General features: G+C 36.4%; 1 protein-coding gene and 1 non-coding gene across 2 annotated transcripts; one reads left to right on the forward strand and one right to left on the reverse strand.

The window, feature by feature from the left end:
* Positions 1-111,081: 111,081 nt before the first annotated feature.
* Kcnh5 (potassium voltage-gated channel subfamily H member 5) lies at positions 111,082-448,571 on the forward strand. Its single transcript, XM_074067833.1, has 11 exons — positions 111,082-111,848; positions 136,955-137,078; positions 160,415-160,521; positions 165,734-165,862; positions 178,061-178,176; positions 187,971-188,363; positions 214,872-215,298; positions 325,091-325,290; positions 365,933-366,185; positions 379,355-379,551; positions 437,930-448,571. The coding sequence occupies exons 1-11, from the start codon at positions 111,776-111,778 to the stop codon at positions 438,875-438,877; spliced, it is 2,967 nt and encodes a 988-aa protein (XP_073923934.1). The 5' UTR covers positions 111,082-111,775; the 3' UTR covers positions 438,878-448,571.
* A 28,113-nt stretch (positions 448,572-476,684) lies between these two features.
* On the reverse strand, positions 476,685-476,848 carry LOC141421904 (U1 spliceosomal RNA). Its single transcript, XR_012446594.1, has one exon. It is a non-coding gene; the product is annotated as a U1 spliceosomal RNA (small nuclear RNA).
* Positions 476,849-576,716: the final 99,868 nt, after the last annotated feature.

The raw sequence follows: 576,716 nt of genomic DNA on the forward strand, positions 1-576,716 counted from the left end.
CTTTATAGAACATAACTACTGCAAAAAACAAAAACTGACTTTTGCGATGGTTTGGATGTAATTCATGTGTTGGAAGGTTGGTTCTTAGTGTGATAATGTTAGGAAGCAATGGGACCTTTAAGAGGAAGGACCTGGTGAGTAGTCATTACTGGCCACTCTCTGCTCTTCCTCTGTCTCATTATGTGATCTCTCTCTGGCACACACCCCTACCATATTATACTATACACTGTGGGGTCCTCACCAGCACTGAGCCAATGCCAGCACTATGCCTTTGAATCTCTAGAGCTGTGAGCTAAATAAACGTTTTTTTTCATGAAGTACCCAGCCTCAGGTATTTAATTATAGTAATAGAGAATGAACAAATACATTTGTAGTATTCTGTAGCCTTTAGACTTTACTAAGAGTTGAAGTGGATATAAAATTCTTGATTAATTCCCTCTTAACCATGAGTATCTTGTAGGTGCCACTCTCTTCCCTTCTGTAGCCATTACTGAATGTTGTCACTGATAAATCTGAACCAATCCAATTTCTCTCTCCTATAAATAACTTGTTCTTTGTACTTGATGGCCCAAAGAATTCTTTTTCCTTCTTTTACAGCTAAGACCATTTTACTAGATTATGTGTCTGCCCTTTCTGTCTGTACAGCCAATTTGATCTGCCTGCTTCTCTCTCCTTCCTTCTCTTTAACTCAGCAAAGGTTTTTTTTAAAAAATAAAATTGTTTAAGATAATTGTTATGTTCTATCTATACAGATCGAGCCATTTATCTACATATGGGTATACCCTTCTAATCCTGACATTTTTCTACGTATTTAAAAATTATACAGTACTTTTCCTCCCTATTTCTGTTGTATTTTGCATTTATTTGATTTTTTTATTTCTGACCTCTACGTCCATACTGTGCTTTTTTGTTGTGTCTATTCTTCCTTGTGTTCCCTATAATTTAGTTTTCATTTATGGAATACTTTTTGTACTTTTCTTTGATTTCCAACCTGTGGGCTCTGTTAGTTCCTGTTCCATATCCTCTTCTCTCAGTTCCTCTTGTCTGGCTGGCTGTTTTCTGAATTTTGGTGTTTTTCCTTTGTAGTTTCAACTGTTGCATAAATGTTTAAAATTCTCAGTTGCAATACTAGGTTGCGTTTTTTTTTTTTATCATGACTTGATGAGAAAGGATAAAATGGATGATGGTTTGGGAGACTGTAGTCTTATTCTGTATCTTTGAGAATGTTCTTTTTTTTTATTGTTTTATTATTCATATGTGCACACAAGGCTTGGGTCATTTCTCCCCCTGCCCCTACCCCCTACATTACCATCCACTCCACCCCCTCAATACCCAGCAGAAACTATTTTGCCCTTATTTCTAATTTTGTTGTAGACAGAGTATAAGCAATAATAGGAAGGAACAAGGGTTTTTGCTGGTTGAGATAAGGATAGCTATACAGGGAGTTGACTCACATTATTTTCCTGTGCGTGTGTGTTACCTTCTAGGTTAATTCTTTTTGATCTCACCTTTTCTCTAGTTCCTGGTCCCCTTCTCCTATTGGCCTCAGTTGCTTTTAAGGTATCTGCTTTAGTTTCTCTGTGTTAAGGGCAACAAATGCTACCTAATTTTTTAGGTGTCTTACCTATCCTCACCCCTGCCTTGTGTGCTCTCGCTTTTATCATGTGCTCAAAGTCCAATCCCATTGTTGTGTTTGCCCTTGATCTAATGTCCACATATGAGGGAGAACATACGATTTTTGGTCTTTTGGGCCAGGCTAACCTCACTCAGAATAATGTTCTCCAATTCCATCCATTTACCAGCGAATGATAACATTTCGTTCTTCTTCATGGCTGCATAAAATTCCATTGTGTATAGATACCACATTTTCTTAATCCATTCGTCAGTGCTGGGGCATCTTGGCTGTTTCCATAACTTGGCTATTGTGAATAGTGCTGCAATAAACATGGGTGTGCAGGTGCCTCTGGAGTAACCTGTGTCACAGTCTTTTGGGTATATCCCCAAGAGTGGTATTGCTGGATCAAATGGTAGATCGATGTCTAGCTTTTTAAGTAGCCTCCAAATTTTTTTCCAGAGTGGTTGTACTAGTTTACATTCCCACCAGCAGTGTAGGAGGGTTCCTTTTTCCCCGCATCCTCGCCAACACCTGTTGTTGGTGATGTTGCTAATGATGGCTATTCTAACAGGGGTGAGGTGGAATCTTAGTGTGGTTTTAATTTGCATTTCCTTTATTGCTAGAGATGGTGAGCATTTTTTCATGTGTTTTTTTGGTCATTTGAATTTCTTCTTTTGAGAAAGTTCTGTTTAGTTCACTTACCCATTTCTTTATTGGTTCATTAGTTTTGGGAGAATTTAGTTTTTTAAGTTCCCTATATATTCTGGTTATCAGTCCTTTGTCTGATGTATAGCTGGCAAATATTTTCTCCCACTCTGTGGGTGTTCTCTTCAGTTTAGAGACCATTTATTTTGTTGAGCAGAAGCTTTTTAGTTCTATGAAGTCCCATTTATCTATGCTATCTCTTAGTTGCTGTGTTGCTGATGTTCCATTGAGAAAGTTCTTACCTATACCTACTAACTCCAGAGTATTTCCTACTCTTTCCTGTATCAACTTTAGAGTTTGGGGTCTGATATTAAGATCCTTGATCCATTTTGAGTTAATACTGATATAGGGTGATATACATGGATCTAGTTTCAGTTTTTTGCAGACTGCTAACCAGTTTTCCCAGCAGTTTTTGTTGAAGAGGCTGCTATTTCTCCATCGTATATTTTTAGCTCCTTTGTCAAAGACAAGTTGGTTATAGTTGTGTGGCTTCATATCTGGGTCCTCTATTCTGTTCCACTGGTCTTCATGTCTGTTTTTGTGCCAGTACCATGCTGTTTTTATTGTTATTGCTTTGTAATATAGTTTGAAGTCAGGTATTGTGATACCTCCTGCATTGTTCTTTTGACTGAGTATTGCCTTGGCTATTTGTGGCCTCTTGTGTTTCCATAAACATAAATTTAGTGGTAGATTTTTCAATCTCTTTAATGAATGTCATTGGAATATTGATGGTAATTGCATTAAACATGTAGATTACTTTTGGGAGTATAGACATTTTTACTATGTTGATTCTACCAATCCATGTGAATGGGAGATCTCTCCACTTTCTATAGTCTTCCTCAATCTCTTTCTTCAGAAGTTTACAGTTTTCCTTGTAGAGGTCGTTCACATCCTTTGTTAGGTTTACACCTAGGTATTTGATTTTTTTTGAGGCTATTGTAAATGGAATTGTTTTCATACATTGTTTTTTAGTTTGCTCATTGTTAGTGTATAGAAATGCTAATGATTTTTCTATGTTGATTTTATATCCTGCTACCTTGCTATAGCTATTGATGATGTCTAGAAGCTTCTGAGTAGAGTTTTTTGGGTCTTTAAGGTATAGGATCATGTCATCTGCAAATAGGGATATTTTGACAGTTTCTTTACCTATTTGTATTCCTTTTATTCCTTCTTCTTGCCTAATTGCTCTGGCTAGGAATTCCAGTACTATGTTGAGTAGGAGTGGGGATAGCGGGCATCCTTGTCTGGTTCCTGATTTTAGAGGGAATGGTTTCAGTTTTTCTCTGTTAAGTATAATGCTGGCTGTAGGTTTGTCTTATATAGCTTTTATAATGTTGAGGTACTTTCCTTCTATTCCTAGTTTTCTTAGAGCTTTTATCATGAAATGATGTTGGATCTTATCAAAGGCTTTTTCTGCATCTATTGAGATGATCAAGTGGTTTTTGTCTTTGCTTCTGTTAATGTGGTTTATTACATTTATTGATTTTCGTATGTTGAACCACCCCCGCATCCCTGGGATGAAGCCTACTTGGTGGTGGTGAATAATCTTTTTGATGTGTTGCTGAATTCGGTTTGCCATTATTTTGTTGAGGATTTTTGCGTCAATGTTCATTAAGGAGATTGGCCTATAGTTCTCCTTTTTGGAGGTATCTTTGCCTGGTTTTGGGATATGTGTAATACTGGCTTCATAAAATGTATTAGGCAGTTTTCCTTCCCTTTCTATTTCATGGAACAGTTTAAGGAGGGTTGGTATCAGTTCTTCTTTAAAGGTCTGATAGAATTCAGCAGAGAATCCATCAGGTCCTGGACTTTTCTTTTTGGGGAGACTCTTGATTGCTGCTTCAATTTCATTTTGTGTTATAGATCTATTCAGGTGATTAATTTCCTCTTGGTTCAGTTTTGGATGATCATCTGTATGTAGAAATCTGTCCATTTCTTTAAGATTTTCAAATTTATTTGAATATAGGTTCAATTATTTTGAATATAGGTTCTCTGATGATTTCCTGGACCTCCATGGAGTTTGTTGTTATCTCCCCTTTTGCATTCCTGATTATACTAATTTGGGTTTTTTCTCTCCTCATTTTAGTCAGGTTTGCCAGAGGTCTATCGATCTTGTTTATTTTTTCAAAGAACCAACTTTTTGTTTCATTAATTCTTTGTATGGTTTTTTTGGTTTGTATTTTGTTGATTTCAGCTGTTATTTTTATTATTTCTCTCCTTCTATTTGTTTTGGGATTTGCTTGTTCTTGTTTTTCTAGGAGTTTGAGATGTATCATTAGGTCATTGATTTGGGATCTTTCAGTCTTTTTAATATATGCACTCATGGCTATAAACTTTCCTCTCAGGACTGCCTTAGCTGTGTCCCATAGGTTCTGGTAGGTTGTGTTTTCATTTTCATTGACTTCCAGGAACTTTTTAATTTCCTCTTTTATTTCATCGATGATCCATTCTTCATTAAGTAATGAGTTATTTAGATCTCACCCCATGCTCTTCTTGCTTTTAATGTTTCTGTTGAGAAGTCTGCTGTGATTTTGATGGGTGTACCTTTGTATATTACTTGTTTTTTTCTCTCTTACAGCCTTCAATATTCTTTCCTTAGTTTCTGAACTTGTTGTTTTAATGATGATATGTTGGGGGGTAGTTCTATTTTGATCTGGTCTGTTTGGTGTCCTGGAAGCCTCTTGCATCTGATTGGGAATATCTTTCTCTAGAATTGGGAAATTTTCCATTATTATTTTGTTGAATATATTATGCATTCCCTTCGCTTGCACATCTTGTCCTTCTTTGATGCCCATGATTCTCAAGTTTGGTCTTTTGATGGAGTCGGTGAGTTCTTGCATTTTCTTTTCATAGGTCTTGAGTTGTTTAATTAATAGTTCTTTGGTTTTTCCTTTAATTACCATTTCATCTTCAAGTTCTGAGATTCTGTCTTCTGTTTGTTCTATTCTGCTGGATTGGCCTTCCATTTTGTTTTGCAATTCTGTTTCGTTCTTTTTTCTGAGGTTTTCCATATCCTGGGTGGTTTCCTCTTTAATGTTGTCTATTTTTGTCCTGAGTTCATTTATCCATTTATTCATCATGTTCTCTATTTCACTTTGGTGTTTATACAGTGCTTCTATGGTTTCCTTTATTTCTTCTTTTGCTTTTTCAAATTCTCTATTTTTGTTGTTTTGGAATTTCTTGAGTGTCTTCTGTACATTTTGGTTGAACCTATCCAGTATCATCTCTATAAAATTCTCATTGAGTACCTGTAGTATATCTTCTTTTAAATTATTCTTGTGGTCTTCATTGGGTCCTTTGGCATAGTTTATCTTCATTTTGTTGGAGTCTGGATCTGAGTTTCTGTTTTCTTCATTCCCCTCTGGTTCCTGTACTAATTTTTTGCTGTGGGGAAACTGGTTTCCCTGTTTTTTCTGTCTTCCCATCATTGTCTTTGGTGTTGTTACTGTCCCTGTACTGTGTGCAATTAAGTATTTTCTAGCTTGTAATAATAACAATGGTGATATTTAGAATGGAAGGGTGAGCTGAGATGGAAAGCAAAGAAGTTAAAGAAAGGGGGAAAACATATACACAGACAAGAGGGAGAAAGCAGAACAAGGTATCAGATAAGAGATTTTCAAAGGTATAAACAGGGAGTGTTAGTGTACTAATCGACAGTAAGCTGAACAGACATTAGAGAGACAGAGAGAGGATTGAAAATCAAAAATAAAAAAAAATAAAGATAAGAATAAAAATAAAAAATAAGTAAATGGAAGAAATATCTATATATAAAAATGAATTAAAATAAATTGGAAAATAGAAAATTAAAAAAAAAAAAAGAAAAACCAAAAAACCAAAAAACCTCCAAGTTCAAATGCAATGAAGTTTCAGTCTTAATAATTTGGGTGTCCGTCTCAGTCTCCAATCCTGGAGATGGTGCCTCAGATGTTGTTCTGTAGTTGTCTCATCAAAGGGGATGCATAAAATAGAACAAAACTACACACACACACACACACACACACACACACACACACACTCACACAAAACCCCACCAAGTATCCCAAGTTCAAATGCAATGCAATTTCAGTAAGTTTTTCAGCATGCAGGTGTAATTTGGTTGTTCTCTCATCAAGCGTAGGGAGAAAAAGAAAAAAAAGAGTCTGGAGACAGTTCTGAGAATGGTATCTGCAGCTGTGGCTTGCCTGCCTGCTGCTGTCAACCTGCTGTTGCTGGCGGTGTTATTTATGCAGATCTCTGGGGTGAGCTTAGCACTCACCTGGCCCTGCAGGCTTTGTTTGTTCAGAGTTTTCCTGTGCAGGAGCCTCTGCTACAAGCTTTCCCCTTTCCAAGCACACTGGGAAAAGTGACACTGCCTCTGCGTTGTCAGGCCTGCATGTTTATTTACAGTTCATGTGGGAGGTGGGTCTTCCCCCCTCTCCTGTGGAGTTTTCCTCCCACCGCCACTTTCACAAGCTTTCCTGCTCCTGATTACTGGGCAGTGCTGCTGCTCCTGCCAGCCACCATGTTTGTTTACAGCTCACCTGGGAAGTGGGTCTTCCCTCCTCTCCTGTGGAGTTTTCCTCCCTCCGCCACTCTCACAAGCATCCCCGCTCCTGGTTGCTGGGCATGCACCCAGCTCCCACCAGAGCCTCTCCGGCCCACCCGGCTTGTTTATTTACAGACCGGGAAGGATTCCCTTCCCCCAATCTTCGGCGCTCAGTGCGCCCCACCCTCTTTCCCACGTGTCTTAATTGTTCTTATTGCTTATTAGTCAGTTTCTCTTTTTTCCCTGGGTGGAGGTCAGTCTGTCCAGGGGGCTATGCTGCTCTGGCCCAGGCTTGTCTGAGGGGGTACCGCAGTACTGCGAAGCTCACCTGGTCCGCGTCTTCACAAGCCGTCTGGGCGCGGGCAACTGGTGGCCTGGGGGCCCTCCTGGTTTCTCTGTTTAATGTGAAGTGGAGATTCTCTGCGCCGGCTGGAGGTGTGGAGGGGTCAAAGTTATGCCTCTTCTCAGTGATTATGCCTGCAAAGTGTGTCTCCAGCGTCTCTCCAAGATTTCACTATAGGAGGCTCGCTTTCTGCTTCCTCCCTCTAGCCGCCATCTTGGAATCCCCCAGCAGAAACTATTTTGCCCTTATCTCTAATTTTGTTGAAGAGAGAGTATAGGCAATAATAGGAAGGAACAAGTGTTCCTGGTTGAGATAAGGATAGCTATACAGGGAGTTGACTCACATTAATTTCCTGTGCGTGTGTGTTACCTTCTAGGTTAATTCTTTTTGATCTAACCTTTTCTCTAGTTCCTTTGAGAATGTTCTTATAGTTATTTTAAAACTTTTTAATAGCATATGATAGTTGTACAAGTTTTTTTTTGTGTGTGACATTTCCGTACATACACACATTGCACCTTGGTTTGGTTCATTGCTCCATAATTCTCCCTCTTCCTGCACATTTTATCTGCCTTTTTTTTTTTGTTTGTTTGGTGGGACTGGGGTTTGAACTCAGGATCTCCCACTTGCTAGGCAGGCACTCTACCACCTGAACCACATTACAAACCCTTTATCTGCTTTATGTCAGTATTTTTTCTGTCTTAAATTTTCTCTGGAGTGTCTTTGTGAGAATGTAGAGCATATTTCTTCTTTGTTACTTATATTTTAATGTAATAGATTTTTACAAGGATGAGGAATAGGAGTATAAAGTAGGAGGGTCCAGTGGAAGGATGAGGCCAGGGAAGATTTCTGGGCCTTATAACTCAAGGGCTCCCTCTTCTGCTGCTGTAGCAAATGACTTGATACATGGCCTTCCTGCCTTTTGTGTGGTCCCATCCCTACGCATTTTTTACCAGATGGTAATCAACACAAGACAGCCTTAGTCTTTCAAGACAACCACACCCTTTATCAGATCATTCCCTTCAGGCCTTTTTTTTTTTGGTGGTACTGGGGATTGAACTCAAGGGCTTGCACTTACTGCACAGGCACACTACCATTTGCACCAGGCCTCCGGCCCTCCCTTTTGGCCTTTTTACACTCATTCCTCATTCCTCTTCTGCTACATCTTTGGCAGCAATTGTTTGCAATTTGGAATTTTCTGATTTTTTTCTGTCTCATATTTTCCTGAGAAATAAAGTTTGAGAACTTAATTTTCATTTTCTTTCTTTTTTTTAGTTTTCATTTTCTTGCTACTATTTTTTTTTAAAGTAATACTGGTAGTGCTTCTCTATTTGAGCCATGCTCCCAGCCCTGGCAGGCCTCGAACTAATGGTCCTCATGACAATGCTTCCAGAGTAGCTGGGATTACAGGCAAGTGCTACTATGCCTGGCTCCTTGATGTTCTTTGTAATGTAAACACTCAGAATTAAATTGTTGCTGTGTTCCTACCAGAATCAGAATTCTTGTGGGCCACTTATTCCCAAAGATCAGAATCAGCAGAATGTAGTGCTTGTCAACCTTTAAACGTCATTTCTGTTTCCCAGACCTGCAAATGTATTCCCAAACCACAATTGAGATGATGAATAGCAATGATCATTTTTTAAAATGCAGAAGAAGGGTTGAGACTAAAATAGATTTCATCTTAGGATTTGGAATACAGTGAATATATATACATATATATATATATGTGTATATATATATGTGTATATATATATACGTGTATATATATATACACGTATATATATATACACGTATATATATATTTTAATTAAAAACTAAGGTATAATCTGGTAAGTATGGAATGGATTTTAAAATTGGGATATGATTTACATATAGTAAACTTTCCTTTTCCAGTGCATACATAGTTCACTGGTTTTTAGTATATTTATAAGGTTGGATGCCATCATCACTGAACATTTTCATCACTCCTGAGAGCAACCCATTAGCAGTCACTTTCCATTGTACCTCCTCTGAGTTCCTGCTATCCACAGATCTGCTCTTTATCACTGTGGATTTCCCTGTTCTGCATGGTTCATACATATGGAGTCACATAATATGTGCCCTTTTATATTTCGTTCCTTTCAGTTAGCATAAAGGTTTCAAGGTTTTTCCATGTTGTTGATGCTTATGGCTAAATAAATTCCATTGTGTAGAGATGCTACATTTTATTTATCCATTCATAGTTGAACATTTGAGTTTTTGTTTTTTAGCTATTACAAATAATGCTGCTATGAAAATTCATGGGCAAGTTTTGGTGTGAACATACGATTTCATTTCTCCTGGATTTATTACTAGGAGTGGAATTGCTGGGTCATAGGAGTAACTCTATGTTTAAGGGTTATTTTTGGCAGTACTGTGATTTGAACTCAGGACCTCACACTTGCTAGGCAAGTGCTCTACCACTTTGAGCCCTGCCCAGTCCTGTATGTTTAAATTTTTGAGTATCTACCAAACTGTCTTCCAAAGTGGCTGGGCTGTTTTGCATTCCCACAGAGTGCCAATTTTTCCACATCCTCAAGGCAGTTCATTGATCCCTTCCTCCCTCCCACCATCCTTGCTTCTCTCTTTCTATTGTGCTCATCCTAATGGGTATGCAGTCAGGGGTTGGATTTGCATTTCCTTAATAACTAAGAATGTTGAACATCTTTTGCATGTGTTTATGGGCCATCTGTGTATCTTCTTTGGGGAAATGCTTATTTAGACATGTGTCCATGGTTCACCTGGATTATATGTTTTGGATACGGGTCCCTTAGCACATATATGTTCTGAAAAGATTTTCTCCAATTCTAAACTGGCAAAAATTTTGCTTTCCTAATAATATCTTTTGACAACAAACATTTTTAATTTTGAAGAAGTCCAATCTATCTATTATTTCTTTTGTTTGTACCTTTGGTATCATATCTGAGATCACAAGGTTACAAAGATTTATGTTCTCTTTTAAGAATTTTACAGTTTTAGCTTTCACATTTAGGTCTTTGATCTGTTTGAGTTAGTTTTGGTCTATGATGTGAAGTAGGGGTCCTACTTCATTCTTTTGCATGTGGGAATGCATTTGTTCCAGTACTATTTGTATATTACAAACATTATTTTTCCCTCTGCTGAATTATCTTTGCACCCTTGTTGAAAATGAGTTGACCGTAGGCATATAATTTTCTTTCTGTTTTCTACTGATGTCTACTGATCTATTTGTCTATCCTTGTGCCAGTAGTACACTGTCTTGGTTATTATTGTGTGGCAGTAAGTACAGTCACGTGCAGATAATGTATCTGGTTTCTTTCAATTAGTTGGTGACAGACCACATTTACAATGGTAGTCCTATACAATTCTATCATCTAGTGATATCATAGCCACCTTAGCTTATATAAGTGCATTTTAGGATGCTTTGCATAAGGATGACATTGCCGGACAGCATGTTCCTCAGAATGTATCCCTGTTGTTAAGAAATACACAACTACATTGATAACTGGAAGTATGAATCTTCTGACTTTGTTTTGCTTTTTCAATTTTATTTTTGGCTTTTCTGAATCTCTTGGATTTTCATATGAATTTTAGGATCAATGTATCATTTTCTGCAAAAAGACACTTGGGAATTTGTAAGGTATTGCATGAATCTATAGATTGGGGGAATATTGCTATTTAATAGTATTTCATCTTCCTTTCCATGAACCTGTATTTTTTTTCCTTTACGTAGCTTTTCTGTAATTTATTTCAACACGTTTTGTAGTTTTCAGACTGTAAGTCTTGCACTTCTTTTGTTAAATGTAATCCTATTAAACTAGTAATCCTATTAAAATCCTATTATAAATCCTATTAAAGTCCTATTATAAATGGAATTATCTTTTTTTGTGGTACTGGGGTTTGAACTCAGGGTCTACTCCTTGAGCCACTCCACCAGCCCTTTTTTGTGATGGGATTTTTCGAGATAGGGTCTTGCAAGCTATTTGCTAGGTTGGCCTTGAACTGTGATCCTCCTGATCTCTGCCTCCTGAGTAGCTAGGATTACAGGCGTGAGCTACGGATGCCTGGCTTGGAATTGTTATCTTAATTTCATTTTGGGGTTGTTCATTTCAAATACACAGAAACCTATTGACTTTTGTGTATTGATCTTGTGTTCTGTAACCTTGCTGAACTTACTGGTTCTATTGTTTTTCTTTTCTCTATAGGTGATGTGACTGTAGATAGTTACACTGGTTTCATTCCAATTTGGGTGAATTATTCAATTTTCTTATCTATTGCCCTGGGTAGAACCTCCACTACCATGTTGAATAGAAGTGGTGAGGATGGACGTTCTTTTTTTCCTTCAGGATTGCAGTGGGAAAGAGCCCAGTTGTTTTCCATGAAGAATGAAGCACTGTATCAGGTTAAAGATGGAAGTGATTTTTAACACAGAGAAGCTATGATATATAGACTTCAAAGTTCTGTTTGTCTTTGTTAAAGAAATGTTCTACAAAACATGATGATTCTGATGGTTTGGTGTCTACTGTTAAACTCAATCAGTGGTGTTCTACTCAGAGAATCTGAAGTTCTTCTCCTTCCTTATTCTTTCCTGCCTCCCTTCCCCTTCTCCTTCCTTTTTATTCCCTCCCTAATGTATGATTCATTTTAGCATTTGTTTTGCCTTCTGGAAGATTAAAGATTTGCAGATTCTACAAACTTTCTTCTAAATTTCTTTTCTAACAACAAACTTAGGGTATTAGGCTAATACTTTAATTTTTGGCATATTGTGACTGGGACAGTGTTAACTTTTAAGTATTTTAATAAAATATAATAACAAATGCTATCACTATTAAAGGGAATTTGATATTAATAACAGCAAATTAAAATCTGACAATCTGGAACTACTTAACTAGAATTTATTATCTATTTTTCTTTATAGTTAAAGTATATTTATATTAAAAAAATTCAATATGAACATTTTCAAGTTCAGAAATGTGGAGAGTGTAAATAATAAAATCTTTCAATGTGGCAATTATTTTTAAAGTATGTTTCATTTATTTCTACACTTTTTGATGAAATATTTCAATGGTAATACAAAATATATGTTAACCTAAAATATGCAGTATATATTTAATTGGTAGGGATTAAAAATATAAACACAACCACAGTATCACTAATGGACTGAAATGGGTGTTTTCACTCTATGGTGTTTCCCATTGTGCTGTTATACCCAATTTGGCCACCAGGGTGCTCATAGCCACTTGGTTATTCTTACTTAAAGACCAGCACTGTCCACTAAGGTCCAATACAACAGCCTCTACCCACATGTGGTTTTTGATCACTTGAAGTGAAGTAATCTAAATTGTAAGTCTAACAATACACACTGAATTTTGAAAAGTTGGTATAGAAAAAGAATGTATGATCTTATTAGCATTTTTACATTGACTATATGTTTGAATGATAAGAATTTGGATATATTGGGTTAAGTAAAATACATTAGCAAAGGAAGTTCACCTGTTTCTTTTACCTTTTAAAACTGTGACTATTAGAAAATTTGTTTATATTTATTTTGGAGGCTGGTGTCCTAGACCTTTTTGGTGACTGAAGCTAAGTAATATCTATCATTTCAAAAGAGCAACACAAATAATGATTTTATGCTTATATCTCATTCACACTAAAGAAGACATGGTTTAAATATAAAAGGCAATTAATTTTGATTTTATATTTGTATTTCTTTTCTACACTGAACATGCTATTTCCTAGTAGCACTTCTTATTTGCTGTGTTTTCAAAGTAACAGTGGCAACATTTTTATTAAAAAATAGTATAGCTGAATGCCATCCATGATTTCTGTTTTTCTTTGTTAAGGTATAATTTAAATATAAAACTTGTATCTATTTGCAGTGTACAATATGTCTTCTATATGTGTACATTATGAAATGATTACACAGTCAAGCTAAATAATATACATCCATCAGCTCATGTAGTTATCTTTGTAGTGTGTATGTGGAGAGCACTGATGATCTACTGTTAGCCGTTTTCATGCACACAACACATTATAATTGATTACAGTCCCTGTGCTGTATAATAGACCTCTGGAATTTGTTCATTCTGTTTAACTGAAAGTTTGTACCCTTTAAGGGACATCTCCGCATTTCTCCCCCACTGTAACTCCTGGCAACTACCATTCACCCTACTGTCCCATATATAGGTGACATCATGCAGTGTTTTTCTTTATGCAAATGGCTTATTTCATTTAGTGTAATGTCTTCCTGATTCATCCATGTTGTCAAAAATGACAGGATTTTCTTCTTTTTAAAGGGTGTATTGTGTGTGTGTGTGTGTGTGTGTGTGTGTGTTTGTGTGTGTGAAATTTTTATCATCTGTTGATGGATACAGGTTGATTCCATGTCTTGGCTATGGTGAATAATGCTACAGTGAACATGGGAGTACAGATAACTCTTCAACATACTGATTTTATTTCCTTTGGCTATATATCTAAAAGTGGATTTGTAGGATCATATAGCAGTTCTATTTTTAGCTTTTTGAGGAGCTTCTATACTGTTTTCCATAATGACTGTACTAACTTACATCACCACCAACAGTGTTTCAAGGGATTCCTTTTCTTCACTTCCTTGCTAACATTGTTATCGTTCATCTTTTTTGATAATAGGCATTTTAATAGGTAATAGGTACTATCCCCTTGTGTTTTTAATTTGCATTTCCCTATGATTTGTGATGTTGAGCATTCACATATTTGCTGGCAATTTTTATGTTTTATTTTGAGAAATATCTGTCAGGTCCTTTGCCCATTTTAAAGCAAGGTTATTTGTTTTCTGGCTACTGAGTACCTTGTATAGTTTGTATATTAACTGCTTATCAGATTGTGACTTACAAATAGTTTGATCCATCTCCTAGGTTTTCTCTTTATTCTATCAATTATTTTCTTTGGTGAGCATATAATTTTTAGTTTGATGCTGTCCCATTTGTCTATTTTTACTTGTTGTCTATGTTTTGGGTCATACAAAAATAATTGACAGAACAATGACAAGAAGTTTTCTTCTGTGTTTTTTTTTTTATAGTAGTTTAAAGTTTCAGGGCTTACACATAAATCTTTAATCCATTTTGAGTTGATTTTTGGATATAGTGTGAGTTAAAGGTCCAATTTCATTTTTATGTGGATATAATTTATCCCAACACCATTTATTAAAGAGACTGTCCTTTCCCTATTGTGAATTCTTGGCACTGTTATTGAAGATTAATTAACTATAAATATGCGTATTTATTTCTGGACTCTCTATTCTGTACCAAGACCTAAGAGTCCCTTTTGATTACTACAGACTTGTAGCTTATTTTACCAGGTACGATGATACTTCCTGGTTTGTTGATTATTCAGAATATTTCAGATTTTAAAGTTGTTTCCTATTTCTCGAGAAATGACATTGGAATTTTGATAGTGATTGCTTTGAATCTGTAGACTGCTTTTTATAGCATTTTAACAATTATTCTAATTAATGAATATGGGTTACTTCTCATTTATCTGAGTCTACTTCAATTTCTTTTATCAGGATTTTACAGTTTTTAGTGTATGGATTTTTCACTCTGACTAGATTTTTTTCTAATTACTGTATTCTCTTTAATGCCACTGTAAATTAATTGCTTTGTTTTCTTAAGGCTTTTTTTTTAATAGAAATGCTACTGATTTTTTATGTTGATTTTGTATCCTGCGATTTCACGGAATTGATGTTTGAGTTCCAACAGTTTTTTGGTGGAGTTGTTAATATTTCTATATGCAAGATCAGACCATCTGCAAACAAAGGCAATTTTACTTCTTTCTTTCCAATTTGAATACATTTTATTCCTTTCTCTTGTCCAATTGTCTTACCTAGGACTTCAAGTACTATGTGAAATAAGAGGTGGTATGAGTGGATATCCTTATCTTGTTCCTGATTTTAAAGGAAAAGCTTTCATCTTTCTACTATTGAGTTTGACACTAACTGTGGGCTTTCTTTGTTTTGTGTTTATTGTATTGAGGTACAATACCTCAATTCCTAACTTGTTAAGAATTTTTATCATGAAAGTGTGCAGAATTTTGTCAAATGCCTTTTTTGCATGTCTTAAGGTGATTATATGGTTTTTGTTCTTCATCCTATTAATTTGGTATATCACATTTATTTATTTGCATGTGTTGAACTGTCTTTGCTTGAGGGGAATGATTATATTTGATCTGATGTATTTGGTTTTCAAGGAATTTTGCATCTACATTCACTGGGGATTTTGGCCTGTGATTTTCTTTTCTTGTGATATCCTTGGCTTGTTTTGATGTTAGGGTAATGCTGGTCTCATAGAATGAGTTTGGACATTTTCCTTCCTTCTTCTTCAATGTTTTGGATGAGTTTTAGTAGAAGTGGTGCTAATTCTTCTTTAAATTTTTGGTGGGAGTCACTAATGAAGCCATCAGATTTTTGACTTTTCTTTGTCAGGAAGTTATTAATTACTAATCCAATTTCCTTACTTGTTATTGATTTGTACAGGTTTTCATAATTCTGACTTGGTGGTTGGTGTGTTTATGAGAATTCACCTATTCTTCTTTCCTTCTTTTATATACTTAAGCCCCTGAAATCTTGCCTTCACCATTTCCCCTCCAGTGCTTACAACACTTATGCTTAAATATTGTGTCCATGGTTTATAATCTGACACCAGGCTCTCCATTATGGCTGCTATTGGATGCCTCTAAATGCATTTTAAGTGAAAAAAAATAGGAAAATAAAAGAAACTGAGATCAAGAATTTATTTGTACAAGTAACTTTCCTCCTTTTTCCTTCCTATATGAATCAAATTCAGGTGTAATGATACGAGAGTCTGGGAATACCAAGCAGGTTGAAGAGTGACTGCTCTGGAATTAATTACAGAAGATCTGTAGGATTGATATTATTAAATTTTTTTAAATGGTTAGGATTTCTGAAGTGGAATCAAAGCATAAGTATGTAGGTAAAATACCACAAGCACTCTAGGTTTTATAGGATATCCTGATAACACAAATGCTAAATGTCACGATCCATGTCTTTACTCTAAGCATCTGACCCAGGTACTTGGAGTATCACTGACAATTATTTTTCTTATCCATTACCCTAGGCAATGACTAAAGAAGAATTAGCAAGAAAGATTCCACCCAAAGCTGCTTGTTCTTATGCCCATCACACTCTTATTGTCATCTCTACTCTTGAGACCCTCATGTCATGTTTCCATTAGTCTCATCTTCCCCCTGAATATGTAGCAGACATGCTCAGCACTCTGGGGGTTGCTTAACACATTCCTTTGATGGAGTCTTAGCATTTACATTTTCCATTTGATGTCACAGTAGTTTATAACTTCTCTTTCTAAATTATAGTGTTATCTCCCATGCTCTGGGTAAATGGTAAGTTTCTTTAAGGAAAGAACTTTGCATCTACATGTTCTGTGCCTGCATCAGATGTTAACAGAGCCTGTTGGTCCACAGCTGTTCCATAAATGTGCTCACTGGTTAAATCTCAGCTCTAAATACTTTGATAATAGCTGTATGGATAGTTTTTCAAGGTTATTTTCCCCAAATGTTATTGGTACTTCACTTAAAATTCCTTCAGTAAACATTTTGAAGAACAAAAGCTTCAAGGACACTATAAATGTTATTGGTATAGTATCAGTTGCCTATATAGTGCTATAGAAAAGAATTTCTAACATTTTCCCATGGCCCTTATCTTCAGGGAATTGTAACTAAAACAGTATACACTTATATATATATGTATATATATATATATATATACACACACACACACACATACATCTATATATACACTAATGTTAAATATATATATATTCAATTTCAGATGCAAGAACTTATAATACTAATACTTTTTAAATATAGTTAGTGGTGCAGTATGGGTGTTACAGCTTTTTTATGGAATAACTGGTTATTTGGGCCATTTTGTGTCACATCTGGGGTGGCAGCAGTGGTCATTCTGCCATGAACAGCAGCCCTCATTTGTGAATCATTAATCTTTGCCTTTGGCTTTCTAGCAAGCAGATTAATTGCAATAGAAAAATATGGACATTTTATAATGAGAATCAATTTATTCTGGAAATTGAAGACTATACATGAGTGTTTTTTTCTTGTATTTCCTGACAGGATTTCAAATTGAGAGACAAAAATAAATGATAGGAATATCTAGAAGTTGGTCTTAGGAATTAAAAATGATCACCAGCTCTTTGAATTATATTTCTGTTAACAGTGAGACCTATTCCTTATTCTTCCCACACTGAAGATTCCTCTTTTGTCAGAGATTAATGTTTCCCATTTTTCATACAAAAGATTAAAGAGGACATACAAATATGAAACATTCTTTTCATTAATCAAAGTTTTAATTCATCTTCTTGATAGACCTCAAAAGACAAATTGTGGTGTCATAATTAGAATTATATAACTAAAACAAAGTGGACAGCTTCATTTTAAATATGTAAAAGTGTCTAACATATTTATTTTTATGCAAGATGAGTTGTATGATGGGCTATGATTCCCAACAGGAACCATTGCTTCTTGTGTAAACTCACCCTTTCCTTCTCTAAGAAAGACAAGCATACTTGGTTGAAAGTCATGCTATCTAGAAGAAAGAAGGTGTGTTTAGGTAAAGGAAAGTGGAGCTAACTTATGATAATCTGTTCAAATTGTAGTGCTGTAAAAGAAATCAGAGGTGATCTATTTGTGAGTCTTATGCTACTGGTAAGGAAAACAGATTTAAAGTATTGGACTTGCACAAGTTCACCTTGTGATCTTGTTCCCAGCAGATATTCTTTGTCACCTTTGAGTGCTCACAGCTCATCCTCATTTTCTAGGCTGCTCTTCCACAGTGGGCACACCCACATCCCTGATCCAGGATGTAGAGAAAGGGTTTGTGGGAAAAATTCTACTTAGTATATTTCAGGACCATGGGAAACTAGGGCATTTCTACTTAGTTTTTAAAGATTTTTATGACAAGTTAGCATAAGATCAAATGAGTACCTTTCAAGGAGCCTCATTCTCATGCAGGATGTCTGCCAGCTCCCCTCCAGTTACCTGTTCTAACACCTGGTGAGCCAGGTTCCATCTGCTAAACAGGGGCTCAGCTCAGATGGGATTTCTCCAGAGAGTGAGCTAGAGCTAAATGTAACACTAATTGTAACACTGCAAAATTTTGCTGACCAGTACCATGTGGTTTTGGCATTGTACATAAAGGCAAAGTGATTAAAAGTTGGAATTCTTAGTATTTTAAGATCTGTAAAAATCTAAAAAATGACGTTAGTTGAAAAATATTTGAATATAATTGAAGAAATGTCTTCTTATTCCATCCTTCCTCACTCTGTGGTATCTACTGGCATCAGATTGGTCAGATTCCAGGCTCTTTTTCTATGTATACACAAATGAAAGCATTAGGATTTTATTTTCTCTTTCTAACATGAACTTTATTCTGCACACTTGTCTTTGATCCCCAACAATCTTCTTGGACATCACTCCATATCTGTTCTCAGTTGCACAATGTTCCATAGCAAGGGTATTCGACTACGTTCTGTAGCCTTTCTGTGTTGAAGGACATATAAATTGCAAATGGCTTTTTTCTATCATGAGTAATATTGGAATGAACATCCTTCTCCACATGTCTGTGTAAACACTTGAGAGCTATACTTTTGCTAAATCTGTAGAGACTGAAGTTTTTGGTCAATGCATTTAAGCATTTAAAATTTGTTTAGATACAGTCTTTCTTATTTGTTTGAGGATTTGATGTAGAAGGGAAATCTAAGGCAGTGGGATAGCATATCTGAAAGTCCTGCGTATTCTCAGTGAAAAGAATAAACAGATATAAAGAAGCTAAAATAATTAGCTTCACTCATTCATTTTTTGTTTTCACTCAAAGTGGCTCTGAGCTGAAGGTCCCCAAGACCACACTCATACTGAAGGTTTGCTAAAAGAACTATCTGGATCAGTTAGCTAGAGAGCTAACTGATTCAGGTAGTCCAGGACCTCAGGCATCCAAAAACATGCATTCTCCACAAAGCTTATTGTTAGCCTAAGCCATTGGTGAAACTGAGGCAGCCTGTACCAAGGCCTCAGGAATATACAAACCTAGCAGATGGTATATTCCAGGGGTTTGGAGGCTGACCCCTAGGAGCTGGCCGAGAACCAGTCCTTCTGAGGACAGGCCTTTCTTTCGAATGTGAGGGGCTTGATCAACCAGGCCTGAGTTAATCCTTTAATCACGCACACCTGTGCTTAATGGGTGTGATTCTGTGAACATAGGTTTTGATCTGCTCAAAGAGAAGGAGATACTAAGGCAACATGGAGGATGTTTGACCATTTCTTCATTTTAGGACTGAACCATTTCTGTGACTTCATAAAATGGAACCATAATGAACATGGTAGGGCCAGGGTGTGACTAGGGCTGAGATGACTTGGTATGAATCCTAGTCTAAACAGCTTATGAATTTGAGTCTGGAGAGATTTGCCATTCCAATAAAGGTCTGAGATTTGTACATGGGAGTAAAGCAAGGCTTTCTAGGGATGGATAGGCAATGATGTGAATCTCAAGGAAGATGTATGTTACAGTATTGTTTTTTGGTCTGATGGGGAAGAAATCACATTAACAAATATTCAAGATCTAACACAAATTCACATCAATTCAACTAATATATATATTTTTTTGTGGTACTGGGGCTTGAAATCAGGGTCTACACATTGAGCCACTCCAGTAGCCCACTCCTTTTTTTGTGTTGGATATTTTTGAGAAAGGATCTCATGAACTGTTTGTTGGACTGGCTTTGAACTGTGATTGTCCTGATCTCTGTCTCCTGAGTAGGATTACAGGTGTGAGTCACCAGTTCCTGGCTATAATAATATATACCTTCTGCCGCAGGTGCCATGGTATCTGAGTGGAGACAGGACCAACAACTGGTAAGAATTTCAAGGGACAGGCATTTAACAGTATAAAGCTTTGGTAACTACATAAGTGACCCAGCTCTGAAGAGAATGAACTTCAAGAGCAAGAATATAATTTCATGGTTAGATTGAGATAGCAGATAGAGAATCAGAGTCTGAATTCTTTGTAACGGCTATCATTAAGGAAAAAATTAAGAACCTAGCTATCAGGTGCTGGACCACAAATTAGGAATTCAGTCATAGGAAAGCTGCATCTCAAGGAAATCAATTACCAACAAACAAAAGGTTTCCATGAGAGCAGAACCAGAAAGTAGAGCTTGAGGCTAGACTCTTACATCCCTGTGTAGGAACAAGAGTGATGAGTGTGGGAAGGACTAAGTAGCCCCATTTGTAAAGACTGAGGCTACTCAGGGTTTGAATGCAAAGTGCTTTATACCACTCTTATACCCTTGGATAGTGCTTTTGCTTTGTTAAAAAGAAGTGATTTTTTTTTTGTTCATTAAGTGACAAAAAAATTCAACAGAAGATAGGAAAATATAGATCTGGCTAAGATCTGGGAGAAGAGAGGTAGATGGTATGAACTGAAGGCTGACAACACAACAAACATGGAGGAGAGTGTTTCCTAAAGCATGGTGACTTTTTAAAGAGACAGACCTCACTCCAGTGGACATTAGACAACAACAATTCAATTCTTGTCTATTCTCAGACAGACCTGTCTTTTCTGTGATGGGTTGGATTGTATCCTTTCTATGAACACACAGGGAGAGACACACAGAGAAAGAAGACAATGTGAAATACACAGGGAAAAAGACAGCTCTACAAGCCAAGAAGAGAGGCTCGGAACAGATCATTCCCTCATATCTCTCAGAAAGAAACAACCCTGCCAACACTTAGAGTTTGGATTTCTGGCTTATAGAACTGTGGGGCAATTTATTTTTATTGTTTAAGCCAACTTGTGGTACTTTGTTAAAGCAATGATAGCAAATGGATATACCTTCTATAGCTGCCTCTTTGTCTCTCTCATACCTATCCTCTAATTCCAAGGACATGGGGCTTTCTATATTTTACAAAACTGTGTCTGATATTTTCTTATCCATCAATTTCCCTTTAAAATAAATGCTTTTGAGTAAAAACAAGAGGTTAATAAGATATCATATTTAGTAAATAATTGTATAGCCTAGGACCAGTAAAGAAAGAATACAGTAAGACAAAAACAAAGTATATAGTAAGACAAAGACAAAGTATACAGTAAGACAATGTATACAGTAAGATAAAAGGATAATAGGAAAGAGAGAGCACAGAGGAATGGAGAAGGGAGGAAGAGGGAGACAAACAGACAGGGGGTGGAGAGAGAGAGAGAGATATTAAAATCTGTCCTTCATGGAATAAATGGATAAAATAATCCTTTATCATATTAGCAGTATTTTACTAATAAGTTGATATGTTATGATTTTCTATTTGTTATTGTCAATCTGAAATAATCAGTTTGATCAATTTTCCTTCTTATTGAGAATAGTTTTGGTTTATATGGTTGGCTTATAAAAATGATGATGGTTTGGTCTATTTGTCTACATAAATTCCTCTCTGTGCTACTTTGGTCTTTTAGCTGTAATTTGTATGTGTCCCTGGCTTACTTTCTGTTTCTGTTTACCTGATAACTATGTCACCATCCTCTTGTTTTGACAGAAATTGCTCCTAATTTTATTCTAAGCATTCATGTAGTGTGGCACTGGTTGGTTGAGGTGGGATATTATTGTACTTCTACTGCCTCTGACTCTATGAATCACGGTGGCTCATGAAAAGAGATGACAATCCCTGGTATCTGCCTCATCCAGATTTCTTCCTTCCTTTTCTTCCTTTCAAGGCTTTACTTCTCAGGATGTAATACTGACTTATGCTCCTTTCCTCACCTTCCCATTTAGTTGTTTTTCCTTGAAGTTGTAGCCTTCTGATACATGCAGAAAGGAATATAGTACTGTTTGAGCAATCAAGGGAGTGGTGTCTCAAAATGAATTATGGGAGAGGGACCTGCTCAGTTTTCCACTAATGCAAACTCTGGATTTCTGATCGGAGGGTAGACAATAGGGATAATTAACATTATTTTTGCTATACCATAAGCATTCTGCCTTTTTCTGGTACCGGTTTAGATTTTTTCTTTGAGAGAACCATTCTTTCTCTATTCTCCATGGCTGATATGGAATGGGAATGGGGAAACAACACTTTCATTAGATCAGATTTTCCTGAAATGATGCTTTATTAGAAAATTAGATCCATTGAGAAGGTGGCCAGGCATAGCTTTGTACATTCTTACCGTCCCTACTGGTGGAAACTGACAGTGAGTACTGCTGTGCCACTCAGTCCCTGTGCTTTCAAAATGCTCTGCAGCTCCAGGGAGAAGGCAGGTGGCTCTGGGATGGCCAAAGTATTGCATGTTCCCTTTGTCATGATAATTCATTCAATGATGCAACGTGACCTATGCACAGCCAGTAAGACCTCAAAAGGCACCACAGGGAGCCTGAGATCCATTTAGTTCAGCCCATACAATAAAAGATCCGAAAGACAGAGAGGAAATGAATTTCACTAATATTGTCAGCCCAATAAGCACTGCCCAAACTATTGTGCTCATTTTACTTGGATTTCTATCATCCAAATAAGCATTTGCTTGGAAATAAATGAGCACTGCCTCCTTTATAAAGAGGCAGAGGGATGTATTATCTCTCTCCTCCCCTCTTTTAATTATTTTGTTACCTATGCTTCTGGCATCAAAGGACGCATGGACTACCAATTATTTCTCATTCTTACTTTAACTGCTTTTTGGTTAGTTGAAATTTCTTACTAATTTTTGTAATTCAACAACAGCCAGTCCCAGTTTTCTCTTTCCAGTTATAAATATTTGGTAGGGGTTGAGTCAGACTTAATGAAGGCTATTTAGCCAGATGCACTTTTAACTGAAATGGGTGCTGACAGTTGACTTTATCATGTTATTCTGACAGTCTTTGCCAGCCATCTTATGTTGATCCCTTACTAATTACGCTTTTTTAAAGTTCAGCTGCATGTAATAGAAAATCCAGGTTAGAATAGCATAAGCTAATTATGGTTTTTTTCCCCCTCTCATGTAATGAAGAATTAGAAGTGAGCACTGTAGGGATACCAGGATGGTTCTATGATGTCATGAGGGATCTGACTTCATCTATCTTTCTGCTCTCATTTCTCAACCATGAGTTATCAATCTTAAGATCTTAGGGCCAGACAGGGAAGAAAAACACCAAGGAACAAACATCACATGCCAGTTTAGTGAATCCTTTTAAAGAATTTTCTCAGAAGTCCTACCCAGTGACACTCACTTCCTGTCAGCTACAGTTGTCACATAGCCACCCCTAGTTGCAAAGGAGGCTGGAAAGTTTAGTTTATTAGTTGGGCACATGGATATTTCAAATAATAACATTGTTCTTTTAGTAAGAAGGAAAGAGAAAATGGGTATTGGCTGGGGAGTTGGCAGTCTCATGAAAATGGAGAATAACTATAAGGTAGGTAACTCAAAGTCTCATCTATGGAGTCCTTTTTAACATATTTAGTGCTTCACATCTATTCCTTTACTTTTTTTTTTGGTTATTAATATTCTCTATAATTTTTTTGGTGTTTTTCCTATAGTTCACTGTTTTCTGAAGTCTCTGATGCTCACTCATATTCATATTGAAAGATACAAGTAGAGTACATGTTTCTCTAGGTAAGGATAATATTTTATATATTTAAATCATGGCTGGACCAGTGGTGTACTAGAGGTGGCTGTACTGACCCTGAGTGCTGGTTATTAAATTGTCAGTAATTTTTTTTTTTATTTTTTTTTTTCATTTTTCTTTTATTATTTATATGTGCATACAAGGCTTGGTTTATTTCTCCCCCCTGCCCCCACCCCCTCCCTTACCACCCACTCCACCCCCTCCCGCTCCCCCCCTCAATACCCAGCAGAAACTATTTTGCCCTTATCTCTAATTTTGTTGTAGAGAGAGTATAAGCAATAACAGGAAGGAACAAGGGTTTTTGCTGGTTGAGATAAGGATAGCTATACAGGGCATTGACTCACATTGATTTCCTGTGCGTGGGTGTTACCTTCTAGGTTAATTCTTTTTAATCTAACCTTTTCTCTAGTTCCTGGTCCCCTTCTCCTATTGGCCTCAGTTGCTTTAAGGTATCTGCTTTAGTTTCTCTGCATTAAGGGCAACAAATGCCAGCTAGTTTTTTAGGTGTCTTACCTATCCTCACCCCTCCCTTGTGTGCTCTCACTTTTATCATGTGCTCATAGTCCAATCCCCTTGTTGTGTTTGCCCTTGATCTAATGTCCACATATGAGGGAGAACATACGATTTTTGGTCTTTTGAGCCAGGCTAACCTCACTCAGAATTATGTTCTCCAATTCCATCCATTTACCAGCGAATGATAACATTTCGTTCTTCTTCATGGCTGCATAAAATTCCATTGTGTATAGATACCACATTTTCTTAATCCATTCGTCAGTGCTGGGGCATCTTGGCTGTTTCCATAACTTGGCTATTGTGAATAGTGCCGCAATAAACATGGATGTGCAGGTGCCTCTGGAGTAACAGTCTTTTGGGTATATCCCCAAGAGTGGTATTGCTGGATCAAATGGTAGATCGATGTCCAGCTTTTTAAGTAGCCTCCAAATTTTTTTCCAGAGTGGTTGTACTAGTTTACATTCCCACCAACAGTGTAAGAGGGTTCCTTTTTCCCCGCATCCTCGCCAACACCTGTTGTTGGTGGTGTTGCTGATGATGGCTATTCTAACAGGGGTGAGGTGGAATCTTAGTGTGGTTTTAATTTGCATTTCCTTTATTGCTAGAGATGGTGAGCATTTTTTCATGTGTTTTCTGGCCATTTGAATTTCTTCTTTTGAGAAAGTTCTGTTTAGTTCACTTGCCCATTTCTTTATTGGTTCATTAGTTTTGGGAGAATTTAGTTTTTTAAGTTCCCTGTATATTCTGGTTATCAGTCCTTTGTCTGATGTATAATTGGCAAATATTTTCTCCCACTCTGTGGGTGTTCTCTTCAGTTTAGAGACCATTTATTTTGTTGAGCAGAAGCTTTTTAGTTCTATGAAGTCCCATTTATCTATGCTATCTCTTAGTTGCTGTGCTGCTGGGGTTTCATTGAGAAAGTTCTTACCTATACCTACTAACTCCAGAGTATTTCCTACTCTTTCTTGTATCAACTTAAGAGTTTGGGGTCTGATATTAAGATCCTTGATCCATTTTGAGTTAATCTTGGTATAGGGTGATATACATGGATCTAGTTTCAGTTTTTTGCAGACTGCTAACTAGTTTTCCCAGCAGTTTTTGTTGAAGAGGCTGCTATTTCTCCATCGTATATTTTTAGCTCCTTTGTCAAAGATAAGTTGCTTATAGTTGTGTGGCTTCATATCTGGATCCTCTATTCTGTTCCACTGGTCTTCATGTCTGTTTTTGTGCCAGTACCATGCTGTTTTTATTATTATTGCTTTGTAATATAGTTTGAAGTCAGGTATTGTGATACCTCCTGCATTGTTCTTTTGACTGAGTATTGCCTTGGCTATTCGTGGCCTCTTGTATTTCCATATAAATTTAATAGTAGATTTTTCAATCTCTTTGATGAATGTCATTGGAATTTTGATGGGAATTGCATTAAACATGTAGATTACTTTTGGGAGTATAGACATTTTTACTATGTTGATTCTACCAATCCATGAGCATGGGAGATCTCTCCACTTTCTATAGTCTTCCTCAATCTCTTTCTTCAGAAGTGTATAGTTTTCCTTGTAGAGGTCTTTCACATCTTTTGTTAGGTTTACACCTAGGTATTTGATTTTGTTTGAGGCTATTGTAAATGGAATTGTTTTCATACATTCTTTTTCCGTTTGCTCATTGTTAGTGTATAGAAATGCTAATGATTTTTCTATGTTGATTTTATATCCTGCTACCTTGCTATAGCTATTGATGATGTCTAGAAGCTTCTGAGTAGAGTTTTTTGGGTCTTTAAGGTATAGGATCATGTCGTCTGCAAATAGGGATATTTTGACAGTTTCTTTACCTATTTGTATTCCTTTTATTCCTTCTTCTTGCCTAATTGCTCTGGCTAGGAATTCCAGTACTATGTTGAATAGGAGTGGAGATAGTGGGCATCCTTGTCTGGTTCCTGATTTTAGAGGGAATGGTTTTAATTTTTCTCCGTTAAGTATAATGCTGGCTGTAGGTTTGTCATATATAGCTTTTATAATGTTGAGGAACTTTCCTTCTATTCCTAGTTTTCTTAGAGCTTTTATCATGAAATGATGTTGGATCTTATCAAAGGCTTTTTCTGCATCTATTGAGATGATCAAGTGGTTTTTGTCTTTGCTTCTGTTAATGTGGTTTATTACGTTTATTGATTTTCGTATGTTGAACCACCCCTGCATCCCTGGGATGAAGCCTACCTGGTCGTGGTGAATAATCTTTTTGATGTGTTGCTGAATTCGATTTGCCATTATTTTGTTGAGGATTTTTGCATCAATGTTCATTAAGGAGATTGGCCTATAGTTCTCCTTTTTGGAGGTGTCTTTGCCTGGTTTTGGGATAAGTGTAATAGTGGCTTCATAAAATGTGTTTGGCAGTTTTCCTTCCCTTTCTATTTCATGGAACAGTTTAAGGAGGGTTGGTATCAGTTCTTCTTTAAAGGTCTGATAGAATTCAGCAGAGAATCCATCAGGTCCTGGACTTTTCTTTTTAGGGAGACTCTTGATTGCTGCTTCAATTTCATTTTGTGTTATAGGTCTATTCAGGTCATTAATTTCCTCTTGGTTCAGTTTTGGATGATCATATGTATCTAGAAATCTGTCCATTTCTTTTAGATTTTCAAATTTATTTGAATATAGGTTCTCAAAGTAGTCTCTGATGATTTCCTGGACTTCCATGGTGTTTGTTGTTATCTCCCCTTTTGCATTCCTGATTCTACTAATTTGGGTTTTTTCTCTCCTCATTTTAGTCAGGTTTGCCAGGGGTCTATCGATCTTGTTTATTTTTTCAAAGAACCAACTTTTTGTTTCATTAATTCTTTGTATGGTTTTTTTGGTTTCTATTTCGTTGATTTCAGCTCTTATTTTTATTATTTCTCTCCTTCTATTTGTTTTGGGATTTGCTTGTTCTTGTTTTTCTAGGAGTTTGAGATGTATCATTAGGTCATTGATTTGGGATCTTTCAATCTTCTTAATATATGCACTCATGGCTATAAACTTTCCTCTCAAGACTGCCTTAGCTGTGTCCCATAGGTTCTGGTAGGTTGTGTTTTCATTTTCATTGACTTCTAGGAACTTTTTAATTTCCTCTTTTATTGCATCGATGATCCATTCTTCATTAAGTAATGAGTTATTTAGTTTCCAGCTGTTTGCATGTTTTTTGTCTTTACTTTTGTTGTTGAGTTCTACTTTTACCGCATTGTGGTCAGATAGTATGCATGGTATTATTTCTATTTTCTTATATTTGCTGAGGCTTGCTTTGTGCCCTAGGATATGATCTATTTTGGAGAAGGTTTCATGGGCTGCTGAGAAGAATGTATATTGTGTAGAGGTTGGATGAAATGTTCTGTAGACATCTACTAGGTCCACTTGATCTATTGCATATTTTAGATCTTGGATTTCTTTATTGAGTTTTTGTTTGGATGACCTATCTATTGATGATAATGGAGTGTTAAAGTCTCCCACAACCACTGTGTTGGCGTTTATATATGCTTTTAGGTCTTTCAGGGTATGTTTGATGAAATTGGGTGCGTTGACATTGGGTGCGTACAGATTGATGATTATTATTTCCTTTTGGTCTATTTCCCCTTTTATTAGTATGGAATGTCCTTCTTTATCTCATTTGATCAATGTAGGTTTGAAGTCTACTTTGTCAGAGATAAGTATTGCTACTCCTGCTTGTTTTCGGGGGCCATTGGCTTGGTAAATCTTCTTCCAGCCTTTCATCCTAAGCATATGCTTATTTCTGTCGGTGAGATGAGTCTCCTGTAAGCAACAAATTGTTGGATCTTCTTTTTTAATCCATTTTGTCAAATGGTGTCTTTTGATGGGTGAATTAAGTCCATTAACATTAAGTGTTAGTACTGATAGGTATGTGGTGATTCCTGCCATTTAGTTATCTTAGTTGTTTGAAGGTTTGATTGTGTGTACCTAACTTGATGTTACTCTCTACTGTCTTGCTTTTTCTTATCCTGTGGTTTGGTGCTGCCTGCCTTTTCATGGTTAAGTTGGGTGTCACTTTCTGTGTGCAGGATCCCTTGCAGAATCTTTTGTAATGGTGGCTTTGTGGTCACATATTGTTTTAGTTTCTGCTTATCATGGAAGACTTTTATTGCTCCGTCTATTTTGAATGATAGCTTTGCTGGGTAGAGTATCCTGGGGTTGAAGTTATTTTCATTCAGTGCCCGGAAGATCTCACCCCACGCTCTTCTTGCTTTTAATGTTTCTGTTGAGAAGTCTGCTGTGATTTTGATGGGTTTACCTTTGTATGTTACTTGTTTTTTCTCTCTTGCAGCCTTCAATATTCTTTCCTTAGTTTCTGAACTTGTTGTTTTAATGATGATATGTCGTGGAGTAGTTCTATTTTGATCTGGTCTGTTTGGTGTCCTGGAGGCCTCTTGCATTTGTATGGGAATATCTTTCTCTAGATTTGGGAAATTTTCCGTTATTATTTTGTTGAATATATTACGCATTCCCTTCGCTTGCACCTCTTCTCCTTCTTCGATGCCCATGATTCTCAAGTTTGGTCTTTTGATGGAGTCGGTGAGTTCTTGCATTTTCTTTTCACAGGTCTTGAGTTGTTTAATTAGTAGTTCTTCAGTTTTTCCTTTAATTACCATTTCATCTTCAAGTTCTGAGATTCTGTCTTCTGTTTGTTCTATTCTGCTGGATTGGCCTTCCGTTTTGTTTTGCAGTTCTGTTTCGTTCTTTTTTCTGAGGTTTTCCATATCCTGGCTGTTTTCTTCTTTATTGTTGTCTATTTTTGTCCTGAGTTCATTTATCCATTTATTCATTGTGTTCTCTCTTTCATTTTGGTGTTTATACAGTGCTTCTATGGTTTCCTTTATTTCTTCTTTTGCTTTTTCAAATTCTCTATTTTTATTGTCTTGGAATTTCTTGAGTGTCTCCTGTACATTTTGGTTGACCCTATCCAGTATCATCTCTATAAAATTCTCATTGAGTACTTGTAGTATGTCTTCTTTTAAATTATTCTTGTAGGCTTCATTGGGTCCTTTGGCATAGTTTATCTTCATTTTGTTGGAGTCTGGCTCTGAGTTTCTGTTCTCTTCATTCCCCTCTGGTTCCTGTACTAATTTTTTGCTGTGGGGAAACTGGTTTCCTTGTTTTTTCTGTCTTCCTGTCATTGTCCTTGGTGTTGTTACTGTCCCTGTACTGTGTGTAATTAAGTATTTTCTAGCTTGTAATAATAACAATGGTAATATTGAGAATGGAAGAGTGAGCTGAGATGGAAAGCAAGAAGTTAAAGAAAAGGGGAAAACAAATATACAGACAAGAGGGAGAAAGCAGAACAAGGTATCAGACAAGAGAGTTTCAAAGGTATAAACAGGGAGTGTTAGTGTACTAATCGACAGTAAACTGAACAGACAATAGAGAGACAGAGAGAGGATTGAAAATCAAAGATAAAAATATAAAAAATAAGTATATGAAAGTAATTTCTATATATAAAAATGAATTAAAATAAAATGGAAAATAGAAAATTAAAAAAAAAAACCAAAAAACTTTCAAGTTTATATGCAATGCAATTTCAGTCTTAATAATTTGGATGTCCGTCTCAATCTCCAGTCCTGGAGTTGGTGCCTCAGATGTTGTTCTGTAGTTGTCTCATCAAAGGGGATGCATAAAGTAGAACAAAACTACACTCACACACACACAGAAGAAAAAAAAAAGCCCCACCAAGTGTCCCCAGTTCAAATGCAATACAGTTTCAGTAAGTTTTTCGGCTTGCAGGTGTAATTCGGTTGTTCTCTCATCAAAGGTAGGGAGAAAAAGAAAAAAAAGCGTCTGGAGGCAGTTCTGAGAGTGGTATCTGCACCTGTGGCTTGCCTGCCTGCTGCTCTCAGCCTGTAGCTGGCGGCGTTATTTATGCAGATCTCTGGGGTGAGCTAGCACTCACCTGGTCCCACAGGCTTTGTTTGCTCAGAGTTCTCCTGTGCGGGGGAGGGGGGCCTCTGCTACAGGCTTTTCCCTTTCCAAGCACTGGGAAAGGCGACACTGCCCCGCGTTGTCAGGCCTGCGTGTTTATTTACAGTTCACGTGGGAAGTGGGTCTTCCCTCCTCTCACAAGCGTCCCCGCTCCTGGTTGCTGGCGCGCCCCGCTCCCGCCAGAGCCTCTCCGGCCCGCCCGGCTCGTTTATTTACAGTCCCGGGAAGGATTCCCTTCCCCCAATCTTCAGCGCTCAGGGCACCCCGCCCTCTTTCCAGCGTGTCTTAACTGTTCTTATTGCTTAGTACTCAGTTTCTCTTTTTTTCCCGGGTGGAGGTCAGTCTGTCCAGGGGGCTATGCTGCTCTGGCCCAGGCTTGTCTGTGGGGGAACCGCGGTACCGCGAAGCTCACCTGGTCCGCGCCTTCCCAAGCCGTATGGGCGCTGGCCACTGGCGGCCCGGGGGCCTCCTCGGTTCTCCGTTTAACGTGAAGTGGAGATTCTCTGCGCCGGCTGGAGATGTGGAGGAGTCAAAGTTATGCCTTTTCTCGGTGATTATGCCTGCAAAGTGTGTCTCCAGCCTCTCTCCAAGATTTCACTATAGGAGGGTCGCTTTCTGCTTCCTACCTCTAGCCGCCATCTTGGAATTCTCAAATTGTCAGTAATTTTTAAGCCTGCTATTAAATATAGCCATCATTAAAAACTAAATTATGAAAACATAATGAAATAAATTATAGTCATAAGCAGTATAATGACAGATTTGTCAATGAGAGGCAGCATATCTGTTTGTATATCACTTAGTGACATTGTACCCATCTTAGTTTGTGTAAGTACAGTCTATGTTCACACAATGATGAAGCTGGCAAACAATGCTGGGCTGCCTTAAAACTTCCTCTGTCAGATTAATTGGTTCATCACTTGTTAAAAAAAAAAAAGATCTCCCTCTTATAAAGTCTCAGGGCAATGACAAAATGTAGACAAGTTTTTTTTTTCCCCACAAAGTAATGTGAAGGGTCTTAGTTCAATCCCCAATAGAATCCTTGCTCACATCTGAAAACCCATGAACACAGTTCTTACTATCTGCAGTCATATTGTCATTCTGATCTTCTGAGCTCCCACCAGAATCACCTGCTAAACTATGCTTATAGAAGTCTAGACTTTCTCTAGCCTGTTTCTCCAAACTTTCCCAAATTCTTCCTGCAAAAATTGCAGACTTCTGAACCACATTGTAAGGTCACAGCAATATCCCCACTTCTTTGTACCAATTTTCTGTGTTAGATTTTTGTTGCTGCAAAAAATACCTGAGAAAAACACCTTAAAAGGAGGGAAGATTTATTTTGGCTCATGGTTTCAGAAGTGTTAGTCCAAGGTCAACTGGCTCCATTGCCCTGGGCTTGGGGTGAGGCAGAAGATCATGGCAGATAGGGCATGATGGATAGAGATGATTACCTTGTGGCAGCCAGGAAATAGAGAAACCAAGAGGGCCCAGGACAAGATATAGCTCCCAAGGACATTCCCCAGTGACCTACTTCCTCCAGCTAGGCTCCACTTCCAAAAGTTCCCATTACCTTTCCATAGTACCATCAAATGAAGAATTCATCAGTGGATGAATCCATTGATTAAATTAGAACCTTCATGATCCAATCTCCTCTCAAGATTGAATCCACCAGCTAAGGACCAAGCCTTCAACACCTGGGCCTTTTGGGGGCACACTTCATATCCAAACCATAGCACGGGGCACACTTCATATCCAAACCATAGCACGAGAGTGCAAGAATTCACAGGTCCTTTAGCAGAATGCTTGTAAATAAGTTTGTTGCCATTGCTGCTAACTAAGCTAGCCATTAATGCAGCTCTTGCAGTCTTCCACTTAGAGCTCTGTCAGTCACTAGGTATGTTCAGCCTACTAAAAGGCAATGCACCTATGCCTTTATATAAATCATCTATGGTTCAGATTTTTCACTAATTTAGGTTGGCATTTTTCTTCAAGTAGATTAAATTAGGTATGTGGATTTAGGCATTTAGTTTTCAAATATTACATAAATTGCATAGAAGCTCATTGGAAAGTATTTCTCATCATCATTAAAATACCATGGTATTAGCAGTTTTCTTCCCTTGAGGCTCACAATTCTTCAGTGCACTTACATAGTTGTAAGTGTGAATGTGTGTGTGTGCACGTGTGTGTTAAAGGAGAGAAGAATCTTGGATATTCTTCTCCTCCATCTACTTGATCACTGCTCTTCTGAGTCTTACCTTCTGTATTAGTTTATTTTCTGTTGCTATAAAAATACTCCAAGGCTGGGTGCTTTGTAAAGTACAGTGTTTTTTTCCACTCATGATTCTGGTGGCTGGAGGGTCCAAACAGCATAGTGCTGGCAAGGTGGTGAGGGCCTCCTGGCTGCATCATGTCGTGGTGGAGAAACAGAAAGAGAACTGCTGCATATAGAAGGGGACGTGTGTGTGTGTATGTGTGTGTGTGTGTGTGTGTGGTCTCATCATGTAACAATCCACTCACATAAGGATTAATTTACTCCATGAACCCAGCATTAATCCCTTTCAAGCATGTACTTCCTGACTTAGTTACTTTTCACTAGACCCCGCCTTTTATAGGGTCCATCATCTCAACATTACCACAATGGGTACATCCTTTTGGGGACAGACTCAAACATAGCATTCTGCCCCTGGCCATCAAGGTTCATGCCCTTCTCATAATGGAAAATGCAACCATTCCATCTCCAATAGTCTCAATGTTGTAACTTGTTTCAGCATTGCTCGAAAACCCAAATCCATCATCTGAGACTCGAGGAAAATTGTTTCTAGCTGTGAGCCAGTAAAATAAAAGAACGAGTTATTTACTTCTAAGATATAATGGTGGAACAAGGATAGGACAAATATTCCTATTCCAAAGGAGAGAAAGTAGCAATAAGCCCCAAGCAGGACTGAAAACTAGTAGGATATACATTAAATCTGAAAGTCCCATATCTGCCATCTTGTGTGGGTCACTGGGGCAGAAGGGTGGGTCCCTAAGGCCTCAAGCTTCCCAGCCCCCATAGCTTTGCAGGTTGCAGCCTTATAACTGCTTTTCTCAGGTGATAGGCTGATGTGGCTTTTCTGGTCTGGCAGTGTACTCTGCTGGAGGCTCTGCCTTTCTGGGGTCTCAGCAGTGGTGGTGCAGTATGGTCACTCCTGCAGCACCTCTGCTTGGCTTCCCTTAATCACTCAGGAAGCCACTATGATGACATAGCTCTTGTGTGCTTGCAGAATTGGCACCACATGGGTGTCATCAAGGTTAGCTGTTTGCTCCCTTTGGAACAGCTGTGCTTGGGCTTGCTTGATCCACATCTGGAGCAGCTGTGGAGTACTCTAGGGAAAACGGATCAGAATCCTGAGGCAGCCCTGGCCAGCCAGCTGAAAGTACCTTGGGCCATTCCTTGAAGCTATTTGGCCTTCAAGGCCTCTGGGGCTGTAATGGCAGGGACAGCCTCAGAAGATTTTCGGGATACCCTCAAAGCCCTTTCATCATTTTCTGGATGTCCAGCATCTGCCTCCCACCCCTCTCCTTTATCTGTGCTAATCTCATCAGCTAGCTGTACCTCCATTCCCATATAAGGCTGCTTTTTTTCACTCTTTACCTGGGCAGGATGTGACTTTTCCAAATCTTTCCACATGGCTTCCCTTTTACTATCCATGCTGCCTTTAGGTCAGTCCTTGCTTCTCAGTTCTACTGTACACAGTTAAAAGTACCAAAGCAGCAGTCTGAGTGTTTTGTTGTTTAGATATATGCATCACTAGGTATCTTAAATTTGGCTTTCCACAAAGTTTTAAGACATGTACACAGTTAAGTCCAGTTCTTTTCTACCTCTCAAATGACCTTTTCCCCCAGTTTCCAGTAAAATATGCCTCATTTCCATTCATATTCTGGTTATGATCACTTACCCAATCTTTGACCTTCTAGCTCCTTCTTAATCACCTTGTCTTATAGGGACTTACCAGAATCACCCATCATGCTCCATTTATATAGCATTTTAGCTTTTTTCTAGCCAGGCCCTCTAAACTCTTCCAACCTCTACCCATCACCTAATTCCAAAGCTTCTTCTGCATTTTCAGGTTTCATAGCAATAACCTCACTCATCCATACCAATTTTCTGTAGTAGTCCATTTTCTGTTGCTGTACCACAATAGCTGAGACTGGGTAATGTAGAAAATGAACAAGGCATTAGTTATCTCACAGTTTTGTAGCCTGAAAGTCCAAGATTAAGTGGCTCATTGGTTTGGCCTCTGGTGAGGGCCTTCTGGCTACATTACAATACGGTAGATAGCGTTATAGCAGGAGTGCAAATTAGAGGGAAAAAGAAGTCTCATGGTGATATAGGAAACAAGAGGGCCAGACTTGCTCTTTTTATAAAAATCAGCTTTGATGGGAACTTGCTAGGGGCCTGCAAGAACTATCATACTCCTGGGCTGGGCATAGTGGCTCATTCTTGCATCACAACTACTTGAGAGGTGAAGGTAGGAGAGTCATGGTTCAATGCCAGCCCAGGCAAAAATGTTAGCAAGACCTTATCTGAAAAGTAAGTAAAGCAAAAAGGTCTGGGGTGCAGCTCAAGTGGTAGAGCACCTGCCTAGCAAGTACAAGACCTTCAGTTCAAAACCCCAGTACTGCCCCCCCAACCCAAAAGAACTATATTAGTCCCTTTTGAGGGTGTAACCCCAGTGACTAACTACATTCCACTGTTTCTCACCTCTAAAAGGTTCTACCATCTCAATACTGGGGGCCTGCTTTGAGCATGTGAACCTTTGTGGGACACATTCAAACCACATCCCCAACACAGCCTCTCCTACCTACTGTACTACTATTCATTCTGCCACCAGAAGTGGATCTATTTTCTAAGAGTTAAATCCTGCAACAAATGATCCATAGCTCCTTTAAGATATTATCCCTGTCTCAAAGGCCACCATGGAGAAGCTTGGTGGAGGAAGTAGTAGAGGCAATAAACACACAACAGGGGTCACTTACCTTCACCATGCCCTTCCTCATTGCTTTTCAGAACTTCACTGTGCTAAATTGAACAACCAGTAAGAATTCTATTAGAGGAAGACATTTAAAACTTTCTTCAGAGTGGTATTTTACCTATGGCACAATAGAAATGCACCTGAGAGGTTAAAGCACATTGTGGATCATGATCGCTCCCCTGAAACTAAGGCAGAAAGGAGAAAAATAGAGGGTATGAACCAATTTGGGTTGTAATACATTTGTACATGGAAATGTCACAAGGACACTCCCTGTACAGCTATCTTAAACAAACAAAAATGCCTTTTTTCAAAAACAGAGAATAGGAAAGTAAAACAGATCCTGTCTGGAGCTTGATACCAATGGAAGGTGGGAAGATATAGTAAAGGGTGAAGGAGGTTGAGTGTAGTGGAAATACTATGTACTTATATATGAAAATGGAAAAAATGAGACATGTTGAAACTATTTCAGGAATGTGGAAGGGTGCTTAAAGGAGAATGATGGAGGGGGTAAATTCAACTATGATTCATTGTAAGAGCTTCTGTAAATGCCACAATGTACACCCAATAACACAGTAAAACAGTAACAACAATAACATAGTAAAAATATGTATTTATGGTTCTTTTACTATGTTTTTCTGTCCCTTGACTTTGAGTAGAATTAAAGATGCAACATGACTTGAAAAACTCCATTTTATATATATATATAATCCATTCATCAGTAGTGGGGCATCTTGTCTGTCTACAGCTTGGCTATTATGAACAGTGTTGCAAGTGTCTTTATTGTATCTTGATTTAGCATTCCTTTGGGTGTATCCCTAGGAATGATATTCTTGGATCATATGGCAGCTCTATTTTTAGTTTTTAAAGGAACCTCCATACTGTTTTCTGTAGTGGTGTACTAGTTCACATTCCCATCACCAGTGTATGAGGGCTCCTTTCCCCCACATCTTTGCCAACATTCATTGTTGTTTATGTACTTGGTGATAGCCATTCTAACAGGAATGAGGTAGAATCTTAACATGGTTTCAATTTGCATTTCCTTTATGGCCAGAGATGTTGAGTATTTCTTCATTTTTTTTTTGCCATTTAACTTCTTCCTTTGAAAAAGCTCTGTTCGAATCATTTGCCCATTTCTTCATTGGGTCATTGAGTTTTGGGGAGTTTAGTTGTTTAAGCTCCCTGTATATTCTGGTTATTAATCCCTTGTCAGATGTATAGCTGGCAAAGATTTTCTCCCATTCTAAGAGCTGCCTCTTTAATCTGGTGACCATTTCTTTTGTTGTGCAGAAGTTTTCCAGTTTCATGTAGTCCCCTTTGTAAATCCGTTCTCTTAATTGCTGAGCCATTTGTGTTCTACTGAGGAAGTCCTTGCCTATAAATTCCACTGTATTCCCTATTCTTTCCTGCACTAGTTTCACAGTTTCAGGTCTTATATTAAGGTCCTTGATCCACTTTGAGTGAAATTTGTACAGCATGAAAGACATGGACCTAGTTTTAGTTTTCTGCATGCAGATATATAATTTTCCCAGCAACATTTGTTGAAGAGGTTGTCTTTTTTCCATTGTATGTTTTGAGTGCCTTTGTCAAAGATCAGGTGGGAATAGCAGCATGGATTCATATCTGAGACTTCTGTTTGATTCCATTGGTTTCATATCTGTTTTCGTACCAGTACTATGCTGTTTTAATTGCTATGGCTCGGTAGTGTCATTTGAAGTGGGGTATTGTGATGCCTCCACATTGCTCTTTTTGCTCAGTATTGCCTTGGCTATTTATGGTCTTTTGTGCTTCCATATGAACTTTAGGGTTGATTTTTCTATCTTAGTTTTAAATGTCACTTGAATTTTGATGGAGATTGCATTGAACATATAGATTGCTTTTGGTAGTATAGCCATTTTCACAATATTGATTCTAACAATCCATGAGCATGGGAGATCTTTCCATTTTCTGTAGTCTTCTTTGATTTCTTTCTTCAATGATTTAGTTTTCATTATAGAGGTCTTTCGCTTCCTTTGTTAAGTTTATTCCTAGGTATTTTTTTGAGGCTATTGTAAGTAAATTAAATTGTTTTCCTATATTATTTTTCGGTCTGTTCATTGTTGGGATATAGAAAGTGTACTGATTTTTGTAAATTGATTTTGTGTCCTGTTAGTTTGCTAAAAAGGTGTTTATCAAAGGTTAGGAGATTTTCAGTGGATTTTTCCTGGTCTTTTAGGTATAAGATCATGTCATCTGCAAATAGGGATAGTTTGATACTTCCTTTCCTACTTGAAGTCCTTTCATTTCTTCTTTTTGTCTTATTGTTCCTTTGACTAGGAATTTCAGGACTATGTTGAATAAAAGTGGAGAGAGTGGACCCCTTGTCTCATTCTTAACTTAAGAGAAAATTGTTTCATTTTTTCCCCATTTAGTGTTATGTTGGGTACAGGCTGGTTATACATAGCATTTATTATGTTGACAAATGTGCCTTCTATTCTTAGTCCCCCAAAACATTTACTAACCTTATTCCTGTGCCCTCAGGTTTACCTTCTTCTCTAATTACCTCAGCATGAACCTCTTCATCTTTTGGAAATCTTCCTCACATGGTCACGTTTGGCCTCAGGGTAGATCTCTTTTATCCAATTGTACATTTCTCCAAATTTGAGTGATATAGTGCAGATATGGGCCTTAGGGGATCTGGAGGAACGGTCTAAGATGAACTTTGAAAAGACTCCAAGTTTAAGAGAAGTGCTGAGGGTGAACTTAAGCCCTCAGGGTTCTTTACCCTTCACTTCTCTCCACTAAGATGAGATGCAGGCATGCACTTCATGTTCTTGTGGCATGATTAACTGTTTTCTCTCTCTTCCTCCCTCCCCTCCTCTCCCTCGTTTCCTTCTTCTGCCTCCCCCTTTCTGTCTTGCTTTCACTGTCAAACTTTTCTCTTTTTCAAACATGTACACACTCTAAGAGAAAACATAAATTCTCAGAGATAACATAGTATAGTATAAATCTATAAAATGGAAGCATATTCACAACTTCATTATAATTTGTCAGGCTACTTCTCTTAAAATAAAATATTTCACATTATTACACAAAGCATACTGTGTACCCTTGCAAATTTTGTACCTTCATTGCCATTGAAGATTAGAAAAAAAAAAAAAAACCCAAATCACATGTTCTTAAAGAATGCATTCAGTGACACAAAGCATGGGTTACAGGCACTTCTTTGTATGCTATCTGGGCTGGTAGAAATTTAGTTTTTTCATTGTACCACTTTTTCCAATAAAAATTAACCTACTCATTCTTTGTGACTGGGTCTCACTATGTAGCTCAGGCTGACCTGGAACTCTCAATCCTTCTGCCTTAGCTTGCTAAGTGCTGGGATTATAGGTGTAGGATTACAGTTTGTGACTAGATTTTAAACTCATTTCAACTCCTAAAAACAATTGGTCACTTATTTCTGTGGGCTTTCCTGTTACTTTATATATACCTTCTCCATAGTCCTTGCCCTAGTAACTATCTTTATATATTGGTATAGACTCTTCTGTCCAATAAGGGAGCCATTAAATATTCATTTCATCATTGAGTCATATTTCAAATACTACATAGCCAGATTTTCCTAGTGGATACTATATTGGTCATAGAAGATACAAAGCATTTGTATAATTATAGAAAGTTCCATTGGACAGCTATGCTCTAGGGTTTAGACTGTGAACTCTTCTATTTATAATCTTTGTATTCACTGACCTTAGTGTGGTACCCTTAATAGGTGCTCAATAAGTGCTGTTGAATGAACAAATTAATAGAAGAATGACAAAGAATTCCTTTATGCTGATTCGGGAAGCTGTGGTCCATAACTGGGAGCCCCCATTGCTTTGAGCCTCTGTGAGGGTCACAGATGGCAATGGTGGAGAACATGTGGTAGGGCAGACTGTTCACACTATGAGTCAGGAAGCAGAGAGGGATTGACAGACTGGGGCTCATAGTCCCCTTAGAGAACTTGCCCCTGCTCCAGTAACCTAAGATCTCTCACAAGGCTCTGCCTCACAAAGATTCTACCACTTCCTAATAGCACTACTCTGGGGACCAAGACTTAAATGCAGTGTCCTTTGGGAGACACATCCTGTATTCAAACCATAGCTATGACAATGCCCATCTTTTGTGGCAAGCATTGTTGGTTGCCTATCTAATAGTCTCTTCCTTGTCAATCTCATTTTTCCTTTTTCCCGCCCATTAACTTTTTATTATCAATAGTGCTCTGATTTTTCTTTTTTGTTTTTCTTTGTCTGCTGAAGAAAAGTGAGCTTCTTTCCAGCTCCAGGGTGCAAATCTAAGCCAGTTATGGTATGCTGATCTCTTCCCTCTGGAAATGATTTGGTAGAATTGGGTGGAGTATGTAAGCTTGGCCTATGACATTTTGGGTAATTCTCCTGAGGAGATTCTGGAAGAGGTTTTTCTCATTAATAAAAACCTATATGGAGGCAATACAGCTGTTATTGACTGGCTGTTGTCATTTACTTGTGATGTCTGAAACTCTGTAGCCATCTTGTGGCTATGAGAGGAGATACCACATGCTAAGAATGGGTTGTTTGGCATAGTTTATCTTCATTTTGTTGGAGTCTGGATCTGAGTATCTGCTTTCTTCATTTCCCTCTGGTTCCTGTCCTAATTTTTTGCTGTGGGGAAACTGGTTTCCCTGTTTTTTCTGTCTTCCCATCATTGCCCTTGGTGTTGTTATTGTTCCTGTACTGTGTGCAATTAAGTATTTTCTGTCTTATAGTAATAGCACTCATGATATTTAGAATGGAAGGGTGAGAGGGGATGGAAAGCAAAGAAGTTAAAGGAAAAGGGAAAAACAAATAATCATGTAGAAAGAAAAAAAAAACAAAACAAAGAAACAAACAAAAAAAATTCAAACATATAAACAGGGAGAGACAGTGTACTAATCAACTGTAAGCTGAAAAGGCATTAGAGAGACAGAGAGAGGATTGAAAATAAAAAATAAAAAGAATAAAGATAAGAATAAAAATAAAAAATAAGTAAATGAAAGAAAAAATATATAAATAAAATAAAATAAAACAAAATGAAAATTAGAAAAAAAACCTCCAAGTTCAAATGCAATGAAGTTTCAGTCTTAATAATTTTGATGTCCATCTCAGCCTCCAGTCCTGGAGATGGTGCCTCAGATGTTGTTCTGTAGTTGTCTCATCAAAGGGGATGCATAAAGTAGAACAAAACTGCAAAAAACCCCCCAAAAAACCCACAAAGTGTCCCAAGTTCAAATGCAATACAGAGTCAGTAAGTTTTTTCAGCATGCAGGTGTAGTTCGGTTGTTTTCTCATCAAAGGGAGGGAGAGAGAAAAAAAAGAGTCTGGAGACAGGTCTCTGAATGGCTATCTGCAGCTGTGGCTTGCCTGCCCGCTGCTGTCAGCCTGCTGTTGCTGGAGGCTTTATTTATGCAGATCTCAGGGGTGAGCTTAACACTCACCTGGCCCCGCAGGCTTTGTTTACTCAGAGCTCTCCTGTGCATGAGCTGTTGTTACAAGCTTTCCCCTTTCCAAGCACACTGGGGGAGGTGACACTGCACCTGCTTTCTCAGGCCTGCATGTTTATTTACAGCTCACGTGGGAAGTGGGTCTTCCCCCCTCTCCTGTGGAGTTTTCCTCCCACCGCTGCTTTTACAAGCTTTCCCACTCCTGGTTGCTGGGCGTGTGCTGCTAGTCCTGCCAGTGGTGTGTTTGTTTACAGCTCACATGGGAAGTCGGTCTTCCCCCTTCTCCTGTGGAGTTTTCCTCCCTCCGTCACTCTCACAAGCTTTCCCGCTCCTGGTTGCTGGACACACGCCCCCGCTCCTGCTGGAGCCTCTCCCGCCAGGCCTGGCTTGTTTATTTACAGTTCTGGGAAGGATTCCCCTCCCTCCCTCTTTGGGGCTCAGGATGCCCCACCCTCTTTGCTACATGTCTTTATTGTTCTTATTGCTTATTACTCAGTTTCTCTTTTTTCCCCGGGTGGAGGTTGGTCTGTCCAGGGGGCTATGCTGTTCTGGCCCAGGGTTGTCTGTGGGAGTACTGCGCACCACTCAGCACACCTTGTCTGCATCTTCCCAAGCTGTCTGGGCACGGGCATCTGGCAGCCTGGGGGCCCTCCTGGTTTCTCTGTTTAATGTGAAGTGGAGATTCTCTGTGCCGGCTGGGGGTCTGGAGGGGTCAAAGTTTTGTCTCTTCTCAGTGGTTTTGCCTGCAAGGTGTGTCTCCAGCATCTTTCCAAGATTTCACTATAGGAGGCACACTTTCTACTTCTTCTCTCTAGCCACCATCTTGGAATCCCCCCACATGCTAAGAATGGAAGAACAGAGAGAAGGAAAGAGACTGGAGGCCTGAGGATGTTATTATGTAGCTGAAATAACTGACCCAAAGCTGCCCTATCATTAGATTTCTAGTTGTGTGATATAATAAAATTCTTTATTGTTTAGACCTCTATTTGTTGGATCCTCCATTACTTGCAGCTAAAAAGTTCATAACTTATTCAACTCTTCTTTTCTCATAAGGGACATGATTCTGAAAACCCATTCATCCTTCTATGCATTCAATAAATATTAATAGAACCTGCATATGCCAAGCACTGACCAGGTGCTGAGAATGCAGTAGAGAGGACCACAGACAATATAGAAGAGACAGAGAGAAATTCAGTGTAGCTGGAGCATAGTAAGGGGGAGAGTGTTGTCAGAGTCAGTTAAACAGATAGACAGGAGCCAAATTATGTCTGAAATTGTAGGTCAGGTTGAAGATTTTGAATATTATTCTATAAAGGGTAAGAATCATTGATGAATTTAAAATGAGAGATCATGATCAGATTTACATTTTAAAAAGACATTCTGACTTTTGGACAGAAAATTCATTGAAGAAAGTCTAGAGTAGAGGCAGAAAGGGAAGTTATTTATTCCATTGAGAGATGAAGTTGAACAAGAGTGACGGTCATAGAACTAGAGATAATTATGTAACTTCAAGAATTATTAGGCATGGCAATTAATTAGACCTGGGTAGTAAGGGAGGGAGAGCCCTGGACTTTCGTGGTGCAATTTTTGAGATAAGAAACAATAAAGGTGCAAATTAAAGAACCAAAAGTTCAGTTTTGGATGTGTTAAGTATGAGATAACTGTGAAATGTTCAAGTAGAGATATTAAGAAGGAAAGCGGAGATGCAAGCCTATATCTGTAAAAAAAAAAAAAAAGAAGTCTATCAGGAGATAAAGAACTTTAATTACCTGATATTCCATAGAAATAATAGATTTGTGATTTGTAGTCAACTCTTTGTACCTGACAACCAAAAAGCATACAATTGCAAGACATGTGTTTATGGGGTCTTTAAGCAGATCTTAAAATATAAAGAGGAACAAAATTAACAGGGAATTGAGTCTTATCCTCAGTCTCATGTAGGGCTTCTAATAACGTGGACTGATCTACGTCTGTACATCAGATTCTTCTGCTGGCAAAGTCCTCAAAACACACCCCCAATTCTATGTCTTTCATTGTTACTTCTATAATCCTAAATCATGACATTATGAAATTTCGTCCGGACCAATGGCATAGGCTTCTACTGTCTCCTGGCATATGGGTATATGGTTTGGAGTCAAGGGAGAATCTGAGATCAGAAATGTAACTTTAGAGTAATTAGGGCAAAATAGTTCCTAGACAAAGGAGTAAGGGCAGAGAGTGCTCTAAGAAAGGGAGAGCATGCAAAAGCACAGAGGCATGAAATAATATTGCTTAGTTGATATTGTTTAGTTTTAACTACAATTAAAAAAGGAAACTAACATTGAGTATAATAAGTTACTGAAATAAACACATATCTTAGATAAATAATCTGCCTAAGGTGACACAGTTAAGTCTTTAAAATAATATGATATGTTATTATATTATATAATCAATGTGACTTAAACATATATATAGGTTGCTCAGGTAGTTGGTGGTGGATGAGAGATGTTGATGCTTAAAACTAAGGCTGATGCAGCGGCAAGGGACAAGGTGTTTAGGTTTGTGCTGAAGCAATTTGCTTTAACTCATGTAAAGGAGTTGAGAGAAGTACACTAATTTGAGTTAAACAAATACTTACTTAGAAACTATTATGTGATTTGAAAAGGTGATATAAAAGTCTCTGGCCTTTGATATGATCACCTGGTAGGGAAAATGAGAACATGAGCTGATAACTACAGAGCAAGGTGGAATGTGAAGTCAGGAGATGTGGGAATGAAGATGTTCCAGGAAAGGGCAGAAGAGGAATGAAGGGCAGAGAGAAGACTTCTGTGAATTATGTGAGTGTGTTGTCTGTGCAAAAGAAGAGGAAAGGATTGGAATTGTTAGTAGAGATAGGGTGGTGGGATCAGTAAGGGGTGAAGACTGGATCTGTGAGATTTTAACAAAATCTACCACGTAAAGATCCAGACTTATAACAGATAAATTAGAGTAAGATTAACTCTATTCCCAAGCAATTTTTAGTTTCGTTAGAGAATTCATCATAGAATAAATAAGAATTTTACTCTCTGACAATTTTTCTTTATGTAACTCTTGGGCTCTCACAAGAAGCAAGGAGGTCCTTATTTCTCCTTCATTGTACATGGCTATGTGCTACAGCTCATTTCCTGCAACTCAAGGCAACTATGGGCATGCAGAAAGCAGATTAAGAATGTAGGTAGTGAAAAGAGATTAATAGCCAGAGCAGGTAGCTGGTGACTGCTTTGGGGAAGCTGATCGCTGCTTTATAGACTAAGGTCATTGTGATAACGCTGGTCAAAATCTGCCAGGGAGACAAATTGCTTTTATCTCTGCCACTGTCAGCAGGCAAACCATCAGACTGGTTTTGTGTTTGTTCATTAATTCTCCATTAAACCTGGATAATACTATAAGCATAAAACAGCAAGCTTAAAAATCAGAAAAATTTTGGAATTTACTTTGAAATCATGGCAATACATCTTCAAGAAGAAAAAGCAAAATGAGCTTTGTCAAAGCTAATCCTCTTTACTAAGAAAAACATTGAGAAATTTATAAGGTAAACAAAAATTTTATGCTTTGATAGTCTGATTAAAAACAAACCAAGGAAAAAGTCTAAAGATCTTACTACTCATTTAATAACTTGTTCAACAACTATTAAAATTTTGCCCAAGGAAGCGTGCATTCTGAAGAGGTATGGTTTTTGGGGAATGGATGTTTATGTCTCTCCCTGACCTCTGTCTACAATGAGCCTCATAGATTGGAAGTATATGGCTGTGTGTGTGTGTGTTTAAAGCATTTGCTAAATTGGATTTTTTTGTAGCAATCTTACAGGAGGATTTGTGGAATCCTTTCCAGATATGATATTACATTATTGTAAAAGCTTTACTCTTCTTATCTTTGCGGGCAGAAGGGTCACAATGGACTGCATATGGGATTAAAATCAGCCTGCCCTGGAGCAGAATAAACTGAATGGATTATACAAAACATTTGAGCAAATGCTAGAGGTCCTAGTTTGCCTTTATTTTTTCCCCCTGAGATTTCAGAAAAATGTTCTGAGAACATCATTTGGTGGAAAGCAGAAATCAAATATAAAAATTCCTTTAGCCATAAAGACTGAACTTATGTAAAATATTGATCTTAGTTTTAGGAACTACTGAAATCCTATTAAAAAAAAAACAGTAGAAATACTCCTCATTCTTCCCACATTGAGGAAATACAGGGCTCCCTGGGGTTCTGTCCTGTGGTGTTCTATTCCTCCTCCCTCCCACCCCACTCCCAACTCAATCTCTCAAAGGAGCTCATTTCCCTCCTGTGGTTTTCTTTGTAACTTGCAAGAGAGGGTCTTGACAATTTCCTGCCACACTTTGGAGTCTGCATCTGGGGCCACCCTACTGCCTGAGGTGCACTAATGGGAAGTTCTGGAACTGCCTCTCCTCTAGTATGGCTAAAACACAGACCAGCCCCTTTGCTGCTGAGCTGTTATCACTGAAGTTATTGTGGAAAAGTGTTAACTTGAATGTATGACAGGAGCGTGTCTGGGCTGAAAATGACACTTTTGCTCCAAGTATCAACCTTTATGTTACAACCTGGAATCGTACTGGCTTGCCAGTGCCCCTGGGGAGTTACTGAGGGCATCTCATGCTACATCCACTCAAAGCAATGGATGTTTTCTGTGCAATGAAGGTATTAGTAAGTTATTAATAATGAAGGTACAAATAATTACTTTAAAAGGTCCAAGTAATGAAGGTATTAGTAAGAGACAGTTTAAGAAACTCCAAGTTACAATGAGCAAAATAACTTATAGGGATGAGAGCAACAAATGTCTAATTGGGAACTGAAGAGGCAGAGGGAAAGAAGGGAAGCAAGTGAGTCCCGCCCTTCTGGGAACATACATCAGGGAACCTTGAGAAGCTGGTCCAGTGAGGAGTGAATCACAGTTAGAAAAGCAGTGATATGCCCAAGCAGAGACATGGGGGGAGCAGAGAGCTAATGCATTCTGCTAAAGAGGGGAGGATTCCTGAGGGCAGAGAGCCTGAGAACCAGAGGAGTATAGAGTAGGGAATGACTAATGTTCAAATTTGCTCATTGTGCAGTAGACAGCACTCAGCCTTTGTGTTAGTCAGCATCTGTTACCATAACAAATACCAGGGACAATCAATTTATTAAGAGAAAATGTTAATGACGCTGGTACAGTCTGTGGTCAGAAGATTTCCAAATTCTTTGTTTCCCACCAGGCAGAATCCACGGCAGACAGGTGGGTAAAAATGGAGTTTATTAAAAGTTAGGGAAGGGAAATACAAAGGGAAGCGGGGTGGGGATCAGGTGGAAGACAGAAGCTAAGAGAGCCTGTTTCTGCTCTTCAGGTGCTTTTAAAAACCTATGAGAACCTAAGGGAAGGGGAGAACAAGGAGATTCCCACCCAATAATTAATGATTAGGGAGAGCATGGGTGGTTCACAGCCACGTGAGGGCAGTTCCTGAGCCAAAGCATGGTTAATCTAAATTGTAATTTTTTTTTCTATGAGCCCCGAACTTTCCCTACTTTAGCTTGCCTCAAAACAATTTATTTTGGCTCACAGATTTAGAGGTTTCAGTCCATGGTTGGTCTCCTGTTGTTTTGCATCATGGTGGCAGTTGTATGTCGGAGCAGACCCATTCATTTCATAGTGGAGAAGTGAAATGAAGAGGAAGAGGAAGAGACTAGTGCTCCACAATCCCCTTTGAGGCTACATCCTAATAACCTCCCACTAGGCCTCATCTCTCAAGGTTCCATCGGCTCCTAGTGGTGCCAAGCTGAGTGCCTTTAACACATGGGCCTTTGGGAGATATTTAAAATTAAAACTATGGCAATCTGAATGTCTTATGTTTTGGGTAGAAATAAAAGAAAAAGGTGTAATGACTGTTTTCAGGCATAGAGCTAGGAGGACAAAGTGAGTGTGACTAGAAAAGACAAAGCAACTCTTCTATGATCTCTACTCCCTGGTCCCCCGAGGCAGGACAGATAGATGAAGAAACGGGGAAATTATATTTTAATTAGTATTTAAAAGGCTGACCTCTGACACTGGAACAAGGAGAGCCAGAGCAGCTGGCCCCTCCCATCTCCTTTTAGATGCTAAGTTATAAAAACTGGGAGACAAAGAGGAGCAACCTGCTTCTGCTTTCCTCTTTGAGATGTAACGAGCTGCCAGTATCCTTGGATGGGTGGAGAAATAATCAAGTCTAGGAAAGGGAAGGTCTTGTCTCTGATTTAGGGTATGATTTGGGAGGGTGACCCCTCCCTGTCAGTCATCTCAGTCACTCAGGCCCATCTTTGACCATGTATTCCCCCAGCTCTCCACTATAAAACTAAGAGTTGGGGACCACCATTTTGAGTCTTTGCATCCATTTCCTGCGTGGGGAACAGGAAGTATGTCTCTCTCTTCTCTGCACCCCCACCTTGTTTATGCTTTATCCTGTTATACTAAAATAAATCCTTGATAAAACTTTCACCTTGTGAGGCTTCTTGTTATGAGACACCTTGAAATGGATCTCAAGGACCTGTGATTTTGTGTGAAAACTAGGAATCTGTGGGAGTCCCCTCATCTGTCCTCCAGTGACACTACCTCAGGACTGAGAGTCCCTGGTGAGGATGGTGAGGTAGCCATTTCCTCATGACTTTAGAGTGCATCTTGGACTAGGTGCGTGGTTATTGGGAAGTGGTGATTGGGAGGGTCATTGTTTGAGGCCAGCCTGGGCAAAAAAGTTAGCAAGACACCCCCCGACCCCACCACCACGATCTCAACAAATTAGCTGGGCCTGGTGGTATGCATCTGTGCTGTAATCCCAGCTATGTGGGAAGTGTAAGTAGGAGGATTGTGGTCCTAGCATGCCTACACAAAAGATGTGAAACCCTACCTGAAAAAGGGCTAGGGGTGTGGCTCAAGTGGTAGAGTGCCTGCCTAGTACACATGGAGGTCCTGAGTTCAAGCCCAGGACTGCCAACAAGGAAAAAAAAAGTGCATACAAATTAACACTTAACTGTGGATATCTGCTTGATAGGTATTCTCTTGGCTTCCATGTTCAGGGATTGGAAGAATTAATATTGTTAAAATGGCCATATTACTGAAGTGATATATAGATTAAATGTAACCCAGATTGAAATACTAATGACATTCTTCAAAGAAGTAGGAAAAAAATCCTAAAGTTCATAAGACTCTTAATACGCAGAGTTACCTGGGGCAAAAAGGGCAATTCTGGTGCTGGGCATGGATGTACACAGCTGTAATCCCATCACTTGGAAAGTGGGGGCAGTAGGATCACAAGGCAATAGGATCACAAGTTCTAGGCCAGTATGGGCTACATAGCAGGATCTTGTCTTCAAACAACAATAAAAACAAACAAACAAATAAAAGCAATGCTGGGGGTGTCACAATACCCAATTTTAAATTATACTACAGAGCATATTAAAAAAACCCAAAAAAACAAATAGGCAATAACATGTTACTGTCACAAAAGCAGATACATAGACAAATGGAATAGAATAAAGGACCTGGAAATGAACCACAAAGCAACAGCCATCTGATTCTTCACAAAGGAGCCAAAATCATGCATTAAAGAAAAGACAGCCTCTTCAGTAAATGGTGTTGGGAAAACTGGATATCCACATGTAGAAGACTGAAACAAGACCCCTATCTCTCACTCTGCACAAAAATCAACTTAGTGTGGATCAAGACCTTAATATAAGACCAGAAACTGAAACTACTAGAGGAAAAACTTTGGGAAAACACTTCAAGATGTAGGCATATGGGTTGGTGGTATGGCTCAAGCTCTAGAGCACTTGCCTTGCAAGTATGAAGCCCTGAATTCAATCCCCAGTACCAGAAAAAAAAAATCTAGGTATAGTAATTGTTTTTTCTGACCAGGTCTCTAATGGCTCAGGAAACAAAAGTAAGAATTGACAAATGGGATTGTATCAAATGGGAAAGTTTCTGCACTACCAAGGAAACAATTACCTGTGTGAAGAGACAAATTATAGAATGAGAGAAGATCTTTGCTAGGTATTTGCTGGCAAGGGATTAATACCCAGAATACATAAAGAACTCAAAAAATTAAACACCAAAGAATATATCATTCAATCAATATGTGGTCAAGCGAGCTGAACAGACACTTTTCCAAAGAAGAAGTACAAATGGTCAATAATTGTATGAAAAATGTTCAATATCTTTAGCCAACAGGCTAAAAACTACATTGCGATTCCATCTCACGCCAGGCAGAAAACAAACAGCAACAAATGTTGGTAAGGATGCAGGGAAAAAGGAATCTTTATATACTTTTCATGGGACTATACATTAGTGTAGCCACTATGGAAATCAGTATGGAGTACCTCAAAATAGAACTTTTAGAACACATGTGCGCACATGTCGGTACCACTCTCAGGCATATAGCTGAAGGAATACTGCATACAATAGCAGTACTTGCACACCATGTTTACAACAGCACTACTCGCAATAGCCAAGTGATGGAATCAGCCTAGGTGCCCATTAGCCAATGAACGGATAAGAAAATGTGGCATATCTACCCGATGGAGTGTTCTTCAGCTGTAAAGAGTAATGGAGTTAGGTCATTTGCAGGAAATTGGATGGGACTGTAGATCATGTGTTAAATGAAATAAGCCAGATTCAGACATGTTTCACACGTTTTCTCTCATATGTGGAATCTAGAACAAAAGGAATAAAAGTAAAGTAGAAGGGGAAATTTTGGGGAAGAGGAAGGGGATCAGGTGGAGGGGAGCAGGGAGATAAGACAGGGTGATGGGAAGTTAATATGACCAAAGTACATTGTATGCATTTATGAAATTGTCACAATGAAATAAATGTATTATAAAATGTTTTGTATAATTAATATATGATAATAAAAATGGCATAAAAGTATTGCCACCATAGCCAAACAACAAAACCCCCAAACAAAAACAAAGGACAAGAAGAAAGCCTAACAAAACAAAACCCGAGGTTTATGAGAGCTATGGAAAACAATTTTTCCAAAAGTCTGCTTTTGATTTGCCAATCTGTTATCCAAATTTCTTTAATGTTTTGCTTCTTTAGCTCTCCTAGCCTTTATAAAGTGAAATATTTACCTTTGACCTTCCCTTAAAACAAAGAACATCAAGATAAGGCTTTGCAAATAGTGTGGTAGCCAAGAGAGGCTTTGTTTGTGTTCTCCAGCCATGGACTAAGGCAATCATGATGATTATGTTAGTATAACTATAAAAATTTCAACAGCAATAGTAGTTATTCAGTTTTTCTAATGTCTCAGACTCTGTGGTAACTTTTCGAAGTATGCCACTACATTTAATCATTACAGTCTTTTATTTTGGTGGAACTGGGGCTTGAACTCAGAGCCTTCACTTTGAGCCACTCCACCAGCCCTTTTTTGTGAAGGGTTTTTTTGAGATAGGGGCTCATGAACTATTTTGCCCAGGCTGGCTTCGAACCATGATCCTCCTGATCTCTGCCTCCTGAGTAGCTAGGATTACAGGTGTGACCCACCAGCGCCTGGCTAATTATTATAGTCTTGAGAGAAATACTTAAGATTCCTCACCTTACTGAAGAGAATTGGAAACAAAGTACACTGAATGTTTTGGCTAAGAGTACACAGCTAGGTGTTGAACTCTGTCCCTAGTATGATACCATTCCTGTAGAGTCCTTTGTTTAACAAATTCTTTGTTTTAATATATTTATATCTAACTTTTTGACTTTTGTTTGTGCTTTTCTGGGGGTGTCATTTTAGAAAGACTTCCATATGTCAATGTTGATAGATTATCTCTTGCAATCCTTTTATTACCTTATTTTCTCCTTCATATTTAGTTTTTTAATACAATTCTATCGAAGCATAATCAATGTCCAATAAATGGCATATATTTAAATTATACAATGTAATGAGTTTTAACCTAAGTATACACTTACGAGCTCATTACCACATGCAACATAATAAACATTTCATCACTTCCCAAAGTTTCCTCATGTCCTTTATAATCTATGACTACTTCTGTCCTAATCCCAGACAACCAGTGGTCTAGTTTGTCACTATAGAATAGTTTTAAATGTCTATGATTTTATATAAAAATCAGTGTATAATTGTCAAACTTATTACATTTATGGATATACCATAAATGTTTATCACCTGATCATGGATATTTGGATTGCTTCCATGTTTTGCTATAAGGCTCTCCTAAGCTGATTTCCCTCCATGGCACCAGGGAATAAGCTAGAAATTGCAGGGACACCATCACTGGCATCTGCTTATTATTGTATAAAATTTAAAATCAGGTTGCCAGTGTCTGTGTGAAAACCCTCTGGGCTTGGACTTGGAGTTCAAACCGCAGTGCCAAAGACCAAGCAAACAAACAAAAAAAGTGAAGTTATAAAACACTCTGAGCTCTTAGCTTGGCATTTTGCTGAATCTATAGATCAAATTGTTGAGAATTGGGATCTTACTAATACTTAGTCCTTTGATCCATAGAAGATTATCTATTCACATATTTAAGTTTCTATAGTTTCATTCAGCATTTTTTTTAGTTTTCATAGTAAAAACCTATGATTAAAAAGCAGGTTAATTATTCATTTCTAATCTGCATGTCTTTCTTATTTTTAAAAGTTATTTCAGTTCATAGGATGTCTGGTACAATGCTGAATAGAACTGGTGAGAGAAAATATATTTTCTTGTTTCAGATCTTAGACAAAAACATTCAAATATTTGATTTTTCCTAGTAATAGTTATTTTACCTGTATGCTTTATATACACGTTGTTTTTCAGGTTAAGTTGCTCTCTTATTAGCATGCTGAGAGCTTCTTTTTTTTTTTTTTTTAAATCATGAATTGATGTTGAATTTTGTAGACTTTTTTTAGTACCTACTGAGTTGTTCATATTGAGCAAGTAGGCTAGGCAGTTAGTTAAAATTATCTGTATAGCTAGGACAGAAGGGCTCCTGGAAAACTCCATTATGACCTCCCTATGACTTTATAGGGAGGAAAGATGGAAAAGCAGTACAGACCAGAATGAGGACACTACTAGGACTAGTAGGAATTTCAAACCCTAATGGTTTAAAGGGCACAACCAATTAGAATGTTTCAGGCACAACCAACCAGAATGCTGCTTTCTGCATACCTAAGCAGCATAGAGATTGCACAACACTGGGGTAAATGAATAAAATCCTTAGACCACTTCTCTGGTAACCCATTTGGGATCCTTCCCCGTCTCATGTGGGAGCTTTGGTCTTCCTCTTAATAAACTTCTTGCCTATATTCTCACCCGCTGTTGTCTGCATTCTTTGTGTTCATGAATCAGGAACCCTCTGCCACTAACCCTCTGTGATCTAGCCAGTACAGCACACCATGATTTCACAAGATAGTTCTGGTTTCAATGTGGTTTTTGTCTTTAGTCTGTTAATATAGTGAATTAAAGAAACTGATTTAAAAGGTTAAGCCATCTTTGCATTTTCCTACTTGTTATGATATAATTTTTCTTTTTAATGTATTATTGGATTCAAGTAGATAATATTTTATCATGAGGTTTTGCATCAGCGCTAAATGAGGGAGAAATGTCTCTAAATTCCTTTTATGCAATGTCTTTGGTTTGGTATAGGTGTAATGTTGGCCCCATGGAATGATTTGGGATGTATTTTGTTTTCTGGAAAAGTTTGTCATTATTTCTTCCAATATTTCTTCTAAATATTTAACAGAATTAATCAATAACGCCCTGGATTCCTGGAGTTTTCTTCATGGGAACCTTAAAGCAAGAAGGCTTGGCAAGCCAGGAAGAGGGTCCTTATCAGAACCTTGACCATATTGGTACAAATTCAGTAGATAATAGGTACTGGGATATTAAGATTATTGGAAGAATTTTGGAAATTTGATTTTCAAACAAGTCATTTAAATGAAGCTTTCAAATTTGTGGGTTTAAATTATTTATAATATTCCCATATTTTCTTTTGAATTTGGGTAGGAACTATAGTTATAATACCTTTTGCAGTCCTATTATTGGTGACTAGTTTTCTCTCTTATGGTTTTGATCAGTGTGGATTAGACATTTATTAATTTTATTGACTGAATTTTGATTTCATTATTTTCTGTATTTTTTACTTTGGTAATTTCTGTGCTTATTATTTCCTCTTTTCTGATTACATTGAGCTTTTATCAAAGTAGAGAAATTCTTGGTACACTCTGATATTAACAAGTCCTTGTTTGGGTTCCCTACCTGAACCCACTCCAATACTTCCTTTCCCTTTTGCATCTTGTGTCTTCCTTGTGTTCACTTAAGGTGCTGTGTGCTTTTCAAACAAATGTTTCCCACAATTGTTATTACCAGGTTCTAGGGCAGCTGAAGGCAGGAGGAGGGATGGGATCTTCCTGTAGTTGCTGGTTTCTGACTGCAGCTAGCTATTCCCTACTGAGCATTAGAGCGGCCAGAGGGAAAATAGCTTCTTCCAACCTATTCTGCATCCACATTGCCTGCCTCTCTTCTGCTCTTCCTGGCCACTCCTGGTTCCAAATTCTGACTTCACAGAGGATTCTCCTGGATTTTGCTCTTCTGAGTTGTGTTAAATTCTTCCTGGCATTTGGAACTCTCCAAGGCTCAGTTTAAGGATAAGAAAGGCAACACTTTGTTTGTTACCCTTTCCCCTGTCTCCCTTCGGAAATGTTCATTTTTACCTCTCTGATGCTGCTTAGGTGTTACTTGGAGTCTTAGAAAACTTAATTTTCTCATGGGTCTTTTGAATCTGAATGAGTCTGCTTAATATTAAGGACCCTTGGTTACACTGATTAGGCAAGAAGGAAGGGTGACTGCAGATAAGGAGAAACACCTGTAGCTGCTCATTCTATAACTAGAGGGAGATTTCATAAGTTAAATGAATAATTCTTAAAGTACTTGTAGGTTGTTTCACAGTGTAATTTGAGGAAATGACAAAATGTCAGGCTTATGCTGAAACTCTCCAGGCTGGGCATATCAAAACCCTAGAGCTAGAGGTATTATGTTTTTTTGTTTTAAGATCACAATGAAATATTCTAGATAGGGCTCAGGAGAAAAAGAGCTAATAAAAGCCTTAGTTGCAAAATGCAAATAAGCTGTCTGGATGGTGGCAGAGGTGAAGAATGTTGGCAATTTGGCTGATTTTGTTTCTTTTCTTGAGGGGAAGGCTTGATCATCTGAAAACACTGTGTGAAGGAAAACAGTGTAACCGCAAATCATGTCTTTAGGAGAAACAATGAAAAACCTATTCAGATCTGCTTAGTTGCAAAATCAGCTTCTCTGTGCTGTGGAACTTCAAAGTATAATTACTGGCTAAGCAAAGACAATGAATTTTAAAAAGAAATGACATACGACCAAGACAAGCTGCACTTCTCTGTGCTTCTTTGACTGTGTATAATCCACACTGCTTCTGCATAATAAGCAATCCTTTTGGTTTTCTAAAGCTTTAATAATATTACAGCAAATACCATGTGCCCAGAGAATAGTGATTTCCCCTTAACGAGTAATAATTGTTCTGTGCTGGCCTTACACAGCCACTTTTTTCCAAAGAACTGAGAGCCCTGTACTTTTGTTACACTTTTTTGTTTATATTTGTGATTTTACTTTTTATCCTATGGCATTTTTTTAAATGGTTGTGCTAGGGGTACATGGTGGCATTTATAAAAGTTCTTACAGTATATCAAATATATCATACTTGAATTTACCCCCTTTGTCATTCTCCTTTATCTTCCCTCTCCCCATTCCTGGAATAGTTTCAAGAAGTCTCATTTTTCCATTTACATACACAGTATTTGCACCATATTCACCCTCCGGCAACTTTTCTCCACATCCTCCTTCCAATGCCCCAAACAGGACCTATTCTGCCCTCCTGTTCTCCTATTTTGTTAAAGAAAAAAAAAAATTCACATTTTTATTTGTTTAAGATAACTACACAGGGAGTTTCCTCATGTATATATATTATAACCTAAATTGGTTCATCTCTATTTTTCTCATTCTTGTCTTAGTCCCCTTCTTACGGTGATTTCAACAGACTTAAAAATTCTATATTCATTCTTGTATAGGAAGTATGTCAACCATATTCACCTTCTTAACTTCCTTCTTTTGTATGTTTTGATTTGCATTTCCTTTATGCCAGCGATGTTGAGCATTTCTTGTGGTTTTTGGCCATTTGGACTTCTTTTGAAAAAGCTCTGTTTAGTTCATTTATTTTCTTCTTAATTGGGTCATTGTTTTTTGGGGAGTTTAATTTTTCAAGTTCCATGTATATTCTGGTTATTAATTCTTATGGCATTTTTAATGAAATTATTCTATGTCATATTCAAAGTGGAGTTTGGGACCCCAGGTGTAAACTCCTGGGCTTCCACATTGTCAGGTTTGTCACTTGCCCCTACACACCAAATGAAGAGGCATGGTGAAGGGCAGAGAAAGGAGATTTATTACATAGCCTAGGACATTCTGTGGGAAGAGGCAGAGTAAGCACTCAGCCCATCTTCAGCCATTTTTGGGCTGTAGACATGAGCTACAGATTTAAATAGACAAAGAACAGGGGGCGGGGGACAAAAGGTATGCATGAACAGTCCCAGTCCCAGTTGTGGTCTGTTTGGTCATTATCTCAGGACATTTTCTCAGTCCTTATTCTGGTGGGGTTTTGGTGGGTGTTGGTATCTGGAATCTCTGCTGTCAGTGGTAGTTTCTGTCCCTTGTCATAACGATGTCATCAGTTCTGCTTTCCTGGATCCAAGGTGGTTGCAAGTTTACTGGAGAGAATGGCTTAGAGCAAAGACTGATACAAAGTGAAGGAGGGATGCCAAACTTTTCTCCTGTTTTTAATTAATTTGTGGGCCCAAGGAAGAAGTCAGTGCTTCTCAGGAAAAGGAGTTTAAACATCACTTTCAGACTCAGTGTAACTGTCCTTCTCATCTCCCCCACCCTGCCCAGTGGTATTAGGGTTTGAACTCAGGGCCATGAGTTATTTTTCTGGATAAGCTCTCATGTTTTTCCTGGGGCTGGCCTCATACTGTGACCTTCCTACCTATACCTCTGGGAATAGAAGTGACTACCATATCCAGCTTGTTGGTTGAGATGGAATCTTTCTTACTTTTTGCCTGGGCTGGCATTGAACCACCATTCTCCTGATCTCTGCCTCCTGAGTTGCTGGGATTTCAGGTACAAGCCACCATGCCTGCCCATACTCAGTAGAATTTTTGTATCAAACTCTACTGTGGTAAGGGTTCCTATTTCTTTCTATATTCAACTGTCACACTTAGCTTCTCAGAATGTATTAGCCAAGAGTCTGAGGAAAAGAAGCTTTGTCACCTCACCACATTGTCACCTCACCACATTGTCCTCAGGGACAATGTCTGGTGTGTCTGTCCTTCACTATGGGCAGATATTTGAAAGTATTTTTCTTCAGAAGTGACTTTCATGCCAACAATGTATGTTTATGAAATTGTTCTATCATCAAGACTCCAATTTGAATGAAATTGAAGCAGCAATAAAGAGTCTCCTAAAACAGAAAAGTCTAGGACCTGATGGTTTCACTGCTGAATTCTACCAGACCTTTAAAGAAGAACTAATTCCAATATTCCTCAAAATTTTCCATGAAGTAGAAACAGAAGGGACCATGCCAAACTCATTCTATGAGGACAGTATTATACTTATCCCAAAACTGGACGAGGACACAACAACAATACCAAAAAGGAATTATAAGCCCATCTCTTTAATGAACTTAGATGCAAAAATCCTCAATAAAATATTGACAAACAGACTTCAACAACATTTCAAAAAGATCATACACCATGATCAATCTGGTTTCATCCCAGGGATACAGGGATGTTTCAACATATGCAAATCATTAAATATAACACAGCATATTAATAGAAGCAAAGACAAAAACCACATGATCATCTCAATAGATGCAAATAAAAAAAAGCCTTCAACAAAATTTAAAATCCTTTTATGATAAAAGCTCTGATAAAACTAGGAATGGAAGGAACGTATTTCAAGATAATAAAGACTATATATGACAAGCCTGTAGCCAATATCATACTAAATGGGGGAAAATCCAAAACCATTTCCCCTAAAGCCAGGAATATGACAAGGGTGTCTCCACCTGTATTCAACATAGTCTTGGAATTCTTAGCTAAAGCAATAAGGCAGGAAGAAGAAATACAAGAAATACAAATAGATAAGGAAGAAGTCAAATTATCCCTATTTGTAGATGAGATAATCTTTTACCTAAAAGATTTGGAAAACTCCACCAAAAACTCCCAGACATCATAAACAGCTTCAGCAAAGTAGCAGAATTCAAAATCAACTTACAATAATCAATGGCCTTTCTATACACCAACAATGAACAGACTGAGGAAGAATATAGGAAAATAATTCCATTTACAAGAGCCTCAAAAAAATCAAATACTTAGGAATAAACTTAACAAAGGAAGTGAAAGCCCTCTAAAATGAAAACTATAAAAGGAAGAAAGAAATTGTAGACTATAGAAATGGAAAGATCTCCCATGTTCATGGCTTGGTAGAATCAATATTGTGAAAATGGCTATACTCCCAAAAGAAATCTACATGTTCAATGCAATCCCCATCAAAATTCCAATGACATTCATCACAGAGATTAAAAAATCAACCCTAAAGTTCATAGGGAAGCACAAAAGACCATGAATAGCCAAGGCAATACTGAGAAAAAAGTGCAACGCTGGAGGTATCACAATACCAAGCTTCAAAGAATACTATAGAACCATAGCAATAAAAACAGCATGGTACTTATACAAAAAGACATGAAAACCAATGGAATTGAAGACCCAGATATGAATCCATGCTGCTATGCCTACCTGATTTTTGACAAAGGTGCTCAAAACATACAATGGAAAAAGGGCAACCTCTTCAACAAATGTTGCTGGGAAAATTATATGCCTGCATGCAGAAAACTGAAAAATCGGTCCATGTCATTCACCCTATACAAGTATCAGCTCAATATAAGAACTTAATACAAGACCTGAAACTTTGAAGCTAGTGTAGGAAAGAATAGAGAATACACTGGGACTTATAGGCATAGGCAAGGACTTCCTAAATAGAACACAAATGGCTCAGCAATTAAAAGAAAGAATATACAAAGGGGACTACATTAAACTGAAAAAGCTTCTTCACAACAAAAGAAATGGTCACCAGATTGAAGAGGCAGCCCATAGAATGGAAGAAAATCTTTGCAGCTATACGTCTGACATGGGATTAATAACCAGAATATATAGGGAGCTCAAAAAACTAAACTCCCCCAAAATTAATGACCCAATGAGGAAATGGACAAATGAACTGAACAGAGCTTTTTCAAAGGAGGAAGTCAAATGGCCAAAAAAATGCATGAAGAAATGCTCAACATCCCTGGCCATAAAGGAAATGCAAATCAAAACCACATTAAGATTCCATCTCACTCCTGTTAGAATGCCTACCATCAAGAACATGAAAACAACAAATGTTGGCAAGGATGCAGGGAAAAGGGAACTCTCACACACTGCTAGTGGGAATGTAAATTAGTACAACCACTATGGAAAACAGTTTGGAGATTCCTTAAAAAAATAAGAATAGAGCTGCCATATGATCCAAGAACATCACTCCTAGGGATACACCCAAAGGAATGTAAGTCAAGATATAATAAAGACACTTGCATACCAATGTTTATTGCAGCACTGTTCATAATAGCCAAGCTGTGGACAGTCAAGATGCCCCACTACTGATGAATGGATTATGAATATGTGCATATATGTGAGTGTATGCAGTTTTATTCAGCCATAAGGAAGAATGAAACCAAGTGGTTTGAAGGTAAATGGATGCAATTGGAGGGCATCATGTTAAGTGAAGTAAATCAGTAAGTCAGGTTCAGAATGACAAAGGCTGAATGTTTTCTCTCACATGTTGGAGATAGACACAATACAAATGCAAGCAGTATAATGAAAAACAAGTTATGCAAAAGGAGGTCACTAATGGGAAAGGGAGGTAAAAGAAGGAAGTTAAGAAGATGAATATGGGGTGGATCCAAGATGGTGACTAGGGTACAGAAGCAGAAAGCTTAAGCTCTGTGACTCCAAAACCAACCTGAGAAGTTGGAGCCACAACTGGGTAACTGACTGCTTCTAGCCAAAATCATAACTGCCGTCACACTAGGTGCAGGAAAAAATTCAAAGACTAACCCTCAAATCAGCCTTTAATTACACTTAACAGCTGCAACCCACTGCACAGCCAGCAAGGCATGTCCAGCCCTGGGGAAACCCTCCTTCCCCATGGCAATTGTTTTCTTCTTTTCTTTCCTTTCCTTCTCTTTTCATTCCTCTATCAAGCAGAGATAAAGCACCATCCAAAATCAAACCTTTGACACCCTGAACCCCTAGCCCAGGGAAATCTTCCCTATGCCATGTTACAGTGAGAAAATCTGGAGCCATTTCTCACTGCTGTTGCTGCTGCCACCACTGCCACCACTGGCTCCAAACCTGCCTGTGCATCATATGACAGAACAAACAGGTGAGCACCATGCACTACGTGGAACTTTCCCAACCATCCCTTGAAACATAAACCAGTACAGCCTCTGGCTGTCCTGTACAGACTGATTCCCCCCAACAAAACTGAATAAGAAACAGTGAACCATAATCTAGCACAACAGCAGAGGGGGTGGGAACATTGAAAGTGCACTGGAGAAAGGGGGAGGGACAGTGAGCTGGTCTCAGAGCCAAACTATCAGTACATGAACACAGAAAAGGCAGAAAGGCCAGAGAGTGGGTGGGCAATAAGTCACTCCCCGAAGTAGGGCAGGGAGTGGGTCACAGAGCTCATCTTCTGAGATAGTGAGCAGCACCCAAAATCGACTACCTCGCAAAACTGAAAATCCAACAGTGAACTGTCTTAACACATTGACAGCAGAGGGGGCTGATGGAACACTGAACATGCCCCAGATAAACCGGGCAAGGCAAAGAAATAACCCCCCAAGCACAGTGAAAAGTCAACTCCAAAGCCTGGCAAGTATTAGATTGCAGAGCTGATCTCCTGAATCAGAGGCCACATTAAAAACTGAACTGCCCCACCTTGCTGGGGGAGGAGCTGACCAAACAGCTGCAGCTGAAGGGTAACACAGCTATCAGCAAACCTACAGCAAATCTACCTCACCTCGCAATTTCAATTTAACTGGTACACAGAAGAACAAAACACTATTCACAAGCCAATCACCTGGTGAGATCACATCAGATCTTTTGCCTATATGCCAGTACTAAGACTGGATGCTGGAGGAGTAACTCTGGAACTTAAACTGAGACTGAAATTCTATTTTTCCTGACCCTGTGTGTGTGTGTTTTTTTGTTGTTGTTTGTTTGTTTCCTGTTTTTTTTTGTTATTGTGGGTTTTCTATGTTTTTATCTCTATTTCTATTCTTTTTTTTAATCTTTATTCCTATTATTGTTTTCTTTCAATACTATCAACTTTACCATCATCATCCCCACTCTCCTGTGCTAAAATCCATCCTCACTCTCCCTTCTTCTCCTGTGCTAAAATCCATTGCCCTCCTTCCCAATAACAGGTTCTGCTCCTTCTTACCCACTCTCTCTCCCCCTGCCCTCACCTTCCTCTCCCATTCTTCCCCAACCTGTCTCTAGACTACCCCTCCCTCCTGTATACTCATCACCCACTAACCAATCTACTGTACCAACTTTACACAACCCCAGCCCCCTGGAATCCCTGACACAAGCACCCTCCACTACAACAACAGAAATACACCAAAACAAGCACAAGGACCACAAAAACCAGCAGCCCCCACACTGCTTCCCCTACTCACTCACCCCACCTCCCACCTCCCCTTTTAGTGCCAACCTATCCAACTCCCCAAATTTCTATAGCTAGCCTAAGAAACATTAACCCCCCAACATCCACTGCTTATAGATATTACCACCAAGGGATATTCTATATAACATATAAACTACTGGTCAGGTATTGAACCTGTGAATTAGTTATTACTAAATTAGACCCAGACCAGGGATAGAAATAGCACATCAACCTAGCTAAGAACCAAGACAGACACAAAATAAAAATTAAATCAAGGGAAAAGAAACAGGTTACTAAAAATGCCAACTAGCCTATCAAGAACATAGTTGCACAGTACCAAGTGGAGTGATGGGAAGAAGAAAAAGAGATGGAAACCACTCTCCTCAGAAAAAAAAAATATATATGTATATAAAATGCAGGATTCAGAGGAAAATGAAGAAAACAGATACCCAGTTCCTGACCCTAACAAAATAAAGGTAAACAACACCAAGGAGCCCAGTGATGCCCAAAAAAAATCCTCAAAGAAGAAATCCTGCAAGTAATCACTGAGAATTTAATGGAGAAGATACTAGATGTAGTTAACCAAAATGTACAAGATGCATTCAAGAAATTTTGAGACACCAAAAATAAAGAATATGAGAAGACACAGAAACAAATAAATAAACTTATAGGAGACCTAAATAAAACCCAAAGTGAAACAGAGAACATTATGAATAGAGAAGTAAATGAATTAAAGATGAAAATAGAAAATATTAAAGAGGAAGTAACCCATTGTATGGAAGACCTCAGAAAAAAGAATCAAACAGAAACACAAAACACAGTGGAAGTCCACTTCAGCAGACTAGAACAAGTGGAAGGCAGAATCTCAGATCCTGAAGATAAAATAGAAATTAAAGAGAAAACTGAAGAACTATTAAACAACTCAAGACCTATGAAAGGAATATGCAAGAACTCACGACTTCATTAAAAGACCAAACCTGAGAATCAGGGGCATTGAAGAAAGAGAAGAGGTCTGAGCAAAAGGGATTCATAATGTATTCAATAAATAATAGCAGAAAATTTCCCAAATCTCAAGAAAGTTATGCCCATTCAGGTACAGGAAGCCTCTAGGACACCAAAGAGACTTGACCAAAATAGAACATCCACATGACATATTATCATTAAAACAACAAGCTCAGAGAATAGAAAAAGAATATTGAAGGCTGTAAGAGAGAAAAAAACAAATAACATATAAAAATAAACCCATCAAAATCATAGCATATTTCTCAACAGAAACCTTAAAAGCAAGAAGGGTAAGGAGAGAGGTATTCCAGGCACTGAACGAAAATAACTTCAACCCCAGGATACGCTACCTAGCAAAACTATCATTCAAAATAGATGGAGCAATAAAAATCTTCTGCGATAAGCAGAAACTGAAGCAACATATGACCATTAAGTCACCACTACAAAAGATTCTCCAAGGAATTCTGCACACAGAAGATGAGAGCAAACAAACCCACAAGAGGACAGGCACTATCAAACCACAGGAGAAGAAAAGACAAGGAATCAGAGAGTAACATTGATTCGGCTGCACATGTTCAAATGCTTAAACAGAAAAAACATTTAAATGGCAGAATCACCACATACATGTCGATATTAACACTGAATGTTAATGGACTCAACTCCCCCACCAAAAGACACTGTTTGGTAACCTGGATTAAAAGGAAGATCCAACAATCTGTTGTTAACAGGAGACCCATCTCATTGCCGGAAACAAGCACTGGCTGAGGGTGAAAGGCTACAAGAAGATTTAACAAGCCAATGGTCCCTGAAAACAGGCATGAGTATCAATACTTATATCAGACAAACTAGACTTCAAACTTACATTGATCAAATGAGATAAAGAAGGGCACTTCATACTAACAAAAGGGGAACTACACCAAAAGGAAATAACAATTATCAACCTATATGCACCCAACGCCAGTGGACCCAATTAAGTCAAACATACTTTAAAGGACTTAAGAGCACATATAGATTCCAACACAGTGGTAGTGGGAGACTCTAATACCCTCCTATTACCAATAGATAGGTCATCCAAACAAAAAAATCAATAAAGAAATTCTAGAACTAAATCACACCATAGATCAAATGGAACTAGCTGATGTCTATAGAAAATTTCATCCAACTTCTGCATATTATACATTCTTCTCAGCAGCCCATGGAACTTTCTCCAAAATTGATCATATCTTAGGGCACAAAGCAAGCCTCTGCAAATATAAGAAAATAGAAATAATCCTGTGCATTCTATCTGATCACAATGCATTAAAACTAGAACTCAACAACAAAAACAACAGTAAAAAACATGCAAACAATTGGAAACCAAACAATACATTGCTCAATTATCAGTGGGTCACTGATGAAATAAAAGAGGAAATTAAAAGGTTCCTGGAAGTTATGAAAATGAAAACATGACCTATCAGAACCTATGGGACACAGCAAAGGCAGTCCTAAGAGGAAAGTTTATAGCCATGAGTGCATATATTAAAAGGACAGAAAGACTTCAAATAAATGACCTAATGCTACATCTCGAACTCCTAGAAAAAGAAGACTAAGCAAAACCCAAAATAAGCAGAAGGAGAGAAATAATAAAAATGAGGCCAAAATTAATGACATAGAGACCCAAAACACCATACAATGAAATAAACGAAACAAAAATCTAGTTCTTTGAAAAAATAAACAAATTTGACAGAACCCTGGCAAATCTGACTAAGTGAGGAGGGAAAAAACCCAAATCAGTAAAATCAGAAACACAAAAAGGGAGATAACAACAAACACCACAGAAATCCAGGGAATCATCAGAGACTACTTTGAGAACCTTTATTCCAATAAATTTGAAAATCTTGAAGAAATGGACACATTTTTAGATGTTTGTAACTGTCCAAATATGAAGCAAGGGGATATTAACCACCTAAACAGATGTATAACATGAAATGAAATTGAAGCAGCAGTAGTCTCCCAAAAAAGAAAAGTCCAGGACCTGACAGGTTCTGTGCTGAATTTGATCAGACCTTTAAAGAAGAACTAATACCAACTCTCCTTAAACTTTTCCACAAAATAGAAAGGGAAGGAACACTGCCTAATTCATTGTATGAAACCAGTATTACACTCATCCCAAAACCAGACAAAGACACATTCAAAAAGGAGAACTATAGGCCAATCTCCTTAATGAACATTGATGCAAAAACTTCAATAAAATAATAACAAACTGAATCCAACAACATATCAGAAAGATCATTCACCACAACCAAGTTGGCTTCATCCCAGGGATGCAGGGGTGGTTCAACATATGCAAATCTATAAATGTAATACAGCACATTAATAGAAGCAAAGACAAAAACCACTTGGTTATCTCAATAGATGCAGAAAAAGCCTTTGATAAGATTCAACACCACTTCATGATAAAAGCTCAAAGAAAGTAGTAATAGAAGGACTGTACCTCAACATTATGAAGGCTATTTATGACAGACCTACAGCCAACATCATACTTAATGGAGAAAAACTGAAACCATTCCCCTAAATGAGACAATGGTGCCCACTCTCCCCACTCCTATTCAACATAGTACTGGAATTCCTAGTCAGAGCAGTAAGGCAAGAAGAAGAAATAATAGGAATGCAAACAGGTAAAGAAACTGTCAAAGTATTCCTATTTGCAGAAGACATGATCCTATACCTCATAAACCCAAAAAACTCTACCCAAAAACTCCTAGATACCATAAACAGATTCAGCAATTTGGAAGGTTACAAAATCAACTTATGAAAATCATTAGCTTTTCTATACACCAACAATGAACAAGTTGAGAAAGAATATATGAAAACAATTCCATTTATAATAGCCTCAAAAAAATCAAATACCTAGGAATAAATTAATGAAGGACACAAATGTAGTTCTATAAGGAGAACTACAAACCACTGATGAAAGAGATCAAGGAAGATCACAGAAGATAGAAACATCTCCCATGATCATGGATTGGTAGAAGCAACATAGTAAAAATGTCTATACTACCAAAAGCAATCTATGTGTTCAACACAATTCCCATCAAAATCTCAATGACATTCCTCACAGAGAATGAAAAAATCTTCCCTAAAGTTCATTTGGAAACACAAGAACTGTGAATAGCAAAAAGAGCAATGCTGGAGGAATCACAATACCTGATTTCAAACTATATTACAAAGCAATAGCAATAAAAACAGCATGGTACTGGCACAAAAACAGATATGAAGACCACTGGAACAGAATAGAGGACCTGGCACACAGCTATGTCCACCTTATTTTTGACAAAGGTGCTAAAAACATAAGATGGAGAATAGACAGCCTCTTCAACAAATGTTGCTGGGAAAAGTTGTTATCTGCCTGCAGAGGACTGAAACTAGATCCATGTCTATCACCCTGTAGTAGTATCAACTCAAAGTGGATCAAGGATCTTAATATCACACCTAAAACTCTGAAGTTATACAGAAAATAGCAGAGAATTCTCTGGAAGCAATAAGTATAGGCAAGACTTCCTCAGTAGAACTCCAGCAGCCTAGCAACTAAGAGAAAGGATGGACAAATGGGACTACATGAAATTAAAAAGCCTCTGTATAACAAAAAAAAAAATGGTCTCTAAACTGAAGAGACCACTCATAGAGTGGAAGAAAATATTTGCTAGCAATACTTAAAGGACTGATAACCAGAATATACAGGGAGTTCAAAAAACTAAACTCCTCCCAAATCAATGAACCAATAAAGAAGTGGGCAACTGAACTAAACAGAACTTTTTCAAAGGAAGAAATCCTTTGAAATGGCCAAAAACACATGAATTAATAAATAAACCAAAAAAAAAGAAAAAAAAAGAAGATGAATATAGGTGATGTACTTTTGATACAAGAATGAATATAACATTTTTAAGCCTATTGAAATCACCATAAGAAGATGATTAGGTAGAAAAGAGAAAAATAGAGGAGATGAACCAATTTGGTTTATAATACATATATATGCGGAAATGTCTCAAGGAAACTCCCTGTATAGTTAGCTACCTTAAGCCAACAAAAATACCTTTTTACAAAAATGGAGAACAGGGAGATAAAACAAATCTTGTCTGGGGCTTGGTACTAGTGGGAGGGGAAGAGGATATAAGGAAAGTGTGAAGGAGGCTGAATGTAGTGGAAATATTATGTACTTACACTTGAAAATGGAAAAATGAGACCTGTTGAAATGATTCGCAGGAATGAGGGGAGGGGGGCATAAAGAGAATGATGGAGGATGTGAATTCAACTATCATATATTTGTAAGAACTTTTGTAAATGTCACCATGTACCCTCAGTACAGCAATAATATAATTTTAAAAAAAGAAAAAAAAGAGAAAGCATTTAAAAAAAAAAAGACTCCAGATGGTTGCCAGTGGCTCACACCTGTAATCCTAGCTAATATAGGCAGCAATCAGGAGGTTTGCAGTTCGAAGCCATCCTGGGCAAATCACGAGCCCCTATCTTGAAAAAGCCTGTCACAAAAAAGGGCTGGTGGAGTGGCTCAAGGTGTAGGCCTTGAGTTCAAACCTCAATATTGAAAAAAAAAAGACACCAGCTTGGCCTTAAGGCTCCAGGTGAATTGATAGTTAGGAAAACTCATTTTTCACTCCGTGGGTTCCACATTTGTGGTTTGCATGGTTCAAGTAAGCCTCGATATAGTGTATCTTATTTTATCCACAACCACAGTATAAAGAAAGCACGTTGAAGACAAAATGACTCACCTGGCTCACTTCTTGAATTTGTTTGCAGGATGAATGGCCTTTCAAAGGTGTTTATCGTACTACCACTTGCTTAATTTTTTTCAGTTGACCTTACCCAGTTTCAGGGAACTGTTCTATGACTTTTGTTGCTATAATTTAAGTTTGTGAACCTCTAGAAGTTGAACGATGGTCTTTCAAAATGTTAGAGGTCCCATCTATCTGAGTTGGTTTAACTCAGTTCAAGCCTGAGTGCGACAAAATTCACAACTGCCTGGAGACACTGTCCAGCGTCATAATTGTGTGGTCCCCTGAAGACTATCATACTTAACTGGAAAATAAAACACTTCACAGCACCACCATACTCTTCCTTCATTTCCTTTTTTCTTCAATATTGTGGCTTTGCAGAACAGCCTCTGTTTTTGATCTATCTGTATGGAACGTTTATAGATAAATTCCTTGTTTTCCTGCTTGAATTTAAGAAGTGTGTATGCCACAAATTTCAAGTTGATGAAAAATAAACTCTTTAAATCCATGCCTTTAAGCAACATGTCTCACAGATAAATTCCCAAGAAAGATATATTTCAAATTGAAACTTATAATTCATTTTCATAGGAAGATTGCCAGGGGTTATTTCAACTTCAGATTATTTTATTCTAGTTTTCTAAATATTCTGTATGCTATTTCTGTATGTTTTTGCCTCCAAATAGTCTAGTGTTTTTCTCAAATATGAGTTGATGGTCACCTACCCTTATAAATTCCCACCTGTGTGAACTTAATAGTGCCTTGCATTCTTTTTAGATGAAGGGACCTAACACGTATTGGAGCACTTAACCTTGTGCCAGGTGCTGTGCTAGGTGCTTGCTTAATCCATATATTATGAGGCAATGCCATCATTGTCTTCATTATGCACATAAAACCAAACAAAAACAAACAAAAAACAAGGAGCAGTGGTTTAGCAGCTTGTTCCAGGTCAATAGAAAACATAGTAGTAGATGAAGGAACTTAGATTTAAAAATTTGAATTTAGATGTTGGGCCAAAGGAATAAATATGACCATTTTCACACACACACACACACACACACACACACACACACACACACACACACACGTTTTATGTGTGTGTGTGTGTGTGATAAACCAAACCAGAAGACACCAAGTTGAATGTCCTCTAACAATTAAACTCTGACACTGTCTATCTGGAGATCATGTCGGAGTCCCCAGGTTGAGGGTCCAGTCCCACACGGCTGCCCCTACCTCAGAAACCATTTGCAAGCATAGGCTGTGACCTGTGCTTCTGAACAGCTGGATATAAATCAGGATCCCCATGACTGGTTCCTTGGATTTGATTCATTTTCCAGAGTGGTTCACATAACTCAGGGAAATATTTGTTTGTATTTATCCACATATAATAAATGCTATTGCAAAGGATACAGAAGGGCATTCAGGTGAAAGAGTTGCATAAGGTGAGAGGTATGGGAAGGGGTATGAGGTTCCCCTGCCTTCCCCAGGCTTACCCTTTGGAAACCTCCATCTGTTGAGCTGTTTGGAAGCTCTCTTAACCCAGTCCTTTTGGGTTTTTGTGGAAGCTTCCTTATATAAGCATGATTGACAGGTTCACTGGCCACTGACCATCCTTAACTTCAGCACCACATCCTTCCCAGGGGATGTTGTTAAAGCATGTTCAAATGTACCAGGTATGGTAATCCTAGCTACTTGATGCAGAAGATCATGCTCCTCTGCTAGCCTGGGAAAAGTGCGAGACCTTATCTGAAGAATAAACTAAAACAAAAAGGGCTGGGGGTGTGGTTAAAGTGGTAGAGTGCTCACCTAGTAAGTGAAAGGCCCTAAGTTTAAACTCCAGTACCACCAAAAAATTAAAAATCATGCTAAAATGTTTCATTTATTTAACCTCCACAGCAGCACTAAGAACTATTCGAGACATACTTTACAGTGCTGCTGTGGAAGTTAAATAAATAAAACATTAGAAAGTGATTTATTGATTCTTCCACTAACCATGTACGTATTGAAAAGTATCCACATGCTGGCCGGGGCTGGTTATACACTCGTGTGCTGAACCATACGGAGGCTCCTGCTGCAGGAGGCCAAGTCGAGAGACCATGTAATCCACAGGAGCATACCGAAACTCTCGTTAGTGCCTTCTTTTGGGAGAGTCCATTCAAATTGATCTCTAAGAGATACCAAACGTGGCAGGCTTGTGGTTGCTGTGTCGTGAGCCAGGGGCAGTGCTTATGAGTGAAGTTCTTTTTTTGTATGAGAAACTGAATTTCACTTATGATTTTGTTTACCTTGGATTTACATTGAGGCTATCTGTGAGCTGATAAACGAAACCAGCCAAGAACTGAGATCACTTTAGAGACCTGAGGGAACTCTGTGTGTCTTCATGGCTGCCATGGTCTCTCAGCTCATGATACCTTGTTTCTTTCTATGGATTTATTTTTGTGTCATCACAGCCCACCATGACTGTGATAAGATTTCATGGCTTTGTCCCTGCTTCTACTCACACTAGCAGCCTTATCTTTTCTTTTCTTTCTTTTTTTTTTTTTTTTGACAAACTGGTATTTCATTTTTAAATGAAATTTTTAAAATTTTAATTAGGATATGTTTGTTCTACAGGGGGAATTTCTCGTGACAATTACAAATAAGCTCACATTGTACATTGGTTAGATTGCCCCTTCCATCTCCCTTCCTTCTCCAACCCTCTCTCCAACCTACTTAAAGCACTTGCAAGAGGTTTCATAGTTCTGTTTTGTATATATACAAAAGCTTATCAACCATATTCCCTCACCTTCACCTCCTCCACTCACCCCCCTCTTTCCATAGGTACCCTCCACTGAACCTATTTTACAGCCTTGGTTTTCATTATTAATTCTAAGGTCAATGTTCAAAGGGGTTTCTCAGTGTACCCCGTTGTGAGTATACTGTATTTTCATCAGTTCAACCCCGTCCATTACTCTCCCTTACTTTCCTCTAACCCCCCCATTACTCCCCAATACATATCATTATATCCTCAACCTGCATAGTTGTTATATATTTTGATATTGTAGACTCTATCCTTTTTTATCCTTTCCCTCCTCCCGAGTGCCACATAGTAGTTCTCCTATAAATTTGTATACGATCATGTTTGTTATTGTGTACATGTTTATCTATCTTCCACATATGAGAGAAAACATGTGGCCATTGTCTTTCTGAACCTGGATTACTTCATTTAACATGATGTCCTCCAATTGCATCCATTTACTTTCAGAGCACATGGCGTCAATCTTCCTTATGGCTGAATAAAACTCCATTTTATACTTATTATCTTAATAGTGTTTAATTTGAATTTCTGAGACAAGCAACTTGGATCAACTCAGCTTTTTAAAAAAACACTTTTATTACCATATGTTAATTGTACAGTGGAGTTTCATTGTGACATTTCCATATATGCTCACAATGTACCTTGGTCAGATTTTGCTTCAGGCTACATGGAAGCCCTTGACCAGTGTGTGGAATGCTGCTCCTGAGTTGGGTGTACATGTTTTATCCTATCAGTTTCAACTGATAAGGGGCCCTGACCATACAGAGGCCCTGGGGTGTCTACTGTGATAGCTGAGGCCTTAGCATGAAGCCTGTTGGAGTATTTCTCCTGACCATCTACTTTGTATTCTTACCAGACAACCATCTGTTCACTTGTATGGCTTCTCAAGTACCTGACAATGAATAAGTTATGAATGGAACAGTTGCTGAAATATGTGGTCACTACCCTGAAAATTGTACATGGATATTTTGGTTGATAGCTTCATGTCTTGTTGGTCAGTAACAGTAATCTTTTTTTTTCTTTTATTATTTATATGTGCGTACAAGGCTTGGGTCATTTCTCCCCCCTGCCCCCACCCCCTCCCTTACCACCCACTCCGCCCCCTCTCTCTCCTCCCCACCCCCTCAATACCCAGCAGAAACTATTTTGCCCTTATTTCTAATTTTGTTGTAGAGAGAGTATAAGCAATAATAGGAAGGAACAAGGGTTTTTGCTGGTTGAGATAAGGATTGCTATACAGGGAGTTGACTCACATTGATTTCCTGTGCGTGTGTGTTACCTTCTAGGTTAATTCTTTTTGATCTCACCTTTTCTCTAGTTCCTGGTCCCCTTCTCCTATTGGCCTCAGTTGCTTTTAAGATATCTGCTTTAGTTTCTCTGCGTTAAGGGCAACAAATGCTAGCTAGGTTTTTAGGTGTCTTACCTATCCTCACCCCTGCCTTGTGTGCTCTCGCTTTTATCATGTGCTCAAAGTCCAGTCCCATTGTTGTGTTTGCCCTTGATCTAATGTCTGCATATGAGGGAGAACATACGATTTTTGTTCTTTTGGGCCAGGCTAACCTCACTCAGAATGATGTTCTCCAATTCCATCCATTTACCAGTGAATGATAACATTTCATTCTTCTTCATGGCTGCATAAAATTCCATTGTGTATAGATACCACATTTTCTTAATCCATTCGTCAGTGGTGGGGCATCTTGGCTGTTTCCATAACTTGGCTATTGTGAATAGTGCTGCAATAAACATGGGTGTGCAGGTGCCTCTGGAGTAACCTGTGTCACAGTCTTTTGGGTATATCTCCAGGAGAGTAACCAGTAATCTGACCAATGCTTGGTCTAATGACAAAATTGAATGTGCCAAGTGGATTACCACACAAAGGAAGAGCCACATTGTCTCTTGGAGGCACCCTCTGTAATCTCACATGATTTGAATATGATTATGCTATTTCCATTCAAGTCTGTGAATTAACTTATTGATGCATTATACTGAAATTACTTTTTCTTTATTCAAAAGTAATACAGAGCAAACAGATAAGCAAAATATAGGAAATAAAATAATCCTACCATTTCTATTGAGAATTTATGCACATTCTTCTCCAAAGAGGGAACGTATGTATGTGTAAAACATACATACTGCTATCTTTATAAAAACAGAATTACACTGTTCATACTTTTAGAGTCTGTTCACCTCACAGTATCTCTGGAAATTATTTCTATTTTTCTAGGTGGTCTTCTAATATGTTTTTAGCAGTTACGAACATCCTGCTATAAGAGAAAACATATACTTTCCAAATTTGGGGGCAATTAAATGTTCTTGTTATTATAAACCACACTGTAATAAATTTTTTAAGCTAACTATTTGCCAACCTTCATAAGCAGTCCCTTGAGGTGCCTGGTAGGTTTGGTTGATGCCCTGCTCAGGCTCCCTTTGGTCGGCCAGTGCACTCATCCTCTAGCTCTTGTGTTTTGGCCACTGATGACTTACAATTGCCTGCTTTCACCAGCTGTATAATTGCTCTCAACTAATGGAAACATGCTGCCCAAAAGGTTCCAAGTCCAACTTCTGAGGATAACTGGAGTCAAACACTGACTAACACGAGGTGCCTAAGACCAGCCCTCTTGATTCAAGGAGGAGAAGATTCCACAGGGGCATTTTAGGCTCCAGGTTCCCCATGAATCAGGGCAAAGCTAGATTTCATTTTTGCTTGACTCTTCTGACTTTTCTAACAGTATCCTTCATCCCCTTAAAAGTTTTCCTGAGGAGTACTCCCTTAATATACTATAACCCATTTGAATCTGAGAGTTTATGTCGAGGCAACATGATCGGATAAAAATGAATACCTACAAGTTATATAAAAGAGAGAGGGTCTACATTAAGGGATGCTGATTTTTATTATGTTTACTAAGACAAAATTCACCACCATACAATTTATTTAAAGAATAAAAATCAGATACAGGTGACTCAATTTTAAAGCATTTCCATCATCTAAAAAAGGAAACTTTTGCACTTTAGCTCTCACCACCCCCTACCATCCTCCCAGCCCTACTTGTGAACTCTGTAGATTTGCCTAATTTGGGCATTCATTTGATGGAATAATATCATATGTGGTCTTCTGTGACTGGCTTTTTTCACTTACCAAGTTTGCACATTCAATCAATGTTATAGTAGATATCAGTATATTCATTTTCGTGGCCATATATTTCAAATGTGACATAAACATTTTTTTTATTCACTGTCAAAATAGCATAGGCTAAAATGGCTCCAATGCCCCAGGTTCTTGCATAAACAAAATGAAACTTATACTTGGCCAATTGTAAATGGCCAACTGAGCATTAGTTATGTGATGAGGGATTTTCACCGAGATAATTCAAACAAGGCAATGGCTTAAACTTTAGCCCATCAAATAATTTCTTTGTTCTGCTTTATATTTGCTTCACACTCTTCTGGTAGAGCTTCAAATCTTTTAGGCTGCTTCAGGATTGTTGTTTGTTTAAATACACTTTTTTTTGTTGGTGGGTAGTATTGGGTATTGAACTCAGGGCCTTATGCTTGCTAGGCAAATCAAATAAACTTTAAAATTTTAACATGTGTCAGTTTACCTTTTAACACCATTCACGAGTTGATGGACACTTGGTTTGTTTCTAGTTTTTATCTGTTAGAAGCAATGAAGCTATAAGCATCTGTGCACAGGTTTTTGTGTGGACTTGTTCTCATTTTTCCTGAGTACATACCAAGGAGTGGAATTGCTGGATCATAATAAATCTACTTAACTTTGTAAGGAACTGCCGAACTGCCAAACTGCGTTCCTCTTTTTAAGTGGTTTCCTCATTTTACATTGGAACCAATAGTGCGTGTGTTGGTTCTGATGTCTCCACATCCTCACCCACACTTGCTATTACCTGATGTTTGTTATAGTCACCCAGGTGGTTGTGAAGTGGTATCTTGTGGTTTTAATTTGCATTTCTCCAGTGACTAATAATTTTGAGTATCTTTTTATGTGTTCATCTTTGAATAAATGTCCATTAAAGCCTGTTATCCATTTAAAAATTATGTTTTCTCTTTTTACCATTGAGTTTTAAGAATTTTTATGTATTTTGGATACCAGTCCCTCAGCAGATACATGACTTGCAAACCTTTTCTCCAATTCTGTGGGATATGTTTTCATTTTCTTGATAGTGTCTTATAAAGCACAAAACATTTAAAATTTTGATGAAGTTATGTTTGGCTATTTGTTTCCTGTGTTGCTCATCAGCTGTTCGGATTTGTTGTGATCTTGGGATGACTGCTTCTGGCTCTCTTTTTTCTTATTTCTGTCTGGCAAAGTAGCAGCCTATAGGTAGCTTCTATTTCCAAAAAGTCTGTGGATTCCTCCCAAGTGCCTTTCATCTCAATCTCCACTGTTTAAGAGCTTGCCCTTAGTTTTGAACCATTTCACTTCTTGTTTCAAATGAAGTCAGTTCCTTTTGGGGAGAAATTTGGAGATTTCTAGCCTCAGGCCTGCTTTTTCCCTTGAGCAAAGTGTTGAGTTATGTCAGTGGAGTTGGGGGATGATGTGCTTCCTTCTGAATGACATTCTCACTTTAGGAGCCAAGTGTTTGGTGATGGGGAGTGCTGCTGCTTTGGGTCTCTTCAGCTTGCTTCTCCTGGGGTGTACCCCCACCCCATAATACATGGTATGAACGATCAGGCACTCACTATTCTCAGTAGTACCAAGCCTAGGAAGGAGCACTTGTCTTATGAGTGGGGACATGGTGGAAAAAAATGGAGAATCAACCCTTCAGCTATAGTTGGAGGTAGGATGAGAAATGCTGACTTGCTGCCTCTCCCAGGAAGACAGTCCCCTGACTGGGAGCTGGTGGGAGGCAGAACCTTTTGTTTTTGGCTGTACTGGTCTGAAATGGAGTTGGTGAAATGGGAGAGGGGTGAAGCAGAGGCTGGGTCTTGGTTCAAATGATGCAGACTTACTGTTCTTACCAAGTTTTAGTAGAGTTCCTTGAGTAAATTGTTTCTTCATTTGCTGTATGTTCTCAGGGTCATCTCCAGAGACTTCAAATTAAAAAAATATATTTTTCTTTGGTTTCACTAGAGAGCAGGCCAGCCGAGATTCTCAGGTTGTTATGTCAGAAGTACAACCTGAAGTATTTTTGTTTTTCCCCTCAATTTTTGTTACTGTGGAAATACACATAATATAATATTTACCATCTTAATCATGGTTAAGTGTATAGTTCTGAGGCATTAAGTAATGTGTGCAAACACCACCACCATCCATCTCTTTAATCCTTTTTATCTTGTAAGGCAGAAACCCTATTCTTCTATTCTTATTGCCAATAACTCCCCACCTCTCCCATCCCTCAAATCCCTGGTAACTACCATTCTACTTTCTTTCTGTCTCTATGAATTTGACTACTATAGGTACCTTAGATAAATGCAGTCATACTGTATTTGTCTTTCTGTGACTGATGTATTTCACTTAGCATAATATTCTCAAGGTTCATCCATGTGCTGGCATGTCCCAAATTTCATTCCTTTTTAAGTCTGATTAACATTCCATTTTATGTATATTATCATAATTTCCTTTATCCATCCATTTCTTGATGGGCATTTGGATTGCTTCAATTTTTTAGCTGCTATGAATAAAGTTGGTATGAACATGGGCATAAAAATATCTCTTTGATATCCTGCTTTTAATTCTTCTGAGTATATACCTAGCAGTGAAATTGCTGGATCACATGGTAATTCTATTTTTAATTTTTTGAGGAACCCCCATACTGCTTTCCATAGTGGCTATCGCATTTTACATCCTCACCAACAATGCAAGAGCTCAAACTTCTCCCCAACCACAGAAACATTTGTTATTTCTTCCCTCTCTCTCTCCTTCTCTGCCTCCCTCACTCTCTCCCTTCCTTCTTCCCTTTCTTTCTGATAGTAGTTACCCTAAAGGATGTGAAGTGATATCTCACTATGGTTTTGATATGCATTTCCTTAATGATTAGTGACATTAAGCATCATTTCATGTGCTTATAGGCCATTTATATATCTTGTTTGGAGATATGCCTGTCTGAATTGTTTGTCATTTTTGATGTGGTTTTGTTGTTTGAATTTTAGAAATTCTCTATGTTCTATATATTATCAAATATATGATTTGCAAATATTTTCTCACTATGTGGATTGCTCTTTTACCCTGTTAATAGTATATTTTGATGCTCAAATTTAAAAATTTTCATGAAGTTCAATTTATCTGTCTTGTTGTTGTCATCTATACCTTTGGATATTTCATATGCAAGAAATTACCAACTTCAGTGTCATCAAGATTTTGTCATATGTTTTCTTCTAAGAGTTTTATAGTTTTAGATCTTACATTTAGGTTTTTTATTTACTTTGAGTCAATTCTTATATATTTTCTTAGATAAGGGTCCAATTTGATTCATGTGCCCATGGATGTCCAGTTTTACCAGCATCGTTTGTTTAAAAGAGTACCCTTAGTACTGCATAATTTTGATTACTGTAGCTTTGCAAGTTAACTTGTAGATTTGTAAGTAGATCAGGAAGTATGAGTGCTCCAAATTTGTTCTTTTTCAAGACTGTTTTTGGCTATTTTGGAGTCCCTGAAATTTGCTATGAATTTTATTTATTTGTTTTTTTCAGTACTGGGGTTTGAACTAAGGGCCTTGTGTTTACTAGGCAGATGCTTTACCACTTGAGCCACATCCTCACCCCCTATAAATTTTACAATGACTTTTTCAAGTTTTGAAAAAATTATCAGTGGGATTTTGATAGAGTTTTCATTGAATCAGAGGGTCTCTTTGGATAGTTTTGATATCTTAATAATATCAGGTCCTCCAATCCACAAGCATGATATATTTTTCCATTTATTGATGACATATTTAATTTCTTTCAGCAATATTTTATAGTTTCCATGGTACAAGTCTTTCACTTCCTTGGTTAAATTGACTCTCAGTTATTTTATTCTCTTTGATGCCATTGTGGATGTAACTTTTTCATGTTTCAAATTGTTCATTGTTGGTATATGGAAATACAACTGATGTTTGGGTTAATTTTATATTCACTTACTACGTCTATCAGTCTTGTGGGATCCTTAGGGTTTTCTGTACATAGATGATATTGTCTGTGAACACAGATAATTTTTTGCTTTCTTCTTTCCAATTTGAATGCCTTGGATTTAGTTTTTTATTGTTTAATTGCTCTGTTAGAACTTTCAATATTACGTTAGTAGAAGTGGCAAAAGTGGGCATCTTTGCCTGTTCCTTCCTTAAAGGAAAAGCTTTCAGTCTCTCACTAGTCAGTGCAATGTTCATTGTATTTTTTTTATAACTTTGAAAATCTGCCTTTATAAAGGAAATGCAAATTAAAACCACACTAAGATTCCACCTCACCCCTGTTAGAATAGCCATCATCAGCAACACCACCAACAACAGGTGTTGGCGAGGATGCGGGGAAAAAGGAACCCTTTTACACTGTTGGTGGGAATGTAGACTAGTACAACCACTCTGGAAAAAAATTTGGAGGCTACTTAAAAAGATGGACATCGATCTACCATTTGATCCAGCAATACCACTCTTGGGGATATACCCAAAAGACTGTTACTCCAGAGGCACCTGCACATCCATGTTTATTGCGGCACTATTCACAATAGCCAAGTTATGGAAACAGCCAAGATGTCCCAGCACTGACGAATGGATTAAGAAAATGTGGTATCTATACACAATGGAATTTTATGCAGCCATGAAGAAGAACGAAATGTTATCATTCGCTGGTAAATGGATGGAATTGGAGAACATCATTCTGAGTGAGGTTAGCCTGGCTCAAAAGACCAAAAATCGTATGTTCTCCCTCATATGTGGACATTAGATCAAGGGCAAACACAACAAGAGGATTGGACTATGAGCACATGATAAAAGCGAGAGCACACAAGGGAGGGGTGAGGATAGGTAAGACACCTAAAAAACTAGCTAGCATTTGTTGCCCTTAACGCAGAGAAACTAAAGCAGATACCTTAAAGCAACTGAGGCCAATAGGAAAAGGGGACCAGAAACTAGAGAAAAGGTTAGATCAAAAAGAATTAACCTAGAAGGTAACACCCACACACAGGAAATCAATGTGAGTCAATGCCCTGTATAGCTATCCTTATCTCAACCAGCAAAACCCCTTGTTCCTTCCTATTATTGCTTATACTCTCTCTACAACAAAATTAGAGATAAGGGCAAAATAGTTTCTGCTGGGTATTGAGGGGGGGAGCGGGAGGGGGTGGAGTGGGTGGTAAGGGAGGGGGTGGGGGCAGGGGGGAGAAATGAACCAAGCCTTGTATGCACATATGAATAATAAAAGAAAAATGAAAAAAAAAAAAAAAAAAAAAAAGAAAATCTGCCTTTTATTATGTATGGATAGTTTATTTTTATTCCTAGTTTGTTGAATTTTTATTGTGAAAGGTTAAATTTTGTTAAGTGCTTTTTCTGCATCCATCAAGATGATCAAAACTCTTTCTTTTCATTCTGTTAAAATGGTGTATTACAGTGATTTTTATAAGTTGAAGCTTCCTTGCATTCTAGGAATAAATTGCACTTCGTTATGTGTGTATGACTATTTTTTATGATGTAAATTCAATTTGCTTGCATTTCGTTGAAGATTTTTGCATAAATATTTATAAAGGATTATTAGTCTGTTGTTTTACAGTGTATTCATCTGACTTTGATATTAGGATAAGGCAGGCTTTTATAATGAGCTATGAAGTCTTTTTTCCAATTCAATTTTCTGGAAAAGTTTGAGAAGGAATGGTGTTAGTTCATTAAATGTTTGGCAAGATTCACTAGTAAAGCCATCATGTCTTCTTTGATGGCAGATTATTGATTTCTGATTCAATCTCATTGTTTATAGATCCTTTCAAATTTTCCACTTCTTCATGAATCAGTTTTGGAAATACTTTGTGTTTCTAGGAATTCGACCATTTCATCTAGGTTTTCCAACTGTTGCTGTATAATTGTTCACAGTATTCTTGTAATTCCTTTCATTTCTGTATAATCAGTAGTAATGTTCTCTTCTTTATAAGTAATTTTAGTAAATTGAGTCTTCTCTCTCTCTTTTCCTTATTCCAGCTAGTTAAAGGATTGACAATTTCATTGACCTTTTCAAAGAACAAACTTTTGTTTTAATTGATTTACCCTGTTGCTTTCCAATAGTCTATTTCACTTGTCTGTGTTCTGATCTTAATGATTTCCTTACTTCTTCAAGCTTTGGATTTAATTTGTTATTTTATAGTTCCTTAGGTTGTAAAGTTATGCAATGTATTTGAGATAGATGTTTCTTGCTTTTTTAAAAAAAGTGTTTACAGCTTTAAGATCTACCCTTTAGCATTAGTCTTGGTATACCCTATAAGTCTTGATATGGTTTTTTCTCTCTCTTTCTCTTTTTATTTTTTTGTAGTACTGGAGTTTGAACTTAGGGCCTTGTGCTTGCAAAGCAGGCTCTTTACTGCTTGAGCCACTCCACCTGCCTTGTCCTGTTTTGTTTTTATTCACCTGTCAGTATTCCACAATTTCTTAGTTGATTAGGAGTATATTGTTTAATTTTCACAGTTTTGTGGATTTTTCCATTTTATGCCTGTTGATTTCCTTTTCTCTATTTTTTATTATTGTCTATTAATTGTATCAATGAGTTTTATTGTGATTTTCCATACATGCATATCATGTACTTTACCAAATTCTGCTCCGCCATTGCTTTCTTGTACCAGTCCTCCCTTTATTAAACAATTTTTAATAGGTTTCATTATTCTATTTTCATAGATGTATATAAAGTAATTTGGTTGAATTCATTCCCATTTAACCCTCTCCTTTCACTCTTTTCCTTCTTGTTGGCTCCTACACCTAAACAGTACCCTATTTTACATTCATGCCATTCTTTCTTTTATTTTTATCTTTGGATTCTGTATATGAGAGAGATCATGCTGCAGGGAAAAAGGAACCCTCTTACACTGTTGGTGGGAATGTAAACTAGTACAACCACTCTGGGAAAAAATTTGGAAGCTATTTAAAAAGCTAAACATTGATCTACCATTTGATTCAGCAATACCACTCTTGGGGATATACCCAAAAGACTGTGACACAGGTTACTCCAGAGGTACCTGCACACCCATGTTTACTGAGGCACTATTCACAATAGCCAAGTTATGGAAACAGCCAAGATGCCCCAGCACTGACGAATGGATTAAAAAAATGTGGTATCTATGCACAATGGAATTTTATGCAGATGTGAAGAAAAACAAAATGTTATCATTCACTGGTAAATGGATGGAATTGGAGAACATCATTCTGAGTGAGGTTAGCCTGGCCCAAAAGACCAAAAATCGTATGTTCTCCCTCATATGTGGACATTAGATCAAGGGCAAACACAACAAGGGGATTGGACTTTGAGCACATGATAAAAGCAAGAGCACACAAGGCAGGGGTGAGGATAGGTAAGACACCTAAAAAATTAGCTAGCATTTGTTGCCCTTAACGCAAAGAAACTAAAGCAGATACTTTAAAAGCAACTGAGGCCAATAGGAAAAGGAGACCAGGAACTAGAGAAAAGGTGAGATCAAAAAGAATTAACCTAGAAGGTAACACACACGCACTGGAAATTAATGTGAGTCAACTCCCTGTATAGCTATCCTTATCTCAACCAGCAAAAACCCTTGTTCCTTCCTATTATTGCTTATACTCTCTCTACAACAAAATTAGAGATAAGGGCAAAATAGTTTCTGCTGGGTATTGAGGGGGTGGGGGGAGGGGCAGAGTGGGTGGTAAGGGAGGGGGTGGGGGCAGGGGGGAGAAATGACCCAAGCCTTGTATGCACATATGAATAATAAAATAAAAAAAAATGAGAGAGATCATGCAATATATGTCTTTCTCAATCTGTCTTATTTCACTTAACATGATGATCTCCAGTTATATCCATTTTCCTGCAAACAACATAATTTCATTCTTCTTTATGACTGAATAATACTCTGTAGTGTATATATGCCACATTTCTTTATCCATTTATTGATGGATGGAAACCTAAGCTAATTCCATAGTTTGGCTATGGTGAATAGTTCTGTTATAAAAATGGTGTGCAGGTATCTCTACTGTATGAAGACTTACACTCCTTCAGATACATGCCCATGAGGAAATTCTGTTTTTAACTTTTTAAGGACCTACCATATTGATTTCTGTAGCAGCTGCACTAATTCACATTCCCAACAGTATATAAAGGTTCCTTTCCTCTCACATCCTCAACAACATTTGTTGTTATTTCTTTTTTTATGTTAAAATTTTTATTAGCATGTTATTGTTGCACTGGTGTACATCATAACACTTACAAAGTGTTTATACTATACCTTAGTATAATTCTCCTTTATCTTCATAATTGTCCTTTATCCTCCCTATTCCCCTTCTCAGATTTGTTTCACAGGTCTCATTGTTCCATTTTCATACATGAGTATATAGTATTTCTTTCATGTTTGCCCTACTTTATCCTTTACTTATGTCCTCCCCCCACTCACTGGTACTAACATCCAGACAGGATCGGTTTTACCTTCCTGCCCTTCATTTTTGAAAAATGATATGTTTGTTTAAGACAGCTATATGGGGAGTTTCATTGTGGCATTCCCATGTCACAGTAACCAGAACTGGTTCATTCCCTCCATTTTTCTCCTTTCTACTGTAGTCCCATTCTTTCAGTGATTTCAACAGATTTAAATATTCTATATTCATATTCGCCTTCTTGACTTCCTTCTTTTACTCCCCCCTTTTCTCTTTGTGTGACCTATTTTTCATTCTTGTCCTTCATTGTGGAAGTGTTTGTTCATTGTTCAGTGGGATTTTTGCCTTGGTAGTATACCTGTCCATGCATTCATTGCACTTAAATCAATGTAACACCCCTCCACTGCACTTCCTTATCCTTTCCCCTCTATCCTGTGCTACTTAACAGTTTTTAGTGAGTTTTCTTGTGTCTTGTTCCTACACAGATGTGATATGTTTTATTATTGTTTGTTGTCTTTCTTTTCCTTCTCCCTTAGTCTCTTCTACCAGTCCCACTTTTGGGTACATGTCCTTTATATATTTCTATGTATATATAATATTATTTGCATTTGTATTGGGCATATATTCCATATATGAGAGAGAAACATGGCTTTCTGAATCTGGGTAACTTTACTTAAGATGATGTTCTCCAGTTTCACCCATTTACCTGCAGATGTTTTACTTTCTTGATCACTATTCTGAATGGGGTAAAATGGAATGTTAGTGTAGTTTTGATTTGTATTTATGGGTAAGGATGTTGAACATTTCTTCATGTATTTATTGGCCATTTGTACTTTTGACAGCCTTCTGTTCAATTCATTTTTTCCATTTATTAATTGGATTGTTTGTTCTTTTGGTTTTTAATTTTTAGAGCTCTTCATGTATTCTGGATAGTAATCTTTTGTCTGATGAATAGCTGGCAAAGATTTTCTCCCATCCTGTAGGTTGTCTCTTGATTCTGGTAATTATTTATTTTCTTGTGCAGAAGACTTTTAATTTGATACAATCCCATTTGTCAATTCTTGCTCATATTTCCTGAGCAATTGGAATCCTATTCAGAAAGGCATAACTTATGCTTATATCTTCAAGGGTCTTCTCTACATTTTCCTCCAGTAGTTTCAAAGTTTTAGGTCTTACATTTAGTATTTGCCCCATTTTAATTAATTTTAGTGTAGGGTGAGAGATAGGACGTCTTGCTTTAGTCTTCTACATGTGTCTATACAGTTTTCCCAACACCATTTGTCGAAGAGGCTGTCTTTTCTCCAACATGTTTTTAGTGCCTTTATCAAAAATCAGCTCACTGTAATGGGCTTATTTCTAGGTCTTCTATTTCATTGGTGTGTGTGTCTGTTTTTGTACCAGTGCCATGGTGTTTCTGTTACTATGGCTCTGTGCATACTTTGAAGTCATGTATTGTGCTATCTCTAGCATTCTTTTTTTTTTTTTCCTTCAGAATTGCTTTGGCTATTTAGTCTTTTGTGCTTCCATATGAATTTTAGGATTGATTTTTCTTTTTCTGTGACAAATGAAATTGGAATTTTTATGGGAATTGCATTGATTCTGTAGATTGCATTCAGTAGTATATTCATTTTCACAATATTAATTCTGCTGATCCATAAATATAGGAGGTCTTTCCATCTTCCAGTGTCTTCTTTAATTTCTCTTTTCAAGGTTTATAGTTTTCATTGTATAGGTCTTTCACTTCCTTTATTAAGTTTATTCCTAGGTACTTAATTTTTTATGCTATTATGAGGGAATTGTTTTCTTGATTTCTTAGCTTATTCATTATTGGTATATAGAAAGCTACTGGTTTTTGTGTGTTAATTTTGTATCCTGCTATTTTGCCAAAAGTCTTTACCAGATCTAAGGTTGTTTTTGGTTGAGTTTTTAGTCTTTTAAGTATAAAATCATGTCATTTGCAAATAGGGATAATTTGAATTTTCCTTTCCTATTTGTATCCTTTTAATTTCTTTCTCTTGCCTTATTGTTCTACTTAAGAATTTAAGTACTATGTTGAATTACATTGGGGAGAGTGGACACCTTTGTCTCATTCCTGACTTTGGAGGAAATGGTCTCAGTTTTTCCCCAGTTAATATGATGCTGGCCATAGGTTTGTTACATAAAGCTTTTATTTGTTGAGGTATTTTACTTTTATTCCTAGTTTCTTCAGGGCTTTTACCATGAAGTAATGTGGAATTTGCCAAAGGCATTTTCAGTGCCTTTTGAGATTATCATGTATTTTTTGTCCTTTATTCTGTTTATGTGCTGTATTGTATTTATTGATTTGCATATGTTGAACTGTACTTATATCCTTGGAATGAAACCAACTCAGTCATGGTATATGATCTTTTTAATGTGTTATTGAATTCAGTTTGCAAATACTCTATTGAGATTTTTTTGTATCTATGTTCATCAAGGAAATTGCTTATAATTTTGTTTTATTGTTGTATCCTTATTGGGTTTTAGTATCAGGATAATACAGGCTTCATAGAATGAGTTTGTTGGAGTTCTTTCCCTTTCTATCTTATGAAATATTTTGAGGTCTGGTAGAATTCAGCAGTGAATCCATACAGTCCAGGGCTTTTCTTTGTTGGGAGATGCATTATTACTGCTTCAGTTTCGTTGCCTGTTATGGATCTGTTCAGGTGGTTTATATCTTCTTGGTTCAGTTTTGATAGGTCATATGCATCTAGAAATTTACCTATTTTTCCTAGATCTTTTCACTTTATTAGAATATCTGTTTTTGAAGTATTCCTAAATGATTCTCTGGGTTTCATTGGTGTTCATTGTGATATCCCCTTTCTCATCTCTAATTTTATTAATGTGAGTCATCTCCTTCTATATTTTGGTTAGTTTGGCTAAGTATTTGTCACTTTTGTTTATCCTTTCAAAGAGCCAACTTTTTGTTTCACTGATTTTTTGGTATTATTGTTTTAGTTTCCATTTCATTAATTTCTGCCCTGATCTTTATTATTTCCTTCCACCTATTGCTTTTGTGTTTTATTTGCTCTTGTTTCTCTGAGAGCTTGAGGTGCATTTTTGGGTTATTTATTTGAGATCTGTCTTTTAATAAAGGCACTTATAGCTATAAACTTCCCTCTTTGCCCTGTATTTGCAGTGTTCCAAAGGTTCTGGTAGGTTGTCTTTTAAATTTTGTTTGCTTTTATGAATTTTTTGATTTCCCCCTTTATTTCTTCAGATAAAGATCCACTGACCATTCAAGAGGATATTGTTTGGTCTTCATTTTTTTGAGTATTTTCTGTAGTTTTGCATTTCTAGTTTTCTTCCATTGTGGTCTGATAAAACACAGGAAATTATTTCAGTTTCCTTATGTTTGTTAAGACATGTTTTATACCCTAAAATATGACTTATTCTGGAGAAAGTTCTGTGAGCTGCTGCAAAGAATGTATATTCTGTGGTTTTGGGGTGGAATATTCTGTATATATCTGTTAAGCCCATTTGATCTATATTATTGCTTAATTCTGAAGTTTCCTTATTGATATTTTATGTGGATGTCCTGTCTTTTGGTGAGAATGAGGTATTAAAGTCATCTATTATTATGTTGGGATTTATGTTTTTATATCTAGTAATGCTTGCTTAAGAAACTGGGTACACTGATGTATGGTGCATGTATGTTTACAATTGTTATCTTTTCCTTTTGGACTGTTCTCTTTATCAGCATAAAGTGAACTTCTTTGTCTCTTCTGATTAATGTTGGTTTGAAGTCTGTTTTGTCAGATATGAGTATAGATACTTCTGCTTGCTGTCAGGCTACATTTGTTTGCAAAATCTATTTCCATCCTTTCATCCTGAGCAAATGCATCTCTTTGCTATTGAGATGCATTTCTTGTAGGCAGAAAATGGGTGGGTCTTGTTTTTAATCCAATTCATCAATTCATGTTTTTTGATTGGAGAATTGAGACTCAACATTCAGAATTATTACATTTTATTTATTTTAGTGTTTGAATCTTCCTTACTTAGTATTTGCTTGTCTACTCTTCTAGTGAGATTTATTCTTTCCTGTATTTTCACGGTTGCATTTATCTTCCTCTTCTGTGTGTAGGACTCCTTTAAGTATCTTCTGCAACTCTGGCTTAGTGGTCATGAATTGCTTTAGGTTTTGTTTATTATGAAAAGTTTTTATTTCTCCTTCAATAATGAAGAATAGCTTTACTAAAAACAGTAAATTAGGTTGTAGTTATTCTCTTTTGGGGATTATAACACATCATTGCATGCCCTTCTTGCTTTTAAAGTTTCTATCGAGAAATCTGTTATTCTGATGGGTCTGCCGTTATATGTTACTTGGGACTTCTCTCTTGCAGCTTTCAGTATTCTTTCCTTGTTCTTTATTCCTAATGTTTTAGGTATAATATTACATCGGGAGATGATCATTTCTTTCTCAAGATTTGGGACATTTTCTGTTAGTATTTTATTGAATATATTTTCTATGCTTCTGACTTGCTTCTCCTTCTTCCACGTTGGTAATTTGTAAGTTTGGTGTCTTAATGGTGTCCCAGAGATCTTGCACATTTCATTTTTACTTCTTCAGTTTTTTCTTCTATGTTCATCAGCATGTTCTAACATTTTTACCTTATCTTCAGCCTGATATTCTGTTTTCAGTTTGATCCAGTCTACCAAAGAGGTGTTCAACTGAGTTTTTTATTTGATTTATTGAGTTTTACATTTTGAGAATTTAAATTTTTTTCTGAATTTCTTTACTGAATTCATTTTTCATGTCCTGCATTGTCTTCTTTATTTTAATTAACTTTTTATTTGGGTTTTGTTGGAATTCATTCATGTCTTCTTTAATTTCATCAATCATTCCTATTCATTAAAAATTTCTTCATCTGAAATTTCATCCACTTCAATGCCATTATCATTAGTGTTTGCTCCTGTGGAGTTGTTGAGTTTTGGAGGAATCATCTCGTGTGTGTATATATATATATATATATATATACGTATATATATATATACATATATATATATATATATATGTATATATATGTATACGTATATATATATATATATATATATACTTTTATGTGTTGGGATTTGCACATCTGAGGCCAAATGGTTGGAAGTTTTAATCATCTGTAATCTTTCAGTTAAAATATTCTCAGTGTTCAGGTAGGACAGTGTAGTTGCTCAGTTGAGGTGGTATTTATCACTACTGGACTGGGATTATGACTCAGTATAATAATTCATGGATGAATCAGCATTCATCCATGTGCTCAGGGCACCAGGCCTGATCCCCAGCACTTCTCAGATTGAGACAAATTACCTGGAGTCTTTGTAGAAAGGTCAGTTGTCTAGGCTAATTTCACCTTCTTTGTGTACTGGGAGTCACTGCTGACTGCCAAGAGTTTTACAGTCTGAGGGCTGGGGTAGATTCTTGTGTTCCCAGGGGTAGCAAGTATCTAAGCCTCAGGGTGACCTCTGGATGTGCCCAGAGAATGGGTGAAGCAAAAAGATCAGTGAGTTATATGTAGGCTAGGGGAAAAAATGAGGGACTTAGTCACTCTGCCTAGTTATAGATCCTATCCAGTTGTTCATCTCTTTTGGGGAGAAAGAGGCCATGGAAATCTTGTGATTCAGAGGGGCTGGGCTTGGGGTTTTCAGTCCTGCCTGGCAGCAAATACATATTGGGGTCCAGTTCCTGGAGGCAGGACTCAGTGCTTTCAGACTGCACCCAGAAGGCCCCTTTTGCTCCCTGACCCCATATGTGGGAGGAGGCCTTGAAAGTCACAGGATTCAGAGGGGGTCTGGGCTTGGGACTCTCAGACTGGCTGACAGCCATCTATTGATTTCTATCTCTATCCCACTGTGGCAAGAGGAGACACTTTGTATGATATCTATCTTTTAAAATTTATTGAGACTTCATTTCTGATCTAACGTATGGTATATCTTTGAAAATATCTCCTGTGTACTTGAGAAGACATGGAAAGAAGTGCTGATCAATGAAAGTAGTGAATATCCACTCTCTCTTGCACTATAGGCCTCCTCAGCAGGGATAACACTTTCATTTTTTTGGCTAAGACTCTTTTGTATTTGCTGATTGACACACAATTCAGCCATAAAGAAGAACAAAATTATGTCATTTGAAGGAAAAGGGATGGAACTAGAGGAACTAGAGATCTTCATGTTAAATATAATAAGCAAGATTCAGAAAAACAATTTTTATATGTTTTCTCTCATATGTGGAATATAGAAAAAAAGGATGACATGAAAGCAGAAGAGGGGCTATTAGGGAAGAAGGGGACCAGGGGAAAGGAGGAGGGATAGTAGGTGGTGACTATATCAAAGTACATTATATGCATGTGTGAGAATGCCAAAACAAAAACCATCAGCTTATACAGTTAATATGCACTTATAAAAACACAGAAAGTTCTAACACTAATTTTAATTTATACCAGTTTAACTTCAGTAATGTGCAACAACTCTGCTCCTCGCCTGTCAGTTGTTTGTGCTACAACATAACTCTTTATACATTGTGCACCTAAACAGCTAAACAAATCCTTTTAAAATGAATTAGTCTATTAAATTATGTAGATGACAATGTGGAGTGACCACTGTTACAATGGTACAAGCTTGCATAATTGCCCAGGTATTTACCTAAACTGAGATCTTTGTGTTTCTTCACCTGGTGCTGAGTTACTGTCCAGCACCTGTCATTGCACCCTGCGGGACTCCCTTGGGCATTTCTTTCAGGGAAGAGGTAGTGGTAATTATATCCTTTAGCTTTTGTTTATTATTTCTCTGTCTTTTCTTCTTTTTTTTCATTGTTTTAATTCCTATTTGCATACAAGTTTGGGTCATTTCTCCCCGCTTCTCCCTGCCCCTCCCTCCCCCTGACCCCATTCCCACCCTTCCTCCCCCCTTACCCCTCGCTACCCGGCAGAAACTATTTTGCCCTTATCTCTAATTTTGCTGAAGAGAGAGCATAAGCAATAATAGGAAGGAACAAGGGTTTTTGCTGGTTGAGATAAGGATAGCTATACAGGGCATTGACTCACATTGATTTCCTGTGTGTGTGTGTTACCTTCTAGGTTAATTCTTTTTGATCTAACCTTTTCTCTAGTTCACAGTCCCCTTCTCCTATTGGCCTCAGTTGCTTTAAAGTATCTGCTTTAGTTTCTCTGCATTGAAAGCAACAAATGCTATCTAGTTTTTTAGGTGTCTTACCTATCCTCACCCCTCCCTTGTGTGCTCTCGCTTTTATCATGTGCTCATAGTCCAACCCCATTGTTGTGTTTGCCCTCGATCTAATGTCCACATATGAGGGAGAACATACGATTTTTGGTCTTTTGGGCCAGGCTAACCTCACTCAGAATGATGTTCTCCAATTCCATCCATTTACCAGCGAATGATAACATTTGTTCTTCTTCATGGCTGCATAAAATTCCATTGTGTATAAATACCACATTTTCTTAATCCATTTGTCAGTGGTGGGGCATCTTGGCTCTTTCCATAACTTGGCTATTGTGAATAGTGCTGCAATAAACATGGGTGTGCAGGTGCTTCTGGAGTAACCTGAGTCACATTCTTTTGGGTATATCCCCAAGAGTGGTATTGCTGGATCAAATGGCAGATCAATGTTTAGCTTTTTAAGTAGCCTCCAATTTTTTTCCCAGAGTGGTTGTACTAGTTTACATCCCCACCAGCAGTGTAAGAGGGTTCCTTTTTCCCTGCATCCTCGCCAACACCTGTAGGTGGTGGTGTTGCTAATGATGGTTATTCTAACAGGGGTGAGGTAGAATCTTAGTGTGGTTTTAATTTGCATTTCCTTTATTGTTAGAGACGGTGAGCATTTTTTCATGTGTTTTTTGGCCATTTGAAATTCTTCTTTTGAAAAAGTTCTGTTTAGTTCACTTGCCCATTTCTTTATTGGTTCATTAGTTTTGGGAGAATTTAGTTTTTTAAGTTCCCTATATATTCTGGTTATCAGTCCTTTGTCTGATGTGTAGCTGGCAAATATTTTCTCCCACTCTGTGTGTGGTCTCTTCAGTTTAGAGATCATTTCTTTTGTTGAGCAGAAGCTTTTTAGTTTTATGAAGTCCCATTTATCTATGCTATCTCTTAGTTGCTGTGCTGCTTGGTTCCATTGAGAAAGTTCTTACCTATACCTATTAATTCCAGAGTATTTCCTACTCTTTCTTGTATCAACTTTAGAGTTTGGGGTCTGATATTAAGGTCCTTGATCCATTTTTAGTTAATACTGGTATAGGGTGATAAACATGGATCTAGTTTCAGTTTATTGCAGACTGCTAACCAGTTTTCTCAGCAGTTTTTGTTGAAGAGGCTCTCTTTTCTCCATTGTATAGTTTTAGCGCCTTTGTCAAAGACAAGTTGGTTATAGTTGTGTGGCTTCATATCTGGGTCCTCTATTCTGTTCCACTAGTCTTCATGTCTGTTTTTGTGCCAGTACCATGCTGTTTTTATTGTTATTGCTTTGTATAATAGTTTGAAGTCAGGTATCGTGATACCTCTAGCATTGTTCTTTTGACTGAGTATTGCCTTGGCTATTCGTGGCCTCTTGTGTTTCCATATAAATTTAACAGTAGAGTTTTCAATCTCTTTAATGAATGTCATTGGGATTTTGATGGGAATTGCATTAAACATGTAGATTATTTTTGGGAGTATAGACATTTTTACTATGTTGATTCTACCAATCCATGAGCATGGGAGATCTCTCCACTTTCTATAGTCTTCCTCAATCTCTTTCTTCAGAAGTTTAGTTTTCCTTGTAGAGGTCGTTCACATCCTTTGTTAGGTTTACACCTAGGTATTTGATTTTTTTTTGAGGCTATTGTAAATGGAATTGTTTTTATATATTCTTTTTCCGTTTGTTCATTATTAGTGTATAGAAATGCTGATGATTTTTCTATGTTGATTTTATATCCTGCTACCTTGCTATAGCTATTGATGGGGTCTAGGAGCTTCTGAGTAGAGTTTTTTGGGTCTTTAAGGTATAGGATCATGTCATCTGCAATTAGGGATATTTTGACAGTTTCTTTACCTATTTGTATTCCTTTTATTCCTTCTTCTTGCCTAATTGCTCTGGCTAGGAATTCCAGTACTATGTTGAATAGGAGTGGAGATAGTGGGCATCCTTGTCTGGTTCCTGATTTTAGAGGGAATGGTTTCAGTTTTTCTCTGTTAAGTATAGTGCTGGGTGGTAAGGGAGGGGGTGGGGGCAAGGGGGAGAAATGACCCAAGCCTTGTATGCACATATGAATAATAAAACAATAAAAAAAAGAAATTAAAAAAAAGTATAATGCTGGCTGTAGGTGTGTCATATATAGCTTTTATAATGTTGAGGTACTTTCCTTCTATTCCTAGTTTTCTTAGAGCTTTTATCATGAAATGATGTTGGATCTTATCAAAGGCTTTTTCTGCATCTATTGAGATGATCAAGTGGTTTTTGTCTTTGCTTCTGTTGATGTGGCTTATTACGTTTATTGATTTTCATATATTGAACCACCCCCGCATTCCTGGGATGAAGCCTACTTGGTCGTGGTGAATGATCTTTTTGATGTGTTGTTGAATTCAGTTTGCCATTATTTTATTGAGGATTTTTGCATCAATGTTCATTAAGGAGATTGGCCTATAGTTCTCCTTTTTGGAGGTGTCTTTGCCTGGTTTTGGGATAAGTGTAATACTGGCTAAATAAAATGTGTTAGGCAGTTTTCCTTCCCTTTCTATTTTGTGGAACAGTTTAAGGAGGGTTGGTATCAGTTCTTCTTTAAAGGTCTGATAGAATTCAGTAGAGAATCCGTCAGGTCCTGGACTTTTCTTTTGGGGAGACTCTTGATTGTTGCTTTAATTTCATTTTGTGTTATAGATCTATTCAGGTGATAAATGTCCTCTTGGTTCAGTTTTGGATGATGATATGTATGTAGACATCTGTCCATTTCTTTTAGATTTTCAAATTTATTTGAATATAGGTTCTCAAAGTAGTCTCTGATGATTTCCTGAACCTCCATTTTGTTTGTTGTTATCTCCCCTTTTGCATTCTTGATTCTACTAATTTGGGTTTTTTCTCTCCTCATTTTAGTCAGGTTTGCCAGGGGTCTGTCGATCTTGTTTATTTTTTCAAAGAACCAACTTTTTGTTTCATTAATTCTTTGTATGTTTTTTTTTGGTTTTTATTTCATTGATTTCACCTCCTTCTATTTGTTTTGGGATTTGCTTGTTCTTGTTTTTCTAGGAGTTTGAGATGTATCAGTAGGTCATTGATTTGGGATATTTCAGTCTTTTTAATATATGCACTCATGGCTATAAACTTTCCTCTCAGGACTGCCTTAGCTGTGTCCCATAGGTTCCGGTAGGTTGTTTTTTCATTTTCATTGACTTCCAGGAAGTTTTTAATTTCCTCTTTTATTTCATCAATGACCCATTGTTCATTAAGCAATGAGTTATTCAGTTTCCAGCTGTTTGCATGTTTTTTGTGTTTACTTTTGTTGTTGAGTTCTAGTTTTATTGCATTGTGATCGGATAGAATGCAGGTATAATTTCTATTTTCTTATATTTGCTGAGGCTTGCTTTGTGCCCTAGGATATGATCTATTTTCGAGAAGGTTCCATTGGCTGCTGAGAAGAATGTATATTGTGTAGAAGTTGGATGAAATGTTCTGTAGACATCAAGTAGGTCCATTTGATTTATTGTATATTTTAGATCTAGGATTTCTTTATTGATTTTTGTTTGGATGACCTATGTATTGATGATAACGGGGTGTTAAAATCTCCCACAACCACTGTGTTGGAGTTAATGTATGATTTTAGGTCCTTCATGGTATGTTTGATGAAATTGGGTGTGTTGACATTGGGTGCATGTAGGTTGATAATTGTTATTTCCTTTTGGTCTATTTCCCCTTTTATTAGTATGGAATGTTCTTCTTTATCTCGTTTGATCAATGTAGGTTTGAAGTCTACTTTGTCAGAGATAAGTATTTCTATTCATGCCTCTTTTTGGGGCCCACTGGCTTGGCAAATCTTCTTGTTACTCTTACTAAGTTACAATGTAGACCTAGTTTGAGGGAAAGTATTTTAATACATATGCAAATTTTTACTACACATCAGTTTTTTAAAAATTGCTAAATACAAATCTATCAATGTTTGAGAATAATTATCCAGGTGATGAAAAAAAGTTTTCATCCTGTATGTAATATAGAAAATCATAAGCTTTAAAGGAAGATTATAGAAAAATACTCTATAATTTATATTTAATTGCAAAAAAGAATTAGTATCTGAGGTCAATAAATCATGATGAAAATGCAATTGGATGATTCTTAGATAATTAAAATTGTGGGATGTTTAAATCTGTTCATTGAAATTGATTTATTGGTTGGTAATAGTGCCTATAGATCTGTATGTCTCAGATTCTTAAGAATCATTTTTAATCTTGAGAATGAGCTGACAAAGAAATATTTAGATTTCTCTCTTTATGGGAGGTACAACTCTCCTGTCACCTGTTTCCCTTTGCCTCGTATTTGAAATGCTAAAATCTTGTCCATCCTAATTTAAGGTTCTGCTTATTTGACATTCTTTCATGCTCCATGTTTCCCTGCAAGTACTCACAGAACTCAAAAAAGCTGTTAGATTCATAATTATACCTTATTATTGTGAAAAGATATAAGTTGGAATTAGAAGAGATGAAAGGTGCTTAAGGCAGAGTCCCTGAGAGTCCAGTACAAGCTCTAGTTGTCCTCCTCTGTATAGACAGTGCTTATTTCTCCCAGCATCCCACCATCGTGTGACAGTATGGATAGAGTACTGTCAACCAGGAAAGCCCACCTGAGCTTGGGAATGTGGAGATTTCATGGTGGGTTGGTCGTGTTAGTATCGAGTACCCATGTGGCTGACTTCAGTCATTCAGTATCCAGCTCCTTCAGAGGTCAGTTGGATACCGTATGGCCCATAGCCTTCACCAGAAATCACATTATTGGTATGAACTGCCTGGCATGGCCCAAGGCTCTAGGTATACAGAGACAATCTTACCAAGCAGGACGAGGGCTTTGATATTATTTTCCAGGAGCTGACCAAGGGTTAGTCTTTTCTTTGTAATGTTCAGAATTTGAATAACACAGGCCCATTGAGTCAATCCTTGACTGTACATATCCCATGTTTGAGATCCTGAAATCTTGCCCATCCTCTGAGGTCCAGATTATTTTGTACCTATCCACAAGGCTCGCCATTAACATAGTGCCTCCAACGAATGGCAATAACGTCTCCCAACTTTTATAATTTGGATCTTGAACATCTCCCAAAGGCCCATGTGTTGAAGGTTTGTTCCCTAGCCTGTGGTGCTACTGAGAGGTGGTGGAACCTTTAGGAGATGGGGCCTATTGGACAGAAGTTAGGTCACTGGGGCATGTCCTGAAGCAGGGATTTTGGGATCTTGGCCCTTCCCATTTCCCTCTTTGCTTCCCAGCTGCCATGAACTATCTCTTCTTCTGGCTATGATGTACTGTGCCACCACAGGCCCAAAGCAACAGGACTAAGCAAGCACAGATTGAAACCTCTGAAGTCATGAGGCAAAATAAGCCTTTCCTTTTTACAAGTGGATTATCTCAGGTATTTTGTCACATTATGGAAGGTTGAGTAATATACAATGCTGTTTCAAAGGCACTTTTTATTGAACTTATAAAACATGAAATAATACTATAAAGAATTGTAAATTAAGCTAGTGTACAGTATTTCCCCAGTACCTGAGATAACAGGTGATAAGTGTTTATTGAAATGAATTACTATTTTCTCTGTTCATGTTTTAGCATTCCTACTCATTAGTAAAATCTTGGTGACCAGTGACTATGTCATGTTCATTCGTCTTCCACAGAGTGTAAGCCCTTTCATTGAGAAAGGATCAATATATATGCATAGACTGGTGTATTCATGAAGCATTGATTATATGTAAAATCTCATTTAATCTTTGGAAATCCCATGTAGTAATTTTTACAGATAAGGAATATAGCTGGAGCCACCTAGCCAGTTAGTGACAGAGTGGGATTCAGCCATATAATCTAGCTCCCTGGCCCACACTCTTAACTGCTTCCTAGCCTCCCCATTGGGAACATAACCCTGTTGTAGTATGGGGGACTTTATAAAGCTGCCTGATATTGTGAAAAACATTGAACATTATTTTTGACTTATTTCTTAAGCTATCTATATTTTTAAATCTAATTACCTTCCACTACCTCTGAGAATTTATAATCCTGTCAAGGCAAACATTGTTAAAGGTTGGGGTTGAATTACTATGTCATCATTCAACGTGTAGACGGCAAGAAGAGCAGAATAATAATTTTATGTTCTGCAAATTTACCCTTGTTCATCGTATTTGGAAATCTCTTGTTGGCTCGAATCATGCTAAAGAGAAGGGGATTCAATATATAAGAGATTGCAGAGCACAGGAAGTTATGTAAGCAGTGTACTCATTCTACCCTGCAATTGCTTTTTTTCCTAAAAACTTTGTCTACATGGGTGGATTAAGACTGGACTATTTCTGCTGCAATTAAATTAAATGAGTCATTATTTTGCCACCTAATACATCAAAGGTAGACACTTTTATGGTTGCAAAAGCCCTTGTATTTGAAAATTTCCAGTAATTACTGAATATTCCTGAAAACTTCTATCTTCAATAGTCTTTTCCAAAACTCTGCAGTTTGCTTTCCAAGTTTCAAGACAGAAAACATATACGATGTAATTATCTGCTCTCTTCTCCGTTGCAAATAGAAACACATTCTCTCCTTGTGGTGATATGCCACTCTAGTTTAAACTACAGAGCCTGGCATTTTTCAAGGGACCATGGTTTCTATTCAGAACATGGGTATTTGCTATTATCTCACTGTCATACTGATTTCTCTAGAACAATAACAATAGCAAAAACAACAGCACAGCTTAAAGACACTCCAGTTTACGTGCACCTCAAGCCCCAAACCCACTTAAAAAGAAGGAAAAGTATATTACTGTCAGTATTTCTCCTACCTTTTCTCTTCATCACGTAATGGACCTCTCCAATTTCATTTCTGTTCCTCTCCTTCCTGTCCACACCCTGTCCCTGATTCTTCAGCGACAGAGGATACTTGGTTCCAGACTCTCCAGGATCTTCCCTCCTTCCTTTCTTTCTTCCTTCCTTCCTTCCTCCTTCCCTCCCTCCCTCCTCTTTTCTCCCCTCTTCTCCTTTTCCCTCTCCTCCCCTCCCCTCCTCTCCTCTCCTCTTCTTCTGTTCTCTTTTCCCCTCTGGCTTTCTCTCCCTCCCTTCCCTCCCTCCCTTCCTTTTCCTCAGTGCTAAATCTGCTTCGATGTTTCTTTCTTCTTTGTTACTCATTCCTTGACTGCCAGTATCATCTTGGTTTTGATGCATTTCTTTTACTCCAAGACTGTAACTTTGACATTTCCAACCAACTTTTTTCATTGCTCTATAAAAGCAGTCTTTGTGTATTTTGATAATTCAACTAGATACATATATTTTTTTCCTCTCCAAGACTATAGATTCTTTGAGGAGAGGCCCTTGCAATAATTCCTTTTTTTCATTCTCACTGCTTATCACAGTGGCATGCAAAAAGTATTGAACAACTTAGCAAATGGCTAAAAATTAATTAGACCTGAGATAGAATCTCAACTCTACAACTTACTTGCTATATAATCTTAAGTAGCTACATTCCCTCTCTGGACTTCCTTTTTTTAATCTCTTATCAAATTAGGACATTATAATTTTTCTTACAGGGTTATTATCCAGCTAATGACATTATATTTATAAAGTCACTCACACAGAGCTTATTTTTCTTCTAGATAAAAGTAGTTCCACTCCTAGCTTTGCAAAATATGTGCTCAATTATGTCAAATAATCAAATATAGCAGCTGATGATGGGATGGGAGAAAAGAAAGTTACCCTGGGATTAAATATTTGCTCCTGGAAATTTATAAAATGAATAATTTATATGTAGATTGAAAATTGGCTCTTCAAGGGAAAAGCTTGGAATTAGGACTTTGGGTAGTTTATCCTAATTTCATCTTGTGGAGTGACTAGGGAGGGGTTCTCCTGTGGGTGTTATCTGCCTGCCACACTGCAGCCTGTTCACAGTGCATGCATGTACTGTGCTTCTACAGCTTGCTGGGGCTCCCAGGGTACCTGGTTGGTCACTTCTTTTACTCATTTTTTTCACTTATGTAAATTAGAAATATTTTGGTTGCAAGTGATAAGAAATATAATTCAAACTAGCTTAAACACTCAAGGGAACACTATATCATCTTAACAGAGTAGTCAGATCTAGATTCTATGGGTTGAGTTTCAGTTCCTAGCTCCATTATAGCTCCAGACTCTTCCTTTTACAACATGACATGGCTACTTCTATTCTTCACGTCATAATCCACACACCAGAGGAGAGGGACACAGTTTCTCTTCCCAGGAATGATTGGTAAAGTCTTTTCATATGTCCTTCCTTCTGACCAAATAATGTGCTCATCTTTAAATTAACTTGGTGGACACAGTGTATAGAAAATGCTGATTGACTTAAACCCAAACAGACCCCTTTCCTGGTGCAGTAGGGTCAATGAAGTCTACACCATATCCCTGAGATGAATGTTGCCAAAGGATCTTTGAGTACAATTCAGAAAAAACAGGAGGCAATAGGGGAATACATTTCAGAGAGTGAGAAGACAAATGTTCACTGTACATCTGTTGAATGTCCCCTCCCTTCCTGGTGTTGTGGTGATAACACTGCTATTTTTGGCAGCATAACTGTCTTCTTCCAGTTTTCAGGTAGAATCTTAGACAAAAGGGAATGCAGAGGGTGTAGGAGGGGATACTGCTTTTGCCAGTGTACTAAGGAGGACATGTTGCTAGCATTATTTTGACTACTGCTGAGTAAGAATGAGCTTGCTTTGAATTTAGAAGAGTCATTTTCTTTCATTTAACTTTTGTCACCATTCACAGCTACATTATTGTAAGTGTTTGCTCAGTTAATTCCCTGGGGAAGCCCCCTTGTCTCCAATTAAGAGGTACTTTCTGTTTCCTTCTGTATGGAATATAGTTTACGTGCATGACAGGCATTCTATCACTTGAGCCACTACACCAGTCCTGGAATATAGTTTAAAGCAGAGCATATTTTAAGCATTCCTGAACAAAGTTGGTAGATTTTATGAACCTGGCATATGTAAAAATATTTTTTAACTCCTGTGAATGATTTCAGGATTTTAACTCCTGATTTTATTTAAGCCTGATTTACCCTGTTACACATAAAAAAAGTGACTTAAGGAATTGTTAATAAATTATAAAACTCTATCACTTTATTTCAAGTGCACCTTTTCTAAGTTTTATTGGTGTCTGAATGAAAATTTCTTTGTTTCTTCACTATATTTTGTTCAATATTTCCATATCTTTGAAACCAGAGTTTTAGACTCCAGGTCCAAACTGCAGGGGCTTCACATGTCAGGTCTGGTGACTTTCCCCATATGCTAAACAAATATCCCGTTAACATGGTACAGGGTGCTGTAGGAAAAGGCAAGGTATACAACTTTAGCCCATCTCCCTTGTACACATGTGTGTTTTAGGTTTAAACAGAGGCAGGACTGGGGATTGGGGAAGAGAGGTATGCATAATCAATAAACAGTCTGTCACAGGTGTGTTTCGGTGGTTAGAGTTGGTGGTCTGGCAGCTCATTGACTCTGGATTGGACAGATGGGGCCTTGTTGCAGTAAGAAAGTCAATGTTGCCTGACCGGTGGTCAGTTCTGTAGAGGCTCTGCTGTTCCTATCCTTGGGTGGCAGTTTCTATTGTAAAGATGTTATCCATCAGTCCTGTTCTTCCTGAATTCCAAGGTGATTATAGGCGAAAGAGACCCAGAGCAAAGGACACAGATACAAAATGGAGATGAAGAGGCCAAGCTTTTATCCTACTTTCAGTTAATTTGTGGGCCTAAGTAAGGAGTCAGTGATTTCCAGAAAAAAGCAGTTCCTATGTACCTGTTACAAGGTGAAAAGTAAATAACAGAAGTAAATGTGTCATATAGTACTAATCACTTTATAAGAAAAGAGTAATTTTCCTTATCTATATGATTATTATTATTTTGTAAGGTCTATATGATTCCAATTTTACAAAAAAAAGTTGAAACAGCAATAATAAATCACAAAATAAACAGGAATCTTACCACTGAAAATTTAATCTTGCAGATCTTAGCTCTATGCTGAAATGTGTCCCTTCTGAACTTAAATGTTGAGATCTTAACCCGTAGTATCTCAGTAGGTGACTGTATTAGGGGACAGGGCCTTTAAAGAGGTGATTAACTTAAAATGCAGTTCTAATGTTGGACCCTAATCATATCTGACTAGCATCCTTATAAAAAGAGGAAATTAGGACGTAGATATGTACAGAATGAAGACCATGTACAGCAAGAAGGCAGTCATCTGTATGTCAAGGAGAGAGGGAGAGAGGCCTCAGAACAAACCCAACCTACTGGCACCTTGACTGTGGGCTTCCAGCTGTCAGAACTGTGAGGAAATTAATTTTTATTGTCTAAGCCACCCAGTTTGTGGTATTTTGTTATGGCTGTTCTAGCAAACAATGTCCTCTTCAATGCATGTATGTTTAATGCCAGAATATTTCCTTGTGCTCAGATGTGGGTCAGGGACTAAAATGGATTCATCTGTTTCCTTATCACCTCATCGCCTGGCCCAGAGTAGGTGTATGGGAAATGTTTGCGAATCAGACTGAGTAAACACAAACTATGTTTTGATCACGCTAGTGGCAGAGCAGCTGGCTGCCAGCCTGACTCTCCACTTACCACCTGAAGTTTCCAGACTGTTGTTTGTCTAGTTCCTTCTATGAAGATAGCTCTTTTTGTTCTTTCTTATTATAAAAGCAGAAGCAGAAGCAGAAGCATATACATATAGAAATGTGTGCTCATTGTATGAAACAGACAGTAAAACTCCCTCAGAAGTTCCTTCCCTGTCTAAAGTAACCACGATTCAAAATTTGGTGTATATACTTTTTTCACGATTTTTCTGGGTAGTATATTAAAATGGTTATCAAACTTTTTCTCCTTAATTAAAATGTCATGAGTTATAGAATATGTTGTTTTTATAATATGTTTTCCCCCATATGATATGCTATAGATATCTTTTCATATTAGAGAATAAAATAGATATAGATTTAAGGTAGCAATTTCAAATAGCTGGGTTTCATTCCAGTTTTTTAGGCTACTAATGAATAGTTAGATTACTTCTTGGGCTTTCCTAATGTGAATAGTGCCGTGAGGGTTTGGTCTCTTTGTTGTGGTTCTTGTCTTGTTATCCTCTGCTTCTAATCTCTTATCAAAGACAAGTCAAGGCCATATGTGTTAGCACAGGCTTAATTCCAGCTATGCAGGAGTAGGAGGATTGTGGTTCAAGGCTGGCCAGGGCAAAAAGCAAGAGACCCTACCTGAAAAATAAACTAAAAGGAAAAAGGGCTGGGAGTATAGCTCAAGTGGTAGAGCACTTGCCCAGGAAGTGTAAGGGCCTAAATTCAAATCTCAGTAGCACACACACACACACACACACACACACACACACACACGGCAAGACAGATACGGAATAGCACTCTGTAACACATGCAAGCAGTTGTGAAAAGGGTAATGTACATACACGTGTAATGCATTTCCTTACAAGAAAATCTTTGCAGAATTCTCTTGATTGGGACACACCCATCTGTTCTCAGGAGCCTGAACCTTTTCTGAGGTCTAGACTCAACCATCAAATTGCTCCCAATTTCTCTTCTTGGTTGCGTCAAGTTCAAAATGACCAAAACGCTGCTCTTGATGTCTCTCAGAGCACATCTTTCACTAATCGGTCCTTCTCAGCTCACTCTATCCAATTGCTGAAGTCAAGAAAGGGGAGTTATCCCCACTTCTCTCCTCGTCCTCATTTTCCACATGGATTCTTATTCAATGAAGATTTTCTCTCCACAATACATCTCCAACCTGCCCTCTTCTGTCTCCACTGTCCATTTTTTCTCCTCCCTAGATGGTGGTCACAGCCTCTGCACTCCCCTTTGTGCTCTTCCACACAGTGGCAAAGCCATTATACTGAACAAAGACTGACCGATACCATTGTCACAAGAGTTCCTTCATTCCTATCTAGTCATTTATGTTAATAAGGTTTCTTGGTACCTGCAGCTATAAGAATGAAAATTTAACTCTAATATCAATTTACTTTTTTATGTTTAATAGTACAGATATGCAATGAGATTATGTTTTATCAATTTCATATTAATAATAAAAACAATGAGTCACCTAATTGAGGGATTGCTCTACAGCCCACTTTAGAAGGCCTCAGTGGCCTTCTAATGATTTTGAAGAAAAGTTCTGTCTCCTTGCTTTAGTCTACAAATCCAAAACGATATGGCATTCATTTTTGTTTCAATATCACTTTGAATCTTCTCCCTCTCTTTTTCTGCTCCAGTCCCCCTTTTTACATTTCCTTGAATAACCCAAAGTTTGGTTATTCTCTGCCTAGGCAGCTCATCCATCTTTTGGACCTTTTTCCTTCTAGTTTACAACTTAACTCTTCCCCCCATAGAGAGACTTCTACTGAGTGTCTAATTTAAGTTATGTCTCACACTTATTTTTCACTTTTTCCTTTTTTTAAACTCTTTGACTCGCAATATTTTACTTCTTTTTTGGTTTTCTTGCTTATTGTCTATCTCCTCCTCTAGAAGGCAGTTTCCATGAAGCCAGGGCTGTGTCTGTTTCATCAGTGCACCTCTGGATGGCACCATAGAGCCAAACACATAGTAGGCTTCCAATAATCAGCTGATTTTGTTGTTTCTGTGGTTTTCTTACACGGCCATGCTTGGATACCGGTGCTGACATTGACCCCACAGTCTTAGCCCCACTGAGAGGCTGAGGCAGTCTTACTACCTAAGGAGGTATGTCCCCACAGATGTGGTCTTGCTGCCCTAAACCCTTAGTGCAATAACTTTGGGATGAATTGCCAAGGACTTGCAGCATGCTGACCTGAATCTTTCACTGAACCCCTCTCATCCTCTCCCACCTTCCTTTCTCCCAGTATGTTCTATACCATGGGGCTTCTGCTTCTATGTTGTGTTCAAACTTATATTGCAGGCTAGGACTGGTGGTTCTCTGTATATAGCCAAACCACCTCTTCTCCCTGATTCTGAACTTGTTCCCAATTCCATCCCTAGCTATTTGCTGAAATGATGTCCCTAATTAAACATATTGACCTCTTCTACCCACCCTTCCCCATCACTCTGTCTGTTCCACCTCCCTGTCTGAAACATTGCCACTGTCTAGAGCTTCCTGCCATGCTCCACCCAAGGTATGAATGATAGTCTACATTTGAATCAAGTTCACTACTGTCTATTTGGACATTGGAATTTGGACTGCTTGCTGTCCAGTTTCATGGGAGCTAACCTGTGACACAAGGTCTTTGGAGCCCAACAAGCCTGAACTGCAGTGCTAGTTCTGTTGCTTATTGGATCTGTGATCCTAGGAAAGTTATTGACTTATTTGGGTCTACTTTTTCTTATCTGTGATGTGATGGTAAGTAATATCTATTTTGAAAAGTTGTGAGAATTAGTGGTTACCTATGGCAAGCATCAAATGTAGAGCCTAACACACAGCTGGTAGACCCAAGTGTCTCATTTCTTTCTCCCATCTGACTAGCCCATAATGAAAGTTCTGGCCTATGTCCAAGGAGTCATGTGGGCCATTTCAGGATGTTCTTTCTTGACGTGAGCTGAGCTGACTTCTTTAACTTCCTGACTTTCTGTTTTCTTTTTTGGCCCTTACATATCCTTTAAACAAAGACTCTTTTTTAACTGAGTCTGGTTTATACATCTGAGACTGTTTGATCTATTTCTTTCTAGCATAAGTACCATTTGTTCACTTTGGGAAGTGAGATGCATGCCATGTTTTTTTTTTTTTTCCAAAGAACACTATAGTCAGAAACAATGTTGGTTTAATTTCCCCAAAGATGATGTACAGGGTAGACAACCTTCATTACATTCACAGGCAAAGGATGTTCTTGCAATCAGAACTTTTTTTTGGACCAATTTAAAGCTATAACAGGGCTTTATACTGCAAATGAAATGTAACAGAATGGTCCTTTGTGATGAAAATCTTCTTTGGAAAGACTTTTTAAATGCACAATTTATTTTTCTTCAGGGTTAGAATTAGAATTACATGACCGTAGGACTTTTCTGGAAGGAATAAAGCTGTTCTCTGGAGCTCTAGCCCCCATCCCCAAACACCTTGGCACATAATTTGAACAATGACTAGACCCCATATGTCTCTCAATTCCTTCTAGACAGCATTGATGCTTCACAATTTATTTTTAGAGTTTATTTTTTGAGCATGCTTGGTTCAATTAGTCTACTGAAGCTGAGGTAGAATAAACTTTTCTTTAAAGAACTGGTACCATGTTCAAGACAGGTTGTTTGTGACAAAACAGATGGGCTGTGATCAGGTTAGACTGTGATTTATCAAACTTAGAATGAACTGGAGAGAATCCATAGTGCCTACCCCAGTTCCTTGAAGAGAACAGAAGCTTAAGAAAAAATGAATCCATAGATAGCTAATGGTTGTAACTCTATTGAGAACTTTGGAAAAATAAATTTTTAAATGAGTTTGAGATTATTTAAACTTCAAGTGTAAGAGTGAGCAAATTGTTCTTAATTTTGTTCCTTGGGATTAGAAGATCAGAGATCACAGTGGCTACCATTCACTGAGTCACTGCTGTAACAGGTGTCACTTGTTTGCTTAGCTTTCTCTTCCTTTTGAGGAACTGTGACTGTCTTGAAAGTCAGCGACTATCACTAATGGACTTTCCTAGCATCCATGATAGAGCATGTGACAGTGGTCCAGACTAATCCAGCTATAGTACTGCATCTCTTTCCCATCATTCTTGGTATAAGAGTAATATGTAGATGTGTGGCCTTGGTAGGGGCAGCCAAGGTCTGAGTTCTCTGGACTGACTTTTAGATGTTGGGAATTGGTATAGTTTGGATTTAAAATGTCCCTCCCAAAGTCCATGTGTTAAAGACTAAGTCTCCAGTGTGATGCTATTGGGAGGTAGTACCTTTAATAGTAATAAATTAATAGTAATAATAATTAATAATTAATAGTAATAATAATTTAATAGTAATGTATTTTTAGTAGTATCTTTAAGAGTTAATAGGGATCTTCCAGTCATTAGGGGCATGCCCTTGAAGAGGATGGTCGGACCATAGTCCTTCTTCTTACTTTTTAATTTTTTTATCATTGTCTGGTCATGAGGTGAGCAGTTTTGGTCCACCATTTATTCCCACTGTGATGTGCTGCCTTGCCATTGTACCAAATGGGACCAATTGATTATGAACTGAAACTTCTAAAACTGTGAGCCAAAATAAATCTTTCCTCTTTATAAGATGATTATTTCAGGTATAAATTTCAGTAATAAAGCTGATTAACATAAGAATAAAGAATTTTCTTTTTGCATTGGGATAGCTAAATTCAGAAGTGGTATATCTGAGCAGTGGTATGTAGGTAAATATTTAATGGGTGGATCTCAAGAAAAAATGCATATATATATTTATACACATATACATATATTTAAATTTATTATAAATTCTGATTAAAAGGGGTATAGCACATAGTTTTGAAATAGTAAAATATTTAATGCTTTTTCACATTTCATCTAGCCTTTTGATTCTCAAGGAATACTTCTACTGATTTTTGCTTAACTCCTGGCTCTGTAGCCAACGTATGGTTACAATGGATGATAACATGATCATTGGTTAATATTTTCATTTATCTAAGTAATGAAAATGAAACAATGATGATATATGCTAGAAATTAGCATATTTGTCATTGATGTGAACAATGACTTCTTTCTTTCTTCATTTCCTTAAATTATTTTATTTTGCAGCGTTGCTATGGTTCAGATGTGTCTCCCTAGAATTCAATATTATTATTATTATTATTATTATTATTATTATTGTTTTCCTCAAAGATCCACATTGGGTCAGGGCAGAACCTCTTTACTCTTCTGTTTGAGGCAGGGTGGGTCTCACCACATAGTCCAGGTTGGCCTTAAACTAATGATCCTCTTGCCTTAGGTTCCAGAGTGCTGGAATTACAAGCATGTACCACCATGCCTGGCTCTCCATATTCTTTATATTCTCTCTAACTTGCCTCCCTTCCCTTAGCACAGGGAAATTACTTTCTCATCTACAATGGAGGTGAGAGTATATGAGATAGCCAGTTTATATTACATATTTCCCCAACCTTTTGAGTGACAGCATAGTGCAGTGGTTGAATAGAATGATTAAGGATTTAGACTTTGAAGACTGAATACTTGGTTACCTAATCCTGGGTATATCACATTCCAGATTTGTGACCTTGTGTCAGTTACTTTTCCGTGCCTCAGTTTCATTTTTGGCTCAATGGAGATAACTTAAACACCTATTCTGTTGCCTGGTGCATAGAAGCATAATAAATACTTGTTGAATTAAATTAATTGTTCTCTATTATAATTAAATGAGAACATGCATGTAAAGTATTCAGGACAATGTGTAACACCTGGTAAGAATAATTGTTTTGGCATTTTTTGAGACAGCTCAAGTTGGCTTTCAAACTGACAATCTTCCTGCTTCAGCCTCCCAAGCGCTGTTATTACAGGTATATACACTATGCCTAGCATTTCTGCTCTGCTGCCTCTGCTTTTGAAATTCCAAAGCCAGGAAGGGGTGAACTAGCTAGGTGAGGAGTAGTGATACAGTGATAGTAAGAGGATCACAGTAAATACTGGGGGTAAGGGAACATATAACGTTTCAAAAATATCAACTTGTCATATGCAAGCACCCTTTATGTAGTTTTTCCAAGCTTGAACTTACCCCCAAACATCTTGGATTCCAATGATAGAGGTATTTATGTCTTCTCCTAAAGTACCCTGTCAATTCCTTACTCAAAGCATGACATTCATTGCCTACAGAAGAAAGCCCAACACCCAGAAGCTTGTCTCATGAATCCTCCCATCTCATTTCTCTGTTAAGTCCAAATTTTCTACTTTTTGTCACCTATCACAAACTTTCCTGTCATCATGATTTTTTTCTGGCTCTTTCACATAGGAAACTCCCACTACACAACAAATGCTTCTTTTCCTAGGTCTTTGTGAAGAGGCCTCAGAGCAGAGGCAATTCTGGTGAGAAGGATGTAGCTTTCAACTGTATCTGTCATCTTTTCTCATCACCAGTGAGACACATGTGATAGAGAAAGCACAGGGTGGCACTAGAACACACAGGAAGAGCTTTTTTCCAAAACCTTGGACTAAGAGGGACATCTAGTCCGCAACGTGAAGAAATATGGTGGGTGATACAGGATGCTGGTGGAAGAAGGAGAGTATGCAGAAGGTAAGAGGAATAAAAAGGAGTGTAGCAAGGAGGGATGAGAACATGGCATTGGAGTAGGGGATGATGAGAGCTAATGTTGGATAGGGAAGCATGAATGTGGTAGGAAAGGATGTAAAAACTGTCACCTGAGTGCAGAGCGAATCTTAGATGTATTTAGGCAGGCAAGTGACATAAACAGAATCTCTGCTTTGGTAGGATCACTCCAGCTATAGTGAAGGGAAAGAATGAATTAGAGTGGAATTGGAGCTGGAGTAGAAGACCATGCAGGTGGCAGGAAAAACAATTAGAAGGTCATTGGTACAGGAGTCCAAATGAAAAGTGATGGGAGCTGACATTGAGCAGTAACAACAGAGAGAATTAGAATTGGTTATTTTTCAGAGATATGGGAGGTTAAATGAAAAGGATTGGGTGTGGGAATGGAGGAAGCATAAATTCAGTACTGACTTGAATAACTGGGTAGATAGAAGTGGCATTCCTGATTCCTGAGATGGGGAACACTGGAGAGGTAGAGAGTTTGGAAAGGCTGCAAGATGGTGCATCTGTTTTGGATATTTTGAATTAGGGATCCCTTTGGAGTTGCTACAAGGAGAGAACATTACAGGAAGATCAGTGTTTTACAATTCATAAACTTGTAGATTTCTGTATTTTAGTATCTCCTGCATCAGTGCTAGGGAGAGCAATCCCTGTTATCCAATACATTAATATCTATGCAGTAAAACATGTCAATATTCACAGCAAGTGGGATTAAAAAAAAGTCCAGATAACTATCTGACAGTTCAGGTCAGATTTTTCTGGAAAATGAGTCTGTGGCAAACTTATAACAAAAAAATACTAAGGATATCAGACACTCATGCTCATACAGGTTAATCAAAATGTTGAGTTCACAGAATCAGTATTCAAAACCAATCAGTTTAAGGTAGGAGAATATTTCTAGAAGAAAAGAGAGGAAATGGCAAAATGTTATAGGCAGGTAAACTAAAATTAAGGATTAAATTGCTTCACAGGATTTGGCAAGAAAAATAATGAACTTGAGGGAGGAAATTTCAGGGGTTGGTGGAATAAAGGCCAGTCTATGGTAGGCTAAGGAGTGACAAAAGGCAAGAAATGGAGTACCTTCTACAGGCTACTCTTCTGAGAAAATTGACTATGTAGGATTGGGAGACACAGAGAGAAAGCTAGAGAGAAATAATGAGTTAAGAAAGCATTTTCAAAGTATATTAAATGTTGAAGATAGGAATAATGGGACAGTCACTAAAGTGAGGTCCCTCCAGAGGCATGAGTGACTAGTGATCAGAGCAGTGGCAGAGGGAAAAGAGGAGAAAAAAGAGAAAACAAAGCCAAGAGCCTAAGGATTGACAATGTGACACATTCTCTGTGAGTCATCTTCTAAGACGAGGAGGTGAAAGGGTGACAACTGAGGTGTGAAGAGAGGAGAAGAATTGAGAAAGCAGAGAACTGAAAACACAGCTTCTTAGGGATGTATAGGATTGAGCTGCATTTAAAGGGTCAAATTCAGTTTGGAGGCCTTGAATTTATGGTGCATTAAACTTGAAGGCTTTTGTGATTCTTTTGAGATGTTCAATAGCTACAATATGGAGAGATTCACAGTGGCTATGTTAGGATTGGATCTTTGCTGAGTAGTTATAACTGAAGATATAATCCTTGGGAACTGAAGAGCTTTGTACATGAGGTTTTTTGTTTTGTTTTTTGCAGCCCTGGGGATTGTGCCCAGGGCCTTGCACTAATTAGGCAAGAACTATCACTTGAGTTTTGCATAGTATCTAAATCCCAGGGATTCTCACAGAACACAGCATTGCTTTACACAGTGGTCCTCAACCTTGATGCACATTGAAAGCACCTGGGAAACTTTAAAAACCAACTGATTACTGTGTCTCATCTTCAGAAATTCTGCTTTAGTTGGTTTAGCTATGACCTGGATGTTGGGGTTTTTTTAATTCCTCAGGTGATTCTTAAGTGCATTCAAAGTTGAAAATTATTATTCTCCTAATTTCCTAAGGCAGGTTCAGAATCTATGTCAGTCAGGATAGACTATGGAACAGTAACAAATTGCAGAGTCTCAGTGTCTTAACACAACAGAAGTTTATTTTCTGCTTGCATAATGTCTACTCTCGGTAACTCTGGTGGGAAGCTGTTCTTGTATTGCTGGTATTCCCAGGTCACTGAGGCACAGGAAGAAGAGCATGAGAAACCAAGCCCTGGCTCTCCCATGGTTTCACCTGGAAGTTACACCCATCACCTCCATTCTAATTCCATTGATTGGCGCCAATTGCATGACCACAACTAATTTCAAGGAGGAAGAAAAGGCAATTGAATGTGGGTGGACATTAGTAATGATCATCATCTAGAGCTCTTATTGCAAATGCAAGTGGAAGGGGAGGAAAAGGGTTTATATTTACTTTCAAACACTCATGATAGTGCTTATTACCTGCTAGGTATGATTTTAATGGCTTCCAAATAGGAACTCATTTAATCCTCATAACACCTCTATTAAGTAGGAATTTCAGTGTCCATTCTTTAAGAAGGGGAAAGTGAAGTTAAATGTCTTACCCTAGATCATATAATAACAGTGTAAGTGTAGGACCCAGTGGATGCAAGGGAATGGAGCAATGTTTGCATAGTTCACTGCTGGTGCTCTAGGGAGAGGCACACGTGAGGCTTGGGGTAGGGGAAGTGCAATGGGTTGATGCCACTGGTAATGGGACTAACATTGGAAGACAGCATGGAGAGGAACTTCTGGCCAATTTTGCTTTTCCTTCCTCCTGTCCCTCCACCAGAGCCACCATTCAGCATCTGTTGAGATTACGCCTTGAATCTGCACTGGGCTAACTCAGAAATAGTGAGCAGAATGGGGAGAAAAATCATTCCCTTAGAGAGTAATGGTTGGACCATTTATACATAAGGGGTCAAACATTATCATATATTTTTGAAAGTTGACGTATAATTACAGCTACTGTCAAATAAGCTATATTAAAAACTCCTCAGAGGAGAGTTAATAAAAGAATCCTTTAAGGAACCATAATAATTACAAATTTTCACTTCTTAATATATTAATTTTTCTAGGCTTCACTTTTATACTGATTCTTGTTAAACTGGAACACACCAGATCAGCTCCCTTTCATTCTGCTGAGTCTTTGGAATCAGCAAACACTTGCAGAGATTGGAACTCTTGTTTCTCACAGACAACACCTCTCTATTCACCATGCCTCAAGACACAGAAGAAAAGCACAAATGAACCTGCCTTGAAATGGAAGTTTTGCAATAAAATAAACAAACAGGAAGAAGCCCTTTGTGTGACATTGAAGCATTTTAACTCCTGACTGTCTCACCTGTTAAATGCTGTGGTTTGGTCACAACATATGGACTCTGTCTGAAAACCTTAAAATGCTGTCTTGGCACCTTGCTACAATCTGCCAGCACAGTCCTCAGGGCCAGGCAGTCCATACGGTGCTGCTGCTCTATTTTTCTTTACTGTGTTTTGATTGGGAGCTGTTGCAAGTTGTTGCCAGGGGTTTTTCTTCTCTCTTCTGCTGCAGAAGCAGCGATGGCGACAGAGATGACTGGATGTTGTTGACTGTTGCCTCGCTAATCCATGGTCAGGTTATTATTATTATTATTTTTTATTTACAAGGAGCTCTGGCTACAGGGTCAGGAGACCTGGTTCTAGTATCTTTGCAGAGTGCTCTGAAACACCTTGTCATCTTGGATAAAAGACACCTTGTCTCTGTAGGTCTCAATCTTTTCTTCTAAAAATTGAAAATTTAAGTGTGTGTAATTAAATGATTTGACACTTTTTGATTACAAGTTTTTTTACAGTGTTTAAAATAATCCAAAAATTATGATTCTATGTGGTTATTAAGGACAAGAAAGAGAGGATAAATGTCTTTTTAATTAAATCTGCAAATGGAAATAAATGGGGACATTCTACAAGTAATTGTGTGACTGCATCTTAATGGAGTCCAAAAGAGTTTCCTCTTTGGGAAGTGTGAGCTAATACACCCACACAGGAATGATTAGGAACGGGGATATTTATACTAGATGGGAAATGCTAGGAAGCTAGATTTTTTAAAATCAATACCCAGAGGCGAGATGTGGGCAGCTGATGATGTGCAAAAGAACATATAGATTTGAAATATTCCCTGTTAATGGTGATGATGGAATTATCATATCATGCTAGAATTCTAGGATCACAATCTGTGAAAGAACATTAAACAAAAAAGCTGTCTGCCCTCTTCCCCAGTCAACGAATGTCTGATTGGTCTAGGATCTTTTGAACACAAGTCATGTAAGACTCACCAGAAGGTGACAATTCAACTGTGTGTTCAAGATTAGGATGACAGTGTGGGTTCCCAGCTTTTCTCCCACTGACACGTAACCTACTAACATCTCAGAGGACACATCCCTGATGCCTGCTGGTCATAAGCTAACCACACAGATCCAATCTGTGCCTGAGTTCCTTGTTATTTAACTAAAGACACCCCAATGTATTTAAAAGACATTCTAGACATAGGGAACAAGCAACATCAGTCAAGGAATAGCCTAGTGTTATTCATCTGAATCTCTTAATTTTTTTTTTTCAAGAAATAATCCTAGCAGAACAAACTAGTTTTTCTTCATGTCAGCCTTGTGGGTTTGCTCAGCTGCCCAATCCCTGGGCTGGTTGGTGAAAATTTTAGAGGAGAGGGAGAAAAATGATGCAAGATAAAGCCTAATTCCTTGGTGTGTGTGTGTGTGTTTGTGTGTGTGTGTGTGTGTGTGAGAGAGAGAGAGAGAGAGAGAGAGAGAGAGAGAGAGAGAGAGAGAGAGAGATTATCTAAAGGCTAGTAATTGCTAAAAGGGGAGAGGACACTGCAGACAAAGTCACAGGCCCAGAGGGGCTAAGAAGATGTTGTTAGCCCAACCTCAGCCCGGAGAGTCCCTCTGTTTCTGGAATCGTGACAGTGGCGAGCATTTCTAAAGCAGCTATGTTGCCTCTAGCATATCCTGACCCAGCCAAAGGGAAGCACCCATCCAACTAATCTTTTGCCTTTGCCACTCAAGACTTTGCTTGCTACTAAGCCCTGGCTCTGCTTAATCACTTTTTGTCCAAGGCTCTTTGACCCTGCTTATATAGTCATCCTTTGTTCACAGGCCCAGGTGGAGCCACCTGAGGGAAAGCGCTTTCAGCGTGTGCCATCTTTACCTGGAGAGCTTTTGCTACAACAGATCGTTAGACTCTATCCCCAGAGTTTCTAGTTCCCTAACTTTGGAGCAAAACCCTTAAACCTGCATTTTAACAAGTTCTTAGGTGGTGTTGGTGCTGCAGTTCGGGGCTACTTTGTGAATCAGTGCCTTAGATAAAAGAAGGTGCTTCACTTGGGCTCTCCTTTTCCTTTCCATCTCTCTTTGCCCCGTTCTCACGTGTGCATTTTCCACTTCTTTGTGGCAGTCCTCTGCCTTTGGACTGCTTCTAATGGCTCCGCTCCAGTCTCCAGCTCTGAATCTATAGGGGGCTTACCCTCACCCTAGCCTTGCGCAGCTTCGACCTCCCAGTTTACGCTGATTTTCCAAACAAACGCCACACTCCCTCCCACTCAGGACTGAATTCTTCATTTCAATCCAGTGAAATCTTTCCTCCAACTTTGCGGAAGGGATCGGGGCTCTCTGCTTGCTGCTTGCGCTCAGCAGCCGCCCGGGAAGCTCCCCTGTGCCGCTGCACGCTCCCCTGCGCGCGCCAGCCCCATCCCCGGGCGCAGGTCCATTCCGGGTGCCCGCTCTACGTTGCGCTCGGCTGTGTGGGGTAGCGCGGGTGTTGAAAGCTCCTGTGTTGGAGGCTTGGGGTGCCTTAGCCCGGAGGGGGGCGGTAGTAGCGTCAGGTGGCTGCTCTGCGTCCCTGCGCGCCATCCAGTCAGTTCCTACACTGAGCTCAGCCTGGGCTGGAGCGGGAGCCCATCGGCTCCTCTGCCCCAGGACCTGCGGCTGCGGGAGCTGCTGGGGCTTGGGACCTCGGCGGGAGAAGCCGAGATGTGATCCCTCCCTCCCACCCCGGACGTCCATTGCCTTCTCTGGCTCCTGCGTCTCCCACTCCCCACTGGACAGCGAGCGCTTGCCTGGATCGTCGGGGAGAGAGTCGCGGCCACCGGGCGCACGCCACAGAGGAAGTTGGGCAGCTGTGATCCAGCTGCATGAGAGCCGTGGGCTAGGGGACCAGGAGAGGAAGGCGCAGCCAAGGGGGCTCAGTGCGCGCTAACAGGGACAGGGAGAGAGGGAGGCTGGGTTCCTTCTCCCTCCCCTGGGAGAAATGCTGAGCCCGCGCCCGGGCGCCCGCCGCCGGGGCCGCAGCCTCAGCAGCAGCACCGGCGGGACAGCGACAGCGGGGGCGGCGCAGGCGCACTGTGCCCGGCGGAGCCTGCAGTTCCCGAGCCCCGTGTGCGGCACCGCCACAGTCTGGGCAGCGGCGGCCGGGGGAGCGCTACTACCATGAACTGCCTGGTCCTCCTCCCCAGAGCTGCTCATCCGGGTCGGGCTGGAGACACAGTCAGGGGACCCCGTCGCCGCCGCCGCGCCCCCTCTTCTTTCAGCTCGATCTCCTCCACCTTTTCCTCCTCTTCCTCTACCTTCTCTTCCTGCTTCCCCCCCTCCCCCGCCGCGGATCCTGGCCGCTGCTCTCCAGACCCAGGATGCCGGGGGGCAAGAGAGGGCTGGTGGCACCGCAGAACACATTTTTGGAGAATATCGTCAGACGCTCCAGTGGTAAGGACAGTGGCAGTTCAGAACAACCCCTTCACTTCCACCTTGCCCACGCACACCCCCCATCCTCCCCATCCCGTCCCTTTCCTAAGGGGGGAGGGGGATGCAGGCAGCCTTACCTGGTGGCTTCAGTTACCAGTGGGTCCTGTTGTTTAGGTGGGTGGGGGACAGGAATGAGGTGGTAGAGGAAAGTTAGTTGAATCTCATTTCTGGGAGGTGTACTCCCCCTCCCACCTGTCCAGATCCCAGAACAGGAGCAAGGGAAGGCGGAGGGGGGGGGTGGCGGTGTGTGGTGTGGTGGTGGGGTGGGTAGAGTGGAGGTACATCCAGAGAATAGGTTTGAATTTGGTTTTGATGATGGATGTATCTTTCTCCATCCTTTTTCCATTTTTTCCGCCCAAGTAGGCTGCAGGCACTGACCAAATTCTTAGAGTTAATCTCAAAGGAAGGGTTTCTTTAAGTTGAGAATGGCGGCTAAAGTGGCTATTTAATTAAGTCTCAGGAAGGGCTTTTGGCTGTAATGGACACTGCTAAAAGATAACCTGTGCTAGGGAGAATAGTTGGAATTGAATTTAAAAAAGAGTGTCAATGCTTGAAAAATGGGAAGGCAATTTATTAGGGTCAAATTTGTGTTTAAAGTTTCTTCTTTTTATTTTTCTAATTCCACATTGGTCTGTAGGACATATTGCATTTGGCTTAAACAGAGAAAATTTAAATGAAGCAGTAACTATTTTACTTTTTAATGCAAATGGAGAATAAATTTTTAAAATGCCATTCTACCTTGCTACTGAAATTAAGGTTTTCTTGCTTCAAAGTGTCTTTAAAATATTATCCACTTAAGCATGTGTTTCGTACAACATACTTTGGATGGGAATGACTACCTATTTCACATTTAAGACTGTTTAAACTTTTTGCTTTACTGAAATCTGTACTTCTACTTGTTTTTAATTCTTTTCTATAATTCATAACTTCCTAAGGAAGATATGTTGAGTATACCTTAAAGATCCCTTGCTTGCAGAATTATGAGAAAGATAATGGAGTACAGTGGACCTTAGAACAAAACAGTGGAAATACTGCACGCGGCTCCCTGGTTCCTTGTTTACTCAGTCATTCGTTGAAGCAACATTTATTTGAGTGCCTTATACCACAGACACTGTGTGTGTCCTTTGGATGAAAAAGTGATTAAGATACTTCCCCTGTTTTCAAGCAGGTCCTGCCCAGTGGGAAAACAGAGGCACACTGGGATGAAGATAATAAGATACAGTAATGCTTTTCTCTGGGTTGGTAGATTAGATGACCCTGACTCAGATTAGCGTCTTCTCTAAAGTCTTGCATATGCTTCCCCTGATTTTTGGGACTACATGTATTTGAGTGTCCTAAAGTGTTTTCCTGAAATCTCTGCCTTGCTATTTGGTTTTGAGATTTTGTGATTATTTCTTCCACGTAGCTCTATTCCTGATACCATAACAGGTCTACCAGTGTTATGCTTGGATTGAAAAAAAAAAAAAAAAAAAGTAAGAGGGGTTGGGCCTAGTAGTCTTTTTAATCCTTGCAATATTTTAGCCATCCCGGTGTGATTTCATGTGCATTTTCAATTTTTATGACAATATAAAACATAAATTCATAGTGGTGGGCAATTTCTATACTCATGCATTACCTTCTATATTTCTATCACTCATAGATCTAGCAAATGAGAGGATACTGCTATTAAAACAACAATTGTTGGGGAATTTAAAGGTTATTAGAATCAGCCGTCTCAGATGTTAGTTTTACTCCACTTTTCTCATCTTCTTGGGTTATTTCAACTTCAAGACTTCTTGGTCTTGAGAGGACTTTTCAGAGATGGCTTTAAAAATAAAATGCCCAGGCTTCTTGTTGCTTTACTTGGTGAAGAGGAAGGGGATGAGAAACCCTGGATTGAAATTTACTAATGTTGGCATTTTTGGATGGAACTTTGTACATAGACTGGAATTAGGGGGTCAGTTTTTAGAATATGTTTTGTTTCAGATGTAACACGAAATTAAGATTTTACCTGATGTGGCCCAGAATAAGCTGCTTCTGCTGCCACCATTTTACATTTACCATTCAATTTAATGAATTTATCTTTTTTACACTCTGTGTGCATAACTGCTTCTTTGGCTTAATGTTTCTGTCCATGGATAACACCAAGTGTGAGTGAATGAAAATATATCCGTTTTGACATGTAAAAATCCCACCTCCAATTGCTTATGGATAGCTTTGAATAGCACTACTCAAAATCCCTGAGCTTTGTTTGAAATATGTTAGATATTTGAACATATATGTACATTTATGTGTTGTATGTATTGAATAGTCTCTGTACTTCTTTCACAGGAAATACCTCAGGATTGAGAATTACAGTATGAAATTGGTGTACACATTCATGTGGGAATATCCCACAGTTGTTTCTATTTGATTTGGCAGGGAAATTGAAAAATTCATCCTGAGAGATTATTTAATTGAAATTAACAGAGAAGATTCCCTTTAGGATTCTCATAGATAGATCAGGTTTGTCACATTGAACATTTCATTATGCATTAACTTAATAACATTGGAAGTGAAGTGTTGGCAGAGCTTTAGAGGGAAATGAAATTCAAGGACCCAGCACTCCCCATTGATGTAAGAGTTGAGGAAACAGCTGATATGGTTTGTCAACCTGTATCCCATGAAAAGCTTTGCTTTCTGATACAATATAATTTTCTTCTTATGAAAAAATCAGATCTTATAGTGAGAATCAGAAAAACATAGAAATACATAGAGAGGCACAGATGACAGGAAAGCATGCAGATAAACAGACAGACAGGCATCCATCAGACCCAGAGACAGGCATGGAGGAGGCAAACTCTCTTTCTCACACATGCAGAGAGGAAAAGAGAGCTACAGACGCAGAAAAAAAAAAAAGCAGCAAAACACACACATGCATACAGAGAGGGGTATGTGTGGGGAACAAAAAGGACAAAAGAGAAAATATCAAGCATTTATTTGTATCCATGGGTAGCTAAAATATCAGCCAGTTAAAAATCCATCAGAGAACTTTTTGATAATGCAGAACAAAGGAGAAGAAGTATGGCATATTCTAGTATAGCTTTTAGACCTGAGGATTTCCTAATAAAGTTCCAGATTCCTCAGATGCAATTTCCCAGAATAACAGTGCCCTATTCTGTGCTCTAGAGAGCAGGTATAGCCCATTTGCTCTTGCTTTACACCACTTGAGATTGGATTTTTATTTTCCTTATTTAGTTGACTTTGTTATGGGAATGCAATGAAAGTTGTTCCTGGTGATTCAAAGTCTATAAAATAAAATAATGATGGCCATTGAGAAGGATGGTTACACATAGACTTTGTAGCCAAATCTTAAAATAGGAGAAGCAGGGAATTCCTCTCTTTGGTTTTAAGATTAAGGACTTGTTTAAATCATTTGTAGACAAAAAAGGAATACAGTAATTCTTAGTATGTGACTGGCAAATATAGAGAACACATTGTTACTCTAAGAAGTTATAAAGGTCAAGAGTATAAAGGAATGTTTAGATAAGTTGTTAAAATACGTATTTTTATTTTGATTGACACATACTAATTGTACACGCTTATGGGTTACAAGTGAATATTTCAATATCTGTGTATGATGTATAATTATCAGGTCAGAGTGAACCGCATATCTATCACCTTGGGCATTTATCATTCCTTTGTGTTGGGAAGATTCAAAATCCTCCCTACTAGCTACTTTGAAATATTGGATTAATTGTTGCCAACCTTAATTAGGTTTAGAAAAAAAAAATTCGGCAAGTTGGGTTAAAGTAAGTTATTAGGAGTGGAGAGTTTAAGAACTGTGGTGAATTTCTTCCATCCGGGCAATGTCACATGCGGGCTGCTGCCCCAAGTGCTTACTAAGTCTGTGTTTAGGCACTATTGGGATATCTTCCCTCATTTAAATTTTAATTATTTATGTAAGCTATTTGTCAATATAAATTGGGCAATAGGGAACATAAAATATATGAATAGAGGATAAATACCTAAAAGAAAGCAAATGTTTTTAGGACTTTTAGGTGGAATATTAGATTCGAAAGGCAAAAATTATTCAAGATCACTGTCTCCTAGGGCAGCACATTTTATTCAGATGTTGCCTTTGATTGCTTAACAAATAGGCAGAAGTGGTTATGTTGGGTGACAGTAAAGTAGTTTGACATTTTGAAAAATTATGTTATATCTTTTATTAGAAATTAATTTTTCATTTTTTTAACCACTAGGCAAAACTAGATGTGCTTTTCTACTTTTATGAAAAGCTAGAAGTCTTTTTTTTCTCTTTGAAGGACAAATGGCTCAGAAAAGAAGAAAACAGAGAAGGGAGTGTTTCATAAACCACTCATCTTTCAAGAGAAGCCCACTATCCTCAATTCTCCATGTTTTTGTAGAAATAGGTGGGTTGAGCAGGTGCTTTCTCTGCTCAGACATCTCTTACTAGTAGAAAACTCCAGAATTGTCTTCATGCTATAACTAATATTTGTGAAAACTGAACTCTTAAAAGAAACCCATAGGAAAGGAAACAGAACTACTGATGTAAAAGCAAAACAAAAAGGAATAACTTTTAAATATTATCCAATTTAAAAGAAATAGTGGAAAGCAAATGTTAGAAGTGGTTGATATATTTTCTTGAAATGTTTTCTGTAACATTTAAGACACTATTCAGGAAATACTGGTAAAACCACATAGTGCTTTTGAAGCATCGGCGTACCCAGGTCTTATAATTTATCACTGTAACATTTAAAACAGCAAAGAGGTTGAAATTATACTGACCACTTCCTAAATTATATTGATGAATAAACCAGAGACTGTCTCCTGCATTGGAGCCCACACTGCATTATGTAATGAAGACAGTGCTTTGCTGGCTAGAGGGTTGCTTACCCCAGGACCCTGTTGTCTTCACTAGCATCTATATTTTGCTTCAGTCCAGAAGTAGAATGTGTAAGAAATCCATTTACTTAGCATTTTTAACCAGCCTACCAAAAGATTATATAAAACCACTATTTTTTAATGAAAGGGAGAATAATAATGATTTTAATTGGTAATGACTTAGTAGATTTCCATGAAGAAGCCCTATAGTTTAGGCAGTGTTTATCTCTTACTTTCATTGTGATGCACATCTGTTTCCTAGCTTGGAGAAGCAATGCTTCCACATTCCCCAGAGCCAGCCAAAGTTCTGTGGGTACCATTTACCACAAGAGGTCAGTATAGGGTCTGTCACAAGTAGTCAACGTCTTTACTCTTCCCTCTCCTCCACCCCCAAATCTGATTGGCGGGACTCTGTAGTTGTTACTCTTGGGAGGAGAAAATATTTAAAACACAGAACATACAGGAAAGTTCAATGAAGTAGGGAACTTATCTCTTTTAATTATTAAAGTTTAATTGGAGGTGACCAACATTTTATGACTAAATGAATGTGATATTAAGAAAACAATATTGTCATGTGATATTAATTTAATCACAAATTATGAATATTAGCATTTATAATGCGATGTTAGTGAAGCACACTTTAGGCAGAATATTTACCTTAGCATATAAGCAAAGTTTTATTGTGATGCCCAATTTTGATATCATGGCAATATATAGGAAATACCCAGTTTTGCAGGAAAATGCCATGTACATAATGACTCACACTAGGAAGATGTGAATTTTTCCTCTACCAGATGTCTTTATATAATTTATATTATTTACATTTTTGAAGTAGAATCACTTCATAACAATGCTTTAATTTTATTGAAAGATAGTTCACAGATTTATAGCCACATCATGTTATATGATTCTAGTATTTTGGCATTATCCAAATTTCAAAAATAAAATACAAAGGTAAAACAAAGATCTCCAAATTATTAAGCTCCAAAAGATATTGATTGGAGAGAGTCTACTTTCAGAGGTTTGTTTCCTGTCAATCACTAAATCTGAATTTTGATTTTAGAAACTTTTCCTGGTGGGATTGAAAACCTTATATTGAGAGATTGTTTGAAATGTCCCATACAAATTAATTTTAATGGGAAAAATTAAAATATGCTCTAGAATACTTTTATCACTAAAAGAGATAGATCAGAAAATCAAACATGAATAACAAGTCTAAAACCAATAGCAAAAATTTGAGGTCAAAGAAAGTTCTAGTGTTGAAATACTCTAAAATATGGATATATGTAAAGCACATGCTATTTCCTACAGCAGAAGAGAATTAAAAAAATTCTTAGCATATTTTACTAAATATTTTAGCTTGATAATACTGGGCATGACTTTTCATCATTTAAGAATTTCTAAAAACAATCATTGAACTATTCTTATTTTATATAATATAGAAATTAGTATTGAAAGGCTAACTTTTGAAAGATATTTGATCAAATGAAGGCAGTGATAATTATCTTCATATACATCAGTGTGCATTTTAGACATTATTTGACTCTTGTGGATAGTTCACCTAAGAAAGTGGCACATTTGTATACATTCTAGTTAGGAGTATTGTGATACACAAGTTTTCACATGGAAAAAGATAAGAAAATTAATGGGTAAAATAATTTAGAAAAGTGGGATGATTGGAAAGCTATTTGAAATTTTATTGAAAATGGAATTTTTTTCTCTTTCTATCAGGCTATATAACCATTGAGTATGAAGTCCTGTGGACTTAGAGATAAGCAATTTGATATCTGAGTTGAAGTGCACCATCCTAAATTTCTAGGTGTAATGACATATAGCTGGAAAGTCATGGACATTTTGTAATGTGAGCTATGCTCCTTGGAGGTATGGCCATTCTTTACCCATGCTTTTATACCTTTGACTGCACAGAGCAAGTAGACAGCAGGAAGTGCAGGTTGAATAAGTGCTTCTTGATTGTCTCCTAAAGTAACCAAGTTCATAATTGATTTTTCCCCACATAATGCTGATTAAATCTATAAAATAAGCTTGTATAAGTAATTATATAGTTTAAAATACTTAATCACTGTGCATTTCTGAAAACAGAAATCACACTGCACAAGGCAAATCAGAGAGACCCATGACAGCACCGAGGTGGTCCTGTTCCATCTTGATGTGCTGCTGAAATATTTTCTACCATTTTTCTGGGCCAAGCCAGACTATTCTATATGAGAAAGAACTGTTTACACCTTTTAGACTCTAATTAAATTATTTTTAATGACTTTGCAGTTAGGACTTATTGGTGGTGAATTTTATTCCTGTGAATCAGTCGTTCCTCCTTAAGTGTCTTCTGAGAGTTCTGTCATGGGCCAAAGCAGCTTATAGTCCAGCAGGCCAGCCTCAGATTGCCAAATTTAGCTAAAAATCGATCAACCCTCTTAGATTGTGGAGAAAGATTAACCTTTCTCCTGATATTTTTTTGTAAGCTTTTTCTGTCTGTAGGCCTCTTTTATATTTGTGGTAAGTTAAATCACAATGAGTTAATTTTTATGTATTTGTAGACTTGTAAGAATAGAGGAATTGTACATTGGGCGTTGAATAGTCTCAGTATAAAACAACTTCTGTGTTTTTGTTTGACCCTCATATCTCTTATAGTCAACTACTCATTAGTGCAACAAAATCTTACTGAGTGTCAGTTATGTGCTAGGCACTGGTGCTGAATAATAAACATGATGACAAAATAATGTTTCTCCTCTCCCTGCCCCTAATTTGTGCATGATGGTTAGGGGAGTCTTGCATTAGAGTCACCCTGTGACTTACTTACCTCCCTGGATCTACTACTATTGTCATCTGTAAAATATAAGCCGTAACAGTATTTAGCTTATGTGGTAGGAGTAAGCATTGAATAGAGTAGTATGTGCAAAGTGCAGAGTGTAGTGTCTAGCACATGAAAAGGATGCTATCAGCACTGTTAATTATTGGTATCATTTCGTTGTTTAAATCTTTTTTTTTTCCTTTTGGTGGGACTGGGGCTTGAATGCAGGGCTTCAGACTTCAAAGCAGGGGTTCTACCACTTGAGCCCTCCAGTCCATTTTGCTCTGGTTATTTTGGAGATGGAGGTCTCACAAACTATTTGCCCAGGCTGGCCTGGAACTGCAATCCTGATCTCAGCCTCCTGAATAGCTAGGATTACAGGTGTGTGCCACCTGCACTCGGCTTAGTTGTTTGAATCTTTGAATGTACCATCTGTTGTTCATACCTTGGATTTTGAGTCACTGTTTCCTTCTCTACCTCTTTGCAACTAATTTCTGCCTAGTGAGCACTCTTTTAAATTCAAAGGCCTGTTCTTTTTATTTTTATGGTTTTGTAGAATTCGCAGATGAACACACAGGTTTGTCTGTTCATTTTCATGACTTTACACGTTCTCCTGTCCTTTTTTTTGTTTTGTTTTTGCTGGGTCCTCTTTCTATTTGCCTCTCTCCTCTGCTTTCTTCCTCTTTGATCTCCTGAAGAATGACTAGTTGCCTGTGTCCTCCCTCATCTCTCCGTTGTACATCTTAACCCTGCATTCAGAGGAAACTTGTCTTCAGCCACAATTTAAAATTTCTCTTCTCCACACCCTGATCTTGTGTTTGCAGTGATATATAGAAATTTTGCTCTTCTTTTCATAAGTCATCTGAGACTCAGTATGGCCAGAACTGAATTTGTTTGCTTTGGCCTCAAAAAGATTGATTTTCTTTGGTATTTTCTCATGTCTGTTAAAGGTGTCATTAACATTTTTATCTTTCAGACTAGAAATCTTGGGCTCATCTTTGATTTCCCACTTAGCATAGCATTAGTCTAACTTCCCAACCAGATTACCAACCCTTAGTAGTAATGATTTTGTCATGTATTTCTTTTGTGTCTCCTAAAAATGTGGTGTACAGAGTAAGTGAATTCATGTGCATTCACTATACTCAAGGCATGAAATACATTCTTACCTGACCTCATATTCATCTAATGTATATAAATATGGTGAACCAAGGAAAGAACTCTTAAGTGTTGTCTCTTTAGCTGAGCTCAGAAACATTCTTCCAGATTGGAAAAAGATTTCTTCCCAGAGTGAGGAATGAAATGTTTAAGACATTCCCCTTATTTCCAAAGGAACAATCTCTCTTCACTAGGGCAATCATCTTCTAGATAGCTGGTAATAGGGAGCTCAGGCTCAGAGACCCTTGTCCTGGCTGTAACTCTTGTCGGCAGCGACACACTGAAGCTCTTCAAAATTATAATGCCTGCCTTGCAGAATTGCTGGAAAGATTTGGCAAAACCACAAATATAGTGTCTGTTGCACTGCCCCTCATCAATAAAGGGCTCAATAAATATTCACTTTTTCATATTTTCTCTAGATGTGGTAAAGTAGGGGTTATTCCACCCCCATATTTTTTCCTTTTAATCAGAAGAAAGCAAAGTATTAAGTAATTGAAACTTTCCTAAGTTATCAACTGAGCTTAAGGCTATTTGGGTTCACTTTATCAAGAGTTTACTAATTTGGAGAACAAATCAAAACCCACTGAGCCAACGACAATTCACCTCTGCTCATCTCCCTTGAATAAAAATATGTTACTTATAGTAGAAGATGCATCAATTCTGTCTGTCTCAGTACTTAGGGAAGTTCTTTGAGAGGCCAAAGAAGAAAGCAGAAACTTGTTTCTTTTTGTAACTAGTCCAGACTGGTCCAGGGAGGAAAATGAATTGAATTTGTACATTTGTATCTTTCCCTTGAACAATTAGCTCCTGTTGCATAGGTAGTACAAATAAAAAATAGGAAAGAGATTTAGAAAATTAATTGGATAGTGATGTATTTAATCCCTTCTGTTTTTCTACCATGTGTGCAGGTTACATAGATCTTAATTGAAGTTCATAAGTTTTCCTGCCGTTAGGGCTTAATTGCCTTAAAAGGTTAACTTCAAAGAAAATAGATAATCCCTTCAGAAAAGATGAGGATTGTTTGTAAAAACATTAGTCTACTTGTAGGATTTTAAATGATACTTAAACATTAAATGCATAATGGTTCTCTCCCCCAAACACATCTTGACTGCTTTAGCATTTGTTGCACAAGCTTATATAACTAGAATATGTCTAAAGGCTTTAGATATTTAAAGAATGCACTGTAATAAGATTCAGTACAAATCTGTCGTATCTACATCAGGGTGAATGGTTTCTGTTGTATTGCAAATCTGTGACTCATATAGGTGATTATAACAGTTATGTTTCGCTCTGGTAATCCTGACCAGGATATTTTTTTAGAAGTCTGGCCTCCCAAGAACAAAGCATTCACTCTAAAAAGTAGAAACTGGATTGTTGAGCACTTTTTTTTGTGGAGAAAATATTTTCTATAACAAAATTTCTATTGTTTCTATCATGAGAATTTCAAAAATTGATGTTAACAGTTTCTCGTGCATTGTGATGCACTTTGACTAGATGGAAAAATGCTGAAGTTAATGTCATCAAAGAAACACAGAAACTTAACAATGTACCTTTGAGCTTGAAGGAGATGAAAAGTGGAGGCATATTTTTATCTTTGATGACAGCTGAATAAGTTTGAATAAATTAACAGATATTTTTTACATATTTCAAACTCCCACAGTGATGGTCTACTTAATGTTGCCAATATTATTATATAATAATTAGTCTCATTGTGGAAAGTTCAAAGCACATGTGTCTATACAGTTGATATATTGCCATAGAAAAAGGTGTTTTATTTTGTAAGGATGTGAAATAGTCCAGTCTTATTTTCTGTTATTGACACAGAAATGGACAATGCACACATCAGAAATCAACGTTGTGGATGTGAGCATGACAAGAAAATTATTTATGCTTTTGTACCAAGATTTTATTTAACCCAAATAAAATGTGCTATGTTTGTTTTAGGGATTGTTCTGTTACTGTTATATGAAACTTAAATATGTCTATGGTTATCCCTCACTTAGAAGACAAATTAAAAAATAATATGGACTCCATGATTTAAACTTGAAAGTTTTCTGATGCCATTCAAAGTGCAGGAATATCTTGGGAACACTTAATTTTTTAATAGTATTAATCAGTTCCTTGAAGAAATATACTCACCTTCGTCCTTATCTACATTTGTGGCAACATCTGAGCATTGCTTTGAAATTATTTATTGATGTATGGTTTTAAATAGGAATTCAGAATTTTTATTTGATTTGGTCACTAAACAAACATTGGTGGATATATAGTAATGAATAGACGGACACGATCCCTGACCTCATGGCTCACAGAGTCTGGTATTTAACATACCAGCACCAAGTATATCATTAGATGTTGTGGCAGGGACTAATTTTGTGCATGTGACAGGGACTAATTTTGATTGAAAGACAGTGTTAGGGAGGCCTTTTTAAGGAGGTAGTGTTAAACTGATACCTAAAATAAAGAGTGGAGAGGTTAAGTGGGAGGAAAACTATTTCAGGCAAAATGAAAACATGTGAACAACTGTAAGATGAGAAAGAGAAAACAAATGGCTATGTTTGTGAAGCTTAAAGATCAGTGCAGTTGGATTACAGAGGACAAAAAGAAGAGGAAGAGACAGTGAGGAACCCACAAGGATTTTGTGTTATATCCCAAGTACTCTGGACAAATCTTGTTTGAGGTTGGAGGGTGAAGGTGGAGGAGACCCAGTCTAAGATGGTTGCAGCAGTCCAGGCAAAAGATGAAAGTGGCTGGACATGGGAAAGTATCAGTACAGATGGAAATGGATGCATCTGATGTTTTGTTGGTGGAATTAGTAGGATTTATTAAGCCATTGGATGGCATGAATGAGAAAGTGTGAAGGATGACTCCCAGAGTTTTGGCTCTAGCATCTGCATATAGATGGGTGCAGGGAAGATTTCCTTGAGATGGGAAAACTAGAAGAGGACCATATTTGGAGTGAAGCTGTAAACATGACCTGCATCATGACTTTGTCATCTAGCTTTCTTTTCATTCCCTTGAAAAAAAGAATGCAGAGAGATGAGGGGAACGAGCTCAATTTAGTTGTGTGCAGCTATGGTTTCTTGTTCTACCTATGAAGCTCAGAAAAGAGCTATCACAGACCAGGTAGTCAGCTCAGATAGTCTTGTTTTTCTTGCATATTAAAAACATATAATTTCAGATTTTCATAAGAGATTGATTCAGATGAGAAAGTCAACTTTGGAAATAAACTAAAATCCCAGACCAAACCTAATTTTATAAGGAATGACAATCAGCATTTTTGAAAAGGCCTATCCAGCAAATTCCCTTTAGGAAAAGTTAGAGATTGCTACATGGGCTTTATTGTTTTTTTTTTAAGCTTCAATTTCCCTTCTTGATCATTGACTTTTAGAATGTGTGGTCTTGTGCTCTTTGGACTCAGTGGATTGTGGAAAGTTGTGGGCTGTGACTACCTGGGGTGTATGAACACTTATACTTGGTCCTTCCTCTGTGATTGGGAAGAGCCATTGGAAATAACCCTATGGTGGGCTTCTGGATTCCTGATTGCCCTTTGTCTCTGCTGGAGGAGCTCTGTCCTAGGGGTTCAAAACTTTCAGAGTAAGTGGTGCTTTCTGGGGAGAGGGCTTCTTCAAAGCTAGGACTAAATGAATACAGTCAGAGGGAAATTAGTTGGCTTTTCTCAGAGGCTGCCCTAGACCTTGGCAAAACTACAAATTAGTAGCCAGGTCCCAGTGGCTCACTCCTATAATCCTAGCTACTCAGGAGGTAGAGATCAGGAGGATCACAGTTCTAAGCCAGCTGGGCAAATAGTTCATGAGACAATATCTCGAAAAAAAACCATCACAAAAAGGGCTGGTGGAGTGGCTCAGGGTGAAGGCCCTGAGTTCAAACCCCAGTACCATAATAAATAAATAAATAAATAAATAAATAAACAAACAAGCAAAAACCCTAGAAATGAGTGAAAGTGTTTTCTTGTTTTGGTGAATTGCTGTCCCTTCTCACCTCTGTTCTATGTCTTCCTGTCTTCCTCAGTATTCTGGAATTTGTTTGGTTGTCTTAACACTTAAAATATCTGAAAATTGCTGCTAATTCTCTGAAATACTTCTCTTTAGGGTAATTTGCATAAGTAAATTGAGAAGTAGAAAGAACAGAGGCTCGTTCTCCCAAAATGTGTTCTACTATTGTTTTTTCTACATGTCTCTTTTAAAAAAACTATTGTGCGTATTTAAGGTGTTCATCACAATGTCTATACATATGTATATAGATATGTATAGTATATATGTATATATGAAACCACTAAGGTCAGGCAAACTAACCCATCTATTATTTCTCGTAGTTACTATTTTTTCTTTGTGTTAGAGCCAAAAATCTTTCGGTAAATTTCAGTAAGTAATAGCCGTATACAACAATATTACTAACTTTAGTCCTCATTCTACATAACTTCGAGTTTGTACTCTGACTTACTTCCTCTGTGTACTTCTTCTCCTTACCCTCATTGTGAATATCCTGGAATTTCTGGACCCAAGAAGGGTATAGTTAGGTTTAAAAACAAGGCAATGAAACAAAAAACCAGTCTAATCATGACGGAGCAGTTCAAATGGAACCATTCCCCACCCCGGAATTGCTGTAGAAAGGAAGAAATAACCCAGGTGACTTTAGGATTTTTTCATTTATTATTACTTCTCTTCCCACAGAAATAGCTGTCAGCTATGATTATTGATCTTCTGGTTTGTGTATGATCTCCTTTGAGAATGGGATTAATGTGTAGCAGCATTAAGTTAGATGTAGTTGTTTTCCTGTTTTCTAAAGAAATTGTTCTGTAAAGAGGAAGTGCCTCCTTATACTAAAACGAAACTAAACAAAGCAAAAGCTTAGACAGCAGTGCAGAAATATAGTGTGATAAAACAGAGAGACTTAGAGGGTGAGGTCTGGTTCTGACTTCCCCCCTACCAGACATCTTTATCCTATGCTCACCAGCTTCCGAGTCCTTTAGCATTCCTGGTCTGCTTCTCCATCTGTAGAAAAGGAAGGGAAGATGTGCAGGATGGATGCACTGTTATACTTGGGACTCACCAGAGGAATTTGTCAAAATGCAGGTTCTTATTCAGAAGGTCTGGGTGGGTCCCAGTTTCTGCATTCTAATAAACTCCCAGGTGATGCTGCGCTTATTGTGAGTAGCAAGATACCAGATCAAAGTGTGTCAAACTGGGCTGAGCGTGAGACTTATCTCTGGCTGTATTTTTGTATTCTACCCTGAGGGAGTCAGTTCAGTGCATCTGCATTAGAATTTAGCAATCTCTATTTTTGACACTCGTGACAAGATTCTATTGCAGCTGCCAGCATTTAGGAATTATTGCACTAGATTAGTGCTTCTCCACCGTGGCTTCGTATGAGAACCCCCTGAGAAGATTTTAAAATAAACACCAATGCTTGGGTCCCACTTCAGACCATTTAAAACATAATCTTTGGAGCGTGGAGTCTGGGATGAGTAACTCCTGTGCCCCCTTCAATCTCTTCTAATCAAATGTGCAGTCAAGTTTATTTTTGATTGACAAATCCTAATTGTCTATATTTGTAGGGTCTGTGTCATGTTCTGATGCATGCATGCATTGTGGAATGATCAAATAAGGTTAATTAGCATATCCATCACCTCAAGTATTTGTCATTTCTTTGTGGTAAGAACATTTAAAATCCTCTGTTTTAGCAATTTTGAAATTTATAGTACATTGTCATTAACTATAATCACCCTGCAGGACTTACTAATTCTATCTAACAATGACTTTATACCCATTGACCAATGTCTCTCCTTTCTTTATCCCTCTTCCCTCCCAGTGTCTGGTAACCACCATTCCACTCTCCACTTCTAAATGTTTTTTTCTCTCTCTCTCTGTCTTGTCTCTCTCTCTCTCATTAGAATATATACATATATGTATACATCACACACACACACATATCACATTTTAAAATTTAATTTAAAAAGTTTCAAATATATCTAGGGGACCATTTTTACTCAAGGGCCTATGATTTTGTTTTTACCTTTTAACTCTGGAGGAAGAAGTACTTGTTATATTTCATGTCCATCTCTTAGGCAGTACTGAATGGTCTTGAAAGAACACAAGGTTTTCAAACCTAAGTCCTATAAAAATCCATCTAAGAATCTGAAAATGTGTGGAATTATAACATCTGAAATCCTACCTTCTGGTGGGGATAATGCCCTGATTCTTAGGCACCTCATTCAGGACCATTTGGTTTTTTGAACAATTTAGACATGAAACATTTGTAAACATCTTCAAGGATTGGGACAACCTGTGTATCAAGGAAGGTTTGGTTTCTAGAATTCATGGCTCTATGTGTGTAAGAGAGTAAGGACAAACTAGAACTGGTTTCCTTGTCAAGAATGGTTGATGAGGATGGAAATAGCCACTGAGAATTCTGGGTAATTTCCTTAACAGTTTCATGTTTCAGAAACTACTGGACTGTCTCAGGCTCTAGATTTGCAGATCATCTGCTTTTCATAGAGGCTGTTTTTCTACAGTCAGATTTCTTTTCCCCATTCTGTTTTAAAGCTAAAGGAAATTAAAAATTTTAATAAATCTACTATTGTATTCTTAATATTTATTAATAATTTCAGATCTCATTTGTTGAAACAAGAAATTTTATGACTGAAGGGAAATAGAATAGTTATATGAATAGTTCATGTACACGTAAAGTGTTTCAACTAATTCACAAATTTACAAAAGAAGCTTGTAGATAGTTTAATATTTTACAATTTCTACCTACTTTAGAATATTAAAAATTTATCTAATTTCTCATATTTTCAATATTTTATTTTATAGTTTAGCTCTCACAAAAAAGTACAATTCTATAGGTTTTGCTTTGTAGAGTAAACATTTAAATTTTTTTCTGGATTCTTTGCACACACATACACACACACATACGCCCTGCGACCATCACAAGCTCTCCATGCATCTATGACACAGTTGTAAAAAAATCTTATAAATGATCAGCAGTAATATTTTATAAATACTTTTTGCTTCAATTGGTTTATGAAGACTTTGCTCACATTATCCATTATTTAACCTCTATAATCCAGGGTGGTGGTTATTATTATCACTTATATTTTAAATAAGAAAACCAGTAACCTAATTAAATCTCCCAAGATTTTTCAGTAACTCTTTTGGTAGTATTGAAAAGGGATCCAGGTGCTAAAAGAATATTTAGGAAAGGGCTTTTGTGGTATTTTGATTGCTATGAACATTTAACAGTTGATGACTTCTTATATTAGCAAAGGTAATTTACTCAACAATGACTTTATAAACCATTTAGAAATGATAGAAGTAGTTCTGATGTTTGTACCCATTAAGATCAGGGTGCATTTTAGTAAGTTGCAGTCTTAAGGCCTTACTGTAAGGACTTGGGAGTACATGGTCTAATTACTTTACTCTTTGGTGGTCTAAATTGTTGGACTCAAACTTGAAGCATAAAGATGAATGGAAAACATATTTTCTAGATTATTTTTTAAGCTTTAAGTTGGTCTTTAAAAACTCTGAGTTACTAGGTCTGATTGAATATATAAGCAAATACTGTAGTGTATGCCTACCTGGCAAATGACTGGCTTGTTCATACTCTGTATTATTGATTAAAATCAAGTAAACAGTTTGGAAAGTGGATGTGAAGCAGCACAGTGTCTCCACCACTCACTTTTGATTCTAACTTCTGTGCTCTTTTCCTTAAACTCATCTGCCTCCAAGCCAATAAAAGGAATTAGACCTCACTGAAAGGAGCTGATTTCGATCATTCCCTTCATTTCTACTTTTCTTACTCTTCCGTCTGAGGCAAAAAAGAGACACCATTTCCTCTAGAAAGATTTTGTTTTTGCAGATGTCCAGAATTAGAAGTTAGGGAAAGTGTGTTCTAATTGCTGCTTCTGACTAGGGAATCTGGGCTTATGAGTCTCTAACATAGTGCCTGATGAGTGATCAGTGTAGGAGGGAATGGAGTTGTTTTCTGGGCTAGAGATCATTAGGCCCAATACCGAACACAGAGGAAGGGCTCCAATCATGGTTGCATTTGTTAACAATTTTGTTATCACATAGAGTTACTGGTGAAAGTGAAAAGACATCACATGCAAATGGGTGGTGGTAACTGGGCTCTGCTGAACTGTAGTCTTCACTGTCCCATTGCAGAGTGATGGAAAATGGTATTCCAGGGGCAAAGGGAGGTTTTCAAATGGCAGTTTAAGTAGAAACAGGAAGAACTTCTGATCCAAACTCAACAAATGTTTTAAAAACTAGTCTGTTTATGAGAGAAGGATGTCTGCAAAGCCTTTGAGGGTTGCTTAAGGCATGTTTTTAAAACCATGAGATGCAACCCTTCATTGGGGTGTGAAATTGATTTAATGGATTTTGACTAACACACTTCAAAATCAAAAATAGGATAGAAAATAGTAGGGATCTCATGTAGTGAGTGTTGTCTGAGAAATTTTTGACTTGTGTGTTTGTGTGTGTTCATGCCTGCACACTGAGTCATTATGTGAAGTGTATTTCTTACTATGAGCATCAGTAAAAACAAAATTTGTAAAACAGGGGTTTGCTAAACAGTTTTGGGGGAAAAGAAGACCTATCTTAGTTGGCACTTTAAAACTTATAGTCTTTCTTTTTTTTTTTTAATCCCATAGAATTCTCTTTCCTGGTATATTGGCAATTCCTAAAATCAATCAGTAATTTGTTGCATTTCATTGTTCATTTTGTTGTATTAAAATTTTTATTTTTAAATTGAGAAAAACTGTGTATATGACATACAATATGATGTTTTGATACATATGTATTATAAAATGGCTAAATTGAACAATTTAACATTTGCATTACCACTCACGTTTTCATTTGGTGTAGTGAGAATCCTTAAAATCTACTCCCTTGGTTATTTCCGTATATACAATACACTGCTATTTTTTGGTGTTACCATGATGTACTATAGATCTCTGGAACTTATTCCTGCTGTCAAGCTAAAATTTTGTGTCCTTTGACCACATCTCCCCAACTCCTGTACCTATTGGCCTCTGGTAACTTACTGTCATTTTTCTCTGTTTCTGAGTCCAAATTTTTACACTCCACTTGTGAAATCTTGCAGTATTTGCCTTTCTATATGTGGCTTATTTTATTTAATATAATATCTTCCAGGTTCATCTTAGCTGTAGCAAATGGCAAGATTTCCTTCTTTTTAAAGGCTGCACTAATACTCCATTGTGCATATGTAATACATTTTCCTTATCCATTTGTCTGGTTTTTTTCAGACCTTGGGTTTGAACTCAGAGCCTCATGCTTGCTAGGTAGGCACTCTACCACTTGAGCCACTCCACCAGCGTTCCATTTGTCTGTTGATGGCATTTAGGGTGGATGTTGGCTATTGTGAGTAATGCTGTAGTGAACACCGGAGTGCAGACACTCTCAAAATACCGATTTCATTTCCTTTGGCTATATACCCAGTATAGGTAAGTGGGGGGGAGGGTCCAATGTGAGCAAAACCTTACATGGGTTTTGTCCTTATAGAGCTTATAATCCAACTGACAGCTATGTGTTAATGAAGTCATGACACTGATAGCTACAAAAATGTAGTTGTTATAATGGCTGTCAGGAAGAGGTGCATCATGTCCAAAAATTACATAACAGTGACTTTGTCAGGGGTCGGGGAAAGATTCCCCGAAATCATGAAAATTAAGATACAAATAAATGTAGATGTCAACCCAATGGATTGACACAGAGGATAGCAGGTAAATAGTCCTTATGGTGGGAGAGAACTTGGAGTATTTAAGAATGTACGTAAAGTCAGTGTGGGTATGATACTATAGGCAAGGTTCAGAGTGATGAGATGGTTGGACAGACTTTGAAGTCACTGTAGACCATGGAGGATTTGGTTATCCTGAGAGCCAAGGTAAGCTACTGAAAGATGTTAAAGTGGAAAAAGGATGTGATACAAGAGTTTTGAAAAGATCCATTGAAGTAATCTCATAGAAAATCAAAATAAACCGATTAGATAGTTACTAGAATGATTGAGGGGAGAGGTGAGGGAATGTTGGGGTTGGATGACCGTCATGGAGATGGAGAGAACTGGAGATAGTTGATAGGGTTTTATAACATAAATTAGTAGGATTTGGTAATGATCTGGATGTGCAAGTGGTTGGAAAGATAGTAAGTGATGACTTCAAGATTGCCGGTTTATATAATTGTGTGGATGGTGGTCTCATTCTCTAAGACAGAAAACTTTAGAAAATCACCATATTTGGAGGAATAAAAGGTCATGGACATGTTATTCTGAGGTGCATTTAAAATAGAGAAGAAGGAAGGTCAAATTGGAGATCAAGGTCTAGAGTTTACAAAAGAGTTCTGGTTTGGAGATAAACATTCATGAATTACTGAATCTATAGACATAAGTGAGTGTGTAAGAATGAAGGAAGGAGAGAGGGCTTAGGCCTCTCTCTAGTATAAAGGAACTGAAATATGTACTTACTGGACAAAGAACGTTAAGCCTGCAAAGGAAAAAGATGAGTGTCCTGAGAAATAGGTGAATGTTGTCCCATAGCTGTTTTGGTGCAGTGGCAAGAACAAAAGTCAGATAGGAGTAAATTGAATGCATAGAAGCTGAGAAGATAGAGCCAATGAGAATGGATGACTTTTATGGAAAGTTGGTCCTATGAAAAGTTGGAGACACATATGTTGGTAGGTAGAGGGAGCTATATGTTGAGTAGTGCTCAGTGAATGTCTGATAGAGGAGGTGGAGGGAAAGTATTTTAGGTGAATAGTGGGTATTATGAGTGAGTGAGTACATTTTGGGGAAATGATGAAAACACTTGCCTTAGTGTAATACTGTAGACTTTAGGAGTAATGAAAAATGTATTTGTATTACTAGGAAAGATGAAGCTGGATTTCAGAGTGCTCTATGCATCTGGGAAAGGATTTGAGGTTTGATAATGTAACAGTTGGGATTCTTGATCTGAATGAGGAGGTATAGGATGGAGGAAGTATCTTAAGGGGATAACTTAACTTTGGTTTTAACATGAGACTGAAAATCAGGATGAGTTAAGGTAAGATCAAGCTATGTAGCTGTATGGCCTGTATAGTTATCTTGTCATGAAGTAGAGAGCTTACCGATTAGAGAAGGTAAACTGCCCTGGGCTAAGAGGGAAAAGGAAATAATTTTTGCTGATTTATAACTGATGCCATATATAAATGAAAATACCTTGTACTTATGAAGGAATTTATGCTTTGTGTGAAGTACTTTTGCAGAAATCATACCTTTATTCTAACCACCCTAGGTATATAGAAGGGTACCATTACCATTGTCCTAGCAAAGGCCCCTCTCAAATGCCACTGTTTTCCTAAAACTTTAGGCTGTTGGTTAAAGGGATCATCCATTACCCTCCTGTATTTTCTTTTAAATCTATATTCAGTAAAATTCACAAATCTTTACATGTATAGCTCAGTGACTTTTGACAAATGTATCAAAAGTATACACCTGTGCAACTTATATCACAATACAGAACGATCACACCACCAGAAAGTTCTGTATTGCTTCTTTCCTGTCAGTCATCCATCCTAACTATTCCCTTCAGAAATCATTGTTGTAATTAGCATATTCATCACCTTAAGCATTTCTGCAATCATAAATAAAACATTGCTCTGATCCTTATAGCTACATTAGTTTTGCTGCATTTAAAATTTATATGAATAAAAATTGTGTACAGCATAATACTTTAGTTTCTGGCTTCTTTCGGTCACTATGATGTTTTTGAGATTCATCTGCATTGCTCCATGTCTCGGGAATTTGTTTCTTTTTAGAGCTGAGTAATATTTCTTGTCTGAATTTGACACAATTTTAAATCCATCCTGTCGATGGATATTTGCATTGTTTGACTACTGTGAATAAATCTGATGTGAACATTTTTCTATAAGTGTTTTTGTTAACATATGTTTTCATTTCACTTGAATAAATACCTTTGGGTGGAATTTCTGGGTCACAGATGAATATTTAACTTTGCAAGAAACTGTATTCCAAAGTGATCATACCATTTAATAGTCTCACTAGCATATTATTTTATTTTTTCTTGAAAATCCTTTGTTTTTAATTTTTTCTCCTTTTATTTTGTCATTTTTACATTTACTTGCCACCTTCACCCCCCCCCACCCGCTGCAAGCCTCTGCTTCCAGGCAGAACCTGGAGAGAAAACATAAGCGATAATAAGAAAGACATACCATTTTTGCTAGTTTGGGATAAAGATAGCCATACAGAGAGATACCTAGTGTTCCTTCCATGCACTTGTGTATTGCAACCCACATTGGTTCATCTCTATCAGATCTCTTTACTACTTCCTGGTCCCCTTCCCGTAGTAGCCTCTGACAGTTTAAGATTACTATATTTGCTCCTCAACAGTGAGCACGTCAACCACATTCAAGTTTTAGGTTTCCTTCCCTTTCCCTATAACTCCCATGCACATTCTCCCCTTAATGTGTGACCCACGTCCAAAAATATTGCTGCATTTGTTTTAGGTCTATAATCCACATATGAGGGAGGACATGTGATTTTTGGCTTTCTCCAGTTCCGTCCATTTACTTGCAAATAACAAAATTTCATTCTTCTTTGTGGCTGAGTAAAATTCCATTCTGTATAAATACATTTTCTTGATCCATTCTTCAGTTGTGTGGCATCTTGGCTGTTTCCATAGTTTGGCTATTATAAACAGTGCTGCAAAAACATGGATATGGAGATGTTTTTGTAATAACTGGAGTCACCTTCCTTTGGGTATATCCCTAGAAGTGGTATAGCTGGATCATATGGCAGATCTATGTTTAGTTTTTTAAGGAGTCTCCATAATGTTTTCCAAAGTGGTTGCACTAGCTTACATTGCCACCAGAGTGTATGAGGGTTCCTTCCCCCTCTACCCCCCATCTTCACTAGCATTTGTTGTTGGTGGTGTTCTTGATAGCCATTCTAACAATGGCTGAGGTGGAATCTTAGCGTGGTTTTAATTTGCATTTCCTTTATGGCCAGGGATGGTGAGCATTTTTTCATGTGTTTTTTGGCCATTTGGATTTCTTCGTTAGAAAAAGTTCTGTTCAGTTCAGTTGCCCACTTCTTTATTGGTTCATTAATTTTGGGGGAGTTTAGTTTTTTGAGCTCCCTCTATATTCTGGTTATCAGTCCTTTGTCTGATGTACAGCTAGAAAATATTTTCTCCAACTCTGTGGGTGGTCTCTTCAATTTAGAGACCATTTCTTTTTTGTGCAGAAGCTTTTCAATTTTATGAAGTCCCATTTGTCCATCCTTTCTCTTAGCTGCTGGATTTCTGGAGTTCTACTGAGGAAGTCCTTGCCCACTCCTATTGTTTCCAGGGTATTCCCTGCTTTTTTGTGTACTAACTGCAAGGTTTCCGGTCTGATATTAAAGTCTTGATCCACTTTGAGCTGATACAAGTACAGGGTGACAAGCATGGATCTAGTTTCAGTTTTCTGCAGGCAGATAACCACTTATCCCAGAAACATTTGTTGAAGAGGCTGTCTATTTTCTCTCATATGTTTCTGGTGCCTTTGTCAAAAATAAGGTGGGCATAGCTGAGGGGATTCATATCCTGGTCCTCTATTCTGTTCCACTGGTCTTCATGTTTGTTTTTTTGACAGTATCATGCTGTTTTTATTGCTATGGCTCTGTAGTATAGTTTGAAGTTGGGTATTGTGATACCTCTACAGAGATTGTGGTATGTCTGTTTTTCGTTCAGTATTGCCTTGGCTGGCTATTTGCGGTCTTTTATGTTTCCAAATGATCTTTAGGGTAGATTTTTCAATCTCTGTGATGAATGTCATTGGGATTTTGATGGGAATTGCATTGAACATGTGGATTGCTTTTGGTAGTATAACAATTTTTATTATGTTGATTCTGCTAATCCATGAGCATGGGGGATCTTTCCATCTTCTGTAGTCTTCCTTGATCTCTTTCTTCAGTGGTTTGTAGTTCTCCTTGAAGAGGTCATTTGTGTCCTTCGTTAAGTTTACTCCTAGGTATTTAATTTTTTTGGGCTATTGTAAATGGAATTGTTTTCCTGTATTCTTTCTGAATGTGTTCCTTGTTGGTATATACTGATTTTTGTAAGTTGATTTTGTATCCTGCCACATTGCTGAAGCTGTTTATGGTGTATAGGAGTTGTTTGGATCTTTGAGGTGTAGGATCATGTTGTCTGCAAATAAGGATATTTTGAATATTTCTTTATAACTATTTGTATTATTTTTATTTCTTCTTCTTACCTTATTGTTATGGCTAGGAATTCAAGGACTATGTTGAATAAGAGTAGGGAGAGTGGGCACCCTTGCCTCCTTCCTAATTTTAAGGGGAATGGTTTCAGTTTTTCTTCAATAAGTGTGATGTTGGCTGTAGGTTTGTCATATATGGCCTTTACAATGTTGAGGTACTTTCCTTCTATTCCTACTTTCTTAGAGCTTTTTTCATGAAGTGGTGTTGGATCTTACCAAAGGCTTTTTCTGCATCTGTTGAGCTGATCAAGTGGTTTTTGTCTTTGCTTCTATTAATGTGCTGTATTACATTTATAGATTTGCGTATGTTGAACCACCCCTGCATCCCTGGGATGAAGCCGACTTGGTCATGGTGAATGATCTTTCTGATATGTTGTTGGATTTTGTTTGCCATTATTTTATTGAGGATTTTTGCATCGATGTTCAGTAAGAGATTGGACTATAGTTCTCCTTTTTGGAGGTGTCTTTGTTTGGTTTTGGGATGAGTGTTATACTGGCTTCATAGAATGAGTTAGGCAGTTTTCCTTCCCTTTGTATTTCGTGGAAAAGTTTAAGGAGGGTTGGTATCAGTTCTTCTTGGAAGGTCTGGTAGAATTCAGCTGAGAATCCATCAGTCCAGGGACTGTTTGTTTTTAAAGGATTTATCTTTTTCAATTTCTGCTTACTTTCATTTGTTTCCTAGTGCCTTCCAAAGGCTTTTTCTCATATATTGTCCTGTGTTTCTTGATTTAGTATTTATTTAGTATCTCTAGTATACTATGGTATAGTATCTATTTAGTATCTGCAGGACCAAATCATTTTTGGTTGTCACATATTTATTTTTCTTAACATTTGATGAGAGCAAAAGAAATGTTGTATTAATTAAATCCTTTTCTATTACATTGTTTGATCCAGAGCAATGTGTTTTATTTAGTAGCTGTGTTGAATTACATTGTTGCTTTTATGAAAATCAACTTTTAGTCAGGCTTAAACTTCTACTTTCAGTATTCTAAACTGAACATAAGCCTAAAGGAGAATTTTTAGTAGATATTTGAAATACAATTTTTTTTTTTAGAAATTTTACCCCTTTAAATTATTTTAACTTTTATAAGTTAATGCCATTTTACTTCATTTTAATTTTAGTTTACTACTATGTGATCTATGAAGCTGCTGCCTCAAACTATTGGATTTTCAAAGTTGGTAACAGAAAGTATTATTTTTATATTAATTTTTATGTCAAAGCAAACCTACTTTTCTATATAAAGCAGAACAGAGATGTCTTTTATATAGACCACAGATAGCTTCCAAGTTCTATGTAGTATATAGTAGGAAATAGTATCTTTGAATACTTTTTTTGAGACAGGATTTCACTATGTAGCCCAGTCTGGCCTTGAACTTATGAGCCTCCTGCCTCAGCCTCCCAAGTACTGGAATTATGAATAATTTTATTTTAAAAGAAGGTTCTTCAATGCCACTTTAAACTTTTCAAAACTAATCTAATGTACAAAGAATTTGTCCTAGTGCATCAAGATTATATTAATAGAATTTTTGGAGGGAGCCATTCAGTTTGCCTATTATAAATTCAGTCTTCTCAATTGTGGAAAAGTGACTATAGTACTACTCTCAATCAACCAATCCATTTTAATTATTATAACCATTAGCATTATTTAATACTAACCATATATTGTTTTCCTGACACAGAGCCTGCTCAAATGCAAAGAGGTATTATAAATTAGTTTCTTTTCAATGGAATTTTAAGTTTGTACCTAAACCTTATATTCATGGCAAATCTCACTGATCATCATGCAAAGTTAATTATGTCAATTTCCAGACTAGGTTATATTACTTGTATCATAACCATCATTGCATTTGTTCATCTTACTGAATTTGTCTTTTTGATTACTTGAAAGAAGTAAATTGCTAAATAAACCTAAACAACTGTCTTTTCCTTCTTTCTTCTTCAGAATCGAGTTTCTTACTGGGAAATGCCCAGATTGTGGATTGGCCTGTAGTTTATAGTAATGACGGTTTTTGTAAACTCTCTGGGTATCACCGGGCCGATGTCATGCAGAAAAGCAGCACTTGCAGGTAGGTAATAGAACAACTTAGGAATCTATTCTAAAATTGAACAAAATTCTTAAGGTGGCTGAAAGGTTTATGCCAACTTAGACTCACATATGAAAATAATAAGGTTAAAGTTATATTAGCAAATTAAGGAGAGTAGATTGTGAATGGAAAGAAGTATTTTAAGAGCCATTATTGATAACTGCAAAGAGAAGGAATTGTGTATATTTGTGAATTAATTCATTCAATAAATATTTTTGGTTACCAACTATAAACCAGGAGTTAGCATAAGTACTGACTGACCAGAGGAGTATCCTATGTCATGGAACCACTAACAGCTCCATGGCTCCGTGGCCATGGAGCCACTAAAATTGTCTTTGACAAAATAGAGTAGACAACCCCCAGCCAAGTAGAACATAGTTCACGAGCATTTAAAGGGCAAGAAATGAAGTCTTTGAAATGTTGGTAGAGTTTACCCTGGCTACTTTGTCTTATCAAAACAGAATCTGACATTTATATTACTTATGATAATCTAAAAAAAGGCCATTTCTGCAAGTTTAAAGAAAGCATATGATAAAAGGAATCATATAAAAGAAAAGAAATGATATATAAGGAACTAATTTAGAATCTAAATTTTTGTTACAATATTTTAGAAAGACCAGATGGAATTTTTTCCCCTTGATTTAATTTTTCTTTAAATCTCTCAGTTAACTAAGCACTGAAATAAATTATTTTAGAACTGCAAAGGGTCTGATTTTTTTTTCAAGTTCAAATTCTGTTTTTCATATGAGAAAACTGAGGTAGAGTTATAATAGGGGAACAGTGATTTAAGGTTTTTAAACTTATTTTTGCTGAGAAGCTGAATAGGGGTGTGTGTGTGTATTTATATAAAATGAAATCCCTGGGTTCATGAAGTTGCAGAATGAATGCATATACATATATATACATATAAATACATATACATCTTCATTAAGCCAGGGATTTATTATGCCAGTGAACCTAAACTTGACTTCACATTGGAATCGCTTTTGCAAACCAGATTCTCATACCTTTTAAATCTGTTGAATTAGAATCACCCAAAGTGTGCGGGTGGGGCCAGTATTTAGTATTTTAAACCAGCAGCTTGGATGATTCTGATGCTTATCCATGTTTGAGAAGTAATCTGTTCAAACACCCTCTTTCTTCCCTTATCTTCCCCCAGGTAGTCTCATTTTTCCATCTACTAAAGTCATCCTTACAGTCTTCATCCCAATTATAAAACTGGTAAATGGGAGTGATGACTGAGAAGCCCCATTGGCAGCACTGATGTCTTTGTGCCTCTTTCGCCAGTGGGCGGACATTCACTTCTGTGCTAGCAATGTCACTAAGGGATGTGTTCTGTGTTCTAGGAGGTTGCAAGTCTGTCATACCACTGTTCCCCTGTGTGCCCAGCAGAGTCTGAGTTAGGTATGGTTGACCTCTTCTTGTTAGTCAGGCACTATAAAGAGTTCAAGGGAACAGAGACATTCCTTCATGCACTCTTCTTGGGCTGTTGAATTGGCATTTCCACTTGAAGGTATCTTGAAGGACACATCTTCAACCAGATGTGTCTCTCTGTTTTCTGACTTCTCATAGTTCTTTGCATGTATTTCTGTGGTCATTGTCTCTTGGCATTGAATGAACTTGCCTTATCTGTTGATATTTTATTCTTACTGCTTTTGTTGTCATTTTTGAGATGTATTGCGATGAATATCTGAATATATTGTAAAGATCTCTCCCATTCCTTCTTGTGTTCCATAATTTGCTCTATCCCCAGCCTATTTTACTTGGTAAGTGTAATTTTCATTCACTAATGGCATATTAATGTATTATTTCCTCTAAAAAATCCTACTTTTCCTTCATATCACCAGTGCCAGAATAAATGTTTGCAAAGTTGTGACAGTATTGGTCACTTTGTGTGTGCTACAGAAGAGAAAATAGTGTTTTGTGTGAGGATATATTGAATTAAATTGGCTTCTTTTGCAATGAACCCTAACCTAGGTCTTCCATGCATCTGTAAAACATACTTTCATTTATTATATTTTATCCCAAATGGTGTTGGAATTTTTCACTATGAAAAAGTGTGTAAATCTTCACCAGAAGTGAAGTATTTTAAAAAAGATCATCAGAGATAATATTTTCAAAGCAACCATCTTCTGAACATAAACATTTTTTACTTGCTTGCTTAAAATGCCAAGTGTGTTTTGCTAATGTAAAAATCACAGTTTAAGGCCCACGTACAGTGATGAAGTCTAACGTCTGATAAATGAGCAAACACTATCTGAGCCCTGGCAAATTTTCTTGGAACCATGATTTATTTTAATGTGCTTCCATTTTAAGCTTCCTTGCCCCCTTTTAAAATTAAACTGTGACCATTTTATGTTTACTGCAGTGTTATTTAGAAGAGTGAAGACCTAGAAGTAATCAAAATGTTTGCTTGTACAAGAGCTGTTAAAAATATTATGGCAAAGACCTAACTTCCTACATCACATATGTTGGAAGTATAACAACATTAGGAAAAGCTAAGAACACATATCAAGTTATAAAAAGCCCATACAAAACAAAAACAAAACCAAAGGCTTGAAAAACTATTCCCCAAACAGTTTATAAACAGTATCTGTATCATGATTCTAGTTTTTATTTTTTTAAAATATACAGCAGTTTCCCTCATTTCTTGAATAAATTTATAAAAGTCTTTGAACATAAGGCATAAGAAAACAGAGCAAGGGAAGAAGAAAATGATATACAGATCTAGAAATGCAGGGTTAATAGTTAAAAGTTATTATAATATTTCAGAATCACTGAATTCCTGCTGAATATGGAAATAAATCATTCAAGGCAAGGAATAACCTTGTAAATAATTAAAAGAAATTTGCTGATTTTAATAATGACAAATTTGGACAAACAAGAGAATAAGAAGCTACAAACCAGTGAGCTTCAGGTTATGAGGGAAAATGTAGCTTGTGACACTGCATATTATAGAAAAGAATCATTCTTATGTATGACTTGCATCAGATGAATTAAAGTCAACAATATTAAAGTGACAACTGGGTAAATGATTCCATGCTATATTTAAAAATATTCAAATGAGAATTGTTTTATAGGAAAACAAAAATATGTTAATTTGTGTTTTTTGTAACATCAAGAGGTTAAGACTTATTTTTTCTGATTCTTATCTTTTCCTTCTGCCAACCCCTCCTCCCTGGACAGAATCAAATTAAGTATGTTTTTCTGTTACAATATTGTCATTGTGCTGTTTTTATCATATTTCTTTAAATTTTTTCAGCTTCATACCACTCACCCCTTCCTTTTTCCATAGTTATTGACTTGAGTGTGCGTATTAAATCTTTTAACCTATCTTTTATTTGTTAAGTATGTTCTTGAAATGGTGTTCCTTTCTATGTATTCATTTTTAAGACCTACATGATTGCTACCATGAAGTAATATGATTTTTTTAAACATGAAGCCATATTTTATTTCACTCTTTTCATTCAACATTACGTTTTTGAGATTTCTTTACGTCTTTATATCATAATCCACTTTGTTACATCTGACTGTTGTTATCAAAGCCTTCCTTTTATTTATCCATTCTACTAGTCATGGAATCCAAATTCTGACACTTGCTTAAAAATTTAGTGATAAGCATTCTTATGCACATTTTTTGATGGTCTTATGTGAGAAGTTTTCTGTCTCCTGCCAAGAAATGGAATAGAGGTATCTATTTGTAAATCTATTTGTAAATTAAGTGCTATCAGATAGCTGACCAGAGCAGCCTCTGTTCCTACTCTCCCCAGCCGTGAGGGTGCTGGTTTTCCTACATTTTTGTTTTAAAAAATCCAATATATGTTAGGTATCCTCTCACTTTTGTTTTAGCTAAAATTTTAAAAGTATTCTATCAGGATTCCTAGTAATTTCAAATCACTTTCATTTTATCATGTAACAATGGCATTTCCAAACCTTGGACTTATTGCAGGACCTCCCCACTCCTCCAAATTTTGCATGTGTAAAGGAGATTATAGATTTTGAGAGAATGAAATTTAAAAGCACATGATCTTCTCTTGGGACGCTTAAGACATGTAGACATTGGTCACAGGTTAGGTGGGAACTACTTCACCTTTTACCTTTCATAATCGGGACACTTGAAAAAGCATATTCTGGGCTGGGGGCATGGCTTAAGTGGTAGAGCACCTGCCTAGCAAGCATGTGGTCCTAAGTTTAAACCCCAGTACTGCCCTCCCTCTCCCCCTAAAAAACGGATTCTGCTGCCATTTTTTTTTTTTTGGTAGAGGGGTGAGAATAGCAATCATGAAATATAGGTATGGTAGACTAAGTAGATAGATGTTTTCAAATATACTTTTTTTCCTGGAAAGCCATTAGCAATCCCTTACCCATGCTATCAAATTAGACAATGAAGCAGTGATATTACGAGATTCTTTAATGAATGGATTTCACAAGCAGTCTTATTAACACAGGATTATCTTAGCAGCCAACAACAGCACATTAAACGTGATGGACGTGAGTCAGTGTGGTTCCATCTGATTGAAGGCTCTGCCTCTCTCAGGAACACTGAGGCACAGTGCAGGGGGGCAGAAGTGTCTCACTCCTAAGCTTAGAGACACCCAGTCTCTAAGCTAGCTCTGGTTTTCCTTAATTACATGTCATGTATCTATCATTTATGAGGCTATCTGAATCCTTTTAAGGCCATATAAATTAATGGGTTGTGAAACCTTTTGGTTACAATCCACTGTATAAAGTAATGCCTTTGAATTATTTTAAAATGACCTCTTTCAGCTTCCAAAGGCTGTGTTTTTATTTGTCTTTAGGTTTTGTTCTTTAACTCTTAGGATTTCCCTCTTTTAATTCTTCAATTACAGGTCTCAGTCTACCTCCCCTCACCTTTGCAATGACTTACTGGTGAGGCCATTCCTGAGCTGGAGACCTTGCTCAGCAACTGCACTGAATTGATCTGTGTGGTTGTTTGCTGAAGTGTTTGCGAGTCTGACCTGCCACCTGCACACAATATTACCCCGATGAGTGGTGGCTGAGTGTTGGTCATGCTTTAGTCTAGGAACACTGTCACCCAAGAGCAGAGTAACTCAGATTAGGTTTTTTTTTTTTTTTTCAGTTACAAGTTTCTTTTTTTCCCTAGGCAATTTTACAACCATTCTAGCCATCTTTGTTGTTGGGTATAATGAGGATTGTGAGATTTTGATGTCAGAATAGAGGTGCAAAAAATAAATAAATCCTGTGGTAAGCCAAAGCCCCAAATTTTCCTGAGACGGGTACACACAAAAGAAAACTGGATGCTTATCTAAGCTAGATAGACATGACCTGGACCAGTCTTGAAGAAAATGTCTCCTTACTCCTGTGTCCAAATCATACCACCAGCCAGCAGTGTATAAAAAGCGGCCATCTTTGAGGAGCAGGTTGATGCAGGAGGTTTCCTTTAGTCTTGGGAGCTCCTGAAGGACGAAGGCTCACAGAATTGTGTGCAGCTCCCTATAAGACCCATGACCCTGACTGTTAGCAAATGAGGCCCAATCTGTCTGTACCTTTGAATGTGGGGAAGCAAGGAAGTAGGGCTGACACTGCAGGTCCTTCTTCTAACCCCACTTATAAGAAGCTTTCTTGCCACTGTATAATATGTCAACCATTGTCATTGTAGAGACTGTTACAATTTGTAACTTCCTTTTTTTTTTTTTGAGGTGCTGGGAATTGAACACAGAGCCTCAACTCAGGTTAGGGAAGTGCTCTACCACTTGAGCCATGTCCCCAGCCTCCAGTTTTTGTTGTTTTTGAAATAGGGTCTCTACTGTAGCCTTTGCCTAGGCTGGCCTTGAACTTGTGACTTTTCTGCCTCTGCTTTCTGGGGTAGCTGAAATTATAGATGTGTACCACTATGACTAGCTTAATGTCTTGTTTCCCCCCACAGTACCAGGGTTAAATTCAGGGCCTCACACTTGCTAAGTAGGTGCTCTTCCACTTGAGCCACACCTTGACCCTTGTTGCTTTAGCTATTTTTCAGATAAGGTCTTGTGTTTTTGCGGGGGACTGGCCTTGGATTATGACTCTCCTACCTATGCCTCTTGCTGGATAGATGTGGACCACCACTCCTGCATTGTTGGTTGAGTTGGGGTCTTGCTCATTTTTTTTTCTCTCAGTAGCCTGTAACCACATTCCTCCTGATCTCTTCTTCCCAAGTAAGTGGGATTATAGGTGTGCACCACTGAGCTCACCCTGACTTAGTCTGTACCTGTTGAGTTATATTATCAGTTATGTTATGGGGAAACAGGGTCAGAAAGGTTATATGACTTGCTCATAAATCATAGTTTGCATGTGATCCTACAAGTGTTATGGTTCTCTGATACTTCATGGTTGCTCAGTACTGTAGCAGAGATGAATCACTTCTGTGAAACCAATTTTACTTTCCTTCTGATAGAATAACAGTGCAGTTGTAGAAGTCATTTGTAATACTAAAGGGGCATTCTGTGTAAGAAAACAAATGGAAGTTATATAATATTTCTAATATTCCCAATATAGGTTCCTTGAGGATATTCAATGAGACATGAAAATTATAAAATTATTATCAATAGTTTCTAAAGCCTGATTACTATTCCTAAAATTCCTCTTCAATTTCATTAACCATTCAAAAACTGCTTTGAGCTTCAATCACCTGAGTTGGGCTTTGAGAACGTGAGATCAAACATTCGGTGTTTACATGTAACAAAGCCAAGCAAATAAACAAATGCGCCTTGTCCATAAGAATGGGGAATCATTGAATAAGTCAGTATGGTTTGGACAGCTTTGGGTCGAAATAGTTTCCACCCAAACCCAAGAGTTTGAATTAATGTCCAGGACACTTGTTTTGGGAGGATAAACATTTTTTACGGTTCATTTCCAGATATCTTTTATTATTTATCTCCTGTGTTTCACCACTGGAAACACAGTGGAAATATGTGGTATCATAAATTTAAAATGAATACTCTGAGTAGAACAATGTAAACTAAAAGGCTTTGAAAAAGTCTTCAGATTTTAAAAATTAAGGATCTTTTCTTAAGTGTCTTCATTTTCTGAGGAGAAGCTATGTTAGCCAGGAAGACTTAACTGAGGAAGATGTGGAGCAGAATTTTCATAATTTACTTAAAAACCTGCTTACTCATTTTAATCTCAGAATTTTAACTGCATTAGAACTATTGTATTTCTTCTTATTAACTATCAAATTAATTCTTCAAATAGTCTCTTTAAAAAATTTGAGTTGTAGCCTATATTAAAATCTTATTAATTTTTCATAGTTCTCATTCAAGTTGCTTGTTATAAGTGCTTTCTTTTTCTGTTTTTTTTTCTTGCTGGTCAATTGTTAATTCTGTGTTTTGTTTATTAAACTGTAGAAACATGGCCAAATGGCTTTTTTTTTAAAGACCACAAACATCTTAGTTGTCCTTTTCTTAAAAATTGAAACACTTGAAAGATTATATAGATTAGAAATGATAGTAAAAAACTAGCTAACTTAAAAAAGTTTACTTGCATGTAAAATAGTATTTACAGTGTTAAAGTTAAACAGTTTTCTGGGGAGTGGGGAAGAATGGCTTTGTGTTTTTTAACTGAAGAATTCTTATTTAACTATAATGCCTTCAAGAGATTTTTTTTATGTAAGATTCATAGACCTGAAATTCCTGGTAGGCCTTATCCAGATGTAAGCTTATGAAGTTAGGGTCTACCATTTTATTCTGATATTCTTTTACATATTTTCCTATTATAACAAATAAAAATTTCCTTTCAAGATAAAATAGGCAATATTGTAATTGAAATTGAAGGGTACAGATTCCTCAGGGGTTGGGCAGTCTTTGGCTTTCCCTATTTACTTCTTCTCCTTTCTTAGTTTCTAGAATTCTGGTTGCTGGGTTAGTATTAAAGGAGACAGGCTTGACTTACCCTATACTACCTAGTTGTAATATGGCATTGCTATTGGGTCTCTCTAGTCTTTACAGAACCTTGCTAACAAACTATGCTTTTCGTGCTATAAATTTTATAGACTGGTATATTCAGGGGCAGATTTTCCATGAGGATGATGACTCCTCACCTTTAGAGGTTCTTATTTGAGTGATGCTTATTTAAGGCCCTGTTCTTAATTTTGTTTCCTAATTTTCTATTCTTTTCTTTCAAGAGCACTTCAAAGATTGTATCAGCTCAGCCTCTGCCACACTTTGATCTATGTCTGGCTGATATGCAAACTCTTTAAAAACAAAAGCAGTCACAAAGGGATACATCTGACCCTTCAAAACCATAGAAGGTATCTAGCTGTGCCAATATTCTTTTCTGGAAGAAGAAATAGTGTAGGCAATCACACCAACTATTAGTATGATACAAACTGAAGCTATATATGTGAACCCAGATATACAACTGATGATTTTGAAAACATCAAGAGTGGAGTTTTAGAGAGTTTTGAGTGAGTTGTGTTTCCTAGGTTATCAGATTTTTGCTGAGCTTCTCTTACAAAAGCAGGAAATGTCAAACCCTAGAAAGCTTTTCTTAAATTTTATTTTTCTTTTTGAATACATAAAAATTGTACATATTTCTGGGGTACAGTGTGCTGTTTCAATACATGCATACATTGTGTGCTAATCCAATCAGAGTAATTAGCATTTCCATTTCCTTATGTCTTTATGTTCTACATCACAGGTTTTTGTGAGCTATAGTCACCCAACTGTGCTGTGAAGCAGTAGAATTTATTTCTCCTGTGTAACTGTGCATTTGGTACCCATTGTCTAACCTCCTTCTATGCCCCCTTCCCTTTCTAACCTTTAGCAATTACTATTTTTTACTCTCTTCTGTACTGACAACAACTTTTTTAGCTTCCACATAGAAGGAGAACAGTCTTTTTCTTTCTATATCTGGTTTATTCCAGTCCCATCAAATTTGAGGCAAATGGCAGTGTTTCATTCTTTTTATGACCAAATAATTTACACTAGCATATGTGTATATATATATTTCCACTGTGTGTACATATATACATGTAAATATGTGTATGTACATGCAGTATATATGTACCATATTTTCTTTATCAATTCATCCACAGATGGGTAACTAGATTGATTCCCAAGGGAGTATAGGTGTCTCTTAGGTATGCTAACTTCACTTCCTTTGTCTTGTATCCAGAAGTGGGATAGTTATTTCATATGGTAGTTCTATTTTTAGCTTTTGAAGACCATCCACCTTGTTCTCCATGGTGGCTTTACTAATTTACATTCTCACCAGTAGTGTATAAGAGTTCTCTTTCTCTGCATCCATATATATGAGTTTTTTTCTCTTTATTTTTCACAATAGGCATTCTGATTGTGGAAAGACAATATCTCATTGTGGTTTTGATTTGCACTTCCCTGATGGCTAGTGATATTGAGCATCTTTTTCATGTAGTTGTGGACCATTTGCATTTATTTTTGTGATAAATACCTCTTCAGATTATTTGCCCATTTCTAATTGGATTACTTTTTGTTGTTATTGAGTTTTTAAAAAATTCCTTCTATATTCTGGACATTCATCCTTTGTCAGATGAGTAGTTTGCACACATTTCTCCTATTGTGTAGTTTTTCTTCACTTTATTTATTGTTTCCTTCTCTGTACAGAAGTGTCTTTGTCTGATCTAGTCCCATTTGTTTCATTTTGCTTTTGATACCTGAGGATTTCCTCCCCTGCTCCAAATCATTGTCTGTAGCAATGTCTTGAAATCTTTCTTCTATGAGTTTTTCTAAGAGTTTCATAGTTCTGTGTCTTACATTTAAGTGTTTTATCCATTTTATGTTGATTTTTGTATATGGTGAGTGATAAGACTCAAGTTTCATTCTTCTGCATGTGGATATTCAAGTTTCCCCATCACCATTTATTGGAGAGGCTTTTTTTTCTCCAGTGTGCGTGCATGTGTGTGTGTGTGTGTGTGTGTGTTTAGTACTTCTACCTTTGTGTGGAGCCATTGGTCATAGAAGAATGGATTTATTCCTGAGATCTCTGTTCTGTTCTGTTGTTCTCTGTATTAGTTTTTATGCCAGTATCATGCTGCTTTGGTCACTGTAGCCCTGCAGTATGTCTTGAGATCCGGTATTGAGCTAGACAGCTCTAGCTTTGTTCTTTTTTTTCCAAGAATGCTTTGGCTATTTGGCGTGTTTTGTAATTTCATACAAATTTTAGTGTTTTTTTTTCTGTTTCTGTGTAGAATGCCATTGGTACTTTGATGAGGTTTACTTTGAGTTTGTAAATTGCTTTGGATAACATGGACATTTTAACAATCCATAGACACATGAGGTCTTTACAGTTTTTGTGTCTTCTTTAATTTCTTTCATCAGTATTTTGTGATTTTCATTGTAGGGGTCATATACTCCCTGGATTAAATTTTATTACCCGGTTTTTTATTTGCTTTTTTTATAGCTATTATAAATGGGGTTGCTTTCATGATTTCTTCTCAGCAAATTTGTTATGGATGTTCAAAAATGCTGCTGATTTTTGTATGTTGATTTTGTATCCTAAAACATGACGAAATTGCTTATCATTTCGAAGTCTTTTGGTGGAGTCTTTAGGTTTTTCTATGTATGTAGAATCACGTTGTCTGCAAACAGGGATAATTCGACTTCGTCCCTTTCTATTTATGTGCCTTTTTTCTTTCTCTGGACCAATGACTGTGGCTGAGACTTCCACACTATGTTGAACAAAAGTGGCAAAAGTGAACTTCTCTCTCTTATTCCATATGTTAGACGAGACACTTTTAGTTTTTTTCCATTCAATATGGCATTGCTGTGGGTTTATAGTGTTGAGATATGCTCATTCTATGCCTAATTTTTCATTTCTTTTTTCATCATGGAGAGGTGCTGAATTTTATCAAGTGCTTTTCCTGTATCTATGGAGATGATAATATGTGTTTGGCCTTTTATTCTGTTGATGTGATATATTTTAGTTCCTGATTTGTGTATGTTGAACTATCTTTATATCTCTCTGATACATCTTTATGAAAACTAACTCTTCATTTCATTGATCTTTTTCTTTTACTGTTTCAGTCTTTATTTTATTTTTTTCCCCTCTGATCTTTGTTAATTCTTTCCATCTACTAATTTTGTTTTTCATTTGCTTTTCAAATTCCTTGAAGTGCATTGCTAGGTTGTTTATATGGATCTTTCTATCTTTTTTGATGTAAGTACTTATTGTTCTAAATGTGCTTGTTAATACTACTTTTGCTATATCCTGTAAGTTTTTGTACGTTATAGTTCTCTTTTCATTTGTTTCAAGAAATTGTGTAGTTTCCCTTTTGATTTCTTCAAAGAACTGTTTTTTGTTCTCTATCGTGTTATTTGGTTTCCAAATGCTTGTACAATTTCTAAACTTCTTTATATCATTGATGTTTTTCATTATGATCAGAAAAGACACATGGAATGACTTAAAAGTGTCTTTGAATTTTTTGGGACTTGTTTTGTGCCCTAAAATATGTTGTACCCTGCAGAATGTTTGATGTACTGATGAGAATTCTGCAGCTGTTGGATAAAATGTTCTTTAAATACCTGTTGGGTCTGTTTATCTCTGATGTTTCTTTGTTGGTTTTTGTCTGGATGATCTGCAGATTGATGAAAGAGGAGTGTTGAAGTCATCTTTGTATCTTTTCTCTCCCTTTAGAACTAATAATACTTGCTTTATAAAATTAGGTACTCTGGCATTAGGTAATACACATTTATAATTATTATATCCTCTTGTTGATTGATCCCTTCATCAGTACATAGTGACTTTCTTTGTCTCCTTTTATAGTTTTAGACTTCTATTGTATCTGATATAAGTATGGCTACTCCTGCTTGCTTTTGGTTTCTTTTTATGTGGACTGTCTTTTCCCATTTCTTTACTTTCAGTCTTTGTGTGTCCTTACTAGTGAAGCAAGGGTTTCGTAGGCAGCATTTTGTTCAGTCTTGCTTTCATCGTATGTTCTCCCTCATATGTGGACATTAGATCAAGGGCAAACACAACAAGGGGATTGGACTATGAGCACATGATAAAAGCTAGAGCACACAAGGAAGGGGTGAGAATAGGTAAGACACCTAAAAAACTAGCTAGCATTTGTTGCCCTTAACGCAGAGAAACTAAAGCAGATACCTTAAAGCAACTGAGGCCAATAGGCAAAGGGGAACAGGTACTAGAGAAAAGGTTAGATCAAAAAGAATTAACCTAGAAGGTAACACCCACGCACAGGAAATCAATGTGAGTCAATGCCCTGTATAGCTATCCTTATCTCAACCAGCAAAAACCCTTGTTCCTTCCTATTATTGCTTATACTCTCTCTACAACAAAATTAGAAATAAGGGCAAAATAGTTTCTGCTGGGTATTGGGGGGGAGAGGGAGGGGGCGGAGTGGGTGGTAAGGGAGGGGGTGGGGGCAGGGGGGAGAAATGACCCAAGCCTTGTATGCACATATGAATAATAAAAGAAAAATGAAAAAAAAAAATGTTACAAAATGTAAAAAAAAAAAATAAAAAAATAAAATAAAATTAGTTCAGCCAATCTGTGTCTTTGTTAGGGAATTAAGTTCATTTATATTCAAGGTTATTATTGATGTATTACAGACTTACTTGTATCATTTTAAAATTTTCTGTTCACTTTTAATGACATTTATTCTATTCTTCCTTTTTTGCCTTTTTTTTTTTTTGGTTTAATGGTTATTCTTTACTGATGAGATTTTTTTTCTTTTCTCTTTTGTGTAACTGTTTTTTTATAGTGGGTTTTTATACTTTCATATGTTTTCATGATAGTAGTTATCTTTATTTCATTTACAGTTGTAGACTCCCTTATTTTGTAAGGCTGGTCTGATAGTGAAGACTTTCTACAGTTTTGTTTCTCCTGGAAAGTCTTTAGTTCTCCTTCATAGCTTTTCTTTGCTTTCCCTCCTTTCCTCCTCTCTCTCTCCCTCCCTCCCTTCCTTCCTTTTTTGACAAAACTGAGGGGTTAAAGTCAGGGCTTTGAGCTAGCTATGCAGTCCTTCTATCATTTGAGCCATGCCCCCAGTCCTTTTTGCTTTGGTTAGTTTTGAGATAAGGTCTTTTTCATGACCCTCCTATTTATGCTTCCCATGTGGCTAGGATGACTGGCACATGACACCATTCCCAGCTTTTATTGGTTGAGATCAGGTCTCACAAACTTTTTGCTCAGGCTGACCTTGAAACATGCTCCTCCTGATTTTCATCTCCTTAGTAGTTAGTAGGGTTAGAAGCTTTAGCCAGAATCAGTTCGAGTTGTAGTACACTTGTACATGGAAGCAATGCTAGGAATCTCTCTGTATAGCTATCCTTATCTCAACCAGCAAAAATGCTTTGTCTTTCTTATTATTGCTTATGTCTACTCTTCAACAAAATTGGAGAAAAGGACAGAACATGTTCTGCCTGGAAGAGGGGGTGGAGAGGGAGGGGGCAGTGGAGAGGAAGGGGGTAGGGGGAGGAAAATGGCCCAAACAATGTAAAAAAGAGAAGCTTGAGCCAGCATGTTGGTTGCTACATATTTTCTTCAGAACTTTGAATATGTTATTACATTCCCTTCTATTTTGTAATTTTCCCAAGATTAGAGAAGTTTTCAGCTATTTCATTGGGTATATTTTCTATGCCTTTCCCTTTCTTTTCTGAAATCCCTACAATTTGAACATTTGTTCACTTAATTATGTCTTGAGTCTTGGAGACATTCTTCATTGTTTTCGTTTTTCTTTTATTTCTTTACTTATTCTGCATAAGTAAAAGATCTCCCTTCAAGTTCAGAAATTCTTTCTTCTGCTTGATGTAGCCTATTCTTGAAGCTCTCACTCATATCTTTTATTTGACTTATTGAATTCTTCAGTTCCAAGATTTCTGTTTGGTTCTTTTTCATGATATCTCTCTTTGTTGAGTTTTCTTTATGCATTTCAGGAATTGTTTTCCCAATTCCATTGACTTATTTGTCTGTATTCTCTTGTATCTCACTGAATTTCCTTAGAATCATTCTTTTGATTTTTTTGTCCAGGCACTTTTATCAATTTCCTTTTCTTTGGAGTTTGATGTTAGAGAGACATTGTGTTCCTTTGGGGGCATCATGTTACCTTTCCTTTTCATACTCCTTGTGTCCTTGTGTTGCTATTTGAACATCTGGTGGATCAGTTGTTTCCACCAGTTTTATATGGTGGCTTTCATAGTAAAAGACTTTCTCCTGATGATATGTCTTGTCCTGTCAGTTTGGTAGGCTATATGAGCTTTGGTTCCAGTTGGGCACTGTAGTATGGCATCCATTTAACTTCTCCAGCTGTAATCGATGATTTGAGTACAGTGTAAATGGTTGCAGGGTGGGAAAGCTCATTCTCTCTGCAAGTTGTGTCGGGGTATGGATATCCTATCCGCTTAGGGGGTGTTTGTGGTGCACATGTCAGTGGGGATGGTGCCCACTATAGTGGGCCCAGGCAGGTGTGGTGCCATGCACAGGTATGACAGGAATGTTTGTCAATTTCTATGAGTTACATTGGGGCAGAGCTCCTTCAATGGGGTCCTGGGCTATGTGGCAGTGGGGACAGGGCACCTGTGTGATGCAGAGTATATCTGTCAGTCCCCAGAGGCCATATGAAGGTGGAGTCATCCCAGCAGCCTGGGAGGGTGAGTTACACAGTCCAGTGGGGGCAGAGGAAGGCTAGGGTTGGTTTCAAAATAGTGATGTTCATTAACGGCCTAGGCAGGGAAGGGTGTTTCATCAATCGAGTCCTGCTATGGGGCAGTACAATGGTGTGGTCTTCCTGGAAGCTCTCCAGCTGGGATTGTGGCCTATGAGGGATGCAGGATTCCCTAGCAGCAGAAAATTCATGTGTCCATGGTGCCAGTGTGGGCTGTTGGGGCTATTTACCTTTTCTTTGTGATGGGAGAACTTCCCCAGGATCACACTGTTCTGAACTGGTGCAATGGAGCAGTCCATATAAGGCCTTATTCTTTTCTTTACAGGCCATGTAGAGTCTGTATATTTCACAACATCCCCATTTCATCTGCACAGTATTCACATTCTCTCTTAGGAACATTTTATCATTGTTACTCTGTTTTTGTTCTCTCTCTCTCTCTTTCTCTCTCTCTGTGTAAAATTTTGATTGTTCTGTCACCTTTAAATATTTTTGTCAAAACATTAAAACTCTCTTATTGTTGATTATAAATACAGGGAAGTAAAACTAATATTTGTTTAGTATACTGTGGTTTAGAATATTAGAAATATTGAGAATGAAATTCTCTTATTTTTGTATAAAATTGCCAGAAGTCATTTGAACAATAATTGCTTCTTGGAATTTTTTTATTCATTTATTCATATGTGCATACATTATTTGGGCCATTTCTCCCCCCATCTTCTGCCTCCTCCCTCCCCCACCCCCTCACTTCCAGGCAGAATCTGTTCTGCCCTTATCTCTAATTTTGTTGAAGAGAACGTATAAGCAATAACAAAAAAGACAAAGTGTTTTTGCTAGTTGAGATAAAGATAGTTATACAGAGAGATTCCTAGCATTGCTTCCATGTACAAATGTGTTACAACCCAAGTTGATTCACCTCTAACCGACCTTTTCACTAGTTCTTGATCTCCTTCTCATATTGACCTCTGTCACTTTAAGGTTTCTGTATTAATTCCTCTGCAGTGGGGACATCAAATACTAACATGTTTTGGGTTACTTACCTATCCCCATACTTCCCGTGTGTGCTCTCCCCTTGTCATGTGACCCAGGTCCAACAACATTGCTGTATTTGTCCTAGATCTAAAGTCTGCATATGAGGGAGAACAAATGATTTTTGGTCTTCTGAGCCTGGCTAACCTCACTCAGATGATGGTCTCCAGTTCCACCCATTTACTTGTGAATAATAAAATTTCATTCTTCTTCATGGCTGAGTAGAATTCCATTGTGTTTCTTAATCCATTCGTCAGTAGTGGGCCGTCTTGGCTGTTTCCATAACTTGGCTATTGTGAATAGTGCTGCAATAAACATGGGTGTGCAGGTGCCTCTGGAGTAACCTGTGTCACATTCCTTTGGGTATATCCCCAGGAGTGGGATTGCTGGATGATATGGAGGATCTATATTTAGATTTTTAAGAAGCATCCAAATTTTTTTCCAGAGTGGTTGTTTGCATTCCCACCAGCAGTGTACGAGGATTCCTTATTCCCCACATCCTCACCAACACCTGTTGTTAGTGGAGTTTTTAATGATGGCTATTCTAACAGGGATGAGGTGGAATCTTAGTGTGGTTTTGATTTGCATTTTCTTTATGGCTAGAGATGGTGAGCATTTTTTCATGTGTTTTTTAAGCCACTTGAATTTCTTCTTTTGAGAAAGTTCTACTTAGTTCAGTTGCCCATTTCTCTATTGGTTCATTGATTTTGGGGAGAGTTTAGTTTTTTAAGTTCCCTGTATATTCTGGTTATCAGTCCTTTGTCTGATTTACAGCTGGCAAATATTTTCTCTCACTCTGTGGGTGGTCTCTTTAGTTTAGAGACCATTTCTTTTGTTGTGCATAAGCTTTTTAAGTTTATGAAGTCCCATTTGTCAATCCTTTCTCTTAGTTGCTGAGCTGCTGGGGTTCTATGGAGGAAGTCCTTGCCTATACCTATTAGTTCCAGAGTGTTACCTGCTCCTTCCTGTACAAACTTCAGAGTTTCAGGTCTGATATTAAGGCCCTTCATCCACTTCTAGTTGATACTAGTACAGGGTGATAAACATGGATCTAGTTTCAGTTTTCTGCAGGCAGATAACCACTTTTCTCAGCAACATTTGTTGAAGAGGCTGTCTATTCTCCATCACATATTTTTGGCACCTTTGTCAAAAATAAGGTGGGCATAGCTGTGTGGCTTCATATCTGGGTCCTCTATTCTGTTCCACTGGTCTTCATGTCTGTTTTTGTGCCAGTACCATGCTGTTTTTATTGTTATTGCTTTGTAATATAGTTTGAAGTCGGGTATTGTGATACCTCCAGCATTGCTCTTTTTGCTGAGTATTGCCTTGGCTATTTGTGGTCTCTTGTGTTTCCAAATGAAATTTAGGGTAGATTTTTCAATCTCTGTGATGAATGTCATTGGGATTTTGATGGGAATTGCATTAAACATGTAGATTGATTTTGGTAGTATAGCCATTTTTACTATATTGATTCTACCAATCCATGAGCATGGGAGATCTCTCCACCTTTTATAGTCTTCCTCAATCTCTTCAGTGGTTTGTAGTTCTCCTTGTAGAGGTCATTCACATCCTTTGTTAAGTTTACTTCTAGGTATTTGATTTTTTTTTTGAGGTTACTGTAAATGGAATTGTTTCCATATATTCTTTCTCAGTTTGTTTGTTATTGGTGTATAGAAAAGCTAATGATTTTTGTTAAGTTAATTTTGTATCCTGCCACTCTGGCTTTAGCTGTTTATGGTGCCTAGGAGTTTTTGGGTAGAGTTTTTTTGGGTTTTTAAGGTATAGGATCATATCATCTGCAAATAGGGATATTTTGGCAGTTTCTTTACCTATTTGTATTCCTTTTATTTCTTCTTCTTGCCTAATTGCTCTGGCTAGGAATTCCAGTACTATGTTGAATAGGAGTGGGGATAGTGGGCACCTTTGTCTCATTCCTGATTTTAGGGGAAATGGTTTCAGTTTTTCACTATTAAGTGTGCTGTTAGCTATAGGTTTGTCATATATAGCCTTTATAATGTTGAAGTATTTTCCTTCTATTCCTAGTTTTCTTAGAGCTTTTCTCATGAAGTCATGGTGGATCTTACTGAAGGCTTTTTCTGTATCTATTGAGATGATCAACAGTTGCTTCTGTTAATGTGCTGTATTACATTTATAGATTTTGTATGTTGAACAACCCCTGCATCTCTGGGATGAAGCTGACTTGGTGAATGATCTTTCTGATGTGTTGTTGGATTCAGTTTGCCATAAATTTATTAAGTATTTTTGCATAGCTATTCATTAAGGAGATTGGCCTATAGTTCTTCTTTTTGGATGTGTCTTTCTCTGGTTTTGGGATGAATGTAATACTGGCTTCATGAAATGAGTTAGGTAGTGTTCCTTCCCTTTCTATTTCATGGAACAGTTTAAGGAGGGTTGGTATTAGTTCTTCTTTAAAGGTCTGATAGAATTCAGCAGAGAATCCATCAGGTCCTGGACTTTTCTTTTTAGGGAGACTCTTTAGTGCTTCTTCAATTTCATCTTGAGTTATAGATCTATTCAGGTGATTATTATCCTCTTGGTTCAGTTTGGATGCTCATAAGTATCTAGAAATCTGTCCATTTCTTCAAGATTTTGAAATTTATTAGAATATAGGTTCTCAAAGTAGTCTCTGATGATTTCCTGGATTTTTGTGACGTTTGTTGTTATATCCCCTTTGCATTTCTGATTTTACTGATTGATTCTTTTCTGTCCTCATTTTAGTCAGGTTTTCTAGAGGTCTGTCAATCTTATTTATTTTTTTTCAAGGAACCAACTTTTGTTTGGTTGATTCTTTGTATGGTGTTTTTGGTCTCTCATTAATTTTGGCCTTATTTTTATTATTTCTCTCCTTTTGCTTCTTTCGGGTTTTGCTTGTTCTTGTTTCTCTAGGAGTTTGAGATGTACAATTAGGTCGTTTATTTGAAAACTTTTTGTCCTTTTAATATATGCAGTCATGGCTATAAACTTGCCTCTCTGGACTGCTTTTGCTGTGTCCCATAGGTTCCGGTATGTTGTGTTTTCATTGTCATTAACTTCCAGGAACCTTTTAATTTCCTCCTTTATTTCATTGATGACCCACTGATCATTGAGGAATGTGTTGTTCAGCTTCCAACTGTACATGTTTTTTACTGTTGTTTTTGTTGTTGAGTTCTAGTTTTAATGCACTGTGGTCAGATAGAATGCATGGTATTATTTCTATTTTCTTATATTTGCTGAAGCTTGCTTTGGGTCCTAAGATATGATCAGTTTTGGAGAAGATTCCATGGGCTGCTGAGAAGAATGTGTATTGTGCCAAAGCTGGGTGAAATATTCTGTAGACATTGGCTAGCTCCTTTTGATCTATGGTGTGATTTAGATCTAGGATTTCTTTATTGATTTTTTGTTTGGATGATCTATCTATTGGTGATATCAGGGTATTAAAGTCTCCAACTACCACTGTGTTGGAGTTTACATATGCTTTTAGGTCCTTCAGAGTATGCTTGATGAAATTGGGTGTGTTGATGTTGGGTGCATATAGGTTAGTTGTTATTTCCTTTTGGTGTATTTCCCTCTTTATTAGAATGGAATGTCCTTCTTTATCTTGCTTGATCAATGTAGGTTTGAAGTCCACTTTTTCTGAGATAAGTATTGCTACACCTGTCTATTTTTGGGGGCCATTGTCTTGATAAATCTTCTTCTAGCCTTTCACCCTAACTGGTGCTTGTTTCTGTTGATGAGATGGGTGTCCTGTAAGCAACAGATTGTTGGATCTTCCTTTTTCATCCATTTTGCCAAACGGTGTCTTTTGATGGGGAAATTAAGTCTGTTAACATTCAGTGTTAGTATTGATAGGTATGTGATGATTCCTGTCATTTAGTTGTCTCCGTTTAAGGGTTTGATGTGTGCAGCTGAATCAATGCTGCTCTCTACTTTCTTGCCTTTTCTTCTCCTGTGGTTTGGTACTGCCTGTCCTTTCATGGTTTTGTTTGCTTTCATTTTCTCTGTCAAGGATTCTTTGAAGAATCTTTGCAGTGGTGACTTGGTGGTCATATATTGCTTTAGCTTCTGCTTATCGTGGAAGACTTTTATTGCTCCATTTATTTTGAGGGATAGTTTTACTGGGTAGTGTTACCTAAGGTTGAAGTTATTTTCATTCAGTGGCCAGAATACCTTGCTGCATTCTCTACTTGATTTTTAGGTTTCCATTGAGACATTTGCTGTGATTTTGATGGGTTTACCTTTGTGTGTTATTTCTTTTTTCTCTCTTACAGCCTTCAATATTCTTTCTCTATTCTCTGTACTTGTTGTTTTAATGATAGTATGTTGTGGGGGTCATTCTATTTTGGTCAAGTCTGTTTGGTGTCGTGGAGGCTTCCTGTACCTGAATGGGCATAGCTTTCTCTAGATTTGGGAAGTTTTCTGTTATTCTTTTGTTGAGTATATTACGAATTCCTTTTCCTTGCACCTCTTCTCCTTCTTCAATGCCCATGATTCTCAGATTTGGTCTTTTTATGGAGTTGCTGAGTTCTTGCATATTCCTTTCACAGGTTTTGAGTTGTTTGAGTAATAGTTCTTCAGTTTTTCCTTTAATTTCCATTTTATCTTCAAGTTCTGAGATTCTGTCTTCTGCTTGTTGTAGTCTGTTGTAGTGGCCCTCCATTGTGTTTTATATTTCTGTTTCATTTTTTTTTCTGAGGGTTTCCATATCATGGGTCACTTCTTGTTTAATATTGTCAACTTTCATCCTGTATTCATTTATTATTAATTATTATTATTACTATTTATGGTGTTCTATGTTTCATTTTGGTATTTATTTGGGGCTCCTATGACTTCAATTACTTGCTTTTGTGTCTTCTCATATTTGTTATTTTTGTTGTCTTGGAATGTCTTGAGTGTCTTCTGTGTGTTTTGGTTGACAGTGTCTAGTAACATCTCCATGAAATTCTCAGTGATTTTTTGCAGGATTTCTTCTTTCCGGGTGTTTTTGTGGGCTTCATTGGGTTCCTTCGGATAGTCTATCTTTGTTTTGTTGGGGTCTGGAACTGGGTATCCATTTTCTTCATTTCCCTCTGAATCCTGTACTAATTTATTTTGGGGGGAAGAATGGTTTCCATCCCTTTTTTGTCTTCCATCATTCCACTTCGTGCTGTTTTTGTCCCTGTTCTGTGTGTAATTTAGTATTAGATAACTTACAATAGTAAAAGTAATGAGACCCAGAAAGAAAGAGAAAGAAGAAAAAGAAAGAAAAAAAATAGAGAACCAAAGAAATCAACAGGGAGAGATGGTGTACTAACCAACAGTGAATAAGACAAGCACTTAGAGAGAAAGAGAAAAAAGCAAAAAGCAAAAAAATGTGAGGTTTGGGAAAAATGAAGTTTCAGTCTTAGTAGTTCTGGTGTTACTCCTTCAGCATCCAGTCCTAGTGTTGGTATTTAAGTAGTGTCTCTGTTGTAGTCTTGCCAGTTGTTTGGTCAGGAAATTAGCTTTGTGAACTGCTATCTGCCCTATTTCAGGCAGTGGCTCATCTGCCACCTACTGTCAGCCATCTACTTTTGCAGGCTTTGTCTACAAAGTGGAGAGCAGCTCCTTGCTCCTCCCCACTTCTGTGGTGCACTCAAAGCACCCTGCCACCTCTGCTGCATGTCCTTTTCAGTTCCTTGTTTATTACTCAGTTTTCTTTTTTTCGTGGGGTGGGGGTCGGTCTGTCCAGGAGGGTGTGTTGGTTTATCCCAGGGTTGGGTGAGGGAGTACCGCATGCCACTTACTTGCTCACCTGTTGGTCTGTGTCTCCCAAGCAGGTTTGGAACTGGCATCTGGTGGCATGGGAGCTCTCCTGGTTTCTCAGTGTAATGTGGTGTGGAGAAGCTTTGTGTGGGCTGGAGGTTCAGGGTGTTGGAGTTTTGCTTATTCTTGGTGGTTTTTTCCTCCAAGTGTGTGGCTCCAGAGTCTCAGCAAGATTTTTGATTTATGGATCTCACACTGCTTCCTCCCTCTAGTCGCCATCTTGGATCCTTGTACTATTATAAAAGAGCATTTTTTAAATCTCTGAGAAAATTGCCATATTTCTTTCTAAGTTTGAATTAACTTCAAATATTTTATCTTTTCACTTTCACTGCTGTGAAGTATCTACTGGAACTCTGTTTACTTCTTCTGGGCAACCTTCACCCTTTCATCACAACCACTTTCTTCATTTATGTTGAGTTTCCTTCACTAAGTTCCTCTGGCTGTGCATCTGTCTCTCAGTTGGCTCAGCAACATTCCCATGATCTTTAATTTCTTCTGTAACTTCATTTATGTTCAATTTAAATTTCCTTTCCAACATGATCACTTTTCATTTCTTTGGTGGACTTTAATCTTTTCTGGCTAATTCCTGCTTCTTATTATCCATTTTTGTAAAAAGCCATGCGAATTATTACTGAGAAATAAGAAGGCAATGCAAGTACATGCTACGCTGTTTGTGGGAACCAAAAAATGAATGCATAGTTACCAGTACTGACAAGTTTTGAAAGAAGGGTTGTGACTGGTCACTGCTCATGATGTGTGTCTGTTAATTACAATGGTACCCCTTATCCTTGGGGATTATATTCCAAGACCACCAGCAGGTTCCTGAAATAATACATAGTACCAAGCATTAGTATGCTATGTTTACATCTATGCACATCTATGCATGATAATGCTTAATTTATAAATCAGATATATTACTTTCAATGACAATAACTTTAATAATAACAGAACAATTATAGAACATATTGCAGTAAAAGTTATATGAATGTGGTCTCCCTCTTTCAAAAAAATCTTTCTGTACTTCCACTTTTTTACTTAATGGAAATGCCTTATGACTTCTCTTGGGCATGTCTGAACTGCTAGAGTCATTATTGTTTGGGGACATGGTTAAGTAAAATAAGGGGTACCAGAATACAAACGCTGAAAAACTGCAGCAGTTGATTTGTTAACTTAGATGGTTAGTGAGTGACTGTGTGGTATATAGAGTATGTGGTTAATATATAGAGCACAAGTATCCTTGACAAAGGGATAGCTCATGTCCTGGGTGGGATGGGAAGGGATGGTATGAGATTTCATCATGCTACTCACATGGCATACAAATATAAATTTATGACTGGTTTATTCTGGAATTTGTCATTTAATATTTTTGGATCATGATTGTCAATGGATAACTGAAACCAGAGAAAGTGGAACAATGGATGGGGTGTGTGTGACTATACTAGTGACTTATATACTGTATACCTAGCAATAAAGTTTGTACTTCTCATAGCTAACATACTGTGGCACTTGAAATTTGAACTGTATGTTGTGTAATACACAACTGTGTGTTGTTATTTAGCCAAACCATGGTAATAGAAATTTGTGCATATAGGAACTGTGTAAAGCAGGAACTGCCCCCCCAAAATAATGTCCAAGGCTAATTGTTAGCAAGAAGCTTATCAATCATAAAAACATGGTTTAACATTTTACTATCTATACATATCCTATAACAACATGTTGTAAATCTCTAATGTATGCAAATAAATAAAATTTATTTAAGTAATGATTCATCTATTTTAATTCATTGTGTGGGATGACCATTTTATTTGTATGCACTTAAAGATAACTATATGAGTTTATGTAGCAGTTTAAAAGCAACACAAAGCTGAAATTAATTGCTGTTTCTCTTTTCCAGTTTTATGTATGGGGAACTGACTGACAAGAAGACCATTGAGAAAGTCAGGCAGACTTTTGACAACTACGAGTCAAACTGCTTTGAAGTTCTTCTGTACAAAAAAAATAGTAGGTATATCTGTTATCAATAAGGTGACCTAACTTTTTCTTAATGTTATATTTTGGTAAATTATAGTTGAGCTACAATGTAGAGTATGTAAAATTTCATTATTCCTCTTGGTAGGGGGAGGAGTTCCCAGTGAAATTAATAAATGATTCTACCTATGGAAGAAAAATGTGGTGCATTTTATTTTAAATTGTCAAATTACAGTTGTACATACTTATGGGTACAAAATGATGTTATGATCTATAAATATAATTTGGAATATTTAAATTAAGCAAATTCACGTATCTGTTACCTCAACTACTCATCTTTTGTTGTGAGAACATTTGAAATTCATTCTTAGCAGTTGTGATGTGCACATTACATTATTATAACTATATTTACTATTCTGTGCACTAGATCTCATAAACATTTCTCTTGTGTAACTGAGACTTTGTGCCATTTGACCATCCTTTCCTCATTTTGCCTAACCCCCCAGGTTCTAGTAACCACCATTTTGCTTTTTAGCGTCTATGAGCTTGATTGTTTAAAATTCCACTAAAGAATAAGAAGATATGGCATTTGTCTTTCTGTGCCTGTGTTATTTCACTTAACATAATGTTCTATTCCATCCATGCTGTTGCAAGTAACAGAATTTCCTTCTTTTTTTGTTTTTTTTCTTTTATAAATGGCACAAGATTTGAAGAATTTCCTCCTTTCAAAGACTTGAATTACATACAGTATTCCATTTTCTTCATGAATTCATTTGTTTATAGACAAATTTGGCTTGATTCTATCATTGGCTTTTTAGTGAATTGTGCTGCAGTGAACATGGGGGTACTGGCATCTCTTTGGTACACTAACTTCAAATCTTTTGTGCAAATATCCAGAAGTGGGGCTGCTGAATTGTATGGTAGTTGTGTTTTAAAATTTTCTTAGGAAACTCCATATAGTTTTCCACAGTGGCTCTACTAATTTGCATTCACACCAATAGTGTGCAAGGTTTTCCTTTTCATCGCATCCTTGCTAACATTTAACTTTTATCTTTTTGATCCACCATTCTGATATGTGGGATTGTGACATTTATTGTGGTTTTAATTTGCATTTCCCTAGTGATTAGTAATCTTCAGTATTTTTTGTGTTCACGTTGGTCATTTGTTATGTTTTCAGTTTAGAAATTTCTGTTCAGATCCTTTTGACTATTTTTTGATTGTGCTGTTTTCTCTCTATAAAATACTTTGAGCTTCTTATTAACCCCTTATCAAATGTATGTCTTGTAAGGATTTTCTCCCAATCTATAGGTTGCCTCTAAATGTGACTTTTTGTATGTCAGCCAGGACAATATTTTGTAATTAACACTCATAATGATAAACATCTTATATGACAATAACCAAAAATGACCAAAATTTATAAATTTCTTTTTATTGCTAAAGCACACACTTACCTTTCTACACAAACACAGGTGACAGAAGGTGAGTCTTTTCTAATATTCCCCTTTGCTACTTAGACTGTTTCTTTAGGATGATAGTGAGAGCACTCATTATAGGTCATTCAAGTCTAGTAAATTTGTATTGATTGTTGGGTGTGTTCTCTAGGATGAGATTTGTGCCTGGTCTATGGCTCAGTATATAATCACATAAAACCTTGTGTTATAGCCTTCAATCAGTGTTTGGAGGGGAAAAAAATCAACCAAACAAAACACCAAGGAGTATGTTCAATAATAGAGTCCCCTTTCTAATTTGCTTTCATTACATCAATCACCTGCTTTATCTCTTTTTATTGCCTTCTCAAATTGTCTTTTCTTTCTTGAAATCAACAGTCACTTCATAAGATCTGTCCACTTATTGCTTGTTAATGGTAAAGGACAGCAGAGTCCATTATTATTTTCAGTGGAATTTGATGGTCACTAAATTCTTCCCACGTTTGGGAAACATTCTAGCTTCAACAGGAAAACATTTGTCCCCTGTTCAGTGCTTATGTGATCTGGTGATGTGTAATTTATTCTTCCTATGTTTTTGAGCCATTGTTTTCTATGAAATATTTGGAATTAAAATTAGATTTTTCTTCTTTTTAATTTTTTTGGAGGTCCTGGAGTTTGAACTCAGGGCTTCATGCTTGCTGGACTAGCCTATAACTGTAGAGTTTTTCTTCTATAGTAATAGGCTAGCAAAGGGATAACAGCCACAGACATTGCCTTGCAGCAGTGCATTTGAAAATGGGAACAGTTATTTTTAGTGGTTTTACCTAAAGAATATATCGTCATCGTACCTTTGATTTTAGAATCAATGCCAAAAATATATCTCCATTTGAAGTCTTAGCCAAGTGACAGTTGGCTTGTCACATAGGAAACAACCCATTTTGAATGATCAGTTCTTCCTTTTGTAAGAGTAAAGACAGGTTATAGGTGCTTTCTGGTTCTTTCCCCTCCTCCCCCGTTCCACGCATCTATTGATAATTCATAGGAGACCCATCTCCCAAATCTCCTTCATTTTCATTTAAGCTTGTTAACCCTTAAGTGACATAGATATGTTTAGCAAATTATTTAAGAATACTTTGTATTACTAAGGTTATTCACTCTGACTTCTAAACACAATTAACAAATAATTGCCTGATTTTCAGACATCAAAGCCAAGTCTATATTTTCTAAGTCTCTCAACAATACCTCAGTATACCTCAGTAGAATTCTATATTGTTTATTTACTCTAAACAACATTAGTAATAACTTGATATTTTCATTCCTCAGATTCTCCTTCCTGTGTGGTTTAGATATTTTGCTTTATGTTAATGGACTGAAATTATGACCTGACCTTTATTCAGTCCTGTCTGGTTCTTTTCAGATAATTATCTGTATATGTGTAGATGTTTGCCTGCAGCTGGTAGGAAACATATCCCACAGCACTGGAAATCAAACTTGTATTGTGTCTGTGTACTATCTGCATTGAGTTTTACTTTTTTTTTTGCTTTAATATGAAGGATTGGTCTTATCTATGCATTATAATGAAATTTTAATATTTAAAAGCAGCTTAAAAAACCATATAAGCCATTTGCTGTAAACTTTTGAACATCAACTGAAAAAGTGTATTCTTGTGATTTTAAAAAGTATTTTATAGAAAAATTTGCATATCTGTAGGAAACTACTTTAGGAATATCTGAATGTCAAGCTCCCTCAACACTTCCATTAAGTAATTAGGTTAAACACCATTTTGGAAATGGGGGATATTGCAATATTTGATTTAATATGTGTCAGGATTGACATTTCCATTTGCATCCTCCATCCTTTAGGTCCAGTGTTCTTCATAACAGAGGGCCATCTGTACTGTGGGGAAATACAGAGCATCTCTGGGTGATGGCTTAAAATGGCTCCTTCTATGCACATAAAGGAGCTGTGACAACCAGGGCTCCTGTCAGTAACTAGTGCCAAAGCCCTGCCTGAGTGTCCAGTGGCAACAAAGCCCCTCTGCCTACCCCTCCCAGACTCCCATTCCCCTCAACCTCAAGTTCAGGATATAAAGGATATTTCATCAGCTACTTGGCAAATATTCAACCTTCTTTGGAAAGGCTTGAAAAGTTGAAAAAAATGTACCTTGATATCTGAAACAAGCAGCTTTTAAACAGTCCTGTCTCTGTCAGAGTTTGAAAAGTTGCTGTTTTCATAGGAAGGCATGAAATGTAACACTGCTTTTTCTGTTCAGATTTGTAACAGACCTTGGAAAATGACTTATTTTTAGTGCCCTTTCTCTTTGTTTATGACCCCTCTGCCTCGAGCTCACTGTGTTGGAACTGCCATAGGCCATGTCCACACTAGTGTCTAGGGCTGGTTGTCTGTAAAACTCTGCACATCATTCACAGTTTCTGGACATGCTGTGCAAAATAAGGAGCAGAAAACAAAGAACAAGCCTCTCTGGGAGATGATGTGATTGTTTTCAAGGTCCATGCATCCTGCAGTCCTTTTGCAAAAGGCCCTGTCCTTTCATAGGCCTGCTGGGGCTACAAAAGATATGGTGGCAGGAACTGAATATTCTGACTCATTGAACCTAGTATTGAGCCATCTCATCTTGCCTAAATGGCAGTGCCACCTGTGGCATTAGGGTGACATATTTTTTGATATGGATATAAACTGCTTCTTATTTGGTTTTCATTGAAACCACTAAGAGGTTATCAATTTCCACCTACAGAATATTAGTAGCTGCACATTCTAATCTCCAAATATGAAACCTGACAAAGACCTGTTATGACTTTAAGATAGAATAGTCAGAGGGGCTTCATTGCACTATGGGTTGGTAAAAATGGGATCTTTTTGATTCTGATGGAACATTTCTTCAGTGTTTTGTCACTTGATGGATAATTATTCCCTTTAAGTCATTTGTTGTGCAAATGACTTTTATTTATTTATTATTTGCTGCATGGCGGTTCCTAATTTCTCTAAATCCTCAACTTTGAATGCTCTGAACCCCTCTTCCCTCTAGAGTCTGCAGTAACCCTACTTTGAAGGATGTAGCAGCAGAGTCCGGCTTGAGCTTTGAGTGATGGAGGAAGGAAGCAGTGGGTGATGAAAGCACCTGAGATTCTCAAGGGCAATGAATACATTTTATTTTTTTCCTTTAAGGTTACCTCAAAGGTTTCAGGTATAGCTCTGTATACATCAGGTGTCAAATGTTGTTAATATCCTCTCAAATGTGAGGACACAGTCAAAGCCATAGAGGTATCATATAAATCTAGCTGACTGATGAGAGCCTTGGGAAAGAAGCAGCATTTCAGATGTCCCTCTAGGAGCAACACTTACCAGAGCATCAGGTACTGCGATTAATTGGAAACACTTGTCAAAGTGACAAGACTAAGAGAAGCATGTAGGAGTGATAACACTTGATAAGACTACCAAAAGCAAGCTAGGGAGAGAGCAGTTAAGGCTTAGGGACCCAGATCCAAAGGTGATGCTGGCATTGTTTCAGTAGCAAGACTGCCTTTGCGTGCCTGTGTTGTGAAGTGACACTCTGTACTTTACTTTAGAATTTTCATGTTTTGGGTTGAAAAACTTGTCTGTTAAATTTGCACAACTGGTAGTTGATACAAAAAATAAAGATTTTTTTTATTCTTTGCAGCAACAAAATTACTGTTGCTTTGGTGCTGATTCCTGGCACAGCAGTTGCCTGCTGAAGGAAAAGGGAAGGCAGGAGAGCAAACCATTCCTGTGGTGTGTGACACTCTGCTGTACTTTCTCTCCCCCTCTCTCTACTACAGGAACCCCTGTTTGGTTTTACATGCAAATTGCACCAATAAGGAATGAGCATGAGAAGGTGGTCTTGTTCCTGTGTACATTCAAGGATATTACATTGTTCAAACAGCCAATAGAGGATGATTCAACAAAAGGTAATTTTTAAAAGGATTACTACACTTAAAAATTAGGTTGTAATTGAGCACCAGTGACTCGTGTCTCTAATCCTAGTTACTCAGGAGGCAGATATCAGGAGGATCATAGTTCAAAGCCAGCATATCGTTCATGAAACCCTATCTTGGAAATACTCAATAGAAAAAAGGGCTGGTGGAATGGCATAAGTGGTAGAGTGCCTGTCTCACAAGCAAGAAGCCCCGTGTTTAAACCCCATTACCACCACCAAAAAGAGTAAATTGCCCCTTAACTATCTCTATCTTGTTTTGGCCAACTCCACTGGTTGAACTGGAAAATAAGATTTTTAGTATGTGGTCCTTCTTTTGCTTTATATTCATAATAGTAATTGTGCAGAGTCAGTTTTATTCAGTTATGTTGTCTGAATGGAATTAGCATGGCAGCTCAAAGTTGAAATATTAGTTGGTTAACTAGAATTATAGTAGAAGAAGTAGAGATAGGACATCAGAAGGAAATTCTACAGACCATTTTAAATTTAGAATCAGTATAATTGGAGTTCACCCTGCACTACAATGAATTTTAGAAACAAGAGAGTATACAGCCTGTGGGACAGGTTAGGTAAAGTCCTGCTATATCTCTGTTTTGATAAGTTGATGGAGTTTTATTGAATTGATTAGAGTTTTATTAGTTGACCTTTCCAGTTTACTTATCAGCTTTTATTTATTCAGTTATTGCATATTCTCTTGAGCAGATGTTGCTAGATTATATAAAGTATAATTTTGCCCTCAAGAGAGAAGCTGGCAAAATGCAAACTTCCCAACTGGATTCTTAATGAGTATAATATCCAGAGAGGCTGCTATAGAAACCTATAGTGCATGTGCTTTTACCTCTTTTCTATGTAATTTATTCCCAATTTATTCTCTCTAATTATGTTTAAATTAGAAACTGGTATCATATAAATGAAGCATTTCAAATACCCTTAGAAATAGCTTTTACAAAATGTTATTTTTATAATCTCTTAGGAGATTAAAAATGAAATGTCTTCCTCTTTGCATTTGGCAAACATTGTCTTTTCTTACTTATTTTAAAAAACTGGCAAAGAAGCATTAAGCTTTCCAACTGTAATCAGAATTATAGGAAAAAGCCACATTAGTTTATTCTTTGTATACAAGTTCACATATGTAATATATCTGCTCAGTGTCAAATTATAAAAGGAAAAATTTTACAATATGACAGCTATTCAAAGTATAACATAGAAAAATTGATGTGTAAATGTTTCTGAAAATGGGGAGTGTGTGAAATCATCTCTTGGAAGATCAAACAAAGCACTCAGTTTGGGGCCTACAGTACTTAGACACAGGTTCCTCTGCCTTTACACATACACTCAATGCTTTGAATGTTTAGGATTAGTGCAAATACTGTTTTTAATAAAGTAGTCTTCTAATAGTTTTCAGAAGTTTTTGTTGTTGCTTTTGAAATGGAATCTTGCTGTGCTGTCCATGCTGGTCTGGAACTCCTGGGTGCAAATCATTCCTCTGCTTCAGCCTCCCTGGTAACTGAGACTACAGCATATGCTACTGTGTTGACTCTAATAGTATTAAGGCTTAATGCTCATTGTTTGTTTGAAAATTTGTGGCTTTAAAATTTCATCTGAATGCCAGAGGCATATTTTCCTCAACCTTCTATAGAGCATTCACTAGTAGATCACATTGTGGGCCAAAGACCACACTTTGACAAGTTTAAAAGAAAAGAAGTCTTAGAAAGTATGTTCTCAGATCACAATAGAATTAAATTATAAATCAATAACAGAAAGATAACTGGAAAATTCTCAAATATTTGCAAATTAAACAACGCATTTATAAATAATCCATGAGTCAAAGAAGTGATAAATTAGAAAAATATTTTGAACAAAATGGCAGTTCAATTGCTCAAATTTGTGAGATGTGGTAAAAGTAGGATTTAGAAGGAAATATATAACATGAAATATACATATTAGAAAAGAAGAAAGCTATAAAAACATCAACTTAAGCTTCCACCTTAGGAAACTAAGAGAAGAAGAGCATTTAAAAACCAAAACAAACTAAAGACAAGAAATTATAAAACTTAGAGCAGAAATCAGTGACAACTTTAGAGAAAAATCACCCAAACCCACATCTAGCCTTTTCTTTGAAAAGATCATTAAGGTTGATAAATCTCTAGCTAGGCTAACCAAGAAAAAAAGAAGAAGATACAAATTACCGGTAGCAGAAATTAATGAAGGTTCATCACTACTCATTGTATGGACATTAAAGCACAGCAAAAGATTACTATGAACCTCCCTGTGTTCATCTTGGCAATTTGTAGAAAAGGGACCAATTCTTTGAAGCTCACAACCCTACCAAAACTCACTCAAGAAGAAATAGGTAAGTTCAATTACCCTAGATTTATTAAAAATTTGATCAATATGCATGAATTCCCAAAACCAATAAAATAAAAATAATAAGTGTGGACAGTTTCATCCATAAATTCTATGAAACATTTAGGGAAGAAATAATACCAGTTCTTCAAGTGTCTTCCAGAAAATAGAAGCAGAGGGAGGTCTCCTCTATGAGGCCATTACTCTCCTCATACCAAAATCAGAAAAATGATACTATAAGAAAAGGAAATTATAGATCAACATTTTTCATGAATAATATAAAAATCTTCAACAAATATTGAACCCAAGAATGTACAAAAAATTACACATAACAAGTGAGATTTAACACAGATAGGCAAGATTTGTTCTACAGTCAAAATCAAATGCTGTAATCCATACCAGCAGGCCAGTGGAGAAAAATTATAGGATCATATCAGTTGCCATTGAATAAGCATTTGATAAGCAACTTGCACTCATGATAGAAATTCTCAGAAGTGGAAATACAGTGTAAGGTCCACAAGTTGATAAGGAACAACTGTGAGAAACCTACCACTCATAGTGGACTATATTTTCACGAAATTTATTGTAAACAAAAGATAAATGGTGGATATGTGATTTGTGAATTAACATACTCTTTTTTCTTTCTTATTGTTGTTCTGGGTAGGGTTACATTGTAACATTTACAAAGGTTCTTACAGTGTATCATATATATCATACTTGACTTCATCCCCTCCTCTGCTCTCCTTCATCTCTCCTCCCCCATTCTTGGAACAGTTTCAATAGGTATCATTTTTTTGCATTTACATACATATGTATTCATTATTTGCACCATATTCATCCTCTCACCCCTTTCCCTGCCACCTCCCCTCTCCCACTGGTGTCAACCTCCCCCCCAAGTCTGTTCCACCCTCCTGTTCTCCAGTTTTGTAGAAGAAAAAAACATAAAAAGATAAAAATGACGTTTTTGCCTGTTTGAGATAAAGATAGCTACAAAGAGACTTTCCTTGTGTTGTTTCCATGCACATATGTGTTACAACCCCAATTGGTTCATCTCTTCAGTCCTCTTCACTCCTCTCTAGTCCACTTTTCATGGTGGCCCCCTGCCTGTTTAAGATTTCTATATTCATTCCTGTACTGTGAGCACATCAACCTCACTCAAGTTTTTAGTTTCCTTCCCTTGCCCTATCCCTCTGTGTGCCCTATCCCGTAGTGTGACCCATGTCCCATAATATTGCTACATTTATTTTAGGTTTGTAATTCGCATATAAGGAAGAACATGTGATTTTTGGCCTTCTGAGTCTGACTAACTTTACTTAAGATGATGTTCTACAGTTCCATCCATTTATCTGCAGATGACAAAATTTCATTCCTCTTTGTGTGACCTAACATATTCTTCAAATGAATTTTGTTGCCTTCCCAAGTGAGTGACACCCAGCCTTAGTGAAAAGCTTTTGTCACACTCCTTGCTCCTAAAAAATGTATTTGTATAAGATGCCTATTACTTTCTCCTATTTCATGACACAGTTGAAATTGGCCATGGAAAGTAAGCATTTCTCCATTTTGACTTGCTGAACCTCAGTGGTGGAGTCTGTAATAATGTAGTTAGGGAAGTGAAAGTTGTCAGCATTTTACAATGAATTTGGGGAAAGGGCGCTGCTTTTGAGGGGTTGACTTTTATTTATGAAATCAATGCCTCTCCATTCATCTGCCCCACCTTCATCTCTCTGCTTTCTCACATCAGAGTCACAGAGAACTTTGTAAAGCATAGTCTCTTGAATGAATTATTCACCTTTATTATGAAAATAATTCTTGAATAAGTCCCAGACAATCAGACCACTTGATTTTCAAACTATAAGCTCCATAGACTTATAAATTAAAATTTATAGAGAAAATCACAGATCCTGAAAAACATTAGTGTAAAATATTTCTCTCCAGTGCCAGAATTATTAGAAGGACCTGTTTTTAAAATGATGTTTATTTTGAGACTCCTTCACACCTTCCAGATATGTAATGGATTACTGAGAAAGTATTGCATAAAGTAGCTATGAATGGTTACGGGCTACTTTCTATTATCCACATGAGCTGTACATTGAATATGAAAAATTCAAAAGAAATAAAATATGTATACCATTAAGTCCTTGTCCTATGTCTATATCTTCGAAACCAGCACTTTAGAAGATTATGCTTTGAAATCTTGGCACAGTAATATATATTTCAACTTTTTAAATTCAGGTAAAAAGAGACCAAAGAACTTTTGAGAAATAACATATGAGATTTTATGATAACACTGTAGTACCAAAATGATTTGGGTCTAGAGCACTGAACCTGGAGGCAGCAAACTTGTATGTGATTCGGCCTTGGGCACCAGAGTATTTAACACAACTCTATAGAAAAAAACCTATAGGGGTTTTCCATAACCCTTATAGGAATATTTTACTCTCCTTATATTTCATTAGTCTATTACTTTCCAACCAACAATGTGATTGAGAACATGTGCCTAGAGTTACAAAACCCCTTCTCTCACAAGCCAATGGGCAAGACAGACCAACAAGTAATATATAGTGGAAGTTTTCATGGAATTGCTCCTGTTCTCTCTCACTCTCTCTCTTTGTTTCTTTTTGCGGTACTGAGGCTTGAACTCAGGGCGTACACCTTGAGCCACTCCACCAGTCCTTTTGTGTGTGTGTGTGTGTGTGTGTGTGTGTGTGTGTGTGTGTGTGTGTGTTAGGTATTTTTGAGATAGGATCTCGTGAGTTATTTGTCCAGTCTGGCTTTGAACCGTAATCCTCCTGAGTAGCTAGGATTACAGGCATGAGCTGCCACCACTCCTGTTCTTTTGGTTATTCAACTGAGACTAATGATAGTGAAGGGTGTGAGAAGGGAGGAGTGGGTGTGTAAACTGGTATCTGAGAGTGGAACAGTGAGTGGACAAGGGAGACACAGAAGTATTGCTAGGTGGAGTGAAGGTCCTCTTGAGGCTCATAGCCATACATTTCAATAGTGTGTGTGATCTTGATTCTGTGTTTTACTGTACCCCTGTTTAATCAAAGGGGCATAGATGCAGAATTAGGTGAAAAGCAGATTTATCCAAAGTTGGGATTTGACTGGGTAAGTAAAGTGAGAAGAGTCAAGGACCAGGGAATTGAGAGTGCTAGGCAGTAGTTGAATGTTTATGAAATTTTGAGGAAACAGATGATAAAAGTTCTGATAGTGTAAAGGAAACAGTGTGTTAGGATTCAGAGCAGACAGGTGAGTCTACCCATAGGCAAAGCCAGAATGTAATCCCTAAGCAAGGACTTTTTAACCTCCTCCTTTCTCTCCTTTTTCTTCTTCACTGGGAATTGGACCCAGGGCCTTGTGCTTAAGCTACAACTCCAGCTCTTTTTCTTTTGTTTTTGAGATGGTGTCTCATTAACTTTTGCCTGGGCTGGTTTCAAACTCGTTATCCTCCTGCCTCTGCCTTTCAAAGGGTCAGGATTATAGGCATGAACCATCATACCTGGCTCTTTTTATCTTCTTAAATGAGAAAGAAACAGTATGGAGCAAGGGTATGTGTTTTTTGAAGATTTGCCAATGTTGATTGGTTGGAGCTGGGATCCATCTCCTATCGTATTGGTATTTTTACTAAGAGACTCAACATATTGCTGAAAGACTTGGATAAATGGACTAATTCTGAGTTTTATTTCTGATCCTTATCTTGGATAGTAACTGTAGCATGTAATGGCTGGTAACTAATTTGTGTGCAACTCTTCTTTACAGTGAATCCTGTGATCACCAAAATTTATTCCAAATTGAGTTTTTTTTTTCCCCTTAAACTGAGAGGCAGTGGGTAATACCAATAGTACCTTTTAATTATGCCATAATGAGTGATAGCAAGGGGATATCCATTGAAGGGGATAGACTTTCCCTTCAATAGAACAGTAACTTTATATTCATTATTGCTCATTCCCATAATTCTGAAAATTAGTGTTATTATCTCTGTTTTGCTGATGAAGGGGCTGACACTCGGCATCTGCCTGATTTCAAATCCTGTGTTCTCTTGTTACACCATGTTGCCTCATCCTTTGCAGTGGAAATTTATTTTGGGGACATAGCTACCTTAATTCCCTGTTCTCCTTTGTCCCTATAAAACCTAAGCATAGGTTATGAGACTCATTCTGATACAGCTGTACTGTTTTGAATCAAAGAATTTATTGCTAATAATTCAAGGGGGAAAAGTATTCTTGTTATCTGTTGCTCAGATAATCAGTCAATGGTGTCTGATACATTATTTATAATAATTTAAAGGGGGAAAGTTCCAGCCAAGAAATCCATTCTGCTGATTATCCTTATGTGTTCTAAAATAGATGGTCCAAGCGTCTGCCCATTTATACGGGACACAGTATTTTGAAACAGATTCCAAAACTGCCAAGATAATTACAGTGTGAAATATAATATGCTAAATAGTTATGGCATCCTCTTTGCCAATAATTGAGATAAAAAATTCCTGTAGAATAAAAATAACAGAAAAAATAGTAACCTTCTTGTTGTGAAAGCCAATGGTTTTCTTTTGAGAGGAAGTGACAGATGAAATATGAGTAATTACACCATGTAGTCTCTTTGGCCAAGAGTGTAATTGTTTACCTAAGCTGTTTTCTTATAGATTAGAATCTTGTGTTGCAGTCTAGTGGATTGATTTAACTGCCTTTGTGACTTCCATTTATTTTTAAGATTAGGCAGTCCATAACAAAGTGGTTAATTGCAACCCAATAGAGCTAAACTAATGTTTTATTAAGAAGGAGTTGGCATTCTGAGCTTTTAGAGGACAAATGTTCTGATAATGCCATGAACAACTTACAGAGCAAGTATTAGGCTTATCATATTCAGCTGTCTGTTCATATTACCCTGTATCGACCACATCTAAGTAACATCAGCAAACTGTGCTGAATAATCAGTCACACCAGTTAGGTTTCTATAAAGGTGAGATCAGTAAATGTATCACTGGGAAAAGTTAGAACTGCTGATGCATCTTCTCCTCTGACCTAGACAGTGTGGCTGTTCAACTTTTTCCAAGTTTGACTGTAAAATGGGGCTCCATGCAAGATCAAACAAACTCATTTAGCTAATAACACAGGCAATTCCAAATGTCTTCAAGAGCGCAAAGGGATAGGCATGAAGAAATCCAGTGTGGTGTTGTTAATGATAGTGAAAATCTAGAAACTACTTTAATGGGCATGAGCAGAACATAGGCAAGATCAGGAAGGAGCAAATACTTAATTCTCTGAGATGATGGAGAACAGGCAAGATTGAGGTGCTATTGTGGGTCAGAGTGGAGGTGGAGGGAAATTGAAGGCTGTTGTGTTTCTTGTGACTTCTGTGCTTTTTTTTTAATGAAGTTTTTAGGGTTTTGGTAGGAATGAGGAGAGAGGCATGGTATGACTATTTTGAGAAAAATGCTTATGTTAGAATTGAAGACTGGGAGAAGGTCCTGTTAGAATTCACAGAGCTTGTGTTTGAGTTTCCCATTGATTGAAATGTAAAAGAAAGCATTCCTTGGTTTCACACTGGTTCTCCAGAGTGGTTTGCATTTTGATAGTAAAACTCATAAATGATTACTCACTTTGATAATTGCCTTTGATGTCTCTAAGAAAGACTCCTTTTCAAATCTTCCACCTTAATTTCTCTCTTTCACTATATCTGAGTTAGTTCACTATTTACCACTTTCTTTCTTTCTTTTTCTGCTAACCATTCCCCAGTTTTTCTTTCTGAAAGCAGAATTATAATCCTTAATACCTCCAGGGTTCCTTCCCCAGCCTCCCCTACCACACCCTTGCCAAAGCTCTTCTTTTATGTTGTTTAACAGTTGAGCTGAGCATATTTTCTTTTTTATATTTTAACTTTAATTATACATAATGCAGATGCTGTGTTAATTTCTGTTTTAACTTTTTTTTTTTTTTTTTGGTGGTCCTGAGCTTTGAACTAGTTTGAACACACTAGGCAGGTGCTCTACTGCTTGAGCCGTATCTCCAGCCCTTTTCACTCTGCTTATTTTTGAGTTAGGATCTTGCTTTTTTTGCTCAAGTTGGCTTGGATCCCAATCCTCCTGTTCACTCTTCCTACCATCACTGGGATGACAGAAATGCACTGCCATGCCCAACTTTTTCTACTGAGACAGAGTCTTGCAATTTTTTATTGCAGGGCTGACCTTAAACCAAAGATCCTGATTTCAGCCTTCCAAATATAGGATTACAGGTGTGATCCAGTGTGCCCAGCTATTCTTATTTAAATTTTTACTCAGTTTGTCATTCATTCATTCAGCAAAAAATGTATTTGAGTCATGATAATCAGGGATGGGAAGAGTAAGATGTGATGCCTAAAACTCTTATTATGTATTAGACAGCCTCTTCTATGTTCAAGAGTGTTCTAACTCAGAATATACTGATCAAAACACTTTTAGAATGATGAGCTATTATATTTTTCTTTCAATTTCTGTAATTATTAATTATAGTCCTATTTTTTAATCTATGGAGAGAAAGATGCATGTTTTTATTTTCACTGCTTCAGTTTTTTCTTTAGGAAACTAAAATAAAGCAAATGGATGAAATATTCTTTGATTTTATTACCTCTGATCATTACACATTATATACATTGCACATTACATATTATTTTGGTCAAGTTACAGACATACACAGACATATTTGAATAAGCTCTTGGAGGTGTTTAAATTAGGAACTACTGCTTCTTTATTAAGAAACATAGAAATGTATAGTACTTTTTAAATAGAAAATCAGAGGATAACCATTATCTTTCACTGTCATATTTCTACCTTCTCACACATTTTTTTCCCTTGCATGATGCTATGAAATGAGAGAACACATGCCACTTGCTGACTTGTGTTTTTCCCCACAAGATTTCCTTTTATTTCTTTCAAAATATTTTCTAGGTAAATAAAATAAAATAAAGCACACATGGAATGAAAATGGTTTTCTCTTTTAATCCAACTCAGACACACAAAGGGTGCAATATTTCCCATCTTAGAAATATGAGCCTTCAGTAAGTACAAGATTGACTTTGTAGTTTCTAAAAATAGTCTATACAATTATAATATTCAGCTGACATAAGACAGAGAGCTTATCATCAGATAATGTTTTAATACACTGATATCTAATGTAAATGCTCTCATCTGAGGACACCATTACTACTTTCACCTAACACAGCAAAACTAAATGAAACCCATTGTTCATAAAACAAAATGGGGTTTAACTTAAATATGACTTTTAAAGTTAGAAATAAAATTCAATTAATGACTTATTTGTCTATAAACCTGCTTATAGCCTATTCTATGCCAGGCTCTGAACCAAATATGGAGAAATGAATAGTAATTTAACACAAGAGACTATCTTAATCAACAACTGTGTCTGTATTACTAGTGCCATGTGAAGTATGCATATGATAGCATGAATGTGCAGAGGAGGGCACCTCCCTTTTATGGGTGAATCAAAGATACTCTCAGAAAGAAGGTAACTGTAAGAATGGGCCCAACAAATGGGAAGCAGAGAAGACATTCCAAGCAAGAAGAATGATTATAACCTGTGAACATGGAAACATGAGGCATCATATAGATGCCAAGATCTCACAGTAGAGGAGATTTAATTTGATTTTGAATTTATTTTTCACTTAATTTGCTATTGGTTTTATTAAGGCTGGATTATAGTATGAGAAAATGGAAGGAGATGAATGTAGTGCAAATCTTTGGGATTAAAAAGAAAATGATCTACCTAGGATATACAGTGCTCCAGGTTTCTGTTAAAGCATTGCCATAGGCTCAGGTCATGTTCAGATTTGCACTTCAGAAAGAATTTTGCGAGCAGTGTGGATGTGATCCTTAGGGTAATGTCATCTAACTCAGATGATAATATATCAAAAGATGAAAGATGATGTATTGTCTGGCATAGTAAGGATGGAGGGAGACAATTCAATTTAGAGGTATTTATTGATAAATTATAGAAGTCTTGGAATTTATTGGATGTGTGTGTAGAGATAATAGAAAGTATGGTGAATTTCAAGTTTCTGATTTGGTCAATTAGAAATATGAGGCAATTTACTAAGATCAGAAATGCATAAATGATGCAGGGTTGGGCATGGGGAGAAAGTGATGATGAGATAAATTCTGGACATGTTGAGTGTCAGATGTCTCTGTAGAGTATCTTAGTAAGAGATGGCCAATGGCAAATAGAAACATGTGTCTGGCACTCAGAACAAAAATCTAGGTTGGTGTGTTGTTTTTTATATTGGTGTTGACTTTTTAGAGAGCTGGTAGAACCTGGGCGTCCTCTTTGTATCTCCAACACATTGCACAGGGTAAGCCTTAGGGTTTCATATAATTCCCCAAATCTAACATTTTTTTATTCTAGGCACAAGGATGAGGTCCACTAATATGGAAGAAAGAAGGCTTTTCCATCAATTGATGCTCGTCTACTTCTTTCTCAACCTAATTATTGAGTACACTGAAGGAACTGAATTGGTGGGAGCAATTCAAAGCTTAAATGAAATCAGAATTAGACTAATGAGTAGTAATAAAGTATAATGTAACCACATTATATAACTTGGTAACTACTAAGCTGGTATATACCCAGGATTTCTTCCTTCATATTTTATCACATTGTCTGAATTTTCAGTTCTCCGTTAGGAATCATTTCTTTGATAAATACCCTGTCAGCAGATAATACCATACAAGTAATCAAATAGTTTTAATGAGATCTTTAATAGATCAGATTTCTTAAGATACCTAGAGAAAGGGTAACTGGGACAGTGCCAGAATGTTTTTTTTTTTCTATTTTCTCAGATCTCACTGGTATTTTCTTGAAATTAATGATTTTAATAATGGCAATTTGAGTCTCCAGAAGAAATTTCTTTCCCATTAAATTCATATTCCTTTCTTTCAGAAGCTAATGCTCTTTCCAAAAACATTATTAGAATTCTAGATATTCTAAACATAACTTTTAGATATCACTACAGTTTTTAATAAGAGAGAAGTAACATTTTGCTATGTTACAAGGAAGATGGAAATATGTGATATGAAGCATAATACATGAGATTTGTTGAAATTAGGCTTTGCCTTTTATGTCTCCACACAAATATATAGTAGTATTGCTTTTAGTTGGGTAATACAGCTGCTATAATGAATAGTAATAATATAGAAATAATCATTTCTATTAAAGTAGAAAGAATAGTTGTTTGAAACAATAGAAGCATATTTCTTGTTTATGTAACAGTCCAAGGAAAGTAATCCTGGCTGGCGTATGGCATTCTTCCATGCAGGGATTCAATAGCTTCGCTATCCCCTAGGGCCTTGTCGTTTGCATCCAGCTGGTAGATGGAGGAGAAAGTGTGGAGAAGCCATGCTTGTTTCTTAAGTTGTGATATAGATGTGACACACATCATTCTGCTTACATTACGTTGGTGAGATCTAAGGACATGGACCACATCTTAATGTAAGGGATGCTGGGAGATGTACTGCTGGCTAGGCAGCTGTTTTCCACTAACAAACCCATACAAAGCAAGTGGGAGCACAGGATTTTGGAACAGTTATCGGTCTTGGTTGCAGAGACTATATAATACATATGAACAAAGCACAAAGCTTACACACAAAAAAATGCTCATAATTTTATAGCCACACTTGAAACATATGATGGTGTTTTGAGTAGAAGTAAAATGCTTTAGATTGATACTTTTCATTTGTTCTGGATGTTATGTGGTTGCTGAGATACATTGAATATTAGCAAGAATGTTGAATTCTTTATTCTTTATGTATGAAAAACTGAGACTTTCTTTTCTTACTTTTAAGGTTGGACAAAATTTGCCCGGTTGACACGGGCTTTGACTAATAGCCGAAGTGTTCTGCAGCAGCTTACACCAATGAATAAAACAGAGGTGGTCCACAAGCATTCAAGATTAGCTGAAGTAAGTAGGAGGCTAACTTTGATTCTGAAGATGGTGGTGGTGGTGGTTACATTTTTGCCACAAATGATTTAATATCAGTATTTCTAGCTATTACATCAGAAATGCTTAGCTGGTGTTTTATTTTTCCCCCTGTATATGTCCCAAATATTTCTTTTTATTCTCTCCAACTTTTGAAATAAGAATGTAGCACATGGCATCTTAGTTGGCATCTTTAGAGTTGTGAGGTTTAATTTGGGTGAATGGGATAGGGAATTAATTTGTCCCATCATTCTAGGTAGGCTCACTGAGTGAGGTGGCACCTGGGCTGAAGGAAAAATACATTAGACAAGTAAATAAGGGAGGCCAGCATTGCAAAGGCCCAAGATATGATAGTAGGAAGGCTTTGAGTATAACTTCAGTCTGGTTGAATCTTGAGTGTGGTCAGGAGTGGTGGATGGTGATATGGTGGGGGTAGGTGTCTCATGTGTCAGGAAAATGACATAATCACATTTGTTGCTCAGAACAATCTCTCAAAGAGAGATTGGTCCTACCCAGTTTCTTTTATAATCTCATATTTTTCATTGCATTAATTTAAAAACATCTAAGAAGGAGTCCATAGCTTTTTACCAGATTGCCAAAGGGATCCAACACATTAAAGTGGTTAAGATATTTTGTTGTCCTATGGTTCCATGAACAATGAGTAGGTAGGGAAATCAGTTGAGGAGTCCTAGTAGTAATTTAGTTAGAACAACCATGGCCATAAGCCAGGTAGTGGTAGCAGAAGTGAGCAGACTACAGACACACCAGGGTTAGAGTCAACATACTTGTTGATTAGGACAGAGTGTGAAACAAGGGGATGAATTAACTCAATTCTATGTTTTTGGTTTGGACATGAGTAGTGTTGGTTAATAAAATGACAATACAAAAGGAGGAAAAGAATGTTTGGGGGACAGCAATAATGAGTTCAGTTTTGAACATACTACATTTGAAATGCCTGTTGGAAAGCCTAGTGGAGATGTCTATGTGGTAGTGGGTTATATGGGTCTCGCACTCTGGAGGGATATTTGGGTTTGAATTATAGGCATCTGTATCATGTTCACATATTTTAAAGCCAGAGGACTAGACAAGTGTACCCTGAGAAAGTATATCAAGACTAAAGACTAAAGAGAAAGGAATGAGATAGAACACCAAGGTAGCTAAAAGCCTTTTTACTCACATGTCTTCTGTAATTATCATTTGTCTTCCTGGTATGAAAGATGCCAGAAATCTAATTAAGCTACCAAAACTATGTTGAACATGGTGGGTGCTCAGACAATATTCTGAGGTAACTCACTGAGGAGGAGAGAGACTCCAACATTAAATACATGTTTTCATCAGTTTACCCATCAGAGAATAGTGAGTTGGACCATCCCAAGTAATGTCCTAGCTAGTTGTAATTACCAGATCTGGTTTAGAGAGGGTTGCAAAGGGAAATCCATTTCCTGAATTTAGAGAGCTCTGGAGTTTTTCATAGTGTATAGGTAGCAAAGATCTTGTCATGGTTTTTTTTTTTTTTTTTTCTCTCTCTCTAAATACAGTGCTTGCTAAATACTTTGAGGTATAGACCTGTTTTAAAAAGTGAAAGAAGACATTAATGTAATGGTAACTAATATTTACAACATTTAAAAAGATGGTATGCAATTAGCACAAGATTTAAACAATAACTTTTCTGATAGTGTTTGTTGTTAAGTACTTTTTGATCCTGATGTTGCCTTTTCTGCCTGAGTTGCCCATTTACTTCTGCAACCCAGGCTGAAGAACAGTAACTTGTGTCTGTGACTGTGAATCACATAGTCCTGTTTCCTTCTGCCTCTTAATGACACCTTATTCAGAGATTTTCTTTTCTCTGTTACACAGGACCAAGAGAAAAGAACCCCTGCTTTAGCTCCCTGTATCACTCAGGATTTTTCTAAAAAAAACTTATGCCAAGTACAGTTTCTTTCCTCTTGACATTTCATCAGTTTTATTTACACTTTCAAGGAATTTTCATTTCTGGTTCTTCCCTCATTTTTTTTGCTCTGTCCTTTTGATTTTTGTTAGTTATTTTTCATCTGTCATCCCTATGTCATAAGCCTGACTCCAATACAAAAGTGCTTTCTGTCACATCTCAGGCTTAATTTCGGAGAACACGTAGAAACAATCAGGTTTTGAAGATTTAGCCTGTGGTTCTAAAGTCTGTGCTGTTAGACTTCCAAAAGCAGACCCAAAAGAAATAGTAAGTAGTCACAAGAATGTTGGTTTTCAAATTATACTCAAGGGCTGGCAGATGGCTCAAGTGGTAGAACGCCTACCTAGCAAGCCTAAGGCCCTGAGTTCAAACCCCAGTACCACAAGAAAAAGAAAGTCTCAAATTATACTCAAAGATTCATGTAAATTACTCAAGATAAGTATCTGGTTTTGCTATGGAACTTTAGGGATTTTTCACTTTTTCCAAGACACATAAATTTTATCTCAGTTTCATCTGACCTCCCACATTTGGAATAACCCCCAGTTTCAAAGATTCCAGTTTCCAAGTGAGCAGTTAACTGATTACCCACATGCACTGGCATCCTGCTGATTGCTTCAGCTGGCTCACGTTTATGGTGAGTGGGGGTAAATATACACAATTCTGCCTTGTCAGTGGACCTGACTCTTTTAGCTTCCATGTTCTCGCATCTTCAGAGGGGAAGAATGCAACTGTATTGGTACAAGATACATCAGAAAATGTGATTCCATTCGCTCTCCACCTAAGGCTTATTGCTTATGAAAAGAAGAAAGAGTTACAACTTTGCAAAAGAGTCCAGTGAAGAGCTAAGATTAAAGTAGTACTTTGCGTATGAGAAGATCAAGCCCAAATACTGTGCACTTTTTTGTTGTTGTTCTTTTCCTTCTCTTGTACTTCTTATTTTTCCTTCCTGCTTTCTCTTCCTCTTCTTGCCCCTCCTCTTTTCCCTCATCTAGCATTTTTTTTTTTTTTTTGGTATTTTACATAAGCTGCTAGTCCTGTCTGTAGAATTGGGATACGACTTTGAGCTGAACTGTATATTATCATCACCTGGAAAAAAAATTTTTTAAAAGAGATATATATCCTCTGAGAACCCACACAACATCAAATTTTTTCCTTTACTGTCTGCATTTTAAAAGTTTTTAAATTTTATTTCTGAATTATCATACATTAATACTATGAAGTGTTTCCTTGTGATAATTTTCATACATGGTATAGTGTGCCTTCAACAAGTTCACCCCCTCAAGTTTATTTCCATTTCCTTTGCTCTCCTCCCCCTTTTCAAACATTCTGTGGTGGATTTCATCAACAATTTAATCATCCTTTGGGCTGGGGTCTAGGTGTAAGCATACTGGCATACTATATTTTAAAAAACCTCCCCAGATTCTAATGTGTAGCCAGACTTAAGACATATTGATTCTGGTGTGTGGGGAGGTGTTGTTTTCTTTCTTTAGAGAAGATATCTTACATTTTTGCAGGATAACGAGCTGGGCCAACCTACTTATTAATAAAGTAGATAGGCATGGTGTCTAGTGCCCACAACACTTTCAGAACCCCACAAAATGTTTAATTTTTGATTAAAAGCAGAAGAAAAATGAAGTTTTAGGTAAAATTTGAATATATTGCATTAATATATTTGTCTTTGTACTAAAGTCATTAAAAATATTGTTTTGGAATGAGAGGATAAGGTCCAGGAAGACAAGAAGGCTTAGGCCTGTGAAGGTGCTAGTGTACCCTAGCACACAGTTTGTTCTTTTTTTCCAGTTCTGGTTTGTTTTTATTCAAATTATACACTGTGTAGATAAAGATGGTAAAATACTGGCAGTGAGTATGAAGGAAATATTCCTGTTTCACACAGAAAATTGGAACTGACAGATCAGTGTTTGAAAAGTGAGAGAGAAACCAAGATTATGCATGGTTCTTTACATATGAGACACATGAGGCTTACATTCCCGGTAGGAGAATTTACCAAGTAATTTAAGATGTATGGGAAGAATATGCCTGGGACACTGAGAGCATAGGTTAAATTTAAAATATCCTCCTAAATACTTCTTATAATTCCCAAACTAAAAACATAAACAATGTACAATTAAACATAATGTATAGTGATGTTTCTCGTATTGTAAACATCTAGAATGTATTTAATATAGTTTTCAACTATATGAGTTCTTTTTATGAGGAAAATTTTAGGGTACTCTCCCAAGTTTAAAAAGGTGCAACTATATTTGTTCTGTTTTGTGACCTATAATCCAGAGTTATATGCTAAGGAACATTTTTTTTTTTTTGAAATTGAACATCTATTTTGTTTATTTATTTATTTTCTTTTATTATTCATATGTGCATACAAGGCTTGGGTCATTTCTCCCCCCTGCCCCCACCCCCTCCCTTACCACCCACTCCGCCCCCTCCCTCTCCCCCCCACCCCCTCAATACCCAGCAGAAACTATTTTGCCCTTATTTCTAATTTTGTTGTAGAGAGAGTATAAGCAATAATAGGAAGGGACAAGGGTTTTTGCTGGTTGAGATAAGGATAGCTATACAGGGCATTGACTCACATTGATTTCCTGTGCGTGGGTGTTACCTTCTAGGTTAATTCTTTTTGATCTAACCTTTTCTCTAGTACCTGTTTCCCTTTTCCTGTTGGCCTCAGTTGCTTTTAAGGTATCTGCTTTAGTTTCTCTGTGTTAAGGGCAACAAATGCTAGCTAATTTTTTAGGTGTCTTACCTATCCTCACCCCTCCCTTGTGTGCTCTCGCTTTTATCATGTGCTCATAGTCTAATCCCATTGTTGTGTTTGCCATTGATCTAATGTCCACATATGAGGGAGAATATATGATTTTTGTTCTTTTGGGCCAGGCTAACCTCACTCAGAATGATGTTCTCCAAATCCATCCATTTACCAGCGAATGATAACATTTTGTTCTTCTTCATGGCTGCATAAAATTCCATTGTGTATAGATACCACATTTTCTTAATCCATTCGTCAGTGGTGGGGCATCTTGGCTGTTTCCATAACTTGGCTATTGTGAATAGTGCCGCAATAAATATGGGTGTGCAGTTGCCTCTGGAGTAACCTGTGTCACAGTCTTTTGGGTATATCCCCAAGAGTGGTATTGCTGGATCAAATGGTAGATCGATGTCTAGCTTTTTAAGTAGCCTCCAAATGTTTTTCCAGAGTGGTTGTACTAGTCTACATCCCCACCAACAGTGTAAGTGGGTTCCTTTTTCCCCGCATCCTTGCCAACACCTGTTGTTGTTGGTGTTGCTGATGATGGCTATTCTAACAGGGGTGAGGTGGAATCTTAGTGTGGTTTTAATTTGCATTTCCTTTATTGATAGAGATGGTGAGCATTTTTTCATGTGTTTTTTGGCCATTTGAATTTCTTCTTTTGAGAAAGTTCTGTTTAGTTCACTTGCCCATTTCTTTATTGGTTCATTAGTTTTGGGAGAATTTAGTTTTTTAAGTTCCCTATATATTCTGGTTATCAGTCCTTTGTCTGATGTATAGTTGGCAAATATTTTCTCCCACTCTGTGGGTGTTTTCTTCAGTTTAGAGACCATTTCTTTTGATGAACAGAAGCTTTTTAGCTTTATGAGGTCCCATTTATCTATGCTATCTCTTAGTTGCTGTGCTGCTGGGGTATTGTTGAGAAAGTTCTTGCCTATACCTACTAACTCCAGAATATTTCCTACTCTTTCCTGTATCAACTTTAGAGTTTGTGGTCTGATATTAAGATCCTTGATCCATTTTGAGTTAATCTTGTATAGGGTGATATACATGGATCTAGTTTCAGTTTTTTGCAGACTGCTAACCAGTTTTCCCAGCAGTTTTTGTTGAAGAGGCTCTCTTTTCTCCATCGTATATTTTTAGCTCCTTTGTCAAAGACAAGTTGGTTATAGTTGTGTGGCTTCATATCTGGGTCCTCTATTCTGTTCCACTGGTCTTCATGTCTGTTTTTGTGCCAGTACCATGCTGTTTTTATTGTTATTGCTTTGTAATATAGTTTGAAGTCAGGTATTGTGATACCTCCTGCATTGTTCTTTTGACTGAGTATTGCCTTGGCTATTCGTGGCCTCTTGTGTTTCCATATAAATTTCACAGTAGATTTTTCAATCTCTTTAATGAATGTCATTGGAATTTTGATGGGAATTGCATTAAACATGTAGATTACTTTTGGGAGTATCGACATTTTTACTATGTTGATTCTACCAATCTATGAGCATGGGAGATCTCTCCACTTTCTATAGTCTTCCTCAATCTCTTTCTTCAGAAGTGTATAGTTTTCCTTGTAGAGGTCATTCACATCTTTTGTTAGGTTTACACCTAGGTATTTGATTTTGTTTGAGGCTATTGTAAATGGAATTGTTTTCATACATTCTTTTTCCGTTTGCTCATTGTTAGTGTATAGAAATGCTAATGATTTTTCTATGTTGATTTTATATCCTGCTACCTTGCTATAGCTATTGATGATGTCTAGAAGCTTCTGAGTAGAGTTTTTTGGGTCTTCAAGGTATAGGATCATGTCGTCTGCAAATAGGGATATTTTGACAGTTTCTTTACCTATTTTTATTCCTTTTATTCCTTCTTCTTGCCTAATTGCTCTGGCTAGGAATTCCAGTACTATGTTGAATAGGAGTGGAGATAGTGGGCATCCTTGTCTGGTTCCTGATTTTAGAGGGAATGGTTTCAGTTTTTCTCCATTAAGTATAATGCTGGCTGTAGGTTTGTCATATATAGCTTTTATAATGTTGAGGAACTTTCCTTCTATTCCTAGTTTTCTTAGAGCTTTTATCATGAAATGATGTTGGATCTTATCAAAGGCCTTTTCTGCATCTATTGAGATGATCAAGTGGTTTTTGTCTTTGCTTCTGTTAATGTCGTTTATTACGTTTATTGATTTTCGTATGTTGAACCACCCCTGCATCCCTGGGATGAAGCTTACTTGGTCGTGGTGAATAATCTTTTCGATGTGTTGCTGAATTCGGTTTGCCATTATTTTGTTGAGGATTTTTGCATCAATGTTCATTAAGGAGATTGGCCTATAGTTCTCCTTTTTGGAGGTGTCTTTGCCTGGTTTGGGGATAAGTGTAATACTGGCTTCCTAAATTGTGTTTGGCAGTTTTCCTTCCCTTTCTATTTCATGGAACAGTTTAAGGAGGGTTGGTATCAGTTCTTCTTTAAAGGTCTGATAGAATTCAGCAGAGAATCCATCAGGTCCTGGACTTTTCTTTTTGGGGAGACTCTTGATTGCTGCTTCAATTTCATTTTGTGTTATAGGTCTATTCAGGTGATTAATTTCCTCTTGGTTCAGTTTTGGATGATCATATGTACCTAGAAATCTGTCCATTTCTTTTAGATTTTCAAATTTATTTGAATATAGGTTCTCATAGTAGTCTCTGATGATTTCCTGGACTTCCATGGTGTTATCTCCCCTTTTGCATTCCTAATTTGGTTTTTTCTCTCCTCATCTTTTTAGTCAGGTTTGCCAGGGGTCTATTGATCTTGTTTATTTTTTCAAAGAACCAACTTTTTGTTTCATTAATTCTTTGTATGGTTTTTTTGGTTTCTATTTCGTTGATTTCAGCTCTTATTTTTATTATTTCTCTCTTTCTATTTGTTTTGGGATTTGCTTGTTCTTGTTTTTCTAGGAGTTTGAGATGTATCATTAGGTCATTGATTTGGGATCTTTCAAACTTTTTAATATATGCACTCATGGCTATAAACTTTCCTGTCAGGACTGCCTTAGCTGTGTCCCATAGGTTCGGGTAGGTTATGTTTTCATTTTCATTGACTTCCAGGAACTTTTTAATTTCCTCTTTTATTGCATCGATGTTCCATTCTTCATTAAGTAATGAGTTATTTAGTTTCCAGCTGTTTGCATGTTTTTTGTCTTTACTTTTGTTGTTGAGTTCTACTTTTACTGCATTGTGATCAGATAGTATGCACAGTATTATTTCTATTTTCTTATATTTGCTGAGGCTTGCTTTGTGCTCTAGGATATGATCTATTTTGGAAAAGGTTCCATGGGCTGCTGAGAAGAATGTATATTGTGTAGAGGTTGGATGAAATGTTCTGTAGACATCTACTAGGTCCATTTGATCTATTGCATATTTTAGATCTTGAATTTCTTTATTGAGTTTTTGTTTGGATGACCTATCTATTGATGATAATGGGGTGTTAAAGTCTCCCACAACCACTGTGTTGGCGTTTATATATGCTTTTAGGTCTTTCAGAGTATGTTTGATGAAATTGGGTGCGTTGATATTGGGTGCGTACAGATTGATGATTATTATTTCCTTTTGGTCTATTTCCCCTTTTCTTAGTATGGAATGTCCTTTTTTATCTCGTTTGATCAATGTAGGTTTGAAGTCTACTTTGTCAGAGATAAGTATTGCTACTCCTGCCTGTTTTCGGGGGCCACTGGCTTGGTAAATATTCTTCCAGCCTTTCATCCTAAGCATATGCTTATTTCTGTCAGTGAGATGAGTTTCCTGTAAGCAACAAATTGTTGGATCTTCTTTTTTAATCCATTTTGTCAAACGGTGTCTTTTGATGGGTGAATTAAGTCCGTTAACATTAAGTGTTAGTACTGATAGGTATGTGGTGATTCCTGCCATTTAGTTGTCTTAGTTGTTTGAAGGTTTGATTGTGTGTACCTAACTTGATGTTACTCTCTACTGTCTTGCTTTTTCTTTTCCTGTAGTTTGGTACTGCCTGTCTAAGGAACATTCTTGTTTAATGTAGTCCTACACCCAAATGTTTAAAGCATTTATGATGTAGATTTTTTTTGACACTTACCTCCTGGGTCCATGAATTCTATAAGGCATTGAATAATTGGTGGCAGAAGATGGAAAAAGTCTGTTGGGAACATTATTTACCAAATTTCTACTTACCAAATTTGCCAAACTCAGAGATTATTTTTAGCTGCACTGATGGTGTGAAGCAGAGGTTTTTGATCTCTTCCTTCAACTTTTTTTTTTTTTTTTTTCACAATTTGTAAGTTCCAGAAGCAGTGCTAATTCCTGTGTTTGCCTTTGGCTGGAGTACCCAAACTTATACTTGCTTTGCCCTTTGCTTTTTATCTTTGTCTCATATTTTAATTAGATCTAACCAGAGAAAGTTAAGGTTCATATAACCTTTCACTGAAAATTTTCCATTTATCAAAAAGTTATAGTGAAGCAAACCTGAGAATTTAACAGTTTTTTCCCTAAAGGAAATTTGCATCTGGCAGGATGCACAATATTCTTTAAGTCTTGGTTTAAGAGCAAAAAAGGGAATGACAGGCTGTAACACAGCCTGGTACACTGCTGTGCTACTCACAAGGGCCCATGCTGAGTATCACTGAAAGGCAAGATCACCAAAGTGGGGACTTGGGATTTAGCAAGACATCAGAATTCAAGCTGTTTCCTAAGGTGCTAAATATGAGTGAAGAAGAGTGGGTAACAGTGAGTCACCCACATATCTGTTGGTCAAGCAATGAGGGACTTGTGGCTCTAGGCAGACTGACAGAGTGGGTGCACAGAAGGCACCCTCATAGTGGACATTTGGTAGTACTCTGGATCAGTCTTGGCCATTGGAGAGCAAGACAGCTGGATTGGTAGACCCATGAACTTTTGAAGAATAATTAAAGTGGCAGTGACTTCCTTCAAATAAACTTAGGACAACTCCAGAGAGGGAGATGAAACTACAGGGCATGATTGACCTTAAAACCAAGAATCACCACAAATAGGCTGTGGTTTGACTGCCAAGAAGTTTGAATTCATAATTAACTAGGCATATTCTCTCTTTTAGGTTCTTCAGCTGGGATCAGACATCCTTCCTCAGTATAAGCAAGAAGCGCCAAAGACGCCACCACACATTATTTTACACTATTGTGCTTTCAAAACTACCTGGGACTGGGTGATTTTAATTCTTACCTTCTACACCGCCATTATGGTTCCTTACAATGTTTCTTTCAAAACGAAGCAAAACAATGTTGCCTGGCTGGTGCTGGACAGTGTGGTGGATGTTATTTTTCTGGTTGATATCGTTTTAAATTTTCACACAACTTTTGTGGGGCCTGGTGGAGAGGTCATTTCTGACCCTAAGCTCATAAGAATGAACTATTTGAAAACCTGGTTTGTGATTGATCTGCTGTCATGTTTACCTTATGACATCATCAATGCCTTTGAAAATGTGGATGAGGTGAGTTTTTCTGATTTCATTTTGAGTATTGTGAATCATATGTTTTGAAAATATCAGGAGAAAAGGATTCCACAGATGATACAAACATCTTTTAGGTACCACTTTCAACTTTAATCCTACTAAACACTTGCCATATATTGTATTTAACTGCCTTCAGTTAATTTTCATTTATTTTTTTGGTCCATAATTTCTGGTTGAAATGCTAATTATGAGGAAAATGACTGTAGTTAAATGTTGTGGTTGGAGAAGGTGGAGGAAAAGAAAAATGGCAGCATTTGGACTCAAATATAATTAATCCAGATAATGGGTTAAAAGATGATGAAGTAGATGTGTTTTCTTTGAAAATTTGCAGCAATTTTACAGCTCCATGGGTCTTTTAACTCCTTCCCTCCAGAAACATATGGTAGCAGTGCTAGGGTTAACATAAAGATGAAGATACTGCAGTTAAAAAATTTTTGCCATTTTGATTTCTGCTTTTGCTTTAAATTTTGTCAGAAAACATTTGTGGGTAGAAATTGGATGTCTTCTGATGCCATCCAATTCAAGGTTCTGGTCCTGCAGTATTATCTCTGTACCTGGAAATACTTAAAATGTGTAGTATGTTAAAAGACCACTTCATTCTCAGCTTCTTAACCTCTAACTTAAGAGTGGATGCTTTTCCAGTTGCTACACCAAGTTAATAGGATGCACCCAATAACTGGAACTAACAAAATATAAATGAGTCAATACAGAAGCTCTATTACTAAAATGTTTTTATAATGATAATGTTACTACATTAATTTCCCTAAAGAATTTGCTATGTCCCTATTAGACTGTTCAGATGAAAAGTCCTCCACTACAGTGTTTTCATTGCTACTGTGTGTGCATTGGGAGGTAGATTGAAACTTTTCTTTGGTGACTACTTCCATAAAATTTCTACATTCAATCACTTATGATATTAAAATATATTCCTCCAAAAGTAAAGTGTGCACATTGTATTTTGATATGGTGTGCATATTTTAAAAATATGGAAAAAGGGAATCATAGTAATTCATTTTCTAATTTTAGATTCCACCTACATAAAGCTTTTAAAGTCACATTTATCTCTTAAATTTAGCATCCAGAGACGGTGAAAAGGAGTAAATTTTGAAAGTGCTAATCATATCAGGGTACACTTGCTACACAGAGATTATTACATTAATATATTGTAATTTCAGTTATTTAGAGCAGAAGCATAATGACTTTAATAAAAATAATTGTTCATGAATTCTAAAGAAGTTGATCTTAAGGAAGTAGAGAGGAGAATAGTGATTGCTACAGGCTGAGATGATTGGAGGAAGGCTGGAATTGTTGACTAAAGGATACAAAATTTCACTTAGTAGGAAAAAATTCAAGAGATACATTGTGCAACATGGTTTCTATAGTTAATGATAAATTCTTGGAAAGTACTGAAAGAGTGGATGTATGTAACATAGTTCTAGTCTAATACTTAACTTTGCATTGCTATAATAAAATATCTGGAACAAGTTACTTAGGAAATAAAGAGAAATTTATTTTGCTCTTGTTCTTGGAGGTTTAAGCACAAGATTGGGCAACCCCATTTCTACCCCATTGGCAGATAGCAATGGTGAGATCACATGGTGGTGCAAGAGAGCACATCTTGAGCCAGGAGCAAAGAGTGGACAGGCGAGGTCCTATGATCCCTTATAGTGGCACACTCCCAATGATATAGGGACTTCCCTTAGGCCTTTCTTTTAATGGTCCATAGGACCTTCCAACAGTACCACCCTGGGGACCAAGTTGTTATGTATAGCTCTCTGGGGGATTTTCAATATCCAAACCATAGCTGGGAGTAAGCATTCTCATCACAAAAGTGATAACCAGGGCTGAGCATGGTAGTGCATACTTGTAACCCCCAGAGATGGAGATGGGAGGATCATAGTCTGCAGCTAGCCTGGGCAAAAGACTAAGGTCCTGTCTGAAAAACAAACTATACTAAAAAGGACTTGGGTATGGCTCAAGTAGAAGAGCAAGTGTGAGGCCCTGAGTTCAAATGCTGTACCGCCAAAAAAGGTGATAAGTATTTGAGGTAATGGATATGTTAATTAGCTAGATTCCTGTGTTATGGTCTGAAGGTTCACCAGCTTCTTCTCCCTGTCCTTTATCTTTCCAAGGCATTCATTCCAGTGAAATTCTTGCACAAATTACCCTGGCTTGGCACCTGCTCCTTATAGGACCTAAATCAGGTGGAGTTTGGGACAAGGTACTTGCACACATTGCACAATGGAGTGTAAATCAATAAAACCTCTGTAAAGAATAATTGGCAGTGTCCTTTTTTTGGTGATACTGGAGTTTGAACTCAGGTCTAGCTGCTTGCTAAGTAGGCACTGTACCATCTGAGTCACTCCTCCAGTCCCTTTTTGGTCTGGTTATTTTGAAGATAGGGTCTTGCTTTTTGCCCAGGCTGGCTTGGACCACAATCCTCCTAGTTTTGGCTTCCCACCATATTTGGGATGATAGGTGCATGCTGTCACAACCAGCAAGGGTCTGTTGAGATGGGGTCTGGCAAACTTTTTTTGCCCAGGCTTGCCTTGAACTGCTATCTTCCTGATAGCAGTTTCTCAAGTAGCTAGGACTACAAATGTGAGCCACTGGCACCTGGCTTGGCAAGGTCATATTAAAAAAAAAAAACCACAAAAACCAGCCAGGCATGGTGGCATACCTATAATCCTAGCAGTCAAGAGGTTGAAGCATGAGGATCATGAGTTTGAAACTGGCCTAGGCTACATTGCAATACTCTATCTCAAAAAGCATGCATGCATACATACATACATACATGAAAAAGAACAGATTCTAGAGGCAACTGCTTTCAAATTCTTCCAGGGGATTCTTTTATCATTTGCTTCCATACCAGAAAATAACCTGATTCTATATCTTTCGTCTTGATACTTCAGTTTTAGGCTTGGTCTGTGACTTCTCATTATGGAAGAAGTTCCACCTTCTTTATTTACATGCAACATTTCAATCACCTCATTCTCATAAAATAGGTATCTCATCCTTTTGGCTCAATAAATATTGGATGTTTATATTATTATGACTATAATGTGCTCTTTGTAACAAATCCTTGCTATGATTACTTTTCCTTTTTTGCACTTTCTATTTTTCTCAGAGTTGGTAACTGTTGACTTTTATCATTTGCTTAGTTTTCTGTGTTCTCACCATGCTGATTAACCACTCCGCTCTCTGTTAATTGTCTAAATCTCCCTTCATTACATTGATCCAAGAGTTACTCTTTCAGCATCATTGAATCTTAAGAAAACCTGTCTTTACTCTACCCTCCTACCTGAGGGAGAGTTTGGCTAGCTATAATATTCTAGGTTAGAGATAACTTCTTTTTTTATTATTATTATTTTATTATTCATATGTGCATACAAGGCTTGGGTCATTTCTCCCCCCTGCCCCCACCCCCTCCCTTACCACCCACTCCACCTCCTCCCTCTCCCACCCACCCCCTCAATACCCAGCAGAAACTATTTTGCCCTTATCTCTAATTTTGTTGTAGAGAGAGTATAAGCAATAATAGGAAGGAACAAGGGTTTTTGCTGGTTGAGATAAGGATAGCTATACAGGGAGTTGACTCACATTAATTTCCTGTGCATGTGTGTTACCTTCTAGGTTAATTCTTTTTGATCTAACCTTTTCTTTAGTTCCTGGTCCCCTTTTCCTATTGGCCTCAGTTGCTTTTAAGGTATCTGCTTTAGTTTCTCTGCGTTAAGGGCAACAAATGCTATCTAATTTTTTAGGTGTCTTACCTATCCTCACCCCTCCCTTATGTGCTCTCACTTTTATCATGTGCTCAAAGTCCAATCCCATTGTTGTGTTTGCCCTTGATCTAATGTCCACATATGAGGGAGAACATACGATTTTTGTTCTTTTGGGCCAGGCTAACCTCACTCAGAATGATGTTCTCCATTTCCACCCATTTACCAGCGAATGATAACATTTCTAGAGATAACTTCTTTTCAGAATTTTGAAAGATACAATGCCATTGTATTCTGCCTCCCAATAATTCTGTATAAGAAATCTGAAGCTACTTTGATTTCTGAACCTTTACATGTGACCTGTTTTCTTTTCCCAAAAGTTTCATGGTATCTTGTGTGTCCCAAGAAGTTTTAAAACTTCCTGATGATGGCTTAGTAGAAAGTCCTTTTCATATACTTTTGATGGTTATTGACTGGATGGCCTTGATCAGTCTGAAAAAGCATGCCTTTTGTCTTGACATTTCTTCTGAGGATGATTTTGTCCATTCTTTTCTACTTTTCTTCACTTTCTCTTTCCAGAACACCTTTTATTCAGATATACCTCTTGGATTAGTCCTCTACTACCTTGGTTTTTTCTCTTCTACTTTCCAACCCTTAATCTTTCTGCTTTACTTTCTGTGAGATTGTTTTTAACATTATTTTCTAATTTTGTTCATAATAATATGCTTTTTTGCCTAAGGTCTACTTTGCTTGATACAATATAGGTTTTTTATAGTTAGTGTGCATTTGGTATGTGTATTTTTACCCTTTTACATTGTATAGTTTTAGGTTATTATAATTGATACATATTTATAAAAATTAGATAGATTCTGAGAGTCTCTTTAAACTAACTAGTTTAGAGGGTTGGAGGGGTAGATGGAGGGGTTATCTAACCAATGTACAATCTAAGGCTGCTCAGAGTTGCCTCAACAAATCTCCCCTGTACAGTAGATATATGCTAATAAAAATGGAGAAAAACCCTAAAATAAAGTGATTAGTTTAATTTATATTTATTGTTTAATTATGTTTTGATTTACTTAAAATATCATAGTTTCCATTTTAAAATACTTTTTCTTTGCATTTCTTTCTCTTTTTTGTGGTGCTGGGGCTTGAACTCAGGGCCTACACTTTGAGCTACTCCACCAGCACTTTTTTGTGATGGGTTTTTCCAGGTAGGGTCTCACGAACTATTTGCCCTGGCTGGATTTGAACTGCAATCCTCCTGATCTCTGCCTCCTGAGTAGCTAGGATTATAGGTGTGAGCCACAGGAACCTGGCTGCATTTCTTTCTGTGTTTTCCCCTTGCAGTTCTGCCACATTTTGTGTTGATTAAGTTTTCCTTTAATCTAATAGCTCCTTCCTATTAATTTGGAAGCTTTTCCTGTTAATTGATTTCTTTTACATTTTAAAGATTTACATATATGTATCTTTACCTTTCTTATAAATAGTATGAGGACCTCTGTTCACCTTCTATCTTTAAAATTGTTACTGTATTGTTTCTTTGGCTCCATGTTGTTTTTTTAGCTTTCTCTTTTAATCATTTGTGGTGCTTGGGATAGAACCCAGGTCCTCAAGCATGCTAGGCAAACACTGTACTACTGAGCTACACCCGCAGACTTCTTTTAATGATTATATGATTGTTTTATTTAGTTGTCAATACTTAGAGTTATCCACATTGATTAGTTTCCTTGCTTGCACTATGTTTAATGCATTCTTGGACTTCTTTCTGGCTTACTTACTGTGCTTGGTTCTTTATTATCCATTATGAAGCATGAAGCTGTTTCTTTCAGGAAGGCTTTCCTGCACCATTTTGAATCAGCTCTAATTAATACCTCTGTCATAGTTCATCTTCACTTATGTACACACATACACATTAATATAGTTAAACTTATTTTTCTTTTGTTGCTTTATTTGTACTCATTATCACTGTAGTTCTTGGTGATCTGGAGTCTCATTTCCTGTCTAGCATGTTTTGTTGTGAGACTCTGGGATGGTTACTTCCTGCTTTCAATTTCCATCTTCTATTGCAAGGTGGTTACAAGGAATAAATGAGAAAAGAGACACTTATGAATTTTGCTTGTAGAATTCTGTCAGTCTGATGGACAATTATTTCACTTGTAGTGATTTCATTTGCATAACTTGTGGTGGTGAAGAATGTCTTCCAATTCTGTGGTCTTCTTTCATTGCACTTAATGCAAACTGGTGACCCTGACATGGAACAATGCAGTCTTAGCCAGGTTTCAGTAAATTGTTCAATGACATAAAAATAAAATGGAACTTAAGCATGATGAACTGCACTAGTGGTGACTTGGGAATAAGATAGAAAATATATCTGAAAATTATAATTTGATCCTTTAATATGGTGTGTCTGCAGAATGATTTTAGAGGACTTAATAACACTCTTTATTTTCAAGATCACTGGCATGCTCTCTGAAAATGACTTGATTTATTAGGAATTCATGAACTGGATAGGTGATTTTTAATGAAAACTGTGAGGCAGGAAAGAGAGTATATGATGAAAAGCATTTGGTGGGAAAAGAAAGAATACAAGTTTTCAAGAAATTATAAACAGAGGGTAGGTGTGCATTGAACTGGCTTTGGGAGATCTGGAAAGCTTTATTTCTTTGAGATTGGAGTGGCTGAACCAGAAAACATTAAAGAAAGATGGGTAGCTGCAGATGACACAGGTGGCATAGGAGGATGTAGTAGACAAGATACCCAGGAAATTTAGATGATGATGAGTGTTTTTACTACTTCAAGGTAAATATAGTAAACCATACCTTGCTCAAGGGGTCACTTTTTTGTTGGACCCTCAATGAGTTTTGACAACTTGTGAGGACATGTATCCACTATTACATCACACAGATTAGTTTCACTTCCCTAAAATTCCTCTGTGCTCTGCTTCTTCATCTATTCCTCCCCACTAACCCCTAGCAACCATTGGTCCTCCACATGTTTTTGTAGTTTTATCTTTTCCAAGTGACATATCATTGGAATCAATAGTTTGCAGGCTTTGCATATTGGCCTCTTTCACTTAGTAACATGCATGTAACGTTCCTCCATGTTTTCTCCAGTCTTGAAGGCTCATTCTTTTTAGTGCTGAATAATGTATCATTGTCTGGATGTACAACCATCTATGCAATTGGAGAACATCTTGGATGCTTCCAAGTTTTGTCAATTATGGATAAAACTGCTACAAACATTTGGGTCCAGATTTACATGTGGATACAAGTTTTCAATGTGTTTTGGTAAATACCAAGGAACACCATTGCTCCATCATATGGTAAAACTGCCGAACTATCTTTTGAAATGACTGTACCATTTGGATCCCCATCAGCAATCACAAGTGAGTTTCAGTTGTTTCATATCTTTGCCAGTATTTGGTGGTGTTAGTGTTATGGATTTTGGTCATTCAAGTAGATCTGTAGTGGCATATCATTTTAATTTGCAATTCCCTAATGATATAATGATGTTGAACACCTTTTCATATGCTTATTTGTCATCTGAATACCTTCTTTGGTGAGGATCCTTTTGGGTTTTTTATCTGCTTATTAATTAGGTTGTTTATTTTCTTATTGTTGAGTTTTAAGAACTATTTGTATATTTTGGAGAACAGGTTTAATCAGCTAAGACTTTTGCAAATACTTTCTCCCAGATTGTGGTATCCTCATTCTCTTGACAATATCTCTCATAAAGTGGACTTTTTAATCTCAGTAAGTCCAGTTTATCAATTATTTACTTCAGGAACTATGACTTTGGTGTTACATCTAAAAAGTTGTCATAACCAAAGCCACATAGATTTTCTTCTGTTGCTACAGTTTGGATATGGTTGGTGTCCCTCTGAAGCTCATGTAGAAATTTAATCCCCAATACAAGATCTTAATAGTTGAAGCTAGGTGGGACAATTTAGAGGTGATTAGAACTTTGCCACTGTGAATGGATTAAACTATTTCTGTAATTAATGGATTAATGGGCTAGAGAGTTATGTCAAAAGTGGGTCTGCTATGAAAACCAGTTTGGCTAAGGCTCTCATGTACTCCTTGACTCTTGCCATGTGATTCCCTGAGCTACCTCAGAACTCTGCCAGTAAGACAGCTGTCATATGGCTTCTTGTCTTGGGCCACATGAGCCAAAGTAAACTTTTCTTTATAACCTAGTCTATTGTACTGTATTAGCAACAGAAAATTGACTAAGACAACTATGTTATCTTCTAGGATTTTATACTTTTGTGCTTTCTTTTAAGTATGTAATCCAGTTTGAGATTTTTTTTGTTGTTGTTGTAGGGGTGTAAGGTCTGGGACTGGATTCGTCATCTCACAAGTGGATTTGCAGTTGTTCCGTTGCCATTTCTTGAAAAGACATTCTTTGCTGCATTGTATTGCTTTGCTTCTTTATAAAAATTCAGTTGACTATATTCATATTGGGTCTATTTTTGAGATCTTTATTCAGCTCTATTAATCTATTTGTCTATTTTTTAACTGATGCCACACTCTCTTGATTGATACAATTTTAGAGTAAGTCTTAAAGTCAGGTAGCATTTGTTCTTCTTCAATTTTTTTTTTTTTTTGCTTCTCATATAGACTTTAGATTCAGCTTGTTGATATCTACTAAATAACTCCTAGGATTTTGATTGAGATTTTGTTTTATTTATAGTTCAAATAGGAAGAACAGACATCTTGACAATATTGAGTCTTACTTCTATAAACATGGGATACCTCTGCATTTATTTTGCTTTTTGTTCCTTTCATCAGAATTTTGTAGTTTTCTTCATGTAGATCATCAATGTTTTGCTAGATTTATGATTAAATATTTCACTTTTGGAGATGCTAGCATAGATGTAATTATGCTTTAAATTTCAGATTCCACTATTCATTGCTGCATATAAGAAGATATTTATATTTTTATATCAACCTTATATCCTGAGACCTATTATAATCACATATAAGTTCCAGTTTTTTTGTTATTTCAATCAGATTTTCTGCATAGAGAATCACATTATTGTTGGACAGTTTTATTTCTTACTTTCCAAATGGAATATATATTTTTTCTTTCTTTTCTTTCCTTGACTTGTATTGTTGAGGATTTTTGCATCTATGTCCATAAGAGATGTTAGTCTATAGTTTTCTGTTCTTATAATTAGGATAATCCTGGTTTCATAAAATAAATTAGGAATGGCTAGGTGTGATGGGTAATGTCTATAATCCTAGCTACTCAGAAACCAGACATTAGGAGGATCCAGGATTAGTCTGAAGCCAGCCAGAGGTAGGAAAGGGGGCAAGAGGGAGGAGTTTGCAAGACCCCATCTCAATCAATAAAAAGCTGATGTGGTGGTACCTAGTTATGTGGAAAGCATAAATAGGAGGATTGCCATCCAGATCAGGCTGGGCATAAGCATGAGATCATATTTAAAAAATTAACTAAAGCAGAAAAAGCTGGGTGCATAGCTCAAGTGGTAGAACACTTGCCTTGCAGGTGTGAGGCTCTGAGGTCAAGCCCCAGTACTAACAACAACAACAAAAGAAAACTAGGAAGTACTCTGTCTTTTCTTTGTAAAAGAGAATGGTAGAGAATTGGTATAATTCCTCCCTTGAATATCTGAGGGAATTCATTGTGACTCCATCTAGACTTTATGCTTTCTCTTTTGGAAGGTTATTAATTATCAGCTCAATTCATGCATTTGGATATTCTGTTTCTTTTTGCATGGCTTTTGGCAGATGTGTCTTTCAAGGATTGATTTATTTCATTAAGGTAATCAAATTTGTTGGCCTTGGTGAACTATAGTGGTGCTACTACTTTCACTTCTGATGTTAGTAATGTATGTCTAGTTTCTCATTTTCTTAGCCTAGCTGGAGGTTTATTAATTGTATTAAGATATTTAAAGAACCAGCTTTCGGTTTGGTTGGCTTTTCTTTATTGATTCCCCATTCCCAATTTTACTGATTTCTTTTCTAGTTTTTTATTATTTCTTTTATTCTACTTTGGATTTAATCCACTCTTCCATTTCTAGCTAAGATTGAATTTAGATAATTGATATTCGATCTTTCTTAAAGTACATGCATTCAAAATTACAAATTTCTCTTTAAGCACTGTAGTCACTATTTCCCACAGGTTTGGTTAAATTGTAATTTCATTTTCATATAATTTAAAATGTTTCTAATTTCTCTTGAAATTTTCCCCTTGACTCATGTGTTACTTAAAAATGTTGTGTTTAGTCTTCAGGTGTTTGGGAAGTTTTTTCAGATGTGATTTTGTTGTTAATTTCCAGTTCAATTCCATTTTGTTCTGAAAGCAGACATCAAATGATTTCTATTATATTTAACAACCATGATGATTCTAATAATAATTAGAAATAACTTATATTTTATTGTGTTTTGGATTAGAGGTTTATCCATACTTCTTTCATATTCTGCTTCAAGTAAAAAAATTGAAATCCAACAGTAATCTTTAGACAACAATGGGCTAGGTGCTATGCTGCCTTCTGGAGAAATTAAAGGTAGGCTTTAAGTTTCCCAAGGCAGATAAACTCTGTCTCTCTAACTCATCTTAATTTTCAGTACCTACCATGATGCCTAGCACGTAATTACCATTCTATAACTATTTCCATTGAAATAAATGAGGCATTAAGAATTACGGTGTTTCCTAAATATACCTGTTTCCTTTTAGTAATGACAGGACCAGTAGGAAATCTTTGTGACATAACCTTAGCTGATCCCTAGACTTTTCCTCCTTATAAATAATGGGACTTTCACTGTTGCATGACCACTATGCTCACATATCCTCTCATGAGTTCCTTTCTATGTATATTCTAATGCTCATATGTAAGAAATCTTCCAATTAGATGGCTTGTTCTGCCATCTTGTCATACATGTTTAGTGATGACCTTAGGGTTTAGGTACTTAAGCAGATGCTTTCCTTTGGGAGTGAAAAGCATTGGGCAATTGATAAAAAGGTGACTAAAACACAGCTTCTGAATGGAAAAATACCTACCTTGAAGTTTGAGAGAAAATTTTGCTCACAGACTATTAATCTTAGTAATAAAAGAGGGGTCGGGGTGAAGATAAAGATGGGAAAAAGGTCTGAAGAATGGTTAAGAGTGAGCCTTAAGTTCCAAACTGGAATATGGTGGCTCTGGTCAGCCATTAAATTCTATTTCTGGTGGGGATTGGTGGTAGGGAATGATATCAAGGTTATATTTAATGATATACAGTCTTCTTATATTTGATATTACCAGATTCTGTTATTAAGTATGAAGAACTTAAGAAATTCTTCAGATTTAATGATAGATATTCTTTTTCTGTTTGACAAATTTAGTGATGTTGCAAGAATATATCCTTTTATAAAAATTTTCCACTGAGATAAAGCAGTCTGCCTAACTGGGGAATTAGCTGTGAGAGAAAGGGAAATAACAGGTAATGAGGATAGCAACAAGGCTCTATTATTTGATTTTGTTGCTTATATGACAAGAAACTTTTGTCTGTACTTCATTCATGATGAATGCATCTTATTGTTAAGTGTTAGGGAATGATTCTAACATAAAGACAAAATGTTGAAGTACATTGCAATCTGTGTGTTTTAACTACTTAAAATGTTTTACCTTAACTATGGATGTTTGCGTAGAAGGTGCACCTTATTGTCTTTTTTGTACTGCAATTATCCCCATGCTTGAGAGGTCATACTTTTGTGGAAGAAATTGTAATAGATTTTATCCTTACTTCTCCTGACCTTTTTATTCCATGATGTTATTTCCTTCACACAACACATGCCAACTCATAGGAGTATGTTTATCCTTGATTTGAATTTCTCCATCTTTAAAAAAAGACATTGTCTATTGAACATTTTGGTAAAGGGTTAATCAATTATTTCTATTTTTGCATGAGAATTTGACCATAGGTCAACTGTCATTACTCTATGAATGGATGGAGAAACTTTATCATTTGTGTTTCTGGCCAGTATAACTCATGTTAAAAGAAGATTTCCTTGTCAGAAATTGTATCTTAACTGCAAAGGAACTTTTAATGGGCTATAAATAATCTGATGTGGATACCAAAGCTTAAGGGTTCCTTGCAACTCTGAGCATATCCCTTGTAGGTCTCCAAAACCTGTATCTGTGGTGTTGTTTTCAGAGGTATTAGATTAGTGGGGGATCTTTAGGCATGAGGCTGACAAAAACTGCATCTCCAAACATGACCAATGTAGCCTGCTAATAAGACAAAGCTGAATTGAATTATTTCTTACCAAATAAAGGAGAGTACTACCTTGCAAAGCTTTGGTTATATCTCCCAGTAGAAAAAGAAGGGTAGAATTTATTGAGAATTGCAAGTGTGGTGTAAGATGTGTTTTTAAAAGCAGGGAGAGATTAGAGGAGTATACTTTAGTAGGATTTAGTCTAGAATTGGTGGAAATAGCAAGATGATAATTTAATTATGTTTTTAATGTTTATTTTTGGTGCTGGAGATTGCTAAGCAGGTACTTTCCCAATGAGCTCTACTTCCAGCCCAAGGTGAGCATTTTGAAGCAAAAAATTGACAGAATCTTAGAATATAAGCTGTCTGTTGATGTTTCCACTGAAGAATTAATGGGTCTTTGGGAAGTTCCAGTAATGAAAAGTATAATTCTTAGCAGAAAGTCCAAGAAAAATAAAGTCAGTCTAAGGGAACAGAGGAATAATATAGAGTCATGTTAATGTAAACAGTAAGATATAGTTTCAGTTCTCAGTGTTTGGGCCAAGTAGGGTTGTGGAAGGGAGAGATAATTTCAGTTCTCAAGGCTTTTAAGTCAAAATAGAAGTAGTCTCTTTTTCTCATGTCTGAGTTGTTCTCTGGAGCGTAGTTCTGTGATCTGCCACACAGACTGCTATGAGGCAGCCTAATGCTGCCCTACTGATAAGGACTTTACCACCAAATTTCTGGTGTGCATTCATCTGGAAGATGCTATTTTTTTTAAAAAAAACAGTGTCTCTCTATGTAGTCTAGGCTGACACTGAACTCACTGTGTAGCCCAGGTTGGCCTTGAATTCCCCATCTTCCTGCTTCAGCCTCTGGAATTACAGGCATGAGCCACCACACCTGACTCAAGATGGTTATTTTCACTGTGATTGTTTGTGTTTAGGTTAATGTGTCAATAAAAAGTCAGCTGTCTTCAGTTAGCTTTACTTTTATATATAGGGGTACACTGAGTAATTGCTTTTCTTAAAAGCTTTGGTTTGAGATTTTATAGATGTTGGAATTGTCTTAGCCACTGTTCATTCTAGACCTTATAAAAAGGCCTAGATCACAGGAGCCTGGGCACTAATTACTTTACCATAGTTATAAATTCTTAAGACTAGCTGAATTATATGCTCAATATGGTCCTGACAGAATTTAAGAACCTATCCTACTTCTTGTGTTGAAATACTGAAGTTTAACAATTTAAAAGGTTTAATAATAGCATAACCACTTTATGACCCTGTTGCCTATAGTGATTGTTTTTAGGAAATATATAGTGTTTGTGCACTGAAGGGAGGACAGATTTATATCACTAGTATTGATCACTAGCTTAATTTTATTTCTGCTTTATAGTGTGATTAATGACTATTGAATTGACTTCTGAGACATGGGTGGTACATTTAGAAATATACAGGAATGGCTCAAGATAATTTATTTCTCCTATTAAAGTCATCCTTCAAATGCAAAAACTGCTTTACTTGATTTCTTTTGCTTATTTACCAAAAAACATGTACATTGAAGTACTTCTTTATTCTAAGCAATGGGTATCAGGCAGTGAAAACACGCAGACTGTCTCATCTTCATGGAATGGTCTATAGGACATTGCAGCAGACATGTTAAGAACAGCAATGAAGACATTATTCAAGACTTGTGATAGTGGAGAAGAGACTGTTGCAATACTGATGAAAGGTTGAACTCAACCTTACTGAAACAAATTTTGGGGAGGTTGGTCATCTGTGTTTGCTAATTGATGTTTATCAAAGTTAGGCTCCTGCCCTCTTACAGAGACTGGGCAGTAGGAGGACCCTTATTTTTCTTGATGATTATATTGCTAAGGGATAGCCCCAAAGTCCTTGATAAAGACATACCTGGGTTATAAAACTGGCAAGAGGCCAGAAAAATTTACATTTTAAAGGACCAGAGAAAGAATGTATAGTTGAAAGTTTTCTAAGCTAAATGCTCTATGAAAAGGGAAGTTAATGGCCTAGAGTTGGGAAGAAGCCTGTCAAAAGTTTAATCAAGTTAAGGCTGTTTTGGTCAGAGTTTATATTCTGGTGAGGAAAAAGCAGACAATATGCATATATGAAGAATTAAAACACACACACACACACACACACACACACCCCTGGCTTAAGATGCTAGTTTTCACTGTAATTGTGTTTAGGTTAATGTGTCAATAAAAATCAGCCATCTTCAGTTATTTTTACATTTGTACAAAAGATTACACTGATTTATGAAGAGCCTTTTTCTTTGTATGCTTTCAGATAGTGATATGCTCTACAAATATAAATATGCAATACTATATAGATAGTTACTGGAGTGATCAGGAGTTGAGCCATGTAGGAAAGCATGTAGTGGGTTAAATATGGCTGTTAAGTTGGAACTTCATAGTTGCAAAGAAAATAAACTCATGTGACCTTAAGTGATGGGTGATTTAATGTAAGGATGGGCATTTTTCAGAACATAGGAAAAGTTGCCTTAGAATGTAATGTGTGGTTCTGGATCAAGATGGCCAAGGAGACCTTGTCCCAAGACAGCAAAATTCTATTAGTAGGGGTATGAATCTGACATTAGGATCTCAGCCAATGATTAGGAAATAGGTGTAAATTTGGACCTATTCTTTAACCACTTCATATGTCTTAAAGTCTTGCTTTGACATTGTTTCCTCCAATATCTTTTTTATTATAACCTTTGCAACCATATTATCATCAAAATTGTTGGAAAGAGCAATTTTAGAAAATTATTTGGGAGAATATGACTGTTCACTCTGCCTTTCTAGCTGTGTTGCCAGGGATTGTAGATATTTACTTGAGTGTTCCATTGTTAATCTGATTCACTTAGTGTTGTCTGTGTGCTTTTCTTCTCTCTGACGATTGAATTCCTCACTGTGATGATAAATCTTATGTCTCAACTTGACTGGAACACAGGGTGCCCAGATTAAATTTTTTTTCTGGGTGTGTCTGTGAAGTTCTGGATGAGATTAACATTTGAATCAGTACTTTTGGTAAAATAGATAATGTTTTCCTATGTGGGTGGGCATCCTCCAACATGTTCAGGATCAGAATAGAATAAAAGATGGAGAAAAAAACCCTCTCATTTCTTATGCCTTACTTGTTTTGTTTTCCTTTATTGTTGTGCTGGGTGGGGGTACATTGTGGCATTTTCAAAGTTCTTTCAATGTATCAAATATATCATACATGAATTCACTCCCTCCACTGCTCTCCTTTATTCCCACTACCCCCATACCTGAAATAATTTCAACAGGTATCATTTTTGCATTTACATACATGTGTACACATTTTTTTGCACCGTATTTAACCTCCTATCCACTTTCCCTGCCACCTCCCCCCTCCACTGGTGCTAACCTCACTCCCCCAGGACCTGTTCTGCCCTCCTAGTCTCTGATTTTGTAGAAGAAAAAAGAAAAAATGATAAAAAGAAAAACATGTCATTTCTGCTTATTTGAGACACAGGGAGCTTCCTTGTGATATTTCCTTGTATATATGTATTATAACTTCAATTGGTTTATCTTCTCTAATTTTCTTCTACCTTAGTTCCTTTTTTATGGTGGTTTCAGCCAGGTTAAGATTTCTATATTCATTCTTGTACAGAGAGTATATCAACCATATTCAAGTCCTTAGTTTCCTTCATTTACCTACTCCTACTGTGCAGGACCTCCCCTTACTGTGACCAGTGTTTCATAATATTGCTGCATTTGTATTGGGTCTATATTCCCCAAATGAGAGAGAATGTGTGGCTTTTGGCCTTCTGAGCCTGGCTAACTTCACTTAAGATGATGTTCTCCAGCTCCATCCATTTACCTGTGAATGACAAAATTTCATTCTTCTTTGTGGCTGAGTAAAATTCCATAGTATACATACCACATTTTCTTAATCCATTCATCAGTAGTGGGCATCTTGGCTCTTTCCAAAGCTTTGATATTGTGAATAGTGCTGCAGTAAACATGAGGATACAGATGTCTTTGTTGTAAGCTAACTCAGATTCCTTTGGGTATATCCCTAGGAGTGGGATTGCTGGATCATATGGCAGATCTATTTTTAGTTTTTTAAGGAGTCTCATATTTTTTTTTCCCGAAGTGGTTGTATTAGCTTACATTCCTATCAGCAGTGTATGTGGGTTCCTTTTTCCCCACATCCTTGCCAACATTTGTTGTCATTTGTGTTCTTGATGGTAGCTATTCTAGCAGGAGTGAGGTGGAATCTTAATGTTTTGATTTGCATTTCCTTTATGGCCAGGGATGGTGAACATTTTTTTCATGTTTTTTTTTTTAGCCACTTGAACTTCTTCCTTTGAAAAGGCTCTGTTCAGGTCATTTATCCATTTCTTCATTTGGTCATTGAGTTTTTGAGAGTTTAGCTTCTTGAGCTCTCTGTATATGCTGGTTATCAGTCCTTTGATGTATGGCTGTATGCCTTACTTCTTGATTGGCACATCTCATCTCCTGCCCCCGTACTGGGATTTATACAATAGGTCTGCTTCTCAGGCCTTAGGACTTGGGATGAGTATACTACTGGCATTCCTGGATATCCAGCTTGCAGATGGCAGCTTGTGGAACTTCTTAGCCTCATAAACATGTGAGCTAATTCCTCAAAATCTCTCTCTTTCTCTCCTGTCTATCTATCCAGAGTCTTAACCTATTTGAGGAAGGGGATGTTTAAGGGAATTCTCTCTAAAGAGATGATACTTAAGCTCAGACCTTAAAGGTAAGTAGGAATTCACCAGGCAAAAGCAGTGGTTGGTTAGGGAAATTGTATTAAATAGCATGTTTGGAATATACCCCAAGTGAAAGAGAATATGGCATTTATGAAGGAAGGAAAGATGTTCTCTGTGAACAGGGTATAGAGAGGAGGGATAGGCAAAGGCAGATTATGTTGAGGAGTTTGGAATTTATTCTTAAGTCTTTCAAAACATTGCAAAATAATTTAAAGAACACCCCTAACTTGGTTTGCTTCCACATATATCACAGTGTTTGGGAAAAATAAGTTTAGGATAGAAAATATACCTCTTTGTAGGTTGCATGTTTTGATCAGGCTTTATATTTACTGTGGACCTAATAGATATTAAAGAGAATCTCTTCCACAGCAAGAAGCATTTAAAAGGTACATTATAATTATTGCTAAAGCAAATGCATAGTATCATTTATCTATTTATCTATCTATCTATCATCTATCTATTTCACTGTGATTCGATATGAATATAAATTGGCTAAAACACGTGTTCTGTACAAATTATTTAAGTTCAGATCTCCTATTGAAGGATACTAGCTAATCCTTTGAGTAATTAAGATTATTTCCCTTTGGAGCACTTGATAGTATGAGTCAGAGAAGTAAGTTCTGAATAGGAAGGAGGCAATAGAATTTGTTATCTGGGTTACAGGTTCAGATAACAAATGTAGTTTGCAATTTTCTTTCAGTCTTTAAATTACACTGTCCAAAAGGAAATGGAAATGGAGTATGTAGTCATTCATGTCTAAAATCTATTTAGATTAAGAACCCAATGCTTATGAAACAGAGCTTATTATTGTATTGTGGTTTCTATCCAGTTGTCTGATGTGGCCTGTTTGTGAAGATTAAACGCTATTAATTATATTATAATCTCAGTGCTTAAGGAGTCAGAAATTATTATGGGAGATTTATGTATTGATTATTTTATTTAATCATTTTTACATTTACTTACATGTGTATACATTATTTGGGCCACCTCCCCCTAATTGATTATTTTATTCTTTTATTAATGTACCCATTCTTTCAATAAACACTTAAGTGCCTACTAAGTGTCAGAGAGTGCTAAAATGTATACAAGGGCTAAAAGGAATGAACAAAATATAATGTGCATTTACAATCACAAAGAAAAAATGTTATGAAGGGAATGTACATGCTCCTTTAAGATTATGTAATGAAATAACTTGATCTAGATTGGAAAGGGAAGGGTCTCTGAGGAGGTGATGACTGTGCTGAGTTATAAAGTATTAATACAGCCAAGTAGTTTCATGTCCTAAGGAGAGAACATGAAAGAGTTGTAGAACATTACATTTAGAACAAATAGTAAAAGCACAGTCCCTGTATTTGAGGTGCTACCATATTGGAAGAATTAAAGTTGGATGGAAAATAAGCAGAAGAATGGTGAAGGATGAGACAAAAGTGGTTAAGTATGGACAGAGCAAGCAAGTGTGTATATATCAAACAGATTTTAGAACAACCAAATGATATCACATAATTTCTAAACTGGGACAGTTTTGAAAAAAAACTAATTCTTTTGAAGTGTTTAGAACAGATCAAATGGTTTCAAATAACTGCTTTGAAACTTAGGAAACTCCCACTGGTATAGCAGAGGGATGCTTAAGCATGATTTAAGGTGGTGACAGTGGAGATAGAGAGAAGCAGAAAAAGTTGAGAGATAGTTAAGAGATAAAATGCATAAGATTTAAAAATAGACTAGGAATAGGAGATGTCAGAGAAAGGATGACAAGGATATTTCTTGGCTTCTGATTTGCTTAATCAGATAACTGAATTTGAAGGGTGAAGAGATTGGAGTTTTTCTTTAATGAGAGGGACATGAAATATTTAAATATCTATGGAAAGGATATAATTGAATGGGGAATGGTTGGAGTTTAGAGTTCAGAAAGTTTAAAGTACAGGGGACAGGTGAACTCATAAGAAAGAGCAAAATTGCTAAGTAGTTGAGATACACTTTGAGGTTAATTATGATGAATTTATAGTGCAAGCAATCCGCTGTATTGTATGTCTTCCCTGAGCAATTTTTAACATAGGCATAAAGAAAGCTGATAATTGAGTGAAGATTCAGAGTTTGATAGAGTATAATAACAAGCTAAAGATGCTGAAGAATTCATGACATTGATGATATTATAATTATAGTGCCATATAATAAAGGAAGTAGAGAACAAAGATTGGGGAAAGTATTGTCATTAGGTTGGAGGTTCAATAATTTGAACTACTATTGTATTTGGTATAAGTAGGTCATTGAATTTGACAGAGAAGATTTTATGGTCAGATAGCAGGATGGTTGAATTCAAGACTAGAGAGCAGCAAAAAATTTTTAAGATGTGACAAATTTCACAATATGATCATGTGAATGGGTGTCTGAGAAGTGGAAGGGTTGCTAGAGATAAAGTGGTGAAGAAGCTCAAAGGCTACTTTCATAGAAGAGTTACATGAGTATTATCTAGGGTAATGGTAAGATTTTAGGTGAGGTTGAATTTGATTTGAGAAATGTTTACAAGTTATATGAAATACTAACTTTTGCATTCTCTGTTCTCATGGAGAATTCATTATCATGAGTTTACACAAAGCATATTAGCAATGTTTTTCAAAGAACAGGTAAATAAGACCTAACGACTGTATATTGACCTTTAGTTTACATGTTTGTATATTACCTATGTTGCCTCTGAAGGACCTCTGAATCTCCTAAATATATATATATATATATATATATATATATATATTTCTTCCTGTCTTAAGTCATCCAACTATGCAATTCTGTACTTGTAAACATAACATATTCACAATTCCTACATTTGTATTGGTTAGCTTTTTTCCTGTATAACAAATTCTTTCAAAATTTTGTGGATCATAATACCACTATGTCTTAAACTCATGAGTCCATGGTCCTTCTGATTGGGGCAAGTTTTGACTTATGTCATTTGATTTCACTCATGTATCTGTGGTCAGTTGTTGCATTGGCTGAGGTATGACTGGTCTAGGGTGGCTGAAATAAATGACTCAGAGAACCGCTTTTGTGATCTCTCATCCTCCAACAGCCTGGTTGACTTTATTCACATAGTAGCTGGATTTCCAAGATCATGAGCAGAGCCATACCAAACCTCTTGTGATGTACAGATGGAACTGTAATTCAGAACTATGAATTCATAACTATAGTTATATTGGCCAAAACAAACCATAAGGCCAGTCCAGATTCAAGGGATATAAAATAGATCCTATCTTTTGATGGTAGGAGTTAGAAGTCATTTGTAAAGGGGTATGGAAATAGGGAGGAAAATAATCATAGGTTTTTAAGAACAATAGTCTATTACAGCATATTGTGTTGTAAGATTGTAAGATGTAAGTGGGAAATGCAACTCAATATTATACATTTTAAATTCTGCTCCATTGGCCCCACTTATTATGAATCCTTGGATAAGAAAGTTCTTTGATCATCCATTTTCTGTTCAAAAAACAAGGGAGAGAAAAAGGCAGGAAAGAATATTGACTGAATTATCTGCCTATTCTTAGCGATAACCAACTGAAAGAATGGATTGGTATTTTAGATAGCTTTATTATTGCAAGGAATTATTTTTGTGTCAGTAACATCTCACATTTTTTTATCATGGGAATCCACAAAAATAAGTGAAAGAGTTAATATCACAGAGATGTCTCCTGGATATTGTTCCTTACACTATTATGGCCTGAGGAACTTGTCAAGGAAGGAAATGGGAAGGCTGATGACTGAAAGTTCTCCATTAACCCTGCTGTGTTCTATTATGCATTTGATGTGTTTGCTATTCTCTTCCACCAGAAGAACCCCAGGGATTTGTGTACAAAGAGCTCAGAGGTTAGGATAGAGGCAGAAAGCCACCAAAGTGCAGAGGAGAGCACAGAAGGATTGGAAAGTTTGGAGTGAAATGAAGCAGAAAATGAATGAACACATAAGACTAGTGGAAAGTAGAGAATCAAGAAATTGTTATATAAAGGGTGGGAAGTACAGAAGGAGGGTATTTCTTTTTTTGAGGATTAGTGTGTAAAAGTATTCAGTATTATCATGAGTTAAAGTTGCCAGTAATGAATTAAATCCATTTTGTGGCCAAATCTTAAGAGAGTGAATAATAAATAAGGAAAATCTCTTATTTTAGACACAGTATTGAATGTGACTCCCAATCAAACAATGAGTAAGAAATCATTAATCTGAATTGTTCTTTGGTGATATGCTAACCTAACAACAGAACAGTAACTATTGGGTCTTCTATAGCACTGTATTGATATTTAAATGTGACATACTTAAAAGTATGTCAATCATAAATGTACAGCTCAAAGAATCTTCACGAAGTGAACACACCTCATCATTACTCCTTCCTCCAACAATGGGGGCCACTATCTTCTACCACTATAGAGTAGTTCTGTTTTTGAACTTTTCGTAATATAGAATAATGGTTGCTTTTGTTCAACATCTTATTATTCTTATTAGGTCTGTCCATGTTTGTTTTTTAGGAATTTTTCATTGAGTTGATGTACTCATTTATTCACTCTACTGGAGATGGACATTTGGATTGTTTAATGTTTTCAGTATTCTGTCACATATTTAATTCAAGTCATTTCATTTTGAATTTTGATTTGCAATGATTGCATTAAATTCTTTTTGGTACAAAACAATGGAGGATGAGCCTTTCCAAATAAAGCAAACTTAGTTGTTTATGTGTTATTAATTTTTGACAATAGTTTCTGATTTAATAAAAAGATGAAGGGAACACTGTGGACAAATTCAAAGGTGAATTTTGGGGTATGTGTGGGAGGATAAAGGAGTTTGGTTTGGCTGGAACACCATTGCTATGTAGAGATCTAGTGGGAAATGACCTGGAGTGTAGACAAAGATAGGGTTGTGGACACTAAAGGTCTACAGAAGAGACTGTGCTTTACATTCATGGTGGGCTCTTGGAGGATGTGCTCAGTGCTGTCACTTAGGATGACTTGTGGCAGTGACTATAAGGATGGGTTGAGGTTAGACCAGGAAGACTGAAAAGCAGTTGGCTGTTGTGGAAAATGCACTAAGAATCTGGAGGTCCGGGTTGGAGTGATGTCTCTATTCACTGCTAGCTATGACTTTGGAGCTTCACTGCCCTCATATAAACAGGGAAGGCGGGAATCCTATTCTAAGATTGAAATGAATCAGTCCATGCTAGAAAACGGCAGACTGTACAGAGTTCTAGGGCCTCCATAGACCATAGTATGGGCCCCTGTTGTGACTGAAGGGTGAGAAAAAAGCCTTAGCTATTTCATCTCTTTCATTCAGCTATGTAAAAAAATGCCAAAATGCAAAGGAACTAATGCAGAAACTTTAAAGCAACAGAGTCCAGTAGGAGAAGGTGACCAGGAACGAGAGAAAAGGTTAGCTCAAGAAGAATTAATTTAGAATGTAACACATACGTACAGGAAAGCAATGCAAGTAAACTCCCTGTATAGCTATCCTTATCTATAACCCTTGGTCCTTCCTATTGTTGCTTATACTCTCTCTTCAACAAAATTAAAGATAAGTGCAAAATAGTTTCTGCCTGATAGTGAGGGGGTGGGAGGGAGAGAAAAGGGGCTGGGGGAAAGGGAGAGGGCAGGGGGAAAGGGGGAGAAATGACCCAAACATTGTATGCACATATGAATAAAAGAAAAAAAAGCCTCACATTTAAGCCAGTATAGCAGGCATATTGTGGTAGGTGTATGCATGCTTTAGGTATAGTGAATTTCAGAGTGAGCAAAGATTCTGGAGTCAGATTGCTCATATTTGAATCTTGGATTCTTATTAGCTATGTGAATTTAGTAAAACTACCTTAATTTTCTGTGCCATGTTTTCATGATACCACAGAGAATTGTTCTGAAGATTAAATTAGTTAATATATGGAAAAACCTTAGAATGGTACCTGGCATGTAATAAGTCCTCAATATTATTATCACCTTGTCTCTCTTTTCCAACTAGCAGAGAATGATCTACCTTTGTGTGTGTGTCTGTGTTTGTGTCTGATCTACCTTTTCAGTTGGTGAGCTGCCTGCAAGCTTACAGCAGTCTTCAGTGCATCCCTCTCTCCCTGTAGTTCCAACTATGAGCCAGGCTACTCACACTAGGATTGTGAATGAACTCAACCCTCTTTCAAAGCTCCGTGTATGCTTTGCCCCATTTACCTCTTCTTAAGTGCCTTCACCACTTCCTAATACAGTGTGGGTTGAGGTTTTTTTTTTTTGTCAGTTCTCTGATAAACATATGCAATGTGTCTCTTGCCTTTGGCCTGGTCAGTGGAGAGAGTTAGGAGACTTTCTCTTTCATATTCAATGCTATATGCTAATGCAAGTCAAACTTACACTGACTGTTACTTTTCTATGTTATACTGTGAAATCATAGTGCTTTTGTTTTAACGAAAGTCCCCCTAATTCAACCCCACATTTACTTGTGTTGTAAAAGTTACTTTTTTCACTATTGAGTGTATTGGCTGCTTAACATATTTCCCAATGCCAGTTTTGTAATTGACACTCAATATTGTCCACAAAGAGTTTATAGTTTCCTGGGATGTCATGTATGCAATTAGACCTGTAATAAAGTGTGATAGTGATAATTGTTGTAATAGAGAGGTGCAAACAGTGTAGGATAACACAAGGAAGGACCTAATTCTCATAGTGGGGAGACACGATGAGAGTGTAACAATGAGGATAGAAGAGGCAGAGAGATGTCAAGGAGATGCTCGTGGAAGACAGAGTATTTGTCATAACTGTAAGTAAGATCCTAGCTGCCAATGAAGTGGAGGGAAGAATGCAGTAAGCAGAGGGAATGACTTGTATTGGAGCACGAAACAGCATGGACTTTATGTGAACAGCATGTAGCTGACCATGGTCTCAGCATGGTAAGCACACAGAGGAATTGGTGGGAGAGATGCTGACCAGTAGGCAGGTGCAAGGTCCTGGTGGGCTTTTCATGTCATAGTAGGGAATTCATATTTAATTCTATTAGTAATAGGCTAGGTTGAAGAGATTTTATATCAGAGAGGGACATGATTAGATAGAGGTACATTTTATAAGTACTAAACTAGTAGCCTGAATAGTATGATCTGTGAATTAGAGGAAGTGAAAATAGAGATAAGGTGGCCAATGGAGAGGAGGTTTCCATCACACAAGTGAGAAAAAACATGAAATCCTGACCAAGGCATGGGCACAGGGACAGAAAATAAGGGACATTTTTTGAGAGATTTATTAAATAGATATATTTTGAGCTCTTGAACACTTTGAGCAATGAGACCCTCAGAACTGAAAGCCAGATGGATTTGTCAGGACAGGAGAGAAGTTGAGACGCAGCCCCAGGTCTGAGGGATTGGGTGAATAATGATGTCACTCGTAAGATAGGAGTTGGGAGAAGTGAAGGATTCCTTCAAACAGCTATTAACCTCTTGGATACCTGTGGTTCATCCAAATGGAAATATGTAGCAGGCATTTGGCATTTGGATAAGAAACTCAGGAGAAAAAAGTTTTATGTGCTGAGAAGTAGACCTATGACTCATCTATAAATAGAAGACAATTGAAACCTAAATATGAAGTAAATCAACCAGAAGAAGGCTGAACCTGGTGGGCAGGACCTGGTGGTGGTCCTAGAAAGCAATCATGATAAGAGGGGTAGCCCATAAAGAAGACTGCAGAAGGGTAACCTTAGAAAATGAATTTGAAAGAGTTTTCAGTTGGAGAAGTGATGAAAATCCAAGAGAAAAGGTTGACATAGGATCTACAGAAGAGTTTATAATACTCACAAATTATTTTGTAATATTTAAGTAGTGGTAGACCAGCTACAGGAAATATGCTTTTGAATAAGTGACCTATAGAGTAGGGGCCCTTCAGGGTGGGCCACCTCCTTTTGGAGAAATCTGCCTGCCAGGAATCAGGGGAATGTGTCCTCTTATCTTTGGGCCTAATTCTAGTAGACTCTGATTCTTCACATTCTACTTGTGGGTTGTGGCTGCTTTTTAGTTAAAATGGGGATAAAGATTTCTTCGCTGTTTTCCCTTCCCTTTGTTTTTATACAGAAGAATTCAAGTAGAAATGATTGTTCTATGCAGTATTTAAATGGAAGTCTCACAGTTCCTTTGAAAATTTGAGGTACACAGTAAACAGTATCTATAGAGATGCTGTTTTTATTTTTAAATTGAACTCTGAGTTTTTTATGCATTTCAGTTATGGGTTTCTTTAAAGCAGAAGCAAGATACATTTATTTTAATGTACCCAGGGCCTAGCCCAGAGCCCAACCTACAGAAGTATTCAACAAACACTTGTTTTGTCTTTCTTGATCACAATTGTACAAGCCCATTTTTGAAAGCTTCTAAGCTATCTCGAAACATCTTAGCTTTCATCATTTCATATCACTCAATTATGCCAATTTGTCTTCTCAATTTTATTATTATACTTCTTTTAATTGATTAAAGTTCAAAATCTTCCCTTACCCCCAAGTGTTCAAGTGAAATGAGAAGTTGTTTTAAGGCTGCTTATATGACCCAGTTATTTGACAGCTGCCACTGAAATTGAGCAAACGTAAAGAGACTGAGACTGAGACAAAACTTTCCAGTGACCCTACTACTTTTCACATTTTTGGGACCAGTTCTTTCTACCTCTCTGCATTCTGTCTCTCTTTTAAGTTTTTATTATGAAAAATTTCAAATTTGTCCTGCATTATCTAGAGTAATAAATGAAATGCATTATTAACTTTTTTCACCTTAACTGGGAAGAATTTACCCTGGCATCATTTCAGTTGTATTAGTGTCACATCCATTCCACCACCTTACCTGTCCTTCCATGTTGGTCAGAATTAACATCAGGGTAGGTTATGTTGCATCTCTTGTCCATCATCTGGGAGACAGAGTTATCAATAAGGAAGTCATGGACTTGATTTAATTTGTGGGTGATGATCAGATCTTGTTCTAACTTCCCTTCCTGCCTGTTTTGTGATCTGCATCAGGGAATATATTTATCCTGTCTGCCAGGTAGCCTACTGTATACTTCTAAAAAAGTAACTATAAGACCTTCCTTGATTTCAGAAAGCCCATGTTGTGCTTGGTATTTTAAACTTCTCAACAAAGTATGACTTTTCTTGCTGCTCTTTCCTCTTGGTGTTTTATTCTGTGACTTTTGCTAGAGGATGATAGGGATTGGGAGGCAGTGTAGCTATCCTAGATTCGGCCCTCATCATTTTTTTCAGAATTCTACAAATTTAGTGTTTATAAGGCAGTGGTAGAAGATATTTACTCCTTCTCCCCATATTTACAGAAGTATTTTTTGTTTTCTTGCTAGCGAGACTAAATTTGCTTTTTCAGAAGTATTGCTGTTTGTAGCTATTATAAAGTAAGAAATAAAAAGAAACCATTCAGTGTAGAGGAACTGTTTCATAGGATGAGGAAGTAAAAGGTCTGAATTTATTACTCCAATATCTATACTCCACATACATTGCATTGGAATGTTTTTGATCTTTGGTTATTTTATACTCCACATATGAAAATAAATTGGGTATTTCTTGGCTAATGGAAAATTGTCTTCTCTAGCAAAATTGAAAACCATCCTACTTCTGGGTGGGATGGAATTTCTGTTTTTTAAAAAAAGTTTATCATTTTGGCTTTTTTGTTTAGTTAAAGTTGGAGCTTTATTGTGTGCATGTTTTTAATATGTAAATGGGTGCTCAACTTCATGAAAGTGACCTATTGGATTGTTTCCCCAGCTTTTTCTTTTCTGAAAGTACCTTGCAATTTCTTTTCTTTTATGCAGGGAATCAGCAGTCTCTTCAGTTCTCTAAAAGTGGTGCGTCTCTTACGACTGGGCCGTGTGGCCAGGAAACTGGACCATTACCTGGAATACGGAGCAGCGGTGCTTGTACTCCTGGTGTGTGTGTTTGGGCTTGTTGCCCACTGGCTGGCCTGCATATGGTATAGCATTGGAGACTATGAGGTCATTGACGAAGTCACCAACACCATCCAAATAGACAGTTGGCTCTATCAGCTGGCCTTGAGCATTGGGACTCCATATCGATACAATACCAGTGCAGGGATATGGGAAGGAGGACCTAGCAAGGATTCCCTGTATGTGTCCTCTCTCTACTTTACCATGACAAGCCTTACAACCATAGGATTTGGAAACATAGCTCCTACCACAGATGTGGAGAAGATGTTTTCAGTGGCCATGATGATGGTTGGCTGTAAGTATCTTAGTTTTTAAAAAATTTTTAAAAAATATTTTAGTGTTTGCAACTTTTCTGGCTTCAATATCTGACAGAATTACAATATTTTATCTTCAGGAAAGTGTTTTAATCAAGACTATTTGCAGTTGGTTTAATTTTTATTCAGCTTTATTAAGTAAAAATGCAAAATAATGTGACTTGCTCTTTAAAATGTATTCACACATATAAACTGTGTGGATAGACTGATACAAATTTAAGAATGTGATTTATATTCATGAGGTTATATCTGGCAGCACCCTCTTGAAGGAACAGGACCAGCATCTAGACAGGTAGCATCTGGCACATTCTATAGGTTTAGTTGGCAATGTATTAAATTCAAACAAGCATCCAGGATCTGATGTGAGATACACGGTTTAGAAGATATTTTAGTTGATCAGTGAATTTCTGAATTAGAGTTGACCTCAATATCCAGTCTTATGTAAATTTTTACAATTAAGACTAGGAAAAAGGTCCAGTGTTTGTAACAAACACCCTCAGTTGAATATATGACTGAAAGGATGAAATGACTAGTAAATACAAGCCCATTCGGCAGTGACAAGTGTCTAAGATTTAGCATGCGTGCCTGAATATGAGGTGTCTTGATGTTGTTCTTATAAGCAGAGTGCCCTTTCAAGGGGCCAATAGTCGTGTGCTCAAATTGAGACTGACTGGTTCGCATCAGAAGACCAGAACATATCCAAGAAGTTGTTCTAAGATATCTAGATGGAAACTTCACCACCATCCATCTTCACCTTGAAATTGATTTTGACGATTTACTTAAATTTAGTTTTGATACCTATAGTAACTTTTGGATTGTTGTACTGAAGGTGGGATTAGCATTATTAGCAAGTCATAAGCCTTTAGATCATGGTCACTGGTTTTTGATCAAGCCATTTTTTTCAAGATTTCACCTTGCAGAGGTTTAGATTTTAACATTGATGGGAAAGATGGTCGAGTCCATGGACATTGACTGGCCAATAAAAAGTGAGTAGTGTGGCTCTAAGCAGGTTGCATTCATAGTTCAGAATGTCTGAAAGCTATTGGAACACCAGTGCCAGTAGCTGTTTAGCATCCATCACTTTACAGGTACAGAAACAAGAGTGCACAGGTTCTCTTTGTGGATTAGAACTTGCAGTTAGAGGAAGACTAATTTGCGTTCAAGTGCCATTTGCTCCAGAGACTTTCTTGAGGAAAAGAGTCTAATGCATACAGACATTTTGATGATTAATTAAACTGATGCCTACCTAACAAAAGATGCATTAGCAAACGCGTGCTTTATAGATTCTGAAGACATTTGTCAGAGGTCATATTTAGTACTGCACTACCTTTAATATTTATGAAATACATTTTGCCTTATGCATAGCTTGAGTTTGAAAAATCTTTTTAATCGATGTAATTATAGATTCATGGGATGTTGCACAGATAATACAGAGAAGGTCTTTGCTCTCTTCACCTTTTCCTCCATCTTCTATGACTATAGCACAATATCACAATTGTCATGAGTGCAATGTATGTGTAGAGTTCTGTGTTGTTTTCTAACAGGGGTAGATTCCTATAATTGTTCCTGGAATTAAGATACAGAACTTCTCCGTCATCACAAAGATCTCTTTATGTAATCTACCTTTTCCCTCAACCATCCCTAGTCTCTGAAACCTAATAACGTGTTCTCTGTGATCTTGTGATTTTTGGAGTGTTATCTAAGTGAATCATGTGAAATGTGGCTTTTTGAAATTGACTTCTTCCACTCAGCACGATGCCCTTGAGATCCATATAAATTGAGTCCATCAGTAGTGTGTTCCTTTTTTACTTCTAGGTAGCATGTGATGGTTTGATATTCGACTGCTTAACCCTTCATCCACTGAAGGACATTTTGTTTTTTTCCAGTTTTGGGTTATTACAAATAAAACTGCTATGAACATTCATGATTGTTTTTGTTGTTGTTCATTTATTTATTTTGGTGGTATTGAGGGTTGAACTTACTCAGGGCCTTGTGCTTGCTAGACAGGCACTCTATCACTTAAACCATACCTCTAGTACTTTTGGTTTTAGGTATTTTTCAAATAAGGTCTCACATTTAAGCCCAGGCCATCCTATATAGTTGGGATGACATGTATGCACCACCACACCCAGCTGTTATTGAAAGAGGGTCTCGTGGACCTTTTCCCCCAGACTGGCCTCAAACTGTGATCCTCCCTATCTTTGCCTTATAAGTAGCTAGGATTACAGGCATGAGCCACCATGCCTGGCATGTATAGGTTTTTGTATGGACATGTTATTAATTCTTTGAAGTAAATGTTCAGGATCACAAGTAAATATCTACTTTAAAAAGAAATTTCCAAACTATTTAGCTGATTGGGTAGCCCAGAATAGTTTTTTTCATAGAGAATCGTAGAAAACCAAAAATCTATAAAGAATTGAGGGATACCCTTATTTTTTCTGTTTCTCAGGCCCCAAAGCCAGGAAATATCCTAGATGATTCTTGTGTTGTATCATCTGTAACAAGACCTCTTGGTCTTGACTTTCAAAATACATTTGATTATTTCCTTGCACTTCCATAGCTTACCACCCAAAACAAAGTCACTATCATTGCTGGCCTGGACTTTTGAAGCAAACGCTTATATTTTCCTTTTTTGGTATTCTTGCCCAATAGTCTCTCCCTAGAAGCCAGAGCAGTTCTTTTAAAGTAAATATGATCACATCATTCCTCTACTCAAATCTCTTCAATGCACATTAATGTAAAATCCAATTTACCTACTCCATCTTTCAAGGCCTTACTGATGGGGTATTCATTTGTCTTACCCTCATTGTTTTCTACACTTCCTGCTCTTACTTATTCTCCTAAACCCATGCTAGCTTTCTTGTTTTCTCTGAACACGTCGTGCTCAGTCCTATGTCTGGGTCTTTGTACTTGTTTTTCCCATTGCTTATAACACTCCTTTCCTGATTTAGACCTTGAATTCATGTATGTCTTCATTGAATCATCTTGTCAGAAATTTCCTCTAAAGCTACCCTATGATAGAAATCACTCCTTTTTCAATCATGCATATTCACCTTTTACACCTTTCTTTCACTGTACCTCCCAAGAACTGAAGTCATGTTTACTGTGTTTCTCTTCCTTCAGAGTATAAGATCCACATGAGCAGTGCATTTGATTGTCACTTTCTACTTCTATATCTTCAACATCTATATAGCTCCATCCTCAATCCTAACTTATTTTGTGAATGAATGAGGTAGAAGAGGTCCCCATTGGCTAGGATGAAGACCTCCTGCCCTTGCATCCACCCAGTTAGGTGTTTGATGAAGATATCTGCTGGGAAAATGTATACTTTCTGTTTTGGCCCTTATTTTGCTGTGAAATAGCTGTGAAGCTTGACTATATTGTCTTCCTTGGGGAGTATATTAGCTCCTTAAGCTGGATTAGCTCCTTTAGCCCAACTCTCAGTAGGTTTGTCTAGACAGGTTCCAAGAAGCTATTCAACAGAAGCACCAACAATACTTTTACACTCCACTTTTTGTCATCTATCTGAGTCCATCTCTGTTGCAAATTTTCACATAGATTCAGTTGAGTTTTCAAAATGTCCTTTGATTCAGAGTTTGTTCTACTGTTTTCCATTTCATATATGGACAATTATACTTGTTAGATCTAAATATCCTCTACTCTCTTTTCTGCAGTTCCTGTTTTGATTTCAAGTTGAAGACCTAGTTTAAATTTTGTCATGTTCCCCCCCACCCCGAGTTTCTTCTATCTTCTTTCAATTCTTGAACAATAGTTATCTGCTTATATTTCTGACATCTTTTTTCTTATTGACTTTGGTTTTCTTTTATGCTTTGGGTAAATCCAGTTTCTGTAGCCAGAGTATTCTGGGAGGATACCTTCTTAGTTCTTGGTAATTTCATGGTATGTTACCCTTGAAATAAACTGAGAAGATTATAGAAATCTGTCTAGGCTCATGAAATGTTATACTAACTTTGCACGATCCCTACATTTGTTGGACACACATGTACAAAATGTCAGCCAAGTGTGAATATTGCAGGTGCTTGTAATCTTAATATTCTTTTTCCCTGTACTAATACCAATGGAAACAAGCAAACAAAAACCACCCGTGTTCTCAGAACCCAGTATATGCTATCAGTCATTGTCAGGGATTTAGAGGTGAGCATATGTGCATGCACACTCTTGAGTGTGTGGTGGGAAAGGAGGGAAAGAAAAGAGGGAGGTAGAAAACAGAGGTTCATGGTTTCATTTGTGCTAGGAATTCAGTCAGTCTGTGCTGGCAGTCTGAGAAGCACTACTTATGACCTTATAACTCAATAACTGTGAAAAACTTTTTATCAAAAGGTTGATAGAGATACTAACTGCCTATATTCTGTTGAGAAAAATAATCACTACCTGTAAATGATAACCTCTTCTTTTTCTTGAGAAAGCTATCTTCAATTTTCATGCTTTTCAGCAAAATTTAGAAATCTCAGTGGCAGAAAATCCAGTTCCTAACTCTTTTATGAGCCCTCTTCTTTCTTTTATGGTCCTGCCTAACTCCCAAGCTCAGTTCTTCTTGTTAATATCAGACTAATCTTCAAAAAATGTGTGACCACCATCTACTTCCAAGCCATCTCCTGAGGTTCTCTTCAGATGCCTCCTACATCAGCAGGATCCCAGGACATTTCCTTTACCTTCTACCTGGGAATTTCTTAGACTAGAATCCTTCATTCCCAGTTTGCTCAATGTGGAGAATCCTTCTGTTCAGATTCCTGGTTGCTTGGTTCTTGGCAACATATGTCTGCCATCATGCATTTTTTTTTTTTTTTACTTCCGTTTGGTCCCTTTTTAGTTTTGGAGCACTTTACAACTTTTCTTTTCTTGCTTCCAGTGCTAGGGATTGAACTCAGGGCTTTGAGAAGCATTCTACCACTTGAGCCACTTCTTCAGCACTTTCATTCTTGTATTTAGTTTTTGAGACAGTTTTCCCAACTTTGTCCGAGCTGGCCTTGAACTCAAGATCCTCCTTCCTCTGCTTCCAGAGTAGCAGGGATTACAGGTGTGTGATGCAACACCTGGCTGCTTTAGACCTTGAGTGACCTGAGTTCCAGTTTGGGTAGTGGTCATTACTCTCACAGGATAGTTGTGTCTTCTCAAGTCCTCTGAATCTGTCCATTCATGCTTGGCTCTGACTGCTCTGCTCACATTCATGAAATTTACTACCAAGTGGCTTTAGTGAAAGAATATTTTTGCAATAAATATTTTCTGCATATTGTGGAAAATAGCAGATTTTTTTTAGACCAAGATGTGGGTAATCTCTTTGCTAATTTGCTCTGTAAATATTTAATGATGCCTTCGTGAAATGTTTTCTAATCCATTTTATTTACATAATCTTATTATTGAGCCCCTAACAATTTTCCATTTTCCAAAGATTAGCAGACTGACTAATTTTGCTGCTATTCAGAAAGCACCTTAGTACACTGATAATTTGTTTTGATGGCTATAAAACAAAGGGATATGAGTGTGGAATTTTCCTAATGTGATTATCCTCTTGTTTTAATGTATGTTTTGAATCCTCTTCTAAAGATTCATCAAGAAAGCAATTATTTAGTTCCTTCTTTGTTACTAAGTTATCCCATAACTTATCTTTTAGTTGAATCTAACCATAATAAAGAACTCTATACTTGCATCTTTCGTTACAGTTTTATTAAAAAGAGAAGCAAAAGTGTAAATTATAAATAGCTCTTGCCCATAAATAATCTACGTTCAAATATAAATGTCCCTCTCTTTATATACATATGTTTGTTTTGATATGTTATACATTATCAAACATGAAAATGCCCTGTATCAAAGGGTTGAAAGGCTGGACTTTGAGTACTTATTTTATTTAAAAGCATTGTTTACTCTTCCTATTGTCTGCTTAGCTGCTAGGTTGAGGCAGCCTAACTCAGGTGGCATATGACATCAGAATCTGTTCTGCTGTGATGCCAGGAAAACTGAGACTTGAGAAGCGAAACTAAAAACTGTGAGCATGATAATTGTTGAGGTTTAATTGTTTGGCAAGAGACCCTGTTATAATGATGCTAATCTGCAAATTTTAAAAGGGATGTAGTTGTCTTTAACAGTCTGAAAGCTTCCTGTAATGGACAGCTATGGTTTATAATCCAGCAGGAAAGTGGTTTAGCACATTAAAAAGTTTAGCTAGACCATCTGCTAGTCGGATGGGTATGAAGGGAAATTTGAATCTCTGTGCGTAGTTAAGGACCTCTGGGGAACATTTACTCACACACTGGTCACTCAGCATCATGCAGAGACCAGTGGCATTCATCATATTCTCAGGTTGGTAAGTGATTGTAGCATCCTCTGTAGAATTCAGGTAAAAGCCAGGCTGAGATTATGGGCATTGTACTGATCCCTCCCATTGGAAGAGAAAATAAATAGAAGATGCTGAGGTCCATAGACTGAAAGGATAGAGAATAATTTGGTAGCAACTTAGATGGTCAGGGGACTACCATAAAGAGTCTTTAAATCCATTTTGGTTTTAATTTTTTCAATTGTGACATGCAGGAGTTGAAATAAATGGCTTTTAAACCACTTATTTTCAGTGCTAACCTTCTATAGTACATCTAAGAGTCCATTGTTGCAGTGATAACACTGTCTATAGAATGGGGCTGGTTACTAGAGATAAAATTCTATGGAAAGGAGGTGGGATCACAAAGATTTTAAGTTTTTTTGTTTGAATGTATAGCATACACATGGTTTTATGGAAAATAAGACGTATCTTCTATAGGAAATGCTCAGTAAAGAGTTGAGAGGGAAGATTGTCAGGGAACATTATGGAAGTAAGAAGATATTCTTTTGAAAGGGGAAGTATTTTTTCATATATAAATTAGGCAGCTGGAGACTGAAAGGTTTTTGTGCCAAAGCAAAAGAGGCTGGAGAGAAATTTGTATATATACCCGGTGGGGGACTAAAAATGTACTTGACATCGATGGGTATTCAGGCAGACTTAAAATTGAGTTGTTATCCTTTTTCAGTATTTAAAAAATTCTTTAAAAATTCTTAACATGACACTTCAGCTAACTCAAGTATAATATTGTATGTTAAATTTCTCTTGCCCTTGCTGTTGAGGTATAAGTAGGAAATGGACTGTGAACATGCTGACTTTCATTTCTGGTCTGAGTTTCAGCCAGATGGAGAGAGCTTTAAGCCTAATGTTTATTTTGGAAACTAGGTCAATTCTTTGTGTCTGCTTTACCCTACCTAGCTTGTAAGAAAGACTTTTTCTCTTATCTTCTCTTTTCTTTAATGAGCCTAGTATCCCATGAGGGAAAACATTTGATGGAGCCCAAAGTTCAGGGTTATAACTTTTTTTTGTGGTTTAGTAGTTTCAGATATATAGTCCAGTAGTTAGATAAAAGACTGTGTGATGTCTACTTTCTTTCCTGTTTCTTACTCAAAATAGAACTTATCCTTTGCTGGAATGTTCCTTCATACTCATGTTTCTTTTTATGCCTCATCACATTTTCATGATTCTGTAAAGGTAGGATTTTTCCAGAAAACAACAGGAGAATTTCTCCATGGTCTATTAATTAGGTTGGACTTTGCAAGGATGTTGGTCTCTGGAACTGCATTGTGTCCTTGTATCACTCTGAATTTCTTGGTCGATCAGCATGGTGAAGTGTGGTGGTAGGCACTTGGGCTCGGGAGACACTAGATATTTCTCAGCCTCCATCAGTTTGTGATATAGAGAAAGTGTCCTACAAGGATAACACTGAACCACCCTGATCTCTCTCTTTCCCAGTTCCCATCCTAACTTCCATCTTTGCCTCTATCTCACTCTCATTCCTTTATTCAGTGAGTTAAGAGCTAAGACTTTGAACAGGAGAATAAAGAAGTTAGGCTTCTAAGGACAGGGTCTGTGTTTGTCTTGCTTGTTATTGTAGATTTAGCACAAAGCATCGTCTCCTGGTTGATAGCTGTACCCACTGAACACATGTTAAATGAATGGATGAGTGAAAAGTTCACTTAACTTGGCCTGAGGGAGTCCAGAAAGGTTTTTAGGAAGAAGAGATTCTTGAGCTCAGAATACAAAACTAAGTTTGTAAATGAAGCAGAATTTAGGTACTTGCTAGGTATAGAGTACACATATGAAGAAACATAGGAATGAGATAGCTTGGCCTTTGTGGGGAACTCTATGTGTTTCATTTTGGCTTATGTGGGAAGTAGATGTGGCTGGGGAAAGGGAGAAGGGAGCTAGATGTCAAAAAGTCTTCCATCATTTCATAAAGAGTTTGCCTTTTATCTTAAAAGTTGTGGCAAAAAATAAGACATTTTTTACTTTAGTTTTTTTTTTTTTTCTAATAGGGTCTCATGGTTTTTCCCAGGGCTGGCTTCAGACCAGGATTCTCCTATATATCCCTGCCATGTAGCTAGGATTACAGGTAATACGGGGTCTCACTATTTTTTTGCCTGAGCTGGCCTCAAACTGTGATCCTCCCAATCTCCACCTACCCAGTAGCTGGGATTATGGATGTGTACCTCCACACCTGGCAATAAGAATTTGATTCATTGTTGTGGAAAATAGATTAGAGAAGATAACAACTATGGGGAAAGAAACCGGTTAGGAAACTGATGCTAAAATCCAGGAGACAAACTGAGGTGGGAGGCACAGGCACATGGAGGACAGTATAAGCTTAGAGTTGGCAAATGATTTTTTTCTGTAGAGGGTCAGATAGTAACTCTCTAGGTTTTAAGGGCTACAAGTTCTTTCTTGCAGCCATTGTCTCTTGCTGTTATATTGCTTCAGCAACCATAGATAAGACACACAGCAGGTAGCAGACCATGTTTGGCAGGTGAGCTGAAGGTTCAGGATTTGTGAAGGCTCTATGTAGACTTTGGAGTCAGACAGCCTGGATTGGAGTTTTTCATCATCATTTACTGAGAATTTGATCACCTGTCTAAATCAGCATGTGTAAAATGTAGTCCCTGCATTGTAGACTTATTTGGAATACCCCAAAAGTGACTATATGTAAAGTTCCTGAAACATTTTTTTGAAGTTGTAATTGGCAAAAAAAAAAAAAAAAAAAGGAATGTGTAGGATACTGTAGAAGAGATCATAAGATTTGTAGATTTCTGAAAATTCAGCTTAATGATTGACACAGCAAGAAGAGAAAAGAAAGTGCAGGCAGCACCGGAGGAAGAGGCTGTTCTTTCTGCAGGACCTTCAGTTGGACCTGTCCAGTAGGCAGTCAGAGATGTGGTTTGGGGTTTCAGAGATGTGAGGCATGGAGAGATGTCTGTAGGAATCACAAGTTATGGAAAGTAATTGAGGTCAAGAGAATGTGGGGGACATGAAGATGGCTGAGGGCGGGCACTTGAGGAAAGAGAGCTACAGAGAGGATGAGAAGAGAATCTAGAAGGGTAGAAAGAAAGTATGGCTCTAAGAAACAGAGTTTGTTGTTCACAGCAGGTCAGAGAACTTCAAGATTGAAGGAGAAACAAGACAACTGGAACAATAGTCAGTAGTGATTCAGCTGGCATTAGGAGGCTATTGGTGACTGTCCATGAATAGCTCCATTGGACAGTTGGGGATTTGTGGAATTGGAACCTTTTTTTTCTATACAAAGGTTCATAATTTTGTTATTAGCCATTAACTAACACTGGAGGTAGATTATGCTAATATAATAATTTTCACTGTCAATATTGTTTTTTCTGAATCAACTTTCAATTTCAACAAAATGATTATTAAAATAGATTATTAGATGTATAATATATGCATGCAAATTTTCTTTTGTGTTATAAAGCAGAAAATGAAATTGACTTGGAAAGTGATTTTTATGAAATCTTACCTTCAATGAACAGGTCTTTTAGTCAGAGGAGAATTTTCTGACTACTACAGAATTATTTAGTGATAATAAAGTAAATTTAACTTCAACCCCTAAGGAAATGTGTATTTCTCAAGACAGACTGATATGGTAGGTGAATTGAATCTTTGCTAGAAAAGAAACAATAGGGACTCCTGTGACCCTTCCATAGGTACTGCCAAGGAACAATTGACATGGTTTTAGTTTGCTTAAAATGAAATATATTTCACAGATTGAAATACTCATAAATCCACACATGAATATATTTAGCACTCCTTAAAATAAGAGACCATTATACCAAAAGACCTTTATGCATGGATTCAAGACTTGCTTTGGTGCTCTCAAAGAGGGCATTTTCTTTGGAGCAATTTCTAAGCTACCTACTAAGTGGGTGCCTATTACCTCCTTATTTAGTATTTACATAAGTTGTGAAGATGGCATTAGAACTTCTCTAGAAGTCAGATGCAAGCGCACAGTGCTGTTTTGGGGCTTTTGGGTGAGATGATCTTTATGGAATGACAATTATATCTAGGTTGACTCTCAGGAAGGACTGGAAGTTTCAGAAATTCTCTTTGAAGCTTTAGCTACCCCTTTAGAAACTATTTCTATAGCTACCATTTCAGATCCTATCTTCTTTAAAGTTGAATTTATTTTTAACAATCCCCAAAAGTCTTAATCTGTGGTTTGATTTAGGAACCTCATCAATTTAAAATAAATGTAATAGAAGAACACTTATATGTGTACTTCTAGTTAGGCATTGACAAAAGAGCAGGTTTAATATAGACCCTGCCCATGAATTTGCTTTGGGAGTCATAGAACTTGGGAATATTTCTTACTCTGTGTTGCTTGTGAGTTTTCCTGTCAGTTTCCTTTAAAAAGGTCCCCAAAGACCCCATTAGTACTTGTGTTTCCCCAACTTCCTTCCCTTATGTGGGTCTAGCTAAAGAATAGCATCCCTTCCCATCATCCCCTAATCCATGCAGGGGCTCTGTAAATTCCTTGATGTTTTGCTGTACAGTGGTCTAAAAACTCCCCATCTGGATCTACCTGCTTCTTTGTCTGTTTGAGGATTGCTGAGAAATAGCTGGAGTCAAGTACACAGTCATGGGAACAGGTGCTCCTAAAATGCATGGTTCACAATCATGGATCTTTACTTCTCATGTTGCTAAGCAGCTGTTCTTGTACAACTCTTAAATTTTCTTTTTCCACCTCTTCCAAACCTTCCATTACCCTTCTTTTCCTTCTCCTCGTCCTCCTCCTCCTCCTCCTTCTTCTTCTCAGTTGATGGCCTTTCTTTTGCTTATCTGGAGAAGAGGGTAGCAGTTGAAGATGAACTTTTTTTACACTCTTGAATCTCCTTTTACAAAGGTGGCATAGGAGAGGCAAGGGGGCACACATTATAGGGTCTTATAGGACAATGAGGTGGCTTTAATTTTGAGTCAGATGGGAAGATTTTTTGAGGACTTTGGGCCAAACAGTAACTTGATTTGTATTATATTTTATAAATATCAATCTGCTGCTGTGTGGAAAATAAACTGTAAAGGGTCAAGGAGGGGAGAGTGCAGGCAGGTTAATAGTCAGTGTAAGAGATGAGGTAGATGTAAGAGGTGGTGGTAGATAGTTAGCATTAGTTAGATTCCAGGCATATATGGTTAGGGCCAACAAAATATGAAGATGAAAGACAGGGGAAGATTAACTTTAAGACTTTTGGTGGAAGAAACAGCTGTGCTAAGTTGGGTACAGTCATTTGTCATGTCATGTGAGCAGCTACATCCATGGGTCTAGAGTTCAGTGGAGTGGTTCAGCATATGGGCAGAGATTTGCATTGTAGCTTGATGGGATTTTTTCCTTTTTCTCTTTATTGGCTCTTTTTCATCTGTCCATAAACATGCTCATGTCTCTTCAGTCCTAAAATGTTCATATACATATATACACGAATAAAACGCCCATCTACTTTGCATTCTCTTTACCTGTATGCCAGTTCTTTCACATTTATGCTTCTTAAAGCATGGGTCTTCACTTCCCCTGTACCACTGCTTCGTATTTCACAGACATGTTTTTCATCCATATGAAAACACCTCCTTAGCACTTCCTTTAACTTCTTTGATTTTTTTTTCCTCTCTGTCTCCCTTCCCACTTTTCTTGTTCTTTCTTCTCTGCTTTGCAGAGTCATGTTACTCTCTCTTTCTTATTTTATTTTATTTTTTGCAGCACTGGGGTTTGAACTCAGGACCCTGGGCTTGCTAGGCTGGTGCTCTGTCACTTAAGCCAAACCTTCAGTCCTTTTGCTTTTAGTTTGTTTTTAACAGGGTTCTGGCGCTTTTGCATGGGGCTGGCCTCAGATCCTGATCCTCCTACCTCAACCTCCTGGGTAGCTGAGATTACAGACCTCCCACCACCACACCTGGCTGTCTTTCTTAAATATTGACCACTGTGATTTGGGAAACAAATTATTGAAAGATCAAGGGCAGCTTTCCTGATAGGCTGAGCAGTTTCTCCAATAAGGAGTGATTTATTGGGAACTGCCTGACTCATAGATGTTTCTCTGATCATTTTGACTCATAGTCCTGTCATTAGAAATCCTGTTTTCTGTGTCCTTGACTCCAGAGGCCCCGTGGAACTTATTTTGTCCTCTAACAGATGTAAGTCTCTAGCTACTGTTGGCAGACCAGCATGGTCTGAGTTTCATACCAGCTCCCTGCCACAATAAAGCAAAACCAGGTGATGAGATTTTGGAGGAAGGTAGAAAAGACATTGGGAGCATAAGGTGCTGGGTGGCAGACAGGGTAGGAAGGAGCTAAGGTGTCAATGCCCACGGGGATGAGACTGATTTTTCAAGGACCTTCTTTCCTCCTAGGTCCATGGTGTGAAAGATAATAAAGAATTGATAATTCACAGCACCTTGTCTTAAATTCACTGGCAAAAGATCTTTTCCCCCCAGTCTATCTAAACTGTTTTTTTAATTCTAAATCTCATCATCCTTTTATGGGCTATAAATATTCCTGAATTTGCATTGCCTCTCCAATTAAAGTGAGGCCCATGAAGGCAGGAAACTTTTCTTTTTGGTTCAACTCTGTATCCCTGGAGTAACAGGAGCACAGTAGGTGCTCAGTGAATTCTCTTTTTTTGAGATACTGGGGTTTGGATTCATGCTTGCTTGGCAGGTGCTCTGCCATTTGAGCCACAACTCCTAGCTTTTTCAGTTTAGTTATTTTTCAGATAAGTCTCATGCATTTGCCAATGGCTGGCCTCTGACTGCCATCCTCCTCCCTGTGCCCCTGGAGCTCTGGTATTAGAGGTTCACCACCACACCTGGCTTATTTATTAAGATGGCTTCCTGCTAACTTTCTGCCCAGGCTGGGTTTGAGTCCCAGTCGTCCCAGTCTCTGCCTCCCAAGTAGCTGGGATTATAGGCATGAACCACTTTGGCCTCAATAAGTTCTTTTTCAGGAAATGAATGAATTTTGATACTCCACATTTGAAAAGTTGTAAATTCAGAGAAAAGCAAAACCACATTACATTTCTATACCTAAGTACTTCAGTGATGGGTTTAAAAATTTAAACAATAAAATATAGATGTATGAACAAGTGGCTGATTTCATTTTTCTATGGAGGAGCTTGGTTTGTCACTGCCCCTTCCTTTCTCAACTTTCAAGGTGCTGTTGACTGCTCTGTCAGTTCAATGGTTGCACTGGCCACTATACATCTGCCTCTCCAGCCTTCTGTATGGGAAGTAAGATATACTACTTTGCTGCTTTGGATTTCCACTCAACCCATGTGGGTTTCTACTGTTGCCTTCTGTAGTTACTTCTGTCTGTGAACTTATGTTCCACATTCTTTTTTCCTACCCCCATCATGTTTCCTGGGAAAAAAGCTAAGATTTTAGCAGTAAAAACATAACATAGCAAGATCAAATAAAAAAAAAAAAGCCATTTGCTGTCTCAAGGGCCTGGCACTTGCAAAAGAAATCTATGCTTTCAAGATTATTGTTTTGGCTATACACTTCAAAAATGTCTAATTTGAAGCCAAAAGCTAAGCTGATTTCTTTGTTCTCAGTTGTATCCACGCTGCTTTGGAAAAATGACTGTCACTTTCAGTGGGAGGAGAGCAGAGGAAGAAACTAGGAATTATTATTATTATTATTATTTTGCTTGTTTTATTTTTATTCAAGGTCAAAGTTCAGAGTAACATTAGCTTTTATAGAAAAACATGAGCATCATTCTTTGTAATGAATATGGCTTTACTGTTACAAGAACACAGTAGGACTTTATGCAGTGACAGGTTAGTATGTTACAGAGTGAGAAAGTCTTCAACCAAAATTACATCAGACTGGAGAAATGGACATTTTTAGCCCCCGTTACACATCTGCTGATGAGAACCTGCCTGTTGGACAGGGCTTTGTATTTACAGCTTCTTTTTTGAAGAGGAATAACAACAAAAAAATTCTTTTAGTTGTGTCATTTTAACACATTCATTCTTTGGTCCTGAAGTGGCCTCCAAGAGTCAAACTTTCTTGTTTTTTTAAATTTCTTTTTTTCTTTTATTCATATGTGCGTACAATGTTTGGGTCATTTCTCCCCTCTTCCCCCCACTCTTTCTCTCTCCCCCCACCCCCTCCCTTTCCCTCCCTACTCCCTTGTTACCAGGCAGAAACTATTTTGCCCTTATCTCTAATTTTGTTGAAGAGAGAGTATAAGCAATAATAGGAAGGACCAAGGGATTTTGCTAGTTGAGATAAGGATAGCTATACAGGGAGTTGACTCGCATTGCTTTACTATGCATGTGTGTTACCTTCTAAAAGAAACTAGGAATTAGAGGGACCAAAGATACTCTTGTGTGAGTGTGTGTGTGTGTGTGTGTGTGTGTGTGTGCTTCATCCTTAATCCTGACTGGGCACTGGTGTAAATGAATTTGCTATACTCCCAATCTTTTTTTTTGTTGTTGTTGTTCATTGGCAGCAGAAGAAAACCACACAGGAATTTAAATGGTTTGGAAACAATTGTCTGTATGATAGGCAGAATTCGATGATGAAGTTTGGATACTTTCTTCTATACAGGGCAATGTAAGGTCAAAACTGTTTCAATTTAGATTAGAAGCACAAATGTTCTTTTTGTTGTTGTTGCTTGCCAAAGAAACAAAACCACAGAAGCATATTATAGAGAAACTTGCATCTTGACAACAATGTGTCCATTTGCCCAATGGGAGATCTCAGTGACTTCTGATGTTTGAGCCCAGTCTTCCTATGGTTGTGTGACTCTAATTCTTAATTTAGTCATTAGAGAAAAGTTCCCAGAGGAAAGAATTTGGAATGGGATTTGGTTAATATGACAATACCCGAGAAGGCAGAGCTGAGATAAATAGTAAGGAAATCAAGGTCCACAGAGGAAGGAAAGGACATTGTAAATACTTCCCAATCCTGTAGCTTTCCTGTCTTCTTTTTCATTTAATCTGTGTGGCAATTCAGATTATCTGCATGCTTTCGTTAAAGCATTATTTTATTGGGGGATTATTAAGGATGTGGAGGAGGGTAGGGAAAGGTGGAGGAGAGTAATATAGGTGATGAATATGATCAAAGTATGTTCTATTCGTGTATTGTATATGAGAATGTCACAGCAAAGTCTGCTAAGAAAAATTTTAATATTTAGATCAAAGTGACATATGTACATAGTTTAAAGAGCCAAATAGAATTGTAAGATTTATTTTGAAAGATAGAAATTCCCTTTCCTCCACCTTTTCCCCATTTCCTTGAGATTAATTTCAAGTCATCTCATTATCTCTGACATGATTATTGGAGAGAATTTTCATTTTAATCACTGTCTATTGACTCATCTTTGGAAGATGAAAATAGAAAAAATAGAATTCTCTTTCCTTTCCCCATTTCTCCAATGATCACTCCATATACACATTTTCCAACTTTTTATCTTCCAAAGTATTCAGACCATAATTTTTAAAAAATGCTTTTATTGGTATATGATATGTGACATTTCCATATCTATCTATCTATGTATCTATGTATCTATGTATCTATCTATCATCTATAGTACCCTGTTTTGGTTCATCCCCTGTATTATTCTCCCTCTTCCCCCATTCCCCTTTATTGAATCAGTAGTCTGTTTTCATTATGACTCTGAACATTTTTTTACATCAAATCCTTTGGTATTCTGTTGTTATTTTCTTCTACAGCACTTGTTTTCTCTAGGCTAATAATTGTCATTATTTTTTCCCTTGTTTTCCATGTGTTTCTTTTAAATTATTAATAGAACCTTCCTCCATTATGTAACTCTGATCTCATGGTGCTCATGTTAGGAAATTATAATTTCTGTCTTTGGATGCCTCTGTGTTGGGGTCTTCCAACTTTCTTCAGTCTGGCTTCATCTCTGTAGGACTGACTCACAGTTTTCAGCCTGCTATCTCCCTGAAAGGGTCATTTTGTCTTCTCTTTTGGGGACCCTTTTTTCTACATCTGTTTTGAAGGAGCATCTCTCTTTAAAAATATTTTTAGTAGTATATATAAATTGTACAAAGTAAGGTGTTTCTTTGAGATACTTCCATCCATATATATAATGTGTATTGATCATATTCATTCCCTCTATCACCCTTTCCTGTCCCCACACCCCCACTTTTAACTTTCTTACACATTTTTGATGGGTTTCATCATGTCCTTTTTATATGTGAATATAATGTACTTCAATCATGTCCTCCTTACTTCATTCTCCCTTTCCCTCCTTCTACCTCCCACTGGTCCCCTCCAATATCCCCCTTTTTTTGTTCATGTCTTGTTTTTAAACTACATATCACATAAGAGAGAAAACATGTTGGGTTTGTCTTTGTGAGTCTGGATTATTTTGCTTAACATGACAATCTCTAGTTCCATCCATTTCTTGCAAATAACATAATTGTATTCTTCTTTATTATTTATAATACTCTGTTGTCTATATGTACCAAATTTAATTTATCCATTCATCAGTGGATGGATATCCAGGCTGATTCCCTAGCTTAGCTATTGTGAATAGTGCTGAAATAAACGAGGGCATGCAGATATCTCTATTGAGTACGACATACATTCTGAAGAACTACTCATAGTGGCCTTCAGAGAAAGGATGCATAAAAAGTGAGAACAGAGTTGTGTGGTTGACATTCACTGTGTAACCCTTCACATCAGCCTATTGATTTCAGGAGGGAAGCCCTTCTTTCTCCTGTTCCTTCAGTCCAAGTCCTTACCCAGTTTGCTGCTAAGTATAAGACCAATTGGATGGTCCTGTAGAATCAGGGAAGGATTTTAGAGGTTGGGTGGCCACCCATCTATTCCTTAAAAACACTTTCAACAAATCCTCCAGTTTTAGACCCACCTTTGTCCCTCACTTAAAAAATTTTTTTATTACTGTTGTGCTGGGGCAGGGGTATCATTGTAGCATTTACAGAGTTCTTACAATGAATCAAATACTTGAATTTATCCCCTCCACTGCTCTTTCATTCCCCTCCCCTGATTCCTAAAGCAGTTTCAACAGGTATCATTTTTTGCATTTACATACAAGTTTATACATTATTTGTACCATATTTGTTCTCCTATCCTGTTCCTCACCACCTCCCCATCCCACCGATGCTAACACCCCCACCCTGGGCAGAACTTGTTCTGCCCTCCTGTTCTCTAATTTTGTAGAAGAAAAAAACCATAAAAGATAATAAGAGAAATATGACATTTTTGCTAGTTTGAGATTAAGAAAGCTGCACAGGGAGATTCCTTATGTCGTTTCCAAGCACATATGTATTATAATCCCAATTGATTCATCTCTACCAGACCTCTTTACTCCCCCTTAGTCCCCTTCCCACAGTGGCCCTGGCCAGTTTAAGAGTTCTATATTCATTCCTGTTCAATGATCACATCAATCTTCCTTCCTTTTCCCTATCCCTCCTGTTCATGGCCTCCTCTTAGTGTGACCCATGTCCCATAATATTGCTGCATTTGTTTTAGATTATAATACACACATGAGGAGAACATGTGGTTTTTGGCCTTCTGCGCCTGATTAACCACTTAAGATAATGTTCTCCAGTTCCATCTATTTACCTGAGAATGACAATATTTAATTCTTCTTTGTGGCTGAGTAAAATTCCATTGTGTATAAATACCACATTATCTTAATTCATTCATCAGTAGTAGGGCATCTTGGCTATTTCCATTGCTTAGCTATTGTGAATAGTGCTGCAGTAAACATGGGTGTGCAGGTGACTTTGTAGTAATTCCTAGGATACCTAGGGGTATTGCTGGATCATATGGCAGATCTATTTTTAGTTTTTTAAGGAGCCTCCATATTGTTTTCCATAGTGGTTGTACTAGCTTACATTCCCACCAGCAGTGTATGAGGGTTCCTTTTTCCCTGCATCCTCGCCAACATTTGTTGTTGTTGGTGTTCTTGATGGACTACATGAAATAAAAAAACTTCTGCACAACAAAAGGAATAGTCTCTGATTTGAAGAGCCACTCACAGAATGGGAGAAAATCTTTGCTAGTTATACATCAGACAAGGGACTGATAACCAGAATATACAGGGAGCTCAAAAAACTAAACTCCCCCAAAATCAATTACCCAATAAAGAAATGGGCAAATGAACTGAACAGAACTTTTTCAAAGAAAGAATTAAAATGGCAAAAAACACATGAAAAATGCACCTCACTTTCCAAGGTACTTGCTGCTGGCCAATCTTGGGACATGTGGAAATCCAGTAGTATAGATCAGGTTGTTTTTTGGCTTTCACTTCTGTTGGTTTAAGATTCAAATTTCTTGTATCTGCCAAGTTAGTTATCAATTGTCCTGTGCTTCCTAACTTTCAATTTTTTTGTTATTATGTTTCTACAATTTACTTTGTTCTTTTGTCCATATGACTTAAAATTCTATTTGCTATTATTTTATGGGGCTTTGAGAGGAAATAGAAGTATATACATGTGGCCAATACTTTATCTTTGGCTTAGTCTCTCTTTGTTTTCATGTTTTTCTTAGTTCTCCTGGCTCTTGCTTCTATATCATTTGCTTATCATTCAGATGTATATAGGTTTTTTGTTATAATATTATCATTTTTACACTTACTCACATGTGTATACATTGTTTGGGCCACCTTCTTCCCCACTCTCCCACCCTCGCTTCGAGGCAGAATCTGTTCTGCTCTCTTGTTCTCTGATTTTGTTGAAGATTTTGATCCAAAAAGTTCTCATTGCTATTACTGTTCATCTCAAACTACTTGTCAGTAGAAAATATCCCAATATCATTAAACCCATCAGAAGTTTATTGCTATAATACCTGTCTAACTTACCTGTAAGTGTATGGTTGGCTTCTCAGGTATTCCTCAGGTTCCTGCTCTTTGGATGTCCTGGGCACTAGGAACAAGTGGTGGTCAATCATTCTTTCTGTGTTCAATAGGTCCTGGCTTTCTCTGATACTACATATTACATCATTTCCCAAACCTGACTTCAGTATAGCATCTCCTTAAATATATGGTTTGGCACTGTAAGAAGAATCATACACTCTCTTTTTCAGTAGCAAGGCTGAGTCAGTAGTCTAATGCTTTCACATGGGGTTATTCAAGGGAGTTAAAGGAAGTTGTGGAATTTAGCAGGATCATGGATAAAGCTGGATCTAACTATCTTCAATTTCTTAAAGTCAGAATTCTGTCACACTCTTTGAGCTAGAAGCGGTGATTAAGAAAGGAGTGAGAGGAAAAAGCACTCTCAGTAATATTGGCTAAATTTAAAACAACCCAGGCTAAATTTACTCTTCTATCAGCATTTAATAAATCACAGTCTATAGTCCATAGGGAATTCATCACAGTGCTATTAGGATTTTGTTGATAAATCTGTTATTTATTAGGCATTTTTCAGATGGTGTTTGGATAGAAACATTGTCAGATTGGAATAGTTCACCGAAGCTGTTGTGTAGGATGAGACAAGTGCTTTTGATGAAAGTAGCTTTTTCCATTAAAATCTCTGTGAAGCTGCATTGTGTAAACACTGCTGTGTGGGCATTACCTTTATGATGTTTGACTTGTCACAAATAAATAAATGTACAGAATATGAGTCTATACATGACTCATGAAATGTCTTCTTGTGGTACATAGAAACTTTCTGTTGTGAGAACTTGGTCTACAGAAATTTAAATTAGGGGAACACTGACTAATAAAAGCCACCATTGTTAGTGATATAAAGAACCTTTTAAAAATACAATGATTAAAGGCTGTGTCCATTATAGATTGAGTAGCCAAAGTGTCTGGGATAGAGTGAGGAAGGAAGAAAGTGGTACAGGATGATGGGGTCAGAAAGGCATTGGGATCAGTATTGCAGAACTTGGTGACCTTTTTACTCTGTGGGTGGGGCTCTAGAGGGTTCTGAGTAGAAAATAATATGATTTGATACGTTTTAAGATAATCAGTCTGACCATTTTTCTGAAAGTAATTCTAGAGAGACAATGTAGGGTAGGGAGATACAATTCGGGGAGTTTTTTGCAATAATCATAGTGAGAGACAGTGATGGCTTGGATCTAGGAAGTAGCAGTGGAGATGATGAGAAGTAGTTAGAATCTAGTCATGTTTTGAAGATAGAGTCAACAGGATTTGCTGACAGGTCAGATGTGGGGTATTAAAATAAAAGAGAAATCATGGATGACTCCAACATTTATTCAGTCTATATATCTCTAGGGAAAGCAGATTTTTTTGGAGGGAGGGGTGTGGTAGAATTAGGAGTTAAGTTTTGGTAAGTCATATTATGTTTGAAATTCTTGCTAGACATACAAGCACAGATATCTACTAGATAGATCTGGATTTCAGGGGAAAGGTCATGGCTGGAAGCAAGTGTTTGAGAATTGTTGGTATAAGAGATGGTTTTATAGTCATGGGACTGGCTGAGCCCTCTTCTTGATTGAGTATGTATGGAGAAGAGGTCTAAGCACTAAATCTTGGTGCATTCAGATATCCAATGGTCAGTAAGATAAAGGGAAACCAGCAAATAATCTGAGAAGGAGCACTCAGGGAGCCACTATGAAGTGTAGGAATAAGAGGTGCTATAGACCAGGTGAGTAGAGTGTTTGAAGGAGGAATGAGAGAGAAATTGTGATGAATATCTAACCCATATTTATCCCTGCCAGGCTAACATTGAGGTCTTAATTAGAGTCTCATCATGGTGTAGGTAAGTCTGAACAATGTGGTAGCTCTACTATGCAAAAAATGAGGTTATCATACCATTATTTCTTCTATAGGATCATTTGCTGAGTCTTTAGAGATCACTCCTCATTTCTGGGTGCTTATCCACTCTTGATCTTGTCCAGTGATGCCTAATTCACCAGTGTCCTTTTGGAATTTTCCATATTTTCTTACTTGATAACTATAATTGGGATTGCCTTACTATTAGTCCTTTGCCAACATTATTTTCTTCAAATATAGTTGGCACTGGCAGTTATGTCTTTGGAAGGCTCTCTACAGATTATTGAGAAGTGTTCTGATGGATTCAGAGCACATGCACTGACTTAGAGTTATTTGTGATGAAGTACATGTAATATAAAATTTACCATCATAACTTTAATTATATAGTTCAGTGTTATTAAATATATTCAGAATGTTGCACCATTATAACTACTACCCATCTCTGTAACTCTTTTCATATCTGTACCCATTAAATAACAACCATATTCCCATTCTTTTCAGTCCTGGCAACCACCATTCTACTTTTTGTCTATGAATTTGACTACTCATGGTACCTTATTATAAATGTAATAACATAATATTTGTCTTTTGTAATTGACTTACTCTGTTTAGCATGATGTTAGTCTATGTTGTAGCCTGTGTCAGAATTTTCTCCCCTTTTAAGATTGAATAATATTGATCTCTCAATGGCACTTGGTTGTTCCCAATTTTCTCTATTATAAAAAATGCTGCTATGAACATGGGTGTACAAATATTTCTTTGATACTTTGCTCTCAATTCTTTGGAATATGAATATGAAGTGTAGTAGCTAGATCCTATGGTAATTCTATTTTTAATTATTTGAGGATCCACTGTACTGTTTTCCACAGTGGCTGTACCACTTTACATTCCTACCACCAGCACAAGAGTTCTAATTTCTTCACTCTAGTCAATAATTTTTATTTTCAATTTTTTTAATAGTAGCTATCCCAGTGGGAGTGAGATGATATCTGCTTGCAGATTTGATTTGTGTTTCCCTGTTGGTAAGTGATGTTGAGGATCCTTTCTCATGATCATTGGTTATTTGTATATGTTCTTTAGATAAAGTCCTATTTGAGTCCTTTGCCTACTTTTGAATCTGTTCTTTTTGTTGTTGTTGTTGAATGTTTGTTTTCTTTTTAAATCCACTTGTCTCCAGTCAGGTTTATGTTCTCTCTCAGATGTGCCCATTATAATCTACATTCTAGTCTAAATATTATTCTGAGGAGGATAGGCAGAGCAGGGGTTGGGACTTGTTTGTCCCCTGCCATCTACCAACATTAACCCACAGCTAAGGGAGCAGGTATTGTGGACTGAATTGCCCACTTACCCCATTCACATGTTGAAGTCCTCACCCTTCACAGATTGTGTTGGAGATGGAGCCTTTAAGGCAGTAATTTTCAATGAGGTGATAAAGGGGTGAAGCTCAGATCTGATGGAGCACTGTCCTTATAAGAGGAAGAAGAGACAGGCTTTCTCTCTACCCTCTCTCTCTTCCATGTACAGACACAGTGAGAAGGCTGTCAGCCAGGAAGGGGGCCCTCTCCAGAACCTGAATGTGCTGGAAACCTGAATTTTTAGAAACTCACTCAGTATTTTGTTAAAGAGGTTCAAACAGATTAAGGCAGCAAAGATCTTCTTTCTTTCTCCTATTTGTTTGTCCCTAGCACTTTTTTTTATTGCCAGCATTAGTTCTTTGGGGACTTTATATATTTCTTAACAATCTAGTTAACCATGTGCCTAGAAAAATTTCACTGAGGCTTTAACATACTGGTAACTTCTTTAATTGAATACAAATAAGTGCTTTGTGGTATCCAAAAGTTTCATGAATTTATCAGAGTAATTAAGAAGGTATTTTCCTACTTCATTAGGCTCCATAGTATCTATTCCTTTAATTCCTGAGGGCTAATTCAAGCCTACCTTTTTGGCCTTCCTTGTAACCCATCTTTTCTTCTCTGCCCTATTTTCCATCTGTACCATCCATTTGTAATACTTTGAAATGTTGTTTACTGTATGGTATTTGTGCACTATCAATCAGTATATAGCTTATGTCATTTCTAAAGCTTGTGAAAATCTATAATGGCAAAAAATAAAATGTTGTCTATGCTTCTGGCTTATGCCTCAACCCAAAATGCTGTACCAGTGAGAACTTCTCTGATTGTTCCAGATCATATTTTTCTTAATGTGAGAATTTCTTCTTTAATATCATATCAGGAATCACATAAAGTTTGTATTTATAGTCTATGGAAATTCAATATTGGAAATACAACCGTAGGTTACAAAAAGTTGTGTACAAGAGCATTTGGCCACATAATCTTATCTGTGGCCCATACCTGCCATAGGCACAAAAGAGAATGGCTACTAATTGGGAATTTAAGGCTACAAGAAGCCAGGTTTGTGCCAGGCAGTAGGAAGGTCTTCTGTCTTTTACTTTGAAATGCAATATGATTACATATTTGTATTTCTGCACAACTTTATACATTATATTATGTATAAATATATAAGTATATAGCTTAGGCTGACACAAGTCTGATGTTGAGGAATATTCATTATGATACATACAAGGAAAAATAAAAGTGTACTTTCACAGAATTTTCAAAGAGGAGGAAGCATTTAGGTGGAAAGTTAAATATGCAAGCTATAGTTACACAAAAGAAAGACCATATGGCTTAATGTTGTACACTGGTTTGTTTTAAACATTTTGTGGTTTATTTTCAAGTTGAAATGAATGTGTGCTTTAATGAGTTTTGAAGTGGGCTAGGAAGGCATATGGCTTTTAGATAAATAGGAATTTATATAGTGTCTTTGCCTTTTTCTTAATTGATACATCTAACTTCCTGTTTACCAATAAAATGTAGTTCACAGGGAACAGGCCAATCAATTCTTTTTTCATTTCTTTATTATTTTTATGTTTTATTGAGGCATGATTTTGGGTGTGTGTTTGTGTATTCTGAATACTTAAGATCTACTCTCTTAGCAAATCTGAAGTATAAATACATGACTATTAACTATGATTACCACACTGTACATTACTTCTTCTCAGAGCTTATCTTATAACTGAAATTTTATATCTTTAGTTAAATCTCCCAATTTCCCTCATTTCCCAGCCCCTCAGGAATACCCTTCTATTCTGTTTATGCATTTGACCTTTTTTAGATTCCACATATAAGTGAAATCATGCATTATTTGTCTTTTGGTAGTTTGCTTATTTCACTTAGCAGAAGGTCCTCTAGGTTTATCCATTTTGTTGCAAATAGCAGGATTTCCTCCCCCTCCTCCTTCTTTTTCTTTTACCATTTTCATTAGCATACATTGATAGTACTAGGGGGTTTCATTATGATAATCCCATAGATGTGTTCAGTGTACTTTGAAAAAGTTCACTCCATCTACTTTATTTCCTTAGCCCTCCCTTCCCTCTTTTCAAGCTGTATTTGATAGGTTTTGTTATTCCAGCTATCTAATCTATCTATCTAATCTATCTATCTATCTATCTATCAATCCATCCATCCATCATCTATATATCTATCTATTCATCTATTATCTATCATACTTTGATCCCCATCACCCTCCATTACTGGTTTCCTCCCTTTTCAAGGTTTAATAACATCTCTCTCTCTCATACACACACAGATATCCATTCTTTCAATAATGGGTATTTATGTCATTTCCATTTCTTTTTTTCATATATTCATATGTGCATACATTGTTTGGGCCATTTCTCCCCCCGTCCCCTGCCCTCTCCATCTCCCTCCCACCCCCTTCACTTCCAGAACCTGTTCTGCCCTTTTCTCCAATTTTTTTAAAAGAAGACATAAGCAATAATAAGAAAGACATAGTGTTTTTGCTACTTGAGATAAGGATAGCTATCCAGAGAGAGTCCTATCATTGCTTCCATGCACAAGTGTATTACAACCCAAATTGATTCATCTCCACCAGACCTCTTCACTACTTCCCGGTCACCTTCCCATATTGACCCTTGTCATCTTAAGGTTACTGTATTAGCTCCTCTGCAGTGGGGACATCAAACACTTTCAAGTTTTGTTACCTATCCCCATTCCTTCCGTATGTGCTCCCCCCTTAGCGTGTGACCCAAGTCCAACAACATTGCTGCATTTGCCCTAGATCTAAAGTCCGCATATGAGTGAGAACATACGATTTTTGGTCTTTTGAGCCTGGCTAACATCGCTCAGGGTGATGTTCTCCAGTTCCATCCATTTACTTGCAAATGATAAGATTTCATTCTTCTTCATGGCTGAGTAAAACTCCATTGTGTATAAATACCACATTTTCTTAATCCATTCATCAGTAGTGGGGCATCTTGGTTGTTTCCATAACTTGGCTATTGTGAATAGCACTGCAATAAACATGGGTGTGCAGGTGCCTCAGGAGTAACATCTGTTGCATTCTTTGGGTATATCCCCAGGAGTGGGATTGCTGGATCATATGGCAGATCTATGTTTAGATTTTTTAAAAAGCCTCCAAATTTTTATCATGAGTGGTTGCACTAGCTTGCCTTCCCCCAAGAAGTGTACGAGGGTTCCTTTTTCCCCACATCCTCGCCAGAACATGTTGTTGTTGGTGTTTTTGATGATGGCTATTCTAACAGGGATGAGGTGGAATCTTAGTGTGGTTTTTGATTTGCATTTCCTTTATGGCTAGAGATGGTGAGCATTTTTTCATGTGTTTTTTTGGCCATTTGAATTTCTTCTTTTGAGAAAGTTCTATTTAATTCAGTTGCCCATTTCTTTATTGGTTCATTGATTTTGGGAGACTTTAGTTTTTTGAGTTCCCTGTATATTCTGGTTATCAGCCCTTTGTCTGATGTATAACAGGCAAATATTTTCTCCCACTCTGTGAGTGGTGTCTTTAGTTTACAGACCATTTCTTTTGCTGTGCAGAAGCTTTTTAATTTTATTCATTTCCATTTTGTGGCTACTGCAAGTAATAATGCACTGAACATGGTAGTGGATCTCTTCAATGTACTGATTTCATTTCTATGACTGCGTGATATCTTATTGTGATTTTTATTTGCATTTCCCTGATGATTAGTTATGTTTTTATATACCTATTGGCTACTTGTACATCTACCTTTTAAAAATGTCTATTCAGGTTCTTTGCACATTTTAAAAATTGGATTATTTCTTTGAGTTGTATGAGTTCCTTATATAATTTTAATATTAATCTGTTATTGGACAGATGTTTTGTAAATATTTCATCTCATCCTTTAAATTGCTTTTTCATTTTATTGATTGTTTCCTTTGCTGTTCAGAAACTATTTAGCTTAATGTAGTCCCACTTGTTTATTTTCTTGCTTGTAGCTTTAATATCATCCAACTGCCTGGGTCAATTTCAAGGAGCTTTTCCTCTATGTTTTCTTCTAGGGCCTTTTTGTTTGTTTTCTTTTTTATTGTTGTGCTGGGGGCACATTGTGACATTTACAAAAGTTCTTGCAATATGTCATGGTTGAATTCACCTCCTCCATCAATCTCCTCTATCTTTCCTCTCTCCACTCTTATTTTTTCATTTACATACACATGTGCACAACATTAGCACCATATTCACTCTCCTAAAGCTTTTATTATTTCAGTTCTTGTATTTAAGTTTTTAATCCATTTTGAGTTGATTTTTGTATATGGTGTGAGATAATTTTCCAATTTCATTCTTTGTATGTGGACATCGCATTTTCCTAGCACCATTTGCTAAAGAGACTAGATAACTACCATATATTAATATATAACATATATACATATATATGTATATATATATATACACACATATTTGTATTCTCAGTGCTTTGATATATCTGTCTGTCTATCTAGATAGGTATAGATATAGGTAAAGATGTAGCACTGGGGATGTAACTCAGAGGCAGTGTGCTTGTCTAGCATGTACAAGGCCATAGGTCTGATATATAGCACCACAAAAAAATCAATATGTAAATGTAGGTATAGATAGAGTCATAGGCATAGATATAATGTATGGGCCTAAGGATACAAAATCAAGTACAATCCCTCCTCCACCTTGTATAGTTGAACTGGAAGTAAAATTTAAATGTACTTAGATAAGGTAGAATCCCAAACTGATATCATTTGCATCATTATATCCTAGAGTAAACTAGAAATAGAGTCCTGGTTTTGGCATAATCTTATAGTCCTATACATGTCACAGAGTTCTAGGAAATCGAATGAACGTATACACTCCAAACATGCTTTAAACTTTTAGGCACACGATTATTGTTGAGTTTCTCAGAATACTTAAAATCCAGCTGCTATAAATCTGTCCCTGTCGAAATGGAACAAATTAAGACATCCTTTGTTTATAATTTCTTGTCCAGAAGGCTGGCATGTGGAAGGACCTGGCTTTGTCCATTCTGAAATTGGATCATAACCAGGCTGGTGAACCCTCAGACACAGGTTGGTCCTGATTCACTCAAGATCTGCAAAAGCTAGAAATATGGGTGGAGAGCCATTCGAGGGTGGTTCTCTGCCTTCTTCCATCCATTGGCATGGAGCTTTAGCAGATCATTTGTGATCATGAGAAATCACATGGCTTAGCTGAGCTTTCCCAGAATGCTGGTGACCCAAAACCTGATAAGACAGGTTGAGTTAATCTCCAAACCCTTCTCCATCACATTTCTAGTGAGAGCCAAGGCATGTTCTTCCTTGTACCTAATGGTCTATCATGCCCAACACACTCAATTAGGGATTTGAGAGTCTGTCTACAGTGTCACGAAACACAAATAATACTTTTCTGTATTTTATAGAATAAGCTTAATTTATCTTTTTGCATTTGGAAAAGTTATAGTTTTTTATTTTCATATTTTGGGTTAATGAATAGGTTTCTGTTTGCAAAAGAGTGAAAAATGAATCCTTGTGTTCTTGCCACTGTGTTTAATTATGGAACATGCTGAGCCTCATTTGACCATTTTTTTTTTTTGTTTCTGAACTAATGTCAGCTTCCCCAGTCTGCCACAGAATGTGTTTCTTTGCAGCTCTCTAGCAAAAGATAAAAATAAAATAAATTTTTGGGAACGCTCTTTGAGATAACTAAAGATAGAGAGCCACACAAAAGCACGCAGACACTGGTAGGAATGACAAATTAATTGTGCTGCTTTTAAGTGATAACACAGAGCAATTAATGCATTTAATTGCTTTATTGAAACAAAAAGCTCTATTGCAGTTTGCTTAATTTCTTGCTGTAAGGAGAATGCTTTATACATTTATAAATCAATGCATGACTTCTGATTTAGGAAGTTTTGGTTATTTATATATCTCTATATTTTGAATTTTACTTTCATTTTAAGATGGTGTTTTTCTTTTTTTAATGATGCAAATCCATATCTGACTTCCTAATGATATAACTTATAAATAGTTAGGGAAAGGCAGAAATGTGAAATTCTCTCTAAGAATCTAATAGATTTGAATAATTTATTGGTATTCCAGATTACATGATTTAATGAATCTTGCTTTCAGCAACATCATTTTCATTCTAATATGAACATAACCTAAATCAGTTTATTACAAGAATTTTTAAAATGCAAGAACAACACTGAATTTAATGATCATTGAGTTGCACTGGAGATTTTACCTGGGCAGTGGGGGAGGGGTAAGGAAGGTGAGCAGGCCAGGCACCATACCATAAGCTACATCACTGTATGTCTAGCACTTGGCACAGTGTTGGAATGAATGAATGAATACATTCACCCCCACCTCTCCATCCCCAATAGGTTCTGTTTTTTTCTGTTTTCTTTATAGCAGATAGAAGAAGTTTTCCAGTTTAGCAGAGGAGTTCCAGAGATGATGTAGAATCTTCTGGGTGGCTGATAACCTATTGCTGCTACAGACATGCACCAGTATTCTGGCTCAAGTCCCTCCTACACCTGCCTTCTATCTTCATTCATCTCTACCATTCTTCCTAGGCCTCCAGCTTCTGTATCATTGTCTCCAGTGTGAACTGGTGTCCTAAAGTGCTGGATGAACACAGTCTCCATCCCCCCGCCATTCAACTGGCTGAGAGATTGGGCAAGCTTCCCCAAAGCTGTCAGACACCATAGAGATGCAAGGTTTTAATAATAATTTTATATAAATATTTATTGATTTGCCAAACTAATTGATATCACCTTGCCAAAATTGGACAATCTTAGATATTCTCGGACTTTGGCTGTCTTTTATACCTTCCTCTGCTTTCACTGACCTCTCTTTCTACCTTGGGTTTGGAGATACTCTATTTAAATTCAGTTGTGTTTAATAGACTATTTCATTCTGAGACAAATAAAATGATTCATCTTCTCATAGTGTTATCATCCAAGATGAATAGGTAGATGATAACAATAGTAATTATTTGTTTTATTTTCATGGTGGGCCTGGCAGATTCTAAGCATTATCTCATCATTACAATGAATAGCTGACTTTTTCTAGGATGCCAGCTATGAATACCTTGACTCATTTCATCCTCATTATAACCTTATGAGATCAGGGATATTATTACTCATATTTTGCAGAGGAAAGAAACTGCATAAGAGAGACTTGGTAACTTACTGCAAGCCACCTCACCAAGTGAGGCTGTCTTGCTTCTGGTCTGGAATGTGAGATGTTCTCAGGCTAATCAGCCCAGCAATGCTGTCTTTTCCTTTTATGTTTTCCCTTTTATTCTTGTGCAGAATGCATTTCTAACTTAATAAAACTTATAGAAATGACCTAGAACAGTTACACCATTATTAAAATATCTTCTCTGGGGAAGTAGCTATATTTGTTTTCTAATAAAATGAAAATAGCTTCTTTTTTGAGTTATAAAAATAATACATTCTTGTGAAGAAAAATAAAACAATACAGAAAATACAAACAAGAAGTCATAACCACTAGAAACTCCACTGCCTAGAAGCATTTGGGTGAATATGCTTTCTTACCTTTTTCTACACACATGTACACATATATACACAGCATTTTATGTAAGAGACTATATTGAACATGTTGGTTTGTAATCTATTTCTGTGCTTGCAGTGTGTTGGGGCCATCTTTCAGTGGCAGTGAATATGAGTAAATTCCATAGTTTTAAATGGTTATATAGTGCTGCTTCATATAGCTATTTCAAACTTTATGCAATCCCATATTGTAGAACAATTTAAGTGCTTCCAAAATTAACATTATGAACAATATTATGATAAACATGTCTTCCACAAATCCTTGGGTACATAGACTGTTAACTAACTTAGGGGGGATTTCATAGAAGTGAGATTACTAGCACAAAAGAGGTTATGAATTCCTTTATTTGAATATGTAGTGCCAAATCCAAAAGATCATAGTGACTTAACACATATTTTGAGTGTGCCCATTTCTCTTATTCCTTGAGAATGTAGATTTTGTCCATTTTAAAATATCATTGCCTGTCTGGTAGTTGAAAAAATTTTATTTTACTCTTAATACTTCAATGATTAGTGGTGTTGCATGTATTTATTCACGTGTGTGTTTTACAAATTGCTTATTTATGTCCTCCATCCAGTGTTTTTATTAGTGTCCTATTTCTTTGTTATTGATTTTATGATCTGTTTTACGTATTAGATCATTACACATTTTTATTTCTCTTATGTGTTGTAAATTGTTTTTTCCAGATAAAAGATCTGTTTGTTTTCAGAGTTTATTATTTATCACACAGGAATTTTACATTTTTATGTGGCCAAAAATATTTTCTTTTATGATTTCTGGCTTTTTGACCACCCTTAATAATGCCTTCTTCACACTGGTCATCAAAGAAATGGCTTGTTTTTAATAGGACACAGGGTCAGGGTATATAATCATTAATTATGATTATCAGTTTAAAGTTTGCTAAGTGCTTTCACAAGCGCTTTCATATTTAATTCAATTAATACTTTAACATTATTATTAACATCTCCCAGGTGAGGAAACTGGAAGAAGAGATTAATTAACTCACCCTAAATCACATGTATGGTAAAATCGGAATATGAGTAAGGTTGACGTCAAGCCATGCTTTTATCTATGGCTCTACACTGTGATGCTGTAGAGGTGGAAAATCAGAGACAGAGGAAGGTTAAATGGCCTGCCTCATGATGAAAGGTATTCCTCTTTTGGTAGACATTAGGGGTAGAATCCTTGACTATTAATCCTTCTTGTGGTAATCAGATTCTAGTTCAGTCTTTTGAAAGGAATTTCAGTGGAAAAGCAATTAGAGGTTAAAAGAAAAGAGCCACTGGTATGTTAAGGTACTAAGATTAATGTGGAGTATATTTTGGGTTTTAAGAACTAAGAGGATGATGTCCAAGTAGTTAAATGAATTTGTGAAAATGGGTCAGCAAGAGAGAACCATATCAGAATGCTTGATCCATTTTCAGACAGGCATATTGAGCAAATTTTTCTCTCATCCATTTCCAATAAATAGAGCAAGCATTAAGCAGGATTTTATATGTACAATTAGAAAGGATTTTATGCTTGGTATTATACTGGATTTTGTGCAGATAAATTTCTCATTCATGGAACACTTTCAGTCTTCAAGTCAGATTTTACAGTTAGAATAGAGGTAGATGGATATTGCTGATCTCACGTCACTAATTAATTACCATCTCTTATGCGAAGCATTGATATTTTTGGCAAAGCATTATATTTGAGACAATGCAAAGATGCAAAATATTTTTGACTTTTTTGTCCCCCTCAAATGATATAGTAGGGAGCAATAAGCACACAATTCCTGGTCTTGTAAAGAGATAAACAGCTCGGCTTCATTAAAAAAGAAAAGAGTGAGGGCTCAAGTGCTGCCTAGCAAGTGTGAGGCCTTGAGTTTAATCCCCTGCACCATAAGAAAAAATGTATTAAACAAGAATTCAGGGCAGAACAAAAGAAGCTATGTAACAACATGAAGTTTTGTAACAGGAGTAGAGCAGATCTTACACTGACTGACAAAACAAAGTGTCATTGTTTTCTAATATATCTTATGACACTGGATGATTGTCATCAGTAGTGTAAGCTGTGCTTTTTATATTAGTTTGTATTTCTATTTCATGGCTGTAAATCCTCGAGCTCTAATTGCTAGCATTTTTTGGAAAAGGGATCTCTTTTATGTCCCACATGAATTGCTTTCAGATCTTTCAGGACTCTTTCTTATCAGTGACCAAGTGGATAGGAAATTGCTTATCCATACAATAAGCGTTCTGCAATTTTTGCCTTCATGTGAGTCCCTTCCTTTATAGTTGAAATAGACCAATCCTTTGTTTGACTTGAGATGAGAGTATAAGAAGTGTTTTCTGAGTCTTGGCATTTATTTGCACCTGTGCCACACTGGAGACATATCGGCGTGACCCACTGTTGAGTTGTGCTTTGCTCCTCTCAAATCAAGCCTTCCAGTTGCAGAGCTAGTCTGTGTTCTCAAATCCCATTAGCAGTGTTTTATGGCCTGGAGTTTTTCAGGGGCTTATATGGCAGTGAGGAAAGATTTTTTTTTTCTCATCGGAAAAGCAAGAAAAAAAATCTGCCTTAGTTGTGCAACAAGCTTAATTATTTAGTGTTCTAATAAAAAAAGGTTTCACTGTAGCAGGGGCTTTCCTTGAAGTTAATTACTTCTCACATCAGGTTTGTCCTTTCTAATAAAATAATGCAGTGACCCTAACAAGATGCAGATTGCTTGACAACATTATAAAGAATACATGAACAAATTTGAATGCCCAAGAAATTTATTGTCTTTCAGTTTAGTAGTGTTCCTCCACTCAGCCAATTATTCCAGGTATGGGTATGGTTGAGAACATGAACAATCCCCCACATTTTGATTCAAATCATAATGAAGCCACTTAGCCATGCAGACTGTTTTGGTAAAGTTGCTCATTTCTAAAACACATATTCATTATTTATCATGTGGGAGTTATGATAACTATCTCTCATTAAAGGTATAGCAAAGATTAAATGAAGTAAAGTCCATAAAATGCTTCCATAGTACCTGACATCAAATAAATATTCAGTAAAAATTATTTAGTACTATTTTTAAGTACTTAACTGTTACCAAAATGTAGGTACTTCCATGAACAGCCAACCTTTACAAATACTTTCTTAGAAAAGAAACAACAACAATAAAAAACAACTGTCTTCCATTTGCTTATATTTTCACTGCAATATAAGTTGGGGTCTTGCTGTGTGTTCAACATTAAGGCACAAAGAGTAATAATAAAGACATTTCTTCTTAAGGAACCAGGGGCTTTGGGGGACATTCAAGCTCTAAACTTTAGCACTATTCTCAAGAAATAGAGGGTGGTTGTAGAAGAATCTGCAAATTCATATGGTGAGTTGATGACATCGATTTGAGGAAGTGTGTGCAAGGGAATAGCATAATTAGTTCTATGAAAGTAGTGGTAGGAACATCATGTGACTTTTGGCCAGTCACAGAGCCAGTTAGATGTAAAGATTGTTACTTTTCACACATTGCTTGATTAGTGCAGGAAACTTCTGGTTGAGGCGTGTAGTGCATTGATCTGATTCTGTAAACAATGAATGTCTGTTCTGTGCCAGGCATTGTTTCAGCTCCAGAAATACAAGGTGAATAAGACAAAGAATCTGTTCTCAAGGAATATAAAATCTCATATCCAATGGAAAATTTCCCCGATAATTTGTGTTTGAGAATTTGCTTCAGGCTTATTCTCGCTGTTCAAATAGCACATTTGAAACATGAATATCCTCATTAATATTGTTTTAGTCCATTTGAACTGCTATACCAAATTATCATAGTTTATCAGCAGCAGAAATTTATTACTTACAGTTCTAGGAAGTCCAAGATCAAGGCACAGAGATGGTGTTTGCTGAGGACTTGCTTCCTCTTGGACAGTGCCTTCCTGTGGCACCTTCCCATGGTGGGGGCGGAAAATAACCTCTCTCAGGCCTCTTTTGTAAAGGTATAAGTTCATCAGGCCTCTGCCCCAGCTGCCCTGCCTCATTATGCCATCACATTGGTAATTCGGATTTCAACATATGAATCTTGAGGGGACACAAACATTCAGACCATTGTTAAGTGTTTTATCAAATACGTTTACTCTGCAAGATCTTAAATAGCAATGCTATATAGAATCAATTGCCAGATTGTGAGGGATACTTGTATATTTCTACACAGAAGCACCACCACATTCAGAACTAGTCCATTTTATATAATGGCCAGATAACTAAATATAATTTTTAAATGTTCCTAATTTTTAAAAAAATAAGAGATGAAACCTAAAGACAGCATGAAAATTAGCTTCATAGTAATTTATAAGAAACAAAATGATAAATAAATGTTTATTTGCAGTGCAATAATACCTTCATGTTCAATATGAAATGGCATAAAGACTGATTATAAACATGACATTAATTTCTAGGCTGTTAATCTTTAAAAATGTTATTAATTTTAGGTCATTTTCTAAACTAGTAGCTACAGGCTGGACAAAGAATATAGAATATCATATTTCTAAAGGAGAATTAAAGGAACTGAGCATGTAAGGTCTCATTATGATGGATAGATTCTTCTTTTACCTGACTTCCTTAAGACTGGTAGTGCTTGAAAATAGACTTCCACTGTTGTTCTTCCCACTCATAGGAAGAACATTCATAGCTTATTTTCTGAAAATTAAAACTATTGGTCATGGTAATGGTTAAAACCCATTCCTTCTCTTTCCTTTTACCTTTGTTTATTAAGCATCCATTTCTCCTCATGGAAAAAAATGAGGCATCCATTAAAATAATGCTCATTTTTGGGTCCAAAGAATGAGGTACAATGTAGATGCCCTAGCATTGTGCATAGTAATTCTGTTCTGCTCTTCCTAAATGGGTTACTTTGGACCATTTGTGACCTTTCCAAGGGTTTATTTCCTTATCTTAGATGAAAGGTGATGCCTATCCTGTGGGTGGTTGTGAGGATTGGTGGTATATATCATCACCCTTGATATCTGTAGGGTGTTGGTCCCAGGACCCCCCTCAGATACCAAAATCACAGACGTTCAAGTCCCTTATGCAAAATGGTCTCATATTGTGCATAACCTAAGCACTTTCTCATGTTCACTTTAAATCATCTCCAGGTTACTTATTACCTAACACAATACAAATGGTATGCAAATAGTTGTATATCATATTGTTTAGCGAATAATGGCAAGAAAAGTACATGTTCAATATGGCCACATTTTTTTCTCAAATATTTTTGGTATGTGCTGATTGAATCAGCAGATGTGGAACCCACAGAAATGGAGGGTCAACTCCATTTATTCACCAAATATTTACTGAATATCTGCTATGTGTTACCTACTGTTTTGAGTTCTTGAATCGTACTAGTGAAGTAAACAAAGACTGATGCTGTCATGGAAGTTATTATATTCTAAAAGGGGGATTTGGGCAATAAATAATTGGCATAGCAAATATAGGAACTGGTAATATATTAGCACATGATATTAATCAGCACATGAAAAAAAGTAAGTAGAGCCAAGAATAAAGAGGTCAGGGAGGGAGCAGGGGATGGAGTCAGGTGTGTTTATTGAAAAGGCAGTGTTTGAGGCAAGACTTGAAGGTGGCCAAAGAGCTACTCAATCTGATGAAAACACCTTTTGGACAAACCAAGCAGCTAGTGCAAAGTCCTTTGGTGAAATCGTGGGGTTGTGTTTGTCATGTTAGTATCTGAGGAATAATGAGATCACTGTGGGTTCAACAGTGCAAGGGTGAGGCAAAATATGTGTCTGACAAATAATAGGGGACTATTCAATTAAAGTATTACAGGAAAAGAGGCTGGATGGACTGAGGTAAGCTCAAAACTGTTTATGTGGAATCAGTGGTATTCGAGGTGTACCTTAAGGGACAGATAGGATATAAACAATGCCTGCTAATTATCCTAAATCTTTCTATTTAATTCTTGCAAAGAAAAGAGGCTAGGACTTTGCCCCAAACTGTTTTGTCACCATAGCAACACGATCTAACTAAATGTCTTGTTTTCATTGCCAAAGGTTGGGCATGATAAGATTCCTCTTCTATTGATACTATGCATGCCCCTTATCTAAATTAAAAAGAAACATACATGTAATATGTGTTATGTATATGCTAAATACATGTGAAAAAAGAGAGAAGTAGGAGATTTCATTCTCTTTCAATGAAAAATTCCATGATAGTTAATAGTCCTTGTTTTATACAGCAACATTGTGCCTCTCCCTACCTTTGTAATGAAGTTCTATATGTAAGATTTGGGTCTGTCTCTCTATTAGAGTCCAGTTTTACTTTATTTAGTAACTGAAGTTGAATGTAGAATCCCTGTAGCATGCTCTGTCTTTATTCCCATATCATATCTCTTTCAATTTACTGTGGTGGCTTGAATCTCCAGAAAATATAAACGTGAGTGAGATGATCTCAGACTACATTAGACCACCAGAAATGATGACTCACTGCAAGTAACTCAATTGCGATGGTTATTTAATAATATCTATTTTTGTGGGAGGAATATGGTTAATATCTGAGAGCTCTTTATATATCATTAGCAAATCTAATTTTTTTATAATAAACTTTGATATATTTTTCTATTTTAAGGAAGTACATTAGAATTATTGTCCATCTATTCCTGAAAAGTCAGCCCTTTCCAGTATTAGAATTTTTGTGAATGTTTTCTTTTCTTTTTCATTTCATTTTATTTAATATTTTTGCAGTACTGGGGTATGAACTGAAGATTTCATACTTGCTGGACAGGCACCCTACTGCTCCAGTCATGCCTTTAACCCTGAAGTTGTATGGTGGTGCAGATTCCATGTAGCACCCTGTGTTTCTTTATTGATACTCTCTCAGACTTCAGAATGTTGTGAGAACTAATTCTTGATGTTTATACAAATGTTGAGTAATTTTAGCTGTGGATTTCAGGCCGACATTCCTGCTCCTCAGTTCAAGAGTATATTATGGGAAGATAGTCAAGGCCAATTCTTTTTAAACCTTGGGGATGAATTACTGCCCTACAGTTGTTTAAAAGAGCAATAATTTTTTGACAGTGTGTGTTATTTTAGTAAATGATTACAAATCATTAATACACCAAAACATTTTTTAGGGTACACAAAAAACTATTTCACTCTGGATTATATAAATTGAATTAGGAAGAGTCTCTACTAATTACACAAATCACTGCTATATGATGTGAAATTCTGAATCATTTGCCCACCCTACTCACCAAATACAGAAATTTCAAATGTATTTTAATGTATGCTCTGTTCTTGAATTATGTCTCTTGATTATTCATAGCCTGTTTTATATGCAAGGCCCGTGGCTTCAATTATCTTAACAAATCCACTCCCCAACGTTCCTATACATTTTTACTCCTTACGAAGAAGATTTTAACTAACTACCTATTTAGAAGTCATTTTCAGATAGATGTTACTATAAAATATAGATACATTTGTTAGATAATTCTACTCAATTTAAGGGAAGAAAAACTTATCATGGTTTGCTCTCTCTAGCAGTTTATATTCCCAGCAGGAGTTTAGCCCTAAATAGCAGACACACTAATCTGTGAACTTGAAGGGAAAAATACCTTACTACCTGTAAAAGTGCAGCTTTATTTTCCACACTTACAGTGGCTTGTAAAAATCATCATGAGTATGAAAGATTGCTTTTAGAGCCAATCAGATATAAAAGAAAGTAAAAGATAATATTGCCATGTGAGAGAAAGTAGAAGACCGTATTCTGAATTAATTCTGAACATATTCTAAGAACTATAATACAACAAAGAATAAGGTTGGATAGTTGTCACCCACCACTTTTCAGTTATTAGTATATAATTGTGAAATAAATTTTAATACAAAATTTGTCAGAATGTTTATTATGCGAAGGGAACTTTAATACATTTTATTGTTCTTTTACATGTGTCATCTCATTTAACCCACACAACAAGTTTAATAGCTAGACAGGTTTAGGTAAAAATAATTTTGGGAGTAGTATAAAAAAGATGTCTGTAGAGCACTTTACATATTTTTTTCTCAATTGGGTTTGAACTCAGAGCCGTGGTCTTGTCATGCAGGCAGTCTACTACATGAGTCACACCTCATTTTTTGAGTTTTAAAACTTTAACTATTTAAAAGTCTTCCTTCATAAATTTGAAATGCTGTTTTTTTTCTCATATATATTTTTAATTGTTGTGCTGGGTGGGTGTACATTGTAGCATTTGCAGAAGTTCTTGCAATGTATCAAGTATGTTATACTTGACTTCCCCTCCACTGCTCTCCTTCTTCACCCCTCCCCTGATTCCTAGAAGTTTCAACAGGTATCATTTTTGTATTTACATACATGTGTATCCGTTATTTGCACCATATCCATCCCCCTACCTCTTTCCCCTTACCTCCCCCTCCTACCGGTGCTAATCCCTGCCACCTCCAGGCAGAACCTGTTCCGCCTTCCTGTTCTCCAATTTTGTAGAAGAAAAAACATAACTGGTAAAAAGAGAAACATGGTGTTTTTGCCAGTTTGAGATAAAGGGAGCTACACAGGGAGTTTCCTTGTATTGTTTCCATGCATGTAAGTGTTACAGCACAAATTGGTTCATCTCTTCTAGTCCTCTTCACTCCTCCCTAGTCCACTTCTCATGGCGGCCCCCTCCTGTTTAAGATTTCTATATTCATTCCTATACCGTGAGCATATCAACCACTTCAAGTTTTTAGTTTCCTTCCCTTGCCCTATCCCTCTGTGCACAGTCTCCCCTTCACGTGACCCGTGTCCCATAATATTACTGCATTTGTTTTAGGTCTACAATTTGCATATGAGGGAGCACATGTGGCTTTTGGTCTTCTGAGCCTGACTAACTTCACTTAAGATAATGTTCTCCAGTTCCATCCATTTACCTGCGAATGACAAAATTTCATTCCTCTTTGTGGCTGAGTAAAATTCCATGTGTATAAATACCACATTTTCTTGATCCATTTGCCAGCAGTAGGGCATCTTGGCTGTTTCCATAACTTAGCTATTTTGAATAGCGCTGCAATAAACATGGGTGTGCAGGTGCCTTTGTAGTAACCTGACTCACATTCCTTTGGGCATATCCCTAGGAGTGGAATTGCTGGATTGTATGGGAGATCTATTTTTAGTTTTTTAAGAAGCCTCCATATTGTTTTCCATAGTGGTTGTACTGGCTTACTTCCCACAGCAGTGAATGAGTGTTCCTTTTTCCTTGCATCCTTGCCAACATTTGTTGGTCGTGGAGTTCTTATAGGAGTGAGGTGGAATCTTAGTGTGGTTTTTTATTTTCCTATCTTGTTCTATTTAATTAATCAAGTTGTCTATTTATGAATCAATGCCATGTTTTAGTAATTTCTGTATTTTTGTAATATATTTTGACATTTGGTAAGGTACAATTCAGGCTTCGACTATTAGTGACTTTTATATGCATTCCCGAACTATCTTGTCATGTTCATGAAAACATTCTAGTTAGCACTTGATGAAGAGTCATTTGAATTGATAAATTGGGATTATCGGCATGTTATACGATCAACATTTCCCCTCCACGTATATGGTATACCTCCACTTATCCATTTTTATATAGCTTTCACTCAACAAATATTTTTGAGTGCTCGTTTTCTTAGGGTGCTGTATTAGATGATGGTACAATACTTATTGAAATGTCCTTGCTCTTACGTCGTGTTTTATATGTCAGTGGGGGAAGGGAAAAAAACAAAGAAGATACAAATATATACTATGTTCCATTATGATAGAATAAAGTGGGATAAAGTTGAGAGAACAGTAGGTGCTGTATGTGTGTGCATGTGTGCACCGTCACCCTCATAAAATAACATTTGAACAGATTTGAACCAGGGGAGGAGTTGAGCCATGTGAATATCTTGACAAAGAGCTGCTTTCCTGAGGGAACATCAAATGCAAGACTGCTGGCTGATGTGTTTAAAAAGCAAAACAAAATAAAACAGAAGCTGTAACAAAAATAAAAGCTAAAACATAAAAATAAAACCCAGCAGAAGTGGGACACAGTGGCACATACCGGTAATTTCAGCTACCTGGGAGGCTAACAAAGGGGGATCACAAGTTTGAGGCCAGCCTGGGTTATATAGTGAGACCTAGTGTCAAAACAGAAGCAGAACCAGAAACAAACAAACAGTAACAAGCTCAGTACGGCTAGAGTGTGAGAGGGGGGAACATTTTGTAGCTGTCTTCATAATGATCTTGAATATTTCTTGTTAGATTTGTTCCCAGGTCTTTTATAGTCTTTGCTCTGTATTTCTTTCTTATGTTCTTTCTAAAATTACTTTGCTAATTGGCTATGGCTGGCGTATAGGAGGACAGTTGATTTCCGAATGTCGATTTTACATTTCATCACATTGCTGAACTTGGCACTGGTATTTCAACAGCTTTGTTTTCTATTAAGTAACAGTTTTCCCAAATGGCTATTGGTCTCCTCTGTCCTAGACTATCTATATTTATTTACTTCATTATCGTATTGCATTTGTAGAAGAGCATATAGCAGTAGCTATGAAAATGAGCATCTTTTTTCTTTCTCTGATTTAAATGAAATGCTTCTAATTTCACAACAAAGCATGATTTATGCTACTTCTTTCATGAGATAGGTAACTTTTCTTTTGTGTATAATTTGGTAAGAGTTCTAAGTAAAATCATTTCCGCACCTATTAAGGAGCTCTTGTGTGTATATAACATGTTAGTGTAGTGAATTATATTGTTAATTATATATTACATTTGGTTTATGTACAACTGTTTTTCAATTCTTCACAATACATTGGTTCAAAAATATTAAGTGCCTATAAGTTCAGGCACTGTTTTAGGAACATGGGTTGTATACACCACCAAATTCCTGGTTCTATGTAGCATATTGTATAATGGGGAAGAAAAATAAATAAATATAATGAGTGAGAAAATTGTATATTTGCTTAGAAAAATACAGTGGAAGCGGAAAGAGAACAGCAGGTGAGCGGGATGGGATCAGGTGTGGTGGAGTTTATGCTCTGAGTTAAATGGTCTGATACTGTATGGGATGACTTCTGCAGTCTTAGTCTGAATTAATACATTATATGTGGGAGGGGAGTGAGCAAAGGAATAAAAGTTTGAAAACTGAATGTTCCCCAAAGGTCCTTTTGTCAAAGACTTGGTCTTTGGGATAGGACTTTTAGCAGGTGGTGGCACCTTTGGGAAGTGGGGCCTAGTGGGAGGTCCTTAGGCCGCTGGGGGTGAAAGAGATTGGGAGATATCATCTCTACCTCTTCCTCTTTACTTTCTGGACATGAGGTGAGTAGTTTTCTTTAAAATCCATTCCTAACCATTGCCATCCACAAATCTCTCAGAGCCCAAGCGATGAGTTTGGTCAGACTGGAACCTCCAAAACAAACATTTGTCTCTTTATAAGATATTATCTCAGGTATTTCATTATAGTAGTTTGAGACTGACTAAAATGAAAAGAGAGACATGTAAAGAGCTCCTTATAATAACACAGGAGGGAGATGAGGAGGCAAACCTGGAAGGTGGTAGTGGGGTTGAAGAATGTCTGCTTCTAGTTGGAAGTAAAGCTAACTGAATTTTCCTCACCAATTGTATATAGTGTGACAGGTAGAAGTTAGAGTTTTTTTGTAGGCTATTTTGTAGTTTGTAGGAATTTGGGATGGGAAGGAGACATCCATATAGCATGTCCTATGACCACCATTTTCACTAAGTGCTCAGAGGTACTTTGTGTGTCTCCACACAGATGTATGATCAAGAGGCAGGTAGGCGTTTTGGAGTCAGACTTTCTCTGTCATATCTGTGCTCATTTTTGTTACCCTGACTACTAATGAAGTGGGTGACCTCTCTGAGTTTCAGTTTCTCACCTTTAAAATGGAGATCATAGCAGTTTTGTGAATGAAATGTGTTAGAAATTAATAAGCACCCTTGTGTGTAAATAGCGATTTTTTTTAAGGTCATATAAAATGAAGTATGGTTCTTTTATACAAACTGAATTGTAAACATATGGAATCTATTAGCTCCAAGAGCTTGTTCAGTCTGTATACACAACTAGGCCTTGAAAATAGTTTAAATATGGTATTTTGTGATAGACTCATAACAACATCCAGAGGATCCTTGGGATGTTTGAGGGCACATTTTTAATGTGTTGAGGATGGTATTGTGGAAGTTGACCTTCCTCTTGTACAATACTCTCATGGCACTCTAACAGCAAGATAGCATTGATCCATTAAGGTCTTTTAAAAAGAATTCTGGTTTTGGGTTCAATACCTGAGTTTGATAGGGCCGGGTCCCTGCACATATTCTAGATGTTTCTGTATTTGCCACTCTAGCCATTCAACCTGGTCTTGATAACTGCTTCCTGCTTTACAGCAAGAATGACATAAACATTGAGATGTTACTTTTCATTTTCTTGTTACTCAGACTCCCTGTTTGGGTAACTGACCCTCGATTTCCAGGCTCTGTGGGTATTCCTGACTTGCATCTATCAGATGGTTTTTCCTGTCCTGGACGATGTTCTCCTTGGATTTCAGGCCCCTGGTTACATTCTAATCTCAGAAGTTGCCCTTTCCTTCAACACTTGCTTGAAGTTGTCAATGAAACCATCACGTGGGAGAGAATAAAAATGTTCAATAAACTGGAAAATAGCATGAAGACAAATCATGGCAGACTTATTTCATTTTTTTTTCCTCTGATAGAGTGACAGGCCTCATAAACCAGGGGAAGTAATAGATAAGATCTATCTTGCTTCCCTGTAATCACTCCTAAAACACTCCAGGCTATGCCTGGGTCATATTTTATGTTTCCACATAGACAAGAAACAGGATCTTTGCCACAGGACCTGATTAATATGTCTTGTTTCCCTGACATTCCACACTCAATCCAATATGCTAGATAAGTTGTGCTAGCAAAAATCACAACCTCAGAATAAAATAAAGAATAAAAGGGGGAAGAAAACTATTTAGCGAGACCATGAGATGCTTCCCACATGTAGATATAGTCAGAATACAACAATAATTTGGTGTTACAGAGTTAAGAAAAAAATTTCTTTGTATTGTCACAAAGAATCCAGGAAGAATTGAGATGGTGTGTTAAGTTTTTCAGTATGAAACAAAATTTTCATTTTGTTTTTGAGATACCTTAGTGAGAATACTTTGGGGTCAGTAGAGATAATAATGGTCTTGTCTTTACAAGTATGTACCTTGTTCATAAGTAAAGTGGAATGAGAAGGAATACGGATGTCACCATAAAATGAAACAAGGAAAAAAGCCCACCTTCTTAAAAAACAAACACTCAAAATTCCTTGTGATTGATATCCTTTCGATAATTGGTAAATTACATGACTCATGTGAAGGGTAGTCTGTTCATTTAATACTTATGAATTTAACAATTTAAATTGGGAAACAAAGGGGAAAAAACTCATCTGTGTCAGTTTGTTGTTTAACAGAGAGATGAATGGGTTTTATGTTTTCAGTGTTGTCTTTTTTCTTTTAAAGGAAGATGGGTTATCCTCACCCTTAACCAAATCTTTGAACAGTGTTGATCCAAGTGAAATAGAGCTTTTTGTAAAAGAAAAGAAAGAGATTTTGTTATATAATGAGCGTGTGTGTTTCCATCTAAGCTCCAACATAATTTTATTAGAATAGCCTTCTCTGCCCTGCAGGCTATGTCAGTTCAGCCTTTTATAAACTCCCAGCAAACCACATATGTATGTGTCTGTGCATTGGGACACACACTGACATACATATGTCATATTTATGACTCTTTATGTCATCTTCCCATGTGGTACACTATAAACTCCACTGAATGCATGGAATGTGCTAGTTTTTTTCTTCTTCTTCTTTTAACAGTGCTGGTGTTTGAACTCAGGGCCTCCTACTTGCTAGGCAAATGCTCTACCACTTGAACCATGCCCCCACTCTTTTAGGCTTTAGTTATTTTCCAGTTGGGGGGGGTCTCACACATTTTCTTTTGCCCAGGGCCAGCCTTTAACCATGATCCTCTTACCTGTTCCTACAGCATAGCTGAGGTTACAGGCTCAAACCATCACACTTATTTGTTGAAATGGGATCTCAATTTTTGCTTGGGCTGGTCTTGAGCTATGATCCTTCCAATCTCTGCCTCCTGAGTAGCTGGGATTCCAGGTGTGCTTCACCACATCTGGCCAAATGTGTAAGTTTTGGCTCTCCATTTTCCAAGCTATAGACTTTCAATACATGAGTGAATGTAGCCATTGCCTATGAAAGGAGTATTTTTTTTTTTTTTTTACTTTAAAGCTCTGTATTAGGTGTGTTAGCTGTTTGATAGGGAGAAAGTTTCAAACATATGGAAGGAAGAGGTGCTGGTTAAGTGGTAGGTAGGCCTAGTTCCAACCTCAATCTCGCCCAGTTGATTACCATCACTGTACTGCATGTGTTTCTCTTCTATCCTGCCACTGGAAGCCTATGTAAAAGCACTGTGTTGGTCATGTTGATATAGCAAGTGAAAGTGATCAAAACCCTGGAAGGCCAGATGCAGACACTCTTCTCCCTTCTCCTCCACTGGCAAATGGGTCACAGAACAGAAAGTTGGGGTTTGTTTACCAAACAGCAGGAAAAGTGACAGGAGTTTTCAGCCATTGAACACATGTAGCACAATAATTGTCTGACCTTTGGAAAATTTCATGATTTTCTCTGCCATCTTTTTTGTTTTGTTTTGCTTTTTCTTCAAAGTAAAGAAGAAGGGAAGAAAGGAGATCTTAGCAAGGAGAAAAAAGAACCCATCCTTTGATCTTATAGTCATGAAGGAGTTAAGTACAGGATAATGCTGGCTCTCACAGCAGACATGCATCATTCTAATCTTCTATGGCCTTTTTCTCTGTGCCTTATTATTTTTCATATTCATTAATAATTTTCAATAGGAGGGTTATTATGCAAATGCTACCAGGTGTTTTTCTTTTCATTCTAAGGTAAAACAAAACAAAGCAGGCTTAATTGTATTGTAGAGGATCTGACAAACTGATCAAGCTCTGCGATTAGAAGATAGGATAAGAAGGGAAGTTGTCGCTACTTGTTTGGACCTCATTAGAAAGGAGGTAGATTTTCTTTTCTTAACGTACTCACTGTACAATTCCATCTGAATTCAGAGCAAAGATGACTTTTCCGTGACTACTGCAGTTTCTTCAAGTCTGTGAAATATGCAAAGGAAATAAACTGATGTAAGTGCATTTAGATCAACAGTGAGCTAATTTTGAACTTTGTAAGAGGAGGTCCATTACTCTGTGAAGTTAGTAGCATTTGCTTCTGAACTTCTTTCACCTGAAAAACAAGGTTTGACCCCAGTAGTCAGTTTTAGTATTAGGATAGGATTTAGAGAAGGTGGACAGCATCAAATTTCAGTCACGCAACCTCCATTTGGCTTGTGGTGGGAGAAAATGAATTGAGCATGCATCCCTGGTTGGAATTTAGTACTTTTTATTTTATCAAACTCCAGCCTTGTGATTAACTTCAGCAGCCATGCATGCATATCATCTGTGAAAAATAATAAACATGTCTAAAAGAAAAATGTTATTTCTAACTTTGATGAGAGCAGGCTTTCTGTAAAGTAAGAGTGTGGTGTGTGTGTGTGTGTGTGTGTGTATTAGGAGTCAGGAGTGACCCAAGTCAGCTTCCCTACATTGGTGAAACTATTTAGTTCCATGGGAGAATGTATTTGTGATTTTGCCACAGATGAGGGGGTCTTTTCAGTGAGGTGGGAAAAACGAAACATCCAATTAACTAGACTGACTCTGTGTTTCATCTTTTACTTTTGTCATAATAGTATACAGTCCATTCATATCAGATAAATTCAGTATGGGCACTCTACACTTGTAGAATACAACAGATTTATGCCAGTGAAGAAAAACATGTATAGTGATTAAGAAACAATGGACCTATAATTTCATTCTTAGTGTATGAAGATTTACTTAGGCCAAAGTTGTATGTCAATGTGAAAATAATTACTTTTTGGCTAATTTGTATTCTTCATGAAGATGATATGAGGTTAAGGGTTATATCTGTGACAAATTCATCATAAGTAGTCTTTGAATATTTCTATAAAATGCCACTATTTAATAAATTTCTGACATATTGGAAAATTACATCCTCTTAATTGTATCGTAAATGCTTCAATTTCCTAAGAAACTAATGTAATAGTGATAGTTTTTATTTAAAGAATTAGCCTATGATCTCTCCACATCAATATTTTCTGAAAATAAAAATGTACGGTTTGCATATATGAAAATATTTACCTAGGCCATCAGATCAACATTTTAGCTTTAATGCTGTAATCACCCACTCTCTATAGCTTTGATAAGCTCAAGTATGGAGCCAGCCATCCATTTGTCTTTAACCATAGATTATTTTCTCTCTAGTTATCTTCTTAGGCTTTATGAACAAAGCAGTCCAGTTTCATCTCTGTCGTGGAAGAACAGTTTTCTTGTTTATTTATCATGAACCCCTGGCACATTCCCTGCTACTTCTAGATTATTTTTTCTAGCCGTTAGTGCCTGTCAGTATCCCACATAAGCTAATAGAATGCTAAAAATAAAAAGGACCTTACAAGTAGTCTGGGTAAATTTATCCTTGAAAGTGAAGCCCAAAGATAGAAAGTAATACAACTGGTCACACCAGACTCCTTCCTCTATATTCACCTTAACTGTCTGACTGTTCAGCTCTGGTTTTCTCTCCAATATCAGAAGTATGAAGGTTCCTTCTTGTTTCTACATGGGCAGACATTGGGTTCCATTTCCTTTCTTTCCTGGAGGAACCTAATTCCTATAATTAGGAACCTAATTAAATGTATTAGATGCATTTTCAACCAGAGAAGATTTTTAGCAAAACAGAAACCAGGAATGGGCTGAGATTTGGTGTATGGTGTACGTGTGGGTATGTTGGTTGCTACTTCTTTAGTAACAATTTATAATATCTCTATCAATACTTTTTACATTATTATATCCCTTGCAGTTTTTACATTTATGGCTAGCAACGATTTGTAGACATAAAGTCTGATTTGTAGATGAAAGTCTGCTTTGCCTACTAGGTTTTATTTTGCTTAGTACTTATCTGCAAGTCGTTTTTTATCATTAAATTTCAACTTTTAATGATCTTCCACTCTTTTGGTAAATGATACACAGTTGTATTTTTTTAAAAATTCACTTTGTTAATCTTTGCTTTTAACCAAAATTTACTTTACTTAAGTTAGTTTTAGTTGCCAATACATTTAAATTCATGTCTATAATCTTACTTGTGCTTTCCATTTCTAATTTTTTTCTTTTTTTCTTCTTTTCTGTTTTTCTTTTGGATTATTTTCCCCTCTACTCTTTTGGAGGCTATAATCTCATGTGTCTTGTGGTGATTTCCCTGAATATCTTAATTGTGTGCTTCACAAAGTCTACTGTTAATGAGTGTCTTTACAATTTCCTCGGGCAACACAAGAGCTTTAAAATAAAATCAACTTATTCTCTGCTGAACTTCTATGCCACTGTTTTCTTCTGTTCTTTTTGTTCTATTTAGTTTTTAACCACAGAAATTCAGCATTATGGTGACTAAAATATATGCCAGAGTGAGTGACTATTTTTTCCTTCTTTTGAAAATGTAGAATTTAACCCCTCATTGTATCTGACATTATACATATTTTAGTCTGCCTTCCTAATATACGCTAAGATCCTTAAGAACTAGTCTCTGGTGTTATTTGTCCTTCATTGCTCCTCAGTGTCTGGACCATGCCATAAACTTGACTGGTGCTTAATAAAAACTTTGGGGATCATGGTCTCCACATCCAATTATACCCATGAGTTTTCATGAAATGAGGAATTTTAACATCCATATTAAAACATTTACAGTTTTTCTCTGCTGTGGTTGCTATTGGTCTACCATGCTCCAGTTTTGTGGGACTTATTCAACTGGAAGTTTTAATTACCAGGCCAGGATAGCATGAGAGGGGTGGTAGGTAGGAAGAGAGAGAAGGAAACAATGTAGAGTACAAAATATATGACCATATTTTTTTATGACTGTGTGGAAAGCAGTGAAACTAATATGGGTCCATTTTTCATTTGCTACCCTTTTATTTAACTATATTCTTTCCTTTTCTACTGATGGACATGTGTTAGTTCTTTTCTGCATGGTGTAGAAAAACCCTTTATTGTTTGGTCTTGTTTTGGGTCACATAAGGCTGTAGTAGATCTAAGACAGAATTCACATCTCTTTTCTTTTGGTCAGTGCTCCTCTTTCCTTGTATTCCTGTATCATTCAAATAAAAAGCCTCTCCCTTCAGCCTGTGTTGAACACCCTTGTCAATTTTTCAGTCTTATCTTTTCCACTTGGTTCATCCAGAAAAAAACATTTCTTTCCACTAACAAAAACACTTTCCTTGCCTTACAATATCTTATCCAAGAATAGCTTAAAATCAACTTGAATTCCCTTAAGATAATGTAATAAAAGGACTCCAGATCAGACATCTGTTACTCATTATTTATAACCTATGGCTAAAAGTCATGCTAATAAGGAGTTATTGCTCTGTATTTTTCAGACTGCTTGCTCAGAAGACTCAGGCATTCTCTTTAGCCATTTTTATTTGTGATGTCAGTAAAGCATAAGTAAAATTTGAAAATGGAGAAGAGGAGGCTGCCTTCATAAAGCAAATGGGTGATCACGCTGTCAGTTCCAACCAGTGCCTCACAGTGACTGTTACCTTGCTGAGCTGCTGAAGAGTAATTGAAAATTCTTAGCTTTCAGTAATAGTTTTTCTCCTAAAGAGAAGCAGGTGCTTATTGTGTATATTCCTCACATATGGCTTCATGATACTACTTGTACATATATAAGCTTTTGTAATTTTTAATCTTCTGTTGAGATTATATGTTATGTATAGTTGCTAGGACCCAAAAGGTTTAACAGAGGGCATCAAATGACCTCATGAAGATCTTTATTTCTAAAATTATTTAAATCTGGTCAGAATGCCTTAAAGAAAAAAAGAGGGACTTGGCATGGTGGAACAAACCTGTAATCTCAGCTACTCAAATGGCAGAAACTGGGAGAATTGCTGTTTGAGGCTAATCTAGGCAGAGTTAGTGAGATACCAATTGCAACAAACAAATTGGGCATGGTGGGACACGCCTGTAATTCCAGATAGGCAGGAGGCATAGATAGGAGGATTATGGTCCAAGGTCAGCCCTGAACAAAAATGAAAGATCCTATCTAAGAAATAAGTAAAGAGAAAAGGGCTTGGAGTGTGGCTCAGAGCACCTGCTTTGCAAGCATAAGAATCTGAGTTCAAACCCCAGTACCACCAAGAAAAAAATGAAATCACTTCATAGACTGTATGTCAAGTAGTGCTTTGTTGAACATGCCATTGATAGTTGGGCAACATGTGCTTCCTTGATTATAAAACTGAACTCTGAATCTATCTCAAAAATAATTTTGAAGGTTTGGTGGTATAGGTCAGTGGTGGAGCACTTGAATAGCATGCAGGAGGTCTGGGTTCAATTCCCAGCACTGAAAAAAAGAAAAGAAGTTTGAAAGTACATAGATTAAGCTATCTCTTTTCTTTAAGGACAATTCCCATGATAAGAAAAAGGTTGGAGGAAGATAACCTCACAATTTCAAATATCTGTGGGCAATTTTAAATGAAGTCTCTATGCTAATAACAGACCTCTGTTTTGTACAGCTGACCAAAGTGAATGGAAGGGGAAAGGTCTCCTTATGCCACTAATATATGGGGCTGGTTTTTAAAACTAATTTGGTGAGAAAGCATTTTTATTTTAGCATATTACAAACATAATTATATATTTGTCTTTTCTTTTCCCAAACACAGTTACTATTTCCTGATCATAAAAGAATTATAATTTATGATTTTGCAAATATAGACATGAATGTTTTTAAGCTAAGCAATGGGGATACATTGTGGGATTTACAAAAGTTCTTACAATGGATTAAATATGTCATACTTGAATTCACCCCTTCCACTGTTCTCCTTTATCCTCCCCTCGTCCCATTCCTGGAACAGTTTCAACAGCTATCATTTTTACATTTACATGCATGTGTACACAGTATTTGCACCATATTCACCCTCTTACACCCATCCCCTGCTACCTCCCCTGTCCCACTGTAACACCCCTCCATCCCTGGGGCAGAATCTGTCTGCCCTCCTGTTCTCTCATTTTGTAGAAGAAAAGAGAAAAACAATGGCATTTTTGCTTGTTTAAGATAGCTACACAGTGAGTTTCCTTGTGACATTTCCATGTATGTATGTACTGTAACACAAGTTGGTTCATCTACTCTATTTTTCTTCATTCTACCTTTGTCCCTTTCTTACAATGGTTTCAACTGCTTTAAAAATTCTATATTCATTCTTGTATAGAGAATACATCGACCATATTCACCTTCTTAATTTCCTTTTTTTTTTTAACCATCCCTCTCTTATATGTGATCTCCCTTTAGTGTGACCTGTTTTTCATAATATTGCTGTATTTGTTTTAGGTCTGTATTCTGCATATGAGAGAAAAGATGTGACTTTTGGCCTTCTGAACCTGCTAACCTCACTTAAGATGATGTTCTCCAGTTCCATCCATTTACTTTCAAATGACAAAATTTCATTCTTTATGGCCAAATAAAATTCTATTGTATATAAATACCACATTTTCTTAATCCATTCATCAGTAGTAGAGCATATTGGCTGTTTCCATAGCTTAGCTATTATGAATAATGCTGCAATAAACATGGGTGTGCAGGTGCCTTTGTTGTAACCTGATTTACATTCCTTCAGGTCTATCCCTAGAAGTGGAATGGCTGGATCATAAGGCAGTTCTATTTTTGTTTTTTTGAGGAGTCTCCATACTGTTTTCCATAGTGGTTTGCTAATCTACCTTCCCACCAGCAGTGTATGAGGGTTCCTTTTTCCCCCTGCATCCTCGCCAACATATGTTCTTAATTGTGTTCTTGATGGTAGCCATTCTAACAGGAGTGAGGTGGAATCTTAGTGTGGTTTTAATTTGCATTTCTTTTATGGCCAAGATGAAAAACACATTTCTCCATGTGTATTTGCTCATTTGGACTTCTTCCTTTGAAAAAGCTCTGTTCAGTCTGTTTGCCCATTTCCTGGGAAATCTGGCTGACTCATAGCTTGTTGCAGTAGGCAGCCTACTGGCCTTTCAGGTGAAAGGAGGATTTTCTTGAGGCTTCTGAAGATTACTTTTGTCCTTCTATTTCTAGACAAAGAGTATTACCACCAAGGAGAGCAATGTTCTTAGGATTCTTGCTGTAGGCTCCCCTGGTTCTGGACATAGCTATTGACTACGGTATGACATAAGAGAGATTTCTGTATTTTTTGCCAACCAGAAAAGTTTATGATATGAAAGCAATTTCTCTCTGTTTTAGCTCCACCCTAATTTACTCCTACAGAAGTAAATTAAAATTTTCTGTAAATGAAGTTAGGATTATGTATACCACAGGAGTTCACAGAAGGAAGTGTTCCAAGTAGACTGTGCTAAAAGAGGTGCTGCGTAGTAATGCTGAGGAACTTTTACAGACATCTCTTTGGGATCTCACTAGATTCTTATGAGAAAAAGGGGTGTCTGTGTTGTCTTGACTTTCCCAAACTAAGGTGACTAAGACCAAGGATCGTGCATATGGTCCATTTCAATTTGCTCTTTGTCCCAATCCTTATTCAGGAAACAATTTTCTCTATTAAAGTCATGATGCAGATTGAGTTGTTGACTGATAGGTTTCCTAACCTGTATGGTAGCAGAAGGGTTAAATTTGCAGTGCTATGAGAATCTATAATTTCCTAGGAACTAGATGAAAATAAAATAACAAAAGGATATTTATAGTTAACAGTAATATACTAAGGTTTCTCAAAAGTAGATACAGAAGTAACCCTCCCATTCCACATATCCAAAGCTTTAAGGATTATTTGTAGCTAATTGAGTACATGGAGATTGTATATTATTTTAAATTTTAAATTAACTGAGTCTAAAACCAAAGAAAGGCTGAATGTCAAGTCCTTTCTATTATTAAATTCAGTGTTATTAATTGAAGGTTTTTTGTTCCGAGTTATCATTAGAGTAGATTATGGGGTTGGTTATCTATAGATTCCCAGCTGTAGCAGAGAGGCAAATGTGTTCATTCGGAGCTTTAGAAATTAAATTAAGAGGAGTTATCTTTTGAAATATCTGGAAAGTTTATTGAGCTTTGGTCAGTTTAATTTCAGTGCATTTAATGAAAGTCAAAGGTGGATTCATTTAGTTAAGGCCATCTGATGGAAGTAACTATTCTGTCAGAGAAAAAGTAAGAACATAGAATGATTTACAATTAATCTTTTGCTTCTAATGTATCAAATAGTTAGGCAAAAGCTATCTAGAATTGGTTGGATGTTAATACAGAGGAAATCATTGGTGACCATCCTCAACTTCTGAGTGTCCTATAGGGTGCAGTGTGAAGACTCAGTTTCAATAAGCAGATGAAAATATAGAATAATTTTCTGGAATAAGAAACTTAGGTAAATTCAGTGGTGCTGTTACTAAAGATAGAGAACTCTGTGTGAGGCACACAAACATACAAGAGGAAAATAAAAGAAAGTACTCACATCCCTTGACTGACAGCAGTCAGTCCAAATTCTTCCCTTTCTACCCCCAGTTTCCAGGATCTGTTGCTCTCTCCTCTTTAATACTCAGATACTCTATGTATGTGTGTATGTTTTGTGGTGTATGTGTGTGTATGAATATATGTGTTCTGAAAACAGGGCTATAGGATTAGAGGCATGAATAATGCTGTACAGATGATGGCTCCTGATGATTTGATGACTGGCTCATCCATGACATTTCTATGACCTTCAACTTATTTTTCTACTTAGCCTTCTAATACTTTTCAGAACAACTGTCTTCAACACCTGTGGATAACTAGCTTTTCTCCTACATAGCTATATATTCAACTGGAATATACTGGCATTATGCAAAATAATTTATTACTATGCAGAATTATTGTGCATGATACAGTCAATTTTAGCTAATTTTGTCTAACATCCAAAACACTGTAGATACTGAAATAATCTGAGATCAGAATCTTCCCTGGCCTCTCACATAGCTTACAGGGATGTGATTCTTTTAAAAAAATCAAAGATTTTTTTTAAAGGACGTTCCATACTGTCTTCCATACTGGCCATATGATTTAGCTGTATCATTCCTGGGTGTTTATCCAATGGAAATTAAGTCAGCATATAAAAAAGATACATGTTTATCACAGCACTATTCTCAACAGACAACATATGAAATCAGCCTAGAAGCCTGTCAGCAGATGAGTGGATAAAGTAATGCAGTCTATACACACAAGGGAGGATCATCCAGTCATAAAGAAGAATGGAATTTTGTCATTTGTAATAAATTGGATGGAACTGGATATCATCATATCAAGCAAAATAATACACAGAGAGTAAAGTGTCATATGTTGTCTCTCATATGTGGAAACAAAAAAAATTTTTTTTAAACAGGTGAAAGAGGGAAGAGGGATTGTTAGGGAAGATAAAGAGGACCATGGGGAGGGGAAGAAAGGAGAGTGCAACAAGAGGTGGTAGGGAGATGGAATGAGTTAAAGCATAATATGTGCACATACGAAAATGTTTTAGTGACATCCATTACTTTGTACAATTAATATGAGTTAATTTTTATAATAACAATTAAAATGAATCAGAGAGGCAGAGCACTGGAGCTGAGCCAGCCCTGTCCTGGCAGCCTCTGGGCTCTGTGGCCTCTTGACCTCTGCAACACGGTCCCCTGACTTTGACTGTCTGCCTCTACTTACTGGCTTCCTGTCACCTGGCTCTGCCATTCCTGGTATTCTTTGCTTGGGTCCTCGTGTGAGGCTCTAAGAGATCCATAGGAGAAGGGTTTTCATTTGTTTTGTTCAGTGGTGTGCCTTCACTGTCCAGAACAGTGCCTGACAGCTGGTAGTCTCTCAGTGAATAAATATGTGTTGCTTGAATTTCTCTGCTTTTCTTTCTCATTGTGTTTCCCTCTAATGCTTACCTTTGAACTTCCATGAGACTCTGACTTGTATCACCTAGAGGCAGGAACCAGAACCGAAGCCCCTCTTTCTCAGAGCTCATGTCCAGCCAGTCACTGCATGATATAATCCATGATGCTAAAGTTATAAGGTGTTATCATACATTAGGTTATATTGTAGTTGATGCCTAAAAACAAATTTGTCTCTTTTTTCTCTTCCAAATTAGATATTTTCATGATTAAAAATTTCTTAGGCTTTATCAAAGACACCTTTCTGTATACTCTTTAATTAGACTGAATGTTTTCTATAGCATTAAAATTATCTTTGGGAAGAGGGAAATTAAATTGAATATTCTGCAATCTTAGAAAGTCTACAGATAATAATGATATTATTGTATGAATCAAGATATACACAAACCCTGACTTCTCATGGCACAATTGCTACTGGGAGTTAATCTAATACAGTTCTCTGAGGGAAACCTTAATATTGTATTAGACCAAATTTTATGTGGATATATTATTTTTCCAGTTAAAGCTACAAAAGAATACAACCACAGGTCTTAGAAGGTGAAACAAACCTGAGGATGTCTCCAGAATCAGACACCTGTCTACAGGCAGGTTAGGTAATTAGAATCACACACAAACCTTCTATCACAGACTCAAAGAGGGTGAATGATTTTCCTGCCAATGGTGACAGGCAAGGCTAACCTTCATCTAATAGAACTATAGTTCAAAAGGGAGTGTATCTTTGCCTAATTTGCTTAACTTTTCTGTTCTCCTAAGCTTTCAGGAGAGTCTGCAACATCATAAGCACATTTTGTAGAGAATAAATTGCAGTTCCTTCTCTTTCTTCACTGCAGAAGGTTTATGTTCTTGGTATGACAAAGCACAAGAAATCTAAAAAAAAATAGATGAGGCTCAAAAAGCTACTTCTGAGCCTCAGACTCTTGACTGAGAATTAATCATTATTCTTAGGTGAAGAAAATTTACAATGTGTACAGAAATACAGATGTTAGAGTAAGTTGAAAGAGTCATAAAATTTCAGAGATAGCTGAGACTAAAATTCATCTCATTTACCCTTCTTATTTTAGGACAAAAACTGGGCTCTAGTAAATGATCAGGTTATATATTTTACCACCAATACAAAAAACAAAAGAAGGATTAGTCTCCAAAAGATTTATGTCAGACTACTCAATGGCAAAGCCAGCACTAGACCATGCTTCTGATCCAAAACCAAGGTCTTCTATCCTTCCTTCCCTTTCTCCTCTTCCTCCTTCCCAAGGCCTTCTCCCCTTCCTTTCCTCCCTCCTTCTCTTCCTCCCTCCCTCCCTCCTTCCTTTTTTCTTCCTTTTTTTTTTAAATTTTTTTTTCATTTTTCTTTTATTATTCATATGTGCATATAAGGCTTGGTTCATTTCTCCCCCCTGCCCCCACCTTTTCTTCCTTTTTGGCTGAATATACCCAGATGATTTTTGAAACATTGATAAAAGGTGGTTTTAGTCTTTCTCTTTTCTTATACTTCTAGAAATTTTACCACATGGCCTGACATAGAATTTCATGGGCTACACAACTTTTGCTATGAAATATTAGGTGGTTTTTATTTGTCATTATAGTTTGTAGCACATCAGAATATCTGACCAATATTCTGCTTCTTTTCTCACCAACTATTGCTGAGAATAAGCCCAAGCTGGGTAGTATATTTGCAAATTGATTAGACCCATATTTTGACAAATTTTAGCAAAGATAATGGTAAAATAAACATTTTATTTAAATAAGATAGCACAGTAATGGGTGATTTGAGGGAAATTAGGAAGAAAGGTCTAATTGTATGTTCACCTTTAAAATGCCTTTTCTGCTATTAAAGGGGACAGAGGATTAGATAAATCAAATGTTGCATTTTGTTTGCTATTTTCTTATGTCTAGGAATATTATTATAACATTCCTGAAATGCACAACTTCCCTTATCATCACCCTCACTACAAATTCTACTCATATCTAAATTTTCCATTATTCTCCTATGTTATCTAATGGGATCTTAACTCTTTTGCTATCAGTTCCTCCCTGACTTGTTTTCGAGATGTAGTAATTTACACATTTTCAAAGTGCTTCAGACACTCAAAACTATTCTGCACCATAGCTGAGTCTTCAGAAGGAAATATGCAGCCAACTCTGTGTGTGTGTGTGTGTGTGTGTGTGTGTGTGTGTGTGTGTGTGTGTGTGTTGGCATCATGTCATGTTGACAGGAGCCATATTTTTCTTTAAAAGCATGATTGATGAAGTCGTTTTGCTGACAAAGAGCTCATGACCACTTTCTTTCAAGCTTCGAATCAGTTTGACAGCATGAAGAGTTTCCTATAGCAAATGGGAAATACTCAAAATTTTCAGCTGGTATCACAATCATTGTCAGCCTCCAAGTACACTCACTCACACCCTACTCCTGGTCCTAGTCATTGGAGGCCCTGCTGTTCTTCAGCACTGGTGCAACACAGCCATTAAAGGGAGTATGTGGTTAGTGTGTTCTTGAAAATATCCACCCTGCAGGATTCTGTTTTCTGTTAGTTTTAAATGCAGACCACATGGTGCAATATAAAAAAAAATCAAAGCAGGACATTTTACATGCTGCAGGGTGTTGCAGTTGCTGGTCACCTCTTTACACTTGACTCTTATCTTTTGGTTGATAGGTTCCAGAGGAGTCCAGTTATGCAATTAGAGATGCTTTGGCACATCTGGACCAAAGCTGCAGCTTGAAGGTGTCCAGAGAGTGGTATTCCCTTGTGTATGTATATGTGTGTGTGTTTTCTCTGCAGGTGTTAAATTTTTCAAGGAGAGAAGTGTTCAGCATGAGCAAACATGACTAATAATTGTGAGATGTTTGTTTGCAAACAGACAAGTGTTGGCAGCCCAGAATCTAAAGCAAAATTATTGCATTAGAGAAGTGCTATGAGATTTTGGCTTTGAAGATTTTCTGCACAAAGCCAGGTCTTACTTTTAACATGTTTTCTTCAGAATTTCAACATTTTATGTATTTATAAGCAATTAACACTGTATCATAAAGTACCTCTATCTAATTTGTATTTTAATTGTACTTTTTCTGTCTACTACATGATAATAAATAATGACTCTGAAATATAAAATGATGCTTAAGTTATTCACAACCCACTCAATGAAGTTCTTTTAGTTAAAGTACTTATTTAACTGTCTGCCTTCTGCTGGAATCTAACTCCCTGAAGGCTTAGACTTCATAGGCCTTCTCATTGTTTGTCCCCACTTTCTGAAAACCAATCATCTTAGTTATATAAGAACTATAAATACTTACTCTATTCTCAGAATATAGGATATAATAACAATTTTAGCATAATTGATCTAAAGGTAAAAAATGAATTTAGATGTCATGAAGTCCAATGGAAAGATAAATTAAGATGTAGAGAGGTCTCAAGTCTTGTCTGGTACCATATTGGTAGGTTTTACTTTTTTTGTGGGTTGTTTGGTTATATTTAAAAAATATTTCAAGAATATTTTCCTAAACACTATGATCAAGCATAGAAATATCATAATCACTACTGATTTTCAATTCATTCCTCAAGAACTTGCCCTCACTTTCATTAGTTAAGGTAGAATACTTCATTTTTAGAAACCTGGGATTTGAGATTCCTGTTTTTTTTTTCTTTTTGTATACTTGTACCCAATAAAGTTATGCAATAAATTCATAAATTGATTATGTACTTTTGTTTTCAATGTTTTACTTAAAAGATTTAGTTTGTGTCTGGATTGTTTTTCCTTGATGGAAGTGATATAATTCTGTTACAGAATTCAAATAAAAATTTTCTGTACTTTGAATTTTCAGTAATTCAAACTTAGATTTTTTTAATGTTTTCATCATCAACATTTTCCACTTTACCAGCTTATCAGCTACCCTTCTATTCCTTTGAGTTTTTCATTTACCTTTCTTATACAGCTGGCAAATTTACAAAGCTGCATTTACATATTCCAAAGCTGTGTAAACAGCAAGCTCAGAATAGTAATTTTCATTTCTTCTTTTGCTTGTTTATTTTTCAGTAACTTTAATTTCTGAGCCAGTTGTTTGTTTATGCAGATCACAGACTCTGAGAAATTAGATCTCAAGTGTGGACTAAAGGCATACTTAGGCCAAAAGTTGCATGTTTTCTCTCATAGGCAGATCTAATACAGCAACTCTGCAAAAACAGGTCGCACTAAGGTAGGTCACATATGAGAACGGGGAGGATAAAAGAAGGAAGTTAAGGTAAATGTGGTTGATGTACTCTCTATACAAGAATGAATATAGAATTTTTAAACCAGCTGAATTCACCATAAGAAAGGACTAAGATAGAAAAAAGTAAAATAAGAACATGAACCAAATCGGGTTGGAGTACACATATATGTGGAAGTGCCACAGGAAACCCCTGTGTAGCCATCTTAAACAACCCCAATGTTATTTCCCCCCTCTTCTGCTTTTCTTATACAAAATTGGAGAACAAGAGGGCAAATAGGTCTTGTCTGGGTGGGGTGGGGGAAATACCTGTAGGAGAAGGGAGGAGGTGGGGAAATGGTGAAGAAGGGTGAATATGGTGCAAATACTGTGTACACATGTATGTAAATGGAAAAATGCCATCAGTTGAAACTATTCCAGGAATGGGGGGAGGGAGGATAAAGGAGAATGGTGGAGGGGGTGAATTCAAGTATGATATATTTGATATATTGTAAGAACTTTTGTAAATGCCACAATGTACCCCCTGCACAACAACAACAACCTGTAAGAAAAAGACAGTATCAGTATTATTATCATGTTATAGGTATATTGTGGGTTAAATAGGACTTTGTGGATTATTTTTGTTTTATTATCATTTTAAGAGGAAAATATTTTAAAATCTAATACAGAAATCAAAGAAAATGTCCACTTTGCAATATTGGTGGTTCTTTAAGTGGCAAAAAGAGCTATGACTATCAGGTTCTATTCTTTGAGGACTAGAAATGTGTTGTGTCTATGTCTGAATAAGACAAAAGGACTGATTGAATACCCAGTAGGGGGATATAGATAGAGGCAAATTAGGAACAAGTGCATAAATTAGAGGCAAGATGTATCAATTGGGAACAACCGCCTTTTGCCTCCATAACTTAAAGATTCTGAATTCACACTCCTTCAACTTTACTCTTTGCACCTATATTTCTAGCAATTTATCTTTATTATAATTATTTTGTTCTTATTGTTACTGTGATCATATCCATGGTGGAAAAAAAGACCCTTAGAGAGTAAAATGAAAAGTTAAATTCTCCTCCCTCCCTGACTACCCCATCATTCCTTTCCACTGTAGTGATTGGTATTATTAATACATTCTTATGTATTCTAATAGAAAATGTATATATCTGCAAGTTTATATTTAACTTAGGCTATCTCACTTTCAATGTTTCTCTCTGTATGTGCCACTTACAAGCCTGATGTTAATGACATTGGATTGGCAGCATCCCAGTTATTATGTGTCCTGGAATTTTGATGTTCTTAATTTACATTCCATGAGCAGTGGCTGCAGAAGGCTTAACACTGTCCTGAACCTGGAAATAGTCCTAGTTAGTCACTCCACACAGAAAAAAAGACTTCCATTTGTTTTTTTCAGATAAAATAATTGTATTTCCTGAAGTAAGTATCTAACTCTTTTTATTTTTCTATTTTCTCAAAAATGGCAGGAAAATTTTCTTAGATATATTCCAGGTAATTGAATCCTCCTGAACTTGGAAATATATCCAGTTCTTACTAAATAGTCGTCCCGATTGGATCTCATAGTTAAATGTTGATAAGGATGTGGGAAAAGAGCTGTATTTCGGAAGCAGACAGCAAGCATCTGCTGTTTATCCCCCAGATTGATGAGTACAGCTCTATTGGAAGAGCGAGTACTAATTAACTCATTAAACAGTTCCCACTGCGATTCCTCAGTGTAATTTTGGGCTAAACTGATGTTTAGAGACTTAAAATCTCATTGTAGAAGCTTATCATTGTAAACTATTGATAAAAATTTCAGAGAATATTAGAAAATTTCTTAGTCCATATAGGAAGTATTAGTGATGGAAAGTATTTATAAAGCTAAAGCCCTTAATTGTGTAGAAGGTACTTTAAACATTTTTATCTCAATAGTTACCTCAATTCTAGTTTAGTTAACCGATAGGCACTCAAATTGTATGTTTTTTTAGTATGAGCCTTGATTGACTGTGAGTTTGCATCTGTGTCCAATTCTGATGCTGCTCAACTAAAATCCACCCAGGAAGCAAGTTTGGCATGTATTCTAATTTGGTAAGACAAACACAGGAAACTGTATTAAAAAGATAAGCAAATGAGTATTACAAATTTGTTATGAAGTGATTATTGTGTGACTCAGAATGGTGCTCTGTTACTCCATGGAAGATGTTAAACTGTAAGTTAGAACATGCCAGCATGTGACCCTGTTCTACAGTCTATTGTATGAAGCTCAGCATTGTGGACATTGTCCTGTTCTAAGTGCCCTGTGGTAGCATCAATCTGGTTACTGAGTATGTGGCACTTTGCTTGTGAGACTTGGCTAAAGTCTGTCACCGGTTGTGCATATTTCTTGGAACATAGACATTAATACTATGCAACTCAATGCCAGTTCTGTAATTCATACTCACTCTCATTATTTTCCTGAAAGAAATATCAGGTTTTCGTCAGATGACCAGAAAGAGAATGACATGGAAGAGTTTTCAGTGGATTTTAAGTGTTCAAAATAAGTTTTCTAAAGGTCATAGAGGTTTAGTAAACTGCCAAAGTATATAAATCTGAACAGGATTTGATCAGGGTTTTGAAAGTAGATAAAATTGCTTACAAATGATGAAATCTTCCATTAAAATCTTTAAGCAAATAATGTGCATTTAGTTCTTACGTATTTCCATATTGCTTATTTTAGAATCTCAACTTTTAGATCCTGAGGATCATATCAGGGTATCATTGATTACCTCCAATGCCAAATGAAGGTAGAAAAATATGATCTATTATGTATCCTAAATGACCCGTACTGCATAAGCATTTTGTTGAAGGTGTAAAGATGTTTCTGTATAATAGCAATGCAGCTGACTTAAAAGTGAAAAATTCAAATAAATTCAGCTTTTACAAAATGGCTTCCATTTTGCCCCCTTTGTGACAATGAGAGGAAGGAGTGAGTGCCTTGCTGGTGCCAAACGTGGAGCCCTTGTTAGTTTTAAGTTCAGCATGGCAGCAAACACATGTGGAACTTACTTATTTTTCATCTTCTAAAAATAGGTCCATGTTCCTGAGATGTTTTTATGTAAACAAACAATACACTAAATGTTGTATAGTGATAATTCATTATTTGACAAAAGAGAAAAAGAAGTAAAATTTGAGCATATTGATAAAGTTACCACTAATTATGATGAATTTCTTTACCATGTTCTCTTCTTGATATGTCCATAGCCCTCTTTCTGAAATGGATATATCTCTTTCTCTTGCCCACTAGAACATCTGTGCATCATTATTTTAGTATTGCTCTAAAAATTTAGGATTATACACAGTTTCTGAAACACAGCTGCTACTCAGTAAATTTTTTTTTTTGAGTACGGTCTTCTCACTGCAAGTGCCACAGTAACCTGAGTGGTGTGTTCAATGAGATGACTTAATTTCTCATTCTACCAACATTTGACAATAAGTCTGGTATTTCACTCTTTTACTTTGTGGAATGATTTGTTTAAAACTTGCTGTTGTGTTTTCTTCTTTAGAAAATTCACAATTTCTTTTGAGACTGTTTTCCTTTAATTTTGGAAATTTAGAGTGAGATATGTAAGTGCCTAAGTATAAATGTGTGCAACTTGAAAGAAGGGGGATTTGCAACTCTAACATCTAATTGCTCCAGTAAGGATCTCTTTTTCAAATGCCATAGACTGTCCCATTGGAAATATAATTTTGTGTAGAATCATCTCCTAATAGCTTTCAATACCCTTGACTGTGAAAGCCTGAGTAGGAATTGGGATAAAGTATTTAGTTCAGTGTCTTTCACATAGAATTGCCATCAAAACTTCACCAAATGTAAATCTATATAAATAAATTTCTAGTACAAAAAACAAAAATGCAGCTATGTAATAATAGAATATTGCTTGGTATGCTTAGTGAAATGTTCTTTGGTAAAAATGTCCTTATGCAGTAGAAAGTAGCACTGCCTTGGTCCTGTAAATTTTAAAATGATCATGTGGGCTATATTATGATTTAAAAGACATGGATAGCATTGCTTCTTATGGCACCAAATATATATTTATGTTTTGTTTTACCTTTAAGTCTCTTTCTACTTTGAATTTCTTATGTATGGTGTGAGATAAGAATCAAGACTCATTTGGTTTCACCTGGAGATCCAGTTGTTCCACCCCATTTTGTGCAGACTTCTGTCTTTTCTTCATTTAATAGAACAAACGTGTAGGTCTATTCCTGAACTCTCTATTCCGTTCCAATCATTGACCTAAATTAATCTTATGGAAACACCATGTTGTCATGATAAATATCACCATATAGTAGATGGTATTTTGTGGATTTTATTGTCGAGGGTTTACAATACTCTTTTTATTCTTAAATATCACATAGTATTTGATTTTAACGTGATTGTTTTTCTTTTTAATTTTCTAATTACTTGTTAAAATATAGAAATACAGTTTTCTTCTTTGTGCCTTTAATGTGACTAAATTCACTTTTTTGTTCCTACTGATTTTGATATACTTCTTAAAACTTTTCTATTATACATCACTTACATATAAACTATATGTTCCCTTTCTTTTTTTCTTTCTCCTTTTATTTTATCATTTTTACATTTAGTTACTTGTGTATACATTGTGCCACATTCCCCCAACCCCCACACCACTTCCAGGCAGAACTTGTGCTGCCCTCTTCTTCCCCGATTTTGTTGAAGAGGAAACTTAAATTTAAGAGATAATAAGAAAGACATAGCATTTTTGCTAGTTTGGGATAAAGATAGCTATACAGAGAGATTCCTAGCATTGCTTCCATGCACTTATGTATTGCAATCCACATTGCTTCATTTCTACCAAACCTCTTCCCTACTTTTTGCTCCCCATCCCATAATGGCCTCTGCTATTTTAAGATTACTTTATTTGCTCCTCAATAGGGAGTACATCAACCACATTCAAGTTTTAGGTTTTCTTCCCTTTCCCTTAGGTTTATTTCCCTTTCCATAGGAGTGTGCTCATTTCCCCCTTAGTGTGTGACCCATGTCCAATACTTTTACTGTATTTGTTTTGGGTCTATAATCTGCATATGAGGGAGAACATACGATTTTTGGCCTTCTTGGCCTGGCTAACTTTGCTTAAGATGATGTTCTCTAGTTCCATCCATTTACTTGTGAATGATAAAAATTTCATTTTTCTTTGTGGCTGAGTAAAATTCCATTGTGTATAAATACCACATTTTGTGATCCATTCATCAGTTGTGGGGTATCTTGGCTGTTTCCATAACTTCGGTATTGTAAATAGTGCTGCAATAAACTTGGGTTTCAAAACATGAAAGTGTTTGATGTCCCCACTCCAGAGGAACTAATACAGAAACCTTAAAGCGACAGAGGTCAACATGAGAAAGGGATCAGGAACCAGTGTAAAGATCAGTTAGAGATGAATCAACTTGGGTTGTAACACATTTGTACATGAAAGCAATGCTAGGAATCTCTCTGTATAGCTATCCTTAACTCAACTAGCAAAAACGCTTTGTCTTCCTTATTATGTTTATGTCTTCTCTTCAATAAAATTAGAGATAAGGGCAGAACAGGAAGCAAGGGGGGGAGGAGGAATAGGATGAGGGAGGGGGGCAGGGGAGAGAAATGACCCAAACAATGTACACACATGTGAATACATGAATAATAATAAAAAGAACATAAAACAGTGACAGATTATTTGATTGATAAACAAAAAAAAAAAAAAAGAGGAGGACAGAAAAGGCCACATAGTTTCTATTTAATTCTTTTGGAATATTTTCTCTGGGTAAAGTGTTACGTGAGGATTTTGATTACCCTAAGACACTACCATGCAGAAGGGAGTATAGTCACTTCTTGGTAATCTGTCTGGGCCCAGACTTCTAGCCAAGACACCAGGCAAGTGAACAAAGCTGTCTTGGACCATCCAGGTGTATCCATTTACCTGCTGAGTATCAATGAAGATTAGAAGAATTGCTCAGTCAAGCAGTTCCCGAATTCCTGACCTACAGAATCTGTGAGGCATAAAATGGTTGTTGTTTTTAAGTTACTGAGTTTTGTATTTTATTATGTAGCAATTGGTAACTAGAAAAATTCATTTTGTGTGGTGGGTTGGTGCTATGTACTCAGTCATTTGTCTTTGTTTTGTTGAATGGAATGTTAGCAAATATGTTACAAGTAGAGGCTTGGAAAAAACCTTCAAGATTGGGTTTCTCTTCCTTACACTTCTACCACTGCTATAAAAAGATATACCTGGGTCAGAATGCTGAAGGACAAGAGATGGCAGCAAAGCAGGGGCTCTAATTATTTCTTTCATACAGTCAATTCTGTCCTCCAAAGTCAACAGCCAGTTGCCTCACAGACAAATGAATATGCCCAACTAAGTCCAGAATCTAGCCTACATTACCAGAATGCAATCCTGTAAAATAGCGAAATGTTTATTGCTTTAAGCCACTCATTTGAGAGGGTGTATGCATGTGTGTGCATACATGTATGTATGTGTGTGTGTATGCATGCATGTTGTTACATAGCATTGTAGTAACAACAGATAATCAGTACAATGATTTTTATTTCCAGGAACTTTCCTAATAAAAACACTTCGACTCTTAAAAAAATAATAAAATAAACTTGGGTGTGCAGGTGCTTTTGTAATAACTTGAGTCACATTCCTTTGGGTACATCCATAGGAGTGGTGTTGCTGGCTCATATGGCAGATTTATGAGTCTCCATAATGTTTTCCATAGTTGTTGTACAGTGCATGTGGGTTCCTTTTCCCCCACATCCTTGCCAGCATAACACTCCTCCCAAAACCAGACAAGGACTCATCCTAAAAGGAGAATTATAGGCCAATCTCCTTAATGAACATTGATGCAAAAATCTTCAATAAAATAATGGCAAACCAAATCCAACAACATATCAACAAGATCATTTGCCATGACCAAGTCAGCTTCATCCCAGGGATACTGGGATGGTTCAACAACACAAATCAATAAATGTAATATAGCACATTAATAGAAGCAAAGACAAAAACCACGTGATCATCTCAACAGATGCAGAAAAAGCCTTTGATAAGATTCAATACCACTTCATGATAAAAGTCCTAAGAAAGCTAGGAATAGAAGGAATGTACCTCAACATTATAAAGGCTATATATAACAAACCTATACCCAACATCATATTTAATGCGGAAAAACTGAAACCATTTCCCTTAAACTAAGGAATGAGACAAGGGTGCCCACTCTCCCCACTCCTATTCAACTTAGTCCTGAATTCCTAGCCAGAGCAATAAGGCAAGAAGAAGAAATAAAAGGAATACAAATAGGAAAAGAAACAGTCAAAATATTCCTATTTGCAGATGACATGATCCTATATCTCAAAGACCCCAAAAAACTCCATCCAAAAAATTTCTAGACACCATAAATAACTTCAGCAATGTAGCAGGATACAAAGTCAACTTACAAAAATCAGTAGCCTTTCTATACACCAATAATCAACATATTGAGAAAGAATACAGGAAAACAATTCCATTTACAATAGCCTCAAAAAAAATTAAATACATAGGAGTAAACTTAATGAAGGACTTAAATGACATCTTCCAGAACTAAAAACCACTGAAGAAAGAGATCGAGGAAGACTACAGAAGATGGAAAGATCTCCTGTGCTCATGGATTGGTGGAATCAACAGAGTAAAAATGGCTATCCTACCAAAAGTAATCTACATGTTCAATGCAATTCCCATCAAAATCACAATGACATTCCTCACAGAGATTGAAAAATCTACCCTAAAGTTCACTTGGAAGCATAAAAGTCTGTGAAGAGCCAAGGCAATACTAAACAAAAACATTGATGCTAGAGGTATCACAATACCCAGATTTAAACTATACTATAGAGCCATAGCAATAAAAACAGCATGGTGCTGACACAAAAATAGAGATGAAAACCAGTGGAACAGAATAGAGGACCCAGATATGAATCCACATAGCTATGCCAACCTTATTTTTGACAAAGGTGCCAAAAACAAATGGAGAAAAGAGCCTCTTCAACAAATGGTGCTGGGAAAAGTGGTTATCTGCCTGCAGAAAACTGGAACTAGATCCATGCCTGTCACCCTGTCCTAGTATCAACTCAAAGTGGATTAGGACCTTAATATCAGATCCAAAAACCCTACAGTTAGTACATGAAAGAGCAGGGAATATCCTGGAAACAATAGGACTAGACAAGAACTTCCTCAGTAGAACTCTATCAGCCCAGCAACTAAGAGAAAGGATGGACAAATAGGACTACATGAAATTAAAAAGCTTTTGCACAACAAGAGAAATGGTCTCTAAATTGAAGAGACCATTCACAGAGTGGGAGAAAACATTTGCCAGCTACACATCAGATAAAGGACTGATAACCATAACATACAGGGAGCTCAAAAAACTATACTCCCAAAAATCAATAAACCAATAAAGAAGTGGGCAACTGAACTAAACAGAACTTTTTCTAAGGAAGAAATGCAAATGGCCCAAAACACATGAAAAAAATGCTCACCATCCCTGGCCATAAAGGAAATGCAAATCAAAACCACACTAAGATTCTATCTCACCTCTGTTAGAATGGCTATCATCAAGAACATCCCTTTCTAATTTGTTTGTGTTATTTCTTTTTCTTGCTTTATTGCACTGGGTAAGAGCTCAACATACTATGTCCTAAATGGTGAGAATGAGTATGCTTTGCTTTTAAAGTTAGCTGAAAGTCTTAAGTTCTTCACTATGAAATATGTTATCATCTACAGATTTTTATAGATTCTTTCTATCATTCTGAAGATGGTTCCAATCATTTCTAGTTTCTTGGGACATTTTTAATCATTAATAAATTCAAATGTTGGTTTTGTTTTCTCTGGACCTATTGAGATGACTATATGTTTCTTTTGTTTTAGTCTGTTGTGGTAAATAATGTTTTCCTGGATGAACCACATTTGGTTATTATGTTTATCCTTTTTAAATATTGCTGGATTCTATTTGATAATATCTGATCAAGTATTTTTACAATAACATTTATGGGAATTATTCCTTTGCAGCATTCTTGTAATGTGTTTGACTAGGCCTAGTATCAAGGTTAATGCTAGCTTTATCAAGTTAATTGGGAAGTATTTTTCTCATGTATTTTATGAAAAAATCTCTCTTAAGATCACTATCATTTCTTCCATAAATGCTTGAAAGATTCTCTAACAAATATGAGTATAGAGTTTTATTTGTAGGAATTTTTTAAACTTTTAATTTAGTGTCTTTAATGTATGTACAGCTATTTAACTACCTGGTTTGTTCTTATGGCAATTTAGTAAATTGTGTCATTCAGAAATTTGTCCATGTTACCTAACTTATTGATATAGATAAAAGTTTACATTAGATTTCTTTTTTTGTCTTTTTTTGTAGTACTGGGAGTTGTACTCAGGTCCTCATGCTTGCTAAGCAGCCACTTTGCCAGTTGAGCCATGCCTCCAGCCCTAAATTAGATTTCTTTATTGTTGGATTGTTTTTTTAATTAATGAAAGTTTCCACTTTTATTACTGATACTTTTGACATTTATCTTTTATTGTTAGCCAATCTATCTAGGGGTTTGTCAGTTTTATTGCTTTCATTCAAATAAGCTTCTTTGGTTTTCATTGATTTTTCTATTTACCTGTTGAAAAAATTCTTTACTTTTGCTTTTTCCAAATTATTTTGTTCCTTATACTTTCTTGAGATACAATTCAGATTTTGTTTTCTAAATTCAGAAGGTAGATTAAGGGATCATTCTTGTTTTTTTTCTTCTTTTTAATATAATTATATAAAATTATATATTTTCTAATAAACACTGCTTTTTTCATGTAAAAGTTTTCCTTTTTAACTTTTCTAGTTAAAAGTATTTTACAGTATTCTTTGTAATTTCCTTAATATTTAGATTCCTTTAAGTATATTATTTAATTTTTCTTTTTATTATTATTATTATTCATTTATTCACATGTGCATACATTGGGTCATTTCTACCCCCTGCCCCCCTCCCCGACCTTTCCCTCTTCCCCGCTCAGTTCCAGGCAGGTCGTATTCTGCCTTCATCACTAGTTTTGTTGAAGAAAAGAGACAAGCATAATAAGGAAGACAAAGTGTTTTTGCTAGTTGAGTTGAAGATAGCTATCCAGAAATATTCCTAGCATTGCTTTTCATGTACACGTGTTATGACCCATGTTGATTCATCTCTAATTGATCTTTACCCTGGTTCCTGATCCCCTTCTCATGATAACATTTAAGGTTTCTGTATTAGCTCCTCTGGAGTGGAGACATCAAACACTTTCCTGTTTTGGGTTTTCTACCTATTTCTATATCACCCATATTTGCTCTCCCCTTGTCATGTGGTCCCAGTCCAACCACATTGCTGCATTTGCCCTAGATCTAAAGTCCGCATATGAGGGAGAACATACGATTTTTGGTCTTCTGAGCTTGACTGACCTCACTCAGAATGATGTTCTCTAGTTCCATCCATTTACTGCAAATGATAAGATTTCATTCTTTTTCATGGCTGAGTAAAATTCCATTGTGTGCAAGTACCACATTTTCTTGGTCCATTCATCAATAGTGGGGCATCTTGGCTGTTTCCATAACTTAGCTATTGTGAATAGTGCTGCAATAAACATGGGTGTGCATTCCTTTGGGCATATTCCCAAGAGTGGGATTGCTGGATCATATGGCAGGTCTATGTTTAGATTTTTAAGAAGTCTCCAAATATTTTTCCAGAGTGGTTGTACCAGCTTGCATTCCCACCAGCAGTGGATTATGGTTCCTTTTTCCCCACATCCTTACCAACACACATTGTTGGTGGTGTTTTAGATGATGGCTATTCTAAAAGGGGTGAGGTGGAATCTTAGTGTGGTTTTGATTTGCATTTCCTTTATGGCTAGAGATGGTGAGCATTTTTTCATGCGCTTTTTTGCCATTTGAATTTCTTCTTTTGAGAAAGTTCTATTAAGTTCAGTTGCCCATTTTTTAATTGGTTCATTGATTTTAGGAGAGTTTAGTCTCTTAAGTTCCCTATATATATTCTGGTTATCAGTCCTTTGTCTGATTTACAGCTGGCAAATATTTTCTCCCATTCTGTGGGTGGTCTCTTCAGTTAGAGACCATTTCTTTTGTAGTGAAGAAGCTTTTTAATTTTATGAAGTCCCATTTGTCCATCCTTTCTCTTAGTTGCTGGGCTGCTGGAGTTTTATTGAGGAAGTTCTGGCCTATACCTATTACTTCCAGAGTGTTTCCTCTCCTTCCTGTAGTAACTTCAGAGTTTCAGGTCTGATATTTAGGTCCTTGATCCATTTTGAGTTGATACTAGTACAGGGTGATAGACATTGATCTAGTTTCAGTTATCTGCAGGCAGATAACCACTTTTCCCAGCAACATTTTTTGAAGAGGCTGTCTTTTCTCCATCACATGTTTTTGTCACCTTTGTCAAAAATAAGTTGGGCATAGTTGTGTGGATTCATATCTGGGTCCTCTATTCTGTTCCACTGGTCTTCATGTCTGTTTTTGTGCCAGTACCATGCTGTTTTTATTGCTATTGCTTTGTAATATAGTTTGAAGTCAGGTATTGTGATACCTCCAGCATTGCTCTTTTTGCTGAGTATTGCCTTGGCTACTCGTGGTCTCTTGTGTTTCCAAATGAACTTTAGTGTAGATTTTTGAATGTCTGTGATGAAAGTCATTGGGATTTTGATGGGAATTGCATTAAGCATGTAGATTGCTTTTGGTATTATAACCATTTTTGCTATGTTGTTTCTACCGATCCATGAGCACAGGAGATCTTTCCATCTTCTGTAGTCTTCCTCAATCTCTTTCTTCAGGAGTTTGCAATTCTCCTTGTAGAGTTCATTCACATCTTTTGTTAAATTTGCTCCTGGGTATTTGATTTTTTTTTGAGGCTATTGTGAATAGAATTGTTTCATATATTTATTCTCAGTTTGTTCATTGTTGGTGTATACAAAGCTAATGATTTTGTATTCTGCCTCCTTACTCTAGCTGTTTATGGTGTCTAAGAGTTTTTGGGTAGAGTTTTTTGGGTCTTTAAGGTATAGAATCATATCATCTGCAAATAAGGATATTTTGATAGTTTCTTTACTTATTTGTATTCCTTTTATTTCTTCTTCTTGCCTAATTGCTCTGGCTAGAAATTCCAGTACTATGTTGAACAAGAGTGGGGATAGTGGGCACCCTTGTCTCATTTCTGATTTTAGGGGGAATGGTTTCAGTTTTTCACCATTAAGTATGATGTTGGCTATAGGTTTGTCATATATACCCTTTACAATGTTGAGGTACATTCCTTCTATTTCTAGTTTTCTTAGAGCTTTTATCATGAAGTGATGTTGGATCTTGTCAAAGGCTTTTTCTGCATCTATTGAGATGATCAAGTGATTTTTGTCTTTGCTGCTATTAATGTGCTGTATTATGTTTATAGATATGCTTATGTTGAACCATCCCTGCATTCCTGGAATGAAGCTGACTTGGTCATGGTGTATGATCTCTGATATGTTGTTGGATTTGGTTTGGCATTATTTTATAAGGATTTTTGCATCAATATTCATTAAGGAAATTGGCCTATAATTCTCCTTTTTGGATGTGTCTTTGTCTGGTTTTGGGATGAGAGTAATATTGGCTTCATAGAATGAGTTAGACAGTTTTCCTTCCCTTTCTATTTTGTGGAACAGTTTGAGGAGAGTTGGTATTAGTTCTTCTTTAAACATCTGATAGAATTCAGCAGTGAATCCATCAGGTCCTGGATTTTCTTTTTTGGGAGACTCTTGATTGATGTTTCAATTACTTTTTGTGTTATAGATCTACTCAGGTGATTAATATCTTCTTGGTTCATTTTTCAGTGGTTGTAAGTTTCTAGAAATCTGTCCATTTCTTCATGATTTTCAAATTTATTAGAGTATAGGCTCTCAAAATAGTCTCTGATGATTCCCTGGATTTCTGTGGTGTTTGTTAGTATGTCCCCTTTTGCATTTCTGATTTTACTGACTTGGGTTTTTTCTCTCCTCATTTTAGTCATGTTTGCCAGGGGTCTGTCAATCTTATTTATTTTTTCAAAGAACCAGGTTTTTGTTTCATTGATTCTTTGTATGGTATTTTTGGTTTCTATTTCATTGATTTCAGCCCTTATTTTAATTATTTCTTTCCTTTGCTTGTTTTGGGGTTTGTTTGTTCTTGTTTTTCTAGTAGTTTGAGATGAAGCATCAGTCATTGATTTGAGACCTTTCTGTCCTTTTAATATATGCACTCATGACTATAAACTTTCCTCTTAGGACTGCCTTTGCTGTGTCGCATAGGTTCCAGTAGGTCATGTTTTCATTTTCATGAACTTTCAGGAACCTTTTAATTTCCTCTTTTATTTCATCTATGACCCATTCGTCATTGAGCAATGTGTTGTTCAGCTTCCAATTGTTTGCATGTTTTTTTACTGCTGATTTTGTTGTTGATTTCTAGTTTTAATGCAGATAGAATGCATGGGACTATTTCTATTTTCTTATATTTGCAGAGGCTTGCTTTGTGCCCTAAGATATGGTGAATTTTTGAGAAGGTTCCATGGGCTGCTGAGAAGAATGTGTATTGTGCAGAAGTTGGATGAAATATTCTGTAGACATCACCTAGGTTCATTTGATCTATGGTGTGATTTAGTTCTAGGATTTCTTTATTGATTTTTTTGTGTGGATGTCCTATCTATTGGTGATAGGGAAGTATTAAGATCTCCCACTATGACTGTGTTGGAGTTTATTTATTTTTTTAGGTCCTTCAGAGTATGTTTGATGAAAATGGGTGCATTGATGTTGGGTGCATATAGATTGATAATTGTCATTTCCTTTTGGTGTATTTCCCCATTTATTAGTATGGAGTGTCCTTCTTTATCTTGTTCAATCAATGTAAGTTTGAAGTCTACTTTGTTCAAGATAAATATTGCTACTTCTGTCTGTTTTCAGGGACCATTGGCTTGGTAAATCTTCTTCCAGCCTTTCACTTTCAGCCAGTGCTTATTTCTGTTGATAAGGTGGGTCTCCTGTAGGCAGCAGATTGTTGGATCTTCTTTTTTAATCCAGTTTGCCAGTCAGTATCTTTTAATGGGGGAATTATGTCCATTAACATTCAGTGTTAGTATTGATAAGTATGTGGTGATCCCTTTTGATGGAGTCAGTGAGTTCTTGCATTTTCTTTTCACAAGTCTTGAGCTGTTTAACTAATAGTTCTTCAGTTTTTCCTTTAATTGCCATTTCATCTTCAAGTTCTGAGATTCTGTCTTCTGTTTGTTCTATTCTACTGGATTGGCCTTCCATTGGTTGTCTTTGTTGATTGAGAGTTTGATTATGTGTAGCTGAATCAATGTTACTCTTTACTTTTTTGCCTTTTCTTCTCCTGTGGTTTGGTATTGCCTGCCCTTTCATGGTTTTGTTTGCTTTCATTACCTGTGTGCAGAATCCCTTGGAGAATCTTTTGTAGTGGTGGCTTGGCGGTCATATATTGTTTTAATTTCTGCTTATCATGGAAGACTTTTATTGTTCCATCTATTTTGAATGATAGTTTTGCTGGGTATAGTATCCTAGGATTGAAGTTATTTTCATTCAGTGCTTGGAAGATCTCACCCCTTGCTCTTCTTGCTTTTAATGTTTCTGGTGAGAAGTCTGCTATGATTTTTGATGGGTTTACCTTTGTATGTTTGTTTTTTCTCTCTTATAGCCTTCAATATTCTTTCTCTAGTCTCTGTACTTATTGTTTTAATGATAATATGTCATGGGGTCATTCTATTTTTGTCAGGCCTGTTTGGTGTTCTGGAGCCTTCCTATACCTGAATGGGCATAGTTTTCTCTAGATTTGGGAAATTTTCTGTTATTATTTTGTTGAATATATTATGCATTCCTTTTGCTTACACCTCTTCTCCTTATTCAATGCCCATGATTCTCAGGTTTGGTCTTTTGATGGAGTCAGTGAGTTCTTGCATTTTCTTTTCACAAGTCTTGAGTTGTTTAATTAATAGTTCTTCAGTTTTTCCTTTAATTGCCATTTCATCTTCAAGTTCTGAGATTCTGTCTTCTGTTTGTTCTATTCTGCTGGATTGGCCTTCCATTTTGTTTTGTATTTGTGTTTCATTCTTTTTTCTGAGGTTTTCCATATCATGGGTTACTTCTTTTTAATATTGTCAATTTTTGCCCTTAATTCATTTATCTCTCTGCTTATGGTGATCTTTGTTTCAGTTTGCTTAGGGCTCCTTTGATTTCATTTATTTGTTTCAGTTGACCATGGTGCTTTACCTCAGCCAGGTGTGTCTCCAGCTTCTAGGCAGGGTCTCTGGGTCAGGAGCTCATGAGGTCTGCAGCTCTGTCTCTATTGCCATCTTGGATCTGGTCTAATTTTTCAATATTTGAAGAATTTCCCTGATATTTATTCATTATTGATTAAGAGCTGCTTAACTAAAATGGTAGATGCAGAATTTCAACCCTTTAAAAATTCTCTTCCTGGTACATGATCTATCCAGGTACATATTTCATATCCACCTTAAATAGTATGTATTCTGCCATTGTTATGAGTGATAGCCTTTCCTTTATTGGGTCAATTGGGTTGATAGTGGTGCTCAGGTTTTATGTGTACTTATCTATTTTTTTTTCTATGAATTCCTAAGAGAAAAAAGTTAATATCACCAATTCAATTTTTGGGATTGTCTGTTTCCACTTTCCATTCTTTTTGTTTTTATTTTGTATTTTTGAACCAATTTTCTTGGGTAGTGTTCTTGATTAATTCTCTAATTATCATAAAGCATTCCTCTTTGTCTCTAGGTATACTGAAGCATACTTCAATAAATTTATCTCCCAGCTTTCTTATGATTATTGTCAACATGTTCAGTCTTTAATTTCAAACTATCTCTGTGTTTATATTAATAGTGTGTTGGTTTTCTTTTTGTTCTTGGTGGAATTGAGGTTTAACATCAGGGATTCACACTTGCAAAGCAGGTTCTCTACCACTTGCACCACACCTCCAGTCCATTTTGCTCTGTTTATTTTGAAGATAGGGTCTCATAAACTATTTGCTCTGGCTGGCCTCAAACTGTAATCCTCCTGATCTTAGCCTCCCAAGTATCTTGGATTACAGGTGTGAGCCACCTTCTCATAGATACCACATAGTTCAATGTTGTCCTTTTCCAATCCTGACATTCTGTGCTTTTTAGTTGGGATGTTTAGACTATTTTTAATATATTATCACTATTTGGGGACTTATCTTTACCATTTTGCTACTGGTTTTGTTTCTGTTTTCTTTATTTCCCATTTTCTGCCTTGATATTAAGGGAATATTTTTCAACATTCAATTTTATGACCTCTATTACTTTTTAAGCTGAATGTCTTATTTTAATTTTTAACAGTTGTTCTAAGGTTTAATAAATGGATCATTATTACCATATTTCATCTTCATTTAATATTATGCCTTTTAATGTATTATATAATAATCTTATAAGAGGTTACATCTGTAATCCACCACTGTTCTTATTTATACTACTGGCTTATATGTTTCTTTTCTATGTCATGAATTCTACAATATATTGTGCTTTTACTGTAAACAATCAATTAAATATTTATATTTATCTATATGATTATCCTTTCTAATGTTCTTCATTTTTTTAGGTCTTCTTTCCATGTAGATTTATTTTTCTTCAGCCTAAATAATTTTTTTAGTGAAAGCATTCTAGTGATGAATTTCCCAATTTTTTGTTGCATGAAAATATTTTTGTCTTTATTTTTCAAGAATGTTCTTAGTGGATATAAACTTGTAGTCTGACACATGTCTCTTTCACCAGTGATTATGCAATTTGATTATGATGTGTCTCAGTTTTGTTTTCTTTGATTTTTATTCTGCTTGGGGTTTGTTGAAATTCTGAATATGGATTTTGAGTTCTTATCTTACTAGGGAACATTTCAAGTCTTTTTCTTTAAATATATTTATTCTCTCTTTACAGGTTTAGTAATTTTTGATCAGATGTTTAATGTGGTCCAAGTTATATTATTGATTAGATCTTATTGCCTTCTTCTAAGGAGGGTTGAATATTGCTTTGATATATATTGAATAACTTACAGATAAACATATTCTTTTAGGCTTTAAAAAGAGCTTTGTTAGGTAGATTTAAAATAGCCTTACTTCTTTGCTACGTTAAGCTTCTAAGGCGTGACTCCTCTGTATACTTTTGAGAATGTGCCATGTATCCAAACAGGTTTCATCACTGGGGCTGGTTGGAAGCTGCATCTATAAAAAGTCTTCAGGGAATCTATGCTCAGCATACATCAGCTACATCATCAGCTACATTTAGTTTGCCCTCAAGGAGTTTTACCCCATGCATACACAGTGTAGCATGTAGACAAAGATTCAAAGGGATGGTTTGTAGATTTCTAGAGGATTTTCCTCTGCCTAGCATCTTCACTCCTAATTTTCTGGCAGAAAAGTATTAAGTTCCTTAGCCTTCTGGAATTCTGATCTCAGTTCCATTAACTCAGCCAGATCATCTTGTTCAAATTAAATTCTTCCTCACCCTCTATTCTGTGATCTCCAGGCAGATATTCATGGCCATTATTTAGCTAATATTGCTTATTTCCTATCCCTCAGGGAATCACAGTTTTGTTCTGTTTGTTGCCCAATGTCTGAAAATAGTTGTTTTGTAAATATTGCTCAGTTGTCTCATTATTTGTGATGGGAGGGTATGCCTATAATAAGCTACTACATCAAGAAGTTGAAGTCTAGATTTCATATTTAGGACAATAATAATGTTTCCTAAAACATAATTAAGCTTCAAGTTGTTTGGAAATGAAGTGAATGTGAAATACAAAAAAATCATTAAAAGGAAACATTTGTAATCTAAATTATTCATATTGGCCTTTTATCCAGCAATCATTTTTGAAGCAGATTTGATACTTTTTCATGTTATGGTTATTTTGTTTTATAAATTTTTTTTCTAAAAAGTATCTGCTATTTTAAAAATAGTGCATAGATAATCCCAAATGCATTCAAGATAATAAGCAAGATTTGCTGAGGTTTTAGAATGGGGAACTTGTCTGGTCACTTGCAATCATGTTTTGGTCATGAAATGCTTAGAAGATCTGTTTTTATGACTTCCATAACATTTATTTAAGGTGATATTATATTGAAGTCAAATGTATTTTCCCCACATAACAAAGTACAACATTCATACAAAACTTCAAATAATAATATGACATGATTATCTAAAGGGGACCATGTTGGGGTGGATCAGCAGAAGGAAAGACATGAGAATGAGAGGGAGATAGGGTGAATTTGATCAAAGTACATTATATGAATATATGGAGGTATACAATGAAAACCCTTATACAATTAGTTTATGCTAATAATTTTTTTAAATACAGCAAAAATTTTATTAAAAAGTATAGCTTGTTTTCTGGAACACTTTGTACCAGTCTTTTTGCTAACCATTTTATATACATCATGTCATCCAATTCCCCCTAAAACTATATGGGCAAGGTATTATTATTATTATTAGTGATATTTTTTGGCTGGCCACAGAAACTCAGAAAGATTAAATAACTTTTTCCAGGCTATATATTGTTGTGTGATGTTTTCTAGACTTGGATCCAAATTCATCTGACCCATATCTTCTATGCTGTTAATCTTGCCAGTTAAAAATCACACATGTGTACACAAAGTGCTCAGTTGCTCTTATAAAGAACTTTTTTCTGTGCATAATTTAAATCTGCGGTAACAGCATATAAGCAAAGTCTCCAGCAAAAGCCTCACTTCTTTGGAAATGAAAGTCCCAGAGCCAACTTTGGCCTGTGCTCTGTTCTTTCCTCTATGGGAGGATTTGTTTGTTTCAAATGAAAGTTCTTTTCAACATTAGCTCCAGGACTTTCAGGCCTCTTGCATGATTAAGGATTAGTAGATATTGAGCCCCCCCAAATAGTTTGTCATGTTGGAAGCCTGGGCTCATCATTAAAAAGAAGAACACTGGTTCCTGATCACTACTTGGTGTATGGACCATCAGCTGAGCACTGCAGGCATTGTGTAGTGTCTGTCATCAGCAGACTGGTGACAGTCACTCCAAATGGCTTATAGATCCTAAGGGTTGCTGTCCTTTCATACTACTTCTGTACCATACCACCTAATCCTTTTGTTTGGGGAAAATTATTGAGAAGGATTTTTGAGCATATATAAAAAATTGACAAGGGATTTTATTATATTCTTCTATTCCAGAAATTTTCAGAAAAGTAAAAATAAGTGATTTCTATGTTCCTTTATTAACACTGGTTAATGATTTGAGATGTTTCATGGAGGTTATCTATCTGACTCCAATAGACTCCTTCTGATTAATATGGGCAGAGCCACCCTAAGCTAATCCTCTCTTTGCACAGCTCATTCCTCAGCACAGATGCTCATGGAAGCATGTACACCTTTCCTTCATTGTGCCCTTGACCCTCTTCTCATACATCATAGCCAAACCCAAGGTACAAGTTTTTCTTTTCTGCTCATTTCAGCTCTTCATTCTGTACAATCTAATTTGTGGTGGAGTTAGAACTAAAACCTAAATTTCCAACTCAATTCTATTGCTTAGGCAAATCTCTAAATTAAAACCTGAGTTAGGAATTTCCTGTTGAGTTGCCATTCAATTGATATAGCTTCATACAATTTTAACTATCATTATATAGATCCACATCAAAGAACTTTAGAAAATACTTAGAAATTGCTCCTTCAGGGAAGCTTTTTTTGGGCCCCATGATTAAGTTAGGTGACCCTCTTGTGAGCTTTTCTTATAGCACCTATGTAGTGTTTGTGACAATGAAGAAAAATGGTTCATTTGGCTGTAATTGAGGATGGATTCTCTAGGAATAGATGTGATCTCTCACTGCACTCTATCTCAGATCTAACAACACTGATACATAAAGTGGTCAATACTGAATAATATAAAAAAATACAAAATACAAAGGCATAATAATGACATGTTTACCTTTTCACTTCCTTCACAAGTGAATGTTCAGTTGCATGAAAACAGTTCTTGTTGATGTGTTATATAAACAAATAGAGCCTATTTTAATATCTAATGGTTAGTATGAAACAATTATTTACTGAGAAGGCTCTTGAGGTCAGACTACCTGAATTTCAATCTTGAGTTCACTACTTACTGGCTATTTGACTGTGGGCAAGCAAGCAGCCTAATCTCACTGCTTTTAATTTCTTAATTTTGAAAAGGGAAGCAATGATAATTTTAAGTTTAAAGAAATTTATAAAAATGTATACTATACAATACTTACTCTATGTCTACTATTATTTATGAACACAATAGAAGTATTTTCCAAAATACTTTGTATTATAACCAAGTGGTTAGTGGTTAATTAAATGTTCATTAAAAAGATCTTTACTCCCTAGCTTTTATTTTAAATCTGAGGGGTAAAAAAATAAATAGATTTATAAATTGAATAAAAATCAAATATTTTTAAGTTAAAATTAATATAGATTGAATACCCAAATCCAAAAATCAAAAATTTTTTGAGTGCCAGCATGATTCTATAAGAGGAAAATTGTACACCTGACTCACATGAGAAGTTGCAACCAAAATATAGGTACACTAAGATTGTTATGTAAAAATAACTTCAGGTTACGTGTATAAGATAAATAAATAAATAAATATATGAGTGTATATATATGAAAACTAAATGCATTTTGTTTTTAGGCTTGGGTCACATACCCAAGATATCTCATTATATATGTGCAAATATTCCAAAATTGGGAAAAGTATGAAATCAGAAACACTTTTAATCTCAAGTGGTTTGGATAGGAATATTCAATCTGTACTTATTTTTAGATGTGGGACCCAGAGTGGTTTGAAGATTGGACTTTGCGCCTGTCTCATGCTGTAGGAATATGGCTACTCTACATTCATGATTTGTTACTGCAGACTCTTACAAATGAAAGTCTTAGTCCTTTGGATGAAGTATATACATTTATGTTGCAGTTCAATACCAGTCTTTGGAAGAAATTCTTCACATGCAATAGTTCTAAGGGGTTAAGTGAGAAATCACTCCACTCTGTGAAATATATGAGGATGTTTACTAAACCATTTCTCTGTGGATGTGTCAAAGAAACCTACAAAACTAAATTTTAGATAAACTGCTGTAAACAAGTTTCAGTATTTGTTTTATTTGGCTAAAGTACTAAGCATGATGAAAAAATACTATAAAGAAAAGAAAATACAGTCTGGATCCTGAATTTCAGCTACAAAAGGTTTATGCCACATCAACTGTGGCATAAAGTAGTTTCAGTGTTGGTTTTGCATCTCTGCTTGATTATTTATCATTTGGGCTTATTGCCTTTGGACACCTATGCATTGATATAAAATTTTGAATGTCTGCAACATGGTACTAGAGGACTGAGGACACAGGGGAGGAATTACACTGGGCTTATTGGGATCTTTGGTGGGAAGACTGTGAAAGGCTTGAGTAAATCTCTGTTGAATCCTGAAGATAGACATTGGAGACAGTGTGTTGTAGGCATAGAGGGTGAGGATTCACTCACTCAGTTATTAATTCATTCATTCAAAATTGCTGTGCTAAGTTCTGGGAATATTATATTGACTCTGGCAGATAATAATATCTGGATCTCATGGAGCTCTCCTTCTGAAGAGGGTATCTGGTGTTATAGAAAACAAATAGATTCACAGTGCAATGCCAGGTACAGGGGTAAGTGTTGTGAGAAAAAACACAGAGGGTAAAGCTGTGTCCTAAAGGGGTAGGAGGGTTTTTATTTTAGATAAGGCATTTAAGAGGCCCGAGCAAAGTTAGGGAAGGGGCTCTGTGAGCACGTTCTAGATATCAGGAGTAGAAAATGTGATAGATTCTAAGGCAGGGCAGTGCTGAGTAAATAGGGCATCTGATGGGCCAGTGCATGCAGAGATAATGGGAAGGGTGGAAGATGAAGACAAGAGCTGGACTGTGCAGGCTTTGATTTTATTCTACTTGTGATTGGAGCCCCTGGAAAGCTTTCAGCAGGTCAGTGACATGATCCAATTTGATTTTAAAGTAAGTACTGGCTGCTGTGTTGAGAATATTCTACTAGATGCTAGGATGAAAAAAAAAAAAGAATTGCTTAGGATGGTATTGCAGAAGTATAGGAAAAAGATGGTTTGGGTAAGGATGATGGCTGCGAATGTATGTAGAAGTGGTCATAATTGTGAGTTGTTTTTTTTTTTTTAATACCAAACATAAAAAAGCAGTATAGCATGAATGAAGTCAACAGTTCAAGATTTGTTGAGCCTGAAATTTGGGGTGTGAAATATCAGAAGATGGAGGTGGAGATTAAATCTGTATTTTTAGGGAGATAGAGTAGGAGATGAAGTGTGGCATGGGGCGATTTGTGTTTTAGTCAAGCAATCTGGCTTCACTGGAGATTGGTGTGGCATAGGCTGTTTTCACTTAGCATCTCCACTTTTCAAACCTCTTTTATTGAAATGGATCCAGGGGCCTGGACTCTGCAATAAGAGGTGGGGGGAAGTGGCCTGCGAGATCCTCTAATCCTCTCTTTGTGATGCTCCTCAGGAGCACATGGTGAGAAGCAGTGCCGCAAGTGGAAGCAATGAGTGCTCATTTGTAGCATCCCTGTTCTGGAAGCTCAGTGACCCATACCATCCTACTGATGTGAAATACAGGAAACATTGTTTATTGTTAAGCCACTGCATTTTCAGGGTTTTGTTGTTGTTGTTGTTGTTGCTGTTCCACTAGAAAACCTAGTATTACTCGATTCTTGCAGTGGGGCTGTGGTCATTTGCAGTAACTTGGCTGAGAGATGCAAGTGCCTAAACTGGGGGTCAGTGGCCGTATAGATTGAGAGAAAGACAGATTTTGGAAGAAATGCCAAGCCCCATGTTAGAAGGATGCAATAGGAGTAGGAAAGCTGGGAATCTTAGTAGCATATTTCTTCTTCACAGTGTTAATGGCAGCTGTCAGCCTCAGTCTCACAACCTCTTCATGTAAATGTTCAATTTTAACCTCCTGTCAGGTTATGCACTTCCTGACAAGAACACTGAAGATCTTTCTCATCACATGCTTATTATAGTTGACATATCTGCCACAATGATGTCCCCAGCAGAGTGAACTTGATATGGCTTTATTCCATACATGTCAAATCTTGGCAGTAATAATTTATCGAAAAGGTGAGCATTTGATACCAAGCATTATTAGAGAAGAATAAAACTCAGTAATGTGGTAGATTGCAAGAGAAGAGATTCAGTAATATATCATGCAGGGCTTCAGGGGTGTGCATTCTTGTTATCTAGAGAAGCTAAAAGTATATACTGAAGTGATTTTCAGAAATGATTGGAAAGGTACAGGCCAGCATAAAGGTACAGATTTGAATAGGCAGAGTGCCCAAATATCATAGGTGGTTCCCAGGCCCTCCAAGTCTGCAAAGGTATAACCACGTTAGGGCCCTCTGACTTAACTTTGGCCACTCTGTCCTGTGGATTTTTCTCTCATTCTTTTTTTTTTAATTTTTATTTTATTCGTATGTGCATACAATGTTTGGGTCATTTCTCCCCCTTTCCCCCACCCCCTCCCTCCTCCCTTCTCCCTTCCCCCCCATCCCCTCGCTACCCAGCAGAAACTATTTTGCCCTTATCTCTAATTTTGTTGAAGAGAGAGTATAAGCAATAATAGGAAGGACCAAGGGTTTTTGCTAGTTGAGATAAGGATAGCTATACAGGGAGTTGACTCGCATTGATTTCCTGTGCATGTGTGTTACCTTCTAAGTTAGTTCTTCTTGAACTAACCTTTTCTCTAGTTCCTGGTCCCCTTCTCCTATTGGCCTCAGTTGCTTTAAAGTTTCTGCTTTAGTTTCTCTGCATTGAGGACATCAAATGCTATCTAGTTTTTTGGGTGTCTTACCTATCCTTATACCTCCCTTGTGTGCTCTCGCTTTTATCATGTGATCAAAGTCCAATTCCCTTGTTGCGTTTGCCCTTGATCTAATGTCCACATATGAGGGAGAACATACGATTTTTGGTCTTTTGGGCCAGGCTAACCTCACTCAGAATGATGTTCTCCAATTCCATCCATTTACCAGCGAATGATAACATTTTGTTCTTCTTCATGGCTGCATAAAATTCCATTATGTATAGATACATTTACTTAATCCATTTGTCAGTAGTGGGGCATCTTGGCTGTTTCTATAACTTGGCTATTGTGAATAGTGCTGCAATAAACATCCCTCATGCTTTTTGTGTTATTTATTTTTCTTTTCATCAACTGTGTTCCAGATCCTCACCATTTCTTTCTTCCTAGACATGTAACCAATCTGGTAATTTGTTTATCTGTCTTTAGTATCTTCCCTACTCATCCAACTTGTCTAAAATTGCAAAATGAGTTTTTTTCAAATAGCATTTTACCCCTTATTTATCAAACACTGACTTAAGATTCTATTACAGAATGCTATTGAAGGCCCAAAATTATGGTAACAAGAAAATATAGCATCTGTGTCTAAAATCCAACTCGGTAGAGAAAGCAACAATTCGCATATACTGTCAGCTCACATATATTGCCCTTCTCTTTGCTTTCTGTCACTGCCTAGTTTATTTTTTGGTCAAATTCAAGTTGGACCTTATCACCTAGCACTCCTTCCTACTCTTGGTGGTCGTGTAGGTAGGTACTAGCTTTCATGACAAGTTCCTTATCGGCATCAATCTACAACGTTGGTTGTTGCAGCAACAATCCAGATTTAGATTTACTAAAATGGGCTCTTCAGGTATTGGCCTGTATTAGCACCGTGGGATTATGGCAACAGCCTCTCTTATATCCTAATGATTGCACCTGCTCCCTCCTGCCTACTGCTGTGGTTGCAAAGTAGTTTTCCATAGAGAGCTGCACAATGTTTGTAGGTTTCCAATGATCAAAAAGGGTTCCAAAAGCAAACAAGTATGAAAAATGGTGTCTTTACTGCAAGGCTTCTTAGAACTTTGATATGCTAATATGCATTGTGATATGCTAATGTGAATTGGGACTTTCCAGGAGAGAGAATTAATATGCAACATTAATGAAACTTATTTGATTCAGAGACTAGTTTTTTCTAGAGAAACATCTGTTACCATCACAAAGCATTATAGTGTTCTAAGAGGCTCTTACTTGTGGATATTGGCTGCTCCATCAGATCAAATTCCTTACCCCTTGACCAACTAATTTTACCTTCTCTCAATGTGCTTTTACCTTATGGATATATTTTTTCAGAATTCACTGTCCATTTTAAACTCTCAGAGTCAGCTGAATTCATTTGTACACAGCCTAGCCAAAAAAGAACATAGTGGTTTAAGATTCAAAAGCTTTGTTTTTATACTTTATGCTCATTCAGATGAATATAAAAAGCAATTTGGGGAAGAGTAATATTCTATAGTAGGAGAAAATGACATTCTTTTTAGACATCACATGAGGCAGTTTGGGAGATATATTTATCCAAGTAAAGTGATTGTGTACATACTTGTGACCTGAGATGGTAGTGCTTATAAACAGGGAAATCATCTGAGTTCAGATGTTATTTGAAATCCTGTGAATGGATAGACTTCCTTAGGAGTTCTGATGCAAGTGATAAGCAGAAGCTCAGGGACTTTATCTCTTGTAATAGGAGAGAGGGTAACAAAAAGAAGACTTGGAATAAGGTAGGATTGCCTGTAGTGTCTCTGGTTTTCCTGGGCATCTCTCCTTTTACTATTGTCCTAGCATAACTATAAAGAGCACCTTCTTTTATTCTCCCAAAAGGTGGTAGTTTGAATGACTAATGGTAAGGATACCTTAGATAAGGGAGGAGACAAGGCCAGCAGAGGAGTAGTGTGTCCCAGAAGCAAAGGAAGCAGCACTGTTTTAAAGAACAGTAATGGGAGTTGTCAAATCCAACAGTAAGTTAGCAATGAAGAGGTTAAGCCATCATTTTAATGTAGAACATTTCAGTCTGAAAGTAAGGTCAACTCAATTTGTTTTTACTTTATTGACCCTTTTTGCCAATGCATGTTATTTAATAAGCAACCTTCTTAATTGTGTTGGTATTTTACCATATTTTTAATACATTGTTTAGAACATTTTAAAGAAGGATGTGAAAATTCATAATCATATAATTTTGCAAACAAATTGCTTCAAATGTTAGTTAGAAATTAGTGTGCCAAATTGTACGTCTCTGCATCTCCTATAATGCCTAGTATTGCGTTTACACAGCAAACAGGCAATGAATGTATATTCTGTACATTAATGATCATTCTGCTTTTTGGAAAATGCAAAAAAGACCTGGTTATATTTATAAAATGTCCAAGATACCATTTACAAAAATTTTGGCCTTGTGCATACAATTTAATGACTCTATGCTCACATAAACTAATTTTATATTTCCCCAAACAATGTTGTACTTTTTTCATGTTAGTTGGCAACTTTTGATGATAACTTACTTTGTTGAAGGCAATTTTAGCTACTCCTGGAGATCATGAAGGAAATAGATGATACTGACCTTGTCTTAAACAGTTTAGAGAATAAATTTGCTCAAGAATTTTGTTGCCTCCCTTTTGATGAATTGTTTGCTATGCAGTACATGAGATTTTAATAGAACCCATGATAATCCATCACCTTATCAGGCAAGTGGAGAGACACAATTGTGTTTGTGCTCTATTACAATTATATGATCAAAAAAAGCCTTAAAACCTTCTTTTTAATAGCCAGGCTAAATTAACTTTTATGTATTATTTGCTGGGAAAAAATCTGACTTGGTTGGAAAATAAATTAAGAATTTAATTTCTTCTTTCCAGGAGCTCAGAGTTTAGGTAGAGAAGTGATAAATTAATTTTGAAAAAAGAATACAAAACACTGAGTGTCGTAGAGGGAAACTTATTTTCCTCACTGTATAGATCCTGTGGGTTCTTTCAGCGTGCCTTTACTTTATAGATTATGAAGATATACTAAACATTTTTTAAGGAGGAAAATAAGCAGAAGTTGCTATTTGGGGGAATTTTGCCAGTTGTTGTATACAAACTGCAGTATAACAGACTGGAGACAGAGAACAATTTGGAAGCTATTATGGTAATCTAGCCATGGCATAGTAAGATTAGATCCTGGGATGTTAATAGAAATGAGACCATAGCATAACAGATATTCTGAAAGAAGAATGAAATCTCTTATCAGTCAGTTTAATAAGGAGGACCATACAGAAAGAGGAGCCAAGATGGACTCACAGAGAACAGTGGTATTCTTGACCAAAGCGTCCACCTGATAAGGTTAATCACTGTTTCACCTACAAGAGCTGTGACTTTTCTGCATTCCACCAGGTAAAGCACCTATAGATTACACACACTGAGGAAATGTTCAGAATGAAACTTACAATATTATTGCTCAACTGTCTTCTCTCCTCCAAAATGGAAACCTTCACTCCACCCAGTCTGTTCTGGTTTGGAAACCTGAGTTTTAGTAGCTTCTAAATTAGAAGGGAAGCAGAAGAAAGGTGATAATTTGATGGCCCTCTGGACCTGGAACAGTTATTCTTTCCAGTGTTTTCAAGAAGGGGTTTGAAGTCTGCTGATAAAAGCATGCTCACACATTCCTGAGTACAGTGGCCTGGCTCTTGCATTTGAGCAAATGGACGGAGGAACTCAACTGAAGGTGGAAACTGCCTCCAAGAGTGTTGGCAGAGCATCTGAACTGGATTGCAATGGAAGGTCACTGGATGTAGCAATGATTTAAGAATACAAAACTGGAGAGCGGTGATGGGGACACTATAAATGTTTCATTTGCATTATTCATGTTCCCTGGGTATTTTGCCATCCAAGATTCACTAGTTAAAAATTCCATTGCATCACTAGGCACATACCTAGTTTTCTTGAATTTTTAATTCTTTCAAAATAAAGATTAATGCTTGATTAGTGTTAATAGATATCATAGTGAATAATTGTCTTTTTCTGGCAAAAGGAAAGTAAACTAAAACTCTCCTCTTCCCTCCCACCCCCCCCCCCCCCGCTTTTTGGTGCCTATTTTATTCTTTTTAAATTCGTTTTATTTTTTTTATTGTTGTACTGGGTGAGGGTACATTGTGGCATTTACAAAAGTTCTTACAATGTATCAAATATATCATACATGAATTCACCCCCTCCACCGCTTTCCTTTATCCCCTGCTCCCCTCATTCCTGGAATGTCAACAGGAATGTTCAACAGGTGTCATTTTTGCATTTACGTATGTATTCACATAAAATTTTCCTTTTATGTTACAGAGCTATTAGTGAATATTCTTTTCCATTGCGTTAAATAGCTGCTTTTGGTAATGTGGTAACCACAGTAGATTGAAAGTCTCATTGTTTGTGTGAGATCCCAGCTTAGTGATGGGGCAGAACATCCCTTGAAAGGGATGCATACTATTCCATTTGGTCCATATTCTGCTCCTGGGAATGCTTAATTCCTTGAGAGCTGCAAGAACTTTTGGTGATTAGTGATTAGTAAACAACTAACACTGGACACTGGAGGTTTTCTCTGGAGCAGAAAGATTATTATTTATAGTGTCAATCTTAAGACTGCTGTGAGTGTTAGGCTGTATAGTTGAGATTGAAACTCATGCAGCTCTGACTTGGGTCAGGCTAATTTCCTGAATCTGTTCCCCTATATTGCAAGGAGAATAGAGTCATACCTGAGGGAGGTGGCGTGGATGTGAAAGAACATATAAAGAGGTAAAGGCTCGTGACAAGTACGAAGGGAAGGTTCAATGCCATGACCACTACCACCAAGGTTCTTAATGCCCAGCCATGAATATGTCACCTGGGAATTGACCCAATTGTTCTTTAAAGACATTTATAACTTCTTCCTTTCCAAAATATAAATAATTTAATAATTTTTTGAAGTTTAGCAAAGGTGTATTTAGTGAAGTAGGGCAAAGTAGAGAATTAGAAAAGGAGAAAGGAAAACTGATGACACTCAGAAGGTGGGAGCAAGAGGCTCGAACAACTTATTTTCTATAAAAAAAGTGCTTGATTATTGCAAAAAAAAATCAAACAATACAGAAAACTGTCCAAAGTGTTTTAAACCTTCACTTTTTCTTCTTTTGTTGGTACTGGGGTTTGAATTCAGGGCCTCACATTTGCAGGCAGGGACTCTACCAAGTGAGCCGTATCTCCAGCCCTTTTTGCTTTATTTATTTTTGAATAGGGTCACGCAGTTTTTGTCTGGGGAGCCCCTACCTATGCAATCCACCTACCTATGCCTTCCAGTAGTTGGGATCACAGGAATGCACCAATATTCCTGTTTTATTTACTGTAAATATAATGAAATTAAGCTGTCTGTATCAATAGCATAGTTCTGCACACATAACTTCAAGACACATAAAAAGTGGCAGTTGAATTAAACTTAAAATATTCTCTTTATGTAGCAAAGTAAACAGCAAGTATATAAGAATCATCACAGTTCAAATATGAAAATGTCATTGAAGTATCTTCACTTGCCAGTCTAAAGAAATGGAAGAAGAAAATGACCACTAAAAGGGATAAAACCACAAAAGATAAGGTGAAAATTACCTGTTAATCTATTCCAAGAATATTAAAATCAGGGGACATCAATTGTTCAATCTTGATAGTTTATGAAAAACAAATACATTATGATTCACATTGTAATCTTGTAGATGAACATTTCACCTAAAATAATCAAGAAGAAATACTTGTCCTAAGTATAGATTTAAAGAATAAATGGCTAAACAATTTGTCCCAATTATTCCACTTCTTGGAATTATTATTATGGCATTATGAAATGAGTGAACAAAAATGTTATCTGAAATATTTATGAGAAAAAAGTAAAATATTCCAGAATAAATATTGGTGATATAGCTGTGGGCATATTAATACAACTGAAAATTAAGAAGCCGTTAAGATGATGATGATTGGGATCTCAGTGTAGATATGAAGAAATTAATGGTACATTTTTATTAGAAAAAGGAGGTTATTTTTTTTCTCACATGCCTTTTACATGAATCTGTAAACATATGAGGGAGAATGACTTATGGTTTATATAGAACCATGACAACAAATGTTAACACTTCTTACTTTCAGGCAAAAGAATTTGTGTTGGATATTTCTTTTAAAGAAGTTAAACTTTGAGTGAGATTGGCAGTACACAGGTACTCAGCAGATATAAGGAGGACTGCTGTTTAAGGCCAGCCTGGGCAAAAAGTTAGCAAGACCCCATCTCAATCGATAGCTGTGTGTGTGTAGAATTATGCTATCAATACAGAGAGCTTAATTTCGTTATATATGCAGTAAGATATGTTATCACATATACAGGAGCAAATTTATTTTTAATTTTCTGAGCTAACTCTGTATATTTTTCGTAACAGCTAAGACAAGGTGCACTTCTCTCAGCAGGGTGTAAAGAAGACTTCACATCTTCAACACACTCGTGGCCTTTTATACTTTGGTATCAGCCATTGTAACTGGAGTGAGGTGATAGCTTATTGTGATTTTGATTTGCATTTCTTTGATGACCTATGCTGCTGAACATTTTTCACATACTGTTGGCCATTTGTATGTCTTCTTTTTAGAAATGTCTATTTAGCTCTTTGCTCATTTTGAAAATTGGATTATTTGGGTTTTGCTATTGAGTTTTTTTAGTTTTTAATTTTATTTTATCTTTTTACATTTACTTACATATGTATACATTATTTGGGCCACCTCCCATCTTCCCCCAACCTCCAGGCAGAACCCGTTCTGCCCTCTCATTCTCCAATTTTGTTGAAGAAAAAAACATAAAAGATAATAAGCATAGTATTTTGCTAGTTTGAGGTAAAGATAGCTATAGAGGGAGATTCCTTGTGTTGTTTCCATGCACTTGTGTATTGCAACCCAAATTGGTTTATCTTTACCAGACCTCTTCACTGCTTTTTAGTCCCCTTACCATAGTGGCCTCTGCCAGTTTAAGATTACTATATTCTCTCCTTTACAGTGAGCACATCAACCACATTCGTTTTTGATTTCTTTCCCTTTCCCTATTCCTCCTATGTGCGTTCTCCCCTTAGTGTGGGACCAATGTCCAATAATATCACTGCATTTGTTTTAGGTCTATAATCTACACATGAGGGATAACACATGATTTTTGGCCTTCTGGGCCTGACTAATGATATTCTCCAGTTCCATCCATTTACCTGCAAATGACAAAATTTCATCTTCTTTGTGGCTGAATAAAATTCCATTGTGTATAATACCACATTTACATAGGTACTGGGGCATCTTGGCTGTTTCCATAACTTGGCTGTTGTGAATAGTGCTGCAATAAACATGGGTGTGCAGCTGCCTTTGTAGTAACCTGAGTCGCATTCCTTCAGGTACATCCCTAGGAGTGGTATTGCTGAGTCATATGACAGATCTATTTTTAGTTTTTTAAGAAGCCTCCATATTGCTTTCCATAGTGGTTGTACTGGCTTACATTCCCACCCCAGTGTATGCAGGTTCTTTTCCCCTACAGCCTCGCCAACATTTGTTGTTGGCGTTCTTGATTCACAGGAGTGAGGTGGAATCTTAGTGTTGTTTTGATTTCCATTTCCTTTATGGACAGGGATGGTGAGCTTTTTATCATGTGCTTTTTGGCCATATGGACTTCTTCCTTTGAAAAAGTTCTGTTCAGTACTGTTGCCCTCATCTTTATTGGGACATTGATTTTTGGGGAAGTTAGTTTTTTGAGCTTCCCATATATATATATATATATATATATATTTTTTTTTTAATTCATATGTGCATACAATGTTTGGGTCATTTCTCCCCCCTTCCCCCTGCCCCCTCCCTTCCTCCCCCCTTCCCCCACTTCCCCCTCGCTACCTGGCAGAAACTATTTTGCCCTTATCTCTAATTTTGCTGAAGAGAGAATATAAGCAATAATAGGAAGGAACAAGGGGTTTTGCTGGTTGAGATAAGGATAGCTATACAGGGAGTTGACTCACATTGATTTCCTGTACATGTGTGTTACCTTCTAAGTTAATTCTTCTTGAACTAACCTTTTCTCTAGTTCCTGGTCCCCTTCTCCTATTGGCCTCGGTTGCTTTAAAGTATCTGCTTTAGTTTCTCTGCATTGAGGGCAACAAATGCTATCTAGTTTTTTGGGTGTCTTACCTATCTTCACCCCTCCCTTGTGTGCTTTCACTTTATCATGTGATCAAAGTCCAATCCCCTTGTTGTGTTTGCCCTGGATCTAATGTCTGCATATGAGGGAGAACATACGATTTTTGGTCTTTTGGGCCAGGCTAACCTCACTCAGAATGATGTTCTCCAGTTCCATCCATTTACCTATGAATGATAACATTTCATTCTTCTTCATGGCTGTATAAAATTCCATTGTGTATAGATACCACATTTTCTTAATCCATTTGTCAGTAGTGGGGTATCTTGGCTGTTTCCATAGAGCTTTCCTTATATTTTTGTTATCGGTCCCTTGTCTGATATATAGCTAGCGAAGATTTTCTCCCATTTTGTGGGTGGCCTCTTTAATTTAAAGACTATTTCTTTTGTTGTGCAGTAGCTTTTTAATTTCATGTAGTCCCATTTGTCAATCCTCTCTCTTAGTTGCTGAGCCACTTATGTTCTACCGAGGAAGTCCTTGCCTATACATATTGCATCCAGTGTATTCTCTGCTCTTTCCTGTACTAACTTCAAGGTTATGGATCTGATATTAAGGTCCTTAATCCACTTTGAGTTGATACTAGTACAGGATGAAGGGCATGGATCTAGTTTCAGTTTTCTGCAGGAAGATAACCACTTTTCCTAGCAACATTTGTGGAAGAGGTTGTCTTTTCTCCATCAAAAGTTTTTAGCACTTTTGTCAAAAATTAGGAGGGCATAATTGTGTGGATTCATGTCTGGGTCGTCTATTCTGTTCCACTGGTCTTTGTATCTGTTTTTATGCCAGTACCATGCTGTTTTTATTGCTACGGCTCTAGTATAGTTTGAAGTCAGGTATTGTGATACTTCCAGCATTGCTCTTTTTGCTAGGTATTACCTTGGCTCTTTGTGGTCTTTTGTATTTCCAAATGAACTTTAGGGTAGATTTTTCAATCTCTGTGATGAATGTCATTGGAATTTTGATGGGAATGGCATTAAACATATAGATTGCTTTTGGTAGTGTAGCCATTTTTGCTATGTTGATTCTGCCAATCCATTAGCTTGGGAAATCTTTCCATCTTCTGTAGTCTTCTTATATTTCTTTCTTCAGTGGTTTGTAGTTTTCCTTGTAGAGGTCATTCACATCCTTTGTTAAGTTTATTCCTAGGTACTTCAATTTTTTGAGGTTATCATAAATGGAATTGTTTTCCTATATTCTTTCTCAATCTGTTCATTGTTGGTGTATAGAAAGGCTAGTGACTTTTGTTAAGTTGATTTTGTATCCTCCTACTTGGGTGAATCTGTTTATGATGCCTAGGAATTTTCAGGTGGACTTTTTTGGGTCTTTAAGGTATAAGATCATGCTATCTGTGAATAAGGACAGTTTAACTACTTCTTTACCTATTTGTATTCTTTTTATTTCTTCTTCTTTCCTTATTGCTCTGGCTAGGAATTCAAGGACTATGTTAGATAGGAGTGGGCATCCTTGTCTCATTCCCACCTTAGGGCAAATGGTTACAGTTTTTCCCCATTAAGTATGATGTTGGCTATATGTTTGTCATATATAGCCTTTATAATGATGAGGTACATTCCTTCTATTCCTAGTTTCTTTATAGCTTTTATCATGAAGTGGTGTTGGACCTTATCAAAGGGTTTTTCTGCATCTATTGAAATGATCATGTGTTTTTTGTCTTTGCTCTATTAATGTGCTGTATTACATTTATTGACTTGAATATGTTGAACCATCCCTGCATCCCTGGGATGAAGCTGACTTGGTCATGGTGAATGATCTTTCTGATATGTTGTTGGATTCAGTTTGCAATTATTTATTGAGAATTTTTGCATCAATGTTCATGAAGGAGATTGGCTTATATTATAATATATTATAATATTATAATATTATATAATATAATATAATTATATATATATTATATATATAATATTATATAATATTATATAATATAATATAATAATATATATATATTATATTATATATTATATAATATATAATATAATATAATATAATATTATATTATATTATAATATATATTATATTATTATCTTTTTGGATGTGTTTTTGTCTGGTTTTGGGATGAGTGTAATACTGGCTTCATAGAATGAGTTAGGCAGTGTTACTTCCCTTTCTATTTTGTGGAAAATTTTGAGGAGTATTGTTAGTTCTTCTTTGAAGGTCTGATGGGATTCAGTGGAGACTCCATCAGGTCCTGGACTTTTGTTTTTTGGGAGACTCTTTATTGCTGCTTCAATTTCATTACATGTTTTAGATTGGTTTAGGTGATTAATATCCTTGGTTCCGTTATGGATGGTCATAATTATCTATAAATTTGTCCATTTTTTCAAGATTTTCCAATTTATTGGAATATAGATTCTTAAAGTAGACTGTGATGATTTCCTGGATTTCCTTGGTGTTGTTATCGCTCCCTTTTTGTTTCATATTTTACTAATTTAGGTCTCTTCTCTCCTCATTTTAGTCAAATTTCCCAGGGGCTTGTAAATCTTGTTTATTTTTTCAAAGAACCAGCTTTTTGCTTCATTGATACTTTGTAATTTTTTTTATTTTTTTGGTCTCTACTTCATTAATTTTGGCCCTTATTTTAATTATTTCTCTCTTTCTGCTTGTTTTTGGGATTTTCTTGTCTTGTTTTTCTAGGAGTTTGAGATGTAGCATTAGGTCATTTGTTTGAGATATTTTTGTTCTTTTAATATATGCACTCATGGCTATAAACTTTCATCGTAGGACTGCCTTTGCTGTGTCCCATAGGTTGTGTTTTCATTTTCAGTAACTTCCAGGAACCTTTTGATTTCCTCTCTTATTTCATCAATGACCCAGTGATCATTGAGCAATATGTCATTCAGCCTCCAATTGTTTGTGTATTTTCAGCTTTTGTTGTTGAGTTCTACTTTTATTGCATTGTGATCAGACAGAATGCAGGCAGTTATTTCTATTTTCTTATATTTGCTAAGGTTAGCTTTGTACCCTAAGATATGATCTGTTTTGGAGAAAATTCCATGGGCTGCTGAGAAGAATGTATATTGTGCTGTTGCAGGGTGAAATATTCTGTAGACATCTATTAGGTCCATTTGATCTATGGCATCATTTGGTTCTTGGATTTCTTTGTTGGTTTTTTGCCTGGATGACCTATGTATTGGTAATAGAGGGGTATTATATCTCCCACTACCACTGTGTGCAGGTCTATGTGTGCTTTTAAGTCCTTTAGAGTATGTTTGATGAAGTTGGGTGCACTAACATTGGGCACATATAGATTGATAATTGTTATTTCCTTTTGATATATTTCCCCTTTTATTAGTATGAAGTGACCTTCTTTGTCTCATTTGACCAATGTAGGTTTGAAGTCTACTTTAATGTAAGTATTGTGATTCCTGTCTGTTTTGGGGGACCATTAGCTTGGTAAATATTCTAGCCTTTCATCCTAAGCCAGTGTTTATTTCTGTCAATAAGGTGCATTTCTTGTAAACAACTGACTGTTGGATTTTCCTTTTAAATCCAGTTTACCATAAGGTGTCTTTTGATGGAGGAGTTGAGCCCTCCATCAACTCAGAGTTAGTATTGATAGGTAGTCAGAGTTAATATTGATAGGTATGTGGTGATTCCTGCCATTTAGTTGTTTTTGTTGTTTAAGGATTTGAGTGTATGCAGCCAAATCAATGCTACTCTCTGATTACTTTTCTTCTCCTGTGGTTGAATTTCCCTTCTTCTTGTGGTTTTGTTTGCTTTTATATTCTGTGTGCAGAATTCCTTGTAGAATCTTCTGTAGTGGTCACTCATTGGTCATATATTGCTTTAGCATCTGTTTATCATGGAAGAGTTTTGTTCCTCTGTCAATTTTGAATGATAGTTTTGCTGGATAGAGTATCCTAGGGCTGAAATTATCTTCATTCAGTGCCGCAAACACCTCACTCCATGCCCTTCTTGCTTTTAAGGTTTCTGTTGAGAAATATGTTATTTTGATGGGTTTACCTTTATAAAATATTTGTTTTTTCTCTCTTACAGCCTTCCATATTCTTTCTCTGTTCTCTGTGCTAGTTGTTTTAATGATAATATGCTGTGGAGGGGTTCTAATTTGGCCAAGTCTGTTTGGTGTCCTGGAGGCTTCCTGTACCTGAATATGCAAATCTTTCTAGAGATTTGGTAAACTTTCTGCTATTATTTTATTGAATAGATTATGCATGCCTTTAGCTTACACCTTTTCAGTAGCTCATGATTTTCAGGTTTGGTCTTTTGATGGAGTTCCTGAATTCTTGCATATTTCTTTCACAGCTCTGGAGTTATTTAACTAAGAGGTATTCTGTTTTTTTTCTTTAATTTTTATTTTATCTTTGAGCTCTGAGATTCTGTCTTCTACTTGCTGTAGTCTGCTGGAGTGGCCTTCCCTTGTGTTTTGTGTTTGAGTACAGGGACTTTTTATTTCCAGGATTTCTGTTTGATTCTTTTTTCCTAGGTTTTCCATATATTTGTTCAACTCCTCTTTTATATTTTGTGTTGTCTTCTTTATTTCATAGATCTTCTTTTTTATAGTGACTTTTGTTTCATTTTGGTGTTTGTTGACATCCTCTCTGTGTTCATTTAGTTATTTCTGTGTCTTCTCAAGTTCTTTATTTGTGGTGGCTTGAAGTTTCTTGAGTGCATCTTGTACTTTCTAGTTAAGCATGTCTAGTGTCTTCTCCATGAGTTTCTCAATGAACTCTTCCACAATTTCCTCTTTGAGTGATTTTTTTGTGGGTGTCCCTGGGCTAATGAGTGACATTTATCATTGTTTTGTTGGGGTCAGGAACTGGGTATCCATTTTCTTCATTTCCCATTAAATTCTCTATTGAATTGCTTTTTTGAGGAGTGTAGTTTCCTTTCCTTCTTCTTCTCCCTATAACTCCAATTTGTACTGTGCAACTATATTCTTAATTGGGAAGTTGGTGGTTTTAAATGCCTGTTTTCTTTCCCTTGATTTAATTTTTGTGTTGTGACTGACTTAGTTGTTAGCTAGGTTGATGTGCTATTTCTGTCCCTGGTCTGAAGGTGTAAGCTATCAATATCAAATTCACAGATTTAATGCCAGACTGTTTGTTTACTTATTATATATAATACCCCTTGATGATAATATTTATAAACAGTGGGAGTTGGGGGGGTAATAGTTATTTGGCTAGAGATAGAAACTTGGGTAATTAGTAAAGGTGGTGCTAATGGGGGGACAGGGAGGGGGCATAGAGTGGGTGGGGGAATAGATATGGGGACTGCTGGGTTTTATGGCCCTTGTGTGTGTTTTTGTGTATTTCTGATGTTGTGGTGGAGGGTACTTGTGTCAGGGATTGCAGGGGGCTGGTGTTGTATACAGTTGGTAGAGTAGGCTAGCCAGCAGATGGTGAGTGTGTAGAAAGGAGGGGTAGTGTGGTGACAGGTTGGGGAAGAATAGGAGGCAGAGGCAAAGACAGGGAGTAAGTGGATGAAAAGGGACAGAAAAGTAGTTGGGAGGGAGAACAATGGATTATAGTACAAGAAGAGGGAAAGTGAAGGGGAGTGAGAATAGGGATAATAACAAAAAGTTCAGTCTGCTTTGTAAAAGTTCTGGACTTATTCCTTTGTTGTCCAATCCTGGTATTGGTGGTTACAGTATTATGGTTTTTGTGGGGAAAGGTGCTGCCCCTCTTGTCAGACAGATTGGTGGGGGGAGATGGCTGGAGGATTTTTTTCCCATTTTCCTTGGTCTTATGGGCTGTGTGTTACAAGTGGGAGCTCTGTGGTGGTCTCACCATGTGACTGGCTTGTGAGCAGTGTTTGGTTCCTTTTATCCACGGGACTGGTTGCAATAGGACCTGAGGTAACTCACTGCCAGTTTGTTCAAGGTGGTCAGATCTATTCTTGTTTTGGCAGACGGCAGCTGCATTGCCCTACTGCTGCAACTCTGTCTGGTCAGCTCCTCGCCTAGCAGGTGGAGCAATTCAGTTTTGAGTACCACCCTCAGTTCCCTGACACTTGCTCAGGGATCCACCACAGTCCCGATTAAGGAGGTTGGCTTGTTGCCGCACCCCTACTCTCAGCCTTTGTTACCTTTTCCACCTTCATTCGCTGAGAGTTCAGCTCCTTGTCCCACCCCAGTTCTCAAGGGCAGGTTCAGTGTTCTGCCCCACCCCTGCTATTGATGTTATAGTACAATTTGTTGTTTATGCTTTTCAGTTTTGTTAGGGGGGGTTCAATCTACCCAGGGGTTCCCTTGGATTATCTTCCTGAGGGGTGGGCAGGGGAGTTGTGTGTGGTGTGTGTGGCTCCCCTGTTGGGTCTGCAGGTTTATGCAGATAGCTTTGAAATTGGCCAGTAGGGAGAAATGGCATGTCACTTTTCTCAAGGCCAGACATTTACTGGGAGTGGGTTCAGCATGGCATGGCCTAAGGAGGCTTTCCATGGGTTAGGGGTCCAGGATGTCACAGAGTTTGATTCTGATTGATGCTCTATCTTCTTCTTATTGAAAGAAAAACAAAAGGTTGGAACAGCCCAAGGCTTTTTTCCCAGGGCTGACATGCCCAGTTGGCAGTATGTGCTAGGACTTTCCTGGGTGTTACGTGCAATTAAAAGCTGTTTTAAAGGTCAGTCCTTGAATTTTATGTGCACCTAATATGTTGGTGGTTATTATTTTGGCTAGAAGCAATCAGAATCACCCAAGTGTAGCTCCTGCATCTTGAGGTGGTTTCTGGAGTCATGGAGTTCAGGAATTCTGATTCCCTACCCTAACCGCCATCTTGGATCTCACTCTGCTATTGAGATTTTTGAGTTCCTTATATATATATATTCTGGATGTTAACCCCTTTTCCTAAATATAGTTTTCAAGTATTTTCTTTTGCTTCCTGTGCTTTTGGCATCTTTCTTTGCCCAGTCCAGTAGTCTGAACCACTTCATACATTTTCTGCTAGTAGTCTTACATTTAAGTACTGTATAATCCAGAAATCCCACTACTGGCTATACATACAAAGGGACAAAGAGACATCTTTACTCTCATGTTTATGGCAGCACTATTCATAATAGCCACCAAATAGAATTAACCTGTGTCCATCAAATGATGACTGGATAAAGACAATGCAGGAAAGATAAATGTATGTGTATTTATCAAATATATGTACATATAAAATAATATTCAGTCATAAAAAGTGAAATCCTGGCATTTGTGACAACATACACAGAAATAGAAGACATATGTTAAGTGAAATAAGCTAGGATATTGCAGGCTTCTTCAAGGTTAGTAGTCTTGTCTAATTCTGGAAGTTGCATAATATCATCTCTCCTGCATTATGTGACTGAAAGAAAGTCACAAAACTATTTTAGCTGCAAAGAAATAGAATGTACCCTTTGTTAGGAGAGGCAGAGGGATGTGCATCCCAAGACAGGAAAAAGCTGTGGTCATATTTTGAACTGTGCCAGAAGGAAACAGCATGAATAAAGATATGAAAGTAAAAATGAGTCAACAAGAAGAAAGGTTATAGTCAGAATGGCTTTCATCAAGAAAACAAACAACAGCAAATGTTGGAGAGGATATGGAGGAAAAGGAACCCTTATATACTGTTGGTGGGAATGTAAACTAGTGCAACTAATATGGAGGTTCCTTGAGAAACTAAAAATAGACCTACCATATGATTCTGCTATACCACTCTTGGGTGTATATTGAACAGAATGTAAGTCAGCATACTGTAGTAATAACTGCACACCTATGTATCTTACAGCACTGCTCACAACAACAAAGATGGAATCAGTTAGTTGTCTAACAGCCAATGAAAGGATAAAGAAAATGTGGTAAATATACACAGTAGAGTTTTATTCAGCAGTAAAGAATGCAATTATGACATTGCAAGAAAGTAGATGGAACTGAAGATTATCAAGTTGAGTGAGATAGGTCAAGCTCAGACATACATACAAATGTCATGTATTTGCTCATCTGCAGAATCTAGACCTAAGCAATAATACCACATGATTTTAAAAGAAGGACTGTTTAGGGAAGGGAATCAGTAGGAGGAGGGAGGGGGAGAGGGAAAAATATATTTTCACACACACACATATATATATATATATATATATATATATATATATATATATATATATATATATATGAATTTCATATATATATATATATGAAAATAATTTAATGAAACCCAGTAAAAACTGTTAAAAGGTAGAGGGAATGGAAGGAAGAGGATTTAGAAAGACTAATGGGGGTGGGGAAATCTAATCAAAGTACATTGTATGTACATATGTAAATATCACAATGAAACCCCTTTGTACAATTAATTTACACTAGTAAAAATCCACCCTCAAAAGGGAGGAAGATAGGTTAAGACACTATTTCTCAAAGATACAAGAAGCTTCTGGCTCTTCTGTAGCACCATATCCAGGATCCTCAATAGTTTATTTAGGTTGTTGGCAGGGCCACTTCAGTTTTTCAACAATACACATGTTTTGGTAAAACATTTCAATACTATTTCAACCACTATGTAATGCTTCTATATTGAAGAAAGCATAATTGGTGTCACAAAGTTTATACATAAATAAAATGTAAGTGATATAGCTATATCCTACATTTATTGCTTTTTTTCATATCTGAGTGCTGTAGATTAGCAAAATTAATTGCAAATATCAATATTGCCCAGCACAGATTGCTGGGTAATTCACATGTGTATCTCATACAAATAAACAGAGAAGAGCCATGATAAAAGAAATTAGATTTTTCACTAAGTTAAGCTATTCTGAAATCACTGTATTTCTTCATTCTTTTTTCTACTTCTGCAGCTGATAAAGCTAGACTTAAAAACTAGGTAAGGCAAGTGATCTTTGCATCCTGTAATTCAAAAAACATAGGAATATCTCTATGTTACATTATTAGATTACCATAGTATCCGAAATCTCTTTATTATGATTTCCTTATTTTGTATTTTAAGAGTTTTTTAAAAAAGAAGATTCAACACAAGAATTTATAAGTATTCTGAAAGATACAACTCATGTCACTGTCATCAGTTATCAGGTCATACCATAAATGCACTAGATATGCATGTGTGGGTGTATGTATGTATTAATCAATGGAGGTGATAGAGTAGGAAATGCATCTTCTAATTTAACAGAGAAAAAACAGAGACAAAATAGAAGTGCCAAAAGCATGCATTGCATAACTTGTGAAATGAATTATACTTTCAGTTATTTCTTAAATTATAAAATGGCACATTTTAGAGATAGAAAATAAAAGCAACCAAAATATCCACAATTGTCAAGAAAATGTCAATCATGCTGTCTTTTCCAAGTTGGTGTTCTGTAGTTTGAGAATATGGAATTGTATGTTGGGTGACCCTTGCTTAGTTCTGCATCACTTCAGTGTAAACCTATTTTTTTAAGCTATTCATATTCCACTAAAGTTTTTTGTGTTTTGTAACTATGATTTTTTTGAAACCATAATGTCATAATGTCCTTCCTTCTGTAGTAAGGAAAAAGTGACTGCATTGACAGCAATATCCTGTTATGCAATTGTTCAAAAACCCCCTTGCTTTTCTTTTTCCTCTGCTTCTTCCCAAACTGGATTTAGAATTCCTGAGAAATATAGAGAAGAGTGATGAGTGTCCAATGTTGGTATAGATGCCAGTGTACTTTTTTTGTTTTATATTTTATTTTTTATTTCTTTTATTCATATGTGGATACAATGTTTGAGTCATTGCTCCCTCCTTCCCCCCGCCCCCTCACTTTCCCCCACCCCTCCCTCTCCCCTCACCCCCCTCCCTCTCCCCTCACCCCCTCACTTCCAAGCAGACTATTTTGCCCTTATCTCTAATTTTGTTGAAGCGAGAGTATAAACATTAATAAGGAGGACCAAGGGTTTTTGCTAGTTGAGGTAAGGACAGCTATACAGGGAGATTCCTAGTATTGCTTCCATGTACCTATGTGTTACATTCATTCTAGATTGATTCTTCTCAAACTAACCTTTTCTCTAGTTCCTAGTCCCCTTCTCCTATTGGCCTCTGTTGCTTTAAAGTTTCTGCATTAGTTCCTTTGCACTGAGGACATCAAGTGCTATCTTGTTTTTTGGGTTACCTACCTATCCTCATACCTTCCTTGTGTGCACTTGCCTTATCATGTGATCAGTCCAATTTCCTTGTTGTGTTTGCCCTTGATCTAAAGTCTGCATATGAGGGAGAACATACAACTTTTGGTCTTCTGGGTCTGGCTAACCTCGCTCAGGATGATGTTCTCCAGTTTCATCCATTTACTTGCGAATGATAAGATTTCATTCTTCTTCATGGCTGCGTAAAATTCCCTTGTGAATAAATACCACATTTTCTTAATCCATTGGTCAATAGTGGGGCATCTTGGGTGTTTCCATAACTTGGCTATTGTGAATAGTGCCGATGCCAGTGTACTTGTATGAAATTGTGGATCAGTGGTTAACACAGTGCCACCTCCAGAGTATTTTTTTCATTGTCCAAGCTTGTCTTTGTATTAGCAGGGCAACTACACCTACTGAAACAAAGGATGGTGTGATGTCATAAGCAATGGGGTGGACACTGTGAGAAGGGAGCTGAGGGTGGCAAGAAGTATGCAAGAGAAGGGGAAGAAATAGGCACTAAGAAGGAACTAGAGGCTTCTAAAGTTAATGTACAGTTTTAATTTCTAGTTGTCTCTGGTGCCTGAAAACTGACACATCTGGAAACTATTGCATAACCCATAAGAAATGTGTCCCCTGGGACTAGTACTCAAAGAGCATCTATTATTTCATTCTTATTCCAGATGCTAGATATATAACCCAGCTAGTTTTTATAAAATCACAAAAACTTATGTAGTTCTATAAGTGGGGTGAGTGTACTAGTTTTATTAATAGTCTAAATGAATTGTGCTGGATTAGATAGAATAAAGAATGGATTTACTTGGCATAAGAGGTATCTGTCATAGGATAAAGTAGAACTGAAGCTATCTTGACACTTTGATTCTTTGTTTTTCTTTAATTTGTTAGAATTCTTTTGAATTAGTAATCTTCCCACATCTTCCCATTCATCCCTTTCTCACTCTTCCATCTTTGATGTAGCATTAGGAATTGATTTATGTGGGCTCGTGATTATCCTCCAAAAATTGAATCAATCATAGGATATACACAAAATGATAAAAATAACCATTGCTGAGTAATTGGTGAGACTTTCATTGAAGCCGGTTGTTAATGTAATCAAAACATAACCTCTAAACTGGTGAAATCTGTCCAAAATTGAGCTAAAATTTATTCTAAAAATGATCCCTCTATGTCCTCACTTATCTCACTAATTGACAGTTAATTCAAACAGTTTTTTAATCAACTCATTGTCTTACACCATTGTATTCCCCTTTCAAAATTCAACATTCCTGAGAGGAACAATTTATTAAATAGTTTTCAGTATTTAGCATGTAACATAAAGTAATTAACAAGAGTCATTTCTAAAGGAATAATTGGCATAATGCAGATATTGGGTGGGATGAAGAACGTAGATTAAATGAGGACTAGAGAAAGAAAATGCCTGGCTTGCCAGTGGATGCCTGGAGGGCAACTACATACAGGGGTCCTTGCAAAACTGTATCCAGGGAAACCAGGAGCCCTTATAAGAGAGGTGACATTGGCACTGGAGATTCTGAAAATCAGCTTCTTCACTTATTCTAAGGGTAACTGGTGCTCTTTCAAGTTTTTAACAAATGTGAGCTTCACAGATAATCACAGATTGATGGAATGTTTTCCTTCTATATCTTAAATGCCATTATTAAGGTGGACTTCAATGAATAAAAATAGAAAGGAAATAATGTTCGGACCACTTAGGGGACCTTATGTGTTACCAGAAATACATTTGAATGTCATTATATTAGGCTGATCAGTCTAAGATCAATGGATATTTGCCAAGACTTATACAAAGAAGATAATTAGGAAAAATAAATATTGGCTGTCATTATGGATAGGCATAAAAAAATCTAAAAAAAGATTGTTAATATGGGGAAGAGTGGATGGAGCTTGTCCAAATGAGCAGACAAAATGAAGAGATTTCAGAATGTAATTTCTTCAGAGACACAAGTACCACTATTTTATCTGCTATTATAAGCAACTGTAAGAGTGGAGGCTTACAATTAATTACCTGGATATACATTTTTGTTTGCTCTACAAATCATTTAATCCTGAGAAATAAGTCACAGTTCATTTATATGCTTAGACTGGCTGTTTTTGTTAACTCTGAAAAAGATTAACCTCCTTGCAAAGAAAGTGATTTGGTTTAATTAAAGACTAATACATTTTCTATAGGAAATAGTGACGACTACTTGAGGATGGGGATTATGTTTGTCTTTAAAACAAATCATGGTATCCCTGGTGGCTAGAGCATAATAGGCATTCAGTAATGAATGAAGAGTCATTTTTTAAAAATATGTTCTTGCTATTAGCACAAGTTGGCTTAACAATCTTCCTGCCTCAACCGACCAAGGGCTGGGATTGCAGGTATGTACCACCACACTGGCTTGAATTTAAGTTCTTGAATGAATATTGATATCTATGATTAGTTAAAATAACATCATTCAAACTTTTAACTTGTGCTTATTTTAAAAAACATCAAACATTTATTCATGACTTTAATGTTTATATTATAAAAATAATAGATATTTTTCAATTTAAAAATATAAAGCCTTGTTAAATATTAAAAAGATTTTGTCCCCAAAGTAATATTTTTAGGCTATGATGTATGTCATGACGGGATCTCTACCTTCCTGACCTAGCTCCTCTACTAAATTGAGAATCACTCTGCTTTGTTATAGTTTAAGTTACTATAGTTGCATAGCTAATAACAGTGGCTTAGCAAAAAGAACCATAATTTATTATACTCATGAATCTGCAATTTCTGCAAGGCTAGGAGGGCATAATTATTTCAAGTTCATCTGTTATCAGCTGTGATAACTTGAATCGACCTCAAATGATACTCCTTAATTGGCAACCAAATAGCTGGAAAGTTGATGAAGTTAAACTGTGTGCTACATGTACAATCACAGATCTATAGAACAGCTTGTTTCATATCTTAAAAATTATTATTAAATATCATTAATATAAATAGGAAGGAAAGTGGTGTTTGAGTGACCTACATAGTCTGGTTATCAGAAATGTATACTTATCAATATTTCAGGTTGCTCAGTCCAAGGCCAGAACTTAGCTGCATGTGCAGCCAGGGCCAGGGGCCTTTATTCCATTTCATGAGGGCATAGCTAGCAGAATTCCTGGGAACTCTTGAGGAATCAAAGCATGGAAACTGGATTCTAAGAGGTAGAGTTCAAACAGTGAAGAACTGGAAGTCTGTAGTTTCTGAAGGCCTGAGCTGAGATACTTGCACATATTCATGGTTATCAAATTCTACTGGAGAAACAATCATGAGATATGCCTATATTCAAGAAGAAGGGATATAGACTCTGCCACTCAGGGGAGGGGTATCAAAGAATTTGTGACCATGTTTAATCTCCTATTGTTATCTTCAAAGAAATCCATTTGTGTTGAATGAAGAAAATATGATTTTTTAGATGAGACTTACAATGGTATATGTGCCAGGATTACCAAGACCCTGTAAATATGAAAAATGTACAAAATTAGCAGGTACAAAATTAGACTGCAAAAACATATAAAAAGAGGATTGTAAAATTAGCACAAATCATCCTACTTATTACTAGTGAAGTATGTGAGTTGACTATATAGTACACGCATTCAAAGGGTAAAATAACATGATGGATGTTTAAAAAATTAGCCAGACCAATCCTGGACATTTGTGTTTGATAAATGACAATGGGCCTTTCTAAGGTATTGACTTTCTTCATATGGCTAGGATACAGGCCACCTTAGTGTCTATTTCCTTGCTCTGACTTAATAATATGTGTTCCTTCTATATTTTTGTATAAGTAGTGATGTTTTTATATGAAAAAATAATGTTTTTGAAAAACTGATTCTTAGTTTTTTTCTGAATTTGCTGGAGAAATATTTGAATACCTACTATATTCCAAGAGCTAGGATATTTGGGGTAAATTAGGCCTACACTACCTTTATGGAACTTTTATTCCTAGTAGGGAGGACAGATGATAAAATGTAAACAAATATAACTATAATTTAAGATAGTGACAAGTAAAATTAAAAAAAAATTAGATAGCAAGGGGGAGGAAAGTGATATTGGGGAAAGGAATGCTTAGACAATTTGGCGAAGGAAGAGCTCTGTGATGAATTGGGCTTTGAGCAGAGACCTGAATGAAGAGAGAGGAAACAATCATAAAAGATGAATATATTTTTGTGTGCACTCTTAATGTACTTAAAAAGATAAAATGTGTGGTCATTTATTGTAAGCAGCATATAGTTGGGTATTATTTATCCATTCAGTTACTATGTCTTAGAAATTTTAATTCATTTACATTTCAGGTAATATTTTATAAATAAGGTCTTATTACTGCCATTTTGTAACTCATTTCCTAGTTTTTTTCTAGTTCTTTTCTTTCTCCTTCTCTTACACTCTTCACTTGTGGTTAAGTGATTCTTTAGTAGTATGTTTTGATTCTTTGCTTATTATTTTTGGTTTGCCAACAGGTTTTTTCTTTGTGGTTAGCATGATGCTTACAAAAACATCTTTTGGTTATAATAAGCCATTTTGAAATGATAGTAACTTAGACAACAATCATAAGTATAGGACAAGAAATAATAACAAAAGCAACAAAATAAATAAAAAGAGTATAACAGTTTTGCTTTTTTAAAATAAACCTTGAAAACCTCTACTCTTAGATCTGTTCCTCCCTACATTTTGAATTTTTGGTGTTCTATTTTACAGAATACATTGGCCATCTCGTAACATATTAATGCAGTTATAATGTTAATGGTTTCTCCTTTAGACTTCATACTTCATATATAAATGCTTTATGCACCACATTTACAATGTCAGAGCATTCTGAATTTCTCTGTATAGTTACTCTTTTTTTTTAAATTCGTTTTGTATAGTTACTCTTACCAGAGAGTTTTATACCTTGCCATGTTTCCTTCTTACTGGTTTGCAACTATTTCAATTTAAAGAACTTCTTTAGGCAGATAACCACTTTTCCCAGCAGCATTTGTTGAAGAGGCTGTCTTTTCTTCATCGAATGTTTTTGGCACCTTTGTTGAAAATAAGATGGGCCTAGCTGTGTGGATTCATATCTGGGTCCTCTATTCTGTTCCACTGGTCTTCATATCTGTTTTTGTGCCAGTACCATGCTGTTTTTATTGCTACGGCTCTGTAATATAGTTTGAAGTCAGGTATTGTGAAACCTCCAGCATTCTCTTTTTGCTGAGTATTGCCTTGGCTATTAGTAGTCTCTTGTGTTTCCATGTGAACTTTAGGGTAGATTTTTCAATCTCTGTGATGAATTTCATTGGGATTTTGATGGGAATTGTGTTGAACATGTAGATTACTTTTGGTAGTATAGCCATTTTTACTATGTTGATTCTACCAATCCATGGGCATGGGAGATCTTTCTGCCTTCTGTAGTCTTCCTTGATCTCTTTCTTCAGGGGTTTGTAGTTCTTTTTGTAGAGGTCATTCACATCCTTTGTTAAGTTTATTCCCAGGTATTTGAATTTTTTGAGGTATTGTAAATGGAATTGTTTTCCTGTATTTCTCAATTTGTTCTTGTTGACATGGAAGCAGTCAGGGGGTAAGAGGAGGGAGGTGGCTCAAACAATGTATACACATGTAAGTAAATGTAAAAACAATAAAAGAAAAGAAAGAAAAAACCAAAAAAAGCAAAGAACTTCTTTTTAGCATTTCTTGTAGGACAGATCAGGTGATGACAAATTCTGTCAGGTTTTATTTGAGAATGTCTTTACCTCTCCTTTATTTCTGAAGGATAGCTTTCAGGGTGTACTATTTTTGTTGGCAATTTTTTTCCTCTAGCATGTGAAAATCTCATTCTACTACCTTCTGACTATAAGGTTACTGCTGAGAAGTCTGCTGTCAGACAATTGGAACACAATTGTGTATTCCTTCTCTTGCTGCTTTGAGAGTCTTCCTTTTGTTTTAACCTTTAAGAGGTTGATTATACTATATTTTGTGATGCACATGATTAAGTTGAATCTGATTGGTGACTTTGTGCACCTGTTCATTTGTATCTTTTTTTAGGTTTGGGAAATTTTCTGTTCTCATCTCTTTGAATGAGTTTTCTCCCTCCATTGGCATTCTCAAGCCACTTTTAAACCCCAGAACCCAAGTATTCACTTTTTTAATGCTGGCCCAAAATTCCCACAAGCTTTCTTCATTCCTTTACTTTCTTTCCTGTTTTCCTTCTCTGTGTATTTTCAGTTAACCTTTTCTGACCTTACTGATTTTTTTCTTCAATGCCTTCTACCATGTCTCTCATTTCAATTAGTGCACTTTCTAGCTCAAGAATTTCTGTTATTTTTTAAAATTACTTCACTCTTTTTCTTAAATTTCTCTGATAAGATGTTGAATTGTTTCTCTTTGTTTTCTTGAAGCACGTTCAGTTTACTTAAAACTTTCTCTGAAAGTTTGTGTAGATTGATTACTTTATGGGCAGTTATTGGCACCAGTAGGTGTGGTCATAGTTTCCTGAAAGTTATTGATACTTGCTGATATAAAACAATACTTGTATATTGAAGGATGCGCTACTTATTCCAGTCTATATAATTTGACTTTGTTTATGTCTGTCCTAGAAATTGTAAGCAGGCTGCTTATTTTCCTTGGGCCTGTGATCATCACCACTATTTTGGCAGATGGCACCCAATGTGCAGGTTTCTCATAAGTCCATGGATGGTGCACTTTAACTGTTGGAGCCTTATTGGGCACTCTAGGCCCATGTTCATCATAAAACCACTGTTGGTATGCTGTTTAGGATGGACTGGAGATGTTCCTAAAGGAAGGGTGGTTTGTTCCTATAAGTCTCTGCTGATGGTTAGGGTTAGCCAAATACCTTGTCCTTAGTCCCTGGCCTGTGGTCAGAAGCTACAGGATTCTGTCTCATACTAGGCTTCACTGTGGAAACACTGGACATAGGATCCTATGAAACTCAACAATTACCTACCTTTTCCCTGAAATGGACAATGAATCTCTGTACTGTGCTACTTGGGGTTGGATGAGGGATAGAGTGGGCAGTCCTATAGCCATCAATGGCACTGAACTGGGTCCTCCCCAGGACCCACAGCCTGCTGAGAACAGTGAAACACAAGGCAGGAACAAGACTTGTGCTGCCTGGCCTGTGTGCTGCTCTGGTCTACTGGGGCTCAAGATGGCTGCAGCCAACCACCGTTGATGTTGGCCAGAATACAGATGTGTCCTTGCTTCAGGTTTCTGCTTGGCACCAGGTCAGGAGGCCTTGTCTGTGGGCATAGCCCTGGGTACAGGGACTATTCGGATCTTCCCAGTGTTGGGTTTTCCAAGCCTGGCATTGATGTTCAAGGCAAAGTCCTATGCTTGCTTCTGACACCACCCTGCAAAAAATGCAGTATTTCTTTACACCCTGCCCCCTGAGTTTGTAGTAAGGTTGGAGAAGTCCTTTGACCACCAGGCTAACATGTGTCTACAGGCTTTGTCTACAGGCAGGAGCTCTGGGACTCTCTGCAGGATTTGGTTTTACCTTAGTAGGAATCATATTGAGTTCCATATTTAAAGCCCAGACTCCTCCTCCACCAAGCAGGAGGAATCCATCCCCATAATGCATTGCTTGGTGCTAAGCAGGGGGAGTTCAAGGAACTTTTTCCTTTCTGCCACCTTCAAGGCCTCTCTGATTCTTATGATCAAACCAGGTACTGGTATCCTTCACTTGGTTTCCTTAGCTCTTACTAAGTTAGTTTTACAGGTAAATAGCTGTTCAGAGAGGTGCTTCTGTAGGAGACATTAACGTATTGCCATGTTGCTCTGCCTCTGTGTGAAATTTGTTAAAGGCCGCAGTAAGACATTTGGTAAGTGCAGGATATCGCAGTCGTCCTTGGGAGCCAATAAAGTTAAACATATCAAAATAACAGGAAGTTTTGTGATGTTAATCGATAATTTATGATAACTGGCCACCATTCCAGAACATGATTAGAACATCATCTCATTAACTCCTAAAATCTCGTTATTTTAGAACATAAATTCTCCATATTTCTCTTTCATGGAAACATGAAATTTCATATTTGCTAGATAAATCTATCATTAATTCGTTCACATTATTTCTATGTTTGCCTTTCTTAATACTAACAGTGGTGGGGTAGGGGTGTTAAGCCTGTGATTACTTCCATTTTTTGTTTCATTTTTAAATGTGAATATTTAAAGATTTAAAGATCCAGTTGAGAAATGTCAACGCTATACTTCTACGGAGTTTTAACAAAATAGCATTTATCTTAGAAATTGTCTTGCAGTGCTATCAAAATCCCCAAATAACAGCAGAAAAACTGGCTAAATGTTTACAAAATAATAGCTTACTGTTGTGAAATTAAAATGTGTTATTCTAAAGAGAACATCTGTTCTTGTAAAAACAAACTATTTCCCAAAGTGGTATATAAAGGATCTCCAGTCATGTCACTGGCTCGATTTTGTACCATCAAACCAGTCTTGGTTGATAAAACTGTGAAATGAAACAGGCCTTACTTTGTTTGGAGGAGTAATTTTCAAATGCTTGTATGATGCAGGATGGAAATGATTAGTGTCTGCTTGTTTGCTTATTTAAAGAGATGTTCAACTACTGGACTCAACAACTTAAAAAAAAAAGTCTTGCTGCAGTAGGTCAGTATTATTAGCCTGCCAGACCTGGAGAAAGAAGAGTTGGCAAATGATGAGTGCAGAAGTAGGCAGTGGTCATTTCCATTTAGAGTTCCCAGTGGATAAATAACCATTGTCAACTAATGGTCTTTACTCTTAAAATGATGGGATTAAATACGTCTAACATAGGTTTAATAACCCCATGCACTGCCAAAGTTTTATTTCAGCTTTTAATTCCAAACCTGCTTATAATTTTCAGAAATTTCTGACAATGGAGCACTTTAATTTTGTCTCAATTCCCTGTATTTTTGATGTTCTGGCAAACAAATTATAACCAGAGAAATATTACAGAAGCTACAAGGTATAAACAATGAGAAACAACACACATTTCTAAGTCAGATCATCAATCCCAGGAAGAATTTTAATTGATTAGACTTCATTCAGGAGGGCAAGCCTGGAGGATAACTTTAATTATGATGTTAGAATTTCCTATCAAAAGTATAACCTTGCATCATCTGATTCTTTCTGAAATATTTTAGTCACTCATGGTTTGTCATGTTGGCTACAGTGGTGCATGTGTCAATGTATTTATCATACTGAAGGTAACATTTTTTGTCAAATTATTCACCGATTTAGTTACTGCATGTTTTTTTTTTTTCACTTGGGATATTTGTTTTATTTTAATTATTTCTTCTCTTTCAGCCCTTCTTTATGCAACTATTTTTGGAAATGTTACCACAATTTTCCAGCAAATGTATGCCAACACCAACCGATACCATGAGATGCTGAATAATGTTCGGGACTTTCTGAAACTCTATCAGGTCCCCAAAGGCCTTAGCGAACGAGTCATGGATTACATTGTTTCAACATGGTCTATGTCAAAAGGCATTGACACAGAGAAGGTATGGGGTATTATAATTCTTATTATTAATTTTCTACTTATGTAGGATTTTTAGATGCATGAAGCTTCCCTACCCAACATGTTGCTTACACAATTGCTTTATAAATGTTGCTTTGCAATTTTTGTAAGTGACATTTCAATCAATCATATTTATCGAGTGCTTAGAAGGTGCAAAGCACTCAACCATTAATCATCAATTAGTACCAGTCATGATAGTTAATTTAGAAACTTCAGTTCCTGAAAACAAATTGCTCCATTTCTCTAGGACACTTATTACTACTCACAGTAATTTGCTGCATTCTTCCTAAAGTCTCAGAGCACTGTCTTTTCTCCTGCTGGATCTTCTTCTTGATTTCTCCTTTGACTTTTTGTCCATTTAAAAATTAGAAAGAAATGTCTCTGATATAAACAAAAAATATATGTCTTCTATGCTATCTTCCACTTAAATTTCTCCCCTTCCCCAATGTGTTTATCATAAAGTAACGTAATTCCTTATTTTCTACTTAGTCTTATACACATTGGTAAAGGGGATATCTCCCTCTCCAATCATCCAGCATCTTTAATTTGTTCATTGTCTTTTCAGTGGAATTAGTTTAATTTTTTCCACCTATAGCATATTTGTAAAAGGACCTCCTTACAGTGAACAAAAAGAATTTTAAATATTCTCATGTCCTATAGCCAGCTGACTCACATCAAGTGTAGGAAATTACGATAAGAACTTCTACACAGTTTTAGAGAAAACTCATCTTGAGCTCTTTTACTTCATAAGCTTCAGTGAAGACTACTTTTTAGGTACTGATCGTTGACAGATGATAGTCTAATGGTACAATGTCTTCCTTGCCATTTCCAACAAATTTGTGTTTTTAACCTTATGGTGTTGACTTCTAGGGTTTTTTTAAAGACCTGCTCAACAAGGATTTTTTCAATGTCAAGGGGAAAGAGTAAATGACTAAAGTAGATGTTTAGTTACAGGAATTTTGTAACCCAACAGTAAGTCATTTTTTCACCACAGCAGGTGTGCTCAGGATGAGATGGTTGAGAGGAGGTGTAGGGAATGGATATGGAATGTAAGAACTGGGGGAAAGAAACCTTCAGGGGGAGTGCATGTGAGATACCATGTGTAGTTTGGTGGAGAAATCATGAAAGGGTAAGAGTTTCCTCTCTTCCAACATTTTACAGGATGCAATATAAATGTTCTGGTCCAATGGCCAGTTTTAGAGGTATGAATCAAGAGAGGGAAAAACACAAACTACATTTCTGTGGAATTTGATTAATATATACTTGAGCCAATAGATGGATAGTAGAAATGACATCCAAAGAAGACACAGAATCTTCTCAGGGTGAAGGTGAGAGTAACGGAGTTCAAGTCATCAAATGCAGGATATTCTTTGAAGTCCTCATCAAGCAAAACTGAGATCAAGAGGCAACTACCTGCCTTGTCAAACACTATCTCAGATGTTATTCTATCCAGAAAATGAATACTAGCTCACAGAAAACATCAGTGAAATGATGTGATAATGACCTTTTACGTACTAGAAAAGAGTCTGGCAAAGCCTGCATTCCCAGGTGCTGGGTTTGCTCAGGAATGGAGTTGACTAAATTCTCTCCAATCTCCCTTTGAGGACTGCTCCACTGCCAGATTCATGATGTAGTTAGAGAACAGCCCCCTGCCATGCAGTGTGTCTGCAAGTACACATGCCATATGCACAGAGATATTTCTAGGTCCCTCTGATTTACTACTTTGGGAGGTGAAGGCTGGTCACCATTTGGGGTATTTATGGTTGCAGAAATGTACTTTTGATTTGTAGAGTAACCAGAGAAAATGGGGCAGTAGGAAAAAAGATATGTAAAGATGAAAATTATAGGTGAAATAAAAATGTAATTTGAGTGAATTATTTTCAAAGAGGTTTAAAATATTAAATGGATTGGCTTTTGGATAAGGCAAAATTATGGGTATATTTCCTGAGTAGGAATGATTAGAGTTGTTTTTTTGTCTACTTAAAATTTTTATTAATACATGATAATTGTACATAATTATGGGTTCATGCATCTATACAAAGTGTACTGATCAAATCAGAATAATTGGCATTTTATCTTATTATTTCTTTGTGTTTAGGGTCCTCAAGTTCATTTCTTCTAGTTCTACATAAAATACATAATAGGTTTTTGTGAACTATCATAAATATATGGCACAATAGGGATTATTCCTTTTAACTGTGTAAATGATCTGAACAGACAGTTTTCAGAAGAAGAGACAAAAATGGTGTACAAATTTATGAAAAAATGTTCAATGACATTAGCTATCAGGAAGATGCAAATCAGAACTACAGTGAGACATCATCTCACTCTAGTTAGAATGGCTATTTTCAAAAAGACAAAAATAAGTGCTAGTATGAATGTGCAGAAAAGAGAACTCTTATACATTGTTGTTAGGGATGTAAACTAGCACATCTATTATGGAGAGTAGTATGGATGTTTTTTAAAAAAAATCCAAAACTTAAAACAGACCTACAAGATGATCCAGATGTCCCACTTCTGGGTATACATGAAATGAAATCATTTTATCAAAGAGATACCTTCGGTTCCAAGTTTACTGAAGCATTATTTACAATAGTCAAGATAGAGACTCAACCGCGGTGTCTGTCAACAGATACATGGAGAAAGAAAATATGGTGTAAACACCTGAATATTATTTAGTCAAAAAGAAACAGGCTACATGTGGTGACTCATGTCTACAGTTGCATCTACTGACAAGGTAGAGATTGGGAGGATTGTGATTTGAAGCCAGCATAGGCAAAAAGTTAGCAAAACTCCCATCTTAACCAAACGAACTGGGCATGGTGGTGTGTGCCTTTCATTCCAGCTATGCAGGAGGCAGTAGAGGGAGGATTGTGGTCTGAGACTGACCCCAGGCAAAAATGTGAGACCCTACCTGAAAATTAACTAACACTGAAAAGGGCTGAGGTGTGGCCTAAGTGTCAGAGCACCTGCCTAGCAAGCATGAATCCCTGAGTTCAAACTCTACTGACAAAACAAACAAACAAACCAAACAAAAACCCCACCAGAATCTTATCATGTACAATAAAATGGCTGGAACTAGAGGAGTTTAGGTTAAGTAAAGTAAGCCAGACACAGAAAAAACAAAGGCCTTATGTTTTCTCTCACATGTAGAAGCTTTAAAAAGGTCAATTTGAATGTGGAATAGTAATTACTGAAGGATGGGAAGGGTGAGGATAGTGAAGGGAAGAGGAAGGTTGGATAGTAAGTACCCAACATACTTAGAGTTGATTTTTCCAATGGGAAAAGCAAATATAAAAGTTTTGTTGTCCACATACAAAGCATTCCATGACTGTTGATTTCTTTCAGCCTATTAGGAAAACCCCCACTCAGATGCATGCACTAGGAAAACAGTACTGTAAGTGAAGGGAAGGAAGAAAAGATACATGCCAAATTCTGGCCTGGGGGATGTAGGGATTCTTAGAAATTTCACCTTCAGTGATGCTGAATTTAAAAATGCTTCTTAGACTACACACCATATGCTATATTAAACAAGAAGAAAACAACATTTGCACCTGTGTCTCTGATTTAAGCACAAGACTCATGTGACTGCCTATTTGGAATTTAGTTATTTAAAAAGTAAATAATATACATAACATATAACTTTAAAATGTAATAGGGAAGTGTTATGATATACACAAAAGAATTAGTAGCCAAAGCAAAGAGAGGAAATACAATCAAAGAAGCAGACTTGGCTTTACCCAGTAGAACTGGGAGTAAGTGAAAGGAAACATTGCAAAACTGAAATTGATATTATATTAAATAATATTATTATAAAATGGACTAAAAATCTAATAAAATATTTATTTATAACAGTCTTTCTTCACTGCCTACCACAAATATCAGAAGAACTAAGAATGAAATATAAAAAATAAGGGACCATGAAATATGAGAAGAAAATGTGGATATATTTCACTTATCTTTGTGCATTAAAATAATATGTAATAATGTAGCTGTGAGATTTGGCTAAAAATCATATAGCCCTTCACACCAAATAAAACCATATGAAAACAAAAATAAGATGAAGAATTTTCAACAGACATCACAAGTGAAAAGTCAATTACTTTAATTTATAACTTGATCTTACAAATCAATAAGTAATAGAATATTTGGGGAGAAAAATAAGCCAAACACATAGTTAGGTAACTTATAGAAGAAAAAAAAATATGGGTTACTAATAAACATACAATAATGCTTATTTTCATCTTAATAGATTACAAATTGAAAAAGCAAGAAGCCACTTTTAGTGTCATATATACAAAGGTATTGCCCAATCTTAGCAAAGGCTGTAGTGTTTGGCTCTATTGTATAATTCTGGAAGATGTGTCAATGGGGAGAGCCTTTCTTGAAAGTAATTAACCAAGATAATAGTATTTTAGAGTATTCTAGAGCTCTTCCCCTTTCTGTCTATATTCACTCCTTCAGTGGTACCATCCCATTTCATGACTTAAAAAATATATTCTAAAATACCCAAATGTACATACTTATCTTGGACTTATTGTCTCACTATAGACTCTTGTAATTGCCTACTCATGTCCAACGAAGTTGTCCAAAATTAGGCTCCTACTCCTTTTCTAAAAACCTGTCCTAAGTCATCTTCCCCAGTGCAATCAATGGAAACTCTACCCCTCAGTTGCTTAGCACAAGGCCTCCATCAAATCATTTTGGATCTACCTCCACTTCTCATCACCTTTATTGCTATCACCTGATCCAAACCACCATCCTGTCCTACCCAAGTTGTTGTAATAGTCAACTAATGGGTCTGAACTTCCATCTTTGTTCCCTTAGAGTCTTTTCTCAACACATGAGCATATAATGGCTTTTGCAATAAAACTTTCTATCTTTTAATCAGTCTATTTATCTAGTCAATCTAATATATATCTGTGCTGAGGCATTTGATAAAAGCCAAATTGATTGAAAATGTTAAAATGCAAATGTGGAAATAGCAAAAGGAAAGGTTGATGACAGTAATCATATAAATTCTGTGATTATAGCTACAATCTTAGAGTTATGGGTGTATTCTAGGGTGTAACTTTAGTAACAGACATCTGAATTTTGACAAGTGAATAATATTTAACATTTGACTCACCTGTGCCTCAGTAAGCCAATTACTTTGTCTTACCATATGTTTCTTATTACATATTTCATTGAAATACTCTTTCAAATATTTTATTAATGGAGGTTATCAAATTTAAATGAGCATACACTGAGAAAAAAGAAATCTAATGCATGACTCTCAATATCTGCTTGATGTTTCTTTTCTGTGTGGGTTCTAAAACAGCTGTTTATACTTCTTTCAGTACCATGTACAATGGAATTTAATGATGCATTGCAGCTAATTAGAGAAAAGCCTTTATCTCCTATCTCTTCCACATATTATTTTTATAGATTTTTGAATTTAACGTTAACCCACAAGCAAATTAATTACTGCGGATTTAATTGAGCCTTCACTTGCCTTATGTGAATATGCTTTTCCTAATGCAATTGGCATTAAAGTCTGTACCAATGTAGAGTTGTAGTATTTCTATCATGAAAGCTTATTTTCGGCAACACTTTTTTTATAGCACTGTACCTAGATTTATTTTATTTAGTTAGCAATATTTTATTGACTATTAATTATTACAGTTGCTTTTGATTCTTTTTAAATTTAATAACTAAAATCCACCTCCTGTGCTTTGTTAATATTCTCAGCACTTAAACAGCTGAGAAATGGGTGGAATGAGAGGATTTAAAAGAAGAGATTAGGTGAAAAAAATAGAAAGGATGAAGGTTAAAGCTCAGAAAATCTATCCTGTAGTTGGAAATAGCATCGCTGGGAAATGATTCAAATGGAATAAATGCTGAGGGATGTTATTCTCAGTTTTGGGGACCAAGCAAAAATGTACAATTGTGTAACATTGCACAATGACATATTTCTCATCGTCCCCTAGATTTTTCCCAGCATGTTTTACAGATGAAGTCTTAACAATATTTTTACTTACCACTTTTACTTTTTTTTCTAGCACATAGTTTGAAAAAATATCAGTAAGAAAAGTTCTTTGGTTTTTGGTTTTGTTCGTTTTGTCTAAGTATAAAATGTCAGTAGGAAGATGCTACTCAAAATTTCTGGAAACATTCATTTACGTGAAACATTCAGGTGGAATTATGCCTTTAGAACTTAGACAAATTGAGACTTTGAATGTTTCAGAAGTTTGTATTTTTTTTGACCAAATCTGTCCACAGAAGCACTTGGCTTCTTCCAAATAAAGTAAGCATTAAATATTTTTTCCATAAAGTAACTTCCTTTATGCTTTTTAAAACTTGGAAAAAGGTGTTTAACTATTTTTTGTGTCCTAACTTTGGAAAAAGGATGAGATGTTCATGCACAGTATCATTTCTTTGATTCAATATTTAAATACTTCAGTAGCTTCCTAGAGCAATTTATAATTGAACCCATGACAGCACTTACCTTCTAAGAAGAGCTCCATCAACAAGAGTGCGGTGATAAATAACATCCAATATGTATATCATAGAATGTAATACATCTGGGCTGGACCTTAAGATGCTTTAAGGGCGATAATAGATCAAAAGAGATAATACTCGTCCCAGTACAGTCCATATTAATGATACCATAGATAAAATATTGTGTTCAGCTTCTGGCTGGATATTTTAAAAGAAATATCATCAAAAGGAACTCCACTTCCCAGAAGATAAACTATACAATGGTCTAAAATTTGGAATCATATTCTGTGACAGAGTTAAGGGAAATATGAATATTTTGTTTGGCTAAGAGGAGATTTTGGAGGGGGGGTTATCACAAGTAACTTGAAGTATTTGATGTATTTAAAGAATGGAATGATTCATCTCTATCACAAGGAAATTCATCCCTGCCAGTAAAGGATTTAGGCAGATAGGTAGAATATAGTACTAAGTAAACTTTCACGTTCTTATACTAGTATTACTTAATTGTGTCTAAGTGACTTGGAGTACTGTTACATATCATACTTCACTTACACTTCAAACACATACATTAAGGGATTCTGTATAAAAAGAATATAGAATAACATTCTATAAAAATTCAATAATTATTTCCCAGCAACTTCTTGTTAGTAGTACATCTAAGTACTATAGTTTTGCAAGTGATACTGACTTTTCCAAGGTTATGAAACAAATACTAGCTTAAAAAATGATGAGATCTCAGAATCTTTAGTGGGACTAATCCAGGCCAATGTTGGACAACTGGAGTGATTGGTCTTTAAGTGACCTGACTGATGAGTAAAGGGACACTATACCTGTTTTATCACAAAGCAAACTTCTTCAACATATTTCTTGAAAGCATTATGCTCCAAATATCTGAAAACTTAATTTTTTTCATCTGTAGCTAAACATGGTAAGAGGTCTTGCCACATTCATACATATTTCTTAGTTGTCACCTACTGAATAATGTAGAGAAAGCATTCAGAGTTACTATTAAACTTTATCTTTCCTTGCTGATTGCATACCGTGTCTGAGAAAGCAGATTTTGTCTGAAACTTCAATTTTCCTTTTCCTTCCATTTTTCAGAAGTTAAACTTTTAGTAATAATTTCTGTAGTGATTATTTAGAAAATATATACACTACTGTGTATGTTATTTGTCATGAATTTTGACATAGTTAAGAATTCTCCAGTGCAAGCTTTATATTACTGTTAGTGAATAAATTAAACATTTTGCATGTCAGATATTAGGCAGTATTATTTTCTATAAAAATGATAAAAAGGGGGCATTGTATAATTGAGTTAAATTCTAATGACTCAAACCTCTCTAGGAATAATAAGTACAATCTTTTTATGTATTATGTTGAACTTACTTTAGTGTGAATCATTCAAGCTACTTTTAATTTCATTTCCTTATCCCTTGCCCATTAGTCTCTGAGGAAAGGCAAATGGAATGATTTGATAGCTATAGTAGAGGAATGAGAAAAAGGAGTTGTCCACACAGGGCCATGATGACTTGCTCAGTAGCTAGGCTTTATCCAGACTATGAGAGATGGATTCCATCCTTCTGTTTGCCATGTACCTTAGTTGATGCATGAAAGATGGAAAGTGGCCACATAATGCTTGCAGAGAGTAGACAGTAATAAGAGATAGCAAGTAATTTAGTCATTGTAGTTATAATACACTTCTTTCTTTACCAGTGATAAGTTGTAAGGATCGCAATATGCCTGGCACCATTTTTTTCATCTTTGCTTGGTATTTAGTGAGTACTGTTGTCTTTAAATATAGATAAAAACAGAGTATCAATTGTACTATAATTTGTATAAACAAAATATTTCTATATACATATACACTGACCATAAATATATAAGTACATTCTATACTCTGGGTAAAAATTAAATTATGAATAAATCCACATGCAGCATTGTACAATGAGTAGGTGTTTGTATCCAACCTACTATTTTGTTCTGAGCTGCCTTGATTGATCTGTTTTCAGCCTCCCACTAGAGCAACTCTACAATAATGGCTATTGAAGCACCAGTATTTTTGAATGAGATCATAGTATTTCTTACAGCTTTTGTAGTTTTTTACATAAAGGTAGGATTAGGCACATAGTTGAGTTTTATAAACTGAAAAACATTTTTACAAAAAATTGCTTCCCTTTATGTGGTTTCTATTGTTATCATTATTTATTATTTGACTATGTTGTGATTTTAAAATTTTTCTTCCAGGGCTTGTGGCTTTTTCCTCTCCACCCACTCTCCCATCTTTCTTGGATTTTATGATAATGAATAAACGATGCCTGTTTTTCTTGTTTTGTCTTTTGGCACAGCCTGATTGCTTCTGGTTTTGTATTCATTTATATTCTATGAAGTACTGAAAATCCACTTTTAGCTCCTTTACTAGCAGTGCCAAATAACCACGGGCATCCCTGTCTGGCACAGCGGAAGGCAGCAAGAGGGTGGAGAAAAATGTGAATATTTAAAAGAGAAGAAAAAATTAGTATGTAAGAAAGAGATTCTCCTAGTTGTGTGCTGCCGTTGCCTGGGTTGCTGCTCCATTTCCCCTCCTGTGTGTGGTTTTGGCTCCAAGCAGATGACTATATGGCTGTGTAACTTGATGGCTTTCCCTTAACTTTGCTTTTCATGAATGTTCACCTTCTTGAGACCTTAAAATGTCCTCTGTTTTCTCATATTAGTGTCTGTAATGGGTTGTCCTCTTGATTGGATTGAGAAATGCCTAGGAGATTAGTAAAACACACCTTATGGGTGTCTATGAGGATATTTCCAGAAACATTAGACCATAAAAGCTCTCGCCTAAAAAATGGTTTAATCCATTCATGGATTAAAAATTTAAATACACTATTTGTTGAAATTGTGGACAGTGTGGTCTGGTTGGAGGAAGTAGGTCCTGTAGGAAAGTCCTTGGTGCTATATCTTGCCCTGGCCACATCCTGTTAATGTTTGCATCACTTCCTGTCTGCTATGGTGTGAGCTGCTCCACCCATCCTACCTGCTATGATGGAGTGAAACCTCTGAAGTTACAAGAGAGCAAATCTTCCCTTCTTTTAAGTTGTTCAAGTAAGGCATTCTAGCACAACTACAGAAAAACTAGCATAGCACCCTTCCTTATTTCTTTATATATTAAACTTCCCTGAGAAAATGTTCACTTCCTTAATTTCTGCTAGAGCAGAAATCAACTAAGGAAGGATCTATGATATGTTATATTTTATAAATGGGAAAATGCTATCCTTTAAAAGTTGCATTCACAAAAGAAAGAAACATGGTATAACAGGGTTTTGTAGTCATTGCTGTGGGGTGGTAAATAAAAATAAACACAATTACTGCTTGTATGTTGTTCAGAGTCTAATGGAAGGTGAAAGACTTAAATAATTTTAGAAGAAAACATATGATTGCAAGTTATAAGGATCCTTGAAATATAATATAGGGTGTTATGTAAGATTTAACAAAGAATAGTTGGATCTAAATCAGTTGTGAGCCTGTGAGCCAAAGAAAGTAGTAAAAAAAGAAAAGAAAATCAATAGAACTTGGACAACAAAGCTTGTTAGAAACTGAAACTTTTCAGATATTTTATAATAAAATTCAGATTACTTATGTGCTGATAGTAAAATATCTGGTAAAAGATGGTAAGCAATAGAAAGGAGATAAAACTAAGATCTAATAAATCCACTAAGTAGTCATAAATTATGCTTACCTGACATTAAAACTGTACATGACATGTGTATTCCATGTGCCATAGAACAATTTCAAGTGAATATTCATGTTGCTTAAAATATTACTATAAAACCAATAATAGCAAATTAGAATAGGGGCACCTTGGTACCCAAATCTGATTAAACTAATTAGCACATATTCAGAACATGACAAAAATATGTGAGCCTTTGCCTTTAAGGGCTTATCCACAGACTTAATTCATATATATTGTGACAGCACAGACAGCATACGATAGTCTTTGCGGGAAGTGTCAGGAATTCATTTGTGACAGAGGATAGCTGTACACAATGGTGTCATTGATGAATGAATGTTAGAAATTTTTCTATAATCTTTCTGAGAAAATGATGTGTGGTAGCCTTGAAATGTGCTTTTTTGGACAACATCCCATGATTACATAATCATTTTGTTTCTAAAAATGCTATTTAATAGAAAGACATAAGAGCTAAAAAAAAAAGAAGAAAATCTGGCAAGTCATTGATAATCTACTACTTACAGAATTATATCATGCCACATTTATTCTGCATGATTTTTGAATATCTTTTTGTTATAAATATATACAGGTTGAGTATCTCTTATTTGAAATGCTTGGGACCAGAAGTGTTTTTAATGTTGAATTTGTGTTAGATTTTGAAACACTTACACATATATAATTAGATATCCTATGAATGGAACCCAAGTCTAAACAAGATGTTCTTTTTTATTTCATGTACTCCTATGCATAGCCAAAAGGTAATTTTACATGATATTTTCAGGGCTCCAGGGTTTTAACTGCAACCTATTGAATGACCCCACTGGTGGGGTCAAGTCAGTGCTCAAAATTTTTTGGATTTTGGGAATCTTGACTTTTGGATTTTTAAAATTAGAGATGCTCAACATATAGTATATAAACATCTGTGTTTTAAGGATATATCCCAATATATTCTTATATATCCTTATATAACATTCTCCTGCTATTGAATAATTAAGATGTCAGATGATAACACTAGGATAAACACTGAGAATGAGGTTTTCCATATCAAAGGGAACATTTTTATAGTTCATATTATATAGTTTTTATAGTTATTTCTCTAAAAGGTAAAATAAGCTTTAACTGATATGATTTTGCATATGTCCTTTTTCAGAATAGCATTAACCGCTATTCAGTCTTTGTGAATTTAGTAGTAACCTGTATGATTACTTTTCACTCTTTCCAACACATGCATACTGCAGTTGTTCCCACTTGGTACTGCAGAAACTAGGCTATAAGAGATTAAATAGCTTGTCTTAGACCACAAATGATGCTTGAAACAGGTCTGCTTTGCAGAACTGGTGTTCACACCATTCTTCCCTGTGCTGAGTAACAATATCAGATAAACAAGTATCTCTTTATCATACCTAAACTGTTTATGTTTTTCAATTATTTGTTCTTCTAAGTAAGCTTACTTACCCCACCCATCCTCATTCCATAACCCACTAAGTAAACCTCATTAACTTTTCACTTGAATTTCATTGTCATAATCTCAGAGTTCAAGCCTGTAGCAGAGGCCATCTGAAAATGTTCAGGAAGCTTAGGTGAGGTATGGTGGGCTCATGGTATGCAATTAGAGATCTTAGACATAGCTCTTCTGATGCAAGATTGGAGGCTCCCTTTAGAAAACAATATGAGGGTCGAAGGATTCACAGATAAGGAACAAACCCAAGACAGTGCAGATAGGGTATGATGAATAAGATACTACAGCAGCACAGGACTTTCGGGTTTTCAACTAGTCTCCCAGTCTCGTTTCCATATTCAGCTGGATGGCCTCAAACTTAATCTGAGAATATGTATTTTTTTCATGATCTTTTCCCAAGATTTCTAAGGTTAAAGTTTAAATCCACTCTTTGAGAAGATTTAGTGAGAAATGTTAGTAATTAACTTTTAACACACAGGAAAAAATCAGAATACAGAATTTAAATTAATAGTTTAATATTGTAACCTTTGTATCAAACTTCATTTTGACAATGAATGAGTAATTAGTGGGAAGCAGCTCTCCCAGGACAAACCAGTCACTGTTGAAAGAGAAACAACCCAGCCCAGCCACCAATTTACACCCAGCTGTTTCAACTAAGATCCCCCCTCTCTAATGGCACAATTAAGAATGTGAGTGCGGCCAAAGAGACTTTGCACATCTGATCTGATAGTTATTTTGCTTCAAAGTGCCTTGTAAACTAATAAATCAATGGTCACATAATTTTAGCATGTTTTAAAAGCATATAATTCAATAAATCACAGAGAACAGTGTGATTAGAAGTAGTTCATTTATTCAACCATCCTCAACACAGTTGAGTACTTGCCTTCCATATGATAAGGAAGAAAGTCAAAACAGCACCTTGAGGGCTGGGAATATGTCACTAGTGGTAGAGTGTTTGCCTAGCATAGTCTCGCCTTGGCTTTGATCCTTAGTACCTGGATTAGGAAGAGTAGATGGTGATTTCACTTAAATTTTTGGTTTAATAATGGCTTATTAAGTTTATAATAAAAAAGACTACAATTGAAGGAGGAATAGAAGAGTCTTTTTAGAAGGAAGAATATTGTCATATGCTTAAAGCTAAGTCCTGACGGGGAGTTTAAATAAGAATTTACAAATATTTAAGTAGACATCTTTTCTTTAAAGATCTACTTCCCTATTCTGGTATCCAGTAGTAAATATGTCCATTAACCTCCTTGCTTACATTCAAGACATTGTTCAGTTTCTGGAGTGACAGTAGTTACTATGTAACAGTTTCTGCTACACAGGACTCACAGTCTAGCAAGGCTGAGCAAATGAACTTTTACCTCTTGCACCTGCCATACTGTGTTTATGATTACACCAAGAGGCACTTGACCTCCAGTCAAGTAGCCCCTGGAAGAGTATAGACCAAGAGTTAGAGGAAAGGGAGCATATATTTAGAGAATGCTCTTCTCTAAACACTTCTTAGCGTTACATATTCTTCCATTCCTGTCATGATCACAAATACCCTACATTGTATTACAGACCCTATTTTAAAGATGATGCAACTAATAAATGACTATGACAAAGTTTGATTCTGATTCTTAGGGTTCTGATTGTAGAGTTCATGGTCCTGGCTCTACATTGCTCACTTTTCCTATACCTGGTGTGTTCCAGACACTGTGGTAGGCACTGGAGATGAAGTTATGAACAAGAAATAAAAAGTTTTTGCCCTCATGAAACTTAAAATTTAGTGGGGGAGACAGAGAAAGATAATTGCATGAACGATTAATATTTACCAGTTCCCTAAGAAAACTTTAATTAATTATGTAGCATTAGCATTTGAGATAAAGAAGAGGATTCTTTTCTTTTTTAACTATGTTTTTCTTCTTTAACCTAGAAAAGGATGGTACTTACTTGCATTGACAATGGCAAAGTAAATGCCCAATATATTGGTAAACATACAGTGTTTTTTGATATATGGAAATCCATATATCTCTCCATTCTTAGGAATACATTACAATTATGTGGTCTTTGATTACTGTTTTGCCAGTACTCTGAAGCCAAGTAGGAGCTATGATTGTGATAACTCTTATTTCTGTTTTTATTAATTCATAAAAAGTATATAATTTTACTGAACTGAATTAGTATAATTACAATCAGGAACAATGAAGCTTAGAATTATACTGAGCTTATACTGTCTAACTTGGAATGAACATTAGATTAATATTAGATTTTCCAATATTGAGAAAATGTTCTTGAACTTGTAGTACTATGTTTAGGAAAAGCTACTTTCATTTATATAACTAGTATGGAACATTTTACAAAATATCTACGAAATTAATTTTCTTAAATTCCCTCAAAAACTTAAGTTCTTTAAAAAACTTATTATTTTAATGAACTGAGTTCAGACAGCCATGGGGTCTTAATCAAATCAACAACCATATAGTAGTCCTATAAGGAAAGAGCAGATAAATACATTAGTAATGGTCCAGTCATCATGCCTGTTGCTATGTAAACCATGTCTATGAAACAAAAGCCCTGATTCTGTAATCTACATTTGGCAGAATTATAGAGCTAACATTTCTAATTTAAAATTTATTTCTGCACATATGAATAAAATAAAATTTAAAAAATTATTTTTAATTTGTTTTAGAAAAGTTCTTGTAATGGAACCTGCCTATAAATTTACAGAGGAAGAGTTTCCTTTATTTGGCTTCTGAGGGCTATTGTAAAAGACTCAAATGGAAAAATAAAACAAGCAAACAAGGAAAAAACTGTAGTAGTCTATTTTTTCTTTCTTGACATTTTATTTTTAAGGTATTTTATAGGAGATCAGAAGAGCTGACAGGAAAACCCAGATCTTAATGTCACAACCTTTATTTTCTAACTAATAAAGCATGTGACCTTAGTTTAGCGCTGAAACTGCATGGCAGTGGTGCAGGACAGTGTTACCGTCAGGGCGTGAGTTACTCCATAGAAATGAATTGACTAAGATTTGGCTTCCATGCACAACTTTTGAAGAAGAATCCTGAGAAAAGCTTTTCAAATGATATTACATATTTTTCTTAAAGTGTATTTAAGAATATTGTATATTATTTAAGAAAATATTTTCACCAGCAAGGGATTAACTGCATGAACTTAGATGTGTATCTGTTTAAGGATAATAAACTCTTAAAATGATGCACTAAACATAACTTTTCTTTGTTCATATTTGTATTAACTTTCACACAAAATTATAGACTTCATATAAAATTAAAATCCACATACAGTCAGCCAATAAGGCACACACACATGAAGACACATGCACGTATCGCTAAAAGGTTGAACACAATGGAGGTATGAAGCCACCTGGAGTGTTGCTGTTACTAAATTTAGTCACATTGAGCTTTTCATTCTCTTGGCAGCTGAATCGAAAAGAGAAAAGCTTTTGTCTGTTAAGGGAGCAAACACAATTGTTATATGGTTTTTTTCTGGCATTGATTCTAAAGAGGACTTTGTTGTGTGGGGCCTTTTGCTTATAAGCAGTAGAGTGTGTTGGTTATGATCAGGGGTCAGCAAACTTTTTCTATAAAGGACCAGATAGTAAATATTTTAAGCCTTGTGGGCCATATGGTCATTGTCTCATCTACTCAGCTTTGCCACAGAGCATGAAAAGGGCCTTATGTAAGGCCATATGAAAGGCCTTATGTAAATAAATGAACATTTTTGTGTGCCAATAAAACTGTTTATAATGAAAACTATAAAACACTGAAGGAAATTTAGAAGATATTGGAAAGACTTCCTATGTTCATAGGTCAGCAGAATTAATATTCTGAAAATGGCTACACTACCAAAAGCACTCATCAGATTGAATGCAGTCTCCATCAAAATTCTAATGTCACTCTTCACAGAAATAGAAAAATCAATCCTAAAATTTACATGGAAGCACAAAAGATCCTGAATAGTCAGAAAAGGCATCATAATACCTGACTTCTAATTATACTATAGAATTATAGTAACAAAAGCAGCATGATACAAGTACAAAACAGACATGAAGACCAATGGAATAGAGGACCCAGAAATAAAACCATACAGCTATCATCTGATTCTTAACAAAGATACCAAAAACATACATTGGGGGAAAAGACAGCCTCTTCAACAAATTGTACTGGGAAAACTGGTTATCTACACGCAGAAGACTAAAACTAGATCTGTCTCTCACCATATAAAAAAAAATTCAAAATAGCTAAAGACCTTAATAAGATCTGAAACTTTGAAACTACTACCAGAAAACTATAAAAGATATATGCATAGGAATGATTTTTTGAATAGGACTCCAAAAAGCTCAAGAAATAATAGCAAGGACTGATAAATGGGGTTTCATCAAGTTAAAAAAAAACCTTCTGAATAGCAAAAGAAACAAATACCAGAGTGAAGAGACAGCCTAAGAAAGGGAGAAACCTTTGCCAGCTATTCAACCAATAAGGGATTAATGTTCAGAAAATATAAAGAACTCAAAACAATTAAACATAAAAAATTAGTAATCCAATCAATAAATGGGCAAATGAATTAAAGTTTTCAAAAGCAGTACAAATAGCTGATAAAAACAGTAAAAAATGCTTCATATCCTTAACCATCTGAGATTTCTAAATCAAAATTACACTGAGATTTCATCTCACCTCAGTCAAAATAGTGATCAGAAAGAAAACCACAACAAATGCTAATGTGGATTCAGGGGAAAAGGAACCCTATGCACTACTGGTGGGAATGTAAATTAGTACAGCCAGTAGAAAGCAGTACAGAGGTTCCTCAAAAAACTAAAAATAAAGCTGCCATAAGATCCTGCTATACCAATCCTGGGTGTATTTCTGAAGGACTCAAAGTCTAATTGAGTCAAAATCAGATGCCTGCACATCCATGTTTATTGTAGCACTATTCACAATATCTAACTGTGGAATAAACTTTAGTGCCTATCAGTGGATGAATGGATAATGAAATACACAATGGAGTATTATTCAGCCATAAGGAAGAGCAAAGTTATGTCTTTTACAGGAAAATGAATGGAACTGGAGATCATTATATTAAGCAAAATAAGCCAGGCTCAGAAAAACAAATATTTCATATGAGAAATCTAGATTTAAACAACAACAACAACAAAAAAGGCCTGTGAGAAGAAGCGGGCTGGCTGGAGGAGGGAGGTAGATAGAAATGCTAGTGTGAATACTTTCATAATACATCATATACATATGTGAAAATGTTATAATGAAATTCATTATTTTGTATAGGCAATGAATGCTAATAAAAACATAACCTTTTAAAATGGATATCTTAATTTGAATTCCATATATTTTCAAGAGCCATCAAATATTATTTTTAAAGTTTATTTTAACTGTTTAGAAATGTGAAATCTATTCTTAGATTCCTGACCATGGATACACAGGAGGCAAGTAAGATTTGGCACTCAGGCTGCAGTTTGCTGACTTTTACTTGAAGCTATTGGATCTCTGGTTAGATTGCCAGATTTCTATGCTTGTTAAACTGATTATTCCTTGTGGGCAGGGCGTTTACATCTAACGTTCACTGCTGATTAGTTAACAACTTAGAATCGTGCTTGGTAACTGGTAGGTCCTCTATAAATATTCATTTATTATATCTATGGGTAGGATTCTGGAGTTCAGTAAGACATGCAAATTTGGAAACCATTAATATAAAAATGGTCATGAACACATAGCTGTGGTAACACAAAATGACATCATAGCTAGGAAAGAGCTCAAACTTTGAGGATCTTCTACATTCAGTTGAAAAGGGGTCTGAAAGAACACTTAGGAGTGGCTGGTGATGTTAGGTTAAGAGCAGAATTATTTGATTTTATGGAAGCCAAGACAAAAAAAAAATGAATGACTGTCTTAAAGTCATCTAAAGGAAGAATAAAATATAATATGAAAAATTCCACTTGGATTTTGCCACATTGAGGTTATTGGTTGCTTTGATAAAAGCAGATTTATTAGGGCAGTGGAGACAGATGCAACAAGGAAGTCAGGTAAAGAATGGTGCTGGATCATTAAGACTCTGATTTCATCATAGGAATGATCAGATTGATATGATAATGGCACAAGGTGATTCTTAAAATAGTCCCAAGCATGTGAAGATTTTATATATGACAAAGATGAGAAAATGCAGATCTGCAGGTATGGAGATACCATTCAATAAATGTTATTGGGATTAATGGTTACTTACGTGGGAAAAATCTTTGCTCTCTCCTTCATACCATATCAATTAATTCTGGACTGTAAGAATTAAATATTAAAAACAGTGGTGTTTTTACTGAAATAGAAAAAAATTCCTAAAATTTATATGGAACCCTAAATAGTTAAAATAACCTTGAGGAAAAAAGAATACTTCATGACCTCAAATTATATTTAAATGATAAAATAATTCAAATATTATGATATTGGCATCCAGATAGACATATAGACCAAAGAGAGATCCAGAAGTAACCCTTTGCATATATGGTCAGGTCAGTTCATCTTTGACAGAAGCATTAAGGCTAGGACAGTCTCTCCAATTATTTGTTTGGGGAAAATGTGATCTCCAAACTCAAAAGAATGAAATTGGACCCTTGCCATCCACCATACACAAAAAAATTGACTCAAAATGGATTAAAAACTTAAACGTATAGACCTAAAGCTGTAAAACTGCTAGAATAAAATAGAGGAAAGTTTTCTTAACTTTAGTATTGACAATAATTTCTTGGCTATGATACCACAAGCACAAGGGACAAAAGCAAAAATAGAAAAGTAAGTGGGGTTGCATCAAACAAAACCTCTGCACTGGAAAAGAAATGATAGAGTGAAAAAGAACCTACAAAATGGGAGACAATACTTACAAACAATAGACCTAACAGAGCAAAACCTAACTCAATAGCAAAAAAAAAAAACAAAAAACCAAAAAAAAAAAAAAACACACTTAAAAAATGAGCAAAAGACTTAAGTAGATATTTTTCTAAAGAGGACATACAAATTGCTGGTGGGTATATCAAGTAAATGTGAAGGTGCTCAATCACCAGAGTAATACAAATCAAACTTATAATGATATGTTACCTCTCATCTATTAGGATGGTTATTATTTAAAAAACCCCACAAAATGACAAAAGGTAGCAAGGGTATGGAGAAACTGGTACACTGTATATGTCTTGTTGTGGGAATGTAAGATGATATAGTTGCTATGGAAATCAGTATGGTGGTTCCTCAAAAAATTAAAAATAGAAGTAATAACTATGTGTGGTGATACATGCCTGTAATTCCAGCACTTGGGAGGCTGAGGTGGGAGGACTGGGGTTCAGGCCTGCCTAGGCTACATTGCAAGTTTGAGGCTTGCTTATGCTACATAGCAAGACTCTGTCTCAAAAGGAAAAAAAAAAACCAAAAAACAAAGACAGAACTATCATATGACCCAGCAGTCCCCACTTCTGGGTACTTATCCAAAAGAATTTAAATCAAGATCTCAAAGAGATTTTTGTACTTCTATCATCATTGAAGTATTAATTACAATAGTCATGATGTAGAAACAACTTAAATGAGCATTGATGGATAAATGGGTAAAGAAAATTTGGTTAACGCATATGACGAAATCTTACTCAGCTATATAAAGGAGATCCTGACATATCTGATAAATACAAATTAAGGAAAATGTTTATAATTATACATTTCAAATGTCTTAAACATGACACAATGTGGCTAAAAAACTAAGAAAAGACTGATAAATCTAACTTTAAAGTTAATAATGTTCATCAAAATAGTCTAAAATCTGGGAGGAGGTATTGAAATATATATGATCAGTTAAATATTTGTACACCCAATACATAAAGAATTCTTGAAAATCAGTAAGAAAAATATAGGTGACCCAACAGAAATATAGAACACAGATAGAGGCATTTCTTAAAAGGGGAAACTATAAATGGACAATGAACATATGAGTGTGCTTAATTTTAATAATGATAAGGGAAATACAAATTAAGAGCCCAACGCTGACTTCAGGATTTCTACAGCATAATCATGGTGGCCTAAATTTTCTCATAAATCTTTTCCCTCAATCTCTAGATTAACAAGGAGAACAAGTCACCCTCAGAAGATAGCTATAGTTTGGATGAGAAACAGAACTGACCTGTGGAAGTAAGCATCTAAAGCAGTAAAGTTGGTTCCAGGACTCACACTAACGAGGAGTCATGAGGGACTTACACAAAACAGAGGAGGAGGAATGTTACATTAGTCATGGTGGAGGGTAGACAACAGATGCCAGTGTTGACTAGCAGAAAGAATACTATCCTAAATGGAAAATACAGAGAAAAGAAATGAGGCTTGATGTGTGAATGTGCCATGAGCTAGCTTACAGAATGCATAGGATGAGGACACAGTTTGGGGTAGGCTACCCTTCTGGGACAAAGGAAAAATCTTAGAAGAACACTGCTTTTCTTAGAAGGCTAATGGTAAAGTAGAAGAAGGAAGCTACATGAGGATAAGGGGTCCAGCAAGCAAGGTATCAGAAGTCATATCCAATTAGTCTTATTTACTGAAAAAACTACACTAATAACAGAAAAGGATGTTGTGGAATGAAATCTGGTTATATACAGAAAAATACCTCTTCCCATAAAAGTGCCTCCACTTTGACTTTCCCCCAGAGGACCATTCACTAGTTCTGGTTAAAAAAATACAAAATAAATAATCCTAAACAAAAAGAAGAGAAGTCACATAAAGATACTGCGAAATAAATCAGAAAATTAGCAAATATACCCTATAGGGGCAAAATGAAGCAGAACCTTGGGCTCACATTGATGAATTTTTCTTCCCTCTGAGAGTACACAAATCCTGGATGTCTTTTTGGTTGTTTGATATTTTCAGATACCTTCTGTTTTTTTCGTTTGTGTTTGTATTTTATCAAGCTTACAGTAATCCTCAAAGGAAAGATTAAATCTGATGCAAGATAACTTATCAAGTGTGTTTCTTCTAGCTCCTATTATTGTTAAAATATAATCAGCCGAGATTTAGAATTAGAGCCTGAAGGTTCAAAAAAGGGGAAAGTATATGAAGTAGTCATACTGTCAAGTGGGAATTTGTAAATGTCAGAGAAATATAGTAGAAATTCTAGTTATTGATGAGTCCCCACTTTATGTTTTATTTATCATTCTAAAGTGAAGCCAGTCAGCAGAACTGTATGGGATTATCTAGCCAAGAGGGACAAGTCAGAGATATTTTCAGAGATAATATTATGGTGAAAAAAACCCAAAGTGTTCACCAATGATGAACAATATGAGTTTGCATATCTAAAAAGTGAAGACAAGAGAGGCTAAATGGATAATGAAAAGTGTGGGGTGGCCAATGGCTTGCAGATGTCTGTGCATTAATTTGACTGTTGAGTGTTTATAGGTATCTCATTCTGCAATGACTCATTATTCACACCACCAGTCACTTGAGTGTCCTAATAAGGCAACGTGTGACAATTTGTACCTTGAACAAGGAAATGTATCGCTTTCTGATTCAGTCACCCAGAAGCAGAAAAAAAATTGAGGCGGGGTAAGCTAAGCGCAGAAAAGATTACATTTATTGTGGCAGTAATAAGATAAAATCAAGGGTCAACTTGAGGAACAGAGGTCTATCAAGAGATTAGGAAAGATGCAGTGAGGGGCAAGTGATCGTGCTGCTGTAAATAGGTGAGAGTGTTGTTAAGCAGGTTTAGGCTCCATAAAAGGCTTCAGAGTCCCAATCTGGGGATGTTTCAGGAAGTGTTTCCCAAAGGTCCAGGTGCAATTGTGAAAGCCATATTGGATAGCATTAAGAGTTAGACTAAGGTTCTATAGTCGCTTGTACTTCCTCCTACTACAGATTGACCTGCAGTCAGTTTCTGTCGACTTCCTCTGTATTCAGAAGCAGTGCTGTGTTATAGAAAGAGTCAGAGGACTTTAAAGTCACTCAGATCATGGATCTGTTATTGACCTTTGTAAAACAGAGATAATAGTACCTGAATTGTATAGTTTTCTATAGGGATTAAATTATTGAGGACATATTCTATTTATTTCAATGTCTGAGTCAATTATATCTAAGAAAAAACAACATTGAAATCCCTGCTGAGTTGTGCTTGAATCTTGGGAGGGGTAATGTGAACTACCACTTCACTAAAATATTAGATACTGTGATTTCAGTAATAGGTACAAGGCTGCTTATCATTCTAGGAAGGGGACCTTTTAAGTCACTCAAGTTTTTGGGATTTCTCAGACTGTTCCTCACATCTCATTGATAAAACAGCAAAGTTGTTTATTTGTTTAAATATCTGACTGAACCAATAAATTAGAAGCTTCTGAAAGTAGTGTCTTCATACTTACTCCATACATAGCATACTTTTGGCATTAATAGATGACCAATAAATGAATGAATAAATGAATCAGTGAATGAATGAAATGCAAATAATGATAAAGCTGTTTAAGAGGCTTTGAAAACCTCTGTGAACCCAGCAGGGAAGGAGTAATTTCCTTTCCTTTGACTCTTTTTCCTTAGGGTATTAGTCAACTTCCTGTTGCTATGACAAAATACTTAAGAAATAGTGTTTAAGGAGGAAAGATTTTTTTGGCCCACAGTTTTAGGGGTTTGAGTCCATAGTTATTTGGCCCCATTGCTTTGAGCCTATTATGAGGCAGAACATCATTGTGGGGAGTGCATGGTGGAACAAAGCTGCTCACCTATGGTGACCAGAAAGGGTTGTGGGGTGTGGGGGGAGAGATAGAGATACAGAGAGAGAGAGTGAGTGGTCCAGGGCACACCTCCAATAGCCTAACTTCCTACTAAGAGGTAAACATCACCACCTAAAGGTTCTACCATTTACAGGCTAATGACCAAAACATGGTCTTTGGGGGGACATGTAAGATTCAAACCATAATACTTAGTTTGTTAAATCACATACAAGTTGCATATCTAATATAAATAAAATTAATTAAAAGAAACAAATAATAGTGTGAAGATTTTGTTCAGGTATAAACCATCACCAAGGGCCAAGCAAACTGTGTAAATGAAATTTTTAATACAGTTTCAAAGTATTGTGTGCATTTAAGGCAACGAAACTGAAGCAGTGACTCAATTATAGAGAGCTCTGTTATAAATTACAGGATTTTAAGTTGATTTCTCAGAGAAGTTTTTTGGGGAGTGAAAACCCTTGGCTAATGCCTCAGGTCAGAGGTTTGGCATGTACTTTGTCCCATAACAGAGTAGAAAACTCCAGTGTCCCTAGTAAGATTCAGCTAATCTTCCTGCCAGTCCGGCACATGTAAGTCCAGAGTGAGTAGACAGTTTTCCTATGAGGGACTTTCTCATGGATTTTTGGCTTTATGCAAAGTGAGGCCTGGTAAAATGTGTTCATAGCACCATACATAATTCCCATCTGTTGATTTTAATATTCAAGGGTCTCTGGTTGCTTGGAGAGTTAGTAATTGCTCCCTCAGAAGGTCCCAAAGGTAAAACTTACCTCCTATTATTGTTTCTACTTTGAGATAATTTTAGATTCACATGCATTTTTAAAATATGCTATGAAGATGCCATTCACTCAGGTTTCCCCCACTGGTAACATCTTGCACAACTAGTGTAATAAAACTAGGAAATTGACATTAATATATATCATTAACCTCATTCAGATTCATCAGTTTTGCATGTACTTCTTTCTCTTCCCCTCCCCCTATGTCTAATACGTTCTCTCCTTAATTTTGTCAGTTTATGAATGCTATATATAGGATGGAGGTGTGACTCCAGCAGTAGAGTGCCTGCCTGGCAAGTGTGAGGCCCTTAGTTCAACCCCCAGTACTGCAGAAAAAAGAATTCTATGTACACGAAATCATGTGAACTTTCGAGGTTGGCTGTTTCACTGTCCACAATTGCCTTGAGCTCCGCCCATGTTGTTGCATATGTCAATATCTTGTTCCTTTATATTGTTGAAGTACTCCATGGCACAGATGTACCAGTTTGTTCAACTGTTCATTGACTGAAGAGTGGCTGTGACATTTGCACACCCACTGACAATACATGAAAGACCAGTCTCTATACATCCTAACCATCATTTGGGATTATTCCTATTTTTCACTTTAGGTGAGCAGTGACATTATATTATGTTTTTGATTTGTATTTCCCTAATGGCTAATTATGTTGGATATATCTTCCATTTCTATATTCTTTTTAGTGATACATCTGTTTAGATCCATTTTACATTTGAATTTTTAAGAAATGTTTCAAACGTTCCTATATATTTTAGACACTAGTCCCTTATTGGATCTGTGATTTGGAAGTATTTTTTCCAAGTCTGTAATTGATCTTTTCTCTGTGAAGAGCTTTTTTTACAGAGCAAAAGCTTTCCATTTTGATTAGGTACAGTTTATCAGTATTTCATTTTACAAATTGTACTTTTGTTATCAAGTCCAAGATACCCCACTACTGATGAATGGATCAAGAAAATGTGGTACTTGTACACAATGGAATTTTACTCAGCCATGAAGAAGAATGAAATCCTATCATTTGCAGGTAAATGGATGGAACTGGAGAACATTATTCTGAGCAAAGTCAGCCAGGCTTAGAAGACCAAAAATCATATGTCCTCCCTCATATGAGGACTTTAGATCTAGGGCAAATGCAGCAATGTGGTTGGACTTGGATCACATGACAAGGAGAGAGCACATACGGGAGATACAGGAATAGTTAGAAAACCCAAAATATGAAAGCGTTTGATGTCCCCACTCCAGAGGAAATAATACAGAAACCTTAAAATGACAGAGGTTATCATGAGCAGGGGATCAGGAACAAATGTAAAGATCAATTTGAGTTGAATCAACATGGGTCGTAACACATGGGTACACGAAAGCAATAGTAGGAATCTCTCTTTAGCTATCCTTAACTCAACTAGCAAAAACACTTTGTCTTCCTTATTATGCTTATATCTTCTCTTCAACAAAATCAGTGATAAGGGCAGAACAGGACCTGCCTGGAATTGAAGGGGGGAAGGGGGGAAGGTGGGGGGAGGAGAGCAGGGTGAAGAAATGACCCAAACAATATATGCACATGTGAATAAATGAACAACAAAAAAAAATTCAAGAACTCTGATTGTCCTTAGGTTCTGAATATGTTCTTCTTTGTCTTTTCCTAAAAGATTTTTTTTTTTTTGCAGTACTGGGGTTCAAACTCAGGGCCTACACCTTGAGCCACTCTACCAGCCCTTTTTTGTGAAGAGTATTTTCGAAATAGGGTCTCGCAAACTATTTGCCTGGGCTGGCTTTGAACCACGATCCTCCTGATCTCTGCCTCCTGAGTAGCAAGGATTACAGGTGTCAGCTGCTGGCGCCTGGCTCCCAAAAGGTTTTTGTTTTGCATTTTTGTAGTTAAGTTATTGTGCATTTAGAGTTAATTTTTATGAAATGTGAGATTTAAGTTGAGATTATTTTTTGGTCAATGATAGCCAGTTTCTCTTCATTCATTGAAAGACTAACTTTCTTCCACTGAATAACTTTTATAGCTTTGTAAAAAAAAATGAGTTAGACATATTAGTGTTGGTCTGTTTCTCAGTGTTTATTCTGTTCCATCAATCTATGTGTCTATCCCTCTGCCAACACCACACTGTCTGAATGACTGTGGCATATGATATAACATTGAGTAGAGTGATTCCTTTTGCTTTTTTCAATGGTCTTAGTTTAGTCTAGGTCTTGTGCCTTAACACATGAATTTTAGAATGAGCTTGTCATGTTTGTGAAAAAACTCTCTTGGATTTCAATGAATATTTCCTCAAATTTACAGATTAACTGTGTCAGGTTTTCCAATTCATTAACACAGTATATCTCTCCATTAATTTAGGTATCCTTTGATTTTTTCATTAACATTTTTTAGTTTTTAGAACGATTTATACCTAAGTATTTTATTTTTTCTGGAGACACTATAAATGGTCTTATGATGTTAATTTTCATTTCCCTGTGTTCATTATGTTGTTTGAGCTTTTTGAATATTCTCTGGAATTAGTCAGTCATCTATTGTGTTTTCTTAAACTGAGCTATCACCTCCAGCAAGATTTCTGTCATTCCGCTGTCTTTAACTACCATGGGGAAACAATCAGATCATATTTGTGGGACTTGAGTCTCTAGTAGGGTTTCTGGGGCTGTAAGTGACATCTGAGGCTCTGTCACATGTAAATCTACACCCTTACTGACAGTCTCTTCTCCTACTCATGGGGACTTTTTAGTTATTCTTGCACTCAGGGCTATTTTCTGGATGGTGAAAATTGTGACAAGTTTGATTTCTGAATAAATAGTGTTACTGACATATCTAGTTTCTCAGCTATGAAGATGTGGGTGACAAATAACCAGTATAAATAATGCATGAACTAAAATTCAAGTTAGGATGGTTTTCCCAAAGCCCCTTTTAATAATGTCAACATAACATGCTAGTTCAAAAAGATGATAATTTAGCAACTAGGATATGAAAGAATATTAATGAGCTTTAAAGGCATGTTTTAAACTTTAGAAGATATATTTTCCCTATGCTATTAAGTGGGAATGTGCAAATAAGGAAAAGATGTTCCTATAAACATTACATAATTTAGGTCACCGTGGTGACGTGTACTGTTAAATGAACAATTCAACTGACTGTGTTCATTGTTCTATTTTCAGGTCTTATCAAAAGCATTGGTATAATTTAATTAATTAAAACAGTCACCCCTCCATTTAGCAATAGAAATTCATTATGAGGTCAGCTACTTGGGAGGAGAGATTGGAAGGGTCACAGTTTGAGGCAAGCCCAGGAAAAAAGCTAGGGGAACCTATCTAAGTCAATTGCTAGGCGTGGTAGTGTGTCTTGTCATCACAGCTATGCAGGAGGAGTAAATAGGAAATTGTGGTCCAGGCTGGCCTGCTCAAAAATGTGAGACCCTGTGTGAACAACAACTATAGCAAAAAGTGCTTGAGGCATGGTTCAAGTGATTGAGTGCCTGTCTAGCAAGTGCAGGGTCCTGAGTTCAAACCCCAGCATGGCCCCCTCACCAAAAAAAAAAAAAAAGAAAGAAATTCATTATGACAAACCAGTTTATTTAACAAACAAAGTGAAGCTGAAGGGGGTGCAATCATAAAGTGTATCACAGCACTGTAGAATAGCCTAGTTGTCACTTCGTTTGACCCATGCAGACCATCTAATGGTTCCGCAAACACTTGGTACCTACACCCTCCTCTGAGCTGTTTCCTGTCTGTTATTTCCCCTGAAGCTAGATTCATGTGGCTACACTCTAGTCCTCCCCTGTAAATTGACTGGCTAATAGTTTGCCTTATCTTCCTCTTGAGATAAATAAGTAACCAGTATGCAGAAATTTTTTGAAGCTCATATGTTCCACACATAGTGGACTCTCTAAGCCACGAATTTCTAATTATGGAATGCAATTAAGTACATATGGCTTCTGAGATGTTCTGTTCTATAGATGGTGCAATTTAGTTTTGATCAAATTGGCCTCAATGTCAATATTTTTAGTGTTGGAGAATGTTATGGCAATTACTTTCATATAATATTTTGTCATTGAAAGACACACTACTCCACATACACACATAAAGTGTACAAAACATATGTTCACAGATAAATAAAAATTTTATATACGTAAATGTCATATAAATGCTTCCAGGATCAAAATAATTTTTTGTTTTTTGGTGGGACTGGGGTTTGAACTCAGGGCTTTATGCTTGCAAAGCAGGAGCTCTACCTCTTGAGCCAAATTTCCAGTTCATTTTGCTGTGGTTATTTTGGAGATGGGGTAAGTGAACTATTTACCCAGGCTGTCCACGAACCTCAGGCCTCCTGACCTCAGCTTCCCAAGTAACTAAGATCATAGGGTTGAACCACTGATTGGATCAAGATATGTTTTATTGACCCCCAAAGTCTTCCCCAATGCTTTGTTCAGATAATTATTTCCCCTTCCAATGAAATAACTACTTTTTAAAATTGATATGTAATTTGCATATCATAGAATTTGCCATGTAAAAATGTGCAATTTAATGGGTTTTAGTATATTCATAAGGTTTTGAAATCATCACCGCTATTTCCAGAACATTGTCATCCCCCCCAAAAAAATTTCCATTCTCTTTAGCAATTATTTTCTACTAGCTCCTCCCCTGAGCCTCTGACAATCATTATTCTATTTTCCATCTCTATGGATTTACTTATTTGGGACATTTCATATAAACGTTGTATGATCTAATCTTTTGTGACTGCCTTCTTTTACTAACATGTTTGTGCAGTTCATTCATGTCGTAGCAAGTATTTCATTTCACTTGATGTCTGAATAATGTAAGATATATTTACTATTTTTATGCATTCATAAGTTGGTAGGTTTTTAGGTTGTTTAGCACTATTTTGACCCTGAGTTTCACACAAGTGGTATCACGTAGTGTTCACTTATATGAATACTCTAAGGGTTATTTGTTTATTCTATGACTTATAAACATCAGAGATGGTTCTAACTATAATCATAGGTTGAGTATCCCCTTACTTCAAATGGTTGGCACTGAATGTGTTTCAGATTTGAGATTTTAAAAAAAGATTTTGGAATATTTGTTTAGACTTTACTGTTGAACATCCTTAATCTGAAAACTGGAAATCTGGAGTCCTATAAAACTTGAATTTTTAACATCATGTCAGCACTCAAAAAGTTTGAGCTGGGAGAATCTTGGTTTTTGAATTTCCAGATGATGGATGCTCAGCCCTTTGTATGACCAAAGATATTACATAACTCTCGTATGTGCCTTTTAAAGACCATATCTATACATTTCCCTAGCATATATACCTACCAGGAGAATTAATGGGTCACAGTATTGTATATATTCAGTTTGTTTAGATGTTGTCAGAGTTTAAAACATGGCTATACCATTTGACATTCTCATCAGATTCCATAATGGTTCCATTTCCTCTGCTTGTTCTTCGAGGCTTGGTACCTTGTCAGCCTTTAATATTGTCATCATTATGGTGTGTGTACTGGTATCTTATTGTGGATTGTATTTGCATTTCCCATACTTAATGGTTTTAGCACTTCTTGAAATCTTTTTTATAGAAAGTAACTCTATTTTTAGTTATTTTAAGCTTATTGAGAAATAATTGGCAAACATTGTATTTATTCAAGGTGTGACATGTGATGTTTTGATATACAGATATATTGTGGAATGATTACTATGATACATCTAATTAACATATCCATCACCTCACCTAGTTACCTTTACTGTGTGTGTGAAGAATACTTAAGATTACTTCTTTAGCAAAATTTAATTATGTAATATGTTATTACTTATATTCACAATACTGTATGTAGGTCCTTGGAACATATCTTATGACTGCAAGCTTCTGCCTTTTGACCAACTTCCTCCTGTTTCCTCCACTACATATCCCATAGCTTCGTCTCTCTTACTCTGTGTCTATGAGTTTGAAGTGTTTAGGTTATGCATATAAATGTGGCATTTGTTTTCCTTTGTCTTACTTAGTTTACTACAATATCCTCAAGGTCACTACAGGTTAATACCATGTTGTCACAATGGAAAGAATTTCCTGCCTCTTTAAGGTTGAAGAGTTTCATTTGGTGTGTATGTGTGAATGACACCAGAAGAACAACATGTGAACAATATAAGAAGTTCAATAAATAGGTAGAAATAATTTTTTAAAGGAACAAAACAAATTCTCAAGCAGGAGAAGGCAATGAATGATGTGAAAAGTGCACTACAGAATGTCAACAGCAGACTTGATCATGAAGGGGAACTCTGTGAACTCGGAGACAGGTCATAGTGCACTACAGAATGTCAACAGCAGACTTGATCATGAAGGGGAACTCTGTGAACTCGGAGACAGGTCATATGCAAGTATCCAGTCAGAGGAGAAAATGGACAGTAAAGAAAACCTAAGGAATTGTAGGACAGAATTCAGCCAACCCACAAAACATTGTGAGAGTTTCAGGAAGAAAAGAAAGAGGGAGAAAGAGGAGAGAGAGAGAGAGAGAGAGAGAGAGAGAGAGAGAGAGAGAGAGAGAGAGCTTTCTAAAAGAAATAATGGCTGAAAACGTCTTAAATCTGGAAGAGATATGGACATGAACATACATGAAGAACTCCAGTCAGGTTCAACTTGAAGAAGACTTCATCAAGATATGTTAGAATTTCACTGTCAAAGATCAAAGACAGATGAAATTATGCTAAGTGAAACAAGACAGACACAGAAAGAAAGAGACTCCATGATCTCACTTGTATATGGACTGTAAAAAATTAAAAGGCATACAGAAATGTAGAGAATAAGTTGTTGGCTATCAAGACAGAGGAGTGATGGGGAGAGAATATGGGGGATGACAATCAATGAGGACAAAGTAGCAGGATGTGTGGTATGAACACATCTAGAGATCTAATGTACAGGAGGGTTTTAGTTAATAATATTGTATAATATTCAGGATTTTTTTTTGGCAGCACTGAGGTTTGAATTCAGGGCCTTGTGCTTGCTAAGCAAGTGTTCTGCCACTTAAGCCACACCTCTAGCCTTTTTTGCTTTAGGCTGTTTTCTTTTTGGATAGGGCCTTGCTTTTTGCCCAGTTCAGCCTGGGACCATGATCCTCCTACCTCTGCCTCCCACATAGGTGGGATTACAGACATGCACCACCACTTCTGGTTTATTTGTTGACTTTTTTGTCTGGCCTGATGTTGAACCATGAGCCTCCTAATCTGCACCTCCTGAGTAGTTGGCATTACAGGCATGCACCATCACACCTGCTTCTAATATTCAGGATTTTTGATAAAAGTTGATTTTAGGGATTCCTCTCACATACACACACATACACACATACTATATGAAATGATGAATATGTTAATTTACTTAATTATAGTAAGCATTTCACTATGAATTTGTGTGTAAAAACATTGTGTTGTATCTCTTGAATATACATAATAAAAATATAGGAAAGAGAATCATGACAGCAGCAAGGGAAAAAGAGGTTCTTTATATGAAAGAAGGCTCTATGAAGCTATCAGAGGTTCTTTGTCAGAGCTTTACAGTTTAAAAAACACAAGTGTTACATATTTTCTCTCACATATCAAAACTAAATAGCAAAACCCAAAGATGACCTTTGAGTACAAAGTTGTGAAGGAGGCTGGGGGAAGGAGGTGACAGGAGGGCATGGGACACTGCTCCTTGTATACACATCTGGAAATGCTACTGTGAGACACACCAGTTTGCACAATTACTATGTGTCAACAACAGTTACAGAAAGGAGAGGGTGGTACGGTGTATTTGAAATGCTGAAAGAAAAACTGATAAGAACACTTTGCCTTTTAGAAACTGCCCTCTATAAATAAAGAATGTTAAGATTTTTCCAGATTTTTAAAAATCTTGATCATATACAAACTCAGAAGTAGAAAATGTTTGTAATAGTGGAACTACTCTATGGAACTTGGAGAAAGAGGGAAAGGAAAGAGAATGATAGAGCATCAGTAATATTGCATAACATGGGATGTGAAGATAGAGGATATAAGGATGCATATTGAAAGCTGTTGAAAACTGGCGGATGGAAGAGAAAGGGGTAAGGGAAAGAAATGGAAAGGGTTAGACGGACCAAAGTAAAGCACACCCACAGTGGGCATATATTGAGAAACCACTTTGATCATCAACTTAATATTAATAATGGAAAACAGGACTGAAAAACAGGTAGAGTGTGCCTGGGATACTTGTGGGAGGGGGTGAAGATAGGAGATTAAGGTGGTGGAATATGGTAGATGGACTTCATATACCTATATGAAACAGAACTAAGAAACGTCTTGCAATTGCTTTAGGTGGGACAGGAAGGGGGTGGAGGGGGAGAGACGATGGGGCAATGTAAATAATGTACAATATAAATCTAATCAGAATTGTCACTGTGACTCACCCCCATATAATGTATATATCCTTTAAAAACCTATAAAAAATAAAATAAAATAAGCATCCAACAATAAAATAAAATAAAATAAAATACTATTGGCCATTTGGAAAACCTGTTTTGCGAACTGTTCAAGTCTAGTGCTTTAAAGAAATTGTATTGTTTACCTTTTTTGCTAGAGATTTTTAGGAATTTAAAAAAAATTTCATACATTTAACTTTTAAATTAGCACACAATAATCTTACAGAATAATGGGTTGCTTCATGACTTTTTCATATATCCATAAAATGTACTTACTTTTGTCATACTCATCCTCAATTACCCTCACTCATCTTTTGATAGGACTTCTTTGTAAGGTATGTATTACAATTTGTTTTTAGTGTGAGGTTTACCTTTCTATTTTATTAATTTTAAAAATTATGTTTGCTAGACACGTCATATATTATGTTTATTGTAGTGTACATTTTGTTTCCTATATTTCATTTATGCACAAATCACTGCCACTGAAAATTCTAGAAAGCAAACATATACATATAAATTCTCAAATAACTATATACTTTTTGTGTATTCCACTGGTCTTAGAGAATGAAATTCTTTTTTTTTTTAATTTAATTTATTTATTTTTTTTTGGTGTTACTGGGGTTTGAACTCAGGGCCTCATGCCAGCCCAACAGAGAGTTAAATTCTTGAGTCGTACTTTACTATCAGTGAAGAGTTTAATTTACCAGAAAGCTCAGTCAAATATTGCTATCATATTTCAGCTATAAATAATAACACTCAGACTTTACTCAGTAAAAACATATTGATCAGAGCCCACTCTGGTAAATGTCAGGGTATTTGGAGAGGAGGGGAAGAGCTTTGCTCTTTGAAGGTTTTCTGATTTTATCTTTCATCTTACACCCCCGCACTGATTTTATATATAGATAAACATATATGTATACCAGATCTACAATTTATATGAGTGTTTGAGTTGTGGAAAAAATGTTTCAATGTGATTTCAAACATGTAAATGTTGGTATTTTGTTTTATCTCATGTATCTTTTCTTTTACTTAATAGTAACCTAATCATTTCAAGATAACTTTCTAGCTGCTGTTTTATATTTCTTGACTTTTAAATTTATCTATGAACACCTGTATACATGCATGTATATAAATATATACATACACCCATTCATATACATGACAATATACTTATAATGTTTTATAGAATTAGATCTCAGATTTGAGTGGATTAGATGTAATAAAAATACAGTCCACCTACTTATGCTTTGGTTTAATTACTACTCTGTTACCTTTTTTTGGGGGGGGGGGCCGCTGGGGTTTGAACTAAGGGCTTTGTGCTTGCAAAGCAGGTGCTTTACCACTTGAGCCACTCTGCCAGCCCCATCTGTGAACTGTTTTGAGGAAACTTTCTACATTTGGGGATGTTTGTGTGTGCATCTTAAATTATAGAACTAATTTGAAAAGATAGCTGACATGTATCTTTAGGAATTTCAGTTTGTTTTTACTATTTGCAGAATAGTGGGTTTATATATAAATTTTCATAACCATGGTTATTCTAGAAGTAATCATACTCAGTGATCTGGCAGCTCTAATTTCTGTTTCTCTTATTTTTTCTTCAGATAATCTTTAAAAGTAATTTGGTTTTCAACATAAACTTTTTCACCTTTATTGAAGTGTAATTGACAACTGAAAAGTACATATTTAAGATGTGTGATATGGCGTTTTGATGTATGCATGTACTGTGAAATGATTACCACAGTCAAACTAATTAATGTATCTATCTCCTCACAGTTACCTTTTTGTGATGAGAACACTTAAATATTATTTTCTTAAAGTAAACTTTTGAAGTAAACTTTTAAAATTGAAATATTATGTGATACTAAAAATTGAACGTTATATTACTAATAAGCCACTTAAGAAATTTTCACAAAGTGAATATACCCTAAGACGCCCTTACCAGAACTACAGAAGTCCTCCCACGCACTCTAACAGTATTAACCAAGTTTGCCCCTTGGTTAAATGAAGGAATAACTTCATTTTTACTTTCAGCACTATAAATTGGTCTTGACAACTTCTGAACTTCATATATATAGAGTTACATAGAGAATCCTCTCTCTCTATAGAGACCCATTTATATATGCCATGTGTTACTTCTTTCATTCTTATTGTTAAAAGGTAGTCTATTCCTTGAACATATTACATTGCATCTATTTAAATGATTGTAGATCTTTGGGTAATTTTAAGTTTGGAGCTAATGTGAACAGTGCTGCTACAAACATTCTAGCCCATGTGGCTCAGTACATTAAATGATAGATAGATGATTGATAGATAGATAGATAGATAGATCTGTGACACATATACCTAGAACTGCATTTGTTGCATCTTAGAGTATAAATATGTTGAATTTTTGTTAATATGTTCAGATAATTTTCCAAAGTAATGAATGGTACTTTCACTCCCACTATAGTATATGAGAGGAGCTTATTCTTTTAAAGATGCTAGAAACATCACTTGTCATAGGTGGCTTTAAAAATTCATGGCCACTGGGAGAACTACTGTTTCCACTCTTCTGGGTAAATAATCAAAATATCTTTTTAATTTTAGAAGATTTTTTTACATGTGTGGAAAAGAACTTTTAATTATTGTTTGGTATTCTGCATACCAAATAAGAGAGATATGAGCAGGTGTGATTGCATGCACCTATAATTCTAGGAGTCTCAGGGGGCTGAGAAGGAGGTTTCCAAGTTCAAGGCCAGCCTCAGCCATGTAGTGAGACCCTGTCTCAAAATAATAATAATTATAAATATTATTTATTACTAATATTAATAATATTTAATATTATTATAAAACTATTATTATTATTAAGCTAATAATAATAACAATACAGGCATGAGACAAAGAGTAGAAAACAATAGTAACTAAATGTCATCAGCCCTAATTTTGGAAATTTAATTAACTCCAAAACATTTGCAGCTGTAATAAGTTTAAAAAAACAGTGGTAACAATTTCTGTTTGTTTTTACTGCTGACTTCACTATAAAATCAAGATCAGGAAAACCCTGGTAGAACTGGCTCCCTATAGTTTTAGAACAAACGGTTTAGCGTTTACTTTGGTATATAGAACCTGGTCCCAGGAAACTAATCTCCAAAGTGAATCCAGTGAATTCTAACCTACAGTTCTTCACTAGTTTTTGGTTGCTAAGTATGACCTTTCACTTTTAAATAATAGGATTTAATTTGCTTTGGTGTAATTTCTTTGCACTGCTCCCAGGTTAATTTCTTGGAAGTCTGACACCCCCAGAGATCAGCAGAATAACATGCAGAGAGCAGCTCCCCTTGTTCTGCATAGCTGCCTAATTACTTTTAAAAAAAAGTGAAATTTCTTTTCTTCCCATAAAATGAATGAGAATAAAATTCTCGTCATTGAGGTCCTTATTTCTAAGGATTGTTAAAATGTTTTATGTGCAAATGTCACTGGCCTAACTCTTTGTACTGATTGTCACTAACTTGATCCCAATTCAGTTGGATTCCTGAGCAGAGATTAATTAGCAGTGCATGACTTAATTGTGTGAAACAGGGGGGCTTATGGAGAATGTCAGTAATAGCTTCAATGCATATCAAAATGTTGTTAATGCATCTATTCCTTTGTCCTAAGGAAGAAAATAGGGGGATCATTTGTACTTATCAGTTATTATTAGAATTCTACACTATGCAAGACTCCTGATGGACAAGTAATGATCAATATGGATAATCCATAAAATGAGTTGTCTTGGAGCAGTGAGAGACCTCAGGAAGAAGTCTTGATGAGTTCACTACCTTCAGGCATTATCCCCATCCCCATTTGCACATTAAAGTTTGTTTGATGAGTTCACTACCTTCAGGCATTATCCCCATTTGCACATTAAAGTTTGTTATGGATAGAATAGTGGTCAGCCTGTGATAGTTGAACTATGAGTACTGACAGAACTCCACTGAGGTAAAACTCTCCAGGCTTCTGCCTTACCATACTGTGAAATTCTATTTTTCTTTCAGGTGAAATTGACTTCTCTCTTTAACATTCTTATGGGAGATGTAAGAGTGAGATGACTAAGAACATGTAAGATACTCTCATACACAGCTGGTTAGTGTAACTGCTACACTTTTTCAGAGGAGCAATTAGAAAGAGCCTTAAAGATGTCTGTATGTTTTATCTACTAATTTTACTTCTAAAATCTGTGCTTTAACAATGTGATATAGGTAGGGTATTTGTTGTAATTTGATTATGTAATAGTGAAATTAATTGTATTATAGCTATGATAGAACAGTATGGAATGACTGAAATTATGTTTTAAAATAAGTATTTCATAGCACAGAAACTGATTATAACATGATTTGGGGTGACAGCAGGAAATAAACTTCAGAGATTCAAGTTTTATGAAAATGTTATATACACATAAATAAGTATGGATACTGGAAAAGTTATGCTTTTTATTTTCTGTATTTTATACAATGACTATTAGGCTACATTTTAAATATGTTTAAAGAGTAGTAAGAGAGCAGATGAAGTTTTTATCCTTGACTCTCTGTAGGTAGCCATTTCCTTAGAGGATCTTGATTTGACTTGTTGGCTTCTGGGTTAGTCATCTTATTTCAACTCCCTCTTCTCCTAAGGTTTTGAAACATTACTATTACCATAAGGGAAGAAAATGGCAGAGAGAACTTAAGGAACAAAATGTGTATTAGATACTCACTCTAAATATCTTGCTCAGGTCCTTTCCACATATGCACCAAAACTTGCATTGCAAATAAGATAACTTCCCTTTAGCAAATAGTAATGACATACAAGGAGCTTATTAATGACTTCTTATGTCTTTACTAATACATTCAAGTGTGCAGTACACTTGTTGAAGCTAAAAATTAAAGTGTTTAGAAATGGAAACAAATTTCTAACAAAATCTTGGCTGCCCAGTGGCACATATGGGGAATTGGTTGTTTTCTAATATGGAAACATAGATTTGATTAATTGGACCTTAAATGATTTTTAGAAATCTTGTAGTTCACAGAGGACTAGAAAATACCAGAAGGAATACATTTTATTCCTGTTTGATCTTCACTCAGAAGCATGACTTTGTAGCTGGAGCTCAAGAGGTTTTGCTAGTAATTTGTTGAGAAGACCTCAGCAAATCACATAACCTTTATGAAATACATTTTTCTTATGGTTTGTAAATGGGACATTGGGCTAGGAATAGTGATTTTTCAATCTGTGCCCAATTGGAAGCTCTAGGAAAGCAGGCACTGGGAGAGATTTTGCTCATGGATCTGGAGGACCTGCATAGTACTGGGCACATAACCCATGACCAATAACTCTGGCTAAGTGATTGACTGAATGTGTCCTATGGAGCACTGCCTGGAAGTCTGACACTCCATCAGAGCTTCTCTCGGCATAATTCTTCTTGTAGCTGTTTTATATGTTGGCATAAAGTAAGGTTTCACTGACAAATTAGAGAGTTATTTTATGGCTTAAAAATAAAATTTTGAAATCCCTGGTAATCGTTCTATTATTTAAAAACAACAATAAATCATACTTGTACTCTCATTTTCGTCTTCTATGCAGTCATAAATTCTATGAAAGAGCAGTGTGTAGCAAGTGTATATATATCAGAGAGAAAGGGGGAAGGGGGTTTGCTTTGACAGATGAGTCAGAGATGACTAGAGGAAAAGATGATGGGATTTTCCAGTCAAGAGGCATGAATGTGAGAGGAGTTGCAAGAGAGCATGACAAGGTCAGAGTAATAAGAAATGGGTAACTAGGATGTGGCCCTGGGGGAAGATACTAAGGCCAGAGGAGGCTCCCATCATGAACAACCATGTATGTGTGGTTACAACTTTGACTTTACTTGATGGGGATGCAGGCCATCAGAAAAAAGAAGATATAACGTGATCATAATTGTTTTATGAAGACTTCTCTAGACACAGTGTTGAGATTAGATCTTTGAAGCTTGAGGCATGTTGGGTATAATACCACTTGACCTTGGGTTTAATGGAGATCATAAATAAAATAAATATTTAAATTTGTCATACCATGGCATTCTTTTTTTTCCCTAGGATTGATTTGCAGAGTCTTGAAAAGTGATTCCTCATATAGTTCTATAGCTTTTCTAAAAGGAAAATGGAGTCCTTATCATAATTAAGGATCTACTTAAACTTATTAATATCTTGACATGAAGAAAGTAGAAATAATAAACACTGGGAACAAATAAAAGTCCCTTTTAACCTAAGTATTTTCTAATGCAATGTAATTTTATTTGTTGGTAACTGAGATACCCACTAGGGACCCTACCCAGAAGAAATTGGGTATGACATTCAAGGCAGAGTATATTGAAATTGGGACCAATGGTATAAGTGTGGGAGTTATCTTGGATGGCAATTTTATTCTGTCACTTAAAACTAAATTTTGTTTGGCCTAGGAAAGTTAGTGCCTTCATTTCCAGGGTATAAAACACTATACTTGTATTCTAATGATAAGTATACATATCAAGCACACCATGTCAGGCACATGGTCTATCTAAAGATAGGAAAGGAGCTTGCCACTGGGTCTGATTGGTTGATCTACTTTGACACTTTGAACTTATCGCTATGGCCTCTGGACATAAGTATGAACCAAGAATGATAAATGATCTAGTACCATAAGTAGAGTGAAACAAAAAGGAAAAGATGCACTTAAAATACAATAAAAATAAACAGAAAATGTTAGTATTGAAATATTTCACTTGAATATGAGTCCTGCAAGAAATAATTTAAGGAATAGAAAATGACTTACCAAAATGAATCTAAAACAACAGAAGTCCTATATGGTAAATAGGTAGAAACAAAACAGTTCATTTTCCCATGAAGCCATTCAGTGTAATAGTTATGTATGTGTATATGTATTATTATTTTAATTTTTTGCTTTTCTAGAGCTAATTTCATTTTCAACTTGAGAATATTAATATTAATTAGTGTTTAATATATCTTCAGACTAGTACTAAAACATTTTCTTAATTCTGTCTGGAAATTTATAAAATAGCCCAGACACAGACTTCAGAGGTGGAAAGTAGAAAAAACAAATTGCTTTTGTAGAGAGCTAACCCAACAGTAAACTGTAGGAATACACACTTTCAATAGGGATAATAAAAGCTAGCATTCCCTCAGCCTGCTATGTGTCAAGCTAAACTGGGTAAACTCAGCCTTTTACCTAATCCTTACAATAAGTTCATGATGCAAATACTATCATTATTGCCATTTCACAGATGAGGATTATCAATATTAAAAACATGTCCTAAACTACAGAGGGTAATAACTGATAGATCTGAACTGAGACTTATGTCCTCTTGAGCCTGGTCTAAAATCTTATGCTCTAAGACATAAGTAAAGATTCACAGGCAGCACATCCTTCTGTGTCACCCTGGCCATATTCCCATCTTGGCACTTTTCCATTTTATTATAATTGTTCTTTTATATGTCTACCTACTGAACTCATGGTAGCTCCTCTAGAGCAAAGATGATATCCTATTTATCTTTCTATTTCCAGAGATTTAATACAACAGTATGGGCCACAGTAGAAGCTCAGAAAGTGCCTGTTGAATGACTCACATTGTCTGTACTCGCTAAACATTAATATATTTGAAAAATTGCATTATTACAGAAAACAAGTGATGGCAAAAGGGCCAATTGCCTTTATATCTTTGTTAAGGCATACCTTTCCTTAAAGATGAGAGCTTTCAGAAAGGTAGTAAGCTGATTAATGCTGCCTATAAGAATTTGAGAAATTATGAAACAAATCCCACTGACATGATTGTGATATGAAATAATATGTATGACATTAGGAAAAATCAAGAGAAGAAGGAATTTTGCTTTATGATGGGGTATCTTCTCTAGAGTGAAGTAACCAGTGTTTCATTGATAGTGAGCCCCAAATAAAAGGAATAATTGGGGGATATTCCAAGCCTTAGGTAATTTTTTAAAGCTCTGAATGCTATATATTAAAATATTGTGCAATATAACTTAATAGGGGAAATCAGCTTAGCTTTGGCTTTGAAAGATTAAAATCCTATCAAAGACAAACATTATAAAGAATAGTTCGCCAAGAGGGATTGGAAAAAATTCTAAATGAGTTTGCATGTGTGTCCCCAAGGTGGATAGGACTGCTATAATCACATCTTGCTCAATGGTGTTCTGATTAAGTGTGCTGATAATGTCCATTTTAACCTGGATATTTAAATGTTCTCTCAAAAATTTACAGCCAACAAAAGTCCTCTATTCTTGCTTTCTAAGCATGATTCTGCCATTTGTCCCTCCTCTAAAGGATGCCTAGAGTTTGAATTCTGCTACCCACCGCCTTCCCCCCTCCCCCAGCAATCTTGACTACTCAAAGGCTAGAATGAGCAAGAGCACACTGCAAAATGATGTGTCTGCTTTGCTGGCACTGGCATCTCCAGTCTCCTCAGCCTTGTGGAAGACTTGTGCAAACCTTCTCCCTACCTGGAATCGTGTCTGTCTATAAAAAAAAAATCTTCCAAACTGAAGAAAACACATAAAGAAGAAGTTACCTCACCCAGCACATGGAGTTGCTTTTGTTTATTTTTTTTCTTAGTGTCAGCTAAGATGGATCCATCTCCAGAGTGCACTACAGTCCACAATCCTCAGTTTTGAATTAGTTCTGAAATAATTCTGAAACATCAATTAGACTAAAATGAATGTTAATGCCCTATTTTAGTTAGATGTTTGGGGATACTAACTTTGTTTTTATTTTGAGACTCTTCTGGACTGCTCAAGACTATTCTTACCACTGGGAGATCCATTCTCAAAGCATCCATGATGGCTGTGTTGTGATGGTCCGTAGGAACAGAGCCCATCTCACTGCAGAATGAGTTTCTTGAGAGCAGCACTGTGTGGAGTAACTTTGCCTTTCTGGTTTAGTACAGTGTGCACAAAACACAGTCATAGTCAATATTTTTGGATGGCTTTTTTCTGAAATGGCACCTTTTTCTTTGCCTCTCACTTGTTCATCTCTTGCTTTCTTCAGGTCCTCTCCATCTGCCCAAAGGACATGAGAGCCGATATCTGTGTTCATCTAAACCGGAAGGTTTTTAATGAACATCCTGCTTTTCGATTGGCCAGCGATGGGTGTCTGCGTGCCTTGGCAGTAGAGTTCCAAACCATTCACTGCGCTCCAGGGGACCTCATTTACCACGCTGGAGAAAGTGTGGATGCCCTCTGCTTTGTGGTGTCGGGATCCTTGGAAGTCATCCAGGATGACGAGGTGGTGGCTATTTTAGGTACTGTGAACTTTCCTAATGTAGTAGCAAATGTGTAATAGTTTCAGAGGTTTTGCTTCTAGGGTTTCTAGACAGAAATTTCCTTTGTTTGGTGACTTTAGAAACCGGGTCACTAATGAGATGATGAATCTTAGTGAAAACTTGTAATGCTGTTTCAGCAAAGAACATTAATATCAGTCACAGTCTAACTGGGCAGTGAGTGGGTCTGATTAAACTTTGGCAATGATATAACAGATTCTTTGGAATAAGGCTGCTTACAGCCTAAGGTGCTTTGTACTCCCATGTTGGGAAGTGTGAATTGGCCTTTGGAATATGATTGTCAGGTTAGTAATTCAGGGAATTAGTCTCAGAGGGCAAATACAACATATCTAGTCCAACCCTTTCCTTTAGAGAAGAGCCCAGGGAGGCCAAGAAAGTGTAATAACTTGCCCCATTAGTAAGTAACTGAGTTAGGGCTTGAGCATAGTTCATCTTACTCACATTATTCTCCTTCCACACACTGACCTTCAGGAGTAAGATGAAGGTGCTGAGAAGGTTAATGAGTCTCATATGAATGAGTGAGCACAATGTAAGTAAACTAAATTTGGATTTAGAAAGTTGGTGCCATTCATCAATCTTCAGAAGCCAGGAAAATTATTTTGCTCATTATAAATTTATTCTGAACTTCAGAGACCAGTAGATAGCTGCACTAATAACACTATTATAATGGTAGTGATGGGTACATGTAGGTGACAAGTTAAAATTTTACATATTTGGATGTAGTGTGATATATACATCCTGGTTAAGAAAATTGCCAAATGAATTTTTAGATCACTTGTTCAAATGTTTTCAGAAGGTTCAAGAGATCCACATGAATATAACAAGAAGGAGTAATGAGGTCAGAGGAGAATCAGCCTTGGTTTTTTTCTGGGATAAAATAAGTTGGAATTGCAGGATGTCAACTCTATTTTGATCACATTCTTCATGGCTTGTATCTCATGAAAAATGAACTTAGCCTTTAAGCTATTTGATTTTTAGCTACTGAGGTCAACTTACCATAGCCTGAATGCTACTCATTCCCATAAGGAAAAGATTGATGGATTTTAGAACCTGCAAAAGCAAAACTGAAAACTGATATCAAATCCAACATGAAAATAAAAACTGATGTTAAAAGGATAAGTATTTGAAAAAGGCAGGATTCAGAACCAAGAAGAAATGACCTTTTATGGAAAAACAGTCTCTGTAAAGATTGTGGGTGATAGAAAATTGCAAATGGCTGAACAGCCATTGCTTGTAAATTTTTCCTTACTTGTTTATAAATAGTACTATAGGAAAAGTTAGATTTCTTCTAGGAATTGGTTTTTAAACTATTTTTGCAAGGAAAGGATATAGTGCGTTAGAATCAGCACTTGGGTTGTACTTAATGCTACCTGGTGCTTGCTTTGCTTGTTTACTCAAGTATAAAGAAGGTACAGATAATCCTTCATAAAAACTGTGCCTGCCACCAGAACAGTCTTTTGTGGTAAAATGAACCATATCAGTGCTCTGACCCTAGTGTTTGCTTAAAGAGGAGACTAAAACACTAGCCCTAAATCAATGTTTTCTTTTCCTGAATGGTCCCTCAATAGGAGGGGGGTGAGGAGTCATCAAATACATCATATGAAAGTGAGCATTGTCATGATAAATTACCTCAGCTGTGGACTCATGGTCATTTGTTTTGCTCCATTTTCTTCATGACAGCTGCACCTTGGTAACTCCTTTTCTAAAAGAAGGGTAGAGAAAGCCCTGAGTTTAGTGCCTCTGGGCTGGGTCTGTCAAAATGGAATCCTTTGCTCAGTGAAACATATAAAATGCATTTTCCTTTTGTTTGAAAATAAAATGATAACTGGTTTTTGTTTAATGACACAGTGAAAAATGAACACAGTGCTCCTGGGTTAGAATCAGTCTCATCATATATCTGTCACATTTTATTTCTTTGAGTGTGAGCTTTTTGTTCTTCCGTAAAAATCATGGAAGTCAGAGACTTTTCATATCTTGGGTTAATGAGTCAAATTATATGATACCTCTCTGGCAACCTTTCTTTTTTCTTTGGGCCTCTAAGAAATATTAGTTAAACCAAGAGGCAATTAGAGTATATTTCATTCTTTTCTTTTCTTAGTGTTCAATATTTTAAGAAAGGAGGAAGAAAATACTACCTTACCAGCATCATACTTGACATTTTGATTACTGCCCCATCCTTTTTCATGCCTGTTTTTCTTCCTCTTATTATTTTTGGTAGCTTAATTTTGAAAGAATTGCAAACTGAAAGAAAAGTTACAAAATCATCAGAATATAAACTGAAATTCCTTCCTTCCTCCCTCCCTCCCTCCCTCCCCCCTCCCTTCCTTCCTTCCTTCTTTCCATCTATCCTTCCTTCCTTCTTTCTTTTCTCCTCCTCCACTCCCCCTTTCTTCTTTATTCTTCTCTTCCTTCTCCCTTCTTTTTCTTTGGTTCTCCTTAATAAGATTTTCTATAACTTAGGGGCTTTGCTGTCTCTTACACTGATTCATTTGCAAGTTGAAAGGTAGAAGAGGGAAGTCATTTTTAAAATTAATTAGAATCTCTGGATCTAAAAACAGGTGCAGTTTTATTCTTTTGGATCCTTGTCTCCGTACAGTCTCTTGGGAGCACATAATTCTTTAGTGTGTCAAAAGTGCTAAGGAGTTTAATGAATAAGTTCTGAAGCATAACTAATTAACGGAAAGCTAAAAATGCAGTCAACAAATACCTCCTTTTTTAACACTGGAGGATGACTTCAAGATGTTTTCTAAATACAGCATATGAATATAATTGTAGTTCGTGTCTTTTTCCAACTTGAAGTTCTTTCAGATTTTACACCTCCACCTTTTTTTGACCTTCCCACTTTGTATGAAACACAAAGAATTCCAAATTAAGTTCATGATGCATACATAATATTTTATATTCACTAATGTCTTCTTACTTTTTAGTTCCTCCTCTATAATTACTTAATGTGAGCAGATTTATTGGTATGGTTGAAATAGCCATGTTACTTCTAAATGCCTTGACAAGTACATTGTACCTTTCAGGGATTATAAAAATAGTACTTCCCCACTCACAATAGACCCAACTCCTAAGACAATTGTTTTGTTGTATTCATATTTCTTCTTTTCTCTTCTGTCTTTATTGATTGTTAGAATCATATGGTTACTTTCTTAAACTAAGACAGTATCTATCTTAAGCCTTGTAATTTTAACTTCAAATTCCCAAGAAAACTATGACTGTTTTTGTAGGGTTTGGATGGAGGTATTAAATATTATTATTGGTGTGGGAGAAGGAGACATAATAGAGGAAAGGAAAGACAGAAATAAAAAGAATTTAGTAATATAAGATAGTTTCAGCAGATTATGATTGATTGAATCCCTTTTGATTAGAATCGATTATTTAAACTCATCTCTTGTAAACATTTGTGCATTATCAGAAAAAAACATAAATTATAGTTCACAAAATTCAAAATCATCTTCTTATTTTTATTCTAAAAGGAAAAAATATCTGACATGTGAATGAATAATATTGTGCTATTTTGAGAACTTGTGAAAATGTGACTTTTATGTTGTGATTAAGATTGTTTTCCTTGGATACTTACTGCTATTAGAAGTTGAGTGCTTCACGCATTAAATCGTTTAAAGGGCTTTTCCCAAGTTCCAGGAAATTATTTCCCTTTTTTGTCCATATATCTGTGTTTTTAGTTGGTAAGTTGCGAAACTACAGATTTGTCCTGTGTGCTATCAAGATAAGCTTTGTTAATTCGGGTATTTATGAGGTGCAGTCCAGTTGTTTGCTTTTTTTTTTCTTTAAGCACATGTTTGCCTTGTTTTAAATGTTGTCACTTTAAACATTTCAGCCTTGTTTATAGCACATTTATCTATGGTTCTTCAGCCTGCAGATATTTTTGATAATATGCAAGTATTTAAGTCCTAGTATAATTCAAACCCTTTCCCCATCACCCTTCATAACTACATCTTGTTTATTGTGTCCTTTTGGTACCTTTGTTGTTGTTGTTTTGACAGCACTGGGATTTGAACTCAGGACCTCATGCTTGCCAAGCAGGTGCTGTACTACTTGAGCTATGCCTCCAGTCCTATTTTGCTTTAGTTATTTTTGGATAAGTTCTCACAATTTTTTCCTAGAACTGGCTTCAGACAGCCATCCTCCTACCTGTGCTTCCTATGTTGCTGGAATTATAGGTATGTCACCACACCTGGCTTGTTAGTTGAAATGGGGGTCTTGCTTGCTTTTTCTCTAGGCTGAACTGTAATACTCTCAATCTCTTCCTCCTTAGTAGCTGGGATTACAGGTGAGAGCCACTGCAGGGGGCCTCTTGGTTGCTCTTCATCCTGTCTTTAATATCACTTACCATTGCTACTGCTCTTAAAATTTTGATCCTAAGCAGTGACTGCCATCTAAAAGTCCTCTCCACCTGCAGCCTGACTTTAGCCTTGACCTCTAGTTCCCTCTAATGTTGCCACCACAATAATCAATCTAAGATACCATGTCAGTCTCTTATTAGGATTCCTCTCATAGCTTTCTAGAGCCTTGCTGATAAAAGGTGACTCAGCTTGGCCCATGAGACCATTCAGGCTCTGGTCTCTGCCTTTCTTGCCATTCCCTGTTCCTACCCTATTCTCACCTTATGGTTGCTGGAAGCTCCCTCAATTCTATTGAGTTCTTTCTTACTGCTTTTTCATATACTGTTCCCCTTGTTTCAAATACTTGATCTCTTCTTTACAGAGGTCTGTCACTTGCATCCTCAGCCTCTCTCAGTCTTTCTTCATTGTCCTAGTCTGGATTTAGGTGCTGCTGTACTGGGCTTCCAGTGTGTGTGCCCATGCAGGGTTCTTAGTGCCTCTTATTTTTACCTCCTGCCCTGTGAGCACGTGAGATGTCTTACTCACTTTTGCCTGTTATCTGTGGTGGTACCCCTGAAATAGGTTCTCAGTAAAGTTGTGTTCACACAGTCAAGTTAACTAGGACTTTACTTTGCCATTGAACTGTTTTACAGTTGTCTCAACCCCGGTGCCTATGAAAGTACCATATGATCCTCTGTTGTCATCAATGCCATTTCTTCTGTATTTTACCTTGAGATACTGAGTCTCCCTGTTTCTCTTTATCGATATATTTATAGCAAACTGCATTTCCTAGAAACTTCTAGCTTTAGTTTAAATCTGTTATGGAAAGAGGAAACATTTTCCCACTGTTATTCTGGCACTTTGAGCAAAGCACACAGGAAGGACCAAGGCACACTAAGGGAGCGTCTCAGGTCACTCAACACTGAGTAAGTCTCTCCTTTCTCATTCTGTATTTGAGATCCTCCATACTAAGAAAGCTCTCACTTGTACCCTGGTCACTGACCATGTTGCAAAAACTAAATCATATTTACTAAACAGAATTTAGCTTTAATTCCTAAACAAGGCATTTGCTTTTGCCAACAACTAGAATGAATGATTCTATAACCTTCGTAGATACTTTGTATAAATAAAATCATGCAGTATTTGTCCTTCTGTGATTGGATTATTTCACTTAACATAATGTCCTCTGGGCTTATCCATGTTGTTGCAAATGGCAGAATTCCCTTCTTTTTAAGGACTGCATAATATTACGTTGTATATAAACACCGCATTTTCCAGATCCATTCATCCTTTGATAGACACTTGGGTTGTAGCCATATCTTGCTATTTTGAATAATGCAGCCATGACTGTGAGTGAAGCTATCTCTTTGAGATTCTGACTTCAATTCTTTTGGATATTTGCCCAGCAGTGGGATTGCTGAGTCAATAGGTTAGAGCTAGGGTCAGGCCTAGGATAACAGATGCATTACTTGAGTGAGGTGAATCATTGTTTCTCCCACTTGACAGAAGCAAGCATTGCAATACCTAGCTATCACATGAACACTATTATAGGTCTTTCTCAGAAAAAAGTAAGCAGAAGAGCTTCAAAGTATGACTGATTTTTAATTTAGTCTTTTGCCTGGATTTCTTTTTTATAATATGCTACTAATTTTCTTGAACTAGGTACATTTCTATGTGTATAAAATTTATATATGCATATTGAGTTTAATCATAATACTTATAATACCAAATTTGAGGTTCTCAACCTTTTTGTCATTCCTTCCACCTTCTTCAAGGTAGCCACTTTTGCCTCTTACTATAATATTTTTACTTCTACTTAATTAGAGCTATCTGGTTAATTCTTTGTGTGAAAGATAAAATGCGCAAGCTAAATCAGTTATTTACTTTTTTCATAGATCTCTTAAAATGACTTCAAATTTTATTTTCCTTTATAATTTTAATAGAATGACTTCATTCACTAAAGACTGGAAGGCATCATTTATAAATGTTTCAAGAGATCCTAACACACCTATAAAATTCCTTAATTTTAATATTGTCTTGTTTTTTTGCCCTTAACTTTATTAACAGTTGTAGTTTATAAATAGTCTAAGTCCATTTAAAATCCTACCATTGAAAATTAGCATGTTGGGGGCTCAATGCTTATTAAGGACCTGGGTATCTGGAGGATTGCTGTTCAGGGCAGCCCAGATGAGACGTTAGAGAGATGATCCCCAGCTCAACAAATAAGCTGTGTGCTTGGTATGTGCCTGTAATCCCAGCCATGGGGGAGGAGTAGGGAGGAGGATTGTGGTCCAGACCCCATCTAAAAAAATAACTGAAAGCAAAAAGGTCTGGATGTGTGGTTCAAGTGACAGCATGTTTTCCTAGCAAGTGCAAAGCCCTGAGTTAAAACCACAGTACCACAAACAAACAAAACTCCTATAAGTTTTTTAGGTTATAAATAAGTATTTTGTGATATGCATTCTTAACAAACTTTATGAGCCAACTGCAAAATGCAATGGTGAAGAGTTGGCTAATAACTAAGTGAGTATAATTCAAATACACCATTTCCTTTTTAATTTTTTCGCCTGATTGATCTGTTCATTGTTGAATGTAGCATAAAGTCCTGTAGTAACACAATATTTGCTTCTTCCTTCTTCCTTCATGTGCATAATATTTGCTTTCTGACGTTAGTGTGTCACTGTTGAGCACATACAGATTTACGACTGTTATGTGCTATTCTTATCATTAAGTGGTGACCCTCTCTGAGCCTTATGACAGTTTTTCGCTTGAAGTCTGTTTTACCTACTGTATATAATTTGGTAACTATTTATTAGAATATACTTCCATCCCTTTACATTCAGCCTGTATGTGTCCTTAAAACTAAAATGGATCAATTGTAGGCAGCACACAGCTGAATCTGTGTTAAAAATCCAGTTAGGCACTAATCCATTTGTATTCAAGATCATTATTGATAGATACTATTTCTATTTTGTTATTTGTTTTGTGGTGGTTTTCTTTCATTTGTTCCTTTCTTCGCCTCTTGTTCTCCACCTTTATGATCTGCTGATTTTCTGTAGGGCTAAGTTTTGATTCCTTTCTCTTTCTCTTTTCTGTGTCTGCTGTAGATTTTACTTTGTAATTACCATGGGATGTACATAAAATGTCTGGTACCTATAATAGATTATTTTAAGTTGATAACAGCTTCAGTTGCAAACAAATACTCTAGACTTTTACCCCCTACACAATTTTTACTTTTGCAGTCAAAACTTACACTTTAAAAAATTTTGTATATTCCTTAACAACCTATTGTAGCTATAGTTACTTTTAAGCATTTTGATGCTTAATTTTCATACTAGCAATGTGAAAGATTTACACATAATCATTATGGTATGGAATATTCTGGATTTGACTATGCATCTACTTCTGCCACTGTGTTTATACTTCCATATGTTTTCATGATAGAAATTTTCAACCTTTCCTTTCTGGTTGGAGCACTCCTTTAAATACTGCTTGAAGGACTAATAGTGATGACATCATAATCATCTGGAAACAACTGAAAGCTGTTCCATTTCTATGTGGTGAAAGGCAGGTGTTAATCTTAACTGGCTGGATTGAGAGACACCTAGGAGATTAGTGAAGTGTAACTGTGCACTGTGAAGCATTTCCAGAGACTGTTGTAGGACAGCAAGAGTGGGGAAGACCTGTCCTGAGTGCCCTGAGTGTAGGATGCTTTGCTCCAAAATGCCCTTCACCATGGCATTAGATCTAGCTGACCATCAACTGAAGCCTCTGAAACTGTGAGCCAAAATAGACTTTCCTCCTTTATGTTGTTTGTCTCAGGAATTTTGTCACAGTGACTAAAAGCTGACTAACAGCAGAGGGATGTTCATTCTCTGTACTCACATTCAGCATAGCAAGTACCAGTAAGAGCAATCAGACAGAAAAAAAGCGTTCAGCTCAGGAAAGAAGTTAAATTATCGCTATATGCAGACTATATGATGCTATCTGTAGAAAATCACAAAGATTCCACAACATAACTATCAGAGCTACTAAATGAATTCAGTAAAGTTCAAGGGTATAAAATCAACATGCACGCATCAGTAACATTTCTGTGCATTAATAATGGCTCACTTGAAAAGAAATCATAAAAAAATCCCATTTACAATATCATAAAAAATAAAACTCTTAGTAGAGCACTTGCCTAACCTGTGCAAGGTCCTGGGCTTGATCCCTAGCGTCACAAATAAAATAAAATAAAATAAAGTAAAATTTAAAAGTTCTCAGGAATAAATTTAGCCAAGGAGACAAAAGATCTGTACATTGAAAACATTGATGAAAGAGATTGAAGAAGATACAAATAAATGGAAAGATATTATGTGCTCCTGGATTGCAAGAATTAAGATTGTTCAAATGTCCATCCTACCCAAAGCAGTACATTGCTTAAATGCAGTCCTTATGAAAATCTCAAGGGCATTGTCATGGAAATAGAAAAAAAAATCCTAAAATTTGTATGGAACCATACATGCAAACAAACACCAAAAATCCTCAATGGCCCAAGCAATACTGTAAAAAAAAAAATCAAAGTTGGTGGCATAACAGTTGCTAATTTAAAATTATATTGCAAAGCCATGGCACCCAAACAGTGTAATATTGGCATTAAAAATAGAAGCATAGACAAATAAAATAAAATAAGCAGTCCAGAAACACATCCGAAGATATACAGTCAAGTATGACATTGGTTTTGTCAATGGTTTTTTTGGACATCACAACAAAAGCTCAAGTTACAAAAACATCATACTAACAGCTTTCCATACAGGAAAGAAAATGATCAACAAAATGTAAGGGACATCCTTGGACTGAAGAAAGATATTTGCAAACCTCATGCCTAAAAAGAAGGTAATATTTAAAAATTTATAAAGAACTCTTACAACTCAATAGCCAAACAAACAAATAAACAAAATCACACAACCCTGTTAAAAAGTAAGGTAAAGGATTTGAACAGCTATTTCTCTAAAGAAGACCTAAAAATGGCCAATAGGGCTGGGCACTGATGGCTTGGGCTTGTAATCCTACCCAGTCAGGAGGCAGAGATCAGGAGGATTGTGGTTCAAGCCCAGCCTGGGCAAAAAGTGAGACCCATCTCCAAAAATACTCAACACAAAAAAAGGACTGGTGGAGTGGGTCAAGTGTTAGAGCACCTGCCTGGCAAGTGTGAGACCCTGAGTTTAAATTTCAGTGCCACAAACAAAAAACAAAACCAAAAATAATAAAAACAGGTATGTAGGCACTTGGAAAAGTTCTCTACATTATTATCAGGGAAATGGAGAGCAAAATTGTTACAACATATTATCTCAGAGCTGTTAGGGTAGCTATTATAAAATCAATTCAGCAGACAGCAAATGTTGGCGAGGATGTGTAGAAAGGAAACTGTAGTATGTACTAGGTAGGAAGGTAGATTGTGCAATCATCATGGCAAATGGTGTGGGTACTCCTAAAGAGATTTAAAAAGTAGAACTATAATATGTGCCAACAATCTCTTTTCTGGATATGATCACATGCATAAAAATGTCTGCAGTCCTGTGTCCATTGTAGCATTATTCACAACAAGCCAAGTGTCTTGTTGATGGATGAATGGGTAAAGAAAATGGTATGTATGTACATACATATTTACCATTTTATATGATATATTAATATGTAACATTTTTAATCCATTTTTAATATTATAATCCATTTTAATGCATTTACTTCCATGTTTTGTGTACATATGTGAGTTAGGGGCCTGTGAGGTACATAAAGTGACATTATACTGCATTATGTTTTGATAGTCTGCTTTTATTATTTATATCATGTGAGCATTTCTCTATGCTACTTTTTAAAAACTCTGCTATTTGGTGAGTGCGTGCACATAAAGATATTTGAATCATATATATAGTTGTCACACCCCCATAAACACAGGAAACCACCTAAATAAAATTCAAATGATATTTTAAGAACCTGTTGGATATATTAGTTAGCTATTCTGACTGATGAATAACTGTGATAACTCTATGGATTTATTTTATCCATGTAATTAACTAACCAAATAATGTATCTCACAATTAAAAAAAATCAGGCTGCAAAGTCAGTCCCATAGGGGCCATAATCCCAAAGAATACCATGGTCTGTATTACTCTTTAATTATAACTCTGTCTATGTTTAGTCTTTAAATTTTTCAGTTTCCTACTATATGAACCTTTAACATTAACTTCTATCTTACAATCTCATTTCCTGTGGTTCAACACTGAAATAACTTCATGAGGCTTGATGCAAAGAACTGAGAAAATATAAATAGACCAAACAACAACTTTCATGTGGAATGTGAGCTTTTCTACTATTTTAGGATTTTGAGGGAGATTAGTTCGCTCAAGCTCTAAAATGTTTATAGCTGAGACTACTTGCACCCAGCAGGAGCTGACCTAAAAACCAGCATCAAATAGTCTATAGTCATGAGAATGGTAGGAGTGCCTACACTAAATGTGTGCAAAAGGAAAAAAAAGAGGCACTTCTCTGTTGGCTCATCCATGCATAATCCCACACCTCCACAATCTGGGATTTCTGCAGATTGTGTAAATGTGCATAATATGCTTTGAGAAGGACATTAGCCTGTTTTGGTGCATCTGGTAAACTAATTTGTTGATTTACAAGATGACTATCCTCCCAGAAGTGTCATAAAAGTTTGTGTGAATTGAATTCCTATTAGGAGACAAAGAGCTAGATAAAGCAAACATATTTTGAAATGATTGATTAGATTAATATACATCTTATATATTACATATCATTTATTGACATTATATGCCATGAAACAATTAGTATTGTGTATTATGTGACATGAATTCTGATGTTGGGAGTAGAATTATCTACATTTGTTAATTTTGCTATTTTTCTCCAAGTGTTTTGCAAGGGAAGCAGAGGATAAAGTTTGTTGTGAATGAATATTCAAGTTTCTAATTATTTTTTTACATCATAGATTTGTTTCCTCATGATTCCAAAACAGATAAATATTTGAAGGGCTGGGGTGTATCTTTAAGGAAAAAGAAGTATAGAAAGAGTAACAATGACCTCTTTGCCTCTGTCTGCTTCTCTTTCATTTCTTTGGTTATACTATCTTCTCTTTCCTATGTAATTATCCTCAAGAATTGTAAGATAGCATTCTTCCTTTTCCCCTGCTTGCTCTGATTTTAATCCGCATCAAGAAAATAGATATTTGCTCATATTTATAGCTAGAGAATAGAGAGAATAAATTGACACAGTGTGGGTAGGAAAATTTTTCCCAGTTGGGTACATTCCTTTTGCCTATCCCTTCCCCAGAAGCAGAAGAATCCAGTTGACTGCACTTCAGGAGCCTGGAGTTCTTAGGGAATTGCCTCAGCAGAAAAGTTTTTGAGACTTTTTTCCTCATTCCCTTTACTTGGGCAAGAAGTACTCCCTTCTTTTTCTTTATTCTTTATTCTTTTTTCTTTATTCACATGTGCGTACATTGTTTGGATCATTTCTCCCCCCTCCCTCCCCCCCTCTCCCAGCCTGTCCCCTCCTCCCCCCACTTCCAGGCAGAACCTGTTCTGCCCTTATCTCTAATTTTGTTGAAGAGAAGACATAAACATAATATGGAAGACAAAGTGTTTTTGAAAGTTGAGTTAACAGGGAGATTCCTAGCATTGCTTTCATGTACAAATGTGTTACAACCCAAGTTGATTCATCTCTAACTGATCTTTATGGTGATGCTTGAATTCTGCAATGGATCATGCTCTGAAGTGAATAGGTGATGTCTAGAATTTTGAAAAGATATCTAGCTGGGCATAGTGGCTCGCTTGTATAATCCTAGCTACTTGAAAGGTGGAGATCAGGAGGATCACAGTTTTAGGTGAGTCTGGCAAAAAAGTTAGCAAAACCCTATCTTAACCAGTAGTACTGGATGTGATGGTGCACACCTGTCATCCCAGTTACAGTAGGAAGCAAAAATAGGTGGATTGTGGCCCAGACCAACCAGGGCATAATAAGACCTTATACAAAAAAGAATTAAAGCAAAAAAGGCTGGAGGTGTAGCTCTAGTGACAGCACATCTGACTACCTAGTGTAAGACCCTGAGTTCAAACCTCAGTACTACCAAAACAAAGACATATGTATTTAACTATAGTACAGCAAACTTATGAGATAACACATTTGTACCTCCATGTTTATTCAACTCAGTTTCTTGACCTTGGAAATTGTGAATGGAGACCTTTTGGACTGGACCCTGAGGTCCTGTGTAAGGTTTGTTGAGGTGGAGACTTTGAAAAAGCTAGGCTTTCCTTTAAGGCCTTGGACATGCCAAGTTTTCATTGTCTTGGATCATAATCCTTGTTATGGAATAATGTGGCAACAGTTCTGTATTTATAAAGCTTGTAGCAGTGGGTCATTGTGTATTGTATTTCGTTGTCACTTTTTACAGAAGGAACATGGGAAAGGATATAACTAAGGAGTCAGCTTTGCTTCTTCTAGAATAGAAGTTAAGGTGGCAGAAGACAACTTATTTGCTAAAATGAGGTTTTTAACTTCTCTATTGAATGACACTCCAAATTTCTATCAAGAGCTGATTTCTGGGTGATGTTACTTTACTCATTGTGTAAAAGTGTTGTGTGTTATTATGTGTATACAGGTGGGTTTTATACCCTCAGCTCTAAATGATGCTACACAATCAATACTACACATGATACTGAGTAACAAAGATGGCTATGCTGGGAACTGTTATAAATACCTGAATATGAGTCTTATACTGTTTTCCAGGAAAAGGTGATGTATTTGGAGACATTTTCTGGAAGGAAACCACCCTTGCTCATGCCTGTGCCAATGTCCGGGCACTGACGTACTGTGACCTGCACATCATCAAGCGAGAAGCCTTGCTCAAAGTCCTCGACTTTTATACAGCTTTTGCAAATTCATTCTCAAGGAATCTCACTCTCACGTGCAATCTAAGGAAGCGGGTATGTTGTCTGGATCTACTTTTCCTTATTGGTTTCCAGAGGGTTAGTACGTTATGCTCCATTGACTGAGGAATGGAATTGACTTCATTTTGCTGTAATACATTCCCATCAATGTGTAGAGTGATATAATTTTCTTTTCCTTTATTTACATTTTATTTATTTTTTAAGGGACACTCTGATTATGTGAATAAATATTTGAGTTTTTATTATTTAGGATGCAAAATGAAAAACAGATTGGAAGAGACACAAATGAGCTGTGAACTCAACTATGATACAGTTATAGTATTATCATAAAATGAGCAGCAGTGTCTTTTACTTTATTGTGTGGATTTCTTTAAAGCTGGTAAGGTCAATCAAGCTGGTTGCCTATTTTACATTCACAATGTCTTTTAAACCTTTCTCATTTTTTAATCAATTCACAAAGCTTACTCTCCATTAATTCCTTCAAAGAACACTATCTCAAAAATTAATTAGCCCAACTGACATATCCTACAATAGGTATAGGAATCCTTTACTTTGTACTGCTGCTGCAAATTTAATCTTCATTACCATTTTCTTTTTTATTGATGAATGTGACACAAGTTTAATTTGCATAAAGAAATCTCCTAGCTCTGATTTATAGGTCATTGGGCATTGGTTCCAGCTCTTTTATTGCCAAAAATGAAATACATGTTTGGATAACAGCACTAAGGAATTTCATCTAAAATGATTGTCTGTCTGTAGTGAAGTATTTTGAACTAACAATCCTTCCATTCCACTGATCCTTAAATAATAACCTTCCTTGTAGTTAATATGGATGAAAACAATGAAGGCAAGAGACAAATTAACATCCATACTGTATCAACACAGAAATGAACATAATTAAATGAATGTGATGTCAGGGTTCCAAGGGAAGACGGGACTCTCAGTGGCTGCATCACAACATCTGAGCTATAGTCGAACAGTACTCTATACTTCAGGTAACAGGAAGTCACTGGATATCCAGAACTTTTGCGACAAGTAAGAAGCTGTAGAAAGCACATAGTCTAAACCCAGAGCCCCTGTGCACAAGAAACTTCAAGGGTGAATATTATGTGAAACACAAACAATTGAACATTAAAGCAATGATGGATGTGGGAGTGGGGTCCAAATATGAGCTAAATACACAACTTTCTTGCTTGTTTGTTGAGAGCATGGTGTCCCTTTAGATTACATGCTGCTTCTGCAATAAGTACCTCATCTCAGCAGACTTAGATATTTGACACTCTTTATTCTTACTGTATCTTCTATAACCTAAAATTTGCTGAATTTGGAATCTTCTCTCATTCTGCAAGATTACCCAAGCCCCTACCCATCATCGTTATGTTCTTCAGGACATATCTTATTTGTCATTGTCCTCAATATTCCTGTGAAATTAAGCAGGCAGTTATTTCCCCATCAACACGTATGAGGAAACTCTGGGCCAGAGGGATTAGTATTAAATAACCAACTAGTATTTACAATGCATGGATTCAAAAGGGACAATTAAATCACTAGCAGAAAATAAATGTTGATTCTTCACAATGAGCTCTGTTGACTCTTTTTCTCTCACACACTTCATTGGTTATGGACGAGTGTTGGGGACACATACCAGCATGGCTTCCTCCGACAGGAAAACAAGCTAGAGACGAAAACTCAAGGTTTGGGTTTTTTTTCTGTTATTTTATTTTTATTTCTTTATTTCTTAATAGGCTCTGGCAAAACGTTCCTGTCTTCTGAAGGTACCAGTGTTACATCAAAGGGTTTCTTCCCTTTATAAGATGTTCCCTGTTATAACTCGTGTCATCTTTTTTTTTATAAGTCCAGCCCTTTGGTTCTTAATGGATTGTTTCAAGAGCTTGGCAAATTGTGGGAACAGGGTGTATTTTCAGCCAGTGTCACTTTATTCTAAGCAAAAAAGAAAAAAAAAGGTAAAAGAGAAAACTGAGAAAAATGACTTTAAATAATTAGTAATATTAAGTAGCATTTTGAGGGTCTGTTTTATACAGCAAGCAACTCCAGCATTTTGGCATATTATAATTTTATTAAACATGATAACCCAAGAAGGGCAGTATAATCTCCATTTCATCCATGAGGAAGTTGAGGCTCTGAGATCGGGATACAACGTTACCAAATAACTTATGGGTCAGAGTTAGAATTTGTACCAATCTCTCATTCTGAAATCTATATTTTTATAGATTACATTATGTTGCGTTAGCTTGTCAAAAAGCTGCACTTTCTTCCACAACCATCTTCCACTTCCAAAAATTTATAGTTTGTCATCCACTCATTTACCTTATTCCCCAGTTAATACAATTTTCATTCTTATTGCTATTATTGTTAGCATTATTGCACTGAACATTTGTTATGAATTGTGTAACTGGAATTATAACCTTAGTATGCTATTGATCTCATATGCTATTGATTAAGGACTTGCTCCTAGTAGGTATGAGGAGTAGACCTTGAAACCAACTTCTCAGCCATAGTAGATTCCAGCTCTGACCACATAAGCTTTTCCAGTGGCCCAGGAAAGAGGTTTTTATAGGGTATGTTTTTCAGTGACTGTAACAGAGAAGAATGGGATAGTTCTTTAACTGCCTGTCTCCATCTCCATTAAGGAAAATGAAATCCTTGCTATGCAAACATAGTTCCATAGCCATCCTTAAACTTGTCTGCATAAAAATTCTGCTAATTAGAGCAGGAGTTGGTAAACGTTTTTATGTCAAGAACAAGACAGTGGATGTAAGGGTGATTTGGCTGTGACACCTGTCACCCCATTGATTGCCAGGGTTGATTTGTTTGATCTGGCTGGCTAGGTGGGTGTCCCCTTCCTCCCTCACCACTCCATGTGCATCCTTCCCGAGGCTGCATGCTTGGTCAAAGAGGCTGACCATCCCTAATAAATGAGGACCATTCTTCGGTCAAGGGTATATAAGTACCTATGCTCCCTGGTAGAACCTTCAAACAAGCTCTCAAAGACAAGACAGTAAAAATTGTAGTATTTATGTGCCAATCTCAACATCTTGACTTTGCTGTATAGTGTGAAAGCAGCTGCCTTAGTCAGTCAACAAGATGCCACAGAATGGCTGACTTAAGTAATAAGAATATATTTTCTGTAGTTCTGGATGTTAGGAAGTAACTGGCCAGTTTGATTCCCTGGTGAAGGCTTTCTCCTGGCTTGCAGATAACCACCTTCAAATTGTGTCCTATTTTATGGTGGGAGAGGTAGGAAGCAAACTCTCTGATGTCTCTTCTTACAAAGATACTACTGCCATTATAAAGGCCCTATTCTTGTGCCCTCATCTAAACCTAAAAACCTCCAAATTCCATCACATTTGGGATTAGATAGTTGCTTATGGGCCTTAAATGTGTCAACTGCTGAAAGTACACGACCAGAAGTTAGACAGGACAACAATGTGGGTACAAATAGAATTCTCTCCTTTTTTTTAGGAAGCAAATCTGTGTTACTTGCTTCCAGCCAGAGGGGTATTATTAAGCAGAAAATACAGTACATACGAGATTGCTATAGACAAGGCAGATAGCTTACAGGAGTGAAGTGAGGCTTGCAGAGTTCACATTGTAGGTAAAAGGGCAGTCTGCTCAGTCCAGTTGTATACTACTTGGCTGGAATGCCAGCCTGGTATTGCTTGATCTTCATATTTATTTTTCCAGAGAAGCCAGCTGTATGAATTTTTATGTGAAATCACGTTAGTCTGATTATTTATTTTTAAAAATTCTGTGCTCAAAACAAAACAAAGAAACAAGAAAAAATGAAGGCTGCTTGCCTTTGTCCTAATAGGTTATGACCTAAATTAAGTGATTTAAGGAACCCCTGATCCACAGTACCAGAAACCTGAAATGTTTTTACCTATGGTCTGTAAATTTTCATAACAAAATTATTATGTCTTATTTTATCTAATTTTTTTCTTTTTATTGTTGTGGCACTGGAATTTAAACTGAGGGCCTCAGGCTTGCTAGGTAGGCACTCTACCACTTGAGCCACTCCACCAGCCCTTACTTCATTTATCACTGAAGTTTTGCTTTTCCATCAACTATAAAGCTTGATAACCAACTACAGTGTTATTAGAAGTGCCAAAGTAAATCACAGATACTTTCATAATATATGAGATGTGTTACATTCAAAAAATGTTGTTTATGCTTATTGCTATTTAAAAATTATACTAGTTACTGGGTTTACTGCTAGATATTGCTGTGTTAATAAAGAAACACATAGATTATTATATTATAAGTTAATTTAAAATATTTTGATAACTAGATTTCACCATAATGTTTCTTTACAATTTTGTGGATTTTATTTTTTGTATTTAAAGCAACTGTCCTGAGAAGAGGTCCACAGGCTTCCCTAAACCGAGGAGGTTAAGTCCCATGGATGAGAATCACAGCCTACACTGAGTAGTGTCAAACAACTGGTCGGTGTATGTTTTTCAATAATAACACAATTCTACAGTTTACAATAAGTTTAAGCATATTTAGAAAAGGCATGAGAGAGCAGCAGACTTGTAGATTATAGTTATGCGTTTTTTTTTATTTAACCAGTTCAAGATACCATTTCCTGGGAGAAAATGGTGTGTACTGAATTGAGGATCGTCCCTCAGTCTAGGTCAAAGACGATAAGTAGCATATCTCGAGCAGGTGATAATATTCCAAAGGATTTTCCTTGGGCTTGTAAAGCAATTGCATTTCTCCTCATTCCATTTAGTTGTTATTCATTTGTTTATGTATAAAAAAAGAGTGAACCTGGTAGGCATGACCATTGGCCTTTGGGAGACATATTTACATAATTTGCCTGTGGGACTTTGTTTTCAGGATGACTCCCATTGTCCTGACTGATAAGAATGCCTCGCTATGCTTAAACTGCTTATTTAAACAATGTGATTTAGGCCGAATACCTTTCTTTTCAGCAGTGTAGAATTTTGGTGCATTCCAGGCAGAGGATACTTATATGACCAGTCTCAGTAAAACATTTTGGGCAGAGAGTTGCTAATGAATTTCCATGGTAGACAACATTTCACAATGTGTTGTCAGAACTTTTGCTGGAGGAATCAGGGAGACGATCCATGGAAGCTTGTGCCTGGTTTTCCCCAGACTTCACCCATGTTCCTTTTCTCTTGCCAAGGTTGTTTTATATTCTTAGGCTGCAGTAGGTCATACACAAGTGTATAACCCCATACTGATTCTATGAAACTTCCTAGTGAGTCATTCTACATGGGGGTAGATTTTAATACCAACAGTGCACCATTTAGAAAGGCTAGTAAGACATCTGTATTTTCAGTGTTCCTTAAATTCCCAGATATGTTGGTAATTTCATTGGATCTTTTTTCTCCATAAAAGACGCTGAGACTTAAGACATTATATTTTATGAGTATAAGACAATGAACCATTTAAAAATTGGTGGGCATATTTGTCCATGAGGCTGTCAAGAGAATTCCATTTCCTTGAAGCTTAAAATAAATGTTACATTAGCACTTAAGGCTACATTAAGCATGGCTGAGATTTTTGAATTATTTCTGAATATTTTCTTCACTTTCAAGATAGCAAGAACATATTTTCCTCCAGATTGACTGCTTAAATAGGATGAGTGAGGAGTTTTATTTTCTATTTTCTTTGCCTCTTCTGATGTGACACTTTGTTGAAGTGTGGCACAGAAAGTATTGGCTGACTCACTGTGTATTCAGTATACATCTGCAAGGTTCATACTAACAATTACAGGGTCATGGAGGCAAAAGGCCCAGTGCCTGATCTTGGGGAGCTTACAGAATAATGGGAGAGTACAACAGGTCCAGTTAACTGCTATGGGAAGGTTACATTCAGTGATACAGGGACCATAAAGTTGTTGAATCTAACTTATCTCAGGGGAGGACACAGGGAAGGCTTCGAGGGAGGCTACAGCACTGGAGTTAGGATTTTATTTCAAAGAGAGGAATGTTCTAGGAAAAGCAAGGATATTGCAGATCACCAATTTCAATTTATTTTCTCATTGATGAAAACATTGAGACCCCCCAAAACTGACTTTTTCAAGTTCACTTAACTAGTTAGTGGCAAAGTTGGGTCTCAAATCCAAGATCTTTGAATCTCTTATTGTAGTATATCTACTATTTAACTTAGATTAAAAGCCTTTTGTGGAAGACGGTGAGTAAAATTCATTACTTGAGCATGTTCATTTTATTTATTTATTTATTTATATTATTTATTTATTCACATGTGCATACATTGTTTGGGTCATTTCTCCACCCTGCCCCCCTCTCCTACCTTCTCCCTCCTTTCCCCCTCAGTTCCAGGCAGGTACTGGTCTGCCTTCATCACTAGTTTTGTTGAAGAAAAGAGACAAGCATAATAAGGAAGACAAAGTGTTCTTGCTAGTTGAGTTGAGGATCACTACACAGAAATATTCCTAGCATTGCTTTCATGTACATGTGTTATAACCCATGTTGATTCATTTCTAACTGATCTTTACACTGGTTCCTGATCCCCTTCTCATGATAACCTCTGTTGCTTTAAGGTTTCTGTATTAGCTCTTCTGGAGTGGGTACATCAAACGCTTTCATGTTTTGGGTTTTCTACCTATTTCTATATCTCCCATATGTGCTCTCCCTAGTGTGTTCATTTTAATAGAGAAGAAGAAAGATAGATGACATGAGCTCGCATCTGATTCATAAATTGATTTAATGTTTTTTATACCATTGTTCAGGAAAAGCTAACAGTGGAGTCGAAACACACAAACGAACAAACAAACAAGTGGTGTTCAGAGTCAGTGACCAGGACTCTGATACCGCTCGTGATCCAGTGTGGAGCAGTGTGGATGGCATGTTGTCACCAGCTTAGTAAAGAATCTCACAGTAGTAGAAACCTGTACCTTTCCTATCAGCATCATTCGAGAAGTGTTACTGTATATGGCCAAACATTGCCTGGCTGATGATGTTGCAGTCTTGCTATTCTCTTTACTATCATGTAATTAAGAACCAACCTGGCTACTATATCACTTGACATAAGTATATAGAAAGAGAAATACATTAAGCAAAAACACTGTTTTTTTACCTTTGTATTTTATTTTAAATGGACATTAACACTTTCACATTAAAAATTATGAAAAATATTGACAAATTTTCAACCAAACATGATTATTATGAGTACTAAAAATATTGTATTAGTTGGTCAAAAAGAGGAAAGAGAGAGAGAGTGAGAGAGAGAAACTTAAGTGCTTGCATATAGAATTGAGAAAATCAGCAAGGTTGGTAGCTGGAAACAGGTATAGAATGAGCTGTGTAGGGAATTTTTTTTTTTTTTTTTGGTTATGATTGAGAACTAAGATGACTATGTAGCTAATTCCAAAAACTCAAGGAAAAAGAATGTTTAAAATATGAAATAAGAAGAAAATAACCATATTTATTACTAACATGGGCTTCCCTTTTAAATACCATGTACACATTATGTTTGTAGGATAAACCCTTTTCATGGCTCCAGGTTAAGTGGTCATGGCTAGAGAATTGTCATGCCTCTTCACTCTGCTTTGCTGAATTTGTCACAGGTGTAATTAAAATTTCTAAGCTAATTGGCTTGAGAGAAAATAGGTCTAATACTTTTACAATTTTGTGGGAGTGGAGACCACATGACATCAATCAAAATTGATTCCAAACTGATACTTTCCCTTTAGTAATGGTCTCAAAGAAATGCCTGTACTTCATTGCCTCAGAGACCCATCTTGCTCTTGGCTCCTTAGTGAACACTCCTTGTTCTGAACATCTCTGTAGCACATAGTTTAAGATTCAGGCTAATAGGGATCCTGAATCAATATTTATCTCTTATATTATTCTGCTTGGGCATCTAGAACAAGATAACACAATTTGGGTGTCTTAAACAATAGAAATTTATTTTCTTACCATTACAAAGGTGGAGTTTGGTAGGGGCTTTCCTGCTAGGTTGCAGATGACTACCTTTTCAGTGTGTGCCCATGGCCTTCCTGCCAGGGCCTGTGCATGGGGAGAGCTAGGAAGGAAACTTTCTGATGACTCATCTTATAAAGATACTAAGCCTGTTTGTTGGATCAAGGTCCTATCATTATGACCTCTTGCAACTTTAATTACTTCCTTGGGAGCTCCTTCTGGAAGTTAGAGCCTCCATGTATGAATTGTAGTAGAAATTCAACATTCAGTCCATAAGTTGAAGTGGGTCTGCATTACTGCAGGTGTATAGTAGTAGCATTTGGTGTTGATTTTTATTTTTTTTTGGTGGTACTGGGGTTTGAACTCAGGGCCTCATGCTTACTAAGCAGGTGCTCTCCCACTTGAGTCATTCTGCCAGCTTGGTGTTGATTTTTATAACTTCTGGGCAGTGCATGATTGTCAGTACCAGCAAGACATTCTTAGATTCATGCAGTGATTTAAGAGGATGTATTACTCAGGGTTTTCTAGAGAAATAGAACTAATAGAATAGATATATAATTATAAAAGGGGACTTGTTAGATTTGTCAGGGGTGATGGATGACAAGTGCTTGGTCTCACCCAAGAATTTAGGGACAGACATACAGGGGAATCTTTATCAGAGCATATTTATTTAAGCAAAAACTAGATTTTATTAAGGCAAAAGTGATTATAAATGGTTTCCCAAAGGAAACTGAGGGCATACCACTTGACTAAGCAACTTCATCAAGCAGTCAAGTGTCAGAGCTCCCAGTCTTAGACACTTTTAAGGATAGGATTTAGTGGTTACACTAACTGTTATGCTAAGGATGTATACATAATTGTGGAGTTTTCCAGGAAATAGGAGAGCATTTCCAAGAATCGAAGGAGTGGGGAGTAGTTTATCTAATAAGGTATCCTCAGAGCTAAGATGGTGATTTGAGGGGAGATGAATGCATGAAACAAAAAACTGTAATGTTTTGTAAATGAGGTCACTACTAACCTCTAGAATTGGGGAAGTACTAGAATTGAAGTCATTGCCTGGGAATCTTGGCCACTTTACTAAGAAAGTAGTCTCAACTGTAGTCAGCCATTACTCTAGGACAATGGTAGAGTAAGATGTTTGGCAAAATGTGCCTGGATATGGTACTGCACCTAGTCCCTGGCTCCTTTGTGTTGTTGTTATTCCCTTTCTACTTGCCTACCCCATATCAAGTTGACTTACACTAATTGAGGGCTGGGTTATCCAGCCATGGCTGTCCGCATGCTAAAGAGCCAGAGAACCCAGTAGCTGCCCAGTCTAAGAAGATGGAAGCTTCAGGACAGGTGGGACCAGTGATGCAGCCCCAGTCTGAGGCTTAAGGTTTAGGAGTTCCCTGGCGAGTCACTGGCACGAGTCTTTGTTAAGAGGCTGAAGAAGCCAGGGTCTGATATCCATGGGCAATGACGACAGCAATGGATGAGCTCTCAGGAAGAATGGAGTTTGCACATGCTGGCTCATGTCCTCTTTTTCCTTTTCTATTCCATCAAGGCCCCCAGCCTGTTGGACAGTGCTGCCCACATTCAAGGAAAGTCTTTCCCCCTCAGTTACTGTCTCATAGCAATCTTCTCTGGAACCACCTTTACAGACACACCAGAAGTATGCTTTACTAATCTTTTAGGCATCTCAACCTAATCAAGTTGACAATCAAGATTAACCATCACAAGCTGGGTGTGGTGGCTCATGCCACTTATTCCAGCACTTGGGGGTAAAAACAGGAGGTTCTTGAGTTCCAGGCCAGCCTGGCTACCCAGTGAGAACCTGTCTCAAGAAAACAAACAAACAAAAATTAATCATCACAGAAGTATTCCTATTAAAGCATAGAAAAATGTCCTTCAAGAATGATCCAGTACAAATTGAAAAATGAGAAGACCAAAGATAGGGTACTTGTATAGTCTCTTCCACCCCTAAAGCTGGGTCCTTTTTTTACAGATAGTGCTTCTCCTGAGTGGAGCTTAACTGATGTCAGTTGGCAATAGTACAGAGAAGCATTGCACCAATCTTGCAACAGATTGGTGTTGCAAGAAACAGTGGCATAATCTTGCATTGACACAAGCTTTTGTTTCTAGAAAGCATTCTATAATGGTGAATCCAGAAACCCGGAAAATCTTTTTTTTTGTCCTTTTTCTTCTGTGTGCAATGAAGTACACAGAAGTATTTTACCTTTTGTGGCTGGAAAAAAAAAAACACACACTGGAATTGGATATCAAACACTGCCTAAAGGACTTGCTTGGTGTACACAGGTTGTATATTGTATGGATTTCAGTAGTAAATATAAGACTCTTTGGAGAAATGTTCCAGGAATGTAACAATGGGAATTCAAATTGCACTGTCTTTACTGTCTGCATCCACATGGATGTCAGATAAATGAAATGTGAAAGGTCTTTTATCCCACAAATCCATCATTTTTGATATGATGGAGAAGATATCACTACCATTGTCCATGCTTGGAACAAAAGATAATGGGACTTCTACAAAACTCTGAAATTCTACATAGCCTAGATGTATGTTTACTTCTCTCACGGCACTGATTGTGGTATTTTGGTTTCTGATTTGCGTTTTGTTTTTCCAACTAAACAATAGGCTCCTTACCATAGGTATTTTCTATAATCTTTTTATTGCCAAGGATTAGAATAGTGTCTGCTGTATCATTGAATGGGTAAATGGTGAGTGAATGAAATGTGAATCACATGCTGCTCAGCGCAGTTTTTATCATCGGTGTGAAAATAATTACTGTCATCAGATAAAACATGATACCCTTGACAACTTTGGCAGAGAGCCTTGTAGAATGGGATTATGAAAATGACCAATACTCACTGGTGTTAGAGTTAACTGCCAGCTGCCGTTTCCAATCATCTGTGCTGTAGATTCTGCACAGTACTGCAGCAGATTGTCTGGTGAGTTCAGAATAGTACAGCAGTTTGGACATTATTTTAAAGGGTATGAATTAAGACCACCCAATGTCAGGGGTTGTGACTGTTAGAATAGTGCCTTGCTCTCATGCTAAAGGACTTCGAGTTTCCACTGTAGAATCTGCACAACATATTTGAATCTGACCAGAGTGTAGTTATAATGCTCATTGCCTCAATTATTCATCAGAATTGCAAATTCTGAACTTCTGGCCTTGATGGCAACAGCTCTGCTCGGACAAATGTAGAATGCCCATCTCCAAGATGATGCAGCTTGCTGCGTTACAATTTATGCACCACAGGCTTGAAATCAACAATGTAAGAGAAGTGAAGAAAGAGAAGTGAGGTGACTTGCTCATGGTCACCTTGTTCACAGGGCCCTACCTTGGTTTTCTTCCTACAAGCTGGCTCTCATTTCACAGATAAGAGTAAAAAGAGGTGAGGCAGACCTTCAGCAATTCTAGAATTTTGTCGTGTGCATTTAGATGAAGCAGAGACCTAATTATGGAGTCTTTTGAGCCCTTAAGCTGCTTCTATTTAGGGCTCACTGTTGGTCTGCTTCCAGATAGAATAAAACCTTTTCCACATTTAGTTGCTAGGACAGAGGTTCACACAGATCTTTCAGTCTTTAATATGCCTCCCAAACAGTTATTTAAGGACTGAGTTCCCTAGTTTCAGAGTGAGGGCTGGATTCAGTCATTTACTAATATACTTAACAATAGATTAGACTGTTGTTTACCAGCTCTTCTTTTCAAAACTAGAACTTATTCTTATTGTAAGAAAAGATGTATTTAGTAGCAAACAAGAGGGAAATAAACCTTTAATGGATAGAAGAGTATTTAGCATGATATTAAAAGGTAGACATTTTATAAATGATTTTACTTAGGAATTCAACAATCTAGCTGAAGCATTTGTTCTTACTTTAGGGCTGTATCCCTCCTTCCAGTTATGCTAAACAAGAGTGTTCATGTTAAAAGTGTCTACTATTTCTTAATTCTCATTCATTAACATGGTAGGAGGATGTTCTGTCAAACCCTCTCCATTTAAATGAAAATAATCTTTTTGAATTAAAAAGCAAGGATTTTTATTAATGTTAAAATGAAAACATGCATAGTATTTTCTTCCTTAATGCTTTTGGGTATTAATTTGAATTGGAAACACACAGTCTTTCCTAACCCAACTTCTTATGTCTCTTTTTCCTTCTCTCTTCTGGAAAAAAAATCCAAGAATGTTCTCTACAGCTAAATATATAATGTAATACATTGTACATAAACATACAATATTAACTTTGAATCTTTAGGGACCCATATTTTAACACACTTTTAGGCAAAGCTCTTTTGTGAGTTTCTCTATCTGTACCCCCAAGAAAATATCTAAGTTTGACCATATGGGGATTTCTTCCCTTCAATTTTTGAGCTGAATCCACAATATTTTCTGTCTTCTTGGGTATCTGAGGAAACAGATTGCTCAAGAGACATATATTTGAAAGGCTTTCATGCTGACTGAGAAGTGGCCTTTAAAGGTTTGCAAGGGGACATATTTTGAGAAGCATTTGGTTATTCAAAGGAGGAATTTCAAAATGCTTACAGTGAATTCAGTCAGACTCTCACCACCCCAAAGTAAAACAAATATATAATACATGTGGATGTCTGTAAAGTAGCAAGAAGTTTAAAACATTATATGGCACTTCAAAAATGAGAAAACAGCTGTTCTCTGGTTAGATTCAATTCTTAATAGTTGACTCTTCTAGCCAAAATATCATCTGACTTCTTAGAATGTCTTTTTATCTCACCTGAGATTTACATTTCATAGATTTTTGGCTTTTAGCCAAATGACCTTTTCCCAAAGGAATCAAACAGCAATTCTACTAAATAGCCAGAGACACTCTGATGACCCATGGAGGCTACAGTAATTTTTCCCAGAGAAAGTCATTCATTTACTGTATCTTCTTTCTGAATCAGGTTATACTTGATTCATCTAACACTTTTAGAAGTTGACATTTGCTTTCACTGGGATTTTGTCTGTGCCCACAGTTCGGTTCTCTAGAGAGTGATGTTATCTGCAGAAGTTCAACAGAGGTACAGTCCCTTAGGAAACTCACAATATGGAGTGAAAACTTCAGAACCAAACTGTGATTGCTAATTCTGCAAATAAGAAGTGAGTTTTTCCCAATGGCAGTACACATTGGGAATGTGAGACATTGGACCCTGACTGGCACTTGTTTCCTTCTTTTAATCAGTATGTTTGCAATTACTTTAAGTATGGTTATGGATTTCATCACAGTTCAGGCACTTTAAGAGGTAATACAGATTCTTTGAAATTAGGTTTCCCATGACAGGAAGTTGTAGGTCTCCTCTTGAGCTTGAAAATAATGTTGTTAATGCTTGGAATTCAGAAATCAGAATGTTGAATGACATACTTAGTCATTGTAGAGTATGCTGTTACACATCAAAGGGTCTTTTATACCAGCAAAAAGTGAATGGGAGAGATAGGACCAGCCTGCTGGACTTACAACTCCATAAAATAAGGCTGACTGCCCACTTGTTTATAGCATTTCCATACTGAAAGCCACCAGGTGGCTTGCTACTGAAATCACAGAGTAGGAGGACTTCTTTCTCTGTGTCCTATTGGGAGTGGAGAAAGGGCAAAGAAACTACCTGCCAGGGGCTCATCCCTTCATTCTAATGCAGCTGTCTTCTCCAAAGTGCTTACAAAGGTCTGGATGTTTGCTCTGGTGAGAGAACCATGAATGTAGATCTGAATTTGGTAGTTTTGTAAAGCTGAGTTTGTAAAGTTGAGTTCCTAAAGCAATTCTGCTTGATAAAGTTCTTTAAATGGGTGTTTTAAATCTTGAACCAGTAATTTGATAGAAGCAATATATATTGAGCAAAACTGACATGTTCCTGGCCCTCATGGTTTTAAACCCTCATAGAGTGGTAAGATATAAATAAAGCAATCTCATGTAAGGTCTTAGTGAAGGTCACTAGTGATGATGAGGATGATGAAGGTGATGGCAAGGATATGTTTCATAAATGGCAGACCCCAACTGCTGCTCGAGATCCTCTCCAAAAATACTCATAGTAAGAAAAGGTTAGGATTTAGTTGCAACATTACTGGAGTCCATAAGTCCTTGGTGATAAAATAAAGGATATGTTAAAACAGCAACCAAGTTTGATCTCTTTAGAAGATGGAATTCCTGTCTTGTAAGCAGAATTTAATGTAATGTGCAACAATGGAGTGTGCTGAGAACTGCAGCACTTGGCCAAGATAAATGTTCAGTTTTCCCAAAAGAAATACCTAGTTTCTTCTGTTAACATAAAGCAGTATCTGCCTCTATCTCTTTAAAAATTTGTCACATTCACCATAACCTCTCCTTAGGGTAAAATCTCACCTGTGGTCCCTAACATTTGATGAAATGTTCTGGCTAATGATACATCTTAAGGGAACAGATAGGGGTTGTAATGTTAAGTTCAGGTCTTGGCACTTTTAGCTCATGAATTACATTTCCCTAATCTAGGGGAGTGAGCAGATTTCCATGTTGTATTTTTCTGCCTGTACTAAGACTAGCATTAGCATTTAACTTGACCTGAAGATTATACTTTATCTGTAGATTTTTAAACTCATCTTGAATTTTATCTATCAGGTTTGGTTATTTGAGCACCTTACTATTTGCTGGAATACTCTCCTTATAACTGTACCCCTGTGGCTATAGAACAAAGTTATTACATTAATGTGTTTCTCTTAATGAAAAACATTGGGAAAAAAAGCTTTGTCAATATTGCTTAGCATTAACCTACTGTAGTTTCATAAATCAAAAGCTAAGTTTTTAACCTACAATCTCAAGCTAAATTTGAACTACATTTTTTTTATTTTTTATTTTATTTTTGGAGTGGTAGGATTGAATCCAAGACCTTGCACAGAGGGGCAAGCACTCTATCACTGAGCCACATTCCAGTGCCTGAAGTGCATTTTAGAAATAAAAGGAAACCACATTTTGCTTTCATAAAATTCAAAATTTCACTCACTCTCAATGTTATAGCATGTTTTAAGGATTTAACTTTTTAAAAATACCTTTTGTTTCCATTATTCTGCTTGTAAAAAAACATTAAAAAAAAGAGTCCACCAGAATGGGAAGAAAGAAATATTGCTTCAACAAGCTCATCCACAAGTCAAATTTGTCAAAGAAAAGGTGAACTAATGTCTTTTTAAAAAAAATAATATTCCCTTCAAGAAAAGGTTGTTCATTTTATTCATGTTTGACATTTCATAGTAAAGGTAAGATTCATTTTTAATGAAAAATATTCCACAGGGTTATTAATTAAAAGAAACACAGGAAGAGAAAACTGTCATTTTAAAAGAGCAACTCATGAATTAGGGAACATCTTCAGCCAGATATACAATCCAGTGAAGTTCTCCCCAGGACTGGTGGCCAGAGCTAAGAGGAAATGACCCTGGCCTTGCCCCCTGGTTGGCACCTATGTCATCTGAGCGGGAGATGCTTTCACACCAAAGCCTTGGTCAAGTTAGATAAGTAGCTCCTCGAGCAGGTTGCTTTGGTCTTTTATTATACCTCTTATTTGGGGTCCATGGTTTTCATCAAAGTGTAAACCACTTAAGGGCCAAGATCATAAACACGGTAATCATAGTTCCTAAAAGTAGTGTTTTGTACTGCAGTGTTAAAAAATAGTATTGGCAAGTAAGTAAAGCAATGTTTGAGTGCCTTCTATTTGTAAGAGGACTGAATATCGTCATTACATGGCTTTATATCCCTACCATAAATGGTACCTCTAAGAATGTGTTTAAGAAGCAGATAATGCTACAAAAGTCTGCAGCAGAGCCAAGTTGTAAGAAAATGGTAATGTAAAACTTCCTTTTGATGAGTTCACACTTCTCTCTTACCTCCTAGAACTTCTAATCTGGCCTATATCCCAACCTCCCACAGCTTTTGGGGCCTAGCAATACTCACTTCTGATTGGTCTGACTAATAATTATTTAGGGAGTTATATGGATTTGAGAGGCACAAGATATAGAACCCCTAGGTCTATCCCATATTTAGAACCAATTGAAATATCAAAGTTACCATTCCTGATAAAGCCGATTAGGATCTTTCTAATATTTTAGCTCTGAATTGGACAGACTTTCCATGTATGCACTGTTCTGTCTGAGTGACACTTCAGTGGATAGTTTTAGAATGCACCACCTCTGCAGGCAAGTCAGCTTCAAAAGGGAGGGCAAGTGGCCAGGCCATTTTTTTCTTCCACCTTCTCTTACCAGAAAAGTCATTCATTTCCTAGGGAAAAGAAAGATAAAAAGCAAGAGAAATGATAGGACTATCAGTCTAATAGAATCTGGATTGACAAGAAGAGAATAAGTACTCTCCCTTAATAAGTACAAGTGGAATTACAGTACTTACTAATGATTTTTAACATACTGGTAAAACATATGTATATAGAATGTATAATGTTTACAGTACTTATACCCATTTATAATGTATGCACACATACATAGATAGAATGCACACATATATATATACACAACATACATCTTTAGAACCATCCCTAGGTACAGTTGATGTGTATACACATATGATACAGCACACACACTTATTTACACTTTAGAATTTCAAGAAAAAGTGATTATGGCCTGAAGGATTTGCAAGAGCAATAAATATCATTATTACATGGATTTATATCCCCCCAGCATAAATGGTAACTCAAAGAAAAGGAACAAAATTACTGAATTTGTTGAAGGAGAAACTAATGCTACAAAAACCTGCAGTAGAGCCAAGTTGTGAGAAAATTTAAATGCTAAAAAAACCCCAAAAACCTGGAGAAGAAGCATGAATATTTTGGGAGAGAGGGCTTAGATCAAACCATAGAGAAAAATGAAGTCCGTGAACAGCCTACATTAGAATACTGGGGATGTTGTTAAAGCCACAGATTTCTGGGCCTCACTTTAGAGATACTGCACCACAGTTAGCAGGTGTGAGGATTGTGAGGATTCATTCCAGGTGGCTCCTGTACGTCAGTGGTTTTCAAGGCTCTTGTCCAAGAGGCAACTATTTTTCCTTAAGGTAGAAAAAAGGATTTTGCCCAGCTTTTGTTACTCTTGTCCACAGAGAGGAAACAGAGAAAACAGCTCAGCAGTGAGTTATTTAGATTATGAATACTTTTTTTTTTGACAATAAGGGAGATATGCACACTTTCCCACCCACAAATTATACTCATCCTAGCACATATGATTTGCTCTATTTTGGATGTGCTTTGAGTGTATCCCCCAAAGGTTCATGGTTGGAAGCATGGTCCTCAATGTGAAGATGTTAAGAGGTGGTGGTACCCACATAAAGTGGAACCTGATTGGAGGTTGTTAGATCATTGAACCTCAGAAGGGCTGTCTGTCGCACCGTGTGGTCTCTTCTCACACATGCGTGCACCATTGTACCATGTAGGAAGCAGTGTGCCTTCTGTTATCCAAACCATCTGTCTTCATATTGCATTCCATGATGACTACCCTAGCCCATCATTCCTGCCCCACCTTCCCTACCTCTTCCACAGACTTTATCCTGGAGTCTTTCTGGTTCCTGGCCTCCAATAAAAGTGGAGAGTAAATAAGACTGAAAACATATGATTGGTCTGTGAAAGTTTTAAGGCATATATCATACAGGTATTAAATTTATACTTTTTTGAGTCAATAGATTTAGTATTTTTGAACACTCTGTACCATGTTAAGCATTCTGTGGAAATGCTGCTTTTGTTGGAGAGTAAGCCTCCACTTAGATTGATTTAAGTTTGTCTTTTCTAGAATGATGACCTCTTGTGTTAGTCTACAGAAGTGGCATGGCTGCTGCTCTGTCTTGGACAACACAGTCCTGACCATGAGGGTCTCATGACTTCTTGAGAATTTCTACCTCATGATCCATACAGACAAACTGAATAAAGAGCCACTGAATTTATTTGCCACATAATATAACTTTATGCATTAAAAGTCTGGAGATTTGGCCTTCATTTTTGGCAATTTGTGCAACATGAGTGCCCTACAGGATAGGAGGTGGTAAAGAACCTCTCTCATGCTAGACTCCAGGTCAAAACAAAATGTAGAGGGCAATTTCTAAATTGGAGAAGTCTGGACATTCTTTTAACAGTCTCCCTGTTATTTTTCTCACTCTCCTTTTTCACTTTATTACTCTTCCTGCCCAACAGGGTTTTGGATTGGAAAGTATTCTGAAAGCTTTGACATTATTTGATTTTTCTAATTCTCTACCTTGGTAATAGAGATATGATTTGGAACAAAGTTCCTGCCATTTCAAAGATCCCTTTGAATGATTGGTTTGATGAGTGACTGATGATGGTTTCTGATCATAGTGTGGAGTTTAGTGCCAGGTGCCGAGAACACTCAGTTTTCATTTTGTTGTTCTACTTGTTATTTCAAAATATATAAACTCAAGTGGTTTGTTTTAGTCAGATTCCTATTACTATAACAAAAAACCTTAGATAATTAACTTATAAAGAGAAAATGTTTATTTTGGCTCATGGTTCTGGAGTTTCCTATCCAAGATCAGGCAGACCCACAGCTTTGGGCTGCTGGTGAGGGTAGTGAATGGCAATGTTGGAGAGCACATGGTAGAGCACACTGAAACAGGATGGGCCAGGGTCCCTCAATCCCCTTTGGAGGCATGCTCCCAATGACTTAAAGACCTCCTACGATGTCCCACCTTCTAAAGGCTCCATTGCCTGCCAGTAACCGCCCTGGGGACCAGACTTTTAACATATCGATCTTTGTGGTACACTCATCCAAACAATAGCATGGTTGTATTTCCTTTCCCAAAGTCATGGTCAAGATATGAAAAGTTCTGTTTGTTATTGTTTAATATCCCAAATCATAGTAGCTGCTCAATTTTTTTAGGCATTATTCTGAGATGATTTGTAATTTGAAAATAATGGTTTAACTAGGAATTTAAGCTGCTAGTTTAGCCATAATCACAATTCTTTTATATTTATCTCCATCTTGACTTCTTGTGGCTCAATTATGATCATCTTTTAAATGGGTATAATTGTAATATGTGACACTTCCAAAGCTCTTGAAGTTTAAAAATCTATTTAAATGCAATCTCTTATGTGTCTTTAAGAGAACACATCACAATCTCAATTTTACACATCAGAAAACCAAAGTTCAGAGAAGTTAAGTAACTTGCTAAGGTCTTTCAGCAAAGTAATCATCCTGGAAATAAAACAAATCCTGGGAAAGTTTAGTCATTATTGCCTTGATATAATTCAAGGAATTATTGGGAGAAGCAAGTGAAGTAGAAGAAAAAGAGTTTTTAAAATAGCAACAGTTGTACAACTGTTAATATTGTTTTATTGTTTATTCATTTATTCATATGTGCATACATTGTTGGGATATCTCTCCCCTCTGCCCCCATCCCTTCCCTCTCCCCTTAGCCCCCTTGCTTCCAGGCAGAACCTGTTCTGCCTTCTTCTCCAATTTTGTTGAAGAGAAAATATAAGAGATAATAAGAAAGACATAGCATTTTTGCTAGCTTGAGATAAAGATAGCTATACAGAGAGATTCCTAGCATTGCTTCCATGCACATGTGTATTACAACCCAAATTGTTCATTTCTAACAGACCTCTTCACTACTTCCAGGTCACCTTCCCATAGTGACCTCTGTTAGTTTAACATTACTTTATTAACTCCTCTACAGTGGGCACATCAAACCCTTTCAAGTTTTAGGTTTCCTTTCCTTTTCCTATTCTTCCTATATGCGTTCTTCCCTTAGCATGTGACCCATGTCCAATAATATTACTGCATTTGTTTTAGGTCTGAAGTCCACATATGAGGGAGAACATACGATTTTTGGTCTTCTGAGCCTGGTCAACTTTACTTAAGATGATGTTCTCCAGTTTCATCAATTTACTTGCAAATGACAAAATTTCATTCTTCTTTGTGGCTGAGTAAAATCCATTGTGTACAAATACCACATTTTCTTAATCCATTCATCAGTGGTGGGGCATCTTGGCTCTCTCCATAACTTGGCTATTGTGAATAGTGCTGCAATAAACATGGGTGTGCAGGTGCCTTTTTAATAACCTGAGTCGCATTCCTTTGAGTATATCCCTAGGAGTGGGATTGCTGGATCATATGGCAGATCTGTGTTAGTTTTTAAGAAGCCTCCATATTATTTTCCTGAGTGGTTGTACTAGCTTGCATTCATTCCCACCAGCAGTGTACAAGGGTTCCTTTTTCCCTGCATCCTCGCCAACACAAATGTTGTTAATATTATTGAAGAAGAATGTGATTCTTAAAGAATATTAGTAACTCTAATATTAGTAACTCTTTAATATTAGTAACTCTTTCTCTTTAGATTCCTGAAGTTATAATATTTCAAAGAAGATAGAGGATGAAGAAAGTAAAATAGAGGCAAACATTTGTCTGGCAGTCCAAAAACTTAAGGAGCTTCTTTTATTCTTATGTTAGCTAGCCCTTCCAAATCAGGATGAGGCCATGCTGGCTCTCGTATTGAATGAAGACTGCTTTGGCACCTACCCATGGAACTTTGAATCCAGCTTTCTTTCCTGGATAAGAGAGCTTTCCTTTTCAAACACTAATCATTCTGCAAGCTTCTGGTGATTACCACAGTTGCTAGAGAATGAAATAGGCCAGGTTGGGCATGGAGTCCAGTGGGACAGATCCAGAGTTGATGCTCTGTGGAAGTAAACAGTGTCATGAATACAGTTGGTGAGGAGCAATCTAGCCTCAGCAGGGAGGCCTGGCTGGAGTTTCATATGGAGAGAGCTTATATATTGATACAGATTTCTAACCTTTACTTGGACAGATGAGACAGGAAATCATGAGTGCTTGACAGAGTGTTTCCATCCAGTCTGTACTTTCAAATCACCCACCCAAGAAACTTTGAAAAAAACACAATGGGCTTCACCTCTAGAGATTTTGATTCAAGTTAGTTTGGGACAGTGCATAGATATTTTTTGTTGTTGTTTCAGTTTCCTGGGTGGTTATTATCTGCAGCCAGAGTTGAAAACGACTATTGTAGGCTAGTGATTACAAAACTGCACAAGAATCACCTGAGGACTGTTGATACAGAGTTAATTTATAAGTTCTTTAAGAGGTCTTACTTTTATTTTTTTATGAAAATTTAGCTAAATTATTTTATTCAATTCTCATTTACAATTTTTACTTATTAAAATCTAATTATGTTAATGCAATTTTATTAAAGTCTAATGATGATACCTAAAACATTAAAATCTTACAAAAATCTATAATAATAGTATCACATACCACAGAGCAGACCTTGTGCTTTTGCTTAGAGTAGCCATCCTATGGTTTCCAAAACAGGCTGAACTCTCCTTATGCTCCAGTTTCCATATGTTGTGTTAATTTTCCAGGCCTTTGAGGAAGATATTATGGATCTATTTTATAATCCAAAAAGCTGAAATTCACATAGGTTCCATAGATACCAAGGTTGTAACCCAGATTAGCAGCAGAAATGGAATTTAAGCCCCAGGGTCTATTTTGAGATCAGGGGTCTTTATTTATATCACATTGTTTTAGAAATGGAAAACTTGTAGGTAATTTTAGCAGAACTGACAATTTATAGAGTGTTTCATTTAAAACACAAATGCTTTTCTTTCTTCGTATAGTTATATGGTAAAACAAAAATGTAGAGGCTATGGTAAAACAAGAGCAGAAAAAAACTGCATTACTATGTATTGCTGGGAAAGGGGAGGAAAAGGAAATTAATAGAAAATACTATCAACTACTTTCTTTTTCTATCCTAATAAAAATTAAAATCACTCCAAATATCACTCATGGGTTGTATGGGATGATCCCCCTTCTATTCCTGACATACCATTGGATGGGGAAAGAAGAACACAAATCAGCAGCTACAATACCAGAAAAGGCACAAAGCCTTTTATTTTATTTTATTATTCATATGTGCATACAAGGCTTGGTTCATTTCTCCCCCTTGCCTCCACACCCTCCCTTACCACCCACTGCACCCCCTCCCTCTCCCCCCCCACCCCCTCAATACCCAGCAGAAACTATTTTGCCCTTATTTCTAATTTTGTTGTAGACAGAGTATAAGCAATAATAGGAAGGAACAGGGTTTTTGCTAGTTGAGATAAGGATAGCTATACAGGGCATTGACTCACATTGATTTCCTGTGCATGTGTGTTACCTTCTAGGTTAATTCTTTTTGATCTAACCTTTTCTCTAGTTCCTGGTCCCCTTTTCCTGTTGGCCTCAGTTGCTTTTAAGGTATCTGCTTTAGTTTCTCTGTGTTAAGGGCAACAAATGCTATCTAATTTTTTTAGGTGTCTTACCTATCCTCACCCATCCCTTGTGTGCTAAAGCTTTTATCATGTGCTCAAAGTCCAATCCCATTGTTGTGTTTGCCCTTGATCTAATGTCCACATATGAGGGAGAACATACAATTTTTGTTCTTTTGGGCCAGGCTAACCTCACTCAGAATGATGTTCTCCAATTCCATCCATTTACCAGCGAATGATAACATTTTGTTCTTCTTCATGGCTGCATAAAATTCCATTGTGTATAGATACCACATTTTCTTAATCCATTCGTCAGTGGCGGGGCATCTTGGGCACAAAACCTTTTATAATCTGTCTGGATAAGTCAATCTTTATTTAACTGATAGTTGGTATGGTAAGTTCATTCCACTAAAAGTATGTGTTTCTAGGTGTGATGGTGGTGCTTATCTACAGGCAGCCTGAACTACAGAGTTAGAAATCATCCTAACTAAGAAGTTTTCCTTGAATACAAGTTCTAATCTAATTATCGATAAAGCAAGTGTATTGTCAGTCATCCTGTCATCTGAAAATATAGTACAGTATTTTAGGTCTCCTACATCATAAGCATTAAGTACTTTACAAAGTTCTTAAACTACTTAATCTATCAGTAGACTCGTTTTTGCTAGGAAAACTCCATTCTGAGCCCTTTTCACATAGTAGCCCAGTTTGATATCATAATGCTTGCCTTTAAAAATGTGAGAGGCATATTCTTTTATATTTATAAACACTTCCTTTTATCATACTCAGAGTAAATCCACACGTATGTTTAAGTGACTTCTACTTAAAAACAAGACAGGTCTGGAAATAAGCATATTAAGTTTAGTTAACTAAGTAATGGAAACCAGAAATGACTATTAAAAGCTTCCCACGAGTTCTTTGTTTTAAATTGCTGAACAGACCTAATCAGTTTGTATTGCTCTAAAGAGACAAGGGGAAAACTTTGCATATTAGTGAGTAATAATTCCATTCTTACTGATACCCAAAAGTGATTCCTTGGCACTAAATAATCAGCTGTATGATGTTGAGTTGACAACTTCATTTCTGCCTCCATATGAAATATATTTTATGTGTAGCTTGTCAAAATATATAAATGGAAACATAAATTTAATAAAGATAATCAAAGGAATAAAACCAGAATGGGGATGAAACGTGGGTATGCTATCCTTTGTGTTTTATGGTGATGGCCTATCTGTAAAATGCCATTAAACTGCTGCTGTAAATCAAAGATAATGGTCCATTGGCAGTCCTTGAAATATGCAACAAACTTCTCCTTTAATTCTTCAACTCCCTGAAGTTTATGACAGAGAGTAACCCTGCAAATCCCACTCCCTGACTTCAAGAAACATAAATCTTTGTCCAGTTGCAGTGTTTGTGCACAACTTTCTCATATAGGTGATCCATGCTACAGGATCACTACTTTACCTGGCAGATCTTTGGAGTTTACTGTTTCAGTGGGTCACTGAACCCTATGTATTCTCTGCTAAGATGACAAATGTTGAGTTATGCACACAGCATCTTAGATAGTCTCCAGTGCTCTGACCAGTAATGTCTTGTTTTTCAAATGATTTAAATGTTATGTCACACTGCCCTCAAAACTCTAGGAAGAAGAAAAAACTCACAGAAGAAAAACATAATCCCCTTCACAAATTTTAGCTATTGTTTGGTTCTTAAGTCTAAGGTTTGAAGACAGGCTTCAAAAAAAATCTATCAAACTTTTAAAATAAGATTTAAAATATTTCTGTCTTGTTCAAGATATACACCTCTGTTGGCTGTTGGCTGACCCTTAACATCCTACCTTTCTCCGTCTATTAAAGTCCTTTCACACCCAGCTAAAATAGCATCATCTCTAAAAATTTTTCCAGATTTTCCCCTCAGATTTTATCTTTCACTCATTCATACTGCACTTTGTTGTGCATTCCTTTTATTAAAGGGCCTTTATAATTTGTATTGAGGTTCTGTATGATTATATATTCCTAACTAGATTTCAGACTCCTCTAAGAGAGAAACCATGATTTATTCATCATTGCACTCTCTCAGGCACAGTGCTGGCCCTCAATAGGTAAGAAATGCTTCCTGTTTAACTGTTTGATGACTGTTAAGTTAATACCAGATATACTAAGTATGAGTTTAAGATTTGATAGGGAAATAATTACCAACTATGTATTGTCCACAGAATATTATTTGGTAGTACTATCAGCGTATGTAAATTTTAGTGAGCAAGGTAAATTAAGGAAAGTTTCCTAGGTATTTTGAAATACTTCCTTATTTTCATGAGGTGATATCCTTCCAGGCAATAATGTTAAGCTTCACTTACTTACCAGAAGCTCTTTGTGGCACCAAGAGAACTTAAATGGCCTGAGTTCTCTTAAGTACTTGCTATGTATGCTAGTATTTTTCAGTAACTCTTAGCAGGTAGTAGCTGCTAATAATGAATGTTGCATTTCACAGCTCCCATTTTCAAGAAAGCTTTAAGTTGAGCTTGATTGGGATTAATTTTACCTGTTTTTAGAATCTATTTTCAGGAGCCCAGATTTCTCAACAATTAAGAATGTAATCTTTAATTGCTAACCTTTCAATGTACAGTGTCACTTATATTCCATAAAATCATGCAAACCTTTATTTTAGTATCTCATGTTTATGTAATACTGTAGATTCAGGGGCACATTTATACACATCATCCAAATTGATTCTTGGAGCAAAATGGTGTGACAGATAGAGTGGGTTTTCTTTTCCTTATTTTTAACAGATGAATAAACAGACTCAGAGGCTTCTTAGGCAAAGCCACTTATCTCAGTCCACTTACCTCTTGTGAGTGATTCATTAGTGTACAGAACTCAGAAATCCTGACTCCAGTGATAGTCAGTATTCATTCTGCTACTTTGCACTCCCTAGAAGATACAAGTGATCACCTACTCACTCAACAGATAGGCCTTATGCAATTTTACATGCCAAACAGTGTATGTACTAGGCACTTAGAGTATATCAGTGCTCAAAACAAACAAAACCATGTCTTTGTTGTCATTAAATTCGTATTTGGAAAAACAACAAGTAAAATAAAATATATAGTCTGTTAGATGGTGGTGGGTGTTGTGAGGGGAAATGAAGCAGGAAAGGAGGTTGGAACATTTGTGGAGGGTTACAATCGTATGTAGTATAATTAGGCCACATGGAAGAAATTATACTTGAGCAAAACCCTAAAGAGGATGAAGGAGAAAAGCTTGTGAATATTTATGGATACAAGCAGAGTCACCTGTAAATGCAAAGGCCCTGAGTTAGGAGTTTTCTTGGCATTTTTCAGGGGCAGCAATGAGGCCTGTGAAGCTGTACTGTGGTGAGCAGAGAAGTTGATGGTGGGAGGTGAGATCAAAAGATAGGGAGATTCGGTATCCATTGTTGGGACTTTGTTTTCAATCAAAATAAGATTGAAGGATTGAAGGATTTTTGAGTAGAAGAATAATCTTTCCTGATCTACTTTTTAAAAGGTTCACTCTTGCTTCTCTCTTACATGTCAGGAAGAGATTATAGAGGTGAGGGTAGAAACAAAGTAGAAGTGCAGAAAAAGAGATCAGTAAAGAAGCTATTGCAAAAATCCAAGCATTGGTAACTGCATTATTTTCTATGGCTGCCACAACAAAGCACCGAAAACTGGATGGCTTAAAACTGATTTTATTATTTCACAGTTCTGGAGGGTCAAGGCTTAAAACCCAAGGTTTCAACCAGGCCATGGTCTCTGATAGCTCTAGAGGAGACTCTTCTGGCCTTTTCTAGCTTCTGTTGTTTAGCAGCAATCCTTTGTGTCTGTTGGTCATAGACATGCATTGCTCCAGACACAGCAGCATGGCTGTGTGTTTTTTTCCATATCATTTTTCCACTACTTGTCTGTCTGTATCAAATTTCTTCTTATATAAAGGACACCAATTGTACTGGATTATGGTTCATCCTAATGACCTCTCATTAACTTGATTACCTCTGTAAAGACCTTGTCTCCAAATGAATTCACATCCTAAGACACTAGGGGTCAGGACTTCAACATACCTTTTGGAGGGGATGGAATTTCTTCCTGAGTATAGCTGGAGCTCCCTCATTCATCCCACCCCTTTTATGTTACCTACCTTGGTTTAATTACATCAGTTCTTATATTTGAATCCACAAGTCTTTTTGCTTCAAAATCCTTCTCCACTTTCCAATCTGAACATCTTTAAGTTTTATTTCCTGCCAGACCTCAAACAGTCTTGGGTATGGGAATCGGACATCAGCTCTCATGCCTATAGAAAGATATAACATCTTCCTTGATCTTAATGCATTCAACTCTAGGTTGGCCTGTTCCAAGCACTTTTCTGCACGTGTCTTGGTTTCAAGTGAGTACATAGTATAGGGCCTTACACTGGTATATGACTTTTGAATGCAGTGTATCAGTTTAACATTTGGAAAAACTGTCCTATTAGATACTAATTTTTCATTACTATTTGAGATATTTCAAGGTACATTTTAAAAATGATGATAAGGAGTCTAAAGAGTAACTAAGGAGGAGTGAAGAGGACTGGTAGGGATGAATCAGTTGGGGTTGTAATACACATATGCATGGAAACAACACAAGGAATTTCCCTGTGTAGCTATCTTTATCTCAAACTAGGAAAAAAAAGAGTAACAAGAGACTTGTTATTAGCAATAATTACTTTAATTATAAAAGTTGTGTTAAGTATTTGCTTTGATTCAAATAATCCAGTTGTGAAAAGCCATCTTCCCTGACTTAGAACACTTAAAATTTGGTAAAGAAGAGAGAGAGGTACAAGTGAGTAATTTAAACACAATGTCTTATATTCTCTGAGAGATTTTCTGGTGTTCTATATAAGAGTCCAAGTGTGGACCCTTAGAAGCAGCAGAATAGAGGAAAGGCTTAATACCAATAGAAGTGGGGGTAAGGGAAATAGGGGCAGGAGGAGGAGCTTCCTAAAAAGGAACAGAGCTTATGCTAAAGCAGTAAGGACAAAATCAAACAACATGGTCGAAGGTATTGTGGAAATTGACGGACTTCAAAAGGCATGGGGGTGTAAATATTATGACATGAACTAGAAACTATATATGTAGAAGTTTGGTATTAATATCACATAAAGCATAAGGCATGAGAACTCTAGCTGCTGATACTGAAGATATATACATAAGGGTCAGAGCAGGAAAACAGTACTTTTGTGACTTGAAAGAGCTCAAACCAGAACCATTGAAGGTTCTTAAACAGTGAAATGGCATGGGCAGATTTTCTCTTTAAAAAATTCTCCCTTGTGGAAGCATCAAGTGATTTTTCAACAAATCGTGACTGGAAGAAGGTTTACTGTGGAGTGGGGAAGAGATTGGAGTATAGAATGACTTATACTTCTGATTGGATAAATGAAACCCTAGGTCAAGAGGAAAATCGAAGTATGAGCAGTTCTTAGGCACACAGTATAAAGATAGTGATTTATAAGGATAACAATTTTAGCATAAGAGTTTTGGATCTGCTGAGTTTGAAGTGTCATTGGGATGTGTAGATGGCTATGTCTAAGAGATTTATACAGTGAAATCTGGACCATGGTGGATATGGTAATGTCTTGGGATTAGAGAACCTGGTTTAGGAAAAAAGCACATAACATTAAATGAGATTGTTCCAAGACTGAAACTTGGGGAATACCCATGCTGGTAGATATAATTGTTGGATGAGTCCATGCATGAGATATAAAAGGAGAACAAACAAAATTGCCAAGGAGCAATTTTCTAGAAGAATAGCATGCTGGACAGTCTCAATGTCCACTAAGATATAGACAGGGGGTTGAAGAATGTCCACTGAATTTGTCTATGTGAGGATGAATGATAGTGGCCAGAGAGAAATAAAATTGTTTTTGTGAAGAGATAGTAGGGTGAAAGCAAAGTTGTGTGGATTGGCGACTGACTAGGAAGTGTATAAGAAGTACTTGTGTGACTTATATTTGTCCGCTATAATAAATTAACTTAGACTGGGTAGGTTGAACAGAAAATACAAATTTCTCATCCTCTCTTTTGGAAGATGAAAATTGCAAGATCAAGGGGTCTATAGATTGCATTTCTAGCAAATACTCACTGTCTTCTTGTTTCCTCATATAGTGGAGAGCAGAGAGAGAGAAAGCAAGCTCTTTCGTGTCTTTTCTTATAAGGCACTAATCCCATTTAGAAGGGCCTTACCATATGACCTAATTACACCCAGAAGGTCCATCTTTGAATATCATCACATTAGGAGTTGGGGTTTCAACATAAGAATATCGGAGGAACACAAAACTGCAATCCATATTGTATAAATTATTCTTTCAGACTAAGACTCAGCAAGGAACAAATGGCAAACTCTTCATGAGTAATTTAAGAAAGATATATTAAGTCAAGCTTTTCATTGCTTAGAGAAACATTTTAAAAGAAATATTTACTTTGGCTCACAGTATCATATATCACACAGTCCATGGATGGTTGGCTTCATCTTTCCTGCACCTATGGTGAGTCAGAGCATCATGGCAGAAAGTGTGGTAGATCAGAGCTGCTCACCTCATGACATCCAGGAAGCAGGGAGAGAATGTCTACACTGGTTGCCTTCCTCAGGCACCTCATGACATCCAGGAAGCAGGGAGAGAATGTCTACACTGGTTGCCTTCCTCAGGCCTCCCATATTCAGGGTAGGTCTTCTCCACTTAGTTAATGATCTCTGAAAATGCTCTCACAGACATACCCAGAGATGTACTCTATTAATCTCCTAGGCATCTCTGAATCCAATCAAGTGGACAATCAAAATTAACCATTACAGAAGACTAAAATACTTACAAAGTATAGCTAAGCTGAAGGTTTTCACCACATAATGTATAGTGGACTACTCATGGGCTAGGTATTAGCACATCAGTATCATTAGTGACCCTAAAAAGATGAGAGAAGGGGGGGAGAGAGAGAGAGAGAGAGAGAGAGAGAGAGAGAGAGAGAGAGAGAGAGAGAGAGAGAGAGAAAAGAAGAACGAGGAGGAGGAGGAGGAAGAGAAAAACTGTATCAAGAAGGTTATCTGACAGTACCTGTGGAATTTACTTAAGGAATTAAGGCAAACCACGGAGACACCTCAAGAAAATATTGTAATGATAAAGACTCTGGTCCTCACTATCCTTCTCCCTTACATCTTTTTCTGGTGCCTCCAATTGGGCATGCACAACTAGAAGCAAGGCAACAAGTAAGCCCATTGATGTCATACAGGCCAGCATCCTGGGGGCACACAGCCAGGTACAGAGGGTAGAGAGTGGATCTGGAGGGGCAAATGGAGCATATTCATCAGTAAATTAATTTGAGTAGAGAAGGAAGAATATATCAGTTAAAGTGGCTGAAAAGTTAAAATAAGGGTTGAGTTTGAGTTTTTTGAACTTTTTTCCCCTTTACCAACATAGGAAAGATGAGCTAAAAATAAAGGTTAGAAAATTAAAAAGTAGATAAAGCTTTCATTGGATTTAAGGATAACTGATGGGGAAAAGTCTTGGAGGCTCTTCAGGTAAGGAGTCAAGAAAAAGGGACTGTAAAGAGAAGGGAAGCAAACTTCATTCTCCTGGGTAGGGAGGAGGGAGAAGCACAGTTGTGTTCACTCTGTAGGTGATGAGGGGAACAGAAGGTAGAGGCTAGATATTGAGAGGGCTGGTCAATTTGCCTCAACTTTCCTGATAAAGGTGAGGACATGGCTGAATTATGAAGACCACTGTGATTATTGGAAACACTGGCTGAGGAGGACTGAGACAGTTAACCAAAGGCTCTGTTGATGTCATAGATCCTGAGCTATCTCATGTGCCCTGCATGTTTGGTTAAAGGATTTTCTTATTTGGTGTTGTGTGGAGAGTGAGTGTATAACTCAAGAAAGCCAGTTGGGGTGATTCAGGATCAGAGTCTTCATGGATTAGTTCAAGGGTAGGGCAGAACCAGAGGAAATGCGGCCATTGGTGATCATCCCTCAAAATCTATCTTAACTGAGATCGTTTTGTTTTTCTCTTCTTCTTTTGGGTGCTATTTTTTAAAGTATATTTTCAATATATTTAAACCCATGACAATGGAGACACTTAGAATTATTTCATAACATTTAGATAACAAGGCTTCTACAAGTGTTATAATTAGCACTTTCATGCTTTAGTATAGCACATTTCATCTGAAGGTTAAAGCAAGTGTCATAAAAAGTAGATGAGTACAGTTGTGATTCTAACTTTAGCAGAAAATTGTGCTGTATTTATATACCTATAATCCATGTGGAAACCATCAACACTGCTTGCTAAATCCATGCAGGTTATCCCTAACAAATTAATATTGTATTTCAAAAGGAAGAGAAGACTGGAATTAAATCACATTTTCTTTGTTTCCTTTTATTTTCCATCCATCCATGTAATTAGTATTTTAAAAAATGGTCAGCTGTTTTTTCAAAATTCTACAAGGTTCAGGTTTTTACAAATAAATTTAATGGAAAGATAATGTTAGCGCAGCATACCACAAGCTACAGCTACTTCACTCACCAACCCATACTCATTGCGAGGAATGTAGTTAAATATAACCCAGTTGAAAATTATCTTTAGTCTACCAGATTTTGGTATGTGTTTCTTTGCATGGGAAATAATATCATTCTGCCAGTAAAGATAAATTTTAATTGTACATAATGTCATCTCAGTAAAAATGACTATTTCTATGAGTCTCTTGTTTTCTCAGATTCATTTAACAAACACTCCCATGTTGTTGTTTCTGATTAGATGTGGAAAGAGATGTGTGGCTCCTGTGGATATTAAACAAGATAAAAACCATTTGGAGAGCTTTCTCTTTCCATATTACCAAAGGAAAATAAAGAGAAGAAATGTCATGTAAATTGATTAGTATGTTATTGACTGTAGTAATTGATCCATAGTGGACATTACTTCTTGTAAAGTTATTGATTTTCCTCTCTTGCAGCCATTTTCTCCATAACAATTGGAGGAGGGAGAATAATCATATCCGCAGGAATCACTACTTCTAAGCAATGCTTGAAATTAAACAACTCTACTTTAGCAGCTACTTTACTTTGGCTTTAGTAAAATAAGAATCAGATGGTAAAATCTTAACTACCTGCTTCTACATATACAATGCATTAAGTCCTAAAGTAATATTTTCATTTCAAAATATAAAAGTAAATTCTGAGATTAGGTATGTTTGCAAAGTCTGAAAAGAAATGAAAAACCCCACAAATACCTGTTTTGCATACAAAGAAGTGTAGATTATAACTTTCTCTTTGACTTCAGTTCTATAAAAATTAATATGACAATAAGATGAAATGAAACTGAAAATTTGAAGAAAATCCATCAGTTTTTTTGTAAAGAAAACATATAACAATTTTTGAAGTCAATAAGCCCTTTAGGCATCATAGCTTAATAACATCCTAATTCTCATGTATATAACAATCCAGAAAAAGTCTTTGGTAGGTGGTCTTCCATTAGGTGAGTCAGGGACCCAGGTACCTTCCATCTTTTGACTCTTTTGTCCTGTGGCTGTACTTGTCCTGAGCTGTCAGATATGCCTGGTATGTACGACTAAGAGGAATTTCTCATGAGGAAGTATGTGCACAACAGCCTGAGTATAACTCAGGAAGGCTGACAACAAAAAGTGGGTTCAGTAGGGAAATTATACTTGGTGCAGCCTGGACATGATGCACACCATCTCTGCTCACTTTTCCTTAGGCAGGCCTCAGTTGTATGGCAACCCCAACAGAGGGCAGGCAAGGAAATGTCATTTGGCCTTGTGCAAAGTGAGAAGAGGAAATGGTTTAGTAATCTCTGTCAGAGAGACACACTTATCGTTCTTTCTACACTTAGAACTCAGAGTAGAAATGTCTCACCCAGGCACTGAATCCCAAAAACAAAATCCAAGACCTCCAGGCAGGGGTCTGTTTCTCAGGTCTGGAAAGTAAAGAGTTTCTTCTGAGACTTGATAGAATTGAGATGCCTACTGGCTCTCTAAGTGGAAACACTGAGAAAGTAGCTGGATGTATGTAGTAGACACTTCTCTCTTTGTCCAGTGCAGTCCCTGTTTGTGTCTGTTGTTCTGGAATGATTATTAATAGCATACTGCCTCTAAAATGTATTCAACTTAGATGATCCCTTTTAGGGATAGATTTTAGGGAACAGACTGTCTTATAAGAATGTTATTCTTCAAGATATAGCTTATTTAAAATAACAGAACCTTAGGTATTCTGACATTTAGAAACCAGGAAGAGGAGAAAGATCTGGATAAGGTGATCTAGGCAGGTCCCTGGCCAGTGATTGGGAAGAGAACTAGGAGAGTATGGAGGTACATAGCCTAAGGGAAAAGAAGGGAGATTGCTCTTATGGAACTCAAAGTCTATTGAGGGAGAATGAAAAAAAATTGAAGTAAAGTTCTTTTTTAGATTAACCTTCCGTTCCTTAGTTTTAGGAATGTATTGACATCAGGATGTAGAGTAATACAAGGTTCTTGAAATGCACATTGCTGTTGGCTTTCTACACTTTTCTGCTAACTGTGCCTTTCTGCTCACAATTCTTTGCAGCCTTTACTTTATAATGATTTTCTATGCATGATTTAAGGCACTTGCTCAAAGGTTTGTGAAGCTTTCCCCAAATCCCCATACCAGGCAACATTTGTGACTTCATGCAATTTACCATCACTAGCCACTCCTTCCTCTTCAGATCCATTTTGTTTTTCCTGCACCTCTAGTATGTAGCTTCTCCTCTCTGATATGACAGAGTTCAGAAATACTAACAAGTAACAGTAACCAAGATTTGATGTCCCAGGTGCATTTTAAAGTTCTTTAGATATCTCAAAGTATTTATAACTAGCAGCAATCATACAAAGAAGGTACTATTGTTATCCTGTATGCAAATGAAGAAAATAAAAGTACAGAAAGGTTAAATGAATATCTAGACTCACAAAGCTTATGGATATATAAATAACAATTTGGAACAGCTAAGATGGCACCAGAGCTTAGACGCTTAGCAAAGCATTGCTTGTAGCTCAATAATTGTAAACTGGTGAAATATGTTAGTTAGGTGTTTTAACTTTAAGTCTTAAAAATGTATGTCCAATTACCAATGTTTTGATGTCAATGATCTTTTTACTAAAACAGTACCATAATATCAACTGGATTTCCAATTTTGGCTTCTTTAAAGTGGAGCAAGAGACTACTGATAAATGTGTGTACAGCTAAACTATAGATAATTACAGTTTGCTGATGGAGGAAGAGGTTCTAGAGTATCTGGTGTGCTATGGGCATCACGTCAGTGTGTTTTACAGAGAATGGAAAGTGATGGTCAAGCTGTTCATGAGGAAGTCAGTTAAAGAACCTCTAGTCGGTTTAGTATCTTACACATTACTCCATACTTACTGTGTTGAAATTGTCAATTTACACACTCTTGTTCTTTCTCTCTCTCTCTCTCTCTTTCTTTTTATGGCTCAATAGGGCTTGAACTCAGGGCCTCTCATGCTTGCTAGGCAGATGCTCTACCACTTGAGCCACACTATCAGTCCTTTTCACTTTTAATTATTTTACAGTAGGGTCCCTCATTTTTGTCTGGGCCAGTTTCAGACTGCAGTCCTCCCACCTGTGCCTTCTGCTAAGCCAGGAACACAGGCAAGTGCCACCATAGCTGGTTTGTTGGTTGAGACTGGTTTTCACTAATCTTTTGCCTGAGATGGCTTTGAACCACAACCCTCTCAATCTCTGCTTCTGAGTAGCTGAAATTACAGGCATGCACTACCACACCCAGCCCTTATGTGGTGTTGTTCTTTAGTAAATAGAGAGCAGGATTCTTGTGTTACTCATCTTGGCATTTTCGGCACCCACAAATCTCTCTTGCATGTGATGGGTCTCCTGTACAGCTTTGGTGAATTACCTCGTTGCATTGAAGTACCATGCTATGGGAGCGTCTGCTCCTGTCAATGTGAAAAACATTGGGAATGAGACAGGCACATCTTTATAATTTAAGTCCATTTTTAATTGAAATACAACCCACATATGGAAAACTATAATATATACTACTGCTTTTTGAATTTTAACAAACTCAACATATCCAGGTAGCCAGCATGAAACTCAACAAACAGAACAAGAACTATGTCCAAAGCCCATTTGTTGTGCTTTTGCATTCACTGCACTTCCCCAAAAGCTTAACCTTTGTCATGAATTTCAACAACACTGTAGATTATATAAGTGGAACCATACAATATGCGGTCATTTGAGTCTGGCTTCTTTCATCAATATTATTTTGTAGGCTTTGTTCATATTCTCTATAGTTGTGATTCCATAAGTTTCATTATAGAGAATGCACTGAATGAATATACTTCAATTTATTTATCCAGTCTACTGTTTTTCTTTAAATTTGTATTTAGTGGACACATAATAATTATACATATTTTTAAGGTACAGTGTAGTGCTGCAATACATGTACACATTGTGTACTAGTCAAATCAGGGGAGTTAGCATGTTCATCTTCTCATGCATTCATCATTGTTTGTGGTGAGAACATTTAAAATCCTCTGTCATAGCTATTTTGAAATAGTCGATACAAGATTGCTAACCATTGTCATATCCAGTCTACTTTTTTTTTGTTTATTCATATGTGCATGCAATGTTTGGGTCATTTCTCCCCCCTACCCACCCTGCCCCCTTCCTTTCCCCTTCACCCCCTCACTTCCAGGCAGAAACTTTTCTGCCCTTATCTCTAATTTTGTTGAAGAGAGAGTATAAACAATAATAAGAAAGGCAAAGCATTTTTGCTACTTGAGATAAGGATAGTTATACAGGGAGATTCCTCTCATTGCTTTCATGTACATATGTGTTACATTCCAAGTTGATTCTTCTCGAACTGACATTTTCTCTAGTTCCTTGTCCCCTTCTCCTATTGGCCTCTGTCACTTTTAAATTTCTGCATTAGTTCCTTTGCATTGAGGACATTAAATACTATCATGTTTTTCGGGTTTCTTATCTATCCTCACACCTCCCTTGTGTGCTCTCGCCTTATCATGTGACCAAAGTCAAACCCCTTGGTGTATTTGCCCTTGATCTAAAGTCCACATATGAGGGAAAACATGCCATTATTGGTCTTTCTTGATGGACATCTGGCTTGCCGTGTCAGGGCTGTTATAAAGTGTTGCTACAAATATCCTTGTACATACTTTTTATTTGCATATATACAGCATGGTTTCTGGAAGAGGGTATACCTAGGAGTATAAATTTTCACTCCCCAGCAGATATGAAAATTCAGTTCTTTCAAATCCCTTGTTGCTTTCTTTTTCATTTGCTATTTTGGTAAGGGCATGAAGGTAGTACACTGTGGTTTTAAAATGTACCTCCTTCATGTCTAATTAAGATGGGCACTGTTCCATGTATTTAGTGGCTATTTATATAACTTTTTTGGTAACATGCTCATTTTTGTCTTAGAGCTATGTCTTCCTTGTTAATGATTTATTACAAATATTTATACATTCTGGACATGAGTCCTTTATTGAAAAAATACATAGGTAGCATTTATCTCTTTTTATTCTGCATTGCTTTTTGATTCTCCTCATGATGATTCACAAGGAACACGACATAATTTTTTTGTAGCTTAATTTGTTCTTTTTTGTTCTTATATGGCTACCATTTTTATGTGATGTTTAAAAACATTTTTATTACCCTAAAGTCATGAAAAAATGCTCCTATATTTCCTTATAAAAGCTTTGTGGCTTTTACTTGCCATATTTCTACAGTCTGTCAACAACCACTGTGTGATAAAGAGTGAGATAAAGGTCAAGTTACATACTTTTGACATGGGTGTTCAATTTACCTCATACCTGTATTTGCGTCTGGTTATTATTTTCCAAGTGTACTGCAGCATTGCATTCATCATAATTCAGTCCAAATATGTATGATACACACACACACACACACACACACACACACACACACACGGTCTGCTTCTGGACCTTTTATTCTGTTCATTTGCTTATCTCTTGTGCCAGTACCACACTATCTTAATTCCTTAAGTATTTAATAGTAAAATATGGAGTGATATAAATCTTCTAGGTTTTTTTTCTTCTTAATAAATATTGCTTGCTATTGTGAGTCTTTTGTATTCCATATAAATTGTAGAATTAGCTTGTTAGGACCTTGATTTAAAGTATATTGAATCTATGAATTATTTAGTAAAGATTTTCCATCTAAACAATAGTCAGGCTTCAAACCATAAATATACTGTATATCTGCACTTACTTAAGGCATTTATTTTTATGTTCTTTACACACAGAATGTACCTGGAGTCTTGTTCATGTAGCATATGATCCTCAACTAAAAATAATCAGTTTTCTTTTCAAAGATTACTCTTTACCCAGAGCCAAAACCCTCTGAACTATCAATTGGGCCAATGTAGTCTGTGCTCAATAAGAAAACAGGGCAAAGATTCCTTTCAAGTTACCCATAGATTATGTTAGTAGGAAATATTTCCTCTTATTATATAATGTATGGAATATGAATTCTTCCATCCAAGGGTAACACAATTCACTGCAGATAAATAAAATATGATAGTGGGATACCTCTTTTAACTGTGGAAAGATCTTTTCAAATAGAATAAAAACCACAAATACATACATTTTTATTTCACAAGTACTTGATTTGATACCAATTATCTGAATGTTGAAGAAGCTGCCAGTAAAATTGCCATGTATTCCAATACTAATGCTCATATATATGTCCACAGTTCATGTGCCAATAATTTTACAGAGCTGAGATTTGTCTAACCAGCCTTTGCAATGATGGTAGCTAGCGCAAACATCACTTCCATGTCTCTTCTGGCTTGTTTATATGTATGTATGCATGCCTACTAGTGACATATCTCAGTCATTTAAACAGACTGTACTTTTAAAATTGTGAATTCCAACATCTGGCAATTGCAACACAAAGGAAACAGCCAGCATGGCTTCTGCTCTTCTTTGACTGGAATAACTAATTACAGTTCAACCCTGTAGGGACAAAGTTATTAGCTAGTACTCGACTCTAGACACTGCAATTCAATTACTGGCCAGCAATGTTTAGAAGCACAAACCCCAGTAATTAGCAGCAAATTTTCATCTTTTCTTGGCACAGCATGTGAGCAGTTGCCTCCAAAAGAAGCAGAATCAAAACATAAATAAAAGTAGCACTTGTATCCTAAACCTATAATTGTTACCAAGAGTCATAGAAATCTCAGCAGTTGGTGCAAGTAATTTTTGACACCTAGAAAATGTGGCAAGCATGTTATCTTCTGTCAAGAAATTATGCTAGGAATAATTTAGAGAGCCTAAAGATGTCTTTTTGTTTGTTTGTTTTAGCACAAATACTGACTTCTTAAGTTACATATTCAGAAAGATTTAGAGCTAAAAGAACTAAGACAAGCCCTAGTATTTTATAACTATTTAACTAAGCAAACTAAAGTGCAGAGGGATTATGGGACCTGCACACAAGATCACCTAGCTAGTTAAGTCCCTGGTTAGGACTGGAACTCCAGCTCCCATCATTGCTGTTTCCACTAGATCTTCTAAATATCAAATCTCCTGCAAAGAAAGTTTCCAAATTGGAAGTGGCACTAAATTAAATAAAATCAAACTCTTCAATTGGAAAAGAGTGGAAATGGTCCAAACAGGCAGGGAAAAGTCACTCATATGCCTGGATTTGCTTATATGAAAAATTTGAAAATACAGATGGTGAATACTACACCAGAATTCTGTAATGTTTCATCCAAATAAAAAGTATTTAAAGACCACATTTTGGACCTGAATAACACGTGCTATATTTATGACACTTACTGGAGTCAACATAAGCCATATATGTCTATTTTACATTGAATAACTACACTGTCCTGATAAAATACAGAATGGTTTAAGTAGATCTTTAAAGACAACTGCTATTTAGAAGGTCAAAGTAACATGCCCAACTTCATACATGTAGATGATACCAGGAATGGTGGGTGCTATGGCTGGATATTGTTAGTCCCACTCTCCCACCCCAAGGTTCATGTGCTGGATGCTTGGTCCCCAGTGTGGTGGTACTAATGTGGTGGAACTTTTAAGAGGCAGAGCATAGTGGAACATAATTGGGTCATGGGATCACCACACTCAGAAGAGACTGACACAGGTGTTGTGGTACTAGACTAGTTCTCACAAGAATGGGTTTTTATAAGGGTGTGTGGCATCTCTGTTGAATCTCCCTTTCAAATGTGCTACTCAGCACCCTCTTATGCATTTCCACTACTGTGATGCCATATGCTATGAGGTCCCCACGTCAACTGTGCAAATGCTGGTACCATGCTCTTGAATTTCTAGAACTATGAACTAAATGAACCTCTTTTCTTTATAAAGTATCCACCCTCAGGTCTTTTGTCATAACAGAGGACAATATCCAAACCATTGCCTCCTGACTCTCAGAGAAATTTTATTTTTTAAAAATCTCATCTCATAATTTTATACCAGAAATCACAAATATCCTGCTAGAGAAGGCAGAGTGACTCAAAAACCAGGAAAAGTGAGTCCTGACTCAAACCATGAACCACATTTAAGTGGTTAAGGATCTCAGCTGTTGAAAACCAAAAAATTGAGAAATGCCATTCCCCCAAAGCATTCTGTTTTATGTAAATTTGGTTTCAACTGTAAAATACTGAGACAGTAATGTGCCACCTAGACTGAATATACATTTCCCAGTCTTTCTAGAAGATAATGCTTCAATAAAGAAAAACTATTTGTTTACTCAAATCTGTATTACCTAGTTGAAGAATTTGTGTGTGAGAGATTAAGAGCTATATTATTCCTTTCAAAATCAAATGTAAAAATTTTTTAAAATTTAGATTAGTGTGCTAGAGTTGCCTTTATAAACATAAGCTGTAGAAAATGTCTTTTATTATGAAAAATTATCTTTTAAAATACTGGAACACCCCACCTCAGAATTGTTCCCACTGAGGCACTGCCTTGTCTTCTAAGGCAAAAGCTAAAGCACTTGCTAGATATGTTCCTGGGGACAAAAGAATAGTATCAGATGAAATCCTGCCAGGCAATGAATACAAAAGAGCACTAGAAACAACAGGAAATTCTGCACAGCATGAAGAGTGCTGGCATAGAATAGCAGGAGGAACAGTGGAGTTGACATTAGGAAATGAATTTCAGCTTGACTACTTACTAACAAAGTGAGCATAAGCAAATCATGTAAGTTCTCTGAGCCTCATCTGTCAAGTGAGGATAATAATAAATGCCCAGCTTAATATACAGAGTTGCAAGTAGAAAATGAAGTGTTTTATAACGTACCTCACATTTGGAGAATGTCAAATAACATTCTCTGCATAGGTACTGGAGAGTCCCACTATGTATTCATGTGTGTGTATCTCCTTCACAGTGTTAAAATTCCAGCTGAGAGTCTTACTTTTCATGAATAACCTTATGAAGGTGACTCAGTACTCTTCATTTGAGTTCCTTCTTGCCCTACCAGTTACAAAAATGTCACTCAAGAATTCCCATGTCAGGGTAGTCTAATCTTTAAGTCCAGTGAGCTTTGCTTAGAAGGCCTGATTTGTCACTCATTAGCTGTGTAACTTTGAGAAGAATTTAAAAGCTTTCTCAGCCTCAGTTTTTCCTTGCTTAAATGAATTGTTGCAAAAATGAGATTACACAGTAATCTGTGTAAAGTACTTTGTACAACTTCTCTAATCTTGCTATTTTAATGATTTTAACATGAAAACATGTGAAAACTTTGTTATGACTGGAAGAATTATGTTTCAAAGACAGTGTGGTCTAGTGATTCATTTAGGGACTCAGGTAAGTACTGGGAGTTGTATGCTTACATCCCAGTCAGACATATTGGTGATGTTTTTTCTTCATTAATTTTGTTCCATTGAATTTGCTATGCTAAAGGTTTTATGCTAAGTACTTAGAAATAAAATGGTGTTATTCTTCTGAATTTTCTTCTGTATTTTGAATGCTAACAAATAGATGCCGTTTGTATTGCTACTATGAATTAAAATAAATTGATATCAATAGTGGTTTCTGCCACCATTTATTGTAAAATATGTGCCATTGAATTTGCAAGAGTGGAAATAAGCAAAGAAATTGATATTTGAGTCTTGAAAGGTGGCCTCATATACTTTCAATCATTTGGTAGTTTGCTACCTGTGACTTCCCTCCAGTGCTATTGCTCTGTTGGAAGAGATTGAAAAAAAAATACTAGTAGTTTGTGTGCATTGTGACTGGTTATGTTTAACAAGGCATCAGAAGAAAGAGGTGATTTCAGATAACAGCTAGCTGGCTGTACGTACATATGGAAAGGAAATGAGAAAGGAGTGGATTGGAGAAGTAAAAATCAGATTGAAATGCCTTTGTATGAAAAAGCCATGTAAGACTCAGTTTTTGTGGCAAAACCAGACTAGGGATGTCACCTTTTCACGAACCTGATGCCTTCCAGTGTACAGAGGAGGTCTGGGGAAGGGAGGGAAGGAGGGAGAGAGAGAGACTATGTCTTCACTAAATGAAGCTTGAAAATTATACTAAAAAAGAACCTGTACCCTTCCAGCCACATGAAATTGATTATATATGGATCAAAAACTTATGAAAGGTTTTGAGAAAATTATATTGCCAAAATCCCACAAGATCAATCTTTTTAAAAACTTGTATGACATGAGCATCCAAACAGACTTTGAGTTTCCAAATTTCTACAAGTAGGAAATAGCCAAGGAAGTTCAACAGCCCTGAAAATAGGGCAAATTCTGCTGCCATACCCACACTCATAGGAATGTGAACAAAGAAGAACCTGCAAGAAGATGGAATTAGGAACCACAGAGAACAATGGAAGAGAGAGCTTATTTCAGACAACATACTGAGGTCATATTAAAGTAGTTTACCCCACTTTTAGGACAGGGGTGTCTCAAGATGGATTTCATCATTACTGTGGACAAGTGACTGCTGAATCACCCAGCCATCATTTCCCACCCTTCTTAATGGGAGGGTGGAGTGGGAGCTGTGAGTGGGTGTGGGTGTGTGGGTGTGGATATGCCACCATTCCAAGTTCCTCCATCTCACAAAATGGCATTACCATTTATCCTTTTAGTTGGACTAAAAAGAGTCCTTTAAAAAACAAATCTCTTTTGTAACTGTCACAATGTACCTCCAGTAATTTAATAAAAATAAAACCTCTTTTTCTCTCAGGCTGTTCATACAACCCATCAGTAAACCTGTCAGTTTTACTGACAAAATAAATCCAGAAACTGATCACTTCTCAATACCTCCATTTCTGCCTTTCTGGTCTAATGCTCCATGACATGTCAACTGCACTGCTATCCGGTATCTCTCCTTCTAGTGTTCCCACCTTACAATACAGTTTCCCCACAGCAGCCTGAACAACTCAAAGGAAATAAGATTATGTTAAGCCTCTCCTCCGTATTTTCCCAAAACTTTCCCTCACAAAGATCCAAAGTTCCTGGCCACCTCTCCAACTTCTGCTCTATCCATTGTACCCAAGTGCCAAGGCTGGGCCTTCTTAGTGTGCCTAAAGACTCAAAGCATTCCTTTCTGAGCAGGAATCCTGCTCAGGGTTTGGTTTCCCAATGACTGTCTTCTCAGCCGACTTTGATATCTCTTGATCAAATATTCCTTCATCTCTATGACCAAGCCACTCTGCCACTCTTCTTTCTGTCCTTAAGCTACTTTTTAGCTCCCATCACCATCTAACACTATGCAGAATATCTAAGGATTTTTGCTTTGCTTACTGATATATTCCTAACTCCAAAGTTTGAAACATGGTAGGTGTTTAATGAATATGTAAATGAAAATCTCATTTGCTGCTGTATCCTACCACTTAGTCAGCACAAAATAAATGCTGTTTGGGTGTAGAATAGCACAGACCCAACTCTAACCAGGGCAGGGCATTGGGGAGATGAGGGGGCTCCATGGGTGTGAAATCTGTGTAGACACATAGGGTTTTGCCTTTAGAAGGACCCTCCTCTTGGTATAATATTTTACTTTAACTATATTGAAATTCTTAATAATTTTCAACAGAAGCCCTATATTTTTATTAAGCTATAATTCAAGTACCATACAATTAATAATTGAAAACATATAATTCAGTACATTTAGTGTAGTCACAAGTTGTAAAATTATCACAATTACCTAATTCCAGAATACTTTGATTATTTCATACTCTTTACCATTTGAATTTTCCACTTTTCCTCACTCCTAGAAACAATTAATATAGTTTCTGATTCTAAATTATGCTTATCATATAGTGATATATATATATACATATATATATCAAATTGTACAAGACATGACCTTTCGTGTCAGACTCCTTTGGTTTAGAATATTTTCCTTGCTCTTCTCTGTGGTAGCTTGTGCCAATACTTTGTTCTTTTTATGGTTGAACAATATTTCATTATATGGCTATATCACATCTTGTTTGTTGACTTATCTGTAAGTGGATATTTGAGTTGTTTCTACTTTTTTGACTCTCTTGAAAAATTCTGCTATGAACATTTATGCACAAGTTTTTGTGTGACTGTTTTCATTTCTCTTAGAAATGAAGAGCATAATTGTTAGAATTTCCTTGACTTCTAAGAACATTAGAGCTTTTACCAATTTAAAGTTAAATTTTATAAATAGAATGAGGTAGGTATCAATGTTCACTTTTAGTTTGTGCATGTGTAGTTAGTTGTTCTGGTACCATTTGTTGAAAAGATTATTCTTTCCTCATTGAATTGGCTTGGCATCCATTTCAATATCTTTCATTACAAATGTAGCAAAACACATATGGTATTTCACATAAATGTACAATTTTTATGTATAAGTTAAAAAGAGTTGATCCAAAACTCTGAATTCTATTCCATTTATGAATGTCTATTCTTATGTCAATACCAAATATCTTGATCACTATAGCTTTGTAACAAGTTTTAAAACTGGAAGTGTAGGTCATCCAATTTTTTCACTATAGTTTTGACTGGGTCTTTTGTATTTCTATCTAAATTTTAGAGTCAGCTTGTCAATTTCTGAAAAACAGAATTTTGATAGAAAATGTATTACATCTTTAGACCAGCTGGAGAGTATTGCCTTGTTTTCTGATCCATGATAGTGAGATGTCTTTCTATGTATTCAGGTTTTCCTTCATTTATTTCAGCAGTGTCTTCCAATTTTCTGTATATGTCATACACTTCTTTTGTTAAATTTATTCCTAAGAATTTTATTCTCTTTGATGCTCTTGTCATATTATTTTTATTAATTCTATTTCAGATGGTTCATTTTTAGAATATACTAATACATCTGACTTTCATATTCATTTGTATCTTGTATCTTTGCAGAACTCCTTTATTAGTTCTAATAGTGGTTTTGGTGGATTTCTTTGGATTTCTATGCACAGAATCATATCCTCTCCAAGGAGAGATAGTTTTAGTTCTTCTTTTCCATTCTGAGTACATTTTGTTTCATTTTCTTGAGAGTTCCTTGGTTAGAACTGCCAAAACAATGTTGAATAAAGTGGCAAGATTGTATATGACTGTGCCTTTCCTGATCTTAGAAAGTTTTCATTATTTTACCATTAAGTATGATGGCGACCCTGGATTTATTTTCAGTCTTTAATTTAATTTTATTTTACCTTTAATTAGCATAAATTGATAGTATGAAGAGCATGAGAGAGCTTCATTGAGATAATTTGATAGATACATATAGTGTACTTATGACAAGTTCATCCCCTCCCTTATATTCCATTACTCCCATCCCCCTTTTTCAGACAATGTTTGGTGGGTTTCATTATACTATCTATCTATCAATGTAACTAGTATCTATCTGTCTGTCTGTCATCATCTACCTATCTGATGACCATTTATCATCTATCTATCTGTCTATGATCTGCTTCACTCCTCAGTATTCTTTCCTTCCCTCATCTCCTCTCCCAGTGGTCCACCACTCCCCCATAGATAGTCTGCCTTTTGCATTCATATTCCATTATTATCATCACCAACATTTTAGGTATAGACTCCACAAGCAAGAGAAAATATGTGCTATTGGCTTATCTTATCTTGCTCAGCATGATGCTCTCCAGTTCTACATGTTTTCCTGCAAATGACGTGATTTCATTTTTCTTTATGGCTGAATAATAATTCATGGTTATGTATGGATGTATTCCTATTTTCTTTATGTGTTCATCTGTTGTCTGATTCCACAGTTTAGTTATAGTGAACAGAGCTGCAATAAACATGGATATGCATGTATCTCTCTTGTTTGCTGGTTTACACTCCTTCACATATATGCCCAGAAGTGGTATGACAGGTTCATAAGGTAGCCCTAGTGTTAGTTTTTTGAGGAACCTTTGTACTACTTTCCATAGAATGTACTAATTTACATTCCCACCAATAGTGTATGAAAGTTTCTTTCTCCCTGTACCCTTGCCAGCATTTGTTGTTGTCTGCTCTCTTGATGATGGTCATTCAGACAGTGGAAACATAGAATCATATTGTAGTTTTGATTTGCATTTCCTTTATGAGTAAGGATGTTAAATGCTTCTTCATGTATTTATTGGCCATTTGTACTTCTCCTAAGTGTCTGTTCAATTCATGTACCATTTATTAATTGGATTATTTATTCTTATGCTGTTTAATGTTTTGAACTCTTCATATATTCTGGATATGAATCCTTTATTTTTTTTCTTTTATTCATATGTGCATACAATGTTTGGGTCATTTCTCCCTCCTTCCCCCTAACCCTTCATTACACCCCTCCCTCTCCCTCTCCCCCCACCAGCTTACTACCAGGCAGAAACTATTTTGCCCTTATCTCTAATTTTGTTGAAGAGAGAGTATAAGCAATAATAGGAAGGACCAAGGGTTTTTGCTAGTTGAGATAAGGATAGCTATACAGGGAGTTGACTCATATTGTATTCCTGCACATGTGTGTTAACTTCTAAATTAATTCTTCTCAAACTACCATTTTGTTTAGTTCCTGGTCCCCTTCTCTTATTGGCTTCTGTCACTTTAAAGTACCTGCATTAGTTTCTCTGCATTGAGGGCAACAAATGCTATGTAGTTTTTTGGGTGTCTAACCTATCCAAATACGTCCCATGTGTGCTCTCACTTTATCATGTGATCAAAGTCCAATCCCCTTGTTGTGTTTACCCTTGATCCAATGTCTGCATATGAAGGAGAACATACAATTTTTGGTCTTTGGGGCCAGGCTAACTTCACTCAGAATGATGTTCTCCAGTTCCATTCATTTACTTGTGAATGATAAGATTTCATTCTTTTTAATGGCTGCATAAAATTCCATTGCATATAAATAGCATATTTTCTTAATCCATTCGTCAGTGGTGGGGCATCTTGGCTGTTTCCATATCTTAGCTATTGTGAATAGTGCTGCAATAAACATGGGTGTGCAAGTGCCTCTGGAGTAACCTGTGTCACATTCTTTTGGGTGTGTCCCCAAGAGTGGTATTGCTGGATCATATGGTAGATCTATATTTAGATTTTTAAGAAGCCTCCAAATTTTCTTCCAGAGTGGTTGTACTAGTTTACATTCCCACGAGCAGTGTAAGAGGGTTCCTTTTTCCCTACATCCTCACCAACACCTGTTGTTAGTGGTGTTGCTAATGATGGCTGTTCTAACAGGGGTCAGGTGGAATCTTAGTGTGGTTTTTAATTTGCATTTCTTTTATGGCTAGAGATGGTGAGCATTTTTTCATGTGTTTTTTGGCCATTTGAATTTCTTCTTTTGAGAAAGTTCTGTTTAGTTCACTTGCCCATTTCTTTATTAGTTCATTAACTTTGGGAGAATTTAGTTTTTTGAGTTCCCTATATATTCTGTATATCAGTCCATTGTCTGATGTGTACCTGGCAAATATTTTCTCCCACTCTGTGTGTGGTCTCTTCAGTTTAGAAACCAATTCTTTTGTTGAGCAGAAGCTTTTTAGTTTTATGAAGTCCCATTTATCTATGCTATCTCTTAGTTGCTGAGCTGCTGGGGTTCCACTGAGAAAGTCCTTGCCTATACCTATTAGTTCCAAAGTTATTTCCTACTATTTCCTGTACCAACTTTAGAGTTTGGGGTATGATATTAAGGTCCTTGATCCATTTTGAGTTAATATTGGTATAGGGTGATAAACATGGATCTAGTTTCAGTTTTTTGCAGACTGCTAACTAGTTTTTCCAGCAGTTTTTGTTGAAGATGCTGTCTTTTCTCCATTGTATATTTTTAGTGCCTTTGTAAAAGCTAAGTCTTTGTAAAAGATAATTGTGTGGCTTCATATCCAGGTCCTTTATTCTGTTCCACTGGTCTTCATGTCTATTTTTGTGCCAGTACCATGCTGTTTTTATTGCTATTGCTTTATAATATAGTTTGAAATTGGGTATTGTGATACCTCCAGCATTGTTCTTTTTACTGAATATTGCCTTGGCTATTCTTGGCCTCTTGTGTTTCCAAATAAATTTAACAGTAGATTTTTCAATCACTTTGATGAATGTCATTGGGATTTTGATGGGAATTGCATTAAACATGTAAATTACTTTTGGGAGTATAGACATTTTTACTATGTTGATTCTACCAATCCATGAGCATGGGAAATCTCTCCACTTTTTATAGTCTTCCTCAATCTCTTTCTTCAGAAGTTTATAGTTTTCCTTGTAGAGGTCATTCACATCCTTTGTTAGGTTTACACATAAGTATTTGATTTTTTTTGAGGCTATTATAAGTGGAATTGTTTGCATATATTCTTTCTCAGTTTGTTCATTTTTAGTGTATAGAAATGCTAATGATTTTTCTATGTTGATTTTATATCCTGCTACCTTGCTGCAGCTATTGATGATGTCTAGAAGCTTCTGAGTAGAATTTTTTGGGTCTTTAAGGTACAGGATCATATCATCTGCAAATAGGGATATTTTGAGAGTTTCTTTACCTATTTGTATTCCTTTTATTCCTTCTTCTTGCCTAATTGCTCTGGCTAGGAATTCCAGTACTGTGTTGAATAGGAGTGGAGATAGTGGGCATCCTTGTCTCATTCCTGATTTTAGAGGGAATGGTTTCAGCTTTTCACTGTTAAGTATAATGTGGCTATAGGTTTGTCATAGCTTTTATAATGTTGAGGAACTTTCCTTCTATTCCTAGTTTTCTTAGAGCTTTTATCATGAAATGGTGTTGGATCTTATCAAAGGCTTTTTCTGCATCTATTGAGATGATCAAGTGGTTTTTGTCTTTGCTTCTGTTAATGTGGTTTATTACATTCATTGATTTGCACATGTTGAACCACCCCTGCAACCCTGGGATGAAGCCTACTTGGTCGTGGTGAATGATCTTTTTGATGTGTTGTTGAATTCAATTTGCCATTATTTTATTGAGGATTTTTGTATCAATGTTCATTAAGGAGATTGGCCTATAGTACTCCTTTTTGGAGGTGTCTTTGCTTGGTTTTGGGATAAGTGTAATACTGGCTTCATAAAATGCATTAGGCAGTTTTCCTTCCCTTTCTATTTCATGGAACAGTTTAAGGAGGGTTGGTATTAGTTCTTCTTTAAAGGTTTGATACAATTCAGCAGAGAATCATCAGGTCCTGAACTTTTCTTTTTGGGGAGACTCTTGATTGCTGCTTTAATTTCATGTTGTGTTATAGATCTATTCAGGTGATTAATGTCCTCTTTGTTTAGTTTTGGATGATCATAAGTATCTAGAAATCTGTCCATTTCTTCAAGATTTTCAAGTTTATTTGAATATAGGTTCTCAAAGTAGTCTCAGATGATTTCCTGGACTTCCATGGTGTTTGTTGTTATCTCCCCTTTTGCATTCGTGATTTTACTGATTTGGGTTTTTTCTCTCCTCATTTTAGTCAGGTTTGCCAGGGGTCTATCGATCTTGTTTATTTTTTCAAAGAACCAACTTTTTTTGTATGGTTTTTTTGGTTTTTATTTCATTAATTTCAGCTCTTATTTTTATTATTTCTCCTCTTCTGTTTGTTTTAGGATTTGCTTGTTTGTGATTTTCTAGGAGTTTGAGATGTATCAGTAGGTCATTGATTTGAGATCTTTAGTCTTTTTAATATATGCACTTATGGCTAAAAACTTTCCTCTCAGGACTGCCTTTTTTGTGTCCCAAAAGTTCTGGTAGATTGTGTTTTCATTTTCATTGACTTCCAGGAACCTTTTAATTTCCTCTTTTATTTCATCAATGACCCATTGTTCATTAAGCAATGAGTTATTCAGTTTCCAGCTGTTTGCATGTTTTTTGTCTTTATTTTTGTTGTTGAGTTCTAGTTTTATTGCATTGTGATCAGATAGAATGCATGGTATTATTTCCATTTTCTTATATTTGCTGAGGCTTGCTTTGTGCCCTAGGATATGATCTATTTTGGAGAATGTTCCATGGGCTGCTGAGAAGAATGTGTATTGTGTAGAAGTTGGATGAAATGTTCTGTAGACATAAACTAGGTCCATTTGATCTATGGTATGTTTTAAATCTAGGATTTCTTTATTGATTTTTTTGTTTTTCAATGACCTATCTGCTGACAATAGTTGGGTGTTAAAGTCTCCCACAACCACTGTGTTGGAGTTAATATATGCTTTTAGTTCTTTCAGGATATGCTTGATGAAATTGGGTGCGTTAATATTGGGTGCATATAGGTTGATAATTGTTATTTCCTTTTGGTCTATTTCCCCTTTTCTTAGTATGGAGTGTCCTTCTTTATCTCGTTTGATCAATGTAGGTTTGAAGACTACTTTGTCAGAGATAAGTATTGCTACTCCCGCCTGTTTTTGGGGGCCATTGGCTTGGTAAATCTTCTTCCAGCCCTTCATCCTAAGCCTATGCTTATTTCTATTGATGAGATGGGTCTCCTGTAAGCAACCAATTATTATCTTCATTTTTAATCCAGTTTGTCAAACAGTGCCTTTTGGTAGGGGAATTAAGTCTCTTAACATTCAGTGTTAATATTGATAGGTATGTGGTGATTTTTGTCATTTAGTTGTCTTAGTTGTTTGAGGATTTGATTGTGTGTAGATAAATTAATGTTACTCTCTACTTTCTTGCTTATTCTTTTCCTGTAGTTTGGTGCTGCTTGCCCTTTCATGGTTATGTTGGGTTTCACTTTCTGCATGCAGAATCCCTTGAAGAATCTTTTGTAGTGGTGGCTTTGTGGTCATATATTGTTTCAGTTTCTGCTTTGCATGGAAGACTTTTATTGCTACATCTATTTTGAGAGATAGTTTTGCTGGGTAGTGTATTCTAGGATTGAAGTTATTTTCATTCAGTGCCCTGAAGATCTCACCCCAAGCTCTTCTTGCTTTTAATGTTTCTGTTGAGAAGTCTGCTGTGATTTTGATGGGTTTACCTTTGTATGTTATTTGTTTTTTCTCTTGTACAGCCTTCAATATTCTTTCTCTAGTCTCTGTACTTGTTGTTTTAATGATAATATGTTGTGGGGTAGTTCTATTTTGGTCAGGTCTGTTTGGAGTTCTGGAGGCTTCCTGTACCAGTATGGGCATAGTTTTCTCTAGATTTGGGAAATTTTCTGTTATTATTTTGTTGAATATATTATGCTTTCCTTTTGCTTGCACCTCTTCTCCTTCAATGCCCATGAGTCTCATGTTTGGTCTTTTGATGGAGTCAGTAAGTTCTTGCATTTTCTTTTCACAGGTTTTGAGTTGTTTAATAATTCTTAGGTTTGTTTTCTTTAATTACTATTTCATCTTTGAGTTCTGAGAGTCTGTCTTCTGCTTGTTCTATTCTGCTGGATTGGCCTTCCATTTTGTTTTGCATTTGTTTCATTCTTTTTTCTGAGGTTTTCCATATCCTGAGTCTCTTCCTCTTTAATATTGTCTATTTTCGTCCTGAGTTCATTTATCTCTTTATTTATCATGCTCTTTGTTTCGCTTTGGTGTTTATACAGTGCTTCTATAGTTTCTTATATTTGTTCTTGTGCTTTCTCAAATTCTCTATTTTTGTTGTCTTTGAATTTCTTGAGTGTCTCCTGTACATTTTGGTTGCCCATATCCAGTATCATCTCTATAAAATTCTCATTGATTACTTGGAGGACTTCTTCTTTCAGGGTGTTTTTGTGGGCTTCATTGGGTTCTTTGGCATAGTTTATCTTCATTTTGTTGGAGTCTGGATCTGGGTATCTGTTTTCTTCATTTCCCTCTGGTTCCTGTTCTAATTTATTATTGAGGGGAAAATGGTTTCCCTCTTTTTTGCTTCTTCCTATCATTGCCCTTGCTATTGTTACTCTCCATGTACTGTGTATAATTCAGTATTGTCTAGCTTGTAATAATAACAGTGGTGCTATCTAGAATGGAAGGGTGAGAGCAGAGGGAAAGCAAAGAAGGTAAAGAGAAAAGGAAAAAAACAAACAAACAAACAAACAAAAAACAGAGCCAAAGAAATAAACAGGGAGAGATAGTGTACTAATCAACGGTAAGCTAAACAGGTATTAGAGAGACAGAGAGAGGATAATAAAAAAAAATCCCCAAGTTCAAATGCAATAAAGTTTCAGTCTTAATAATTTTGATGTTAGTCCTTCAGCCTCCAGTCCTGGTGTTGGTGTCTGAAAAGTAGTTCTGTTGTTGTCTCATCAAAGGGGAAAAAAAAATATCCCAAGTTCAAATGCAATACAGTTTCAGTTAATCCTTCAGCATCCAGTCTTAGTTCTGTAGTTGTCTCATCAAAGGAAAAGAAAAAGTGTCTGGAGAAAGCTTTGTGAATGTCTATCTGAGGCTGCTGCTCACCTGCCACCTACTGTCAGCCAGCTGCTGTTGCAGGCTTTATTTATTGTAGATATCAGGAATAAGCTTTACACTCACCTAGCCCTGAAGGCTTTGTTTATTTAGAGTTCTCCTGGATGTATGCCCCTTTTGTTTTCTTCAGTATACAGCCCTACCCGCCTGTTGCAATTGCAGTCTTTTTTTATTTAGAGTTTGAATGGGAGGTGCCATTCCCCCACTCTCTGGTGGAGCGTGCCACACTTCAGCTGCTGTTGGAAGCCTTCCCCTCTCTGAGCACACTGGGGGAGGTGGCTCCGCTCCTACCTTCTCAGGCCGGCTTGTTTATTTGCAGTTCACATGAGGGAGTACCCCTCCCCTCCACTCTGGTGAATCTTTCCACTGGACAGCCACTGTTACAAGCTTTCTCCACTCCAATGTTGCTGGGCGGGTGCCGCCACTCCTGCCTTCTCTGGCTGGCTTGTTTATTTGCAGTTTGCATGGGGAGTGCTCCTCCCCAACTCTCCAGTGGAACATGCCACACTTTAGCTGCTGTTACAAGCCTTCCACTCTCCAAGCATACTGGGGGAGGTGGTGCCATACCTGCCTTCTCTGGCCAGCTTGTTTATTTACAGTCCGGGTGAGGTAGTTCCCCTCCCTCACTCTCTGGAGCTCAGGGTGCCCTGCCCTCTTTGCATGTGTCTTTTTTTTTTTTCAGTTGCTTGTTTATTATTCAGTTTGTTTTTTTCTCTTTTTTCCCTGGGTGGGGGTCAGTCTGTCCAGGGGGCTATGCTGGTTTGTCCCAGGGTTGTCTGTGGGAGTAGCACATTCTGCTTAGCTCACCTGGTGGTCTGCTTCTTCCAAGCAGGTTAGGCATTTGTGTCTGGCGGCAAGAGAGCCCTCCTAGTTTCTCCGTTTAACATGGAGTGGGGATGCTATGCACAGGCTGGGGGTGTGGAGGTGTTGGAGTTTTGCCTCTTCTCAGAGTTTTGCCTTCTTCCTGCAAGGTGTATCTCCAGCGTCTCTCCAAGATTTTACTTTAGGAAGCATGCTTTCTGATTCCTCCCTCTAGTCTCCATCTTGGAATCCTGATATTAATCCTTTATCTGTTGAATAGCTGGAGAAGAATTTCTTCCATTCTATGAATTATCTCTTGATTTTGGTAATTGTTTCTTTTGATGTGCAGGAGCTTCTTAATTTGATCAAGTTGCATTTTTCTGTTCTTATTCTTATTTCCTGAGCATTTGAAGTCCTATTTAGAAAAAATTACCTATGTCTGTATCTTCCACTGTTTTCCCAATTTTTTCCTGCAGCAGTTTCAGGTCTTACTTTAAGATCTTTGATCCATTTGTAGTTGATTTTTGTATAGGATGAGAAATAAGGGTCTAGTTTCAGTCTTCTGCATGTAGATAACTGGTTTTCCTGATACCATTTGTTGAAAAGGCTGTATTTTCTTCAATGTGCCTTGTTTGTCAAAAATCAGATGACTGTAACTGTGGTGGTTTATTTCTGGAGGCCCTGAATGTTTATGCTGCATTGGTCCCTGTATCATAAAGAAAGGCACAGGTGTTTTTCACAGTATGAAAAATAAATTTTCATATTTATGATATCATGGAGATTTGAGAGAAATGATCTTTTAGATGGTAAAAAAAATGGGTCCTCAAACATTTCATTAGTTAATTTAGCAACTGGTATCAGTAATTCTAGAATGTTCCATGTATGCCTCTTACTAACCACCCTTAGGTCTTGCCCACACATTAGCAAAATCAAAAAAATTTCCCTCCATCATTGCCTCCTTTCATCCTTCCTTCCTTCTCTCTTTTTGCCTCTATGTTCAGCTTTTCTTGACTTTTCCTTACATTTGCATTAATATATTAATTTATAAATTCCCCAAAGTTTATTTGGAATCTAAGATGATCAGCTAAGATCTATGTAGCATACTCTGGCCCTTGTAGAGATTACAGATTTATAAGTGGCCAAAGTAAAGTAAGGCAGCTGTGGCTAAAAATAGCATGTTCATCATCATTGCCCTACACACATCTAATTTGTAGCCTTTATCAAGAAGTTACAGCCTCTGTTATGCACATGGTAGAATTTAATAGACAATATTCTGTTGTGTTAGTTCAGGTTGGAATGAATTGGAAAGGCTGGAGTTAGGATTAGTGACTAAGTTTATGGAACCAGTGAAAAGAACCAAAGATCCAAACCAGCTACATCCCAGAAGAGTCAGTGAACTAGAGTCACTTAGTGCTTGAGCACATACAGCTATAAAATCCTACTCAGTTCCCTAGATTCACAGATCTGGAAAGTGATGGGCCATTTCAGAGAAAACACCTCTATCTTTTTGCAAATTATATAATGCTAAATCCATGTCATTAAACAAATGATTCTAACCCTTTTTTCTTTGCCTTTATTGGATTTCAAAGTTCAGTACACATTCAAATTATTCAATTTTGATATCACTTTTATGATCAACTGTCCTACTTTTGAAATGGAAAGCTCAGTTGGCCATGTTCCCTGTTAAGTTTAAGAAGCTTTTATCATTTAAATAAATTAAACCTTCCAGCATGGGTTCTGTAGAACATAATGAAGCACAGAGAAGAAAAGCTTAAATGAAATAAACCTCTTTGCTGATAGAAACAGTACAGGCTGTTATGCATGCTACCAATAAATGTGTAGCTGGAACCACAACCTGATTCCTGGTTTTGCTTTTTAAATTGTGTCTTAATTTTTATGGTGTTCAACAGCAATTTGATTTGCCATTGGACAAAAGATAGACACAGAGTACGAAGGGGTAGGTTATTAGTACTGAGGAAGAAACCAAATATTAGCTTTTAAAAACTGATTTCTTCTAGTACTATGTTGATAATCATAGATTTACATTTTTTCTTTTACATACAACTTGGAAACTTATGATCTGAAATCCTTTAACATTTAAAAAAATTATTTCCTGTGGGTCTTTTTATAGCATTTACTTTCTAGAGAAAAATCATCACCATTTCCATGTAATAATTGTGTAAAATTAGTCTGCATGGTTTATGTTTTGAATTAGCAGGGAACTTTTTACCTCTGGATGATACATTGCTCATGAAAGATTCAAATGTATTATAAAGAATCTTATTATTTATAAGCTCTTTCAGAGATCAAAAAGCAGCATACAGAATTTTTTAATCAAAATAAGACATGCTATTTTAAAAGGGTTTGATTAAATAAAGTTTATCAATCTTTCCATTGTGTTATTAGGTGAAACTATTTTTATTAGTCATGATAAAAAGTTAAAGACAAAAAGCACTTTTTAAAAGTAAGCATTCAGCAGAATTAGTTTGAAAATTCTGTAATGGTAATGTAGAATGGTTACCATTTTTATTACCTTAGTAATAAAAATCAGTGTTATTCAGAATTGGAGTATAGGTTCATAGTTATCTTATAGGGAGGGTACATTGCATGCAGTATTTTTAAAATGCATTGAGTCACTTTTGTTAGGCATCCCTTATATTTTACTTATTTATTTTTTTGCTTGTTTGTTAAGTAATGCACTCTTTCTAACTTAAGATAAAACCAAAAATATTATTCTTTGCCTATAAGACTTGGATCAACTGGTGGTTGGCACCACAGTAGATTAGTCTTCAAATTTAGTATATATGATGAAAATCACCTCTTCATTATGGGGAAATTTTTTTATCTCAGTGCCTATATTCTCTTACCTTGCATTTTAAAGATTGGTATTTCCATAAGCCAAAAATAAAGTTTCTAATGAATGTTTTTGCATCCTTCCAACGAAATTGAAGAAATGTTCTGATTGAAGACCTTTAAAAAACTTATTTGCAGGTAAAAATTTGAGCCTCATTCTACTTAGCATTCATTTGTGAAATATCTATTTGTGCTCAACCATGGACAGATGATAGGAATGAGAGAGCACTCATTATTTGTAATATTTTCCATTCATACAATCATCACATCTTTGCATTTGTTGAGTATACAAAGTTACTGAATTCCAGATGCTTTTTGTGTTTTAAGGACCTGAAGTGTGGGAGACATGACTATAAAACTTGAGATAGGACAATATACAAAACAGACAAGAATCTCTATTCTCACACAAAAAAAATGAATCTAGGTATGACTAGGATGGAGGATGTTGTCAGAGTTCAGGAATAATCACATTCTTCACCCCTCTCAACCCCCTTCTTTAAAAAAGGTGGAAAGAACCAGAAAGTACAAAATGGTGACATGTATTTCTGAGGAAAGTAGAGTGAAGCAAGCCTACTTGCCTTTCCCTTTGAAAGTGATGGGAGTCTACAGAGTGTCTCTCAGATCTCCCTTAAGCTGTTAGTCAGGGGTATTATTTACCCAGCAAACACAGAGCCTCAATCTGGTCCAGTTCACTGCTTTCTTGGATGGTTCTCCATGGATAGTGTTTTGTGAAGAGTTACCTCCTAAGTGTGAAGCTGCTGCATCCTCGCACTCAACTATCATGTTTTTAGCATCCAAAAGTATTGAAATTACCATAAGGAGCAGCACTGTAATGGTTAAGATTGCTCAGAGTCCAACTCCTTGGATCTGCATCCTTGCCACTTATGAGATATGTGACCTAACACAAAGCACTAAATCTCTTTGGGCCTCCATTTGCTCCTCTGTAACATGATACTAATATCTATCTCATATAGTAGTGATGACAGTTAAATGAAATACATGTGTGCTACCCACCACTTTGCTATGTGCAAATTGTTTATAGCTTTTTCAATAAGTCATCATTTCTGTTTCATAGTAAAAATAACAAAATTAACCTAATTTTATAAATTCCATCCAATCTAGCATTTTAAAAAAATTGCCTCTGGTTTAAAAACCTGGATATGGTAAGTAGTTATTGTTACCCGTTAGATTCCAGTTCACATTGTAACATGAATAAGAAATCTCCTCCTTTTCCCTATCCTGCTTTCACTAAATTCAAGACTGTCTGTGGGTGCTAAAAGAAGGGAGGTGGAACAGTGCAATTTAGTGCCTAGGGCTTGTGTTTGGTCTGAAAGGCTTATGGTCACTCCTCAGAGCATTGGTCTGTTGAGCTGGCCATGCTCAGTTGCTGGCTCTACTGATATGGAACATGTTCAATGCATCTGAAAGTCATCCATTGGGGTGCAATAACTTTCCCACTTCACACATTACCTTTGCCTTATTTGGCTTCTCTGTGGCTGAAATACACAAATGGCTACTTTCCCAGCCCATGGACTTCCTAGCCAGTGCCCATCCAGGTTACACAGGACATAAGGGGCAAGGACCAAGGTGTGTAGGGGGGACTTTTGGCATCTAAAGAGCACATTATTTTTCCACCATGCATCACTGGCTCCAGAAAGTGAATGTGTAGGTCCCACTGCTCTGTACACTGCAGATGAGAAGTCAGGACCCAACTGGATGCTCATAACTTACTCAAAACATCAAGGGAGCAGTGTCAAATACCACCTCATTCCCTATCCCCTGCAGTGGAGAGACAAGGAAAAGGAACAGTGTGCAGCACCTAGGATTCTGTCACCTACTGTCCCAAACAAGTTCCTTTCCAAGTTCCTTTTATTTTTCTTGGTGACAAAATACCCTAATCCAATTCTGACTTATTTGTCCTCTGATGCAGACTGGGGCTCTGGCTTTGTGCCAGGGCTCCCTTTGTGCAAGGTGTTTTGGTATTTAGAGTCTTTGTTCTCAGCTTAATATTAGCAATCCAAACATCCTGTTTGTTCTTGGTTGGGGGACAAGGGTAGGCAGCTGTTGATCTAGGAAACTGGAAGATACTTTTTCTTGCTATTTTCCATGAGCAAATTACAACCTTAAATCACTAAATACCCTGAAACTGGCAAGCACACAATAATTGCAAGCAATTGGTAGCCATTATATCAAAAATCTAAAAAATAAGGCTCTGAATTCAGATACCTGTACATTCTCAGTCATTAGGAATACCAAATCTTTCATTGTAGTTTCCATGAGCTATGAATTTCACATGGCAATGCATGGAGACCTTACTGGGGTGATAATATTATCTATTACATACCTGAAGGGTTGCCAAATGTAGTCAACAAAACATCAAAAGTCTCATTTGAAGTTAAATTTCAGACAAACAAATACTTCTTGATAAGTATGTCCTATTCAGATAAATAATATATGTTTTTATAGCATGGCCCAATTATTGCATGGGTGTCCTGCATTTTATCTGACTTTCCTATGTGTCAAGCACTGCTCTTCTCTACAGATGAGTTGAAATACATTCTTCTTTCCAAATATCAAGGCTGCTCTCAATTACCACATTACACCCAGACTGTCTATCCCAGGCTAAGCAATTGTGTGGGGGGTGGGGGGTGGTGAGTAACAGAAATGCTCTGAGGTGAGTTGGAAGGGAGACACAGTCATTTACACATTCACATTAGGCCTCTGACGTCAGTTCATAGAACTAAAGTGACTGTCCTTACAATGAAAGGAAAGAAATAGGAAAATAGTGTCTGTGTTTCCATGTTTGGTCTGTTAGGTACTGAAGAGTGTTAATATCTCGAAGGCTTAGTCTCTGTTTACTTAGGAAAGATGAAGTATGTCACCCTTTGAAAGATTTCTAATTAAACTACTGAAGCTTAGATGTCAGACTTTGAGATTAGTATTGCATCTGTTAAAAAGACCCAATTTCACATTCTGCTAGAGAGGAAAACATATGTTGGCCCTTACAGACAGTTATAGAATTTAGAGACTATTTATTTTAAAATACAAGTTATTTCCACCTGATAAGCTGAATTTAGTACATTAGTCTTAGTGTAGGACATGTGATCTGACCTGGAAGAAGGACTGCTGCCTCCTTGTCTTTCCTGCTAACCATGACCATCCTTACTACTAGTTTCTGTTGTAAAATCAGTAACTATATGTCACCCCTGGGAGATGATGAACCTTCAAAAGGTGATAAAAGTGATTTCAAGTGGGAGGTATTTGTGAGAGTTTAAGGGAAGAGGAACAACAATTTTGAGTGTCTATTACAGGCAGGGACTGAGCTTCACATGTATTACTATAACCAACAATTTGGAGAGGTAAGTAATTCTGCTTGTATCATAAAATTGATTCTGAAAGTGTCTTATCTAATGTAACTTCATTTTGAATTTCTCTTGCAGCTTTTACCTGCAGTTACTTTGTTTTCAGGAATCTAAGCAAAAAATCCCATACTTACCAAATTGGGAACATAGTGAGAACATGAAGTAGAAGCAAAGTATCTCCCTCCAGCTGTCTCAACCACATTCCCCCTCTGATGTGTAAGGAAATAGAACTGAGCAAGTAGTCAATGTTCCTATGATTGGGTTATATACATATTGCATTGTTAAATGGCATTTCAGTATTACTTCCCTTCTGAAAGGCTCAAATGGGTGTGTTCCAGAGTTTCCTTTGAAAAACAAAGCATTTCCAGTAAAGTATTAGACAATTACAAAGCCATCTTCTTTGTAATCATCGTTTAACTATCTCTCCCATTCTTTAGATCATCTTCCGTAAAATCAGTGATGTGAAGAAGGAGGAGGAGGAGCGCCTTAGGCAGAAGAATGAGGTAACTCTCAGCATCCCTGTGGATCACCCAGTCAGAAAACTCTTCCAGAAGTTCAAACAGCAAAAGGAGCTGCGGAATCAGGGCTCAACACAGAGTGACCCTGAGAGGAATCAACTGCAGGTAGAAAGCCGTTCCTTGCAGAATGGAGCCTCCATCACTGGCACCAGTGTGGTGACTGTGTCACAGATTACTCCCATTCAGACATCTCTGGCCTACGTGAAAGCCAGTGAATCCCTGAAGCAGAACAACCGTGATGCCATGGAACTCAAGCCCAATGGTGGTGCTGACCCAAAATGTCTCAAAGTCAACAGCCCAATAAGAATGAAAAATGGGAATGGCAAAGGGTGGCTGAGACTAAAGAACAATATGGGAGCCCATGAGGAGAAAAAGGAAGACTGGAACAATGTCACCAAAGCTGAGTCAATGGGGCTATTGTCAGAGGACCCCAAGGGCAGTGACTCAGAGAACAGCATGACCAAGAACCCATTAAGGAAAACAGATTCATGTGACAGTGGGATTACAAAAAGTGACCTTCGTTTGGATAAGGCTGGTGAGGCCCGAAGTCCGCTAGAGCACAGTCCCATTCAGGCTGATGCTAAGCACCCCTTTTATCCCATCCCAGAACAGGCCTTACAAACCACACTGCAGGAAGTCAAACATGAACTCAAGGAGGACATCCAGCTGCTGAGCTGCAGAATGACTGCCCTAGAAAAGCAGGTGGCAGAAATTTTAAAAATACTGTCAGAAAAAAATGTACCCCAGACCTCTTCTCCCAAATCTCAAAAGCCACTCCAAGTACCTCCCCAAATACCATGTCAGGATATTTTTAGTGTTTCACGACCAGAGTCACCTGAATCTGACAAAGATGAAATCCACTTTTAATATACATATATATATAAACATATATATTTGTTAATATATTAAAACAGTATATACATCTATATACATATGTGTATATATATAGTATATACATAATATATATATTTTCACTTGCTTTCAATATGATGAACACAATATGGATTTTGATATGTACATATTGCATGTCCAGCTGGATTCTGGCCTGCCAAAGAAGATGATTATTAAAAACCTAGATATTGCTTGTATATTATGCAGTTGACTGCATGCACACTTTACACTTATTTATAATCTCTATTCTATAATAAAAAGTATGATTTTTGTTAACTAAGGCAATGTAATATTTGAAGAATCAGGGTCCAACCTGCCAATGTTGCCATGACAAATTTGATCTCAGGCTGAGTATATTGAGTATCAAGCTGTCATTTCTTCACTATTCTGTTAAGTTAAAACTATAGATTAATGCCAAGGAAGAGTTTAACTTTTTAAACTGTTAGGACCATTTTATGATCTCTTTCCATAGGATATTTTTTCTGTAACTTAGTGTTAGGTTATTTTTCCCTACAGGCAATGTTTGCACCATCTAAATAACTGTTTTGTTGCCTACATCAGATAGCAGTGTGGGATACTGAGAACTTATTGCTATGGGTTTTGTGCATGAATTGCATTTCCTCTCAACTATGCCTCTCCTTTTTTAGCATTATACTTAAATAGTGATTATTAGCTCTTAAGTAAGGAAATCCCTACTTCATCTTGGAGAATGGCTGTCATCTTGTAAGCTGAATTATCAACACCATAAATACTCAACTCTCCATATAGTGTATATTACAATAGAAATACTGCACCACAGGGTATAAGGGCCTTTTAACAATTCATGTTAGAAATGCCAGTTTTCCAAAGGTCATGAATGTTCTACATTTGTATTTCCAAAACTTGTTCAGGGATGAAGTTGAAAGACTCTTAGCAAAGAAACATACAAAAGATTAAGTAATCATATAAAAATTTTAACTATTAACAATACAATTTTTAAAAGAATGTAAACAGACATGTTTTGTAGCATATCTGCAACTTAGAAGAAAAAATGAAATACTGGTATAAAATTGCTGACACATGATTCTTATTGTTTGTTGAAATACATGAAATGTGGTAACTAACAAACCAACCAACCAAGAATGAGTGTTAAGTTGCTCTGTTCAGAGAACTTGCTTTTCTATGATTTTATTCTGGTTACAATTTTCAAAGCTCTTTTGCACACAGTTCCCCTGCAGGACTTCTGCTGAGTTGATACAATAGACTACTGGGCTCAGGAAGATCCACTTACAAAAGGGGGTAAAGACTGAATTTCATAGTCTTTTGGGTCACAAATTTTCTTCTTAGAAAGTGCCTATTATCACTAAGAAAAGAAGTCACAAAGAGTTGTGTTGTCTATAGCAAGTCCCTTCAATGATATGCATTGAGAACAAAATACACATTCATTTGTAAGAACCTGGGGAATTCATTTCTTTCCACTAAAGTATATTTTTTGAAGTCCTTCAGAGAGGCATCCTTTTCAATTGGTGCATGCATGACATTTAATGTTGGGAGGGAAGGGTTAGTGTTTGCATCAAGTTTAAAATATATACCAATAATTTGTATATTATTAGACTACCTGTAAATATACATTAGCATACAAAAGATGATGGAAAGATGAAAGGAAATATTTTGGTCTTTAATACACACTGTTTGAGCTTTTCTACTATCCCCCAGTGTCCACAACCAAATCCACCAGAATGGAAACACAAGTCATCATAGTCAGGCTAGAGAAGTACAAAACAGAAATCTATAAAACAAAAGGTTGCTATTTTAGAATTTATATTTGAACTTCTTCACATTCCTCCAAGATGCTCCTCTTTATTCTAGAAGTCTTAGGACTATGTACCATAGGTTCTATTTTCATCTTGGGGGGCACAAAACTTCCATTACACATAATGGAAATTTTCTGGGGAGCATGTCTCCATGCTCTGCTACCTACTTACCATAGGCACAAAAATGAAGTAATTATTGTATATGAAGTAATTATGGAATCAGCCTTAAAACTGAGATTTTATTGCTTTTATGGTGAGAATAGTACCTTTTTAAAGTCAAGTTTGGCTAAGTCTTTTAAAGGTGAATGAGTGGTAAAAATAATGTGAGTACAGGAGATGTTAGTTTAGGCATGTGCTTCAAAAGTAACAGTGGGTATAAAGCTATAAAAGAATGCTGTGAAACAGCAGGCTGGTTCAAATTGCAATCCAGGACTTTGCATATTTGGGGGGGTATAAATATTTTCTATGTTCTGACATTGACTCAGAGATTTTTCTAATTGACTTTCAATATTAGCAGTGATGGGGTCTGTATCTAAATACATGTTCATATATGTGGGAAAGAAACATACTGGTTTTGAGGTATTCCAGGCTTTCAATAGAGAGGAAAGTTATTGACTGTTTATTTATGGTGCAGTTATCACAGTGTTCCTTTCCAGACACCTCTATTCTCTGTGTGCATGACATGATATGGTGCTGAATGCACTCTGCTGTTTTCAGCAAACACTGTATATAGAGTAGTCTTTTATGCTCCCAGATTTTACAATTCTTACAGTAGAGTTTACTCAAATTTGAAGGTGATGCTTACTTTAATACATGCAATAATGATGAAATCATTCTCTGTGTTGCCTCAACTAGCACACAGACAGTGGAAAATCTTTTGGGGACCAGATGACTGACTGCATGTTTTATTCCCACACTGTGTAGATGCTGTTGGTGCATCCAAATAAATTTTTTTGCTATTTTACTTCTGAACAATGTACTAATAGGAGTAAATGGATATTCATTTAAAAATCCAAAAATTTTTTCAAAGCAACATATACATCTTCAATACTTTTCCAGATGCTTAGCCTGGACAGGTGGTTGTAACATAATCACAAAAGTCAAATAAAAATGGAAATGTGAGCTGTGTGTTATAACGGCAAGTTTTATCAGTGTGTATCAGGGTAATGCTGCACCGGATGTGGTCTAGTGGATGAAAACGCTTACAATAAAAGACAAATCAAATCACAAAAGGTAGACAACAGCACCAAAGCTCCCAGTGTCCCACATTGACATGAATGGTACTTAAAATGGTGCAGGCACAGTGGTTGAATACAGACTCATACTTCATTGTTAAAATGGAAAAAAGAATCATTATGACGTGGTTCCATCCCACACTGGGTGTAGGAGTACAGATGTCCTCAATTTTAAGAAAAAAACACCCACAAATTTGTATACATCAGAGGATAGAGAATTTAAGAATTTAGGATTTCAAGTTGCTCCTAGGATAAGTATCTACTCCAAAATACTTTAATAGCAATATTAATCATAGCAACTAACTAAACTCATTTTGAAAATTAACCTAGGTGGAGCCCAAATGCAAAACACATTTTCTCTTAAAGTTAAGGAGATTTTATTTACTTGTGAGTCCTGGTCCATTTGATCTTCTTTTTTAAATAACCAAATTCTTCTGGAAATCCTATTTTTAAAATTAATCTTCAGAAAAGTGACTTTTGAAGTGTGCAGTGGCTGATACTTGTGAAATTATTTGTTCTAGTTCTGATGAATTCTTATATCTTATATAATATCTGTCTTTTAAACTATTTTCTCTGAGTCTCTTTTTCCAAAATTTCATGTAGGTAATAAGAAAATTTGTCTAGAATGTATTTATCACACATGGATAACTCTAAAATATGAATATTTTGTAATGTGACTGTTCTGTTTTAATATCTTTATTAGATGTGATATTTCTCTTGTGGTCTTGTTGGAAGATGGGAGGAAAAAAAATGTTGATGCTTTTTGGTTTTTCTTTAAAAATCCTAGGATAAGTTTCTAAGCTCTGTTTCATTTCTGCATAAGTTCTGTGACAATCTAGCAGGGTAATTTTGGGCAAGTCTCAGCATTTCAGTTTCCCCTTCAATGAATATAAAAATAAAGATGCGAACCACACCCTTCTTATATTAAGATGCTATTGGGTCAATGGAAAGTATTTTTCTCTCATATGAAAACCACATTAAGACAAATTATCTTTCTTTCTTTCTTTTATAGAAGGTTAGCCATGGTATGCTCTTGATCTAAATAGTTTGAGTTTTAGAAGAAAATTTCCTGATCAGAGGTTGTAGGTTGATAAATAATTATCAGTCATAAGACTTGCAAATCATCTGGGAATTTTATACTACTTGTAAAATAAACTTGAAAGGTTTTTGAAGGCAGGAAGAGAAACAAAACATAGGTAACTCACAATGTTTTGTATCCCACTTAATTATAGTGTTCAGAAGAAATTTTCAATTTTGTAAGAAAAGTGTGTAAATTGTTGAGTGTTTAAATCTCAGAGTAGTTCACTTCTTATATAAGTATAATCATGACTAATGCAACACATGTTGCATTAGTTGAATTTTGTTGTTCTTGCAACAAAATTTTTAACTATGAAGGAATTCTTCTGATGATCAATAGATTTCTCACTTCCTAAAGGACACATTCAAATGATCATCAGTATATTTACTATGACCCTGAGGATAAAGACAATAACAAGAGCACACAGAAACAAAGGGAAAAATGTATGTACTGGGAGAGATTTTTGGGATTCTCATTGGGTTTTGCTAATCTTCATCAAGTCAGGATTTTAAAACTTACTACAAATTAAGAATTATGCATGCTTTGAAAGTGTGCATAATTGCCCATTAAAATTGATTAGTTTTAAATGTTTTTTGAGAAGTACAGTTAAAGGGGACTTATGGGGGCTGATCATCACTGACCTTGACTTTTACTATCCACTATAATCCTTTCTATCTATTTGCTAAATAATTGGTAACATTTATATTTTTATCCACTGTGATTGGCCCATGGCATTACAACCCAATTGTTTTACATGTGTTCTACGCATATGTGTATGTACATATTTTCAATCAACTTTCTCTGAGTGTAAACTTTGTACTTATAGCCTAAACATTGTTAGTAACTTATATCACATAAACTCTTATGACGATGGCATGACATTTACTATATTGTGCCAGTCTACCTGGACTTGTGGGAGTTCAAATCAGGATTTGCATATCCTTGTTCAGGACAAATCTACAAAGAGGAGCAAGGTGGACATTACAACTCACATGTGTGTGGATTTAAGCATGGCCATTGGCAATGTTTATGGATGTCATCAGATCAACTCTGGTGAATTTAAACAAATTTATAAAAATTGCTTTATCTTAGGTTTATTATTGTGCAATGCTTTATGTTACTTTTATAGATTATTCTGTATAATTATGTGCAGCCTTCTTAATGAGAAGGATAAGTTGTTAAAAAAAAAGTTTACCTGGAGCAAAAACAACAGGGGAGTTTGCACAGAAACTAATCCATAACATCCACATATCTTTAGTTATAGCCTGTTTCTCTCCCTGCATTTCACCAAACAAAATGAAAGGATGAATTCATATGGATCTTCCAAGTGTCAAAGAATTTTTAAACATCTTAAATGTTTAATAAAAAGATTTACTAAACTTTCCACAATCATAGGACTTGAATAAGAAATACATTCAAATATATCTATGTGACATACATTCTTCTTTAGTATCAATGTTTTTTTATCTTTAAATAAAAGCATTCTTATGTGAGATGTTTCTAGTCCCCATAACTAAATTGTGAAAATGAAGTTTTAACCATGAAGTTATACACCACTCTTATTAAAAGAGACATGGTTAAGCTTTCCGTTCAACTTTATTTTAAAAGATTAACCACCCACAAGTTTAGTATTAATTAGTATTTGTACTCCTTTTTTGGCATTTGTTGTACTCTTTTTTTCACACTAAAGTATCTATTAATTTTCTTCAGACTTACAGGTTCTCTTAGTTCCTGAACTTTACCCAACTTTTCTTATTTAGAATATTTCCAGAACTAAAGACTTTGATGATAAAAACAGTGACTTTGTTATTAAATCCCTTCCTGCAAATGTTGTTAGTCAGTATATTCAACATTTAAAAATCAATAGACTTTCTTATATTAGAACAAAATGCCTTCTTTAAATTTCAAGGTGGTTTTGTTTCTATCCTTGATACTTTTTTTCTCACATTCCTTAAACCAAAAGACCTAAAGTTCTTCCCTGCCCCAGATCGATTTCTACCTTTGAAATTATGAAGAGAAACATTTATGAAACTCAAAAATTTGATCTTCATTTTGCTTTCATTATAAAAGGAATTTAGTGTATAATTCTAATAATTTTGAAAATATGTGATATTACAAAGATTACACTGAAAATAAGTTTTGGGCCAGAAAGTCTGTGTAGGATGGGAAATGCTAAAAAACCCAAAAGTCTTTATTAACAAAATAATTACTTGAGTAGCAATACTTAATTATATCCAATAAACCAATGTGTTAAACAGTGCTCATGTTAATCATTATTAATAACTTTCATCTTCAAAACATTTTGTGTGAAATAACTGGTTCTCAGTCATCTAATGAGAGCAGAGGGTATCATCTCTCACCCAAGTCCAAAGGCTACTGAAACAATATGGAATTCTCCCATGCTATCAAAACACTTGGGAACACACAAACAAATAAAGCAATTCTTTCTACATAGAGAAAGACAACAAACTTTTTCATTCTTTATAGAGTATTTGAATTTATTAACTGCATAATTGAGTTTGGGAAAGTTTAAAAAAAATTTTAAAAAGAAAATAGGTTAATATATGTATTGACATACTTGCTTTCATGGTGCTAGAATTTATAGTTGGGCTAGATGCTAATTAAAATTCTGAGTCATGTAATATAAGGAACAGGGACATGAAGTAACAGTTTTTAAGGCCTACCATATGTCAGATATCATAAGAGTATTGTGTTTTTCAAGATTTTTTTATCTATTGATGTTTAAGATGAGAGTGATGTGTTTGCATGCTTTATGAGGGTCAAGATCAGTGAGGATTTAGACTAAGAACCAGGAAAATGATGCAGGCAATGATTGTGAGACAATGGAATAAAATCTGTTTCTTTGCTCTTAGGCTTAGAAGTAAAATTAAGTTTAATTTTAATATTTATCGAATGCTCACTATGCCAAGCACTTTATTTATATTACCAAATTTAATTCTTGAAACAATCCTATAAAAGAATAGGTGAGCAAGTTATCCAAGATGACAATAGCCAGTTAATAGCTGATGACATGGTAAAGAGGGGATTCTCACACAGGCAATTGGACCTTAGGGGAGGAAACAATATCCTAAGAATACTGACATTTTAAGGGTTATCTCATTCAGCCATAAATTACAACTCTTTCAAGATGTGTACTTTTAAAGTTTCCCTAAATGAAAATAATTGAAAAAACTATACTTTGTAATATAAAAACATAAGTTTGGTTTTTCATGACAGGTCAGATTCAATGGCAGAGTTTTAAATCCTAAGTGTTACAAGTAAAATGTGCCCTGTTCCAACAAAGGAATTTTCTTTCACTTCTCCCAACAACCTAAAGGCAGCAGTGGAAGTAAATTGCCAAATATGGCTATAATCAGAAGTAAGTCTGACATATCACTAGTGTCAATATTTTCCTTTCCAGTTGAATTTTAACCTAAAGAGTTAATGCATGGTAGTTAAACCAAGAGACATCAAGATTTTTTTCAAATTTTTATTTTTATTTTTAATACTGAGACTTGGATGAGACTCCAGAAAGATGTTATTTTAAATTTTTATTTTTTGACTCACTGGGTTTTAAGTAGATTATTCAGATCTTTTTATTGATTACACTGATGTTGGCTTCTTGGCCAAACCACTACTAAATGCATTATCCAAATGAACTATTTCTGTTTAGACTGGCAGCTTCTGTTCTTATTTCCAAACTTAATGAACTGCTTGTATATATATTTACTTCAGAGAAATTAAATAATTTTCTGTAATAAAAGTGTTGACATAAAGTGTGACCTAGTCTACCATTTGATATGCTTTAAAGGAAATGCCTTGAGATTAGGAGAAGAAAACAAGATGATTCCATACCACACTCTGGGACTCTCATCCCAAACCATCTTGTTTTCATTTTGTTAGTAAGAGATCCAGAGGGAACCATGAGAGAAAAAGTCCCACATTTTTTCATAACTATGGAGAACCCCAGGGATACCATCCAAAGCTTTTCACAGTGAGCTTACTTCCATCCCTGGCTTCTACTTTATCACTGTATTTTCATTTTAAATGAGGTTATGACTTGTGCTAATTGTTAAGGCATCTGGTCAAAGAGCACTTGACCAAAAAGTGCAGCCTATGGCTAGAGTTATAACTGAGGAAAAGGGAGAGAAGGGAAGGACTAACTGTCCCTTCATCTTACTACTTTTTATATGTGATGTCTTTTTAATAGCTTTTGTTCATTTATGCTAATTATTATGACCCTTGTTAAGATTTTCATGAAGAACGTTTGGAAGGAATTTGAAAGCTTGGAGCCATTTTTATAAATGAGTGCTCCCCTACCAATGAATAAGTTTATAACATTTGGTTCTGACCCAGAAGCCCAGGTCCCTAAGCGCGTGTCTGGTTGGAGTACTTCTTGAGAAAGTAAAGCCAAGAGAATCTGACCACTCTCTCATTCATACAAAATTACTGGCTGTTGAATGATCAGAACAGTAAAGGTCAAAATATCCACCTTGATGTCTGAATTAACCAGGCTAAATATTCATAGTAACTGATTTAAGTCATTCATTGTCATGAGTTGTGTCATTATTCTCAGCTAACTCATCTTTGATAATATAAAATTTAGCCAGCTTTTTCCATGGTCAGGCTCTCCAGTAGGGAACTTGAACTTTGCAACAAAGGCAAAATTTGTTGTTGACCACAGAGCCATTGGTATTTCTCAATTGTTCCTCAACTTTTCTAGCCAAAGTATGATGGAAAAGATTCCTGATAAGGCCAAAATTGAGCCAACAGGAAGAGCAGCTAGCTAGCAAACTATGCAAAATCACAAAAAAGTTTCATTTTTAATTCCCCATTAAAGAAAGTTTGAGAGACCAGAATCTTTAATGTTGGTCTATTATTGTGTCATAACTATGAGTTGTCAACTTGCACAAAATCTAAATGTACTTTCGTTTTAAATAAGATTCTTTAACATAGTTTTTAGAAAAATTACTGGCAAGAACTTCTTTTTGCCCTCTGGAGGAATGTTTTCATGTTGTGGTTCTCATGATCCTTCATTCAAAGAAGTTATAAGTACAATGTTTGCTCACATCTGCTTATGGTTGGTAACAGTGGCACCCTCCATCCCAGCTGTCACCTTCCACCTTAGAACCTATTAACAGTTAAGGGAAGAGGAAACACTTGTTTTACATTAGAACCAGGTTTCTCAAATGACTGCTGTCACATTGAAGTTGGAAACCACTTTTGGGGTCATTTCTACCCTAAAACATCCATTACGGTTTATTGAAAGAGTAATGACTTCCAGAAGTGCTTTGTACTTAGACAAAACAAATTAAATTCTGCATATTTGTGATATACTGGAAATATTGGAACTTGTAGATTTCTTTTTATTCTATGTTCCTAGTGACTTTGTTTACACTAGTTGCATTGTTTTATATGCTATAATGTAAATTCCTGACTATAACGTATGTCACTATGGGGATTTATTTTTGCAAATTCCCAATTGCTTTTTCCATTGTAACCATATTTATGAAAATTAGGAGTTATTAAAAATGCCTCTTCCTTTAAGGGTTAATTCACTGGAATTCATGTATTGAATGAGGTAATAATGTAAAAGCTTTATGAGAGATATTTTAATACTGTTACGCTAAACAGTACTTGTCTGCAGTTTTCAAAATCTGAATCATGCTAAACAGATCATCTTTTCTACTTAAACCAAGACATTGCAATGTGTAATATAGAAATTTTGTATGTATTATTGACTTATCATCTGATTGCTGAGAGGATGTGTGAAAATATCTTGAATTTGTGACTTTAGGATCAATTCTGAAATGTCTGTGATCTAAATTCAATTGCAGCTGGAAAGTTTGTGGTGATTATTACTTTATTTCAAGCTTGTTATCAAGAAATAGTCATTTTAACATGTGAATTGGCAGGTGGAAGTTTCTAACCCAAAAGAATTCTGGGTTTCAGCACAATAAACTGTATTTCATCAGGGAGGATTAATTTTGCTTTTTCACACTTTATTTAAATGTGGATATTTTTTCATGATACAGAATAAAAATGTGCATTTTCTGGAACTTGTTTGAATGTGGTCTTTGTTAGAATTTGCTGTTTTCAACTTAGTTAAATAAATGAAAATGTCCCGATATAAAAACACAAAGCAAGGGGTTTAAGGAAAAATCTCTTGACATATTAGCTGTTTCCATATTATTTTTAAATTTTTTATAATTTTTTTCTTATAAATTGTACTGATATGATAAGTAATGAAATTAAAATAGTATCATATTGGAAGTTAAGTTTTTAAGACCTAGCAATAAATTTGTTTGCATTAGAAGATCTTTCTTTGCAGAGAGAGATCTCTCTAAGCCAAATCCTAGAGAAAATTTTATTATAGAATGTTATTTCTCTTAATGCTTCTCATTCCTATCAACATGCCAAAAACTCTACTAATATCCTGACATTGTGGGTTTATTCCAAGGCATACAAGGAACAAAAGAATACTTTTTCTCATTCTTTGGAAAAAATATTACATGATATTACCACTAATCCTTCTTAAAATGCAAACGCTGAACCACATAGGAAAGCTGTAACATAAGAACTATAGGAAACAAGTTTAAGGGTGCTTTTTTGAGCCATCACTGAAGAGTTATTCATACCTGTTAAGTCGATCTCCAAAATTACAGTTTGTTAGAACAATGAAATAAAGCTTTATCTTTGCTATGGAAGCGTTAGGGCATAAGTTGGGGGACTCTAAATTCAGTTCTCAATTACACAGGAATAAGGCTGTATAACTAAATAGATCATCAAAGTGGATGGATACTTTCCACATAGATTATGAGAAATAAATACTTCCTCCAATTTTGTCCCACTTTCTTTACACATAGACACACAAACACACACTAATAAATTGTGATCTTTTAAGTTCTATGGTAACAACTCAATTGGGAAAGATACAAATTTTTAAAGCATGATAAAACATATTGTACATGTGCAAGTAGAAATACCCAAGTGCTAAATACTGCTCAAAGCAGGAGGATACAGAAATTTCTATCCCATGAGCTATTTTCTTCTTGGAGTGTAAAGAGGAACAAAACACATTTTAACCTTCCGGCCCTTACTCTTACGGCCAGCATGCCTCTGTGCCAACCAACAGAGAGGGCTTTGCAAAGTAAGATCACTGAAAAATACCCACTTTTGTAATATCAAGTCAGGTACATTTTGTTTAATCTAAGCAAATCAGCACTATGTGCTTTGATTTGGTTAAGTAAGAATACTCCCAGGCTTAGAGACTCAAAACTATCATTTTTCAGCTGGAGGGGACATTGGAAGTGACTCAGCACTACTTATTTTCAGAAATGATGAAATCAAGAATTGAAGAGGAAAATTCTCCAAAGTTAGATGTATAGTTACTAGAGGAGCTGCATTAAAATTCAGTTGTCTTGACTCGAAGTCAACAGTGTCTTTATCACTATATTATGCTGTCAGGGTTTTCTACAGTGTAACACACACACACACACACACACACACACGTTAGCTAACACCATTGAAAAATGTGGCTAGTCTCATCTCTGAGTTTTGCTGAAAGGATAGTTGTATATCCAACTATGCTGTTGACATAAATGTGTGTGTCCTTTATTTCAGCTTTCCTAAATTAATAATACTATTTCACAAAAGTGTGTGCTGTTTTTTTGACATTAAGGTTGTTATTTAGCATCCTACACTTAAAATATTCTCTGTCCAACTAAAAGTTTTACAGTCAGAACTGGACAGATCATCAATTTTTTGTATCTGGCTAAGGCTACGTAGTTTGGCCAGAGTTCAAGAATACTGAAAAAAGATTGGATGCTGAACACCCCTGATCACTATGTGAAAAGCAGCAACTGGGACTGGGTTTCTTATAACCTGCAGGCCCATGAGGGTGAATCAAACACAGCTTTCATTTTTTACTTGATTCTACTGTCTTTAAGTGTGTGTGTGTGTGTGTGTGTGTGTATGTGTGTGTGTGTGTGTGTGTGTTTGTGTGTGTTTGCATGTTTGTAAATTTGTGTGTCCATGTGTTTGTGTGTGTATGTGTGTGTCTTTTGAGATCACAGTTGTGGAAGACAACTGTGCCCTTGGTTCTTAAAATTCTCTACGACTAGTTCCATGAAAGAAAGTGTGTATCTATGTTCATAGTCTATATTAGGACCTGGTGGAGAAGTGCTAGCATCTTGTCACCTAGAGTCACTGAACCCATCAACAAACATTACTCCCAGGTGTGGTATTGTCCTAGGCATGACATGCTGACCAAATTAAGCTGCTCCCAAAATGTGGCCATTAGGGGTGTCTTCCACAATTGAGATATCCTGCCTGAAGATGAGCAGCAAGATTTTGTCAAAATTCTTCATGCTAATAATGCCCTTTGAACTATTCACTGATTATCAAGAGTGCTAAGAACAACACCTGGATTTTAGAGCAAAGGAGAATTTTAGCTTTCCTGCCTCCTTTAAGTTTCCATGTTCCCCATTCTTAACACCCTTCCCCCAAATCTTGACAACTTGAGAAAGTGGGAAGGGAGCCAGCTCAGAGCCCTGTTCTCTCTCTGCTGAATGCAGGTGCTTGCTTTCTACTCTTCCCTGTAGTTTTCCACTCTGCAATAAGCAGAGCCAGAAGAAGAAACTCTTCAGGTAACCTTGAGCTGGTAACTCATGGCTTCCTGACTCCCTAAGAAGAAAGGGGAAGACTAGGGCATGGTGTCCAACAATCACCACTGACTCCTGACTGAGGCAAGGCAGGGCAGGGAGGATTTTGTCTTTCAGGATGTCAGTAGCAAATAGGAAACTTCTGTGCTGGTGGAGCTGCCAGGAGCTCGCTCCATTTCCTTTTCTCTACTATTGTGCACTTTATTCTCTGTGTAGTTTAAAGTAGGTTGGGGACAGATCAAATGAGATAATAGCACTGAAAGTGCTTTGAAAGCTATAATGGGCTATACAAAGCTACAGATTCTATTTGCTATTGATTTTCCCAGTAGTCAGGAGTAGATTCCAGAACTTATTGAAAATGAATCATAAATATTAATAATGTCCATTGACACCCAGCTCCTACTGAAGTTTTAAATTTTTCCCATTTTCATACAGAGGAAATTGGACAAGTTCAAAGTTTTAGACATAAAAACCAGAGTATTATAACTTCCCTCAGCTATAAGGGCAAACAAACACCACACACATAATCTCCCTTCCTTTCAGAAAATATAAAATTTAAAAAGACCTTAGGCCCTGTTGAGGATGGGAGGGTTGGTACCAGAGGGATGGAGGTAGATGGGGAAAAGGGCATAGTAGGGTGAATATAGTGCAAATACTGTGTATTCATGTATGTAAATGGAAAAATGAGACCTGTTGAAATTATTCCAGGAATGAGGGGAGGGAGGGTGGGAGAATGATGGAGGGGTGAATCAAGTATGATATATTTGATACATATTGTAAGAACTTCACCACAATATACCCCCAACACAACAAAAAATACAATAAAAAAGACCTCATTAACATACAGACTATATACAATATAGCCCTGATTTTATTAATCTGAGAATTACATGAAAATTCTTCAGAGAGTGGTATATTTGACTTTTTCACTTTTGGAGTTAATTTTCAGTATCTTCTGAGATTTCTATTACAAAGATAAGATTTGGATACTGTTTGAGTTCATCCTCATTTAAAAATCAGAACTATGAAATAAATGTCCAAAGTTCATATTGAAGCACTAGAGAGAGAGGTCGATAGATGTTGAGTTGGCTCATGCCTGTGACCTAACTTATTGATGTATAAGTGAGAACATAATGCTGGAGTTGACAGTTTGAAGTGTTTGCCTTTAACATGACACAGGAAGCACATTCAGTACCTACAACTTCAAGAGGCCTGCTTCCCTTCCACTCCCTGTAACTTTCACAGAACAGTATCTGTTATGTGTTCACTATTATTTTGTTGTTTTATTGAATTGGTTTTGCTACAGCATCAAGATTCTCACTATTTTGAAGGATGAATGGATGGATGGGTGGGTGGATGGATGGATGGGTGGATGGATGGATGGATGGAAGAATGCATGGATGTATTGATACATGGATGCATGGGTGGATGTATAAGTAGAATGATCTACTACTTGTCAGATAGACTTTGAGATACTTTTACATATAATGCTTTCAACAACACCATTAGAGAGACAAAGCCATAGGTTCTGGGTGTTAAGTTTTTTCCAACCTTACCTAGCTAGAAAGTATCAGAAAAAAAGTTTCCAAACTCAGGTCTCTAACTACAAGTTGAATTTTTATTTACCTCAAAGTGATTCTCAGACTTGCCTTTCATAATTAGTTTCTCTATCAGCAGCCACAGAAATAAAATAAATGCTATAATTATTTTTTGTATAACTCTTTAGTGGTTCAGGGTCTTCCTCAGAAAATAATCTTTGTACAGAATTTCTGGGTTTGGCCTTGTGCAGAAGGTCCCCAAGCAGGACAAATGATATGGTAGACCTTCATGTATAGTTTGCCCAGTCACAGATATGTAGTATGGCAATTCTCAGCATTCCCTTAACTTCTTCTTTGCATGATGACCTATATGGAAAAGGCCCACAGCAGCAATGAGAGCAACCCAAGACACTGGTGATATAGACATGAGCTACTTAAAGGAAAGGGTTGAGTTTTCTTCTTCCTTCATGGCTCCATGCAGTGTTTAGATGTATGCACTACCCCCAGGAGTTCTACAATTAGAAGTCTTGAAATAATGCTTTATGACTCGATGCTGTTTTGAAAAGCATTCACACAGCCAAAGCGTGCAGGAAGGTTATATATCTACCACTTGGTTTTCTCTTTGCATCCAACTTGACTGAGCTATCAGAAAACATTTCTAATTATCTGAGACTATATGTTCCATGGCTCAAATTCCATGTGCTGCCTGATATCTTTGTGCTTCACAGGGCCCCAAAGATCCAAAAATAAGTTCCCTTGTTCCTGCCAAATGTTTTCCCCTCTCTCCCAACCCTCATGGAAAATGCTTCCCACCTGCCTCCTTCCCCTATCAGCTGGACCAACAGCACTCCACCGTTCCTCAATCTAACAGGGTTCCATATTCCCCAAATTTATTCGATCATGTACTCTTGTGGGATCTGGGGGTCATTCCATCTTCTTGTTTCTACAAACCTTGCCCCACACAATCCTTGTTTGTTCTGTTTCTTAGTGCAACCCCAGAGTAGCCCCGGCAATGTATGCAAGGTATGCAAGGTCTTACACTCCCCAGACTGTAAGTATACTTGATAATATGCCAACAAACTGTCATCTTATTTCATCTATCCAGTGTTTTTTTAATATGTTTGGCCATCTTTTACTATTTAGGATAGGGAATTTCCTCTTTTGCCAATGGTGTGAATAGCAGGCAGCTATAACAGAATGGTAACCCACTTTATTGAAGGGAATTTTAATGTACACCAACTAAAAATGCTCACCAAGAGTTACCATGTCTTTTCTCACTCTGATGGTTTAATTAAATATGACTTCTGTATATAGTGGGGCCTTTTGTCAATGAAGTAATAAACTTCATAATTTTTAGATTCCATCTTTTAACATGTTGCTATGATTTCATAATAAATGTGATTTGTTTAGCTTAGATGAGCACCAAAGTACCAAAAATCAGACTTTTTTTTAAATGCAGATTGAATGCATGGAACAAACACATTTCCTTCATTCGCTATACATGATGCTAAAGTTTGTTGATGGAATAAAATGACAGTATGGAATTTCCTTTTTTTGCAATTGTCTTCACTTTCTAAGATACTCACTTAGAATTTTCTGTGTATTAACAAATACATAAAAATACATTGGACAATTCAACAGTGAAAAAATATACTTTTTAAAACTCTACATACTCTTGTGACTATTTCCAAGTTTGAACTGCTCTAGTTCTCAATGAGAGAGGAAATTTTGCTCCCATGGCATATTTGTCAATTGGAGGGAATGGTTTTGATTGTCTAGTTGAGGCAGGAGTGTCAGTGGCATTTTGTGGGTAGAGAACAGGGAGGCTGCTAACATCCTACAATGCACAAATTCCTCAAAACCAAGAATTATCCGGCTCTAGATGTCCAAAGTACAGAGGATGAGATACCTTGATTTAAATTGTACAGCAAGCTGCTTCCTCTTTTCAAATTATAAAATCCATACTGTGAATGATTTGACTCACAATGGAGTCAGTCAGATGTTGGTTTATTCTGAGAGTAGCCCCTGAGAACATTCCTAGACATAGACCAAAGCATCATAGTAGCAGCTGGGTTTACAGCATAGCAGATCCAAAGGGTTCAACCTGTCCAAAGTATTCAACCTGTTCAGCACACACTAATTATCTACACTCACTGTTCCTTCCCACCTGTCTGAACAGAACAGAACCATATTCTGTCACGAAGGACAGCAACTCAATTCACTGCTATAACTTCCAGCTCAGAATAGCCCTTAAGGAGTATTTTTAGTTTCTTCACTTAATAGTTAAATATTCCTTTATTTATACTGACTTCTTTCATATGAAATTTGTACATTGAAAAAAAGTGATGAATTCTTAACTTTTGTTTTGTGAGAATTTGCTCAACAATCAAATGACTCTTAATTGTCCCTCAAGTTATAAATTAGCCTTTTAATGATTGTCCAATGTGTTACAGCTTAAATTGTAACAAACCTAGTAAGTGTCAGCAAAAATGTCTTCTTGGAGCTTGTTATAGTCATTTTGAAAGGGAGGCTCCATGACTTAATAATGGGAGAATGCCTGCCCTCCTTCCCTTTTTAGTTATATAGTTCTGACTGACTCATTAAATACTCTTCAGAAGGAAAGTACTCTACAGGCAATATGGGTTTTCCTGTGTGCCCCAATGTAAAAGCTCATTGAGAATCTTGCTCATGCTCATGTCTTCATTATTATTATTATTGCAGGTCTGCCAGAATGTGATGGTGCCTGCATAATTACACACACATGTGCATGCAATAAGCTGAAGAGGCAATTAATAATCCTAACTGAGTAGCTACCACTCTCATTTCTTTGTGAATAAGGTGACTTCTAGAAATATTTCTAGTCTTCAGGAATCTTGCAATATGGATTAACTCCCAAAAAATTTTTTGATGAGAGAAGTTAGACACAAAAGCCTAAATATAATATGATTCTATTTAAGTAAAAGTTCTGGTGAAAGAAAATCTATAGAAACAGGAAGCAGAACAGTGATTGGCTGGGGCTTTGGATGGTATTGAAGATTGACTTCCAGTAGATGTGAGGGGCCATGCTTGAGTAATAGAAATGTCCTAGAAGAGGAGCATGGTAATGTTGTATAACTATAGAGATGTACTAAAAAATATTGTTGCTGAGTAATATTCCTATAAACAGTTATACCCCACTTATTTCTCCATTCATCTGTTTATAGACATTTGGGTTCCTTCCTGTTTTTTGGTATTATGAATAATGCTGTTCTAAGCATTTTCAGACAAGTCTTTGTGTGGATACATATTTTATTTGCCTTGGGTTGATATATAGGAGTAGAATTACTGGGTCATATGTATGTGTATGCTTAGCTATGAAAAAATACCAAACTTTCCCAGAGGTATAGTGTCATTTTGCATTTACATTGGCAACATATATGATAGTTCCAGTTTCTTCATATCCTTGCCAATACCTAGTATTGCTAGTCTTTTTGATTGTATACATTCTACTAGAGTCATAATGGCATCTCATTGTAGTTTAAATGTGTATTTCCCTAAAGTCTAATGATATTAAGCATCTTTAAGGTGACTTTCCTGTATCTTCTTCAGTGAAATGTCTGTCAGAATATGTCATATTCAGAGAATGTTTAAATCTCCCATCTTTCTTTTGCCTCTTGTTGCTACTATTTTTTAGCTCCACTAGCTGACAATTAATTGTTTTCTGAGCTATTCAATTATATCATTTTGAGATATTTCAGTAGATTGACAGGGACAGGGTTCAGAAAGAACAGTACTTTAAGGAAGTATTCCCTTGAAATTACAAAGCTACTTCAGTGCTTACTATGTTTGCATATTTCCAGGACCTGACTCTGACCACCATTTACAAAAGATAGCTAAAAGGTAATGGAAAACAGTTACGGTGCCAAGGATTGTAATCGTAGAGAACTTTACTAATCTCAAAAGCTGATTTTGAAAACGAACTCAGGAAGCGTTTACCTGAATGAATGCTACATTGAACCACAAGAAACTTCAAACATAAGCACCTCAAAATTAAAGATGCACGTCCAGGAAGGTCTGTCTGTTCCTTTCCATCCGAGCAACTCAGTGTCTGGGACATGTTTACTTTTAAGACTTTGTCTGTCAGATTCTTTATCTTTTGAAGATGTCACTTGGTTAGTTCTATTCATCATTCTCGTCAGCTTTTTGATGGTGCATTTTTAAACAGTTAATATAAAATAAAATAGATTCTTCTTTTTCTATAAAATGGGAATAATGGGTACATAACAATATTCTTAGAAATATGGTTGGATTTGCAAGCTTGAAAATATGATAATATGTAACTTAAAATTAGCCAGGTGTAGTGGTGTACTCATGTAATCCCAGCTACTCAGGAAAAAGAGGCAGAAGATAATAAGTTCGAGGCCAGCCTGGATAAAATTAGAGTGACTCTATTTCAAAAGCAAAAAATATAAACAAAAGGGCTGGGGTATGGCTCAAGTGGTAAAACATAGAATACATGAGGCCCTGCATTCAATTTCTTTGTTGGTTTAGATCAAAAACTTATTCCTAGAAAGTAAGAATGAAGTTACTTTTCCTTTTGACTTCTTGGCTATAGGTCATTTTTTTCAGAATAATTTGCTGGGAAAGAGCTGGAACAACTTTGAGCAGAGTTGATTTGTTCACACTCAGAGGGGCCTGGTCTTGCTCCAAACCAAGTGTTTTGGCTTACTTTTTGCTGCAACATCTCAAGAAACAGTAAAGATTTGAAAGAAGATGCCTTTGCAAAGTATTTCATAGTCCTGGGTCCCAGATGACACAGCTTCTAAATATGTTCTTTCTGTGCAGATGAAGTGCAGACTAGATTCTCACTAATTTGTAAATATCAACCCCACTCCCATCCTACTGACTCTGTGACCTGATTTGGGAAGGCCAAGGCCTCATCCCCTGGGCGCCCTTTTTACTCCAGCATCTGAGAGTCAGTCATGCAAGTGGAATATACTGAGTAATTATTTGTTGACTAAGCTAATGTTGAATGTTATCTTAAAATTATTTAATTGTACAATGTAGCATGACCATCTTAATACCTCACTGGTTCACTTCCAGAGAGACTGTCTTCTACTTAGTGTTTTCAGGTTTCTTTGAATTTTTTCCTTTTGGGTCATTACGTTCAACATGAAGAGACCAAACATGTTGTATATTATAGTATAATTCTAAAACATTACAGAATATTAGGAATTATCAATATATAACCATATCATCTCAATTCTTCTGTAATTGCCCAAATGTGTTTTATATTACAAACATACATTAGATTCTAATTACATAAAATCACTCTCCCTATAGTAGGAGAATTAAAGAGGCAAATAAGAGAGAGATTTTGCCTTCAGAGGAGCTTAGAATTCAGGGCAGGAGGTTGAGAAGTATATAAATATAAATAGGCATACAAATATGTAGGTGGGATATACAGATATCTACCATCTATCTATCCCTGAGGCTGAGAAGTATATAAATGAATGAGTACAAGAGGAAGAAATGGGGTGTACAGAACATACTGATTGTGGGAAGAACTATTCTCAGTCTCCCAAATGGGAATATGAGGATAAGGCTGGCCAACTTGTATTTCTAGAGATGTTAACCAAGAGCAGAAAGGCAGATGGGCAGCAGGAACCCGAGCCTCAGTAGTATGGCTACTGGTCAAGAGTGTTCCCTGCCCCAGTTCCAGGCAACTGACAGATATTTGGATGATATACAATAGTCCTCCATTTTCCACGGTTAAATTTCTGAGGTTTCAGTTACCTGTGATTTGAAACTATTAAAGGGAAACTTTTAGAAATGGACAATTCATATGTTTTAAATTTTATGCTTTTCTGAGTATCATGATGATATCTGACCTAATGAATTTTTGTCTGAGCATAGGTATATTATTTAGCATAGTGCCTAAGTTTTATTCACTCTCTTATTAGTTTGTTTAAAACCTGAAGTTTATGGAAATCATATTATTTTATGGATAGAAAATACATTGAAAACCCATCCATAGAAATAAAGATGCAACATATTATTTTTTAACCTTTGGATGTATTTTTGCAGTACTAGAAGTTCACAAGTATTGCAAATATCTTCACAATGCTATTGTCTGTTAGTAAAGAAAATTCATATCATTTAGTATTATGATGCTTCTGGTAGTAGGGCTGCAAACACTTTTAATATATCTTCAGTTAAAATTATGCATATAAATTCTTAACAATATTTTCTAGCACTAGTTTTTAATTATTAATTTAGCAGAATTGGGGTTTGAACTCAGGTCCTTATACTTGCTAGACAGGTGCTCTACCAGTTGAGCCACACCTCAGCCCATCCAGCACTATTTTAAGACAGGACAGAGAAGTCCTATGTATCCTCATTCAGTCTCCCCAAATGGTTAATTTTACTTAACTGTAGTACAATATCGGTACAGGAAATTTGATATTGGTACAATGTGTGTTTATAGTGCTAATACATTTTATCACGTGGTAGATTTGTGTAACCACACTGCAACTAAAATACAGAACTATGCCGTCATCACAAAAATTTCCCTTGTGCTGTATAACTGCTCCCCACTGCCTTTCATCTGCTCTAACACCTGACATTGACAAACTGGTTTTCCTAATGTGTAGATAAGACATGCAGTGTGTATGTCTTTAGTATTCAGCATACAGCCTTAAGATTCATGCAAGTTGTTGTATATAGTAATAGCCTGTTCCTTTTTGTTTTTTCATCGTGCTCCATAACATGGATGTAACACAGTTTGTTTCACTGTTGAGGGGTTATTGTTCATTTTTGTTTTGGGGAATTGAACCCAGAGCCTGGCCCATATTAGACAAGTGGACTATCTCTCAACTATTTCCAGGCCCATTGAAGGGTATTTTGTTTGTGTCTGGTTTCAGATTATTACAAATAAGCCTTCTATGAACAATAGCATTGCAGGCTTTTGTGGGCACGTTAGTTTCATTTTCCTGGGAAAAGTGTTTAGGAGCACAGGTTGCTGAGTTATATGCTATGTGTATATTTAGGGCTTTAGGAAGCAAACTCTTTTTCCAGAGTGATTTTAACATCTCATATTCCCTTTAACAATGTTCCTCCACATCCCTGCTCGCCTTTGGTATGGTCACTATTTTTCATTTTAGGTGTTCTGATAGGTGTAAGTTTACATTTCCCTGTTAACTATCAATGTCAAATATCTTTCGATGCAAGTATTTGACATCAGTATATACTTTTCAGGGAAATGTCGCTGCATGTATTTGTCATTTTCCAATGGAATTGTTTGATTTTTTACTATTAAGTTCTGAGAGTTAGTTATGTGCTTTAAATTTACATCTTTTCTTGGACATGTGACTTGCAAATATTTTCTCCCAGTTCATAACTTGTCTTTTCATCTTTATTTTGTGACCCTGGAGACTGAACCCAGGACCTCAGCATACTAGGTAAGTATTTACCACTGAGCTACCCACTCAGCCCTTTGTATTTAGTTGTGATTAAGTCCAGTTTATACATTTTAAAAGATAGTTTTTGCAATCATATGTATAAACTCTTCATGAAGTCTTACATGCTAAAAATTTTCTCCTATGTTAACTTTTAAAAGTTTTAGATTTTTACCTTTTCCCTTAAATCTGTGGTCCACTGTGAGTTTTCCTGTAGATATCTAGTTATCATTTGTGGAAAAGTTTATCTTTCATACACTGAATTATTTTTGCAACTTTGTGAAAGATCAACTGGCTTTATTAATCTGTCCCATTTACTTTCATGTTTATCTTTCATACACTGAATTATTTTTGCAACCTTGTGAAAAATCAACTGGCTTTATTAATCTGTCCCATTTACTTTCATGTTCTTCCTCGATCAATTAAATCTATATATAAATTTGGGGAGAATTGACATCTTTATTATGTTGAGTCTTCCAATCCAAGAATATAGTGTATTTCCCCTTTTACTTAAAATTTTTATATCTTTAACTAGAATTGTGTAGTCTGCAAGATATAAGTCATATACACATTTTGTTGGTTTATACCTAAAACCCCTCTCTCTCTTTCTCTTTTAAAATTGTGAATAATTGCTAATAATGTAGTCTTAATTAGGCTTTTACATGTTTATTGCTAGTATATAGAATTATAATTAATTTCTGTGAGTTGGCCTTGTATTCTGTGGCTTTGATGAACTCGCTTATTCGTCCTAGAACTGTTTTGTAGTATTCTTGGGGTTTTCTACATAGACAATCATGTTGTCTGCAGATAGGAACAGTTTTTCTTTTTCCTTTCTTATCTATATGCCTTTTTTTTTCTTTGCTTACTATACATATTACACTGGCTTATGTTAGAAGTGAAAAAAGACACTGAGGGTTAAGGCCATTATCAGGGAGCAATGAGTTTAACTTGGCAAGAGTAAAGAGTACAGGCAGCATCAAATTCTTATAATAAACTCTAGATTTAAGTGTAAAAGGAGTGTGGTGAAATGGTTGATAGTTACAATGAAAGGTATTCCAAATATCAGGTCAAAAGATCACATCCTATGTAAGAAAAAAATTAAGTAAATCAGCATTTTAGATAAGAAAACTACAAGCCAAAGGTTTTTTTATTATTAATTTTTCTTACTATTTCCTCATACTGGGAGGTATCATACATATTTTACATTTTAACATTTATTAGAATTGTATTCTTACCTTAGAGTCTAGAGTGTAAGATTTTAAGGAAATCAAATAGCAGAAAGATTCTTAAGGGGCATTGGTAATGAAATGCCTTATATGTGTGCTTGTATGTGTGTGTCTGTGTGTGCATGCACGTTTGTGTGTTAAAACAAATAAGCTTTGTTATCAGAAATGGTTATTTTTACCTTTTCATTTTTTATTTTCTCATCTTTGTTAAACAAGAAGTTTACAAATCTCCTTGCTGATTGCTACCAGACCTTTTATACATGTATGGAAATATCACACTGAAATATCTTTGTACAATTAGTAGATGCTGATAAAAAGATAAAGCTGCCTAATAGGACAAAAACCCAAAACCTTTCTTTTATAGAGAAATCTATTAGAAGATCTGTGAAGGAGATTCTTCAGATTAAATCAAGATATGTAAAATATATCTAAACAATATAAATACTGACAATTTTTAGTAACTCCCTTTCTTCCTCACTGTAAATAGAGGTTACTATAGGAAAGCTTGAAACAGCTGCTAGTCTTAGCATATTTATTGAAGATCTATGTAGGGTGGAGATTCTGTTTGATGTTAAAATATATAAGGAAACAATAGACAAGCTGAAAGATGGTGTGAAAGTGGGTGGTTGAAGTATCTATCTGTAAAATCATGTCATGAATACTTCCTTTATATGCAGGCTTTCATAATTTCATAGGGGATTTTGTTGTCATGACAACAAATTTTACAAGAGTAGTTGCAGCTTCCATAGTTAGAATTATACAAAAAGAGTTTGATACAATGAACAGAGGTGAGCTTTAGTTATTACATTTGGATTAAGTTCCCCTGCTTTATTATATCACAACCGTATCCTTAAAAAATGAAAAATGTGATGCTTCTTTCCTTTGCTATTTTGGTCTTTTGCTATAAAGATTTTTCCTGAGAAAACAAATTTAAAAGACTCACATTTTATCAGTTTAAGTACAATTAGATTGAAAAGTAATTTGCAGTGAATAAGCCATGATGACATTTAATATATGAAAAGACTGTGAAATTATATTGTTTCATGTATAGATGAATTTTGATGAGTACTAGTAAGCCAAATATAGTAAAAAAAGTATAGGTTGAATATAAAAATACTATTAAGAATGTGATGATAATCTGTATTGGGCATCTTTTTAAAAATTTTACTTGAAAATATCATTAATGTTAAAAACAAAACAACCTGGCTGACCTGTTTCTCCTTTGAAAAGAGTTTCAAGATAAATGGAATTCTTTTTGTGTATTAATTTTAAGTTACATAAACCACTATTATTGTTTTCTAGCTATACATTTTACAGATAGTAATCAGCATGTATGGTTATTTTTGGACTGTTTGTAATCATTTTATTTCTAAGTAGGGAGATAAGAAATGGCAAATCAGTATTTGATGCTTTTTGCAAACATTTCTCTAATACGCAAACTACTCAAAGATTTAAAAATTATTTGAGCCAAAAATATCACTTTATCACAGTAGTGTAGCTAGATCCCCAATTTTAGTTGTTTTTCTTCTCCTCCTCACTTTGAGAATGCTTTTTATATCCCAAGAAAAACGACACCATTCTGCTTTGCTAAGAGTACTAACATTCTAATGAGATTCATTTTGATATGATTACCTAGCTTATCGATTAGAGAATCTTCTGCAGTACATGATAAATTTCAGCTAGAATGTGAGGAGGCTGCATAGTACAGCAGCTAAGAATGCTCACTCTAGAGTAAGACCCTGGATGTTAGCCTACTTTCTGCCACTTCAGTCAGGTGGAAAGTTAGGCAAGTTTTTCACCTCTGTGTATCTTGTTCCTCTTCCCCAAAATGAGGCTAATAAGGCTACTCTAGAACTTTCAGAACTTCCTGCTCCTTGTAGTTTTCTGATTTATCATTCCAAGTTGGAACCTTAATTTTCATAGCAGAGATGGCTACTGTAGATCAACATCGTCATCTATATTCTAAGCAGCAGATCTAGGGGAAATAGATGAGAAGGGTGTTCCCAATCTTCTAATGAGATTTCACTGAAGTACTATACAGCACTTCTGTGCACATCTTATTGGCCAAGAATAAGCCACATGACACTACTTAGCTGCAAGGGTGACTGGGGACATGCTGAACTTTTAGCAAAGTGGCAACTTGGCTGGCCAAATATACTGTATTACTTTTGCTAAATACAAATAGCAGAATAGATTTTGGGACGTGGCTCACAGTTCTAAGATCCCAGGAAATGTTCATCTTGCTGCCTTATACTTAATATTCTAAAGCCGTCTGTGATGAACTGAATGCATCAATTAGGAAATGAATTGGTAAAACAGTCCTTTTCCTAAGTGTATAAAGGCAGATGGGTAATTCACTTAATGTATTTATGGAGCTATGTTAAAGCAAAGAAGCTCTTCACTAAACTAGCTATTAGTTTTCAGACAAAATTTTTGCCAACCTTCCCCTGAACCTCAAAATTATTTACCAACACTGTTTTACTGGTGAAATACTTGATTTTGCCAGAGCTAAATAACAAATATGTTACTCTCCCCATATTTGTCACGGGGGTGGTTAAAATAAGTAACTGCTGTTTAAGGTATGATATGAATTTCACTGCAGCATGTGGGTGAATTAGAGAAAATGAGAAATGGAGGCAAATAAAATAATATATGGTTACAGGATATGGAAGAAAGGGTCTTTGGAGTTAATGATTTTGAATTTGGTAACAGAAATAAGTGATCATCTGACTAAGTTTACAGATATTTACAGAGCTAAAGTCTTTCATTGACCATTTCATAGGTCACTTACTAAAGGTGTCAATGTAGACAAGTTAATTATCTTCATTGTGCCTCAATTTCATGATACACATGACAATAGCACCTGCTCATTGGATTGTTGCACAAATGAGATGATTGGCTACTCATCAATCATTATAAGAATCAAGAGGAAAATGAGGGCTTGGCAAGGAAGACAGAGGAAGAACAATCCAAGGTGTACAATGATATGGAGTCCACTAGCAATTTCAAGATGGTAGCTTGGTCTGTAGCTGTAAACTTCCCAGATAAAGAAAGCAGACTATGACAATAGACTAGGAAACAGAACCTTTGAGATCACACATTCAGGGGGAAGAATAATGTAAGACTCAGATTGCAAGATGTTACTAGGTAAGGAGATAGGAAATAGAGATAAGGCAATTTATCCTATTTGTTTAAAAAAACAAAAATTTTTACTGAAGAGAAGGAAAGAAAGAAGTTTAAGAAGACTAAATGGCAGAAAGGAGAGAAACATGTTTGAGATTGGTTTAATTGATTTTGTGTATTATAAAGATATGAAAATATTGTTAATGTGAAGGGAGGTAGGATAGGGGCTAAAGAAATTGAAAATTCTAACAAAACAGAAAATACAAACAAAAGGGATTGGGGAGAGATATTTAGGGGTGGAATATGGGAGTGACTCTGCTGAAAGTAATGAATAAAAGAAAAGCATCAACATAGAAATACATTTAAAATGCAGTTTATATTATAAAATAATCAATGGTTGTTAGAGAAAATTAGATAAATACAAACAATATACAATTAACTCATAATCCTATTAAAGACAGATATTATTAAAATATATAGGCTAATAGTCTGATTTCAAACTTTGGATTCTCTTTTTGTCTTTATATGTGTTCTCTATGACAGTATTTTTTAATGGATTCATATTTCTGTGTCATATGGTCATGATAATACAAATTTAATTATTTTGGACGTTATAATCATTTGCAATATTTAGTTATATTACTAGTGCCTCAGTGATCATCTTTATAAATAAAATATGTATCTTGGATTTAGCCTCTCTATAGTGAATTCTTTTTTCCAACATTTTTGCTTGTTTGAGATAAAGTTTGATATACAGGGAGTTTCCTTGTGATATGAATTTTTAAAAATAAAATTGCTTAGTCAAAGAATATTAGCCCTTTAGTTTTAACCATTTATCAAATTGTTTTCCACTAGGTTGGTACATGCTTATACCCTTCTGTTTTACCATGCCCTTACTATCTGCAGGACAGTCAGTTTTAAAGGGAAGAGGAGGTGAGGAGCAGGTCCATTTTGGATGGACCACACAATGTCAGAGGCAAGATTATCTGAAAAGCCAAATTATTTGCAGTGAGGAGACAAGTGGAGACAGAACTGAGAAATTTGCTGTGAGGTTGTTTTATACTGACAGCTTTGTTCAAGACTCTCCAGGAAGGCATTTTACAAGAGAACCTGCATAAACATACAAAGTCCTTGTTTTTCTTCAATGATTTATTACCATTTATGTGAAAGGCACCAAGATGGTTTACAAATGGAGGATTACATATGTCTTTGTATGGGTGACAGGTGTTAAATCTTTCTTTCGAATAAAAAGTAGATGATTATCTAGCCATGTTCTGTTTCAATAGTTATGTCTCATTAATCAACCAATAAATTTGTATTGGTCATCTGTGTGAGCAACGGTGAGGCAGAAATAAAGGAGTCTGAATATTGAATCATACTTCCCAAAACACTGAGAAAAAATACACATATTTTTAGAAGTATAATTTGTTTTGTAATTCATTTATTTTGGTAGAAAACTCCTTGTATTTGGATTATAGGCTTTGAATTGTTTCTATAATTTTTTGTGTTTTCATTTGATTAACTTAACTTCCAAAGTTTTAAGAGTATTACACACAGACACTTATATACATACTTCAGTAATGTTACCCATTTAAGAAATATACTACCAGAATTATTGTGGATAGTTTTTAAAACTGTAGGTTTTTGTATTTTTAAATCTCATGATTTTGATTAACTCTATAAATATTGCTAAATAGATAATTATCTTCAGCATGTGACCTAATTCTTATTATTTACCTATAAATAATTCAAGGCTGAATGACAGAACTACAAAATTGGAATTATTCTCAATGATGACAAAAGAGAAGTGCTGTGGTCCTTTCTCTGCCAGTAGACTGATGGTAATTACCATCTGTGTGTCAGGTTGTGGCTCAGAAAATCAATACCCAGCAACAGGCCTTACCACACTGTGCCCATGTGACATTGATCTTGATTTGTGGCTAAAGCCATTGTCCACTAAAGTTTTGTATCTAATAAATTGCAGATACACTCTTGTGGTTGAGTTACTGATACTTCTGACTCAGAATCTATATTTTCAATACTTGTGCTAAAGCAGGCAGGCAGGATCAAAATAATCTGCTGTGAAATACTCCTCATACCTTAATGAGCAGCCTGGCCAATAGGAAGTATGGAAATAAGGGATTTATTGATAACACAACTTCTTACTATCACAATTCTTACAGTTTTACTCAATGTCAAAAGCAAAGCCATTCTCTACCTTCCTACTGCTCACATGACTACCTTCCCAGCCCCATGACCAGATCTGAGCCTAGAATCAACTTTTAATCAAGTTAATTATGTCTTTGCTTCTCTCTGCAATGTTTCTTTTCTTCTAACTTTACCCAAAGGTGAAGTGCCATAACTTGTTTAACATTAATTGCTGCCTCAGCATCCATTTTTAGACCAAGAAAGCTACTTGAAACTCAGTGTTGACCTGTACCTTTGACCTAGTTAAAATTTTACTCTCCTCCTTTGTTGCAGTTTTTTTTATATCGTTTACTTGATCCTCATTCCACTGGCCCAAAACCAACATACCCCACAGTTGCACAGTAGAACTTAATGGTCAACAACAAAGTCATATTATAAGCCACCATTGCACGTTTTCTTTAAAACCAGCCAATTTACTTCTCTCCTCTCTGTCTCTCTCCCTTCTGTCTTCTCCTTCACTCCTCTACCCCTATTTCTTCACTATCCACTTTCTGGGTTCCCTGCCCTCTCCAGACTTTTTGTCATCATCTTCCCTTTGTTATCCTTAATCTTTCTTGATTAATGCTTTTGTCTTTGACTGGGTTTCACTTTGTATCCCAGGCTGGTCTTGAAATCTCAATACTCCTCTGCGTGTTCCGAGTGCTGAGATTATAGGTATGTACCACCATGCCCCACTAGTAATACACTTTTGTACATTTCTTCTGTTTCATGCATATGGGTTTCATGTCTTTATTACATCTCACCTAACTGACACATTTCAACTTAATTTTCCCTCTAGTCAATGTTTTCCTAGAGAGTGGCTACCTCAGCTTATGTCCATTCTGGACAGAGACCTCAAAACCAGATTAGAAAGAAACCATAACAATAAAACCACAACACTTAGTTTCCATGTACAAATTCATGTCAGTATACAGAGGTATACAACACAGAGAATGTCTCTCCTATCCCTTCTAAAACCAAACCACGCAAAGCAAAATTTTGTTTATTTTGTACAAGCTATAGGTTCCCAGAGCTATGTTTATTGTTTTGTCTTGGAAATATAGATGAGTTATATTTCTTCTTAAATTGAAATATCTAAGTTCAGTTTACCAAATAGATGTCTCTGTGTATACAGACAGATAAGTATCTTCTTGACCCCTTTCCCAGCTGTTTTATGCTGTGGATTTCTAATCATTTTCTTCATTGTTGATCTTTCACTGTTACACCTAACATGCCTTGAAATAGTCACATTTAAAGATGGAATGGGACCATCAAAGTATGTAGAAACATCTTTCTAGTTTGGGACTTCTTTAATTAGCCTCTGGGACTTTAAGGTGATAAAATTCTTCTTATTCTCTGGACACTTCATTCTTTCCTCCTTAGCTGAACTTCTACAGTATTATGACTTTCTGGTGTCCTGGGCAAATCTTGGTTCTTGGCAAATGGAATATAAGAAATGCTAATCCAATATCCTCAGAGACAGATGGAGCCACCTATAATTCCCTCTAACTTTAGATCCTAATTTGGGCTCTAAATCAGGACCCACTTTGTTTAACTTTCTCATTCCTTAAATCTTAATTTCAGGCTTGGTCTCCTGTCTGTGTCCCTGCCCTTGATTCTGGCATTCTCTTCCCAACATCTACTTCTGCCCTCAATCTCCAAGGTACTGTTATCTGCTAAAAGATTCCTCTCCTTGTATGCACACTGAAAGTGCTCTGTGTCTTTGTGCATGGGAAAAAATGGGATGGATGTCTTGTTGTCTTTCATTCTTGACCCTCACTTCACCTATCCAGTGAGTTTCCACCTTCTTTAGATTCTTTCCAGTGTTTCAAAGCTATCTCTAACTTGATACCATGGCAGCTTTCTGAGTAAAGCACCCATTATCTCCTATTTTTTTTTCTGGTGGGACTGGGATTTGAACTCAGGGCTTCATGCTTGCAAAACAAATACTCTACTGCTTGAGTCATACATCCACTTCTCCTATTATTTCTTATTGTTCATTTGAGTGCTAAATGTTATTTGGACAGATGTTTTCTTTGCTTCAGTAAAGATGAAATGTCTTTGAAGATTAGCAATTTTGTGTCCAAACTGTGCAAGTTATTAAAATCTAATAATAATTCAGGATATACTACCTTGAAATAATGAGTCTTCAAGGAGAAAGTAGAAGTAAGAATATTAGAGACAGGTGTTAATTACCAGAGGGTTTTGAAAGGAAAGTAGGTAGAAAGTGTCTCAAGTCCAAGACAAGGAGAAGCATGAGAAAGAGGAGAGGAGGAATCAGATAAAAGCAATGGGTGGTAAACAACAAACTCCACATGTGTCCTTCTGGCGTGTGGATTCTGTTATTACTTGGACATTAGCGTTACATGAGAATCACATGTAATTTAGTAAGGCACATCTCCTATTAAGTTGGCTTCATGTTAATAGATGGGAAGAAATGGGAGAAACAGGAAAAAATACACAGGGTTTTCCATTAGAAATGCTTTTGTGTTCCTAAGGAAAAATTCTTAAGCACAATTTTTCTTTCATAATATTCACTCGTGGAGAATGAATGTGACAAGGTTGAAACCTCAACAAAGATTCAGTTAAATAATTTATCCAGTTTGGTCTAAACGTAGATGAGACTAATGAAACTCTTTTCATTGTCACCCAGAGAGAAATATTACCCTAAAAATAGCAACTACGCTATGCTGTAGGGAGAAAGTGTCATCTCCTTGCTGTGTTTTTAATATCTATAAATACGATCTCTGTGGCATATAAACCAGTACTTCACTGTTTCACTTTTGGTGACATACTTACATACCTCCTATCGATTTATTTGATTAATTAAAAATGAGAAATAAGGAGGAAGGTGTTTACTAAAACATTAGGTCAACCACCCTGACCTGAGAATTTTCCTGAATTCTGGGTGAATATAAGAGAAAAATAATTTTTAAGGAGCCATCTATTATCTCTCTGCTTCCTCTACTCATTTGGAAAAGCATAGATCATAGAAGAGCAGATGAAAGAAGAGAACAAAATGATTGAGTTTTGTTCTACTCAACTGTGGTCATGACTGCCATTTGAACTTCTTATTTTCCAAAGGAATCACTCTGTCCTGTATAACAATGTATGTTTTAAAAAATGAAATGCTTTTGTGTACCTTAGCTGCCATGCTTGTCCATGAGGCAACCAACAGTGGCTATCTTCACAACTTCCCAATGATTAGAGAAAGCAGAGACAAAAGTAACTTCTTCACAAATTGAAACATTCATTTTCCAAAGATTAGTTCTTATTAGTTATCAAGTACATATTCTGCTACAAGAAAATAGCAGGTTATAAATAAAAATAAAAGAGAAGGAGATGAAAATCCCAGATGACATAAATCATTTGAACCCTTTGGTTTTATAATAGCCTTTGTGTAAGTATTTGAGCAGTAAACAGTTTTCCACCCCTTCCTCCTGGCTTTCCAGTATCTTTGAACCACACTAGATGTTCTTCACAAAGCAGCTACAAAAGTGCCCTCAATTATAACATCAGCTGGACTTTCTAAGGATAGAAGATTTCTGGCATCAATGCAAAGGAACTAATGCAGAAACTTTAAAGTGACAGAGGCCAATAGGAGAAGGGGATCAGGAACTAGAGAAAAGGTTAGTTTGAGAAGAATCAACTTAGAATGTAACACATATGTACATGGAAGCAATGCTAAGAATCTCCCTGTATAGCTATCCTTATCTCAAGTAGCAAAAATGCTTTGTCTTTCTTATTATTGTTTATACTCTCTTCAACAAAATTAGAGATAAGGGCAGAATAGTTTGCCTGGAAGTGAGAGGGTGTGGGGGAAAGGAAGGGGACGGGGGTAGCTGGGAGAAATGGTCCAAACATTGTATGCACATATGAATAAACAAAAGAAAAAAAACTCAACCATAACTGCAGGATTTGTTTAGAAGTTAGGCCAAAAATTCAGTTTGAGAATACTTATTACTGATGCCGTTAAGAATTAGTAGAGACAAAGGCTCTCCCTCCCTGTTATAGTTGCACCAGGATGGACTTCTCCCACCAAAGGCCCTTAGGACACTCTGAAGAAGATTCCTAGTAGCTTAAGTTAGCATCGTCCATTCTCTTCCAAGTAACTGAAATACTTGAGGTCAAATGAGTAGTTTCTGGTACATACCAGCCAGTCATTCTTCCTGACCTCCACTCGCATACCTCTTTTAAATAGAAATATAAATGATCTTCATGGGCCAGAGCTTTCCCTGTAAACATTTATTTCTTTCTGAAATTCTCCATGAAAACTAGAGTTCTGACTGACCTAATAGCTAGCCTAAAGATAATCTTGGTGATGAAATGATTTATCCTCATGTTTCCTCTGGAAATTGGCTTAGCCCAATTCTCTGCTGTACACCAAAGTTGCAGAAACCTGGAAATTTGAGAAACCTTTCCAGGTTTGAGAAACCTGGAAATTTCTCTCTGTCCCCAGCTCAACTATAGGAGAGATTTTCTTGGTCCAGATTGTAAAATTATGCATAGATGAAAGTCTAACAATCTAATAATCATTTTAAAACTGTTACCTCCAATGAAGCGAAACAACAAACAGAATACCTATAGAAAAGGACCATGCATGAATATCATATTAATAGTTTTCCTGATAATCAGGGCAGCGAGCAAATAAAAGTAATTTTCAACAAGATTGAGGATATTAAAATGAATCATTACCAAAAAGGGGCAAAAATGCCAATATTGCTGAAGTAGATTTCCTTTGTGAACTTTACAGTATCTTGGCAATCAGAGTTTCTGAAATTGTTATTGTAACAGAAATTGTTATTGTGAAACAAGAAATCTAATAATCTGAAAAGCTGGAAAATTGCCATCACTATATGTTTTCAGACATTTAATTGTTGTCTATAAATAGCAGGTAGGTTTGTGGAAGTCTTCTTGTATTTCTTTCAAAGAACTCACAGTTAAAAGTGTGTTGTTGGACTCATTCGTGTTGAAACCCTACTATGTGACTTCCAGATGTATTAGAACCCTAAAGCCAAATTTAGTCAACATGTTCATATATGTGCATGTGGAAAAAACACATCTTACATGGGATAATGGGTCACTGTAACAACAGAAGAAATACTTATTTAATATAATTTTTCTAAACTGTAAGAAAAAGCTGTAGATTTTTATAGGGTGGAGTTTGAACTCAGGGCTTCATTTGCTAGACTATTGAGCCAGGCCCTATTGCTTTAGCTTGTTTTTAGGTAGGTTTTTATGCTTGTTGCCGTGGGTAACAAGGCCAGCCTCAGAACTTGATCCTCCTGCTTCTGCCTCTTGAGTAGCTGGGTGTGTACCCCCACACCCAGCTTAGCAAAAAGCAATACTTCAGTTAATCACTAAAAAGAATTTAGTCTTTATACTTAACTCCACTCCTTTATATATATAAAATATATGTTTGCTCCTTTATATATATAAAACATACAAATCTCCCTATTATAAATGTCAAATATCAAGTGCTCTATTTTGTCTCTATGTATGCATGTATCTATCTATATATATCACAGATGCAAAGTTCAAGTCAATCATTCACTTGGGGGTATTGTTATTTATTTGTAATTCATACAACTGTTCAAATAGACTTTACTTTTTAAGCTTATCCCACCTTCTCATTCATCGGATTTTGCCAACTTTGGGAATCACTTGATCTCAAGGCTCAACATTAATGGGACCAGCCCTGACTTCCAGTAAAAGGGAGATCTCAAGACCAATGCGCTCTTATTCACCCTGATTTGCTTTTCACCTGGCCTTGAACCTGAGTCCCAGTGAGTTTCTTCTTGTGTCAGAGATGGGCTTAAGTAAGGCTCTTCTGATAATGGTTCTTGGTTCAGTACAAAAACCTAGATTTCAAGGCAGAAAAGATCATTCTTGAACTCATCCTCCTCAACATTTCTCCTGTACCTTCCAGTCCTCACAATCTGGGTCTCAAATAGAAGTTAGCTTTTTTCACTTTGTTTGGTCCTTTGAATTATATGTCATCCAAATTTACCTTTCACAAAGTAGGTGATCGCCAAATGTGTGATATTCTGGTTTCCAAAATGTTGGACTTTCTGCCTTGGTTACCCTTTGTAATTGGTGTCTTCTGGTTCTTTTCTGGATTATTACTTGTCCAATCTCTCCTTCCACATTTTTATTAGTGCATATGAATTGTATAATGTATGGGGTTTTATTGTGTTATTTCTATACATGCATATAATAGACTTTGACCATATTTAAATCCCATCACTCTTTCTTATCCCTCCCCCAATCCCCTTGTTTTTTTCTTTCTTGCAACTTTTTAAATAGGTTTCATTATGACATTTTCATACATGCATGTCATGTACTTTAATCATTTTCTAACCCCTCTGTTTCTTTTCCCACTTCCCCTGATTCCCCCAATAGTCCCCCATCTATGTTCATGTCCATTTTCCTAGATTGATAGATCTAGCTTTCTTATATGAGAGAAAATGTGGCATTTATCTTTCTGAGTCTGACTTATTTTAACATGCAACAGCCACTTTTCTCATCTTATATTTTCTGTGTCATGATGTTTCAAGAGCCTAGAAAAACTTGCTGAGATTTTCTCAAAGATTGAGAACTTATTTCTGGTCCCTTAATCTTACCTTTGTCATGTGCTTCTCATTTATTCCCCGGCCCAATCAATTTGTATCCTTCTATCCCTATCATTATAGCCTGGCACTTAGTTCTAAATAACTACATTTATAAAAACAATGTTTAATGGGACTTGAGTATAGGGGGCCTTCATAAAACTATGTGGCCCATAGGTGATAATATAGACCTTGAATTTGGTATCCCAGAACCTTCTGTGATTGTAGCATTCATATTTTTTTCTTTCTAATATTTTTAGGCATGAAGCTTTTGTGTGGGCTCAGTTGGGCTGTGTATAGTAATGTGCCTATCCCAGAGCCTGGCATACACTCATGTCAGTAGGATTTGGTCAGAGAAGCAGGCCACTGGGAATGAAATGGAATAAGGGTTTGTCAGAGCAACTGGTCACTGTGCCATTGAGCAAGTGGGAGTAACTAATTTCTAGAACTGACTGCTACATCATAACCTTGTTGTCTAGGATTTAATGCCATCTTTGAGGTCATGACTACAGCTCTGTTGTACTTCTTTCAATTGTGAGAGTTGTTTGGCTGTTGCTTTTGTATTTGATGCTGTACCTGAAGTGAGCAGGGAGCTGGGAAGAAAAGAGGCTATGAAGTGAGGCAGAGTGAGAGAAGTTAGAATCCCGAGGTTGCACTGGAGCCCGTAAGCATGAAGTAGAAATTGATGTCTTCCATCAGTCTTCAACCCTCTAATTTTGATGAACAGAAAACTTGCAGGAGAAGCTGACATTGGTTTTCATGGTCCTAAAATGCAACTGATCCAAGGCAGTGACAAGATTGAAGCCAACAAGGTGAGCTACCATATCCATAGTAATGTGCATTGACTGTATTCCATCTGATGCTACATCTGAGGCCCCTCCAAAAAAGACTCCTGATATCCTTCTGGAGTCCATATTTCTCTCACAAATTTCTTTTGTGCTCAGTACAAATCCAGAACTATACATAGAAGAGAATTCTGGGAAATGTAGTTGAAGCTTGGTTAAGCTGGAGTCACCATATGCCTTTGTTTCTGTCCATCTGTGGTTCAAATCTGTAGCTAAAAGGAGTGTTGAAAAATCATATTTAAATTCTCTACATCTCATCTAAATGACCTAATTGAATTGGCAATCTCTGATTCAATCAGCATGGTCCGTTTATTCCATTTGTAAGGAAATTGGACATCTGGTCAAGTCTTTTCGTCTCTGTTTTTTAAGCTAGATCAAGTTATTTCCCTTTTTTTTTTGCTACAGTTATTTTGTGTCTAGGATTTAATACTACCTTTGAGGCTATGGTTATAGCAATTTTATACTTGTTTCAAGCATGATGGGAGGATAATTGGTTTAGGAAATTTGAGGCCCTTTTAAGCTTGTTGAGTGGGGGGCATCATGCCATGCAAATTAGTTTGTTTTACTCATCCAGGTGCCCTGCTGAAAATCCTGATAAGAACACCATACATTGCTCTTTCAAGGGCAGGGTTATTTTAGTCTTAGAAAGGTTTCTAGACCTTTTAAAAAGCTGTGTGAGCTCTGAAGTTCTGGAAGAGTGATGCATTTTTTCACCACATTAAATAATACATTCAAGTGTAAGTGGATTTCAAAGTGAGGAACTAAAGAAAAGGCCACTGGAGGAAGCGCTCTTGCTGTGTCTCCAAGGTGACTGTCACATAGCAATAGCCCTGCCCCCTGAAGGGCTGGAAACAGTGGCCTTGGTGGATAGTTATGGTGCAATCAGATAGAACCCCTTTTTAAGCAGCCACTCACAGACTGCATCTGACTCAATTCTTTACAATATGGACTTCAGGGTTCAGGAGATATAATTCAGGAGATATATTTCTTTGACATTCAAGAAAAGACACTGCCCATATCAATCAAATTTAGAATCAAAGATGCTGGCTTAATTTTCTGAAGATTATTCCTCTACGAATTTCTATTTACCACATTTGCAAGTGCGCACAGGCAGAAGAATCTGGAAAACATATCCTTGACCAACATCGCAGCAGCAGGTCAGAATCCTTAAATACTACGTCCGTCACTCCAGTGTCTCAATATCCTTTTCTCTGAAAAAAGAAAAATTTGCCCTTCTTAATATTTGGATTGCCTAATTAAAGAAATTATCTGTCAGCCAATATTGTATTAAACTCCAAATGCTTAATCTGGACTGAAATGCCATGTGGAAATGATTTCAACTGCTACTTTTCTTTCCAATTTTAAATCAACTGTTTTTTCTAGTAATGTCTATAATATGTCATCAAATCATTTATTAAAGACAGAATACTGTATTAGCAATTAATTGTGGTCAAACACAAACCAGGTTAAGACCTCTAGTAATAGTCCAGAAGTAAATAGAAGGGCAGAGAGTATAGCGTGGGCTAGATGGGGGATGGAATTGAGACGTCCTCACCTTGGTGGGACAGTGGGGATAAGGAGACGTGGGAAAATCCAGCTTGGAGGTTCTAACCTTGGATAAACCATTGGGTAGATGGTAATTGAAGAATCAGAGAGGAAAAAGCAGAAGCAGAGCAGGTGGGAGATGGGATCAGTTTGGAAGTGATATCTGGAACTAATGGTACGTCCCTGGGGATGTCTACAGACGTTTTTCCTGGCTTTTCCATCGGTATCCCTCCTTTGAGCAACAACAAAACCACTCTCATGTCTCACCATCTGCATTAACTGAAGGGAATCACAGCTACTTCCCGTGTCCATACAGTTGGAAAGCCCTGTGAAGCTGTCAGCATTTCAGAGTGGTTGCTTGGCACTGGTTCGGTTTGTGGGTGGATTTCCTTGTGGATAATAATAGTGGGTGTTGGCTGTTTTCAGCACTGGTGATCTGTCTGCTACTTAGCATATGAAGCAAAATTGTTGAAATCAGGGCACCTGGGGGGCATCTTTTTTTTTTAATGAGGAGAGCGCAAATGCAGTCCCCCACTACCACAAATTATGCAGTCGAGTTTCCCACATTTGGGGAAATAACAGGGGTCAGCACATCCAGAGTGCAATAGATAAGCCTCGCCCTGGGAAAACCACCTTCGTGATCATGGTATCTCCCCTGCCAGGTAAGTATTGGGGAGCATCTTAAAATCATGTCATTTAAAAATGTTAACTAATGAATTCCAGTTTGATGCCTTATCAGAGCCCATGGGATTATGGGTAATAAAAACCTAAAACTGTGAGGTTGATGTGCTGGAAGCAATGGTAAATTTTGCTTTTCAAGCACTTTTAGAAAATGCATAAATGTTCTAGGTCAGGAGGCATGTCATGATGTGTTGGCATCTTGTCACTCTTACACTTTATCCTCTGTGTAGGATTGTGTTTGTTCAGGTTCTGAATTGCATTAAACTACTCCTCATGAGGATACAGTATACTCAGTTCCATAAATACTGAACTAAATTCAGTTGGGTATTTTAATGCTGGTTTTTAACCCAGTCTTTGGCTTTTTATGCTCAATGTTAATAAATTTGAATACATTAAGTGACAGTTGAGATGTTCTTTACACTCTTATGTAATGATATTGTATTTCATGAATATTGACTCCTTGTGTGGGTGTGTTATAATGCACATTTAAATCTTTTTCTTGTCCACACAGTGTAACTTTTAAGAGTGGTCCAGTCCTTGCATATGTACTTTAGTGCTATTCAGAATGCCTGCTTAGTTATAGTATACATTAACAATATTGGTTATAGATGCTGTCTTCTATTTATATAAAAATGGATCTAGAAAATAGGGATCTGTAAAACGTCAATTTGGGAAAATTAAATGGATCTCTATCCTTAAAAACATCTGAGCATGTCAAGTTTTAAAACCTTAAATCAATACCCCAGTTATTGCCAAAATTATTTTATCATAAATAAAAAAATTTGATTTACTTATCTTTAATGTCCTCTCACATTTTTAAAAGAGAATTTAATCTTATGAAAAAATATTTACTAGATAATCCCTTTACTTCACCTCTGTACAGTGACTGAATTGTCTAACTCTTGCTTTAAGAACTTTCTCTTATCTACCCCTTCCTTTCACAACCACTACACTATTTAGGTCTTTATCATATCATCCCTAGGACTACTGAAAGTGTTCTTTAATAGAATTTTCTGCTTTTAATCAATCTACTCTTCATCAGTTAATACCTAGTTTATCTTCTGTAAGAAGACCTAAAAGCATAGATAAATGCCAACACAGTGGTTGTGGGAGACTTTAACACCCTATTATCATCAATAGATAGGTCATCCAAACAAAAACTCAATAAATAAATCCAAGATCTAAAATATGCAATAGATCAAATGGACCTAGTAGATGTCTGCAGAACATTTCATCCAACCTCTACACAATATACATTCTTCTCAGCAGCCCATGGAACCTTCTCAAAAATAGATCATATCCTAGGGCACAAAGCAAGCCTCAGCAAATATAAGAAAATAGAAATAATACCGTGCACACTATCTGACCACAATGCAGTAAAAGTAGAACTCAACAACAAAAGTAAAGACAAAAACCATGCAAACAGCTGGAAACTAAATAACTCATTACTTAATGAAGAATGGATCATTGATGCAATAAAAGAGGAAATTTAAAAGTTCCTGAAGGCAATGAAAATGAAAACACAACCAACCAGAACCTATGGGACACAGCTAAGGCAGTCTTGAGAGGAAAGTTTATAGCCATGAGTGCATATATTAAAAAGATTGAAGGGTCCCAAATCAATGACCTAATGATACATCTCAAACTCCTAGAAAAACAAGAACAAGCAAATCCCAAAACAAATAGGAGAGAAATAATAAAAATAAGAGCTGAAATCAACGAAATAGAAACCAAAAAAACCATACAAAGAATTAATGAAACAAAAAGTTGGTTCTTTGAAAAAATAAACAAGATCGATACACCCCTGGCAAACCTGACTAAAATGAGGAGAGAAAAAACCCAAATTAGTAGAATTAGGAATGCAAAAGGGGAGATAACAACAAACACCATGGAAGTCCAGGAAATCATCAGAGACTACTTTGAGAAACTATATTCAAATAAATTTGAAAATCTAAAAGAAATGGACAGATTTCTAGATGCATATGATCATCCAAAACTGAACCAAGCATCACCTGAATAGACGTATAACACAAAATGAAATTGAAGCAGCAATCAAGAGTCTCCCCAAAAAGAAAAGTCCAGGACCTGATGGATTCTCTGCTGAATTCTATCAGACCTTTAAAGAAGAACTGATACCAACCCTCCTTAAACTGTTCCACGAAATAGAAAGGGAAGGAAAACTGCCGAGCACATTTTATGTAGCCAGTATTTCACTTATCCCAAAACCAGGCAAAGACACCTCCAAAAAGGAGAACTATAGGCCAATCTCCTTAATGAACATTGATGCAAAAATCCTCAACAAAATAATGGCAAACCAAATTCAGCAACACATCAAAAAGATTATTCACCACGACCAAGTAGGCTTCATCCCAGGGATGCAGGGGTGGTTCAACATACGAAAATCAATAAACGTAATAAACCACATTAACAGAAGCAAAGACAAAAACCACTTGATCACCTCAATAGATGCAGAAAAAGCCTTTGATAAGATCCAACATCATTTCATGATAAAAGCTCTAAGAAAACTAGGAATAGAAGGAAAGTTCCTCAACAGTATAAAAGCTGTATATGACAAACCTACAGCCAGCATTATACTTAATGGAGAAAAGCTGAAACCATTCCCTCTAACATCAGGAACCAGACAAGGATGCCCACTATCTCCACTCCTATTCAACATAGTACTGGAATTCTTAGCCAGAGCAATTAGGCAAGAAGAAGGAATAAAAGGAATACAAATAGGTAAAGAAACTGTCAAAATATCCCTATTTGCAGACGACATGATCCTATACCTTAAAGACCCAAAAAACTCTACTCAGAAGCTTCTAGACATCATCAATAGCTATAGCAAGGTAGCAGGATATAAAATCAACATAGAAAAATCATTAGCATTTCTATACACTAACAATGAGCAAACTGAAAAAGAATGTATGAAAACAATTCCATTTACAATAGCCTCAAACAAAATCAAATACCTAGGTGTAAACCTAACAAAAGATGTGAAAGACCTCTACAAGGAAAACTATACACTTCTGAAGAAAGAGATTGAGGAAGACTATAGAAAGTGGAGAGATCTCCCATGCTCATGGATTGGTAGAATCAACATAGTAAAAATGTCGATACTCCCCAAAGTAATCTACATGTTTAATGCAATTCCCATCAAAATTCCAATGACATTCATTAAAGAGATTGAAAAATCTACTGTGAAATTTATATGGAAACACAAGAGGCCACGAATAGCCAAGGCAATACTCAGTCAAAAGAACAATGCAGGAGTTATCACAATACCTGACTTTAAACTATATTACAAAGCAATAACAATAAAAACAGCATGGTATTGGCACAAAAACAGACATGAAGACCAATGGAACAGAATAGAGGACCCAGATATGAAGCCACACAACTATAAGCAACTTATCTTTGACAAAGGAGCTAAAAATATATGATAGAGAAATAGCAGCCTCTTCAACAAAAACTGCTGGGAAAACTGGTTAGCAGTCTGCAAAAAACTGAAACTAGATCCATGTATATCACCCTATACCAAGATTAACTCAAAATGGATCAAGGATCTTAATACCAGACCCCAAACTCTTAAGTTGATACAAGAAAGAGTAGGAAATACTCTGGAGTTAGTAGGTATAGGTAAGAACTTTCTCAATGAAACCCCAGCAGCACAGCAACTAAGAGATAGCATAGATAAATGGGACCTCATAAAGCTAAAAAGCTTCTGTTCATCAAAAGAAATGGTCTCTAAACTGAAGAGAACACCCACAGAGTGGGAGAAAATATTTGCCAACTATACATCAGACAAAGGACTGATAACCAGAATATACAGGGAACTTAAAAAACTAAATTCTCCCAAAACTAATGAACCAATAAAGAAATGGGCACGTGATCTAAACAGAACTTTCTCAAAAGAAGAAATTCAAATGGCCAGAAAACACATGAAAAAATGCTCACCATCTCTAGCAATAAAGGAAATGCAAATTAAAACCACACTAAGATTCCACCTCACCCCTGTTAGAATAGCCATCATCAGCAACACCACCAACAACAGGTGTTGGCTAGGATGCGGGGAAAAAGGAACCCACTTACACTGTTGGTGGGAATGTAGACTAGTACAACCACTCTGGAAAAAAATCTGGAGGCTACTTAAAAAGCTGGACATCGATCTACCATTTGATCCAGCAATACCACTCTTGGGGATATACCCAAAAGACTGTTACTCCAGAGGCACCTGCACATCCATGTTTATTGCGGTACTATTCACAATAGCCAAGTTATGGAAACAGCCAAGATGGCCCACCACTGACGAATGGATTAAGAAAATGTGGTATCTATACACAATGGAATTTTACGCAGCCATGAAGAAGAACGAAATGTTATCATTCGCTGGTAAATGGATGGAATTGGAGAACATCATTCTGAGTGAGGTTAGCCTGGCCCAAAAGACCAAAAATCGTATGTTCTCCCTCATATGTGGACATTAGATCAAGGGCAAACACAACAAGGGGATTGGACTATGAGCACATGATAAAAGCGAGAGCACACAAGGGAGGGGTGAGGATAGGTAAGACACCTAAAAAACTAGCTAGCATTTGTTGCCCTTAACGCAGAGAAACTAAAGCAGATACCTTAAAGCAACTGAGGCCAATAGGAAAAGGGGAACAGGTACTAGAGAAAAGGTTAGATCAAAAAGAATTAACCTAGAAGGTAACACCCACACACAGGAAATCAATGTGAGTCAATGCCCTGTATAGCTATCCTTATCTCAACCAGCAAAAACCCTTGTTCCTTCCTATTATTGCTTATACTCTCTCTACAACAAAATTAGAAATAAGGGCAAAATAGTTTCTGCTGGGTATTGAGGGGGGGGAGAGGGAGGGGACGGAGTGGGTAGTAAGGGAGGGGGTGGGGGCAGGGGGGAGAAATGACCCAAACCTTGTATGCACATATGAATAATAAAAGAAAAATGAAAAAAAAAACAATTAAAAACCATCAAACCAAAAAAAAAAAAAAAATCTAGAGAAAAGTATATCCATTCAGGTACAGGAAGCCTCCAAGATACCAAACAGAGTTGACCAAAATAGAACTACCCCATGACATATTATCATTAAAACAACCAAGCACAGAATATAGAGAAAGAATATTGAAGGTGTAAAAGAGAAAAAAACAAATAATGTACAAAGGTAAACCCATCAAAATTACAGGAGATTTCTCAATGGAAACCTAAAAGCAAGAAGAGCACTGGGTGAGGTCTTCTGGACACTGAATGAAAATAAGTTCAACCCTAGGATATTTTACCCAGCAAAACTATCATTCAAAATAGATGGAGCAATAAAAGTTTTCCATGATAAGCAGAAACTAAAACAATTTGTGACCACAAAGCCACCACTACAAAAGATTCTTCAAGGGATTCTGCACACAGAAAGTAAAAGCCAATAAAACCATGAAAGGACAGGCAGTACCAATCCACAGGAGAAGAAAAGGCAAGAAAGTAGAAAGTAACATCGATTCAGCTACATACAATCAAACCCTCAAACAACTAAGACAACTAAATGGCAGGAATCACCACATACCTATCAATACTAGCATTGAATGTTAATGGACTTAATTCCCCCATCAAAAGACACCATTTGACAAACTGGATTAAAAAGGCAGATAACAATTTGTTGCTTGCAGGAGCCCCATCTCATCAATAGAAACAAGCATAGGCTTAGGGTGAAAGGCTGGAAGAAGATTTACCAAGCTATTGGTCCCCCAAAACAGGCAGGAGTAGCAACACTTATCTCAGACAAAGTAGACTTCAAACCTACATTGATCAAACAAGATAAAGAAGGACATTCCATACTAATAAAAGGGGAAATACACCAAAAGGAAGTAACAATTATCAACCTATATGCACCCAATGTCAACATACCCAGTTTAATCAAACATACTATGAAGGACCTAAAAACATATATAGACTCCAACACAGTGGTAGTGGGATACTTTAATACCAGCCTATCACCGATAGGTCATCCAAACAAAAAATAAATAAAGAAATCCTAGATCAAAATCATACCATAGAGCAAATGGACTTAGTTGATGTCTACAGAACATTTCATCAAACTTCTATACAATATACATTCTTCTTGGCAGCCCATGGAACTTTCTCCAAAATTGATCATATCCTAGGGCACAAAGCAAGCCTCAGCAAATATAAGAAAATAGAAATAATACCACGCATTCTGTCTGATCACAATGCATTAATACTAGAACTCAACAACAAAAATAATAGCAAAAAACATGAAAACAGTTGAAAACTGAACAACACATTGCTCAATGATCAATGAGTCATTGATGAAATAAAAGAGGAAATTAAAAGGTTCCTAGAAAATGAAAACACAACCTACCAGAACATATGGGACATAGCAAAGGCAGTCCTAAGAGGAAAGTTTATAGCCGTGAGTGCATATATTAAAAGGACAGAAGGATCTCAAATTAATGACCAAATGTTACACCTCAAACTCCTAGAAAAGCAAGAACAAGCAAGTCAAAACAAGCAGAGGAGAGAAATAATAAAAATACCAAGGAATAAACATAACAAAGGACATGAATGACCTCTACAAGGAAAACTATAAAACCCTGAAGAAAGAGATTGAGGAAGACTATAGAAGGTGGAGAGATCTCCCATGCTCATGGATTGGTAGAATCAACATAGTAAAAATGGCTATACTACCAAAAGCAATCTACATGTTTAATGCAATTCACATCAAAATCCCAATGACATTCATCAAAGAAATTGAAAAATCTACCCTAAAATTCATTTGGAAATGAAAGAGACCACGAATAGCCAAGACAATACTCAGCAAAAAGAACAATGCTGGAGGTATCACCATACCCAACTTCAAACTATATTACAAAGCAATAGTAATAAAAACAGCATGGTACTGACACAAAAACAGACATGAAGTCCAGCTGAACAGAATAGAGGACCCAGATATGAACCCACACAACTATACCTAACTTATTTTTGACAAAGGTGCTAAAAATATATGTTGGAGAAAAGACAAAAACCAACAAAAGTTGTTGGATGAAGTGGTTAGCCATCTGCAAAAAACTGAAACTAGATCCATGTTTATTACCCTGTACTAGTATTAACTCAAAATGAATCAAGGACCTTAAAACCAGAGCCCAAACTCTAAAGCTGGAACAGGAAAGAATAGGAAACACTTTGGAAGTAGTATGTATAGGCAAGGACTTCCTCAATAGAACCCCAGCAGCTCAGCAACTAAGAGAAAGTATAGACAAATGGGACTTCATAAAACTAAAAAGCTTCTGCTCAACAAAAGAAATGGTCTTTAAATTGAAGAGACCACTCAAAGAGTGGGAGAAAATATTTGCCAGCTATACATCAGACAAAAGACTGATAACTAGAATACACAGGGAACTCAAAAAACTAAGTTCTCCCAAAACTAATGAACCAATAAAGAAATGGGCAAGTGAACTAAACAGAACTTTCTCAAAAGAAGAAATTCAAATGGTCAAAAAACACATGAAAAAATGCTCACCATCTCTAGCCATAAAGGAAATGCAAATCAAAACCACACTAAGATTCCACCTCACCCCTGTTAAATAGCCATCATTAGAAACACCACCAACAACAGGTGTTGGTGAGGATGTGGGGAAAAAAGAACACTCATACTTTGCTGGTGGGAATGCAAAGTGTACAAATTTTCTGGAAATATATTTGGAGGCTTCTTAAAAATCTAAACATAGATCTGCCATATGATCCAGCAATCTCACTCCTGGGGATATACCCAAAGGAATGTGATTCCAGAGGCACTTGCACATCCATGTTTATTGCAGCAGTGTTCACAAGCAAGTTGTGGAAACAGCCAAGATGCCCCACTACTGACAAATGGATTAAGAAATGTGGTATTTATGCACAATAGAATTCTACTCAGCCATGAAGAAGAATGAAATCTTATCATTAGCAAGTAAATGGATTGAACTGCAGAACATCATCCTGAACGAGGTTAGGCTCAGAAGACCAAAAATCATATGTTCTTTTATACATGGACTTTAGATCAAGGGCAAATACAGCAAGGGGATTGGACTTTGCTCACATAAGGGGAGAGCACACAGGGGAGGTATGAGGATAGGTAAGAAACCCAAAAAAACATGATAGCATGTGGTGTCCTTAATGCAAAGGAACTAAAGCAGAAACTGCAAAGCGACAGAGTCCAATAGGAGAAGGGGACCAGGAACTAGAGAAAAGGTCAGTTTGAGAAGAATCAACTTAGAATGTAACACATATGTACATGAAAGCAATGTGAGGAATCTCCCTGTATAGCTATCCTTATCTCAACTAGCAAAAACCCTTGGTCCTTCCTATTATTGCTTATACTCTCTCTTCAGCAAAATTAAAGATAAGGGCAAAACAGTTTCTACCTAGAATCGAGGGATAGGGGAGAGAGGGGAGGGGGTGCGGGGTAAGGGAGGGGGAGGGGGAAAGCGGGGAGAAATGACCTAAACATTGTATGCACATATGAATATGAATAAAAGATATAAAATTAAAAAAAAAGAAGAATGAACTTGAGAAAAAAAACCACAAATATCTGAAGAATCTCCTTACTGCTAGTTATGTGCTATGGACTTGGTAACTAATTTTTTAATTTATTTTAATAAATTTTAAATAAACTTTAAATTTTTATTTATTTTCTTTTTATATTTATTTTTCCTTTGTTTTTATTGTTGTGCTGGGAGGCGATACATTGTGGCATTTACAAAAGTTCTTACATTATATCAAATATACTTGAATGCACCCCATCCACTATTCTCTTTCATATTCCCTTCCCCCCATTCCTAGAATAGTTTCAACAGATATCATTTTTCCATTTGTACACATGGGTACACAGTATTTGTACCATATTCACCCTCCTTCACCATTTCCCAAACTTCCCCCAACTCCCACTGGTACCACCTCCCCCACCCCCACAAGGAAAACAAAGAAGCAGGAGAGAGAGAGACAGAGAAGGAATCTGAGATCTCCAAGAGCAGCAGGGACCCTTGGCCATCAGAGTAACACTCTGAGAGGGCAAGGGCATGTCTCTCTTACAGGCTGGGTTTTTTAAGCATCTTGTAGTGGGAAAAGAGAGGTTGGAGGGAGATGGACATTAGAAAAATTGACTGTGAAGGAGGAATGGGGGAAGGTGCTGGACATTATCGGGAAGGTCATTGGGGCTGGGCAGTCAGCCATACGTGTTGATTTTTTTTTCTGGCTTTTTTATTGGAGGTAGCCATGTTTGCATTGTTTTAGTGTTTCTCAATATTCCAGCACCCCCCACCAGGTAGGACTTGTTCTGCCCTCTTGTTCTCCAATTTTGTATAAGAAAAAAAAGAGGAAAAAATGATATTTTTGTTTATATAAGATAGCTACAAAGGGAGTTTCCTTGTGGTACTTCTATGAAGGAAGTTCAGAAGGAATATGGTTGATGTACTTTGTACATGAGAATGAATATGGAATTTTTAAACTGGTTGAAACCACCATAAGAAAGGGACTAAGACAGAAAGAAGAAAAATAGAGGAGATGAACCAAATTGGGCTTAATTCCACTCTTAGATGTGGTATAACCCATGTTAAAACTAGCCATTTTGAGTCAACAGGCTCTGAAGGAATCATAATTCAAACTTCAGCTTGGGTCTCATGGCTCAGTGTAGTCACCACTTAGGGATTTTGTTTTACTTCCCTGCATCTGAACTCCCTCTGTTTCCACTATGATTCTCAATGGGAGACAAAGTCTACATACTACTGAAGATGCAGAAAGCCCACTGTTACCTAGTACACAGATATATACTGTAAGATCTGGCTTTGGCTAGCTGGACCAAAATCTTCTTGGCCTTTTAAAGGAGCAGTACAAAAATCAGAGAGTAGAATACATTCATCTGTATAGCAATCACACCCATTTCCCAGTGTCGGTGAAGGCAGCCAGGGCCATTTTCTCTCCAGTGACAGAGGACGCACTATCTTAAATGTTTCCTGTAGTCCTGATCTTTTACCAAACTGCATTTCCTAACCTTTCAGTTTCCCAAGCTACTCCTATCTTTTTGATAAACTTGTTTCACTTCAATTGGCCCTCGTCAGTTTGAGTTTTTTCCAGCTAACAAAATTAACCAATAATATTGATGATGTTAACTTGTGCTGGTATGTCTCTAAATTTAAAATGAATGTATGTAGTTCACTAAATGCATTGAACACAGATATCTCGAGTAATGAATGTAGAAGCAAAGTGCTCTAACACACAACACCAGGGAGAAGACCCTGTGGGTAAGACATAAGAAGTTTATGGACAATAACCATTGCTTTGCCTTCAGATATTTCTTTATCTCTTTTACATACCTTCCCCCAGGTGCCATCTGAAAGGGGAATAGCAGGCGTCTAGTAAAGGTGTTCTTGATGGTATTATTTGCAACCATGAGAGTACGGAATAGAGCAATTGTCTGCAATCATAACCAGATGTTGCAAAGCTCCATAAGCCTTAATGGCTGTTGTTTCAATATAGCTTTTTAGAAGGAAAAAGATCAATAATAATAAAATAAATTATCTATGGGAAGCATTTACTGGCCATTTTTCATGAGAAAATTACTGTACAGAGACTTAATTGTGCTCTTTGGATATAGTTTGAAAGTTGAAAAGCTAAAAAATTGTGTTTGTACTTGTGTGTTTGGCTTTTGTTAGGAGTTTTATTATTATCATTGGGATATCTATAGAGACTTTATTACTGATAACTATGCATGATGGTGCTGGACTTTCAGCAAATTGAAATGGTGTGAGAGAAAAACCACATCTTGTTTAGCTGAAGACATGTAGTACGAAATGGAACACATATGAGTTTCAAGATTTGCATGTTATCAAAGCTATAGGTTCTTTCTCCTCTCTTAAATTGGACCTGGAGTGAGAATACAAATAGGGAGCAGTACATGCAAGAAGCCAGCAGATACTTCTCTTCTTTTAAGACACTAGATTCATGGTCAAGCCAGAGTGTAAAGTAACAAGATTATGCTGGGATCCGAGCCATGTATTGAAAGCAAAACCTCGTAGTTTCTACCAGTGTTTTAAGGATATCTCTTAGATCACATGTATCAGTCACTCAGAGGACTTATTAAAAATATATGTTCTGGAATTTTTACCCACTTCTTTCATGGGGAATAGGAAATGTCTCTCTCTTTTTCTCTGCCCTCTGACTCTGTTGTTTCACTTTAGAGACAACCCACTTTAACCTGTTGAAAGTGTAATCCTTTCCTAATAAACTTTACTGTTACTTTCACTGAAAAAAAATAGATCTCTTGGCCCTACTCTACACACTTGAATTAGAACCCCAGAGGGTATAGCGTGTACATCTTTCTATATTTCTTGTGTTTGTGATACACTTTGTAAATATCAATCATTGATAATGCTTCTCTCTTCTTAATCATTCATCTTAGGACCAGAGTTAATTCTAATTAAAATTTGAAATACATGTTTACAAATAGCACCTATTGTTTTCTGTATTACTAGTCCCACTCCCCACAATTCATTTGGTGGGTATCTCTTCATCATTTCTTTATCCTTTTCTGCATAATACATTATCTGTTACCTTGATCTATCAGCATTTTGTCCTAACACTTCCTGCTCCCTTTGACCCCAGTCAGAATTCTCAAATTCTCACTTACATTACTCAAACTCCACAAATTTCCACAACTCTTCTATAGCCAATTCATCTATAGCAATAGTGTAAAATTATCATGCTACTCTGAAACTAACATGAGAGACCTGGGGAAAATGCCCAGATTAATCTTTCTTTTTTGAGTGACACCCACACATGTAATAGAATCTCCCTCTGTGCAAAGCACCTTGTTGGCTGTCTCTTCTGAAGGAAATGATTAAAGATTTTTCAGCTAGCACTTTTAATAATTATTTGTTAAAAGAGTGATGAAGATCTCAGTCCAAGTTGCAAGGAATAATAATATTAGGTAGGTCTCTGAAAGGAAGAAAGCTTCTAGTTCAGGAATGAGAAGTGAGGAAGGATTTTCAGTGGCAGATAAATGATTTAATACAAGAAAGTTCAGAATATGCTTCATGCTTCATGCCCCTTAAACAGTCACCAGGCAATTATAACATTAGAAACATAGCTACTGCTCAATGGATGGTCAGAAGGTAGGGACAATGGCATGGGGGTATATACATATGTGGTACAGCTGGGCAGGAAATTTTAAAAATAAATGTTAAAGAAACTTAGGTAGGATTCCAATGAATAGTGCTGAAAGGATTCCAAATGAAGATGACACCTTGAGCTAAGTCAGAAATGGGGATGTCCTGAACCAGTCTACACTGGAGATAGGAAGGAGGGAGTTGATGTTGGGAGCCTTGAAGAAGAATGTAAAGGGAACTGACTACAGCTGTACCCGGGTGTATGGGAGAGGAGTGGTGGACTCTGCTTTCAAGTCCAGTTAACACTCCATATATTCAAAGCATGACTGTGATAAGCTTTGTTTTTCTATGAGTATTAAAACTGTTTTCTGTGAAAGTCCCAGTCACATGTAGTTGGGCTCCCATGCATTAGTGAAAATATACCTCCTATTTTCCACCTTGCAGCTATTTGCTGAAAGTAGCCATGTGATAATTGTCTTATTACTGGAATTGCCCAAGTAAGGTCTTCAGGAAATGGAAAGAGAGTGCTTGAAAAAAAAATACACTCAGCTTTTCCTTTGAAATGTCTTCACGTGACTTTCTTAGTGAGACTAGAAACTTAATACCTTTAATTTGATTCATTTCCTTCAAATACAAGGAGTGTCATGATTATTTTGCTTTTTCCATGAAGGAAAACACATTGCCCATAGACAATAAAGTATAAGAGAAAAATAGATCAAAAGAAACGTTACAGTTAGTTTACAGATAAAGAAATGGAGCAGTCAAATCACATTTGGGAGTATCCCTTCTCATCTGGGGAGAATGTAATATTGAGTGATGGAGTCCTTTAATTCAATAAGAAGATTTAGTAAGAACCCTAAAATCTTTTTACTTAAATACTAATCTTTCTCCTTACCAGATCATTAATCATAACATAGTTTGAAATGTGGATTTTTAAAAAGTCTGTCTATAAATTCTTTTTGTTCAACTTATTTTTTTTAACCCCTGAGAAATTTTTTCTTACCTATATCAATTCAGTGAATTTCTTCCAGGATTCTATATCTTTTTCCTAAAAAGTTTGCAATGAATCAATCACAGTAGACATCCTGGTGAGGAGTGACAAGAATCTTTCATATTGGCCACCTGGCCCCCCTGATTTCTATTTAAATGCACTTTTGCCACCTCATCTCAGTATTTCTTCAGCGTACATTAAGAACTAAAATTTTTTTTTCACTGATTGGCTTTATTTTGTTTTTCGCTGCTTATTCATATGTGCATACAATGTTTGGGCCATTTCTCCCCGCTACCTCCCGCCCCCTCCCCCTCCCTACCCCCTCACTTCCAGGCAGAAACTGTTCTGCCCTTATCTCTAATTTTGTTGAAGAGAAGACATAAGCAATAATAAGAAGGAGAAAGCAGTTTTGCTAGTTGAGATAAGGATAGCTATACAGAGAGATTACTAGCATTACTTTCATGTACATATGTGTTACGTTCTAAGTTGATTCTTCTTGAACTGACCTTTTCTCTAGTCCCTGATCTGCTTCTCCTATTGGCCTCTGTCGCTTTAAAGTTTGTGCATTAGTTCCTTTGCATTGAGGACATCAAATACTACCATGCTTTTTGGATTTCTTACCTATCTTCATACCTCCCTTGTGTGCTCTCGCCTTATCATGTGACCCAAGTTCAACTACATTACTGTATTTGCCCTAGATCTAAAGTCCGTATATGAGGGACAACATACAATTTTTGGTCTTCTGAGCCTGGCTAACCTCATTCAGAATGATGTTCTCCAGTTTCATCCATTTACTTGTGAATGATAAGGTTTCATTCTTCTTCATGGCTGCATAAAATTCCATTGTGTATAAATACCACATTTTCTTAATCCATTCGTCAGTAGTGGGGCATCTTGACTGTTTCCATAACTTGGCTGTTATGAATAGCATTATAATAAACATGAGTATGCAGGTGCCTCTGGAGTAACCTGTGTAACATTCCTTTGGGTATCTCCCCAGGAGTGGTATTGCTGGATCACATGGAAGATCTATGTTTAGATTTTTAAGAAGCCTCCACATTTTTTTTCCAGAGTGGTTGTACTAGCTTACATTCCCACCAGCAGTGTAAGAGGGTTCCTTTTACCCCACATCCTCACCAACACCTGTTGTTGGTGGTATTGCTGATGATGGCTATCTAACAGGGGTGAGGTGGAATCTTAGTGTGGTTTTGATTTACATTTCCTTTATAGCTAGAGATGTTGAGCACTTTTTCATGTGTTTTTTGGCCATTTGAATTTCTTCTTTTGAGAAAGTTCTATTTAGTTCAGTTGCCCATTATTGTTCATTGATTTTAGGAGAGTTTAGTTTCTTAAGTTCCCTGTATATTCTGGTTATCAGTCCTTTGTCTGATGTACAGCTGGAAAATATTTTCTCCCACTCTGTGGGTGGTCTCTTCAGTTTAGAGACCATTTCTTTTGTTGAGCAGAAGCTTTTTAGTTTTATGAAGTCCCATTTGTCTATACTTTCTCTTAGTTGCTGAGCTGCTGGGGTTCTATTGAGGAAGTCCTTGCCTATACCTATTACTTCCAGAGTGTTTCCTGCTCTTTCCTGTACCAAGTTTAGAGTTTGGTATCTGATATTAAGGTCCTTGATCCATTTTGAGTTGATACTAGTACAAGGTGATAGACATGGATCTAGTTTCAGTTTTTTGCAGATGGCTAACCACTTTTCCCAACAACTTTTGTTGTTTTTTTGTCTTTTCTCCAACATATATTTGTCAAAAATAAGGTGGGTATACTTGTGTGGATTCATAAGTGACTCCTTAAGAACTAAATCTTAATCTAGAAAAGAGAACAGGTTGCTTATGAAGTGTGTAGAGTTCAGGTCCTAAATTGCAGGTAAGCCGAAGATCTGATTTTGAGTTACTCCGACACAGTTAACCAGGTCTCAGAAGCTCAGTAAGAACACATACTGGATGCAGAGAACTGATGCTTTACATAGAACATAGATACATATTATTTTTAAGGTTTTCAACAGCCAGAAAAGTAAAGTAAATATCTGAATAATACTTCTAAAAATGATCATGATGAAAGTGAATTCCTTACCCCACAGGTTAAAGAGATGTGTCTAATAATTAAACAATCATGCTAAGTTAAACTTTATAACATTCAGAAAGTTCATTCATTTTTATGCATTTAAAATTAATCTTCATAACACAAAAACTTTGTAATGAAGGTCAGATATTAGTATTCTTGATGTGTATTTAAATTGAGTTCTGGGCTGGGTACAGTGGCTTACTCCTGTAACCCCAGCTACTTGGGAGGTAGAAATAGGGGGACCATGGTTCGAGGCCAGTCTGAGCAGAAAGTTAACAAGATGCTATATCAAAGAACAAGCTGGGTGTGGTTGTATACATGGTCTGAGGCAGGCCCAGGCAAAAGGTACAAGACACTATCTAAAAAATAACTAAAGCAAAAAGCAATGAGGACATGGTTCAAGTGTTAGAGTCTGCCTAGCAAGTGCAAGGCCACAAGTTCAAATCCTGTACCCCCCAAAATATTGAGTTGCTAAATGGCTAGTGTTAGATTTGACAGCTGGTAAGTGACAAAGCCAGATTGCTAATCTTGATGGTGTTCTGACTGTAGTAAGCAATGTGCCTAGAGTATAAAGAATAAAAAATATCTATTTTTACACAGGAATTCAAAATAAGATGATCAATATGTTAAAAGGCACAAGTACATTTCAGCAATGGATATTGTTAACAAATTTTATTTTTATAAAGTACTCTTCTTGTGAGAATGTTTTTAAGTTTCAAGTGGACAAGTAAAAGTTATATAGGACTATATACAATATGTTTTGAAATATGTATACATTGAAATATGCATAAATTGAACTAACTAAGGTATTCATTACTTCACATACTGACCTTATATACAGAACACTTAAAATCTACTTTCTTAGCAATTTGAGACTGCATTGTTAACTGTGGCCTCCATGTTGTACAACAGAGTTCTTACCTTCTTACTTAAGCGAAGTTTTGTAGCACTTGAACTTCTCCAAATTCCCCGCCCACAAACACCATTCCCTGCCATCATTCTCCTCTCTGCTTCTAAGTTTACCTTTTTCAGATTCCACATATATGAGAGACCATGTAGTATTTGTCCATCTATGCATTGCTTTTTTCATGTGACATATTGTCTGCCAGATTCATTTGTGTTGGTGCAAATGAGAGAATATTCTTTTTTTATTAAGGCTGAATTGTATATATATATATATACCCATTGTACATACATATACTACATTGTGTACACATTTTCAGTATTCATTCATCCATTGGAGGATACTTAGATCCTTTGATAATGCTGCAATGAGCATGGAAATACAGGTGTATCTTCTATGCTGGTTTCATTTTCCATAATGGCTATGCCAGTGTGCCTTTCCACCAACAGTGTGTAAGGATTCCTTTATCTCCACACTCACACCAACAATTGTTACATAATGTCTTTTTAATAAAAGCCAACCTAATAGTTTTGCAGTGGTATCTCATAGTGGCTTTAGTTTGCATTAATTTACTGATGTTGAGAAATTTTCACAAAGCTGTTGTCCGTTTTTATGTCTTCTTTAAAGAAATGTCCATTTAGGTCATTTTCCCATTTTAGTAGGGTTATTTATTTTTCTTTTATTGAGTCCTAAGAGTTCTTTGTGAATTTTGGATATTGATCTCTTATTAGGTAAATATTTTGCAAATATTTTTCATAATCCATAGGTTGCTATTTTGCTTTCTTTATTGTTTCCTTTGCTGTGCTGAAGCCTTTTAGTTGGATATAATCTCATTACTGAATTTTGCTTTTGTAGCCTTTTTATATGATATCCAAAAAATCATTTTCAAGAGTAGTATCAAAAAATTTTCCCTCTGTTGTCTCCTAGGTGTTTTATTGTTCTTAGTCTTAAATTTGGGCCCTTTATTCACTTTTATTTGATATATTAACCACCATTTTCCAAGATTCCTCATTATTGATTTCTAGTTTCAGACCATTGTCACCAGCAACAATACTGTACATGATTTTAATTTTCTTAAGTTGATAGATGAGGACTTGACAGTGGCATTTTGTTAGTTTTCTGGTTATTTTGTAGCTCCTTCATTCCTTTTTCTTTCTTGTTTATCTGTAAATTTCTGTAGTTCTACACTTTTATTTATTTTTCTCATTTGTGTACCCACTGTAGTTTTTGTTTGTGGTTATAATGAGGTTTGTGTGTATTTTGTCATTATAATTGGCTGTGTTAGGCTAATAGCTTCTGTTACATACAGAAAGTCAATCTTTACCCTCTGATCATAATTTATATTTTTGATGTTACAATTTGGAATTAAAAATTTTTAATAGTCTTATTTTTAATCTTTATACTAAACAGAAGTGATATACATACTACCATTACAGTATTAGAGAACTCCTAATTTGAATGTGAACTTAATATTTTATATGCTTTCAGATTACTAATGAGCATTATTTTATTTTATCTTAAAGAACTATCTCACTTGAAGTGGTGGCTCAAACCTATAGTTCCAGCTCCTTTGGAGGTGGTATAGGAAGACTGTGATTTGAGACAAGCAAAGTTAGTGAGGCCCTATCTCAAAGAATAAGCCAGGCATGGTGGCACACACTATAATTCCAGCTATGCAGGAGGCATAGGTAGGAGGCTTACCATCTGAGACTGGCCCTGGGCAAAAGTTACAAGACCCTATCCGAAAATTAACTAAAGCAAAAATGTTCTGGAGCATGGCTCAAGTGGTAGAGTGCTTTCCTAACAAATGCAAGGCCCTGAGTTCAAAATCACAGCCACCAAAAAACAAACAAAAGGAATTGCCTTGTAAGGCAGTGATGAACTCCTTCAGCTTTTACTTGTCCTGGAAAGTCTTTACCTCTTCTTCATTTCTGAATGGCTACTTGTCAGGTGCAACATTCTTGTTTGGCTTTTTTTTTTTCCATTCAACACTGGAATGTAACCTCTTACTCTCTCCTAGTCTATAAAGTCTCTGTTGAGACTTTTGCTGCTAGCCTTATTAAAACTCCCTTATGTACTATTTGCTTCTTTTCTCTTGGTTTTAGAATCATCTGTGTCCTTGATTTTTTGACAGTTTGATTAAAATATGTCTTGGTGTAATCTTGTTTGGATTGTTGGATTGGAAACTTCAATACTAAGATCTTACTTGTCTGGTTTTGTTTTTTAGATAAACTTTTCACCCCATTATCTTTCTCATCTCTTTCACAAACTGTAACTTCAGTATTTGCTCTTTTGAGGCTTATACATCCAATACAGTTTCTTCATTCCTTTTTATTCTACTTTCCAACAATATGTCTTCAAATTTACAAATTCTTCTGCTTCAGCAATTCCACTGCTGGTGCTTTGTAATGCCCTTTTCATTTCATTAATTATGTTTTTCAGACTTAAAGTTTTTTAATGTAAGTTTCTCATTTTGATTATTTATCATTTTCTTGATTTTATTGGATGGTTTCTCTATTTTCTTGCCATCTTCTGATCTTCCTTAAAATGATTATTTGAATTCATTGTGGGCAGTTTTTTTAATCACCATTTTTCAGGGGTCAGCTACTTGGAGACTATTGTTTTCTTTTCATGGTGCTTTGTCTACTTGGTTTTTCAGTCTCCTGTTTTCTTTCCCTTGGTTTAATTTTGTTTTGTGGCTAATTTTGGTTTGTACCTAAGCGTGTGTGTGTGTGTGTGTGTGTGTGTGTGTGTGTGTGTGCTGTTTCTGTCCCTGGTCTGGGTGTAATTTAGTATGAGCTAATTCACAATAGTAAAACTAACCAAAAAAACCAAAGAAATCAACAGGGAGAGATGAATAAAGAAACACAAACAAACAAGAAACAAAACAAACAAACAAACAAATTCCGGGTTCAGGAACAATAGAATTTCAATCTTACTAGTTCTGGTGTTACTTCTCCAGCATCCAGTCCTGGTGTTGGTGTTTAAGCAGAAACTCTGTCATAGTCTTGCCAGGTGGTTTGGTAGTGTTGTTTTTTTTTTTTTCTTCTGTCTTTCAGAGGCAGCTGCTTGGTCAGCATCTCCCTCACTGAGGTGTGGCAGTTTAAGTTTGTATGTGGTCCTTAGGTTCCAGAATCAGCTCTGTAGCCCACCAGCCATCCTGCTTTGGAGTTGGGTTTTCACTGTGTTGGTTTACTGGGGGCTTGTTCTTTGCTTTGCCCCCTTTCTCTGGGGCAAGGTCAGTGATTCATCAGTCAGCCCCGTGCTGTCAGTGTGTTGTGATGGTTTGGTGATTGTTTTTCAATTTTGCAGTGTCTTTTGACTTTGGATGTTGCTCACTGGCTTAGGAGATGAGCTTTGTGGACAACTACCTGCCCTATTTCAGGCAGCAGTTTATCACCTGCCCACTGTTGGCCCTTCTGCCTTTTCAGCCTTTGTTTACTGAAAGTTCCCATGAGATCAGTTCCTTGCCTCTCCCCGCTTCTCTGGTGCACTTTCAGCTTCCTGCCCCCTCTGCTGTGTGCTATTTTTCAGTTTGCTGTTTATTCAGATTTTTTGGGGTTTTTTTTTGCAGTGTGGGGGTTTCCAGTCTGCCCAAGGGGCTATGCTGGTTTATCCCAGGGGTGGCTGGGGGAATACTGTGAGTTGCTTAGCGCTCACCTATTTGGTCTGCCAAATGTCTCCTAAACAGGTTTGGAGCCAGTGTTTGATGCCAGTGGGCGCCCACCTGTTTTCTCAGTGTAACGTGGTAACATGGTATGGAGAAGCTTTCTACTGACTAGGGGCTCAGAATGTCAAAGCTTTGATTCTTCTTGGTGCTTTATTTCTGCCAAGTGTGGCTCCAGCATCTCAGCAAGATTTTTGATTCATGGAGCTCATGCTGTCTGCTTCTCTGCCCTAGTCACCATCTTGGATCCTCCAATCCCTTTCTTATTCTTCCTACTTGGTTTTTGATGTTTTACGTGAGCTTACTTGATGCTTGTATCTTTCAAAAAGTAAAGAATTATTCTTGTCTTTGTAATCTGGTTTTGTGTGAGAAAGACCAGTTAGCCCTTCCAAATACTTTAAGGAGGCTACTAGTGATGTCTAAGGGTGTGCTTGCTATTGAAGTCCTCAGGCAGGCTGGACTTGTGACTAGGAAAACAGATGGGTTACAGTGGCAACTGAGTCCATGAGAGTGAACCTAAAACTCGAATTCACTAGAGTGCACCTGTTAATTGGGTTTTCAGGGAGATAGAGTAGTTTTTGATAACAATATTCACCTTAACAGTGAATAGGTAATTCACAGTGTTACATAATGTCTTGTCAAACTTTGCAGTAAAATGCTTTACAAATTTAAAAAGTGAAAATGAAGATAATTTTTAATAACTAAGAAGTGCATAGTAAATTATCAATTGTTTAACCATACATCATAATAAGATAGATAGTTTTAAGTATTTTTAGTGGGGACAGCAAGATAAGCAATGATGTAAGCACTCATTTTATATCTTTTGGTAGCACACACTACAGTTAGCCTGAAAATAACCTCATTATAACTTCTTTAAGTTTCCTACAATTAAAAGTTTTAGAAGTTTGAAATAACCTACATTTAAAGTCAGCCTGAAGTCAGCAATTAATCAAAACCAAAAACAAAATCCTTCATATTTTAAAATTATGATATATTTTAGCACTTCTTAATTTAAGCAAGAAAATTTTTCACCATAATAGATGCTTTCCCTAAAGCTACTTGTGTCCTTACAATTGAGCTTTTCAAGCTAAAAAGATGAGTAAAAGTTATGGATTAAAATATGCAAATATTTTTATGAGTATGCTTATAGGAAAAAATCAGACACTGATATGAGACTTCATAAAGGCCTTGTTCAGAAAGTATTTCATAATAAAAAACACCAATGCACCTTCTTGATGGAGGGAAGCACATATAGCCACGGTGTGGTAGCATACACCTGTAATGCCAGACGTGAAAGGCTGAGACAAGATCATTGTGAATTGAGACCAACATGGACTATATAGCAAGCTCCAGGCCAGCCTCGGCTACATGTTGAGACCTTGTTTTCTTAAGTATATATGTTTTGTATAAATAGTATACAGCATGACTGGAGTATCAATTTCCTAATTCTTTCTGGGTATGGCACTTTAGTGTGTCCAGTAGAGAGAGGCAAGTTGGCTTTTCTTCTGTGATCCTAATTTCAAATTGTGGTGTCTTGAATTGACTTTCACTGGAGTACTCAATTTTTTGACTTAGGGTTAGTACAGCAATTTCAAGGAGATTCTCAGTTTCTCTTTGCCTTTTCACAAAATTCTCAGTTTAGACTGGAGATGCAGCTCAGTGTTAGAATTTTGCCTAACATGTTCAATCTTTTTTTTTTTTTTGCTGTATAAACATTTATTAGAGAAAATTATTAGTAAGCAGTGCAAAAACAAGTCATACAATCTGTTTGGTAAACATGGTGCAATCCCAGTTCTCAGTTGCTCTAGATGCTTTACTCACACCTTCTACAAAAAGTTCTCTTTTGGCAGTTGCAATAATACTATGAAGATGATTGTTAATTTTATAGTCATTAGGCCAATTAAAGCCACCCAAAACAGGGTGGGGTACATGCCTATAATACTAGCTACTCAGGAGGCAGAACAAAAGGGGCAAGGTTTCAGTTCAGCCCAGGTGAAGTTATCTAAAAACCCTATCTCAAAGACTAGCAAGCCAGGTGTGGTGATACAATGCCTTAACATGTTCAATCTTCAACACCAGCATCATCATCACCATCACAACAAATAGCTTAAATGGGTCATTTGTTTAATTCTTACTTTGTTTCCCATTCTTTCTCTAGATTTCATCTTTAGACGTCTGCTTGGTTTCCATGACTTGCCTTACTGCTTATATTCTCTCATGGACTGTGAAGAGGATGGTCTCTTCTAAGCAATGAAGATATTTTCTTTATGGGACAGAGTGGCATTAAGCTTTCTTACTTCCCTTGCAGCTAAAGACAGAGCAAGTGACTTGCTTTGGCCTGTAATTGATAAGATCAAGGGCCACAAGTCATTTTAAAGACCTCTAACAGTCAGTACATCACCGAACATGCTCACTTTCCCCCATCTTTTCAGTCATAGAAGCACAGAGATGGAGCCTCCCTTAGCCTACCTCCACACATGAGAATGATATAAAGCAAGGCCACCTCCCCAAATGATCCAGGAGAAATGAGTAGAATATGCTAGAAATATACTTTCGTTGCATTAAGCCAATGATATTCTGTAATGGTTTGTTCTAACAACAAAAGCTATCCTATCATGAGTGATGGAAGAGTCAAACAGAATTAAATGTAAAATTGCTCAAAAAAGTTTAAGGCAAATATTGAGTATGAGCTTTCATATCCATGAGAGATGCCTCTTGGCTTTTCACTTCTTTAGCTCATCGGAAGCAATTTGAATTGTAAGGTCAGTCTTGATATTTGTACATTATCCATCAGTAAGCATTTTGCTGCTAGATTTTTTGATGGACAGAAGATCCTGTTAACCATATAGGTAGCTTCCTTTGAATGTGGGGACATCTTACCATAAAGAAGTAGAGCAAACCAATGATGGACAATATATGGTTCTAGGATAACCTCTGTTTTTCCATGCCAGAAGCTCACTGTGATTAATGGATCAAGAGGGTGCCATCAGCCTCTCTGGCCATCCTGTAAATCAAAGGCAATTTGGCCCCCATGTGTCTCTGTGTCCCAGATCATTGTCTTTATGATTTGATAGGTTGGAACATTTAAGAGTAAAAACCTGTTTCAGTGGAGGACAGGGCAACAGTTCTGTGTAATCTTACACAAGTAAAGCTATTTAAGCCTAGAATAGGTAAGGGTTGCATGACTCAATATCATGATTTATTACTCTAGCCATTTTTACCTAAAAATGCATATCAAATAAAACACTGTGTTTTTCCAGTATGTGCTTCTGAAAGGCTAACATTTGCTTCATTTTTCTTTCTTCATTATATTTCTGTCCATTTAACTGAACTTTTTCCTTCTGCTCCACTTATCCTTAAAGTTGCTATGTAATAGGTGCTCAGCACATTACAAAGCTCAGCCTTTGTAATGTGCCCTACAAAGGCACATTAAGTAATTAACAAGCATGTAAACTATGCTAACAACTTACCAATGTTTTAAAAGGACTTTTCATCATTAGTGATGCTAACAGTTATAACTCTTACTGCTACTTTGCAAATAATAATTTACTTATTTTACTAATCTTAGAAAGTGAACCTCTAATCTAGTTAGAGCAACTGTTTTTATTCAGTTTGTAACTGCTTTCTTCCATTATTTGACAGTTTAAGTTATGAGACTTCTTTTTCCTAAGTTACATGGTACCTAAACAAGGAGAAGACTTCTTTCCTAAAAATGATCATAGGTGATGCACTAATTACACAGGTGATTTAATGGCTCACATGGGTAGAATGGCATCAGTCTTCAAGTTCTGGTCAGCAAAGAAATTACCATTTTTCTTCCTTTTTTTTTTTTAAATCATATTCTGCTTTATTTGCAAAAAAATAATTTACTTTGATTTTTATTTTTTCCTTCCAAGAGAGATTAGCAAAACACATGTGACATAGGTGCCCTATTTCAGGGCTTTTTAAAGATAGTATTTTGATCTCTTCAGCTTAACAAGCAGTTTTTTTTTATGCTTGAGAAAGCAATAAAAGCACTGCTTCACTGGTTGACCTAAGAGTCTGAAGAGATTAAGCATATTCACCTCAGAGGCATCCTGCCTGGATTGAAGGGAAATGCAAAATCTGTGAAAATAAAGCTATTGGACTGAATTACAGGCAATGCACACACAAAACCCTCAGCTAATAAAGTCAGTAGGAGAAAATATTTACACATTTTAATATGTTCACTGTTTTATTTTTGCTTCTCACAGTATCATGTGGGTGTTGATGGTATCTGATGGTATCTGCTTAGACATGACCATCTGTTTGGAAAACTTATGTAGAACAGAGGTAAAATGCATAATGGATGTATATATATATGTATATATACATATATTCATAATATGTGTAACTATATATATATTATATATTCAGCAAAAACACACACCCACATGTACATGCACACTTAATGACTAGTGTAATTCAATTTTCCCTTGATTCAACAAGCTGATTGCTTTTGACTCCCAACTTCCAGTTGACTGCCTTCCCTTGAACATTCTTTGTGCTTCTTTAATATTTAAGCAGCTTGTGTTTTGCTTAGGTAGTCATCTCTGTTTTTTCCTTCTCTTCATTTTTGCTGAAAGAAAAATTGGAATGAGGCCAAGCTTGATGATTCAAGGGAGAGATGTCCTCCACACAAAATAATCATTATAGTTCTTCTGGGAAACCACTGGTGGTACATTCAGTAGGTGTCCAAATTGTCATTGTCTTGCTTTTCAAATTTCAGAATCATTTGGATTCTGAGATAGAAAAGCATCTATGTTGGACCCATGGAAAACTAACTAAGAAGGGAATATGAAGTAGATTATATTTCCAACCAACAGCAAAAATGTTAGATTATGAGAAAGGAATTATTGTAAGTATCTAATGAAGATAATACCTAAGTTAAAAGGTTGCAAATACTGAAAAGCCTAAGCCCAGATCATTGGGTGAGATTTTACTTGCCAATTCATTGATTTTTTTTTTGCCCCAAATGAATTTCCTCTCTCTAATAATGAGAATATTCTAGACTTTAAGTAGTGAACAATCAATGTGAGTAGTATGGTTTTGCAACACAGTCACCAAATTGAAAAAAGAATGGGACTCCAGTGGTTCATGCCTATAATCTTAACTACTTAGAAGGCTGGATAAATCACAGTCAAGGCTAGCCTGAACAAATAGTTCTTGAGACCCCATTTCCAAAATAACCAAAACAAAATGGACTGAAGGTATTTCTCAAGTGGTAGAGTGCCTGCTTTGCAAGTATGAAGCCCTGAGTTCAGCTCCCAGTCCCATCAAAAAAAGAAAAAAAGATGAAGTCATTCTTACAGCCATCAATCTGTAAACCTGACCAAAAAACTATCACAAATATGATTTAAGATACATTGTACTTTTATTGGCTACTAAGACCGAAAGGAGGTAAAAGAATCATATCACTATTTGATTATTCATTAATGGTCAATTGCAGGTAAGACTAAATGCTGCTCTATATTCTATTATATGCACACATACAAACACAAAAATCCAACAGAAGCGAGTTAGAAATGTGATGCATTTACCAAAGATTTCACAGCTAGAATCAATTCAATAATGACATTAATTCAAATTCTCAGTCAAATTTCACAAATATTTCTATAAAGGAGAGCCAGAAAATAATTTTAAAAGATAGCATAAGAAACTCTATAAAGTGAAGTTACAGAATTTAGTGGTTCACAAAACCATTGTTTTGATGAATAGATGAACTTACAACTTAATTGCAAACATTGTAAAAGTATTAAAGAATTACAGATGAAAATTAAAAAATATTAAAGAGGAGGTGACCAAAGATATGGAAAACCTCAGAAAAAAGAATCAAGAGAAACAGAAAACACAGTGGAAGATCACTCCAGCAGACTAGAGCAAGTGGAAGACAGAATCTCAGAACTCAAAGATAAAACAAAAATTAAAAAAAAAAACTGAATAAATATTAACCAAACAACTCAAGAGCTGTGAAAGGAATATGCAAGAACTCACCAACTCCCATCAAAAGACCAAACCTGAGAATCATGGATATTGAAGAAGAGGTTCAAGCAAAGGGGATTCATAATATATTCAATAAAATAATAACAGAAAATTTCCTAAATCTCAAGAAAGTTTTGCATCAAGGACACCAAACAAGCTTTACCAAAATAGAACCTCCCCATGGCACATTATCATTAAAACAACAAGCACAGAGAACAGAGAAAGAATAGTGAAGGCTGTAAGAGAAAAAACAAACAAACAAATAACATGTAAAGGTTAACCCATCAAAATCATAGCAGATTTCTCAACGGAAACCTTAAAAGCAAGAAGAGCATAGAGTGAGGTATTCCAGGCACTGAATTAAAATAACTTCAAACCTAGGATACTCTATCCAGAAACACTGTCATTCAAAATAGATGGAGCAATAAAAATCTTCCACGATAAGCAGAACTAAAACAATATATGACCACCAAGCCACAATTACAAAAGATTCTCCAAGGAATCCTAAACATAGAAAATGAAAGCAAACAAAACCATGAGAGGACAGGCAATATTAAACCACAGGAGAAGAAAAGACAAGGAATTAGGGAGAAGCATTGATTCAGCTGCACATAATCAAATCCTTACAACAAAAACAACTAAATGGCAGGAATCACCACATACCTATCAATATTAACACTGAATGTCAAGAGACTCACCATCCCCATCAAAAGACACAGTTTAGAGAACTAGATTAAAAAGGAAGATTCAATTTTGGTTGTTTACAAGAGACAAATCCCATTGATAGACACAAACACTGGCTTAGGGTGCAAGGCTGGAAGAAGATTTACCAAGCCAATGGTCCCCGAAAACAGGCAGGAGTAGCAATAATTATATCAGACAAAGTAGACATCAAACTTACATTGGTCAAAGGAGATAAAGGAAACTTCATACTAATAAAAGGGGAAATATACCAAAAAGAAGTAACAATTAGTAACCTATATGCACCCAATGTCAGTGCACCCAATTTCAACAATCATTCTCGAAGGGACTTAAAAGCACATACAGGCTCCAACATTGTGGTAGTGGGAGACTTTAATACCCCCTTATCATCAATAAATAGGTCATCCAAAAAAAATCAATAAAGAAATTTTGGAACTGAATCACACCATAGATCAAATGGACCTAGTTGAAGTCTACAGAATATTTCATCTAACATCCCCAAATATACATTTGTCTCAGCAGCCCATGGAACTTTCTCCAAAATTGATCATATCTTAGGGCACAAAGTCAGCCTCAGTAAATATAAGAAAACAGAAATAATTCCATGCATCCTATCTGATCACAATGCATTAAAACTAGAACTCAGCAACAAAAACAACAATAGAAAACATGTAAACAATTGGAAGCTGAACAACACATTGTTCAATGATCATTGATGAAATAAGAGAGGAAATTAAAATGTTTCTGGAAATTAATGAAAATGAAAACACCACCTGCCAGAACCTATGGGACACAGCAAAGGCAGTCCTGAGAGGAAAGTTTATAGCCATGAGTGCATATATTAAAAAGACAGAAAGATCTCAAATAAACAACCTAATGCTTCATCTCAAACTCTTAGAACAAGCAAAACCCAAATCAAGCAAAAGGAGAGAAATAATTAAAATAAGGGGTGAAATTAATGAAATAAGAGATTTTAAAAAAACATGCAAAGAATCAATGAAACAAAAAGATGGTTCTTGGAAAAAATAAAGAAGATTGATAGACCACTGGCAAATCTAACTAAAATGAAGAGTGAAAAGACCTAAATCAGTAAAACCAGAAATGCAAAAGGGGAGATAACAAACAAACACCAAGGAAATCCAGGGAATCATCAGAGACAACTTTGAAAACCTATATTCTAGTAAATTTGAAAATTTTGAAGAAATGGGTGAATTTCTAGATACTTATGACCATCCAAAACTGAACCAAGAGTATATTAGCCACCTATACAGATCTATAACATGAAATGAAGTTGAAGTAGCAATAGAGTTTCCCAAAAAAGAAAAGTCTAGGACCTGATGCATTTTCTGCTGAATTCTCTCAGACCTTTAAAGAAGAACTAATACCAACTCTCCTTAAACTGTTCCATGACATAGAAAGAGAAGGAACACTACCCAACCCATTCTATGAAGCCAGTATTACACTCATCCCAAAACCAGACAAAGACACATGCAAAAAGAACTATATGCCAATCTTCCAAATGAACATCTATGCAAAAATCCTTAATAAAATAATGGCAAACCTAATCCAACAATATATCAGGAAGATCATTTACCATGACCAAGTTGGCTTCATCCCAGGGATGCAGAGATGGTTCAACATACACAAATCTATAAATGTAATACAGCACATTAATAAAAGGAAAGACAAAAACCACTTGATCGTCTCAATAGATGCAGAAAAAGGCTTTGATAAAATTCAACACCACTTCATGATAAAAGCTTTAAGAAAACTAGGAATAGAAGGAATGCACTGAAACATTATAAAGGCCATATATGACAAACCTATAGCCAGCATCATACTTAATGGAGAAAAACTGAAAATACTTCCCCTAAAATCAGGAAAGAGGCAAGGGTGCTGACTATTCCCATTCCTATTCAACATAATCCTGGAGTTCCTAGCCAGAGCAATAAGGCAAGAAGAGGTAATAAAAGGAATACAAATAGGTAAAGAAATTGTCAAAGTATCCCTGTTTGCTGATGACATGATTCTATACCTCAAAGACCCAAAAAACTCTACCCAAAAACTCCTAGACACCATCAACAGCTTCAGCAATGTGACAGGATACAAAATCAACTTACAAAAATCATTAGCTTTTCTATACACCAACAATGAACAAATTGAGAAAGAATGTATAGAAACAATAGCTTAAAAAAAATACTGAGGAGTAAACTTAACAAAGGATGTGAATGACCTCTATAAGGAGAACTACAAACCTCTGAAGAAAGACTACAGAAGGTGGAAAGATCTCCTATACTCATGGATTGGTAGAATCAGCATAGTAAAAATGGCTATACTGTCAAAAGCAATCTATACTTCAACACAATTCCTATCAAAATCCCAATGACATTCATCATAGATTGAAAAATCTACCCTAAAATTCATTTGAAAATACAAGAAACCACAAATAGCCAAGGCAATACTCAGCAAAAAGAGCAATGCTGGAGGTATCTCAATACCCGACTTCAAACTGTACTACAGAGCCATAGCAATAAAAACAACATGGTACTAGCACAAAAACAGATATGAAGACCAGTGGAACAGAACAGAGGACTTGGATATGAATCCACACAGCTATGCCCACCTTATTTTTGACAAAGGTGCCAAAAACATATAATGGAGAATGTACAGCTTCAACAAATGTTGGGAAAAGTAGTTATCCATTTGCAAAAAACTGAAACTAGATCCATGTTTATCACCCTGTACTAGTATCAACTCAAAATAGATGAAGGACCTTAATATCAGACCTAAAATTCTGAAGTTAGTACAGAAAAAGCAGATTAACACTGGAAGCAATAGGCATAGGCAAGGACTTCCTCAATAGAACTCCAGCAGCCTAGCAACTAAGAGAAAGGATGGACAAATGGAACTATATGACATTAAAAAGCTTCTGCACAACAAAAGAAATGGTCTCTAAACTGAAGAGACCACCCACAGAGTGGGAGAAAATATTCGCTGGCTATACATCAGACAAAGGACTGATAACCAGAATATACAGGGAGCTCAGAAAAATAAACTCCCAAAAAATCAATGAACGAATAAAGAAGTGGGAACTGAACTAAATAAAACTTTTTCAAAGGAAGAAATCCAAATAGCAAAAAAAAAAAAAAAAAAAAAAAAAAAACATGAAAAAATGCTCACCATGTCTGGCCATAAAGGAAATCCAAATCAAAACCACACTAAGATTCCACCTCACTCCTGTTAGAATAGATATCATCAAAAACACCACCAACAACAAATATTGGAGAGGATGCAGGAAAAAGGAACCCTCATACACTGCTGGTGAGAATTTAAACTAGTACAACCACTTTGGAAAATAATATGGAGGCTTCTTTAAAAACTAAACATAGATCTGCCATATGATTCAGCAAAACCACTCCTGGGTTGTACCCAAAGGAATGTGACTCAAGTTATTCCAAAGGCACCTGCACACCCATGTTTATTGCAGTGCTATTCACAATAGCCAAGTTATGGGAACAGCTAAGAAGCCCCACTACCGACAAATGGATTAAGAAAATGTGGTACTTATACACAATGGACTTTTACTCTGCCACAAAGAAAAATGAAATTTAGTCATTCATCAGTAAATGGAGAGCATCATCTTAAGCGAAGTTAGTCAGGCTCAGAAGGCCAAAAATGTTCTCCCTCATATGGAGACTGGAGACCTAAAACAAATGCAGTAATATTATTGGACATGGGTCACACGCTAAAGGGAGAACACATATAGGAAGAATAGGGAAAGGAAAGGAAACCTAAAACTTGAAAGGGTTTGATGTGCCCATTGTAGAGGAGCCAATATAGTAACCTTAAAACGATGGAGGTCACTATGGGAAAGTGACTGGGAACTAGTGAAGCTGTCTGGTAAAGATGAATCAGTTCAGGTTGTAAATGCACATGTGCATGGAAGCAATGCTTGGAATCTCTCTGTATAGCTGTCTTTACCTCAAGCTAGCAAAAATGCAATGTCTTTCTTATTATCTCTTATTATCTTATTATCTCTCATTACGTTTTCTCTTCAACAAAATCAGAATGAGAGGGCGGAACAAGTTCTGCCTGGAAGTGAGAGGGGTGGAGGGGAAGCAGGAGGGTAAGGGGCAGGAGGGAGCAATGGCCCAAACAATGTATGCACATACGAATAAATGAATACACAATAAAAAAGAAGAAAAATAAATAAATAATAACAACAAAAACAAAAGTCCTACAGAAACAATTATAAGTGGGATATATATACCAAAGCTTTCACAGCTAGAATCAATTCAATAATAGAATTAATTCAAATTCCCAGTCAAATTTCACAAATATTTCTTTAAAGAAGAGCCAGAAAATAATTTTAAAAGATAGCATAAGAAACTCTATAAAGTAAAGCTGCAGAACTTAGTGGTTCACAAAACAATTGTTTTGATGATTAGTTGAACTTACAACTTAATTACAAACACTGTAAAAGCAGTGGACAGTAAAAACACCTGCTATTAACATTGATGTATAACAATGGCTACCTTATAGTTACTAATTTTCTACTTATCTTTGAGTCTCATCTTTCTCATTATGAAGTGGAGAAAAATCATAATTCCTGCTCCAAACAATTAATGTCGGGACTAATTGAAGTAATGTGGTAATTCACAAAGTCAAGCTTATTTGTCAAAGAAAGTTTCTGCAAATATAGAATTCAGAATTTTTTTCCTGTCTTCTTTATTGCATTGAGAATAAAAGCTAACACTCTATCATGGCTTTTCAGACCCTAAACGTCTGGTCTTTTCCTTATACCATATTCCCCTTAAATCAGTTTATGTAAGTTTCAAAGCTGGCATTCTTTATGAACCCTCAACATAACAGAGAAGTTCTCACCTGAGGATTCTTGCACCTCTTGTTGCCTATTCCTGAAGAGTTCCTTCTCAGGATTTATAGCAGTTCTCAGCCATTATGTGGGTCTGAATTCAATGATTCCCATCTCCGGGAAGCCTTCCCTGACAAGCAGAAGTAAAGATGTTCAGCCACTCACCACATATCAGCACTCTATATGAATATAGTTTACTTCCCCCACAGATATCAGTCATGCTTAAAAGGTAACCTTCCGAAAAAGGCACATCATAAAGAAATAAAAATGACCATTTTGAACATTCTATTCTATCCCTTAATTAGCATTCAGGCAGATGTTATAACTAGTTTCAAAGAATCTGTAGATCAGATACATTTATGAATAAGAAATAGTGAAATGACTTTGTAAATGGAAACTAAATTTGTTATTTAAAGGGGGTGGATATTTAGAGATGGGGAAGAGAAGTTAAAGGTACCTCTATGAGACAGGATAGAGCATGCAAGTATATTATAAGGATTGTTTTTGCATTGTTACCTGTTATCTGCAATTTAGGAACTATGAAAGTGCTCAGAGCAACAAAGGACTACAGCATGATACCCTCTCAGTAATGCATAATTTTCCATTGATGCACACTTTTCTACACCTAATATGAATTAATGAGTTTATGTCCTTGCTTATTTTATTTTAAACCCACTCACCCATCTATCCAAGTATGCCTTTAATGCAAGAATCCTCATGCAGGAATTTTGATTTGTACACTGATGAATCTCAGGTGCTTAATATGTAAGAGTCATAGTATAAATATAGTTGAAAATGTGAAAGAAAGGATTGATGCAAGAGTGTTCTCACTACTCTGTATGTAACTTTTCCATGCTTTTGAAATTTGCTAAATCTTATTCACATTTTTATTCTTTCTCTTCTGCTAATTTCAACATCTTTAGAAACAGGTTTAGAGCAGACAGGACAATCAGAAATGATCCAATTCAAATTCTTTGTTTTATAAATAACAAACTTGAGGTGTGTGGTGATTTTCCAAGGGATGTTGGCAGAGCCAGAGCTAGAACCTTCTCTTCTGAGATTCATCCAGGGTTCTTCCCCAAATAGAGGGCTTTTTGTTTTCTTGTTTGTTTCTGAAATTTGAATAGTGTAGTAACATCTTTATTAAGAATAGAAATCCAGAGAATCTAATGAAGGATTGACTTATGAGCACAAAGCCTTCAAAATTATTTTGTGCATTATTACCCCCAAAGCTATGTTTTTCTTTATAACTAATAAAATATTATTACAAGTTACCATCAAAATAAAAACTGAAAATCAAAGGAAAATCCGTCTTTCAAAAGTCCTTGAAAATATACCCACAAATTCCAGTTTTATGTACCAAATTATGACCCTCCAGCCAATCTGACATCATAGCTCCTTCAAATTGATTCCTTCAAATTGATTTCAATTCTACAAATGTTTCTACTACTTAACTGCTAAAAATAAGGTAGTAGGAGACTAGGAATATAAAAAGGAAAGATTTGTCACTATTTCAAAGCATTTTTAGTCTAATGAAAGAATTAAGTTAGATATATAGTAATTGCAACACCAGGAAAAATATTTGTATTAGAAAGGGTTCTCTAGAGAAATAGATATAATAGGATATATGTGTGGGCACATGTATGCAAAGACACTATGCTGCATGTCCTACCACACTGTCACATTTAAGCAACCTTGGCATGTGAGAATTATTATGATTTCCACTTGACACATGAGAAAACTGAAACTGGAACAGATTTTTTAAAAATCTCAACATCACACATCTCATTAATGATGGGCCTAGAGTTTAAAATCACATAGCCTGGTTCTGGGTTCAAAATTCTCCTTGTGTCCTATTTTCTCTCCCCCGTCATTAGTTTCTCTCCAGACATCATCTCGCTACTGTTCCTTCCCATGGGCTTTTGCTTTGTCTTCGTTTTCTTTTTTATATCCTTCTCCATTTTCTTTCTTTCTTTTTTTCAATGGCTCCCTTTTATTTCAGGTCTGGGACCAGATGACAAAGCCATAGAATTCAATGAAATAGATAACATATAATATAATATTGTTCATTTTCCACACAAATTTTACATAAGCCATTCAGACCAGGCCCATTAAAGACAAAGAGTTTTTGGTAGTTGAGATAAGGATAGCTATACAGGGAGATTCCTACAATTGCTTCCATGTACAAATGTGTTATATCCCAAGTTGATTCATCTCTAACTGACCTTTTCTGTAGTTCTTAATCCCCTTCTCATATTGACCTCTATCACTTTAAGGTTTCTGCATTAGTTCCTCTGCAGTAGGGGCATCAAACACTATCATGTTTTGGATTTCTTACCTATCCCCATACCTCCCATGTGTGCTCTCCCCTTGTCACGTGACCCAGGTCCAACCACATTACTGTATTTGCCCTAGATCTAAAGTCCGTATATGAGGGAGAACATACAATTTTTGGTCTTCTGAGCCTGGCTAACCTCACTCAGAATGATGTTCTCCAGTTCCATACATTTACTTGTGAATGATAAGATTTCATTCTTCTTCATGGCTGACTAAAATTCCATTGTGTATAAATACCACATTTTCTTGATCCATTTGTTAGTAGTGGGGGCATCTTGACTGTTTCCATAACTTGGCTATTGTGACTATCACTGCAATAAACATGGGTGTGCAGGTGCCTCTGGAGTAACCTGTGTCACATTCCTTTGGGTATCTCCCCAGGAGTGGGATTACTGGATCAAAGAGCAGATCTGTGTTTAGTTTTTTTAAGAAACCTCCAACTTTTTTTTGCAGAGGGTTGCACTAGCTTGCATTCCCAAAAGCAGTGTACAAGTTTTCTTTTTTCCCTACATCCTTGCCAACACCTGTTGTTAGTAGTGTTTTTAAAGATGGCTATTCTAACAGGGGTGAGGTGGAGTCTTAGTATAGTTTTGATTTGCATTTCCTTTATGGCTAGAGATGGTGAGCATTTTTTCATGTGTTTTTTGGCCATTTGAATTTCTTCTTTTGAGAAAGTTCTATTTAGTTCAGTTGCCCATTTCTTAATTGGTTCATTGAATTTGGGAGAGTTTAGTTTTTTAAGTTCCTGTATATTCTGGTTATTAATCCTTTGTCTGATGTATAGCTGGCAAGTATTTTCTCCCACTCTCTGAGTGGTCTCTTCAGTTTAGAGACCCTTTCTTTTGTTGCACCGAAGCTTTTTAGTTGTATGAAGTCCTAATTGTCTATACTTTCTCTTAGTTGCTGAGCTGCTGTGTTCTATCAAGGAAGTCCTTGCCTATACCTATTGCTTCCAGTGTATCCTGCTCTTTCCTGTACCAACTTCAGAGTTTGGGGTCTGATGTTAAGGTCCTTGATCCATTTTGAGTCGATACTAGTACATTGTGATAAACATGGATGTAGTTTCAGTTTTCTGCAGATGGATAACCACTTTTCCCAACAACATTTGTTGAAGAGGCTGTTTTTTTCTCCATCATTTATTTTTAGCACCTTTGTCAAAAATAAGTTGGGCATAGTTGTGTGGATTCATATCTGGGTCCTCTATTCTGTTCCACTGGTCTGCATGTCTGTTTTTGTGCCAGTAACATGCTGTTTTTATTGCTATTGCTTTGTAATATAGTTTGAAGTTGGGTGTGGTGATACCTCCAGCATTGCTCTTTTTGCTAAGTATTGCCTTGTCTTTTCACTGTCTCTTGTGTTTCCAAATGAATTTTAGAGTAGATTTTTCAATCTCTGCAATGAATGTCATTGGGATTTTGATGGGAATTGCATTAAACATGTAGATCTTTCCATCATCTGTAGTCTTCCTTAATCTCTTTCTTCAGAGGTTTGTAGTTCTCCTTGTACAGGTCATTCACATCCTTTGTTAAGTTTACTCCTTGGTACTTACTATTTTAAATGGAATTGTTTCCATAATTTTTTTTCAAGTTGTTCATTATTAGTGTAAAGTTAATGATTTTTGTGAGTTGATTTTGTATATTGCCACCTTGCTGAAACTGTTTATGGTGTCTAGAAGTTTTTGGGTAGAGTTTTTTGGGAAACTGAGTTATAGGATCATATCATCTACAAATAGGGATATTTTGACAATTTCGTTACCTATTTGTATTCCTTTTATTTCTTCTTCTTGCCTTATTGCTCTGGCTAAGAATTCCTGGACTATGTTGAATAGGAGTGGGGATAGTGGGCACTCTTGCCTCCATTCTTTATTTTAGGGGAAATGATTTCAATCTTTCTCCATTAAATATGTTAGACATAGATTTGTCATATATAGCCTTTACAATGTTGAAGTACGTTCCTTCTAGTCCCAGTTTCATTGAAGCTTTTATTGTGAAGTTGTGTTGAATCTTATCAAAGGTTTTTTCTGCATCTATTGAAATGACTAAGTGGTTTTTGTCTTTGCTTCTATTTATGTGCTGTATTACATTTACAGATTTGCGTATGTTGAACCACCCCTGCATCCCTGGAATGAAGCTGACTTGGTCATGGTGAATGATCTTCCTGATATGTCCATCAGGTCCTGGACTTTTCTTTTTGAGGAGACTTTATTGCTGCTTCAATTTCATTTTGTGTTATAGATCTATTCAGGTGATTAATATCCTCTTGGTTCAATTTTGCATGGTCATAAGTATCTAGAAATCTGTTAATTTCTTCAAGATTTTCAAATTTATTGGAATAGTTTCTCATTTCTCACCATAGGCTGTAATGATTTCCATGGTGTTTGTTGTTATCTCCCCTTTTGAGTTTCTGATTTTACTGATTTGGGTTTTTTCTCTCCTCATTTTAATCAGATTTGTCAGGGGTGTGTCAATCTTGTTTATTTTTTCAATGCGCCATCTTTTTGCTTCATTGATTCTTTGTATTTTTTTGTCTCTATTTCATTAATTTTGTCCCTTATTTTTATTATTTCTCTCCTTCTGCTTGTTTTAGGTTTTGCTTGTTCCTCTTTTTCTAGGAGTTTGAGATGTATCATTAAGTCATTGATTTGGGATCTTTCTGACCTTTTAATATATGCACTCATGGCTATAAACTCTCCTCTTAGGACTGCCTTTGCTGTGTCCCATAGGTTCCGGTAGGTCGTGTTTTCATTTTTATTAACTTCCAGGAACTTTTTAATTTCCTCTTTTATTTCATCAATGACCCACTGATCATTGAGCAATGTGTTTTACAGCTTCCAATTGTTTGCGTATTTTCTGCTGTTGTTTTTGTTGTTGAGTTCTAGTTTTAATGCATTGTGATCAGATAGAAAGCATGGGATTATTTCTATTTTCTTGTTTTGCTGAGGCTTGCTTTGTGCCTTAGGATATGATCAATTTTGGAGAAAGTTCCATAAACTGCTGAGAAGAATGTACATTGTGCAGATATTGGATGAAATATTCCGTACACATTAGCTAGGTCCATTTGATCTATGGTGTGATTTAGTTCTAGAATTTGTTTGTTGATTTTTTTGTTTGGATTACCTATCTTTTGGTAATAGGGTGGTATTAAAGTCTCCAACTACCACTGTGTTGGAGTCTATATGTGCTTTTAAGACCTTCAGAGTATGATTGATGAAATTCAGTGCATTGATGTTGGGTGCATGAGGTTGATAATTGTTATTTCCTTTTGGTGTATTTCTCCTTTTATTAGTATGGAGTGTCCTTCTTTATCTTGTTTGATCAATGTGTGTTTGAAGTCTACTTTGTCCAATATAAGTATTGCTACTCCTGGCTGTTTTGGGGGGTCCCTGGCTTGTTAAGTCTTCTTCCAGCCTTGTACCCTAAGCTAGTGCTTATTTCTGTTAATGAGACAACAGATTGTTGGATCTTCCTTTTTAATCCAGTTCACTAAATGGTGTCTTTTGATGAGGAAGTTGAGTCCGCTGACAGTGTTAATATTGATAGGTACGTGGTGATTCCTGCCATTTAATTGTTTTTGTTGTTTAAGAGTTTGATTGTGTGCAGCTGAATCAGTTACTCTCTGATTCCTTGTCTTTTTTTCTCCTGTGATTTGATACTGCCTGTACTCTTGTGGTTTTGTTTGCTTTCATTTTCTGTGTGCAGAATTCCTTGGAGAATCTTTTGCAGTAGTGTTTTGGTGGTCATATATTGTTTTAGCTTCTGCTTATCATGGAAGACTTTTATTGCTCCATCTCTTTCGAATGATAGTTTTGTTGGGTAGAGTATCCTAGGGTTGAAGTTATTTTCATTCAGTGCCCAGAATATCTCACTCCATGCCCATCTTGCTTTTAGGATTTCCATTGAGAAATCTGCTGTGATTTTGATGGCTTTACCTTTGTATGTTATCATTTTTTCTCTCTTACAGCCATCAATATTCTTTCTCTATTCTCTGTGCTTGTTGTTTAATGTAATATGTTGTGGGGAAGTTCTATTTTGGTCAAGTCTGGTGTCCTGGAGGCTTCTTGTGCCTGAATGGGCATAACTTTCTGTAGATTTGGGAAGTTTTCTGTTATTATTTTATTGAATATATTATGAATCCTTTTTGTTTGCACCTCTTCTCCTTCTTCAATGCCCATGATTTTTAGGTTTGGTCTTTTGTTTGAGTCGGTGAGTTCTTGATTATTCCTTTCACAGGTCATGTGTTGTTTGACTAAAAGTTCTTCAGTTTTTCCTTTAATTTCCATTTTATCTTCAAGTTCTGAGATTCTGTCTTCTGCTTATTCTAGTCTGCTGGAGTGGCCTTCCACTGTGCTTTGTGTTTGTTTCTTTTTTTTTTCTGAGGTTTTCCATATCATGGGTCACTTCCTCTTTAATATTGTCTATTTTCAACTTTAATTCATTTATCTCTCTATTTATAATGTTCTCTGTTTCACTTTGGCTTTTATTTAGGGTTCCTATGAGTTCATTAATTTGTTTCTGTGTCTTCTCATATTCTTTGTTTTTTGTGTCTTGAAATTTTTTACGTGCCTCTTGTACATTTTGATACCATGTCTAGTATCATCTCCATAAAATTCTCAGTGATTACTTGCAGTATTTCTTATTTGAAGGTATTTTTTGGACACCATTGGGTTCCTTGGTGTCATTTTTCTTTGTTTTGTTGGAGTCTGGAACTGGGTATCTGTTTTCTTCATTTCCCTCTGAATCCTGTATTAAATTTACTTTTGGGGGTAGAATGGTTTCCATCCCTTTTTCTTCTTCTCATCTCTCCACTTGGTTCTGTGCAACTATGTTATTGATAATGTAGTTGGTTGTTTCAGTCACCTGTTTTCTTTCCTTCAATTTAGTTTTTGTTTTGTGGTTGTCTTGGGTTCTTGCTAATTTGGTGTGATATTTCTGTCCCTGGTCTGGGTGTAACTTAGTATTAACTAACTCACAGGTTTAATACCCAACCAATAGTTTTTGTGTTATATAGATGATCCCTGGGTGATAATATCTATAAACAGTGGGAGCTGTGGGGTTAATGTTTGTAATGCTAGCTATAGAAATTTGTGAGTTGGATATGGTGGTACTAAAGGGAGAGATGGGGAGTAGGGTGGGTGAGTAGGGAAAGCAGTGTGGGAGCTGCTGTTTCTGTGATCCTTTTGTGTGTTTGGGTGTATTTCTATTATTGTAGAAGAGGGTTTTGTGTTTTAGATTGCAGGGTTTGGGGACTGTATAAAGTTGGTATAGTAGGTTGTTCAGTGGGTGATGAGTGTGGAGGAGGGAGGGGTAGTTTGGTGACAGGTTAGGGGAGAATGGGATGGGAAGATGAGGGCTGGGGGAAGAGAGTGGATGAGAAGGGGCAGAATGAGTTATTGGGGAGGGGAGCCAATGCGCTTTAGCTCAGAAAGAGGGAAAGTGGAGGGGGTGAGAGTAGGGATGAAAGGATGATGATGGTAAAGTTGATAGTATAGAAAGAGAAAAAAAGAAAGAAAAAACATAATAGGAATAAAAAATAGAAAGGCCACAATAACAAAACTAATAACAATAACAAGAAACTCCACCCCCCCCCCAAAAAAAAACCAGAGAAATCAATGGGGAGAAATGAACAGACAAGCAAAAAACAAAACAATATGAAAACAAACAAACAAAAACCCTCCAGGTTCAGGAACAATAGAATTTCAAGCTTAGTTTACCTTCTGGAGTTACTCCTCCAGCATCCAGTCCTGGTGTTGGCATATAAGCAGAAGCTCTGTTGTGATCTCACCATGTGGTCAGCTTGTGAGTAGTGTTTTGTTCTTCTGTCTTTCAGCGGAAGCTGCTTGGTCAGTTCCTCCCTCACTGGGGTGTGGCATTTTAAGTTTGCATGCTGTCTTCAGGTTCAGGAAATCTTCCCTGTAGTCCACTAGTTGTCCTGCTTTGGAGGTGGCTTTTCACTGTGCTTGTTTACTGGGGCTTGTTTCTTTGCCCCTCCCCCATTCTCTGGGGCAGGGTCAGTGTTGTCAGCCCCCCACACCCGGTATTATGATGGTTTGCTGTTTATTTTTCAATTTTGTGGGGCTGTTTGACTTTGGGTGCTGCTCACTGGCTCAGGAGATGATCTTTGTGATCTATTACCTGCCCTGCTTCAGGGAGTGGTTTATCACTCACTCAGTCTTGGCCTTCCTGCATTTCCAGTATTTCTTTACTGATAGTTTGCAGAGATTAGCCCCTTGCCCCATCCCCCTTCTCTGGTGCACTTTGAAATCCTACCCTTCTGCTGTGCTTGTGTTAGTATACAGTTTGCTGTTTATTGTTCAGTTGTTTGTTTGTTTGTTTTTGCAGGGGGGTTCATTCTGCCCAGGGGGCTGTGCTGATTTATCCTGGAGGTGGCTGGGGGAATTCCATGTGACACATGGTGCTCACCTGTTTGGTCTGCAGAATGTCTCACAGGCATATTTGGAGCTGGTGGCAGTGGCAGCCCACAAGTTTTCTCGGTGTAACATGGCATGGAGAAGCTTTCCAGGGGCTAGTGGTTCACAGTGTTAGAGTTTTGGTTCTCCTTGATGCTTTATTTCTGCCAAGTGTGGCTCCAGCATCTCAGCAAGGTTTTGGAGTCATGGAGCTCATGCTGTCTGCTTCTGCACCCTGGTCTCCATCTTAGAAAAACCCTTCCATTTTATTTTCTATTAACTGTTTTGTTTTTTCTGACTTGAACCTGCTCAGCTGTCTGTCTCAAAGAGGAAAAAAAGTTTTAAGTTAGATAGCCATATCATTCCTAAGTCACTAAGTCTTGCCATGTATCAGGCTACTTTTCTCCCTTCCTGCCAACTTGCAGGAAAGCAGTCAATTTCTGCTTTTCTTCTATCACATCTCTATCTTCTCCATCTTGAAAACAGCCTACATTCCTCCTACTCTGCCAGAATTATGCACCTTATATTCTCTGTTGTCCACATTGTCAAATAAAATTATCCATTTTGAACTTTGTTTAATGTGACCTTTGTGTTCTATTTGGTACCGTGGACCAGAGATATTTGGAATAGTTCAGCATAAGTCTAAATCTCTGAATAGAGCACTGGGTCCCTAGGGTGGAGATGAAATGCAATTTTGTGCTCAGTGTACATTTGTTTCAATTTGCTAGATGTTTTTACTGACTTAACTTGGAGGAGGTGGAGGTGGTACTGGCTTCCAGTGGGTGGAGGGCAGGGAAGGGGTACTGCTACACCATCTACAATGCACAGAAAACCCCCTGTAGCAAAGAATAGCCCACTCTGTTGTTAATAGTGACACAGTTGAGAACTCTTTAGATGGAACTGAGGAGGAAGAAAATTCTTAAGTTTTCTATGACTCAAACTCTAACTAGATCCACCTGGCTTACACTGGTGCAACTGGATTATGGAAATTTTTACTGCACCTCTATTTTCTACTTTGGCATCTGGCACAGCACCCAGGAGTTTTACAAAATGGTGAAGACTGTTGACAGCACATCGTGACCAGGCTCTGTCAGAATATAGCACCAGGTGCTAACTGCAGCTACACATCTTAAGAGGTTTGCAGTCTGGATGTCTTTCAGAATCTACCTGTGTGCCATGATATCTAGGTTGGCACTAGTGTTCCTATTAGCAATGCTCAAAATTCAACTTCACAAAACTAATGCTGGGGAATTTTCCACAGGAGCCTGCTTTTTCTTATTTCTGCTTATTTCTAGCTTGATTTGTAAGAACAGGGCTTTAGCTTTTTTGGTCCCCTCTGCTCAGGCATAGGGGATGTTTAGAAGGCTCTATTTGCAGAATTATTAGAAATAAGATTTTATTACATTGTTGAATACCTGAAAAATGCATAGTAAAGTACAGACACCTAATCTTAACCTCTGATACAAAAATCAAGAGTTTCCTATACAGCTTTTCAAAAAATGTTTGTTGAATATTCTTTCCATTTTGATTCTAGAGTTTAACATCATTAGATTCCCACCCTGATCTCCAGGGTCATCTGCAATTCCAAGCAACCTCCATTCTTATTTCCCACCACTTCTCTACTTTCCCCTCTGCTCCATTCAAAAGTAATCTATTATCATGTGTCTGTCTGAAGTACAAGGCTTGTGCAATAGAAAAAAATGCCTTCTGAAAATGTGAATTTCAGGCAAAATGAGACCAAATAGCTTTAAATAATTTTATGTGCAGGAATATAGAGTTAAATTTTTACCAATATTATCTATAATAAGAAAATCCTTTGCACAAAATTGAGTTTATTCAAGAAAGAAGCACTGTGTGTGAGTGTGTGTGTGTGTGTGTGTGTGTGTGTGTGTGTGTGTAGAGAGAGAGAGAGAGAAGGGAGAGAGAGAATAGGCTTCAAGCCAGGGATCTTATACAAGAACATATGAAATGTTGCCTTTTACACAAATAGATAAAGCTTTCCAAAATGTCAAAATGTTCCTGTCCCTTTCCCTATTGACTCCCTGTCCTTCCAATAAATCTTGCAATACATAGAACATGTAACAATCTCCATATTTTTTATAACTTTACCAGCAATTACATCACACTACCAAGTTGATTTTTGTAGATCATATTTATTACTGAAGATGTGTTCTGAACACATTCTTCTTCCACAAATGTCCTGAAGATATCAGTTCCTTTTGTCCCTTTGGTGTTATGGAAGCTCTTTATTCTCTTATTAAAATCCCACTGTCCTGCCTAGTTCAGCATTTCTTAATTCCCTGTCACTGCTATAGTTTCATCTGAAATTCTCCCTCCCATAAAGCTTATCTCATCTTGGCTGTGGTTGGCAGTATACCACAGTGACTGTGTGCATTTGGGACTTGAAATCAGATATTTCTTGATCTCAGTCCACACCCTGACCCACCCTAGCTGTATGATTTGAGGCCCCTCATCCATAAGCTAGACAGCTTCTTCTTCTTCAACTATTGGATTCATGGTCTCAGTTGGAAAAATGGAAAAGGACCACAGTGGACATCTTTCTCCTAGATAGTTTTACCTAAAAAGGGATGCTGTCTTTAGGGTCTTTAGTTCTCCCCATTGGTTAGAATAGTGACACATGGCCATTCTAGATTAAAGAAAGGTTTGGAATTGGTTTATTTTTCCTCTTGTCCACAATGTTAGAGAATGAGGATTGGTGGAGAAAGACAATGATGCTCACTGAGTCACTGCTGTCTGCCTTAAGAGGTATTTCTCATGTTGAAATTTCACCAATGAGGAAGGCTCCATATGGCACCTTCATTTGTTTCAGTGTATTGTCACATATTAAAATCATATGCTTTTGGGTAAGTGGATTCATTGGTTATATTACCTAATTATAACCAAATAAAAGCTCACATAAAGGACAAGTGTCTAGAAATGATTCTTGCCAAGAGACCATAATTTGAAGATACTGGTGAAAATTTAAGAAACGCAAATTACAAGACAAATTACACACATTCTTAGTTTAAAGTGATCAGACCTAAACAGACCAGACTAGAAGTAAAAACAGAAAAAACTGAAATTATCTTAAAAAAAAAACCATTAAGGATATTTCTTACTTCACATGCATATGGGATTTTGACATATCAGCATGAAGTCATCATGAAGAGCTTGGAAAAAACTCAGAATTAAAAACATGAGCATCAAGCATTCAGAACATGAAAATAAATCTCTACAATTTTTTTGTGAGACAGAGTCTCAGTATATAAGTCAAGCTGGCCTCAAACTCTCAATCCTTCTGCCTCAGCCTCCCAACTGCTGAAATTACAGGTAGGCATCACCTCACCTAGCCTCTACAATTTTTAAAGTAATGTTTAAATTCATGATATTCTTAATCCATTACTTTAAATTTTTCAGTGAATTTTATATAATCTAGAACTTTCTTTTGAGGTTTTCTAGTCTAAGATGGGAAAACAAAAATACATCATTGGGGATCATGTATAACATTGATGCTATGACACAGCTTCAATGGCTGAAATGACATGGAAAATAATATGGTGTAACTAAAATTCCTTTCTCTGTCAGCAAATGCTCCTGGAGACTCCTGGGGAAACCATTGCTGCCACAGATTAAAAGAGAGCATATGAATAAATTATCCAGTATATCACAGTTATAGAGTTGGATTAAAGTTATAAAAACATTTTAAATTTTTTTCAGTTTGAGGTCTTTTTAAAGATTATCTTCAGAAAATGACTATACAAATAGCTGCATCTTTGTGAACCACTAATAGAATAAACACAAGAGATTACTTATCTCACCATAAGATGAATTATTTAATGCATTCCTCATAAAACTGTACTATAATTTGATAACCTATTAATTTGAAAATACTGGCTTAGTATGTATATAATGACTTCTTCAAAAGGGAGGAAGGGAGTCATATAGCTTTTTTTCTATGCTGGGGACTGAACCCTAAGCCTCACATATGATAGGCAATGTAGCTCTACTACTGAGCTGGACCCCCCAACCCAACCCCAATAGGCTACACTTTTGAGTTCATTTTCTCTAATAAGACTCTTGAGTCACTGTAATAGGAAAAGAAGATGGAGTTTCTCTTAGGGGTATTTTACTGTCTTGGCCAGGAAATGACTATGGTCATTTCCACTTACATTCCATTGGGGAGAATTAGTTTATGGCTCTATCAATAGCAAGATTCTGAGAATTACACTTTGTTGTGTGCTCAGGAAATAGAGGAGAGTTGAATGCTAATAACTACCAGTAATGTTTTCCACCTTAATACACATTATTTTCAAATGAAGTGTGTGTAAGAATAAACATTATAGAGCAGTCTCTTTGACTGGATTAAGAAAAGAATTCCAGAACAATATTACAGTGACATTACTATATGTGAAATTCATTTACTAAATTTTTCACAGACAATGAGTTTCAGTAATGAGGTACAATCCACACTATCACTGATAAGGTTGACTTTAAAATGCAAAGACTTTTCAACACAGTAGAATTGTAGAAATACATGAGATGTAGCATATCATGGAGAATCAATTCATTTCATAGAAATTTGCTTGAAATCTCATGACAATGTAGTAATAAAGCTTAAATTTTGAATTTTTTTATAAAAAGGCAAGAGTTCCAATTTTTAAAATAATTTCTGTAAGGACAAATGGCTGTTAATTTTGTGGTTACTGCCATATTTTTGGAAGTGGAAACTTGAATATTCAAAAAAAGTTATGCATTTGAAGTTTATAAAATAAAAAGCTGTCTTAAAATGCTATAGATACAGCATTTGAAAACAAATATTTAGAAATATGGACATACTTTTCTCATCAATGAAAGCATCATGGAAAATATTCTACATAACCATTTCTATCAATGAAAACATTTTAAACAGGATTTTAAAAGGTCCATAAGAATTAAACGTTATTGAGTAATTAGTAGATGGTATTTAAAATAAATAAATGTATATCCACCCATATATATGTACATCCATTATCTAACTCTTTATGCATATCCATTATTCAAATCATTTTGATCTTCTTATTTTTGTAAGGTGATTTTTGCTGGTAACCACTGAACTCAAATATCTAAATAAACTGAGTCCAGACTAGCATAATGCTCATACAAAAAGCACTCGGTATGGAGCAGAGGTGGTGGTAGTGGTGCAGCACTGGAACAACCTAGTTAGGATAGAGGGACTCATGTAAGCAAGAGGGATTGTAGGATCAGAACCAGGAGACTAGTCACTAGAAAAAACAATGTAATGGTTAGTTAAAGTCATGATTATAACAAAATAATTATTCATTCAAGCACTCAATGATAATTTATAGAAACCAATTTTGTTTTAGGAATCTCTTTAGCTATTAGAAATACAAAAATAATGACCATAGTAACAATAATGTCACAAACATTCTCAAGCACATATGTGCTTAGTAATTTTTTGTGTATCAACTCATTTAAGTTTCACAGTCCAGTGGCTTAACATGTGGTTTTGTCCATATATTCTTATACAAAGAATAAAAAATACCTGCTAGAGTCTCAGCATTATTTTCATTTGATTTATTATTGTAAGAACATTCAATGTGAGCACTACCCTTTTAACAAGTTTCACATATACAATAAGTACATTATAGTTGACTATAGATATAATTGTGTAGAGCACATCTACACAGCTTTTATTTAACTATCTTGACTGAGACTTTATGTTTATTTATTGCTAATGCCTCATTCCTTGTTTTAGCCCTTGACTACCACCATTGCAGTCTTTAATCCTATTAACTGCTTCATATACATCATATAAGTGGAATCATGTGTTGTTTCTCCATCTGGTTTATTTCACTTAGCATAATTTCCTCAAGGCTCACCTATGCAGTCATATATGGCAGAACTTTTGTCTTTTTATAGGTAGAGAGTATTCCATTATATTATGCATCACATTTTCCTTATTTGTTTATTTACTGATGGACATTTAAGTTTTTTACACATTTGGCTGTTGTGAACAGTACTGCAAAAAAGATCAGAGTGCTAATGTTTCTTTAAGATTCTCATTTCAATTCTTTTGATAGATACTCACTTGTGGGGTTCCTCAGTTATATGGTAGCTCTCTTTAATTTTTTGAGGAACCTCCATGCTGCTTTCCTCACAGTGACTGTACCATTTTGCATTTCTACCACCAGTGTGTAAGGGTTCCATTTTTCCACATCCTTACTAATACATGTCATTAAAAAATATACACTGTGACAGATGTAGGGTATATTTTATCCATTTATCTGTTAGCCATTATTATGTCTTCTTTGGAGAAATGTCTGTTCATGTCCTTTGTACATTTTTCAATCAACTATGGAGTTATAGGAATTCCTTACATTATTTTTAGAAATCGACCCTTTGTCAGATGAATGGTTTGCAAGTAATTTCTCCCATTCTGTAGATTGCCTTTTTACTTTGTTGATTGCTTCCTTAGCTATGTAGAAGCCTTTTAGTTTGATGAATGCTAACTTGTTTATTTTTGCTTTTCTTTCTTGGGCTTTTTGTGACATAAACAAAAGTCATTGCCAAGACTAACATGAAGGGACTTTTCTCATATGTTTTCTTTAGGAGTTTTACAGTTTCTGCTCTTACATTTATCTTTAAGACATTTTGAGTTGATTTTTGTGCATGATATGTGGGAAGAGTCTCACTTCATTCTTCTGAGTTTGCACATTCAGTTTTCTAAGCATCATTTGTTGAAGAGACCATCATTTCCCCCACTGTGTATTCATGATACGCTCATCAAAGATCAGCAGATCATATGTATTTGACTTTACTTCTGGGTTCTCTGTTCCATTGTTCAATTTATCAGTCTTTATGCCAGTGCTATACTGTTTTGATTACTATTGCTTCCTAATCTATTTTGACATCATAAACTGTGATGCTTCTATCTTAGTTATTTTTTTTCAAGGTTGCTAAGCTGGCACTCTACCTTGCACCCATGCCTCCAGTCCTTTTTGTGTTGGTTATTTTTGAGATAGAGTCTTGCTTTATGCTCCAGCCAGCCTGGAACCCTGTTCTCTTCCCTATTTGTGCTTCTCTGCATAGCTGGGGATGACAAGTGTATGTCACCACACCAAACCCTTGGTTGAGATGGAGTCCTGTGAACTTTTTATCCAGGCTGGACACAAGTCACAATCCTCTTCATTTTTGCCTCCCTGGGAAATAGAATTACAAACCAATACACTCAGCCTAAGTTCATATTTCTTTATCAAGACATTCTTGCCAAAAACCCCTTTGGATTTTTTTGTCATTTCTTTAACACTCAACAGGTACATGGCTTGTGTTTCTAGGTACAGCGGGTGAAAATTGACCAAACATTTCACTGTCACATACAAAAGTCATCAATTTTCCAGTGTGTAATATCTGTATATTATTCTCATGGCCCCGATAATTCAATCCTATACTATAGTATCTTAATTCTCCTTACCAAAATCCTTTTCAGGCAGAAATAGTAATCAACTGAACACAGCAGAGAATACAAGTAATGTATTGTTTCAACAAACAGGAATTTTATTTTTCATGAAAGAGAATATCCTAAGGTTGCTAAAGCAACTCTTACATGCGACCAACATTTCAAAATCTATCTTTGTTTCCCATATATTTGGTAATTTATCTGTTTTCTACCAACTTTACACCTCATCTCCTGTATTGTACTTCAAAATACTGGAACTCGGTCGATACAAAGCATGTCTACCAAACTTTTTGGAAGCAGACTTCTTGGTAATTTTTGCCAAAAAGGAGGTCCTGAGATACTTGAAAGTGAGAGAAGACCAACTCATATTCTGCCTCTGAAAGAATCAGCTGTTTCTCTAATAGCTGGTAGTTGTAAGAGTGGGGACCAGATGGCTGTGCATTTACTCCAGCAGGCCAATTCTTCATGCATTCCAGCACTGGCAGGGGTAGCACTCTTTGGAAGTTTCATTCCTGTGTCTTAGAAAGTATATGCAAATGCACTCAGTTATAAAGATGAATGAATGACAGTTTTTTTTTTTTACAATGTGTTTTTTTCTTGTTGTTCTGGGTGTGGGTACATTGTAGCATTTCAAAGGTTCATAGAATGTATCAAATATATAATTTCTTCCCTCCACTGCTCTCCCCAACCCCCTCCTCTGATTCCTGGAACACTTTCAACAGGTATCATTTTTGCATTTACATACATGTGTATACATTGTTTGCACCATATTCATCCTTCTAGATGGTAGTTTCTTTATTTAAGGATGACATCTTTCATTCCTTCTGCTCATCCAGCTCCTTTCATAGATTTAAACTATTTTTTATGTATGAATTTCTCTCTGCTTGAAGAATTAAGTTTTTTGTTGTTGCTTCTCTGTGTGGCTTTTGACCGATACATAGCACTACTACAGGTGCCCCAGGTAAGAGATGATCAAAATAAGAATGTGGTGGGACTTGAATAAAATATTAATTTATTACCAGTGAAAAATAAGATCCTTCAAGGACCTTAATATCAGTCCCCAAACTCTAAAGTTGGTACAGGAAAGAGCAGAAAACACTCTGGAAGTAATAGGTATAAGCAAGGACTTCCTCAGTGGAACCCCAACAGCTTAGCAACTAAGAGAAAGGATGGACAAATGGGACTACATAAAACTAAAAAGCTTCTGTGCAAAAAGAAATGGTCTCTAAACTGAAGAGACCACCCACAGAATGGGAGAAAATATTTTCCAGCTGTACATCAGACAAAGGACTGATAACCAGAAAATACAGGGAACTTAAGAAACGAAATGTTCCTAAAATCAATGAACCAATAAAGAAGTGGGCAACTGAACTAAACACAACTTTCTCAAAAGAAGAAATTCAAATGGCCAAAAAACACATGAAAAAATGCTCACCATCTCTAGCAATAAAGGAAATGCCAATCAAAACCACAATAAGATTCTACCTTACCCCTGTTAGAATAGCCATCAATAGCAATACCACCAACAGCAGGTGTTGGTGAGGATGTGGGGAAAAGAAACCCTCATACACTGCTGGTGGGAATGCAAACTAGCACAACCAGTCTGGAAAAAAATTTGGAGGCTTCTTAAAAATCTAAACATAGATCTGCCATATGATCCAGCAATCCCACTCCTGGGGAGATACCCAAAGGAATGTGACACAGGTTACTCTAGAGGCACTTGCACACTCATGTTTATTGTAGTGCTATTCACAGTAGCCAAGTTATAGAAACAGCCAAGATGCCCCACTACTGGTGAATGGATTAAGAAAATGTGGTATTTATACACAATGAAATTCTACTCAGCCATGAAGAAGAATTGAAATCTTATCATTTGCAAGTAAATGGATGGAACTGGAGAACATCATTCTGAGTGAGGTTAGCCAGGCTCAGAAGATCAAAAGTCAATTCTCCCTCATATGCAGATTTTAGATCTAGGGCAAATACAGCAATGCTGTTGGACTTGGGGCACATGATAAGAGGAGAGCACACACAGGAGGTATGGGGGTAGGTGAGAAACTCAAAAATCATGATCATATTTGATGTCCTCAATGCAGAGGAACTAATGCAGAAACCTTTAAAGCAACAGAGGTAGATAGGAGAAAGGGATCAGGAACTAGAGAAAAGGTCAGTTCGAGAAGAATCAACTTAGAGTGTAACACATTTGTGCATGGAGCAATGCTAGGAATCTCCCTAGCATTTGTCTTTCTTATTATGCTTATGTCTTCTCTTCAACAAAATTAGAGATAAGGGCAGAACAGGTTCTGCCTGGAAGCGAGGGGGTAGGGGAGAGTGAGAAGGGACTGGGGGAGGGGGAGAAATGGCCCAAACAATGTTTGCACATGTGAATAAATGGAAAAAAAGAGAATGAAACAAAAAAAGAAAAGAAAAATAAGATCCGTATAACTCATGATGTACTTCATTTTCACAACTACTTAATATATTATCTATTGAAATCCTAGAAAGAATACCATAGAAGAGAGGACTTGGGAGTTTCACTGGGCAGGAAGTCTAGCCCTTTTAGTAATAATGATGGTTTAAGGATGGTGAAATGGTTTGGTCAGTCTGGCTGCATTGGAGAGGTTAAATAAAGAGAATAAGAAGTTCTAGGCTTAAAGCTTTCAGCGTCAATAAGAATAGAAAGCCAAAAACCACACTCACAATCTATTTCCATAGTTTATAAATTACAAGTAGTATTTACACACTTTCTTTTTCTCTTGTGTGAAAGTTAGGCTGGGGTTTTTTTTTTTGGTACTGGGACTTGAATTCAGGGCTTTGTGCTTGCTAGGCAGATGCTCTACCACTCTGGCCCTAAGTTAGGCTCTTAATTGGAATGGAACCATTGAGCAAAATGTGAGAACCATAAACCTCTCAGTCTCTATACATCCTTGCCAATGGAATATTGTTCCTCCTTTATTGAGGGTGCAAACTTGCTTAAAGATCCCCTGAAGCAGGTATCTTTAAGAAGATACACATTCTCCCCTACATCTATCCCACTACCTGTAGTTGCTTCTAGATCTGTAACTAGTGTCACAGTATAGAAAGCTGTAGAAAGAAGTGTAAAATTTCTAGCCAGGACAGAGCTAAGTTTAAACTAAAAAGTAGAAAATGCTAATTTGCAACAGCAAACACTTAGAAAGCATGTATTCAAATGGATTCGTTGGTCTTTGTGGGAGCTTATGGAGATCAGCTTTTAAATGAGGTTTGACTAGAGTAGTCTACTTACAGTGGACCCAGTGATCCTGCCTAAATATCCTGAAGTGATTTCCATCGATCTTAAATGCAGAGTTGGAATCGCCATACTCAGCAAATAGGACAGCATATTGGTTCTCTGTTCTATAGAGTGAGGGTTTTTGTTGTTGTTTGCTTTTGTAGAAGTCCCAGGAATACTTTTTCCTTATCGGCATGTAAGCCAGAGTCATGGCTTTGTCTATGGGACTATTGCAGAGGCTAGTACCGTCATGGAGGATCAGAGTTGAAGGGGTGATAATCCCTATCACACCCTCATTTAAATGCCCTGTTTGGTAAATGAGTTATAGAGCATGATAGAGAGTATCATAAATCTATTAGGTGGTGATTTTAACTTGTAGCAGCTGTTGTTGCTGTTCAGATGTGGTGTATTTCAGCAAATCAACACAGCCCTTAACAGCTGATATGCATACTGATCAGTTACATGGTACTTTGTTTTTCCTATTTTAACGCTCAGAACCACCAGAAGCAATGTGTTTCTTCTGGCAAGGAGAATGCCCGTCAACTCTCATCCTCCTTTCACTTATAACAGACTGTGGAGAACTTTGACCCTCCTGCCATCACATACATCATTCATGACAATGACTGGACCTAAAACGTGGCATATGACAAGTATCCTAGAAGCTTCAATAGGACAAAGATGCATCACAGGTGAAAAAGAAGTTGCTTACCATTAAGAAATAAGGGACAACCAGGCACATCTATAATACTAACACTTAAGAAGTTGAGGAGAAGGAGAATCACAAGTTCAAGGTCAGGGTCAGCCTGGGCTATAGAGATTTCTCAAAAGAAGAAGAAGAAGGAGAGACAGAGAGACAGAGAAGAAAGGAAGAAGAAGAAAGAAGAAGAAGAAGAAGAAGAAGAAGAAGAAGAAGAAGAAGAAGAAGAAGAAGAAGAAGAAGAAGAAGAAGGAGGAAGAAGAAGAAGAAGGAGGAGGAGGAGGAGGAGGAGGAGGAGGAGGAGGAGGAGGAGGAGGAGGAGGAAGAGGAGGAGGAGGAGGAGGAGGAGGAGGAGGAGGAGGAGGAGGAGGAGGAAGAAGGAAGAAGAAGAAGAAGAAAGAAGAAGGAAGAAGAAGAAGAAGGAGGAGGAGGAGGAGGAGGAGGAAGAAGAAGAAGGAGGAGGAGGAGGAGGAGGAGGAGGAAAGAGAAAGGAAGAAAGAAAGAAAGAAAAAGGAAGAAAGAAAGAAAGAAAAAGGAAGAAAGAAAGAAAGAAAAAGGAAGAAAGATGATCAATGATCTCTTTGAGTTTTGGATGCAACTTATACCAATTAGTGTGTGCTCCTCTCACTCATTTGGTAAGAAACTGACCATTTGGGTGAGACCTAGAATAAAATAAGGCCTACATTAGGTTGAAGTTGCACTGCAAACTATTTTGTCCTTTTGATCTAGCTGATATGATGGTACTAAAGTCTGTGACGAGGGGATGTTGTATGAGTAGGAGACCAGAAATATTGGCATTACCATTTTTGGAAAATATAATCTGCCGTGTCATTACGAAAGCTAATAGAACAGGGGAACTAAGCTTATAGGTACGTTGTCAGACTCAGCCATAGTTAATTCAGATACTATGTAGTCTTCAGTGGATAATAGCCAAGGTGAATTCTGATACAGAAAGCTGAAAAGATGAGTCAAGGGCTTGGTGAGAAAGGTTAGGCCTTAATTATTTTAGTTGTAATAAACTTATTGTCTCCACCTATTTTCCTTATTCCCATAAAAGGAGCCCACTCTGCTATGTTTATCATGTCTATGGAGCACTCTGCACAGAAGATAATAGCAAATGTCACAGGATGATTTCTATGAGGAAACTGTAGCACATTGTTCTTACTGCCATAATTCCAAACAAAAGTTTTTATTAATTACCAAGTCATTTTATAAAGTCAGAAAAGTAAAAAAAAAAAGGAGATGTATGAAGAAGTCATGTACACAGAGGAAAAGCTAGTCTCACCATCTATCCTCATTTCTACCAGAAGTTAGAGGAGAGATATAATAGTTTGATATATGATATGCTCCATGAACACTGACACCCTAAACAAGGAACAGGGATGAAATGGCAATAAAACAAAAAGTGGGGAATGACACTTAATGAGTGATTACCAGAGCTTTTCTTGAACTTGGAAAGCCCTGTTTCCTCGGGCCTCACTAGCTCACTGGCTCATAGTAACCTGTCCCATGTACCTACTCAGCCACTGCTCCATTAACCCCAGGCATCATGGGAGGCTCCCAAGAGTAAGGGTGAAAGGGAGGATGCTGCATGTGTTTATGGACGTTTCTTTCGTGGTCTACCTACTTCCTGTAAGAACTCTCATTTCAATGCCAACATTATCTCTTGATGCTCCTTAAACACCAAGACCCCTCATAGAGCCTGTGATATGTGAAGCCCCAAAGGGATGATCTCTCCCAACCACTGCCACATGAAGTCGTTCTCTAACTCTCACCAGAACCCCATGAGGCAAAACCCCACTGAACAGATACTTAATGAAGGACAAGAATGTAAAACATATCATATTAGGGGAGGGTCCTAGTGAGAGGGGGAGGGTAAATAAAGAGAGCAAAGGAAGTTGAATATGTGTGATGTATTTTGTACACATGTGTGAATATGGAACTTGAAACTGGTCAAAGCCATTTTCAGAAAGAAGAGGGGGAAGAGGGGAAATAATGGAGGGGACGAATTGAAGCAGAGTACATTGTATGCATATTTGGAAATGTCACAATGAAATCTCTGCACAACTGCTAAATACTAATAAAAATGTTTTTTTAAAAACGAACATGAAACCAGTTTCTTCAGCTTCTCCTATGTTACTCTGACAACCACTCAACAGGCTTTTTTGGAGACAATGGCAGAGACCAGAGTTTGCAGCTTCTTTGTTCCCACGGCTCAACAGAGACACAAATCGCCCATGCTTTTGGCTAGCCCAGATGATTTTGAGTTCCAGTCTAGCATCAGTAGTGGGTCTCTACCACAAATACCTCCATTGCATAAGTCTTTCCAGTGCTCCTAAATGTCACATTGGGTCATGGGCTGTGATGAGATTTAGTGAGATAGGCAAGACTAGCGGCCTAGAAGAAAGTCTGAGTTGTGGACTCAGGGGTTATACTGGGAGGGAAAATATGTGCAAAGAAGACAAGCTAGTGATGTGGTTGTCAGAGAATGTAGCTTAACACTTGATTAGGTACCTAGGAAGCAGCCTAATGGTGACCTCACTCTCTTTATGCCCCATTTACTTTCAGGATGGGAAATCTAGAAAGCAACAGAAGTAGAATTACTGAGTACAAAGGTTAAGCATTTCTAAAGCATGAATTTATATTTCTTCTTGATTTAAATCTTCTGGTTACTCCTAATTGCCTTCTGAATTACACTGTAAACTCCTAAACACATAGAAGGGCATCTCTAAAGAAGCCTTTGCCTGTCTTTTCAGCCTCATCTGCTGTTTTGTTTTCTATGTCTGCCAGAACAGTGCACTGTAGACTGGATGGCTATACTCCTAGGCTGCTCACTTTTGTCCCTGCAGGTGAGTTCTGTGACTTCTTTGACCTTGTTTCCTCATCTGTAAAATTGAGATTAATAATGTTAACTTTGAATTGATATTGTGAAAATTAAATGAGTAAGGTAAGTAAAATAGTTATTAGTCTTTTTAAAACATTGATGACATGGACATATTTTAACATTTAATATGTAGACAATAAAAATTAGAAATTGGTCTATGGTATGAGCTTAATTGTTTAACAAAAATCACAAACAAATAAGACGTAGAAAAAAATACACTTTTATGCTAATTGGGTCTTCTGGGAAGCAGACATTGTACTGGAATCAAGAATTTAGGTGCTTTACTGGGGTAGTAATACATGTAAAGGTAAAAGGAGAAGAAACGGGATTGGATAGAAATTGCCTGCAGACAATTGTGGAGATCTGATACCTATCAAAGGAGAGAGCAGGATTGGACAGGAAGGACTCACAAAACATGTGACATAATCATTGCCAACCATTAGGGAGCTCTGGGTCACAAATGACTATTGGGAGGGATTCATATTGGGCAGTCTAGGCCAGGCCAGTGCTTGTGCTCAGGTACTGACAGGTACTGCATGGAAAAGCCTGGTCTCAGCTTGATAGCTGAGGAAGATCCCAAAGGACATAGTACCTTCCAGCTGGCTATACTCCATGCAGCTGGACTGTGAGTTCCTTTTTGAAGAGAGGCCCAAGGGGCTTATTGCTATATTGGCCTGCTTAAGGAAAGTAAGAACTATTTCCATTTTCTACATTCTTGAATTTCTTATACTTCTTGTTCATTCTCTTTTAATCAGAAATGCATTTTCAATTATGCTCAGAAAAAAAAAACTTTTACATCTCTTAGGTACAATAAGATAACCTATAATGCTAGAATAGTCATGGTTTCAATAGTTAGTATAAAAGCTAGTATTCAGTGCCTATCATATGCCAGTTTGTATATTAAGTGCTTAACCGGCAGTTTCCTTTTCAGTCCTTGAAACGGAATTATTGCTCCTATTTCATTTGTCAGCATTTTTACACTACAATAGAACTTGACTCTCATTAGCTTAGAAAAGGAGATTGTTGGATAGACACAGGCAGTTAACAGAGTCCCCAGGAAGACAGAAGGATTGGATAGGGAGTGGGGACCACAGGGATGGACAGTGTATCTCAGTCAGATGTCCTTCTGGCTCCAGGGCTCTGAATGACCCTCTTTGCCTTTGCTGTGTTCTTGGCCTCATCCACTCCTCATCTCTCCTCAAAGTTTCTACAGGCAGAGTTGTTGGACAAGACCAGTTCACAAGCTGGAGCCTCCACCACAGTGGGGAGAGTTGAGAGAATATCTGTTATCTTTGATTTCTCCACAGTGGAAAGATTTAAAGAAAAGAAGATGGTATGATGTCAAGTAGGAAGTAGACAAAGGAGAGAAAGAAGATAAGCAGGAGAGGAAAGGATGGAGAAAAGTGAAGAAATAGAAGTTTAGAAGTTTCCATCCTCATTTTCTAGATGAAGTAGCAGAATGAATAACTTTCTTTCAGACGTACAAATGATAAGTAGTAGGGCTGAGGTTTGACATCAGGCAGTCTGAATTCAGTTTCTGTGCTTTAAATCATGAACTTATTTTTGTAACCAGGTTCTGTCAGGCCAGAGAAATAGAAGACAGGATGCTAAACACTAATTCTGTTATCCAAGGTCACCTTTCTACCTAGAGTCTGTAGCATTCCAGACTGAGTGGCACTATTACATACTGGTTTGATTTGAGCACTATCTTTGTTTCTTAAGAAAAGCATATACTAATTGAGAAAATGGAGCACCCTGCAAAACTGATGCAAGCCAGAAAAGAAAGAGAAAAAAAAGGCTGCTTCTAACTGTAGACTGGGGTATTTTAAGGTAAAGCACAGTTGCTTCTGAAAAGCTTTTCTCAAGTCTAACTCACAGTCTTTTTTGCTGTCCTTCCAGCCAGGAAGAAGGAAAGGCCAGCTGTGACCATTGCTTTAATACCTCAACCTTGGTCTTACATGAGCTACAAAAAATAAAAAGCTTCCACTTTGCCTCAAAAGAATATGATTTGCTCTAGGATTTCTTTCAGAGGGATACAATAATTTACCTTACAGAAATATTCAATATTTAAAATGACACTTGACGCTAGGACAGTGACTTCCTTGTCTTAACAAAAATATTCCTCATCACTTTCTCTTAGTGTATTGCTTCTGATTGTCACTTTCTGTTTCTTGGTTGCTTAGACCTTCATCTCTTGAAGAAAGTGACACTGGCCATTTGAATTTCCTTCTTTTAAGAGATGTTTTTGTCATATCTGTTTCCTATGGCCCATTTCGGCTTGCCACAATTAAGTTCCAGAGAGTTTAGAATTGTTCCTGAATTGTTCCACCAAAGTCAGGATATAAAAAGACATCTCACGAATTGGGTTGATGAATACTTTGGGGAAGAAGCACCATGCTTGATGAAAAGAATTCCTGTTTTCCATGTGGGTGAGCTGGATTTGGACTCCATCACCATACTGTATTAATTGTGTGCCATTGGGAAAAGTAAACCTCCTGAGCCTTACTTCCTTTATCTTGTAAATGAAAGGTCTAAGCTCTGCTTTTCTGAGTATAGTGAGGCTCAAGCTGGAGAATATGTATGGATGAATTTGGATCTGGAGAATGACAAGTGAATGTCTTGTCTCTGTCCTTGTGGACAGTCTGGAAGAAATCTCCAGAAGCTAGAAGAGTATATTTAAGTCTTGTTATTTCCAACAAATGTCAAGTTTTGACAGACCTGAAACAGACCTTCCCAGGCAATTATAGACAATACTGTAGGACAGGGCAGGAAGCATCCCTGGCTCTCAAGTGGCAATGGGCTTCCTAGCTAGTTTCTGGCTGACTCATCAATGGACCTTGACTCAAGCAAGACAATGATGACTCTGTCCATGTTGGGACTGCACAGTTGTCAGTCCATACCATTTCCAGGCCACTGCTCTACAAATCTATGTGAGGTTGGAGGTGAAGAAGTAAAAGCCCTTTATTTTTTTAATTTATATACTTTGTTACTTAATATAATGCCGTATATATGTGAAAAATGTTTAATGCTGATTCTTTTCCACCTTGCAAGTTCACTAAGAGCAGGAGAAACCTTTGTTGTTAATGTTTTTGGCTTTTTTGACACCTCACAAGATGTCATCACAACATAGTCACCTAAAAATTTACTAATACATTTATAAATTATAAAGTAAGCATTCTTGAGAAACTTATTAAACAAATGTAGAACCAGGCTGTCACATTTGGAATATTTGCCTTTCAATTTCCTGTAAAATGAAGATAGTGGGAGGAGTTAAATTGATAGGGATGTAAGGTTTAGAGGAAATATTGTATTATCTCCTTTTCACATTTTAATCAATTATATCACCTGAAATAAGGTATGAAGGTGTGTTTTGTTTCATTTGTTGTCAGTTGCCTTTTTAAATTTCTAAAGCAGAACATAGCAGTGAGTATTCAAGGTTTTGTTTTCTCTTCAGTGATTCTTTGGGAACATTGTACCATGAGACAAGATCCCAGAATTGAAAGACACTGTAACTTAAGTATGTGACTGACATTTATCTCCTTGATGAGGAAAGAGACCATTATAAAAACAGCTAGACGCCATTTATGGGTTGTGTATAAATATTTCCTAACTCACTTCCCCTTTTTTATGTACAGACAATTCATGTCCCTAATGGCAGGCATAAATTTTCCATCACTTTTCTTCATGAGGCAATAAATACCTTTTTTTTTGTTGTTGTTAAGAACAAAAAATACTTTCTCAAATTCACTCTGACATTGATTGGTAGGGGAAAAATGTGTTTTAGTAGTTTTGAGATACTTTCTCCCCAAATATCCCTATTAAAACCACATCAGAATTTCAGAATTATGGCTGCTGCATGAATTGGATTAATCATATGATCAGGGCATGGTGCTTTGCAGGCTTCTGACAAGCCCAACAACTAATGTTTTACAGCTGTCCTGGGTGTTCCGGGGGGGGGCTGGTAATAAGAAAAGAACTAGGATGTCTATTAAAGCAACTGGAATGCAAAGGAAAGAACTAAGTTGAGTATTCTGTCGGAGATAAGGGCTGATTTAATGGAAAGGTTAGTACTTTGATGCCCCTCAGTGAAGGAGAGGAGACATTACATAAAAAAGGCCTGGATATAGCTTGGGCTTTTGCCAAGATGCTAAAGGATATGAGAAAGGAGATAGAAGCAGCATGTCAGGAAGGATTTTTACCACAAATAGGTAGATAATATCTCTGTCAATTTTCAGATAGGCATGCTTATTTTTTTAACTGGATACATAGTACTAAAAGACCACTGATGATAGCTTTGTGAAGGACCACTGAGGAGGCAATAAAATCACAGGCAGGGTGTGATTCAGAGGCTTTGAAATAATCTAGACAAAAACTGGTGGTGGCCTGATAATAACACAGTAGCAGTGAAGATAGAGCTGTGGAATACTTTGAAATGATATAGGAGGTAGAGCTGGCAAAGCCTATAGGTGATACACAGGAATTGAAAATAAATGAATAAAAAGGTGATGAGAAAAAGACTCAGGGTTCTGACTAGGAACCTGGGAGAAGGGTAATAGAAGTCACTGAGGTGGAGAGCAGAGTTGAGAAGATATGTAAGTGTAGATATGAATGGGTTCTCTAATTTATGTGATGAACTTGAGGATTTGGGGAAATTAAAAGTAAGATACTCAATAGTTTGGAATGATCAGCAGAGGAAAAAGTAAGCAAAAACCCTTGGAAGAACTGGTCTGCATAACAAAGATGAGTAAGTAGGGAAAAAATAAAGAAAATGTAGATATCTGTGATATACATATATCCATGAAAGGAATAGCACTTTAAAAAGATAAATCAAAGGTAGGTCAACTTCTTGGTTCTCAGTAGATGGCTTAATTTTACATGTACCATCTTCAACATCTAGAATTTCCAGGTCAGAGATTAAAAATAATAGACATCATCTTTCTTATTCTAGTGCAGGTGACATCAAAACATACCTGTTAGATAGTTATAGCACCACAGAAGGTCCCTAAAGACAAGTATCCCCCCAGTTAGGAATAAGGCATAATTTTAACTTCCCTTTATCTTTCCTGATAAGGCATCTGCTGCACATTTGGGGACAAGTGTTGATATGGTGATGAGTCTAGTGAATGGAGTCTGAGAGGAGAAAGTGAGAAAAGCACTACAGACTATACTAGGGGTTAGCTTTTATAGCTTTCTGAAAAAGTGTACTTCTTGAAAAGAATATATGGGGTGCATCTGAATTGTGTCTAGGATATTGATGGGTATCTTTGATCAATAAGATTTGTCACCTCAGGCACTGGGAGTTTTACTGAAGTCCTTTAAGTGTGTTTTATGAGATTGCATTTTTACAATGCTTTTTCTTTAATTAACTTGAATATTTTGAGAATATAATGTTCATTTCATCAGTCTTGGTACTTGATTTGATGCCTTTATTCCCATTTTAAGTGAAAGCAATCATCCTATTGCCAAGACAAAATCCAGAATATCCACCTATTATATGGAGCTAAGAAGCCTAAAATTGCCTATCCCAGGGCAGGTTTGGTGTTGGATAAAAGAAAATGTGATTCCTACCTCATTCTATTAATAAGTGAAATACTTACTTATGGTTGTTTCTTTATATAAACATCTAAGAACATACTGCACGTATAATAAAAGCAGCATTGTCTAAGATATACATTGGAAGAGAATGCAAGGCCTTGAAAATAAGAAGGAACTAAGTCTACAAGTGTTCCTATATGTTCAAAGAAAAGTGAAAATAAAAGTTTAAAAATAAAATATTATTTTCAACAAGCCACATTTAAAAAGGCACTATTTCATCACTTCACCACCAACTCTTTCAAGCAATAGTTGGTATCCCCATTTTGCAGATAAGAAAACTGAATTAGAGAGATTGAATGCCTTGACTAAGTCAGACTTAGAAATTAAATCTAAATTCAAACTTGACTCTCATCTTCCGTATTCACCTGCTGTAAACCATTTTGCATTCCACTGAAATGGAGAACTGGTGATTTGCAATTCTGTTGTTTAACAAATGATTAGGAAATCATGCTCCTCCATTATACATTGAAAGTCTGTGTTACTATCCTCAGAGAACAAATCTAACAAGTCTCTTAATATTTAGTGTTCATTAAATTAAAACTTTTTTAAAATAAGTGCATTTCAGGGCCAGGTGTGGTGGCACATTTCTGTAATCCCAGGTTCTCAGAAGGTAGACATTGGGAGGATTTCAGTTCAAGTCAAAAGTAGCAATAATACCATTTGAACAAACAAGCTGGACGTGAAGGGGGCATGCCTGTGGTCTCAGCTTAAGGGGGAGGCATAGGTGGAAGACTGTGATCTGAAGCCAGACCTGGGCAAGAACATCTAGCTGAAAAAATAACTAAAGCAAAAAGGTCTGGAATGTGTGGTTCAAATGATAGAATGCTTGTCCAGTCACTCCCAAAAAAGTGCTTTTCTGAGGAGACATTTGATCATTCTACCAAAAAGAGTGCTTACTAAGGAGTGTTCAAGGTCTTGTTAATGCACATTTTCCCTTTCAAATATGCAGTAAGACAAACATACAGTCTCTTCTTTTGTTCTTTTTGGTTTTATGCATACGTCAGAATAGGCAATTTTTTTTAGTTCCCAGAGACCAAATTTTCGCTGGCAGGTGCTTCATAATCATTTTTGGTAAATGGCAGAAAGGCTCTCTACCTAGGTATGAAGTTTGTCTTATATATGTAATTCACAGGTGACAGGTGTATATATATGCATACTATTTATATGCTTCAGGGTGTACACACATGTACACCTGTGTATATGTGTCCTCTAGAAGCATTATCTTTTCTGAATGGTTTCTTACTCTTCTAACAAGTTAAACAGCTCTATTTTGGACCAAGACTGAAGACTGAGTGGAAGAAAGTCTGGTGTCCAGTGAAATTCTTTATTATAATAAAGACTGAGATATTTAATCATTTCCATGTGAAATAGGATAAATGATGTGCTTCAGATTAGGTTTTATGGGAGTTTAATATTTAATGTGTGTTATTTGTTTATTAACTTTGAATTGCAGTAAGCTGACTGCTTAGATAAAGATCAACTCAAATGTCTGTTCCTTTCATTCTCAGCTGAGCAGGCATTTTATACATGCCACCAACTTACATTATATGTCATTCCATAACCCGGGAAAATGTTTCAAATTTAACTCAACTACATTGTGTAATTGTGGAGTTGCTGAATTAGCAAGTCCAACATAAAATATGTATTTCTAATAGCCCACTGATAGAAACATTCATATATTAAAATATTTCATTTAACATATTTTATATTGAAGCTTCATGAATGCTATGTCTTCAGAAATAGAATTAAATTTTGGTTTATAATCATGTAACAAATGTTGTAAGAAATGGACTTCATGCATTTAACCACTGGAAATTCATAGACCATTAACTGCCTCACCAGAGGTTCATCTGTTCTTGTGAATACAGTCATTTAGAATGCTGTATTACTTCCTATTAGCAGAAAACTTGTTCCCCCTGAGAAAAATGATCTTAAGGAAACAGGTATAATTCAGATTAAAAAAGACAAATGAGAGTAACATCTGGATAATTTTTTTTATTTCCCAGTTTGGTGTCGCTGAACTCCTTAGTTGTACAAAAATTTTCTGTCACAGAGACAGAAAATATTTACAAATTTAATATTCACATATTAAAAATATTGGAAAAGTGAAAGTATGCTCATTTGCCCATTGTCTACAATCCAGTCATTGGCAAACTTCTGGATGTTCATCAGTCAGATGAGTGGTAGTAGCATAGCTGGGGTAGTTTCACCTATTATGATTCATAGTATGAGTGAAGTTAATTTTCAAGTTGTAATTTCCTCATGCTTTTTTCTAATGTTGTTGTTTTATTCTTATTTTTGATATGGAACTATTTATTTGATCCATTTTCATTTTATCTTAGTTAGATATATAAGCTTATCCAGTGGCATAAATTACAGAGGAAGTCTCATTCATTTCTCATGGTTTCCTATTGTTCAAAAACAATTATGAGTCCATTTTCCCACTAATTTAAAGTATTGCCATTATCATAGATTAAAATTCCTGCATAATTATCTTAATAAACTCTATGCACCAAGACTTCATTGTTTTGAGAATTGAATGTCTTTTTAAATTTTTTCATATGCTTTATTGTTGCTTTATCGATCATATCTCTCCTAAAATATCCATGCTAGTATTTCAGAATAAAGTTATTGAAGTATATTTTTCACTAAACAAACTGCATGACTTCAAAGTGAACAGCTTAATGAGCTTGAATAGATAAATTTGCTATTCATCTCCATCACCTCACAACATCCATCCATGGTTCTTTGCATCAATTCTCCCTTCCTGGTCCCAAGCAAATGCTGACCTACTTTCTTCCACAGTAGACTGGAATTTCATAAACATGGAATCACACTGCGAGCACTTATAGGTAACTTGCTTTATCCAGCACAGTGTTTACTTATTTACCAATGTTGTGGGTGTAGTTTGTTTCTTTTAATGCTAAATAACATCCAGTTGTGTGGGAATGTGTCTTTATTAATTCATTCACCTGGGCAAATTCATAGGGTAGCAAGATGGTTTTCACTGTGAAGCTCTATGTTCATCTGGCTAGGAAGTAGGTTGTGTGTACTATTTGCATAGGTGTGATATCAAAGGCTAAAAGATCTGTCTAGTGTCCTCTTTTTTTTTGTCCCCCGATTTTCTTAAAGATGTCTTAAGTAGGGTCAGTCTGAGGTGTTGGACTTTTTAAACATTAAGTCCCTGTTGGGGTACAGGAGCTGTGTTGGTGGTTTGGGGAAGCACTCTGCAATCCTATGTCTGAGTCTCTTAGTGAGCATAAGCTAAGCATTGCACTTCCCTACTGGAAAGGATAGAAGAAGCTGGAGTTGGTTAGGTTTGGAAAAACAAACAGTTGGGTTCTAATAAAATGCTTCCTTTTCCAGCAGGCTTTGCTAAAAACAGAAAACTCTGGGTATGTTTCAAACTGGTTAATTTTTCCTCCTACTTGGAAGCACAAGATTTCCTGAAGGCAAGACTCACAAGACTGGGTCCCCTCAGTTTTTAGTTCTCAGGCTAGTTTACACTGAGTCACCAGCAATTTACTAATTACAGTTAAAAGTTTTCCTGTTGAAGCTGCTTCAGGTGAGGACTGCTGCTTCCTGCCCACTGTGATTGTCTGCAATTTTCAGGGCGGCAGTTTTCCCTGTGACCTCAATTCTCTGATGGATCTAAGAGTTGTTAGTTTTCAGTTTATTCAGCTTTTTTCTTATGGCAAGGATAAAAGTGATGACATCTAACGTCTTTACATGTTGGCGTGGAAACAAAGTCTTCTGGTGACCCATTTTATATTTAGTAGTTTCTTAATTGAGTTATAAAGTCTCTATTACTCTGAATAAAAGACTTGTCAGAAACAGGAATTGCTCATTGTTAGTGTATAGAAATGCTAATGATTTTTCTATGTTGATTTTATATCCTGCTACCTTGCTATAGCTATTGATGATATCTAGAAGCTTCTGAGTAGAGTTTTTTGGGTCTTTAAGGTTTAGGATCATGTCGTCTCCAAATAGGGATATTTTGACAGTTTTTTTACTTATTTGTATTCCTTTTATTCCTTCTTCTTGCCTAATTGCTCTGGCTAGGAATTCCAGTACTATGTTGAATAGGAGTGGAGATAGTGGGCATCCTTGTCTCGTTCCTGATTTTAGAGGGAATGGTTTCAGTTTTTCTCCGTTAAGTATAACGCTGGCTATAGGTTTGTCATATATAGCTTTAACAATGTTGAGGTACTTTCCTTCTATTCCTAGTTTTCTTAGAGTTTTTATCATGAAATGGTGTTGGATCTTATCAAAGGCTTTTTCTACATCTATTGAGATGATCAGGTGGTTTTTGTCTTTGCTTCTGTTAATGTGGTTTATTTCATTTATTGATTTTCATATGTTAAACCACCCCTGCATCCTTGGGATGAAGCCTACTTGGTCGTGGTGAATAATCTTTTTGATGTGTTAACAATGAGCACACTGAAAAAGAATGTATGAAAACAATTCCATTTACAATAGCCTCAAAAAAAATCAAATACCTAGGTGTAAACCTAACAAAAGATGTGAAAGACCTCTACAAGGAAAACTATACACTTCTGAAGAAAGAGATTGAGGAAGACTATAGAAAGTGGAGAGATCTCCCATGCTCATGGATTGGTAGAATCAACATAGTAAAAATGTTGATACTCCCAAAAGTAATCTACATGTTTAATGCAATTCCCATCAAAATTCCAATGACATTCATTAAAGAGATTGAAAAATCTACCGTTAAATTTATATGGAAACACAGGAAGCCACGAATAGCCAAGGCAATACTCAATCAAAAGAACAATGCAGGAGGTATCACAATACCTTACTTCGAACTATATTACAAAGCAATAACAATAAAAACAGCATGGTACTGGCACAAAAACAAGCATGAAGACCAGTGGAACAGAATAGAGGACCCAGATATGAACTTAAACAACTATAACCAACTTGTCTTTGACAAAGGAGCTAAAAATATATGATGGAGAAATAGCAGCCTCTTCAACAAAAACTGCTGGGAAAACTGGATAGCAGTCTGCAAAAAACTGAAACTAGATCCATGTATATCACCCTATACCAAGATTAACTCAAAATGGATCAAGGATCTTAATATCAGACCACAAACTCTACAGTTGGTACAGGAAAGAGTAGGAAATACTCTGGAGTTCGTAGGTATAGGTAAGAACTTTCTCAACGAAACCCCAGCAGCACAGCAACTAAGAGATAGCATAGATAAATGGGACCTCATAAACCTAAAAAGCTTCTGTTCATCAAAAGAAATGGTCTCTAAACTGAAGAGAACACCCACAGAGTGGGAGAATATATTTGCCAACTATACATCAGACAAAGGACTGATAACCAGAATATACAGGGAACTTAAAAAACTAAATTCTCCCAAAACTAATGAACCAATAAAGAAATGGGCAAGTGAACTAAACAGAACTTTCTCAAAAGAAGAAATTCAAATGGTCAAAAAACACATGAAAAAATGCTCACCATCTCTAGCAATAAAGGAAATGCAAATTAAAACCACATAAGATTCCACCTCACCCCTGTTAGAATAGCCATCACCAGCAACACCACCAACAACAGGTGTTGGCGAGGATGGGGGGAAAAAGGAACACTCTTACACTGTTGGTGGGAATGTAAACTAGTACAACCACTCTGGAAAAAAATTTGGAGGCTACTTAAAAAGGTAGACATTGATCTACCATTTGATCCAGCAATACCACTCTTGGGGATATACCCAAAAGACTGTAACACAGGTTACTCCAGAGGCACCTGCACACCCATGTTTATTGTGGCACTATTCACAATAGCCAAGTTATGGAAACAGCCAAGATGCCCCACCACTGACGAATGGATTAAGAAAATGTGGTATCTATACACAATGGAATTTTATGCAGCCATGAAGAAGAATGAAATGTTATCATTCGCTGGTAAATGGATGGATTTGGAGAACATCATGCTGAGTGAGGTTAGCCTGGCCCAAAAGACCAAAAATCATATATTCTCCCTCATATGTGGACATTAGATCAAGGGCAAACACAACAATGGGATTGGACTTTGAGCACATGATAAAAGCGAGAGCACCCAAGGGAGGGGTGAGGATAGGTAAGACACCTAAAAAATTAGCTAGCATTTGTTGCCCTTAAATCAGAGAAACTAAAGCAGATACCTTAAAAGCAACTGAGGCCAATAGGAGAAGGGGACCAGGAACTAGAGAAAAGGTGAGATCAAAAAGAATTAACCTAGAAGGTAACACACACGCACAGGGAATTAATGTGAGTCAACTCCCTGTATAGCTATCCTTATCTCAACCAGCGAAAACCCTTGTTCCTTCCTATTATTGCTTATACTCTCTCTTCAACAAAATTAGAAATAAGGGCAAAATAGTTTCTGCTGGGTATTGAGGGGGTGGGGAGGGAAGGGAGGGGGTGGAGTGGGTGGTAAAGGAGGGGGTGGGGGCGGAGGGGGAGAAATGATCCAAGCCTTGTATGCACATATAAATAATAAAAGAAAAAAAAAGAATCAGGAATTACAGCTAGTGTATCTTTCAGTTTCCCTTTTTCATTGTAATCTGCGGCTTTATAAAAATTGGTGATTTTTCTATGGTAAACTTAGATCATGAAAACTTGCTAAATGAAATGATAGTTCTAGTAGCGTTTTGGTAGACTTTGTAGGATTTTTATATATGTAATCTAATTGTCTACAAATAAAGACTTATGTTATGCAATTTGTAGGTTTTTTTCTTTCTTTTTCTAGACTTATCACATTATCTAGAACTTCATATACAATGTTGAATATAAGCAGTGATAACATGTTTGTCCAATTCCCAGTCTTATTCTTTCACTATTAAGTATAAAGTTGTAGGTTCTTTATTCATGTTCTTTCCCTTTTATGCCTAGTCTGCTGAGAATATGGGTTGTACCTTTGACAATACTATTTCTGTGCCTATTGAGTTGATAATACTTTTATTTTTTTTTATTCTGGGGATACCATAAATTATACTGATTTTTAATATTAAGCAATTTTGCATTCTTCAAATCCAATTTAATCATAATAAATTATCCTTTATATATAGTGCTGGATTCAACTTGTTAATATTTTGTGAAGGACTTTTGCATCTATTCATGAGCAATATTTGTCTACATTTTTTTAATGGACAGATGCTCCTTGACTTATGATTGGGTTGCATCTTGATAACTCATCATTGGTCAAACCATTGTAAGCTCAGATACTCTTCAACTTATGGTGAGGTTATGCTTAAATAAACCCATTGTAGAAGTCAAAAAGTCATGAATTGAACCATTATAAGTCAGGGATCATCTGTATTTGTTTGGTTCTGAAATTATGGTGATGTTTGACTAAATAAAGTTGTTGAAGTTGTTTCTTTCACCTCCAGGTGTTGAATTTATATAGGATTGGCATTACTTACTCTTAAGTGTTAGATACACTTCACAAGTAAAGCCATGGGGGCTTTTTCTTATAGTTTAACTTTAATATTTAAAGTTATAAATTCATTTTCTTTAATAGCTATGGGGTTATTAATATTTTCTTTCTACTGGTGTCAGTTTCAGCATATTGTATTACTTGAGGATTTTGTCAATTTCATCTAAATTACTAATTGGAAAAATTTGAATGACATTCTCCTTATCGTATGTGTTCAGGATCTATAGTGATACCCATTCTTTCATTCCTGATATTGCTGATATTGATCATTTGTATCTTTATGTGCACACTTTCTCATCCACCTCCCTTCTTTTCTTACTCACTTAGAGGGTTATTGATTTTATTACTATCTCTAAAGCTATGTTTTGGTTTTCTTGATTAATTTTTCTTATTTTTATGTCTTTCTAGCTTTCTAATCTATTAATTCATTAATAGATTAATCCTTTTAATCTATTATTCCCTTCTCTTTACTTTGGATTTAACTTTCTATTCCTTTTTAAGGCTTTTAAAGCAAATCTTTGATTATTGATTTTTCCTGTTCTTCCCTAGTGTAAGCATTTTGTTGTATTTCTTTTCCCAAGTCCTTCTTTAGAAGCATGGGACAGATTTTGATCGAATGTACTTCATCATTCTTCCCAAAATATTTTAAAATTACCCATTATTTTCTATTTGATTTATTTAGAAATTTCTGGTTTATTTTCCAAGTATAAAGAGAGTTTTGAGAAATCCTTTTCTATTGCAATTATGACATTATTCTCCTTCCTTAAGTTCTCTCTGTTTTGGCTTCATATGCTTCAAACGATCACGTACTTAGACATTTTTACATATACCTTCAGGGAATTTGTCTTTGATAATTTTTCCCTTTACCATTAGGAAATGTAACCCATTTCTCTTGTAATATTCTATGTTCTATAGTTCTCTTTAATATTAACTAGTAAAACTCAAATTGTGTTGTCAGACTTTTGTCACTGTGACAAATACCTGAGTAAAATAACGTAAAGGGAAGAATTATTTATTTTGGCTCATAGTTTCAGAAGCTTCAGTCCATCTTGGTGGGGAGTGATTGACAAAGCAGAGTTAACTCACATTATGGTGGCAGAGAGAGAGAGAGAGAGAGAGAGAGAGAGAGAGAGAGAGAGAATACCAGTGCTAGCTGGTTCTCTCCTTTTACCTCTTTTATTCCATCTGGGCCCCAGTCTAGGGTGCTTCCATTCAGGGTGGGGCTTCCTCCTTAGTTAATCTTCTCTGGAAACACCCTCACAGACACACCCAGAGGTGTGACACTCCTAGGTGCTTGTCAATTCTAGTTGATGTGAAAGATGAGATATCACACTAGATTCCTTATGTGTTTACATTGCACATTGTATCTTTTTCTGCTTTTACTTTAAGCTGTACATTTATTTATATATATGTATATACATTTTAAATGTGCTTCTTATAGCCAGCATATTTAGGTCTTGTTTAGATCCTATATGGCAAATTGTGTCTTTTGAATGTTCAGAAGATTGATTTTTTTATGTAATTATTTATAAGGGTGTGTTTAAGAGCATTTTCTTGACACTTTCTGCTAGTTCTGTATTTTTTTTTCTTCTTGTCTTCTTTTGGATTAAGTTAGTGTCTTTTAGAATCTGACTTTATCTGTCCTTTTGCATTAATTTTAGTGGTTGCTCTAAGGTTTTGAATATGCCTGTTCAGCTTATCATGGTATAACTTTGAAGAATAAGATACCATTTCTCAAATAATATAAGAAATTTACAAGTATGCCTCCATTTACTCCTCTTATTTCTAGTTTTTGCACCTCTTATTTCTAGTATATCTAGAATGGTGATATTTTCTCTTCAGTTAATGATATTTTAAAGAATTTGTAAAGAAGAAAACACCTTTTACATGTATTCACACATTTACCATTTCCAGTATACTTCATTGTTTTGTGTGGATTCAAATGACCATTTCAAATCTTTTTTTCTGATTGCTTCAATGATTTTTATCCTTATTAATAATTAAGTAATTTTATAATGATATGCCTTGGTGTGCTTTCAAAAATGTATTTCTCCTACTTAGAATTTACTTATTGTGAATATTTAAGATCTATCACTGCTGAGTATGGTGGCACATACCTGTGATCTTAGTAATCAGAAAGTAGAGGTAGGATTGAGAGTTCAAGGAAGACTGGGGTATAGAATGAGACCCTCAAGAAGGAAAAAAAAAGATTTATAACACTTGAAAAAAAAACTCATTCCATTTTTTCAAGCATTTTTTCTGCTTAGCACTCTTTTTGACATGCCTGTTAACTTTATGCAGTCATTTTATGCACTCCCACAAGCCACTAAAGCACTGTTTATTGTCTTCTGTCTATTCACTTACTGTACTGCAAATTCTGTACCAGTTATTCCTAAATGTCTACAAGCAGAAGTTGTCTATTACTATTTATTTCCATAGATTTAAATTTTCAATTGTTATCTGCCTAAAATATGAGCATTTGATTTTTATTCATATTAGAAGGTTAAAATACAAAAGGAATAAAATTATATCACCCAAATATAAAACAGAACTACTATGCATATCTATAAATATATTTGTTCAAAATATTTTGTATTATGTATACATGGCAAAGAATATCAATCAACATGACAAAAGAAGACCAATATGAAGCAACAGAATAAATATGCCTAATAAATAAATATAAGGATATCAAGTATAATTCTAACTAGTACAGTGAGAGAGACTTGAATGGATACTACATTCTTAAGAACAAAATGACCTAAAAAAGTAACTAGAAACAAAGCATTGATGTGATTAAAATTACAGCTTTCCCTCTCTAGGATTTATCTTGGAATGCCAGTTAATGCCAGTCACTTTGCAAATATGAAAAAGTATTCACAACAGAAGAGAGTGTTTAGTAGTTAATAAATTTACTATCTTTATTACTATGAAAATAATTACAAAACTCTCTATCTAGGTTGTTCAAATCATCATTTTGGTAAAGAAAAGACAAAGCATTGCATTGTGTTATAAATAACCAGATTTTCTTCGTAAATCCATGCATGTGCTACAGCTTCCATCTATGCATTCTTTGAGCTAGTTCTATTTATATTTTCCTTGTAAGAAAGGAGAAATCTTCCTAGATTTCATTTAGTCCTGGAAAGTAACAGAATTTGTCCACTAAGGATAAAGATTAGGAAGATGGATTTAAACTTAACTTGAGCAACTTGCTACTTATGAATCAATAGTTTAGAATAATTTTTATTTAATTGTCTGGGCTCTTAGAAGTAAGGTTTTAGAAATAAAATTAAATAGGAGAATTGCAGCTTTCACTTATATATGATAGAGTTATTGAATTAGAGCCAGTCCATTAATAAATAATTGTTCTAAGGCTGACAACAGAATCAAGAGATGAATTTGGTTGCTTGGACCATTTTATTGAGCATGGAAAGTTTGCTTTGCATAAAATTAAATTATATATAAACAAACTCTGATGAATGGCTAAAACCAGACCAATGGTTACACTAAATCAAATCACTCATAGTACTATAAACACAAGTTAATAAACTAGACTAGACTTTGTTTCTGCCGAGTCATTAGTATAAGAATATCTCATCATGTTAAATCTAATAGTTACTTCCCATGAATCAAAGTCATGAGCTGAAGTCATCAAACTGTCTCAGATAATCACCATTAGCATCTTGCATTTTCTGTATCCAAGATATTTTGCAGTCAACATGTTTTTCCTTCAAATCATTACTGAAGGCATTCTTGTGTCTTAGTCAAATCTCATTTGTTGCTGGTTATAGCATATCAGGAAGTTATTTTTCACAGGTTTGTAGGACTTGAAAATCAGAAATAATGTTTAAATGATTATTTCACACAAGAGTTTTCTTATCACCATTATGAAAATAATATAGTAATATGTTGGAGTTAAAAATGTTATTTTCTGTATCCTTGGGATGTTAAGACTCCAATGCTCTCTGATCTACCTTTTACCCATCAGATCAATTTAAAAAAATCCAGTGTTAGCCACTTACTCATTTTTTCCTATCTATGTAATTACAGAGTTATTTTTTATTTTAAATTATGTTTCTAGTTTGGCTTTATATGCCAACAATGGAATATCTAGCATATAATATGAATTCTAATACATGTTTGAGAAGGCATAAGTCCCTACAATTATCCTTGAAGCATGTATGAACATATTTGGAATGCCATCAACTAAAAAAGAAACTTTTTTTTATTAAACTTTAATTTCATGGCAAAGGGGAATTGAAAGACATGGCTCGTGGAGACAGAAGCTCAAACTCAGGTAGTTTACAGGTACGAAGTCATCAAGACAAAATGCGGGCTTCTAGTTTTCCCTGAAAGAGAACTGGCTGGTGGCTACGGTTCTTCTTTCAGTCCTTTCTACAGAATTTCATTTCTATATCCTACATTTCCTCATATTTCTTCTCATCAATCTCTTCTCATCTCCCTTCCCTGCCAAGTTATTTTAGATGAGATCAAATAAATGAGGACTCTCAGTGTGTTAATTGATTTCATTCTGAAGCAAACAGTCTGAAAGCATAAATCCCCTCCTCTAGTCTTTTTATTCTCTCCCTCACTTCCTTCTGCATCCAAATCTTAAATGTCATAGACACTGCGATGCTTCTCACTTCTTTCCATTCCCTCCCACTTGTCTCAGTTCAGGTTTATGTGCGTACACTGAGGCTCTCTCTAGCCCCATAGCATGATGCCCATGTCACCACTGGAAAGACTGAAAACCAAACAAGCAACACAAATATTAGTCATTCCCAGTTGCATGAACCAAGTACTTGTCTCATTGTACCAGTAGTTCTGACTAATCACAGCAAAAAGATGCAAAGCAGCCAAAGACTTCCACGTGGGAATAATCAGTAAAAAGCCAAGGTGAGAAGAAAAAGAAGCTTAAACTCAAATCTACAGTGGGATCAATCATATGACTGAAGAGGCTATGATGATTTCAGGCAGCTAGGGAGATGGGTATCTACCTTGCCCATTCTAATAGCCTGAAGCATTTCTTTTGTGCTTTCTTCTAGGTAATTTCATAGTTTGAAATCTTAAATTTCAGTCTTTCAACCATTTTGAGTAGATATTTCTAATTCATGGAAGGTAGGGTTCTGGTTTCATTAGTCTGTATATGGATATTCAATTTTTCAGCACCATTTATTGAATAGACTAGCCTTTCTCTCCTGCATGTTCTTAGCTTCCTTGTTGAAAATAAACTGGCTATAGATGTGTGAGTTTACGTCTAGGCTCTCTACTCTGTTCTATTGTTCTGTGGGTCTGTTTTTGCCAATATCATGATATTTTGATTGGTACAGTTTTATAGTATATTTTGAAGTCAGGTAGTGTAATGCCTCCTGCTTTGTTTTTTCTCAAAATGGTTTAGCTATTAAGGGGGGAGGGTGTTTGTGTTTCCATACAAATTTTAAATTTGTGTTTTCTAATTCTGTGAAGAATGTCATTGACTTTGTCAGTGATTGCGTTGAATCTATATATCACTTTGGGTAGTATGCTATAGACATTTTGACAATATTGATTCTTCTAATCCAGTAACACAGGATACCTTTCCATTTTGTGTGTGTGTGTGTGTGTGTGTTCTCTTCACTTTGGTTTATCAATATTTTATAGTTTTCATTGTAAAGATCTTTTACCTCTTTGATTGAGTTTATTTCCATGCATTTTGTTTTATTTTTGTAGCTATTATAAATGAAATTGCTTTCTTGATTTCCATTTCAGATAATTGCTACTGAAATATAGAAATGCCACTGATTTTGGCATGTTGATTTTGTATCCTGTAAATCTGCTGAATTCATTTATTAGTTTTGTTAAGTTTTTGGTAGATTTCTACCTTTTAAATATGCTGTCAGGACTGTACCATTTCAAATAACTTGTGTGCTTCTATGCACAAACGTCAAACTAAGAGCCATAGAGGATAAGAAAAATGATGTATGTAATCTTTAACTATGAAAAGCATGTCCTGTGTTTGAAACATTGACACTCAGATATTTAGACAAATTGTATGGTATAATATATAGAATGTCTACCCAGACAGTCTGGAGGCTGCAGCTGCAGAGGAATCACTCCACAGAGAACCTGAAAAGATGCTGTCCTTGCACCCTGCGGTCACTGACTAAGAGAAGCACCCTTTCTCATGGACTGGTCTTACCTATCAAAAATGCTACCAGATCATCCTTCAGTTCTACAATGAATCTCCATCCTCTCACAGTCTTCCTCAGAATTGGTACTGCAGAGGTGTCCTTTTTTTTTTTTTCATTTTTCTTTTATTATTCATATGTGCATACAAGGCTTGGTTCATTTCTCCCCCCTGCCCCCACCCCCTCACTTACCACCCATTCCGCCCCCTCCCTCTCACCCCCCCTCAATACCCAGCAGAAACTATTTTGCCCTTATTTTTGAAGAGCATCTTCTTAGAGTTTTTAACTCTATTGATGGGTGATGGATGGTATTGCCCAAGCACATGGGCAAGCAGAAGAAATGGTAGAATTTTCTTCAGGTTTTTGAAGGGTTTGTCTGTGAAATAAGAATGTGACCATTTTAGTATTGTCATTTAGAAGTAACAACCTAAAGGAGATCTTGTGAACAACACAGAAGCTATTGTGGACATTCCAGTTGGTAGAGAGCTGCTGGATCAGGTAATATGCACATGTTCTTGGTAATCCCATTGACTCTAAGGGTCTGATTGTTTCTAAGACCTACATGCAAGTGGATCTGAAGACCCCTGGAATTATTCCTGAATTCCCATTCAGAAACAAAGCAGAATGGCACTAAACGTACATATTATTTGGTGTCAACTGGTCAAGGTTAGTTTATGATGATTAGTGGTGACTGAAAGATTGAGAAAACATCAATTGCTACTGATACAGTTGTTAACCAGAAACATTTCAATGATGGATGTGTTGAAAAGAAGTTATGCTGTGTATGTGTTGAAACAGATCAAAAGAGATCTATTGCCTGGTTGACAAAGAAACTTCTAAATGCAGATGTCATAAAATATACCTCTGTAGTTTCAGCTTTCTTCTGACGCTGCCCCACTTCAGTGCGTATTCTTGATGTTCTGTAGGGGACTGTTTTAGAGTCTAATCCCTGAGACTCATCCAAATAGGCGATAGCTTGCTGTCAGATGTCTCTGCTGCTGACTACTCAGTGGTTGTGTGGCCTAGATTAGTGATGTGCCATGTTTATACTTTCATCTTCTGGAGAGAACAGCCAAAATGAATGACTCTTTTGGTGACTACTTTCCCAGTCATAGAAACACAAGTTGGTGATTTGTCTGCTCACATTCCAATGAATGTCATTTCTACCACCGATTGACAGATCTTGAATGCAGATTTATACAAATGTATCTGCCAATAATGTTACTTTGTCTGCATGCTGTAATTGATCTACTGCCCAAACCAGCATGATGATGTTGGGTGGAGGCATAGTGAAGCTAGAATTAGCTCTTTGTTATAAACTTGCTACTTGTGTCCAATTTGATTCTGACTTCAATGCTGCCACTAAACAACTCTTGTCATTGTGTGATTTTGTCATTGTCCCTCTTAATAGCCTGTTTCATTAAAAGGATTATGCATAATCTTAATGGATAGGGATATGTTAAAAATAAATGTTCTTTATTTCTGGTTGGCAGGAAGGAAGAGAGGGCCAAGCAAAATACTCCTACTTTCCTATGATTTCAAGAAGAGCAGATTTTTATCTATATGGTACCTGTTTTGCATTATATATCTCCACTAAGTATAATATAGGAGAAAATGAAAGTTAAGCCAATCAATGTTTTGATTATAAGAAGCAACTCTTTAAAACAAAAATGATGACTTTTTTCCTTATATAAAACATACTTTCTGCTACCTTTATGAAAGTCAGAAAATAGTATTTCATGGTCCTTTTCCGATAATAACCATTTTATTATTTTTGTTTACATAAATATTTTATCAATGTATTTCCATAGTGACAAATATAATGGACAATTGAAATGCATTAGTTGACTTTTCATCTTATAAATGTAAAGTTGTAGAGATGATTATGGCATAAAATAATAAAATGTGAAGGCTAAGAATTGTATCTGAGCAAAGATTCATATAAAATTTTATGGATGACAATTTAACACTATAAAAAAGACAAGCTAATATAGTATACATTGAAAAATGTACAATTATACCATAAATGAAGGTAACCCAGGATGGCTCATGGCTCATGTAAATGTCAAATTCATATTTCTTTTATATGACTACATTACTAGTAATTATAATCCTCCATACAACACATATGCACACACACTTATAAGCAAAAGTATCAAGAACTAATAATAATAAGCAGTTCTCTATCACTTCATTTGTTTAAATAGACATACCAAATACTGCCAGAGTCTGGGAATTTTTGTATCACTTTTTAATAAAAAATAAAATTATATGTATTTACTAAGGCATTATGTTTTAAAGTATAGACAGATCATGAAATAACTCAGCTTAACAACATATGTATTATTTCACACAGTTATCATTTTTTGTGGTGAGAACTCAACATCATTTTAGCATTTTTTAAGAATATATTGTAAATATCACACAAAATGGTGACCATAGTTCTCTTGAACTTTTTCCTTCTACCTTAATGAAATACTATATTCTCTGACAAGCATCTTTCCAAGCATGCGTCCTCCATCACTGCAGGCCCTGGTATCCACCATTCTACTATCTACTTCTATGAGATCAACTTATTTAGATCCCACATGTGAGTGAGATCATGCTGTTTTTGCCTCATTTTGCTTAAGATTATATCCTCCAGGTTTATCCATATGGTCACAAATGACAAGATTTTCTCCTTTGTGGTGGCTGAATTGTATCCATTTGTAGATATACTAGTTTCTTCATCCATTCCTTCATCTATTGACATTTAGGGAAGCACGAGTGTGTATATAAACTCTTCAACATGTGAGTCCACATTCATGGGTATATACCTAGTAGTGGGATTGTTATTCTATACTTTTTGAGGAACCTATATACTGCCTTCCTGGTAACTATACCAATTTGCATTCTCACCCACAGTGTATAAGGTTTCCCTTTCCTCAACATCCTTGCCAGCCCTTGTCATCTTTTTGTCTTTTTATAATAATCACTTTACTATGTATGAGGTGATACCTCATTATGGTTTTAATGTATGTTACTTGATGATTAGTGAAATCACTAACTTTTCTTTCATATGACTGCTGGCCATTAGTATGTCATCATTTCAAAAACATCTATTGATGTTTTCCCTGTTTTTCAATTCAATGACTTCTTCTCTTCCCCTTGAGCTCCTTATATAATTTGGATATTAACCCCTTATGAGATAAATAGCTGCAAACAGTTTTCCTATTTTGTGGGTTTTCTCTTGAGTCTGTTCATTGTTTCTTTTGTTGTGCAGAAGATTTTTAGTCTGAGAAAATACGATTTGTCCTTTTCCCCCTTTGTTGTCTGTGTTTTGGGGTTCCTATTCAAATACATCACTGAGTAGACCAGTGTCACGGCGCTTTCCCGCCCTTGCTAGGCAAGCACTATATCTTTTCAGCCATGACCCCAGCCATTTCATTTTAGAGATAGGGTCTTGAAGCCCAGGCTGGCCTCAAACTCAAATCCTCCTGTCTCTGCTTCCCAAGTAGCTAGGATTATAGGCATGTGCCAGCTCATTTGACAAAGGGATTTTTTCTTCATCTCTTTTAGAAAGTTTGTTACTTGTGTGTAGAAATGCTAATGATCAGGCCCTAGACTTTTCTTTGATGGAAAACTTTTTTTTAATTACTGATTCAAATCTTCTTATTCATATTGGACTGCTCAAATTTTCTATTTTTTTATAATTCAATCTTGGTACATTGTATGTATATACCAAGGAATATGTCTATTTCTTTATGCAATCCAATTTACTAGTGTATCATTATACATAAGTGTCTTATGATCCTTTGTATTTTTGCTGTATCAGTTGTAATGTCTGCCTTTTCATTTCAGATTTCCCCTATCTGTATTTTCTCTCTTTTTTCTTAGTCTAGCTAAAAGTTTGATTAAGAGTTGATTTTAAAAATCAACTCTTAATTTCACTGATGTTTTCTGTTATTTTTCTAGTCCTTTTAGTTCTACTTTGATATTTATTAGTTCCTTCTTCTATTAACTTTGGGCTTTGTTCTCCTTTCTAGTTCCTTCTGGCACAATATTTCATCATTAATTTGAGATCTTTGTTCTTTTTGATGTAGGCATTTTTTTTGCTACTGATTTCCTTCTTCTAACTGCTTTTTTCTGTATCCCATCAGGCATGGTATATTGTGTTTCCTTTTTTGTTTGACTCTATAATTTTTTATGTCTTTAAAAAAGACATTTTGTTTGGAGGCATTTTGGTTAATTTATGTATACTTATGAATGTTCCAAAGTTCCTGCTGTTAATGATTTCTAGTTTTATAGCACTGTGGCCAGAAAATATTCTTAATATGATTTCAGCATCCTTGCATTTGTTAATACTTACATTTACTTTATATATTTATAGGCTCTAATAGTGAATGTATATGAATTTATAACTGCTTCCTATGTCTGAATCAACTCTTTTACCATTATATAATAACCTTCTTTTTCTCTTTTTGCAGTTTTGTCCTTGAAGTCCATTCTTTCTGGTAAGTCTAGTGGCTCCTCCTCTCAGTTTCTGTTTTCATGAAGGGTCTTTCTCCATCTCTTCACTTTCAACTTGGCTATATCCTTAAAGGCAAAATATGTCTCTGAAACACATTTTGTGTTACATGTGTGTATTATTTTAGTTATTGTATTAATCAGCACTTCTATGTTGTCTGGAGAATTTATAATTCATTTATGTTTAAGGTGATATTGATATGTAAGGACTTACTATTGCCACTTTTAAATGATTTTTCTAGTTGCTTTATAGATCTTCTCTTTGCTTCTTCCTCTCTGGTCTCCCCTTTTTGGTTAAATGGTTTTTCCCAGTGGTAAGGTCTGTTGATTTTTTTGCATGTATACTCTAGATTTTCATTTTCTGGTTATTATGAGGCTTACAAAAGAAATATTATAATGGTTTAAGTTGATACAAACCATTTTGGAAAATGAAAATCCTCTACATTCTTACTCCACTTCTCCCTACATTTTTTTTTGGTGGTGATACTGGGATTTGAACTCAGGGCTTCACACTTGCTAGTAGGTGCTCTAAAGCCTGAGATATGACTCCAGCCCTTTTTTCTCCAGTTATTTTTTGTAGATGGAGTCTTGCCTTTTTCCTTGGCTGGACTGGAGTGTGATCCTCATTTAAGTCTTCTCACTGTCACTGAGATGACAGGAGTGTGCTACCATACCTAGGTATTGATTGAGATGGGATTTTGACAACTTTTTGCCTGGGCTTGCCTTGTACTGTGATCCTCCCAATTTCAGAATCCCAACTAGCTAGGATCATAGGCTATAGCCACTGACACCTGGCCTACATTTTAAATTTTTAGTGTCATCCTGTTATTGTGAATATTCTGCAACAGTTTATTGTAGCTATTGCAAAAGTAGTTTTCTATTATCTTTCATACTAAGATAGACTTCTTAAAATGTACTCCAGGATATGATAGAGCCACTTGCACACTCGTGTTTTTTGCAGCACTATATACAATAGCCAAGCTTTGAAAAGAGCCCAGATGCCCCACAACTGATGAACAGGTTAAGAAAATGTGCTATATATGCACAATAGAGTTTTATTCAGCCATAAAGACAAGTGAAATTATGTTGTTTGGAGGTAAATGGATGGATCTGGAGAACCTCATTGTTATGCAAAGTAACTCAAGCTCAAAAAATCAAAGGTGGCATGTTTTTCCTCATATGTGGAAACTAGACCTATAAGTTAAATGTATATGTAGAAAAATACATAATCATATATGTGTGTGTGTATATATAGTGAAAATAAAACAAAATTGTATTAGTGTGTCTGTCTGAAGTAGCTACAGGAGGTGGGAGAGAGAAAATGAAAATGTTAGAGAATGAAAAATATTGAGACAACCCATCTACATATGAATATAATATAATGTACTGTACTGTAAACTGTTGAATATGAGGGGAGCATGTTGATAGAGAAAGAGTAAGTAACAGAGAAGAGGAGGGGTTTAATTTGATAAAAGCATGACATATACAGACCTAAGGTACCAAAGACAAACCCCCTAGGACTATCAATATTCACTTAATTTAAAAAAGTGATGGGCAGGAGGGGAAAATAAATCTTTTCCAAGAGTGAGTACCAGAGGGAGGGGGGTGGGTGCAAGGAAAGGGAAAATGAAGGTGGATGTATTTTGTATTCACATATGCAAATGGAAAAATTAAACCTATGAAATTGTTCTAAGAAGGTGGGAAGGGGGAAGAGGGAGAACAATGGAGTAGGTAAATCCAACTAAGATATATTTTAAACACATAAGTAAATATCACAATGTATCCCCCTGTACAACTATTACACGGTAATAAAATCATTAAAAGGATATACTTTTTACACATCACCATCACAGTAGTAGGTTATTCCCAAATTGATAGTATTCTTACTTTTCCAATGGTTTTATAATTTAGATGTTTTTGACTACCACATTAGCATTCTTTTACTCATTAACATACTTTCAACTTGAAGAAATACCTTTCACATCTCATAAAACGGATCTGTTGGTGATAGACCCCCTGAGCTTTTCTTTGGAAAAGTCTTTACCTCTCTTTCAATTCTGAGTGACAGCCTTGCTGGTTATAGTATTATTTGTTGACAGGTTTTGTCCTTCAACATGTTGAATATATTGTTGTACTCTCTCCAGACCTGTGTGATTTCTGTTGAAAATTGTGCCGTTTGTGCTTTCAAACTCTCATATGTAATTTTCTGCTTTTTTTTTCTTGCTAATTTTATAAGACAAAGAGAACTTTATCTTAGTTTGAATAAGATATGTCTTGGGACAGTCTTTTTTAGATCAATTGTTATTGAAGACCTTTAACGTTCTTGTCCCTATATGTTACATCTATCTCCAGATTTGGGAAGCTTTGTGCTATTATTTCTTTAAATAAGTTCCCTTCCCCTTTATCTTTCTCTTTTCCTTCTGTTACTCCTATGATTAAAATATTAACTTGTTTGATTCTGTCTCATAAATCCTCTCAGCTTTTTCCCATTCCTTTTCATTCATTTTCTTCCTCTCTCTATCTTCAAATAACTTGTCTTCTACTTCACAAATTTATTTCTTCTGCTTGGTCCATTGTACTTTTGGTGCTCTGTATTATATTCTTTACTGAATTCATTATGGTTTTCAGTTCCAAGTTTTCTGTTTGATTTTTAATACCATGATTTCAATCTCTATTAAATTTCCCAGTCTGGTCACTTATTGTTTTCCTCATTTTGTTGAATTATTTGTCTATAGTTTCTTGAACTTTGCTGAGCTGCCATAAAACCGTTGTTTTTAAGTCTTTGCTTGACATCTCCATTTCTTCAGAGTTCATATTATTGATTTATGTTGACCCTTTGGTGATGCCATCTTTCCCTGACTGTTCTTAATTCTTTTGGATAGATGTCAATGTATGTGCATTTGAAGAAGTAAGTAATTATTCTAGTCTTCATAGATTAAACTGGTTAGAAAGCCTGGCCTGGTTCTGAATCTTGAGCAATACTAGGGTAGGTCCAAGCCTGGGGTCACTGTGGCCAACATGATGCAATGCTGGGGTGAACTGAAGATTGAATCTTTGCAGGCCTGAAGCCTGTGGCTGTGGGATCCCACCTATCACCTGGGTGGTTTTGAACATCTGTGTGTACTATCCTGAATTCTGGGACTATGGAGGTCTTTCTGGTATTGGGTTTTGTCATAGCAGACCTGATGTTGAGGTTCAAGGCACAGTCTCATGCTCACTTTCTTCTCTTGGCTCTAAGCAGATGGTATTTCTTTTTATGCTCTGCTGCCTGGGATTGGACAAGAGGTGACAGAGCTCACACACACTGTTCTTCCTATCCTCTTTCATGCATAGTTTCTTATTGTTGTGCTACAACTGGATTCTGTGATCTCTCACCTGCTTTCCTTAGCTCTTGTGAAGGTATTCTCCTGAATGAATACATTATTCAAGTTCATGTTCTATGAAGAATGGATGATTGTTAAAAAGTCCGATTGTACCATCTTATTTTGCCCCCTCTAAATCTAGACTTTATATTTTTATATTTTTATGGCTTCTAGCAGGGAGATATAAATTACCATGGAAAAACACCTATGTTTTTATTGGAGTGGCCAATTAGATAACATTAATACTTCATTATGCCTTTACTTGCACATTCATAAAATAGGCCCCATTAGGGGGTGGGTACTAGTGAGAGGAAGAAGATGAATAGAAAGGTTTAAGGAGGGTAAATATGGCTGAAGAGTACTTCATATACGTGTGTAAAAATAGGACATTGAAACCTGTCAAAATCATTTTAAGTAGGAAGGAGGGGGATGAGGGAGAATGATGGTGGGGATGAACCTAACCAAGGGGCATTGTAATCATGTGTGGAAATGTCACAATGAAACTCCCTGCTCATTATTAATATATGATAATAAAATGTTTTTTTAAAAATTAAAAATAACTAGGAATAACAATGTCCTAGTATTAATAACTTTCTAAAGCATAAACTTAGAACAATGGGAAGAAACATAGACTTCCATCTAATTGCCTATATTTCTTGCTAAATTCAAGTATTTCCAATTAATTTTTACCCAAATTGTGATCTCCTCCTAATTGCAAATTCCAGTTTCCTCTAAGAGTCAAAATGTCAAGATAGTGATATTGAGGCACAATTTGCAGTGTTGTTATGGATTTTAAAGACTACTGGAGCATTGTTTCTATTTAGGATGCTTATTGCAGTAAAAATAATTAGAGCAAAATTAGCTTGTTTAGGAAACAGGCTAAATCAGGACATATAAGAATAAAAGCTATAGTGACATGTCAGGTGCAATGAAGAAACAAAAGTCTGAGATAAACATACGTATCAAAGGATATTATATGATGTATGGAAATGCCATAATGAAACCCCTAATTATGTACAAATTAATATAGGCCAATAAAAAACAGATAATAAAAACATACATAACAGAGAAAGAGAGAGACATGGTGTCTGGTATTGGAAGATCCTAAGAATCAAACAAACTGTAGGTAAGTAAACAGACAAAAGCAACCAAGTAATTAGTTCAAGCAACCAACATCAAGATAACCATATAAGGCAGTTGCTCTGGCTCAGGTTAAGTGTTGTTATCCCTACTACATTGTTCAACTAGGTAGCCTCATGTGATTTAAATATAAATTGAATCATATTTAAAATACAGTGCCTCAATTGCATTCACTACCTTTTAAGTACTCCCGGACTGGATGTGGTCAGTAGTCTCTTTATTGGGAACCCCCAAGAAAAACACTTCTATCAGTGTATAAAGTTCTGTTAAGCACCCCATCATCAAACCTAAAGTATATTTCCAGCTGTAAGAAAAAAATCTCTACCGGACTGGTTCACTTCTACTATACAATAATAAAACTGAACAAAGTTAATGAAGCAACTGTGTTCAGGCACTACACCACAGGAAGTTCAACAGTGCAGGCTTTTAAGGGCTGAGAGGCTGAAGCTGAGATCCCACCATCAGAATGGCTACCTTCCTGGGAATAATATTTGACCATGGAACAGTGAGCCATCACAGCTATGCTGAGCTGAGGACTCAGATGCCAAATGTTCCCACACGTTTAGTCATTAGAACATATGGGAAGTGACACTGGGAACAAGACAATTGCACAGAAAATTCCCTGGTGGATTCTCACCAATGGGTTGGACTGTGCAAGAGCAGAACAAGAAAATATGGGGCTTACAAGAGAGAAGCTGCTATGGAATTGAACCCAGCCAGGAGTTAGAGAACACTGTGGCACTCAGCCTATCAAGTTAGAATGGTTTGTGAAATACACCAAGCTTTTCAGAAATCTCCACTAACAAAATATCAAACCAAACACACACAAGTTCAAGGGGCTTAACTAAGAATTGGGAACAAAATAAGAATGAACATTTTCCAGAGGGAAGATAACAGAATTTACAGTTTCTAAAATATATCATTTAGAATGCCCAAGGCATAATGAAAACATGCAAAAAAACATGGACCTATGACCTTTATATAGTCATTGAAAATGTATCAATGTAAACTGAGACACAAATGACACAGATGTTGGATTAATCCAAGATTTTAAACTGCTATTATAAATATAATCAAGCACTTAAGGAGAAATATAGGCTTAATGAATAAATAGAGAGTATCAGCTGAGAAAAGAAATTATAAAAGATGAGATAAATAAAACATCAGAGCAAAAAAATATAATTACAGTGAAAAATTCATAGGTAAAATGAGAATATTGGAAACTTTAGAAAAAGTGACAGAGAATTATCTAGGACAATGAGACTATCTAAAAAATAACTAAAGCAAACTGGGCTGGAGGAGTGGCTCAAGTAGTAGAGCACTTGCCTAACAAGCAAGCCCAAGTTCAAATTCCAGTATCACCAAAAAAAGAAAAAAGAGAATATTATCTAACCTGGAAAATGGAAAGAAAAGAGAAGAATAATAACATGTGTTCTAGAATACTTTTGTAGAAGTCACAAAAGAGGAGAGAGAGAGAGAGAGAGAGAGAGAGAGAGAGAGAGAGAGAGAGAGAGATTGAGAAATGGGCAGAAATTTTTGCAAGTATTTTTAAGTTTGGTAAAAAAAATGCACTCTAGTTCCAAGAATAGCATAAAAAATACCCAGGTTACTGCCAAAAAGAAATACCAGATTTATCATTATTTTGCACTTAAAATACAAAGTTCTTTTTTTTTTTATTCATATGTGCATACAAGGCTTGGGTCATTTCTCCCCCCTGCCCCCACCCCCTCCTTTACCACCCACTCCACTCCCTCCCTCTCCCCGACCCCCTCAATACCCAGCAGAAACTATTTTGCCCTTATCTCTAATTTTGTTGAAGAGAGAATATAAGCAATAATAGGAAGGAACAAGTGTTTTTGCTGGTTGAGATAAGGATAGCCAAATGCTGGGTATTGAGGGGGTAGTGGGGAGAGGGAGGGGGCGGAGTGGGTGGTAAGGGAGGGGGTGGGGGCAGGGGGGAGAAATGACCCAAGCCTTGTATGCACATATGAATAATAAAATAAAATAAAATAAAACCCAAATAAACGTGTATAATTAAAAAAAAAAAGGATAGCCAAAAAGGGATTTGACTCACATTAATTTCCTGTGCGTGTGTGTTACTTTCTAGGTTAATTCTTTTTGATCTAACCTTTTCTGTAGTTCCTAGTCCCCTTTTCCTATGGGCCTCAGTTGCTTTTAAGGTATCTGCTTTAGTTTCTCTGTGTTAAGGGCAACAAATGCTAGCTAATTTTTTAGGTGTCTTACCTATCCTCACCCCTCCCATATGTGCTCTCGTTTTTATCATGGGCTCAAAGTCCAATCCCCTTGTTGTGTTTGCCCTTGATCTAATGTCCACGTATGAGGGAGAACATACGATTTTTGGTCTTTTGGGCCAGGCTAACCTCACTAAGAATGATGTTCTCCAATTCCATCCATTTACCAGCGAATGATAGCATTTCGTTCTTCTTCATGGCTGCATAAAATTCCATTGTGTATAGATACCACATTTTCTTAATCCATTCGTCAGTAGTGGGGCATCTTGGTTGTTTCCATAACTTGGCTATTGTGAATAGTGCCACAATAAACATGGGTGTGCAGGTGCCTCTGGAGTAACCTGTGTCACAGTCTTTTGGGTATATCCCCAAGAGTGGATTGCTGGATCAAATGGTAGATCAATGTCTAGCTTTTTAAATAGCCTCCAAATTTTTTTCCAGAGTGGTTGTACTAGTCTACATTCCCACCAGCAGTGTAAGAGGGTTCCTTTTTCCCCACATCCTCGCCAACACCTATTGTTCATGGTGTTGCTGATGATGGCTATTTTAACAGGGGTGAGGTGGAATCTTAGTGTGGTTTTAATTTGCATTTCCTTTATTGCTAGAGATGGTGAGCATTTTTTCATGTGTTTTTTTGGCCATTTGAATTTCTTCTTTTGAGAAAGTTCTGTTTAGTTCACTTGCCCATTTCTTTGTTTATGGACCAGAAGATTCAATGTTGTATCCATTTCCCCCAAAGTATAGACTTAATGAAACTCTCGTCCAAACCTCAATCTATGTGTATTGTGGAAATTGATGATCAAGTTAGGAGTTAAAATGAGCTAAAATGGCCAACACTTCTTTGAAAAGATGAGCAAAGTTAATTTCAATACTTATTTCCTACAATAGTCAAAGCACTAAGGCATTGGTGTAAGGGTAGATTTTGAATCAGTGAGATAGAACAGATTGTCAAGATAGGTCCATATATCTAGTATTAACAAGATTCTTAAAAATGTGACCCAAATTGTAAATCAATGGAAAATACATATTTTTTCAACAAATGTTTTTGAATAAACTGGTTACCTATGTTAAAAAACAGTAAGAACCACAACCCGAACCACACAAAGATTCATCTCAGTATATCATAGATATAAATATGGAGGATAAAACTAAGATTTCCTGATAAAGTAGACGAAAATTGTTGTGGCACGAAGAACATCAACCATAGAGGGAAAAAAATCTTCTAAATTGCACTCTATTGAGTCTTTTCAAAAGACAATAAGAAAGTAAAAAGTAAGCTACAAAATAAAAAATTATTCGCAATATTCCTATCTTCAAGAAGTGACTTTTTTCTAGAATGTATAAAAATTCCTACACTGCAATAAGAAAGACATACCAAAGTTTTTTAAATGGGCCTAGAATTTAATAGTTTATAAAAGAAGATACATGAATGGTCATTAGGCATAAAAAAATGAGATGCTCCTATAATTAGTCACCAGGGAAATGCAAGTTAAGACCACACATATCTACCAAAATGGGTTTTGTCAATGACAATAGTGTCTTTGGGGATGACAAACAATGACAATTCTGATACAGTGCATGTGGAATTGGAAAGAGTACAGTGACTTTGGAAAGCAGTTGGGCAGTTTCTAATAAAGTCAAGCATTCTCATGTATGATAACCTAGAAATCTCACTCTATTTCCAAGTGAAAGTGAAATAAATGTATGCTCTGCTATTTGCAGAGAAATATTTATAGTAATTTTCTTCCTAACAGCCAAAAAGTAGGATCAAATGAAAAGCCCATTGACAGGTAGGTGGATTTTATTCTTTGAGTCTACTTGGAAGTAGACCCCAAAGCAAAATGAGTGTTGCAAGAGAGTATGGGGAGACTTGTAAAAGAGGAAGAGGCAAGGGAGAGGCAAGACAGAAAAACCTTTCAGAAAATGACACAGGTCTCACACATGTGTGGAAGGCTGGGCCCTGAATGTAGGCTGGGCTCAGCCACTATCTGCTGCTGCCAAGGACTAGTATTGATTTACAATCTGACTTCCAGATTGGCAAAACACTACAGCTGGAGGCTGCCAGCTAACTGTACTCCTCACATCAGTCCTGTGTCTGATATACTCATAAAGTAGATCAATAAGCAATAAAAAGCACTTACATATCCAACATCATGGATGCGATCCAGAAAACACAGAAGTGCCTAAAAGAATGGTGTCATTGCTAATTACATAATTATCAAATAAGTACACAAAAATGTTAGTGAACTTCTTTCACATATATTGTACATAATTATTACATATACATTATTTTGTCCATTTTAACTCAATATTACATTGTAACCATTTTCCATCAAAATTGATAAACATATTTTAATATATACATAATTTATTCATGCAACAAGATGGACAAATATGTACTGAAACTCAAAAAGACGTGTTCTCAGGGACCAGGAGGAAGGGGGGAGAAATGACCCAAACATTGTATGTACATTAAAAAAAAAAAAAAAAGATGTCCTCACAATAAAAACGTTCAGAAACCAGGCAGGTTTATATTACCTAAAATGGACATTCAGGTTTTCCCTCTATTTCTTAATATTTTAAAGTTATAATGAAACTTTATGCTGAAGTATTTTTATTTCTGATAAGTTTTTATAGGGTAATTCTATTAGTATAATTCTAGACTTTTTTAGTACTGGGGCTTGAATTGAACTCAGGGCCTCACTCCACCAGCCCACTAACCCTTTTTTGTGTCGGGTATTTCGAGATAAGTTCTCAAACTATTTGCCTGGACTGGCTTCAAACAATGACCCTCTTGATCTCTACCTCCTGAGTACCTAGGATTACAGGCATGAACCACTGGCTCCCACCAAGGCATGAATATTTTTAAGGCTTTCAATATCCATGGTATATAGTTCCAAGGAGACTGCCATTGAGGAAAAACCATGAATGCTTAGAATGCATAGATTTCAGTACTCTAAAATTACTAAGATTTACCTATACCATATACAGAAGAGTTTAAATTCAGTGATTTTTATTTGTTTATTTTGTATTTCTTTAACTTATAATCAAACGGAATTTGTTTCAAACATTCATTGACTAATTTTGTCTATCAGACAATTTTACTCTCAAGAGTGAAATCATTCTTAATGCTTCTCTAATTTAATGAATTTTTATGTATTGTATTTTAGTGACTTATATGCTACAGTGTACAACTTTTTTTTTTTTGTAAATTGCCAGCTGGTACTGAAGTTTTCTTTATTTTTTTGTTGTTTTGCTGGGTAGGGGTACATTGTAGCATTTACAGAAGTTCTTACAACTAATCAAATATATCATACTTGAATTCACCCTCACCACCACCTCTCTCCTTTATCCCCTCTTCCTCCCCCCCATTCCTGGAATATTGTAGGACATTTTTAAACTAAATTTTTTATGTAATTCAATGCCCTTTAGGCATGAAAACAAACATCCATTTATTTCTTGAGTCATCCTTTAGCCATTATTTAAAATTGCTGTTTTATAACAATTTACCCATAATTTTATCCAAATGATTATGCTTGCCATTATTTCATTGTGGAAACTTTTATTATACAGATCTCTGAATTTATGGTTGCCACCTGGATTCCACCAGAACTCCAGGACTTATTCACTCAGAAGCATATTTGCTTTTCTTCCACATTATTCTCCTTCAAAGCTCCACTTCCCTATCATCTTATAGCCAGTCATTAAACTCATCTTGAATATAATGTGAAAGATAGGTGAAAACCACTGAAAAATAAATATGTAAATACTAATAAAAAAACTTTAGTGGTTTTATTAATATCAGACTACTACACTTCAAAAGTAATTGTCAGGAATCAACATGACAATTCACAAAGAAGACAAACCAATCCTAAATGATCATACACCAAATAAAATATTTTCAAAACACCTAAAACACACATCTGTATATAAAATTGGCCAGGTGTGGTGTTTCACACCTGGAGGCAGAGATTGGGAGAATCATAGCTTGAGGCCAGTTCAGGCAAAAGTGAGACCATACTAAACTAAAGCGAAAATGGCTGGACATGTGACTCAAGTGGTAGAGTGCCTATCAAAAAAGAATCCCTGTGCTCAAGCCCCAGCACTACCAAAAAAGTGGGCAGAACTGAAAGTAGAAATCACAAATCCATTTGATAATCTGGTACTTGAATTACTTCCTTCAGTAACCTATAGAATTATTAGACAGAATATGAGTAAAGACACAGAAATACTGATAGAGAACATTCCATACAACATTAGCTGAATGCAGATTCTTTTCAAGTGCACATGGAACATTCACCAAAGTAGCTATCATCAAGAAAAACAAACAACAAATGCTGGTGAGCATGCAGAGAAAAAGGAACCTTATACACTGCTAGTGGGAATGCAAATTAGTGCAGCCAATATGGAAATCAGTATGGAAGTTCCTTAAGAAACCAAACAGAACTATCACACGATCCTGTTATATCACTCCTAGGCATATATACAAAGGAATGAAAGTCAATGTATAATAATGATTACTTGCCCACCCATCTTTACTAATATTCAAAATAGCCAAACTATGGAATGACCCCAAGAACCCATCAACCAATAAATAGATAAAGAAAATATGGTATATGTACACAGTGAAATATTATTCAACTGGAAAGAAGAATCAAATAATGTCATCTGTAGGAACATGTATGATAATAGAGATCACCACATTAAGTGAGATAAGTCAGACAGAGGAGAACAAATATTGTATTCCATGTGTTCTAATATGTGGAATCTAGATCTTAACAAATAAATAGCCAGAGTGTCAATGTCAGGAGTTGGGGGGAGGGGGACAGCAGTAGGGATGAGGGCAAAGGAGAAGTTGAAGGGGGGGTGAATATGATTGACGTTCTTAACACCATGTATGAAAACAAAATAATAAAACCTGTTAACACTGTTTAAAAAAAAGGGATGGATAATGAGAAAAAGTGATAGAGAGGGTGAATTTGATCAAAGTACACTATATGCATTCATGGAAATATCACAGTGAAATCCCTTTGTATAATTAATATGTGCTAATATATATATAGCATTTTCTTCCTTTTTAAATTTAATTTTTTCATGTTTTTTATTGTTGTGCTGGGTGGGGGTACATTGCAGCATCTATAAAAGTTCTTATAATATATCAAATATATTATACTTAAATTCACCCCCTCCACCATTCTCCTTTATCGCCCCCACCCCTTGCATTCGTGGAACAGTTTCAATAGGTATAATTATTCCATTTTCATACATACATACATATATATATATATATATATATATATATATATATATATATATATACTGCATTTTCTTAATCCACTCATTAGTTGTGGAGTATCCTGGCTGTTTCCATAGCTTGGCTCTTGTGAATTGTGCTGTAATAAACATGGCTGTGTAGGTATCTTTATTATAAACTGATTTACATTCCTTTGGGGATGTGGATAGGAGTGGAATTGCTGGATCATATGATAGTTCTATTTTTAGTTTTTTGAGGAGCCTCCATACTGTACAACCATAGTGGATGTACTAATTTACATTACTACTAACAGTGTGTGAGGGTCCCTTTCCCCCCACATCCTTGCCTGCATTTGTTATTGTTTGTGTTCTTGATTATAGCCACTCTAACAGAAGTGAGATAGAATCTTAATGTGATTTTCATTTCCTTTATGGAAAAGAATGTTGAGAATTTCTTTATGTATTGTTTGACCATTTGTACTTCTTCCTTTGAAGAATGTCTATTTGATTCATTAAGTTATTGCTTTTGGGGAGTTTAGTTTTTTGAGACAGTTCCATGGGCTGCTGAGAAGAATGTGTATTGTGCTGCTGCTGAATGAATTACTCTGTAGATGTCTCTTAAGTCCATTTGGTCTATGGTGTCTTTTAATTCTGAATTTTCTTTGTTGATTTTTTATATGTGTATCATATCTATATTGAAGTCTCCCACTATCATTGTGTTGGAATTTATCTATACTTTTAAATCCAGGACTGTTTGTTTAATGAACTTGGGTGCACCAACATTGGGAGCATGTAAGTTAACAATCATTTTTTCCTTTTGATATGTTATTCCTTTCATTAGTATGAAGTGACCTTCTTTGTCTCTTCTTACTAATTTAGGTTTGAAGCCTACTTTAACTATAACTACTCCTACCTGTCTGGGGGGACTATTTCACCCTAAGCCAATGTTTGTTTCTATGGGTGAGATGAGTTTCTTGTAAACAAAAATCATTAGTTCTTCCATATTACTTCAGCTTGCCAGTCTGTCTTTTGATTGGAGAGTTGAGACCATTAATGTTTAGTGTTCACTTTTAGAGGTATGTGGTAATTATTGTCATTTTGTTGATTTTTGTGTGCATGAAATTGATTCTTTGCTAAATTACTTATCTGCTCCTCTTCTGAGACTTAATTATTCCCATACTTTTCATGGCTATGTGTATTTTCATCCTCTGTGTGTAAGATGATTTTGAGTATCATCTGGAATATGGTTTAGTGGTCATATATTGTTTTAGTTTCTGCTTATCATGAATGGTTTGTCTCCTTTAATTATGAATGATAGCATTGTTGGGTAGAGTATTCTAGGTTTCAAATTATTTTCTTTCAGTACTTGAAATAACTCATTCTATGCTCTTCTTGTTTTCATGGCTTCTGTTGAAAAATCTGCTGTTATTTGATGGGTTTACATCTATAGGTTGTGTGATATTTCTTCCTTATAGCCTTCAATGTTTTTTCCTTGTTCTATGTGCTTATTGTTTTAACTATAATATGTCATGGAGAGGTTCTATTTTGGATATGTGTATTTGATATCCTACAGGCCTTCTGTACCTGTATGGGCATCTCTTTGTTGATATTTGGGAAGTTTTCAGCTATTATTTTGTTGCATTTTTTTCCTATGCCTTTGGCTTGCACCTCTTTTTCTCAATGCCCATGATTCATAGGTTTGGTCTTTTAATGGGGTCACAGAGTTCTTGCATATTCCTTTCATAATTCTTCAATCTTTTCTCCATGTATTCATCGTTTTTCCATTATATATATTTTGTCATCAACTTGTCTTCTGCTTGCTTTGCGAGAGTGGCTTTTAACTGTATTTTTTTATTTGACTTAGGAGCTTTTTATTTCCAAGGTTTTTTCTTTTTTTTTAAGACTTTCTATATCTTTACTAAGCTCTTCTTTCACATCTTGTATTATCTTTTTATTTCATTTATCTCTATTTTTGTATCTTCCTTGTTTTTATGCTGATGTTTGTTTATATCCTCTTTGAATTCATTTAGTTGTTTTTATACCTTCTCAAGCTTTTTATCCATATGTTCTTGGAATTCACTGACATGTTTTTATGTGTCCTCTTTAAGCTCCTTAAACATTCATATCATTATTCTTTTGAACTTGGAAACTGGGGTTTCATCTCCTTGCCTATCCATCAGATCCTCTATTGTGTGATTGTTGACATTTGAGGAGTCATATTTTCTTGCTTCTTCTATTTCCTATGCTTCTATTTTGAGATCTTCTCATGTGCTGTTGATTAGTTGATTGGAAGGTTTAGTCACCTGAAATCTTTCCCTTGACTCAATTTCTACATTCTGGCCAGATTGGTGTTGGCTAGATTGTTATATTGTTTCTGTTCAGTGATCTGGGAATATAACTTAGTAATAATGAATTCATGAATTCAATACCTAACCAGTAATTTACACATGAAATATAAAACTCTTAGCAGTATTATCTATAAACAGAGGGGTGTTGGGCAATTAAATGTTGCTTTCATAGGGATTAAATCTTAGGAAGTAAAAATAATGGGAGTGGAGGAAGAGATAAGGTGAAGGAGGATGGAGAGAGGGGAAGAAGAGGTGTCAGGTTTGGGGGTTACAGGGCAATAAAACCCTCATGTATGTAGAGGTGTAGTTCAGTAATTGTAGAGGAGGATGCTGTTGTTAGGGATTGCAGAAGGATAGAAAGGATGGGGTATTATAAGAAAGTGGTAGAACAAACCACTCCTTGAGTGTTTGTAAGGAAGAGATAGGGACAGTGAGGGGCAAAAGAAGAGGAGAAGAAAAAGAAGATAAGGAAAAGTAAAAAAGAAAACAATTGGGAATAGAAGATTACATTTTAATGAACGTAATCTCTATCTTAATAGTCTAAGGAAGGAAAAAACTCATCATGTTATTAGATTCTGTATCACATTATTAGATACAGAAAAGTACTTAAACACAATTTCTACATGCTGAGAAAGGAACCTCTTCAAACTGATAAACTGATAACACTGTAGGTGTCACAAAACACCTACATCTAACATCACAGTAATGGCGGCAGACTGACTACCCATAAGATCAAGACAAGAGCAACAATAACCACTCTGACCACCTCTTTTTGGCATGGAACTGCAAGTCTTAGCTAGGGCAATAAGCAAGAAATGGAAACAAAATGCAAGAAAGCAAATGGAAAAGAAGAGTTAAACACTGCTATGGTGTGTAGATGACATATGACTGCTAATGAACTATTGTAAACTAAAATTAAGATCACAGTGTCATTTGAAGTAGCCTCTCACAGACTATAATACTTGCATATAAATCTACAAAAAAGTATAAAATCTATATGCTAAAAACTCAGAGTTAACTATATTAAATAGTGACAAATACTGAGTTGACATATTAGAAAACTCAGTATTTAAATTAAGTGTTAATTCTTCAAATTAACTATTCAATGCACCTCCAAGCAAACCCCCAGCAGGACTTACAGATACAAACAAGCTGAATCTAACTTTTAAATGGAAGAGAAAAGAGAATAGAATATCTAAAACATTATTGACAAAGAAGAAAGTTGGAGCAATAAATATGGTTTTACTTTTAGGGTGTACCATAAACCTACAGCATTCGAGACATGGTAATATTGATGAAGGCATAGGCACAGATACTGCAGAATAGAAGATTCTATTCTAAAATTAAGATCACAGTGTCATTTGAAGTAGCCTCTCACAGACTATAATACTTGTATATAAATCTAAAAAAAAGTATAAAATCTATATGCTAAAAACTCTGAGTTAACTATATGAACATGTTCTATATGAACTATACAAATATGGTCAGTTAATTTTTTATAAAGTTACAAAGGAAAGTGAATGAAGTAAGAGTGATCTTCCCAACATAAAGTGTTGGAACAATTAGATGTTTATATGTACGAGAGTAATCTTAATAAAAAACTCATACATTATGCAAAAAATAACTGACAATGAGTCCTAGATCTAAGTGTAGAATTCTGCATATGTTTTAGAAGAAACTATAAGAGAATATTTTTTTGACCTAGAGTCCATCGGAGTTTGTAGACATGACTTTGACAATGCAATAAAAATAATAAATCAGACTTAGTCAACATTAAAATTTCTGAGCCAGGTGCTGGTAAACTTAGTAACTTGGGAGGCTGAGATCAGGAGGCTCAAGGTTTGAGGTCAGCCCAGGCAAATAGTTAATAAGCTCCATCTCAAAAATAACCAGAGTAAAATGGACTGAAGACGTGGCTCAAGTGGCAGACCTCCTGTTTTGCAGGTGCAAAGCATTGAGTTCAAACTTCAAACACAAGAAAACCCACATTAAGAAAACCCACACACAAGAAAACCCACATTAAAACTTCTGATCATCAAAGTACATCATTAAGAAAATATAGAGACAAGCCACAGACTGGGAGTATATATTTGTGATATTTATATATGAAAATGCATTGGTATCAAAGATATATTTTAAAAATCTCCAACTCATAGCAAAAATAAGCATAAAAAAGGCAGTTTTAGACACATGCCTCAGCAAAAGTATGTACTTGACAAAATGCTCAAATCATTAGTTCACATCAGGAAGTGAAGATGAAAATCACATTGAGACACTATACACATCTCTGGAATAGTTGACAATAGAAAAGGTTATAGGAGCATTCATAGAATTTTATAAGAGTCAAGTACTTGAGAGAACCCAAGTATTCATCAATAGGAGATGGATGAATGTGTATATATTCACCCAATGGGCTTCTATTAAGCAGCACAACTATTGACTTTCACAAATTTATGGAGGATCTAAAAAACCTTGTGTAGAGAGGCATAAGACAAAGACTAAAAATTATTTGATTCCACTTATTTGAAGTTCTAAAACAGGAAAAACTAGTAACCATTGAAAGCTGTATAGGAAAGAACTTACTGCTGGAAACCAGGATTGAAAGAGGAGGGGCATGAGGAAATTTTCTAGGGTTTTTAAGAAGGATAGAGTTAAGCAGATGTATGCTGTTTATAAGACTTAAAGAATGGTTCATTTAAAAAGTATTCATATCATCATATATAAATTCTACCTCAAAATAGGGAGAAATATGAACAAAGATGGAACTTTACTTAGTGTATGCACATTTTAGTATAATAGGATAACTACACCAATGCTTGGATGTACTTTGAAACACATTAAAATTAGATGACTTTACATATTGATAGAGTGATGAATAGATGGAAAGATACATAAATAAATAAAATACCCTATATAATGATCATCATAGAATCTATATGTTGTTTATATGGATATCATCTCATATTTGGACATTTTAATAAATAACCTTTGGAAGAAATATTATTAATCAAGCTTTATTAGTCAATGTCATAACAGTGTAAAAGAAAAGCTAAATTCTAAGGAAATTGCTAGAATATCTTTCAGGGAAGAAATTTCTCCAATACAGGGGAATGTCATAGTGGTAACAATACTACTGCATTGTACAACTCAGACATTTGTACAACATGGCAGCCATGGTGGGGAGCCAGTGTAAGGAAGTAAAAGGATCCACCCTTGTCTGTGTATTTTTCTACCACAATGTAAAATCCTTTTCATTCCCATAAAAATAATGCCATTGACTCAGTAAAATACCTTCCCATAAGTTTGATTAAAAATCATCTTCTGTTATTCCAATTTTAAAACTCAAGCTTTTGAAGTTTTACAAAAAGGACACAAATTCAATTCTGTATTTAAGAGATCTTATTTGTATTTTTAAGTTATAATTACTCTAACTCAACACATATATGTCACACAATAAAAACAATTGAGTAGGATGACACCTTTTCAGTTTTTCATTTTTCTGATCACTCTGAATATGCGTGAATTTGTGACCAAATGAAATAGCTTATATCTGATGCACTATTGGATCAGCAATTTTTAGAAAGGCATATTTGTATTATTTTAAGAAAATTGAATCCTCAAACTGATAATGACATCTTCTTGTGCTTGTTGACAAGATTTCTATTCACTGCTTTATATCTTAGATGTAAGAACATGTACCTTTAGACTCCAAAAGATGCACCAAACAACTCTTTTTTATTGGCTTCTTTCATGAATAATACATTAACAAGCTTTCAGAAGTTCATAGTCATCTCTTTGACTTAAAAGTAAGAAGGGAAAAAGGAGGAACTAATTTTCAGGAGATAGAATTTCTGAGTTCTCTACTGACTTACTTTGTGAATTCATCCTTCTGAACCTTTCTTTGGTTAAATAAAATAATGGCAAACACTGTCTTCATTAGTATCAAGAGCAAATCTTTAAAACTGAAAGTCTAGCATAACCAATATTTTTGTCTTTGGGGAAACCTTAATCAATTTTACAAAGCAAAAAATTTTTAAAGATGTCTATTAACATCTATTAAATATGTCTATTATGCATATTTACTGTAAGGTGGGCATATGTTGTAGAAATCTGATATACTGTACAAACAAATAATTTACATTTGTTTATAGCAATGAAGAACTGTAACATATAGAGTAGCATATAAATATATAAATGTAACTCTATACGTAAAAATATATTGACATTGATATTTTAAATTTTAATTTTTCTTGCAGAAGCATGTGGTTTCCCATTTGATGCTAAGTGGGCCATGAAGAAGGCCAGTTGCAAGAAATACGTTAAAATGTATGATCTCTACTTAGACTCTCTAGTTATACCAGAAGAGAACTGACTCACAGAGGAGAAGAGATGGAGCACACTGTGAAGGAAAGAATAGCATGAAAGTGTCAAAATTAGCAAAGGTTAAGAGTAGGCAATGGAGAATTCCTCAGTGAGGAACATAAGCCAGAATTCCCACATACTCAACAGTCCAGGATGGGAGTCTGAATTTTGTAAAATAGGCTACCAAAGACTCCACAAAGAAATTACATAGAAAAATGAGTGTCATTGTTCTGTAATTCATCCCCCTGAGAGTAACAGATGCTTAGGTTTCAAACAAAATACAGAGAAGTCAGACCATGGATTGCAACTCCAACACAGAAAACTCCTAAAAAGATGCTATAAGTCAGTATTATTTTATCTTCTCTAGTCCTATCAGAAAGATCTAACATTAAGATGGAGGAAAAGAAGATAGGATTATCTTATTCATAGTTGATTCATTTAGAAAATTATTAAATCCCCCCTATGTCCTACATGCTTAATTGTTAGAACTAAGAGAAAATACAATTGTGAGCAAAGAGCTCAATTCATGCTTTCATGGAATTTACAGAAAGAGGAGAGAAATTACTGTTTTTACAAAATCTCACTAACAGATACTTTCAAATTCAAATTGTCTAAAAAAGAGAAAATTTTGAGGGTACATTCCATGGAATCTAGTCTAGACTATGGTGTTAAGCGACTGGACGAAGGCTAGAGATGAGAACTGAAGGATGAAGAGGAATTAATGTGGTAAGGGCTGGTGAGCAAGTGGTTTGAATCAACCATGTTAAAGATTTGTGGCAGGAGAGAGCAAAGTTTACTGAATAACTGAGAAAAGATAAGAGTGGCTAGAAAAAAGACTAAATCAACAAACAGGCATGAGGCTGGAGAGGTGGCCAATGACCATACCAGCAAACCATTTTGAACTTGGTGGGGATATGGGTCTTTATCTGAGGATTAATAGGCAGGCATTGAAGTGCTTTAAGGGATATGATATGACTTTGATATCATCAGCTATAATGCAGAAAATCAGTTTTAGTGGGTAAATGTCAGAGTGAAAAAAATAAAAACAAAATCACAGGCTTTTCATTAGTTCCAGCAACAAGTGACGATGACAAGAACTGGGTGACAGTGAAGGAACCAATGGATTTGGAGGAATTCTTTACATTGGCTTTTCGAAGAGCATGGGGTCATCTGCAGTCTTTACAAGAACTGCTTTGGAGAATTGATAGGAGAACAGTTTGAGAAACAAATAAAATATAAGAAAATAAGACATAAAAAGTACATATCTCTATCTCTTTTAAAAGGGAGTTCCTCCAAATCTATTCCATTTGGCTCCCTGCCTTGCCACCTGGTCCTAAGGCAACAGAAGGAAGGTTTGAAAAAAATTTATCTGCAAAACCTGGACCTGTGTTAAGTGAGCTTCAGAAAGATCAATACAGTAGGAGGGCTAGGGAATGTAGTTCCTGAGAAGCCAGAAAGGGTAAGAACCCACTGCTGGAAGAATTAGACTTAGAGATGAGGATTGATTTAATGATATGTGAAAGAGGAAAGAGATGAGTATAGATGTCAGCAGGTTTGTTAGTTTGGAGGCAAAGAGCAGATGAAGTTTCTGTTATCTACTGCAAATGAGGATAGAGTTGGGGAGATGGGAAATAATCCTGCAAAGAACAGAGAACGGTGTTATTGTAGACAGTGGGTCAATGGGTTGACTAGAACAACTTGGTAGTATTTTGTATAACATTACAAGAATTTGAGATTGGCAACCTGACTTCAAAAAGAAGCTGATTTTTAAAACTAATTTGAAAAAACAATAAAAAGAAGCTGATTGGCCTGTTTTGAGGCATGTTTGTTGCTGGTTTCATTCTCAGATAGAATTTGGTACATACTTTCCTTTCACATACTAGGGCAAAACTATTCTCCTTGGCATCCCATTCTTCATGTCACAAAAGTCACCACCATCAGCATCACCATCATCCTAATCACATATGTACTTCTGTGAATGAGAGAAACCATCTCATTCCTCTCTATCATACTTACCTTACTCACTGGGCTTTTTCTGTCCTCCAGTTCAGAGGCCTTTAGACATCAGCAAACGCATTCTGAAATGGCTACTGCATAGGAACTCCTTCACTTGGGGTCTTGTCTTTATCTTCTCTCATATGGCTTCATTCTCTCCTGCTTCTGTTTTACTTGCCTTCTATTATCATTCTCTGGTTCGACCATTCCTAAAAGAAACAATGAGAAAGCCACTGTGCAAATTGTCATTTGGTGAAAGAAATAATGTCCTAGTTCACAAATGGATCAGGGAGAGAAAACCTAAGTGTTTTGCATCTGATTTCAATCAAATTTGTTTTGAATGTTAGGACTTCCTAAGCTGAAAATCCAGTCTCTGCAGCACCACAGTTCTGCAGTATTTCAAAAATAAGGTCTTCATAATCCTGCAGCAAAATGGAAAATGAAAAATAAAAATGTAGACTTATACAAAATGCTCTTTTTGTTTACATTAGCAAAGATAATTCTCTGCAGCCCAGCTCTCCAGTCCACAATTTTGAGGCTTCAAAAAAGAGTTGCTTTTAGAAGATAGAGTTCAATTCTGCTGCTCTCCTCAGAGAGTGCCAGAACTAGAGCAGAGCCAAAGAAGTTGAGGGGAGAGTCTTACATTTGAGTGCTGTATCATTTCTAAAAAGCATTTAAAAATATTTCCTAAAAACATTTTGAAATGAAGTATTCTGTACATATAAATGATTATAATACATGTATGGTGCAAAAAATTTAAAAACAAAACATTCCTGCACCCACCACCAGCTGAAAAATAGATCATTCTGTTCTGACTTCATGGCCATCTCTGAATAAATCTTCAGAGAAAAGGAAAGATTTTTTTTTTTAAAAATAAATTGCTTCAGATCAACCACTGCCCACATGAAGGTGGCCCCAATTACCCAAGGAAGTTCTCAGCTTAACCTCCAAAATAATATGGCAAGATTCTTAAGTTACATGCCAAGATAGAACCATGGGGAAAGAACCAGCCTTAGAAAATGG

This window comes from Castor canadensis, chromosome 3 (assembly GCF_047511655.1).
Source record: "Castor canadensis chromosome 3, mCasCan1.hap1v2, whole genome shotgun sequence".
In the NCBI taxonomy this organism is placed as follows: Eukaryota; Metazoa; Chordata; class Mammalia; order Rodentia; family Castoridae; genus Castor; species Castor canadensis.

Coding starts and splice junctions, on each gene's coding strand:
- Kcnh5 (XM_074067833.1), top strand. CDS start 111,776: ATGCCGGGGGGCAAGAGAGGGCTGGTGGCACCGCAGAACACATTTTTG. Junction 178,177..187,970: donor AGCATTCAAGATTAGCTGAA/GTAAGTAGGAGG, acceptor TCTCTCTTTTAG/GTTCTTCAGCTGGGATCAGA. Junction 188,364..214,871: donor CCTTTGAAAATGTGGATGAG/GTGAGTTTTTCT, acceptor TCTTTTATGCAG/GGAATCAGCAGTCTCTTCAG.